Genomic DNA, 564,319 nt, shown 5'->3' on the forward strand with positions numbered 1-564,319 from the left:
ATCTGCCACCAATATTTTTTAGTTCCACAGAAATATTTAATGTGGATCATGATTCAAGACTAAGAGAACTCTTGTAGACAAATAATTGTTTTTTCTTTTTACCTTTAATACAGGTCTTCTGTCTTCTTTTGAGAGGAGTGTTTTGAGTTTTTTTTTTTTTTTGTATATTTCCTAAGGCCAGCAGCCTAGTGAAAATAGGATTTCAGAACTGAAATGGATGGAGGAAGTTGAATCACTGAACTGCCTGCATGTAGAGATGAGAAGATTGATATGTAACTTTTGGAAGCTTCCAGGGTCGCTAGTGTGAGCAGTCGGAATCCAACCAGACTTTCTGGATTCCAGACCAATGTATTACCCTCAGCTTTAAGCTGCAGTGTAATCTGTAATTAGTATAAGAAGCTCCAAGTCAGCAGGTTTTTGTCTTGTTTTATTTTTTAGCACTGATGAGCTCATTATTGTTCTGTGATCTTTACTATTTGTTGTTCAGATAGCCACATAACCCTGTTTTGCTGCAACTAAAAGCAAACCCAACCCTGCAAAGCCTTTACAAACAAGTACTATTAAGTTGGAGAAATTAGTTGCCATCTACTAAAGAAAGGGAATAGGATGATTTTGAAAGCCTAGTGACCCATTTATTATGTAGTTTATAGCGTTTTTTTTTCACTGTGTGTTTAAATATAGGTGTGTCAGAAATCTCCAGGTACATTTGTGGGAAAGTGGGAAGTGAGCCTGGCACTGGTGGCTCAAGTTTGTAATCCTAGATACTCAGGAGGCTGAGATCTGAGGATCACGGTTCAAAGCCATCCCGGGCAGGAAACTCCCTAAGACTCTTATCTCCAATACACTACTCAAAAAGGCCGGATGTTGCACTGTGAGGCATGTGGTAGAGCAAGAGTGCTAGCCTTGAGCAAAAGAAGCTCAGGGGGGCAGTGCTCAGGCCCACAGTTGAAGCCCAAGGACTGGCTAAATAAATAAATAAATTTAAAAATGGGAACCGTGACATGAGTCTGGAGGAAGAGGCAAAGGGGTGGAGGACAGTGATGGCACGGTGGACACATAAATGGACATATTAAACTGTACAACTATTTGAAGTCTTAAAATTTTCTAACTTTTTTATTGTTATTATAAAGGTGACGTATGGGGCTGGGAATATGGCCTAGTGGTAAGAGTGCTTGCCTCCTATACGTGAAGCCCTGGGTTCGATTCCCCAGCACCACATATATAGAAAAATGTCCAGAAGTGGTGCTGTGGCTCAAGAAGCCAGGCACAGTGCTCAGGTCCTGAGTTCAAGGCCCAAGACTGGCAAAATAAATGAATGAATAAATAAAGGTGATGTATGGAGGGGTTTCCGTTCCATCAATCAGGTAAAGAATACATTTCCTTTGTCACCCCTAAGTTTAAAATTTTAAAACTTATTTTAAAGCCCAAAATAGAGATGGAGCAATTCAGGGTTATTTTTATCCTCGTGCTTTGGGGAGTTTCTTTTAGTAGCTACATAAATGGAACCATTTTAAGAAATATTAAAAAAAAACATATGGGTGTGTCTGATGTTTGGTAAATTCCTTTCCAAGCCAAATGATTTGTCACACTCCAGAGCTAGAAGGAGCTCCTCCGGGAGCCTGCCCTAGTTTTCCTAGCCAGGCTGGGTGAATGGCGGGGCCTCCCCTGGCGGCCCGCTGGCATTTTCCTCCTCACTTCCCTCCGGGCCTGCTTCTCAGCGCCACACGGGGTGGTTCAGGCCTCCATCTCCCGGGGTCTGGGGGCGGAAGGCAAAGTGAGAAGCAAGCAGGGCAGAGAGGCACGGGCGCTGCTCTTTCTGGCCCTGCCTCTGCCATCCACTCCTCGGTTAGGTTATTGTACTGCAGCCCCGTCCCTTCCTCTAAGGAAGACCCGGCTCTCGTGCCAGGCCTTGGTGTCTCACGTTGGCTCGGTCACGCGTGGCCGTGTCACCTGCACAGGTCATGCCGTCTCCCTGGCCTTCGGACGGGCGGGCGGGCAGGCAGCCTTTGCAGCGTGACTTTCAGCAACGTGGAGCTGAGGTTGTATTCCTAGGAGGCGGGGGAGGCGGGCGGGTCCCCAGATGGCGGGTTTCCTCGTGGGAAGCGTGAAGAAGGGGGAGCGAGGGGGGATCCTAGAGGACTTCCCCAGGACTTCAGTTTCGTGGGTTCTGGAACGCTGGGGACATTGAGGATCGAGCCTCTTTCCCACGCACAGCGAGTAGCCTCCCCCCACCCCCAGCCCCCCTTCTCCCCGTGAGCGTCCCGCGCTGTGGAGCCCGGGGCTCCCCGGGGGTGGGAGAGGGGAGGAGAATCCGGACGTCGGGCACCGCCCTCGGACCCACCGGCTGCAAGAAACTTCGGTCTGCCCCCCGCCGGGCCGGCGCCCGTGGGCCGTCGAGTTGGTGCGGGGAGAGTGCTGGAGTGGGGTGGGTCCCCGCTTCGCGCGCGGGGGCGGGCGCGATCGGACACGGGGCTCCCCGGCTCCGCGGGCGGCGCGGCCTCCCCGGGCCGGACCCCGGGGTTGGCAGAGCCGCGCCCTGGGGCGTCACCCTGCAGCCGGGGGCGGGCCCGGGCTGTCCCGGGCTGAGGGGGGGGTGGGGAGAGCGGCGTAATGAGATGCTAATGACGTTCGGATAAAGCCTCCCGGGGGCGCGGGGCCGCGTGCTGAAGCCCCACCCCGCCGCACTCCCGCGCCCGAGCGCCCCGCGGACTCGGCGCTCCCTCCGCCGCCCCTGCCTCCGCCCCGGTCCCGGGACGCCCTTCCGGCGCCGCGCGGTAAGTCGTGCCGCGGCGCCAGCCGTGCGCTCCGCAGCCGGGCGGCCCGGCCCGGGGGTGGGAGTGGGGGGAGCGCTTCCCGGGAAAGGCGAGTCCCCACGCGGGTCCCCACGCGGGTCCCCGCGCCTGCCCTGCTCAGCCCGTCTCCACTTCCCCATCCGGAGCTGGGGACCCCCGCCTCCACCCCCCACCCCCAGATCCCGCGCTCCATCCCTTCAGCCCGCTGCGCCCTCCGCACAGCCTTTGTTCGGGCATTCTCCGCGGGGGGCTCCTCTTTGTCCCCGGTCTTGAGAGACTCCCACACCCCCAAACCCGCACTCCCGAGAGAGGAGGCTCCTGGCTGAGGTCCTGCCCACCTACGCCCTGGCCACTCGCCTGCCACTTTAGCCTCCTCCTGGGGGACCAGCATGCAGGCAACTACCGCCGCGCCCACCCCAACTCCCCCAGGGCACCCCCACCCCCCAGACCCTCTCATCCCTTCCAGCCCCAGCGTGGGAAAGTCTCTACAGCCTTCCCCCCGCCCCCCCCCTTACGCACCCCAACTGAGCCTGGGCCAGAGAGCAGGAGAGGGGGGACAAAGGGTGGCCTTGTCCCGGCGAGATTCCTGGGAGAGGGGGCGCACCAGCTCACAAGGAATGGGGCAGTGTGGACTGGGGTGTAAGGACCCTGGGAGGGGCCAGCCCCGCTGCTCTCGCCCCCCTCTCCCCTGCCCCATGGCCCACTGAAGCAGCAACAAGACCAGATCGTAGAGGAAGTGTCTTTTGACCACAGTGAGTCAGAAGTAACACTTAGGCCTCTGTCACACCATCAGTGGCAACATCCTCTTCGGAGGTGAAACCTGTGCACGCAGTCACCGAGGCCAGCGCAAGGACGGAGGAGGAAACCTTTGCCCTGGACACGAGACACATCCCACACCCTGCGTGGGGTTGAAGCCACCAAGGGGCGTGGCGCACCGAAGCTGGGGTGAGCCGGGGCGGTACATCTGTCTAGCAGCTGCGGTTTCCGACACCAGCTCTAGTGCTTTCTACAGGAAGGGAGACCTTCCTGGCAGCCTGCCCCACTGTATGTCTGAGAACTCCCCCAAGCGCTGCTTTCAGGGCCTGAAGAAAGCAGACTCCCTATCCTCTGCGCCCCCAATCCAGGGAGATCCTCACCCCTTAGCCATCCTTGAACAGAGAGGCCAAGCTGGAGACTGCCCTGGTTTCTTGTGCCCTCTGTGCCCAGGATTCCTGTTTTCATGTCCTAATTTGGTGATTTTTTTTTCACATGATAAAGTGATAGCAGCTGTCTTCTGGGCTGGTTCTGGTACATGAGTGGGCTGGGAGCAGAAGAGCCAATCAGAGATGGGCTCTGAGCTCCCTGGGGCAACAGCTGACTCCTCCCTCCCTCCCCCCACCCCTGTCTCTTCCACGTCTCTACCCTTTTTCTCTCCCAGAAACCACTGGGCTCTGCCCAGCCGCTTCACTTCCCAGGAGTCCTAAGGGGGGTCTCCAATGGCTTCACCCATCTCCACCAACCCAGCGCATGCCCACTTTGAGAGTTTCCTGCAGGCCCAGCTGTGCCAGGATGTGCTGAGCAGCTTTCAGGGGCTTTGTGGGGCTCTTGGGCTGGAGCCTGGTGGGGGACTACCCCAGTACCACAAGATCAAGGCTCAGCTCAACTATTGGAGTGCCAAGTCCTTGTGGGCCAAGTTGGACAAGAGAGCTGGCCAGCCTGTCTACCAACAGGGTCAGGCCTGTGCCAGCACCAAGGTAGTTCCCTGGGCGCTAGGAAGGGCACGGGCAGTGCGGGGAGCGGGAGGGAGATGGCTGTCGTGCCTACTTTGTCCTGTGTGTTTGTTTGCAGTGCCTGGTGGTAGGTGCTGGGCCTTGTGGACTGCGGGCAGCCGTGGAGCTGGCACTGCTGGGGGCCCGCGTGGTGCTGGTAGAAAAACGTACCAAGTTCTCGCGTCATAATGTGCTCCACCTCTGGCCCTTCACTATCCATGACCTACGGGCACTTGGTGCCAAGAAATTCTATGGGCGCTTCTGCACTGGCACTCTGGACCACATCAGTGAGTACCACATGGTGGCCTGAAGGGGGACGGGCCAGTGCGGGGGGGGGGGGACAAGCCAAGAGGCAGGGTGGACAAGATTCACTTTAGCCAGGTGAGTGGAAGGTGCAGTTGGAGGGAGTGAGCACGAAGACTATCTCCAGCTCTGGCTTGGCCTACACCAGAGCTAGGGGAAGCTGGGCAGTCCTGAGTCCCTGTTCCTATGTCCCCCCGCCCCCCTCTTTCCAGGCATCCGACAGCTTCAGTTGCTGCTCCTGAAGGTGGCGTTACTGCTGGGGGTGGAAATTCACTGGGGGGTCACTTTCACTGGCCTCCAGCCTCCTCCCAGAAAGGGTAAGTACTTCTTTGCTCCTGGGAACCTCCACCCACTAAGGAGATCTTGGCCTGGAGATAAAGGGGATGGGTGTGGGAGTCAGCTGAGTCTCCTAGGATAGTGAGGCCTGGGTAGCCCTCCCAACCTCAGCGAGCCTGGAAGTGGAAATAGCAAAATAGGAACCGCCTTGCTTCCCTGTCTCCCTTTTCAGTTCCTAGGAAGGTGTGATTCAGTGTTTTACACACTATTTCGTTTCTTTAGCTTACTGGAGTGTAGCGCCCCACTGACTGCTATACTTTTGTGCCTCTCACTCCCTTTCCCCCAGGGAGTGGCTGGCGCGCCCAGCTCCAGCCCAATCCCCCAGGCCAACTGGCCAACTATGAATTTGATGTCCTCATCTCGGCCGCAGGAGGGAAATTTGTCCCTGAAGGTGGGTGATCCCTCCCCCTCCCCACCCAAAGCCAGCATCTTGGGCTCCTCCTGGACCTTTCTAGAAAAGTATACCCATCTACCCCTACCACTAGGTTTCACCGTTCGAGAAATGCGAGGCAAACTGGCCATTGGCATCACAGCCAACTTCGTGAATGGCCGCACTGTGGAGGAGACACAGGTACCTGAGATCAGCGGTGTGGCTCGGATCTACAACCAGAAATTCTTCCAGAGCCTGCTCAAAGCCACAGGTCAGGCCCCCCCCTCCCTCCCTTCGAAGCCTTTTCTTAGTCCAATAAATCCCACACTTGTCCTCCTGTGTGGTCCTGACAACAAAGGGGAAAGAACTGTCCCCACCCAGTGACTAGGCAGCCACAGTCCCCCTTGGCATGAAAGTGACTGGAATCTCTTACAAAATGTCTGGGTGTTTGCTTTGTGCTCCATAAAAAAAACGACTTAAGTTGAAAACAGAAGAGGACTTCACGGTCAGGCTGTTTACTTATGCTTCACACGGCCATGTGACCACGTGGTGCCCGTCTCCCAGCTGCTACCTCACCCAAGTTTCCCTCTTGGTTTCAAGCCATCAGGCTTCCTGGACCAGGCCAGATGGTTCTTTGTGTCACTAGGACTCAGAGGCTCTGTGCATGGAGGTCACTTCAGCCTCAGCTGTGATTCCAGCTCTCCCTGGTCAGCTATGGCTGGGGTGTTTGGAAAGCGGATGTACCATCAGGTGGGGACTCAACTCCGGTCCCCTGTCTTGTCTCCCTAGGCATTGATCTGGAGAACATCGTATACTACAAGGATGACACTCACTATTTTGTGATGACAGCCAAGAAGCAATGCCTGCTGAGGCTGGGGGTGCTGCGCCAGGTAGGACCAGGGCCCAAGCAGACAGAGGCTAGACTGGACACCCCTTCCCCTCTGGCTTCTCTCCCAGCATTAACTCCGCCTCCACAAGCTCTGTCCCTGCACTTTACATGGCAGCAGGAGTCATATTCTGGGCTTCATGCTAATTCCCAATGCATTGTTCCTATTGTACCCACCATGCATTTGCTGAATGCAAATGAGCAGCTTGGGTCCCTACTATGTGCTAAGTGCTGTACTAAGAGACTCCTTTGCATTTTCTGATATAATTCTCATGAGGACCTTGTAAGTTAAGTATATGGTCTCCAAATGATAGCCACACCAAGGCTCCGAGCAGGCCTTGAGTGTAGGATAGCAGCGAGTCCAGGCTTCCTGGGCAGAGAGCATGGGCTCAGGATGGGTGCTGAGGAAGGGGTTTGAGCATGGCCGGCAGGCTTTGGGAATCCTAGTCCCAGCTCAGCTTCTAGCTGCTGCTGAGTCTGACTAATGCACAGTTGAAAGCTGGGCTGGGCCTCATGAATGCACGGTGGGGCGTTTCTCTCTTTACTGGGTCTTTGTATGTGCAACTTCTGCAACCAGGGGAACAGGGCTGGCCTGGAGATCCTATTCTCAGAAGTCTCAGAGGTTCTGCTCTCTAGGACTGGCCGGAGACGGATCGACTGCTGGGCAGTGCCAATGTGGTCCCTGAGGCTCTACAGCGCTTTGCCAGGGCAGCTGCTGACTTCGCCACGCATGGCAAGCTCGGGAACCTGGAGTTTGCTCAAGATGCCCGCGGGCGGCCTGACGTCTCTGCCTTTGACTTCACAAGTATGATGCGGGCAGACAGTGCCGCTCGTGTGCAAGAGAAGCATGGTGCCCGCCTGCTGCTGGGGCTGGTGGGAGACTGCCTGGTGGAGGTGAGAGCTACCAGAGGCCCAGGGCTCCCGCGGCTGGGGGAGGAACTGCGTGCTGGTGGAGGGGAGGAGCTAAGGGCTGCACGGTGGAGGCTGCTTGGTGTGGTGAGAGAGGCTCTTCCTTTGGTTCCTCATCGGAATCCTGGCAACATCTGGATGTAGGTGGCACCCAGTGGATCCCTGTTATGTTCTTTCCTGTCCTTTGACTCTGTAGCCCTTCTGGCCCCTGGGCACGGGAGTGGCCCGAGGCTTCCTGGCAGCCTTTGATGCAGCATGGATGGTTAAGCGCTGGGCAGAGGGCACTGGACCCCTGGAGGTGTTGGCTGAACGGTGAGGCCGGAGTGCTGGCAGGGCAGGACTCGGCACAAGGATCAGAAAGACGGGGTAGGGGGAACAGGGGAAATAGAAGGGAGTCCAAGAAAAGGGTTGGCAGCTCTTGAGGAGTAGGTGCTAACAGATACCCTCCCACCACACCTGTACCCTCTACCATTGCCCTGTCAGCGAGAGTCTGTACCAGCTTCTGTCACAGACATCCCCAGAAAACATGCATCGCAACGTGGCCCAGTATGGGCTGGACCCAGCCACCCGCTACCCCAACCTGAACCTCCGGGCCGTGACCCCCAATCAGGTCAGACTCTGCCCTCCTCCCCACTTCCAGGATCCCACTAAGCTTCCCAAGTCAGCCCCCCTTCCCAGGCCAGGCCTTGCCTGCCCAATCACTGCCACTGGGGGCCAGTCCTGCCGCAGCTGGGCCCCTCCCTCCTGGTCCAGGGGGCTGTGTGGGCAGCTGCCTGGAGACTGAGAGAGGTTGCTGTAGGTACGAGACTTGTATGATGTGATGGCCAAGGAGCAGGTGCAGAAGAAGAGCGACAAGACAGATGCAGAGATGTCAGCCACAGGTGAGCAGGCCTTCAAGCAGCCACTCACAGGTGGAGCCCCAGGGCAGAGTAGCACACTGGAAGGCCGGTGTGGTGGGGGCAGCGTGGGGACCTCCCGAGAAGGAAGATCTGAACTGAGGGAGGGAGGAGGTGCTGTTGGCAGTGAGCATTAGCTGGCGCCCCATGGTGAGTGGGTTGCTGACTCAGTTCCTACACCGAGGTCCATACTCCATGCAGAAGGGAGCCTTGGAACAGCACCGCCTTCCCTTCCAGGGTCAGCCGGCACCCAGGAGGAGCTCCTACACTGGTGCCAGGAGCAGACGGCTGGGTACCCAGGAGTCCACGTCACTGACCTGTCTTCTTCCTGGACTGACGGGCTCGCTCTATGTGCCCTTATACACCGCCTTCAGCCTGGGTTACTGTGAGTTGGGGAGTAGCAAAGGGTCCCCCAGCAAATCATACACCGGGTGTGCCCCTGTTCCTACCCCTCCCTCTACCACATGGTAACAGAGATTGCTGTAGGATACCCAAGATGCCCAGCTCTACTTACCTTCCACCTGCACCATCTGGTCACCCTAGAGATGGTCCTGTTCCCTGACCGCCGCCTGCCCAGGGCACACAGCTAGAGAAGGGCTTTGTGAGTGGCAGAGGGCCATCAATGCCAGAAAAAGTGGTTCTCAGAGGGTGGAGATGCAGTGGAGAGGGCAAACCCTCATGCCCTCACCACCCTTGGTGGCCCTCCAGCCCCTCCCTGCTGTCCCCGGCCTTCGGATGGGGCCAGGTTCTTGTTGGCTATTGTCTTCTCTCCTGACTCGGCTGCAGGGAGCCCTCGGAGCTGCAGGGAATGGGCGCTGTGGAAGTGACGACCTGGGCACTGCGGGTGGCAGAGCACGAGCTGGGCATTGCACCCGTGCTGTCTGCCCAGGCCGTGGTGGCAGGCAGCGACCCGCTGGGCCTCATCGCCTATCTCAGCCATTTCCACAGTGCCTTCAAAAGCATGGCCCACAGCCCCGGTGAGCAGGAGGGTAGATGAGGCGGACGGGTTGGGTAGGTAGAGGGGACTGGGGTAGAGAGGTCCTCTGAGGGCTGGCCTGGGGCGGCCCCTGAGGGGCACAGAGGACCCCTCCCCCACTCCGTCACCTCACCTGCCCGCAGGCCCCGACAGGCAAGTCTGTCCCGGGGCCTCCAGTGCTGTCCTCTTCCTTGGCAAACTTCAGAGGAGCCTGCAACGGACCCGGGCCAAGGTAGGAGTCTAAACAGAGTTGAGACTGGGTAGGGGTGCCCAGTAAGAGCCCGAGGGGTGACGGTGAAGACATTCCAAACGGGGCGAGAGGGCTGTGGGCCCGAGCCTTGTGCTAACAGCTCTGAGATTTGTTGCAGGAAAATGGGGATGATGCTGGTGGCAAGAAGCCTCGCTTGCAGGTAAGATAGATGGTTTCCTCTCCCCGCCTCCCCCCCTCCCCCCGCTGTCACCCCCTCCATCCTGTAGCCCTCTATCCTTCTCCCTGCCTAGTCTTACTCCCTTCCCTTCCAGCCCTTTCTGCGTATCTGCACATTCGCCTTGGCGAATTGATCTTGCCTGAGCACTTACCTCCTTAGGTAGAGGCGGAGACTCCAAATCCTGACGAACCACATGTGCCCGAGCCCAGTGTACCCCTAATTCCCCCGTCCCAACCCAAGGAGGTAAGAGCCAGGGCCCGGTCTGTGGGCTGAGGCCTGGGGGGCGCAGGGAAGGAAGGCTCCAGGGGACAAGCAGCTGCCCTGGGCTCCAGCTGACCCTGTGTCTCGGGGGTCCGTGCAGGCTGGTGCTGACCTGTGTACGCTCTGTGGGAGACACCTCTACATCCTGGAGCGCGTCTGCGCAGATGGCCATTTCTTCCACCGGAGCTGCTTCCGTTGCCACACCTGTGAGGCCACACTGTGGCCAGGCAGCTATGGGCAGCACCCAGATGATGGTGAGCGGGCTTGGGAGCCTGCTAGAGGGACTTTGGGGCCTGGCCGTGATGTGGGGCGCGGAGAAAAGAAGGTTAGGGTGAGGAGCAAGTGGGAGTGTTGAGCCTACTCTAGCACGTTTTTCAGTTTGAAGTCTTTGCTGTCCCCTCAAAGCTCTGAATGCGGGATCCTAGGAACAGGGAAGCCGGTAGCAGTTCAGCTACGGGTCTGTTGCCCTGATATAATCCTACCTATACCTGATGCCTCTTGTGCCCCACTACCCCTTCCTAGGGCATTTCTACTGCACGCAACATCTGCCCCAGCTGGGCCAGAAAGAGGATGAAATCGACGGGGGATCTGGAAGCCCAGTAAAAACTGTGTGTGTGTGTGTGTGTGTGTGTGTGTGTTGGGCATGGGAAGGAAAAAAGGTCTTTCTCCAACCAAGTAGACTTTGCCAGTGGTAGGGGTAAGTGAATGCTGTATTCAGCACACTGCTTGACAATGTCCACTAGATGGTGTTGAGTGAATGAATCCCAGAGCTTACGCGGACTCTAAAGGGGTGGCTTGAACTCCACACAGGGCAAGTCCCTCACCAGACCACATGGTGCCTTTTTCAGAAGCTCTCCACACCAGAGGAGGATAGCACGTCACCAGCCCTTCCTGTCACAAGCCCCAAGCAGCCCACGCGCAGGCTGATCCGCCTCTCCAGCCCAGAACGTCTGCAGCTGGCCTCCCTTAACATTACCCCTGACCCAGACACAGAGCCTCCACCCAAGCCCCCACGCAGCTGCTTGGCCTTGGCCGAGCAGGCCCTGCAGAGCAGTTTTGTAGGCTGGGGTATGTCAGTCCAGGTACCACAAGGTAATTGCTCTTTGCACAGATGAGCGGGCTTGGTGTGGGGTTGGGATGGCAGGTCCTGCGTTTCCTGCAAAGGATCCTGGGGAGCACAAGGGGGGGTTGGGGGCCTGCAAACCATGCCTCCCTCTCATATACCCAGGTGCTGAAGCCGTGGAGAAGGAAGAGGAGAGACCATCCTCCAGTGAGGAGGATGAAGAGGAGGACGAAGAGGAGGATGTTCCTTTGGACACAAACTTGGAACAGGCAAGTAGCAAGGACCTGGCCAGCTACCCTATTCAAGCCAGCAGACATCCAGCAGAGCCTCTCCGTCCCCATTTCTGGAGAGCTAGAGCCCACACTCCTTTGAGCCTCCTTCTTGGAAGTCCCATCAGTATTCTTTTCTTCTTGCCTACGCCTTCATCTTTATCTGAGCAGACTTCCTCTTCCAGCCCAAGTTCTTTTCTGCCTTTTCAAACAGCTTCTCCCATTCCTACCCACCAAGGTCTAGGCCCTACCCGTAATTGGCCCAACCCTCCCATAGGCTCTGCTGACCTTGGCCAAGAACTCTGGTACCATGAACAAGTACCCAACATGGCGCCGGACTCTGTTGCGCCGTGCTAAGGAAGAGGAGATGAAGAAGTTCTGCAAGGCCCAGGTGAGCCCCAGGAGTAGACCTCCTAGTGGTGTCACAGTGCCGAGTCTGAGGTCAGAGCTCTTTCCAGGCTTTCTGTCTTGTACTCCTCAGGCCATCCAGCGGCGACTAAATGAGATCGAGGCCGCCCTGAGGGAGCTAGAGGCTGAGGGCATAAAGCTGGAGCTGGCCTTGAGGAGCCAAGACAGTAAGTGGAAATGGGGGAGGGACAGTTACACCCCCTGGGCCTCCTGACACTGGGTTCAGCCCCTCAAAATTCCAACTCACTGTGGCCTAGTGTTATAGCTCACTCTCCTTTTTCTGGATCCTGGCCCCAGCTGTAGGGCTCCTAACCACTTCTGTCCCTCTTCTTTCTTCCTAGGCTCCCCAGAACAGCAAAAGAAATTCTGGGTAGAACAGCTGCTACAGCTTATCCAGAGAAAAAACAGCCTGGTGGCTGAGGAGGCTGAGCTCATGATCACGTAAGATGCAAAGAGGGTGACATGGTCCAGGAGCAGGGCCCCGGTCCTGTGGGCACCCTGCAGAGCTGTACCCCTTGAATCACTCACCTCTCCAGGGTACAGGAGCTAGACCTGGAGGAGAAGCAGCGGCACCTGGACCAGGAGCTGCGATGTTACATAAACCGAGAAGGTAGGCAAGTGGCCTCCAGACACTGACTGTGTAACATGGTCCTCTGATCTACTGTACCTGAGAAAATTCAGGAGGAAGCCAGAAGGAGGGGTTCTGAAACTCTCATTCTCCGTCCAAATTCAACCAGACCTGTGCTATTGGGCTGTGCAACATGATCTGCTTCAAAAATAGTATCGTTGCTAACTACTGCTAGAAAACCACTGGGGTTGACAGAACTTAATTTTGCAAGCCAGGAAACAAAGCCTGGGTTGGAAAACAAATACCGACTGGGATTGAGTTGACCTTCCAGCTCAGATCGCTGTTCTCTAAGCTTCATCTTCTCCTTTCAGAAACTCTGAAGACAGATGCCGATCGGCAGGCTGAGGACCAGGTTCTGAGGAAGCTGTTGGATGTGGTAAACCAGCGGGATGCTCTTATTCGCTTCCAGGAGGAGCGCCGGCTCAGTGAGCTGGCCCCAGGGACAGGGGTCCAGGGATAGAAGACTGTTGGCTGCCTGCTTTCTTCCCCCCCCCCCCCAAAGAAACGCAGTCCCTTCGTAGGACATTGCCCGCCCCCCTTTTCCTGCTCATCTGGAGTGCCTAGAGGAGCCATCACTGTTTACAACACAATATTTCTGCCACAAGCTGGGCACAGTGGCTCATACCTATAATCCCAGCAACCTGGGAAGTGGCCATGAGGAGAATCAGGATTTGAGTCCAACATAGATTAAAACAAAAAATTAACAAGACTCCTATCTGAACAAACAAGCCATGTGTAGTGGCTGGTGCATGTCTATAATTCCAGTTATATGCAATAGGTAGGAGGATTTGTCTGAGACTGGACTGGAAAAACAAAGTGCAAGACCCTATATGAAAGATAACAAGTGAAGAGAGCTGGAGGGATAGCTCAAGTAAGCACTGCATGGCCCTCAATTCAAACCCTAGTGCCATTAAAAGGAAAAAGAAAATGTTTCTGCCATAAGTGGAATTCAGGGTGCATGAGTAGGCAGTGGGGATATGCGGAAACAGGAGACACGCAGAGCTCTAACTTGTGATAACCACCTGACCTACACTCCCCACAATGCCTGGACAAAAAAAAAAAACAACACAAAAAAGGCAAAGTCACTAAAGTGCCAAGATTTATTGTTCAGCTCTGTTCTCTGCTTGCTGCCCCAGTAGCTCAGCTACTTGAGGCTCTGAGTCTAATTCTTGAGTTTTCTTTGCCCTTCCTAACACATGCTGGAGCTCAGCCTGGGCCCGACATAAACCTTTGGCCTCCTGCATGTGGAAGAGGTAGACTGCGCCAGCCCCTAGTATCAGTCCAACACTGGGGGTCCAGAGCAGTACAGCCACTTCACTGGCCACTTCTCCTGCTGCCAGGACACTCAGCAACATCAAGACGAGCAGCCCCAGACCAATCACATAACCAGCAAATGTGGCCCACCAGCGCGCTTGAGCTATGCCCATCCCCAGCTCTGTCCAGGCCTCCTTCAGCAGGTTGATCACTGGCGACCTCTCTGCTGGTCCTGGAACAAGACAGGACAGTGAAGCAGAGAAGGTGCAGCGAAGGAGCTACCTTGAGGTAGATAGAGAAGGGCAAAGGGAAAGGGTAGAGATGACTCACCTTGGGTAGGGGTAGGGCTTTGCTGAGGGGGACTGTGCCTCACATACAGAGTAGCCATGAGGGCCTCATGGTCAGAAAGTGGGGTGCTACTGTGCGGGTCATGGCCTGTAGTGGTTTGGAGAGTCTTACAGGAGATGCAGAACCCAGAAACCACCTAGGCCAGGAAAAAAGAGAGAGAAAAGCTTTTTTATTGGAAGGCCTTCTTCCAAAGAACCAGCTCCCAGCATCCCACTCTCCATTTATCAGTGGCACAAGACTAGATGAGCCGAACAGCAGTTCTGCACAGGCTGATGCCCAGAAACATGTTCGGGGAGAGACCTGACCTTGTAGAGCACGTAGTCAATGCGGATGCCACAGGGAAATGGGCCCAGGTCCTGTTGGCTGACGTAGCAGTTCTTGGGCACCATGGTACAGCCTTCATCGGAGCCCTATGGGAAACAGGTGGCTAAGAACCTCTGGGCATCCCCGGATATGGGAGGAGCAAGAGGGAGAGCGGTGGGCAACAGGCGGGTACATTCTCACCTTATAGTCTTGGGTCTCAAGGTAGGCATCTTGCAGCCCTGTCCACTCCTTCAGCAGGCAGCAGCCCAGATCTTTTGGGTGCATATTGAGGTCCCCACACAACAGAACCACGTCTGCCTTCTTGGATGTGTGGCTGGGGGAGCCAGGTTGGTGAGGAAGGAATTGTGCCCTCTAAGTGGAGCCTTGACCATCCCCCTCCCCCCAAGCCCCTGGGTCCCTTCCCACTTCCCATCAAGCCCAGGCTCACACACTGGATGAACTGGGCCAGTTCCCAAGCTTGCGCCACACGATGTGCGAAGTAGATATCCTTCTCGCGGCTGTACTCTGCGTGGAGCTAAGTGAGGCAGATGAAGTTATAGCCCCCAGGGCTTGATAATCAGGCTGGGTTAGTTACCTGGCATGTTGTTTGTACAGCATGGTGGGCTTTACTCATTGCTATCTTAGAACATCCTGACTCCTCACTTCACACACACACACACACCCGGGGCAGCAGCTGTAGGTCCCTGCCCTTGGGGACCCACTGGCTTCACTTACATGGGTCACGTAGGCATTGAGCACCAGTCCATTGATATGGAGCACCAGCAGCCCTGCAGCCTTCCCACAGAACCAGTCACCGTGATGGATCTGCAGGCAGGAGGAGGCATGCGCTCAGCCCTGTGCTGCCCTATGTATGCCCTGTGTTAGCTGGGATGGGGGGGGGGGGGAACTTACCATGTAGGGGTAGCCATTGAGGGTATAGACATGCTGGGTGATTTCTTGGATTGGGTGTTTGGAGAAGACACACAGGCCGCTGCCAATGATCCCACTGAAAGCCAAACCTGGCTTAAAAACTAGGAAATCCAGGAGGAAAAAATACCCCGCCCTCTCTTCCCCCAGATCTCTAGGTTTAATCAGCAACTTTGCCTTCCAAGGCTGGAACTCAGAACAAACATCCAGAGGGTGAGGCACAACACAACGCCTGGGGACTCTTCCTGCTTCGTAAGGGGGGGGGGGAGAGGAAGGAGGGGGGGCAGGATAGGGACGGGTCCTTCGAGGACAGACTCTCAGGGAACAGGCTCAGGCCCGCAGGCTTCTCACCTCCGGAAGTAGTGTGCGGCTGGGTAAGCGAGGGACAGCTTCTGTCTCAGGTACTGGAAGTCCTGCTCACTCCACACCTGAAGGGAAGGTGGGGGTGCAGCCTAACCTTTCCCCCCCAGGGAGCCTCTCCACGGGGGCGCATCGTGCACGTCCCCCCTCCCCCCCTCCATCCTTCATCCCTCCCCCCCCCCCGCACCCTCCCCCCAGCCTGATCCACACAGCAGGGCCACACCACCCCACCTCCTGTAGCAGCGCCAGGTCAAAGCTCTCCAAGTTCAGTAAGTCTCCCAGGCGCTCCATGCGGCCAGCCCGGTGCTTGCTCAGGAAGGGAATGCCCCTAAGAAACAGAAGGAAGGGGGCGGGAGAGGGTGACTACCCGCTACGCGCCGCGGGGAGCTGGGGAGGGGGGCCCGACGTGGGCTCCGGCGCGCACCCCGAGATCGTGGGGCTGAGGGAGGGAAGGAGGGAGGGAGGCCTTCCTTCTTCCCCTGGCTGTTGGGGTACCCACGGGAAGCTGCCCCCTCGGACGACACTCCCGGGGCGCACTCACCAGCAGTTGAGGTTGAAGACCCTCAGTCGCAGAGAGAAGTTGGGCTTCATGGTGGGGGCGCGACGGGGCGCCGGCCGATCGGCCCTCCCGCCACCGGGCGCGAATGGGGGCGGGTCCCCTACTCCGGAGCGCCCCAGGCCCACGCGGCTCCCTCCGGGGAGGCTCGCGTTACCCCGGGCAACGGGCTCCTCTGGCCCAGATCCGGCGGCCTGCCAATCCGGAAAGAAGATCTAGCGCGAAATCCCCAGCGCGCTCCAGACCTCTGGGGTTCCCGGGGGGACGCTCGGGAGGGCGGAGACGCGCTCCGCGGCCCTGAAGCCGGTCCCAGGCCGCCGTGGCCCGCTCGCGCCCCTCACAGGCCCCTGAATCCGGCTCGCCAGCAACAGGAGCAAAGTTAGAGAGAGGCTCCGCCCCCTCCGCCCGCCCGCCCGCCCTTCGCCCGGCCACGCCCCCCCTGCGGGCGACGGGGCGGGGCCTCGCGGTTGCCGCGGCGACGCGCGGTGTTTGTGTTCCGGGCGGGGCGGTCTCGGAGCGCCACCATGGCCACGCCGGCCACCCCGCAGCCTTGCCGGCCCAAGTCGGTGGCTCGCCGCCGGCCGCCGCCGCGCCAACGGCCGCTGCAGGTGAAGATAGTGGGGCTCTACAAATGCTCCAGCTTCCAGGTGGCGAAGATCGCGGCCGAGGTAACCAGGGAGTGCCCCCTCCCCCGTGGCCCCCGCCCCCGGGCGCGGGAAGTGCGCGCCCGGCCCCGTGGTGCGGACGGAGGGGTCCGGGAGGACCGGACGAGCCGGGCCGGCCCCGCCGGACCCCACCTCGGAGCGTGCGGGGCACAAGTGCAGGTCCGGGACGCGCGTTTGACCCGTAGAAGGGAGATCCGAGGAAAGGAAGCGCGCAGAACCTTCCTGGGAAAAGTGGTCATTCTCGCCCCTACTCCCCATTCCGCGTTAGTCCCCATCAATTTCTTAAACTGAATTGGAGATTTTTGCAATTCATTAAAAAAAAAAAAGATTGGCAAACAGTGGAGCCATAAACCAGCTGTTTTAACACTCCCCTTCCTCCCCACAAAATGTGATTTAAGACAAAATATTCATATGGAAAGGTTCTTTAAAATTTCTGAAATAGTCACTGTATTCTAATAGAATGAGATGCTTTACAGATTTAATAAACGGGTAAGTGACTTCAAGGACCCAAATATTTCTTTCCAAAACAATATATGTGGATGCCTCATAACACGCAGAACGGTATCAGAAGAAAACACTTGAAGAAACTGCAGGATTTGGCCTGGTTGGTCCTGCAGCTGCAGTGCACCTACAGTAGGAGCACTGTAGCTATGTGTACGCATACCGATTTTGAAATGTCTTTGGAATTAGCTTCAGAAATGATATCTCCCTAGCCATGCCTTGTTGGTGGTTGTGTCCCAAATGGATACTGGGTAACTTGGGACTGGTAGAAAATTTGATACTGGTAACAAAATTGTACCCACATAGAATTCCTCTGAAGAAATCTCTGCCTTCTTGCCTGCTCCAGAGTCCACAGAGTAAAATATTCTAATTGTATCGATTTTCAAAACAGGTTAATTTACATGAAGATAACAAGTGTCAGGAATCTGTGAAAAAGTTATACATGTACCTAAAAAAATATAGAAACTATGGACTGTTGATCAGGGCAGAGTAACTAGCAACACACATATATGTAATGAGCTTGAGGATCTTTTTCTCATCTGAGTACCCTGGATACTGTATATACTGATATTAGAACTAGGGAAGTGAAAGGGAATATCAAAATCGAGAGACAACGGATAAAAAGACAAACGACTCCAAAAGTAATACTTGCAAAACCATTTGGTGTAAACCAACTGAACAACCCATGGGGGGAGAGGGAAAAGAGGAGGGGGAAGGGGAATGAGGGAGGAGGTAACAAATAGTACAAGAAATGTATCCAATGCCTAACTATGAAACTGGAACCTCTCTGTACATCAACTTGACAATAAATAAGAAGAAAAAAAATGTACCCATGGCCTTACGTATGAAACAGTAACCCTGTACATCACTCTGTACATCACTTTGACAATAAATAATTATTTAAATTAACAATAACAAAAAAAACTCCTTTAGGATTGGGAATATGGGCTAGTGGTAGAGTCCTTGCCTCGTATACATTTCGATTCCTCAGCACCACATATATAGAAAAAGCCATGAATGGGGGCTGTGGCTCAAGTGGTAGAGTGCTAGCCTTGAGCAAAATGAAGCCAGAGACAGTACTCGGGCCCTGAGGCCTAGTGGCAAGAGTGCTTGCCTTGCATGAGGCCCTGGGTTCAATTCCCCAGCACCACATATACAGAAAATGTCCAGAAGGGGCGCTGTGGCTCAAGTGGCAGAGTGCTAGCCTTGAGCAAAAAGAAGCCAGGGACAGTGCTCAGGCCCTGAGTCCAAGCCCTAGGACTGGCAAAAAACAAACAAACAAACAAACTCCTTTAATAAAGGCACATTTTCTATGGTTACTCCACACTGTAGGGAAAGGGTAGGCAATTATTTTTCCTTACAAAGCCCAGGTAGCAAATGCCTTATATCCTCTGAGCCATAAGATCTGTCATAACTCTTCAATAGCTTTGTCCTTGTGTTGTAAAGCAGGCACAGAAGTTGCGGAGGGGATGGGTGAAGGGAGTAGAGCTATAAAATAAAACAAGCAAAAGCAGCCACAGACATGTAAATGAATGGTAGTGTTCCAATAAACTTCATTATAGACCCTGGATTTGGCTTGTATATAATTTTCATATGACATCAAGTATCATTTTATTTTATTTTCAGCCATTCAAAAGCTAGCCAAGTACTGGTGGCTCATACCTTTATTCTTAGCTACTAGAAAGTGCAGAAGATTTGAGGTTCCTGGTTCAAAGCCTGCCAAGGCAGGAAAGCACATGAGACACTTACCTCCAATAAACCAGCAAAAACAAAACAAAACAAAACAGAAGTGGAGCTGTGGTTCCAGTAGCAGAGTGCCAGCCTTGAGCAAAAAAGCTAAGAGACAGTGCCCAGGCCCTGGGTTCAACCTCAGTACTGATACACACACAGAGAACCAGTAGAGGAGAGTAATGGAGGGAGTGAGGTTTATTGGGCTCCATTGTACACATGTGGAAATGAACCACCCTCCTGTTCAACCAAAGTATGATAATTTTAAAAGAAAAAGAACAAAACCAACAGATTTGGACATGGATTGTTGACTAGCAAGAATTTTCTCTGAGACAGACACACACGTGCTATCAAAACATACTCAATATTAAACTTAAACTATAAAACTAAACTCATTTAGTATTTATTTCTCATTTTTAAGAGATATATCCATAATAGTATCCTTTGGGTTATTCTCCTTACATCCGGAAAATAAAGCAAATCACATGAATTTATTTTATTTCCAAGTCAAGCATCTGCGCTGCAATGTAGCAGGAGTTTAGGGAAAAGCTAGGCCTAAAAGGATAGCAGTTCGCAAAGTGACTGGCATAAGCTTATTTATTCCTCAGTTATGGTGTGTGGAGGGTCCGATATAGGAGAGATGTGGCAGCAGATAGGGATATAGGAAGTCTACAATACAGCCCTTGCCCTCGGAAGCTTGCTACCTAAAAGTGAGGCCTTGGAACAACTTGAAGCAGGGCCTCTGGGACAGGGAGAGGCTTCCCAGCCAGACCCTGTGTCCTGGGTGTGTGCCGCATGAACCTGCCCAGAGACCCTGAAACATTTGACAGAAATGAATTTGACTTGAAGAGAGAACTTGTTCTAAACTTAAACCTTCTATTTTAAAATCTAGAATCTGAAGAACAATTATCCATCCAGATTTGAAGATCCAATAATGGTTCCTCTTCAAGAATTTGCATGGGCTGAATATCTACAAGAAAAAAAAAGGGTAATGGATAGTTAGGATGTGTATGTGTGGGATATTGACAACAGGCAGGATTCTACCAGAATTATTTACCCATTGTCTTGTTTTTCCTTTGAGGGAGACTATGATATGGAAAGACAGTTTTAAGGTAACTAGATTTTATTGCTCTGGATTATGTACTTTTTCTAAATTATTTCAATCATTTTGCTGGTTGATTTTTGTTTGTTTTTTGCCAGTCCTGGGGCCTGAACTCAGGGCTTGAGCACTGTCCCTGGCTTCTTTTTGCTCAAGGCTAGCACTCTACCACTTGAGCCACAGCGCCACTTCTGTCTTTTTTCTATATATGTGGTGCTGAGGAATCGAACCCAGGGCTTCATGTATGCGAGGCAAGCACTCTATCACTAGGCCATATTCCCAGCCCCTGGTTGGTTGGTTATTTATTTATTTATTTATTTATTTATTTTTGCAGTCCTGGGCCTTAGACTCAGGGCCTGAGCACTGTCCCTGGCTTCTTTTTGCTCAAGGCTAGCACTCTGGCCACTGCAGCCACAGCTCCACTGCTGACCTTTTTTTTCTATATATGTGGTGCTGGGGAATCGAACCCAGGGCTTCATGTATACGAGGCAAGCACTCTTGCCACTAGGCCATATTCCCAGCCTCTGGTTGCTTTTTTTAAACAGTAAAATATTTACAAGATTTTCCCTTGAAAGGTATGTGAGGAAGGTAAGTTTTCACCTCTCTGTGGTGTTATTTAACCCTCTTTCCTTGTGTGTTACTTACACTTCTTGTGACACCCAGATACTCGGGTTGCTGTGGCTTGGCTTTTGCTTGGAAAGTGTGGGTGTTGCCCATCACCACAGAGAAAGTGGCCAGTTTCTATGGAGCTCTTATTCACAGGAGCTCCATTGATTGTCACCAAACTCCCGTGGGACAGTTTGTCTCATTGAAGCTTTGTTCTCTACATTCTCCCCTCTGCCTTTGGAGCACTTCAGGTCCCACAGAGCTTGTCCAGGGTCAAAAGAGACATTTCTTCTGGGGTGCCACTGCATTCAATTGGTAGTATGTGCCTACCTGGAACATGTCAAAAGAAGGATGCTAAAGGGGCATCTGGCTCAGCCATATCTCCTGTTGGGGAGGATGGGATGGGACTCGCCTCCTGCCTGTCCGCTGCAGTTCAGTCCTATAGATGATCGCAGTACTGGTTTCTCTGCCTTACCCCATCTTCCCAAGGGTTAATGAAATCTCCACATTCCTGACCCCAGCAGCGTTGACTGTTCAGAGCTTGGTTGCACAAGAACGTCCTGCGACCCTGTGATTAAGCAGCATATAAATAGTGTTTTATGAGACTACTTTAGTCTTTGCTTGGTCAGGGTCACATCTATGGGGCAAGATTGAGTCAAGTACTATTTTTTAAGTCTGATAGTTTCAGAGCTATAATACATTTTTACTGGAACTCCAAAAGAGCCACAGTAAACACCTGCATATGGTGTTTATTAAATGGCAGGCACCATACTAATGGTACGTGTATATATACACACAGAGAGAAACAACTATGGTGACCAATGGTTCTGGTTTGTCTAGGCCTGAAGGGTATTCTGGGAAGTGGAAATTTTAGTGCTAAAACCAAGACAGTCCTGGCAAACGGGGACAATTAGTTTTCCTTTATATAAAACAAAGCCTCGTGTGATGCACCGGTGCCTTATATTTATAATCCTAGCTACACAGAAGGCAGAGATCTGAGAACTGAGATTGAAAACCAGCCAGGCGGACAGCTATGAGGGACTCATATCTCCAGTGAACCAGCAGAAAACGGTGGAAGTGTAAGGTGTATTTCAGGTAGTAGATCACTAGCCTTGAGCTTAAAAGCTAAGCAAGAGCCTAGGCATACAGCCCTGAATTTAAGCCCCAGTTCACATGTGTGTGTGCACGCGTGAGACACACACACACACATCATGCCTGTAATCCCAGCACTAGCTGCGTGAAAACAGCAATATTATACATTCCAAGGCCAGCCTGGAAGAACCTGTTTCACAAAATGAAAACACATTTAAAAAAATTTTTTATCATCAGATTTATGTTGATATATCATTGAATGTACGATGACTGCCTACAAGACAGCCATGATCCTATGGTCTGGACATGCATGCATTCTCCCTGCAGATTTCCAGTGTTCTCTTACAGACTGGCATAGATTCCATTCCCCTCCTCCCCGCCCCTCCAGCCTGAGCTACCCGGAGAGGTTTTGTGCTCACTGCCTCTTGACTTTCTCATGAGTCCTAGTTGAGGCTTTCTAGCTCACGACTGCTGGTTCTTGTCACCTATCCTTTGTTCTTTTTCTTCCTTCTCTCTTCCACCCTCATCCTCTAGATATTTGTTACCTTAGCCCTTTCCTCCTTCTCAGGCAGGTTTTTGGTCTTTCTTCGGTGTAAGCCTTGTGTCTTTCATTATACATAGGGCTTCCTAGCACATTTGGTCACAGTCAGTTCATCGGATCCAGCTGGTCATACACTTTAGCAGAAGGCAGTGCTCCCCTAAGGGAAAAGCCTGTCTCCCCCTCGTCCCCAAAAAGGCAACATCACAGCATCATAGGTCTTACCGAGGGAAAGCTCTAGAAAGTACTGGCCTCCAGATGTTCCTTCTGAATTTTTCCTGACTGAAATTCCACAGATTACCTATCACAACCACCTTCTTAGGTTTGAGGGGTCTTACAAAATATAATATTGATAAATCTGAACACTCCTAGGTGTATTGGCACCTAGGCTTTATCAGTAATTCATGACCAAGCATCAAGTTGATTTTCTGACAGGAAGCTCTGAGAAAGGCCCAGGAAGCAAACAATAGGATATTAGAGCTCATTGGAGGAGCTGGAAATGGAGCAAGATGGCAAACTTGCCCAGACAAGTATTTCTCATGTGCCATCTCTCTAGAGCAGCAGTGCCAGTGTCTCTTGGGATGTTATTAGAAATGCCAGTTGTTTCTGGGGCCCCATCCCACAGTCAGATGGGCCCAGGTGATTTGCGATTCTGAAGGACCACTCAAATTTGAGAATGGCTGAACCAAGTTGTTTATGGTTTGCTAGCACTGGATAATAATAAGCCCGATCTGAGAGGGGACTTTCCCCAGTGGTCACACTCCACCCTGTGGTTTGATTGGCAGTATTGTGAGGATGAAAATGCTAACACAGTTTTTTCTTTTTATGCTTGAACTCTGAGCCTTGCACTTGGGCTTGGTTTTTTTTAATCTACCACTTGAGACACATGTTCACTTCTGGCTTTTTGCTGGTTAACTAGATAAAAGAATCTCATGAATTTGTCTGCTTAGTTTGGCTTTGAACTTGGATCCTCAGATCTCGGCCTGTGAAGCAGTGAGGGTTACAGTTGTGAGCGATGGGCACCCAGCCATACTTTTTTTATGGGCTTGGGAATTAAAATGTTGAGGAAGGTGAGTTTTTTTCTTCAATGCTTCTGTTTCAGAAGTTCCTGTTGGCCCACAAGAGGCATTTCCTATGGTGATTGTTCTGCACCCAAAAATGGCCCACGGCCCTTTTTCTCCAGCTCTCCCAAAATAAATATACATATACACATATATACATATATATACACATATATATATTGTTTATGTAATAAAAGGTTTTCTAAGAATGTACACAGTAAAATGCACAGTTTCATAAATAAAAACAGATTGTGTTTTGTTTGCAAGTCACTGTAACAAGTGAGCTATGCACATAATGATTTTTCTTAGCAGAATACCATCTCATTGCTATGATTGTAATATTTTTTTAATCAGTTGTGGGGCTTGATCTCAGGGCCTGGGTGCTGTCCCTGAGCTCTTTTGCTTAAGGCTCTTACCCTATCACTTTGAACCACAGTGCCACTTCTAGTTTTCTGGTGGTTAATTGGAGATGAGTCTCATGGACTTTCCTTCCTGGTCTGGCTTTGAACCATGATACCACCTCAGATTTCAGCCTCTTGAGTAGCTAGAATTACAGACATGAGCCACCACTGCCTGGCTGATTATAATTGTTTTAAGATTGCCTTTAAATCATTTGGCACTTTTAGTGATGTTAGATCCTCAAAAACTTCCTTTTTATTTTTTCTCTGACAGCAGAATTCAGAGTAATGGTAAAAAGCATTTTTCTGTTGGTTGTGGGCCTTGAACTCTGGGCCTGGGTGCTGTCCCTGAGCTGCTTTTGCTCAAGGCTAGTGCTCTACCACTTGAGTCACAGTGCCACTTCCGGCTTTTTCTCAGTAGTTTGTTGGAGATAAGAGTCTCATGGATTTTCCTTCCCAATCTGGCTTTGATCCACAATCCTCAGATCTCAGCGTCCTGAGTCACTAGCATTAATGACATGAGCCACCAGTTCCCGGCTTAAAAGCATATTGTTAAAAGACTCTATCCTAGAGATGACAAATTGAGTTAGCTGGGGCTGGGAATATGGCCTAGTGGTAAAGCTCTCGCCTCGTATACATGAACCCGTGGGTTCGATTCCTTGGCACCACATATATAGAAAAAGCCAGAGTGATGCTGTGGCTCAAGTGGTAGAGTGCTAGCCTTGAGCAAAAAGAAGCCAGGGACAGTGCTCAGGCCCCGAGTTCAAGCCCCAGGACTGGCAAAAAACAAAACAAAAACAAAGACAAATTGAGTTAGCTTAGAGTTGATCCCAAGCTCTGGTTTATGTGTTTAGCAAGATGATGATATTATAGGTTTCTCCATTCACAATGTCATTTTGCCTGTAATCCTAGCTATTCAAGAGGCTGAGATCTGGGGATCACAGTTCAAAGCCACTCCAGGCAAAAAGGTCTGTGAGACGCTTATCTCCAGTTAACCACCAGAAAACTGGAAGTGGTACTGTGGCTCAAGTGGTAGAGTGCTAGTCTTGAGCTGAAGAGATCAGGGATAGCACCCGGGCCTAGAATTCAAGCCACAAAACGTACCAAAAAAAAAAAAATGTGGGCTGGGAATGTGTCTCAGTGGTAGAGTGCTTGCCTAGCATGTACAAAGTCCTGGATTCGGTTCCTCAGCACCATATAAACAGAAATGGCAGGAAGTGGTGCTGTGGCTCAAGAGGCAGAGTGCTAGCCTTGAGCAAAAAGAAGCCAGGGGCAGTGCTCAGGCTGTGAGCCTAAGCCCCCAGATTGGCAAAAGAAAAAAACAATGTTTTGTTTTTCCTTTTCCTATAGGAACTCAAGGGTGAAACCTGGGAATATTCTTCCCTTGTGATGTGTTTTATTAATGATCAACTACTGGGTGATGCATTTGATCTGCAGAATTGGGCCGAAAAGGTGTGGGATTTAGTTGACGTTAGACCTCCTGCATTGTATGAGGCTCTTACTTTGAATTATATTGAGAAATTCTTAAAAGACACTAAGGCAAGTCACAATAATTTTTAAAGAAAAAACATGGAATTTTTTTTATCATTTATAATGAATTAGTACTAATTGTTAATATCCTTAACCTATATATAATGTTAATATGTATAAAATGTTAACGCATGTATATAAAATGTTATATACCTATATATGTATATGTGTTAGTAGATTGGTTTCAGTGACCTTAGTTAAAACGTAGTTGCACAAGATTATCTTACATCAAAATTTGGCTGGGAAGTATGTAAAACAAATATACCTCAAAAAGCAAAAACAAAAACAGCCTGCCTTATAGCACTGGGAGAACCTCCCTGTTCAAATATTTCTACATCCCTTTAGAGATTTATATGCATGAATTTTTTAAATTTTTTAAAATATAAAGACCCCCTTGGTACAAATCTGTAATCCAGCTCCTTGGGAGGCTGAGGCAGAAAGATTTCAAGAACCCATGACTATAAGGCTTGGCTGGACAAACAGTAAGACTTCATCTTAGTACATTCATCCATCCATCCATCCATATATATATATATATATATATATATATACATACATACATACATATATATCATCAGAATGAGCTCACTGTCCATCTTCAGTGCAAAATAGTTCACTTTCTAACACCTTAGAGCTACTATACTAAAAGATGGAAAGATTGAAAAGGTGTGTGTATATGTGTGATTTTCTTTTAAACAGACCCTTATTTTGTAACCCAAGCTAGTCTTTAAGATCCTCCTGATCCAGCCTTCGTCATACTGAGATTTCAGGTACGAAGTGCCACATCCTGCTAAAGTGACATTTTCAAGAGCAGCCTTGACACAGGCTGTAAACGTTTTCACGTTAGGAGATCATCAAAAGCATGAGGTGCAAGTCAGGGAGAGACAAACACTAAGGAAGGCTGGCAGTAGAAGTGCCTTGTAGCTTTTCTAAGGAGCCTTGTTGCAGGCACCGCTGTTAGACCTGCATGAAGGGAGTCCGTGCCCACGGTGGCTAGTGTGTGCAGAAGGAGGGTCTGAGCATCTGAGCTGTGCTAGACTGGGGTCTTCATTTTGGATGCCTCTTCCTAGAACTAGGCAGGGTCTCACAGTGGCCACCGACCAGAAAGGATAGCAAGTGAAAACTAGAGCTGGGAGTATCTGTGCATGTGGAGAGCATGGCCTTCTCCTCCCTGCACTTGGCACTGTACCTCCTGTAGACACTGGCCTTGTCTTGGAAAGGGCATGGCCTGTCTCTGTCTAGCAAATCTGTGCCGTCTCTGAAAATCCAGGACACACAGTGACTAAATCCAGGCTACTCACAATGGAGCTTTCCTCCAAAACTGTGAAAGAAAAAAATAGAGAAACCCTAGTGTGTTTCTTTCCCAAAGAGACTGCCTGGTGTTCCTTTCCACGCTGAGTTGGCAAGGTAGTGGATAACCAGGCTGTATATCTGCAATCCTGAATACATTAACATTACTCAAAGCTTCATTCACCATGAAAGGTTTAAAGAAATAATGATAGTAGAGTGCTCAGCAAGCGCAAGGACCTGAGTCTATCCCTCTACCCCAAGTGTATAGTGAAATACAATTTTTAAAAATATGTAAGCTGTAAAGAGTTAACAATACGCTGGATGGCGGTAGCTCATGCCTGTAATCCTAGCTACTCAGGAGACTGAAATCTGAGGCCCACAGTTTAAAGGCAGGAAAGTTAGTGAGACTCTTCCAATTAACCACAAAAGGTTGCAGATTGAGCTATGGCTCAAATGGTAGAGTGCTAGCTTTGAGCACAAAAGCTCAGGGACAGTGCACAGAGGTTTAGAGTTGAAGCCTCAGGACTAGACAAAAATAAGTTAAAATAACCTTGAAGCTACTCACTAATTTTACTGCTGAATTATTGGTAATATCGAAATGTTATTGCTAAAAGTAATATACTGATTTTATTTTGGATCATTTAACTTTCTTACAAGACATTGACCTACACTGTTTTGTTTTGGGTTTTTTTCCCCCTTAATTCAAATAGCATGATTTTGTGTTCTTGGATATTTGTATTGGGACTTCACCAACTGGAAGACTGGTTTTTGAGGTAAGAGGATTTTTGTTAGGTTTTCTTAGGTTTTCAATAGCCATTGAAATGTTACTGTTTAATTTTTGACATTTTCATCTTATTTTGTAGCTCTACTGTGATGTGTGTCCCAAAACATGTGAAAACTTTCTGGTTTTATGCACAGGAAAAGCAGGGTTTTCTGAAAGTGGCATAAAACTACATTACAAAGATTCCATTTTTCATCGAATTGTATCAAATGGTTGGATACAAGGAGGAGGTGAGTTGAATATCTTAAATATAACTTAATTACAACATCAAATTGAAATATCCAAAATTATATATCTACCTACAAAATACATACAGAATTATGTATTCTAATATTAAAGGTAAATATTTAAAAGATGTTTTACATAGCCAAATGATTAAAATGCTTGTATTTAGTTATTTGTAATTATTATTATTTTTTGCTTCCCTAGGGCTTGAACTCAGGGCCTGGGTATTGCCCCTGCTCAAAGCTAGTACTCTACTACAGCTCAACTTTTGGCTTTTTTGTTTTGTTTTGTTTTTTTGCCAGTCCTGAGGCTTGAACTCAGGGCCTGAGCACTGTCCTTGGCTTCTTTTTGCTCAAGGCCAGCACTCTGCCACTTGAGCCACAGCACCACTTCCAACTTTTTCTATGTATGTGGTGCTGAGGAGTGTTGGAACCCAGGGCTTCATGTATACGAGGCAAGCACTTTACCACTATTACCGTATTCCCAGCAACTTGTTTTTTTTTGATAGCTTGTTGAAGAGTCTCATGAACTTCACTGCCCATGCTGGCTTTGAACTGTGATTCTCAGCTCTCAGCCTCCTGAATAACTAGGATTACAGCATTCTGCTGGTTAATTATAGAAAAGAGTCTTGCAGATTTGACTACTCAGGCTGGCTTCAAACCAGGATCCTTGGATCTCAGCCTTCTGAGTAGCTAGGATTACAGGCATTTGCCACCAGTGCCTGGTTTAGTGTGGTCTCAAAAGGGCTGTATTTCTAGGTATTTTTACAATTAGTTAAGTGCTTAAACTTAAACTTTAAATGATGGCATAATTCTTGTTTAAGTTACTTCTTAATTTGTAATGCTCCTATTAATATAATTTAAATTTGTTTTTTAATTAAAAATAACTAAGGCTGGGCACTGGTCAGGATGCAGATCTATTCTAAGCATCTTGCATTTATTATTTTTAAGTTTTTATTATCAAACTGATGTACAGAGGTTACAGTTTCATATGTTAGGCATTGGATACATTTCTTGTTCTGTTTGTTACCTCGTCCCTCTTTCCCCCCTCCCCCAGCATCTTGCATTTAAAGCAGCTATTTTTCCCCCAGTCTCTCAAAAAATGAGGTTATATTAGAAATACTATTAGCTAACCTCACTGTTTTTTTCTTTAATATGTTCTGCTTATCTTTCCATGTCCATAAAAGTCAATGACCATAAGACAACATAAAAGCCTACAAAACTTTTTTTTTTTTTCCAAAATGCAAAAAGAAGTCAAGGCTTTATTCAGGCCTGGGCCTTGGACTCAGGGCCTGAGCACTGTCCCTGGCTTCATTTTGCTCAAGGCTAGCACTCTACCACTTGAGCCACAGTGCCATTTCTGGCTGTTTTCTATATATGTGGTGCTGGGGAATCGAACCCAGGGCTTCATGTACATGAGGCACACACTCTTGCCACTAGGCCATATTCCCAGCCCCCTACAAAACTTTTGAAGTCTTCTTAGTTTTTCATATTGCTAAATCATTTTAGTTCTCCATTGGAGAACTGGGGGGTTGTTACTTTCCCTTCCCCCCTTTCCTCTTCCCTTTTCTATTATTTTTTCCACTTCTTTTCTCTTTCTTTCTTTTATTCTTTTGTGGTACTGAGGTTAGAACTTAAGGCTACATTTGTCTCACTTCTGTACCTGGCTGACCTGAACTGTGATCCTCCTATTAACACTTCCTACAGTAGCTGGGGTGACAGGTGTACACCACCACATCAGCTTTTTCTATTGAGATAAAGTGGGGGAAGCTCTCTCTCTCTCTCTCTCTCTCTCTCTCTCTCTCTCTCTCTCTCTCTCTCTCTCTCTCTTTCTCTCTCTCTTCTCCCCATCTGGTCTTAATCTACAGTTCTTCTGGCATCCAGCTCCAGAGTAGCTAGGATTACTGACCTAAGGTACTATTACTTGGATTATTTTCAATCTTCTATTAATATAAAACAACCCTCAAGGGAGCCAGTATCTGGAGCTCCTGATTCTGAGTCTCAGAGTCTATGATCTCTGCTCCAGCATTCTGTTTGGTTTAAGCAGACCCAGAACAAGCCTTGGGAAAACACTGTTCACATTATTTGTTGGGTTTTGTTGTTGTTGTTATTGTTGTTTGCCTGTTTGTTTATTTGAGGTTAAATTGCATAACAGCAAAGTGGAAACCTTGGTCAGGTTTCTAGACAGTGAAGCAACAACATTAAAGATAATGGAGGGCTAGGAATATGGCCTAGTGGCAATAGTGCTTGCCTCATATACATGAAGCCCTGGGTTTGATTCCCCAGCACCACACATATAGAAAATGGCCAGAAGTGGCGCTGTGGCTCAGGTGGCAGATTGCTAGACTTGAGCAAAAAGAAGCCAGGGACAGTGCTCAGGCCAAGTCCAAGGCCCAGAACTGGCAAAAAAAAAAAAAAAAAGATAATGGAAACAAGATGCGAGACTGTTATACTATAAAACCACACGCAGATTATGCCTAAGTCGCATCACCTTGGATAAGGCTCTTAGCTCTCTGGATCAGTTTCTTTGTCATAGAATGACTACAGAAATATTGCAGGATATGTGGATTCAAATAACTCACACAGTGTATTAAAAGGCCCTGGGGGAAACAGTCTTCTTCCTTCAGAGGTGAAATTCCCCCGGGGCACTGTTGGCTTTGTCAGCGCAGGATATCTAAATGTGTTTTTGGTGGTGGTGGTGGTCATGGGGCTTAAACTCAGGGCTTAGGCACTGTCCCTGAGCTCATTTTTACTCACGGCTAGCACTCTACCACTTTGAACCATAGCTCCTCTTTGGGTTTTCTGGTGGTTCATTGGAGATGAGAGTCTCATGGACTTTCCTACCCTGGGCTGGCTTTGAACTGTGATCCTCAGCTCTCAGCCTCCTTAGTAGCTAGGATGACAGGTAAATATGCTTTTGTACTGTGCCTCAGGCTCCTTCTGGGCACTCTTGCTTGCCCTTTTCAGTAGCTATGTCCCTCTCCCAGCACCCGTGTCTTCTGACAGCACCCTCTTCTGTCTGTCCTACACACTGGGCCTTCTTGCAACTTCTCAGGTCCATTCAGCATATATGGGCCTTTGTTCTTTGTATTGGCTAGGATGTATTCCAGCTATTTCTCCAGCTATCTTCCTTCATCTCAACTGACTGATTTTTTTTTATTTTTGGCCCAAAGAATATCACAGCAAAGACTTCCCTGACCACAAACTTGGGAAAAGAAACTAACATGAAGATTTAATTCAAAACCACCTGACTTTCAATTTGATTGCACCATTTCAATCTGTGGTCAGGGATATAGAAATAATATCAGATGTACAAGGCTGAGTTCAAGATGGCTGTCATAGCCACAAAAGTAGCAGCCAACACTGATTAAAATAGTGCCAATATCAAGTGCTCAATGGAGAATCGAGGAGAGTTTGGGGGTTAGCGCAGAATGGGGCAAAGAAGCGTGACTGATGGGAGGTAAATTAGCAAGGCAGAACAACCATCTGAGAAGATTTGCCTGAACAAAGAAAATTCTAGAGTCCAACAGAATTGATGCTAGTGGAGCCTTCACCTCCACTTTTCCAATTTAGCTTTTGCCATTGCAGCGTTTTATCCATCTGCAGGGTTAGGTGATGAGGAGTACAGACAGAAGGCTTACCAGTTCACTTCTGGACCAGGTTTAGTACAAATTAAATGCTCCATGTGCTTTCCTGAATAAATTCTCTCAACATGCTAGCCTGTTGCATTTTCCTTTTTATTTATAAAGCATATTTTTGTTGTAGACAGATTGCTCACACTTGGTTAAAAATAACATAATCCCTTGACAAATATTTAATTGAACACTCAGGATGGATGACTGAGCTAAAGGAAGTAGAGACATAGGAACTGAAGATTGGATATAGACCAAAGGCTGGCCTCCTCTCTAGCTGTGAAGTCTTTTTATAGTAGGAGCATGCCTAAGCCAAAATATGTGTTTATTTGTTTTGCTTTTGTTGCCAGTCCTGGGGCCTGAGCACTGTCCCTGGCTTCCTTTTGCTCAAGGCTAGCGCACTGCCACTTGAGGCACAGCGCCACTTCTGGCTTTTTTTTCTATGTATGTGGTGCTGAGGAATCGAACCCAGGGTTTCATGTATACGAGGTGAGCACTTTTACCACTAGGCCATATTCCCAGCCCCTAAGCCAAAATATGGATGTCATATATGCACTTAAAAATTCTCGTTGGGTCAAAAGGATTCTCATTCCCCCACAGACTTTGTAAATAAGTTATCACTGTAGATGGATTTAATTTTATTTTTTAAACCATGATTGGGGACAAATCCAAGGCCTTGTACATGGCTAAGCAAGTACTCTACTATTTAGCTACATCCCAAGCCCAAGGTAACTATAGAATAATGAAAAATTTGAATATGAATTCTTTTTTTTCTTTTCTTTCTTTCTTTTTTTTTTTTTTTTGTCTGTCATGGGGTTTCAACTCAGGGCCTGGGCACTGTCCTTAAGCTCTTTTGCTCAAGGCTATCACTCTATGACTTTGAGCCAAGCTCCACTTCTGATTTTCTGATGGTTAATTAGAAATAAGAGTCTCATGGACTTTCCTGCTTGGCCTGGCTTTGAACCGCGATCCTCAGATCTCAACCTCCTGAATCACTAGGATTACAGTCATGAGCCACTGGCCACCAGAACATGAATTCTTTTTACAGAACCTTTTATTCTAAAAAGAACTGTGTGTGTGTGTGTGTGTGTGTGTGTGTGTGTGTGTGTGTTTAAGCTCACTTGCATGCAGGCCAGTCCTAGGGCTTGAACTCAGGACCTAGATGTTATCTCTGAGCTTTGTTTGGCTTAGTGCTCTGCCCCTTGAACCACAGCTCCACTTCTAGCTTTTTGGTTGGAGGTGTTTCACAGACTTTCCTGTTCCAGCTGACTTTGAACCACAAGCCTCAGATGTCAGCCTCCTGAGTAGTTAGGATTACAGGTGTAAGCCATTGGTACCTGGCTCTTACTCTTTCTTCAATTTCTCTGAAAAGCAAAATAGACTATGGAGAACATTGTGAACAAGACAGAAATTAGGTCTGGGAATGTGGCTTAGTGGTAGAGTGTTTGCGTAGGATGCATGAAGCCCTGGGTTCAATTCCCCAGTACCACACAAACAGAAAAAGCCAGAAGTGGCATTGTAGCTCAAGTGGTAGAGTGCTAGCCTTGAGCAAAAAGTTGCTCAGGGACAGTGCTCAGGCCCTGCTGTCCCAAGGCCCAGAACTGGCAAAAAAAAACAACAAAAAAACACACAAAAAAAGACAGAAATTATATGAACATTTTAAAATTCATAACCAGGGTTTTCACTATAATTAAAGCTACTCATGAAGAGTTATAATGAAAACAAAATGGAATACTAAAAATGATTACAAAATACAAGTGAAATTATAAAAGTAATATTCTCATGATACAGAAATTTGTGACTTTCTCTTGACATTGGAGCAAAGGGAGCATAATTGAAAGCCTCTTTTTCCCTGTCATTACTAACCATTTGGGGCCTCAGAAATCTGTGTTATCTCCTCTCAGATATAGTAGCTGGAAGAGGAGATAATGGAGAGTCTATTTATGGACCAACATTTGAAGGTATGTATCTTTCAAGTTTGTCAGCCATGTATAAATGGCTTCAAATTTGAGATGGTTCACAATTCTGAATAAGGTAAAAGTGGTAGTAGAGGGAGTTAAAAACTGTCAGCATGCCCTCCATCTTGGGTCCTCCCACAAAACCAGCTGATCTGGCCGGGCCTAACTGCAGCTGGCCAAACTTCAGCCCTGGCTGTTCCTCCTATTTCCCTTCCCAGAGCTGCATCAGGCAAATGCTGCCTAACTGTAACTGTTTCCGTGAGATAATCCCACCCTGGTTACGTTCCATCCTAGCCTTCATCTGCACATGCGCACAGAGGACTTCTCACCCCAGCCCGTGACTTTAAATTGGACCCTGAACAAAGGACAGGCACCATTTTCTCCCTCTCCTGTGAGGGAGATGGCCTTGTCAGCCCTGCTGACAATAAAATTCCTTTCCCTGTCCAAGACTGTGTCCCTGTGGTTATCTGGGATGGTGGCTTTCAGAAATGATGACAAAAGCCACTCTGGTTCAGTTCATCCAACAGCTTTGTATACCCTGTTTTTCCGCTCTTGCTGATTACCTCCTTTTCTTTTCTTTTCCTTCCTTCCTTCCTTCCTTCCTTCCTTCCTTCCTTCCTTCCTTCCTTCCTTCCTTCCTTCCTTCCTCCCTCCCTCCCTCCCTCCCTCCCTCCCTTCCTCCCTCCCTTCCTTTCCTCCCTCCCTCCCTTCCGCCTTTCTTCCCCCCTCCCTTCCCTCCCTCCTTCCTTCCTTCCTCCTTTTTTTCTTGCCTTCTTTCTTTTTCCCTCCCTCCCTCCCTCTCTCCCTCCCTTGCTTCCTTTTTTGGTGCCAGTTGTAGGACTTGGTCTCAGAGCCTAGATGCTTCTCTGAACTTTTTTGCTCAAGGTTAGTGTTCTACTACTAGAACCACAGCTCTACTTCCAGCTTTTTGGTGGTTAATTGGAGATACGGGTTCCATGGATCTTCCTGCTCAGCCTAGCTTTAAACTGAAATCCTCAGATCACAGCCTCCTCAGTAGCTAGGATTGCAGGAGTAAGCTACTAGTGCTTGAAATTATATCTTTCTTTAGGATACATTCCTTGTGTTCTATAAATAACAGAAGTGGCGTGAAAGATTATGAGGGTCATGAGAAAGGCCCTAAGAGCCAACTGAAAGATACTCGCATTGTCCAAACTTGGAGTAATTTGAGATTTCAAAAGAATTGTAATTACAATTGATTGGAATTTGACAAATATTTCAAATCCATGGGTTCATAATGCTATTATAAAACATAACTGGTTCCTTTGAGGGAACAATAGGGAAAGAATTTGTTATTTCAAAGCCTGATAAAAATAGGGAGAGAATCCAACATTTTTAACTTGTCTTTCTCACATGCATTATTCCAATTGGTAGCTAAAGGAAAACATCTCTTTATAAAAGTACTCCAATTAATAAGTGAAAAGGAAATCATGAGGTTAAAATAGCACCCATCTTAAACTGTTCACAGTGAAGTAGGATTTTTACCAGGTTAGTTTCTCCTCACTTCCCAAATATGGAGAGGGCAGCATTCAGTGCCTTCCGTGGAAAGAATGTCCCGTGACGGGGCGGGGACTCGCGAGGGGCAGAGGTCTGTCAAAGGAACGTCCACACTGTGCTGCATCATGCAGTGAAACCCACACAAGGTTTTTAAAAATAATTTTTAGTTTAATGTTATTAAGTGGTTGTACTAAAGAGCGTTACTTCCACATGTCAGTTGATGTGCACAGTGCATTTTTTTTTTTTTTTGGCCAGTCCTGGGCCTTGGATGCAGGGCCTGAGCACTGTCCCTGGCTTCTTCCCACTCAAGGCTAGCACTCTGCCACTTGAGCCACAGCACCGCTTCTGGCCGTTTTCTGTATATGTGGTGCTGGGGAATCGAACCTAGGGCCTCGTGTATCCGAGGCAGGCACTCTTGCCACTAGGCCATCCCCAGCCCCTGCACAGTGCATTTTGATCAGTGTCATGCCTTGCTGTAGTTTAGACCTGGAACTTCCTGGTATTCATTTTTATTAAACTGTTAAGTTAGTCATTCAGAGGAGTTATACCACTGGAATCCTCCTCTGCACATACCATACTTTAGTCACTTTTCACATGACCCTCCTATATATGTCTTCATTTAAATTTAACTTCTGTGTATGAAATACACACACCCCTTGTTCTCTCTGACCCTCACTTCACTTAGTATAATTAAAAAACACAGTTTAATAGAAAGAATCATGTCATGCATATCATAGGCATGAATAATACTTTGCAATATCAACAAGAGTATTGCAATCTGATGATGTAAGGTTTTAAATATGTTGGGGGACCGTGGCACGTGCTGAACATCATGGCCGATATCACGTGGTAGACAAAGCTACTGCATGCTAGCTGGAAAGAGAGAGAGAGACAGAGGCACTAAGAGAAGGGGCAGGGCCCAATATCCCTTTCTTCATCTTTTTTAAAATACTTTTTTGTTGTTATGAAGGTGATGTACGGAGGAGTTACAGTTACATACGTCAGGCAATGAGTCCATTTCATTTTGGACAGTGTCACCCCTTCCTCATTCTCTCCCAGCCAATCTCCCTTTCATGGACCTGCCCCCAGTGACCTAACTTCCAACAACTCGATCCTGTTTCCTAAGGACCTCATCACCTCCTGGGGGTACCACAGTCTTGAGACCAAGTCTTCAACACATGGGCCTTTAGGAGACATTTCAGGCCTAAACTATAGCGATGTCAAGCTGCACCAGGGCCATGCCATCAGCGAGGAGACTGGGAGACGTTCCTGCAGTTACACAGCTGAGGCTTATTAATGGATACAGTGTAGGAAAGCAACAGGGACAATGGTAGCTGCTGCAAGTTAGACTTTCAAAGGCATGAAACATCCACCTGGGGTGTTTTTTAGGGGTTAGGAATCAACGCAGGGCTTTTCAGATGCTTGGCAAGCACTCTCACCAAGAGACATCTGCAGCCTGACAAGTCTTTTCTAATAGGAAAGATAAGACTCCAGTATAAGAAAACATTATGGAACATTACCGGGAGTCTGCTGAGTGGTTATTCGGGTAAGAGAACAGGAACTTGACAATGTTCTTTTTCTTAGCCAGGCTGGTAGTTAAAAGGGTGTTTGCCTAATAAGAATTCTGTAAATAAACATTGGTTTTCTATGACGTTTTGTGTATTTTAAAAGGCTAAAAAGATTAAAAGGTTAAACAAATCTTAATGAACCAATGATCAAAGTGACCAAAGGTTGAAGGAATTGCTAGTTTTCCTCTCAATGTGTGCAAAGAAAAGGATTTTTCAAAAGAAAACACGCCAATGAGGCCCTTTCTTCACTCTTAGAACAGTGAGCTGGGTAGGTGCCTGCAGGGTGCTTAGACCCAAGGAATCAAAGAGCATGTGACCAGAATTCCTCCTCTGAAGGAGTTCAGTCTGTTCATGCAGAGAGATGTTGAAGCAGATAGAACAGGTGGCCAGCAAGATCCTGTTATGAAGGAGTAGCCTTGAATGCTGGAGGAAAATAACAAAAGAACAGTGGCCTTGTATTTTAGAGTCAGTGGCACAGGGTGGACCGATTATAAAAGATGCTACAGGACTGGGGTGTGGCTCAAGTGATAGAGCTTTCCTGCAAGAATGTGGGTGGCCTTTGGGCCCTGGGAGGCTGGTTTCTTTGGCAGTCTTCTCCCCTACCCCTTGAGACAAGCCTGGTGGTTCTGTTTGAGATCCCTGACTCCCCCACCCTTAGGTTAGTGTGGGGTCTGATCTGTGGTTGAAGCCCAGTGGTGTGTTCACAAAGTAGAAAGCATTCAGTGAGCCATCCAGTGAAGCAGAGTGAACTTCCAGAGGCAAGATGGGAGACAGAAAGAGAACAGAGGTAGGCCTCCACACGGCTCAAGTTCTCTTACCCTCGGGGATGGTTCATCGCTATAGTTAACTTGATTGGATTGAGGCGAACCTAGGAGGTGAGTAAAGCAGTTCTGTGTTTATGTCTGAAGGCCTTTTTCAGAGAGGATTAACTAGGGGGGAGGACTTGCCCTGCGTGTGCCTGGCACCATGCCTTAAGTTGGGCCCTGATGGAATAAAAACAAGAAAACCTGCAAGTGCAGGCATTTAGTGCCTACTTCGTGGCCACGACAGATGTGAACTAGTCTGCTCTGCCATGGCTCTCCCACCAGGATGGGCTGAACTCTCTGAAGCTGGGAGCCAAATGAATATTGCCTCCTTGTTTGAAGTTATTTCAGGAGTTCTAGCACAACAGTGAGAAAGTGCTCTCTCTCTCTCTCTCTCTCTCTCTCCTTATCTCCAGACCCTCCAGACCTTTCTCTTCTTTGCTCTTTGCAGAGCATGTGGATGACTCTGTGAGGAAGGGTCAGGCCCAAGATAAAGGCTCTTCTTGGATCACATTGGTAGTTTAAAAGAAATATTACTGCCAAAATAGCACAACTGCTTACTCACCTTTATCGGTATACAAACTATGTATTTTTCCATTACTAAATGAAAATTAGTAGAGGAGGGGGAAAAAGAAAGGGAGGAAGGGAAAAGGAAGGAAAGTAGGAAGGAAAGAAGAAAAAGGCCAAATAGAATATTTACAATTTAGAATATATTCATATATACAATGAGCCTGATAACAAGTTTTGTTTGTTCCCTACATCTTACAATTAATTGATATCTTAGAGATAATTTAATGACTTGCTAATTATTGTCTTTTCTAGATGAAAACTTTTCGGTTCCTCATAATAAACGAGGAGTGCTTGGAATGGTCAACAAAGGCCATCATACCAATGCGTCACAATTCTATATCACACTTCAATCCGCTCCCTATCTGGATAGGAAATATGTGGCTTTTGGGTAAGTACATTCCAAGTTTGTTCATCATCTGTGTGAAAAATCTTGCCTGTATGGATTTACATATTCTGTAAGTAAGCTAAAGATAAGAGTTCACAATCAAAAGTACTACAATTATAGGCAAACACTTTTTATTTTGCCATTCCTGGGGCTTGAACTCAGAGCCTGAGCACTGTCCCTGACTTTGTTTTGCTCAAGCACTCTACCACTTGAGCCACTTCTGGCTTTTTCTATATATGTGGTATTGAGGAATCGAACCCAGGGCTTCATGTATGCAAGGCAAGCACTCTACCACTAGGCCATATACCCAGCCCCTAGGCAAACACATTTTAAAAATAATTATAAGTTTTCTAGGGGCTGGGAATATGGCCTAGTGGCAAGAGTGCTTGCCTCCTATACATGAAGCCCTAGGTTTGATTCCTCAGTACTACATATATAGGAAAGGCCAGAAGTAGCGCTGTAGCTCAAGTGGTAGAGTGCTAGCCTTGAGCCAAAAGGAGCCAGGGACAGTGCTCAGGCCCTGAGTCCAAGGCCCAGGACTGGCAAAACAACAACAACAACAACAACAAAGAAGTTTTCTAGGGGCTGGGAATGTGGCTTAGTGGTAGAGGGCTTGCATGGAGCCCTGGGTTTGATTCCTCAGTACCACATAAACAGAAAAAGCCAGAAGTGGCACTGTGGCTCAAATGGTAGAGTGCTAGCCTTGAGCAAAAAGCTCAGGGACAGTGCCCAGGCCCTAAGTTCAAGCCCTAGGACTGGGGAAAAAAAAACAACAACACAACAAAAAGGAAGTTTCTATTCAGAAAACACAGCCATTGGTGGTTCAAGTCTGTAATCCTAGCTGCTCAGAAGGCTGAGGTCTGAGGATCATGGTTCAAAGCCAGCTTGTAGGAAAGTCCATGAGACTCTTATCTCCAATAAACTACTCAAAGAAGCCAGAAGTGGTGCTGTGGCTCAAGTGGTAGAGCGCTAGCCTGGAGGAAAAACAAACAAACTCAGAGCCATTGTCCAGGCCCAGAATTCAAGCCCTATAAACCCCATAGCCATGATAATGTTTTATCTGTCAATCCGTCTATCCCTTTTTTTTGCAATCTAGGTAGCTAACTGTACCTTTCCTCTTTGCTCTTAAGGTTATTATTCTAAATTACTGTAAGTCCTATTATAGTGTGTAGGGATATAGATATAATTATAGGTAGAAGTGAGGACAGAAAGCCATTTACTTATTGTCTGGGAACATTGTGAAGAGATTGTTGAAAGCTACATGTTTTACTAAACAATCTTTATGGGAACACCCTGTATTAGTACTATTACTATTTTTATTATTTTATTTGCAAGCTGAGTGCTAGTGGTTCATTCCTATAATGATAGCTACTCAGGAGGCTGAGATTTGAGGATGTCAACCAGAAGTGAAGGTGTGACTCAAGTGGCAGAGCACCAGTCTTGATTGAAAAAACTAAGAGACCGTGCCCAGACCCTGAGTTCTAGCCACAGGAACAGTGCACATGTTCATATGTGCACACACACAAATATTAGATGATAGTGTGCATGTGGATATACTTTTAGCACTCTTATATTTTATTCCACTGTTTAATTACTGAAGTGAATACGAAGGTGCTTTCTTTGTTCATGTTGATAAGGTGTAAAAGGTTAGATCTTTAGCTGCATATATAGCAGACCACTTCAGCCATCCCATAGGGATGATTATTGCTTTTTTAATTCATGAAGGAGTTAATTTTACCATCAATAGTATCCTTTAGTATAATGGCTCTAGATTGAAAAAATAGAAGTACACACACATATGTATAGCTTATTTTTATCTTTAAGTAGTTGTACAAAAGGATTTCAGTTCATCATGTCAGTTTGTAAGTACAGTGCACAAGACATATTTTCATTCAAAAGATATCTTTAGAGATGACTTAACATATATAGATTCAGACCCTAAATAATAGCTTGTCTTCAACTCCTTTATACTAAATAAACTCCATTCGGATTTTGGAAGTGTGTTCTTGAATTAATTTACATCCCAGTTGTGGGGACTGCTCTCTCTGCTCCGGCTCAAGTGCTCACTTCTTTCTCTCTTATTATCCTCTCATCGCCTTCTCCCCCGACCCTCGGCCTGCAGGTTTTGTCGGGGTGAGACGTGGGGATGTCTCCGTCCTGGCGGGCGCGCGACCCGCGTGGTAATGTGACCGCTATCCTACTCTGGAAGCAACGGACATAGACCACGGGTTAGCCTCTGAGAGCGAACTAACTTTATTGAGAGAGGGGCAAGGGTAGATGATCGGGGGAAAGGGGGTTGGCCAGGATTCCCATAGGCCACGAGCTGTCAGGTGACCTCCAAGGGGCTGGTCACTTGACCTCCAAGGGGCTATGTCACTTGACCTCCAAGGCGGGGCTGGCTGCCAGCTAGGTCGGGGGTCTCTTATCGGACCGGTTTCTCCAGATTCCAATGTAGGGAGGATGGAAAGGCCGCATTCCCCAGCTGGGGGAGGTGCCTCAGGCCCCTTCCATCTAGGGGGGAAGATGGACCCCAACATCTGCCTCTTTTATATTTTTTTTTTTTTCGAACAGCAGGAGGCGCCCTACTCGAGAGCGCACCATGTCTTAGGTTGCCCCCCCCCAAGGGGAGTCTTACCCGTCTTGGGCTAACGCCCTAGCTCTTCAGGCTGACCTTCCTGCCGGGCTGGCGGGCCCGATGAGAGGCCTTGGGGAGAGTAGGATTGGCACTCGAAAGAGAGCCTGATAATTTTTTCCGGTGCCGGCGGACCTTACTGAGCAGCAGGGCCTAGGGTTCGAGTGACGAGCCTCTTGGGGTTCTTATATGGCTAAAAGGCTAAAGGCCACTTGGTACCTAGACAGCTCTGGCCCATCGCTTACAACAAGAGACTCAATGTAAATATAAGGTAAATGGGAGCATAAAGCAGACATAAGCATGAGCAATCGTAATACAAGGCAAATGCAAACATGAGCAACTGTAACACATGAGCAATGGTAACACATGAGTAATTACAACAAGGCACAAGGCAATGGAGTGTCTCTTATCGGGGTCAGTCCACGGAAAACAGGAATTCTGGTCCAGTCTGGTGTCGCTCAAGGCAGCACAGATGGCTCTTCCTTCCCCCGCTGGTGAGGTAGAGGGGCAGGTTCAGGTCCTGGTGATGTGGCAGCCAGGATGCTGGTAACTTAACAACTGAGGTTAGTAAAACACTTCATAATAAACATTGCAGCAAGGTGCCAATACCTTACTTATTATAAACATTTATAATAAAACATTAAGGTGTCCAAGTCCTTTAGCTCCTATTTCCCTCCAATGGGGACCCCTGAGATAAGCAGCAAAGGGGGGAGCGAAAGGGAGGGACAACCGTGCAAAATTTCCCTTTGGTCCTTGTGCAAGGCTGTGGGTCAGGCTGCCACAGCAAACGGTACTCCAAAGGGCGTCAGGCAGGGTCCAGGGAAGAAACAGGGCCGACACTGGGTCCAGGTCCATCGCTGGTGCAGGCAGGCTTTCCCGTTTCTCCTTAGAAAATTCCACCTCGGTCTTTGCTTTCCTGAGAGGAAACAAGGGGAGACATCCCTCAAGGGCAGGTGCCCTTGGGTGGTCATTCTGTTGGACAATATTTTACATCTCTAGCTGGTATCCAGATTGGATTCGGTTCCCCAGTAGGGAAGACGCAGGCGAATCCCCTGCCTGCGCTGATAATTGGGTCGGGTCCACGCCACGCCCCTGTCAGAGAATCCTTCCACCGGGCCTCCACTTTTAAGTAGGGTGTTTGGCTTGACCAGTGTCTCTGGAAAGCCGACAGAGGTTGGTCCTTAGAAAAATTTAAAATATTCAATGTAAACATCGCTGTCCTCAGCTGATCCTGGGGGCTTCCCCCCCCTTTTTGTTTTAATAATTGATCCTTCAGGGTCCTATTATGCCTCTCAATTATGGCTTGACCCTTTGGGTTATAAGGTATTCCAGTGGTATGTTTAATATTCCACATTTGGAAAAATGCCTGTAAAGGCTTACTGGTGAAACAAGGTCCATTATCTGTTTTAACCTGTAAAGGCAGTCCTAGGATAGCAAAACATTGTAAGAAGTGGCTTTCAGCATGCCGTGCTCTTTCACCGGTATGCAGAGAGGCCCAACATGCACCAGAGCAGGTGTCAATAGACATAAATATATATTTTAGCCTTCCAAAGGGGGCGTAATGGGTCACATCAGTCTGCCAAATTAAGTTGGGTCTTAAACCTCTTGAATTTACACCTGGAGATTGCAAGGGAGGGACTTGCACGAAGGGCATACATGATTTGCAAGTCCTTATAATCTTTTTTAAGTCTTTTATAGGAATTGAAGGAAATCTCTGATGTAACCCTCTCCAATTTAAGTGAGTACGCTCATGAAGCCCTTTGGCCATTTGGAGGTTTTGAGGTTGTACAATGGCTAGAGCTATGATGGTTCCATCCGTGGCCAGCTGGTCGGCCCTACGATTACCTTGTGCCAGGTCCCCAGGCAGTCCTTGGTGTCCACGAAGGTGCTGTAAAAAAATAGGCTCACTCCGCTCTTTTAACAGAGACCTGACTTGGATCATCAGAGGAGTGATTGGGTTTCCATCCAACTTGATATGTGAACATACCAGGTTGGGTAGCAAGTTAACCACATACAGACTGTCAGAGAACAAGTTCATTGGCTGTTTAACATGGGTCAGTGCCAAGGCGACTGCATACAACTCTTTAAATTGTGCAGAGCCAGTGACGGCTTCAAAGTAATGGGTGTTATCTTTCCCACCGGCAGGGGGCGAGGCGGAGCGCACCACTACGGCAGAGCCGGCTCGCCCACCATCTGTAAAGACATTGGCAGCCTTGACAAGAAGCTTGGTAGAGAAAAGCACAGGGGGTGTCCATTGTAGCCTGGAAAATGAGGTCACCCATCTTGAAGTGCCATAGTGGCAATCTATCTTACCCATAAAGCCCTCCAGGGCACTAGCCACACGTGAATTATTTCTCCTGACCCATTCAAAGTCTGACAACCGGTAGGGAATAGTTAGCACGTCAGGATCTCTTCCATAATGTCTCAGGGAAGTATCCCTGCCCTTAATTACCAAGTCAGCTAGCTGGTCCATCTGGGAATAAACTCTGGGAGCTCCTCCCACTGATGCGTGCACCCACTGAAGGGGCTCGCCTGATTGCGTAATTGCAGCTGAAGAGAGTTCGGATCCAGGGAGGATCCAAAGGCAAAGTGGGCACTTAGGCTTGTAGTGTGCCAGCTGTGCCTTATTTAAGGCCAATTGGATTTTCTGGAAGGCTGTTTGGAGTGATGGAGTTATTGTAATAACATCAGTGGGCGCCTTGCCCTTTAAAGAGTCATGGAGTGGTAACAGCTCCTCTGTAGGCAGTTGAAGCCAGGATCTTAGCCAATTAATTTCACCTAACAGTCTTTGCATCTCCACCAGAGTATAAGTTGCCTGGAAGGATAACTGGGGCTTGAGTGGGCATACAGAGTCTAGTTTAAGCTCTGCCCCCAAGATCTTGAAGGGGTATACTTTCTGAACCTTGTCACTGGCTATACGCAGCCCTCTTTGAAGGAGTATTTGGGCCTTGCTATAGGCCAAAATCTAGTGTTTGGGCATCTACTGATCCAATAATAATGTTGTCCAATTAAATGCATATGGTCCGATCTGCTCCTGTATTAATTAAGAATCGGAACTTTTTTCCAAATATCATGATTACTGTCTCTGGCAATAGGGACTGCCCAGCAAGGGGCTTTAGGCTGTTTATTGCCTTGGTTGGTGGGGAATCTAAAAGTCAGGCTGTAAAGCAGATATTTTGTCCAGGGCGCGTTCGGCCTGCCTCTCTCAAGAACCATCCTCCTGGATTCATGAAAATCTGTAGTTTCAAGGCCTCTGAATTTAAAAGTGGCCAGGCCGGTCTTTTTTTTTTTTTTTTGCTGCGGGGCACCGCCGCCGCAGAAAAGCGGCTCAGGGCTGCCGAAATCTGCATATGTATAGATTCAAGCTGAGCCTCACATGGGGGAGGGGTAGCAAGCCTGCGGCTGCTCTGCTCATCTCCTGTCTGCCTTGGATTCCTGGGTGCCGAACGAGATTTGGTCCCAGGGCTTTTTGGAGTAGGCATCGGGGCCCACTCCAGATCAAAATTAACTCCGGCTTCCTTCTCCTGAATCCAGGGACTCCCCGCCCGGGTCCCAAGAGAGGCAAGCCTTGAGAGTCTTAATGGCTCGCAGTGGGGGTTCTCCTCCACGTTTTGTTGTTTGTAATTCCCGCTCTAGTCGGTCCCAAGTTTCCCATGAGAGTGGGTTGGCTCCAGTTAGCCACGGGACCCTGTGGGTCAATTCCTCCCAAATTTGTATGGCGCAGGGCTCTGAGATATTAATCCCCGCGTTTTGGAGGGTGAACTTTAGGATCTTAGGGGGCGAATTGTTTCGCCGATTCTGGACTTGTCCCATCCTCTTACCTGGGGTGGGAGGATCGCGCGTCTCAGGATTTCCAACCTGTTTCCGTCAGGGCCGGTCGGGAGCCGGGCTTTCTTGCGTGGATTCGTGCAAACCACGTGGGGCGCCACTCTGTGGGGACTGCTCTCTCTGCTCCGGCTCAAGTGCTCACTTCTTTCTCTCTTATTATCCTCTCATCGCCTTCTCCCCCGACCCTCGGCCTGCAGGTTTTGTCGGGGTGAGACGTGGGGATGTCTCCGTCCTGGCGGGCGCGCGACCCGCGTGGTAATGTGACCGCTATCCTACTCTGGAAGCAACGGACATAGACCACGGGTTAGCCTCTGAGAGCGAACTAACTTTATTGAGAGAGGGGCAAGGGTAGATGATCGGGGGAAAGGGGGTTGGCCAGGATTCCCATAGGCCACGAGCTGTCAGGTGACCTCCAAGGGGCTGGTCACTTGACCTCCAAGGGGCTATGTCACTTGACCTCCAAGGCGGGGCTGGCTGCCAGCTAGGTCGGGGGTCTCTTATCGGACCGGTTTCTCCAGATTCCAATGTAGGGAGGATGGAAAGGCCGCATTCCCCAGCTGGGGGAGGTGCCTCAGGCCCCTTCCATCTAGGGGGGAAGATGGACCCCAACACCAGTAACTATCACTTTTTCTCAGATCATTTCAATCTGCTTCTGTGGTCTGGTTGACAGTCTTGACTCCCACCACCAACTGCTTGCTGATCCTTTGCATCTCATTAAAGTCGCCCTTGCAAACCAGTGCAACCATGACTACCTTAAACTTGAATGCCTCCCTCACCACCCCTCCCCCTGACACAGACAGGTTGCGGTGTAGTGTGGCCTTGCTTGTGTCCCTCCCACGCTGGCTCCGCACCTTTGCTTTGGCTAACTCTCACTGGCTAGCTGTTAAGAAGTCTGGGAGCTCCGAGTGCATCTGGGAAAACAGCTCAAAACCAAAACCCAAACAAACCCCAAAAGCCCAGCAACAGACAAGGGTTAAGCAAGCTCTGCAAAGGGTGTATTGGTAATGTTTGAGGCAGGCTTAACCTAAGTGTCTAATTCCTTTAGGAAAAGCATATGTTGGCAGGAAAGGGGGTGAAAAAATGCAGCAGTGCTACTCACTAGATACTAAGTTGAGAATGAACTATTCAACTTGTGGGTGGAAACGGGAGGGAAAAACTGGGAGACTGCGAGGGAAGGGATGTCAATGTCCAAGAAGAAATGTACTCATCACCTGACTAATGTAACTGTAACCCCTCTGTACATCACCCATATAATAACAACAAAAAAGGAAATGTGAGGAAAAGCAAATATCCTTACAGGATAATCATGGAATGAAAGGGGGCTTGGTCTTCTTTTCAGTGGGACCTAATCGCCCCAGAGATTAGGAATTTTTGTTATTACGCTTCTGGCCTCTGGGAGGCACTGCATCCTGTTTATTGTTCTGACCCAAGTATGGGCTCCATGTAGCTCCTAAACCTCCAAATCAGTTTTGACTGGGCTGAAATACTATGTGAAACCTTACAGAACACAAGGGGAGATGCAGAAAGGTAAAAAAAAAAAATAGGCAACTAAATATCCAGTTAAACTTAACTCTTAGGGATAGTTTGCTTTCCACCAGTAGAGCTGTGCTACCCCTACATCCTCTAGCATCTCAGCTGGGGAAGGCCAGGACAGGGAGTTAACAAAGTCCAGAGACACAGAATTTCCCTGACTATCTGAGATAAGCCCTGGCTTCTGGTATATGACTCTTGGCTGTCAAGAGAGACTAAAGCAATCCACAGAGCATGGCCTTTGCCCAGTGGCCTCATAAGGAAACAATACCAAGAAACAAACTTGTAAGACTTCCAGTCACGCAGACACGTAGTAGAAGGGGTAGAAATATGTGTTGGGGATGATTTGAGCAAATATTCATGAACTCCATTGATGTTGGTTAAATACCAGCATGTCCCAAGCATTGCAACAGTCGTTCAACTCTGAGCAAGAGTGTGATCCCTGCCTCATGGGAAAACAAAAAAATCACCAAAGGGCTGGGTGCTAGTGGCTTATGCCTGTAAATCCTAGCTACTTGGGAGGCTGAGATCTGAGGACTGCAATTCAAAGCAAGCCAGGGCAGTAAAGTCTGTGAGACTTCCAATTAACCACTGAAAACCTGGAAGCGGAACTGTGGCTAAGTGGTAGAGTGCTAGCCTTGAGCAAAAGAGCTTAGGCTCTGAGTTCAAACCCCAGGATTCTCCCTTTCCCCACATGTACATGTGCACACGCGCGCACGCACACACACACATGCAAACAAGTGTAAGGTGTCACCCTTTGGCAATTGCTTTAAAGGCATAGAGAAACAACCCACGCAGGGAGACCTGGGGAATGTCTCCAAGGAAGTGGGGCTGACAAGAGTTGAAGGAAAGCCAGGAGATCACTAGGCAAGGGGTAACTGTGGCAGGAAGCACAGAACTCTTGAGGTATCGAAGTCAGTGTGCCTGGATCAGAGAACCAGAGGGCCAGCAATGGAAGGGATTTGGGTTTCTGTCATAAAATGATGGGAAATTATTCAAGTGTTAACAGCAGAGAGGTGACAGCAGATTTTTTTTTTTTTTGGCCAGTCCTGGGACTTGGACTCCGGGCCTGAACACTGTCCCTGGCTTCTTTTTGCTCAAGGCTAGCACTCTGCCACTTGAGCCACAGCACCACTTCTGGCAGATTTCTATTTGTAAAGGATCCTCAGGCCTGCACGGAAGGGAATGATGTCAGGAGGAGGGACGGGTGCTTGAGCAAAAGCGGGAAGCCAGCTAGGAGCTACTGCAGCCGCAGCCTCCGGGCAGGGGGGACCTGCAGCCTGGATGTTGGTGCTGGGCATAGATGTGACTACGTGGGTGGGTGAAGAGCCATTTCAGATAATTACAACTAAAGTTAATTTATAAATAGCAGCCTCTGCTGTAGCTGGCTAGGAATCTATTTGGGAAATAAGTGAAATGTAAAAATGTATGACTGACCACAAGTTTTCTTTTTTCCTATTTAGGCAACTGGTTGAAGGAACAGAAGTTCTTAAACAACTAGAACTAGTTCCAACAGAGAATGAAAGACCAATATCTATATGTATGATTACTGACAGTGGAGCTCTAAGTAGCTGATTTTCCTATCAATATTTTCTACAATGACTTATTGCTTTGCATCTGATCAATTGTTTACAATCTGAATTAAACCATACCTCTAATTTGAAAGCTGTGGTAGACACTGTAGGTTGGTTCATTTAACATCTAGTCCCTCCCACTTTTTCTCTCCTTGCTTCTACTTGTAGAGACTTGCAAAAGCAAAGTACTCAGTTTCCCAGGGTCCTTTGCAGCAGGAAGTGGGCATGAGATAGGAGTGGATCACCCAAGGTCCTGACCTTTCCCTTCATTCTGGGTAGAATGCAAGGTATGTCGGAACTGCAGCTGTCACCTTCTGGCCAGAGAGGAAAGGTCAGAATAGCTAGGAAGTCAGCCCAAACCTTTTAAGATGTGGGACGGAAGCAGGATAGATGAAGTTTCAGAGAACGAGGAACGGTCAGCTTACGGCAAATGTAGGAGATAGTCCTTCAAGTACTTCCCTTAAGATGAAGGGGACAAAAGTCACTTTGGGGGAAATGAAGCAGGATCGATGAAGGGAAAATGAGGCCTAGTGAAGGTAACTCAGAAATACGGTATCTAGGGGCTGGGGATATGGCCTAGTGGCAAGAGTGCTTGCCCCGTATACATGAGGCCCTGGGTTCAATTCCCCAGCACCACGTATATAGAAAATGGCCAGAAGTGGCGCTGTGACTCAAGTGGCAGAGTGCTAGCCTTGAGCAAAAAGAAGCCAGGGACAGTGCTCAGGCACTGAATTCAAGCCCCAGGACTGGCCAAAAAAAAAAAAAAAAAAAGAAATACGGTATCTAGAAACACAGAAGTACTATCTTTGCTTCAAAGAGAGACAACAGGATGCATACCTGCCTGAAGGATGCATTCCTCACCCCAAGAATTAAAACTGGTCTGACAGGATGTATGTCTTCCCCAACCTTACACCACCTCTTGCCCAAAAGGTAGATAGCAGGGCGCCTCCTCGTCTCAAGGATAAGGATCTGTTTTCTGGAAGGATGCATTCTTACCTGGAAACTCAGAAAGTAACGCCAGGTGTGATGAGAGCAAAGACAAAGCACCTATCTTTACATAACATTGAAGCCAGACCCCCTGCCTTTACCCTATAAATACCCCAACAGCCCAAGGAGCAGTGTGTCTCCCTGGGTGTCTTGTGTGTGTGTGTGTCTGAGATTGTGTCTCTCCATATGTGTGTCTCTGCGTGTTTGTCTATCTCCCTGTGAGAGCACCCACACTCTCCTAGAGTGTGCCCCTGCCCTTCTGTTCGTCTGCCTGCTTATTTAGCTCTTCCATGTTTTCTTACATTGTGACTTGTCCAGAAATTCTTTCTGCGATTGAAGTCAAGAGTTCCTATGTGAAGAGTCCCTACATTTAGAGGGAAGCTTCACTAAACCTCACCTCAGTCAGGTGACAGGACTAATACCAGCCACCACTTCCTTACTTCCGGACTTCTTACTATGTGTGACATAGCCCCTTGTGTTATATTACTGATGGTTATTCTGTTATACATTGCCCAAAACAATGCCATCACCATCACTATTAGTATTTTTTTAATTTTTTATTTATTTATTTTTTTTGGCCAGTCCTGGGCCTTGGACTCAGGGCCTGAGCACCGTCCCTGGCTTCTTCCCGCTCAAGGCTAGCACTCTGCCACCTGAGCTACAGCGCCCCTTCTGGCCGTTTTCCATATATGTGGTGCTGGGGAACTTCATGTGTAGAAGGCAAGCACTCTTGCCACTAGGCCATATTCCCAGCTCTATTTATTTTTAATCAAGGTCTCACTGTGTAGCCAGACAGGCCTCAAACTTGAAAGCCTGTTGCCTCGGTCTCCAAAGTGCTGGGATTACAAGCATTTGGGCACTAGACCCAGGTTTTTTTGTACACTGAGGGCTGTACTCAGAGTTTGCTTATGTTAGGCAATCATTCTACCATTGAGCAACACCTGCAGACCACAAAATATTCTTAATTTAACAATGTCCCTAGTGGTCTTTAAATGATATATATTCATAGACATATGCATGTGTATATAAATATACAAATTTATACACATGATTCTAACTATGGCACTGTTGAAGGGAATAAGGGGGAGAGGAGAGGTATAAAGGTGGAGTATGAATAACTTATAAACACATTGCAACTATGTATAAAGATGGCATAAAGAACCTCAACAAAGCTTTTGGTCAGTAGGGGGTTGATAGGATAGAGCAAAAGGGAGAGTTATTCTGAGCTTTTGAAATTCACATATGAAATCTTAGTGCAATTAATGCATGTTAAAATGAATGCACGTTAAAAAGAAGGAAAAAAAGGAAAGTAAACCAAGTGCTGTTAGGGGGAATGGGGTACCACGATGAGCGGGAAGAGCCTGTGAAGAGGGTGAACATGAATATGTTTGAAGTTGTGCATGTTGTGCATGTATAAAGACAGAACAATGAAACCTGTTGAAATAGCTTTACTAGGGAGAGTGACAGGGTGAGATTGACCATAATGCATTGTAAACATGTGTGGAAATGTCACAGTGAATCCCTACTTGTACAACTAATATGTGCTAATAAAAAGAGTATGTAGCAATAAAGAAGTCAAAGTGAAAAAAAAATCACATGCCAGGTGAGTAGGATTAGGGATGGTGAGCAGGATGGTTGAGAATTAGTAACACAAAAGAGATCTTTGTGATGTGGAAAAAGTTCTGTATTCCTGGTGTGCTGATTACGCAAATCTTTACATGATAAAATGATATCCTGTGCATATTTGTACCCCTGTAACCTGCCCTGGTTTGGGTAATGCAGTACTGTTGTGTAAGATACAAGCAATAGAGAAACTAGGTGAAGAGTACACAGGTCAGCTTGATACTATTTTTTGCAACTTCCGGTCTGTCTATAATAATTTTTTTTTAACTCACATCCTTATCTTTGGCAAGCCCCAAATCAACTCCAGACCTGTGCCCTTTAACTCTGGCTTAAAAGAGAGATGATCATGCAAGACAAGACAACCGCTTTCTGTGTAGGGCCAGAAGAGCACAGTAGCTCTGGATAGGGCTTGGGCACCAGGATAATGGTAGGAGCAGGAGCTGGGCAAGGCTGCCCCAAACAGTACCTTGCTGCCACCGCCAAGGAAGCTGAAACAATACTTTTGTCCGCGGTGATTCCTAAGCAACTCCTGCCCAGCTGTCCAGTCAGTCTGGGCAGAGCTAACTGGGTGCAGAACCCCTGTTTCCACCCACACTCCGACTCAGGAGATCCAGAACAAGCTCTCAGAGGGCGTGCTGTGCGAACCTTCTATTAAGGAAGAGCTGCTCGCGCACTTTTCTAGTAACGTCCCATGGGTCAAGCATCATGGGGACTACAATCTGCATTCCTGACCATTATGGCTGGTATGGCTCAGAGAGCCATGGACCGAATTCACAAACATCCAAAGGGCATACAGTGCGGAATGCCAAAAAACCCAAAATGGTTTTTCTGTGACATCGTGTCTTTCTGGTTATTTATCTAGTTTCTCATGGTTGAAATGTGTTTACGAACAATACAATTCTATTACAACTATTAATCTCACCCTGTCACACTCCCTAGTAAAGCTATTTCAACCGGTTTCGTTGTTCTGTTTTTATATGTGCAAATAAACAACTTCAAACACATTCTTCAAGCACACTTGTCTTCATTCACCCTCTTCACAGGCTCTCCCCTCTCATGCTGGCACCCCACTCCCCTAACAGCATTTTTTTCACTTTCCTGTCATTTTTTAAAAATGCATTAATTTCACTAAGGTTTTACTATGGTATTTCATATGTGAATTTCATTTTGCTCAGAATAGCTCTCCCTTTGGCTATCTCTACCCTCTCAACACCCTACTGATGAAAAGTTTTGTTAAGGCTCTTTATGCCATCTTTATATGCAGTTGCAATGTATTTAGAAGTTTTTTATACCCCACCTTTCTTTATTGCTCTCCTCTCGCCCTCATTCCCCTAAACAGTGCCATAGTTAGAATCATATATATATATATATATATATAATATGTCTATGAATACATGTCATACATAAACAGCAGAGCCAACTACTCTTCTTAGATTCAGGGAATAAAAGAACTCAGAATTACTATTATTTTTTTGTAGGCCAGGCTGGCCTTAATCTTACAGTCTTTCTGATTTAACCTTTTGAGTGCTGGTCTTATAGGTATGTACCATCACAGCCAGCTGAATTCTGTCTCTTCTATGAAGCTTCTCGACTCTCTCTCTGAGCCTTTGGCCAGTCATTAGGTCATACTGGGGACATCTGAAATAAGAGGGAGTGGGGCCAGCCACCAAGACTCATTAACTAATGAAGCAATCAAATCAAACATGCTTTGCAGGGATCATGGTTAAAGCACGTTACTAGCATTGGTCTCACAGTTCACTGCAGAGGAGCAATTCTTATTGGTGATGAATCTATGGGAACAGCCTTACCCATTTTTTCTGATACTGAAAGAAATGAGATATTTGCATGTGTGAAGGAAACTGAGTCCAGATCACTTTATCTGGCCATGTAACAATGTAAAGGTAGCATTCAGTTTATCTTTTTAAGGATACAAGTCCATGGTCCCGGTGTACTAACTTTCCACCTACAGAGGCCAGAATTTTTCCCCCTACAAATCATTTACTTTTACAAGGTACCATGCATTTTTTTGTTTTGTTTTGTTTTTCTTTGTTTAAGGCAGGCAGCACCAGACCTGGCTTATTGGTTGCACTGGCCTTGATCCATGATCCATTTTATACTGCCTGCTACTATTTACACAGCCTCTTCCCTGAATAGCTGGAATTAGCCATCTTTTTTTTTTTTTTTTTTTTTTTTGCCAGTCCTGGGGCTTGGACTCAGGGCCTGAGCTCTCTGTTCCTGGCTTCTTTTTGCTCAAGGCTAGCACTCTGCCACTTGAGCCACAGCGCCACTTCTGGCAGTTTTCTATATATGTGGTGCTAGGGAATCAAACCCAGGGCTTCATGTATATGAGGCAAGCGCTCTTGCCACTAGGCCATATTCCCAGCCCGGTACCATGCATTTTGTTTCTTTAAAAATAAATGGATGGTCATGATCCAAGGCAGTTAGTAGGCTGTATGTTCCAATGGGTTAAAATTAGGTCTACGTCACATTTGAATGTGCAATGCTGCCTTTTTCCCTCCTTTTTCTTTCTTTTTTTTTTTTTTTTTTTTTTTTTTTTGCCAATCCTGGAGCTTGAACTCAGGACCTGGGAACTGGCCTTGACCATCTTTCTTCCCAAGGCTAGCACTCTAACACTTGAGCCACAGTACCACTTCTGGCCGTTTTCTATATATGTGGTGCTGAGGAGTCAAACCCAGGGTTGCATGCATGCTAGACAAACACTCTACCCTTAAGCCACATTCTGAGCCCCAATGCTGCTCTTGATTCGTTTTTTAAAATTTAGGTTTTAAATTGAAACAAATATTTGCTTATGTATGCATAGATTTTGTATACATTTGCAGAGGTGCCAACAAGACGTTTTTATACATATACAATGTACTTCAATCATATTCCCCCTTCCATTACTGAGCTATAGAAATTGTAATGAAAAAGTCTAGAGGCACATTTGTTCTTATGCACATCATTTAGAGGGTAACCAACAATACTTCTGTTAAAACTGTATGTTGAACCATGTAGTTTAGTTTGAAGAAACATTGCTAGAAGGCACTCAAACCCTTAACCCCACCCCTCAAAAAAACAACCAAATCAGAAGACTTACTATAAACAGAAAGGATTCAGATTTTTCTTAGTCTAGAAATAGGGAAAATAAACACGTTAATAATATATACAAAATGTCCATTATGTGAGAACCCTTGCCCTGATCACTGACATGGCAAAGTCAAGTTCAAATGCTATAGCTACAGTAGGTCAGGTAAATAAGCAAGATTGGTACCAAGCATGAGTACTTTGGTGCACACCTGTAATCCCAGCATTTGGGGAACAAGTTCAAGTCCAGCCTTGGCTATGTAGAGAATTCTAGGGAAGTCTAGACAATTGAGGGAACCTCTGTCTCAAAAAGCAAACCAAGGGCCTGGGAATACGGCCTAGTGGTAAAGTGCTGGCTTCGTATAGAAGAAGCCCTGAATTCGATTCCTCAGCACCACATATATAGAAAATGGCCAGAAGTGGCGCTGTGGCTCAAGTGTTAAGAGTGCTAGCCTTGAGCAAAAAAGAAGCCAGGGACAGTGCTCAGGCTCTGAGTTAGCTTTAACTGCCAATGGTACCAGTTATCTGTCAGTGATTAGATTGTCTAGCAACCTCAGGATTGCATGCTACAAGCTTTTATACTTTTATGCTTTCTGTATATTGTTAGGTAAACATTTGTTTTAGGATCACCTTTCCTGTAGTGATCAAATCACTTAACCTTTCATTGTTTTTATTCATAAATATAATAGAAATGACTAAACTATTGCCTCTGCAGTGAATTTCGTAAAATCAATAGCAACATAATCATTTACTGCAGGGCTTCATTTGCACTAGTGAAGTAAGGTATGAAACTTCAGCTCGGGGAATTGCACTCTCACTTGGCTTTCCCCCTCAAGGCTGGCTCTCTCCTGCTTGAGCCACACCTGTACTTCTGGCTTTTGGCTGGCTAATTGGAGATAAAGAGTCTCTCAGGTTTGTCTGCTGGGCCTGATTTTGAACAGTGCTCTTCAGATCTCAGCCTCTTGAGTAGTAGGGTTACAGGCATGATTCAAAGGCTTGGTTCAACCTGTAGTGTTTTGAGGACTGAGACAGCCAGCAATTCTAATGATTTCTAATTCTGCATCATTTCTAACAATGCAGGTGTCTCATAGTGGATGCCCAGCATAGGTTTCCCTTCAAAAACGTATCCCTGCAAAACTAGTCCATGGACAAGTAGACTGCCATTGTTTCAAGTTATGCTCGCTGTTACATAAATTTCACTAACACCATAGGGACTTCCAATCCACTAACCTAATTTGAGGGAATCTCTAATACTTTGTGTGCATTTTTACTATTGGAAATCTGAAATAGCTTTAGTTCAGTTTTACTTCTTACTGGGTTGCAATCTTTTTGTTTCAGTGCTGAGGACTGAACCCCAAGCACATCTTAGGCAAGCATTCTATCACCCTGCATCCCTGCGACAATCCTCTGCAGAAGGATTCAATACATACCTCACACATACCCCATTCTGAGTAATCTCCCTGTCCCATACCCAAGAGGGGCAGTGTCCAGGGAACTATTTGTAGCTGCTCCATCCTGTAGCTCTTAGCTACAGTTATTTTTAGCTAGAGTGGACAACTGATCAAAATGGACCGGTTTATATTCTTACTCTTCCTCCTCTCACCCCCAATCAATACTGAGGATTGAATTGAGGGCTTTAAAACTCTTGTGGCTTACTTGCTTGACTGGCATTCTATCACTTGAATCACACCCCCAGCCCAGCCTTTCTTGGTTATTTTGGAGACAGAATCTCGTAAACTTTTCTCCCCGAGCAGGCCTTGAACCCAGGATCCTCCTGATCCTATCCTCTTGAGTACCTAGGATTATATAGTCTAGTGACTAGCATCTGGCTACTCATTTTTTATAGCCAATTTAAAAACCTACGCCAGACATCATGTCTGGAGCAAAGAACAATTTGGTGAGCACTGTCCCTTTTTTATGATGAGAACGACAATTGTGATAAAATGGGGTATGTAGTTCACTACAGGCAAGTGCACGGTGTGGAAGAGCACATCAAGAGCACCTGTGGTCCAGCAGTGGGAATGAGGGCTGTTTGGGATTTTAGGGATGGCTTTCTAGTGGTAATGGCATCCTAGCTGAGAGACCTGTGGGACGAAGTAGGAGTTGGCCAGGTGCCAGAAGGGCTGTAAGAGCGGTCAAGGCAGGTGAGATCACAACATCAAGACCCTCATGCAAAAGAAGATACATGCCGTTAGAATTAAAAGTTGAAAGAGCACTTGTGCAGACTTCCTGAAGAGAAGTCTTCTCAGGAGAGAAGTAGGGACTGAGTAGGTCAAGGCTCATCAACTACTGTCTCCAAGAAATGCAACAAGAATAGCAGGCAATGCAATGGTTAGCTGTGGTGACTAGAGCTGGCCTGATACGCTGCAGTCACAAGCCAGGCCCATATGACAGGAATTCCTCCTAAGCTCAAGGCTCCCATTGGTGCATACATACTTGGTTTCTCATCTCTGAATGTAAGATTTACTAACATGTTCTTATAATGAATTCCTTTTAACATCAGCTAGGTAACAGGATTTCTCTTCTTTGCTATCTAGTAAGAGAGCCTAACTTTTGATTCCTAAATGTCCACTGGATACTATTCACGGAATTGATAAGACAGGCTCCTGTTTGGAGAGCTGTTCTGTTTAAGGGAAAGAATTTATGGAAAGCAATTTTTTTTCTGTTTAAAAATTTAGAGGGAGCTTATATGGCTAGATTCACAAGAGCCATGCACTGTGACTTGTTTTCAAGAGAAGAAATAGGTAAAAAAGTGGCTCCAACAATCAACCAATCAATGATGCTAATTGCAGGCAAAGTATCTAAGAGGAAATAAGCTGAGAGGACAATGGTTCTTCACTGGCAGTGATTTTACCATAAAAGGATTCTTGGAATGTTGAGAGGAACTTTTAGTTGTCCCAACCCAGGGGGCTTCTGGCTACTACTGGGTCAAGACCAGAGTTGCCACTAATCAGCAGTATTAATCAATAGTGCCAAGTCTGAGAAATCTGGTAATAAACAGAACATTGCTCCTTTGAGAATTGAAAATAAAGATTCCTTCTGGACTGGTGAGAATGGCTTAGGACCTCATTCTTGATCTAGTTCTAGAGATGCTGGGGTAGGATAAATAAATGAGGCAACTGGGAAATGAATACTTAATAGTATAAGTATGTTAAAGAGCCAGCCCCACATATTGAAAACAAATAAGTAAATCAGTTAAGCTCTTCTCCCTTCACCTTCTCCAGTTAGGTGTTAAGTAAGGGACATAGCTTGCATCTCCTTCTGTGAAATGTCAAGAAGCTGCAAACAATGGGTAGAAATTTAAAGGACCTGTCTGGCAAAGAGGCGTCCTAAAACTCACACCTATTGGGTGTTTTGGGTACCTCTAGATCACTTACCTCCATAAAGGTTTCCTCCCTTAAGCCAAAAAATAAAAAAACTTCTGATGTTCTTTTTCGTTGTTTGTGGCACAGTAACATAGACCTCACAAAAGCCATCAAATCCGTGTTATTAGGATAAATATATCACCCAATTTTCATGATAAAATAGCTGATAGATACATACAGCTTTAAAGTCTTTTTTACCACTCGGTATCAGCCTCTCCTGCGAATGTTTTGTGCAAATGAGCATCAGATGGCGCTCACGGACACTGAAAACCTGAGCAGAAGCTGAGCCTGACCAAGCCCTGAAAAATCCCATTCTGAGACCAAGGCGATCCTGGGTTTGGGTCAGGTTACTTTCCAGGTTCTAGTTCCTCGCCTGTGATGCGTGTGTGAGAGTGTGATACACATGTGTGCGTGTGTGACCGCCTTTGAATCTCACTTCCGTCGTGGAGCTGGAACAGTAACTCGGGAGGGTCAGGCTGGGAAAGTGACCCGGGGCGGCTCAGATCGTGCGGGGGGAGGGGGGGCGCCGGAGACTGCTTTCGGGGCTGCGGACGCTCGCACTCCCCAGCCGGTGGAGCCGAAACTCTTCCAACCACCTGGTGCCTTCCTTACGCCGGGGAGGGACCCGCACCAGAGTTACTTCCAGCACAACCGACGGTCTAGGAATGGGCCCATGGTCCAGCACCGCGCCGACGGGGCGCAGAGGGAAACGCCGAGCAAACTTAACTCGTGGCCAGGGGCGCAACTTCCGCCTGGCCCGCTCGGGCCCTCGAGGTCACGTGAGGCCGCGGAAGGACTGCGGGGTGTGCCGGGAGCTCGGGTGGGCGGCGCTTGCAACGTCATGGGGGACGTACCATTCAAACCAGAGCGAGGGGCTTCCCTACCGCAGGCGTGAGGGAAGCGTTGCACCGCGAGTGAGTAGTACCAGATCAGAGGAAACACTAGAGCGGACCGAACCTTTCTAGCGATCCAGTCACCCTTAAGGTTCCCTCTGGCCATCAAGCTCGCTTATCCCCCCCCGGAGGATTCCAATGGGTCGCGCCCTAGCCCCGCCCCCTCGGCGCCGCGCCCCGCCCTTCTGTCGCGGTCCGGAACCCGTCACGTGATCTTTGCGCGCTCCCGCCGGGGAGCGGAGTCCGGACGGTGGCGCTGCAGGGGACGGAGGGGCAGACTGAAGAACCGTCGGAGCTGTGGTGCGCCGCATCTTTCGCCGGGACGCCAGCGCGGAGGACACGATGTCGGGGCTCGCTCGCCTGCTCTTCTGGGCCGCCACCTGCCTGGTTGCCTTCTGCGCGCTCTCGGTGGAGGCGAACTCCACCGTGACCCCCAATGTGACTGAACCCTCGACTCTAGCGCCCACCAAGACAGTCCCCACGCCGGTGCCGACGCCCTCGCACCCCACCACCGTCCCAGCACCAGGTGGGCGCCGGCCCAACGGGCTTCCCGCGCTCGTCCGCTCCGGCGAGTCGCACTTTTTGGGGTGCTGGGGGGCCGGGGCGGGAGGTGACTCCGGCAACATGGCGGCCCGTCCCGAGCCCGGCGGCGTCCGGGCGCGGTGGCCGAGCGGGCCCCGAGGGGCTGGCGGGAGCCGGGGGCCCAGCCGTGCCATGCCGCCGCCGCGCGCTCCCCCGATCCCCCGGGCGGCGCACGCAGGGGTGCGGCCGCGGAGCCCTGGTCCTGCCCGGCCTCGCCGCGGGCGGGCTGGGCAGCGGGGACGTGGCTTCCTTCCGCGGTGGCAGCCGAGCCTTCGCGCTGGGGCGCGGCGCCGCGCCTCCCAAGTCGGCGGGGACGGCCGACTTCTTGTCTTTCTCCCCGGAGCGGGTGGCTGGTGCGCCCCCCGGCCTCTCCCGCGGGGTGCTCCTCCGGAAGTTAGCCCCGGAGAAACAGAAACTTAACAACGTAGACGGGCGCTCGGGTCCCCGGAGAGGGCCCTAAGAAATGAAGTCGCCGGAAATTTCATCACCTCGGCTTTGCCGACAGGTAGAGAGACCATCTTTTAAGGTTTGAGCGAGCGATTAGCGAAAACTACACGTGGAGAGCGAAAGGAAGACACGAGTCTTTGCCAGGATTTAGTGCTTAGCACCAGTTTTGCCTGGAGTACTCGGGGGGAGACTGGAGGATGGGTGGCGAAACCTAGGAAGTGGATGAAGAAACTCCAGGACAATAGGACTGGTGGTTGTGGAGTTGAAGCGGTGGAACCCCGAGCTGTCGATTTTCTAAAAACCCAATCGATGAGCATCTTCAGGTCTGCTGTTGAGTATGGTCAGATGAGGCATCTGCAGCAGAAGTGAAGCTCAAATTGACGTTTGTGACTGCAGGAAAGAGAGGGCCGCTAATTAGAGACAATTAGGTGAAAACTTACTAGACTAGGACATTTTTTTAGCTGCTGAAAATACGTGACAGACTTAATAGATCCTGCAAGATGTGAGGGTAGAGTTTTAAATACGGAAAGTAAGTTACAGTATAATACTGGCAACTTCTAAGACTGTTTAGAATGACAGAGCAGTTTATTTTTGTCTTTATTTAGCAGCTTCCTCTTAGAATTACAGAGTGTGGTTTTATGTTTTTAAGAGAAGCTTGGAAATACCAAGTTCACTGCTTTTGTGTAACTGAAATGCAGGTAGAAGCGATAACTTCTTTTCTTTGAAATCATAAATGAGATGACCCGGAAAACATTGCAAGTTCAGTTGACTGCAAATAGCATTTCACTGAGCTACACCTGTCTTCAACCATAAAAGAGTTTAAGTAGCTGGCATAAATTCTGAAGAACTATTTTGTGAACGCGTTTTCAATAAAGGGTTGGATGCTTTTATAGAATTAATTTTTTAGGCAAGAGGAAAGCAAATGAGACTGTTACATGGAATTTCTATGAAAATGAATAGAGCCAGATTTTTATGTTTCTTTGTGCCGACGTGCAATTGTAATTGACATCTTTTGAGTTGTTTCTGGACCATTTGACTTAGAAAACAGTAAACTTCTTCCTAACTTGTCAAATTATGTGTATATGAGTGTTGCCCTTTAAATGTGGCTTCTAGTTGTAGGAACCCTGTGAAGGGTGAATCATTAAGGCCAATTTTTACCGAATGAATCTTGAGTCTGGGAAATTGTTTTTAGATCAGTAGCATCAGAGTTAGAATTTAACCTGTAATTTTCATTACTGTAAAAAAAAATCCTTATGTGACTAACCCCTCTGTATATAAATTCCTGCTGGGCACCAGGGGTTCAGGCTTGTGATCTTAGCTATCCAGGAGGCTGAGATCTGAGGATTGTAGTTACAAGCCAGCTGGATCAGGAAAGTAGGTGAGACTCCTCCAATTAACCACCAAAAAGCTCCAAGTGAATCTGGGCTCCAAATGATAGAGCACTAAGCCATGAGCCTAAAAAGCTCAGGCCATGCATGAGCTTAAAATTAAACTCAGGGACAGTGCCTGGGCTCTGAGTTCAAACCCAAGCATTGGCACAAAATTTTTAAATGCTGTGATTCATGTTTTGGAGGAAAGTAGTTTTTTTTATATATGTAGTATTGATCTCATAACCTTTTTGTGTGTGTGTGTGTGTATCTCAGCCTCCTGAGAACCTAGAATTACAGGCATGAGTACTTGGCTTTTTTTTTGCCAGTCCTGGGCCTTGGACTCAGGGCCTGAGCACTGTCCCTGGCTTCTCTTTGCTCAAGGCTAGCATTCTGCCACTTGAGCCACAGTGCCACTTCTGGCCGTTTTCTGTATATATGGTGCTGGGGAATTGAACCCAGGGCTTCATATAAATGAGGCAAGCACTCTTGCCAGTAGGCCATATTCCCAGCCCCCTGGAGATTCGAACCCAGGGCTTCATGCATGCTAGGCAAGGACTCTACCTCCAAGGCATATTTCCACCCCTATTTTTAATTTTTAAGGACACTTTAAAATGCCTCAAGTGTATGAATGTGCTATTGTGTGGTGGGTAGCATTCTTAAGAAAACTATTGTTTTATAGGTACATCAGGATACTGAACATCTTTCAGGAGCTCTCTGGTTTTGCACTGATAGCATCTATATATTTGTTGTTAATATATTGAATATCTAGATTATTATTTTATAAATCTTTCTGAATTGCTTTGTCTATGTGCTGCTTGTTCTGTCAGTGGAAATTTTATTATAGCCAAAATTATAAGTATAAAATAGCAATTCTAGCAATAAAATGTTTTGTGAGGGAAAAGTACTCATGAGCCCCCTAACTTGTTTACTGAGTTTACTATTTGGTTTCATATAATTGACATTTCTTTAAAGGTTTTACCATTTTTCTGCTACTATACCTATGTAATATTTATTGTTCAAAGAAAAGAACTAGAATAAGTGCATGGGAGATACTAATTCATCATTTTCTTCCTAGAAACCTGTGGAAACCATAACAGCTGTGTTTCCTGTATTAATGCTACTAGCATTGCTAATACTACCTGCTTTTGGATAGAATGTAAAGGTAAGTGATTGTGAATTGTGATACTGCTATAATTTTGCAAATACAGAGTGTTCATTATAACTTCTTAGAAACCTATAGTTTATTCTTGAACATTTTGAAAATTTTAGAATCTTTAGGCTGTTTATTTTGTAAATGAGGTATTTTAAAATGCCAATTGCTTAAATATTCCTTCCTCCTATTTTAGAATTTTCTCCTTTTTTTTTTTTCCCGGTTGGTCATGGGGCGTGAACTCTTCAGCTCAAGGCTAGCACTCTACTACTTGAGCCACAGCACCACTTCTGATTTTCTGGTGGTTAATTGGAGATAAGAATCTCTTGGACTTTTCCTGCCCTTGTTGACTTTCCTGATCCTCAGATCTCAGCCTCCTGAGTAGCTAGGACTACAGGCATGAGCCACCAGCGTCAGGTCCATGTTAGATTTCTTAGACTTGATAATTAAGAGACATTTCAGGTCTTAGGTTTAAGGTACAGTAAAATTTTAGAATTAGCTGTGAATAGTTGCAGATTTCTTCCTGAAGACAGAGTCAAATGTTGTGCAAGAGATAATCTACAACTTTATATGTTTAGATGTGAGGGAGGCATAAGAAGGGAGGAAGTTGAGTTCTGTGCTTTTGTTAAGTCTTAAATAGTTACCTTTGTGAACATATGAAGGGTAAAGAGCTAGGTGGAAGTACATTGAAATGTGGTAAGATTTTTATCATTCATGGGATTATAGCATAAATCATTCTGTTCTCAGTGTATAGTGGTTGTATTTTTTCTTATCAGTAAAGCAATCTTGTTTAATATAGAAAAGTTCAGGGCTGGGACTGTGGCTCAAGTAGTAGAGTGCTAGCATTGAGCAAAAGGAAGTCAGGGACAGTGCACAGGCCCTGAGTTCACAGGACTGGCAAAAAAACAAAAAAGAAAGAAAAAGTTTACATGTTAAGTTTCCTTATTCAGTAAAAATTAAATATTTTTAGAAATTACATGAAATTGAGAAAGCTCTTTAAAATTAGGATGTTAACGGGTTAACTCAATTTTTCATTATATAATTAGCATTTTAAGTCATAGAATAGAATTTAAGGGGTGTTTTTTCCCATACATGGCAGTATATACCAGATGAATTTTGGAGATTGAGTTTTCAGTTTTAAGACTTGCTGCTACGGGTATGACTCAAGTAGTAGAGCCATAAGCTATAAACCCTGGGTTCATATCCTGCTACTTAGGTGGAGTAGACTTTTGTTCCAAGTCTTTCTATCCAAGAAAGCTGTTTTAGAAAGTATAGACATCTAAGTCAGGGAAATCTAGAGCATAGGTTCTACTACTGCCTTGGACACTTACTGTTTACTAAGACTTTTGTTAAAAGTCCTGAGGGGCTGGAGGTGTGGCACTAGGCAGGGAACCAAAGTGTCAGGCACCAAGTTTGAGTCTCAGTCTTGGACCAAAGGGGGAAAAGAAGAGAATAACCACTTGCGTTACACTTTTGTATTTGTAGATTTCTGGATGGCTGCCTTCTTTGACTATACAGAAGTCAGACTATAATTCTGAGGCCCAAGTATCTCAGATTTATTCTTAGTATATTAATATGGTTCTTTATTTTGGTTTGTTTCTGGCCAGCCCTGGGGCTTGAACTCTGGTCCTGGGCACTGTCCCTGATCTTTTTTATAAAATTATTTTATTTATTTATTTTTTACTTTTTATTTTTATTAATTAAATTTTATTGACAAGGTGTTGTGCAAAAGGGGTATAGTTCCATAATAATGAGGGTGTAAGATAGCATAAGAAATGTACTCACTGCCTTATTGTGTAACTGTGTCCCTGATCTTTTGAGCTCAAGCCTAGATCCTTACCACTTGAGCCACAGCTCCACTTCTGGCAGTTTTGTGTTTAATTGGAGGTAAGAGTCTCATACTTTTCTACCCAGGCTGGCTTTGAACCATAGTAATCAGATCTTAGCCTCCTGAGTAGGTAGGATTACAGGTATGAGCTATTTATGTGAATTTTAAAAGGATAAAATTTGGAGGATCTTTGAATTATCTCTCCAGCTATAGGTAAAACATAACAGTATTTAAATAACAGTACTTGTTGGTCTGTGGACTTCTAAAGTATTTGTTGGGGCTTTATTTATTGATTGATTGATTGATTGATTGATTGGCCAGTCCTGGGCCTTGGACTCAGGGCCTGAGCACTGTCCCTGGCTTCTTTTTGCTCAAGGCTAGCACTCTGCCACTTGAGCCACAGCGCCACTTCTGGCCATTTTCTGTATATGTGGTGCTGGGGAATTGAACCCAGGGCCTCATGAATACGAGGCAGGCACTCTAGCCACTAGGCCATATCCCCAGCCCCTTGATTTTTATTTTTATTTTTATTTTTATTTAGCAATGTTTTGGAGCTTATTAGAACAAAGACCACCACTACTACCACAAAAAAAGGGGGGATGGAAGATAAGTAATTGATGCTGCTTATCTTTTTCTTTTCCATGACAGATAAAAACTACTGTTCAAATACTTCAGAAGTTACTAATTGTACTACAGGAAATAGGACTGACTTCTGTTCTGGTAAGTTTGAACCATTGTTATAATTTCTAACCTTGTTAAGAGTTTGGATAAGAATAGCTTATTCATATTGATAAAAGGATAGTTTGAAACTTGGTTTAGTGAGTCAGCTATACTGTGAAATTCTGTAAGTGTACATACTTTAAGTCTCCAACTTAAAACAAAAACTTGTAGGACTTCACTGAAGTTTAAACTGGTCTTTATTTGCATTTTTCTGGTCTAGACATATTCTGATACATTCTGGGTTACAATACCGATGATTGTCACATTTGAATATCCAGCATAGTTTGTTATGGTTAAGTAAACTTCATGTATTTGGCTGCTGTACTTCAATTTGAGAAACTTGACTATTCTTTGACCATTACTTTGGCTTACATATCATTAAAATCTAAGTGAAACAGACCATTTTTCTAATGACATAAATTAATGGGAAAGTTAAACTCCTAATTTCTGCATATGGATAATAATTGAATAGAGTAGAACATTTTTGCGGGACGTGTCCATGGGCTTTGAAGATTACCTTTGCCTATTTAACTTTGGTTGGGCTATCCACATTCCAATGTAAACTTTGTAACTAGGAATTTTTATTTAGTATTAAATCAATATTGCCCTGTGTAGAATGTATACTATAGCTTAAGTGGTACATTTACATGTATACCACAAACATTTAAAATATCCATTTTATGTGTATTAGAAAACTAAAAATGATCACTTTGGATTTCATGAAGTTACTTGGAGACCAGATTGGCAATCACATTCTAGGCAAGCACTTTATCACTTGAGCTTATACCTCACCCAAAGCATTTTTTAAAAATTAATTAATTAATTTATTTTTTTGGCCGGTGGTGGGCCTTGGACTCAGGGCCTGAGCACCATCCCTGACTTCTTCCCGCTCAAGGCTAGCACTCTGCCATCTGAGCCATAGCGCCCCTTCTGGCCATTTTCCATATATGTGGTGCTGGGGAATCGAACCGAGAGCTTCATGTGTAGGAGGCAAGCGCTCTTGCCATTAGGCCATATTCCCAGCCCCGCCAAAGCATTTTTAAAATGCTGATTTAAAGAAATAAATGATGCTGTATATTTATTATTATACTCATTAGAAATAGGTTTAGCTATGAAAGACAACAATGTCCAGTTATGGCTTACACAGAGGACAGCTCTCATGTAAAAGAAATCTGGTCTATAGCAGAATTAGAGGGCTGTACAAACATCTATAACCTAGGTTCCTCTTTGGTTTTCATTTACCTTCCCAAAATGACCCTGATCATAATTGTCCAAGATGGATGCTTATGCATGTTCCAACTTTCAAGTTGGTTTTTCTTACTAGCCAGAAGGGAAAATGGGAGGCCCTGTCTTCCTTAAGTTTGTTTGGTAGGAAGTACACCTGGCTACTTTGCTGCAAGGGAAGCTAAAACATGTTTCCTGGGGAAAGGTAAGTATCACTAAAAACCAATGGCTCTATTTCTAAAGAAAGGGATACTTCTATTCGGTAGGGGCAACTATCTCTTCCAAAGGCTAGCATTAATGTTGTAAAAATTGTGAAAGTAGTGGTCTTATGCTTATAGATTGGGAATTAGTTTTGTAGTTTGTGATATTTTAGACTTATTAGTGTATATCTTTTTTTAATAGTGCCTACTGTTACTCCAACACCAACCAATGCTACAGGTAAGTAAGTTCACTGACTCTTCTTCCTGTTTTTCAGGATTGTTAAGCTCTTGTGTTGAATAATTCCTAAAAGATTTGAAAGACCTTAGTTAAGTACACCAAAATGTTTTCAGCTATTAATTTCTTCTGTTCTTTTTCTGTGTGTATACCTAAGTAAGTGTATTTCATTTTTGTGAAATTAGATGATACAGTAATCCACTTTTGTATTTCTTCTGATTTCCTATAAGATGGTAGCAATGCCAGGTACTGATGACTCACTGGTAGCTTATTCAGGAGGCTGAGATCTGTGGATTGCAGTTTGGAGCCATCCTGTCAAGAAAGTCTGAGATTCTTCCAGTTAGAAGTAGAGCTATGGCTCAACTGATGGTATGCCAGCCCTGAGCAAAAAAGCTCTGGGACAGTGTCCAGACCCTGAGTTCCAGCCCCAGGACTTGTACAAAAAAATATAATAAAGATGATAGTGCCACGCTGCTCATTGTGGTATTGGTTGAACAGTTAGGTCATTCATCACACATATAAGTGAATACCTTAGAGGGTATTTTTTAGCTTTGAGAGCGTGATTGAGAGACCTTTTGGGCCACCGGTCATTAGTTAAGGTTCAGTATTGAATACTATCATTTCCATCAAGAGTTAGAAAATTTTCTACCACACCCTCAATCTACTAATTCAGTAGGAAAAGTAGATACTTAAATTTTACATATACTAAATGCATCTCTTCTGGGACAAGTACTAGAGTAAATGTTGAGGATATAGGGGAAAAGTACGCAGCATTTCGGTCTCATAGCAATGATGAAGTCGGTGAGCATGATGTTTAGTGGAATTTATAGAAAATGTGTTGGACAGTACAGCAGATGTGATGACAACTTGGTGATACTAACAGAAATAACACTGGTAAACTGTGAGAAGAGCTTCCCAGATGGAGCAGGCTGGTCAGCACTTGAGGAGATGTGGAGCACAATGAGTGAGGTTATGTGTCCCGTACAAGGAGTGAGCTGCACAGTCACAGGTCACAAGCACAGTTGGGAGGCATCGTTTGTATGCTCTGCTGCTAGACTTAGGTGTTATCCCGAAGGATTTTAAACATGTAGGTCTTATGATCAGACTCCAACCCTTTTCGTGACAGTTTTTTTTTCTTTCAAATGGGATCTTGTGTTTTGTTTTGTTTTTACCCAGGGCTGGTCTTCTTACCTCTACCTCCAGTGTAGCTAACATGAAGATATGAACTTACATTTAGAGACTACATCTATTGATCTATTATATATTCTTTTCATGAAAATATAAAAATAGGCTTAGGACAATCTTTAGTATGTTTATGCCATAATGTGGTCATTCCATTGTTCGATAGTTATACTATTTGTCCTTGGGAAAGGCTATTTGAATTAAAACCACTGCACACTTGTCTACATGAATCAAGATTTTCTGCATGGTTTCCTTAACAGTCTTTATTTCTTGTTCTGAGTCAGTGTACATATGCTATGAACAGAGATTTGTTTGTCAACTAGGAAGTACTTGTCAGTTGATACATTTTCTGCAGGCAAGTCTTGGCCTTTCATTTAGCAGAACTTAATGTCCTGAGAAATGCTCAATGACAGCTGCACGTTTGTTGTTGTGTGTTGGACTGGAGATACTGACAAACAACACAATCCCTGAAGGAATAATGAGCCTTAAAATGATTATACCTTCTGAGCCAGGTACCAGTGGCTCACGCCTGTAACCCTAGCTGCTCAGGAGGTTGAGATCTGAGAATTGTGTTTTGAAGCCAGCCCAGGCATGAAAGTTTGTGAGACTCTTACAAAAAGTAGTATGGTGTTTATAACACTGCTCCAAACAAGATGGGAAAGCTACACACATGTATGAATTAATATTATTAGCAATCATCTTTGATTTTTCTTGTGTCCATCTTAATGAGAAGTCTGACCAGTGGAGCTCAAGGGGTGGTTCAAGTGGTAGAGCTATAAGCAACAAAGCTCAAGGTCCTGAGTCCAGCCTTAGTACTGGCACATGAAAAGTTAGCCAGAGCTTTCAGGAGAGTACGTTAATGCCTGTTGACTTTTTAATTGACATATACTAGTACACAATTTTGAAATACAATGTGGTGTTTCAATATATGTACACAATGAGATTTCTCTCTTCTGTGTCAAACAGTAGAATGTTGGTACCAAGAAGAGTTCAGTTATTTATAAGCCTTACAAAATGCCATTCATTCTGCTTATATACTTTATACCAAAGTGAACATTTTTTGCCAAATTCTCTTCAGCTGTCAGTTTCTTCTAAATAGTGCAAAGACTGGATAGCAGCATACATTTTTCATAGAATTGCCCCATGGAATGAGATTCTGAACTATCTTTTCCCCAAGAAGAGAGCTCCCTACCATAGCAATCAAATCCTGATAGTAAAGCTACAGGCCTCAGCTCTGAAGTCTAATTGTGCCCTGGACATTGGAGGGAACTCCTAGCCACCAGTAATATGTGTAGTCCCTTACCACCCTACCTTTCCAGTCAGAAACTAATGCTCTAGCAAACGGAGCCAGAGGTCTTTCCTTTCTGTTACTGGTATGAGGTGACGCATGTTCATTCCTTTCTATGTTGTTGGCATTACACAGTGCAGATTAAAAAATTTGTTGCCTATCCCTATGAAAAATTTGCTAATCCTGAAGTGCCTACATAACAAAAAATAAGTTGTGTTTTCTTCCTTAACACCATGAGTTTTAATAGTTTCGGGGTTTTTTTTTGGAAGCAAGTTTATAAGAAACTTAAAATTCCCTCTCAGTATTCTTGTCCTTCTCATGTGTCTTTTCAAGTTTATTCAAATGGATGTGTTGATTTTTTTGTACTTAGTGTATACAAAGATACTGATGTTTAAAAATGTACATGAATCCTTAGTAGTATTGGCTATGTCAGTGAACCAATAGCTGAAATTTGGCTCCTAGTTTAAAAAAAAATTGGAGGTATGTTGAAGTTAGTAACAATGTTTTTTTAAAAGTAGATATTAGATAACTGGCAAGTTAGAGACAAGGTTTTTAAATACATTTTGTTTCCATTCCAGCTAAAACCACAACTCCGCCTTCCCCATCTACAGCTTCCACAACAGTTGTCACATCAGGTAATTGAAGTTCTTTAAACTAGTAGTGATGTAGAAAGTTTGTACATTGTTACTTTTACTACTTCAAGCACTAAAATTCATTTTCTAAAAGACCAAAATAATAGCAAGCTGTTAAAGCAGTATTAGTACTACTGAGAATCTTTTTTTAGTGCATAATCATATTTGAGCTGACAGTTTACAGTTAAGAAATAATATTTTCCTAAAACCTGTTTATAGTACAACTAACTTACATATAAAATTGATTTGAAACTACCAATTACCTGAGGGCCTGGTTGTGTGCTATACGATAGGCCATCACAATTTAGGTGATGATAATAGTATCATTTGTACTAAGAGAAGCCTAAAAGGTTACCATGTGTACCCTATTTTTTTTTTATCTGTTCCTTCAAATATTTTGATGCTGAAGAGTCTTTTTATGGTTTGTAATTCCTGTATTTGTGTACTTGTTTTATATACCTTTTTAGTTCCAGTAAGGCCATTTAATTGTCTTCTCTTTTTTTGGCCAGTCCTGGGCCTTGAACTCAGAGCCTGAGCACTGTCCCTGGCTTCCTTTTGCTCAAGGATAGCACTCTGCCACTTGAGCCACAGTACCACTTCTGGCCGTTTTCTGTATATTTGGTGCTAAGGAATTGAACCTAGGGCTTCATGTATAGGAGGCAAGCACTCTTGCCACTAGGCCATATTCCCAGCCCTTAATTGTCTTAAAAGGGAGTACAAAATTTTTGTGATTTTTTTTTTTTTTTTTTTAGTTGGGTTTCATTTGCTTTTTTGGTGTTGGGAAATTGAACTCGGTACTTTAGCCATGTTAGGCAAGTACTCTACATTTGAGCAATACCCCTAGTTATAACAAATTTTGAAGCTGGTCAGCCATAGAACCAACTAGACTATTATTTACTTACTATTTTACTATTAAAAAAATTGAAATTGGCTCTGTGTCAGTCACCTGAAATGTTAGCTACTCAGGAGGTTGAGATCTAGGGGTCAAGGTTTGAAGCCCCTGGGGCAGAAAAGTTGGTGAAATTCTTACCTCCATTTAACCACCAAAAAACCCGAAGTTGAGTTAGGGCTCATGCGCCAGCCTGAGTAAAAAATCGTGGGGACAGTGCTCACCCAGACCACCCTCAGTTTAAGCTCCAGGACTGGCTAAAAGAAAAAAAAAAGATAGATTTTAAAAGTGAAGTACTCTGTTAAAATGGGTGCTTTTTCTTGTTCCATGAGTAGTGAACCTACGTGCAAAGCAAATACTCTAGCACTTGAACCAGGCCCTCGGCCCTTTTTGTTTTTGTATTTTGTGGGGTGGTTGTTGTTACTTTTTTTGGTGCTGGTACAGGGCTTGACTTTCAGGTCTTGAGCTCCGGTTTGATTTTTTCACTCAATGCTGGTGCTCTACCACCTGAACATGCCTGTTCTTCCTATTCTCTGCCTAGGTTGGCTTTGAACTGTGATCCTCAGATCTTAGCCTTCTGAGTTGCTGGGATTACAGGTGTGAGCCACCAGTGCCCAGCTTTGTATTTCATTTTGACATAGTGTCTCCCTAAATCTACTGCACTAGCCTCAAATTTCACCTCAAATTACAATTCTTCTGCTTCCAATTCTAGAGTGGCTGGGATTCTGAATACCATAGACTCTGCTTTCTTATAATCTTTTTGTTCTTGAAATGCTTTTACTACCTAGAAAGAAATTCTAATTTTTGTATCCTTTTTCCTTATGATTTGGTAATACTTTCTCACAGTGAAAAATTACCAGACTACTTAAGGTGTTTTTAATTATGAGTTCTTTTTCTTGTTGAAATAATGAATTTTGGGCTCTTAAGGGTATTTTTGTAACTTGAAAAATTACAAGTGAATTTTTCTTTATATGTTAAGATCTAGTAAAACCCGATGGCCAACAATTATCATAAATATTAATAATTTAAGAATTAACCAAAGGTTGTCTATCAAAATTATTATGTGTTTGAAAGTTCTTTATAAATTCCTATGTCACAATTTATATGCCAGAAAAAAAAATCCTTTTGTTTTCATGTCACAGCATTATAGTAACATTGACCACTTCATAATCCTGAATGAGTTGAAGACTAGAGCTATAAGTGGTTATTTTCCTCAACTGGAGTCATAATAGGAAATAATTTGTAATATGGCAAAACTGATGTTCAGGTGTGTTTTGAAACTGGTGGAGAATCATGAGAGTTAACTAAGGATTGTTATTTCTTTCATCCCATTAGGTGCATCCAATACCACTTTGACTCCGACCTCACAACCTCCTCGGAAGTCTACCTTTGATGCAGCCAGTTTCATTGGAGGAATTGTTCTTGTCTTGGGCGTGCAGGCTGTAATTTTCTTTCTCTATAAATTCTGCAAATCTAAAGAACGAAATTACCACACTCTGTAAGCAGACCCAGTAAATTAATAAGAACTGGCAATTCATTCATGTAATTCACTGAAACCAAAATAATTGCCTTTCGAGAAAGTCCCACACAGAAGATGTTATTCTGGGATCTTTAAATTTCCAAAGGATGCATATAGGATATTTTGAAGCATTATCTTTGAAGAAAAGTCAGTTAAATCATTGTGCCGAACAGGAATATTTAAAATATTCTGCATGAATCCTTGTGGCTGTGGTTTTTTTAATTTGATGTGGCTGCTTCTGTGGGGTTATGTTTCTTTACATGCCAAATGTCACTTCGCTAAGTGACGGAAAACGTCCTGTGCAAACAGCCTCCTGACTGTTGGCAGTTTAAATTTAGTCACCTGAAGGCCTGAAAAGTTCATTTTTTTAAAATTCAATTTAAGAGGTAGTTTAGTGACCAGAATCGAAAAGGGTGTGCCAAATGAGCAGCAGTGTAGGTGGATTTTTGGCTATCATTTCAAAAGCATAATAAATTTATTAATTTAGTACTAAACTGTATTCTTAGAGTAAAATGTTGTGCTTTGTAAGTTATTTTTTTCTACATTAGAAATAAGATGCCACGCAGGGAATTACATTCCAGATCTAAAGAAATGAATGGAAAGGTTAAATGGAAAGGTGAAAACCACCATTGTAAAGCAGGTTATGGTTCATGCTGCAGAGCATCTTCTACCATTGAGGAGACAAAGAACAGCGAGTGCCTTACAAGACAGACCAAAAGGTGAGCTGTGATGGAAAATCATGTACGATTTGTTCTTCAACATTAAGGAAGGTCAAGATTGTTCTGAGGATGTAGTGATTGATAGGAGCAGTAATAAACCTGCTTTTAGCTATCATGCTTTTACCCATATTAATCCAAAGTATACCTACTTTATTTTCAGAGCTGAGAAACTTAAGCTAAGGAATTACAAAAAGCTGAAAGCCTTCCATATATTGAACTTTCCAATATTTTTCTTAGGGCCGCATAAAGAATACGGAGAAAATTCGTTATCTTTCCTTTGTACTTAAAAAGTATCCTACTACTATTGTACTTTGAAAGAATTTCTTCGAAGCAGTTCTTGGAAGGTAACTTCTTTCCCAAGGCAAGGAAATAAGTTTTAAAAACAATGACTAGCTTTTAAAATGTGACAATCATTTCAAGTTTTCAGACAGAAAATATGGAACCCTAAAATCTTAAGATTTTTGATCATATTACTAGAGATCTTCTTAACACCCTGGGTGAATAGAATGATTTTTTTCCCTTTGTTTCTTGGAACACAATAGTCTGATCATGCATATTTTTGTTTTTATAAGCTTTGAAAGGCTTTCAAAGTATGGATTTTTTTTTTGTTTTTAGTTTTAGAAGGCTAATTCTCCCTTTGCCTTTGACACATTGGATAAGGTCAGAGACTTAGTTGGAAATGGGCTTTTGCTTTTCTAGGTCATTAAAGTTGTTTTAGTTTATTTAGCCGGAAGTAAATTTAGCACTTGGTTTTCATTATTTTATAGTTGGAAATTACAAATGGCTTTGGTTCATTTCATAAACTTGTATTTAGGTTGATTGTATTAAAGATTCTTAAAATGAAGCGTTACTGTTTCTTTGTCACTTGCTGGTGCAGCTAAAGTTTGTTTTACTTGCACATTTGTACATATACCTAATGTTTTCAAGTGCCTTAATTGTTTAAAATCTCTGATTTCAAAGGGTTTTGGGGAATGGTAGGTTTACCTCACAGTTTTGTGTTGTCATTAGTAATATTCTGGGTACCTCACAACTTATAATGGTGCCAGGGCTTAGTTTTTTAGTAAGTGCTGTAAGATTCATTTGAGAATATATAGAATTTCCATTCTTCACAAGGTGGCAGGCATTAGCTACAATGATATGATTGTCATTTACCTGGGTATAAATTCCTTGCCACACATTGTCAACACATGTAGCAAATTTTGTCAAAATGTAACTTGTTTTGAAGATTCTGTAACTTTAAGCACTGTGCTAACAGTAGGAAAGTTAGATTTTGCAAGTCTACAGATGAGCTCTTGCAACAGAACTCAGCCTTTCCCAACTCTTTCCCCCTTACTTTGCCAGTGTAGTATCTTGAGCCATTAACATTTTTTTGGGTTTTTTTTTAATCCAGAAGGTATATAGAAATGTTTTCAGATTTTTCATCTGATTTGTTCATGCAAATGTAGTTCTATCAAATACCTTATTTTATCTTACAGATACTTGTTGCACAGGCAGATACTGCTGTACTTAGGAATTTCTATTTTAGTTCATTAAAAACTGCAAACCAACCTGTATCATGTACCAAACTGATTTAAAATAAATCTACCTGTTTATTGAACAGTTCTTCTCTTTATTGACTCAAATGTGTTGGATTTTGTCAGTCCATGGTTCTTATTGACCAGTCAATAGTAACTAAGATACGAAGGAGAAGAAAGCCTTAGAAATGATGGAGGATAGAGTGACATATCAGTTGCTTGTATAAGTCAGGAAGAGTCCTGCTCAAGTTTTAAGAGTTTTATCATGTTACTACTGAGAGCTTTTGTTGTGATTTCTTGCCTTAAAATCAGAGCATGTTAAGTAACATTGGGTTTCTGATTAGGACATCTACCACCATGCCACATAATGGCACGTGAAGTGGGTTGGACCGTTTTGTGGTCAAGTTATATTTCTATTAAATTATTTTGACTTGCACTGAGCAGGTTACTCAAGGACTGGGGACATGGATCAAATGGCAGAATGCCTAGCAAATGAGGCCCCGGGTTCAAGCCTCAGTTCTACAGTGGGGAAAAATAAAAGTACCTCTTTGTAAGACTTACTATCTATAGAGCTATGCTTCGTAGTTTGACTTGGAAATCTTAAATTTTGTGTTCATACTAGCCTTTCATCTGGTCAAGTTTGATAATTACATGAAACTATGTTGCTTGTGACTCATGCCTGTACTCCTTTCTTTTTCCTCATGAGACAGAGATAGGATCACAGTTCTAGGCCAGTTCTGGCCAAAAAAAATATTCATTGTCAACAGAAAAAACTAGGTGTGGCATGCACCTGTCCTCTCACCTACAGAATGAAGTGTAAAAAACAGTTGGCTGGCCTGGGCAAAGGGAGAGACCCTATCCCAGCAGAACACAGCGCTGGCATTGTGGCTCAAGTATTAGAGCCTGCCAATGCCTAGAAGAGTGAATCCCTGAGTGGACCTGCCCAGTACCAACAAGGGGAAAAACACAACTTGATGCCAAGTTTACAGTCTCCTTAAAACATAGAGCCAAGCGTTGGTGGCAAATGCCTATTATCCTAGCTACTCAGGAGGCTGAGATCTGAGGATCACGGTTCAAAGCCAGTCTGGGCAGGCAGGAAAGTATGTGACGTATCTCCAATTCAACACCAGAAAACCAGAAGTGTAGCTGTGGCTCAAGTGGTAGAGCACTAACCTTGAGCTGAAGAGCTCAGGGACAGTGCCCAGGCCCAGAGTTCAAATCCCACAACCGACCAAAAAAAAAACAACCCAAAGAAACCCAAAACCAAAAAATCCCCAACATTGTAGACCTATTGGTCTTTTGATAAGAGGGGCAAAATGTTTTGTAGATGATAAATGTTGCCTATTTTTAATTGAATAGTTACCATGTATTTTTTTTTCCTATGGAGATGGCTCTTAGCACTAGTATTTTCCGTCCATAGGCTGTCCATCCAGTAGCACTTTTCTTTCAGTAGTTAGGTTTGTTACTTGTTGGTACAGTTATAAAGAGTTTTTGCACCTGCCTTTTCTAATTTATAAATGCTTAAGATACAAGAACCATTCTGTTATTTACATGAGTTGTTTTAATAGTCTTTGCCTTTGGAAAACTTCATTTCTGAAATTTTTGTGTGGGTATACAAGGCGATGTTGATATATCTTGCTTTCAGTAAAAAATAGGGTTTGTTGTCTCCTTACCTGCATTGTGTCCTGTGACAATTGTGTTTTTATCGTTTCTTCTGTATATGTGTACTTTTCCTCTGCTTTTTAAGTGTTTTTCTCTTTGGGACTGGTTTTGAGGAAACTGATTATCATGTGGCTGCCTGCCATGGAGCATTTTTCCTTGTTTCTCATGTTCTGGGATCATTGAGCTGCTTGGATCTTTAGCTTTCATATCTTGGAAATGCTAGACATTATCTACAATGCCCTTTTTTCTGCCCCTTCCTTTTGCTGTATTAAGGATTATATGGAGGCTACTGGAAGTTGATCAACAGTCCACTCTGATGATTTTTTAAAAGTCTCTTTCACACTAGACCTATTCTGTTGTCTCAAGTCTAATAGTGTTTCCTTATGTTAAGACTAATTTACTATTAATGTAAGTTTTTTTCTATTTCATGTCTACATCTTTTGTGTTTTTATGTCATTCTGTAGGTTTATTTAATGTTAGAATAACAATTTTTAATACTCATATCTGGTAATGCTAACATGGATTGATTTCCTATTGATTTACTTTTCTGCCTAATGTGTTATGTTTTCTTGTTTTCTTGTGTGCTTGGGTGCCAGATGTAAATGCTACTTTGTTGAGTTCTGGGTATTTTTGTATTCCTGTACTCTTAAACATTGTTGAGACAAAGTTAAGTTACTTGAAGACAATTTGATCTTTCTGTCTTTGAAGCCCTGTTGAAGCAAGAGCAGAATATTTGTTCTGGGGGTTGATTGTGCCCTAGTACCGAGTCAAAACCCTTCTGAGTATTCAGTGCCCCTTAGATTATGAACAGGCTCTGGTCCCAGCCTTACGTGAGCACTTGGTACTATTTGCTGAACCTTTCCCTTGAGTAGCTTCCTTATGTGTGGGATCAGCACAAGTCTCTGCCCTGTAACAACATTGTTTCCATTTTTAGTTGTGTTCCTTGCTTCACAAATCTTGTCGCCCTTAGATCAAATTTTTGTAAATTGTTTAACATTGACACTTGAACATATAATTAAAATGAAGAATAGAGCATACAGAAATAAATACATACGAAAAACACGGAAAGAGCTGGGCACTGGTGGATCATGCCTATAATCCTAACTACTAAGGAGGCTGAGATCCCAGGATCACAGTTCAAAGTCGGCCAGGGCAGGAAAGTTCCTAAGACTCTTATCTCCAATTAACTACCACAAAACTGGAAGTGGCGCTGTGGCTCAAGTGGTAGAGTACTATCCTTGAGCTGAAGAGCTCAGGGACAGCACCCAGGCCCAGAGTTTTAGCCCCATGATGGACCAAAAAAAAAAAAAACAAAAAAAAAAACCTCAAACAAAAACATGGAGAGGAATCAAAGTGGTCCTTGGAATCAAAGTGGTCCTTGTTTCTGTAAACCTGGGACTTCCCTCCACTATCTCAGGTCTTCTGTGAGGCTCTGATTGGAACTAAGGCTGGCAAGGTTTTTTTGTTTTGCCCCAGGTGTGGGGGGGGGGGGGGCTGGGGGGCTTGAACTTGGGGCCTGGGTGCTGCTCCCGAGCTCTTTTTGCTTAAGGCTAGCACTACCACTTTTGAGTCACAACTCCAGTTTTCTAGTGGCTAATTGGAGATAAGTCTCATGGCCTTTCCTGCCCAGGCTGGCTTTGAACTACGGTCCTCAGATCTCAGCCTCCCCAGTAGCTAGGATGACAGGTGTGAGCCACCAGTGCCTGGTTTGGCCAGGATTCTTTACCTGGTTACAGTGACTGTAACCTTGCCAGTTGCCATAGTTTTTCATTACTTTTTACTATTAGGGCATGGAAGTACTCAGGCGCCCAGAGATCCTATGCGCCCTCTTTACCCCCTTCTAGCTTACCTCCTCCTTGTACTAGCAACAAGATCTCCCATTTGGCAATGAGGATTCATCATTCCAGCCACTAGAATGGTCAACTTTTGCTGCATTTTGGTTCAGGGGCATAAGAATCCTAACTAGCAGTCTTATATCTATCAATGGACCCATTGTGTCCCTGGATATAGTAGTTCCTGGGAACCAAACCTATATACTCAAAGTTGAAGGGATAAAAAGCATGAACATGTGAAGAAACACTTCCATGACCAACCATCCTGTGGTTCTGAAGCCTATCTATACCTGACTCAGAGCAGATGCTGTCCTTTGAGGATGGTGTGACCCAGTTGTTCCTCTGAATAAACCTTTCAATAAGACGAGCCTCTTCCTGAGGTTAGGACATGGTGCTTTAAGGATATGAGCTCCCCGCAGCATTTCTTTGGTGTGAAATTGATTCCTTGCATAGAAGCCGTGCAGTGTTAGGAATCATGGTGTCGTGTGCAGTGGTACTGGTAGAAGCATGTATAGGAGGGTTCATATCTGGAATATCTATTCCCATTGAAGGTGGGTCTGTCTTATTTCATAATGAAAGAAGACCAGTGTAGGCTGGGTGTAGGCCTGCAATTCCAGCTATTTGAGAGGCAGGTTGAGAAGAGGGCATTATGGTTTGAGGCCAGCCTGGTCAAAAAAGTTACCTAGCCAAGCCTGGTGGATTACACTGTAATCCCAGCTATTTGAGAGACAGAGGTGAGAATCAAGATCTGAGGCTAACATGGGTAACAGGCCCTTATCTGAAAAACAATGTAAAAAAAGGCCAGAGGCATGATTGAAATTATGTAGAAGGCCTGACGGAGTAACAATTGCATGATGCTGAGGCCAAATGCCAGTACTGCCCCTTTCCCCTCATAAAAAAACAACCAAAAGAAAAAACAAAACACTGAGTGAAATGGACCTGCTACTAGGCAGATAGATGATCCTTAGCCTCAGGACTGACCCCAGTTTTGTGCGGATTAGGCACACAGAAGTAGTTGAGTGAGCCATGGAAAAGATGGAGTCCTTGCTGCTGTTCTCCCTGGATAATCACCAAGCATACAGTGAAGTCACTGGGAAATGAGGCTACCTGACACCCTCAGAAGGCTGTTCTGTTGATCGCTAATGCTGCTACTTTAGATGACTTCTATTGGGCATTAGCATAAACCCATCTATCATACTACCCACTTGAAGGCTGCAGCCAAACAAATCCTCACAAAGAATTGTTAGACCTAGTCACATAATAGTGGCTACCTGGAAGACAAAGGTAGGATTGTGGTGTGAGATTGGCCCCACCAAAAATTCAAGTCTGTATGTGAAAAATAAATGAGCAAAAGGACAGAGTGTAGTTTAAGTACTTTGCTGCACAAGCCAAGTTAAATCCCAGTGCCACCAAGGAAAAAAAATCCTAACAAGGGATTGGCATAATGCATGGTTTTCTGATGAGAATAAAACTAAAAACCCCAACATCTGGAAGGTAGATTTAGGATTAGCAAAGCCTCCGTGATTGAGACCCAGATTTTCTTTTGAGAGAATACCAGAACTTTCTACAACAGAGCACCCTTGGCCTGACAGTTGGCAAAGAGGGAACATTTGCCCGGTCTGGGTTAGTTACTACAAAACAGAAGGGTAAAGTTGGAACAGGCATGTGATAACTTATAGTATCTTCTCATGTTGAAGTGCTAAAAGAGTTTTTTTTTGTTTGTTTTTGAGACAGTGTCTTAGGTAGTTAAGGCTAGCCACAGACATGTGATCCTGTCTCATACTTTAAAATAAATACAGACATGTGCCACCATTCCTCAAGTGTTCATTTTGATACCAAACTTACTAATATTCCTCTTGGCTTTTTTGGGCGGTGTTAACTAAGTTTGCATATATATGTGCACATTTAGGTCTTTAATCCATTTGGAATTCTTTGTGTGTTGTGGTAGAAAAGTAAAAATTCAACTTATTTATCCTCTATAATAGGAAAAGCCACTTAATGGTTTTTTGGGTTTTTTTTTGTCGGTTGTAAGGCTTGAACTCTGGGCCTGGGTGCTGTCCCTGAGCTTGTTTGCTCAAGGCTAGTGCTCTACCACTTTGAGCCACAGCACCAAGTGATTTCTGGTTAATTGGAGATGAGTCTCCTGTCCAGGCTGGCTTCCAACTGTAATCCTCAGATCTCAGCCTCCTGAGTAGCTAGGATTACAGATGTGAGCCACCACCAGCACCTGGCTGAAAAGCCACTTATATATGTATTAGCTAGCCTTATGTCATCATACCAAATATCTGAGTTAATGAACTTCAAAAGAAGAAAGGTTGGTTTGAGCTTGTGGGTTTTGGTGGTTGGCCATATTACTTTTGGGGCTATGGCTAGGTGGTATACATCAAGGTAAGAGGGTATGGTAGAAGAGGATGGTCAGGGCCCTTCATGATGGCCAGGAAGCAAAAGAGTAGGCCCAAGGGGCTGGGCTCCCAAAACCTCTGATGGCACACCCCCATGTAAGTTCCTACTATTAGTTCTCATCTCTTAAAATGTCCACCATTTTCCCAATAGTGCTGAGTTGGGAACTAAGCCTTTCACACATAGTTGGGGTTTTTTTTTGGGGGGGGAGGGGGATACATATAAGATCCAGACCATAATAAGACATAAATTTATGCTTGTAAATGTTTCTTTGGCCAATTCTGTTCTATTTATTTATTTACTGTTTTAACCAGAGCATATTTTCTTCTCTGAACAAAAGAATAAAGACTTGGGTTGCGACTTTAGTAAAGTGTGAGGAGAGGTTGGCATTTGTAAGGAGAATGGAAAGACTGCTAGGAGAGGATAGTGCTTTCAGTGAAACAAATTTGAAAATGCTTTGTGGGTAGATGTCTGTTCAACTCTAGTGGCTTTTCACCTCTTAGACAACAGAGCTCCTTCAGCAAGACCCTCTACCTTAGCTACCCTGCCTGCTGAGTAACTGAGACTCTGAGAGTAGACGGCAGGAGGTGAAGTTGCAGAATGCCAACTAATGTTGATGTTTAAGGTCTGGCACCAAAACCCACATCTCAGTCCTTCTGTACTTCCTTCAAAGTACTGATAAGAAAAATTAGATGAAAGAGTCAGTGGAGTTTAGAGCCATTTTTATTCAAATAAAATTTGAGAAAGAAGGATTTACCCATCAGATCTGAATGTGATTCTAGATGGAGCTGTTTGTACTTGAAAAGCTGGAAGTTGCACATTTTCTTCCACGCTGGGTTGGAAAACATCGATCCTTTTTTTGTCTTTAATAGGTGCCTGTAATATTAAGTAAATATTAGTATATTTTTAAATAATTCTTGTTATAGCATAATAAAAGGTCACTTACTGAGCTGAAAATTATTGATTCAGAATGAGGCCTTTAGGGGACCATCTTGCCTATGGCTTTTTTTTTTGGTCACATGTCATAAAAGGAACATGTCAAGAATAGATCGAGGAAGTGAGAGTGAGGAAAGGAAAATTAGATGAGGAGCTCAATCATATTAAAATACTGTGTGTGCATGTATGAAACACATCAACAGGCACTTAATAGTGCACTAAGTGAACGTGAGAAATGTGAAATGGGTCCTGTCTAGACATGGATAAGGTGGAGACCAGTGAATGTGGCCCAAGTACTTTATGTTCCCGTGTACGAAAGGGGGCGGTGAAGCTTGTTGAGATGGTTTGGGAAAGGGACAGGAGGGATGGGGGGGTGATGGAGGGGCACGGTCTGATCGAGGGATATTGTGTACCTATGTGGACATGCCAAAATGAACGCTTTTTGTACATGAAGTGATGCTAATGCACATCTTCAAATACTTCCTACTCTGCTCATGTTTTTAAAAATGACTTAAGAAATGATTTCTGTTATGCTTGGGAACTCATGAAGGATTGGATTGCTGCTACTGATTATAGATGGTTAAACGTGAAATCCAGCCAGAACACGGCACTCGCACTGACTTCCACACCTTTTTATTGACTTCAAATTGAGAAGGTGTCATTGGGCTCATTTCAGCATCAGGTATTTGTTTTCTAGACTCAAAATACCTAGATAAGATCTGAATATATATTTTTTCTAATGTCAATAATATCAGATTTAAGGTTCTCATTGTTTCATGAAGTAATCAGACTCATTACTTACAGTCTTTGGTCTTTGAATCCTTCTTGTCACTTTACCACCAATAAGATTAGTTTTTAAAAAGTGTCGGTGGGAGGATCTGGATAATGCAGAAGCAGAATTTAGGGAGTAGTGAGCTTGGGATGTAAGTCCTGTAAAGTTAAAAATGTTTTAAATTAGACATCAGGTTGTAATGTTTGGAGCTAGACTTAATTTGTAAAAGTTAAGACCTTAAAATGGGCCTCTAATCCAACTTGATCAATTTTGAGTTAAAGTTCAAACCATGGACTGAGGGTTTTGCCTGAGGGTCACATGATCATGTAAAAGTGGAGCTGTCGGTGCTCACGCCTATAATCCTAGCTACTCAGGAGGCTGAGATCTGAGGACGGAAGTTCAAAGCCAGCACGGGCAGGGAAGCCCACGAGACTCTTATCTCCAATTAAACACCAGAAAACCGGAAGTGGCATTGTGCCTCAAAGTGATAGAGTGTTAGCCTTCAGCTCAGGGACAGCATCCAGGCCCAGAATTCAAGCCCCATGACCAATAACAACAACAACAAAAGTGGACTAGATAGGAGACTTGGAACTTTAGAAGACAAAATTAGATTAGAAACTATTCAAATGAATGGGATGTGGTAATTAACTGGGTTGGCAAGTCAGGACAAATAGCTATCTATCACATTTCTCCAGTAATTGGGTATTTGGCAATACCATCTGCTGAGACAGTGCCTCCTCTTCCCCAAAAGGAGTCGGCCTGGAGGAGGAGAGGAAGACGGGTTCCGTGTGGCCTGCTGAACTTGCAAGTTGGAGATCCCAGGATAAGACATCCAGTTGTCATTGGATGTATGGGTCCAGAGCTTGGAGGAAAATTACAAGTTGCAGGTGTAGATTTGGCAAGCAATGATTAAAGCCATGGGAACAGGCAGTTAGTGTCCAGAAACAATGAACCCTGAACAGCGCTGGTGTTCAGAGGCTGGATACAGGAGAAGCTGGAATGAGAAACTTTTTTTTTCTGGTGCTGTTATAAATATGATCTCCAAGAACCACTGGAGTCACAGCCGTAGACACAAAAAGAATAAAGAATTATCTCAGCAAGGCAAACTTTACTTCTGCAGAAGGGTGTGCTGTTGGCCAAAAATCTGGCAAGCAGGTCCTGCCCCTCTGCTTAGATTGGTTAAAGCCAGGTTCACAGTCTCCTGGAGATTGGCTAGTTTGAATAGGGTAAGACGTATTTACATAAGGTAACTAAGATTTATAGTACACAATCTCAAAATATGCCCACACCTTCTGCTATTTCTTGAACCATTTGAGGTGTGTCTTTATTCCATCTTGTAAAGAAACTAGTTTAAGACAAAACCTTACAATTTAAAAGTTTTTCTTTATCCAACTTGTTACCTCTTCTCTAGTTTCCCCCTCCCCATTACCCTCCCCCCCATGAGTTGTGCAATTGGTTTACACTATATAGTTTTGTAAGTATTGCTGTTGCCTTGGTGGTAACAAGTTGGATAGGAAGTATGCACTGCCCTATGTATGAAAACTGTAACCCCTCTGTACATCCCTCTGACAATAAAGAAATGAAAAAAGAAAGTCTTTCTTTATCTCAAAGTAGTTCCTCTTTTCCTTAACTAGAGCCAAGCCACCAGGCCAAAGCAGGAACTTTTAAGCTATATACTTGGATAGAAAAAACACCTCACAGTGCCAATACCAAAACTCAGGGCCTGAGCACTGTCCTTTAGCTTTTTTGCTCAAGCCTGGCACTATCACTTGAGACACAGCTCTAGTTTTGGCTTTTTTGGTGGCTAATTGGGGATAAGAGTCTCACAGACTCTCCTGTCCTGGCTATCTTTGTACAGCAATCCTCACATCTCGGCTTCCTGAGTGGCTAAGATTAGAGGTGTGAGCCACCGGCTCTCTGCCTAGAACAAGACAGCAGCTAAAGGAAGAAGAGGAAAACCTCAAGGAACAGTATTGTGGGAATGAAGGGGGTGGGGGGAAAGAGCTTAGGCAAAGTGTGTAGCCTTGGTTTGAATGCTGCCAAGACAGGAAAAGAAGATATAACAGCCTCCTTTACACTTGGAGACATGGAAGTCTTGGTGTATCTTTGCCAAAGCAGGCACAATGAAGAAGTAAGGATGAAATGCAGATTGTTGGTTGGGTGGCAAATACTCGTTCATACTTGGTCCTTCTCCTAGAACCCCAAACATTTTTTAGACTTGTAGCATCCTACATTTCCTAGTCTCTCTTTTTTTTTTTTTGGCCAGTCCTGGGCCTTGGACTCAGGGCCTGAGCACTGTCCCTGGCTTCTTCCCGCTCAAGGCTAGCACTCTGCCACTTGAGCCACAGCGCCGCTTCTGGCCGTTTTCTGTATATGTGGTGCTGGGGAATCGAACCTAGGGCCTCGTGTATCCGAGGCAGGCACTCTTGCCACTAGGCTATATCCCCAGCCCCCCTAGTCTCTCTTTTTAATTATTTTGTCCTAGACTAGGACTCAAACTCAAGAATCTGCCGCTTTCCCTCACTGGCTGGTGCTCTATCACCTGAGCCGTGGCTCCAGCCTCACTTAAGTCTTTTTTGATTGGTCTTCCCGATGTGTTGGCCAATTAGCTACATGAAGGGAAGTGGGCTCTTCTTGTCTTCCTTGTTGCTGTTGGCCAGAAAGCTTAAGCAGCCACCTTGGACCATGTGGCAAAGCCACATGAAGAGAACAGCAAACTGAGAAACCTGAGTTCCTGATTGTGACAAAGCCACCATAGCAGCTAACTAGATAGCCTAGACAGACTTCATTCAAAAGCCAGCCCAGGCAGAAAATAGGTGGAATTTTTATTTCCAATAAACTACTCAGAAAAAGTCTAAAGTGGAGCTGAGGCTCAAGTGGGTAGAGTGCTAGCCTTGAGCACAAAATGGCTCAGGGACAGTGCCCAGGCCCTGAGTTCAAACCCAGGAACAGAAAAAACGACAACAAAAACCAACCAAAAATGGATATGAGTAATTCCTTTAAGAACTCCGATGGTGAAGAAGAAGGGTATCGGCAGAAGAAATATATGATCATGGATGGAAGGCTTTTATTTTATACATATTTGGCTTTATAATCTTGCACATGCATGAACAATATACAATTGTTGCCTGCAAGATCAGGAGGCACAAATGGGAAATATGAGCATGTGGACAGGAAGTAGATAAAGAATTGTTCAAGACTTCTGAGACGTGGGAATGAATGAGATCCTGCTCAGAGATTGGCCTGGGGAGGAAAAGAAACACTGCACAAATCCAATTTATTTTGCTAACTCTATAAAGGCAAGGATTTCTTTAGCTCATGGTTCTGGGAGGGTTCAAAGTCCAAGATGAAGCACTGGGAGGAGTAAGGGCAAGGGTGAAGGCTCAGTTGGCCCCGCCTCTAATGGATCCTCATTTTGGAAGCAGGAGCACTTATGGGAGTCCAGGGTCAAGCTGCTCTCTTCAGAGTTCCAGGGTCCTGCAGGAACTACCTTAATGCCTTCTGAGAGCAGCTTCATCGTGACCCAAGTACCTCCAGCTATGCTATACCTCTTCAAGTTCCCACCACCTATCAGCATAGCACAGTGGGGAACCAACTGCCGACCCAGGAACACTTGGGGGACACACAACCCACACTAGGGCTCCTTTTCCATTTTCACGGCTGGGAGGAGAGGCAGCAGGGTATAGAGTAGGTGGCCTGGAGCAGAAGTGGAGGCCAGTTCCTCCCTGATGGCTTTTGGTTTCTCGGTGAAGTAGAGATTAAGAACTGGAAGCCTGCAGGGCCAAGACTCAACAGACTTCCTCCACCACCTTCAATCACCTGGTGTAGCTAGAGATGGAAAGGAAGACCTGGAGCTGATCCTGACAATAGGTCAGTTACTGTTAGGATATTTGGGGAGATTTTGGATAGATTTCCAGCAGATCTAGAGGAACTAGTTGAGGGTGATCAGGAGTTGGATATTCCTTGCTGGCTAAACTGCCCAGAGGATTATTCTGTGCTCTCTTCACAGAACTCAAGTTCTCAGTACTCAAGGATCATCAGTACATTTTATAACATCTGAGAAATGTGGTCTTCAGTATTCCAAACCATTAAGATGCTTCACAGTTCTGTGAAGGACTTAATATTCTTTAAGTGGTCTATTACAGACACCAATTGTTATTGATAGAAACCTTTTAGTACAGATGCCACCACTCCAAGGTGAAATAAAGCAGAAAATCTATTAGTCATAATTAAGATTTCTTTCACTCAAATGTCATTCACTCATTCACTGAACAAACATTGTGGAGGACCCAGTATTAGACACTGGATGTGGTTAGCCATTGCCCACCCCCCTTCAATTCTAACTGCACAACTCTTATGGCCAGAGTTGGGTGTGCTTACTGCCGAGGGCGCTGGTCTGCCCGGACAGCTGCTCAGCCTCCTTAAGCTGACTCTGTAGCTCCTCCAAACGCTGGAAAGCGCCCAGCTTCACACTGCGCTCCTGGGCAAGCCGGCTTCTCATCTGAGGGGAAAGGTGCGCAGAATTGATTTGTGGTGCTTACTTTAGTTCCCTTGGTTTCCAGGGGGCTTCAAGGAAGAGTGCAGGCCCCGGGCCACCCACAAAGAGCAACCAGGTCTTCAAAGTCTTGGGTGTGGCAGAGCTCAGGCCTAAGCTTGTCCTGCGAATGTACAGCTTCAGGAAGACCAAAAACATAACCAGAGGAACTAAGTGTATAATGGCTCGAAGCTGATTTATGATCTTATATTTTGTACGTTTACTTACCACATGAGTAGAAGAAAGGTAGGGGACCCAGTTAGGGCATGTATACAAAGGTCCCCCGGGAGCAGCAGGACTATTTCTGGTGTAGACTTGTGTGCTCGCTCTTTTTCCTCCCACCCCCTCTCTCAGCAATACTTGCAGCTCAGCATCTTCTGAGAAAAGAAGGTCCCTCCTGGGGGCGGGGGACAATCTTTGGATTTCCTTGAGCAACTCACCCCTTGTATGGTTGACCCCTAATTCTGTAGTTGGGCAGGAGATGGAAGCAAAGTGTATCTCATCAGTGTAGATCACAGATATTTTCTTTTCCTTTGAAAATGATCATTCCCAATCTTTGAAAATTATTTATAAAAGGAATACATGCTACTGGATGCTGGTGGTTCACAAGCCTGTGATCCTACTTACACAGGAGACTAAGATCTGAGGATCATGGTTTGAAGCCAGCCTGGCCAATAAAGTCTGCAAGACACTTATTTCCAACTAACCAGCAAAAAAGCCATAAGTGAAGCTATAGCTCAAGTGGCAGGGCACCAGCTTTGAGCAAAAAAGCTAAGGAAGAGTTCTAGGCCCAGTACTGGCACATACACACAAAAGTCCCCTATGCTGTTGTGGGTTGAATAGTGTCTCCTCAAAACTTATGCCCATTTGGAAGCTCAGACTGTGACTTTATTTGAAAACAGGGTCTTTGCCCCTATAATTAAGTTAGGATGAGGGCATGCTGGATTCAAGGTGGGTCTTAAATCTCATGACTGTTGTTCCTCTAAGAGGATAGGGTAAAGACACCCTTCTACCCAGGGACACATAGGGAAGAAGGTCATGGGATGACAGAGCAGAAATGGAGTTATGTAAATGCCAAGGACTGCTAACTGTCCCCAGGAGTTCAAAGAGGAGCAAGGAATAGATTTTTTTCCTGAATGCCTTTTAGAGGAACCAATATTGTCAAGATCTCAGACTTCTAGCCTCCACCTTTCTGTCATGTCCAGCCATCCAATGTGTGGTAATATCCCATGACAACCTAGGGAAATGAATAGGCACGCTAATCTCAAAAAATCAGCCACATGTGTTTTAAATCCTACTCCTGCCACATAGACCCAACCTGGAGGCCCCGCCCACATGCCGCTGTGACCACAGGCTGTCCGAACATGTCAAAGGGGGAGGCTGGAGAAGGGAGATGCTCTCAAAAGTAAATTTCAGCCCATTTTTCAGAGCAGCAGTGTTAGGAAAACATGTAAATGTAAATGTAGTCCAAAGTTCTCTGTGTTCCACAGTGCCAGCCAGTTTCTTGAGCCAGGCCAAAGTTAAGTAAGGATGAGGAATACTAGCAGAGGAAAGAAATACGCTTACCCAGGACCTATGTTGTGGGTGCGTCCGCCCTCACATCACAGAGACGGGCACAGTGACTTGATCGAAGTCATGTAACCAGCTATTGGCAGAGCCAGGACCCATGTTTAGGTCTATCTACCTGTTTCGAAGGTTTGTCCACCTTTATAGTCATAACAAAATTAGAAACACCCATGTTTATGGAGAGCTGGGCACCTGGCCCCATAATAAGTGCTTATTTGAGTTACTTAATTTAATCTTGCCCTGAATCCTATGAAATAAGTATATTACTTATGTTGTACTCAGGGCAAAGTGGAAGCACAGAGAGGCCAAAGACTTTGCCCAAAGTCACACAGCTGGAGGGCTTGGGAGATAAATAGGCAGCTTCGCTCCATAGCCCATGTTGTCAGTGAGTTCCTTAGGCACCGGAAGTAGTCTGGAGCACTGGTGCTGTCTGAGGCTAGACAGCCATTATTTATCCCTGAAGGCCAAGGCTAGAGAAAGCTAAAGAGGCCATTGCTGCCTGTGGGGCTCTTGCCGGCTGAAGATTCTCCGGAGTGGAGAAGCCCAAGGACACATGGGCTTTTAGAGCCAGAGCAATGGATAACAGAAGACCAAATGCTCGCTGGGTGGCTCACGCCTGCCATCTTTGCTACTCAGAAAGCTGAGTTCTGAGGACTGAGATTGGAAGCCCGCCTGCTGAAAAGTGAGGCTTTATCTTTAATTAACCAGCAAAAGGCCTGGAGTAGAAACGTGGCTTGAGCAGTAGAAAGGGACTAAGCATCAAGCCTTAAGTACCTGGTACCACCAGCAAAAAAAGAAAGGCCAGTGGTTTTGACATTCATGTAGAATTAATACTTGCTTTGAGTACCTCTCTAATATCTTCCATTAAACAAATAAATATTTACTAGAAAGAATTTAGGAGAGTCTAATCTATGAACCTGTTTGTGTGGTAGCTTTTAGAAAAGCATGGTGATAGGACAAATATGGAATGCCAACTTTTCCCAATGGGTTCAGTCATATTTTAGTATATGAAATGAATATGAAATTCTAATTTTAAAGCTACTGATTTCCTCTATTTCCACCCAAATGTTTTAGTTGGCATTCTCTCAATTCAATTTTTTTTAAACCATGGAATTCTCTTTACTGATTTTCAACTTGAGCACTTGAACACCCTTGACCAATAGTTCCATTTAATTTTCCAATTACTTTTCTATCTCTTACTATTGCTAGTGAACTGAGGGCTTTCTTCCTCCAGTGGATAAGCACAAAACACCTCTGTAAGGTTTGATCGAATTACAACCTGTGCTTTGCTTTGTTGGAGCTTGGATTAATCCATTCCCACATTGCTAATCATTCTCTCCCTCCTCCCCAGTGAGAGGTGGTTAACAGAAATGAACTGTGTGTACAAACCACTTATGCCTTTCATGTTACATTTCTAGAAACACTTGAATACAATTCCCTTACATAGATGACTTGTAATACTCGATCCTAACCTCCTGAGTAGCTGGGATTACAGGTGTGAGTCACCAGGGCCAGGTGGGGCTGGGTTTTCTAGAGAATACCGGATCAGAGGTTGTTGCGTCAGGTAGAAACATGTTCTTCAGTGGTGTCCCCCGGGTGCCATCATGGCTTAACCTGAGCAAACACAGCAGGCTAGTCTAACTATGACCAGTGGCTGGAAGGAGATTGTCCCGGGGATGGGCGCGCACTGGTGTTTACCTGCTGGAGTTCTCGCTCCATTTTCTTCTGCTGCAGCTGGCCCAGTTTCGAGGCCCTTGCAGCCTGGGCAGTGAGGAGCTGCACTTGCTGTTCTTTTCGCCCCACATCTTCCATGAGCTTCTCCATGCTGGATGTCTTTATGATGTCCAGCTGCTGCCGGGTGATGGCATCCTGGGTGACTCTGTGTTCTAATTCCCTCAGCAGCTGAGCCTATGGCAAAGAAAGGCCCAGGGCGACAAAGAAGGAGCTGAGTCTCTCCTCTCTGCAGCAGTCACAGAAGGCAGGCCACATACCCACCATCCCCTTCGCCCCAGCCCGGGACCGGACTCTGCTGTATTTCTGGGTTCTCGGTAACAGGCACAACCAGTCTGTCCTGTGCCAGCCCGCAGCGAGGGCAGCAGGATCTAGTCTAGCTTGGCCTGGCATTACTCTGTGAGGCCTGAGGCAATAGCCAGGGGGAAACAGAAGGAACAAGCAGACAGAAGATGCCAAAGCCAGGCAAGTGATTCGGCCATCGTATACCAGTATCTGGTCAAATAATCTGATGTTCATGTGTACATTAATTAGGTATTTACAAACAACCATACTATCACAATCTGTGCTGTGCTGTGGACCCTTATCGTGAGGTTGTGGCAGCAGAAGAGTCTAACTCTTGGGACACCAAACTGTGCTTCATAAGCAAGGAGTATGGGAAGGGAGCTTCTGGCTTTGCTCTTTTCACTCTCAAGATAGCTTTGGGATGAGAATTTGGTTCTGTCCCAAAGTCTGCCAAATCAGTAGCACTCTTAAGTACTAGAGGGGCTGATTTTTAGTCATAATATTGACGATTATTCATAGTTGTATAGCGACTTTCTAGCTTACTAAGTGCTTTACATGACTAATTCATATATATATATATATATATATATATATATATCTCCACTCATCCATGAATGAGTCCAAAACACACAAATTGCATTTCCTACTTTACACATGCCCAGCTTCCCCAGGCTGCTGTTTAAACCCAGATGTGCTCACTCTAACCATAGGACAAATATAGGATGCCAACGTTTTCTTACTGGTTTAGTCATGTCTTAGTGTATCGTTCATGAACATTCCTGCCCAGAAGGTTAACACAGTTATAGGACACTCCCACTTAGAGCCTCTTTCTTTTTAGTGCAGCAGTTGCTTCCCAAGGTAAGGCTGGAGGTAGAGCCTTAGGGGAGAGGCCGAGATTCTCCAGTCTTGGCTTGGGGTCTAATCTGAGAAGCGGGACCATGCACCTGAGGCATCGTAGGACCAAACTCTCCTAGGACCCTGAGGCAGGCGTTATTTACCACTAATGCTGTGCTAGAAACTGTCCCATCATTTTGATTGTCAAGGTCTTTATTATAAGCAACACTTCTTAATGTTTAATTTCCCTTTAAATAAACTAGGAGGTTGGGGGGGGCCAGAGCAGTTTAACTGTAACAGAACAACTGATGTTTGACTTATCCCTGGTGCCACCGTTGTCTTAAGTGCAGGGCTAACTGCAAGTAGTGAGCTGGATGGCCTCCATGTCTGTGGGATGCTTTGAGTACTCCATGGATAGCTTCAGGAGGCCATGAAGCTATGCCAAATAATAGCTTTGCAGCTATGCATGTTACAGATAGCTTGCTTGCACCAAACCTTCTGTCGTTACAAGACTTGATAAACTCTAGATGCCCCTGCAATCATTTGTTACCCAGGCCAGAGGAAAGCACTTGCCCCGGTGGCCCAGCAGAAGGTCTGTGATGGATGCAAACACCGTCCTTCATTTGCATGAAGGTCTTCTGTGATTGGTCGAAACCCAGGGCTTAATTTGCATGAAATTCTGCTACGAAAGTTGCAAACACCCTTGGCATCACTCCTTTCTGGTTATATGAGAAGGCTGCTAAGCTCACTTTGTAATCAGCTAGGAAACACACACCTGTACTGGCTCCTAGTATCGCATCATTTAGAAACCTGCACCCCCCCCCCCCCAAAAAAAAAGGGTTCTCTTGTGTGATCTTTTCTGGCCTACATTTGATCTTTGTCATTAGTAGAGCTACTGTGTTACTAACACAAAGGGAAGACAACAGAAAGAGAAGCAAAGAGGTAGCAGCAGCTAAGGTGGTGATAATGAAGGCAGTGGCCACGGCAGAAATGGCAGTGGTGGCACAGGAAGCAGCAGCAACTATAGCAGTAGTGCTAAGAAGGCACTGAAGAGTTTCAGAGAGCAAGCAGGGCAGAAGTGATGGGGAACAGAGGCAAGGAGCCAAAGAGCATTGTAAGGTTTCAGAACCCAAGGCCTGTATTTCTAACAATTAGAAAGCACCACCTGCCATTGCCTGCTGCTGTCTGCTGCTGCCACCCTGTTCTTCTAGAAGCTGAGGATTATAATGGCTGCCAAGGGACAGGCCACTGGTAGTTAAAGCCTAGAGTCTTAAGCCTCCAACCCGAGTGCCCAGTGCCATAAATCTCTGGCTTCTGAAGCCTGGAGCAGTAGGCCCTTACCAATCAAGAACATGAGGCTGTAGGTCTTGGGGTCCCCAGTCCAGGCCATAGGCCTTGGGCACTCAAGAGCCCAACACTGCTAACACTGGACTGAAAGTGTTTCTCACCTACCCATGATTCCTCTCTGTGTAGAGAAAAAGCCTCCCCCCACCCCCACCCCCCTGCCCCGAGTCAGCTGACTGATAGCCCTCCTAGGCAGATGTTGGCTGTGTATCAAGTGCTTGGACCACAGAAAGCCAATATTCGAGGCAGAAGCTTAGGGCCTAAGACACCCTCTAGTATGAGGATCCTCAGAAATACACACACACACACACACACACACACACACACACACACACACACACTGTTAATCTTGCATATGAGTAGTATCTTATCCTCATAGCCAAGTACGAGTAAGGAGAAAAGCCTCTTGGTCACTGCACTTGGTTTCTGGGCTGGAGAGGAGGAAGAAGGGAAGCGAAGGACAGAGCCATCTTTTCCAGGCTCTGTGGAGCTCTGATGGCCGCTCCTGGCATCTGTAGTGCCTTCACCGGGCCGCGCTCAGCTACCAGAGGGAGGAGGAGGCACTGAGGCTCAGCTACCTGGGTATCCTGCTGCTTCCTCAGCCTCTCGCTGTCCGCCTGGGCCCGGGCCAGGGCCTGCCGGAGAGCCAGCAGTTGTTGACGAAGTAAAGCCACTTCTTGATCTGCCATTAGTTTGATGCGCAAACACTCTTTTTTACTTTGAATAGATTCCTGTAAAGATTCCAAGCACAGGAAGGTAGGAAACAACTTGCTTTTCTATAGTCTTAGCTTCCCAAGTGATATCCAAACTGCTTCATCCTATGTCCTTCTTTAGAAACTTCCTGTAGCCTATTATAGGATGGAGCTCTTGCTGGGATTTTAATTAAGAATACAGTGACAGATCAGACTTCCAGAAACAGTATGTGGAAATTTCCAATCACGGACAATATATGCTTTGCTTTCCATTTTCTTTTCTTTCTTTTTTTTTTTTTTTGGCCAGTCCTGGGCTTGGACTCAGGGCCTGAACACTGTCCCTGACTTCTTTTTGCTCAAGGCTAGCACTCTGCCACCTGAGCCACAGCGCCCCCTCTGGCCATTTTCTGCATATGTGGTGCTGGGGAATCGAACCCAGGGCCTCATGCATAGGAGGCAAGCACTCTTGCCACTAGGCCATATCCCCAGTCTGCTTTCCATTTTCTTGAAAGCAGATTTCCCACTTCGTTGCTTCATTACTTTGTTACTTCATTTCCCTCAGATTATCATGCCTAAAAGCCCCAAAGAGGCACCGTTCTGACAAAGTAGCCTTAAGCTCTTGATAAATCTCGCTTTCATCTTTTCGCCTCCCTTGGGCTCCGTTCTCCCAGCCTCTCCCATTGCCTAGTGCCATGAGAAATGGCCCACGGTGCGATTCTTCAGCACGCATGGCCCTGCCGCCGGCCCCCCGTGTGGCAGCTGCGGCCAGCCCAGCTCACGAGCGTCCCGGGGGGCAGCTGGACCTGTCTCCCATGCTCACCTTCTCTGCCCTGCTCAGCTGGCCCTGGAAGCGAGCCTGCTGCACGGCCAGCCGCCAGCGCTCCAGGCTCCTCAGCTTGCTCACCAGGCCTGCCAGGCGGTCATTGTCCCGCTCCAAGGCCCACAGCTGCTCCTGCCAAGAAGGTTCACTGTCAAGGAACGCCACCCCAACCCTCTCCCCAGGAAGATGCCCATGGGAAACATGCCTGCCACGACGGTGCAGTGAGCCCCAGTCATGCTCACTTAGAAATAGCTACCCCGCAGAGTGGAGATTCAGTGCACATCCTACGAAACCAGGAAGGTTCAGAGGGTGGATGGGGTTGGAAGGGATGGGGAAGAACGGTGAAAGAGCTGACATTGATCAAGATGCCTTGTGCATAAACTGACATGTTGAAACCCCTTTGTTCAACTACTTAAAGATAATAAATAGGGGCTGGTGGCTCCACCTGTAATCTTAGCTACTCAGGAGGCTGAGTTCTCAGGATCACAATTTAAGCTAGCCCAGGCAGGGAAGTCCATGAGACTCTTATCTCCAACAGCAAAAACGCTAGAAGTGGACTTGTGGCTCAAGTGGTGGAGCACTAGCCTCGAACAAAACAGCTCAGAGACAGCACCCAAATACCTGAATTTAAGCCCCAGGATTAGCACGAAATTAAATTAAAAATATGTAGTTTAAAAAAATAAATGATTCCCCTCATTGCTTTCTCAGGGGAGCCAGGCTGAAGTGCTGATTGATTGGGTAAACAATGGGCCAAATGCTGGGGTGAGCCGCTGGTAGCCCATTGCTAAATGAAATCACTTACTTTGGCTGGGCTTGCTTTTATGCCTTCCTCAGACCTGGCAGAGCCCCATTTTTGCTTGAGCTCCTTCATGTTGGCTATCCCTTCTGTTCTCACTTCTCTGATGAGCTCACACACTTTCTGGATCAAATTAAGCTGATTCTCATCGAGCTTCTCCTGCAAATTGCAGACTCAGGTCAAGCCGGTATGACAGGGTTGGATGGCAAGAAGGGCAGTGGAGGAAGGGCTATGTTGCCCTTTACAACCTAACGTTTGAAAGCAATGTCACATTAAAATACTCTCCAACCAGTGTTTTCAACAAGTGTTCCATGGGATTCACAGAGTGAGCCCTGGTATTGTCTTTCATCCATAGGGCTTCATCATTTGGCCACCTGCACAGCCTTGAGCTGTGCCTTGATTGTCAACACCAAGGCAAGTACAGCTGAGAGGACAAGTGGATCCAAGAGTGGGAGGTCACAGAGAAAAGCTGCTGGATCATTTGCCCCCTTGGGCAGGGTTACTTGGGAAAGTTGAACTGAGCATTGACTCATCAGAGCAGAATCAGCCCAGACAATATACCGTAGATGAGCCACTACCAAGGAACTCTATGACATGCAGACAAGTGGAGGAAGGGATCAGACAGGCTGTCTTCCTGTTTGGATTCCAGCAGAAATGACTTATGGCTTATGATGAGTCAGCTGCAGACTCAGTGCTATGGACTGAACAGTGTTTCCTCCCAAATTTACATATTGAGACCCTGACCCCCTAGGTGACAGTGTCTGGAGACAGAAGGTCTTTAGGAGGTAATTAATGCTAAAAAGAGGTTATACGGGCAAGCTCCTGTTCCAATAAGGTGGTGACATTGTAATTAGAAAACCACAAAAAGGCATCATTCTCATTTCCCTGCTGTGTGAGGACACTAGGGACAGGAAGCCACCTGCAACCCAGAAAGAGGCCTCACAAAAAACACACTGCGCTGCCACCCTGCTCCCCCAACTTCCAGCTTCTAGCACGTGAGGAAACCAATGTCTGTGGTGTAAGCCACTCCATCTTTGGCATTTTGCCATGGCAGTCTGAGAAGATGAAGACATCCTGGGTACCCTTTCATCTCTGAATGAGCTCCTCAGAAAAGAGGCAGGAGGGTAGCTCCCAGTGGGGAGCCATGGCAAGAAGCCTGGCCACTGGCCACACGGCAGAATCTCCACCATCTTCCTGAGATCCTGGAGCAGGACAGGGAGTCTCTACTTTGGAAGGCTGAATGGAACTATGCTAGCTTGGAGAAGTAAAGTCAAAAAATCAGGCCAGAGCTAAAAAAAAAAAAAACCACACCCAAGGCATTTCTTAATAATTGTCCACTTCGAAGATTGCTCCACAGATTTCAGCCGTCACTACTCATGTCTTCCTCCAGCACCAGGCCTCGGGCATTTTGGTTTTGATCTTCTCAGATTTTCAAGCACTTATACGTTGCGAGTAAGAAGAAATCCCTCTTACTTCTGGAATGATTAGGCCAAGGCAGAACACTGGTGGTTGACAAAAACTCTAGGGAACACTCTAGAACCCCCAGGGGAGTATAAGTAGGTGAGGAACCAAGTGACCCAAGTGGGGCTGTCTTTGGCGTGCATCAGTGGCGAAGGAGACACAGGACTTGGGGAATGGTAGGCTTGCGATGAAGTCTCTGTGTCAGGGCAGTGGAACCAAGCTTCCACATACATCCTTTTAGGCAGGGGGCATCCATCTTCCAGTTACTCAGACATTTCAAGAAGTGACTGGCTTCCATAGTGCTTAGGCATAAGGGAATTGTCACTCCCATTCTGGGGTAGCCTTTGGTTGACAGGTCCACAGATCCCTGATAGAGGATGGAAAAGGCTGCAGGATATATGGAGAGTCAGAAAAATAAATGGTGGAAAACTCAGATTTTTGAATCAGTGCAGCGAGCTCTCAGGTGGTACTGTCCACTCCGCTGGAGTCTGGCAGAGTCCCAGAGCATGGGGCTAGTTCATTTGGGTGGTCACACCCAATAGAAATAATGGAGGGATATTGGTGGAGGATTTAGAGTGGAATGACCTCTTCCCAACAGCTACCAGATGGCCAAGGTGGGGAACAAGCAATTGAGTGTGAAAATAAACAGTACAGTATGCAAAATCCAGGGTCGAGCATGGGAGAATAATGTCAACCCACTGCAAACTGTTTTTCTCTCTTTGCAGAGAAAACTTACAGCTGGAAATTTTTGGGTCTAAGAATCTCTTGTTACTACAAAGTTCCATCTCATGGGTCCCCTGGTATGCGGCCACAGTTCTGTGGAGGCCACTGACAGGACACATTTACCTTTATGTGTAAGCAGGCCATAAACAAGGCTTGGACTAACGATTCATACTCTTCTTGGACTTCTTTTAGAATCTGCTTTTTGAGGTTCACATTCTCCTCTTCTAGGTCTATGAGTTGGGCTCTCAGAGCAGTGATTTCCATGATCATGTCATGACTGAGCTCTGCAACCTAGCAACAGAAATACATGTGTGAGAAACAATGTGGGCAGTCCAGACTAGTTCCTTATAGATTATGATAGGATTTTCCCCTCCTGTGTAGACTCTAATGGTGAAAATGAGTATCTTGCTGCACAAATGTCAGCTCAAGAATCTCAGGTTGGCTCAAAGCTTCCAGAACAGTTGCAGAATTGTTCTAGATGAGATGAAGAACACATGATCAGCGACCCCACAAGAAATGGTATTTAAGCACTTTTCAGTTGAAAGTAATTCAACTGTCTTGACTTCCATCTCCCAACACACTTTCCTTAACACGTCAGCTCAAATACCATTTCATTTTTGGGATGCCTTTAAATTGACTGTAAAAGAAAGGAAACAACCATCATGAAATTCTCTCAACTTATAACAAATACTCCCAAACAATACAAAATAACAAAAACATCCCTCTCATAAAGAAAAGGAAAAACCCTCAAGGAAAAATGGCCCTAAGGAGGATTGTTTCTAAGAAGTGAAAGAATATTACATAGGTATTTCTGTATGGACCATCACTGAGAGGATTTTACAGATGACTTAAACAAATGATGTTCAGAAGTCCCACTTTGTGTTTGGGGTGTGTATGTGTGCACACTCCTAAGGCTTGAACTCAGGGCCTGGATGCTGTCCCTGAGCTATTTTGCTCAAAGCTAACTTAAGCCATAGCTCCATTTCCAGATTTTTGGTGGTTAATTGGAGATAAGAGTCTCATGGCCTTTCCTGCCTGGGCTGGCTTTGAACTGCCATCCTCAGATCTCAGCCTCCTGAACAGCTAGGATTCCAGGTGTGAGCCAATAGTGCCCAGCTTTTTGAAGTCCCACTCCTGATGAGTGCGGAGAGGATGGAGGTAAGAATGGAAAAGAAAGCCTTTCCAGTAATTGACCTACCTGACCAGCATGGTCTGCAGGTGGAACTAGACTTCTTTGTAGCACTTCTAATTCCTGAGGAGAAAGCAGGACACGATCCACTCACACATTTACTCCTCCAAACATATTTCAGTTCAATACAACCATAACCAAAACCTACTTGTGTGAACAGAGCCTCGATCCTGAGGTCCACAGGTCCCATCTGAAACTGGGACTGTGCTCACCAACCTATTGATCTTCCAGGTCTCTAGCACAACCTCAGTGACAACTTCCACTTCCAGGTATCCACACAGAGAACCCAGTTATGGGAATAAACCAAAATGAGGGCAAATCCAAGACTCATCGTTGGACTTCTTTTTATGCTTTAGTTCCTCCTCCTCCTCCTCCTCCTCCTCCTCCTCCTCCTCCTCCTCCTCCTCCTCCTCCTCCTCCTCCTCCTCCTCTTCCTCCTTCTTCCTCTTGGCTAGTCTTTCCAATGTTTATCTTTTTTTTCTCAGGCATAAATTAAAATTATACAGAGCATCTGATGAGCTCTAGTTCAAAACAGTGCATCACCTAGGAGAGAAGGAGAGACTCTTGGGTCCTACCAGGGGGCTTTCCTTGTAAGGAGGTCTCATCAGCGGTACTGTCCCAAGTTATGCATCCTGAAGTTTCCTCAAGGACCCTGGCTTATTTGCTAGGTCAGCGGCCTTGTATTTGCTAAGGGAGGGAAGATCTTCCATGTATCTTCCTCAGCAAAGAGGCCCAACCCGTCTGTGGGTCACCTCTTGCATTCCCCACGGGACCCCTCTGAAACAAGCAAGTGTGTGTTGTTGGGCCTCGGGCTCTGCAACAGTTTCACAACACAAGAACATAAACCGATGGGGAGAGAAATGTGGGGTGTCTTTCTTCCTCAATTCCAGCATAGGAATGGATTCCTTCATTACTCCTGCTCAGTTTCTCTTTGCCTTCTGCCCTTTTGAGTGACTCCCTGCCCTCGCCCCTTCCCCGCTGCAGTTCTTTGGTCTGTGGAAATGTACCTGCTCCTTCTGGCGTAGCCTCTGCCTGGTATGCTGCAACACATGCTCATAACACATGGAGTAGGTCTCAAAGTTGCTGCGCTCTCTTGCCATCACATCACAACCCAGGGAGAGGAGGCAGGTCTCGAGGTGGTCCCTCCTGAAGGTGATCTGGAAGGGCAGGGGCATCGTTCTCTGGCAGGGTTCCTGGAGGCCTCGCCCCACACTAGAGCTCAGCGCCGCCCTGGCTCATACACTGGCTTTCACTGCAGTCCAGCATTGGCGCTAGTCCTGCAGCTGCTCCGAGCTCTGCTCAGGACATTTGCAAGGCCAGAGCACAGATGGAGACTTGCTTATCGTAGGTCTAAATGCTTAACGCTTATAAACCCTTTTTTTTTTTTTTTGGTAAAGCCTAATAAAGTGTAATGTTTAATTCTCCTACCTTGAAAGACAGACCTTCAAAATGTGGTGCAGGGGCTGGGGATATAGCCTAGTGGCAAGAGTGCCTGCCTCGGATACACGAGGCCCTAGGTTCGATTCCCCAGCACCACATATACAGAAAACGGCCAGAAGTGGCGCTGTGGCTCAAGTGGCAGAGTGCTAGCCTTGAGCGGGAAGAAGCCAGGGACAGTGCTCAGGCCCTGAGTCCAAGGCCCAGGACTGGCCAAAAAAAACAAAACAAAAAAAAAATGTGGTGCAGGGGAGGTCAGGTTATGACATTATTCAGAGACGATTCTGAGTTTTATGAAGTGTGGGGAGATCTCGTCTCCCAAGTTTACAGTCTGATCCCCCCTTCTCTGCCTGTGGCTTTGCATCCTATTCTGTGGGCCCCCACACGTTGTGGGTGGACACTCCAGCCTGCCTGTCCAAACTCTGCCCACATTCCTTCACAGCCGTGCTCCACCCCCACAGAGCACAGGCATGTTCATCCAAGGAGTCCACGCTCGTTCGGAAGATGACCTAGGAAGGAGGCCCTTGCCGACCTCTTGGAGAACTCCAAGAGTGTGACCCAGAAAGGAGGCCAGCCCCTTGAGTGGACATGTCCCTGTGGCGAAGGGGATATCTTGTAGGGAGAGGCAGGGCTGCCGAAGGGCCAGAGAGAGGCTCTCTGAGGGACAGGGGATGTAGCCGTAGGCTACAGACTAGGCTAAAGACTAGAAGACTCCCTTCCTCAACACTTCCATTTGCTCTCTCTGCTCAGGAGACTGTACGTGCTCTTTGGAACAGAGGAACAGTCTACCTACCTGGCTTTAGAGAGAGACAGGAGATAGTAGGTAGGAAGTAGGGCTGAGCTACCACATCAGGTCCTGCAGGTCCATGCAAACGTTGACATATGGCCCTCTCTGTGTATAAGTGGGTGTGGCTGTGTTGTGTATCTGTGGGGGGTCTTATGAGGCCAAGCTCAAGACCAGCCTGCACTGTTACATGAGCTTCCTCTGTGACAGATCCAGGGAAAGCCTGGCTCTTAGCTCATTGGCAGTCTGAGGCAGAAACCTAGAAGCTCTGGGATGTGTGCTGGCCCCTTGGCTCTGATCTGCTTGTTCCTGAAGGCCTATGATGCTGTCTGATTTATCAATGCAACTTCAGTGTCAAACTGTCCTTTAAGGAAAGGCCACAGTGGACTTTGTCCAAGGCAGGTTGTTGAGGCAAATGATTAAATATGGCAAAAAGTAAGGAGACTCATGCGGAGGAAGAGTGAGAAGAAGGACTCACCAGCCCACTGTTGCAGGAGGAAACTCAGCATTAGAGCTAAGACAAGAGTTTTACATGTTTGTTTCCTTACCACAGTCTTCTTCTCTATGACTTTTTATTTTTTAGGGAATGTTAAAGTTTAGATATAAAATGACTGTAAAGGCTTGTGAATTAAAGGCTTTCAAGAAGTAATTAATTATGAGAGCTCTGACTTCAATGGGTTGATCCAATGATGGATTCATAATTAATAGCATTACTGGAAAGTAAAGTAAAAGGTGGTGCCTGGTTGGAGGGATTAGTCACTGGGGGTGGGAGGCTGTCTTTGAAGGGTATAACTTGTCCTTGACCCTTTCTTTTCTGTTTCTCTGCTTCCTGCTTACCATGAGGTGAGCAGCTTTCCTCCACCATGTCCTTCCACCATGATGTTTCTGCTGGTCCACAAGACTAAGCAATGGAGTTAGTGGACGATGAACTCAAATATTTGAAACCATGAGCCAAAAGAAATCTTTCCTCCTTTGAATTATGTCAACTATTTTGTTACAGCAGCAAAAAGCAAATACAAGGAATGATCGAAATTGTACAGAAAATACAATTTCCCAATGCCATTGAAACGCAAATCAAATGGATAGTCTTTATATTTTCCCCAATAAAAATGGACATGTTTATTAACAAGGAAAGATATTTATACCATTGTCAAGTGACAGAAAGTACATTATAGAAAAAAAGGCGATAGACAATAACCTTATTTTATAAATAAAAAGTGCACGAATAGAAAAGGAAGGTTATAAATAAATGAGTTTGGGAGGAAATATGCCAACATAGTAAAAGAGGTCATCTATGAGCAGTCACTTTATGAGTGTATTTCCTAAAACATCACTGTTGTGGTTTAAATATGAAACATCCCCCAGAGGCTCCTATGCTGATTCTTGGTCCCCGGCAGATGGTGTTATTTTAAGAGGAGGTAGTGGAAACTTTGGAGGTAGTGCCTAGCTGGAGGAAGTGAGTTATGGTGTGTGTGTGTGTGTGTGTGTGTGTGTGTGTGTGTGTGCGCATGCCCATGCCTTTGAAAGTTATAGCTGGTCTCCACCTTCTCCTTGCTTCCTGTCCATCTTGAGGTGAAGGAGCTTGTTACAGTGATGATCTGCTCGAGAACATGGGACCAAGCATTGAACTCTGAAGCAAGCCATGAGCCCAAATCAATCTCTCCTTTAAGTAGTTCTCTAAGGCATTTTGATCACACCTCCACAAAAGCAAATAATAGAGAACACTGGTAGCAGAGAAGTAGAATTGTTGATGTCACTACCTGATCATATAGTTTTTAAGCCTTTAGGAATCATTTTTTGGGAGGAATTTGAGAGTTTGGAGAATTGTTCTAGAGAAAACCTAGAAGGTGGTAAGCGAGCTTAATGGACAATTCTAGTGGGAGCTTGGAAGACTGGAATTTTGACAGCCATGTGGTCAGTGAATGACTCTGCTCATGGCAATGGGAAAGGAAATATTACTGGGAATTGGACTAAAAGCCACTTAAGTTACAGATTCTGTGAGAAGCTGAATTTGAAAGTAAAGGACTAATTAATTTGGCAAAGGACATTTCAAGAAGGCTCAGCCTTTAGTCTGTGGTGTGGATATTGCTGGATGCTTTTATCCAGGTTTACAGAGAGATTAGGGAACCAAACACAGGGTAAAAAAAGATTCAAAAGAAGTGTCATTTGTCCAGAAAATGAACTTAACAGTGCAGACTAGGAGAAATCAACTATTTAGTACCAGGACAATGCACAGAGTGCCTTGAGGGCATCAGCCAGCTCTCCCCCATCGGGCTATTACTCATGCGAAAGGCTTTGCTTTGAGCAGAGAGACCCAGGACAATTTCTATCTATGGGGCTGCCTAGGCTAGGAAAGCTGCAGCCCTCGCCCAAGGTGGCTGACCACTGACCACCCAGCTAGGCAGACCGTGGTATCCGTCCTGTGAGGCTAGCTTGGCAGGCGTGTCGAAGGCAAAAAGGTTTAGGGACATGGAGTTCTCTACACAGATTTCAAAAGAAGGCCTGGGAGAGCAGGCAATTCATGGAGGGGGTGGAGCCTGACGCTTCCTTCCTGCAGGAGGTTCGTGGAGGGGGTGGAGCCTGACGCCTGGAGCCATGGAGCCTCAAGGATGGTAGAGATGCTAAAATGGTGGCTTATCAGCCCTGAGAACCACCAAAGGCCTTGAGTGCGTGCAGCCCTGAAGGGAGGGCTTCAAATGTGAGGCATAAGAATGGCCAGACATAGACACAGAGATAGACGACTTGCTGTTTTCCCTGATGGCTTTTGAATTTGCTTTCATTTCGTTCTTCTAGTCTGTACCTCATTCCTCCCTTTTGTGATGGGGATGTTGATGCTGTGCCATCGAATCCCAAAGGTATGTAACTTACTTTTGAATTTTACAGGGACTGACAGCTAAGAGACTGTCTTGAGTATCAGTGGAGACTTTGAACTTAGAGTTTTGAACAATGTTGGAACTGTTAAGGCTTTGGGGACTCCAAGAAAATGGACTAAATACATTTTGCATTACGAGACTTTGGAGCTCAGGGGTGGAATGTTATTGTTTGAATATCAAATGTCCCCTAGCCTAATTTGTTAAAGGCTTGGCTCTCAGCTGATGGTGCTATTTTGGGTGGGAACTTTGGGAAGTAGAGGAAGTGAGGCAATTGTGGGTGATCCCCTTCCCTTCCTGCCTTCCTTCTTTTCTTCCTTCCTATCTTCTTTCCTTCCTCCCTTCCTTCGTTCCCTCTTTCCCCTCCCTCTTCCCACTGTGAAGTGAACAACTCTCTTTGCTACCTGTTCCCATTCCCATGATGGTCTACTCAAGTGCATGTGGTCCAGAAAACATAAACCCACTGTGAGCTAAAATAAATTCTTCTTGCCTTCAGTTCTTTTACATCAGATTATTCATCACAAAACCCAGAAAGCTAACCAATCATATTTCTACTTTATAGTACAATATAATCATAGCACACATACACATCCTAGATAACTATCTAAATTAAATATATGCATGAATTAAAGTTACGCTATTTAAAAGTATTCGATGATAACAACATGATAGGATGCAGTAAAGAATGGGTAATAGAATCCAGGGAAGAATTCTGCTTGTGTGGGACTGAATGAGTAGCAGCCAGGGAAGGAGGCCAGCCTCCCAACTTGCTCTCCAGTGCCCTTCCCTCAAGGGGTCCCTTATAGTGAGTGAAATAGATGGTTGGGACTCACTCCTCCCTAGGACATTAGGATAGAAGTTAAATGGTATTAGAACACTGTTTCTTACATCGTTAAAGAACTGTTACACAGAAGCCTTTGTTGTAAACACTCTTGAAAAGCGCTTTGACTCAAGACAGATTGCTACAACTGCCACTTCCGCCCAGGTGGAAGGCACTTTGGTGCAGTAGAATTGTGTTTAGTGCAAATAGAATCCTTTATTTGCATAATGGATGGTCTCATGTTTGGTGCAAATATGAAGGGACTGCTGTGATTGGTATAGATACCTTTGTCCCTGCCCTCTTCTGGCTATATAAACAGTCACGTTGTGAGTAACTTCTGGCTGGCTTGCTGGGTTTATCAGGTCCCAATAAAGGCTTTTGACATGAAGAAAAAGAAGAGAGACAAGCAGTGTAAATCCAGGAAGGAAGCTTCTCTGGCATCTGGGCAGCAGTAAAGCCAGTCACTTGAGTGGCCTGGGCAGGAGTGGCGGGGATGGGCCATGGCTGGCCACAGAGAATCCTGGCGCCGATCAGCCTCTGTGAGAGCACAGCCTCCTCCCGCCGCAGGAGCTATAGCATCCAGGATGCTGAACTTTGTGCCACATGCTTACCTGTCAAGTGCCTCAAGTACAAACCCCAAGGTGTGTCTATGGTCTCCGTTGTTTAAGGTCTAGCACCGACTGTCACTAAGTTGCCTGCAAATATCTACCACAAGCCTGGAATAACTGGAGGAACTTTCCACCTACCTATGAGTTCTATCTGGGTAGGGAAACCAAATCCCATCCAGCTGGTTTGTAACATGGGTAGGGTCTTTAAGGCAGGGCAGGGAGGGCAGGCTCACCGGTCCCATTCGCCTGAGAAATGAGCACCAGGACAGCCCTGTTTAGTTGCTGACCCAAGGCATGCGGCCCTCAAGACCTCTCTCCTGGGAGTTGACTTGCTGGAGCAGAAAGAGACAGACTGCTCCGCTTTAGTAAGGACAATGGAAGCATCTCGGTCGGATTGTGATGAGAGCCTGAAGCCCGGAGAAGTCACAAGACCACACCAGGAGCCAGTAAGGGTGCGGCTCCGCTTTGAAGCAGCCACAGTCCCTCAGCCTCTCTGCTCCTGGGCATGGGGGCCTGGGCGTTGGCATGCCACCAGGGCCCCCCCGGGTCTCTTTAGCAGGGCAGTCATTTCTCAAATGGATACTACCATCGCAGCCCTCTGCTGTAGAGTCTTTAGACAATGTGGGGGGGGGGGTGTTGATGCTCAGCTTAAGAATGGCACACAGGGCATGAGGGTGAAAATGGGGAGCCAGGGCCCAGGCAGAGCATGCGTGCTGGACAGGGCATGGGGAGGGGGTCCGAGGTAGGGCACGCAGGATGCTATGTGAGGAGAGGGAGAGGGAGAGGGGCGGGTCTCCAGCCACCTCGCTCTTCAGGTGAACTTTGGTCCTGAACCTGTGCACTGGGCCTTCCAGAAATAGCACGTGAAGCTATTGGAGCAGTCGCTGCTGGAATACAGTGGTTTCCGTGGGCACGCTCTCAGCGAGCCACTCCTGTCTTCCTGGTCACCGCAAATGTCACCTTTCTTGGTGTCAGAATTCAGCACGAACGGGCTCTGGGTCGCATGAGAGCTGTAGTCAGCCCTGGACCCGGTTCTGTGCAGTGAACAGACCCATCCTCCTCTGGGAAGACTCCACCACTGATCGTTAAACCAGAACCGTGACAGGTAGTGCTGGCTGGAAGGGCATGCCCCCCGGACTCTTCCAGAGAACCACACTAGGGTGGAGCAGGGCAGATGCCAGGACTCATCCAGCTTCAGTGTAGAGTCCCCTAGGCCAACTTATTTACTCTAAGACCCAGAAAGTTTCTCAAACACTCTACTTGCTGACAATAATTCCACGACTCCCCGTTGCTTCTGGGGTAAAAGGCAGACTCCTGGGAATGGTACACAAGACACCCAGCATTTAGTTTGTTCCCTTAGCAGTATCCTTCCCTTTCTCTGCTGTGTTCCCTTCCTTCTGCCTTTCCTCCCCTGCTTCCTTCCATCCTGTCAGTTCCTGCTTCTGCTTCAAGATTTGGCCCAAACACCAAGTCTTCCAGGAAGCCTGGGTGTGTCTCCTTTCTCTGAGCTCACTCTGTGCCCAGCGCCTCCTCTCAAAGCACTTATTCCTTTTCTGGACATTGCTGACTCACTTAACTGTTTCCATAAGTTCTTTGGAGGCAGAGATTTTGCTTTTGAGTTTTACGTTTCTAATAAAATAGCTTGCAACGTGGGAAATCTGCAAGCGTTTTGTTTGCTGAATGAATGAAAGATTCTTGGCATATAAATGGAAACGGTTCTGGAACTCACAAAGTAGGCTAGTATAGTTGATTTGCAATGTATGGTACAAAATCTGAGCGATACTAGAATGACTATGAAAGAAGCTGGTGTTCTAGCAATTGAAGAAAGAAGCAAAGGTCATTGGAAGCCAGCATGGGTTCCAGAAAAGTAGATGAGAATAACCTTGTGCTCTCAGGAAACTGAGCAGCTAGAGCACCCTTGGCTTTCGGCAGGACATGGAGAAGGAGAGTCTGAGCCTGGGCAGTGCAAGCAGCCTCTGGAAAACCGACCGGGAGGACCTGAGTCACGTGGGACTCGTCCTGTCATCACTGCTGCCAGTGACTTAAAGACGCGGAGGGAAGATTGACATTCACTGCAGATATGGAAAGAGCCATTGGGTCACAAGAGTCCAGCTTTCAAGAGGTCTAAAAAGGGCTGGGACTATGGCTTAATGGGCAGAGCACTTGCCTGGCAAGCACAAGGCCCTGCCTGTGGTCTTCCCCTGGTGACACTCAAAAGCAAACCGAACAACCAAAAAGAGGCCTGAAGAGTGGACCAAAATGAACAAGAACAAAGCTGCTCATGATGACAGCGGTGAGCGCGCTGGTGGGTTTCAGGTGACAGCTGGGTGAATCAGCTGTGGCACGGCTGTCAAACCCAACACATTCATGGGCACCCATCCAAGGGAAACATCGAAGACAAGGTCACTTCACTGCCTCACAACCTTGAAGGTAAAGAAGGCTCACCAGGGTGGGAAGGATGTTGCTACCGAATGGAGAAGTAAGTGGAGATGGCTTCGTCTGCAGAAAGGAGGGCAGCTAAGTGAGGTCAACCGCTGCTTGTGCAGTCTACTCTGCTCAGAGGCTCTGGGGGAAGAGGGAAGCAAACCCTGGCGCCTGTGGCAGTCTGTGTGTCCTGGAGTGGAGCTGCGCCATCTGAAGGAGAGTGAGCAATGTGTGAGCCACCACCCAGAGGGGCGGCTGCTTTCACTTGTCCTTCTGGAACAGATGCCTTGCAACCTGTATGGCCTTTGACCAGGCTAGTGATCCTCTACTGAGCTTTTCTGATTGAACTGCCTCAGGCATTTGAAGGCTTGCTTTGGAGAGTTAGACGGTGATCTTTGGTGTCTCCAGGACACAGAGGATCCATGATGAAGATGGGTAGGATAGGCCAAATCTGGGATCATTTTCCTGTCCCTGCAGATGATCAGATGAGGCCAGTAGCCTGCAGGGCCACAGACAAGAGAGGTGTCCAGCACACAGTGGTTCTGTCATTATGGCATGGCTGACACCAGTCTCTTCAAGTGTTCTCTGACTCTCAGAGATTGTTATACTTAATACGGGTCTACCCTGCCTATGAACGCCCACATTCCTTTCCTATAAGGTCTTATTCCCAGCCAGGTGTGGTTGCGCAGCATATAGAGGATGGAAGATGGAGAGTTAAGAACGCAGCCTGGCTACAGAATGAATTCAAGTCCAGCCTGAGTTATATAGTGAGACCCTGTCTCAAAAATCGAAACAACAATAAAAACCATCTTCAAGATGGGGAGAAAGAGGATCAGCTGAGTCACAGAATTGTTGTTTGTTTTTTATTATGGTAATATATACTGACATAAAATTTGTCATTTTAATTATAATAAAAACGGGATCACATAGGATTTTTCCTTTCGCGTCTGGCTCATTTTACTCATTTTCTTTAAGGCTCACCTATGTTGTAGCCTGTGTTAGTATTTCTTGCTTCTTAAGGCAAGCCACAGCAGTTTGACATAAACACTTCTGAGCATGCCCAGTCCTAAACACCCTCTGCGACTCCCAGATGGAAGCACTCCGCCCCAGAGCACGGTGCACAGAGCCACGTTCACGTGAAAGTAAACAAATATGTGTAACTCATTTAGCTCTGAGAGAAATATATCCCCAGCCAAGCCTGGGAATTCTCTACCGCATCATTAAGTGAACAACATTTTTTCCAGAGCTGAGAATAATATAAATTTGGAGACAGCAATATTTTTAAAAAATGGAGCAGATTGTGTCAAGACAGTTTTTTTTTTTTCTTTGTGTTTGCTGTTTGAGAAAGAGTCTCACTATGTAAGCTAGGCTGGCCTCAAACTCGACCTCCTGCCTCCACATTCTGAGGGTTGGGATTATAAGCATGCACTGGCACACTGGGCAAGACTGGCTTTTCTTTCTAATAGTCAAGTTTTGGGCATTCAAACTTGCTGAAAACACTTACTAGTAATCATAAAACTGTTAATACTCATACATCTGTGCTTACTTTCTTATCCTGCCTTTTCCATGAGTTCTTTAGCAAATACTTCTAGCTTAGAGTAATCATGCTTTGCAATTCCAAGGACCATGTATATGTAGTAAGTACTTATTACTAAGGTAGTTGTTACGAACTCAAGTATATTTCTGGAAGGATTTACACAAAACATTATCAATGCAGCTTCCTGGGGATACTAGAGTGAGGAAAAGATGAACTGTTATAATTCTAGGCTATTGGCTTTTAAAATATTGTACATTGGAAAACCTTTTCTAATTATAAGGAGCGTAGGCTGATTTGATTTTCCTCTTTTAAATTTATATACTAACAAATCAGAAACAGAAAATGATGCTAAAACCAAGTTTAAAAATTGGGAAATTAAAAAAAAATTAGGAAATTTTGAAATCAGCCTACATGTATTTTCTAACACATATTTATAGACACAACTATTAAATGTAACAAATGACTACCATTGAAATTCAGCCTCAGTATCCATATCATTATTTTTAAAGAGGAAGAGAAGCAGTAGGAGATGTACAAAAAAGAAGAGGAAGAAGAAGCTGAGCACTATTAGACCCAGGCCTATAATCCTAGCTACTCAGGAGGCTGAGACCTGAGGATCATGGTTCAAAGCCAACCCAGTCACGAAAGCCTGTGAGACTCTTATCTCCAGTTAACTAAAAAAAAGCCAAAAGTACAGCTGCGGCTCAAGCAGAAGAGGACACAAAAGCTCTGGAATAGCATCCAGGCCCTGAGTTCAGGCCCCAGGACTGGTACAAAAAGTGAAAGCGGCAGCAACAACAGCCAGGTGCTAGTAGTTCATCTTGTAATCCTAGCTGCTTGGAAGGCTAGAAGAGGAAAATGAGGATGGTGGTTCAAAGCCAGCTCAGGCAAAAATGTCCACAACTCCCATCTCAACAGAAGAAGTGAGGCCTGATGGGGCACATCTGTCATCCCAGCTATGACAGGAAGCCTGAAATAGGTGAATCGTGGTCTAGGCATGTGCCTAGACAGAAAAGGCCCTATCTCAAAAATAATCAGCAGCAAAGAGCACTGGAGGCATGGCTGAGAGGTAGAGTACCTGCCTAACTAAAGCCCAAGGCCCTGATTTAAAACCCTAGGACCACCAAAACAAAACCAAATGACGTCATTGCGCGTTCTCAATACATACCTCTGATCCACTGTCCTGGTGACTCTCCATGAGTCGCTGTATAAAATTTTCAACTATTTGTGGTCTTACAACTGAAAAGTTTTCTTTCATGACTTGATGCTTCCAAAGATCTAGGAAAAACATACCAACCCTAGTATCACAAAATACATATAAAATACAAGATGGACAAAGATTTTTTTTTACTAGACAAGTTATCACAGAGTAGAAAGCAGTAGAGGAAATATGATAAGAAAAATACACCCTGATAGCTTGGGGCACAAAAGCAGAGCAGGCTAGGGGGTAAGGTAGGTTAGGGAGATTTGCTTGAGCTATAAGCAAATCTCTCTCTCTCTCTCTCTCTCTCTCTCTCTCTCTCTCTCTCTCTCTCTCTCTCTCTCTCTCTCTCTCTCTTTTAGTGGTTGCAATGTTTTGATCTTATCACCCAAGCGAGGAGACATTGGGTCTGAGGTAATTTCAAAACTCAGAGTATTGTGACATGCAAGTCTGTTTCTTATACCAAAAGAATTGCTATACTTCCATGCAGATTGCATATCTGGGACAAGGTCAGAGAAACTGGAGGAATTGGGTCTTTTTCTATGAATTGCAACTATTGAGGGATGTGTTGGGAGAAATGCAGGCATGCATGTGTTCTTTTAGAATAGTTAATGTGATGTTTAATTTTCAGTCCTTGCAAATAATTCCGCAATCCTAGCTCCTGATCCTGGCTTACTCTGATTCCCATGTCACCTGTCACTCTACTAACCTGTTAAAAATGAATGACAAAAACCCAGTCACCATGGGTTGCTAAGTGAAAATGGCAAAGTACACAACAGTGGGTATAAAATGGCATCTTTCATGTGATAGGCATGGGATGTACAATATGGCGGGAGGGTATGCCCTCAAGCCAACCCAGTGCCATTTCTCTGGAAGCTTCCTGTCATTCTCCTGTGTCATAAGTTTTCCTCCCCTGTCAGGCCCCTTGGCAACGATACCATTATTTTCCTCATTTCCTAACTCTTTTTCTTGAATATACTTGCCCAGCCAGTTTTCACTTCTTTTCTTCGCACTCTTTTGTAACAAAATTCACAGAAAGAGATGTCTACTGGCAAACGGTGTAGCTTCTCCTAAATTCCTTCTCAGATTCACTGACAGGGTTTTCACTTCCTCCAGGCTGCTGAAACTGTTTTGGCCACACACTGATGATTTCTTCATGACTAAAGCCAGTGATCTACCAGTAGCTTTTCACCTAATTTGTTACTTCCTTCTTTTTGAGAAAGTTCCTTGGGACACCACTCAGACCGATTTTCTCTTCCTTCATTGTTTTATCTTTCTAGGATTCTTTTGCTGGCTCTCCTTTTCATTTTAAGAGGGAAAGAGCCCTCTTAGAGTGTTCAAGACTCAACCCTTGGCCTACCTCCTTTCTAATATATTGATACCCTTAGCTATCTCATCTTATTTTACAGCAAAATCTCTATCATCCAGATATAGACAGCCCTCAAATTTAGATCCAATTCCCATATAGGGTCTAAAACTCAATTAAATTTGATTTATGCATAAGCAAATGCCTAATATTCTATAATTCCCTCATTTCAGTTGATAGAATTACTATTTTTTCTAATTGCTCAGGTCAAAAACCTTGGAGTTGGGCTGGGGATGTGGCCTAGTGGCAAGAGTGCTTGCAATCCCATACATGAAGCCCTGGGTTCAATTCCCCAGCACCACATATACAGAAAATGGCCAGAAGTAGCGCTGTGGCCTAAGTGGCAGAGTGCTAACTTTGAGCAAAAAGAAGCCAGGGACAGTGCCCAGGTCCTGAGTCCAAAAGCCCCAGAACTGGCAAAAACAAAACAAAACAAACAAACAAACAAAAAACTTTGGAGTTATGATCAAGTAACTCTTCTCTCTCTCCAGCCCCTATAGTAGTCCATTCATTACTGCTTCCTTCCAACATAGCCAGCATCTGGCCATTTGCTATTTACTCTGCTCTCAACTTGTGGCCATCTTCTCTTACATAGATTGCTTCCAAACAAAACCTCTTTATTCACTATTCCTTTTTTCCTCTCACTCTATTCTGAATACAGCAGCAGAAGAGAGTCTACTAAGATAGAAACTTGATCATGTCACTCAAAACCAGGACCAAATCAAAATCAGACTAAATACTCAAGTCCTCGTAAGGTTATACATGCCCCATACTCCTTGACCCTGGCTTTTTATCCTATTACCTTTCCCTCCCACTTAGCATGCCAGCCACTCTTGGGTGTAATTGTTCTTTGAATGTGACAGGCTCAGAGCCTGGGCACCGATTATCTTTCCTGCTTGGAATGCTATCCCCCAGAGACCCTCCTCTCACTTTCCTCTTGTTTCCGGCCTTATTCAAATATGTGCACACAGTGCCACGAACACAGCAAGGTCTACCCTGATGATCCTACTTTAAAGCACCATGTGCTCTCTTTAAACACATACAACATCCTTTTTCATCAGTTCTCTTATTTCGTTTACTGCTTCTGGTCTACCACCTTCTAGATGCTCAACTCTAGGGAAATAGGATTATGGCTCATGAGGGTAAAGATATATCTCTTCAACAGTGCCTAAAATATAGTAGAATAGAACATAGAGGTACTTAATAAATAGCCATTAAATGAAAGAATGAATTTATATATGCATAGAGGCACTGGATTTATTTTTAAAAATTAATGAAAATTACACATAGCTTGCAGAATAGTGTGAAAGACGTCATTGGTGGTAATAAGTCTTCTGAGTGTATATATATTTTTTATTTTTTTATTTTTTGGCCAGTCCTGGGCCTTGGACTCAGGGCCTGAGCACTGTCCCTGGCTTCTTCCCGCTCAAGGCTAGCACTCTGCCACTTGAGCCACAGCACCGCTTCTGGCCGTTTTCTGTATATGTGGTGCTGGGGAATCGAACCTAGGGCCTCGTGTATCCGAGGCAGGCACTCTTGCCACTAGGCTATATCCCCAGCCCCCTGAGTGTATATTTTTATATCAGTTTGAGTTTTAAAGTCACTTGAAAATGTTACATGTAAAAAAATTTAAAAAATACTACTACATTGCTAAGACAATTATAAACACTTGACTTCTATGTTCAGTATTTGGATAAGCGACTCAGTGCACAAAAGAACAAAAGTCTAGAAGTGTCTGCCGGGAAATGTGGCTATGGTCGAGCTGGAGCCTCTGCTATTTTCATGGATATTGCTATTTATTAAAGAGTCTTGGGTTAGACAATGGAATTCCACATTTTTTCTATCATTGGCTTTTTTCCATAATAAGTGTACATGTGTAGTCTTGGATTTCTTTTCTGGAATAAATGTGAGTGGGCATATTGCCACTGTCCCAGCATAGTTAAAGTGGAAAATCCAAAGGTTCACACTTCTTACAGCGGCCAAAACTACAGAAGTCTAAACTTGGACAACACAGGTCATGTCTGCTTCAGAAAAAAAGTTCAGACAAGAACTTGGATGCCATTTCCAGGGTGTCACTGTGTCCGATCCCCGTCGCCCACTAGTGTGTGGAATCATCACCTGACAGTTTGCAGTTTCGCTCTGGATTTAGTTGGAGGGGAAGCATTTTCTCCAATGCTTCTGGGAAGGTTGAGTTGCCAGCATTCTCCTCGCCTGTGAGTTCAAGTTCACACATGCAGTTGCAGCTGCAGACTTCGAGTGAGGACTCTAATGGAATTCATCCAAGGAAAGTAATTCCTGGCAAAGAGGAGCTAGCTGTCTCCAAATCTGTTTCTCTCTCTCTCTGTCTCTCTCTCTCTGTCTCTCTCTCTGTCTTTCTCTCTGTCTCTCTCCCTCTCCCTCTCCCTCTCTCTCTCTGGTCATGGCTTCGTTAAAATGAAGCAGCAGTTTTGACAGAATTTTGGAAATGGGAAGGACATAGTACCCTTCAAATTTTACTTTGTTCCCAGGTCCTTAGACTAAAGAAAACTTGGATTTCCTGTTGGCCAAACCATTTCCCTTCCACCTCTCTCCGAACAGCACCCTGGCCCTTGGCTCCCAACCGCTCCTCTGGGCCTGCTGTGGTCCCCGGGTTAGGACGCTGAACGGAACCTGAAGGGCACAACTGCTATTCACTGCTGTTCTCTGAACCAGTCAGGGCCCCTAATAAGTAAATAGGTTGGAAAGCATGTGTACACTTGTCTTGTGCTCCTGTGATTTTCAAACGATTCCCAGAACACTAATTCTTTAAGTTAATCGTTTATGGTCCCAAGGGGAATAATAGTTTTTGCACAAATCAATTTTAGGGAAGTATTGTACCGCTGAGCCACATCCCCTGCTCCAGATCACTGTATTTTCAATTTCTTTCCTGGACACATGATAGTAATGTACAATAGGAGAGTCAAGGCTCCGAGATTAAAGTAGAGGAAATTTTTCTAACATGATTGACTCTGAGTTCTCTGAACCTATTTTGACATAGAACAAATAAATCCTTTCTCCTGGAAAAAAAAAAAAAGCAACCTCTGAAAAAATACAGAAGAAATCCTCCTATCTAATGCAATTGATTAAGAGTTGGGGAGTCAGCCAAAAGAAGTCAGTTAAAGCAAAGAACGCTTTATAAATGACATAAGCTATGCTGTATGTAACTTAAAAATACACATGTTTAAGCAAGGTATCAGTGGCAATGCCTGTAATTCCAGCTCCTGAGGAGGCTAAGAGGAGGATTAAGATTTGAAGCCAACCCAGGAGAAAAGGCCACAAGACTTCATCTTCCAAATACCCAGTAGAAGTCAGGGATGATGGTATGGCTCACCTGGCAGAGCACCAGCCAATCAAGCCAAGTGAGCCTGAGGCCTTGAATTTATACCCCAATATCTCAACAACAACAACAAAATGGAAAAAATAGCCCATAAATTCACAAGCATCCACCGATCATCCAGGTCTTTCTTTGAACATTGCTATTGATCATCTATAAACCATAAGATATAGCATACAGCCTACAATTTCTAGTTTTATTTATGGTTGGAAAGAGAGCTTGAAGAGTACTTAAAGCCAAATGCCTTATTTTGTCCATTTTCACAATTTTGCCCACTCTTTTCGGTCATCTTTCTCGCAACTGATTCGCTATTCTTTTTTTTTTTTGGCCAGTCCTGGGGCTTGGCCTCAGGGCCTGAGCACTGTCCCTGGCTTTTTTTTGCTCAAGGCTAGCACTCTGCCACTTGAGCCACAGCGCCACTTCTGGCCACTTTCTATATATGTGGTGCTGGGGAATTGAAAACCAGGGCTTCATGTATGGGAGGCCAGCTCTCTTGCCACTAGGCCATATTCCCAGCCCTGATTCGCTATTCTTTTTTCTAACAACTACCCTTTATTGAGTTTTAGGGTCCTAGCAACACTGAGGGGAAAGTACAGAGCTTCTCTAGACGCCTTATCCTCATGCAGACTCAGCCTCTGCCTTTGCCTCTCAGCTACTTTTGCTGAGAAATGGTGACTTGTTACTTGGGCCCATGGATTAACTAAGAGCAGGATAAAAGCAAAGGCACTCAGCTCCTGTGTCCTCTCATTTTGAGCATCCTTTCCTGAAGTCACTTTGTAGTCACCTTGGGTTCCAGGGAAGACCGGCTTAATCAATAAACATCTTGTAGCAAAAGGCAAACTGCCCCCAAAGACAGAGAATATCCAAAAGACTAGAGCAGACACCAGGCACGAAGGACCAGACTACAGTGACTCGCTGATGACAATGAATCAATGTCTAAGGAAGACCGCGATAACGGTCAACCAGGCCATGCTTTGGCCAAGACTGTTTTAACTATGCCTACCTTCCTCCATTATCCCTAGTTCTTTGTCTGTAAAACCAAATGCTCACTAGGCACCTGTGGCTCACACCTGTTATACTAGCCACTTAGGAGGCTGAGATCTGAAGATCATAGTTTGAAACAAGCCTGGGGGCAGGAAAGTTCATGAAACTCCTATCTCCAATTAGGAAACAAAACGCAGCAGTGGAGTATGGCTGAAGTGGTAGAGCACTAGCCTTGAGCAAAAAAGCTCTGAGACCAAGCCCAGACCCTGAATTCAAGCCCAACACAAACAAAGGAACAAACAAAAAAACCTAAAGCTCATTTTGTACCCCTGAAGCTGCCCAAAGACAAATTAAAATGCTACTTTCCCTTGGCATGCACATGCCTTATGTCTTCCTTTTCTCCGCCTTTACTGTGTCTCTTTATTAGACATATAGGAAGGTGAGGAGACAGATCTGACATGTGGAACTCCTGGAGTTCGAGCCTGGAATCTGAAAGCTCCAATTTCACACTGACACAGAATTAGTATTCAATGTCCCTAGTTTTTCATTGGGATTCATTGGTGTTGAATGCTCTGTGGCTTTGACATGACAGGTATCCACCATTATAGTATCATACAGAGAAGTATCCTGTGTGCTCTGAATATTATCTCTCCTACCCTAACGCCTAACTCCTGACAATCGCTGATCCTTTTATTGTCTCCAAGTGTTGCCTTTTCCAGAATGTCATAGGAGGAATTATACAATAGGTTTCCATTTCAAACTGGCTTCTTTCACTAGGAATATGAAGCAAGGCTTTCTTCACATCCCTTCATGAGTTGATAGCTCATATCTTCTTTTTAAATACTGAACAATAATCTCTTGACTGGACAGAACACCACTGGTCTAGTTCAACTTGGTTTTAAAGAGACAATAGATCTGCTTTTGTATTCCTATTTCCTTGGTGTGCATAATTTTATAAATAAAAATCACTCAAATTCAGCAACTAAAAACTGCCTAAGTGGGTTTAGAGCAAATAATATTCAAGATGTTAGGTAAACATGACAAGTCAAAGACCATGATTGGTGAGTACTTTGCTGGCTTGTGTTATCAAGGGACTAGAAATGCAGGTAGACCCTGCATCTGTAGTGAAGGGAGGCTGGGAAAACGAATGTGTAATATCTTGAGGAACTCATGCTCTACAAGGTCTACTACGGGGAAAACGTGGGGCTGGACCACCCTCTTCTAAATGTTTTCATGTGCTTCCCTAAAGAAAAACATTTCCCATCATTCATCTTAAATATGTGAATAACTACATTTTATTTTGTTGTATTTACACTTAACTTTTGTGTGCCAGTGCTACGACTTGAACTCAGGGTGTGGGCACTGTCCTTAAGCTTTTTGCTCAAGGCTAGCACTCTATCACTTGAGCCACAGCTCCATTTCCAGCTTTTTTTTTGAAGGTTTAGTGGAGATAAATGTCTCATGGACTTTCCTGCCTGGGCTAGCTTTGAACCTTGATTCACTGATCTCAGTCTCCTGAGTAGCTAAGATTATAGGCATGAGTCACTGGCCCCTAGGTTAATTGATTTTTTTCATTTATTTATAATTACTGGCAGTAACATTACTAGCTACTGTCACAAAGCATTATATATTATATTTAGGACAAGGTTCATTAACAACGAGAATGGATCCTTGACATTTAAAAAAGTTTTGTTAACTTATTATCAAATGTGCTATATTATCCTTTCTAACTCCATAACATGGCTGGAACCAGGATTAGAAATATACCTAGGCTAGTTTCTTATTCACTTCACACATCAGTGCGGGGACTGTGGCATGCGATTCCTTATAAATGAATTTCATCTTGCTCCTGGCTAGCACTCAACCCCTTGAGCCATGTCTCCAGTTCTTAATTTACTTAAATGTTCTAAATGTTCTTCTCCCATTCCTGGGATATATGTATTCCATTTTGGAGACTATTAGACTTATAACTTCTCAAGGAAAATTAGAAGATAATTTCAATGTCTAAATGTGAAAGATGGAGGCTGGCAGGGCCTTTCTGAACCGATAGCACCCATCTCTCTCAAGCTCAGCACGTTTGTGCAGAGTCCCCTGAACCCCAGGGGTTGGGAGGAGGAGGCACTAGAGTCCAGCTAGCAAGAAGCAGCACCAGAACCAGGTCTGGATGCCACATCTTCTGCACTGGGCACTCATAGAGGCTATACAAAACCATTAAGCTCCCAGATGTAGCGGAGAGAGGAGAGGAGCCTTCTATGCTCCTCTTTCTGCAGGTTGTAAAGGCAGACAAAGTCAGCCTATAAGGAACACAAAGACCTGGTATTGAAAGTGAGTAGACAGCAAGGTTTCAGTGCCTTTTTCAATGGTACCCAGCCCATTGAGGTCTACTAACCTGGAGAAATGTTCCTAAAGCATCCTTGGCACCTGGTGGGCACTTAGTTGCTTATATTAGAAACCAGCATAAAAGGAAACTGAAGGCCTCCCCATCAAGGCAGGCCCAAAATACCAAAGGCTAAAGCCAAAATAAAACCAAGTCATCAGCATTAACAAAACCTCCTTACTTTAAAAACATCACACACACACACACACACACACACACACACACACACACACACATATATTTGCTATGCTGGGAATCAAAACCAGAGTCTATGAATGCTAGGCAGGCACTGTACCACGGAGCTACCCTCTCAGCAGCAGTTATATTAAGTCTACGAATATAAAATGCAAACAAGGGGTTAGAAGTAGTCAGCCTCCCCTAGGAGAGGTAAGATTTAATAATGTCCATCAAAGCACCTCTGTACCTCTGCTATGGAAGCCCTTTCAGAGCACAGCTGACAAGAACCCTGCCCTGCACAAGGAAGCCCAGCTATAACACGAATGAGCTATCCCCTTCCCCCTAGAGTGTGAGCAATAAACAAAACAAATACAAGTAGAACAGCTGGTTGCACCTGCTATATGTTTCTGGATTTTTCTCCACAGGACTCAGAAAGGAACTGCCTTGGTGCCACGAACACAGTCCAAACAATAAGAGCTTTGTCTTGTCACGTGTTCTGTAACTGGAGCTCAATGGCACTAAGCTCTCTGGTGACATTTACAGTTGTCCAGCAAGGGACTGGTTAGCTCGCTCATTGAATAGTTCCCCCCACCCCCCAAGTCCTGTTTATGAAACTCAGGTACTTGAAGCACCGATAAAATGACAGTGTTGTTATATAGGCAGGAAAACAATGTCTTAGGTGAGGACTGAGGGTATAATTAACATTCCAGTTGTCCATGGAATTTGTTTCAAAGGAAATCTGAATTTGTTTTGCTAGTAGGCAGCGTTTCCCTAGCTCAGACAGGGTAAGTTTTCCTGTAGAATTACTAAGTGTTAGGAGTATATATTTGTAGTTCAGACAGAACCAGCTAAAAATCTACATAGTCTAGTGCAATATAAAATTAGGGCCTTTCATTCAAACAAATAGGAAAAGAAGTACTGTACTATAAAGCTTTTTCTTTCTTCCATAGTCTCTTGATCACTGGTGGTGTGTGTGTATGTGTGTGTACTTTTACTTTAATCTTATACTCTCTTGGATGTGGGAACACTTGTAGGCAAAGCGAATCCTCATCAGCACTTGTGGCATGACTGCATATGACCCAGCAGCTGCCAAATCCAGTGTGCCGAAAATTCAGATGGAAACATAATAGACCCCGAATAGCCAAAGCAATCCTGAGCAAAAAGATTAATGCTGGAAGTATCACAAAACTAGACTTCAAATTATATATCAGAGCCATGCAAACAAAAGGAACCTGGCACTGGCACAAAAATAGACACCGAGATAGGATAGAAAACTGCAACCACCTGATTCTTGGCAAAGGTGCCAAAACCATAAATTGGAGAAAACTCAGTCTTCAAATGGTGCTGGGAAAATGGGGTATCTAATTTATAAGATTGAAATTAGATCCTCTCTCTTATCCAGTACAAAAATAATTCAAAATGGATGAAAGGCTTTAGTGTAAGACCTGTAAATTTGAGACTACTGCAGGAAAACAGGAAATCTTGCTATATGTGTGGAAACACAGGAAAAGTCTTCCAGAATGAGGCTCTAATAGCTCAGAAAATAAGAGCAAGAATTGACCAATAGAATTGCATCAAATTAAGATGCTTCAATACAGCAGAGGAAACAATTACCAGAGGGAAGAGATGTTCTACAGAATAGAAGAAAATAGTTGCTAGCTATTCTTGTGATGGTATTAATATCCAGAATATATAAGAAACTCAAAAACTTAAATACCAAAAGAACAATTAATAACAACCCAGTTAATAAATAGGAAAATAAACTGACTAGAGAGTTTTCAAAAGAAGTCCAAATGGCCAGTAAATATGTTTTAAAATATTCAACATCTTTAGCAGTCAGGGAAATGCAAATCTAAACTACACACACGGAGACTTGATCACTGGAGTCTGAATAGTTATCATTATGAAAACAAAAACAAACAAATGCTGGGCAGGGCATGTGTTGGCAGGAATGTGAATTAGTGTAGCTACTGTAAAAATCAGTGTGGCAGTTCCTCAAAAAACTAAATCTGTAACGACCACATGATCCAACCTGGGGCTGGGGATATGGCCTAGTGGCAAGAGAGCTTGCCACATGATCCAACCTGGACATATACCCAAAGTCAGCAGGCAATAGATACCTGCACAGCCATGTTTATTGTGGCACAATCAGCTAGGTGCCTGTCAGTGGATGAATGGGTTTAAGACAATGTGGTATGAGTGTTAGGCAGGCATAAAAAAGAACAAAATCACGTCATATGAGGAAAATGGACAGAACTGGAGATCATCATAGTAAATGAAATAAGCCAGGCTCTGGGGCTGGGAATATGGCCTAGTGGCAAGAGTGCTTGCCTTGTATATATGAGGCCCTGGGTTCGATTCCTCAGCACCACATATACAGAAAATGGCCAGAAGTGGCGCTGTGGCTCAAGTGGCAGAGTGCTAGCCTTGAGCAAAAAGAAGCCAGGGACAGTGCTCAGGCCCTGAGTTCACGGCCTAGGACTGGCCAAAAAAAATAAATAAATAAATAAAAAATAAGCCAGGCTCTGAATGACAAATACCAAGTGTTTTCTCTTATTTATGAAATCTAGATTTTTAAAATCTAGTAAGCTCATGCCTACTCCTAGCTACTCATGAGCCTGAGATCTGAGGATCATAGTTCGAAGATAGCCTGGTTAAGAAAGTCTTAGAGACTCTTATCTCCAATTAACAACCTCCCCCCCCCCCCCCACCAAAAAGCCAAAAGTGGAGCTATGGCTCCATTGTTACAGCTCTAGCCTTGAACAAAAAGTAGCTCAGGAACAGTTTCCATGCCCAGAGTTCAAGATCTAAGATGTGTACCGAAAAAAATAAAAAGACATGAAAATAGAAACCCTACTATTTGGGAAAAGAAAGGGGATCGGTGAACGGAGAGGGGAGAAAGAGAAGGTAGTAGGTGTGGGTGAAATGTCATCAGAAACCTCATTATTTTACACAATTAATACATATTCATAAAAATACCACATGCACACACACATACAGGCACATGTGCACACAGTCTTTAAAGTGGAAGAGAATACAACCAAGTGTCAATAGTCATTCCCTCTCCATCAAGGTAGAAAGTATAACTTTTCTATTATTTTTTGTTTTGTTTTGTTACAACAAATGTGGAAAGTTAGATTGCTCTTATAATTGCAAACATTATTATTATTATTATTATTATTCAGGGCACTGTCCCTGAGCTCTTTTGTTCAAGGATAGTGCTCTACCACTTTGAGCCACAGTGTCACTTCCAATTTTCTGCTGGTTTATTGAAATAAGAGTCTCCTGGCTTTTCATGACTGGGCTTGGTTTTGAACCTCAACTCTCAGATCTCAGACTCCTGAGTAGCGAGGCTTATAGGCAGGATCCACCAGTGCCTGGCTAGTAAACATTATTTTCTGAAGTAATAAAATAAATACACTTTACCTGTCGGGAGGGTACACTCCTCACTGGACTTTTCTGACAAGACCAGTGTCCTTTCTCTATTAACTCTTCTTAATATCTCCTGGATCATATGGATTTCAAGATTTTCCAGAAGCTTCTGAAGCTGAAGTAAGCACAGTTTGAGAATTACTCTCTGGATTTAGTTATACTCTGCACTCTCAAGTCCACTTCCTGCGGAAGGGCTTTAGGGTCTGTCTTTGCCTTCAGCCAGTTTCTGGCTGGGAAAGAGAAAGGGCTCATTTCTTGGGCTACCAAGGACTGTGGGATTAGATATACTTCTGTGGAAAACAACATTTTTTTCTTCTTCCTGGCCTGCCCCTTGATTGATAAAATACAGCCCACCCCCCTTTTGGGGGGGTCAGTTTTGGAGCTTGAACTCAGCCTGGGCACTGTCCCTAAGCTTTCTTGCTCAAAGCTAGCACTCTGCCACTTTGAGCCACAGTTACACTTCTGATTTTTAGGTGGTTAGTTGGAGATAAGAGCCTCATAGACTTTCCTGCAGGCTTCAAACCGTGATCCTCAGATCGCAGCCTTCCAAGTAGCTAGGATTACAGGTGTGAGCCAGGCACTATAACCTTTATTTACCCTTTGCTGAATTACAGTCTTCCATATCTACAGTGATCTCATGTTGTTGTTATTGTTTTTCTAGTGTCTCTAAATACTCTAATATAACCAGGAATTTTATTCTGAGTAAAACAGCTACAAGGAGCTATTTTTATTTTATGTGGATACTTGTGTACTAGATTTTCTTTTTAAGATAGGTAGGAGTTATGTTTTCTATAATTTTTCTTGTGTGGGAGCACCTCCATTGGAGGAAAAGAAGAATAATGAAAATCTAGACTTATGGAAGGAACTGAGATGCTAAGTGGTACTTCTTTGCTTAGGCTACCGTATACCTCTAAACACTCCTTCCCCTCCAAACCCTCTTTAATGACTTACAATCCTTCCACTTTACAATGAATTTCTTAGAGAAAGAAACTCACCATTTGAGTCTGTGTAGTTTTACATATCAGTGCCATAAAGCAAAATTTCAAAGGCAAATTTAAAATAGCTCTTGCATACCTGCTGAGTTTTTATTTCCACTTCTGAAGCTCCTTTGGGGGGTAGAATAGATTGACTATTTATTATAAGTCCCTCGAATTCATCTTCTTTCCCTATCTGCTTAGCTAAAGCCTTCATGCTGGGGTAGAGAATGTCAGTCCTGTCAACAAAGAGAGATAGAAATGAGGAAACATAGTCTTTTTCTAATTCTGGGTCTTTGACAATTATTTTAATTCACTTTGTTTCCTCCCAGCCCATTCACAGACGCATCAACATCTAAATTTATTACTCCATCAGTCAGTATTCAATACTCTGACCTTTTCCCATTGCATACTTCCATTAATTTCAATCTTCAACTATTGACAAGAAATAGGAACAATTCTCTGGTAACCAAGAATATGGGCCATAATAACTTCACCAGATTGGGAGTTCTGGCAATGCCAAGATGAGCCTTCTGAAGCTTGGTGAGGTCTAGTGGTGGATGTGGCTTAGTATGTACTTGTTCCACAAGACACATGGCAGAAACAGCATGCCCTTCCTGCCAGCTGAGTCATGGTAGCTGAGGTCTGCAGCCAAGTTCAGCACCATCTCCAAGACCTAAAGCCTCATCCACCTGTACCTTATTATTCTCAGAGACCCATCCTGGGGCTATAGGGGCCAGAGAGAGGAGGAATCCTTAGCAGCAGCTCTCCAGCTGGAGTTCCCTGGAATTCTATCACCTTAAAAGCCTCGCATTGGCACTGTGGGGTCGCTTGATGAGCACAAGTTCCTGTGGACAGATTGTAGGGAGTAGACAGCATCGTCCAGTGGACTCCAGCAATGCCCCTACAGTTACCACAACCCAGCTTTTCCTCACAGTACTGCATTGTTGCTGCCACCCAACTCAATGGAGTATATCATAGCTTCAAAATATAATGTCTCCCACAAGCTCATGTGTTAAAGGCTAGGTGGCCAACTGGTGGCACTATTTTGGGAGGCTGTCCTAACTTGGGAGGTGGGGCCTAGCTGGGGGAAGGAGGTCACTGCAGGCATGTCTTTAGAGATGATATCGGGTCTCTAGTCTGCTGCTCTCTCTGCTTCCTGGCCGCTATGTTGTGAGCTGCTGTGCTTGGCCATGTCCTCCTCTTCATGATGGATGGTGCTCTCTGAGGCTGCGAGTCAAATAAATTCTTCCTCTTTTCAAGTTGCTTTGTCAGGTATTTTTTTTTTTTTTATCACAGCGGTAAGAGAAGAGCTAAGACAGCATCTTAGGATTCAGGGAGCAAATCTCACCCTTCAACACCCCCAGGCTCTACACACGAACATGAGTTTTTGCTTCTGCAACACTCACTCATAGAGCTTTGAGAACTGTTTGTGGAGGGAGACGGGGTCCATGTCCTGGTCTCGCAGCTGGAGTCTCCCCCACTGTTCCTTGAGCACTTCCAGCTGCTTCCACAGTATCAGAAAGGATCTGAGCAGGGCGAGGGACATAACAGGCTCACACTTGCCATCCAGAACAGCAGAGGCCTTGGGGCTGCTTTGAGTCTGATTTCTGAATCCTGGCAGTTTGGACCAATCTGGCTGAAAGCATAATAAAAGTTAATCATTATTGATAGTGGACTAGTATGGTATAAGTTTGTACATGCACCCATGCAGAACAAAATCTTTGAATCTTTTCCCCAGGTGGAATGGTTTACAGGACTGTAGCATGGTTGAAGATATTGAATACCCTTCCTGAACAGAGAGTGTGCAGAAACACTAGAAATGGATCCATCTTGCTTTCTGAGGGGTCTTGAATCATTTGTTTTAAAACTCTCTTGCATACCAACATCTCATCTGCCTTGAAAATCAAACAACAGGGGCCAGAATGTGGCTTAGCAGTAGAGTGCTTGCCTAGTATGCATGAAGCCCTGGGTTTGATTCCTCAGCACCACATAAACAGAAAAGAAAAAGCCGGAAGTGGGGCTGTAGCTCAAGTGGTAGAGTGTTAGCCTTGAGCCAAAAGGAGCCAGGGACAGTGCTCAGGCCCTGAGTTCAAGCCCCAGGATTGGCAAACAACAACAACAACAACAAAAACCAGAAAATCAAACAACAACAAAACAGCCTTTATCTGTATAGCCGCTGCATTCTGGGAAGTGCTCAACACAGTTGAGATTGAAGTCTTTCCCACACTCCATGGTGGGGTTATAATAAAGCTTTTCATTTATTGGAGATGTTACCAGTTTCATGGGTAAGGAAATGGAAATTTCATTTTCTCATAACTCCTGTTACTTATTCCATCCTTTAAAAATAAAGCTCAGGCCTGGTGCCCGTGGCTCATGCCTGTAATCCTAGCTACTCAGGAGGCTGAGATCTGAGGATCACACTCTGAAGCCAGCCCGGGCAGAAAAGTTCCCATGAGACTCATATCTCCAATTGACCACTCAAAAAATGGAAGTGGATCTGTGGCTCAAGTGGTAGAGTGCTAGCCTTGAGCACAAAGAGGCTCAGGGGCAATGCCCAGGCTCTGAGTTCAAGCCCCACAACCAACAAAAATAATATAGAAACGAGATGCAACAGCAATACTCACAAGACAACATGTTGGAAATGAACTTTACAACTTAGGGGAGGACTGGGGGCAGCAGAGGAAAGTGGGAGACAAACGAGGGAGGGTGTAACAATGTTTGACAAGAAATGTACTTACTACCTTATTTATGTAACGCTAACCCCTCTGTGCATCACCTTGACAATAAAATTAAAATAAATAAATAAATAAAGCTCAGAACTTCTCTATTGACTTTTTAATCCAATAGGGCAATGTTACTTTAAAACTGTGATTGTCTCATTTGTCCACTGACATTTTCCCTAAATAAGTATTTATCCTGGATGATGTGAAGGAAGGAAGTATTCACACCCCTGCTCACCCACGGCTTGCGTGAGGGCCAGGGCCCACAACCTGCCTCTAGCTGTGTGGATAGCAAGGATCTAGAGTCCAATGACACCAGGTTTTCTATTCCTAGCTCAGAAACCTGGCTGTCCACAGCTCTTCCACCTGAATGTTCTCTGACTTAAATCATGGGGTTTGTCCTGTGGTCTGCAGAAAGTGCTTTTCTTGTACCAAGATGACACTTAGGCTGGAGCTGGACCTTATCCCCGTTTTTGGGTTGCTAGTTTCCACTTCTGGAGTGTATTCTTGGAGTAGTTTGTAAGCCAGTGAAAGGAGGGAAGTGATTTTCTAATCAGATTTCCATCTAAAAGTCACACACACACACACACACACACACACACACACACACACAGCATAGCTCAAGTTAAAAGTATCATACTGATGTCAGGTGCCGGTAACTCACACCTATAATTCTAGCTTCCCAGGAGACAGAGACCTGATGATTATGGGTAAAGCCAGGCAGCAGTGAAGGAAGAAAAACCAGGTCTCAGATGTTCACCTGGCTTCTGTCATGGCCCTCCGCGTCTCCATGTTTAGTCCTTAATGAGTGACTCACAGGAAAGTGTCTGACTGGTTTAGTGGGTTCCATTTGGGTTTAGTGGGTCTACCAATAACCCTTATTTTTTTACAAAGAAAAGGAATGGAGAGGTGATGGATTATGGACTGATTGTGAAGGAACAGGCTTTGAAGCAGCAGGCCACCCAGGCCCTAGGGTTGCTTCTACGTGGCACTAGCACCGTCCTGATACCCACTGGGGAGGCTTACAGGAAAGATGTGGCTCCCTCATCAATCTCCCGAATAAGAAGGCCCTTCAGTACAGTATGGCACTGGCCGAGCATGTAACCATTGCCAGGAATACCTGTGTACTTTTGTCCCCGGTGGCTTTCCATCCAGAGGAGTCCTCCATGATCAGATGACAGCTGCTCAGAAGAACATCTTCCATTAGCAGCTGTGTGCTCACCAGCTCTCCGTGAGCCACCTTGCGGTCATGGTCACCCAGCCCACAGAAGCACAGCTAAAAACAGAGGAAAAACAAACTCTGTTTGGAAGTCTGCTGTGTATCCCTTATATACATAGTCTGGGAGAAGAAAGCTAGAAACAACTGTGTTTATGAAACCCACCCTCTCCATTATGAGAACAATCCATAAGAATCAGAGTAACACAGCTGAAACTCCTTCGTGAACATATTAGATGTTTGGCTTTGTGAAGAAGTACAAAGTTCCCTACCCCTTACTGCAGATTTGTACACAAGCACAAAAGCTGAATGAGAACAAGAGGCCCTGTATTCAAGCCCCTGTCCTAGTCCCCCCCCCGCCCCCATCAGCAAAACACAACGCTGGAGGCTTGGCTCAATGATCAGAGCCCCTACTTTACTAAGTGCAAGGCTAGGGGCATAGCTCAGTGGTCCAGTACTTGAGGAGTAAGTATGAGGTCCTGCATACAAACTCCAGTACCACCAAAAGTGTGTGTGTGTGTGTGTGTGTATGTGTGTGTGTGTAATATGAGTACTATATGTAGAAATACTATTTATTTAATACAATGATTGATACTATTTATTTAATAAAATGATTGAAAGAAGTTAACAATTTAATAAATTAAAAGAAACTAACAATGAAAAAATTTTTAAAAAGAAATTCTTCTTATGAGTCCTGCTTACACAGTTCCCTTCTCACCAGGTGGGTGAGGAGTCACATGGCTCTGAACTGCCAACATCCACAGTTTCTGTAAGAGGCCCCGACTGTGATTAGAGGTGTGTGTGGCTCTTCTCTAGGTCACAATGCCATGGAAACGTCAGCTGAGGCTACAACCAGGGCTGATAACGCACTGAGACCTTGATTCCTCTCCTCCACAGTAAGCAAACATGACTCACCTCAAAGTATCGAGTTTGCAGCTTCATAACTACAACATGGCGTGTGTCTCAAAGGACCAAGCATGGAAAGGCTTGCCTGGACACCTGGTGACACCTTGCTTTGCAGCCTGAGTTCAGCTTTCTTTCCAAGATGGAGGAAGCTATACCCACCTGCATATTATACTCTAGGGTGTCTGGGATGCTACTTATAACCGGAAATGGTCCTCCATCTTGCAGAAATGCTCTCCAAGGGAACAATGCAAAGGCCTAAAAGAACCAAATGATAGGCATGGAATGCTCGGCTGTATCCCTAAGATAAAGACATCTACATATGAGCAGGATTTCTGTGTCCACATCTCAATACACTGTTGGATGATTGATTTATCATGTAAAAACACTTCTGATAGTGCACCCCCAATGATGTAGAGGAGAGAATAGTAATAATCACTTTTTAAAATTGCCTTTGCAGCAGTTGCTTTCGGTGTAACTAGTCAGTATCAGTCAGCACTAGTCCTGTTACTGGTATTTCAGAACCACATAATTTATTACTAACAAAAGGAAAGCTATTTGAATGTTTCTGGTATTAGGAACTTTAAAAAAAATTCTAGGAATTGACTCAAAATCAATGCTACAACTTATTGCAGGTAGATTCCCGTCTTCTCCACAGACAATACAAAGTACCTTCCATATCTGTGACCCTAGGGCAGCCCTCCATCCAGGAGGCCTGCCAATTCTACTCCATTCAACACTTCTAGGCCAGAGTACGGCGTCAATCAATTCCTAAAGATGGAGCTGATTTTGCTAGCAAGGACCGTGACACTGGCATACAGCTCATCCCAGGGAGGCCCAAAGACAGAAGGAGCAGGAGTAGGAGCAGGCCAAATAGACCCAGCTCAACTCCGTCTTCTGGGTCTAAATGAAGACCAAGGAGTGGGCAGAGAGTCCGTATTGCATAGTATAGAAGTGTGGGACATGCTTGGTGTTGAGGTACATCCATTACTTAATAATTTATGATATCAAAACATTACATGGCATGCTTTAGAGCAAAAATCTTGGGCTTGCAAAGTGATTTGAAAGACCGCTTCATAGATTCTTTGGTGCTCTTTCTCTCCAGAAATGGGGTTTAATTTTTCCTCCCTTTGAGTGCGGCTGGACTCGGGGACTGACATCAAGTAAGGCAGAAGTGATGGGACTTTAGGAGATCAGGCAATCTAGACAATGCCTTCCATCTGCAATGCATTGTTCATTAGATAGTTTGTTCCCTTAGAGCGTTTGTTCTTGGAGAAGTTCTCTGCCATGCTGTGAGCAGGCTCTGTAGAGACGTCTACCTGAATAACCCTGGAGGTGGACCTTCTGACACCCACCAAGAGCTACTTGAGCAAGCTCAGAAGCCGATTCTCTCCCAGTCCTGCCCTAGGAAGATCAGAGTTCCAGCCAACACCTTTATTGCAGCCTCACGAGGAATCCTGGGCCAGAACTACCCACGCCAGCCACTTGCTGCATCCTACTCTTCTGAATCCGTGAGAGAGAATGAATGTGTATGGTCTTAACCTGTTAAGTGTTGGGGTGCTTCGTTCTTCAAGAGATAAGTTCGTGACGTGGTGCTGTCCTGATTCCCCAGGAGTGTAATCTCCCCCTTTCCTGAACCTTGGCCTCTTCGGAAGGTGGATAACGATTCTGCCTGGGCGCAGTAAGAGTTGCCAGGATAGCATTTCATAAGCCACATGGGAACCACTGACCTAATTCATGTGTAGTAGTGGTGATCATTATTTATTTCATGGAAGGAATTAAAATGTTTGCTTTGCTACCACCTGGAAACACACACAAGCTGTCGCCCCATGCAGACTGGAGCATTTGCAGCAAAGAGCTGACGGGGAAGCACAGGGGACCTGGGGTGGGGGAGGGGGCAGGAGGCTCCCTTGTATAACTGAAAGTTGCGGGGAGGGGGCAGGCAATGAAGACTGTATTACAATATTGAGACACTTGCAAAATTTAAAGCAAATGGAAACCCAGTGACAAAAGTCCCTCCAGGCTCCACAGCTTCTATAGGTAGAGAACACCTGTAACACTCACCTGCAGGCTCCGGGGATCCAGCGGCGGAGGCAGGCCGAGCTGTGAAGCAAAAATGCTCTTCCTGAGGGAGCTGCTCAGGGGTGGCAGCCCGTGGCACATGCCATCTGTGACAGACTGGTAGGCGGGGAGGTTTCCAGCAGCTAAAAACGTTCTTAACCAAAACATAGGACACATGGCACTTAAAGCAGTTTCCGAAACTTCTACAACTGGAAACTGTCTCCAAAGTTATTGTAGCAAAATCACATTTGGACAAGAAGTTTCTTCCTCAACCACATCCCCCTCCCCGCCCCCCACGGTTCCCTGCACGTTAGGAAACGGTGACACACTCTCGACTAGCACTGCTTTGTTTATATATATTTTTAAATGGGTAGATACTAAATTGTACAGATGAAGGGGTTTTATCATAACACTTTTTTGTTTTTGGGGGGGTACCGGAGTTTGAACTTAGAGCCTTATACTTGCTAGGCAGGTGCTCTACTACAGAGCTTCATGCTCAAGACTGTTTTTGCACTGGTTGCTTTGAGATAGGTTCTTGCTACCTGCCTGGGGATGTGCCTGAACAATCTACCTCCTCGTAGCTAGGTCAGGTATGAGTCAGAAATGACTATTGCTTTCTGTAGAGATGGAGTCTCTTGAGTATTTCTGTCTAGCCTGTCCTGGAGCCACAATTCCCCAGACGTCAGCTGTCATGCTGCTTGAAGGACAGGCTGGATCCACTGTTTGCAAGTATTGGTGGAAAGGGGACTGACCTTAAACCATGATCCTTTCATCCCAAGAAGCTAGGGTTACAGGCATGAGCTGCTCTACCCAGCTTTCTCATGGAACGTTTCCACGTGTGTAAATGTTCTTTGGTCACATTTACTTTCTTTTAGACTAGCACTATTTGATAGAACTTTCCATGATGATGAAAACACTCTGTATTTGTACAGATCACTTGTGGCTGTTGAATGCTTGAAATGTGACTAGTGTGACTGAGGGATTCCCTTTTAAATTTTATTTAATCTAAATATTAATTTCAGGGGCTGGGAATATGGCCTAGTGGCAAGAGTGCTTGCCTCATATACATGAAGCCCTAGGTTCAATTCCCCAGCACCACATATATGGAAAAGGCCAGAAGTGGCCCAGTGCTCAAGTTGGCAGAGTGCTAGCCTTGAGCAAAAAGAAGCCAGGGACAGTGCTCAGGCCTTGAGTTCAAGGCCCAGGACTGGCAAAAAAATTTTTTTTCAGTTAAGATAGCTACATGTGGCTACCAAATTGAATACTATACCTGTAACTCTAGAACAAAGATTTCAATTGTTTTTTGAACTATTTTAAATCCAATAGCCAGGACAACAGTTCTTGACATGTAAAACAAAAATTTGAAATTAAATAAGAGGCAGGGGTCAGAGAAAGAATGGTTTGCTTTAACAACATTTGGCTTTGCATATCAAGAACCATAGCCCTGAAGACTAGAGCATGAAATTTATACCTTAAGTAAATATGGAGATGTGTACAGGAGATTAGCTTGACTTTGTTGCCCAAAAGGAAATAGAAGTACAAGCAAGAAAGAAGAGAGTTGTCATGGATGCCGCAGAAGAGCTGTGACATATGGGTGAGTTGAGGGAGGGGGTCCCACTGCACAAGGGCCCTATGGCCCCAATAGTCCATGAGTCAGCCATTTCCCCATCATGCCTTGCACCAGCATGCAGAGAGCAGGCCAACCTGCCCTTTGGCAAATGTGTGCTATGGTCTCATGACAGACCTTGTGATATGATCTCTTCTATAGCAGAGCAGGAGATCTTAGGTGACTCTGCTCTGTGGTCCTTGAGCTGTCTCCTTCCCATTTTTCCCCCTAGGCTATGGAAAAGAACTTCTCTCATTCCAGCTAATTCTCTCCAGTACTTTCTTTTCATTTTTTGTTTTGGTGCCAGTAGTGAGGCTTGGACTCAGAGCCTGGGTGTTATCCCTGGACTCTTTTACTCAAGGCTAGCACTCTACCATTTAAGCCATAGCTCCATTTCTGGCCTTTTGGTGATTATTTAGAGATAAGATCCTCATGGACTTTCCTGCCCCCATTGGCTTTGAACTGTGATCCTCAGATCTCAGCCTCATGAGTAGCTAAGACTACAGGCATGAGCCACTGGTGCCTGGCTCCGTTCTTTCTTTTGAAACTTTAGAAGAGTCTTCATCCTGGTAAACAACCCTATTTACTCAACCTTACAGAGCTCTGAGAAGGGCCAGGAACTTCCCTAAGCATTCTGTGTCTTTTGATTATATAAGACATTCCTTTGTTTGCAGATTCAGTGGTTTGTAAAATGATCAAGAAGGATGACATTTATTTTTCAGCTTTCTATTTCCTCTTACCTTCTGTCTTCTCTCAGAGTTTCCTTCTCTACCATAGAGCTGCTTGGAATCCACCAATACTCGGGCTTTGGAGCTGAACAAGCCTAGGTTCTAATTCTGGTTTACCACTTCCTAGCAGTACCATTCCCATCAAATACAACCTGCCACACTCTGAAGATAAAAGCCCAGGGAAATGGACTTCCTTAGAAGGGCTCACAGGGGTGCACACTGGGTGGGTGTGGAAAGCAGCTATGGGGCAGGGTGTCCTCTGTTCCTATAGAGTGTAGTCAAATGAAGTAAGCCTGGAAAAGCATTCTGGAGGAACAGAGCAGTTTCCTTGCACAGCATTTAGTTCAGTCCCGCATGGCTGCAGCCCAAATCCTCATCATGGCCAAGTTCCTTATAAATTCTGACCTTGGGCTTTCAGAGCCCAGAGGCTGCCTACGAAATAGCCATCTTGCCCATCAGAACCTTTATATCCTGCGTGATTGACTAACCCCGGAAGCTATTTAGCAACGAAAAAGAAAATGAATTAACATTATTATTATATATTTGTCCTACTGAATTCACAGTCTGAGTCCCCTGGCACAGTAAAGAAAATGCAGAGGAGAAAGAGAAAACTTCAGCTCATCAGTACACTCCCCGTTTTCATGCTCTAGCCACACCCAATGGTAAGGGTAGAAACCATAACCCAGGTGCAGTGCCCTAGGGCCCTTGCTGACCACATATGAGTACTAGAAATTAACCAAAAGAAGTTGATGAATTTTGACAATTCAAGAACAAGCAGAGCTAGGTGCTTGGTGACTCATGCCTGGAATCCAAGCTAAGACCTGAAGGATCTAAGTATTAAAGGCAGTCTGGGCAGTGAAAATGTCAACTGGAGATGTGGCTCAAGTGGTAGAGCACCAGTTATAAGCAAGCAAGCCAAGCCAAGAATACAAGTCCCAGTCCTGGGAATGGCTCAGTCCAGACCCAACTCTGTTCCCCCATATAACATTTATTCTGGGGGCTAGAGGTGTGGCTCATTAGTAGACTATTTGTCTAGAAAACATAAAGCCTAGAATTCAAAACCTCAGTAGAACCAAAAAAAAAGTCCAGAAACTTTGTGACTCTTAATTCAAACTCAATCTGAATCGTCCTATCAGAATCATAATTATTTAGCCAAATGGATCTTTCTTTCTTTGCATGCAGAGTACTTAATATGATGGTTCTTTTGAGGTCAAAGGAATTTATAAATTTAACTCCAGTAGCCAATTCTAGCAGTTGCAGAAGTGTAGTGAGAATTTTGTCCCTTTAAAAGATAAAGTCGAAGAGGATAAATAAAATTCTTTGGGATTCTAATCTTTCAACCTACATAATTTTTACTCTCAAGAAGACAATCTGAACACTGGAAAGAGGTCATTGTGATGCAAACTTTTGAAACTACATTTAATTAAGCCAGTCCTATTGGGACAGATCCCATTTGGACAGCTTTGCAGCAGGACACATTTGAGTAGCTGGCGTTCTAGAACTGATTGTGCTTCTGACTATTTTAAGCTTATTATCTAATCTTGCCGGGAGTGGCCACCCTAGCCAGTCACTGAGCAAACACTGGCTCAGCAGAGTTTGCTAGGCAGGAATAGCTCTCCAGCCCTTACCGGACGAGATGCCTCACGGCTGAATCGAACTGGAGCAACATGACCTCCCTGCGAAGCAGGAGGGCCTGAGCCACCTGGGTTGGATCTTGAGGGCTCTGGAGGCTGTCCAGGATTTTCTGTAGCTCTTGAAGCTCAGACCCTAGAAGACAGACAGCCTTGTCAGGCAGTGTGAAATACAGGTTTCTATAGCCAACCCAGTGATCCTTCACTGCCCCCCCCCCCCAAAGCTGACTGGCCATCTAGACAGACTTCCCTTTCTTTGTGGATGTACCAGCTATGTGTTTCTGCAAGACCAGCAAAGCTTTGTCCTCTATAGCCTGAGGTCTGATTTCTCTTTCCTTCCTTTTTTCTTGCCTTGGGAAGATAAAACAAAACAAAACTTGCTGTGCTTATTATCACAGTAAGAACATGCTATTCAAACTAAGTTTTGAAATTTATAAGACTATGGTGTCAAAATAGAATGAAAAAGAGAAATCACAAAGGACTGGGAAAGTACATTGCTTAGGATATTTAATAGGGACTTGGAATTACATAAATTGTAAACTAGCATGCATTTTCATTGTTATATCAGCCAGTTGAGCCTTCCCTGACCCTGGCTTATGAACGAATCAAAGCAAGTAAAAAATGTATGCATATATATGTATATACATACATGTATATATACACACATATATGTATTTTTCTAGGAGATTCTACTCATTTTAGGAGTAAGCATAAGAGGTCACTACTTAGCTTATTTCTTGGGCACCTACTAAAACAGTAGGTGCCATATAAATAACTGTCCACACAACTGACTTGGAAATGTAACAGGGAAAACTTTTGGAGCACTCAGGCTGTGTTGAGGAACCTGGCTGGCATCTGGACATCTACCTGGGGATCTATCTATGTTATTGGCCCAGAAAAGTGAATAAATATGACAAAATAGGAAAGCTCAGCAAAAAGTAGCAAATTCTTAGGAAGCCTGATGGGCCCACAGTCTACCAGAATATCAGCTGGTTCAAGTGCTGACAGATCTTTCTGAGGATAGTGCTAGTTGTCTACCCAGAGAGGACATCCCTGCTACGGGACGACGGACTGTGGAATTGATCACTATCCCTGCACATGTATCTCAGGGGAGGAGCGAGATAGGTGCCCCACAAGGATTGCTGGAATTCCTCTATCACCATCATCATCATCATCATCATCATCATCCTCATCCTCATCATCATCTCCTCCTCCTCCTCCTCCTCCTCCTCCTCCTCCTCCATTGTCATCGTCTTCTCCTTCTCCCTCCTTCTCCTTTTCCTTCTCCTCCCTCCTCCCTCCTCCTCCTCCTCCTCCTCCATTGTCATCGTCTTCTCCTTCTCCCTCCTCCTCCTCCTCCTCCTCCTCCTCCTCCTCCTCCTCCTCCTCCTCCTCCTCCTCCTCCTCCTCCTCCTCCTTCTTCTTCTTCTTCTTTTGCTCAAGGCTAGCACTGTACCATTTTGAAGCACAGCGCCACTTCTGGTTTTCAGGTGGTTTATCGGAGACTAGAGTCCCACGCACTTTCCTGCCCAGGCTGGCTTTGAACTATGATCCTCAGATCTCAGCCACCCGAGTAGCTAGGATGACAGGTGTGAGCCACCAGTGCCTGGCTGAGTTCCTCAATCTTGACAGCTCATTCCCATTTTCCCAGATGTCCGGGTTCTGGGCCTGCTCCGGCACTTGTGCACTTAGGAAAGCAGGGGACTGTGGGAGCAGGGAGAGGGGAGATTTCTGGGAGAGCTGGATTGGCATTGAAGATAATTCTCAATGCTTGCAACAACTTCTCTTGGCTTTAGTGCAGATGCACTGGCCACTACAAACCTGACTGCAGTCCTCCCTTGGCCCTGCTGTCTCCCCCACTAATCCAATCTATTCCTCCCCAGGCGAGGGTGAGTGCTCCCAAACCACCTGTCTGCAGGCTCTTCCCAGCATGCTCCTTGCTCCCAGCTGCTGGAGACTTTCTCATTTGAAACATGGCTCTGGATCTCTCGACTTTAGTGTCATACCCCAAGGACATGGTGGGCCCTTTTCTTGGCCACTCTCCTTTCTTCTGTTCTCTGTGAGAAGTCCGGCACCCAATCACTTCGCTAAGAGCATCTTAGTGTGTTTTCAGAGTAACTCTCAATGGTCCCCACAATGGGAGCACTTTGGTACTTTCATCTTTTCATGCCAGTCTTGAAGACGTGCCCCTTCTTCATGCCTTGCCTTGGGAATCCTTCTTCCTCCCACTCCCAAAGCTGACCCCTCAAGCCGTCTCTTAGGTCCCACAGAAATGTCCAGATTCCTTCAGTGTAGAGAGCACAATGCAAACCGATTGGCCACCATCCCGCGTCTCCACAAAGCGCATTCCCTTTATGCGCTGGCCAGAGAATAGACTGTGATTATAGCACATTTTAAAATCACTGGCGTTAAATAGCCTCTCTTCTTAGACTATCTCATTTTTCACAATTCCTGGCTTCGGTTACAATATTTTCCTATTTGTTGACTAACATTTACGTAACTAGTGACTTTTTTTGGATGGGAACCAAATTATTAAAATAAGATCAGATTCTCTGTTTCTGATGAACTCCACTCACAACACTATTTTTTTTTTTTTTTGCCAGTTCTGGGCCTTGGACTCAGGGCCTGAGCACTGTCCCTGGCTTCTTCTTGCTCAAGGCTAGCACTCTGCCACTTGAGCCACAGCGCCACTTCTGGCCATTTTCTGTATATGTGGTGCTGGGGAATCGAGCCCAGGGCCTCATGTATATGAGGCAGGCACTCTTGCCACTAGGCCATATCCCCAGCCCCACGACACTATTTTTTGATCTGGTCCTAGGGCTTGAACTCAGGGCATGAGCACTGTCCCTGAGCCTCTTTGTGCCCAAAGCTAGTGCTCTACCACTGGAGTCAACCACAGTGCCATGTCCAGCATTTTCTGAGTAGTTTATTGGCGATAAGAGTCTCATGGACTTTTCTGTCAGGGCTGGCTTTGAACTGCAATCCTCAGGTCATAGCCTGCTGAGTAGCTAGGATTGCAAGTGTGCGCCATCAGCAACTGGCCATATGAAACTATTATGTAGTATCTTACTACTGCCATAAAATATTAGACAATAAGTAATACTATATAATATTAGTACTATAAAATATTAATACTATAAATGATTAGACCTGTCTTATATTCTGGGTGCTAAGCCAGGGCTCACTGATCAGCAGAGGAACGAAAGCCTTAAACATGCTTACCACTAGGACTATCAGGTGGGGTTAGTTAAGGCTAACAGGGACTGTCTGCAAGCTTCTCAACAGTGATTGCTTGGCTCTGAACTCGCTGTGTGAGTTCACACAGACCAGGAGGGAAAGGGAATGGAAGTAAATGAATCTTTAGTATGGCCTTTGCATCCTTAAAATTCTTACATAGAGTTAAACCCAGAGAACATCTCTATGAGATAGGTATTGTCATCTCGTTACATGGATGGACAAACAAATGCAGTTAGGGAAGTGTCTAGCATCTACTGACTGAATAGCAGAGGCAGGCATTAATGTGGATGCCTGACTCCTCAGTGCCCTTTGTGGTTTAGGCTGTCCATGTGGAATCAATCAGGTAAATGTGCAGCTCGGAGACAGTATATAATGGCCCTTCTCCTCTGCCCTTACCAGTGTCATTTATAAGGAAACACTATAGTTCTGGCTTTCCAAGTATTAAGAACTTCATAGAATTTCAAATGAACATTGGAGGCAATTTTCATCAGTGTGAATCACTTACCAATGCCCTCACTTCCTCCCCAGTCACCTCTCGAAGGGCTGGGACTTACAGGGAATTCAAAGCCTGCTGCACAGTTGCCAAGTTTAGCAAAACTGCAAAGGTAGGCCATGATGTCATGCAGAGGGCCTAGCAGCTGGAGAGTGAGCTTCAAGGCTCTAAAAGCTGCCTGTGGAGGGAAAAGTAATATAAGGAAATACATTTTAGGAAGCTGCAAAGTAGCAAATAAAATATTTGCGTAGATTAGGGATAATATCTTTAAGCAAGAATACAGTGGTCCCTCAGTGTCCACGGAGGACTGGTTCCCGGAGCTCTTGCTGGTGCCCTTGTATGCAGAAGTGCAAATGCTTCACTTAAAATGGAGTAGCAGTTACATAAAACTGACTCCTTTAAGTCATCTTTATGTTACTCTTAGTGCCTAATGCAATGTAAATGCTATGTAAATAGTTGATGTATTGCTTAGGGCACAAGAAACAACATCTCTATATATGTTTAGTACAGATACAATTATTTTTCCAAATAGTTTCAGTAAGTGGATCTATGAATGCAGAACCTGTGATACAGATGGCTGAGTGTATACAAATAAATATTTTTACAGTGTATGTAGGATAATATCTGAAAGAAAAAAAAAAACAAGCCCAGTGGCTCATGCCTGTAATATTAGCTATTCAGGAGGCTGAAATTGGAAGGATTGTGATTCAAAGCCAGCTTGGGCAGAAAAGTCTGAGATGATATCTTCAAAATAACCAGCAAAAAGCTAGGCTTGTGGCATGGCTCAAGTGCTACCACCCTAGCAAGCATGAGGTCTTGAAATTAACTCTCTTCTCCTCTTCCAAACAATGAAGCCTATTGATGAATGTAATCATGGTTTTGGACAAGATCACTACTGTGGGGGGCGGGGTGGAGGAGAAAGGAATGTGTTTCTGTTTGTTTAAGGTAATGAATGGCCATGAACTAGTGGAAATGTGTTTGTGTGACAATTAGTGAATTATGAAGGTCACCCAACAAACTCAAGGCAGGAACCTCATATTTAGACAACATTGTGAATACCTGAGTGAATATGTTTAAGCAGAGCATGGGTATTTATCCCTTCTCTGGACTGGCAAAACAAACAAACAAACAAACAACAACAACAAAGATTTTCCTTTATAAAGCAGTTAGATGATTCCCCAAATGCCATATTCAACACTGCAATTCTATTTATTTAACATGTGCTTACATGTTTTATGTGTTTCTATACCTACTTTTTGTGGTTATCAATATTATTCTCTATCAGTAAGTTAGGTACCCAGGAAAAAACCCTAAAAAATAGTAGTTAGCTGGATGTGGTGGGGCACTATGCAATCCCAGCACTTGAGAAGTTGAGGCAGATGGGTTGTAAGTTTAGGTCTAGTGAGATGATGTCTAAAAAATAAAAATAAAAGCAACAAACCCCAAATCCAGCTAGCAGATGCAAGTGTAATCTTTACCTCTCCTTAGCTACAGGTAGGGTTGGTTTTATTGAATTTTGGGGGACCACTAAGAGTTAACAAGGAATGCGGGAAGCCCAGGTTACTGTTTATAACTGACCAAAGAAAAACAGAACTCAGGAAAGAATGAGGCCTGGTAGAAATTACAGAAAAACGGGGGAAAGTATTAGGAGCCATGATATGATTTCAGTTATTAAATGTGTTTTAAACCAACCAAACAAACCAACAAACAAGAGGTGGTGTCTGCAACTGCTGTGGTTAACCAGTGAGACACAAGAAAATAGCCAGTTTCCATTCTGACACATCCAGAAAATACACACCTTTTCTGGCAGAGTTTTGAACATCACTAGCACTTCTGAAGGATGAGGTATGAACCATAAATTGAGGAAGACTTTTCCATCGGCTGACAGCAAACTCCAGGGCCGGGGTTGAAAACGCCTGCAGCATTGGAAGAAAACACAATTCATCCCAGTTTTCCCCCCAGTCAGAAGCATCATTGGTTGCCTGAACTTCGAACACAGCCTGCAGGCTGCTGGCCTGTCACCACGCGCCCCGTCCTAGCCCCACGCAGTGGCCTCTTTCCCAGTTGGCCAGAGTTCATTATAAATAACTCAGCAGGAAGGACAGTCGGGCTGATTTTAGCCTAAGTGGTGTGTGTGTGGGGGTGGGGGGAAGGCCTGGGCATGGAGGGAGAGAAAGGTGTGGTAAGAAAGGAGAGGAAGGACAGGAATTAGCCGCTTGCCATCCTACCTGGAGCTTGCCATTCTATCACTTAATACTTCTGACAATCTCGGGATGGATCTATTTTTGCTTTTCTGTTTCACAACTGAGGAAATTGAGACCTTAAGACAGGATGCAGATCCTGCCTACCAACTCCTAAGAAACAAAATTATGATTTGAATGTCTATTCATCCAGCTCTCCAATTTAAGCTCCACACGCCAGCTCCATTTTCTGCTCGATTTCCTGGCCTCTAGGCTTATCTTGCTTCTTTCTGTCTCTGCTGTCCGGCTCCAAATACCTTCTCACTTTTTAGGCAACAGTTCAGCTTTCCCTGCTGCAGAGTTTATATACTACATGCCATCTCTGTATGTCTGGAAGAAGGATTCACACAAGCCCAGGTCCCTGAGAAAGAGAATGTCACCAGCATTCCTGTCGCCTGGTGTGCGCCTCCCTGTCTTCACACCCTGACCTCATACCTTGTTATTTGTAGTCTTACCCCACGCAGACACACCAGTAAAAGGGACTCTGTTGGGTTTTGCTTGTTTCTGACTTTCATACAAAGGGAAAGTCTCTGTGAGCCTCACTGCCCTTGGAGGAAGGTGGTATGCTCACCTGGTTTTTTCTTCCAAGGATAATTAGTTTTTAAATGGCCAGAATTAAACCTGACATGACAGTTTAAAAGTCTTTGAACCCCCAAATATGGGGAGTAGTTTAATTAAGAATTCCAGCTTTGGGAGTTGGAGGTAGGCTCATGTTCTTTCCTTCTGATTGTCCTGGGAGTGAGGTGGCTGACTGTCATCCTATCTGAATGGGCCCAGTGCCCTTGAACCTAAATGACTGTGTTTGGCTGGGGTGTGGGTGGTGTGGCTCATCCAGTTAACAGGGTGAGGAATTCGTCATCAAAGGACCTGATTTTCAGCCCAATTCCATCATCCAGGATTCTATGGCCTTAGAAGACGGTTTTGTCTCTTCACAGTTAATATGAGGGTAACAATTTACAGGATTGATGTGAGGAGGAAGTTTTAAAGGGGCGCACAAAAAGCATTTTGTAAACTGTGCTCTACAAAGTTTGTCATTATGCTAATGTAGGAGTGTGTGACCTCTGGAGCAGTAAAGGGGCTCGGGTGGCCAGGAGCCAAGGGTATATACATGCAACGCCAGAGTAAGTTGTTAAGAACTGGGGGCCTGACCCTACGGACAGGATGTCCGGAACTGAGGGTCCTGTGGGAAGAGCAGGGATCAGGACTACTTCCGGCTCATGTAGATTTTGCTGGAAGCTGAGGGAGGTGTGTAGTCAGTGTGGAGCCCTCATCCCCAGTGTCTCCTGTCCCGTGAACCTGGGGTGAGGGAGATGAGCCTTCTATATGTCCCACTCTTCCCCGAGCTCTGGGTAACCACATTCTTCTGGCTACAACTACTGTCTATTTGCCAGTGACTGCTAATTCTACATCGGTGGGCCTACTCCGCCCCCCCCCCCCCCGCCCCAGAGTTCCAACTCACTTCATCTTGGCAGGCAGTGCCTCAGATCAGCTGTCAAAAAAAGGCAGCATCCGAGTCCTCACCCCTGACAGCCCAATCCTGTGTCTACTGTGTTAGTGTTTCACAACTCCTCAGCCCCCAGAAACCAGGGAGCCAGGGCAATGTTTGTAGACTGTCCCTTCTCATTGCTCCAAAGGCTCTAAGGATTCTATTGCTTAAACCTCTCATATTTATGCCCAATTTTCACTCAGTTTCCATTTTCCACAGCAGGAGTCTCAATGGGAGGATCTCATCATCCAGGGGCATTGACTATCATGATGAGGAATACATTATTTCCTGGTCTCCTGATGATGCAGATGACCCTTCTTTCCTACTGAAGTACAACATAGCTCTTTGCTCTTTTTTTGGTGCCAATACTGAGACTTGAACTCAAGGCCGCCAACTCTTGCTGGGCTTTTTTTGTGCAAGGCTGACATTCTATCACTTGGGCCACACCTCCACTTCTGACCTTTTCTCTGTTAATTGGAAATAAGAGCTTCTTGGATTTGTTTGCCTGGTCTGGCCTTGAACCACGATCTTCAGATCTCAGCCACCCGAATAGGTAGGATTATAGGCACCTGGCTTTTAAGTACCCTTGACTATAAAGCATAAAATAACAACAAAACACCAACTGTTTTCTTAAGGTGAATCCCTGGGCCTAAACTTACCTTTCAAATCTCAGAGTTTTAATCAGTTAATTCTCAGTTCAGAAATAAAGTTGGGAGAACTTCATTTCTTAGCAACCACAGACTATTCCTGTCTTGAAGGAGATCAAAGCCAGCTTAATCCAATTCTGTCTCTATTTTTCAGTTCACAGTGTTTGGTGGTGTCAGAAAGAGATACTGAATATAAAAAGCAAAACAGTCAGAAAGTCTGCGTGTGGGCACATGGGACTGCGGCCCATACGCTGGCTGCAGCAGGCACTGCAGTGTGGAACCCAGACCTGGGCCTTGGAGCAGCACCAGGAGCAATGAGGCCGTCCCCCAAGTGTTGGTTCCTGTCCAGCGGCCATCTGCCTAGGACAACCAGGCATTTGATAGGAGAGTAGCCTGGCCTTAGTCCGGTCTTAGTCCTACAAGGAGACTCTCTGCCATCCCCGTGGATGGCCTAAGAACTACGTGGCCTGCCAGCTCCCTGGATTGTGAATATAGTCTCCCTTCTTTTATTTTTCTTCAGTTACCCCCTGCTAGGCCATACCTCAACTCCCGGAACCACATCACCTCCAAAGTCTTAACTTTCCCAATCGGAAGCTCTGTGTCTTCCAGTTTTCTCATCCCTCACTCCACTCACTCTCACTAGACTTTCCTCACGCATGACCTGTCCTTCCTATTATCAGCCCTCTCCAACCTCAATTCCTTTCCTACCCAGACTGGATCTCAGCCAAGCACATCCACCATGCCCTCCGTACCTTGAGTTCTGATTCACTGTCCTCATAACCCACCCACCTAGCACCACCCCAGCTCCACATCCCTTCAACAATTCATTCAGCTTTCCGCTCTCATCGCACACTGCTGAACACAGCTGCAAGAAATCATAGCACTCATACTGGCACAACAAGTAAATGACTTCCAGCCTGAGCTCTGTCACCCCAGGGCTGTCTTTCTCTCTCCTTTGATCAGCTATCAGGCCTATTTCCTTGTTCAGTAATTCCAAGCCTTCTTTATGCCTAGGGCCAATTCCTGCCAGCAAATGTCGACATGGCCCGCTATTTTGTGGAAGAGTGAAATGGCCGTGGAAGGAGCTCCTTCCACTTCCTTTTGACCCACGCTCTCCTTTTCTATGAAAGTCCAAGTCAGAGGGGCTCACTTGGTGTAGAAAATGAGGACAGCCTCTGTCCTGAAGGATCTCACTTTCCAGAGACAACCGGCCCAGTAAACATGGCAGTTGGGTGGAAGCATAGCCCGAGAGAAGCAAATGAAAGTGCAGAGAAAAAAAAAAAAGCATAATACGCTGTTGGGAGAGTAGGGGAAGAAAAATCACAGCCGAAGATTTAGAGTTGTGATTGTGTGTGTGATTGTGTGTGATTGTGTGTGTGTGTGTGTGTGTGTGTGTGTGTGTGTGTGTGTGTACTGGAGCTTCATATCAGGCCTGGGTACTGTTCCTTAGCTTTTTCTTTCAAGGCTGGCACTCTTCCTTCTTTTCACTTCAGCACTTTGCTGATTTATTGGAGGGAAGAGTCTCATGGGCTTTCTTGCCTAGGCTGGCTTCAAACCACAATCCTCAGATCTCAGTCTCCTGAAGAACCAGGATTACAGTGACGAGCCACGGGTGCTGGGCTATTGTGAGTTGTGATTATTATCTCCCATCACATTTCATCCTCCTAGTGGCACTGTCATTTTCCCATCATTAAAGAAAGTTGTGGTCTGTAACTGATTTTAGTACCCTGGATATTGTATATACGTGCATTGGAACTAGGGAAGGGACAGGGAATAGCAAAATCGTAAAAAGACAAACCAATGCAACAGCAACACGTACGAAACTATATGGTGTAAACCAACTATACAACTCATGGGGAGTGGGGAGAAAAATGGGAAGGGGGGAGGCAGGGGAAAAGGAGGGAGGAGGTAACAAGTTGGATAAGAAATATACACACTGCCTTACGTATGAAACTGTAACCCCTCTGTACATCACTTTGACAATAAAGAAATGAAAAAAAAAGTTGTGGTCAAATGCTATTTTACCCATTTTAAGTGTACAGCTGAGTAGAACTAAGTCAGTTCACACTGTTATGCAATCATCACTACTATCCCTCTCCAGATGGCTCTGCTAGCTCCCATTGATTCAAGCCAGGACTAGGTCTCTCTTTCTCTCTGAATTCCACATTAAATTTGGCACCTGGCCTCACTGATTTCATCAACTAAATATTTCTTGTCTGTCCAATTTTAGGAATCTCCTAAGTGGTGTCACTGACAACCATTTTTTCCCCCTTTCTCTCTGTGACCTGAAGGACAAATCCCAGACTTCTGGACCTTGTCCCATGCCTCCGTACATTGGACCATTGCTTTCTTCACAGACTGTGAGGAGCTTTGTGAAGCTCATCACACGTCTCTGTGACTTTGCACATGCTCTCTCTCAGCTCCAGCTGAATTTCCTCTTCTTGCCCACATAGACCACAACTTGTCACTCAGACCAAGGTTAAACATCCCTCTTCCTTGAAGCCTTCTTTTTTCCAATATCTCCAATCCTTCTAATAATCACTAAGCATTTCTTGGCAGGTACCTCCATTAAATATTTTGTTTTGTTCTTTTTTTCCAAATTTTTATTATCAAACTGATGTCCAGAGAGGTTACAGTTTCATACATTATGCATTGGATACATTTCTTGTACTGTTTGTTACCTCGTCCCTCATACCCCCCTCCCTCCTCCCCCTTTCCCTTTCCCCCCATGAGTTGTTCAGTTCACGTACACCAAACAGTTTTGCAAGTATTGCTTTTGTAGTTGTTTGTCTTTTTTTACCCTGTGTCTCTCGATTTTGGTATTCTCTTTCAATTTCCTAGTTCTAATACCAGTATACACGGTTTCCAATATACTCAGATAAGATTACAGAGATAGTGTAGGTACAACCACAGGAAGGTGATACAAGAACATCATCAATAATAGAAGTTTATCACGATGTACTGATACTATTTATGTATTTTTCCTGGCTAGGCAAGGGTTACTGTTGAACAGCACCTGGCACCAACATTTTCATGTGTTGTTGAGGTTGTGACTGGAGTCAATCAGCAATGTCCAAGATCCTGTACTTTCCTTGCCAGTCCTTGTACCTCCCTAGGGAGCTACCACTGCCCGGAGGAAATGGTGCCTGATTTTAATTTGACAGTGGCTCTGCTTGTTCCATAGTGAGAGTTCAGTTAGCCATGAACTCTGTGTACTCTGTTCCTCTGTCAGGCAATGCCACTGTTAGGAGGGCACCTGCGTGTGCTCAGTCTCCTTTGCAGTCATGAAGGGAATGGAAGCCTCCCAGGAAGAGAATGGACTGCTGGGGGAAGGAGCTCCCGTTGGTTCCTCTTTGACAGGGATTTTGGTTTGGGAGGACTCTGCAAATCTTAGAATTGTTAAAAAACTTAAATTGCATTTTAGAATTTTAAGCCTACAGAACACACGGGGCTCTATTAGACATGGAATGATGATGTATAACAGAGAGGCTACGTTCCTTCTCGCCATTCCTTGACCATGGCAGACATTGCCAATCAATTACCACACTCTCACAAACTTGAGAGATCTCAGAATCCTTACTAATAAAATGTTGAAACTGACATTTAAAATGAAGCTTATCTCTTATCTTTAAAGTAATATATCCCCTCATTTTATGAATGAGATGAGGACCTCTTTCCCACATGACTCTTATCTTTCAACTCTGCCTCTTTATTTCTAGTTAAGTGCAGGGGTGAGTCCCACTTAACAATTCACAATCAATCATAAAAAATGGCCCCTTTTCAGAAAGTCTCTATTTCTTGGAATTATGCTCTAGACACATCAGCACTGAGTCATAACATGTTCAAGTTCAGACAGCTGTTTCAGTTTCCTCACTCGTGAAAAGAGGACGAAGTCCAGAGATTGAAGATAAGTGACTTGCCTAAGACCTCAGGGAAATACATGATTCCAGATATTCCAGTTGCCAGATGATGACTATGGTTTAGATTTGGTTTAGTTATGTCCCCCCAACAAGGCTGCATGTGCTGAGGTCTTGGTTCCTAAGGAGGCATCACTGAGAGTTAGTGGGACTTTTAAGAAGTGCAGCCCGGAGAGGTTCTTAGATGGCATGCCCTTGGAAGGGATTGTGGCCCATGACTGCCTTCTGGACTTCGGGTGTCATTCTGTTTCTTGCATGTGTAGTCTCACTAGGATGTGGCACAGTCTACAGAGTCCTTTCCACTGGTTGATAGTGGGCCCATGCCTTTGAACCTCCAAATGTGAGCCAGATAAACCTCTTTATTAAAAATACATTCTACCTCAAGTATTTTGTTATAGAAACACAATACTGTTTTGTTTTGTTTTGTTTTTTTCCCAATAGGCATTCATTAGATGGAATATAGGCTTTGGAGTGAGAAAGAATCTTAATACAGTACTTTTCCCAAACTTCCACAGAAGTCAGAAATTCCTTTTTTTTACATTCTTACAAATGGGACTCTTACAAAGGGACGTGTTCATATAGTCAGCGTGTATATGCAGGAGATGGGGTAGTGAAGAAACACTCAATCTGTGTCCAACACAGCCCATCCACTGCCTGCCTCAGCAGCTGGTCCTAGATGATACCTACTGTGACCACCCTTTCCTGCCCTAACACCCTGACCTGAAGCTATCATCCACTAACTGCCCCGATGGCTCAGAAATCAAGGCTCTAAGGCTTGAGTGACCATATTCCATAGTCTTTAGGAAGTATAGACATTTACAAGATACCACAAGAAAATAGGGCAAGACATACACATTAGAGGATTTGTCTATGATTCTTCCCATGAGAGGAAGATGCGATTCAGCCTCACTGAGCACCAGAATCCCGCCAAATCCTTTTGCAAAGGAGTTCACTCCCCTCTCCCCTCTCATCCTCTCTCACATGCATTCTTCCCCTAGAAAGAATCTGAAACCTAGCCAGGTGGACCAAGTTCATAGAACAGTGACCTAGCTCATCAAACCAAACACTGCTATTTAGAAATAGGACATCTAGTAAGTAAAAAACAGGACTGACCCTTATTTGGATAGCCAGCTCTTCCGCTGACTGACTAGCCAAGGGCTTAAAGAATTCAATTTCTTTCAAACTCTAGGCTTATATCAATGAGTCCATTTTCTTGCAAAATTCCCACTTTCCTGTCACTGTCTCTTTGAATCCCTTCCTGAAGCTCTGAGGTAGAGTCAAACATTACTCCTGCAAACCTTCACATGCCTCCTCCTAACCTTGTTAGTGCTGACCTGAGAACCTGAGTAACTAAATATAAGTTTTAGTGTTAAAATTATAACAGCTTCTAGACCCTGGTGATGACTCCATGATAGAAGGCTGCACCCCCACCCGTGAGACTAGTTTCGTATAGTTTGACATTTAAAAATGTAGGGAGCACTTGTTCCCCTCTGTACCTGGGTAACAACCATGGTAACCGACAGTAAAAAAATGATCATAGTCATAGACTATAGAAATAACCATAATAGTAGTAGAAACACCACAGAAACTGTCAGGATGGTTTACTTATGACTGAGTACTGGATTGTTTTAGCCTGTTCAAGCTTGCTTAGTGGTAATGGGAAAACATGGTCGCAATTGTTAAAATAAAGTTGGTACTAGGTCAGCCTGACCGCAATATTCTGCTTCTGTAAACAGCTTGCTTAACCCATTTGTGACTTGCTCTACCCCCTTCACTAACCCCCTGCATCAGTGCTATGTGACCACCTGTTGTCAATTCCTGATATCGAGGCCAGTTCCTGATATCAAAGCCAAAATAGATAACTGAAAGGGTAGATGGCCAATAGAAATAGGACAAGACTTGCTTGCTAAATGCCATCCAATGAAGTATCTGCCAAGTTGGAAATACCCTGCCCCTGTTGTAATCACAATAAAAACCCTGCCTATCTGAGGGTCAGGACTCTCAATCCAGATCTGCTGCATCGGTGATGGTTGGGAGTCCAGGCTCGAGGCTGCCATAAAGACTCTTGTGCATTTGCATCGGTATCGGCTCCTTGGTGGTCTTTGGGGACCAGAAATCTAGGCATAACAACCTCTACCGAATCACCTCTGAAGTCACTTGTTTGTTTACAGAACTTCCTCCACTAGATTGAGTTTCTGCCAGGGTCTATGACTTACTCACCTTTGTACCACCAGCGTGCATCCAAAGTGCTTAGAACTAGGCAAGCACAGGACAAACAATGGTTGAACAGTATGTATATACATGCACGGATGAGTGTAAGATGTAAGTGATCTGTCTTTTCCCTTCATCTGTCCAGCCTATGATCATACTTTAAGTATCATTGTTATTGAAACCCCAAGCTATAAGTGAGAGAGTAAAGGGAGAGGTAAGCTCACCCTATAGGGTATTTCTGCTCCTTCTTGAAGACTATATAATGTTCTCTTCACTTTTAAGATGTGTCTAGTGACTGTGCAAGTATGCTACTCTGTGTGTGGATTCTGTGTAGGAACAGTTGTAAAACTAGAAAAAGCATGATAAGGAAGTAATCAAGCAGTCCTGCCCTTATTATTCGAAATAAATCCATTATCCTATCTACAGCCTAATAGTAAAACAGGACACTGGTTAACCATTGTTGTAAGGATTTTTTTCCCCTGAATATTTCTTCTATTCCATTGAGTAGACTATTTGGAGCTAGGATAGCTCAAAATCATTTACTTAGTTATTTACTTATTTTTTATGTTACCTAAGATAAAGCAAAAAAGGTTATTTTGTGTGTGTTCTGGCACTGGGGATTGAACTCAGAACCTGGTGTTCTTGTTTGTCTTTTTTGCTCAAGGCTGGAAATCTACCACTTGAGCCACACCTCTATTTCTTTTTCTTTTTTTTTTTTTTGTGCCAGTCCTGGGCCTTGGACTCAGGGCCTGAGCACTGTCCCTGGCTTCTTCCCGCTCAAGGCTAGCACTCTGCCACTTGAGCCACAGCGCTGCTTCTGGCCGTTTTCCGTATATGTGGTGCTGGGGAATGGAACCTAGGGCCTTGTGTATCCAAGGCAGGCACTCTTGCCACTAGGCCATATCCCCAGCCCCCACACCTCTATTTCTTTAGCTTATAATTTTAAAGCCTACAAATGCTTTGTGTGAGGCAGTGCATCGTGGTAGGTATGTCTGGTGTGCAAAACTGCATACTTTATGAAGCAAGAAAAGAGGAAGAGACTGGGATTTTAGAATCCTCTTCCAGAACATGCCCCCAGTGACCAAAAGACCTCTCATCAGGCCCCACCTCCTAAAAGCTCCATCTCCTCCCAAACATGTGTCTCTGGGAAGCAAACCTTTACCAGCGGGAATTTGGGGGACACTTAAGAGCCACACTATAGCAACAAGCGTTTTTATGCTGAACTAACCACACCCCTTCCTGAGGTAGGGCCTGGGAGGCAGAGTAACAAGGACATTGCTGAAGGACATCGCTCACCTTGGGTCGGCCTTGAAGTCCTCCTTGGCATCCTTTAGCCCTTTCTTTTCTTGTGGTTGTCCCACCATGAAGAACGTATCTCTGATGGTTGGGAACTCTTCCAGCAGCGCCCTCAGACTGTTACAATATGCTATGATCTGGCTTCGGAGAGCGTAGTGAGACATGCGGCGGTTAAAGCTGCGAGTCAGAAAGAGAGTAATGAGGTTCGGAAGGAGAATCCAAGTTGGTGCCCCTCTCATGGACGTTCCAGGACAATGGAGGACTTTCTAAGATGAGCAGAGCATTTCTGACAAAAAGAGATTTTCCATCTGGCCCAGATTGGTACTGTATAAAATCAGAAGTGTCAACCTTTTCAAAGTATCTCCTGTGTGCTTGTGTGCTCCCCTGCATGCCAGAGGACAGGGAGCAGTTTAACTTGGATCTAGAAAAGTGGGTTGTGGTTTATTTAAGCACAAGTCACATGATTCATTGTCTGGATTTCTTCTTTTTTTCTCCAATATAACACAATTTTTACTTAAATCTTATGTGACATGGGAACCTTCAGGATAAATGTGTATGTATGTATGTATTTGTGCTAGTCCTAGGGCTTGAACTCAGGGCCTGGGCACTATCCCTGAGCTTTTCTGCACAAGGTTAGCACTCTACCATTTGAGCCATAGCTTTACTGCTGGATTTTTGTGGTAATTAACTGGAGATAAGAATCTCCTGAACTTTTCCTCTCCAGGCTGGCTTTGAACCATGGTCCTCAGATCTCAGCCTCCTAAGTAGCTAGGATTACGGGTGTGAGCCACAGGCACCGGGATGAACTATTGTTTTTAAGCTGGAATTCAATGAAACCTGGAAGGCTGTGTAGCTGCAGCATTAAAGAAAAGGGAGATGGATGTATAGCAACAGACTGGAGAGAATGCCCAGGCTTGTGTGTTCAGATTTGTCTTGGCCTCTCTGGGAAGCATTTCTTCTTCCTGAGTGTGGCATAGTACTCTTTATGAAAGCAGGACCTTATTTATGCATTGTCTGGATTTCTGCATACTATGGCTGGTAATCTGGCTTAAAATCAGAGAAGTCAGCACATAATATTCACATCGATTACACTTACTTCTGACAATATTCAATTATAATATCCCTTTTGATTCTTCCAATTTCATCCTGTGATAAAAGAGAATATCTCTATCAGGCAGTTGGCTGTAAGGAGTACTCATTTTAGCGCACAAATGAATGGCCAACTCCTAGCAGGAAAAGGCCACAGAATTGAGACATTCTTTCTGGGGACACACTGATTGGGAGAAACCCTTCTTTGAGTCTCTTTTCTTCCTACACAGCTTGCTGAGTGTACCAAGAATGCCAGGTCCTGGCTGCTTTTTTTTTTCCTGGATCATTCCTCAGGGTTATGTGTACTGAGAGCAATCTTGAAGGGTAATATCTCCCTCTAAGAAAAACGACCACTTGCTATAGAAGAAGTGGGTCCCAAAGCTCAATGCTTTTCAACTGTGATGCATAACTGTCGGGCTTAATTGCCACATCTCCCCTGGGGAGACGCCAAGCCTCCAATTGTGGGGGACAGTCGGCTCTGCGCGCTTCTCCCGCCGGCGGGAGGGCAGAGCGTGTCCCTGTCAGGCTAAGCTGAGCTGAGTTAGGGCTGCCGAAAATCCCTGCGCATCCCCAGCCTCCCTTAAGAGACGACACTGCACACGAGATCCCGGGGGAGCCGCCCGATGGTCTACAGGCTTCCAAAGGGTTTTATTCAAGGGAGGAGTTTATATAACAGTAATGGCGGCAGGAAGAGGAGGGACTAACTGGGTATTAACGATTGGCTAATGATCTGTCCATCATGGTGATGTCACGGAATTTCCTCTATGGGCGGAGACCACAGTCCCCCAAGGACCGGGCCTCTGGGGTCTCCGGCGCCATGGTGGCACACGTGCTCGCTGCTGAGCGGAGGGGGCTGGCCTGGCTTCTCTTCCGGTTGAAGCCGGAAGGAGGTGGGACGGGCTAGAGCCAGCCGTCCCCTCTTAAAAGACATAGCCATCCCCTACACATCACCATTGGGTGCATGACAAGAACTCCCGGAACTTAGCCGGGAAAGGAAACTGAAAGTTCTTTTTCTCTGACCTTGGGTTATGTCATCTGCCAGCATCCTGGTATAGATAACAGGCTAACTTATTAACTTGCAGGTAGGCTAAAATTCTAGGTCCTTACAAAACAAGATCATAGTGCCTGAACTCTTTCAGATCGAGTAGGTGTAAGAATGATTCTGGAAGTTAGGTAATGAATATTTGTTATTGATGATCTTAGTTATACAAGAGGTGGTGGATTTCACTGTTATACCTCCACTATATTTCAATCAATCACACACCCTATATCACACTCCCTGCCCCCTTAAAAAAATAGCATTCCTCACTGGTTTCCTAAGGTAATGAACTATTATATATAGTTCAATATTGGTCAATATTTTTTTTTTTTTTGGCCAGTCCTGGGCCTTGGACTCAGGGCCTGAACACTGTCCCTGGCTTCTTCCCGCTCAAGGCTAGCACTCTGCCACTTGAGCCACAGCGCCACTTCTGGCCGTTTTTCTGTATATGTGGTGCTGGGGAATCGAACCTAGGGCCTCGTGTATCCGAGGCAGGCACTCTTGCCACTAGGCCATATCCCCAGCCCCTGGTCAATATGTTTTTGAGAATTGCTTTATTGGGGGTGAAGAACTGTTGGTTTTTGCCTCCACTTTTACTTGTCAATGAATAAGAAGGTCTGGCCTATATTGTGTCCTATTTTTTTTGTTGTTGTTTTGTTTTGTTTTTGGCCAGTCCTGGGGCTTGGACTCAGGGCTTGAGCACTGTCCCTGGCTTCTTCTTGCTCAAGGCTAGCACTCTGCCATTGAGCCACAGCACCACTTCTGGCCGTTTTCTGTATATGTGGTGCTGGGGAACCGAACCCAGGGCCTTATGTATACGAGGCAAGCACTCTTGCCACTAGGCCATATCCCCAGCCCCTATATTGTGTCCTATTGACAGAACTGGATTAGGCAAATTCAAGTCCTCCCTTTCCAGTCACAGGCAGAGTCAAATCTTAGAGATGATAAACCTTGTCATGTAATTGTCAGTATAATCATTTTTGAAAAAACCTTGTCAGTATAATAACTTCCTCATCAAAAATGAATACTATATGTGCAAAGTTAAGCAAAGGTAACAAATTAAGGGTTTAAGATGTATAGTATTTTAAACCAATTAGACTAATAGAAGAACCTGTAAACATATACATGCCAGTAATGTTTAAAAAACCAAGGTAACAGGTAACTACATAGTCACCTTGTCAATGTTACCAAAACTACCTGGCCTTACTCGGGACTAGGGAAATATTCCAGTGCGGAAGTGGAAACTAATCTATTCAGAAAGTGACAAACAAAAAGTAGCCTTCCTTGAAAAATGTATGTATTAAAAATATATAACAATAAAGCCAAGCATTAGTAGCTTGCACCTGCAATCCTAGCTACTCAGAAGGCTGAAAGCTGAGGATTGTGTCCAAACCCAGTTTGGGCAGGAAAAATCTATAAGAATATTTCCAATTAACCAGTGAAAAGCCACAAGTGGAGCTGTGACTCAACTGAAGAGCATCAGTCTTGAGCAAAATAGCTAATTGATAGTACCCAGGCCCCCAAGTTCAAGTTCTACTACTGGCACAACACACAACACACACACACACACACACACACACACACACACACACACACACACCCTGTACTCTATCTGAATTGACTCTACTTCTGATTGAACTCTCCCTTTAGTTCTTTACAATATGTTTTCGATATTCTTATCCAAATAGGTTAAAAGTCACAGATTCCAACCTGAGAAGTATAGGGGAAAGGCAGAGCTTCAGGGAGCTCCTCTCTGTACTCACAGGGTTCTTTGCTTGGTCAGCCATGGTCTGCTTCCTGAGGAGGAAGGCATTGAGCATCATGTCCCGCAAGCCCACCTTCTCTAGTTGAATAGACACAAAAGCTTCCGGAGCTCTGACAAGTGAAGCGAGAGATATTTGGATCCAAGGGGTGGGGAGCAAGTAGACATGTACAAATCAACTCATGTGCTGACAGTGCAGCTGGAGGGCAGGGGATTGTGTCTTCGGGGGTTTCTGATTATTCACTGGGGTCAGAGATGGGCCACCGTGCACCTTGGAAACCTCACTGTGCCTAGAGCGTACATCAGTAGTGTCTCCTAAGTCTGACCCTGTGTGCCCTCCTAGCCTTTGCTATTGGTGTAGCTAGCCTGAGAAAGCCTCCCAAAGGTCTTCTTTACTAGATATGCTGATCTTGAATCTTCCATCCACACTCTGGGACTGTGAACTGAAGCCTTATGAATGCTGGCCGCGTGTTAGATTAACATTAAGCATCTTTTGTCATACAGTGGCTTTGCCTATGATCTTTCTTTTTTAATTTGCTATAATTAAATTACAGTGTCGGGGCTGGGAATATTACCTAGTGGCAAGAGTGCTTGCCTTGTATACATGAAGCCCTGGGTTTGAGTCCTCAGCACCACATATATAGAAAATGGCCAGAAGTGGCGCTGTGGCTCAAGTGGCAGAGTGCTAGCCTTGAGCAAAGAGAAGCCAGGGACAGTGCTCAGGCCCTGAGTTCAAGGCCCAGGACTGGCAAAAAACCAAACCAAAACAAAAAAATTACAGTGTCATTGATATGGCCTCAATAATATATTTAGAATAATTATAATTATTAGAGAATTTTTTCACTGCTGTGGCAAAAAGAGGGTAAGACATAATAGAACATCCCTGATTCAGAGACACATTCCAATATGTATATACTGGGTTTGAACCCAGGGCTCAGCCTCCTGAGTAGCAGGACCATGAGCTACTGGTGCCTGGTATATTTTAGTTGACTCAAAAGAAGACATGTCTGTTATTTTAAACAATTCTTCCCACTAGGTACAATACCTTTTTGTGGTCTGAAATCTTTCTGAAGAATGAGTTTGGGTGTCTGGGACTTTTGGCATGGGGGATGATGGCAAGCTGTCTATGCCATTGACAATCCGGGAGTTCCTTCTTCTGGATGGGCTCATTCTACTAGGAGTCCTCAGACCAGAACTGATTTCCTAAAATAGTTCAAATCAAAGTAATTTCAACATGCTGGATGTATGAGTCCTTGGTGCAAGATGTAATATTATCTCATAGCCACAACTGACCCCAAACATATAGAAATATACCTGAGTACATAGGAAAAAGGGAAGGGAAGGAAGAGAAAGATAAAGAGAGGGGCAAGGAAAGGGAAGGAAGGAGAAGGGAAAGGAGGGAAGAGAGGTCCCACTTTGCACAACACAGCGATGGGCACTAAGTAGGATTATTTCTAGAATACAATTGTCTAAAGTGCTCTGAAAAAAAAACAACCCTCTATTCTCAGAGTGGTTAGATGGATTGCTCTGTACAGAGTGGTCCAAGAAATATTGCTGGTAGATTTCATAGATACATTCTTTATGGAAGAGAATTATCGGAAGGATAAACAAAAAAAACTAGTGGTATAATTTATCTTTAAAGGTAAGGGTCAAGGACAAAGGTATTTTCTGCTGATTAATTCTAGCCAGGCAAGATTATGGAATTATAGACAGAGGAAAAAGTTAATAGCACATTACTGAAAATGAAGATGCTCTATATGGATCATCTGGTCATGCATAAAAGGAAGAGGGACACAGAACTCGAGGGGGAGAGTGAAAAGTACGCAGTGGAGCTCACTGGACATGGACGAGGTGAACTATGCAACTCGTGGGTGAAGACGGGAGGAAGGGACTGGGAGAGAGTGAAGGAACGGAAGACACTGTACGCAAGGAAATGTACCCATTATCTGACTCATGGAATTGTAATCCTTCTGCACATCACCGTTACAATAACAATAAAGGAAATCAATTTTTATAAAAGGAAGAAGGCAGAGAGGAAGGGAAATAGAAAGGATAGTATGGCGTTGATGTGGTTGACAAAGCTATAGCACAAAATAAAGAGGTACACTGCCTGGTAGCTGGAGGGTGATGCCTCCAGAGGAGGATACTAGGTGACCACTCACACATAGACAGGAAGCCCACTAACAGGACCTCGCTGGCCACCCACTGTCCCCTTCTTCATTGACATGATATCTCTATATCATTAGCCTTGCAAAAGTGCCTGCTCCCATCCCGCATCTGATGCTGTGATGCATCTCAAGACCTTACTTCAGGACAGAAGGGGAGAGTAAACCCTATCCTGAGAAAACCCAACCCACCCCTACCCTTGCCCTGAGAACACACCAATCATTCTGTTCACTAAGCTTTGCCCACAAGATGCTGCTACTCAAAATCTTGGGTGATAAGACCTGAGAAGTCACTCACTCCTCCCTTGAGTGTATCCTGTAATAAAATCTTCCCCACACTTTCTTATTTTTTTTTTCATCTCCGAATTCTTTGAGGACGACAAGATCTGGAAACACTGGGTGAGCAGAGCGCTCTCTCTCTCTCTCTCTCTCTCTCTCTCTCTCTCTCTCTCTCTCTCTCTCTCTCTCTCTCTCTCTCTCTCTGTCTGTCTGTCTCTCAGGTGCCTTGGTCCTCAGAAGCAGGTTCCATAAAGCAAAGTCATCTGTCTGTCTTTCTGTTTCTCTCTCTCTGTTTCTTCCTCTCCCCCCGCCCCCCACACACCCTTTTTCTTGATCTTTCTCCTCCCCCTTCGTGTCCCCAAGGCAGGCCCTGGAAATTGAGATTTCTCTTCCCCGTGGCAGGTCATCAACCTCTACTCTTACAGCCTCTGACCCACCATCGCCATATGCTAGGCAGTGATCAGACCCTATTGCAAAAGGGGTCTGCTCCAGGCCTGTGGAATTTGACAGACAGGCTTTGCTGCGTCTCCCCACTTAGAAGTGAATCCCATCCTTTTTGTCTAATCAATTTCCACAGGGCTGGCCAGCCTTCAGTCACACCTATGCAATGAAGTCTCCATAAAAACCCAAAGGACAGAAGGGCTCACAGAGCTTCAGGGCAGCTGGGCACATGGAGGCTTGTAGAAGGGTGACTGAGGACTTATCCATGCGCAGAGGGGGCGCACCCCAACTTCATAGGTACTGTGGCTCATCAGGAACTTATGTATCTCTTTTCTGGCTGTTCATTTGTATCTTTTTAAATATACTTAAAACAGACTAGCACAGGTAAATAGAGGTTTCCCTGACATCCGTGAGCCTCTAGCAAATTAACTGAGCCTCAGGAAGGAGTAGGAACTCTAATTTGTTGCCAGCTGGACAGAAGTTCTAGCAGCCTAGACTTGCTGAGCACATCTGAAGTGGGGTGGTCTTAGAGCTGAACCCTTATTCTATGGGATCTGATGGCATCAGAACTGAATGCAATTGGATGATGCTTAGATGCTGCTTGCCTACTAGAAGAGAAACATCTCCACACCTTTTGGAGTCACGGAAGTGGTAAGTGTTATGATTGTATAATGTGAAAAATAGAGTCTAAGTTGTTTTTCCAACAGAGACAAAGAAGAAGGAGAAGGCAGCGGAGGAGGAAGAGGAGGAGGAAGAGGAGGAGAAGGAGGAGGAGGAGGAAGAGGAGGAGGAGGAGGAGGAAGAGGAGGAGGAGGAGGAGGAGAAAGAAGAGGAGGAGAAAGAGGAGGAGGGGGGAATGAGAGCAGAGGGAAGAAAAGAGGAAGAGAGGGAGGAGAGGAGGAAAGAGAGGGAAAGAGGAGGGAGGGAAGGAAAGAAGGAGACAGGAAAGGAAGGAAGGAGAGAAGGAAGGAAGGAAGGAAGGAAGGAAGGGATGGTCATTATGGTATCAGTTGGAGATTGTGGCAGCATGTTTTGGCTTCTCCGTCCTACCCCTGACCTTGACATGGCTAGAACAGCCCCCCCGAGGGGTGTGATAGAAGGTTGCCTGTTGAGCAGCCACCATCAAAGCATTTTTCTGAGCAGCTTGGCATGCGAGGATCACTTGCAAGTTTTCCACTCCTGAATGGAACAAGAGCTAAGGAAGGAAATGAGAAAGGCATTAGGAATTGCTCCCATCAGGAAAGAGGTGAGGATAAGGGTTGAAATAATCACTAATCCATCATGCATGTGAGCTTAACCTTCAGATAACCTGGGATCCTGGCCCTCAGCCTTTAGCAGGAAGCAGCACTGCGTTCCAGGAAGGCGGCCTGCAAGCCTGGACAGCACGGTGGGTTCCCAGTGCTCAGGGAAGGCTGGTGGGCTCGCTCACATGAACTTGTTTGTTTGTTTGTTTTTATATGTATAGAGGAACAAAACAATCAGAATAGCAGAAGAAACAACAGCATCAGGATTTAATGGATCAGATAAAAGGTTCAACAAGTATATATTGTAAAAGCTTGATGTAAAGAATGGATGACCTCCATGGACTTCTTCATATCAAACAGAAGTTATTACACATAGGATTGCAATCTCTGTGGCTCAAGCCAAGGCAAGGTGCATAGCAACAAAGCCAAATCATCATTTTTATCAATGAAGTAGGCTTTCTTATAAGTGAAAGCCTATTTGTTTATTTTGGTGCTGAAACAGGCTTGAACTCACACCCTCACTTGGCCTTTTCCCTCAAGGCTGGTGCTCTACCACCTGAACCACTGAAGTGCCCAGAATTCGAGACCCCCGTGACGACCCTCAGAGTAACGAGACCCGATGCACAGGCAAAGGGACTTGATTGAAGGCAAGCTGGAGCTCGGGCCGTCCGCCAGCACTGCGGAGCAGCGGGTGTGGACGAGCAGCCCCCAGCTCTCCAAGGGGGGGACTTTTAAAGACAAAAAATCCTAAGCAGGGGTCGCAGGAGTTCCTATGCATTTGGCGTTACAGGACTGGTTACTGGAGAAGGCTCTCTTACATGATGGGTTAGGAAGTCTAGGGGGTCTCTTGGTTCCATATCTTGACTCACATCTATGTTTGCTGGCATCTGGTTTTTCCTAACTACCGGTTACTTTAGGATTAAGGCGACCTGACAGCATTCCAGAACGTTCCCCCGAGGTGGGGTAGTTCTCTGAACGTTTTATTGCTGTTCTCGAAACTCCAAACTCAGCCAGAGGCTCTTTCTGGAAGGGTTTCTAATGGTATTTGTCCCCAGCTGTGGGAACCGTATTATTTGTCTCTAGGGAAAAGGGGAAGGGGGGGAGGGGACAGCAAGCAGGTTTACAGAAGCAGAATGTGCGGTTATAATCAGTTAATACATTTTTCACTCCTTCACCACATCTCTACTTCCAGCCTTTTTGCTGGTTAATTAGAGTCTCATGGAATTTTCTTACCAGGCTGGTTTCAAACCATGATCCTCAAGCCCCAGCCTTCTGATGAGTTAGGATTACAGGCATGAGCCACTAGCACCCAGCTATAGAAGCCAGAATCATATGTATTAAGTATTGATCTTTTAAGAACACAAAGGAAAACATCAGCCAACTGGTTCAGACCAGCTTAGCCCTTCCTCTCCTAGCCCAGGTCTGTGGCCACCACCTGGGGGAGGGTCTTGTTGTCTTCCCATAACCCAGGCCAGCCCTCCTATAAGCTACCACTCAGGGGTGGGTCTTGCTTGCTTCAAACAAACCAATCACCATTTGACAAAGTGCCAAAAGGGAGGAGAAAAAAAGGTGGGCAGGGACAACACAAAATGGCTGGTCTCGGGCTGGGGATATAGCCTAGTGGCAAGAGTGCCTGCCTCGTATACACGAGGCCCTAGGTTCAATTCCCCAGCACCACATATGCAGAAAACGGCCAGAAGCGGCGCTGTGGCTCAAGTGGCAGAGTGCTAGCCTTGAGCGGGAAGAAGCCAGGGACAGTGCTCAGGCCCTGAGTCCAAGGCCCAGGACTGGCCAAAAAAAAAAAAAAAAAAAAAAAAAATGGCTGGTCTCTCACCACGTGGTGAACAGTGGTTTCTGCTCCTACTGCTCACTCTCCCGAGTGGTCTTTACTTTCTCTTTACTAAATAAACTCTTGATAACTGTGCTTGTCATTCCCGGTTTTATTTCTGTACTTCCAGGAGAACAAGAACCCATGACACTTGTCAATCAAACATATGAGAAAATCCATTTAACTCCTTCTTTGTAAAAATGCAAATAAAATTAGTTACCTTCAGGATGGATTCTTTCGTATAAAAACTAAATTTGCTGACTTGTGTGCCATCCACCTCAGAGATGGCTAAGACAAGAGTAGTAGGAATATATCTGCAAAAAGAAAGTAGGAGACTGTTTCCATGTGACATGCTACTACCTAAGATGCCCATTCTATTATTTATGTATGTATTTACATATTCATTTATTTATATCAGTCCTAGGGCTTGAACCCATGCATGCATGGTTCAAGCACTCTACCACTGAGCTATACCACCAGAGCCTTTTAAAATTTTATTTTGAGGAAAGGTTTCCTTAATTTGCCTAGGCTGGTCTCAAACTAGTGATCTTCCTGCCAGCCTAGCGAATAACTGGGATTACAGATGTGACCCACCACACCTGGCCAAGAGAAACCATGCTGATGGAGGGGAAAGTCATGTGACCAGATTAAAAACATCAGCGAGCACAAGCTTTATATAAGACCCTATCTCACTTCCTAAATGGAAGACTCCAGAATCTTTTCAGCTGTCATTGGACATGATCTCTCTACAATTTGGATTGCAATTTGGTTTGTAATTCTTTTCTCTTGTTCATTCCTGTTTTTCTCTTATTTTTCTTAACCCATTTTTCAAGCATAATTAATTATACAAGGGGCAGTTTCACTGTGACATTTCCGCACATGCACACAGTGTATCCGGGCCTATCTCCCTCTCCTCCCTCTCCTCCCTCTCCCTCCTTCCACTTCTGTCTCTTAGAACAATCGCAAAAGGTTTCATTGTTCTATTCTCATACCTGGAAATAGACTACAGGGACTATATCCACCCTCTTTGTTAGCTCTCCCCATCCCACAGTTGTCTGCTCTCACCCAAGCCTGCCTCATTTTTCAGTCACCTCCTCCTCCTCTTCCTCCTCCTCCTCCTCCTCCTCTTCCCCTACCCCTGCCACCTTCTCCTCTTCCTCCCCCCCCCCACCTCCTCTTCCTCCTCCTCTTCCTGCAAGCGTGTATGAACTGCACCATTCTCCTTGACCCTGCCTATTCAGGATCCTTTATTGCCACCTTCCTTTGAACATCTTCTAAATGCTGCCTAACTCTTGCTCTCTCTCACAATTCCAACAATCACCCAAACATGCTTTACAGCCAGGTTCCCATCTTGGGACACAGTCCTTCATCCATAATTTTGCTTTTTCATTTGTCAATGGTACTATCTCCCACTGTAGGAGAGTGGAAAATATGAACCGATAATATGCATTAATGTGCTTTCCAAAATATAAGTCACTGTATTCGAGTTTAGAATATGTTGTCATATGAGACTCCTGAGTAATAACTTTACAGCAAATAAATAATAACTTAAGACTCCAGTTCTCTGGATCCCTGGTTAATTCAGAAGGCTCTTTTGTTTTATGGCATCTCTGGGAGTATTAATCACTATTTGATCAGAGCACAGTTCATTTAGACAGCTTGTGCTGATTGGTGGATTCTGGCTGAACCAAGGTAAGTCATATTTTTACAGCAGAATAAAATACCAGAGAGGGAAGCCAGGATCCAATTTGGCTGCCAGTTGGAGGCCTAGCCTCACCTGAGGCCCAATCACACTTCTTGCCCTGGCTTCTATGACACATCTCTGCATCCTTACTGTGAATTCTGGTTTTTGGTAGAGCTAGCGTGACAGGGTACAGCAGAGAACATTTTTCTCCAGGGAACTATTTGGCAATGTCTCGGAGACATATTTAGTTAGTAGAAACAAGGGTCAGGAACAGAGGTTGAGGAAGGTCGAGCATCCATGATGGGCAACAGGGGTGGTACTATTGGCATCGCATGGGTAGAAGTGAGGAATTCTGCTACACAACTGCCAAAAGACAGTCAGTCACTCTCCCACAACAAAGACTTGTAGAGCACCCAATTGTTCTAGAGCCAAGGTTCAGAAGCCTGGGGATGCCTTATTCTGTTGCCCTAGTGAGTAGGGATGAGCAGGCGGGCTGACAGAGAGGAAATGATAAAGTGAAAGAAGCCATATACCAGGTGCTGCACCTGCTGGTGCATCTTGCAAAAACACCCTGCTCTGGCATTGTCATGGAGTAGCAGTTGAGGCCCCTCCTTGGTACAATGCCAACAGGAGGGACTTTCCTCACTTAAAGGTCTCCAGAGGCCTCTTGTATGCACTTTCCCCAAATCTTCCAATGGGACTCCAAAGGGCTCCATTTAAGGTAAACCAGTCCCCATCCTCCAGTTCTTGAAAATGCACTCCCATTTCTGGAAGAACTACACAATTATGAACATGTTTCTAGCTTCATCATTAAACTCTATTCATAAAAGCATCTAAGATCTGGGAGCTTGGTGCTGTTGACTGTTTGGCTGGGGTGCCTGTCCTCTGTTTCCTTGGCTTCAGCACTTGCTTCTAGTTCAGTATATTGGGCTCTGTTCAAACTGAATTCTCTCGCTCTTTTTTTTTTTTTTTTTTTTTTGGCCAGTCCTGGGGCTTGAACTCAGGGCCTGAGCACTGGTCCCTGGCTTCTTTTTGCTCAAGGCTAGCGCTCTGCCACTTGAACCACAGCGCCACTTCTGGCCATTTTCTGTCTATGTGGTGCTGAGGAATTGAACCCAGGGCCTCATGAATACGAGGCAGGCACTCTAGCCACTAGGCCATATCCCCAGCCCTCTTCTTTTTTTTTTTTTTTTTAACTAGAATTTAACTCAGGGCCACCACTCTTGTCTGGCTTTTTCTTTTCTCTCAAATCTTGAGCAATCACTTGAGCCACATCTCTACTTCAGGCATTTTTTGCTGGTTAACTGGAGAAAAGAATCTTATGGACCTTTCTGTCATGGCTGGCTTTGAACCATGATCCTCAGATCTCAGCCTCCTGAATAGCTAGAATTATAGATAGGCATGAACCACCAATGCCCAGATTGCTTTTGAGATACCAAGAACCCTCCCGTTCATCTCCAGTGACACTAATCCATTTCATTCCAGCCCATAGTCTGCTGATCCTTTTTAATCCTCTGAGGGAGTCCAGTTTGAGCAGTAATCAACACTAGCAAAACAAAGGATCCATTCTCTCTTAGGAGAGACCTTTGCCTCCTTAAGGGTGGAATCGGTACTGGGAATTATCAGGAATAGAGCTGGGACTCTGGAAGGCAGGTGAGAAGAACATTTCGGTGGGAAAGCAAGAAGAGGGACATAGAAGAAACTGTCAAGGCTAACTCCGTGTGAGGAAGAAGAAGATTCCCCCTCCTAATAGGTTCCTGGTCAGCTGCTGGGTAGTGATGTGTTTCCAGCAAGAGGCTGACCTCATGGGCTATGAGAGAGGTTGGATTGGGGTTGACCTCCAGGGAAAGAGCCGCCAAAAAGCCTTAAACATAAAAGATGTTGCTTATAGGATAGATTTGTGTTCTATATTACACATGAGGAAAAAATGCCCAGCACCCCTAAATAACTTCTTTCTGGTCTCAAGGCAAGCTAGAGAAGGGACCATCAGACCAAACCTTGTTCCCTCTGCTATCTGGAAACAACATATTCTCCCTGGGAAGCAGCAGAACCAGTGATTTCATGTGAGTTCTTTGACCTGGTTTGTTCATTGCCCAAAGGTTTTATGTTCTTAAATCTGATTATCCCTCTTAAGGTCTTATTTTCTGTCCTCTTATAGAAAAAATGAGAAGAAAAAGGAAAAAAGAAAAAATAGAATCATGGCAGATAGAATATAAGGGAGGGAGCTTAAAAATGCAATTACACTAGGGTATCCAAAAGTGACAGAAATGGCCACCGATTGCTTACTCTACCATTATTTTCATGTTAGCCCCTCCCTCAAGGCTCACCTGTCTACACGGCCATTGTCCTCCAGCACAGAGGTTATAAACACAGGAGGTGGTTGGTCCACCTTGTCCTTGTATGATGCAAACTCAAAGTGAACAGGCCTCAGATACAAGTGGAATTCTTCAAAACCCATTTCCCATGCCAATTCCTTATAAATCCTAAAAGAAAAGGAGAACAAACAGGCAAAGACATTCATTGGTGTTTTCTCCTCAAATTAAGCAGTGAAGAAAACCAAAACAGATGAATAAGTACAAAAGCAAAGTCAAACAAGAGTAAGCCCAATACTAGGTGAAGCAAGTGAACCACAAAGTATCATGGATATTTGGAGGCCAGGTGGCAGGCTGATTAAAAAAAAAAAAAAAAGACATACCAAGACAAGAGTATAGAAAAAACAAATGCTGATTAGGACATCAGTACAAGAGAGATACAGCAGGCAGCTAGCCAGCCAGAGACATAACAGTGTGCAGTCAGGTCCAGGAGAGGGGTTTAGGTCTTTAGTTAGGCTATTTTTGATTGGTTTCCTTGGTTTACGGAATTGTGGATTGGCTATCTCTCCCACATGGCTTAAATTTTGCATATGGGAATCCCCTCAGTTTTTTTGTGTTCCACCTGACCTATTTCCTGGTCTGAACTTGGTTCCTCATTCCATCTGGACCCTGGTATTTTTCTGTGCTCCATGTCACTTTCAATAAGGTCTTCTTCACATAAAAGTCTTGCGTCCTGCTCTGCTGTGACAGTTACAGACTAGAAAGTTACAGTAGAAGGTGATGTGCTTGAGCACTTCCCCGTCTGGTTTCTTTCTAGTTGGCATCTGTCCTCAGAGCTCTCAACATTATCTTCCACATACGCTTCATTGGCTTTCCTTAGAGCTCTTCACAGAAGGCCTCTCTGCTCCTCCCTGAAGAATGTGTTTGGTCCATTTCCATGCTCTTGCTATATGATCACTATTTCTCAGTCTTTTTTAGGTCTCTTCTTCCTTATTTCAAATTCTGGTGTTTCCCAGGATTATAGATTTGGTTTTTTCATCTTCTATATTCTCTCCTGGGGGAATTCATTACCCCAAGGATCTGAAAACACCCCCTCATGTAGGAATCTACAACTTGATCCTTGTCCTGACTCACTTCTGAGTTCTAGTTTCAAGTTTCTATGGCTGCCATAGGAATTTGGTCCTCTGGCAGTTCAGTCTTGCATATCTAAATTCTTTTCCCCTCCCTTCGCATTCTATTCTAACCCAGTTCTCACACTTTAAGGGTGAATTCAATTGGCACCTGTATTTATACGCTTGCAATGCTGTAAGGAAGTACAAAAGAAAGAAAAACAAAGTGTTCAGTGGCTTAAACAATAAAAATTGATTATCTCACAGTTCTGGAAGATGTAAGAAAGACCCAGATATCATCAAGGTTGGCTCTCTCTGAGAGCTCTGAGGGAGAGTTTGTTGCAGACCTTTCTCCATGGCCTGTGTATGGCCATTTTTTCCCTGTGAGCTTCACAGGCTTGTGGTATCTTCACATGGTGTCTTTTACAAAGACACCAGCCACATTGGAGTAGAGGCCATCCTAAAACTATCTTACATTGTACCCTGAGGTATAAGGGATTCATTCGTGAACATATAAACTTTGGAGGGATGTGGTTTAATTCATAACATTTCTTCTTCTATTAAAATTTCCTTGGTCCACCTGAAACAAAATATTTCCTTTTCAATACTCCTGAAGTGTTTTGTTCAGCAGAGTAGAAAAACAGTGTTACAGTGTATTGTGGGTAACTTTACATTATGAAGGCTAGGATCATTAATTTCAGAGCCAATATCTGAGAGGCAATAACATTTTCACCAATAGTCCAAACTCTGCTTCTACTATTTTTTAGTTATATAACTTTGCACAAATGACTTGACTTTCCTGAGCTTCTATTGCCTTGCTGATAAAGTTTGTTTCTACATTATAGGGATACTTAGAGAATTAAATAAAATGATATATAAAGTCTCCATAAAGATCCTGTTCCCAACAGGTCCTTGATAATGGCTAGTGGACAACTGTACTTCCCATGTCTTTAGGGCCTCTCATATTGACCAGAACACAAAAGCACTGGCACGCACACAGGTCTGCAGCCTCTAGTTTCTTTTTCTTTTTGCTAGTGAAACATGCCCCCTTGAAGTCCTACCTTCCCCTCTCACAACTAAACTGTAATTATTTCCTCCCTTTCATTCTCCCTCCTTCATCTCCCTCTCTCCCTATTTCTCTCCCTCTTCTGTGTTTGCATATGCAAGACCAGTGTTCCATAGTCTTCCCATTGTCTGCCATTGGCTAACACAACAAGAAGGCTCTTGCCAGATGTGGGCCTATTGATCTTGAACTCTCCAGCCTCCACAGTTATTATTACTATTAAAAATTTTTTTTTTGTCAGTCATGGGGCTTGAAGTCAAGGCCAGGGTACTATCCTTGAGCTTTTTAGCTCAGGGCTAGCATGCTACCACTTTGAGCCACAGTGCCACTTTCAGTTTTCTGGTGGTTAATTGAAGATAAGAGTCTCATAGACTTCTTGGCCTGGGCTGGCTTTGAACTGTAATCCTCAGATCTCAGTTTCCTGAGTAGCCAGGGTTATAGTTATGAGCTACTGGCGCCCCAGCCTCCAGAATTATAAGAATCAAAACTCTGTTCTTTATCAATTACCCAGTCTCAAGTATTCTGTTATAGCAGTTCAGATGGACTAAGATACCAGATCATGGAAGTTTTGATAAACACCAGGGATAAAACTTTTGTATTCAGGGAGCTTATGCTAGCAGGAAAACACGTGTAATCCCAGCACTAGAGAGGCTGAGGTAAGAGGACGATAAGTTCCAGGCCAAACTGGGCTATTGCAAAAACCCTGCCTCAAAAAAATCCCAAAAATTAAACAAAAAATAAAAATACTCCCCCCGCCCCATTTCAAACAACAACAATGGGCTAGGGACGGTGATGCAGGCCTGTTGAGGTGCCAGACTTTGAAGTCAGGCCCCACCACGTGAACCCCATTTTAGAATCGAACCCTGAGCCAATCAGATTTGTACCTGTGTTCTAATCTCGCTTGCACACCTGATTGTTGTAACCTTGTTCTTTGCCTTTATAAGCCCTGTGTAATCACAGCTCACTAACTTCCGCTGTGTCGGTGGGTAGGACGAGGCCCGAGTTGGCAGCTCGTTAAATAAAGCCTTGCCTTGCTTTTGCATTTCGGAGTGTCTGAATCTCGGTGGTCTTCTTGGGGGTGGTCTTGCGACTTGGCAAAACACTGTAAACCCAGCTCTTAAGAGATGGACATGGGAGGATTGCAGTTTTGAAGCTAGCCTGAGGGAGGAAACCTTATCCAGACCCTAAGTCAAACACCAAGCCAGGGTGGGGGATTGGAGGGAAGGTAGGAGGAAAATGAGGGAGGTGGTACCTTACATAGGTAACTGTAACCCCTCTGTCCATCACCTTAACAATAAAACATAAAAAAAAAAGAATAAAAATAAGTCCAAGCAAACAAACAAAATCCAACCTGACCTTGATGGTTCACACTTGTAATCGGGAGGCAATGATAGAAGCAAAAAAGGCTTCAGGGGTCAAGTGGTAGAACACCTAGGAACACTGAGTTCAAACCCAGTACTATCCTCTGCCACCCCTAAACACCCCCCAAAACCAAAGACATAGGCTGATGGGAAGGTGATGGGAGAACGCTGCTCTGATCAGAGGCTCGGGGACGGTGCTCTGCTCCAGGGCCCGTGAGGAGCAGCCTGGAAGGCTTGCAGGGAGCAGACCAGGGGCTGCCATCTGTTCCCGCTGTCCTGCCCTGGACATGGAGTTCCAGCCTGCTGCTTAGTCCCCAACTGACCAAGCCAGGTGTGCGCTCTCCACACTCATTTCTATGAGCCGATGGCGGAGGGTGAGGAGTTCCAGAAGTCTGGAGAAGGTCTCCAGGAGCAGCGCATGGGAACTGTGGCCTTGTTTGTGTCCTTCCTCCATGGCAGACTTGAGGGCAAGCAGACCTAGCTCCTCCACGAGACAGGGGTCGTCTGTCACTTTAGCTGAAAACAGCTGAAAGAAAACAGGTCATAGAACACAGCAAATAAACACCACACAGACTCTAGATACAGACGTCCTGGACAACTTCCTAGATACTGATAAGAATTGCCCAGCAGGGTTTGGAGGGTTAGGTGAGCTAAAATGCCAAAATACTTGTTATCAGCATCATAAATACTTGAGCTATGCAAAAATACTTATCAGTATCATAAATGTTCTGAGCCTAAATAAATGACAAAAAGTATTGTGAATAGAAATAGTTGTCCATGATTTTTAATAGTATTTTAGTAGTTAGTAGCAATATTTTTAAGTAAACAGCTCTAATTGCAAAAGGATTTCTGCATTATTAGCAGTATCATTAACTCATTTTCCTTTCTGCCAGATCCTCCTAAAGTGGGCATCACAGTCTCCTTTGGCCATGAAGAATCTAAAACAGAAGTTACAAAGCTTGAACTCAGGGTCTCTTGCTTTGTTTTTTGTTTGTTGCTCAAGGCTGGTGCTTTACCCCTTGAACAACACATCTGTTTTAGCTTTTTGCTAGTTAATTAGTGATGAGTTTCTTAAATTTATCTTCCTGTACTGGTTTCAAATGAGGATCCTCAGATGTCAACCTCCTGAGTTGCGAAGCAGTCTTTTAAGCTTTCCAAAGCTACAGTAGTACCAGGAGTAAACTGAACTTCCCAGTCCTGAGATCAGCACTTTCCATTCACCTGCCTTCCTAGGGCTCCTTTCCTCCCAGCTGACAGACATGACATGTCCGTGTGTCCATTAACATCCTCCTGCCTGGCTAGTGCCTCTGCACTAACAACTTGGTGGCCTTCTAATGAACTGCTCCCAGCAAAGACCCAGCAAGTAGCCCCTCCATCTGCCTTTCCTGCTTTGGTTTCCCCAAAGTGTACTAGCTCTCTTATTTCTCCACCTATCTGCCAAAGAATATAATTGCTAGGCTCTTAAAAGTCCTCTCACATGGAAACAAAAAGATATATTAAATTCCTGCAGGTCTTCTGAGGGTATTTTCTGACTTAATGTCAAATATTAATCTGAATAGTTAGCATTTCTAGATCCAAACGTGAACATATTTTAAAAGTAACAATTAAAACTGAGCATCAGTAGGAGACTATATAAGTATCCCAGATATTTTTACATTTTATAAGAGAATTTCAGAGAGAGAGAGAGAGAGAGAGAGAGAGAGAGAGAGAGAGAGAGAATTTCAGATAGATTTAAAAGAATGGCACCATAAGACAATGTGAAAAGAATTTTCAATAAAAGGAAGTAGGATAGATGTCTGGTTATTTGGGGACATTTTAATAGTGGTTTGTACTTTCCATACCATATGCATACACACATTCTAGTGGAATAGTAAAGGAATTAAATATTTTTAAAATTAAGTCATCCATAAAGTTAGAATGAAATAGCACAAATACAAAACAGCTGGAGGAAGGTTCTTCATTTAGGAGGCTAGAAGAAACTATAAAGGAAATGGCCAATGGAGCTGGCTATATGAAAACAAGAATTTTCTATAAATACCATAGACAAATGTTTTCAGAAAATGTGACAGGCCAAAAGAGTTAAAGCTTTTTTCAAGAAAAATTCACATAAGTAAAGAGGAGTGACATTAGGATTCTAACAGACAAATGAACAAAGGTAGAAAAAATAAAATTCAGAAAAATTACAGACGGAAACAAAACCAAAGCATTTGCAAAATTAATTTCACTAAGTAGCAAGGAAGTATAAGTTAAGAGCTTAATGCTACTTTTTTTTGTTTTGTTTTGTTTTGCTTTTTGGCCAGTCCTGGGCCTTGGACTCAGGGCCTGAGCACTGTCCCTGGCTTCTTTCTGCTCAAGGCTAGCACTCTGCCACCTGAGCCACAGCGCCCCGTCTGGCCGTTTTTCATATATGTGGTGCTGGGGAATTGAACCGAGAGCTTCATGTGTAGGAGGCAAGCACTCTTGCCACTAGGCCATATTCCCAGCCCTTAATGCTACTTTTTTTTTTTTTTGGCCAGTCCTGGGCCTTGGACTTAGGGCCTAAGCACTGTCCCTGGCTTCTTCCCGCTCAAGGCTAGCACTCTGCCACTTGAGCCACAGCGCCGCTTCTGGCCGTTTTCTGTATATGTGGTGCTGGGGAATCGAACCTAGGGCCTCGGGTATACCGAGGCAGGCACTCTTGCCACTAGGCTATATCCCCAGCCCCCCTTAATGCTACTTTTTATGGACATGTATATATTAGTGCACACTTTCTATGGGTTCACCCAATACTGAGCTGCAGGCCCAGAAGAGCTGGTTCTCTTATATACCTGTGATGGCATTCTAAGTTGGCATAACTTTTTCAGAAAGCAATTCAGCAATAAGTGTGCAAGACCTGAATTTCATTTCAGCCATTCTGCTCCCAAGAATCTATCAAAAAGCATCAGTTCAGTATATGGAAGTATCTGTAAGTATGATGATGTACCTTCTATCACTTTTAACAGTAATGAAAACAATTGGAAACCATTCAGATGGCCAGCAGAAGGAAAGTGGTTAGGGAAGTTACATGGCTCATTGCATAAGGGAATTATGCAGGCATCAAAGTGAGGATAAAGACCCTACTTGGTAATGTGGAAAAATATATAGTATAATAGTAAATGAGAAAAAGAAAACAACATATAAAGTATACATGTCAGTGAATGATAGTGAATTTGAGTGGTTTTACTTAGGTTACATTTTGTTCTGTTCTTTTTTTTTTTGTACAAAAATTCTCTGTATTTTCATATGTGAATCAATTTTTAACTAATGTATAACTAAATCAAATGTCAGTCTGAGCAGACATAGGAGTTCCAAGATGGACTTGAGGAGTAGATCTTTTTGGCAGAAGCCCTTGAAAGCTTCTTTGTTACATAGCAAGTGTCCACAAAGTAAGGCCAAATTGGAAGTTCAGGCTAAACCTTAACAGAAGACCAGCTAGCCACCGCTGAAAAAAAAAGAGGACTAGATAGAATAATGGATATATAAATCATTAGGCTAGTTTGGACCATCAGACATTAGAGGAAGGATATGTATAGTCTATTGAACTTACCACCACTGACTTCTTAAATACACAAACATAATTGTACAAAAAGGAAGTGAGACTCAGAGAGTCACACAACAAGTTAATGGCAGGTAACTCCTAACTCAAGGTTCTTTCCCCTCCACCAGAGTTTGGCTCAAGACAAAAAAAAAAAAAAAACTTGTAAGAAGAGACAGTAGGTAGAAAATACATTTTAGTTAAATGTGCATTGTTAAAAGATAATAAACAATAAAATACTTTCACATGCCAATGTAACCTATTAATTATAATTTTATAGTATTCTTAGAAACTAGAAATATTGACCCCCCCCTCAAAATTCACAAAAAATATTGCCAAGGCTATGATTATGTTTTATCTCTGGCTAAATAGAGAAGAAGAGAGCCAAAGAGGAAAACATAACTAAACAGTATCTTCTACAAGGAAACAGTCTCTCCACCTGCAGAAAGCACCTACCTCTTTCTGGAGCTGTGTGCTGTACCAGGCCTGGGGCGTGGCTGGGCGGAGCCACAGGTCCAGGGCCAGCTGCAGGAGGCGTCTTTCCAGCGAGGCAAGCCCACTGGGTGACGAGGGCCGGCAGGCGTGGTGAGCTTCTCTGAACAGGTGCTCAAGGGCCCTGGGGAGGAGCCCAACCAGGCCAAGAGATGGGTGGAACTCCAGCAGATAAATGTTTTTCAAATCTTGGCTGGAAAAGGAAGCAAAACAAATAATGATGATAAACAGAAGGAAATGTAATCTGTTTCTGAAATGTTTGAATTTCGTGTTTCAGAGGCCAATAATACAACTTCTTATAGGCCCAGCGTTATAGGCTGGTACCTCAGAGGGATGTTGGAGATCATCTAGGGATGTGGCTGGCTAACAAAATCAGCATATAGTCTAAAAGCCCAGTGAGAATAAAACCATAGCTGGGCACTGTAATCCTAGCTACTCAGGAGGCTGAGATCTGCGGACTGTGCTTCAAAGCCAGCCTGGGCAGGAAAGTCCATGAGACTCTCATCTCCAATTAACCACCAGCAAACCAGAAGTAGCACTGTGGCTCCAAGTGGTTGAGCTCTATCGAGCCTTGAGCAAAAATTGCTCAAGGACAGGGCCCAGGCCCTGAGTTCAAGCCCTAGAACTGATATTAAAATATAAAGAAAAGAACAAAACTATATTGACAACTATTATCATCTCACTAACTGAAATCTACCTAAATGTCTAGGCTTAAAATAATTGTGATTAAGCCAGAGCTGGTGGCTCACCTGTATTCCTTGCTACCCAGGAAGCTGTGATCTGAGGACTGTGGTTTAGAGACAGTCTGGGCAGAAAAGTCCATAAGACTCCAATTAAACACCAAAAAGCTGAAAGCGGAGCTATGGCTCATGTGGTAGTATGCTATCTTTTTGTGGAAAAAGCCAAGTGAAATTGTAAGCCCCCCCCCCCATGAAATAAATAATAACAGTGATTAGATATAAACCTTTATTTCAAACAAAGTGAAATCACTTTCAAAGTTATCTGTTTCTGGCTTTCCCAATTTTTTATCCTTTCTCCCACAAAAAACTGTTAATAGACAAAGACAATCTTAAAGTTCTGTATGCAAGTCCTAGAATCTTCCTCTTTGAAATAGGTTGTATTTTTTTAAATTTAATTTTTTGTGCCTGTACTAGGGCTTAAACAGGTCTTAGCACTCTTGGTTAGCTTTTTTACAAAAGGTTGGCATGCTACCACTTGAGCTACATCTCCATGTCTGGCTTTCTTTGCTTGTTTATTGGAGATAAGAGCCTTTCAGGGCTGGGAATGTGGCTTAGTGGTAGAGTGCTTGCCTAGCATGCATGAAGCCCTGGGTTCGATTCCTCAGCACCACATACACAGAAAAAGGTGGAGGTGGGGACTGTGGCTCAAGTAGTACATTGCTAGCCTTGAGCAAAAAGAGGCCAGCCCTAAGACTGGCAAAACAAAACAAAAACTTTCAGATTTGTGTGCCGGGGCTGGCTTCAAACCTGGATTCCCAGATCTTAGTCTCTGAGTAACTAGGATTCCAGGCTTGAGCTACTACCTGTGCCCAGCTAGAATGTTGTATGTTAGAAATGAATGAAGCCAGAAACAATAATGCTTGCTTGTGACTTACTCCTTTATAAATAATGGAAAGTCAAGGGTCTTTCTATATCTACATGGAACTATAGTACATTAAAAATTTCCCTTTAAATCTATGCAAATAGGGTTCTGCTTAGTTGTGAATCTTAAAAAAAAAAAAAAAGCCCTAAGTTTGGAAAGTAATCTCATCAAGCAAACAACATTTATAGCTGAGAATGTGCTGACAGGTTTAACTCCCTGTGTAGTCTTACCCTGTTCTGCCAAAAATCATTTCCTGGACAACAGACTTTTGCCATAGCACGCTGCACACACAGCTGATGTCTCAAGTTCATTACCATGAACAAATCAGTTCTGAGAAAAGTCTGTGGCCAAAATGCAGATCTTTGTATGTAGAACTTCCAGGGCCCCTTTTCAAGAAATGAGGTTAGAATCCCAGCTATTAACTCTCACGCCATCCTGTCCACCTTCAAAATGATCCAATCAATAACCCTTGCCTGGCATTGGTGGCTCATGTCTGCAATCCTAGTTACTCAGGAGGCTCAGATCTGAGGGTCACAGTTCGAAGATAGCTTGGGCAAAAAACTTCATGAGACATTTATCTCAAATTAACCACCAAAAAGCCAAAATTGGAGCTGTGGCTCAAGTGGCATAGTGCCAGCCTTGGGCAAAAAAAAAAAAGCTAAGCAACAAGGCTAGGCACTTTGCTTTGGCTATGGGATAGCACCCAAGCTGGTTCAAATTGCAGAACCAGCACACAAAGAACAAACAAACAAAAACCCGAGATGATATCATAACGCATCACAGCACTTTCTTACACAAAGTTTGTCTTTACTACTGGACTGAAGAGCCCTCAGAGCCCAGGGCCAGGGCGGTGTTCGCATCTACACTTAGCTCTTAGCACTCCGCCTGCCTGGTCTATGTGGGTGCTCATGCCTTTCAAGAACAACTGTTTTTGTTGTTTTTTTTTATATCCCCATAGGATTTTAAAAGAGATGGTGATTCTGTACCAACTGGCATGCTTAAACTCCAGACACATTTTTGTTGTCATTATTATTATGTATGAAGTAAACTGAGATTCCATATTTGAGGAAATCTTTCCTCTGTGGCTTAAATTTTTTATTGTTCTTATAAAGGTGTTATACAGAGGAGTTATAGTTATATAAGTCAAGTACGGAGTGCATTTCTTTTTGGATAATATCACCCCTGCCTCCTTCTCTCCCAGTTTCCCCTTCCCATTCCCACCCACAAGTTCATTTTCAACACAGTGTCCAGGGAGTACCACTGCTGCATTTGTTCACCCTTTGTCCCGCCATTTCTGTGCCATCTCTTAACACTCCCCAAGACATATAAATGAGCCAAGAAGACAAAAAGAAAATGAAAAAAAGCCTTGTCGTTTCCATTTCCTGGCGTTCATTTCATCCCTGGTGGCTTTTATAGATATATCAATATGACCCCTCCACATCCTTGAGAGGTACTTTACGGGGTAGTGTTCAGACGCAACACTCTACCCATAAGATGAACTATGAAATGTTTCACGACAACACCCACTTACAAGCTGTTGTTGATGGAAACAAGTTGCTTGCAAATTATGTTAAGGGGAAGTCCAAATTTCTTCTGCTCTTCTGGGTGCTCTTCCCTCCAGAGCCTCTGGACATACTCCCGCTGGCGCTCTATCTGAAAATGTAACATAGGCATTCAAATGAGAAGATTCAACTTTCCCAGGATGTGAGTTATGGGCCTTGACAGAACCAAGTGGCCCCTTGCAGTCTTCTTTTTTTCTTCTTCTCATCATTCAACTCATTTTCACCCAGACATTGTTTTGAAGACTTGTGTGCTCGAAGACATGCAGTCTGAGTCAGGGTCAAGGAAAGCCAAAAGAATTTATTTTAAGAAGCAAAAGAAAACGTTTTTCTCTCAAATAATTAGAGCAGGGGAAAATATCCAACTAGGCAGCAACATCTTCTGCTTCCTGATTGCTTTATGCCTAGTTCTTCTCTAGAGCACACACAAGGTAGTCATTTCTTTTAGTGTCTCAAAAATAGTCACAACGGCACAACTCTTGGGGGGAGAGAGAAAGGGGGAGGGGGAGGTAGGGGAAAAATGAAGGAAGAGGTAACAAGTTGAACAAGAAATGTACTCACTGCCTTACATATGAATCTGTAACCGCTCTGTACACTTTGACAATAAAGAAAAAAGTTAAAATTAAAAGCAAATTTAAAAAGGACCAGGCGTGACATTAAAAAAATAGTCACAAAATCTTTTTGTTTGATTTATTAGTGTGTGTGTGTGTGCGTGTGTGTGTGTGTGTGTGTGTGTGTGTGTGTGTGTGTTGGTACTGGGGCTGGTACTCATAGTCTGAGTACTGTCCCTTAGCTTTCTCACTCAAGGCTGGCACTTTGCTAAGCCACATCTCTATTCTAGCTTTTTGGTGGTTAATTGGAGATGAGAGTTTTACAGACTTTACTGCCCAGGGAGTCTTTGAACTGTGATCCCTATAACTCAGCCTTCCAAGTAGCTAGGATTACACGCATGAACCACCATTCCCTAGCGTAAAATCTTTTGAAATACATTAAGGTCCCAAAGGATGTATCACTGGTTCTTCCTTCACAGTTGATAACTGTCGCACCTAATCAAAGCAGGGTTTATCAATTGCTTGTGGACTTTAACTATAATTACAGTGGAATCCTTTTGACATGGTACTTATGATTGGATTCAGCAATGCAAATGGGCTTACAAATGAACATGCTGCCAGTGTATTGATACACACATATAGTCCCAGCTACTCCAGAGACAGAGGTAGGAAGATCTTGAGTACAAGGCCGGCTTGAACAAAGTTAAAGAGACCATTTTTCAGAAACAAGCTCTAAGAACAAATGACTGAGCACAGGGCTCAAGGATGGTAAAGTGCTTAGTAGGCATGATACCTTGAGTTCAAACCTCAGCACCACAAAAATACAAAGTACCAGGAAAAAGAGGGCTTAGGGCATGGCACAACAGGCAAAGCATTTGCTTAGCATGCATGAGGCTTTGGGTTCAATTCCTAGTATCACAAAAAGCAAAATTTAAAAAAATGCTGCTTAGAAAACTCAGATTTGGGTCCAGCAATGAGAGGAGACCAGCATTCTCATGTGTCATGTGGTCCATCCTCTCCCTTTCCAAAGCCTGGCTTACCTGGCGGCTGATGATGCCCCTCACCAACTGCAGGTGAAGCCTCAGGCAGGTACACTCATCTTGATAGGCCTTCATGAAATAAGGGTGGCCAAGATCAAACTTGGGGCGCCGATGCATGATGTCAGTCATCGCTTGTGCTAAGGCAAATCTCTGCTCAGGGTCCACTGTGTGTTGGTAGGCTTCAAAGTAACTATCGAGGAGCTGAAAATAAAGTTACAGTCAGGAAACAGCAGAGGCAGCCCTGGAGCCCAGCAAGGAGCTGGGAGCCCCCCACCCCCCAAACTTGGGCAAGCCTGGAGGCCTCAGCCTTGAACTACCACAGGTGGTGGGTAGCTCTGGAGAAAGCAGATGCAGCAACAATACTTCTGTCTTTTGTCCACTTACTTTTGGGGTTCTAGGAAGTGAATCTTATCAGAATAGAAGAGAATATTTTCCCTTCTATAGGAGAGTTAAACACTTGAGGATGCATAGTGTATTAGGAATCAAACACTGCTCTAATAAGAGTTGCTCTTTGTCTGAAGCCCCAATGCTAAGGCTCAAAGGAGGAGAATCTGGGCACTTTATTTGTCATTTGGACTTACAGGATGCCTTTTGGGACATCTATTTAAGATGAACCTTAGTAATGAAAGGAAAACACCAGAGGAAGCTAGAAATTTCTGCCGAAGAAGGCAGCCCACAAGTTGGAAACTCACATGGCAGTGAAAGCAGGAAGTGAGAGGAAATAGTGATCGCTTTGACTTGAAGTGATCTCCAGAGAAAGCAGAGCAAGCAGAGTGAGATAAATGACCTGTGTCACCCCCTGAGCCCAATTCTGGACTTATAGTCAATTCTTAGATGGAGTTCGAAGGCTATCACTCCGTAGCCCCAGGAGGAGCCTAAGAAAGAAATGATTACTTCCCTAATTCCTTCTAGATTAAATTGAACCATTTTGGCTGAGCCAGGGAAACCTCAGGAGCTGGCTTATAGTATTTATACTTCCTTGACCTGTTTTTGGACAATGAGCCTAATTGTTTGGTTATTTAGCAGAAGTACATGGGTTATTAGTGTATGTGTGTGTTGGGGGAGGGGTTGTTGTTGATGATCAAAATCCATTAATGTCAGATTGTAGAAGCTTATGCTAAATCACATGCTCACTATTGTTAATAAAGTTGAAAGACTTAGCAAATCAAAAGTATAAGACAAGCCAGACATGATGGCATACAACTGTAATCCCAGCTCCTCTGGAAATGAAGGCAGGGGGAATCACAGGTTTTAGTCTAGCTGAGGAAAAGTTAGTGAGACCTTGTCTCAAGAACAAAAGAAAAAAAAAGGGGGGGGGGGCTTGAGAAGTCCTGAAGTGGTAGAGCATTTGTCTAGTAAGCATAAGGCTTTGGGTTCAATCCTTAGTACCACAAGGGAAAAAATTTAATTGCAGATAAATAATAAATATCTTCTCTGTATATGTCCTAGATATTGTAATATCTTGTAGGCCACCATAGCTGTGGAGAAGAAAAATGTGTTCTCTTTTAAATCGGTAAGACCTTTCCAAGTTTTGGGGTTCATGAAGTCTCAGATGGACCCTTGCAAAATTTTATTATGAATTCTTTCCCAACAAGGGTGGGACATGATCTTTCTGCTATACAGTTTTTATGTATTATGTGTTTGCCAACTGGCCCATTTCCATTTAAACTCGGGGCTGCTATTTGTGTAAGAAATCTTCCTAGGCTGTCAAATATCACCCATGTGTGTCAAGGGCCAACTCTCAAGGCAAAATAATATGCTGAAGACATGGACAGCAGGGAGAAAAACGGCAGAGAAAATAAGGAAATAGATAAGACAGATCCTCTTATTCTTTATATATCTAGGATTTTTAAAATCCTTTAAAAATGTGTTTCAGTTCAAATGAAAAATCATAAAATCAATGCTTGACACAACTTGTCACACAATTTGAGTTTTCTTTTCCAAGGAATAATGCATGAGGATCTTTTGACTACTGAATCCTGGAACAGTGCCCTTGGTGGCTGTGGAGAAAAGGTACAGTGTATGAGCTGGAACAGCTGATACCTGGCTACCCTAAGCCCCTTAGTCCATTGAAATTGACACTGTTTCTAATTTTACAATTCTTCATATGTAATATGATTGTTTTAAGATTTTTTTTCCCAGTCCTGGGCCTTGGACTCAGGGCCTGAGCACTGTCCCTGGCTTCTTTTTGCTCAAGGCTAGCACTCTGCCACTTGAGCTACAGGGCCACTTCTGGCCATTTTCTATATATGTGGTGCTGGGGAATCGAACCCAGGGCTTCATGTATACGAGACAAGCACTCTTGCCACTAGGCCATATTCCCAGCCCCTGTTTTAAGAATTTAAAAGAATCCAGTATGTTCAAGAAGTTCTTTCATTATGATACCAACATATTTAACAATCAGAAACAGCTGAGGAAACTTGGCAGGGAAAACAGTACTGGGGAAAATCAGCTGTACTTGGGATAGAAATCTGGCTTAGCTCTTACAAACAGGCTCTTTGGGCAGAATTTCTGACTTGCAAGGCCATATTTTATAGTTTTGGCACCAAAAAAAAAAAACTTGTTTCTATAGAGAACTTATTCTCAGGGTAGAAAAGAGAGAGAGATTTTACACAATTGTTTTAAATTAAAATAGTTTCATTTACCCTAGAAGGAACTAATGGTCTTCTTAGCATAGACTGGAGATACTGGTCTCTCTTCTCAGCCCTTCTGTTCATCTATTACCTGGGGCCTCCTAAGGCCCAAATATCCCAGAGCGGGAAAATGAGGGAAAAAAAGGGAATGGGTAGGAAATGGGGGAGGGGCTGTTTAAAACCCATGCCTTACTGGACATTGGTGGCTCACACCTATAATCCTAGCTACTCAGGAGGCTGAGATTTGGCCAGCCTGGGCCAACAAATTTGAAAGACTCATCTCCAATTAACCCACTGACCCCCAACCACCCCCCCCCCAAAAAAAACCCTGAAATGAAAGTATGGCTCTAGAGGTAGAGTGCTAGCCTTGAGTGAAAAAGCCAAGCAAGAGAGCAAAACTCTGAGTTCAAGCCCCAGTACACACACACACACACACACACACACACACACACTCTTACACTTTCTGAAACGATTCATTTACAGACTTTCCAGTAGCAATTGGAAAAGTAAACTACTAAAATGTGAAATTATAATTTAGAAACTATGAGTCTAAATCTTTCCTTAACTCAGTTGATCAAAATAGGTACTGTTCTGATTGACAGATCAAAATTACAGGCAAAATGGTAGAGGTGAATTCTTTGCAAAGAGGAAAGAATTTTCGAAGCTCAACGTTTGTGACTCTGTTTTTTTCCAGTTCTGGGCCTTGGACTCAGGGCTGGCTTCTCTTTACTCAAGGTTAGCACTTTGCCACTTGAGCCACAGTGCCACTTCTGGCTGTTTTCTGTATATGTGGTGCTGGGGAATCGAACCCAGGGCTTCATGTATGTATACAAGGCAAGCGCTCTTGCCTCTAGGCCATATCCCCAGCCTCAATGCTCGTGACTTTGAAACACAGGCAGTGGTTTGAAAAATACTAGGTGAGCCACATCTCCACAGGTAACAGACCACAGCATGGATGAGGTAAGCCATTTATTCTACTAGAAAAACCAGTTCAGAGAAACGATGATCTTCCCCACCTTCAGATCACATCCCCTGCACCGCACTCCGTCTTCCGCCCCAACCCTCTGCAGGTGAGGCTTCCTCCGTGGCCACAACACTGGGGCTAGAACTCAGAGCCTAGTGCTCTTGCTTGGCGTCTTCACGCAAGGCTGGTGCTTTACCACTTGAATCCTATCTCTTCAGAATCTTATTTCTTTACTAGTTAATTGGAGATAAGACTCTCAAGGACTTTCCTGCCCAAGTGGGCTTCAAATCTGGATTTCAGTCTCCTGAGTAGCTAGGATTATAGGTGTAAGCCACAACAGCCACAACAATCAGCTTTCTTGACATTTTGTTGTGTCCCAGCCCACCAGTCATTCTCTTTCCTAAGCACAACTGTGTTCTTTGACGCTCATAATACTCCTCCTCCAGTGTGTTGGGCTACGCCTTCTTGTTCCCTGATTTGTTACTTAAATGCAGGGGCCACCTAGGAGAATTCAAACTCTTTACTATTCCAGGTTGTTTTGTTTTATTATTGTGGCTCAACTTTCACATTCATTCCTCCGCTGAATGCTGAGCTTCAAACCTGGAGCGCCCCACAAAATGTACATACCTGGATTTTAGCCAGCCTGGTCAAATGCCTTGTGTCCTCGAGTCAAGATCATCTTCCCCTTTCAAGATGCCCTCGCTCCCCATGCATTGCGATTCAGTGAGCAGTCTCCTCCTTCACCTGCTGGAAGTTCTTTAACATCCACCCTTACGCTCTCGCTACAATCAATGTCCAGACCCAGTCTTCCAGTCCTGCCATTTCTACTTGCAAAGCGTTCTCAAGTCTGCTCCTCTTTCTCTGCCCCATCCTCACTGTAAGGTGCCCCACTAAATCCTCATGTCACTGTAAGAATAATAACTGCACTCCTCTTCTCCCTGTTTAGACTCCAAGACAGCGGTTGAAAACAGTGATTATCCCGTTTCTGGCCTGTGGAAGTTCACCTTCTTTGGTTATATGCTGGACTGCATAATTCTCAGACCCTTCATAATTTACACCCCCAAACACGGTTTTCCCTCATTTCCTACCATGCTTTCATGTACTGGCCCTGTATACTTATGATTCTAACTGGCCATTCCACATGGAGCCTCCCCGACTTTATGTAATAATCTTTTTCTTTGACAGACAACACCTATTCATCTTTTAACAGCAAGATTAAATATCTGCGGACGTCTAGCATTTTCTCCAGTCTGACAGCCCTCAGACAAGACAAATGTTTCCCCTCACTGAAATCTGTGTGCCTCCCTTTGAACATACTTCAGTTCTCAATGGCTGTTAGCCAGTGAGTTATATTTTTGGCTTAGAGATTGGATGAACCTATCGATTTGTGAATTTCTTATCCTTTCTCAGTCCTGGGACTTGAATGCAGGGCCTGGGCATTGTCCCTAAGCTTCTTTTACTTAAGGCTACTTCTCTGTCACTGCAGCTCCACTTCTGGCCTTTTCTGAATAGTTAATTGCAGATAAGAGTCTGGCGGCCTTTCCTGCCTGGGCTGGCTTCAAACTGTGATCCTTAAATCACAGCCTCCTGAGGAGCTAGGATGACAGCCCCCAGCACCTGGCTTCATTTATTATTGAGATATGAATGATTCGTGATATAGTAGGTGACTTTGTAATTTGCTGTTTCACTATTTTAAACTCATCCTCATCATTTCCCTCACTCAGTACTCCTTTCCCACTCCTTTCGACTAAACACAAGTATCAGATACTTTAAAAGCTAGCTTTGTCCCACCTTCTGGATAATGATCTTAATGAAATCGGGCTGGGAATATGGCCTAGTGGTAAAGTGCTCACCTTGCATACATAAAGCCCTGGGTTCCATTCCTCAGCACCACATATATAGAAATAAGCCGGAAGAGGCGCAGTAGCTCAAGTGGCAGAGTGCCAGCCTTGAGCAAAAAGAGCTCAAGGACAGCGCTCAGGCCCTGAGTTCAAGCTCCAGGACTGGCCAAAAAAAAAAAAAAATACCATGAAATTATCATCCATTCTTACTAAAAACATATGCAAACTCCAAATCAGCACTGGGCACTGGTAGCTCATACCTGTAATCCTCGCCACTTAGCAGGCTGGGGTCTGTGGATTGTGGTTTGAAACTAGCCTCAGCAGAAGAGTTCATGAGACTCTTATCTCCATGTAACTAGCAAAAAGGTAGAGGTAAAGCTGTAGCTTAAGTGGTAGAGTGCGAGCCATGAGCAAAAATGCTCAGGGACAGTGCCCGGGCCCTGAGTTCAAACCCCAAGATAGGCACAAAAAGAATAACAGAGAGACAGACAGACAGACAGAAAAAAAGAACAAAGGCATAACCCTTTAACAAATTATTAATTGTGCAAGAGAAAAGTAGTTATTTAAAAGCTAAATAAAGTGAAAGCTTATTATTCATATCCTTTTCATTAGTTGAGACTATTCAATTTAAAAAAAAAAACAAACCTGGCTTTGTTGATAGCTCCCCCTAAAATCATGTCATGAAAAGAAATCAAAACACACAGAACCCTAGTAGGTAAAAATAATTTTAACAGGTGTCTTGTTTTCTGAAAAAAAAAAAACAAAAAACAAAAAACAAAACTACCTGGCGCTTGTTTTCTAGAAGTGCTTCTTCCCATCTCCACACGTCATCCAGCACCGCAAACCTGTCCACACTCGCGTGCGCCTGTCCCCTCTGCGGGCTACTCTCTGTCCTGCTGTTGGCTTTGTGAGCTGGAGAAGAAAGGGAGCCATGATTAGAGACAGACCTTCCAGAGAAGCTGCTGCTGTTAGTGTGTGGGCCTCGCGTTACAGACCCCACTTTAAGGATAGAAATACTGAACCAGTACTAGAATTCTTAAAAAAAAAAAAAAATCAACAATCCATCTCTAAAAGTAGGCCTGATTCAATACTTGTTGACTTTTCAGTCAACAAGAGTTCTTGTTTCCACTGCTAATCTTAAATACTTATTTCAGAAATAAAACAAAAAAATCAGTAGTCATGAGATCTATGCTAAAATGTCCTCAAACTTTTAACTTGGAAGGCAAAGTTTTAAAATCACACATTTCTCCTTTTTCCAGAAACAGGTCCTAGGTGAACTTGCTATGTCTCTTAGTGTAAGCTAAGTCCAAAACTTTCATATGAGTCTCCAAAATAGTCTTCAATTATGTTAATTACTAACTTAAATCAATAAGTTGAATCACTGTCATTATTAGTTGAAATAATTTCTCATTGTAGTTAATGTCAGTTTTCATTGCCAATATTATTACTGCCTTAAACTTTTAAGTGACCTATTTCAGAAGAAAATATTAGAAGGCAAGCAATGTGCAGGTGTTGAAGTGTGAGTTGAATAACTCTTAAGTAGATGATGCGCACTGAACAAGAGAAAGGCTTCAATCAGGAGTTTCTCTGGCAGTAGTTGGGAAGTCATTTTACAGTGGATGATGATATATTTACTAGCTCAATTAAAATACATCCATGTGATTATATATGTTTCAATCAAATTAAAATCTTTGCAGCTACAAATAGTTGCATGGTATCATGTAATATGACAAAAAGGATGTATTGCATATAGGATGAGCAATAAATATAAAAGCAAAGAGCTGAAATTAAATGCCCTGGACTATTGGATATCATCACTGCATGATTCAGACATTCATAATTGTAGCCATGACAGGACCTGGAGTTCAACCCCATATTAAATTAATTCTGTCTGGGATTGGAAAAGTTACTTGTCAAACATTCTTCGAGCAGCATTTTATAATAATATGAACATGAATTATCCTTAATTACAGCCAATACATATTACCAAATAACACAAACCATTGCTACATTTCCTTTTATATGTTTCAGTGTGTCTAGAAATTCTCCCTACGCTCCAATCAAATGTAATGCTAATGCTATCATATTATACCAAAAGAAGTATTCTGACCTCCTCTATTTCTAAAATTGGAACCGTAAATGCCAGTGTCAGAAAGAAGAGAAGACACAGATTATGGGTTCCTTGATTTTTCCAAGTGATGATCCCTCCCTCTGGGGCTTGCCTGGCATTTTCTTAGATCTTCTTGCATCCTGGTGGTTTTCTGTTAGAAACCAAGAGGTGTCTGCTTCTAAATGCAGTTTTCTCATGGTCAGTTGCATGGACCTGGCCGGGGGGCGGGGGGGGGGGGGTGGAGGGTGGGAACATTCATTTCATTTCTTGCTTTGCTTTTTTTAGGGACTCAGCATCTTACTGCATGATGCAAAGATGTCCCTGAGCCACAAATAGAGCCTAACCAAGAGCAAGACTTCCAACTGAACCTTGAAAGGGTCGTCATGATCTCCATCAGCCAGGGGATTGAGCCAGTAACAGAACCTCAGCGTTCCTAAAGCGAGTGAGTGTTGGGAGAAGGGGTAACACGTGCTTGTGTAATTTTTAGGTTCTACTGGATATATATTGATATGTTGAGGTAGAGGGCATTCAGGAAGGCCATCAGGCATTTTTTGGGTTTGCCAGTCAACTTTTTAAAATTCAGACACGTTACCGTCTTCTTTCTCAATGTAATAGCTAGCCACAAGCAGCGTCTCTGCTTCCAGTTGTTTCAGATCCTCCAAGGCTTTGTCATACATGACATATACGCCACGCTGGTCCCGGGTGTGGACGCAGCCATCTTCCATGCTGTAGGAGTCATCCTGGCTCTCTGCTTCCAAGAATTCCATGAATTGGACCCCATCAGCCTGAGGAAAGTAAGCCAAGCCCAGAAGTTACTAGAAAAGGGAGAATTCGATTTTGCTAGTCCAAATGGCCTAAAGCAGCAAGTTTCTATTCCTACATGGTGAGCTGTTAGCACAGAGCTGCAAATATTCTGAATATATGAAAAACTATATGCAATAAACTACATATGGACAAGATCATAGGCCATTTCCAAGACAGATAACTAGCCAATTTGTTCATTCTTCTAATTAATTTAAGAACAATTGGAAAAGAGCTACCAGTTGATCTGAGTATGAAAATTAGTCTCAGAGTCAGAGTTTGGGCTTATGTCTGGGTGTTGCCAGATTCAAATTCTGGGCCATTAGCTCAGCAACTCTTAGCATCTGTTCCTCATTGAAGCATGGGACCAGTGGTAACATCATTCACTGTAACAGATGTCTAAAGCAGGTGACATCACACAGGCAAGGCCCAGGAGCTCCATAAACATCAACTATTAAGAGCACTTTTTGATTTAATTTCATAAATCCTTCTAAAATGCATGAACACAGTCCCGTGTCAGAGTGTCACTCTGGGTTGGATTGTGTCCTCACAACCTCTAGCCACCTGGAAGCTGGGAATGAGAACTTCTTTGGAAATAGGATCTTTGCAGCACTAGGTCAAGATCAAGTCATAAGTGATAGGAGTAGACCCTAATTCAGTGATGGGTGTCCTTATAAAAAGCGGGAAATGTGGAAGCAAACACTCAAGGGAAAGACAGAAGAAAAGATCAGAATGACGTAGCAGGAGGTCAAGAAGTGTCAGGGATTGGCAAAGATCATCAATGAGAGCCTAAAGAAAAAAGCCAAAAGAGAGGATAAAGGTTCTCTGGAGCCTTCAGTGGAAGCAGGGCATTCTCCTACCATCGAGATGTTCTACCTAAGCACCCGAGGCCAGGCAACTGTGGGCTGAACCACCTGGAACGTGTAAACAAAGTCAGTTCTTTCAGGCATTTTGGTCACAGCTACACAAATGTAACTTACACACCCAATAGAGGGCTACAGCTCAGTTACTATAATGTTTCCAGACTTGGTCTTTTATTTTTCCACGGTCATGTAGAAGTCCTTCTTTCTTAAGGTTTTGTGGTCTACAGTGTTGATCCTTCAATATTATGCTTGGAGGTGTGGCAGGAAGGGGAGAGAGCAATAATTATCGGTCTGAGTAAGAACTAACATAACCTTTGGAATGATTCATATATGTTTTAAGTTTGAGTACTGATTCCAGAATAACTATTTGCAAAAAAATTTAAAAAAGTAACTGTGTAAAAGTGGGTTGCTTGTTGTTGACTTTCCTCCTCTGGGGCTCTGCCACTATTCATTAATGTGAATTTTAGGCCTTTTGGCAACCTAGACAATCGTACCTGACTCTAATAGTAGTTCAGCCTAAGATCCAAACCAGGTTGTTTGATAAATGACTCAACTACTTGGCCCATGTATGTATGTGTATGTGTGCATGTGTGTGCATGCCAATCCTGAGCTTGGGGCCTGGGTGCAGTCCCTGAGCTGTTTTGCTCAAGGCTAGCATTCTACCATTTGAGCCACAAATCATGGACTTTCCTCCCTGGCTAGCTCTGCTCTTTTAAGAAATCCAAGTTATCTTTTACTCTACTTTTTATCCCAGTCCAGAAATTATAATAGTATTATTTTAGTTAATTGTTCTTCATTTGAACAGCATGCTATAGTTCACAAAACACGTTCATGTATGATCCATTTATAACCTTACAACCATTCTGTAGAGCAGAGCTTTTCTCTTGTCAAATAAACATTCATTAAAAAATCTACTCTGTGAAAGACATATATCTAACTCCCTACTTTTTTTGCTACCTGAACATCCATCAAGCACCTCAAGGTTTTCTGTGTCCTACACTAAGATGCTGATCATCCTCAGAAATCTGCTCAGGTTGTATAGCATGTTACTCTACTGAACTCTCCAGGCAATTATGACACAATCGTGAGTACTTGTGTATCTACATGCATCTGAACAGGTGTGTTTGCACCATATCACATTTAAGTAATGCATTGTGCCCCATCATTGTCCAGGCCTTAGTATTACTAAACAATAGGCACTTTATAGCTTATAATAATAATCATCATCATCATCTTATGGGACCACCATTATGGATGAGATCCATTCTTGACCAAAATGTAGCTATGTAGGACATGATTGCATATTCAGAATCTGACCATTTCTCACCCCAGTGGGTTGTTTTTTTCAGATACAGCCTCTTAACTGGACACCCTATATCATCACTGCCGTATCACCTGTCTGTCTCCACTACAGCGACATGACTATCAAAATGAAAGTTTTGTTAAAAACCTTTTCACGGGATCTCCTCCAGCCCTGAGGCTGCAGGTAGACAGCGTCTCACCTCTCCATCCTCACTGCATGCCACTTTGCTTGTCATCTACTCTAGTCATAAGAAGCTCTTCCTTGTTCCTTCAGTTCGCTGGACACAGTTCTGCCCCAGGGCCTTTGCACTGGCCCTTCCTCTGTGTGGTGCTCTTCTTCCAGTTAGTCACCTGATTTGCTTCCTAATTTCCTTCAGCTGTTTACCTTGCCACTTACAACAGCAATATCCCAGCTCATACCTTGGGCACTCTCCATTCTTCTTCCCTACTTGATCTTCTTCCGCAGTACCTGTTACCATTTGGCTTCGTCCACACAGATATGCTATTCTGTGACAAGCAGTCCCAAAACTTCAGTGGACCGTTCGGTCCTTGCTCACACAGAGCCCACTGCAAGACCAGTGGCTCTCCTGGCTGCCACCTCATGCAGTGACCCAGGGATCCAGAGCATTTCCATCTCGTGATTGAACCACTTCTATGTGTGCCTTCCACTGGCCGAGGCAGAGGAAAACAGCCAGAAGGTGCGAGCCAGTTCCTGTGTGCTTTGGACTGACACCCGCACATGTCATTTCTGCTTACAGCCCTCTAACCAAAGCTAGTCACAATGCCCCCTTGATTGCAAGGGCTAGGAATTCTGGGGATATCTTGGCACCAAATCACTCAATGTTCTATGTATTTTCCTTACTCATTGCTTAATGTCCATTTCTCTCTAGGAGTCAGGTCCCCTGATGGAAGAACTTGTGGCAGTTTGGTTCCCAAGTACCTAAGATAGTTACTAGGATAATCTGTGGAGTGAATGAGTGAATGAATGAATGAATGATCAGCTCACAGACGATGGGAGCAGATCTGCAGAGTCAAGTACAGCCACGTGTGGAGGGCTATGCGGAAGGTAGACAAGTGATGAGCAGAGGCACTTGGTGCTGCACAGAGATGGCAAGAAAGGCTTTCCAGAGAGGAAACAACTCTGGCCATTCAGGGAGCCAGGCCCTGCTCCATAGGATGGAAGCCTAGAGAAACGGGGGGGGGGGGGGGCGGGGGGGGCAGGGGGAGGGGACAATGAGGTCCAAGAGGCTGGCAAGGACCAGATGGTGCTCAGACTTGTATCATCAAGAAGATTGGACTCCATCCTGTGAGAAACAGGAACCCCGTGCTGGACTTCCAGCAAGGGAATAGCATGATTACATTTGGGCAAAGATCCCGGATAAACGTCTAAAGTCAGAGAAAGCCTTCGCCCTTTCCAGCCCGCTCCTTCCTCCCCGAAGTCTCTGCTAAGCAAACCACATCCCACAGACTCGGAAGTCACCACGGGCTCTCCAGCTTCCGTGCCTGGGGCCACACAGCCAGGAAAAGCCTCTCTCACATGAGACTCTTTTGATCCAGCTATTTGTCTTTCTTAACCTGGCAAAGTATCTGTGACAGATTGTGTCATCTTTTTTTCTTTCTTTCTGGTAATGCTGTTCAGTGAATAGTTGTTAATAGTAAACTAAGGCTTCCCTTATGAGATCAAAAACACTGGGCCAAAGGAAAGTACCAGGGAAGGGTCTTCATCTTAGAAGCTTTGCCCATGCTTGGTACTTCCGGAGGTCTTGCTCCCACCAGCCTTCAACCTAGCCTAATGAGATCAGCTTCAGCCTCTCTTTCCTCTACGTGGGAACGAATCACACCATCCAGGCTGGGTGGCCCAATGTCATTGCTGCTAAGGCCACATGCATGGCATACAGAGAAACCACCTGGTCCTGCTGAAGACTGCCAGAAGGCTGCTCTCTTGAGCATCTCAGTCTAACTAGAGTAATAGCAGCTACTAGCTGGTGAAGGGGACGTTGTTCTTAGCATGTATGAGGGAGCAGAAAAGACATGACACATCAGCCGGAAGAGCTCTTTCTACCACCCATGGGTCAGGTTAGGATTTGTTCCTCTGCACCCACTTTAGTTTGACTTCCCACACCCACCACAGAACAAACAACTGGGAAGACAGCTCTTTGGTAAGAATGGTTTTAAAGTTTGATTCACATAATAACGTATCATAACTAGGGTAAGATCAATATTACTAAGGGAAATATGTGTCTATCTTGCATATATGTTTGTTGTAAGTTGCTTAATGCTCCTCCCTAAGTCCACTGAGCCTGATTAGCAAGGATCAGGAGAGGAGGTGGAAGGGTAGGGGAGCAGAAAGGAAGTCTGTATGGAATGAGGGGACGCTTGTTGGAGAAGGAGATCCAAAAGAGACACATCTGTCCTGGACAGAACAGAGTGAAAGCAGGCCTCTAGATAATTGGGGGGAAGGTATTTCCCAACATCTAGATCTGAATTCTTCAATACAGTAGCCTTCCTCTATACATGCCTGTTGCTGTTCAACTTTTTCTTGCTTCTTTCCACCTTTGTTTTATTTTTTCATCTGGGGCTTAGAAAACAAGAAAAACAGGGTCCAGGATTTAGTTCAGTGGAAGAGCAGTTGCCTGGCAAATACAAAAATCCCTGAGTTCAGCCCTCAGCTCTGAAAAAAAAAGGGGGGGGGAGGGAAGGGAGATGACAAAAAGGGACCTCTACAATAACAAGAAGAATCCTAAGAGCTTCTTCATAAGGACACAGGAACAAAAGGAAGAGTCCCTACTAACTACCAAGTCAGCCATCCGGGAGCTAAAATGCTTCCCTTCCCACCACGACCTCCAGAGCTATCAAAATGCTCTCTACCCCCCACGGCCGGACACCTGCCTCCGGACTTGGCCTTCTCGCCCCCACCTCCGGGTGGGGGCGACGGGCCTGGAGGGCTAGAGCCGGGCTGGGTGGACCCTCGTACCTTGCTGAGCTTCCCAGGCCCTCCTGGTGGGCCAGGAATCGGGCCGGGGGTTGGACCGGGATCCGAGGTCTGGGGGATTGCTCCTTGCCCTCCGCCATTTGACTTCCGTGGAGGAGTGGCATACGGTGGGGGCCTAGTGCCCCCGGTCGGAGTGGAACCCTTTCATCCAGAGGGCGAGGTGGGAGCTGGGGTGGAGAGCCACCCCGAGGGCGCTTCTCCTGGGCCCTGCTCTGCTCACCCTGGTGCTGTGAAGCTGGAGAAGGAGAAGCAGGAGCAAAACCCTGAGGACATCAAGGATCTGCAGCAAGAACTTGAGCAATTTGCCAAGCTGCTGAAACAGAAAAGGATCACCCTGGGATATCCCCAGGCCGATGTGGGGCTCACCCTAGGGGTTCTCTTTGGAAAGGTGTTCAGTCAGACGACCATCTGCCGCTTTGAGGCTCTGCAGCTTAGTTTCAAGAACATGTGTAAGCTGAGGCCCCTGCTGCAAAAGTGGGTGGAGGAAGCTGACAACAACGAGAACCTTCAGGAGATATGCAAAGCAGAGACCCTCATGCAGGCCCGCAAGAGAAAGCGAACGAGTATTGAGAACCGCGTGAGGGGCAACCTGGAGAGCAGTTCCTGCAGTGCCCCAAGCCCACGCTGCAGCAGATCAACATCATCGCTCAGCAGCTCGGGCTCTAGAAGGATGTGGTCCGAGTGTGGTTCTGTAACCGGCGCCAGAAGGGCAAACGATCAAGCAGTGATTATTCCCACCGAGAGGATTTTGAGGCAGCAGGGCCTCCTTTCCCAGGGGGATCCGTAACCTTTCCTCTGGCCCCAGGGCCCCATTTTGGAACCCCAGGCTATGGGACCCCTCACTTTGCCACACTGTACCCCGTCTCTTTCCCCGAGACAGAAACCTTTCCCCCTGTCTCTGTCACCACTCTGGGCTCTCCCATGCATTCAAACTGAGCTGCCTGCCTTTCCTAGAGATGGGGGAAGAGAAAACGGGAATAGCTAGGGAAGGAGGACCGCGAGTCTGTGCCAGGGCTTTTGGGATTAAGGTCTTCATTCACTAGGAAGGAATTGGAAGCACAAAGTGAGGGGGGGGGGTTGGGGGGAAGTAGTTAGAGGAAGGTGAAGTTCAATGATGCTCTTGATTTTAATCCCGTTATTCAACACTTTGTTCTAAAATAAAGAAGCCTGGGACACAGTAAAAAACAAAAAATGCTCTCTACCCATTTCCTACTCTTGGATGGACACTGGGTTTTACTGTGGTAAGAAAGTCATTTTTACTTTTTTATTGGCATATATTAATCTTGCAAACTAATGGGCTTCATTGGGACATTTCAGGCATACCTATAATGTACCTCCATCATATCTTCTACCTCACCTCTGTTCCTAAGTTTATGGCCTTGTATAAAAATCTAGATTCCACATATGAGAGTAAACCTGATTTTTATTAGTGTAAGGTAATTGTGCAAATGAGTTTTATAGTATTTCCATAGATGTATACAATGTACCCAATCATGTTCTCCCCTCCTTATACTCTCTTAACTCCTTCCCTTTTCTTTTTTCTCCAAACAGTATTTAGTTGGTTTCCTTATGTTATCTTCATAATTATTGTTGTTGTTACTATTGTTATTACTACCACTATTATTACTATTTGTTTAGGCCTATAAAGCACCTATGAACAAAGAAAACATTTTTAGCCTTTTGAACTTCATTTATCTTGCTCAATATAATAATCTCCAGTTCTATCCGTTTTGGCAAATGATATAGCTTTCTTCTTTGTGATGGAATAATATATATATATATATATTCCATTATATATGCATTCCATTATATATCCCATTTTATACAATATACCCCCTTTTCTTTACCCGTTTATCATTTGTTGGGTATCTAGGCTGATTATATAGAGCCACGGTAACATGGATGTGCAGCCATCTCTCTTGATATATCGATTTATACTTTTTTGGGCATATGCCCAAGAATCGTATAGCAGGGTAATAAGGCAATTGTACTTCTAATTTTTTGAGGAACTCACATAACTCATTTCTATCATGGCTGCATCAACTTACATTTTCCTAAGACACTCCCCACTGTTACTCCTGGTTACTGATTTTTAAGAACAAAGTCGCTTGGGAGCTGGATAATGAAGGAAGGAAGGAAGGGATGAGAATAGCTCACCTTGGGCCCTGTAGGTGTCCCATGGACATGGTGGTGGGCTCCTAACCCTTGCAAGGTGCTTAAGCCTCCTGTAGTCACCTTTACCCATGAATTCTCTTCCACCGTGGAGACCAGGTTCCCTGAGACCAAGGTAAGGCCTGAAATATTGATTGCCAAAGTTCTCTCAACTGATCTGAAATAGTTCAGAACTCCTAGGCAGATGCGCTGAAATAAAGAAAGAATGGAATCATGTCCCTGCCTTTTACCTTATCCTACCCTGGAGAAGAAAACTAGATGGGGGCCTGTGGTAGGAGATTAACCCTTCTGTGAAGGAAAGGGTCACACCATCCTCCAAGGGGGTTGATTTTATGCCCCCAAAATCAGAATAATGAGAAAATCAGGTACTGATCACCCATGTACCTGTAGCTTCCGGATGCGCAGATGGCGTAGATACAACAAGGACAAGTAGGCTCCTTTCCTCAGAACCAACATTCTGTTGCCGGAGTCAGTCCCATCACCCAAGCCCAGAAGTTGTAGGGCCATTGCATAGTTGTACCTGTAGCATGCAGATACTAAGCACTCTTCACTTCAAAGACGTTCAGAAAGATCATATATATCACAATGAAGTCATTGTATTTACTATAAGGGAAATTTGCAATGGCTGCCTTGAAAAAAATACCCTGCCAGGAAAAAATACTCTTGCACTCTATAGAAATATTAAAAAAAGAAATTTATCGGGCTGGGAATGTGGCCTAGTGGCAAGAGTGCTTGCCTCGTATACACGATACCCTGGGTTCGATTCCCTAGCACCACATATATAGAAAGCGGCCAGAAGTGGTGCTGTGGCTCAAGTGGCAGAGTGCTAGCCTTGAGCAAAAAGAAGCCAGGGACAGTGCTCAGGCCCTGAGTCCCAAGCCCCAGGACTGGCAAAAAAGAAAAAAAAAGAAATTTATCTTAGAAATTACTCTCATTAAAGACTTAGTCCTGTCACACTAATTTGCTCGTCTGACCTCATTGAAGTTTTCCTTTATTTTGACTTCAAATAATTTTCAGTTTAAAAATGTAAGCTCCATATTATTCAGTCATTCAATTTTCCTCACACTTTAAAAATTCCATTTATTTTCTTGAGTCATCAATAAAATGAGTTAATTTTACCCTGTCTCTTTTTTCTGCTTGAGAAACCCATCAGTGTGTTGGCTGAGACTTAATTGTGCGAGGCCATTTTCATTTCCTTCCATTGAAAGGTTAGCATCCTTCATATTTTCATTCTATTAAATAAATAGCATTAGTTCAATTACATGAGCATCTATATTACTAACAAAGCCACAGGTTATCATAAAAAAATCAACCTCATGATTCAAAGTATGTTTTAATGCATTAGCAGAAGAGTCTTCATCCATTCCAACTTGACACATGAAAATCTAGGTTTCTAAAATAAATCAAATAGGGCATTGTATTTACTAAGCAACACTTTGTTTCACAAAAATTCACTATTAAACAGAAATCATCCCACTCTTTACTTCTTATATGATTCGTTTTACAAAATTTTACACTTTTTAAAGAACATGTTGGAACTTTGAGCTTCCCTAATCTAATCCTGATCTATACTAAGAGAGATCAATGGATTTCAAATGTCTCTCTACATATTAGCTATATAATTCAGTCGTTAAAAGTCAGGATTCGGTTTCTACATTTGTAAAATGGCATAATCATGGGAAATGATAACTTTCTGTGAGAATCCAGTGATCAGATGTACATAAACCTTCTAGCTTAACTTATTGTTTTGTTTGTTGCCAGTCCTGGGGCTTGAACTCAGGGCCTGAGCACTGTCTCTGGCTTCTTTTTGCTCAAGGCTAGCACTCTACCACTTGAGCCACAACACCACTTCTGGCTTTTTCTATATACGTGGTGCTGAGGAATCGAACCCAGGGCTTCATGTATACGAGGTGAGCACTTCACCACTAGGCCATATTCCCCCCTAGCTTAACTTAATGCCTATTGCCTAACAAAAGCTCAAGGCACTAGCTCTCTACTCCATAAATTTTAGCACTCATTCACCCCTATAGAATCTCCATGAGGTTTATGGTTCACACTTAATTCAGTCATCTTTCCTGATGCTGAGAAGGCTGTGGTTTCGCACCCAGGGCCCAGGGAGAACAATGAAGAAGCTGATGTTGTCTGTGGTCCTGTCCCAGCCCTATCTGGAGCCTCTCTCAGTTGTCTTCTTTGCAAATCCCTTGGCATGCACTCCATTCTCACAATAGACGCATAGTAGAACAAGACCCCCCACAATTGCACTGTGTAGCAATGACTATTGCTCTCTGGGTTATTTATATCCTAATAGTTGGTTCCTGAAATTGCAGCAAGTCCTTTGGTGAAAATTCTGATTTGTTTCCTAATGGTCATTTTCTTCTTTTGGATTGAATATTTATCTTTGCACTTGGACACCCAGAAGAAGATGTCATTTCCAAGCTTCTCCTACAGGTAGGTATAGCCATATGACTAAAAGAGTAGGGCAGAAGATGCCATGCTAGTGCTTTAGGGAATATCCCTGAAGAGGCAGCTTCTTCACTCTCTTTCTCCATCCTCCTGCTTAGAACATGGTCTGTGACAGACTAAGTGGTCTCCAGTATGGAGGCCATATTAGTTGGAACTTTAGGGCCGATGGAGTTGGGCTGTCTGAGGACTTCATGGAGCAGCTGCCAGTGGAGCGCCATACATCTCACTCCTAGTGTTTCGTCTGAGGGGGTGGGGGTAGGGAGATAAATTCCAAGTTCCTTTCATCCTTTGTCATTTTGTTTAACCATAACCAACAACCAACCTTAATTTTAACGAGTATAATTCCCAAGGGTCTAAAGATACCAGGCCTCATGATAGGCAGTAGGGAAGGCAAGTTTGGGAAGAATAGGTGAAAGATTCTGTTGGTTATCATGAGGAGACTGCCCATTTTGTCTAGGCTGAGCTAGTTCCTGCTTGTACCAGGTCAGTGAATACCAGTGTATTTCTTTGTATGTATATCACAACCATAGAATAGGATATATGTGTGTGTGTGTGTGTGTGTGTGTCACAGAAAATGACGTCAAGTTACAGTGAAAGAGATTTGAATGATCAAAGAAACCACAAATATTCTTCTGACCTGCAGACTGCTAGAAAGAAAGAAGCATGGCATGCTGGGATAGGGGGAGGAGATATCCCAGCATCCTCAAGGAAAGGGGACCCAACCATAGAAGGAAACCGCTTCAGAAATACACAATGGCTGGGACAGTGTGCCCAGCAGGAACAGGAAACGGTGCAGGTAAGCAGGTAATCAGCAAAGTCAGTGGACTCCAGAACATCAGCATCTCTATGTGAACTCTGTGGTCCTGGGCAGGTACATCTCTGATCTTTACCCTGCTTGTTGCTAGGTGTTTCCCAGTATGCCCCCCACACCAAATTAGTATTTTGAGTTATGAGATTTCCATGAAATGTCATTTCCTTCTGGGAAGTTGGAAGAGATGGTAGTTAGGGAAGTAAAATGGGAAAAAATAATCAGAGGAAAATTGAATCCTTTATGTATTTTCCCATCACCAAAATGTCTCTACAATGTATGCAGACTTATCCACAGAAACAAATACACACATATACAGTTAGAAGTATATATACAGAACGTATTGAGTGGTATGATACTGGGCCACTTTATTTTCTTCCTTGTACTTTTTTATTTTCATTTTTATGATAAGTAGAGCTGCTATTCATTAGAAAATATTTGCTTTTAAGAAATAGATTTTCAGGGCTGGGGATATGGCCTAGTGGCAAGAGTGCCTGCCTCGGATACACGAGGCCCTAGGTTCGATTCCCCAGCACCACATATACAGAAAACCGCCAGAAGCGGTGCTGTGGCTCAAGCGGCAGAGTGCTAGCCTTGAGCGAGAAGAAGCCAGGGACAGTGCTCAGGCCCTGAGTCCAAGGCCCAGGACTGGCAAAAAAAAAAAAAAAAGAAATAGATTTTCTAAGCAAGCAATCGCTCCACATTTTGTTACAAGTTACTGCTGAAGGGAGAAACCATGCTTGTCTTTTTCGTGGCTAAATTGCCAGATCTTCCACAAGGTAGGTGAACACAGAATGCTTATTGAATGAATGCATTGCACGCACACGCGTGTGCATGTGCACACACGTGCCAGTCCTGGGCCTTGGACTCAAGGCCTGAGCACTGTCCCTGGCTTCTTTTTGCTCAAGGCTAGCACTCTGCCACTTGAGTCACAGCGCCACTTCTGGCCATTTTCTGTATATGTGGTGCTGGGGAATCGAACCCAGGGCTTCAAGGCAAGCGCTCTTGCCACTAGGCCATATCCCCAGCCCCTGGCATTTTTAATTTGGAGAAATGGGATTCTACTGTCCCAGCTGCACTGCAGTCTATTCCCTCTCCTCTTTCCTAATATATTACGAAACTTCTTTCCAGTTCAATAAATATACATTTATAACAGAAAGGTAATGGATACTGCCAGACTGAAAATAGAATTCAGGGAGGGTCTGTGAACTCGAATGGGAAAAAAATTATATTCTCATTTTCACTAACCTCTAACTGAAATGTCTCATTTCCTTCAGTGTGAATATCAGTATCCAGCTGCACTCGCATTTGTAGTGAGTACACTCCTTGGAGCACTGTGTGTGCTCATTGCCCCTTTGAAATTACACGATCTTACATTTGTAGCCAGATCTTATTTGTGAGTGTTAGTAAAGAAGCACATCTATACCATGTCAGAAAAAAAATAGATTTTCTGAAACAACTGCTAGGTAGGAGAATCACATTTTGAGGGGGAGGGCAAGGGGTCTCAGGAATGGAAGGAGGAAGGTGAGCAAATGTACTTAGCATATTGAATGCACACTATGTAAAAAGTGAACCATGTAACTCAAGAGCAGGATGGAAGGGGAAAATGGAGGAGAATGAAGGTAGAGGTGACATTGATCAAGGAGCATTTTTCTTATACACTGACTTATGAAATTGTAACAACTGCTTCATAATAATAATTTTAAATGCTTTTTTAAAGCCAGGCACAGTGGCTCATGTCTGTAATCCTAGCTACTCAGAAGGCTGAGATCTAAGGATAATGGTTTGAAGCCAGCCCAAGCAAGAAAGTCTATGAGATTCTTCTCTCTCACTAACCACCAAAAAGCCACAAGTGGAGCTATGGCTCAATGGTGCTAGCTGTGAGCACAAAAGCTCAGGGTGAGCACCCAAGCCCTAAGTCCAAGCCATAGGACTGGCACACGCACACACATGTGCACGTGTACACACACACAGATTTTCTATTGAATTTCATAAGGAGAGCCAGGAAAGGGGTATTATTTATTTTCCTGAACTTCCTATATATCAATCACTGAGAGGATCAAAGAAAGGGCTATTGCCAGTCCTCCCTGATGCTATAGTCTAAATGCAATGTTAGGAACGTATCCACACGGTGTGACATGTTGTTAATATAGAAAAGAAAAACAAAATATGTAGGCATATGAGTGTAATGAAAAGGCTGAAAGCAATAATAGAATTTTTCACTGATGGATGGAATGGGGGCCAGCACTAAGGAATACAGCAGCCAAAAGGGAATTAATTTTTCACTTACGTTTGAATTTTCTACCAGGAGAAAAATTTTATGTGTCATATAGCCATAAATTAAAATTATAATGTTTTAAAGAGAAAAATGGCAATTACAGTGGAGAAAACTGGCCAACACCACTAACTTAAATAAGTGGGAAAAAAAATCACATGGCCAGTGAGAAGTCACATTGATGTCATGTTGGGATGCCGGTGCCATTTTTACCTCTGTGGTATTCGTCTTTACCTCAGCCTAGACCCCTAGGGTAGCAAGGAGGCAAACATCAGACAAACTTAAATTAAGTGTCCTTCTACCATTTGTCTGGCTAGAATGCCTAAAGACTGTTAAATAAATAAGGGAATATCAATAAAGGAAGATTGGGAAGCTACCACAGGCCAGGGAAGTGTGGCACCCTGGGAAGGATAACTGAAGTAGAAAGAGAATTTTTAGTGCAATGATGGATGGGAGTGAAATCATGTCATTAACAGCAATGTTGATTTCCTTAGGTGTGACACATAACCCACAATAATGGAAGATGTTGATAACAGGAGAAACTGGGTGAGGAATATACAGGAGAATCTTTGTAACTATCTTTGTGGCTTTTCAGTAAATTTCACCCAATAATTAAATTGTTCTCAGTCAAAAAAGTTAAAAAAAAACAAACAACACCCCTAAAGCGAGGTTACGGGTGAACACCATCCACCAAGAACTGGTCAGAAGCCGTTTCCTTCCTTCCTTCCTTCCTTCCTTCCTTCCTTCCTTCCTTCCTTCCTTCCTTCCTTCCTTCCTTCCCTCCCTCCCTCCCTCCCTCCCTCCCTCCCTCCCTCTCTCCCTTCCTTTCTCTCTTTCTCTCTCTCTCTTTCTTATTTTTATACTGTTTCTTGCATGGTTTATCTCCCCAGTCATTGTCCAAAACCACCGGGAAGTTGTAGGAATACGCAGGCGCAGACACAAAGCCCAGCTTCATATCCTACCTTGTGCAAAGGGACTAGACATCATGGGGCAGAACCCTGTGCTTCCCTAGGCCCCGAGGGAGAGTGACCTCCTGGGGTGTCCCTGTTGGTCAGAAGCTGTTTTGAACTTATGCTACCATAAATGGTTATAGTCTGTCATAGCTGTCAAAATGGTCAGTGCCACGAGACGCGCCTGCCTTCGCGCAGCAGGCCCTTACTAAAGTTATTTGTCAAGGGGTATTCGTTGCCACTCTGCCAACTTCAGATTCAGAAGGCTGAGTAGCATGCCCATGCTACACTTGGTACTTGACTGCTACATGCTTGCAAAACAGGAACTGGGCTCTCAGATTCCTTCTCAACCTCTGCCTACTCCTCCCACCTGCTATGCTCCTTGTTTAATCTTAATCTCATGGGACTCACTCAGAACGACAGAAATACGTGAGGGGGTCACAGATGAGCACTCAGGAAAATGTAAAGGAATGTAGAGACAATGTTGGCTGTTGCCTCAGAATTTCCTTTCTTAAATCTCGTGCTGTGTTCTGTTCTCTGCGTGGAAGGCTCTTGCACAGGCTGTCTCTGTGACTGGAGAAATGCCACATCCATACCTGCCAAGAGATGCTGGCTGGCCTTTAGCAGAACGTGCCCCTCCCCACCCTCTGTTCTTGGCCTGATGGCTTTCTTCATTGTACTTAGAAATACAGGCTTACTTCTGATCATTTATTTATTGGACATTGTTCCCAGGGGCAAGGACTGGGTGTGTTTCACCCTCAAAGCTAACAACAAATTCATGTAAGAATCATTCAATGTAAAGGAATGAAAGAGTGGGGTGTGTGTGTGTGTGTGTGTGTGTGTGTGTGTGTGTGTGTGTGTGTGTGTGATGTTTCTCTCATGTCTCACTCTGGAATCTTGAAAATACACAGGTATTCTAAGCCTCTTTATGGTCTATTTACTGTAAGTCAACCTGAAAATACAGTGCTCATATTTATCTCCCCTTGGTTAATTTCAAGAAAAACATGTATAAGTTAGAAAGTAGCCAGAGGAAATGGTTTTGCCTTCCTGCCTTTTTTCCTTCTTTGCTTCATTTCTCTTCCTTCTTTGCTTCATTTCTCTTCCTTCATTTCTTCATTTCTTCCTTCCTTCCTTCCTTCCTTCCTTCCTCCCTCCCTCCCTCCCTCCCTCCCTCCCTCCCTCCCTCCCTCCCTCCCTCCCTCCCTTCCTTCCTTCCTTCCTTCCTTCCTTCCCTCCCTCTCTCCCTCCCTCCCTCCCTCCCTCCCTCCCTCCCTCTCTACATTTAGGCAAAGGGCTTCCACACAGCTTTGGTAAAAGCAGACTGTGTCCCATCACACCCAACTTTCCCTCCCTCTGCCAGTGGTAGGAGCAGTAACAGAGATGAGAACTGTCAGCTCCTGCTGCACTGTGTCCTACAGCCAGGCAGCCAGGCCCCTGCCCAGACTTCATTCTTATCATGGTTTCTCATGGTGTTACCCTAACTTGGAGTTTTCTGACACTCAACACTTACACAAGCCATTACCTCCTCTTAACTGTGAGCGCCCTGCATTTCACTGGCACAAGGATCCCCTCCTTTGTCTTTTAAGTGGGGAGGGGGGGGACTGGGATGTGGCACAGTGGCAAAGCACTTGCCTAGCAAGTGCAATGTCCTAGGGTCGATCCCCAGTACCAAAAAAAAAAAAGAAAAGACAAAAAAATAAAATTAAAAAGTGTCCAAGGGCACTGCCAAACTCACTCATCTACACACCAAACCACACTCTAGACCTAAACACTTCTGCAAAACTCCAAACAAGAAGCTGCTTATCTGACTCCTTATTCCTTTGTCTCCCACTTTCCCCTCACTCTTAATTCCCTCCTTTAGTCCCTTCAGGCCTCCGGGGATTTAAACTCCTTCTGCTCTCTCAGCCAATGAAGGGAAAAGATTCGTACTGATGGCCACAACTATAGATATAGATGCTAATATGCAAACTCTCGGGTAAAGGATGATTATTACGCCAGCATCAGAGCCAGACTGTGTAGGACCTGAGATACGGAGATAGTCACAGATACCTGGGTCTGACTCTTCCTTGATGCTTCTCATCACCCTCGATCCCCTCAGTCTGGTTCAAGAAGCAGGAGAGCCAGGTATGGTAGTGCATGCTTGTGGTCCCGGCACTCAGAAGGCTGAGGCAGGAGAACTGAATGTTTGAGGGTAGCTGGGGCTACATAGCAACATCTTGTCTCAAAAGACAAGAAACAAAGAGGAGGAGGAGCAAGAGGCAGAGGAGGAAGAAGAAAGGGAGAAGCAGAGGAGGAAGAAGAAAGGGAGAAAACGGAAGAAAGCTACATGTTTTAATGTTTCCCCGTGTTTGGGAGAGATGGGGTAGAATGATGACATTGGTCAAGATACATTGTACTCATACACTGAACTGTTGTATTAAAACCTCTTAGGCCGGGTGCCAGTGGCTCATACCTGTAACCCTAGGTACTCAGAAGGCTGAGATCTGAGGATTGTGGTTCAAAGACAGCTGGGCAGGAAAGCTCATGAGACTCTCATCTCCAATTAACCACCAGAAAACTGGAAGTGCTGCTGTGGCTCAAGTGGTAGAGTGCTAGCCTTGAGCTGAAGAGCTCAGAGACAGTGCCCAGGCCCTGAGTTCAAGCCCCGCAACTGACAACAACAACAACAACAACAACAAACTCCTTTGTACAACTACTTAAAGGTAGTAAAAATAAAGTAGGATTTCTCCTTGCTGACAGAAGAGTCTTGGTATTTATCAACCCCTTTCAGGATAAAGCCTAATTAGTGGTTAGTCTCAGATTTGTGAACACCTGCAACCTATTTCCCCCTCCCACTTGAAAAAGCACCATGTTTCACTGTATTACAAGAACCATCCATCCACTCATCCAACCTGGACTTGAACATGTCATGCACAGCATCTCCTCTGCTATTCCTCCTAAAGTGGGTTCCATATTTTCCTTGCTGTGGAAGCCCTTCTCTTACTTTAAGCCTGGTTCAATTCCTTCTTCTCTGAGACTGCTTCCTCTTTTTGCTTAGCACTTAATCTTGCTTACTATTCAAAAACAACAACAACAACCTGGCCAGATAATAAGAGATTTTGCTGGGAGGATCTTGGAAACAAATTTTCCACATGAATTTCTAAGGACTGCACCCTGGTACCAAGCAGAACAGAAAGATATGTTGGTTCTGCCTCCCTGTTGTACCTGATAAAGGTTGATGTTGTTATAAATATTCTCCCAGATGTGGTCATAGTTGCTCTGAGGCAAACCTCGGGAAGGCATGGGGGATGATGGGTTACGTGAAGCCAGTGTAACTGTCTTTTCAGCGTGAGTCTGGAGCGCTTGCATCACACGCTCAGGGTCCGAGATCTCAAAGAGAACAGAGAGGAAAAGAAACAGTTATTAGAAACACGATTTCCTTCTCCTCGGCAAGAACCTAGCTACATATGTACAGGCAAGAAGGAAGCCCTAAGTGGGACTTTATTCATTTAAAAATAAAACCGAACTCAAACATCATGATTATCAATGTTCATCCACTCAACACTGTAAATATTCAAGTATACATAGCAGCCCTTTCAAAAGTGACAACCCCTGTAGGTAAAATCAGGTGGCATTCTCACAAGTTAATGGACTTCAGAGCAAGCAAGATACTTTCATTTGCATTGTGTTTTTTTTTTAAATTATTGACCTGTAAGACTGAAATTTAATGTAATTTAAATGAGATTAGAAAAATCAAAAAATATATTTATCTGTTCATTTGTTTGTTTGTTTGTTTGTTTATTTAGTAGTACTAGTGTTTGAGCTCAGAGTCTCCCATTTGCTTGCTTGGCTAGTACCCTATCACTTGAGCCATACCTCTGGCTTGACTTTTGCTAGTTAATTGGAAATAGAATCTGGAAGACTTTTCTTCCCTGGCTGGCTGCGACTTTTGATCACTCATGTCTTAACCCCTCTTAGTAACTAGGACTACATTAACCACTGATGCCTGGTTTCCAGATAAAATTTTTTTCATAGTGAATCCATAGCAAAAAAATAATAAATAAACCAAGGGGAAAGTATTCCTTTCAAAACATTTTTACCAAGGACATGGTTATTTTTTTACCTTTAAGAACTTTGCTTGGAGTTCCATTAGGACATCTATTCTTCTCCGTTCTTTTAGTTTAGTCAACAGCTTCTTTTGCCAAGGATCACATTTTGGCTTGATCTAGTAGACAACAAAGTTACAGCGTAACAAAGTGATTCTCTACAAAAGTCACAAACAAAAGGGACCTACTACGCACAACCTGGCATCTGTAATGGAAGATTTGAGTGAGGCCTTGGGAAGTGTCTACATGTGACCAAAGGTCCATGGAAGAAGACAGCAGTTCTTGTTAGTACCTGGCCTGGCTGATGCAGAAGCTCTAGCACTGATTATGGTCCATGAGAGGGAGGGACCCTCATCCCATCACCACTGGGCACTGTCCTCTTGGGCCAAGAGAAAGAAATTCCACCCACAGACCCTGTGTTTCCAAAAATTAGTTCTGTTGTTGCAAATACTATCAATATGCTGGGAACCCTCGAATGTCTACCTCAGCCCTATGTCCTAGCCTGCTACAGACCCAATTACTTCTTGATACCCATATTTGGATGTCAAGTGTTGGGGTTTCTGGCCCTGCGCTCCCCTGACCCGCAGGAGAGACTGGGAAAGGCACGTCCCAACTGGAAGAGCCAAGAAAGGTAAGGGTCCGCAGGCCGCCCGCACCCAGCCCTCCCTCAACGAAGGACAATCAGGCGGCCCGGGGGTCAAGTCAGCGCAAGCTCTGGTTTATTGGGGAAGTACGTGCCACTAATATAAGGCACAAGAGCCAATCAGATCTAAGATTGGCAGGAAGGGGAGGCACGGGCTGTCCATCAAGGGTGGAAGAGCCGGGGGTGTCACAGCCCACAGAACCCCCTCCTGGTTATAACCAAAGACACTTGTAGCAGCTGTGCGTTGTTGTTAGGCGCCGCCATCTTAGCCACACCCGGCCCCAAGACTGAGAAACAGGCGGGGCCAGCTAGTGGACTTCCAGGTGTGCCCCACAGTCAAGGATAAAAACCGATTGTTATTTTATTTTTTTGCTGTCAAAACCAGAAAAATCTGGTTCCCTCTGTATTGGCCACCTTATGCTTAAGCCCCGTTGATTTCTCTCCTTTCCTTCAGTTGACTGCTCAAAGGCGACAGGCCTGAGAATATGTCTCTCCAAAATTCATATGTGGAAACCCACTATGTGGGATTCCAATATGTGGCCGTTAGGAGGTGAGATCTCTGGGAAGTGATTGTACATAGCACCGAATCAGGGGCTGGGAATATGGCCTAGTGGCAAGAGTCTTTGCCTCGTATACATGAAGCCCTTGGTTCGACTCCCCAGCACCACATATATAGAAAATGGCCAGAAGTGGCGCTGTGGCTCAAGTGGCAGAGTGCTAGCCTTGAGCAAAAAGAAGCCAGGGACAGTGCTCAGGCCCTGAGTCCAAGGCCCAGGACTGGCAATAAAAAACAAAACAAATAAAGCACCGAATTATCTCACTGAATTGCTGCTCAGGTGGTTCTTCCAGCACTTAGGGCTGGGTTTACACAAATCAATTATATATTTAAGCATCAGTTTCTATTCTTGCCAACTATCTGAGGAGAGGGGAGTCTGAACCCATAGAATGGAGTTGCAGACAACCATCCCGAGAACTTGTAGAGAAGACACTTCAGCCTGGCTGTGTCCAGCACAGAGCTGAGGCAGGCAAAGGACAAGGAGGTGCTAGCACCCAGGTCAGGTTTTCTGAGCAGTCTCCCCTGGAGACAGGCGAGAACCTCCTTGTGGTTCTAGAGGAGGAATTGCTGAGATCATCCAGTACAGGAAACAACGGGGACCAGATGGACTGATCCTGTTGGGTTGCCTGGCCTGGGAGGAGGGAGGTGACTGTCCCTAGAGCTCCCTTACCTTGATAAAGGAAATCCAGTCGGCTTTCTTTTTCAGGGCCATGGCAGGTCCTGCCAAACCCAAATTCTCTGCTTTGGCTATCCCAGCTTCATAGTCTGGAAATGTTTGCATTTTTTGTTGCTCCACAAAGATACTTTGGAATTTCTGGGAAACCTAAACAGGATTCAGAAGAGAGAAGGAAATCCCACAAGAAAAAGTGGTTGCAGGTGGTTTCTAAAACAGCTACTGTTGCCTTTGCATCAGCTCTGGAGCCCAGCTACACCACAAAGCAGGACCTTATGAAAATCCTAGGACTGGCAAGACCTGTGTGGCCCATGTGTTCAGCCAGCAAATCACCTTCACTGCACGTGTTGCTTATTCTGAAGACTGGAAATATACTGACATGGTTATTTATGGGTATTCTCAACTGAATTCTAAACACCAGTGAAAAGTTCATTGTCTACCCCTGGCAATCTACTCATTCTTTCTGACCATCAAATACACGAGACAGTCTAAGGGTTCAGTAAATCTACTCTCAGAAGCCAGACTAGAATGTTGCTAGAGATGACCCGAAGCTGGAACCTGCTTTCTCCGTAGCTTGCTGCATTCACTCCACACCGGCTTTCAGACTGAGGCTACACAGTGTTCTGTGACAGAACTCCCACCTCCTCCTTCCTTCTGCACAGGGGGCCTACTGCCCTGGGCCTGAGTTGGCATCTCAGCCATTCTATAAAGCCACACTGCAGCGTGATTTCCTCACTGAATGGCCGCGGCTGTACAGCAATGGCAACATTCTTTCTCCTTTATTTTCTTATTTTATATCTTCATGTGTGGGTTTTGAACATTTGAGGTTGTGCTCTACAACCTGAGCCATGCATAGAGTCCAGCTTTTTGCTGGTTATTTTGGAGACTGGGTCTAGCAAACGTTTCTGCTTGAGCTGACCTCAAACTTTGATCCTCTAATCTCTCAGCCTTGCAAGTAGCTAGACTGGCAAGTTTGAGCCACCAGTGCCTGGGTAATGTCAGTGTTCTTTATGCCACTGAACTGTACACTTAAAATGACTAAAATGGTAAATATACACATAGCTATGCACCAAGACCTCGACAGTACTAAATACAGTGCAGCTTCAACAAAGGCCTCTGGAATGAGTAACTCGAGGAATTTCAGAGCTGAGGATTCTTCCAGACACCCCAGGGACTTCTGAGTCTATGCTGTCCTAATTACACATATCTGCTTCCTATTTAATTATGAATTAATTAAGATTAATATTACCCTCTCAGTTGCACTAGCTGCATTTCAAATACTTAACGTTTGTGTGTGGCTAACAGTTCAAAACATATCCACCAAGGCAGGAAGTTCAGTGAGGGCTGGGCGATAAACTTAGGTACTTAGAGTGAGATAGTAAATATTCTACCCTTAATAGACCACAAAGTCTCTGCTGCAACCCCTCCAGCCCAACGCTGTAGTGTCAAGGCAGCCATTGAGAATCCATCAATGAATGGGCATGCTTATGTTATGCTCTGAACATTTGTGTTTTCATAAAATCCATGAGTTAAAAATCCTAATACCCAAGGTGATGGTATTAAAAGATGGGGCTTCTTTGGGGAGGTATTTATTCTCAGAGATGGAATTCGTGCTCTGTAAAAGAAGCCCCAGAGAGACTCTGGCCCTGCTAACAAGTAAAGGCAACATAAAGCCATAAAGCAAGCCTTCTTTGATTGCAGAATTCTCAACCTCCAAACCTTTTAAAGAAATAAATTCCTGTTACAAAGCCACCCCATGTATGGTATTTTTGTCATAGTAGCTTAAATGGGCAAAGACAGTTGTTGTCTAATAAAATTTAATTTTGGAAAAACAGGTGGTAGCTGCAGACTGGAGTTTGCTGAACCTGCTCTAGTGTATCAGAGTACTAGAAGAAGCAGTGCCTAGATATAGAAATTTCCTACGCACTTGTGTGCACGCGTGCACATACACACACACACACACATAGACATTACATTGACCATCTTAGGAGCTGTTAACATTTAAGCGGTTAACATTTCAGATAATATTTGTATAAGAAATCAGAAGCCAGAGTTCAGTGCTAAAGCTCCCTATTCTAACTCTTAAAAGACAAATGAAGAAAATGAAAGATAACAACAACGGGCCAGTGAGCATTGAAGTCAGGCCATTGCAGTGGAGGACACCATGGTTATTCTTAGGTAAAGAACACTCAGGAGAGCTGGGAATATGGCCTAGTGGTTGAGTGCTTGCCAAGCATGCATGAAGCCCTGGGTTCGATTCCTCAGCACCACATAAAGAGAAAAAGCCGAAGTGGCACTGTGGCTTAAGTGGTAGAGTGCTAGCCTTGAGCAAAAAGAAGCCAGGGACAGTGCTCAGGCCCTGAGTCCAAGCCCCAGGACTGGCAAAAAAAAAAAAAAAGAAAAAAAGAAGAAGAACAATCAGGAACTTTCAGATTAGATGTGTACCTGTTTGGATCAGCATACCTGCAACACTTCAGATATCACCCAGAGCTGGCAAAAATGCCTTGGTTATTGAAATTCTTGATGAAAGTATGTTTCTTTAAATCTGAAGTTCTCTACTCAGTCTTATTTTCCCTTCGCGACGTGTTTTAACATCGCTTTTGACAATGAATTGTTTGTTTTTGTCTTAAGGAAGCATTGTTCGGGGCAGACACTTCATGACTGCCCATCACTCCAAAATGTACGCTTCATTGGATGTAAAATGTTTTGGCAATCAGGAGAGCTATTGTAACACATTCTGAAAATCGGAGGGCTTTCAAAGCAGGACAGCTCTGCCATAAACATGTGTCAAATCTTGCTACATTTATACCATTTCCTACAGACTGTATCCTCCTCCCCTTTTCTTTAAATTCTACAGAAAAGCAAATCTCACAATTCCTCCGGGTTCATTATTGAAGATTCCCATTACTCTCACAGAAACCAAATTGCTCCTAACTGCTAATCTAGATGTTACCTAGTATTGATCTTACAGCTCTAAGAACAATTGCTGCAAGTATAAATACACAACTTGATGGTAAGTGCTAGTGTTTTCTTTTATGGACACTTGTGTATTTGCATTAAGAAAGAGTACACCAAGTACCAAGGAAAAAAGTTCCATTTCCTTAACAGAGTCGCTTAGCTCCTGCAGGTCATATGGAATGCAGAAATGGGAGAGCAGAAGCCCCAGTTGAGGTTTTAGTTCTTGAGTGTCTGTTGTGTGCTGGGGTAGATTGAAAGCAGCATCTGCCCTCTTTGGACCTGAAAAAAATCCAGATTTAAGCGCATGAATACCAATAAACACAGTAAGGAAAGACGGCAGAGTATCCTTTAAGATGGCTGGAAGTAGATCCTCCTCTGTGATGGAAATCATTGGTATCCAACCTTCTGGGCCACTACCTCACGGTCTGAGCCATACCTGGCCAGACGTGGCTGACAAGTCCTCGGAGTTGGGTTTTCCATGGGTGAGTGCAAGGACTCCTCACTATCCATAGCCTTCCAGAGAAACCCAACAGACCTACTACCGGGTACTTGAGAGAGCAGACCTGCCTATACTTGAAGGTACATGAATTCTATTGTTAACACGCTAACCAGCAATGCTGAGGATGGTGAGAGCTGCGGCTTGCGTTCACCTGGCCAACTCCTTCATGAGGCCTTCCTAGGTCCCCACAAGTGAAGTGGGTTGCCTTTCCAGCCGACAAGGTCAGACCTTGAGCTCCTCTAACTAACACTATACGCATGCCAAGCAACGTTGAGCAGATTTTAAAAGGAACTGCCTTAAAGGCTTCCTTTTCTAGTTTAAAAGATGGAGATAAAAATGTGTAAAGGAGCCTGTATATGTGGCTCATGCCTGTAATCAGGAGGCTGAGCTCCAAGGATCAAGGTTCAAAGCCAGTTGAGCAGATAAATCTGACATTCTTATCTCAACTAACCGGCAAAAGGCCAGACGTGAAGCTGTGGCCCCAGCGGTAGAGTACTAGCCTTGAGCAGCAAAGCGAGGCAAGAGTCCAAGGTCCTGAGTTTAGGCTCCAGTACGAGTACATAGGCACACATGCACTCACACACAGACACACACACAGTACGCACACAATATCTAAGGAAGCGCTTATATTTTCAGGAAATAGTAACATTAAGTTTACATTGTATTAAATTAACACTGTTTATTACCAAGGTATAACTTGTTGGTAAGGACAAGTTTCCAGAAGACCAAGGGACATGATCCACATCACAATTCTCTTTTCACCATATTACCCTAGCAGAAAGAAAATGAAGCTCTTACCTGAACTATTGGCATCCTTAGGGCCAGGAGGTGCAGAATCCTGGATGTTGGGGCTGCTGTCATTAACACAGACTTCCTCATTTTCCTGTGAAACTTCAGGAACTTGGTGGTCGGAGAGACTGAGCCCTTTAGAGATGGGCAAGTACTGGAGAGCCTATAGAAGAGCATGACCCAGAGACCATACCTCAGCCCAATTCTCACAGAGGAGGAAGGGAGAGGTGGAACTTTCGTGTTCTACCCACTTGATGAAGGCTGGAGCTGGGAGTTCTACTAACATCTGCTACTATCAACTCTGTGTGACCCTAACCTTCAGGTCTGCATTGGCCATTTACACAAAATGGACAAGGCACTATATGACATGCTAAGAATGTGAGGAAGAATTAGACCAGAACGCTCCTCCAGGAGTTCACAATTGAGTGGAGGACCCAGATTTATGTACAGATGTTTATACCAGCATGTGACTCACTGTAGGTAGGGGATAAAGTCAGGTGATGGCCAGATTTCTGGTTTGGAGAATCCAGGGAATAGTAGTGTCACTGAGACAGGAAGAAAAAGGAGTGAGAAAAGATCTAGGTAGACCAAGAACAACCTCTGGAAACAGAAATAGTATCATGCTACTCCTTAATGCTCCTCTGTCATGATCCTCCAACCTGAGCAAGGGCCTCCCTTCGTTACTCTGTTCTTCCCTTACTGTCTTTGTTTTTGTATGGCATTCTACTACAGATAAAATTTATTTGTCCCTTTTCCCGCAGCCTGAGACCTAGTTACTTTTCAGCAAAGACATTGGGTAGGCCTAGAACAGGTCTTTGGGACATATGTCATTGGATAGTGCTGAATAAACAAGGGGATCCAAACTGAAGAGCATAAATAAGAGCATAAATAAACAAGAGCATAAATCCTGAAGGGAATGAAAACAAGAACCAAGAACTTAGAGAGTGAATATGAAGTAGAACATGAGGAGATCAAGGTTTAAAAAAACCCAACAACCCACATATCCTGTTGTTTGTACGGTGGGTAGATTACAGACAGTGGCAATCCAAAACCAGGTGACAAGTATGAGAAAACTACATGCTAGCCATGGCTGAGGGGTGGGGGACCCCACAGCACAACATAAGCTGTGTTTCACATACCTGCAGGTACTGGTGAATGGTCTCAAGGGAGTGTAGGTGACACACTAGCCACCTGGTGTAAATAGTCACATCTTCCTGCGTCACTAAGTGAGGAGGGTTGTTTTTTCCCATAAGGAAGTTTTCTCGGGCAACAGATAATCTCTCTGCTCTCTGAACTGCATCATTGTATTCCTGAAGAATGTAGCTGACTTGTTTCTGTTTAACAGAGATACAACACAGACCTTGACTGTTGTCAAGACTTATTCCCTGCATCATTTGCTTCCGAGCATAGGGTAATGCTGTCGGAGAGCCAACTAGTGGGTTTGTGGAATCCCCAAATTCCATATTCTCAATTTGATCAACAAGGGCATATTTTTAGGGCTTTGAAGAAAAGATAATCCAAATAGAATCATTGCCTGAGGGTGTTTAGTAATTGGAGTCAACTTCTGAGCTTTTCTGTTTGTGTCAGAGAAGGCCAATCTATAAAGGAAAATACTTGTCCTATCATATATAACTTCCTCCAAGTCTCATTCTTAAGAAGAAGAAACTTTTCATCAGTCTCTAGTGGCTCTCGCCTGTAATCCTAGCTACTTGGAGGCTGAGATCTGAGGATTGCAGTTTGAAGCCAGCCTGGTCAGGAAAGTCCATGAAAGTGGTAGAGTTCTACCCTTGAGCAACAGAACACTGAGTTCAAGCTCCAGGATTGGCCAAAAAAAAAAAAGAGGAACTTTTCTCTTCTGTCACCAGGAGAACAATGAAGACAAACCCACTGCCATGAAAACAACAAACATAGGACAAGCCATTAATCATTTTATGTCATTTAAAAAATAGCCCTCAGGTTCTGTTCCTGGGCTTTGTTTGTACCTTGTAAAGAGGATACAGTTGTTCCATGGTCTCACTGTGCTGGCAAAACCTTCTCCACCTAAGCACATGTAAATATTTACTCTGGACCAGCTGCGTGATTCTCTCTGTGTAATACTTAACAACAAAAAGAAGCATTTAGAATATAATGTGGTAGGAAGATTTAAGAACACTAACAATAAGGAAATACTTTCTGGAAAAAGTGATTTCCTACATGAACACTATAAAATTAAGAAGTCTGGCTCAAAACACCACCAATAAATAAGTTATTTTGAAATCTTGATGATCTCTGGCCATGTAATATTGTAAACTCGATTGTTACTGAACAATTTTTAGCAGTAAAATTAAGATCTATCAAGTTGTTTAAAGTTGAGCTTAAATTTTTGTATTAAAAAATGAAATGAGAGCCAGGAGCCGATGGCTCATGCTTGTAATCCTAGTTACTCAAGATGCTGAGACATGAAGGTCTCAGTTCAAACACATACTGGGAAAGAAGGTCTATGAGAATCTAATCTCCAATTAACTATGACAAAAGCTGAAAGTGAAGCTATGGCTGAAATGGTAGAGCAATAGCCTTAAGCAAAAAGGTTCAGAGACAGTAACGCCCAGGCCATGAGTTCAAGCTCCTTCAGTAGCACAGAAAGATACACACACACACACACACACACACACACACACACACACACAAACACAAACACATACTATATATCATATATACACACACACACACACATATATATATATATCTTTGAGGGCCAAAGAAATTGGATTCAGACAAAAATAAATAAACAAAGTTTTAGTGCTAGGAATCAAAATTGAGACCTTGACATACTAAATACTGCTTAGTTATACCACTACTCCCATTACTTGAAGAAATGATGGTTGAAAAATTTCAAAACAATAAACCTACATTCCTAGAAGTTCAACTAAATCTAAACAGAGAATCACAAAGAAAACCACAATAAATATACATTATAGTAACAATATAAATAACACATTATAACAATACAGCTCAAAATAATTAAGAGAATAGCTTAAAGAGTTAGAGATGTTCAGGAATAGAAGCTCTGCAAGCCAGGGAATGAAGCAACACCTTTAAAGTGATGAAAGAGAAAATATCATCAGCTCACAATTCTGTATTGAGCAAAAGTATCATTCTAAAATAAAAGGAAAATATTTTTATAGAACAACAAACACTGTGAGACCAGCACTACAAAGTCCCTGTCCTGTGTCCCCTAGAAACAATGTCTCTATTCTATCTTTCCACTCAGTCTCTCTGCTGAGAACCACGGATACACACAAAGTAATGAAAAATTCCAGAAAAAGAGAAAGAAACAAAGAAGCAAAGAATGCCAGAAAAAAAAATGATAGGGAGAGAGAATTCTGAATGAGGACAATGACAAAAATTTGACTTGCAAATAGAATTTCATTTTCTTTTGTTTGTTTATAGTAATTTATTGCCAACTAGTTTTTAGAGAAACAATTTGTATGTCAGATGAGAGATAGAACCATAATACAAACCACTCTGAAATGATTTTACAGGGAGCAAAGAATTTTAATTATTTTTTATTTAAAAATGACATGGCACTCATTATTCTGCCAACCACATCCCAATTGCTAACACTTTGATCTTTATCTATAAAAGTGATTCACCTATACATTTTAACCATTCTCTATCTCTTTTTCTCCCTCTCCCTTTCTCTCCTTCTCTCCCCTATACACATTAAATTTTAATTAATATTACATAAAAATAATTTTTACTCTAAAATATGTTTAAAGGTAGCATAAAACTTGTTATTCTATCAAGTTTTGACGGTAGATATCTAAGTAGTCCTTAAAAAACTTTTAGTATGGGGCTGGGGATATAGCCTAGTGGCAAGAGTGCCTGCCTCGGATACACAAGGCCCTAGGTCCGATTCCCCAGCACCACATATACAGAAAACGGCCAGAAGCGGCGCTGTGGCTCAAGTGGCAGAGTGCTAGCCTTGAGCGGGAAGAAGCCAGGGACAGTGCTCAGGCCCTGAGTCCAAGGCCCAGGACTGGCCAAAAAAAAAAAAAAAAAAAAACTTTTAGTATAATATTGCAATAATACTATTTTAAAAACCCTCTCTATCTGGTTTGTAGTTATTGTCTTTAAAAATATTTCGAGGCCAGCCTTCCCTAGATGCTTCAGTAGCTTTGGAAGGCCAGGACCATATCTATAGTGTATTGCTACATAACACCAGTAAAAAGGCAAGTGTTCAGTGAATTTAAACTATGATAAAGCTCTAATAAAGAACAGCAGTCAGTTGAATACTTGGCATAATTACCAGTCCTAGTTTCTGTGCATCTTCTCTACACAGTTGTAAGGTGTCACTGTATTTAACTGTTGTACTTGTCAACTTTCAATAAAGCATATAAAATAGTGATTTAAAAAAATGAACAGCAGGCACACTAAGTTCTACAAATTACTCATGTATAGAAGAACTTGCCCTGGATAGTTGCCAGAAGGCTAACTTATTCACAGATTTCTATTTAAGTCAAGTTGCACAATTACCCTTACCTGCAACAGAAGCAAAGGTAAGTTTTCCGGGGTGTACTCTCTTCTTAGGCAGCTCTCTAGCTCCCTCTGCATGACATCTGCCTGAACTACAAACGGCTTGGCCTCGTTCACCTAAACCCAAAGAACCAAATTTAACATTGCAAACGAAGGAACCATAAAATCTCAAATATCACAATACCAGATATTTCCAAGGAAATCATAGCTTGCTGTTATTCAGAATTAAGGCAAATGTTAGGATACTTTGTTCTCATATCCACTGCTAAGAACATCAGCTGCTTACAAAAAATAATTTAAAAAGTAATCTCTTCTTGCTAGAAGTTTCCAAGTTAATAACATTGAAATGGCTGGCTTTCTTACTCACCTGTAAAATTTTCCTCAGTGTCAGTTCCCTTTCTCTTCTAAAATAAGAAATGTCCTTTGGTATTGGAACAGAACTGCAGAAAGACAGATGGAACAGAAGCTGTAATTATAAAAATCCATAAACACCAAATTATAGTGAGACTTGATTAACTTGTGGGTCTTCCCAATTTCTTGTTTCTGAATAAATATGTCACATTCTACTGGAGTATTGAGGCTATATAAAAACCCTACTGTTCTATCTTAATTGGAATCTTTCTTTGATATACTTGGTGTTTGCCAATTTCTCTTTCTTTTGACTCACATGGGCTTTCCTTCCACTTTGCTTTATCTCATTGTTTCCTATTCCAGACAACACAGGGTCGTAAGTGAAGACTTTTATCTTCTCTGCTGGTATTACGTTTAGTCGCCTTATCTCTCTGGGTTTATGAAACCTTGCCTCTCCCTCACCTTACACATAAAATCAGGATCTTGTAATTTAGACAAGATTTTTTTTTTATTTTGGTGTGCTTACTGGGGTTACCTGGGAGTGAAAAATGTCCCTTAAACATCAAATAGGAAATACTTTTTAAATGATTTGAACCAGAGTTTCTGCCACAACCCTGGCAGGAAGGCATGTGACAAAAGTGCTAGCAACTTCCCAGGCCCAGATATTTGTTCCCCCTGGAGGTTGACATCCCCAGAACAAGCTATGGGGGTCCCAGCAAGGGGTGGAATTCTGGGCCAGGAAGAACAGAGCTCTCCACATTAAGCCACACCAAGAACTTGGTGGTGTTGGGAGCCCCAGGGGAAAGCACCCCTGATGCAGAGATCAGTTTCTCCAGATGGGGTTTGATAGTCAATGGCAAGGAAGCCACAATGAAGTTCTCCAAAATGCGTGAGAGATTGACTACCCAGAATCCTTTAAGGGGTGGTAGGCAGTGAAATGTAGATAACATGGTTCACATGACCCTGTTAGTCCCCACAGTTGTTTTAAAATTCACTGTGAGTTTGTATACTTGGCAGCACGTGGTAATGTTAAAAGAACACTAGGAAGCTGGGGTGTAGCCCAGTGGTTAGAGCACTTGCTCAGCATGCACAAGACCCTATTAGATTCTCACAACAAGACCTCAGAAGGTAAAAACAGTACAAGAAATGTATCCAATGCCTAACGTATGAAACTGTAACCTCTCTGTACATCAGTTTTATAATAAAAACTTTAAAAAAAGAAGGTAAAAACAAACAAAACGATAATAATGACCATAACAAAAACAAAGAAACAAAAACACCACTAGGATTTTAGAAGGTCCTTTTAGCCACATAATCCTAAACAACTTTCAGCTACTTTGTCAGATTTCCTCTCAGAATGCCTCTCACCCCTTCCTCCTCACAGCTTGGCTTAGATGGAAAAAGCAGGAGGCAAGCCCTGAAAGGGCTGTGGGGGTAAAAACATCTGTGAAGCAAACATATGTACATGATATAATACTGGGTGGTAGCTGCAGCCGTCTGGAGACTCAAGAGAGTCTCATCTAGTAGGCAGTCAGGTAGGAAAGCAGAAGAAAGCTTCCCTTGAGTGCTTGCTTGTCTCCTCAATGTTGGCCAGCTGGGAGATTAGACAGGGCCACAGGCTTGGCCACTCAACTCTCTCTCTCTCTGTCTCTGTCTGTCTGTCTCTCTCTCTCTCTCTTTCTGTATGTGTGTGTGTGTGTCTGTCTGTCTGTCTGTCTTCTCAGTAACCTCCAAGTACCTATGAATGACCTAAAAGAAGCTGGTGAACATTAGTGATGTAAACTTTAGCCCACAAAAAGGGGGTTCATTAGGTTAGTCAGCAAGCATTATTCACCCAACATACATCCACTCACTCATTCAGCAAGTGTGTATGAAACCTGTAACCAATGCAGAAAGAAAAAAGGAAAAGATGAAAGATGAAAGAGAAAGGAAGGAAGGAAGGAAGGAAGGAAGGAAGGAAGGAAGGAAGGAAGGAAGGAAGGAAGGAAGGAAGGAAGGAAGGAAGGAAGGTTGGCTTTTCAGTCTAATGGGGAATAAGCTTAAGTGATTTTCAGGTGTGGATAGTGACCATTTCTGTTTTCCTTGGACTCCAGGAAAGCACCTGGCAAACAGAAAGTGCTTAAGTGGAGCTTCATTTCCCAGAAGTCATTTTCAAAGACCTAGCATTATTTCAGCTTTTAAATATCTCATCAAAATGAAAGTCAAATTCAATTAAAACATTACGAGGTCTGAGATCTAAAAGACCATGATTCAAAGCCAGCCCAGGCAGAAAAGTCCATGAGACTCCAGGTCTAAAATAACCAGCAAAAAGCCATATTAGAGCCATGGATCAAGTGGTAAAGCACCAGCAGAATGAACAAGAAGAGTGAGAAGTTTTGCGTTTAAAATTCAGTTCATAGAATAATAATAATATAATAATATGGACCATAGGAAAACTTCTAGGAAGAGCCAGAAAATAAAGCTTAAAACCTTACATCTCTTATTATTTTATCTTTCTAATTCTACATCCAAGAAAGTAAGGTCCTATTAACAGTTGGTGATGTGTTTTTTTTCCAGACTATTTTTAACGTTTGTATCATGTATTCAAACAAACATGAAATTACAACACACACAGAGTAGTAAAATGAGCTGTCTTTTTTAAAGCATGATTTATGTACGAGCATGTTTTCCAATTCTTTAGTAAGACATTGCCCCAATTCTTCGTGTTTCTGGAAGTACAGGATGATCTTAGAGGCGGCATTCAGGTTGGGAAAGGCAGCTGGCTTGTGGCCATCAAACCCTAAAAGTGCTTGCTCTCTTGTGATGGCAAGCTGCGTGGGATTGGGCCTAATGAGTACTTGGATGGGAGAAAGAGTATCCTCAAAGGCGCTGCATACTGTTCATGTGAACTGGAGAGGGTATCAGTTGTCCATGTGAAAACACAGAGGCCTGGAGGAAGTTATGGGGTGAGGAGGTAGTGAGGCTGGGGAAGAGCTGGCCTTCTCGCTGTCACTCCTCACCTGTAAGCCCCAGGAGCGGTCCCCAGAAGGTGCCCCCGTTCTTCCAGCTCAGACTTCAGTTCACTCAGTTGCACGGCCAGCTCTCTCTCTAACAGCCGGGTCCTTTCTGTGGAAGTGATTTTATAAACTTCATCCATGCTGAGCCTTGGCTTTTTTTTTTTTTTCTTATCATTGAAAAAGAACACAGAGCTTGTGGTTAACTCCCTTCGAGACTTATGCCTAGGATGTGAGACTTGATCTTTCTCTGAGAAATCTCACCAACTTGGTGGAAATGTAATTTGTAATTTTGTAATTTGAAGGAACAGCCAGATTCAACGGTTGTCATTTTTTATTTAATTATCACTGGGTAACCAGTAGAAAAGTAGGTTCGAATACCCATTGACCAATACACTTGTTCAGACTGTTAGACCTTCAAAACATGTCTCTGCCCCAGCACCCATGAGTTTCATTGCAGGAGGTTTAGCACATGTTTCTGCTGCCTGCATTTCTCCTGGACAAATAAGAGCTATGTCACTCTTGGGCCACCATTGCAGAAATTTAAAACATGTAAACATGTTTCTCCCACTGACATTTCTAGGTTTTTTTGTTTGGCCAGTCCTGGGGCTTGAACTCAGGGCTGAGCACTGTCTCTGGCTTCTTTTTGCTCAAGGCTAGCACTCTACCACTTCAGCCACAGCACGGGCTTCTTCTGTGTATGTGGTACTGAGGAATCGAACCCAGGGCTTCATGCATGCTAGGCAAGCACTCTACCACTAGGCCACATTCCCAGCCCCCATGTCTGGGTTTTCATTGTTCTTTTCAGTGACACTTCATTTTCTCAAGCTAACCTGTTACCTTTTCAACAAATAATTAAGTTGTGGCTCTACTTTGCACAGGGACTTCCTTGGGAAGCCCATTTATTCTTTTAAATAACTATTACAAATGAAAATGAGCATGGATGTGCAGACTAGGTTGTGAACTTGCCGATTAATAAATCTGCCACATTTGGCGCTTCTGGAGCTTCATAAACTGCACTGGTATTGTTCTTAGCCAAAGTCAAATGTTGTTATGAAAGATATCTGTTACTTGGCAGTGTTCTTTCCAGTTGGGCAAACAGTTAAACAGCTGCCTCCATGGCTGCATTCCAACTAGCAGCCAAGAAAGGCAGCCATGGACTGGCTGCTTCCCCCTTCCCTTCCCCCCCCCCCCCCCCCAGGAGGCCCGTTCTGCCTTTCCCTCCCCACCACTTTCAACACTTCACAGTGCGGAACCAGGAACACTTAATCCTGAATCGTTTCGCCTGCTATGCGGTCAAGTACAGTGTGCGGATCAAGACAAGTTGCTCTTGACAACTGTACTGAAATAGATCCAACTCAGAGGCAAGCACTGCGGCTGAGACAAGCCGTTGTTTACTTGTGCGCTGGGGTAGGGGGATAGGATCGATGACATTTATTGAGCACCTACTGTGTGTTAGGGCAGGAAAGGGTTTTCACTTCAGAAACTTCAGTAGTAGTGTTTTCGCTTTACAAAGCACATATGTTTACTATTGATTATAATCATACGTTGTGTGTTCGAGTAACATGTATACTCTAAGACTGAGCAGAGTTTTGTAGTATTCAGTGAGTGGGAAGTGGAGCTAAAGTGGGGGTGGATGGGGAGAACGCAGGCTTGCTTAGAAGAGCGAGAATGAACAACATTGTGCCCTGTTAGGGAAGGTCTTACTAGCAGGCTAGAAAGTCCTGGGGAGCTTTTCACACAAGTGGGAATGAGGGTTGGGATGTTTAAATCTTACAGAAGGCAGGCAAAGAGGAGTAGAGAAGGGAAATGAAACAAACACAATATGGTAAGATGGCTTGATGTGGTTGGTCTGGCTGGCCGGGAGGTCCCGTCCTCCCTTGCTGCTCCATGGTTCTTTGGTCAAGGGGATTACTCAGCTATGTTCTCCTGCTAGAACATTCAAAACAACTCTGCCAAGCATGGTTGAAATAAATTCAAATGTATCAGTAATTATAGTAAAGGTTAGTAGATTAAGCCCCTTAAAAAACAAATCAGTGAGGGCACAAGTGTTTCTAAAGAACCTAAAATTTAATAATGTGATGCTTGACTAAATAAAGCAATAATTTTATTTTTAACAAATGTCAGAATTTAAACTGATAAGCACTCTGGTGGCCTCTATCACTGTGAGACATTCAGCCTTGTTTATGAAAATGCTGCCAGATAGCTGTTCTTACAACTCCCAATCTGTAACATTCAGTGAATTTGTCTCCTCTTTCAGGGTGCCTGTCAGCTTCTGTAGCAGCAGGGAGGCCGTTAAGCTGTTTTAACAAAAAAACACCTAATCATCTGTAGCTAAAAGAACAAAGATGTTATAAGATTCACCAGTGTAATGGTGTTCAAATCAATGGTACTGGGGAGTAGGGCAGCTGCTCTTTGGCATTTGAGGACTGAGAATCCTTCCAAGTTATCTCCCAGGCATGATTGAGAACAACACAGAAATACTGCCTTCAGTGTGGCTGTGGATGGGTGTGCTGGGTATTATGAATTGAATCTTCTTCCTCCTCCTCCTCCCCCACCCCTCCTCTTCCTCCCCTCCTCCCTCTCCCCTCCTCCCCTCCTCCCCTCCTCCCCTCTTCCCTCTTCCTCCTCCCCCTCCCCCTCCCCCTACCCCTTCCCCTTCCCCTCCCCTCCCCCTCCCCTCCCCTCCCCTCCCCCTCCCCTCCCCTCCCCTCCCCCTCCCCTCCCCTCCCCTCCCCCTCCCCTCCCCTCCCCTCCCCCTCCCCTCCCCCCGCTCCCCTCCCCTCCCCCTCCCCCCTCCCCTCCCCCCTCCCCCCTCCCCCCTCCCCCCTCCCCCTCCCCTCCCCCTCCCCCTCCCCTCCCCCCCCTCCCCCTCCCCCTCCCCCTCCCCCCTCCCCCTCTTCCTCCTCCTCCTCCTCCTCCTCCTCCTCTTGCATTCATTTGTTTTTTTTTTTTTTTTTTTTGGCCAGTCCTGGGCTTGGACTCAGGGCCTGAGCACTGTCCCTGGCTTCCTTTTGCTCAAGGCTAGCACTCTACCACTTGGGCCACAGCACCACTTCTGGCTTTTTCTATATATGTGGTGCTGAGGAATCAAACCCAGGGCTTTCTGTATGTGAGGCAAGCACATTACCACTAGGCCACATTCCCAGCCCCAGGGTCTTGCATTCTTGCTTGGCTTTTTCACTCAAGGCTGATGCTGTATCACTTGAGCCATACCTTCACTACTAGCTTTTTGCTGGTTAATTGGAGAAAAGAATCTCTCAGATTTGTCAGCCTGGGTTGGCTTCAAATTGGGCTCCTCAGATTTCAGCCTTCTGATTAGATGGGATTACAGGTGTGAGCTACCAACAACCTGTACCTGCTTCTACATTTAGTTTTATTTTGTCTTTTCTTTTTTTGGTAATGGGGATTGAACCCAGGACGTTGCACTTGTTAGCAAGTGCTTTGCTACTGAGCTACATCCCAGCCCCTAATTTTTGGAAAATTGTTTTTTCTTAAAAAAAAAAAATTGCATTAACTGCTTTTTCTGCATGTACTAAAATAGTTGTGTGTTCTTCTTCACAGAATTATTACCATGATGGATTTAACACATTTTCAAATGTTAATCCAAGATTTTGTTTTTGTACTAAACTCAACTTTGTCATGCTTTTGTTATCCTTTTTAAATGATAGCTTAAATTTTTTACTCTGTTATGGCTTGGATCTTAAGTGTCTTCCAAAACCAAACACATACACACACACACACACACACACACACACACACACACACAATGAGAAAAAGGTTTTAGGGGCTGGGAATATGTCTTAGTGGCAAGAGTGCTTGCCTTGTATACATGAAGCCCTGGGTTCAATTCTCCAGCACAAGATATATAGAAAATGGCCAGAAGTGGCGCTGTGGCTCAAGTGTCAGAGTGCTAGCCTTGAGCAAAAAGAAGCCAGGGACAGTACTCAGGTTCTGAGTCTAAGGCCCAGAACCAGCAAAAAAAAAAAAGAGAACAAATTTTTAGAAGATCAGTTCTTTCTAAGATTAAAGTAAAATTCAGCATTCCTAACCTAGAAATCACTTCTTTAAACTGTGGTATTAGAGTTCTGGGGCTTAAATTTGTAGGTTTCGTTTTTGGAAAAATTAAGACAATAGTGTTTTTCATGTATTTGTCAATATTTAAAATATAAGTCATGTTATTATTTCACATATGTTACATATTTTAGCAATCTCTGAATGTATTTTAAAATATTAAAGATACTTTTTTTTTGCTAGAACTGATATATTATAAAACCGTATGGCTTCCCACAGGATTCTCAGGAGAGTTTTAAAATTTAAGTGGGTTTCCTGTGTATTAACATGGTTCAAGTTTTAAATAACACAGTGATGAAGAGTGAAATACTTTCCAATTCAGCCAGAATATTCTGGATAAATGCCCTGTAAACATCAATCTTGTATTTCAGGCAAGAAATTATTCACATTCAGTACTAGTTTGGTAATAGATTTTTCCAAGAAGTACCTTACAATTTAATGTACATTAACATTAACTAACAAAAAACAACTTAAAATGTTTTCAAAGTCTATTCTAAAATTCACTTAATCAAATTTAAAAAGTCATGTCAGAAGTATATTATTTTAACTATGATTAGGTTGAGTTACTTTGTAAGTAAGTCTCTTCTGATAAACCAATATCTCTAACTTTAACTGTTTAAGCAATTTTAGTAATTTGTTGTGGTGGATACATTTTATAAGTGAGAATGACCTGACCCTAATGAATCTCAAATAATGAATTCCATTCTTTTCCTTGCCTCTATACCATTCATTTCTTATTTCTGACCATAGCCCAGAACAAAGTGGCTACAAATAAATCTGTTGAACAGAATATGAAAAGTGCATAAAAGTTGTAGTACTTGTGGCTCATGCCTATAATCCTACTCAGAAGGCTGAGATCTGAGGATTTCATTTCAAAGCCAGGCAGGCAGGGAAGTCTATTATAAAACTATCTATAAATAAGTTGCAAGACTTCTTTCCTAACCATAAGATCCATGCTTGATTAGATTCTATATAGAGGTAGAATGTGGACATTTGCTAAAGGATTCAAGTTGAATATATTCATTTGCCTATTGGAGGAGAAAAGATTTCTTTAATGTAGGTAATCTAATTTTTTGTTTGTTTTGCCAGTCCTGGGCCTTGGACTCAGGGCCTGAGCACTGTCCCTGGCTTCTTTTTGCTCAAGGCTAGCACTCTGCCACTTGAGCCACAGCGCCACTTCTGGCCGTTTCTATATATGTGGTGCTGGGGAATCAAACCCAGGGCTTCATGTATATGAGGCGAGCACTCTTGCCACTAGGCCGTATTCCCAGCCCAGTAATCTAATATTTTTAAATCATATTCTTTAAACAGGAAATATCATGGCATTGATAGGACTTTCATCTGTACAAAACACAAATATTGCTATTATGAATATTTCTCTTTTTTTTTTGTCCCAGAACAGGACTGGAACTCCGTATCTGATGCTTGCTTTTGCTTATTGGCTGGCACGCTCCCACCCGAGCCATGCATCCAACCCCACGTGAATAAAACTAAGCGATTGCTACATGCCAGACTGGGGGAATGGGAGTATTCCTATTTTTATTCACAATACATTTCAATTTTCTCTGAATTTTTATCAAGAGTTAACTTTTTCTTCCAAACAATATTTAGGGATATATTTAAAATTACCCCATTACCAGGGGATGTAGCTGTGTAGTAAAGTATGTGCTTAGGATATGCAAGATGGAAGGTTCAATGCTCAACACCCAAAACAAAATAGAAAGGCAATTCTATTTTGGCCTTTACAAAGCTTCTCAAAACATTAGCTATCTCCACTAATGTGAAGTACTCTGATATTTTTCAGTGCTATTTTGAATCAGTTTTAAAACGCTGGTAGTGAAGCTGAGTCCTGGTGGCTTACTCTTAGAATCCTAGCTACTCAGGAGGCTGAGATCTGAGGATCGGGGTTTGAAGCCTTCCCTGTCAGACAAGTCTGTGAGACTCTTATCTCCAAGTAACCACCAAAAAGCTAGCAGTGGAGCTGGGGCTCAGGTAGTAGAGCACTAGCCTTGAGAGAAAAGCTAAGAGACAGCAGCCAGGTTCTGAGCTGAAGCCCTAGCACTGGCGTGCACACACGTGCACATGTACACACACACAACGTTCACAGAAATCCAATAAATCATTGATAATCCAATAACTTTTGAATTGTAGTTTGAAGATGACATGTGAGGAAATTGGATGGGGCTTAAAATCATAAAAAAAAGTGGCAATTATTTACATAATTCTGTACGTCAATAACAGGTACTCTGGAATAGTCTAAGTCACCTAATAGTTCCTCCCTCTCTCCACCCCCTACATTTCCCTCATTGTCTCATACCTACTTTTCTCACATGCCTTTGAAGATGGTGTTGGCTATACCCTGGCTGTGGACAGAATGTATTTGAATCTACTAAATCAGTATCTTTAATCAACAAGCCTAACGAAGAATAGTAGACCAATATGGCTACCAGGCAAAAAAAAAAATTGGAAACTATATAAATCATGATGGAGGGTGAAGAAAACACAAACAGACCAACTCCCAAAGAAGTTTGTCATCAGATTAGTACAAATATATAGCAGACAAGAAATTCTGGAGTATTTGTAGTTGTCATTATACCTCTATATCGCCTTATGGTTTCCTTTTTGTTATATTTATATACATGTCTCATCTCTCCTATCAGACTATAAGCAATTAAATAAGAATATTTAATTTGTCCTTGAATCTCCCATGGAATTTATCATAGTACCTTGAGATGAACACTTGATTAGTAGAGATCAGTAAATATTTGCGGCATGAATAAATCAAACAACAATATGTAACTAAAAAAAACTCTTGGCTCTCAAAATTCTTCCTCAGAATAGATCATTAAGTCAAAGAATCATTCTGTGTGTCTGCTGTCTGTGAAAGTCATCCTTGCCCTGCCCCAAACAAGTAATATCAGGCTATTCTTAACCAGTGGCTGTGTAAAAATAGGTCACACATCCTTGAAAGGTGAAAAAAATAGAGCAGCTGAACTAGTGCTTGAAACAGCAGTGCCAACAAGTCTAAAAAGACCCTAAGGTTAATATATTTCCATGAAATGTGTTGAAAAACAAATCATAATACATTTAAATATCTTAATTGGTTCTATGATTCTTGAATTGGGTAGTGCTTTATTCCATGAAATAGAATGTGTTCCAACTGATGGAGCAGAGGAGAAAAGGAACAAAGAAAGCAAAAATGAAAGATGGACTGTTCATTTCAAAGTTAATTTACTTAAGTTAGGAATGCATCTCAGTGGTAGAGTGCTTGCCTGGTATGTGTGAGGTCCTGGTTTCAATCCCATCCCACAAAAACAAAACAAAACCCAGTTATTTTGCTTGTAAGCCAAATAAAACAATAGACTACTGGCTAACATCAGTTTTTATTTATTTATCTATCTATCTATCTATCTATCTATCTATCTATCTATCTATCTATCTATCTATCTATCTATCTATCTATCTATTTATTTATTGCCAGTCCTGGGCCTTGGGCTCAGGGCCTGAGCACTGTCCCTGGCTTCTTTTTGCTCAAGGTTAGCACTCTGCCACTTGAGCCACAGCGCCACTTCTGGCCATTTTCTATATATGTGGTCCTGGGGAAGTGAACCCAGGGCTTCATGTATATGAGGCGAGCACTCTACCACTAGGCCATATTTCCAGCCCCAGTTTTTATTTTTGTAGTGATTAAAGCAAAGGGAATTTCATCATTAGGAAAATGTCTATTTCCTCTCCTGTTACCTGAAAGGTCTGGTAATGTCTTAGTTTGGTGATTTTATAGTGTGAGTAACGCCTGCTTTGATATTTAGTCTGTTTTGTTAGGACAGGTGCAGGAGCTTAGTCCAAGGCAGTAATTTTCATATAATACATGTAATTATCAAATATTTACTGAGGCTATGTTTGGGCCAAGTACTGTACTAGGTGATTGAGCTACAGCGGTGAGCAGGAAAAGACCTTGCTTTCACAAAGCATTCAGTCTCTTGGGAGGGGAAATCCGAGTGTGTTAAGTACAAATACCTGAGACAGCTCTGTCAGATTTGGAAGGGAGCATGAGGAGAGGTAAAGGAGTGTCCCCCCACTGTGTTTAGACTCAGGACCTTTTGCTTGCTCAGTAGGTGATCTACTGCTAAGCCATGCTTCCAGCTGTTTCTGGCATGGATTATTTTTGAGATGGGGCCTTACTTCCTGGCCAGGCAAATGCCTAAACATGGTTCTACCTACATTTTAGACTTTCCATCATAGCTGGGGTGACACGCCGGTGCCACTACACCCAAGTGCTTTCCATTGAGCTGGAGTTCTGTGTATTTTTTTTGCATGGCTGACCTGGAATAATGTGATCACAGCCTCCCCCACAGCTGGGATAATAGGCACATACCACTGTGGCCAGCTATTTAGACAGGGTCTTGCATGCCAGGGGTGGTCTTGAACTACAATACTCCTAATCTCGGCCTCCCAAGTAGTTGGAATTAGACTTGAACTACTGCTGCCAGCTAAGGTGTGCTGCTGCTTCTTTTTCAATTCATTGAGATTAAGTAACTACACAAGTTTCACAGTACACATTTTAACCTTCACAGTGATGAAGATCATTTGAATCTACAAAGTTTATGAACTCTAAGAACATTAACAACAAAACTATTTCTTCCAGATCAGGTGGTATGTCCATTCTTTCCTTTTGCTTGGGATCATCTGTTCCCTTTCTCATTCCTTCCCTCCCATCACCACCCTTGAGTTGCTTCGTTCACTTTCATCAATGCCCAGTGGAGCTGTTGGGCCCTGCGCTGTGTTTTCTCACCTGCTTCTAAGGAGTGCTTCTTAGTGGTAAATTGAGACCTATAGAACAAGCAAAGCTATGGAAAAATCTACGCCGAATATAGTCAATAATTCACCTTTATTTTAAAAGATTTTTCTACAAAGCTGTTTTTGAACATTCACAGAATGTTTTAAACCTGTCCTTTGATAGCTCATGATGCCCTGGAGTCTACCCTTTCTCAATGCATGAACCAGATTGTCTCTCTGCTTATGAGCAAGTTTTACATTGTCATAGCTGGCTCAATTTCTTCTCTCTTTTCTGCTAAAATTGTTTAAGGGTTACACACTGCTAAACACACACAGTTGTTGTTTTTTGTTTATATTGTGGAACTTATTTGTGGTATTGAGGACTGAACCCAGGGTATCATTCATGCAATGCAAGAGAGCCACAACCACAGCCCAAGATTGCTAGTTTATGATTCTAATGATTGCCTATGACATCTTATAGGATCTTATACCCAATGGGAATCCATGAGTATACACCAGTAAGAATACCTCCGATAAGACTGTCAAAAATAGACCCAATTCTTTTTTTTTTTTTTTTTTTGGCCAGTCCTGGGCCTTGGGCTCAGGGCCTGAGCACCATCCCTGGCTTCTTCCTGCTCAAGGCTAGCACTCTGCCACCTGAGCCACAGCGCCCCTTCTGGCCGTTTTCCATATATGTGGTGCTGGGGAATCGAACTGAGAGCTTCATGTGTAGGAGGCAAGCACTCTTGCCACTAGGCCATATTCCCAGCCCTAGACCCAATTCTTTAAGTAAACAAACTATAGATATGAAACAAACTTTGACCTAGATGTCTTCCTTCTTCTTATTCAGTGTCTTGCTAAGTACAGGCCCACAGTGGCTTTGAACCAGAGATCTTCCTGGTATATAGCTTCTTAGACTAGACACTTGAGCCACTACATCTAGCTCAGACATTAAAGCTTTAACTTCATAATTTTTCTATTTTCCATGTAAAATACAAAAAGAGACTGAAAGAAAAAATCCACGGAAATAAGTAGATAGGGCATGAAGACACTAAGCTCAGCCACAAACTAGGTCTATTTACCAAGACGTAAATGTATTTTCAAATGAGTGATAGTCAATATTATTTTGTATTTATTCTCACCTCACTTTAATTAAAAGGTGCAATGACATCTACAAAGAGCTTTTTTATCTCACAGATGCTATTATGTAGTAGAGAGGTTTTTCTTGTCATATGTCTGCGAGTCAGCTGCACTTATCTGGATTTCACATACAATTAAGTGTTCCCAGTGTTACTGCTTTAGTCACACCTGACTAGAGTTCCAGAAAGCCCATTAGGAGGCTCATTATTTACTCTGCACCAATAATGGCAGCTGGTGCACTTGGGGCCATAACACATACTCCTTCTACCAAGCATAACTGATCACCCTTTCCCCCTTTAGATTGATTTTTTTCATGACATAAGTCAATTTTTAAGTTTCTTAATATTCTGTTATGGATTAATGAGGACTACTACTTTAATCTAAGTTATGGTAGCACATACCAGTTATTATAGCACTTAGGAGGCTGAGGGAAGAGGGTTGTAAGTTTGACACCAAACTGGGCAATATAGTAAGAACTTACCTTAAAAAATTACTACTTTATAATTAGAATTGCACTTTTTGAGTAAAGCCATAATATCTCCAAATTAAATTTAAGGTTTTAGGACTGTAGTTCAGCAGAAGAGCATTTGCCTAACATGCAAGAGGCCTTGGGTCCAACAAACACTCCCATCTCCACCCATACGGCAGGATTTTTCAAGTAAACACCCAAGCAGTTAGCTTACTTTATACATCAAATATCTGCCACCTTAATCTTATGTTGTTGAAAATAGCCTTTCTCTGTAATAATGCTAACTTTAGCTAGAATGTAATAAAAAAGTGTTGAGTTACCAATGACCCGCTCAAAGACAGTTGATTCAAACTTCCAATTCCCATCTCCAGTATTAGAATAGTTACAATACCTGCTGCTTCAAAACACTTGAATTTTCTGGTTTCACAGTTTCATCGAAGTTGAGACCTGCCTTGGCTAGAAAGTTGCAAATCCATTTTTCCCCTTTTCTAATTAAACAAAACCCAAACAAGTCTGTTTTTCACTTAGATGAACAAAATCAATGAAATCGTGGCACGTTTCTGCTCGGTAGAGCCCAGCTGTGAGTTGCTACAGCAACTCTTGTACACTGACCACAGAATGCCCTATCCAGGAAAGAAAGCCTTTGCTCCACCTACTGAAGAAGCAGTGGCCCTGGCTAATAGGCACTCATGAGCAAACATTTGATCTTAGCTCAGTAGCTGTGATGGAGCAACAAGAAACCATTACCGACTCCTAGTAGTAATAAATGTCAACTCAACAACCAACACAAACTACAAACCAAGCTGCCATGTGTCATGTGCTTCTGCACTATGGTTTGACTGTGTTTTGTTTTGTTTTTTAACCTCTCCCTTTAGAAACCTGGGATTGGAAAGGAGCCAAAGTAATTTCCCTCCAGGCATAGAGAAAAGAGAGGAGAGTGAGTATTCCCACTTAGTTACTAAGAATACATTCACGCTTTTGCTGTTAGGCTTTAACTCATGCAAACATGTTCTAGGACTTTTTTCCTTTTATTTGGCCACTAAGAATCAAACATTCAGTGAGGTGGTTTTTTTTTTTTTTTTTTACTAAATGTCAACTCTCTTGCTAGTTACTTGCTATTTAAGAAACATCTAACTTGCTTCCTTTATGCCAACTCTGAGAGGTAGGATTAGTATAGTCCCTGCTTTACCGAGAAACTGAGGCTCAACGAAGTTGTTTGGCTTGCACAAACTACTGAATCACTAGAGTCAGAATTTGAACTCATGTTTTTTCGTTCCAAAGTCTTTGTTTTTTTCTAAAATAAAATATACATGAATCTATTTTCCAAATGGTCTCAGTCTCAGCGGTTCCTCTAACCCTGGGAACTGCCAGACACAGCAGGGCCTCTAAAAGAAATCACACATCTCTACCTCCAAGAGGAACTATTGCTTGACCCCCACCCCCATCTGTGCCCAGCCTGGCCTGTCTATGTATCCTGAGTGGGACACCACTGGCTGCCCACAGGCCCCCAAGCCCGAAGTTACATTTCCAGACTAGACACCTCTAGTTGCTTACAGTGCTGGGGTAGAGGTAGGGGTGGGGTCTGCATCCAGCGGGACCCAAAAGTCTGTACATACACTCCTGAAAATCTCCTCCTGCACAGAATGGGGGTTGTGCTCAGAAAGCGCCAAAAGCCCACTGGGGCATTCCTACCTAGGATGCCCTGCCCATAGGCACCCGGGGCCTGTGTCTAGCTGACTATGCTTTCCCCCACAGGATGCATCACCAGGGGTCTATGCCCAGCCATCCCCTCAGAAGCTTGCCTGAACATCCTTGAATAGGACACAGCTTACAGTCCAGCCCATGGTTTGTGCCTAACCAGGCATAAAAGACCCTCCGTGCATCCCTGCATAGACACCACTGGATACAGTGGCAGAGACAGCACTCTGCTGGACCCCAAAGCCTGCCCATGCATCTCTGGGGACACCAAAGGCAAAGCGCCCAAGAAAATCCCAGCCCATTACTAAAGTAGAAAGACAACAGACTGGGAGAAGAATTTTACCCACAATATATCCGACAAAGGTCTCACATGTAAATAGCTCAAGAAAATAACCCCTCCTAAAGCCAATAAACCAATCACTAAATGGGCAAGGGAGCTAAGGAGAGACTTCTCAGAACAACCAGTAAGAATGTCAAAGTAACATATGAGGATATGTTCAACATCCCTGTTCATAAAGGAAATGAAAATCAACAAAGAAAATGAAAAACAACTCTGAGATTCCATCTCACCCCAATTAAATTGGCTAAGCCCATGAATTTAAATAACAAGTGCTGGCAGGGGGATGGGGGACTACTGCACCACTACTGCGCTGTTGGTGGGAATGTAAACTACTTTGCGCATAAGTCTGGCAGTTCCTCAAAAAACTAAACATGGATCTTCCCTACAACCCTTTTTTTAAAAAAGGAAGTATTTTTACACATGACTTTGCTAGTAAGCTAAATGCATCCAGCCACTTTCCTAAATGCATAGGAAACAAAGGTACAGAAATAAAGGGTTGCATTATGATCCTAGTGACTTTTTGTTTTTAGTTAGACTTAAATTATAGAACTAGATTCCCTGAGGAAAATAGGCAAGGTAGAAAAATGGGTGTTGTTCCTTCAATGGAACACCGTGGATCACCTCAGGGCTGAGATGCTCGCTGATGGATAGGGAGAGGAAAAAGCAAGCCAAGGGCACCTAGACTATTAACCAGAAAAGACAATTTTTTTTTTCCCTCTGCCATTTCATACTTCCAAGTTCAATTTGCCTGTTTTTGGTTACTTCCCCATTTCCAGGTATGGAAAGGCTCCTAAGATATCATTTCTTTTCACTATTAGAATGAATCACAGTTCTGCTCCTACCCAGAAGGTCCACGATTACTCACTTTCTCTTATACAATTATGACAATTGCCTAGGAAAACAGAAAGATTATCATAAAAGTTATTTTCTTGGCTCCTTAAGATCCTGACCTAAATAGTCTTCCATTCCTATAGCTTGGACACCCTCCACTCCACTGTGAATCGACCTCCAATTTTGCCCCCTTGGAACCACTATATTTTAATCTGCTACCCTAGCTTCGGAGCCTTTGCCTTTTCTCATAGCTTCTCTGTCTTTTAACTCTCAGTTGATGACTATGAGTTCTCTAGTGTCTCAGCAAATATACAGGAGAAATCAACATTATCAGAAGAGATGTACTAGTTTCCATCGGCTTTTGGAAAGATACATCATAATCATGAATTTATTATAAAGCATTCATATACAAAAATCCATTATGACATCACTGATTTTAAAACATAATACTTGTTGAATTAAAAAAATGTATGTGAAAAATATAACTACATGCCTGAATTTTTTCTGGATGACATAATTAAACAGCTAACTTCTTGCACTTTTTAATAAAAATATACTATTTTTGAGTAATAAATAGTATATTGTTAATTAACATTGATAAACATACATAACACAATTAAAGTCAGTAAAAAAGGGTAATATATATGTGTATATATACATATGTGTATATATATATGTATATATCTGACCAGTGTTAAAAACAAACTAGATTTGTACGAGAATGGTAATAGCAGAGGAAAATTTCTGCAGTAATTGAATTACTGTCTTCTAAAAATTAAGTCAGTATTTGTAATTGTCACATAAAACTTAAGTTAAAGGTGTCTTCACATGTCTGTAGAGGTTTTGCTTGCCCCCCACTCCCCAATATCCCACAGCTTTAAACTAAGATAGAGAAGCAGCACCAGGAAAATAAAGCCTAGTAAACAAAAAAGTGGAATGATACTTGTATCTCAGATTTAACCTGAACTTAAACATTGTCAATTTAATACAATTTCTTTGACTTTGTGGAAGATATCTGCAAAGTGAACAATGCTTCTAATACATGAGGAGGTTAGAGAATTTGGCAAATAAAAAAATAATTTAGAACTCTTAGTAGGTCATGAAGCATTAACTTAAAAACATATAACTTCTTGTTTTATAGAAGCCAAAAACATAATTGGAAATTTCAGAAAGGTATATTAAAAGCACATTAGGTAATTCCAGAGCTCGCAGACAGAGTTCATGGAAGGTGACAGTTTTGCTATTGGGTTACTGCTCCCATGTGATATCATCTCTTCTCAATTTCACTCGAACATTATGAACTTGCACTGGATGAGAGCTGCTGTTTTTCTGAAAAGGGTTAGTTTCATTCAAACTTTTCCTGGAGCTGTTTTTTATGTTCTTGGTTCCTTTAGGGCTGCTATCTTCTCGATGAATACCCGAAGCTTCACTTATCTTTGAGTTTTGAACTTTTTGCTGGAGTTTTTGGACCTGGAGAGAAAAAACAACCTAATGTTTTAGTTTTAAAAAATGCTTTAAAATGGATGGCTTGGGTTGATGGTTTAAACATTACAATAAATTTAAAAATTCAATTTAGTAAGTTTTTTACTGGACTGCTTTTACATGCCTAAACTGTGCTAATAAAGTAATAATCATGAAATCTTATTGCTCTGGTTAGTGAGGAAAAAAAGCATATACAAAATAATTAGGGGATGGTTCAAGGTGAGATAATTGATTAGAAAAAAGTGTAAACTACAGAATTGCCAAGAGAAAAAAAAAAAGTGTGGATTTGAAAGGCTAAAGCCCAGCAAGGTCAACATGGTTTTGTGAAGTTGAGGGAAAAACTGCATTAAAGATATGAAATTGGTAAAAAACTAAAATGCAGAGAAAAGAAATTGGTGTTAAGAATGAGCAATGAGTTTAGACATTGTGTGTGTGTGTGTGTGTGTGTATGTTTATGTAGTATTCAAAGTATTCCTAAAGCACTAATGAATGTTTTTTAAAAAAAAGTCAAAGGAACGCTTTTCTCTCTCTGAGGATTGATAAGAATTTTAATGAACTATTCCTATTGACACAACACATTTAATCTACGTCTACCCTACTGCTTAGCCTACTTCTTATGCATAGCCTAATATACTTTTAGAGCTGATTCAGACACTGGGTGAGTACATCTTTTTGCCTAAGAGGGATTGTGTGTGTGTGTGTGTGTGTGTGTGTGTGTGTGTGTGTGTGTGTCAGTCCTGTGGCTCAGAGCCTGGGTGCTGTCCCTGAGTTTTTTGTTCAAGGTTAGCACTCTACCACTTGAGCCACAACTCTATCTGGCTTTTTGGTGATTAATTGGAAATAAGAGGTTCACCGACTTTCCTGCCTAGGCTGGCTTTGAACCATGATCGTTAGATCTCAGCCACCTGAGCAAACTGGAGCTTGGCTAAGAGGTAATTTTTATTACAGATTAAATTTACCATGATAAAATGTTTGAAAATGTACACTGTTACAGCTATATGTGTACATATATGTATATGCTTAGTTCCAGAAACAGCATTATTCTTTTGTTTCTTTCAAGTTTCTCCTATGTAATCGAGAGAAAATGTACAAATTGTATAATCTTTGCCTCCTAAAATATGAAACTTTTTCTTTATTACCTCCTTAAAAGCCAGTAAAATGAAAATATTGCTCCAAAATTTTTCTTTAGCTCTTGGCCATAAGAATAAAGGCAATCAGGGCTTCATGTATACGAGGCGAGCACTTTACCACTAGGCCATATTCCCAGCCCTGCCTAACGTATGAAACTGTAACCTCTCTGTACATCAGTTTTATAATAAAAACTTAAAAAAAAAAAAGAATAAAGGCAATATGGCTGGGAGTGTGGCTTACTGGTAGAGTGTTCACCTAGCATGCATGAAGCCCTGGGTTTGATCCCTGAGTCCAAGCCCCAGGATGGCAAAAAAAAAAAAAGAAAAAGAAAAAAAAAGAATAAAGGCAACAACACTTTATATCTGTTTTTACTTCCCTACAAAAGTGTGTGTGTGTGTGTGTGTGTGTTGTTTATCTTCCTTATCTTACACAAATAGACAGAGGGCTATGTAATGTGATTCAGGGTTTCCTGGAAAGAGACCCTGTGCCTACTGCGCCAGTAATGTAATAATGCTCAAATTTCAACTATGGAGTTATTCTCAGGATAAAATGTTATATCTATGATTCTTCTGTTAAAATATTTAAATCTTTACACCATTCTTAGTAATCAAGACTTCATACAAGTACAGAGTTCTCCTCAACACCCCTTTCCTACTGATGACAGATAGCTGAGCACAGGTCCCTGAGGAATGGAGTCCAGCAGCTTATTTTTGGAAGCAAACTGCTTTTAAGATTGGTGTGGTCTGAGGAACCATCTTACAGAGCGGAGGACACAGGGGTATCATTAAGCATTTGAGGAGAGATGATAGGGAAACAAATGCTATAACAGGTGACTGTGGCTGCAAAGGCTCATTTCACAATTTTTCCCAAGTCTGAATATATGAGTGAACTTTCTTGTCCTCTTGCAATCTTGGGAGAATTATTTCAGTGGGGGCAGACTTCTCTGCGAGAGACCTACATTGTAAAGATGATGTATAGAGGGGTTACAGTTCACATAGGTCAGGTATTGAGTACATTTCTTTTTGAACAGTGTCACCCCCTCTACCTATCTTTCTTAGTAAACTATACAGACCACCTATATAGACCAATCTCACATCTGAAAGGCCATACAGAGATGTAACACTGAATACAGATACTTTTATTAAGATATTTTTTTCTTAAGCTTTCTTACACTGTCTTGATGCTTCTTCAGTTTGGAGATTTGTTCTCCTTTAATTTCCATTTTCTTGACTAGATGCTCCAGTTCACATTCTATATCATCACAGACTGAATGACTTTCAGTTTCCCTCATTTGTTTCAGTAGTTCTTCACGTTCCCTATGACAGAAAAGCAAATGTTAGGACTAGGGATGTATTTCAGGATTGGAGTGCTTGCCTAGCATGTACAGGGCCCTGGGCTCAAAATCAGACCAAAATAAAACAAAACCCAACTCTTTCTTGTCTGCCACATGCCATATATTTTATATGATATGATGGTATGGCACATGCCTTTAATCCTAGTGGTTTGGAGGTAAAGGAAGGAGGACCAAGAGCTTGAGAACAGCTTAGGCTATGCAGAGAGGTTTCTAAAAAAAAATTAGGTAATATTATAGTCATGAGAATGTTTGGGTTTCCCATAATCTTGTTTACTCATACATTTTAGAGTTAAATATTAATCTTCATTAGTCTCTTTCTTTAGAGTTGTCTAATCAAATCAATGGCAAATATAACCAGGCTCTTGTGATTTGAGAATAGACACATTTATAAGTTTCTTAGATTTTGGCTACTAAAGAACCTTTAAAAACATCTGAATTCTTAATAATGAAAGCTAAATATCACTGGGTGCTGGTGGCTCATACCTGTCATCCTAGCGACTCAAAAGGCTGAGATCTGAGGATTACAGTTCAATGCCCGCCCCTGCAGGAAAGTCTGTGAGATTCTTATCTCCGACTAAGCACTAAAATGCTTAAGTAAGCACTGAACTTAGGCTCAAATGTTTGAGAACTAGCCTTGAGTCAAAAAGCTCAGGCCCAGGGCTGGGGATATAGCCTAGTGGCAAGAGTGCCTGCCTTGGATACACGAGGCCCTAGGTTAGATTCCCCAGCACCACATATACAGAAAACGGCCAGAAGCGGCGCTGTGGCTCAAGTGGCGGAGTGCTAGCCTTGAGCGGGAAGAAGCCAGGGACAGTGCTCAGGCCCGGAGTCCAAGGCCCAGGACTGGCCAAAAAAAAAAAACAAAAAACAAAAAGCTCAGGCCCAGAGTTCAAACCCCAGGACAGGTACCAAAAAAGAAATAAAGAGAGAGAAAGAGAGAAAGAAGAAAGAAAGAAAGAAAGAAAGAAAGAAAGAAAGAAAGAAAGAAAGAAAGAAAGAAAGAAAGAAAGAAAGAAAGAAAGAAAGAAAGAAAGAAAGAAAGAAGGAAGGAAGGAAGGAAGGAAGGAAGGAAAGAAAGAAAGAAAGAAAGAAAGAAAGAAAGAAAGAAAGAAAGAAAGAAAGAAAGAAAGAAAAAAGATTTTTAAAAAGTTAAGCAGAGCCCAGTGGCTCGTGCCTGTAAATCTTAGCTACTCAAGAGGCTAAGATCTGAGGATGTTGGACTGAAGCCAGTCTGGGCAGGAAAGTCTGTAAAATTCTTATCTCCAATAAACTACTAAGAAAAAGCCAGAAGTGGTGCTATGGTTTAAGTAGTAAGCCTTGAGCAAAAGAAGCTCAGGGACAGCACCCAGAACCGGCACTTCAAGCCTCAGGACCAGCAAAAAAAAAGTTCAGTGTCATAAAATGTTCTGATGTCCTTGGCTAGAGGCATCAAAGAGCTCTCTTCAATTACAACTCGGGAATTTAAGACCCTGTCAATAGAACTATATATATGTTTCTTTAAAGGTCCAGTTCAACCATGAAGTCAGCCAAATTACAATTGTGGAATTTCTGTGAATCACACAGTTCTGGTATTTCTGTTGAATACATATTTAAACATGGGTCATAATGTGTCTCATATAGAATCTTCCTTACTATGGATGCTTCAATATTTGAGATGCATATAAGCCAGAGTCTAAAACTTGTCTAATGAAATTATCCATATTGTTTCTTTAAAAAAACTAAAACAGGGGGCTGGGGATATAGCCTAGTGGCAAGAGTGCCTGCCTCGGATACACGAGGCCCTAGGTTCGATTCCCCAGCACCACATATACAGAAAAAACGGCCAGAAGCGGCGCTGTGGCTCACGTGGCAGAGTGCTAGCCTTGAGCGGGAAGAAGCCAGGGACAGTGCTCAGGCCCGGAGTCCAAGGCCCAGGACTGGCCAAAAAAAAAAAAAAAAAAAAAAAAAAAAAAAAAAACTAAAACAGTAACAACAAAAAAATTGAATGTATGTATGTACGCATGAATGTTCTTTCTTTCTTTCTTTCTTTCTTTCTTTCTTTCTTTCTTTCTTTCTTTCTTTCTCTTTCTTCCTTCCTTCCTTTCTCTCTCCCTCCCTTCCTTCCTTTGTTCCTTCCTTCGTTCCTTCCTTCCTTTCTTTCTTTTTTACTTTGTGCTAGGCCTGGGGCTTGAACTCAGGGCCCGGGCATTATCTCTGAGCATTTGTCCTGAAGACTAGCCCTCTGTCACTTGAGCCACAGCACCACTTCCAGCTTTTTGGTAATTAACTGGAGTCTCATGGACTTTCCTGTCTGGGCTGGCTTCAAACTACAATCCTCATATTTCAGCCTTCTGAGTATCTAGGATTACAGGTATGAGCCACCAGCACCAAGCAGGAGAATCTACTTTCAAAATGCTTTTATGAGTTATAATCTAAGGTCACAAGACTAATAATAATACTTGTCTACAGGTTCAGATCTTGGGAAAACAGAAACTTCCTTGACTCAAAACATAGTAGTTGTACAGAGAAAAAAAACAAAACAACAAAACAAAAGTGAAAAAACCCACAAATGAACAAAAAAACCCTAAAGAGTATATAAATACAACAAAAAATATAATAATAAGTCTGTGGATCAAAATGAGTCCAAATAGCTAAGTAAGACATTTAAGAATTTATAGACAGCATTGTTCTTAAAAGTAAAAAGAAGAAAATGTATCTTATTATCTTGTTACTTGATAGTTTGATAAAGGGAAAATACCCACACATTCATTTGATCCAGCTCATCTTGCATTGCCATTAAAAGTTCAGACAAATTGTCACAAATGGAAGTGGCCTTTCCTGAGTCACGAGGCGCCGCTTTTCCCTGGGAAGTTGCTCTGGCAGGCTTGTGGAGGCGTCTTGGCTCCGCCACCTGAGCAGGCTTCTGATGGTGTGGGACATGGTGGTGCATCATCTGCAGAAGGGTTTGTATACCTGCATTCACAGAACAGCTTGCACTGGTCGACTTAAAGGGAAAAGAAATAGCTGAAAACAAGTTTAATGGCTGATGGCATTTAAATAGTACTTAACAGTAACTTAAAGCAGCATTAAAAAAAAACTATTTTCATATTTATCCTCTCACCTTCTCAGGCACAAAAGGTGGTGCTCTAAGCTTTGAATACATTTGCTGTGATGGTCCTCTTTTTAAAGTTTTCTAAAGATTGATAAGAGAAAAAAAGTGCACAAAAGCATTATTTAAAAGTACTTTTGTGATAAGAACTCTTAAAACTTAACAATAAGAAAAAGTGCCTATTTGAAAATAGGCAAAAGACATGGATAAACATCTCAATGGAGAAGACATATAGTTGGAAAATAAATGTGAAAAAGACAGTCAACATCATTAGGCACTAGGTACTAGGGAAATGAGAGATAAAATTACACTGCATACCTTTTAAATGGTGAAAATAAGAAACAGTGATGCCATCAATGCTGGCAAAGATAAAGAACAAATTGGATCACACATATGCTATTGGTGGGAATACAGAATGGTATACGGTCACTTTGGAAGACAGTTTGGCAATTTCTTTCAGTGAAATAGGTACTTAAGAATATGTCCTAAGGCTGGGAATATGGCCTAGTGGCAAGAGGGCTTGCCTCCTACACATGAAACTCTCGGTTCGATTCCCCAGCACCACATATATGGAAAATGGCCAGAAGGGGCGCTGTGGCTCAGGTGACAGAGTGCTAGCTAGCCTTGAGCGGGAAGAAGCCAGGGATAGTGCTCAGGCCCTGAGTCCAAGGCTCAGGACTGGCCAAAAAAAAAAAGTATGTCCTAAGTGCATGCTTGGGGATTTGTCACAGAGAAATAAAAAGTGATGCTCACACAAAAACATGCACATAAATGTTTGCAAGAGCTTTATTTGTACAGTCCCAAACATGAAATAACTATGGTTAAACTGTGGTAGGTTTCTAACATCAAATAGTTTGGAGAATTACTGTAGTGAATACCTCAGCGGGATCTCAAGATAAACAAGGCAGAATGAGAAGATTACAGACTATCTGATTCCATTTATAAAACTTTTTTGGTGGTACTTGGGTTTTAACCCAGTGGCCTCATGATCACTTGGCTTGCTTCTTGCTCAGCTGGTATTTTACCACCTGAACCATGCCAGACCTTTTGCTGGTTATTTCAGAGTTGGAATCTTGTGAACTTTTCTACCGAGGCTGGCCTTGAACTACAAACTTCCCAGACATCAGACTTCTGAGTATCTAGGATAACAGTCATTAGCCACCAGCACCTAGCTATAAGACATTCTTGACACTATATGTCTATGTCAACAGGTATGGCTCAAGTGGTAGAGTTCTAGCCTCAAGAGAAAAAGCCAAGCAAGAGTGGCCCTGAATTCAAACTCCAGAACCAGCACAACAGTAAAATAAAATAAACATTTTTGACAAAAACTATAAAGATGATGAAGCTTCCAGGGGTCAGGGCTATAAAGGCCTTGCAGTAGTGGACAAGTTCTTCATCTAGAGTGCTTTGATGACTACACATGTATTAAAACTACATAAGCCTATCATACTGCTGTCAGTTACCATTTGAACTACAGCTTGAATTATGTCTCTATGCTCAGAATCCTTTAATGGTTCCCAACTGCTTATAGAATAAAAGTTAACATGGCACTGAAAGTCAGCCATAATCTCATTCTAAGCTATAATTTCAACTTTAATTCCTACTATTACCCTATAAACATCTACAACCAAACTATTACCTACTACTGTGGAAAAACAAAGTTTTCTCAAACTGTATTTCTCCTCATCTCAGTCTATTTTGTTATACCTCTATTAAATTTTATTATACTCTGTATAATATCATTATCTCTCCAAACTTCCTACCCACCCCATTCATCAAAATACATGATTTAAATATTCAAGAAATGGAGAAACAGTTCAGAGATAAGCAGATTCTCAGAGGCCTCTTAATCTGATCTTTTTTTTTTTTTTTTTTGGCCAGTCCTGAGCCTTGGACTCAGGGCCTGAGCACTGTCCCTGGCTTCTTCCCGCTCAAGGCTAGCACTCTGCCACTTGAGCCACAGCGCCGCTTCTGGCCATTTTCTGTATATGTGGTGCTGGGGAATCGAACCTAGGGCCTCATGTATCCGAGGCAGGCACTCTTGCCACTAGGCTATATCCCCAGCCCTCTTAATCTGATCTTAATCTTGCATACCCTATGAACTTGGGATTTGAACTGAATATTTTTATAACATGATTTTGCTGTTATACGGTTCTTTCTCAGGAGCTACCTTTCCATTATTTCTTTTGTCTTCTCCCTGTATCATTTACCATGAATAAGTTCAAATATTTCTACTAACTTCTTAGATAAAGGGTGCCTCCCCCCAACATACAGCATGTTAATAGGTGGGGATTAAGCTCAGTGGTTGAGTGCTTGCCTAGAATGTGCTTATATAACACATGTACTGTCAAAAAAGAAAATTATTTAGCTCCACTTGCAAATGATTTATAGTGTTTTTCTAACTTAGCTTTACAGTTTCAAAGCTCATGGTATAAATAAGATACATTTAAGGAAGTAAATAAAGTACATAAAAACTTGAAAATTAGTTTTTCATCATCAGAATTAGAAAATTCTTTAAAATAAAAATATGTAAATTACAGAGTATTCAATAGTAATTCTGTGGGGTTTTGTTTTCTTTTGTTTTGTTGCCAGTCCTTGGGCTTGGTCTCAGGGCCTGAGTTCTGTCCCTGGCTTCTTTTTTTTGCTCAAGGCTAGCACTCTACCTCTTGAGGCACAGCTCAACTTCTGGCTTTTTCTGTTTATGTGATGCTAAGGAATTGGACCCAGGGCTTCATGCATGCTAGGCAAGCACTCTACCGCTAAGCCACATTCCCAGCCTGTTTGTATTGTTTTTTGTTTTCCATCAGCAATTCTTATTTATAAAATGAAAGAGTAGCTAAACTAGGTATGGTGGCATATACCTGTAATCCTAGTACTTGGGAGAATGAGGCAGGACCATCAAGTTCAAGACCAGACTAGACTACAAAGAAAGACCCTATTTCAAAAAGAAAGAAAAAAGGAAAGGAAGGAATGAAGGAAGGAAGGAAGGGAGGGAGGGGAAGAGAAGGGAAGGAAGAAAGCGAGCGAGAAAGAAGTAAAATAAAGCAGCAAAAATTAAGCTGGGCATTGGTGGTTTATGCCTATAACACTTGCTACTCAGGAGGCTGAGATCTGAGGATCATGGTTCAAAGACAGCCCATGCAGGAAAGTGTGTGAGACTCTTACCTCCAATGGATTACCAAAGAAGCTGGAAGCAAAGCTGTGGCTCAACTGGTAGAGTGCTAGCATTGAACAAAAGAAGGTTTAGGACAGTGCCCAGGTCCTGAATTTAAGCCCCAGGACCATCACAAAAGAAAAGGAAAAAAAAAAGTTAAGTATATTATGTGCCCTTATTAAATCTACCAGGTAAGATTATAAACTATAATTATAAAACAGTATCCCTGGAACCCACCATAAATGGTATATGCAGTCAGTATATGCATACAGAATGAATTGTGAAACTTCAATTCTGTAACTACAATTCAAAGGGATTAAGCTGGACAAGGTGGCACATATCTGTTATCCCAGTATTCAGAAGGTGGAGACTGGAAGAAATAAGAGTTTAAGGTCAGCTTGGGCTACATAATGAGTTACTAACTCCAAAAAGAAAAAGGAAAGTAATAACAAACTTTTTCTGCATGCATAAATTAAAATTGCATCCAGCATTTATTGTTATCAGCATTTGTTTTCCTATTTTGGTCCTCCTTTAAAAAGTATCACAAAATACATTATTTCTTTAGGAATTTAAACAAAAACTGCTAGTCTTTCTACAAAAAACTGGATTACTTCCTAATATTTTATGAAGATAGCTACCATTATCACTTGACTCTTTTCATGGCCTCTTATGAATCTCCTTAAAGCCTTTGTGGAAATATGTAGGTATAAAGATTAACAGGGTGAATAGATAAGTAGTACAAAATAAGAAAATGTTGTTTAGGAAAAAAGCTTTACATATATACCTTTGATGACTTCTTCTTTTCCTTGGGGAGTTTTGAATTTGAAACTGAAGACATTAACATTTTACTGATTTCAAGCCCAGTTTGAAGCTATAACATTAAAGAAATAATTCATAAAATTAATCAGCAACAAGTATTTTTTCAAATATTATGAAAGATCAGATCCTAACTTCTAAGTACAAAATAGCTTTTTGAGAGTCAGGCAACTGTGACACTGTGCCTGTCATCTCAGCCAGATACTCAGCTGACTAAAATGAGAGCACTGTGGCTTAAGTCTATGAGCTACAGATCCTCCGGAGCAGCACAGTGACACTCGACCTCGAAAACCAAACCAAACCAAGCCAAAAACACCTCCAGCTTTGTGAGGAAGTGTGTGTGAGTGTGTGTGTGTGTGTGTGTGTGTGTGTGTGTGGTAATATCACACTGTAACAAAAAACATTGTATACATGACATGCATATATCTCAAACTGAAAATAATCTGTTGTATGAGTTATTTCAGCTGAGAATGATGCATTAGAAACAACTTTTGGCAATGCTTCCAAGTATATTAATAAGCTGGTTAAGAATTTCGTTATTATAACAAAAGAGATGAAACTAATTATCAAGGAAAGGAGAAATTAAATTCAGAATACAGAGTTCAATTCAGTATAGTAAAACACATGTAACTCTACCAGGGTAGACTAAATAATGCTATTTACCTTAGAAGCTTTGTCTTGAAAGAGTTTACGATGATGTTCTTCTTCCCTAAGCTTTTGCTCTAGATATTTAATCTTGTCCTGCAGAAGAATAAAAACTTGGGGATTTTGTTGCATGGCAACTCCTTTGTACAACTACTTAATGATAATAAAAAATATTTTTGGGATTATTCTATAAAAATTAGAGCCAAATAAATTTTCTTTGTTCCTTTTCCAAACAGAATCTGATGGATCTTGATTTTTAAGTCTTGGTAAGTGTAAAGTTCGCCAGAAAGGAAACCCACCACATGGTTCAGGCAGAAAGGAGTTTATTGGGGGAAAGCAAACTACCAGCCCACACAAGGTGGAGACATGGGAAGACAGAGGGGAAGGAAGAAGGGAAAAGAGAGAAAAGAGCAAGAGAGAGTAAGAAAGAAAAGGAAAGAGAGCGGGGACTGGGTTGAGCCAGATTATATAGGAAAAGGTGGGAGATATGGCCAGGTGGATTGGATCTGACCTCAGAGAAGGGGGAGGTAACTGCCTCCAGTGTGCCAGTTACCTAGGTAACTCAGGTACTGGGCACAGACTTAAACAGGTGAGGGGCATCCGCATGGAGTCCTCCCGGGGGGTGGACCTTACAGTAAGTTAAAGCAAAGAGTAAGAAAAAGAAGAGGTAAGACATGTTAAAGATTTCCTGGCTTTCCTCCTATATTTCCTTACCTGTTATAATACAAGGAGAACAAAGCAAAAACAAAGAATGAATACATCCCTAGGCTTTCTTAACTTGCATCAATCAAAACCATAATGATGAAACTTTCAGGGTATTATAGGTATGGAAGGCCAAATAAGTATGGAGTTGGGTCTCAATGGACCATTCAAACAGAAAAATAACAGTATCTACCATGTATGTGCATGTAAGAATGCAGTTCCTGAGAGAAGATGGGCCATAGGCAGAAATATAAAATACAATCCTTGATATTTAAGAGCACATGCAGTACAATACTAGGATAACAAGAATAACATATATAAAACAATAAAACAAAGCAATTAATGAAATTTGTGTACCTTATGTATACATATAAAGAATTATGTCTTATATATCTCATATAGTTCAGAATAGGAGGATAGTATTGTTTCAAAAGGAGAATTTTCTGAATATTATATAACCTAAGGAAGTTTTCAAAGAGGGGAAAAGAACTTTGACAAAATCCTATTACGTGAGGATTAGGGTAGGGTGGGGCAGAGAGGAGGAGAACCTTGGATAGGCTTAACTTGATTGCAAATGGTAAAAGAGGATATTTCCAATCATGTTAGGCAAGTTATCTGACTAATGAAAATGTCTTGCCATCTTAGAAGTCAAAATTATAATCTTACATAAAAAAGCAAGCTCATTCATATCATGACAGAACACAGGATTTCTATATGGAGGAATTAATATCTGGATTACTCAAAGTTGCACATGATGTTTTATAAATCTAAGATTTACTGCATATTCATATACAATGCCAGTGTATGTGTGTGTGTGTTTGGTATTAAAGCAAAGATTTTTTTTTCTGATCATCACTTCAAAGAAATAAGTAGAAGCTTACCTCAGCAGTTTTTTGTGTTGTTGTCAGTTTAAAGCATTCTTTCTCTAAGACATCAAGCTTTTCAAGTTTTGCATGCAGCTTCATCTGATCTTGTTCTTTTTCCTTTTGAAGCTGGGCCTAAAATGATAAAAATAAACCTGTATTTGGCAAGTGATGCCAATGGATCAGAGTACTACAATTTCTGAGAATTCAAAGCAATGTAAACGATATAAGAAACATGCACATACTTGTATATCCTTTAGGTGCTTACAAGCAAAATCAAGAAAACCAAATACTTTCAAGGAGAAAATATGTGTGAAATATATGTGCAAAAATGTTATATAAGCATTGATAGAATAAACTTTTCTATAAATCAGTATATAAGAATTCTACCAAAGAACATTCACTAAGTGGCCAAACATATTCATTGACTTCCTAACAGAAAAGCAGCTATCAGAGGATACATAAAAAGAACGAAGAATACAGGAAATTATACATATGCTGTACTATTTTATAGTGGAGTTTGTCATCACACTAATCAAAGTAATATGAACAACTATGAGGGGACAGGGAAGAACTCTGCTAGTTCTTTCTAAACCTAAAAAGTCTATTGAATAAATAAACCTAAAGCCTATTGAATAAAACAAAAATAAACAACCAAACAACAAGTCCACACACTAATAAACAGTCTTAAGTGTATATCATTTAATATTTAATTAGTTGCATAAAAATAGAAAAAATGGGACAGCATAATTATTTGAAAGTATTAAAAGCATTACAAATTTAACGAAAAATACTGACAGATTTAAAACTCTGGAAAAATCCCAAGTGAATAAATACAAAGAAACCTTAGAAAAATCATTGTCAAACTGTTGAAAACCTGTCAGTAATGGAACATCTTAAAAGCAGCATGGAAAATGGTGACACATTGCGTATAGTGGAATGAAGATAAACTACTCACTGGATACTATGAAAGCCAGAAAACAACTGAAACAAAATCTTTAATGTGCTCAATTTCTGAAGGTTTTCAATTAGAATTCTATACTCAGTAAAAATATCCTTGGCAAATGATAGTGAAATAAAGACTTTTCCAGCTGGTAACTGGCGGCTATAATCCTAGCTACTCAAGAGGCGGAGATTTGAAGATGAAGGTTTGAAGCCAGCCTGGGCTTTTCTGTAACTCATCTCCAATTAACCAGCAAAAAGCTGGAAGTGAGCTATGGCTCAAGCGGTGGGTCGACAGCCATGAGTGAAAAAGCCAAGGGAGAGTACAAGGTCCTGAGTTCAAGACCCCAGTTCAAACCCCAGCATAAAAGACTTTTCCAGATAAGTGCTAAGCATTTTTGGCATGCTTAGATATTTCCTTAGACTGAAGAAAACTGGTTATGGGACAGGAAAATGAATTCCACACACAAAAAACCAAAAAGCACTGGAAATGGTAAAAATGTAGGTCTGTAAATATTTCCTTCTTTTGAGGGCGGCGGGGAAGGAGTCAGTGATGGGGCTTGAACTCAGGGTTTGGGCTCTATCCCTGAGCTCTTTTGCTCAAGGCTAGCATTGAACCACTTGGGAGCCACAGCTCTACTTCCGGTTTTCTGATAGTTGGCTGGAGATAAGGTCTCATGGATTTTCTTGCCTGGCTGGCTTTGAACCACAATGTTTCAGATCTCAACCTCCTGAGTAACTAGTACTACAGGACGTTAAGACACCAGTGCCCAACATAAATATTTTCTTGCTTCTTAATTTTCTAAAAAGGGTAATTGTCAATTTAAAACAACATCAATAATAAATGACGAGCATCTAATGTATGTAAAAAACGTATGAAAACTGTAGTAGATATGGAGATAAACAAAAGCATGCTTTATGTATGTAGTAAGAATCTAATATTTAAGGTATATTAATACTAAGCATAGCAGATTATGGTAAATTAAGAACATATATTTTTGCTCCTAGAGTGTTAGTTAAAAAAGAGGTTTGAAGGAAGACAACAGAATCTGTTTAGATTTTTTTTTTTGAGACCAGACCTCAGTCTAAAGCCTTGATCTTGAGATCCTCTTGTCTCAGTTTTCAAGTTGCAGAGATTATGAAGTTAAGCTACCACACTGGCTACAGGACAACAGAATTTAAAAATGCATCACTGGAGCTAGGTGTGATGGCCATGGCTGGTAATGACAGCCACAAAGAAAGGTGTAGGAGGAGGACTATGAATTTCCTGGGTGGTATAGGGATGGAGATGGGGTAAAGTATAGCTCAATGGCAGAGTACTAGCCTGCTGTTTAAGAAATTCCCCTCCAAAGAGTCATAAAAGTTCTTCTGCATTTGTTTCTAAAGTTCTCAAAGTTTTGCCTTTTACATAAAAGTTTTTAATCTACATGGAACTGATTTTATGTATGGTGTAAGGTAGGAATTCAGTTCTTTTCTTCTCTGAGGGTTGAGCAATTTTCCCAGAATCATTTATTGAACAATCTATTCCCTCAGTAGTTTACAGTTGTATATTGAGTTTCCATAAGAGTAAGATTATTTCTGATCATATTCCATCCCTTTATTCTAGATATCTACTCATATAGATACTATATTATCTTAATTCTGATAGCATTATAATTTGTTTTAATATCTAGTTCAGCATGACCTTGGCCTTGTTCTTCAAAGCAGTTAAAGCTGTTCTTGGATCTCTGCTTTTCTGTATAAATACTAGAATCAACCTAACCTAGTAAAATCCAGTATTAGTACGTTTGCCCTTTTTGAAGACAATGCAGGAATATTAAAAGTATATTTATTTCTTCCTAACTTATAAGCTATTATTCTAATATATTTTAATATTATATATTTAAACCAGACAAAGAAATTGTTTCACACAATTCTCATTTATACTAACCAGATTTGTTGATTTTTTTTTTTTTTTTTTGGCCAGTCCTGGGGCTTGGACTCAGAGCCTGAGCACTGTCCCTGGCTTCTTCTTGCTCAAGGCTAGCACTCTGCCACTTGAGCCACAGAGCCACTTCTGGCCATTTTCTGTATATGTGGTGCTGGGGAATCGAACCTAGGGCCTCATGTATACGAGGCAAGCACTCTAGCCACTAGGCCATATCCCCAGCCCCAGATTTGTTGATTTTTAGTCCTTCTTCTATCTCTGTTCCTCCACAGAAAAGATAGCCTCTGAGTACGTCCTTTTATTGTTTGTTCTCTTCTAGTAACAAATTATTATTTTTTTAAAAAGATGAAACCTAGGGCTTGAATGTACTCAGCCCCTGCTTTTAAATTTTATTTTGGGGATAGAATCTCACTAACCTTACCTGGGCTGAGCCTCCTGAATGCTAGGCAGCTGTTCAACCATTTGAGTTAGCCCCTGAGACCTTTTTGCTTCACTTATATTTAGGATAAAGTCTTGTTTATGCTCAGGCTAGCTTGGACTACAAATTCCTATTTTAGATTCTCATGTTGCTGGAGTGACAGGTATGAACTACCACACCAGCTATTTGTTGAGATGAAGTCTCATGAGCTTTTTGCCTCAAATCATGCTTCTACTGTCTCTACCTTTTCAGTATTGAGACTTACACATGTGAACCACCTTGCCTGGTCTTCCTGGTTATCTTTGATTGACAGCTGCTCTGTGTGTTGAAGAAATATTTGTAGAATAATTTGTAGAAACACTATATAAGATCACTTTAGTCCATTTTCAGGGGTAAAGGTTCTTTAGGCCACCCAGATAACCTAGAGAAGGGCTATCGTCTGAGTTTAGATGCTTTACAACGCATATAAAGCATAAGAGATTTGCTAGGGTTCCTACTCTTGGTAGGCCCTGTATTTTAAATTTAATTTTCTTAGCCCTAGATAGCTGTGAAAGGTAGCCCTCAGAAAAAAAAGGAGCCTGAAATGTCAGGTCCAACTCCCTGAAAAAGGTTTTGAATTGATGACTGCTCATTGTGTTGTTAATTCTCTAATGCTTTTGTTTCCTTCCTCTTCCTTCCTTCCATCCTTCTTTCTACTTAAAGTTGTGATATGACAATTTTCCCATAATAAGTAATCTTCAAAAACATTAAATTATTATTCACTATAGAAAATGTTTACCTGTTGTTCTAGGATTACAGTCTTTTCCCGCTCAACATTGAGAACCATTCTCTTTGTATATTCTAGTTGCTTCTCTAGAAGAGTACAACGAGACTGGGCTGCACTTAACTGTATACTTATATCTATAAAAAAGACAAAAATATCAATGACTCAATTAATTATCACATATCAGAGATTTAGTTATTATGAGAAATGCATTGTGCATATTCAATCAAGACCTAAAAGTTCAAGGCCCCTTTTGGCTTTTAATATTGACTTTAAACATAAAATTTATAAATGCTTCATTTATTATATATAAATAGTTTGACATTATCTTAAAAAACCTACAGGGCATACGCTGAAAGTAGTGATTTGTGGCATAATTGATATCCTGGTTATTCCTAGGAAACAACACCATCTACAAAAATAAGATGTGAAGTCTCTTAGCTCAGAGAATTCACAAATATGATTTCTACTACTTACATTTTCCTCTGTTCCTGACTACTGACCACTGGCTTATTCTATAGGAGTAAACAAACTTTTTTGGGGTTTACCAGTCTTGGGGCTTAAACTCAGGGCCTGGGTGCTGTCCCTGAGCTTTTTTTGTGTAAGTTTTTTTAAAAAATTGTTATTATAAAAGCGATGTACAAAGGGGTTACAGTTATATAAGTCAGGTAAACAGTACTTTTTTTTTTTTTTTTGGCCAATGACACTCCTTCCCTTGCTCTCTCCCAGTTTTTCTTTCCCATTCCCAACCACAAGTTGTAGACTTCATTTTCAATATAGAGTTTAGTTTAGTAAGTACCACTGCTGCATTTGTTCACCTTTTGTCCCTCCATCTGTGTGCCTGAACTAAAGATGAGAGCTCTACCATTTGTAACACATCTCCACTTCTGGTGTTTTGCTGGTTAATTGTACATAAGATGTCTCAGATTTTCCTGCCTGGGTTGGCTTGAAACTGCGATCTTCAGATCAGCTCTCAGTCTCATGAGTAACTAGGATTACAGGTGTGAGAAGCACCACCACTTGGTGTTACAAACTATTTCTAATCATTTAACACTTTTATTTTCCCCAGCTCTTTCTTCCTGTTGCCTTAGGAAAAAGCAACTTTCCTCATTTCTCATTTGTAACGTGAAATAAACTTTAGCTTTGTTTATATATATATATATATATATAAACAAAGCTATATATATATATATAAATATATATATAGTCAGTGTAAGAAGGAAAAGGACTATAAATTTTCAGGTGAATTATATGAGGAATTTATATTCTAACTTCCTAAGTCTAATGTCCTTTTCATAACTTCTACAGAAGATTTTTTTTTTTGGTCAGTCCTGGGCCTCGGACTCAGGGCCTGAGCACTGTCCCTGGCTTCTTCTTGCTCAAGGCTAGCACTCTGCCACTTGAGCCACAGTGCCACTTCTGGCCGTTTTCTGTATATGTGGTGCTGGGGAATCGAACCCAGGGCCTCATGTATACGAGGCAAGCATTCTTGCCACTAGGCCATATCCCCAGCCCCTCTACAGAAGATTTTACTTGCCTGTTAACTCTAATGAATATTCTTTTCTCTCAAGTTAAAAAAACTCCTTGTATTTATTTTTATCTTTTCACATTGTTCAATTACAATTATTGCTTTATATTTTAGACTTTAAATATTAGCACTTATTGAAAATACTTTAATTATGAATTGAGCTGGTTTTGTTGCTTATTCTGAAAAAATTTTGAACATACCTATCTAAAAGCAAATTTTGTTTTAGTGTCAAAAATTTATAAACTGTAACAACAGATGTAATAGAGATAAATTCAAAGTAATATTCATTTCCAACAAATATCAAAATGTCTAGAACAAGGCCTCAAGGTTTCAATGTACATAAGAGCCAAAGATATTGGAATAAACTTTGGTAACTCCTCATTTGTGAGAAGTATTGTAGTTTTTACCCTTTTTCTGCTTTATCAGTTCTTGGTGTGCCAGATTTCTCTCATTTGTTTCATTCTCCAAGGCCTTTTTGTATTCTGCTGCTTCTTTTGAGAGGATGTTCAGGTTATCTTCAGCTTGTGTTCTCTCTAGTTCTAAACGTCGAATCTTTTCCTGAAGTGTTTTTAAGGCTAAAATAAGAGCTGTTGAAAAACAATTTGCTTGATGTTATAAGTGAAAAGTTTTTGAAATCATAAAATCATACTAACTCAGGATAACATTATTAAAATCAGCTTATTTTTGTTAGTGTATAGAAAAATGTACAATGTATATTCCTCATAAAAATACAATTAAAGGGGCTGGGGATATGGCCTAGTGGCAAGAGAGCTTGCCTCGTATACATGAGGCCCTGGGTTTGATTCCCCAGCACCACATATACAGAAAACGGCCAGAAGTGGCGCTGTGTCTCAAGTGGCAGAGTGCTAGCCTTGAGCAAAAGGAAGCCAGGGACAGTGCTCAGGCCCTGAGTCCAAGGCCCAGGACTGGCCAAAAAAAAAAAAAAAAAAAAAAAACTAGGGCTGGGGATATGGCCTAGTGGCAAGAGTGCCTGCCTCATATACATAAGGCCCTGGGTTCGATTCCCCAGCACCACGTATACAGAAAATGGCCAGAAGTGGTGCTGTAGCTCAAGTGGCAGAGTGCTAGCCTTGAGCAAAAAGAAGCCAGGGACAGTGCTCAGGCCCAGAGTCCAAGCCCCAGGACTGGCAAAAAAAAAAAAAAAAAAAAACAATTAAATGACTAAAATTTGAAAAAGAGGTAAATTTTCTCTCTAACCCATTTTGTGAAAGCAACAATCTATTACTATACTGCTTAATTTCTAGGATTCAGAAAGGTATGACAACTTAATAAAATGAACTTTGACAAATGTAATGGTCTATATGATGTCAGCTTTGAAAGACTTTTACTAGTGAATATATACAACAGTAATATTTATTTATCTATATTAATGTTTTCATGAATTAGGTAATTCCAGGGTTATAAAAGTTTATATTTTCTTTTCATAGTTCAAACTGTAAAATTAGAGATAAGTAGAGTGTAAATAAGTTAACTTTATCATGGCAAATATTCAATTAGAAAGCTGTTGGTAGACATTATCATTTGGCTTTCACAAAAGAGATAAGGGAATTAAATTTATGTACTTCATATGGGTAGCTAGTTCACTGATTTAAATTGAACTACTTTTTGTGGTTTACTCCACAAAGCTTATCTATTTACTAGAGGCAACCGTTAGTATATAATATTAAAAAGCAAAGTGATAAGCAGCATCTTACAAAGCAATTTGTATAGTATAAGGTAAGCCTGGACTCATAATTTTAACACATTATTAAATCAAATTTAATTCAATCAACAAAATTAAAATGCATTAAACTAATAAAATTAAATTTGATTTAATGATTTTATATTTGAAAAGTTGTAATGATCTTATTTTGTAGTTATTGGATATAATAGCTTTCAAAAGGATTTCTGCAGTTTTCAAGCCTAATCCTTGAATAAGATAAAGACCTATTTAATTCACCAACATTGTTATCATCTAGCTTAGAGCAATTCCATATATGGCTTTTTATTCTTCAGAGAATATTTTTCTTTTTTTTTAATGACTCATTTCTGAATCTGTGATATGAATGTGATTGGTTACATTAACATTCATCATATAGCTGAAGATCAAACAAAAAATTTTAAGTATTTTGTCTACAATCATAGAAACTGCAAATAATCAAAACTGGGAGTTTCGGTAACATGAAATACAAAATAACATATCTCACACTTAATTACCTTGGCTATTTGGACTCTGAAGCATTTTAGGAGAGATAACTTCTAAGTTCACAGGGTAGCAACTCTGAGATGGTTCATTCTGGGTGCATGGTGGAACAAATACTCTTTCTGGAGGCTTAAGATAGCTTCCCACTATACTATGTATTAATTCAGAATCCATTATCTGTACAGAATAAAGAAATGATACTAGAGTTCATCATTGTTTCAAAAACTCAGGTGAAACTTCAATATGGCATCATAATCATACACTATGGAGTTGTATTTTTATGAATTGTCACAAATTCAACTGTATTAAGCTCAGCAATAACAGAAAAAAAATTACTGTGTAGATTGTATAATTCTGCCTGACTTCTTCACAAAAAGTATGGTTCTAGGACTTAAAGAGAAGAATTATTGTAGACAAACATTTTCTTTTCTCTTTTTAAATGTGATGCTCGAATGGAATACAGGATTTTGTGCAGATTAGGCAAACATTCTACCAGAAGTAACATCTCCAGACCTTGGAAAGTATTTATTCTGAAGATAACACAGCTTTCAAATATAAACCAACAATATAATCTGATTCTTTAATATCAATTGTTAGATGTTAATGTACTGGCTTCCTAAAGCCATTTTCAAGGGTAATTTTGGATATACAAAATTCCTGAATGTAATCCTTATTATCTAGTCTTGTTTGGTAAACAAGTACATAAATACAATAAAAGCTTGTTTTACATAAAGAAATGAGGAATCCTGGGAGAAAAAGAAAACTTACTCTGAAAGAAGAAGAAACAAGTCCAAAAAATTCTGATCCAAAAACCTTACGTGGTTAAGGAGAGGAATGATTCTGTGTACAGTAAGGTGATAGTCATGCTAATCCTTTCTCAGTCCTGAGAAGAGAGAAGGGTACAAGCAAAAACATAAGTATTTCATCACTGTATCTATAAATAAGATGGAGAGATAGAGATAGAAGAGAGAATACTGGAAGGAAAATTTTCAGTCATGAGAGCAATTTCTGAAAATAATACAAGTACCTCCATTCTTGCCTATCTGATCCAAGGGACCTAGGTATGTGTAATTTAAAAGTCCCAGAAATTCTTGTGGAACTTTTTGCATACCTGTGAGTTTAAGTGAAAAGCTTCAAAATATAGGCCTTATCTTTTTCTTGCCTGATAAAGTCTAGAGAAACTCAGGCTGTGTTAGAAACCATTCTTGACAGCTTATAAACAGCCAAGGAAATGACACATCATCTTTATAGTCTATAAAATTACTATACCTTAATTGGCTGCAACCAAGGACCTACTTTATAAAGAAACTATAGCTTCAAAAGAATGCTCTAAATGCAAAGCATTTTTTTCTGTTGGGGGGGGAAGTATTTTTTTCTATTTTTAGCCTCAGAGTTTGAACTCAAGGCTTCCTCACCTTACTTGCTCAACTAGAGCTCTATCACTTGAATCATGCCTCCAGTCTGGTTTTTTTCTGTTAGCTATATTAGTAATGGAATCTTTCAGACTTTTCTGCCTGGGCTGGCTATGAACTGTGGTCATCTGGACCTCTTGAGTAGCTCAGTCTTTTTATTTTATAGCTACAGAAACCAAAGCCCACACAGGGCAGGTGATTTTCTTAAGTTTATCATAATTCAAGTTTCCCACATCCCAACACTTAGGTATCTAGAAAAAAAACAAAAAAACTGTCCCTTCAGGACTCTGAATTATATCTACCTAAACAAAAGCAATCTTAATGTATAGTCAAAAGGAAAATGTTTCCTAGAGAGAAATAAGAACATGTAATTTTATTAAAAGAACACAGAGGTCTTAGAGTCCAACTTTTCTAGGGCTATACAGGTCATCTAAATTCTGCTCGTTATAGTCAAGAAACAGAGCTGTCTTCAAATTGTATTGAAAGATGCCTTCCCTGACTTTTGAACTGAACAGATTTGAGGAAATATAGTTCTATACTTACCAATGTATATGTTATACTGAATATTTACCACAACTACAAAATTACATATTAGCTTTTATATCACCAAAACTATGTTGCAGAAATTGGAATGTTTATTCTTTACTATTATCATTTTCCATCACTGTATAATTTCCCTTTTAAATGTTTATATATCATATATATATTGTCCTTTGATAATTTTAGAAATTGATCTTTGCAGTTTGTGGCTTTAGCTGACTTTTATTTATACTGGTTGGTTTACTCATGTTTAATGATTTCTGGGGTTTTTGGTTTTGTGAGACAGGGTATTACTATATAACCTAGGCTGCTCTTGATTCTTCTGTTTTAAGTCTGGGATTACAGGCATGCACAAGTATGCCTGGCTTGTGATTTTGAAATTCACATTTCCTAGAGTTAAGAAATTTAGCATTTAAAACACTTTTCATATGAGGATGTAGCTCCCTGGCAGACTGCTTGCCCAGCATGAACAAGGTCTTGGGTTTGAAACTCAAGAAGGGGTAAAGAAGAACACAGAAAAACAAACAAAAAAAAACTCCTGCTCCTCTCAAGACACATCCATTACTTTTCTTCAGAGATTTCTATTTGTTTTGGGTAAGTTCTTAGGACACTAAAAATAAAAAATACTGAAAATCTAAATTAAAATTCAGATAGATGTTTGGGGGGAGTGGTGGGGATTTTAGATTGACATTTTGTGATGAGGTAAGGTGGAGTGTGAAATCTAACTTCAAATTGTCCTGAGTTAAGGACTGTGATGATTTCTCAGCACAAAAGTCTACTCCAAGCAAAGTCAAGGATAAGATGGGTAGAATCATTCTGAAGAGCCAGTTATTTTCTTAAGTCATTCAAAGAAGTGTTTATTCTTTGGAGATTCAGCTTTTTGCTTAAATTTACAAACTTATCACTCATAAAGCTTAGGCTCAGACTTCTCTATCCTTCCCAAACAATTCTTCCTTAGGTTCTGCAACATAAAGGAGCAGAAAGTGCCTTTGAACTAAAGAAGCTCTGGGCTCATTTATCCCTATGGAAATGGGCCTTCTCATTATTTACAGCATCAGGAAAACTCAGCCATGCTATAAAATTTAAAGCAAACAAACAAACAAACAAAAAGGCAGGTACTGAGAGCTCATGTCTTTAGATCTGAAGTTTGAAGCCAGCCCAGACAGGAATGTCTATGAGATTCATATCTCCAATTAACTGCCAAAAAAAAGCCAGAAGTGGAGCTGTGGCTCAAGTGGTGGAGTATTAGTCGAGCACAAAAGCTTAAAAAAAAATGTATTCTTGGGCTGGGAATATGGCCTAGTGGTAAAGTGCTCACCTCATATACATGAAGCCCTGGGTTCATTTCCTCAGCACCATATACAGAGAAAAAAGCCGGAAGTGGCACTGTGGCTCAAGAGGTAGAGTGCTAGCCTTGAGCAAAAAGAAGCCAGGGAAAGTGCTCAGGCCCTGAGTTCAAGCTCCAGGATTGGCAACAAAAACAAATAAACAAAAAATTGTATTCTTTATTAGAAGTTTCTTTGAACATCTAATTTGCCACATTGCTTAGAACAATATTTGTCAATAGATTTATACATACCTTAAAGATAATAACAGTTTTAGAAAAATCCGCTTTAGTTAGACAAACATTTTTGGTTCAAAAGGGAGAAAGTTTATATCTTTCCATTGCAGTCACAGATTCAAAATCTACTTCATATTATAAAATCTGCTTTCATTCAGTATCAATTAAATGATTATTATCTGATTGATAGTACATTAGAGAGTTTGTTAGCAGGATTCAGATAATATAGTACACTGTATACAATCTGTAGACTAAGTATCTGAATCAAATTCATTCTAAAGTATACTATAAATTCAACTTTTATGAATATGCAATAAGGATGGACAATAGTGGCTCACACCTGTAATCCCAGCTCAGGAGGCTAAGATCTGAGGATCAGAGTTTGAAGTGGTTTGGCAGAAGGACAAACTAAAGGGTTACTGAAAATATAGGCTCAAATTATGCTAGCTAAAATAGACAGGAATTTAAAGACACTGACAAGATACACCGAAATGACTTAGTATAGAATCATGATGTTGGAGATTTGCTGAAGGCAAAATTTGCAAATGCTAAGAATCACAGATTTAGGAGACAAAAAAGGTTCAATTAAGAATGCTAGCAGGCAAATGAAGGAACAAGCACCCACAATGGAGATCAAAGACTACAGATCAGGGGCTGGGGATATGGCCTAGTGGCAAGAGTGCCTGCCTCGTATACATGAGGCCCTGGGTTCGATTCCCCAGCACCACATATACAGAAAATGGCCAGAAGTGGCGCTGTGGCTCAAGTGGCAGAGTGCTAGCCTTGAGCAAGAAGAAGCCAGGGACAGTGCTCAGGCCCTGAGTCCAAGCCCCAGGACTGGCCAAAAAAAAAAAAAAAAAAAAAAAAAACAAAGACTACAGATCAGATACTTAGGGAAAACACAGGAGCAAGTGGTAACAAAGAGCTCAAAGTGAGACCAAGTAATACTTCATGTCTAATGTTCTCTGCCCAGCAGACATAAGACAAGGTTTCTACTATCAATGTAATTGAGCCTGTAATCTCATTGCTGAATAAAGACTAACAGAATGAACATGGCTGTGTTAGTGGCTTTAGTGCAGGCTGGTTTGTGGTCATTTGGGTTACTGTTCAGGAGTGGGACTGCTGGATCATAAGGGAGCTCTATGTTTAGTCTTTTGAGGAACCTCCATACTGCTTTCCAGGGTGGTTGAACAAGTTTACATTACTACCAACATGTAGTAGCATTCCCTTTTGGCCACATCTGGCCAGCATCTGTTATTATTAGTTTTCTTGATAATGGCCTTTCTAACTGGGTTGAGGGCTCCTCAGTGGATGAATGTGGTATATATACACAATGGAATTCTATACTTCCATCAGAAAGAATGACATCACCCCAATCGTAAAGAAATAGAAAGCCTTGGAAAACATTATATTAAGCAAAGTAAGACAGATCCAAAAAAAGCACATTCCCCTGCACATTCCCCCTTATTTGTAATAACTAGAATATGTCTATAAATCTACAACTTAATCCAATGGATAGTAAAAGACAAAATAATTACTCTTGGGCATGATCAATTAAATAGCACTCTAAACATTTGCGCAGTGAGAACAAAGAAGGATATTCTTAGAAGAGGGTCACAATGGCTCAATCGCTATGTGCATATGACCATATAAAATGAACTTCCAGAAATGGAAACAAGAGGGTTTTTATTGTACTGTTTGCAGTTACTTCCTTTCCCCCCCTTTGTTTCTTCCCCCTTTGTACTGTTTTTTATTACTATACCCTTCATCTTACATGTAAGTTCATCTGATTTGGGGAGGGGAAGGGGAATCAAACAAACGGTGGGACAAAGGGTGAACAAATTTAATAATGATACTCACTAGACACTATGTTGGAAATTAACTTTACATTCTGGAGAGTGTATGGGGGTCAAGGGGGAAAAGTGGGAGAAAATGAAAGAGGGAGAGGCTAGCTTGGGCTACACAGCAAGATGTCATCTCTAAAAAGAAAAGTCAACAGTACTTATTTTGTCCTGCAGACTGGGCATATGCAATAGAAGGAGCTGTTGAACAAGGGAAGTAAAGCTTTCCTACTTAAGTACTGAAGTTTATTTCAACTGATTTAGAAAGAAATAGTTCTAAAAATGTTCAAGCTACTTTTCTTACTTTTAGACAAAGTATATTCAAGATAACTTAACCTTTAGGATAACATGATATTTAGAGCCATACGCTGGTACTCCTTGGACTGTTTTCCCCATCCTCACTGTAGAGTTTATTTGAGGTGTATACAATAAGAACAAACAAATTCTAGCCCTGTGTGTGGTGCATTTGATCCTAATACTTGCGAAGTGAAGGGAGGAAGATTGAGATTTTGAGGCCAGCCTTGGCTATAGAGCCAGATCTGGTCTCAGTAAAAATAAACAAAAAAATTTTTAAAGAGTGAACAAATTCTGCAAAGGGATGGTAAGGGTCTAGACAGTATCTGATAGGTCCTTGATCAAATCTAAGCTACCTGTTTATAATAAGATGCATTATCCTTTTCTGCACTACAAGAAAAAAATATCCAATTTAGAGAAATTTAGAGATGCAATGAAAGATAAATAAAAGTAAACTGCCAAGAAAGAAACAAAAAGGAGAATTGAAAGTTTGCCTGTTCACCAGATAAAATTTTATATCTAAAAGGCAAAAAATTCATATTATTGGTAGAGTGAAAAACAAAACAAAAAATCAAAATATGTAAATCAGAAATCTTTCAAACAGGAAATTAAAAATGGTCTCAGTGGGAGAATACATGCTTCACTAACAGGTTCAAAGTCCTGAGTTGTTGTTTTTTTGTTTTTTTTTGCCAGTCCTGGGCCTTGGACTCAGGGCCTGAGCACTGTCCCTGGCTTCTTCCCGCTCAAGGCTAGCACTCTGCCACTTGAGCCACAGCGCCGCTTCTGGCCGTTTTCTGTATATGTGGTGCTGGGGAATCGAACCTAGGGCCTCGTGTATCCGAGGCAGGCACTCTTGCCACTAGGCTATATCCCCAGCCCCAAAGTCCTGAGTTTAATCCTCAGCATCAGAAAACAAAATAAAGGCTAGGAGGATGGCTCAATGGTAAAAGCATCTGTCCTTTAAGTTCAAAGTTCATACACCCCTTAAAAATAAAAACAAAATAAATGGTATTATCAGATGCTGATGGCTCATGCATATAGTCTGCACTGCTGAGGAGGCTGAGATCCGGCAGATCACAGTCTGAGCCAGCCAGGACAGAAAATATTACTGGACTCCAGCTCCCAAGTAACCAGCACAAACACAGGGTCGAATGAGTGGCTCGAGCAGTAATGTGCCAGCTTAGCAAGCTAACCTGAGTTCAAACCTCAGTACTACAAAAGCAAAAAACAACATCCTCCCACAATACACAAAAGGAAATCAAGATAAGACAAAACAGCAGGTGTCAGGTTGGTATTAGTGCAAATACTGGTAGAAGTAAATGAAAATCCTTTCTGAAGTGTTATGTCTTTAATCCAAGCCATTAATAATTACAAGAAAATTTAAAACTATAAGTAAAAATACAAGTCTTAAAATCACTAATAGAGTAAATGGAATACATACCAAGCTATTGTGAGTACCCACTCAGACAAAAGAGTACTAAAATCTGTAAGAATTTTTTTTGTTTTTATTTTTGCCAGTCCTTGAACTCAGGGTCTGAGCACTATCCCTGAGGTATTTTTGCTCAAGCTAGCGTTCTACTACTTGAGGTACAGCATCGTGTCCAATCTTTTCTGTTTATGTGGTACTGAGGAATTGAACCCAGGGCTTCATGCATTCTAGGCAAGCACTCTACCACTAAGTCACATTGCTAGTCCCATAAGAATTTTTTATCACATTTATTTTTATAATAGTTGTAGTAAAAGAAGTCTTAACTACTTATAAAGAAACACACAGACAAAACAAAAAACAAAAAAAAAGGCTGCTCATATCTGTACCTGTATACACATAAATGCTACTATACTCTCTGGGACTTGGAGAACTCAACTGCAAAGTCCTGCATATGCTCTGGTAACTGCCAGACACAACAGGATGAAGCACAAACTTTGTTCCTGCCAAGGATCATGATTAACAGTTTTGTCTGTCTTGTATTCCTTCTTTAACTCATATGCTATTAACTTAATATTTACATCATATCCAGAGTATTCTGGCTCTTAGCAAAAATTAATCCCTTCTTGAGGTGTATATTCACCACAGTGAAAAATAATCCTGTAGCTCTCTTATAATCTTCCAGAAAATCAGTATAATACTAATTTAAACACATTTTGCATATTCTTCAAGGGTAGTATAAACACTGCAAAAAAATCACATCTCCATAGTTGTTCTGGGATCTTACGTAATTGCAAATTTCATTGTATATCAAGCACATCATCCAAAAAAGCTCCTTGAGTAATCCTCTGTTTAAGAGAGAAAAATCATTGCTGAGAGTTCCCTAATTCAAATGTATGATTTGAAAATAAATCAGCTGTAGGGACAGCAACTGCTAGCTTTGCCTATTGGTAGTCGTGGGCGTAGGTCCTCAGACTTCTTCACATACTATAGCCCTAATCAAGAGCAACTGATAAGAGAAATTTTAATTTCATCCCTGCCACTCCCTGCTCAGGAAAGCTGGGTCTTACCCCACAAGGAAAGTTAAGCACAGGTACTTTCTAAGATACAGAAAGTAAACTAATGATGCCCACAGTCTTATCTGTAAATTAAAATTTCTTTCATATATCTATAAGAGAATATTGCTAACCATAATAATACTGTTTCTACATGGATTTGTGGAAAATCTCTGAATGTCTATGTGTCAAGCTCAACCTACTCAGTAATTTCTTAGAATAAAATATATTAGGATAACTTCTATTCTACATAATTAAGGTATTTTTAAAGTGGCCCACAAACCCATTATACAGAAAGGCCTATCAACAAAGAAAAAGGCTGTGGGAAGTGCCATTGATAGAGCACAAGTGTGAGGCCCCGAGTTCAAATTCTAGGATGACCAAAAAGAGAGAGACAGGGAAAGAGAGAAAGAGAGTTTTATACCTATAGAAAAAAAAAACAGCACAAAAGGGCACAAACTGAGCCAGGCATTGGTGGCTCACGCTTGTAATCCTGGCCACGCAGGAGGGTGAGATCTGAGGATCGCAGTTTGAAGTTAGCTTGGGCAGAAAAGTCCCTGTGAGATACATCTCCAATTAACTGCCCCCAAACCGGAAGGTGCTGTAGCTCAAGTGAAAGAGCGCGAGCCTTGAGTACAAAGCTCAGGGACAATGCTGGATGTGAGGGCGATCTGGCTGCGACACCTGTCACCCCATTGATTGATCGCCAGGGTTGATTCCGCTGATCTGGCTGGCTTGGGCGGGAGTCCCCTTCCTCCCTGGCCGCTCCACGCGCGCTGGTGGAAGGGTACCACCATCCCCAATAGAGGAGGACTGGTCTTCGGTCAAGGGTATACTAGCTGCGCTCCCCTGCTAGAACCTCCAAACAAGCTCTCAAGGACAATGCCCCACAACCCCCCCAAAAAGGAAAAAAAACAAGGCACAAAATGAACAGTAAAAAATTCTCTATTCCCGTATTGCTGATTCTAAGCTACACCCACAGCTTTCTTATTTCTGAAGATAACCACCATCAACAGGTTTTAAGAGCAGAAAAAAAAAAAACCCATAGTTATTTATATAGCAAAGAACTTTTCTTTTGGCATCTTTTTTGTCATTTACATCAATCAGCAGGCAATGCAGGAAAAGGCTCATCAGATTCTTCTTGGGTAGAGCACTGCTGATTCTAACCATTAGGTCATTAATAGCTTTGGGCTGTTACTACTCTTGAATTTGGTATTGATGGACTAATTACATACTTCCTTCTTCATTTCTACAGATTTGGGGCAGGACTGGATCTGTCCATACAATTTATTAAGGAATATGATGTAATGGGAAAGGGCTCTGGGTTGAACCAGAAGATATGAGTTCTTTCCTGTTTCTGACATTTACATAGTATTGTAATCTTAGTTAATAGTGTTCTTGCTCTGAGCTCTGAAAATATAAAGTATTATTTAATACACAGTGGCAGAGTAGCAACAATAGTAAACTATCCTTTTATAAGTCCTTGAAAATATTATTTCTTCCTCTTTGTACTAATTTAATTTCCTTCCCCCCCCCCCCCCCCCAAGTCCTGGGGCTTGGACTCAGGGCCTGAGCACTGTCCCTGGCTTCTTTTTGCTCAAGACCAGCACTCTGCCACTTGAGCCACAGCGCCACCTCTGGCCGTTTCTGTATACGCAGTGCTGGGGAATTGAACCCAGGGCTTCATGTATATGAGGCAAGCACTCTTGCCACTAGGCCATATCCCCAGCCCCCTAATTTAACTTCTGGTATGTCTATTTCCCTAATTATTCTGGATGGTCACATTTCCAACTCCCTAAAAAAGCAATGCAATCCATTTAAAATTATATGTGTGTATGTATATACATATATATACTAAACATCATTTTCTTGACACTAAATTATTCCTGTATGTTATTTACATCTCCCCAAATGATATATTTATGTAGCATTTTGTTCTTATAATGTATTTTCATGTTTCCATTCAATCTTATGAACAAATGCACTTGTAGTTTATATTATTTTATATGGCATTATAATGTCATGGTTTGGGGGCAGATTCTGCAGCAAGAGTCCTGCAGTTTTTAAAGCTTTTCTCTATAAGATGAAAAATACAATATTACCTACCTCTTTAGAATTATATATACATATTACATATACATGTATATATGCTATATATATACATATACACACATACACATATTAATAGAACTTGGTACACAAAAACCAATGAAATTTACCTTGTTATTAGAGGTTAACATCTTTGATCTGAAATACTTCAAAAGTTTTGATGCTCAAAATAAGTTTTAGATTTTGGAGTTTTGAATTAGGAATGTGCAATTGGTAGTCTATGCACATATTCCCAGATGTTGGAAAATGAAATCTGAAATGCATGTAGTCCCAAACCCTTCAGCTAAGGAATATCCAAGCTATATTGAAATATAAAAATCTTTACATTTTAGATATATTCACTTTAGATATATTCATTTTAGATATAATCAGTTTTAGATATAATTCATTTTAGATATAAATCCAAGGCATGTCTAATAACACTGAGAAACCACAAAAATTAAAAATCCTTTTGGATTAAATTAAATCCACTACTCAATATATTACAACATCCTGTCTCTAACATGTAATACACAAGTAGTATATGAGACAACTTTTCACAAAATAGAATGCTCAGTTCTCCCACAATATTCAGCTTCCTTTGCTAATAAGCGGAGTTTTTGTGCACAATGCCTTCTCTAGGCCCAGCCCTTTTAAAGTAATAGTTCTATTGAAAAATCCATCTCATTATTAAGTAAAAGGAATATGTCCTTATCATTTGGATCATAGAAGAGTAACAGCAGTTTCTGAATTATTCTGTGAAAAACAAAGATACAACTTTGTCATAACATGGCTCTCCTTGGTAATGAGAGTTCCAAACTGATAATTCCAATTCTTATAGCAAGCTGCAGTATCTTAACTACACTGACTTTTGACCCATATGTGTGAAGTAAACAACTGCTGTGAAGGCTGAAGTAATCTATTGATGGACAGAGATGTTGACAGGCTTATCTGTAAAGAGACACCACTAAGCACTCACTTATTTTTTTTCCAACCTAGACTTGTAGGCACAGCTGTTACGGTCTTAATAGGAGGAATAACATATGTTGTTGCATAGCACAGAGGGCAAAAGGACACCACCTCATTTTCCTGCCCAGCTGAGATGGAAGCTTAAGTTGAGCAAAACACTTCGAAGGCACTACCAAAACCTTTATTACTTCTCAGCGTTACAGATCTTCACTGGTTTCCAATATGTCTGATGCTGAAAATGCTGAGGGGTTCCAATGTATCTCAACAGTCAAAGTAGAAAAGGAATAGAAAAGACTGAAAATGGTGCATAGTAGCAATCCTGTGTAATCAATCCCTGCACTTAAAAGGCTGAAGAGGATCACTTAAATCTAAGAGTTCAATTCAAGTCCAGTCTGGACAATTGCTATACAACAATCAGTAGCTTTTTTTATATCAAAATTGAACAGTCTGAGAAAGAGATTAGGAAAACCATCCCATTCACTAAAGCCTGCAAGTAAATAGCTTGGAACAAATTTAACTAAATAGAAGACATATACAACAAAAAATATAATAACTTAAGAAACTGAAGAAACCAAAAAGATGGAAAGAAGCGGGGAGCCAATGGCTCATGCCTGTAATCCTAGCTACTTAGGAGGCTGAGAGATGAGGATGACAGTTCAAAGCTAGCCCATGCAGGAAAATCCATGAGACTCTTATTTCCAATTAACCACCAGAAAGCCAGAAGGGGCATTGTGGCTCAAGTAGAGCACTAGCCTTCTACTGAAGAGCTCAGGGACAGCGCCCAGGCCAAGAGTTCAAGCCTCATGACTGACATAAAAGTTTTAACAACCTTAAAAGTTTATTAAATCAAAATTACTTTTAACACATTACCAAAGTCATTTTTTTTAACACAGAAGGGAAGAGACAACATGAACATGTGACTTGCTTAAGGTAACGTATCTATTAAAAAAAAACAAACCAAAAAAACCAGACACAGAATTCAAACTTAGGTCTCCAGGTGCTACATGAAGTATCCTTCCTACTATATTGCTTTCCATAAAGAAGTAATCCTTATCTTTGGCCTCCATTTTTTTTGTAATTAACAGATATATTTTTCTAATGATTTGCTTAAGCCAAAATTAAACTAAGTTTTATATTTCCTAAGGGGATATACTGATAGCAGGTGGGCCAACTAATCTATAGTTGCTCACAGCAATCAGATGCTAGCTTAAGTTTAGCACTTCTTCATGGTACAAACAGGCCTACTGAAGAGATCACAACTGAGAAAAACATGAAGTACTTTTAAAAAATGATACTTTTCTATTTTCTCCTAAAAACAAAACAAAATAAAAAACAACAAAACAAGGGGCTGGGAATGTGGCTGAACAGTAGAGTGCTTGCCTAGCATGCATGAAGCCCTGGGTTTGATTCCTCAGTACCACATAAATAGAAAAGGCCCGAAGTGGTGCTGTGGCTCAAGTGGCAGAGGGCTAGCCTGGAGCAAAAAAAGAAGCTAAAGAACAGTGCTCAGGCCCTGAGTTCAAGCCCAAGGACTGGCAAAAAAAAATACTGAAAAATTTTAAGTTATAACTTTTATGAATCCACCATTTGTCATTAATGTAACATTATTTTAATGTAGCTATTAATTATAGTTAGTGGGTGCTATCTTAGTGTAGTGCTTTAACAGTTGTATTTTTAGCAATATCTGAACACATTTACCCTTCCTTTATAGCTCTTTAAAAGTAACATGATGGGGCTGGGGATATGGCCTAGTGGCAAGAGTGCTTGCCTTGTATACATGAGGCCCTGGGTTCAATTCCCCAGCACCACATATGCAGAAAATGGCCAGAAGTGGTGCTGTGGCTTAAGTGGCAGAGTGCTAGCCTTGAGCAAAAAGAAGCCAGGGACAGGGCTCAGGCCCTGAGTCCAAGCCCCAGGACTGGCCAAAAAAACAAAACAAAACAAAACAAAAATAAAAGTAACATGATGTCTTATTATCCACTTGATTAGTAGGCATTCAATAAGCATGTTATTCTTAGTTCAATTAACTCAACAGTAATATATAAAACAAGATAAATTTCAGACTAATAGTTAATCTTTACTACTGTACTGTATTTCACATGTAACATCTCTAAAATTCACCTTTAATCTATAAACTTTAAACTACATTTGGAACTATTTTTCCCCCTTCAGGTATACAAAATAATGCTCCAATCTATAACTGACTTCTTAGGCTCAGTGAATGAATTATTTCATAAACATAAATCAAGAACATTTTTCTCATACTATTAGATAAACAGAATAATGTGAGGTATTGACCATCAATTACTGTAACTACATAAAGATGTGGAGGAAGTACCCCTTATAGTTGGCTCTCTGCCCCTCACATTAGCCTGTTAGAGCTGGAACTGTATTTTATTCATCTTTGTTTCTTTTCTGGACTACCAGGGGTTCAACAAAGATGAACTAAAAGAATCAGTGCATAAAAATAAATGAATCTAAGAACACAGCTAGGAGGGAGGGCAATGAAGACTATAAAGAAAATAAGGAAGACAAACTGGTCTAAAGAAATGAAAATTGTTAGCTGCCGCTGGTTCGTGCCTGTAATTCTAGCTACCCAGAAGGCTGAGATCCAGAAGATCACAGATCAAACACAGCCTGGACAGAAAAGTCTGAGAGACTTCAATCTCCAAAGTAAGCACCAAAATTCTGGACTAGATGCGTGGCTTAAATAGTAGAGCACCAGCCAAGTATGTCCAAGTATGCAAGCTGAGCAAACATAAAGTCAGTATCAGGGTAGCAAAATGCAGACAGACAGACAGACAGATATTTAAAGCTAAGCATGGTGGTAACATGCCTACCTAGTACTTGGCAGGCTGAGGCATGGATTCCAAGTTTGAGGCAAACCTGGCATCAATGAAACCCTATTCTCAAGGGGGGAAAAAGGATATTCACAAAATAGAAACTGCAGAAATGAGAAGGACAATGCCAATTTTGTAAGATGTTTGTGAAAAAGAACAAGGAGACAAGGGCTGCTATCCTAGTAACTTAAATTTACTATACACGTTAACAATTAAAACAGTGGCACTATGAAACTATAAGACCTTGGTACAACTGCATCATCATCATCATGGTACTTACTGGACTAAAATAAGAAAATGAAACCTATAAAAGATAAATGGGATCTAGAAATAGACTCCTCTAAATGTGGGGAAACTAGTTATAAAAAAGAGGACATTTTCATGATGATACAATTTGTTATTCACATTTGTGCCAGGGTAACATGCTATCTACATAGTGAAAAGTAAACATATGTACCTACTCCATGCCAAACACAAAAATACATCCCAGTTAAGACTCAAGACCCACATCTGAACCAGTAATCCTCAACTATTTTAGAAGAAAATATGGAGTGCTTCACACTGAGTAAGAAGAGATTTCTTAAATAAGATGATATACAAATCAAAATATTAAGACAAGTGTGACACAAGTGAAACAAGCCTATAAGCCCTGAACCTTGGAGGGTGAGGCGGAAGGATCATTGTGGAGATAGTATCTCCCTTCAGGAACCTTAGAAATACCTAGGACTGGTGGAACATGGAGGCAAGCCAAACAGTGCAAAATAACCTACATAAAATAGAAATAAAAGCCAAGCTCCCCTGATTGCTCCCAAATGCATAAAAATAACCAATTCTCCCTCTCTCCCTCTCCCTCTCCCTTTCTCTCCCTCTCTCTCTCCTCTATTTCTCTCCCTTTCCCTTCCCCCTAATCCTTTGGCTGAAGAGAAGCCCTCCACCTAGATGATTAAGATGCTAATTGCTGAGGCTGGAAGTATAGCTCTCCAAGTGGTAGGAGGCCAGCCTTAAAAGCTCAAGGCCCTGGGTTCTAGGCTCCAGTACACCGCCAAAAATAAAGATTAAATTTTTTTTTTAAAAAGAATGCTAACTGCGGAATGATCTTTCTTTAGGACCCATAAAATTTGGTGACTCCAGTAATGCCTTCTTTCAGTTCTGCACTAAATTGCTTTAGTTGTAGCAAAAACAAATTAAAAACATGATTTAATTTGCAGAAAAGAGAAGTGTTTGAAACTTCACGAGCTCACTCTAGGAGATTGTAGTCACTCCTTACATATCATGGACTAAGAAAGACAGGGAAGAAGTGCCTAGGAAAGCCACACACACAGACTTAGCCATGCTGGTACTTTTTGCCCACTACCTCAAGACCCTTTTACTCCTCAGAAAGCCTTTTGGACCCTTGTGTCCCCTCAAGCTTTGAGGCAAAAATGGCTCCTCTATCTCAATACTGTAGGCTCTAGAATAAACTTATATTCCTTCCTACAGACACTCATCTTTCTAATATCGGTACTTCATTGGCAAACATGGGCATTTGATTCTGATAATAGACTTGAACCTTTCCCTTCACCAACCTGACATTCTTCACTTTGCTTTCCTGTTTGTTTCATTTCATTTACATATACAGCTTACATATTTATTTACTATTTCTATCTAGAATTTAAGCTCTATAAAGGGAATCTACTGTACTGAATGCTGTATCTTTGTAAAATTGTAAGATTTCAGTGCCTATAGAGAGAGACTATATAAGGGCTGGAGCTGAAATCTGAATATTTGGGCATTGCTGTTTTGGTCCTCACTTTCTGTGCGATGAGCTTCTCATACTAGACTATGAGCTCCTAGATATCCTAAAAAAAACCAACCAGTATTGTATCTTTAAGCATTGATTTTTTTTTTAAAAAGGAGATAGGATTTTATCTTTTTCACTGTTGTATACACTTAATGGCCAGGAAGTTTAGAAATACATCTGTTTTGCAATGTTGAGCAATTAAAATCTAATCTGGTGTTTGGGGTGATCAATACATTGTAAGAATGTGTGGAAATGTAATAATGAAATCCCCTCCACAAGTAGTGTAAACTACAAAAAAATAAAATTACCAGTCCAGTCCATTGACAGCCTTTCAAACTCCAGTTTTCTCAAAAGTGCCTTAAAAACAATGTTTAAATAAATCAGTTCCGTGTTCATCAATAACTGGGGAGATTTTTAATAGGATTCTTAAAGCTTGCCAGAATTCATATTTAGTAGCAGTGGGAGTTCTTTTCTGTTTCAGACACAACTGATTTGGCAATTTGGGGTTATGGTTTCCCGTTTGAGATTATATCTGGCAGAACAAACAAACATCCCTATGCAGAGGCAAACAAAGGTGCAAAGATCGAGACCAGGGTCCACAGGATGGGAGGGCAGCAGAGGCAGTAGCAGCGTGGAGCACAGGTTGCTAAGCATCCCTGTCGTCGGGCCTCACTTAGGCCGCTCCAAGGCACCCACGGGATCGCTGCTCCCAAACCCTCACCTCACCGCGACCCTGGGCGGGGCGCCTGCGCTAGCGGGTCCTTCCCACACCGGTAAGTGGGAGAAGTCACTATGCTAAAAGAAGTAACCTTGGGCAGCTTCAAAACCTCAGAGAAAACGGTGGGAGGAAAACTCCTACCAAGACGCGAGGTCACAGCCGAACCTGCAAAGCTTACCCGGCAGAAGCTCTCAGTCAACCCCTTCCTCCCAAACCGCCGGGAGCTACAGGCAACGTCGCGGTGGCCTCTGGGGGTTGTAGTTTCTGTCGCAAACAGAATGCGCCGGCCACACGAAAACTACGTTTCCCAGAGGCCAATGCGAAGCCAATGCCTTCTCAAATCTGGGGTTTGGAATAAAGACGCTGTCCTGGCTTCTTATGCCATTCTTACATATAAAGTAAGTTTCCCCTAAGGATTCCGTCCTACCCTTTTCTTGCTGTGTCTGTCTCGTGTGCCGGTATCTCATTTCCTACACCCGGCCAACGATTCCAAAACACGCAAACGACAGGAGGCGCATGCGCCCTGCCGGCAGCTGCACATGCGCAACAGCTAGCAGGGTGGGTTGGCGACCGTGCGCGCGGACTTAGGGTCCGGAGGTATCCTGTCGGAGGGCGGGGCGTTTTCCCATGGCTTTGCTTCGACGGGGAAGCAGACACGGGGCCAGGGGCGGCCCCGGTTTTGTGCCGGGCGGAGAAAGGGGAGGGGCTGGGGGGGGTGAGGACCCCATCTCCCCTCCCTGCTCCCGCCCTCTGGGCCGATCCCCACCGATGGGGCTGGACGAAGGGGCGGGCTCTGCGCCTCAGGCCCCCGCGGCGCCGACAGCTCCGCGGCCCAGCCGGACGCCCGAGGACGGCCCGGCCCGCCGGTGCCCTCTGCTCCGGCGGCAGTGGGCGAGCGCACGCAGGTGGAAGGAGCGGCGTCCTCCTCCGGGTCAGGAGTCCGCGGGGTTGAGGAGTCTCTCCTTCGTCGCCGCCCGCCGGAGACCGTGACTGGAGCGCCCGGGCGTCGGGCCGCCGCGGCCGGAGGCCAGCATTGGGCGAATCCGAGGCGGGTAACGGAGGCGCGGGGAGGAGCCGAGGGGGGCGGAGTCGAAGAGGAGGAGGGGTGGGAACGCTCGGGAGGACTCGGCGGCTGCACCGACCAAAGCGGGGGGGGAAGAAAAAAAAACCACCCGAATGGCTGGAGAGCGTTCAACAGTGAGCAGGCCTTTGGGGCAGAGCTCAGATTTGACAGCTCCACAACGTGAGGATATCCGCTGACCCCCGCGGGACGGAAAACCCTTCCCGGTGCCTCCCCGTCCAGCAAAGCCCGCGCTGGAAGAGTGCAACTTTCCCAACTTTTTTTTTTTTTCTTTTTCTCCAACCTCGGCGTTCTCGTCGGGGAGGGTCCTGCAGTTCGGTTGAAAGCACCCATTGAAAAGACACTAGTGGGTACCAATGCCACGCGCACGTGGGTGCTCCTGACGGCTTGATCTCCCCGACTTCTTTCGCACATTTCTCATTGTAAAACAACAACAAAATTGCGAAGTGCTTTTGCGGGCATGCAGAAAGGTAACTGAAGGCTGTAGAGGAAAAGCTCCCGGTTGTCATGGCTGAAGGGGAAAATGAAGTGAGGTGGGATGGATTGTGCAGCCGAGATTCAACGACTAGAGAAGCGGCACTGGAACACATTAGACAGATCGTCTTGAGGAAAACCGAGTATCTTCGTTCGCTGAAAGAGGCAACTTTCAGTCCATCCGACGGGCTTTCAAACGCTGTTTCTTTGGATGGGTTGAACAAGCTTCTTGCTCATCTGCTTATGCTTTCTAAGAGGTGTCCCTTTAAAGATGTAAGAGAGAAAAGCGAGTTTATTCTGAAGAGCGTCCAGGTAAGGACGAGTATTTTAACCACAGTGAAAATTTACTTGCAATTATTTACATGGTTTTCGCTTCTAGTAGGCTTTAATATATTCACTTAATGTGAATTCTTACTATGAATTCACCTTACATTGGGTTTCTATAAAACATTGATTTGATTTTATTTTTTGGCCAAAATGGAACAAGATAAACCAAACAGTATTTTCAATAGAAATACACAGGAATTGATTTTCTAGAATTTCAGGCAAAAAACCTGCATTGCTAGGAGAAAAATCTTTGGAAGCTATAGTTAATTGTAAGTCATATCTTTTATGTTTCTTTTTACTTGTTGCGAAGAGTAGCCAGTGTGCTTTTCACTTGTTACAGTGTTCTGTAGAACTGTTTCCCATTTAAAGCCTCTCAAATGCTAAATGACTTTAAATGTTTCCCTGTCAGTAAGTTATTGGCCAAACAGTTTTCTCTTGCTTTTTAAAACAAAAAGCCAGGATTTGTCCTACAAATGTAACCTTTTCCTACCCCAAGGACTGTATATCCTTTCCTACCCAAAGAACTATACATGCTGTTCCACCCCAAGAACTATATAAAATAATAAAAGCTTAACTTATAAACAAACTAAATATCTTCAGGTTGAAAACAGGCTCTCATAAGCTGGTTGAATGCTTTGATGTTAAATTCCTCCACCAGCTTTTTCTGAGTTTGCCTAAATTGTCTCTCTCTTTCTCTCTTTTTAACAGGCATGCCCATTTAAATTTCAGGTGCAGAAAATTAAAAATATTACAATTCCCTCATTCGATCTATAATCACTTTATCCTGTTTTATTAGGCTATTTTAGAAGACTGTTCATAGATATGTTCAGTGACACTATGCTTACCAATCCATAAGTGAATCAACATGTTATGTAGGAGAACAACTTAAAACTTATCACTAAATTGTATATATATACTTATATATTTATGGGTATATATACATGCTAAGGTTGACTGCTTTTCTTTTCTTTTTTAAGGTTGTGGGGCTTGAACTCAAGGCCTGGGCTGACCCTGAGTTCTTTTTTGCTTAAGGCTAGACCTCCACCACTTTGAGCCACAGTACCACTTCCAGTTTTTGAGTGGTTAATTGGACAAAAAAGTCTCACAGGTACTTTTCTGCTCAGGCTGGCTTCAAACTTGGATCCCAGATCTCAGCCTCGTGAATAGCTAGGATTATGGGCATGAGCCACTGGCGTCTGGCCTGTTTTTCTTTTCTTTCTTTCTTTCTTTTTTTTTTTTTCCCTCAACCTAGCACTCTGCCACTTGAGCCATGCCACTTCTGGCCGTTTTCTGTATATGTGGTGCTGGGGAATTGAACCCAGGGCTTCATGTATATGAGGCAAGCACTCTTGCCACTAGGCTAAATCCCCAGCACTGGCCGGTTTTTTTCTATACTGGCCAAAGTATAAAGCAATAGAAAAACAATCATATACTTTTTTGTTTGTTTGTTTGTTTTTGCCAGTCCTGGGCCTTGGACTCGGACTGAGCACTGTCCCTGGCTTCTTTTTGCTCAAGGCTAGCACTCTACCTCTTGAGCCACAGCACCACTTCTGGCTTTTTCTATATATGTGGTACTGAGAAATCGAACCTAGGGCTTCATGTATATGAAGCGAGCACTTTACCACTAGGCCATATTCCCAGCCCCAAAACAATCATATACTTAAAATGAGGACTCCTAAGATCTTAAGATTTTTCTTTTCACAAACATTTTGGAAATAATTATTACAATTCAATCAGCAAGTAATTTCCTAGATTTTGAAATTTTACCCAGGCTTCTCTCTCTCTCCCTCTCCCTCTCTCTCTCTCTCTCTTTCTCTTTCTCTCTCTCTCAATTTCTTTCTTTCTTTCTTTGTCAGTCCTGGGGCTTGAATTCAGGGCCTGAGCACTGTCCCTGGCTTCTTTTTGCTCAAGGCTAGCACTCTACCACTTGAGCCACAGCACCACTTCCGGCCTTTTCTGTTTATGTGGTGCTAATGAATGGAACCCAGGACTTTATTCACTCATCCACATTCCCACGGAGGCTTTTGTTGTTGTTTTGTTTTGATGTCCCTTCCCTTGCTATTATACCTCCCTTTGGCTTTTTCTTGACCTTTCAGTTTTCTGCTTATTTATATAAGAATAAGAAGCTAGATAACCAATTTTGTTAAGAGTTACATTGAAAATAAAAGTAATCAGACTCGAGTCAGTTTCTGTATCAATGGATGACGATATAAATGGTAAGTAAATGGGCAGACTTGGTACATAATCTCTTTTATTAATATGCTGCCATAATTTTGAGCAAGTCACTTGAGTTTCCTTTGCTTTGATTTTCACATCTATAAAATGCGCATAAGCTGTTGTGAAACTCAAGATGTAGAGTGCCCCAGCATGTAGTAGATCCTCCATTCTCCTTTCACAAGGGAAAGGGACTATGTGAAGTATTTGTTAAGGCTTACTCATCTGGCAAAAAGATTCAATCATTTCCTTATCCATAGTCTAATACATTTTCATTTGCACACCTATTGTACTCTGTTTCTGCTACTGTTATAAGAGACATATTGCTTATATTCTGCTATCATGTTTCTGTGTCTGTATAGCCCAGGTGGGTTATAAATTCTCAAAAGTATTGGTTGGAACCTGGAAGCCATTAATCAGTATTCAGTTAATTTGTATTTTCCTTCTCTGTGTTTCTCATCAGTTTCAGTAGATAACGTTTTCATTTTAAGGAGTTTCTATCCCTACATCATCCATTTATGTGCACATTCTCACAACATGTGTTTAGTGGACTCCTGGTGAATGTCATACTAAGAATTGAGTACCAGTACTAGCAATTTTGACTACTGAAAAGAGAACATAAAGACATCCAAATAAAACATTTACGAGGCAAGCTCTCTTCCACCAGGCCATATTCCCAGCCCCAAAGATTTACTTTTAAATAAGGAAAACTGGGCTGGGGATATGGCCTAGTGGCAAGAGTGCTTGCCTTGTATACATGAAGCCCTGGGTTCAATTCCCCAGCACCACATATACAGAAAACGGCCAGAAGTGGCACTGTGGCTCAAGTGGCAGAGTGCTAGCCTTGAGCCAAAAAAAAAAAAAAAAGCCAGGGACAGTTGCTCAGGCCCTGAGTCCAAGCCCCAGGACTGGCCAAAAGTAAGAAATAAATGAATAAATAAGGAAAACTTTCTAGGAGTAATCATATTTAAGCAAAGACTTCATGAATACTTTTTTTTTCTGAGACAAAGTATTGGTGCTGTATAGTCCAAGCTGGTCTTGTGCTTGAGATTCTCCTCAGCCTCCAAGTGCTGGTGTTACAGGTGTGCACCACATCCAATTTAATGAATAAAATTTACCTTCACAGTGAGATGTTTATATGAATCCAGATGTAGAGAATAGTCGGTGCGAAAGCCTCAGGGCAAAACAGCAATTGAGTTCTGAAAGTGACGGTTTGAGGGGAATGTGAAACATTAAGAATATATCCTCTGGGGGGCTGGGAATATGGCCTAGTGGCAAGAGTGCTTGCCTCCTACACATGAAGCTCTAGGTTCACTTCCCCAGCACCACATGTATGGAAAACGGCCAGAAGGGGCGCTGTGGCTCAGGTGGCAGAGTGCTAGCCTTGAGCGGGAAGAAGCCAGGGATGGTGCTCAGGCCCTGAGTCCAAGGCCCAGGACTGGCCAAAAAAAAAAAAAAAAAAAAAAAAGACTATATCCTCTGGAATTGGATCCATCTTGCATGATACTAAATTAGCTGTATGACTTTGCATAAATTTTCCAATCTCACCTTGACTAAGTTTTCTCATCTGGAAAAGAGGATAGTGTTAATAGTTCTAGTGAAATGATGCTTGCAAAGCATAACAATGCCTAGCACATTGAAAACTGTTCAGCAGTGTAGGTATTTTTACTGTTATTACGTAGGATACATATTCAAGATGGCTTGTGGGCCATTTATCCTAGGAATAATGAGTACTTTTGAGGTGTTGTCAGGATGGATAGGACTTAATAAGGATCATTCTGGAAGCAAGGTAAGAGTGTGTTTCCAGGGTCAATTGTGGACTGCCATACATATCAGGAAATTTTTCCACTGGTCTATGCCAAAATGATGTGGGACTAGGATGTGGTGGGGAGAATGGGAAAATGTTAGAAACTACAGGATATAGCCGTGTGTGTGTGTGTGTGTGTGTGTATGTGTGTGCGTGTGCATGTGTGTGTGCATGTGCTGGTGCTACAGCCTGGGCACTGTGTCTCAACTTTTTTGCTCAAAGTTAGCACTCTACCACATAAGCCACAGCTCTATTTCCAGCCTTTTTTAGGGGGGAGGGGGGTGGGTGTTAATTGGAGATAGAAGTCTCATGGACTTGCCTTCCTTACCTTGGAACCACAATCCTCTGGTCTCAGCCTCCTGAGTAGCTAAGATTACAGGCATGAGCCACCAGCACCTGGCCAGGCTGGAACATTTTCCTTGGATTTAGGAGTTGAGGAAAATCAGAGCAAGAGTTGCTCTGAAGTTTCTGATTTGAACTACTTGATAAATAATACAATCATTTCCTGTGATAGAAGAGTGGGAGAGACAGAAGAGTTCTGTTTTATACATTGTGAAGTTAAGTTGCCTATGAGATATCTGATTAGAAATAGTTACTCCATAGATTTATCTGTGCTGTTTGTTGTAGTTCTGTTATGTTTCATTTCTCCAGCCTTCACCGGCCCTCCCTCCTCTGTCCATCTTTCACATGGCTACAGAGACATTTATGAAAAATGGAAATGTTATTTTCCTGTGTAAGACCCTTTATAATACAATAGATCTAAACTTAAGGATGTACATCATTTTCATGACTCGACTTTCACTTACTTCCCCCGCCTCACTGCCCACCACTCTGCCTCCCACCACTCTGCCTCTCTGCTCATACCCTAACATTAGTCCCACCTGAGAATGCTCCACAATGCCTCCTGTTATTCATTAGTAAAGCAGCAAAAGCTGAACTATATACAGTTCCTGCAGAGTCCCTGTAGGGCCTTAACTACTTGTGCTAGGTCAATTAGAGGACTAGAATCAGGTAAGGGAAAATGGTGGGGTCATGCTAGGATGATTCCACTCCAAATGGCTAAACTTGTAAAATATTGACATATAGGGAAACAGCATTTTTCTGTTTATACACTTGTTCTCTATTTACTGATTATATATTAGCAACATACTTAAGTATATTCAACATATTTTTGAAAACTATTCTAATTTGAAAACCATTCCAAATATTCTGGGAACTGGACAATCAATAAAGGTTTTTTTCCCCTTCTTATCACAGGAGATCATTTATGTTAGGTTTTTCTAGAAACTTTATTTTAATCTCCATACACTTTTGTGTGTGTATGTGTGTGTGCACATGAGCGTGTGTGCCCATGTGCATGTGCACAATGGCATTTTAAGCTCAAAGTCTAGTGCTTGATAGGCACATGCTCTCTATCACTTGAGCCATGAACCCAGTCCTTTGCTTATGGATATGGTGCGCTTTCAGAATTGTTTGAGTTGCATTTGAAATTGGAGTGTCTTGTTGGTATTCAGCTGGGTGACATATGGTTTGTAGATCTGTCAGGAAGTTTATTATTTCACGTAATATATTTGAATGTTGTGCAATTATAGGATTGATGCCTTTTTTTGCCAGTTTTTAAAAATATTTTTAATGGCCAAAATTTTGTGTGTGCATGTGGGTATGGTGGTACTGGAGTACATTACTATTTTTGCTTTCCATCTTTTTTTGTTCTCCTTTCCTCAGCAGAGCAAGTGATATTTTCTCCCCTCATGGTTGCAAGGCTGCTACAGCAGTCACATGCAGTTAAGAAGAAAACACTTTTCTTCCCATGTGTCTGTCTGTCAAGAAGAAAAGCTTTTCCCAAAAGCCCTCCAACAGACTTTGTTTTTATTGACCAGGACTGGGTCACATGTCCTTTTCTCAGTCACTGGCAAGGAAATTGGGATTTGTATTTTTAGTTTCAGTTAACAAGCATTAAGCCACTAGGGACCAGGAACCGCTTCCCCATCCCCAATTAAGCAGAATTTGTACCAATGAGAAGGGGGGGGCCGGGGAAGGCAGTCAAATCTGGTGGTGTCCTTTAAAACTGCACCTGTATCTAAGTGAGTAACATTACATAGTCTACCATAATATGGACTTTTTGTTAGAATTATATTAAATGTATGTATAAATGGGCTATAAAATATAACATGTAGCAGATTCGGAACATTTCTAGAAGCAGATTTCATCTTTTTAAATGATTGCTTTATGTTGATCTCTTTATTGCTACCAAAGTCAGAGGTTTAAGGTAGTCAAACATTCACTGCTGACTTGTAGGTATAACAGTAAATATGAGACTCCTCTTTCAATATTTACATTAAGCTTTTCTCTTCCATATTCACTATTTTCTGGCTTTTCTTGTACATTAAGGATTCAGTCCCTGTGGCTTCCCTTTCCTTCCTTTTCCTTTCCCTTTCTTTTCCCTTTCAGTCTCTTTCCTCTGTGGCTTCTCTAGGTGCCTTTTCTCATTCCTTTGACTACTATCTCTCCTTGCTTTTAAGTTCTGAGGAATACTGGGGATTTTTTTGCATAGACTATAAAAATTACATGAACAAAACTTTGTTTTCCAAAATGGTTTAAATACAAATACAGACCTAATCTTTTTGTTTTTACCTTTTATTGTATTGATTCTTCTCTATCACAGTTCCTCTCTATAATATGTAAATGCATTCTGTCTTCTTCCTTTGTGACTCTTCAGGAAGATTGAAACTAGAAAGGATGCTTTTTTGTTTTAAGTTTTCAATATTCCTGTCACAATGAAAAAAATGGTTTAGTTTTTAAAAATATTTCCCTAACATGGTTATTTATAAATGGCATGTGGTATATTGTACAATGATGAGATCTTTTTGGTGTTTTTTGTTTTTTTTTTGGCCAGTCCTGGGCCTTGGACTCAGGGCCTGAGCACTGTCCCTGGCTTCTTTTTGCTCAAGGCTAGCACTCTGCCACCTGAGCCACAGCGCCCCTTCTGGCCATTTTCCATATATGTGGTGCTGGGGAATCGAACCTTGAGCTTCATGTGTAGGAGGCAAACACTCTTGCCACTAGGCCATATTCCCAGCCCCCAATGATGAGATCTTAAATATATGAGTATTAAATTTCACTTTAAAGTCATGGGTTGTTCATGACATCATGGAAGAGCCTCTGCAATGATCATTTAAGATTAAATACATTTTTTCTCTCATCTTTGACATTTTGTGCCCTTAGAATCCTATTATGTACAAATCATTCATGTATTAAAAGGGTTCTAAAATAAGGATGTCCTCTTTGTCTTACTTAGAATTATGCTGATTTTTCTTTTTCTAACCCACCAGAAATTTGCTATCTTTTTTATCATTTGAATAGGTAATAATAATTGGCACAACCAGTTTAAAGACTTGTTGAAACAGTAACAGAATCTTGGGTAATGAAGGTTTCTTGATCACCTAAAATTTGACAAGGCAGGTAATATTTAGAGTGTATTAGTTATAAATATTTCCATATTTGAAAATAGGCAGTCTTTATGTTGTAAAATTTCATATTGCCTGGAAGAAACTATTGACATGGAAAAAAATTATAGAATTTGTGGGAGGACAGAGTTAATACTAGGGAAAGGGAAGACACTGCTTAAAATTTAGTGAAGAATAAAAATGCATCAATACCACGAAAGTATTGCCACCAATTTTAGTTTCTTCTTTGGTAGAAGTTTTCAGTCTTCTCACAGCATGTTACCTAAAAATTTGTTTATTGAAATCAGTGGAAAATAGGATTTAATTTGATCCTGCTTTTCTTATAAATGTAATAAACATTAAGGATGACTTTAATTGACCTTGAAGAAACTACCTAGTCATTTAATTATACTGGCACAGTGTACTCAAGGAATCAGTTTGGGAGGATTCTTCTGAATAGTACCATGTTTGGCTTTCTTCTAGTTGATTGCTATACCTAGTTAAATTGCTGTTGATAAAGGTATTATTACCCACAAAGTTAGTATATAGAAAGAAGGGCTTTTTAAAAGATACTTACTTCTTTAAAATGCTGTCTTTTATTGGGAATACTTCGGAACTATCTGTAGGATGATTATTGAGATCATTTATTGAATATTCCAAGTTGGCATTTTATTGTTGAATGTTTGCATGATAGTATACTCCGTTTGTGGCACACTTTGCAAGTAAAGAGATTGAAAATCAGTTTCAGTTTCTTTTTTTTTTTTTTTGCCAGTCCTGGGGCTTGGACTCAGGGCCTGAGCACTGTCCCTGGCTTGTTTTTTGCTCAAGGCTAGCACTCTGCCACTTGAGCCACAGCGCCACTTCTGGCCATTTTCTGTATATGTGGTGCTGGGGAATCGAACCCAGGGCTTCATGTATACAAGGCAAGTGCACTTGCCACTAGGCTATATCCCCAGCCATCAGTTTCAGTTTCTATAAGCAGAAAAAAACTCATGTGAAATTTAGCAACACAAGAATTATCCATCCTCTAATGTTTTAATGTCTTTGTAGGACTAGTTGTAGAGCAATCTGATAGATTGCAGGAAAGTAGGGAAATCTTGGAATTGTTAGGTATTTTAACTCTGTTTTATTTAAACCTTATTCTATTTAAAAATTATTGTTATTATAAAGGTGATATACAGAGGGGTTACATTTACATAAGTCAGGTTTTGAATAATTTCTTTTTGGATAATATTATCCCTTAGTTCACTCACAGTTTTCCCCTCTCATCTTCACCCACAAGTTGTATAATTCATTTTCAACATAGTATCTAGTAAGCACCTCTGCTGCCTTTGTTCACCCTTGGTCACTTATTCTATTTTTAAATTAAAAAGTCAAATAAGGTCTTCTTTGAATTAAAAATTATTACATATACTATAAAACTGCTTTAAGATAACTTTCTAGGCTTCACCACTCATATTCCCATGCTAGGGATTGAGTCCAGGGCTTCGAACCTAGACAAGTACTCTGTCATTGAGCTATATCCCCAGCCTTTCTTAAGCTTTTAAACCATACTAAAAGGAAACCAATATTTATGGTGAGAGTTTAGTGACTTATAGTACACAAATCAGTTTTCATATGTAATTATTTAACAAATATTTATTTAGTGAATAACACTCATTTAGTGTTTTAACTTAAAAGCTGTTTAAATGGACTATAAAAATTAACTGTATGGCTAAGATACTTTATTAATTCTATGTGGAATCAAGAAAGTAATTAGGATACTAAAAGTGAACATTTACTATTGAGATTTCAGCATTTGATAAGCATTGCACACTTGTCTTTAAATTTTACATGATTTCATTTTCTAGCAAGTTGGCAGGTGTTCGCTGTCTATAATTATAACTGAGTAATTTTTCAAATGCTATTCATAGCCTAAACACAGCAAGAAATTCTTATGATCATGTGATAAAGAGTAGGCCTTGCAAAATAGTGGTAGTGATATTACGTTCAGTGGTACTGAAGGACATATTTAAGAGGTCTCTCAAAGATAAAAGGTGATTTACATGATAGGGAGATAAGTTTTCTCACAGAATAAAATCTGTCATTGATAGTGATTACAGTCAGATTAAGATACATTTGCTTTTGATAGCAAGTTGATATATACATTGGAAGATAACTGTGAAATATAACATGTACATACTTGGTTTTGTTGTGACAGCTTCTGAGTATGGAAAAGTAATTGGGAATTTATAGATTTTACAATTGAACTAATGAATTACTTCATTCAGTATTATATACCTACTGCATGCCAAATGCTATGCTTATATCTTCTTTGACATAGTAAAGGAAAGGCTGGAGATTTCACTTCATTTTAATAGTGACTCTGTTTCAAAGACAAACGAAGAAGCTTTTCTTTTCTTTTTTTTCTGACTTACTTTACAGATATCTAGTCTTTTTTTTTTTTTTTTTTTTTTTTGGCCAATCCTGGGGCTTGGACTCAGGGCCTGAGCACTGTCCCTGGCTTCTTTTTGCTCAAGGCTAGCACTCTGCCACTTGAGCCACAGCGCCACTTCTGGCCATTTTCTGTGTATGTGGTGCTGGGGAATTGAACCCAGGGCCTCATGTATATGAGGCAGGCACTCTTGCCACTAGGCCATATCCCCAGCCCCAGATATCTAGTCTTAAGTTAATCCATAGTCCCTCACTTTGACTCCAAGAGTTATTATTTCAAACTAGTTTAAAGATCATGTAGGGCTTTATTTTCTAGGTACATACTCAAGAATAAGCCTCTATAATTTGTTTCTTCATCTGAGAATTGACATTGTATTATTCATTTTGTGGGAATGTGGCTTAGCAGTAGAGTACTTGCCTAGCATGCATGAAGCCCTAGGTTCAATTCCTCAGTTCTGCATAAACAGAAAGAAAAAAAAATGTAAACTTCAGTATATTGTGAAAATTTCGTTATAAACAATCTTTGAGATTCTGCTTACTTATCTGCACAGCTAGGATAATAGTAATAATAACAACTGTACAAGACAGTTCTTAGAATTAAATGAACATGGAAAACATGGGTGGATGTATATAATAGTGCTCAGCAAATAACAATGAGTCAAAATCAAAGCTAGCATTACGTTAGGAATATATAGTCTCATTTTTTGTAATTAAGTTTTATATATTCCACATTTTGTATCCAGATACATCAATAATCCTAGTTGCCTTTTGTACATTAAATTAAGTGTTCATGCATTAGTTGGTTGATGCTAATGTCTATCTGTGTCATAGGATATTTCCAACCATTCACTGCCCCTGGGATAGGTGTTGGACTTTGCCCAGCAGTTTGTAGCCAGGGTGGATGGCAGATCTGTAGTTGTGGCTTCCATTTCCTCATTGTAGTCCAAGATTTTTCTGGGATACCATCATACTACCAGTGGGAAGGGATGGCAGGCAGACAGGCAGGCAGCTGAATGTGTCATCCAGGTGATTAAATGCACATTAAGAAGTCTGTGGACAAGTCTGTACTTTACTACCTAGACAACATTTGTAGATAATTGTCAAGACCATTGTCTGGAGAGTTAGTCAGACTTAGGTTTAAGTCCTGTTTTGCCAAACTCTATAGCTTTGGGTAAGTTACATAGTTTCTTAAGCTTCAGTTTGCTCAGAGTTGTGAGGTAATGGTAATATATGTTTACTAAAACTTAGCAACCTTACTCTTAGTGCTCCCACCCTCTGCAGAGCTACTTGGGAAGTTGAACCCTCTAGTATACTGTGCCTGAGGGTCTCTGGGTAACCAAGAAAGTTTTTACCTACTTTATAAGTTCTTTTGTCTAGGGGAAGTAGCATCTCTAGGATTTTTATAAATCTTGTCTTAACTCTGAATTCCTCTTAGGTCACATTAGTCTATTCCACTTTGCAATGTTTTACTCTCTAATATGTCTTCAGTGACAAAATGTAGGGAAGCAAGTGATGGCTTGTATGCCAATATAGTCAGAAAGAAACTGAGTCCTTTGTGCCTGGTCTATTTATGTTTAGAACTCCAAGAAAGTCATTTATTATGAAGTTGGCTTGCCTTAAAGAACTACTAGGGACATTAGAATTGTCCTATCAGTTACTCCTTGCCTACCCAAAGGAAAGACATATTGAGCAAAATGCCCACCCCCCCAAAAAAAATAGTTCTTTCAATCTTGCTTGCCCAGAAAGATTGCTATAATGTAGAACAAAGCACCCAAGCAAAAGTTACTTTACCAAATAGAAAACTCAGAAAATGTTACAGGCTTTGAAAGATTTTGTTCCTATATGTTATTTCTCAATTTTTCTTGAAAGTATGTGCTTTTCTTGAGCTCCTATGCTTGTTCATATTGTATCTAGTAGATTGAGGTAAACATGGGTAGATAGAGATGAGGTAACAGTTGACTCTCCTGCTGACTTCAAAATAGGTCAGCTATGGGTTATGTTGCTATTATTGTTGTTTTGTTTTTTGCTTTTTTTGTTGCCAATCCTGGGGCTTGAACTCAGGACCTGGGTGCTGTCCCTGAGCTTTTTTGCTCAAAGTTGTTGCTCTACTACTTAAGCCACAGCTCCACTTGTAGTTTTTATGGTGGTTAATGGGAGAAGAGTCTCACACACTTTCCTACCTGGGCTAGCTTTGAACTGTGATCCTTGATCCTAAGATCTCACTTTCCTGAGACACTAGGATTACTGTGTAAGCCACTGGTACCCCCACTGAATATTTCTTAATATAGAGAGAACAGGCACAATTCAATAGTGCACAATTCTGGTAGCACTTTTCATATGTTAATTTGTTAAGTCTCGACATTATTTGGATGTAGACTTAGTTTCATTTTATTCATCTAGAAAACTCAAGGTCCAGATAAGTTAAATCTAAAGTTAAATAACTTGCTCAAGCTAATTAAAGGAAGAGCCAGACTCAAACCATGAAACTCAATAGTTTCTTATCAGTATATCATACTATCTGAATAAAATTCCTAACACTAGAATTATATTACTTTTCCAAACTATTTTACCCTAAAGGTAAAACTTAAAACCTTGGTGTTTCTGGAAAAAACTACTTTCATAAATGTTATTAAATTACATATAAAATTGTTTTTCAAATCTGACTCATCTTGAAATTGTATTCAAATTCTTCTGAAGTGTACAATTTGCATTTCATTGTCATAAATTTTAACTGATAGCCTAGAGAATTTGTAGACTATGGTGCTGGAAACATGGCATATAGAAGGCTTACCTTTACATTAAAAAGATTCAAAGATGCTTTTTTAATGCATTGCCTAAAAGAAAATTTGGTATATTTCCATGAGTAATAGACTCAAGATTAGCTTTGAATGTTAAAAGAGCATTCTCTTAGCTAGTTCATTGTTGCCATGACAGTGCTGGCACTGCAAGTGTTGTAGTAACTCTTTGCAATGATCCTATTTTAGACCCTAACGTTCTGCAGTGCAGAAAGTCCCCTTCTCCGCCCTGCAAGTAACTAGTGGAAAAGTACTGGTTTAATAGTTGGCTCCTAGCTTTGTAGCTGAAAGACTGCACTATTGTGGGTTTTAAAAAATTGTGTAGGAGTGTTGAGTATTTTTCCTGTGGATTATGAATGTTTGAAATTTCCCAAAATATGGTATTACATTACAAGGCAAACAGTAAGTTGTTTACAGCTAAAAAAAAGTGTGTGAGGGGGGACTCAATTGTCTTTTGAGAAATCAAGCTCAGATTGTATCATTATATTGAACTCACATAGAAATAATTTTTCCATTTATATGTCTTCCATGCATACTTTAAAGTATTTGAGTTCTTTTTTACTCAGTTATTAAGAAAATTGCCATTAGAATTATAAAAGGTTATGTTAAAACCGTGAAGGAAAGTCCTTTTTTATGTTCTTTCTATAATTCAACGTGTATCTGCTTAAATTAGAGCATTTTAATATTGATTTCTTAAGTTGTGACTTCACCTCAGTTACATAATGATTAAGAGATTGCCTAATTTTAGCTGGATATCTGAAATAACAATAGTTGAGGGTTGTTGTTTTTTAACTTTGTTGCTTATATGTTGTGAATTAAAATTCAAAAAATCTAGGAAAAACCTAGGTACTTTTGGGCTGGGGATATGGCCTAGTGGCAAGAGTGCTTGCCTCGTATACATGAGGCCCTGGGTTCGGTTCCCCAGCACCACATATACAGAAAATGGCCAGAAGTGGCGCTGTGGCTCAAGTGGCAGAGTGCTAGCCTTGAGCAAGAAGAAGCCAGGGACAGTGCTCAGGCCCTGAGTCCAAGCCCCAGGACTGGCAAAACAAACAAACAAAAGAAAAAAAACAACCTAGGTACTTTTACTAATGACAACTGCTAGCTAGCAATAATTACCTTTACTTTTTCCCCCCCAAAAGTAAGCACAATGGAACCCTATGTGTTCCACATCATTGTATTTAACCAACTGCAAGTAAAAGAAAATATTTGAAAATAAATTTCATCTGTTCTGAACATGTACACTCTTTTTCTAATCATTATTCCCTAACAAGATATATAAGTAATCTAGAGATTATGTATGTGAATAGGCTATATGCAGATACTATCCATTTTATATAAGGCATTGGAACATCAATGGATTTTTGGTATTGTTGCAATGGGGAGTGTGTGTGTGTGTGTGTGTGTGTGTGTGTCTGTGTCTGTGTGTGTCTGTGTGTGTCTGTGTGTGTCCTGGGACTTGAACTCGGGGCCCAGGCACTGTCCCTGAGAGATTCTTTTGCTCCAGGCTAGCACTCTACCACTTGAGCCACAGCGCCACTTCTGGCTTTTTCTTTTTTAAAAAAAAATTAATTTATTTATTAATTGAACACAAATTTTTTGACAAGGTGTTGTGCAAAAAGGGTACAGTTACATAGTAGGGCAGTGTGTACATTTCTTGTGATATCTTACGCCCTGTTTTTCTATCCCTTCTCTAGGTCAGGTAGACATATATACAATATACAACGTATCAAGAATATATACAGTAGCCACGTGGCCACGCCCAAGAAAGTTCGCCTAGGGCTTTAAATGTAATGTCGATATTAGACCATATGTCGACAGTAGTCTTATATGAACGTACAAACATAGCTTTTGAGCTATTGTATTCCCCTGAGAGGTCAATTTTTGACCTTTATATGTTGAGTTTTGGTTTTAGTTACAATACTGTTGGGTCGCTGCCCCAATCCTGTGGGGAATACTATTTGACAAGCAGTTTTTGGTTTCACAGACTTGGTCTCTACTGTCTTTCCATCTCCCTTTCTTAACAGTCATATATCAGGGAGATCATGCCCCTTTGTTTTCTGTGTTCTAGGCTTGTCTCGCTCAACATTATTTGTTCGAGTTCTGACCATTTCCCTGCGAATAACAATATTTCACCGTTCCTAATCACTATGTAGTATTCCATTGTGTATACGTACCATATTTTTTGGATCCATTCGTCTGTGGAGGGGCATCTGGGTTGTTTCCATATTTTGGCTATTGTGAATTGTGCCGCGATAAACGTGGAAGTACAAATGTCTTTTTCATATCTTGGGGTTTGCTGTTTAGGATAGATGCCTAGGAGTGGTATGGCCGGGTCATAGGGTAGGTCTATATTGAGCTTTTTTTTTTTTTTTTTTTTTTTGCCAGTCCTGGGCCTTGGACTCAGGGCCTAAGCACTGTCCCTGGCTTTTTCCCGCTCAAGGCTAGCACTCTGCCACTTGAGCCACAGCGCCGCTTCTGGCCGTTTTCTGTATATGTGGTGCTGGGGAATCGAACCTAGGGCCTCGGGTATACCGAGGCAGGCACTCTTGCCACTAGGCTATATCCCCAGCCCTATATTGAGCTTTTTGAGAAACCTCCATACTGTTCTCCAAAGTGGTTGTACTAATTTGCACTCCCACCAACAATGGAGAAGGGTTCCTCTTTCCCCGCACCCCCTCCAGCATTTGTTGTTGCCTGAGTTCTTTTTCTGTATATGTGATACTGAGGAATCGAACCTAGGGTTTCATGTATGCTAGGCAAGCATTCTACCATTGCCACATTCCCAGCCCTGGGATGGGGAGTCTTGGAAACAATTTTCTGTGAATACTAAGAGACAACTATAGTACCTTAAAGCTTAGTTCATCATTCTTAGATGATTGGCATGCCCTGTGTGTATCTTAGAGTATCAATATCATACAAACCATTTTGTTTCTTTTTCTCAGTGTCGAAAAATAATTTTCTAAGCAAAATTTGACCTCAAGTTAGAGTATTTGGATTCCCATAGAGCAATGAAATATCAGAAGCATATTTTATTTTTATTCCCTCTGTGGTACTTATTCAGGTAAAGAGTTGTCTAATTCTAAAACACTGGTCTTTGATGGTTTCTTGTTTGGATTTCGAAGTAGATGTGAAGTAATATATGAAGGTTCAAGCCTTCATATTTTTTCTTTTGTTTTTGCAGTAATATTTACATTCATTGATTAAAATAAGACTAAATTATTTTTATTTACTCTTCCTTTGTTAAAATATTTATGGAAGCTAGGCACCAGTAGCTCACACCTGTAATCCTGGCTACTCGGAAGACTGAGATCTGAGAATTGAAGTTTGAAGCCAGCCTGGGCAGGAAAGTCTGTGAGACTCTTATCTCCAATTAATCACAGAAAAAGCCAGAAGTGGCACTGTGGCTCAAGTGGTAGAATGCTAGCCTTGAGCTAAAGGAGCCCAAGGACAGCACCCAGGCCCTGAGGTCAAGTCCCATGGTTGGCAAAAAATAAAAAATATATATGTATATTATATTATATATATATATATATATATAGAGAGAGAGAGAGAGAGAGAGAGATGGAGGGTTTTTTTTTTCTGAATCTGTAGTACCTTGATACTTTACCTCCTTCAGTTAAGGATGAGATGAATATACTTTTTGAAAATAAGAATTCTTCTAAAATCTTTATTTTTGTCTGACACTTCTAGCCCTATAAGACACACACACACATGCACAATTTATATAGTATGAAATAAGAACACTTATAATATCTTTTAAAAATAGGATATAGCCACTGTTAAGAAGCACTATGAACACACTTTGATGTTGCTTTCCTTGGACTCCAGTGTTTCTGGAAGCAAGTGCAACAGCTGATGACACTTTATGAGCATGTAGGGGCATGCCAGATCTGCAAAAACTCATTTCTGAACTATTGCCTGTTTATATTTGGAGTTTACATCCATATTCTGGAAGAATTCACACAACTACATGCTTTCTTTGAAGATCTATTTCCCTAAAATCTCTTTAATTTTATACCTGCAAGTTCATATGGTGAGTTTTACATTTTATAGATGAGAAAGCAGAATGAGAAAGGTTATTTGATCCGGATAGTGAGCACTTGGGTCAAGAGAAATAGATCTCTTAACTGCTGGTCTGTTTTTCTGTAGTTTCTTTCTTCTTCTTTCCCCTTTTGCAATATTACTTAAATATATAAAACAAATCATTGCAGAAAAATAGAGCATTATAGTAATTTAGAGCAAGGAAGATCAGGATCTGTTGGGATAACAGTGTTTAATAGAGGAAATAAATTTTAATGTAACAATGTTTCTTCTCAGCTTATCTGTGTATTTACATAAGCCTGCACTGCTTCTATTCCCAGCATGCCCAAACCAAAGGGCCTATGACTGGCTGGAAGTAATTAATGTTCTGTTGTTCTTTCCTACAGAGTAAGTTTTGGCCTCATTTTTGTTTCCTTTTTGCGGCCTCCTTTTATCTTCCTTGTACCATCTGTCATGTCATGTGTGAACTTGTAGCTATAACTTTTGTTAAAGGTCTTTTTCACTGCAATGTTGTTAAACTGTTATAGTGATGGAGATGGCTAAAAGAAGTAATAAAAATAGCATTGCCAAGGTACCCGTGGCTCACACCTGTATTTCTATCAGGAAACTGAGATCTGAGGATCATGGTTTAAAGCCAGCCCAGGCAGGAAAGTCCATGATACTCTTATGTCCAATCAACCACTAGAAAACCCAAGTGGCACTGTGGCTCAAAGTGGTAGGGTGCTAGCCTTAAGCAAAAAGAACTCAGGGACAGCACCTAAGCCCTGAGTTCAAGCCCTATGACAGATAACAACAACAAAAATATCATCTACTAATAATTCCCTAGAATGACATTATATTTGGCATTCAAATTCATGCATTTATGCTGAAACTTACTAAAAGATGGTGGAACTAAGATCTTGAATCTTGTCTAATTAACAAACTTTACAGCCTAAATTAAAACTGATGTTCAGCTAGTATGCATTGGCACAGAAATACTTGTTAAATTATTGAAGTATTTTCATACCATTTGGCAACTAGTAAATAGAAACACCACAAAAAATATAAATTAATAATACATAGTCAAGTGGTTTATATTAGAAACCTCACATGCACTTGGATTCTGAGCTAGTCTGGTCACTGAAAATGGAGTTAGAAAGTTGTCTCAGGAGTCTTCTTATTTTTTTCAGATGTTGGGGATGGTATAAAAGGTCTTTGGATAGAAGATAGAGACCATGCTCATGGTTTGGATGGAGAGACCTAATTTGTAAATCCTCAAAAGAAGTGCTAGTTATGCCAGGAAAGAAACAAGGCTTAGGTGGCACACTTACAAAGGCCAAGGTCAAAACACCTTGGATATACTCCCTCTGGTAGATTTGAAAAGCTTTTAACATTTGAATTAAATAATAAATGTTGTGCTTTAAAGCAATATAAATGTATTAGCCTCCACTTCCTGTGGGTCAGGTGTCTGACTACAGCTTCATTGGGTCTTCTTTCTTCAAGGCCCTTCCATGAGAGTTCAGGTAAGGCATTAGTAAGGCAGTCACCTCTAAAGGCTTAAATGGGAAAGATCTGGTTCCCTGCTCACATGATTGCCCACAAGATTCAGTTCCTTGAAGGCTGATAAATTGAGGACTTTGGTTCCTTGTTGGCAGTTGGCCAGAAGCTGTCCTCAGCTCCTTCCATGTGCTCCTTTCCATTTGCTCCACCAGAGAGCATGTAAGAAGACCAGAGGTTGGTACAAGCAAGAGAGAAGTTGCATTCTTATGTAACCTAATTTTGGAAGAGACATCTCAGCACTTTTTCCTAGAAGCAAGTTGTAAGGTGTAGCCTGTACTCAGGTGCAGTAGATTACTCAAGGAAAGCTTACATAAGGGAGTAAATACCAGGAGGTAGAGATCTTTAGAAGCCATTTGGAAAGCAGCTTGCATTAACAACCTGTCTTTTGGATCTCGGAATTGGGAGAGAGGGACTTCCCAACAGATTGTGAGGACAGCTGCAATTTAGAATATATGCCCAACAACCTGATGAACAGAAGAGAGTGCACTGCAGCAGGGGTAGACTGAGCCTTGTTGCTGACTCTTGCCCACTCTTCCAAGCAGTCTCCATACAAAGAAGTCTCATACCATCGCATAATGAGTGTGCTGCTTCTCCAGATCCTGCCCCCTCATTCGCTGGGGCCTGCCAAGCTTCAATGGGAAAGACTGGCCTACCTCTCTAGCAGCTTCCCCTTTCTTCACTTCTCCTACACTATCCTCCCCCCCCCTTATTCATTTGCAATTCTAGGAAATTTCTCATTGTTTGCACTTAAAGTAAAGCAGCATTTGTCCAGAAAGTAGGAAATAGAAAACAGCTTTCCTCATTTGATTATCTAATGAGCTGAACATAAAATCTCACCTGTGTCTATGATTTGGTATGGAAAAAATTAGAAACAAATCATGTGGGTCTAGAACCTTGTGACCTTCCTGCCTCAGTGGGTACATCTGTTCCTTTTCTTTCCCTCCCTCTTTCCTCCTTTCCCTTTTCCTCTCTCACATCTCCCTTCTCTTCCTCTGCCTTCCTATCTTTTCCTCTTTTTTTCCCTTTTCCCTCCCTTCCCTTCTCCCTTCTCCTCTACCTCCCTCCCCTTCTCCTTTCTCTCCTCCCTTCCTTATCCCTCCCTTTCTTACAAGACCAAACATGTCATTAAAGACAAAATAACTGGGGTTAGAGGCATGGCTCAGTTGGTAGAGTGCCAGCCAGTGAGTGAAAAAGTTCAAGTACTGGTCTTGTACTTAAAAAAAAAAAAAAAAAAAAAAACAGGGCTGGAGATGTGGCCTAGTGGCAAGAGTGCTTGCCTCGTATACATGAGGCCCTTGGTTCAATTCCCCAGCACCATATATACAGAAAACGGCCATAAGTGGCGCCATGGCTCAAGTGGCAGAGTGCTAGCCTTGAGCGGGAAGAAGCCAGGGACAGTGCTCAGGCCCTGAGTCCAAGGCCCAGGACTGGCCAAAAAAAAAAAAAAAAAATATTAATAACTCCCTTTTAACCTCAGAAGATATTTTCTAAGACCCCTGATAGGTAGATGAAATATCAGATAACTCAAAGCCCTGTGAAAATTATGATTTTTGCCTATACATACCTATCGCAGAGTCTAATGGATTAACAGTAAGATTAATAATGTTAGAATAATTACAATCATTTACTACAGTAAAAGTTATGTAAATATGCTCTCTCTCCTTTATTAAAACATTTTACTGTACTGTCTTCACCCTTCTTTTTATGGTGTCAGGTGACACTACAATGTCTTCATGGTAAGGTAAAGTTAGTTGATTGACAGGCATTGTGAATACCAGTAGGCTATATATTACTTGAACATAAGCATTACAGTAGCCAAAGCCGATCTGAAAACTGAGATAGCTACTAAGTGACCGAGTGGATAGTGTACATGATGTGGATACTCTGAAGGAAATAAAGAATGATTCACATCCAAGATTTCATCATGCCTGTTAGAACAGTGTGGAATTTAAAATTATAAATTGTTTATTTCTGGAATTTTCCCTCTAATATCTTCAGGCCATGGTTGGCTATGAGTAACTAAAACCACAGAAAACAAAACAGTGGATAAGGGAAAAATACTGTGCACCTCTTTTGTTCATAGAAGAATGCCCTATGTGGTGAGTAGAACTTTGGTATACTCTTTGAAACGGGTTTCCTCTGCTATGGCATATACTAATTTTAAAAGCTTGCAATTCTTTGATTTCCTTTAGAGATACATTTTTTTCCAAAAACTGTCTATGGAATTTCTAGTAGATTTTGCCTTTTTTTAAAGTTAGTCATAGGGCTTGAACATGAGGCCTATGTGCTATCCTTGAGCTCTTTTGCTCAAAGCTAGCACTCTACAGTGCCACTTCCAGTCTTCTAGTGGTTAATTGGAGATGAGAGTCTCAGGACTTTCCAGCCCCAACTGGTTTGGACCATGATCCTCGGATCTCAGCCTCCTGAGTAGCTAGGATTACTGTGTGAGCCACCAATGACCAGCTATTTATTTTTTCTCTCTCTTTCTCTCTCATACACACACTTTCTTTCCCTCCTTCCCTCCCTCCTTCCTTCCCTTTCTCCTTCCCTCCCTCCTCCTTAGTTCGTTTGTTCCTTCCTTCCTTCCTTCCTTCCTTCCTTCCTTCCTTCCTTCCTTCCTTCCTCCCTCCCTCCCTCCCTCCCTCCCTCCCTCCCTTTCTCCCTTTTGTTGGTTATAGGGCTTGAACTCAAGGCCTGGGCACTGTCCTTGAGATTTTTCACTCAAGGCCAAAGTTCTATCACTTTGAGGCACAGTGCTACTTCCACCAGGCTAGATTTTGCATTTGTATGGACTTTATTCCTCCTTCATAAAAAAATGTTGCTCTGAATTCTGTTTGTTGTATCTTTCATGAGCACTAGATGGCACTCGTGCTCAACCGAAATCTTGTTTATCATGTTTTGCTTGTGTTTCTAAAGAGAAGACTTCTTGTGCAGTTTAATAATAGTGAATTGGAGAAAAAGCAAATGATTCTAAACTTAAATATCCAGACTTTTCCATCAATTTGGAAAGAGTATTAATGATAATGGTGTTGGTCATTTATTTCACAAATGCTTATTATTAAACAATTACCATTTTGGGGACTGTCTAAGCACTCATATGTATTGGTGATAGAAAAAGAGATAATCACTTACATTTTAGTGCTTGGATTTTTTTTTAACCAAGTGCTACTCTAAGCTCTTCTAGCTATTCTAAGCTAGTATAGTTGGCATAGGTGGGATTCAAATTCAGACATTGATATGGTCTTTGGAGTTTATTCTATTAATTTCATAGTATACTATTTCTTAAAACTAAAAGCCAAAACACTCCCCCATCTGCCATCTATTATATAACGTATATCTACCTATTTATAATTATACCCAAATGTATTCAATTCAAATATTTCTATTTTATTGAAAAAATACTGACTAGACAAAATACTTGTACTTTTACAAAATACTTTACTTTTTTTTTTGGGCAGTCCTGGGCCTTGGACTCAGGGCCTGAGCACTGTCCCTGGCTTCTTCCTGCTCAAGGCTAGCACTCTGCCACCTGAGCCACAGCGCCCCTTCTGGCCGTTTTCCATATATGTGGTGCTGGGGAATCGAACCTTGAGCTTCATGTGTAGGAGGCAAGCACTCTTGCCACTAGGCCATATTCCCAGCCCCAATATTTTACTTTTTTTTTTTTTTTTTTTTTTTTGGCCAGTCCTGGGCCTTGGACTCAGGGCCTGAGCACTGTCCCTGGCTTCTTCCCGCTCAAGGCTAGCACTCTGCCACTTGAGCCACAGCGCCGCTTCTGGCCGTTTTCTGCATATGTGGTGCTGGGGAATCGAACCTAGGGCCTCGTGTATCCGAGGCAGGCACTCTTGCCACTAGGCTATATCCCCAGCCCAATATTTTACTTTTTAATGGTTCCATATTTATTATCTTTGATAATGTATATCAAGTTACAAAAACACTGGTCATGTTTTACCACTGGTCACATTTAAGCATTCTTATTGCACTATTTCCTTTAAACTCCTTGTATTATTATTTAGTAATTTGGATATGTTGTATTGATGAGAACTCTACTAAGATAAGATTCATTTGTATGACAAAATAAGGAACATTAAGTACCAAAAGTTACTGTTGTACTAGCTTGCTCTCTCCAGGTATCGTTAACATAGAGAGTGCCTCACTTTTCTTTTATGCTTATAAAATAAAAACAGATTAAGGTTGATGTAAAGTACACTATGAAATTGAAAAATGGTCCAGAATTCTGAATCATTTCTTATTCTCTGGATGCATTTCATGATTTGAGGGGACAGTGGACAAATTTACCTTCCCTTGAAAAGCTATATGAAATTTAGGGAAATTGATATTTATGTTTCTCAAGGACCAGAGTTGTATTCCAAATATACTTACCCTAAGCCACTGAGAATAACTGAAAATAACCTATGATTGAGCAAAAATATTTAAGACTAATTCACACATTGGAAATCAGTAAGTAAAACTTGCCTTCAGAGAACTAAAATGAGTTCTCAACAGCTTATAATGAATGATTCTAAAGTTTATATTCTTTCTCAACTCCCTCCAAAAGAAAGTGGAAACATGGGTTCCTTTTCACTGGAAAATTGTTTTAGATCCCAAAACTAAAATGGGTTAATAATTAGAAAAGGATAATCACTTTTGTTCACCAGCAAATAGAAGGAAGTTTCCAGAGCAGAGACTTATTCAGAAGATGTTACAATTTAAGTGTTACCAAATTGAGGATGAAGGGAATTTTAGGAGCTTCTCTGCCCCTTTAATTGCTTATAGTGCACTGTATATTAGGAAAAGCAACAAAATTTTAACAAATTTTCAGACTTTGTTATCCTCCAAACTAAAATTTCAATGACGGCTACATGTAAAGTTCATTTTTCTTAAACTTAAGAGAAAAAAATTAAATGATTGGAATTTGGGAATTTTAAACCAACCAAGGGAAATTTTGTTGATTAAACATTACCTAATGCCTCTTGAGTTTGCTGATACTCTTGCAGTATCAGCTAAAACAAAACAAAGCAACCCCCCTAAGCTTATCATTTATTACTTCTGTTTGAGTTTATGATGCTGGTTATAAACTGGATAGTTAAAAAATGACAGTTTACAGGTTAAAAGTTCAAGATTAGATTCCAGAATATAAAGCAGAGTTGCAGTTATTGTGTTACATGAGAAAGATATACATACTGGTACAGAAAATTGTACTAATTGGACTGCCAGTTATTCATATCCTGGTTCTGCCCAACTGTCTAACCTTAGGCAAGTTACTTAACATCTTAACATTCAATCTGTTGGGTTTTGGATTTGTAGGGGGTGATTTCTAAGTGTTTTAATCCTTTTTAATTGGTAATAAAAACAAAATTGTACATAGTAACATGTTTCCTTGTAGTGTTTGGATACCACATATACTGTTTAAATTGGGTTAAACATATCCTCATTGTCATTTCTTCAAGCCTTTTCAAATGTACAATATATTATTGTTATCTGTGATCCCCATTCTTTGCTAAAACACAGAACTTTTTTTGCTCCTATCTAACTGTAACTTGCTGTATCCATTGATCAGCCTTTCATTTCACCACACCCCATCTTCAGTTTTACCATCTGCAAAATAAAGAGTAACACCTGGAAACCCCCCTCTGGTAGTACTGGGATTTGAATTCAGGCCTCACATTTGCTAAACTGGAACTCTACCACTTGAGCTGCATATATAGCTTTAGTCTTTTAATGAGTCTTTAGCTAATAACTAATAGGGTTAATAGGGTTTTTAACTAAAGACTATTGCAGTGTTTCATCAATAGTAAGACAGACTAATATGATAGTAAATGAAGAGGCTGTTTTTCTAGTATTTCATTGTTCTATTGTGCAAGTTGCATAAACTATTATTTTTCCTTAGTTTAGAGAAATTAACCTTCTGGTTTTTGAATACTTGTAAATGTTTTTACTTTGCCTTCAGATTTCATTTAGTTGATGGAAATATTAGGCTAAAACCTTTTTCTCCCATAACTGTGAAAACATTATTCCATTTATAATGAGAAACTTCATCCCATCTGATTTTCATTCTTTTTGTATGAAAGCTGTTTGTCTTTATCCCATTCTAGGAGCCTTATTTTTTCCTCCAGATTTTTGTTTAAAGCCAAAGGAACAGTTCAGAGTAACTATTCACCTAGATTCACATATGGTTAATATTTTATCACATTGCCTTTCTCTATTTTTTATCTCCTTTTGTAACTCAAGTTACAAATACTTCACCCCTAGATATTATGTTATGTGTTTTCTGAGAACAAGAACATCCTTGAAGTTTAAGTTGTTTATCCATAGTGTTTTTAAATTTCATCATTCTGCCCTTTTATTATGAATCCTTTGCACTTGGGGCCTGCCAATATAAAGATTTGAATCTCAAATTGTTCTATATTTCTTTGGTTATTTTCCATTATCTCTCCTTTTTTAGTCTGCAGTTAGATAAGTGTTAGACATCCATCTTAGCTTTTTTCCAAATATCATATATTTTGTTTTCATATTATTTATTATGGAAAGTTCCTTGAACTTCAAAATATAAATTTGCTCTTCAGCTTAGTTCGATTCAAGAACTCTTAATCTTAGAATATTACTTTTTCAGAGCAACCAGTTCTTGTATTGTGGGTATATATTACGATTTGAATTTCTAATTAGTCTCTTTCCCTCCCTGTGGACTCAGTTAAGCTCTTGGTAGGAAAAGAATGGTTGGAACACTTAAGGTTTGATTGAAGTGAGTTTAATAAGGGTTGTTACAAAGGCACAGACAAGATTAAGGGAAAACAAAAGAATGGTAAGTGTATTTTTCTTTTGTTTCTGTTTTCTGAGATAGGATCAGACTGAAATGAAAATCACAAGGTAGCCAAGGCTATCTTTGAACTCCAATTCTCCTAACCTAACCTTTGGAGTTCTGAAAATACAGGTGTGTATCACCATGCTTGTCACAATGATAAATCATTTTGAGGAAGGAGCAGCTTAGTTTAATTCCTAAATTTAAGAGGCAAGAGTTGAGAGTAGTTACTTGAATCCAATGAGATCTCAGTTACAAAAAGAAGGCTTTCTACCTGACAGAAACTGTGGCCCACAGTAGATTATAAATTCTTCTGGCTCTTAGCATGACAGAAAGGGAATTAAATATCTTGGGAAATAAATATCCTGACTTCCTTTCCTATGTGTTTCAGTCTGTTAGTGGTTTCCATTAGAAGAATCCAATCATAGCTAAATAGCAAAGGAACCCCAATGATGATGCAATACATAGAAAACCACAAAACAGGATTCAGTAATGCAGAGATGATTCAGAAAGGCAATAGAGAACGTTGTCATATCTATTTCACATCTACTTCATGCTGTTTAGGAAGACAGCTTGGTGGAGGGAGGCTGTGAAGTATAGCACTAGCTGAGAGGGTATCCCCAAAAATAAAATGTTCTCTATAGTAGTCGAGGTGAGTGCAATTGAGGGCTCTAAAGATCTTTATTTTTTAAGATTTGAGAACTGAGGGGCTGGGGATATGGCCTAGTGGCAAGAGTTCTTGCCTCGTATACATGAAGCCCTGGGTTCAATTCCCCAGCACCACATATACAGAAAACGGCCAGAAGTGGCACTGTGGCTCAAGTGGCAGAGTGCTAGCCTTGAGCCAAAAAAAAAAAAAAAGAAGAAGAAGAAGCCAGAGACAGTGCTCAGGTCCTGAGTCCAAGCCCCAGGACTGGCCAAAAAAAAATGATTTGAGAACTGAAACAACAGATTTATTTTATAATGAAAAATCTAGAAAAGCTTTCTCTTTTAAAAATAGCGTTCATTTGTGTCCTCTCCACAATACTGGGTGTCTTTGTGGACTTCTTTTGTCTTTGTTCATATCACACATTCCTTAAAATGCAAGACTGCCTAGTTCTTTTGTTTTATGTTAATTTTGTTAAATACTAAATGCTGTAAGGTGATCTCAGTGTTATGATATATGACTACTTTATTTTCGAATTTTTAAAAGTATTACCACATACTAAAGTAACTGAATTTTATTTTTATGGTTTGGGTTTCTGTCTTTAATGGTCAGTATTTTAAGACACCAAGAATATTACAGTCAACTTGGTACCAGGGATTTGTGACTGAAATTCTAGCTACTCAGAAGGCTGAGATCTGGAGGATTGAGGTTTGAAGCCAATATGGGGTAGAAAAGTCTGAGATACTCTATTTCTAAAGGTATGAGCAAAAGATGGGGCTGGAGGTGTGGCTCAAGTGTGCACTAGCCAAGTAACCAAGCTGAGAAAGCGTGAAGTCTTATGTTGAAACCCTGCTACTGGGAATATATATGTAGTCTCCAAAGTCTGAAAGACAAATCTATGATCCAAAGCCTTTTCTACACCTGAGGACACATATATTTCAATTATTTTTTTTGGCCTTATACCCTTGTCCTTATTAGGATAAAAGAAAATCATATTCTGATGTTCTTTTTTGTATCCTCTAGTCCTCTTGCTTTACCTTTGAAGTTATTGAGAAAGAATCACTCTGTTCTAGAGTTTCCTCCTCATGGCCCCATGGTCAAATAGGAATGTGTGATGACAGCTAATTAGTCAAGACTTTTTTTTTCCTTACATAATATACTTTGAATTATTTAAGTTTAATCCATGGTATCAAATGTGGTTCACAATTATATTAGTAGATTTTTTGCTTTTCTAAGGAAACTTGCAATTAGGAAAACTTGTTATTGCTTCGATATTAGATTTTGGCCATTTTAAAGTCATCTTTGTTTCTGAACTATGTATTAGATATTTCAAGCAGTAAAACGAATTTTTAAACAGTAGTAATTTTAGCTAAACGTGTGGCTGAGCGGTAGAGCATTTAATTAGCAAATATAATGCCCATAGTTGAAACCTTAGAACTGCTTAAGAAAAATCTAAACTGCCTAGAGTTAGCAGTCTAACCACAAATTAAATAATCATTCATACCTAATCATTGAAGTAACCATTTACTTATTTGCTTATTTACTTACTTTAAGACAGAGTTCTACTATGTATAGCCTAGAAAACCTCAAACTTACCTTCCTGCCTTTGTTCCCCAAATGCTGGCATTACAGCAGTGAACCACGCTAGGCTACAAATTTATTCAATTTGAGGCTTGTCTGTCGTGATGGAGAGATTGGGAAGGAAAGATAAAAGTAGTAGTATAGCTTTTCCTCTTGAGACCTTGAAAGTTACCTGGCATAAGTTTAACAGAGGGAAGGAAGAGCCTTCCTCATTTTGTTGATCATCTTGGTATGCCTTCTAGTAACAAATCTTCTGAAGCTTACAGTAGCTCCATGAGAAAATTAGTACAGATCTCACTTATAATAGAAAGGAGACCAGATTATTCTATGTAGTTAAAGTAAAGTTGAGCATCTTACAGATGCTATACTAATTATAGTCACTGATGGCTTACTTTTTCTGACCCAAAAAGGTAAATGAGGGAAGGAATAGTCTGTGCCTTTTTCTTTAAAAGAGATTAATTCAGACTAGAAGTGTTATTCAAGTGGTAGAGCAACTGAACAAGCATGAGTCCCTGAGTTCAAACTCTAGTAAAGAGTTTCGTTCATTGTCATTGCTGTTTATTTTTACATGAGACTGTAGTAGAAATTTTCATAAAACTCCATGGTACAGAATTAATAAAAAGGAAGAAATATCTGGGTGTGGTGGTACTTACTTATAATCCTGGCTATTCTGGAGGCCAAAGCAGGAGGTTTGAGGCCAGCCTAGGCAAAGATTAAGAGGATCTTTCTTCAAACACAGAAGGACTGGGGCATAGCTCAAGTGTTAGAGTAGTTGCCTCACAAGTATGAAGGAAAACCTAAGTTTGATTCCTAGTATTATAAACAAACAACAGGAAGAAGTAATCTAAAGGAGAAAAAAAAAATCCTTGGCAAGTCTAACTATGCAGGTCCTATCTCTACTTACTCCAATTAGATGTTTTGAAGAAAAGGTAGGTTACATATGAAACTGTAACTCCTCAGTACTTCACTTTGACAATAAAGGGGGAAAAAAAGAAAAGGTAGGATGATATATGAGTTATATTACTTTCCAAAGCGGTTAGTCATTGCTAGGCATATGCCTGTGATCCTAGTAATTCAGGAGAGATCTGGAGGATCACTGAAGCCAGCCCAAGCAGAAAATGATCTCCAATGACTTGATCTCCAATTAACCAGCAAAAACCTGAGCTGGAGGTATGACTCAAGTGGTAGAGCACCAGACATAAACAAGAAAGCTGAGCAGGCAGTCCAAGCCCTGAGTTTAATCTCTGATATCACCCCCCCCCATTTTAACATTTCTTGTTATGCTTGCTTAAAAGTCTCCAATTTCTATGGGGGGGGCAAACAAATTATGCTTTGCAAATGTTTTATTTATTAGTAAACAGTAATTAACAGGAAGCACACTTTGATGGTTTCAAGCTGAAAACCAAAAAGGTGATTGGTAGGAGGCCAAAGTGGGCCAAAGAGTACTGTGATGTGGCAGAAGGGAAGTTCCTGAATGTACTCCCATTGTCTCACCTCTGGTGGAGTCTACTTTCATTGTTATGGGCTAGGTCTGTCTTCCTGTGAATGGACGAAACATCTCAGGAATACTTTAACTTTTTAGAACAATATGTTATTGTCAGTTTTTTGGAAGTTCCCAAAGCAGTAGGGGAGAGTAAAAGTTGTGATTGACTTTTTATTCCAGAATTCAAAACCAAAAATATGCACGAATATGACCGTTTGTTTGATATAAAGAGTGTTCTGTGGGTTGATACTAGCATTCTAGTTGATTTTACTAGCTCTTACCTGCCTGTTCAGCTTTTTTTATATCTATGACAGCCATTTGTGGAAGTGACCGCGATTTAGAATCAAGGGGCAGTGCCAGATTTAGAAGCCAATATCATATTACTTCTGAACATGTGCAATTGGAGAAATATTAAAAGCAAGTCTAGAGACTATTTGAAGAATAGCCATTATAATTCGATTGAGCACCATTTTGTACCTGTTTTATAAAGTATTACTATCAGAACCTAGGAATATATTCCATCTGGCTTCAAAGATCCTAGACTGTTTTTATACATCTCAACATGAAATTTTCTTTAAAAGTAAACTTTAAGCTGGGTGCCCGTGGCTTATGCCTGTAATCCTAGCTACTTAGGAGGCTGAGATCTGAGGATCACAGTTTGAAGCCAACCAGAGCAGAAAAGTCTGTGAGACACTGATCTCAATTAACCTCAGGAAAAAAATGGAAGTGGCACTATAGCTCAAGAGTGGTAGAGCACTAGCTTTGAGCGAAATAAACTCAGCTCAAAGACAGTACCCAGACCCTGAAGCAAGCCCCATGACTGACACCAACAAAAAGAAAAAAAAGGTAAAATTTAATAAATGGATGGTGTGAATTTGATGCAAGTTGCAAATAGCACAGTAAAACTCTTTTGTACAATTATATTTATTCTAATAAAATTTTAAAGACAAAAATAATTAAGAAATGGCTTCCTGAGGTTTGCTAAATGTTAAGCAGTTACCTATAAATTTTATATGAAGTGTGTGGAGTTACATGAATTTTAGAAAGTAGTATTTTCTCAAGTATAAAGCTTAAATGTCCTTTCTTAAGTAACCACCCCTGAACTTTTCTTAGGCCAACAGACATATAAGAAAACTAACCATTTTGTTTTGTTTTGTTTTGTTTTCTAAGTGGTAGTCCTAGGGTTTGGAACTCAGGGTCTGTATGCTATTCCTGAACTTTTTTGCTCAAGGCCAGCACCCTGCCAGTTGAGCCATACTTCCACTTCCAGTTTTGTGGTGATTAACTGGATATAAGAGACTCATGAATTTTCCTGTCCAGTCTGGCTTTGAACTGTGATCCTCAGATCTTATCCTCCTGAGTAGCTAGAATTACAGACATGAACCACCAGCACCCACCTAACACTAGGCCTTTCAGAGTTCAGAATTTTGTTGAAGTTATTTTCTCTTCTTGTATTTGCCAAGAATTGCTGACAGCTTAAAGCCTATCATATGAGTGAATAGCAGTTGCTTCAATTGTTTGATGATTTTGGACAAATGTAGATCAGGATTTCCTGTCTTTTTTTCTTCCTCTTGTGGGCTGTGTTGCCTCTATCTCTGAGCAATTGTGCACTTGGAAAGAAAAGGAACAAAGCAAGGTCACTGGATCTGAATTACTTTCACTTCTGTGCCAAACAAAACTTTTCTCCTGTTCTGTGTTAACAGTTTTTGGCATCTTTTGGCATCTAGAGAGAGAGTTGCAGTTAGGAGAAGGAATATTGGACTTTTAGGAGAGATTTTTCTTAGCTGAACTTTCACCTCATCTGTACTACATTCAGAAACAGGCAGTCCCTCCTCTTAAACTGAAACTGTATTTCTGGGATCCATACGGTAAAGCAGATTGTCCTAAAGAGAAACCCATACAGATTACATAAACCAGAGTTTAAAATCTATTACTGAACTCTTTGTGTTGGGTAGGGGATGAAGCTAAGTGAAATTTTTTAAAATCATGTGTCAAAAAGAGCCATGCTTTAAGAAATAGGCAAATAGGCCTTCTGTTAAAAGAATTGTGGGCCCTTGGTAAATGAATAATCCTAACCACTATCTTTAAGTACTAGGAATTCCTGTGGGACAGCCTTGATGAGGAAATGGACAGCTGGGTTCTAGAAGCATAAATGTCTAAGCAAAAGCAGAACAATGAATAAAAGGAACATTTCTTTGGAGAAAGTTAGGATATAAGTCAGGAATGTGTTGGCAAATAATAGAAGACCCTACCTACTATGTAGTATGAACAGAAAAGATTCTTCCTCAATAAGAAGTCTTAGTTTAGGCATCCTTTCTAGAAAAAATTATTATTGATATAATTTACAAAATTAAATTCAGAAATACAGAGTCAAAATATTCTGGACCTATGGGATTCAAAAGTGCTAAGTGAATATTGCAACTGATAATGTATCTTAGCAAGGATTACAAATGATTTATTATCCCAGGGTTCAATCTGTTGAACACAGTTACTTGCATATATGACAGTTAGCATCCAGAGGATGTTTTAAGACCAAATTTTGAAAATATCTTTGTACAGCTTCCATCTCCTCATTTTCTCTATCCTACAAATCATTTTCTTCAGCTTATTCTCAATAGTATATTTACTATTTTTTTCATAACTCTAATATCATCATTTCTGGAAGATGGTAACTCACTTTCTATACCTAACCTTCAACATAGCCCAGAGCAATTTTCTAGTACTCTGTAAAGTCCTAGACCATAGTTGATATATCCCAGAGCCAGTGGAAGAAATAAACCTGTTAAATTTATCTACATTTGAGTTTATTTTAAAGGCATTTAAAAGCTTTTATTTGTATTCCTATGGTATTTAGACTTATAAATACTGACCTCAGTTCCAGAAAGTATTTTCAGAACTAAGCAAATATCCTGTAGTTCTTTCTTCATTAAATCTCACCATTAAGAATTTTCACCAGTCACCACTGGCTCAACCCTGAAATCCTAGCTACTCATGAAGCTAAGACCTGGAGGATCCTCATTTTGGTAAAAATATGCACAAGAAAAAAACATGTGTGTGTGTGGGATTATCAATGGGTTCTTGAGTACAATTATGATCAATTTTGATGAGCTTATATTTATATATTCATATATTTATATTGACATAGCCTAAACACAGCAAAAAGATAATCAAATGTACATCACTTTGACAGTAAGCCAATTAAAAAACTTTCTCAACTATTTCTAGAATTTGCAGATTGATACCTTTTATTTATGTATTCAGATAGTATTTACTGAACACCTCGGGAGTGCCAAACACTGTTCTGAGCCAAGGAGAAATGTTCTTGTCCTTGTGGAATTCCCATTCTGATGTAGTGATCTGACTTGATTTGAAAGTTCTCTTCCACATCTTTCCTGTTTTGAATGTGGGCCTTCCAAAATTCAGTGTAATAGTATAGTGTAATAATACAGAGAATGAGGTCTTTACGTGATTAGGCTGTGAAGGTTGCTTTCTCTAGTAGGGGATTGAGGCCCTCTTAAGCTTCTCCCTTGGAGAGCATGCCACCAAAGGGAATCACCAGGAAGTGGTGTTGCAGCTCAAAGTGCTGGCCTCAAGCAAAAGAGCTCAGGGACAGTGCCCAAGCCATGAGTTCAAGCCCCATGACCAACAACAACAACAAAAAAAAGCGGGGGGGGGGGGGCAGCTAGGAATCAACAGACCAAATATTGGAACCCTGCTCTTGGATTTATTAGCATCTGGAGCTATGAGAAATAAGTTTGTGTTTTTGTTAGAAATTATACAGTCTAAGGTATTCATTTGTAGCAGCACAAAGTGAAGTAATACAATGTCATCTTAATGATTTACTGTTTTTATCCTGTGTTGAATTACAAAAAAAAAGAAACTCACTAACTGTGATTCCCAAAATCTTTGCAATTCTTTTATCTTCTTAATGTTTTGCCTGTCTTAGAACCTTATCTTAGAGGTGATAAGAAAGGCTCAGTTTAAATATTCCTTAGGAAATTACATTTTCTCCTTCAAAGAGTCAATTCATGTAGTTACTCACTAATATACAATGTTGCAGCTAGTCCAATCCCTTTTTGTTAAAAAAAAAATAATCAAATGGTTTGATATGTTACATTTTTACTAAAGAGCTATGTAGTCTGATAGTTCAGTGTTCAGTATGTAGAGATAAGTTTTAAACTATTTCCAATAAAATATTCTGTCCTCTTGGAAAGTCAGGAATGTATTTACAAATAACAGAAGACCCTATTCTTATAAAACCACATTCTTAAAAAAAAAAAAGGCTACAAGAATAAAAAATGGTGAGGGAAGGGGAAGAGAAAAAAAACACCTTTTTTGTGGTGCTAGAGAAAACTGAGCCTCGCAGGTTAGGCAAGTGAGCTTACATCCTCAGCCCCCAGTGAAAAATGTAAACCATTGTAAAGCTGATCTCTAAAATCAGTTTCTCTATTTTCTTCAGAGATTTCCCTTTTGTTCATTTACAGATTACTTGTTTGGGGCTCATTCTTTGTATAACTTCTATTAATATTTGAAAAGTCATAAAAATTGAAAAATTGTTGCTATCACCAACTACCACAATACTTGGGGACGTGAAGAAACTGGGAACCCCTTCTCATCTAATCTTAGAAGTTGTTTTTTTTTCCTTCTTGTCTTCCCATGCTACACTGGACTATAAAGACAGGAAAGTGGGTCTGGAAAAGAAAAGAGGCTAGTGATGAGTGATTTGTTGGCACCAGTGTCTTATTTTATTAATTCCTTATGCTCACTAAAAGAAGATGGCCCTCTTGGAATGTCTTATTGTCAGAATGGAAAACAGAATTTGTCCTTAAGCTGGGAGATCTTGGCTAAGGATTCTGGAAGACTGTGTTATGATTTAGGGGATGGGAGGGAATTTGTACTGCATACTTATTTGTATAGATAGATTATTTAAAAGTTGGAGACTATTTTGATGTTTGCCTGTCTTTCACAGACAACTGCAACAAATTTTCAGACTATTCCACTAGTTGTTCTTCTGTCAACAAGTGGGTTTGTGTATATCTGTGCATGCATGTGTGTGCGTATGTGGTGTTTATTTTTGAGACAGGGTCTTTCTGTGTAGCTCAACCTGGCCTCAAGTTTGAGATCTTCCTGCCTCTACCTCCTGAGTGCTAGGATTACAGGCATGTGACACTATGCCTAGTACACTTAAAGTAATGTTTATGTGAAGTATTTTTTGTATTTAACACATGCCATATCGTCCTTACCCGTAGGAAGATAAATCTGTGAGTCACTGCAAACTGAAATTGATTGTTTTTGCCAATTAAACAAAATAGCATTCTGCATGTCTTTTCTAGGTCAAGGATATGTTCACTGCTTCTAAGCCCCAAATAAATACGTTTACTACTAGTTAGTGTTGCTGTTGCAAATAGATGGCTGCCTCAACTGAAAGCACAACGGGTCAGTATTTGAAGAGCTCCCAGCTGGGCACTGCTCTGTTTGGGTGTGTTTAAATTTGAACTTCCTCCCTTCCATTGTGATTTGAGCAAAGTGTAACATATTACAAAAGCTAGTGAAAAGTGAAGTAGTAGTCAAATCAGATGCCTACTAACTTAGTATTTCTACTGAATCAGTCAGTATGTTAACTTCATACACAGAGTTTTAAACAGATTGCCTTTTCTTTGTTGTACTTTATAGCAGTTTTATGGAAAATTCCTTATTTTAAAATTTCTTTTAAATTTTAAACTATTATCTCTGGGTACTTATGTTTGTTTTGACATTTAATTCCTACAATGCAATTTTCTTCACTACTAAGTATTAAACCAGTGGTAGGCTTTTGTAGAAGTTCTTTAGATTATTCCTCCTTTGTAAATTTCTGAAAATTGTTTTTTTAAGCTCCATCTCTGGCTTTTCTGTGCTTAATTGGAGATAAGAGTCTCACAGACTTTCCTGCCCAAGCTGTCTTTGAACCTTGATCCTCAAATCTCAGCCTCTTGAGGAGGGATGATTACAGGCTTGTGCTAACTGCAGGTTTTTGTAGATGTTCTTTAGGTTATTTCTTATTTATTTGTAATTTTCTGAAATATTTTTGAATCATGAATCTAGGCTATTTTTTTACTTGAATGCTTGTTTTTTTCTGTACCAATAAAAATTATGTAATTTTTCCTTAGTCTGTTAAAGTGGTAGATTACATTAATTGAATTTTAGACATTGACTTATCGTTATAGTTGCAGAATAAATCCCCACTAGTCATTAAGTATAATGCTTTTCGTATATTGCTGGATTCTGTTGGACAATATTTTGTTAGGAATTTTTATATCTGTTTTCATGAGAGGTTTTTTTTGTATTCTTTCCGGCTTGGTTATTGGGCTACTAAGCTTATAAAATGAATTGGGAAGTACTAGCACTGATTTCTTGTAAATAGATTATATAAAACTGATGTTAATTCCTCTTTAAATGCTTGACACAATTACAATGACTATCTGGACTTAGAGATTTTTATTTTGGATGAGAATTTTCTTTTTGTTGTTTAATGGAAAATGCACCTGTAAGATTAGGCAAGGGAATATAGAATAAATCTAACATATTCAAATATGTATAGTTATTTCTAAAAACAGTAAAGCAAAGGAATAAGTCACTGCAATAAAAAAGAATTGAGAAGCCAGGTGTTGGTGGCTCATGCCTGTAATCCTTGCTACTCAGGAGGCTGAGATCTGAGGATGACAATTCAAAGCCAGCCTGTGGTAGAAAGTCCTTGAGACTCTTATCGCCAGTTAATCACCAGAAAACCACAAGTAGCACTGTGGCTCATGTAGTAGTGCACTAGCCATGAGCTGGAGAGCTCAGGGACAGCGCCCAGGCCCAGAGTTCAAGCCCCACAACCAACAGGAAAGACAAGAAAACAAATTGAGAAACATAATGTGTGTGTATGTGCATACAGTTTCATATACAATAAAGGTACTGTTTAATTAAATGCTAAAAGAAAATGGCATAATTTGACTTTTAAGTGAATTTCCATTCATATTGGAATGCAGATGTGTTTGGAAAATAGTGTTTGGTGTTATTGCAGATTTTGGAGCTAAGGGTTGATAAAAGACCTTACCAAGGTGAAGCTTGGTACTGGTGGGTCATGCGTGTAATCTTTTTTTTTTTTTTTGGCCAGTCCTGGGCCTTGGACTCAGGGCCTGAGCACTGTCCCTGGCTTCTTCCCGCTCAAGGCTAGCACTCCGCCACTTGAGCCACAGCGCCGCTTCTGGCCGTTTTCTGTATATGTGGTGCTGGGGAATCGAACCTAGGGCCTCGTGTATCCGAGGCAGGCACTCTTGCCACTAGGCTATATCCCCAGCCCCCATGCGTGTAATCTTAACAGTATTCTGTGGATCACATTTCAAAGCCAGCCAGGGCAGCAAAGTCTGTAAGAACCTTAGCTTCAATTAACCAGTAAAATCCCAAAAGTAGAGCTGTGGCTCAAGTGGTAGCATGCTAGCCTTGAGCAAAACAACAACTGGGGGTGTTTGGGGGGGGGGGACACACAATAACCTTCTGGGACAGAAGTCAAGCTCCATTAACCGGCATGCACACAAATGTGCACTCACATGCATGTTTACACACACACAATTTACCAAGATGAGAAAGTAGGAAAAATAAGTGGCTTACTAGGATTTCCTAAGGAAAATAGCAGCTAGACTAGGGAGTAAGTACAGCACACTGAGGAGGACTAGTTTGTTACCTAGACTAGGGAGTAAGAAATAGCATCCTGAGGAGGACCAAGTTAGGTTTTATCCTAGTTTGGGCTCCTTTTTTGTAAACCTTGTTGACTGATTGTCTTTTTTTAGTTTTTAGTTTTGCTTTTTGTTTTTATTACTCATGGGAACATTTGACACTCTTGGCCCTCACTTTCTCATTTCACCTGATCTTTGGTACTTTGCTCCTACCAAGCCTCCTTAAAGGGTAGGGAGTACTCCTCCACATTTTCCCCCACAATAACACTCCTGGTTTAAATTGGTTGGATCTCTCTCTCTCTCTCTTCTCTTCTCTCACCTATCTCCCACCTCCCCTTTCTCACTGGATAAGATCAAAGAGATGTCCTTGCCTTGTAATTTTTGTTAGAAGAAAGGGTGATGGGGAAGTCCACAAAGATACTAAGGGGTACTAATTTGAATACCAGAGTAATATGTATGGAAGCTTAGTCCAGGAGACTGAGAAGTACTGGAGGTTCAGGCGGTAGGGGATGGAACCCTCTTTGTGTACTCTCCTTACTTGAGGCAAAAAGAAATGTAGTCAGAAGTTTAATAAAGCCAGATCTGATGACAAAAGTAGTACAATAAGAAACCAAGGGTCCCAAGAAGGCCAGGATAACTATATTGTGCCTTGTTCTCTTGAGTTCAGATGGTTCATACGTTAATTTATAAATGTTAGTTTAAATTTGTTTGATTTATTAAGCCCAAACACCAGTCTTCCCCAAGAATAGCACAGGTTTCTAAAGAACCCCATCCTCTTTGTGGGAATTTGTCTGCTAGAAAGTCAATTTGTCCTTATAAGTCTGTTAGGATTTGGGCTATTGACTACCTCTAGACAGTTTTAGTGTTGTTTATTTTTTGTTTTGTTACTGTTGTAGATCAAGGAGGAAGAAATAATTTATCCTGTTTCTAACCTTATGTCTGGTGTACTTTCAAGACCTATTAGCAGAGGTATGAGTTGAATAAGTTTAAGAGGGTGTGTATATGTCTGTAGATCCTCTGGAGCTATAGAAATAACAGAGCATGCAATAGAAAAATAAGGATGCAAGTCCATTTGGAAGGTAGATAGTCATGGGCTTTAGCATCAGATCATCATACTCATGAGCCATTTCTTTACAACCTCTATGCTTTATATTTGGAAGGGCTGACACAAGTGACTTCGTTAGGCTTTTGGTCACTTCTTTTCTGAGAACTGTTTAAAACTTGGTCTCTAAATAGTTTCTGATGACATCCACCAGTTAACCATCCTGTAGTTTGGCTTTTAATGGTTCCTCGTTGCTGAGATAAGCTTTGTCCAGGTAGATCTTTCCTCATTGCTCAGATGAGATGTCCTAGTTATTCTGACCTGATTGCATGTTGGAGGAGAACTGACAGACGAGTCAAGTGATAGTGTCAATAAAACCCTTCTGGGATTTTAAGCAACAGAAAAATTTAGAAGTGATTCTTAGACTAGGTTTACCTGAAGTCCATTTTTAAGCCTAGTTTTGTCTGTTTTGTAGGTAATGTTCAAGAATTTTTAAAAATATGGCTCAGAGTGTTATTGTTACAAATTGTACCTCTAGAACTAGAACATTAACTTACAATACTTACCAAGATTAATAAATACAAAATGAAATTAAGGAAAGCACTATTTTAGAAAGCTACCTCATTTGACAGATGAATACTTGCTAGTCATTTTCCATGGTTATTATAAATTTTTCAGAAGAGCTAAAACCGTAATGACAAAAGACTTAGAATAGATGTGGTTAAAATTTTCAAAAAAGTTTAGCAATTGACAGAATAGTCTAGTTATTTCCATTGCACACAGAATGTTAGGACAATTATGATTGACAACATTATATTATCATGATAAAAGCCTCCTTTTTATAATTAGGAATACATGGACACGGGTCTATAAAAGGCTGTCATTAACAATTTTAATTTGAAGAACCCTTCCTAAGCTTTGCATTTTAGAAAACTTATATATTTGGGGGCATAAATATATATATTTGGGGGCATAAATAATATACAAAGAAGATAATTGCAGTTAGTAATAACAACTAAGTAGATGCTAATATGTACATACTTAGTTTTTTATCTTTGGAGTAAAACTTTAGATCTTTGACTAGATAATGGGTGTAGAAACTGACACAAATGAAAGCCTTTTATGTCTCTTACAGGCCAGGGAATGGTGTTAGTGACTTCCAAGTAGCCTTATTGTTTTCATATACAAGTGTTTGTCATGTACCTATAGTGTTTGTTCTATATTTTAGATTATAGATGCATAATTTGTCACAGTCTATTAATGTCACAGCTTTACAAATTTTTCATTTGTTTGAAGTACTTATAAATGCTTACTGAAGAATTGTTGTAATGGCTACTTTAAAATTATAATATGTTAAATTAGCATTGGTATCTCTTGAGTTTTCTTTTTTCATTCAGCATAAGATCTTCCTAATTCTTTATTACATGGTGAGAAATTTGTCATGAACACATGAACATTTTAGGTATTCTATTACAAAATTCTGGATCTTATTTAAATATTGTTTCTGTTGGCTTTATTTTGGTTATCTCCAGCAGAAGAAGAGTTTATGGCCTATTACTCTCAGATAGAGACCTAGGACTCTCATTTGGCTTTCTAATGTGGGGAAAACTCTCTGTTATTTCTTGGTAGGGAAGCAGATTTCAGCTCTCTACTAGATCTCCACTGAGATACCTCCTAGTCTGAAAGGCACAGGAGGGCCTTTTTAGTGCTCCCCCGACATCCCAGGGTAGAGGTGGCCTCATTACCAATGGCCAATGTTGAGCATCCTGATTGTTCTCTAGACTTCTTTGATACCACCCAGGCAAGGATTGAGAGGGATGGTCATTATTTCCAGTTACAAGTATAAGCCAGGCTTTCCATGTGGTCTCCTGCACTACTTGCGGTGAGGAACTTAGGGAGTGTTACTGCACAGCAAGGATGGAAGTCCTGGTTCCTTACTAAACCTTCTCTTTTTTTTTTTTTTTTTTTAGCAAGGGTTTAAGTCTAGGCTCCCTACTTAGCTTTTATCAAGTGAGGGTGTAAATAAAACCATAGTTGTTTTTGTTACTGTGGTAGTGATGATGATATTTGACTTCTGTTAAGTGATTAGTATATACAAACATTGGATCTTGTTAAGCTGTTTCTTTCCTTGTCTAGACACAGAAAGCTTTTATGTTATCATTGATCTAGAACAGCCACAAGAAATCCTTTTCAAATGGATCAGATGTTGATGTCAATATCATTTCATCTTTTTGTAGTAAGAAGGTGCAGATAAGTCAAAGGCATACAATATATAACCCTGTTTACTAGATATGTATGTTCATTCATATTTACCTATGTATTACAAATCCTCCCATTTATAGTGATACTTGGCACAAAGCTAGAAATATTTATATGTTTATTTAAGCATTTTTATATTCATCATCAGTATTCTAAGTAGTTTGTGTAAGTTTTTTTTTAATATAAGAATGTTTTAGACTTGGAAAATGCCTGAAGTTTTTTTTTTCCTTACTATTATTGTTTAAAAGATAATTTTCTCTGTGCTCTATTGGAATATTTTGCTAAGAAATTTAGTATTTAAGGAATTACGTCCTAGTTTAAGAGAGAAAATATCCTAAATTCTAAGTAATGAATTCTGAACTGATGATTGCTAACTTGTAAAAACATTACTTACTGTCTATGGGTCCTATTATTTCCCATGATCTGAGAAATTTCTAATTGAACTTTGATTCCTTATGTTTTACTTTTCATTGTCCTCATAATCCCTCCTTTTGCTTAATGACTTAATGGTTACTTGTGAGTGGCACAATTATTTGTGTAAGTGGGTTTGGCATATTGGAAAAGAGAAGTAGCAAAGAGCTGTATGCTATTTTTGTGTTTCAGTTTAAAACAAGTCACAGTCTAAACTGAGGATATGCTATTTAAAATCAGTACAAGTTTGTTATACAGATGGTTAACAATATATTTGTAGGAAGTTAAAATCTAGAAAGTGATACTAATCACTCTTATTGTAATCTAATCACTCTAGGAAAATACCTGATGTAATTTGCTGGATTTGATCTTTGGGTACATGTTTACATAATGAATGAGATGGCACATCTGAAATGATGAATTCATATTATTTTTCCATATTTGACAACTAAAACGATAGAGAAATCAAAAGATCCAACATATAACCATTTCAATGCCCATTTTCCTCCAAAACCTCTGCCTAACACTTTTGTGCCTGATTAATTCAAAAGTGTATTTAAGTATAGTAAGAAAAATATCTAATTTATATTTTTCTCAAAGCCAGAATATTTTGGAGGCCAGGTGCTGGTGGCTCAAGCCTGTAATCCTAGTTACTCAGGAGGCTGAGCTTTGAGGATTGTACTTTTAAGTCATCCCAAGCAGAAAAATCACCAAGACTCTTACCTCCAATTAACCAGCAAAAAGCTAAATGTGAAGTGTGACTCAAGTGATAGAGTACCTGTCTTGAGGAAAAAAAAAAAAGCTAGAGGAGAGTGAGAGGCAAGAGGCGCACACACACACACTATATTTAACTCTAATAAGAAACAATAATGTATAACTGAGAGACCCACCAACCTAAACTATTTCTTTTGTGAAAAAGAGTTATTTTTCATTAATGCTATAACTGGAGACTAGCAATTCATATAAGCTCAAATACAGTAACTTCAGATTTTTTTTACTAAAGATAATACTTCATAACAATAGTATGTTTTCCCATATGGCTATGTGAACTCAGCCATCCATATTCTGTCAGTCTGCACATTGACAATACAGACATACTGGTGAACTCTCAGCCATGTCCCTTTCTGTGGCCACAAAACTACGCCTCCCCAACTGTGCTCTCCTGTTTTTATAACCCTTCCATTTTATATTTGGCATCACAGTAATTTACTTGACTTTGTCTTTTGCAAGAACAAAATTCTAGTTAGGAAAAAAGACAAAATCAACAAGGTTTTTGAAAAACTGAATTGACAACCGAAAAAACTTTTAATAGAAAGTTTAATTCATGAAAGAAGTTGTAATTCTGTTTGGGCCAACCAACTTAGAATCTGCAAATGTATGATTCGCTTAATGATTTAGCAGTTTTTTTTGTTTGATTTTTGTGCTAGGCCTGGCACCTTGAACTTTTGTGCTCAAGGCTAGTAATCTAACAACTGAACCACAGCTCCACATCTGACTTTTTCCTGATTAATTTGAGATAAGAATCTCACCGACTTTCCTGCTCACACTGCCTTTGAACCTTGGCCCTCAGGTCTCAGACTCCTGAGTAGGATTACAAGGGGGTAAGCACCATTACCCAGCTGACTTAGGGTTTTTAATACTAGTGTTAGGATTTGGACCCTTCACTTGGGATGCTTTATCTATGTTTATCAAGATAAAGATAGCTCTGTTTTCCTGCCCTGCTCTGTAGGAAAAGTCACAAGACAGCTCTGTGATTTGCAAATTTGATGTTCTTCCCTCTACTTGCTTTAAATTAGGTTTCAGTTTGAAATGAAAAGAGTAAGACGTAATGACACTTTGACATTACCATTTACTATTTGCAACATTGAGAGGAGATTAAAATTCTCAGTTACTAGAATGTTTGAGCAGTTAGAATGATATGTGATATGATTAAAAAGCTATTATGACTTAAAGGATTTATGTAGCATATGCAATCTATAGTCTAACACGAATTTGTAAAGTAAGACAAAACTGATTTTTGGTCAGGTTCTTCTACCCCCTGTGGAATCAGTCCCCTCCTTGCTCTCAGGCACTGAGCCTAGTTGTTTCGTCCCTCAAACCTGCTCTTGGAAAAGAACTAACTCTCACAATAGAGTTACATCACTCATACACTTAATTTAAGCATATTTAACTATTCTTGTTCTAATATGGTACTGAATATATTTTTAGTGTAATTCTGTCCCACTCCTACTCAGGGAGCATATGCTCCCTGAATAAGTGAATATGAAACAAACAGAAATCTGCTATTTTCTCTCTGGTATGGAGTTCTTGATTGCTTTCCATGGGGACCAACTAATTGTGCTTTTTAATACAAGACTTCTAAACATAAGCCAATAACTGTAGCTAATGCTACAGCAATCATCTGTTCTGATGCTACAGGACAAAATATCTGCTTTGATCTTACAAAATGGTTTGCCATTTTATAGCTTTGTACCTTCTAAAAGGAGATTTTTTGAGATTAATTACATGAGTACATAAAGTTTGAATTCGTTACATAGCTTAATGAGTGTCATAATCTACTTTGTGTTGGTATAACAAAGTACTTGAGGCAGGATAACTTACTAAAGACCTTTATTTATGTCTGGAGGTTGGGTCCTTGGTAGAGCACTTTCCTAGCTGTGTGAGGCTCTGAATTCATCCTCAGCATCATCACAGTGTCTTTATGATTCTGGCAACTAATGAGTCCCCCTGACTAAGGGGAAATAGAACAGTTGGTAGTTGCAGAAGGAGACAAGGCATGGGATGGCTGTTTAACAACCTGCTGTCATGAGAACTAATCTGGTCACAGGAGACTTAATCTACTCCTCAAAGTATTAATCCACTCATGAGGGCAAAGACTTCATGACTTAATTCATCAATGGGATTAATATGCATACAAAACTATGGACATTATGGAATGTTCATATGGAAAGGAAAAAATGAGTTATCATTCTTACTATTTTCATCCTTGACAAAGAATTTGGGAGACAATTTTTATAATGTTTTCTCTTTTTTTGCATTGTAATAGCAATTCTGAAAATATTCTAAGAACACGTTTTAAAATTATTTGTATTAGCACATATTAATTTTACAGAATGAGGGGTTTCAGTGTGATATTTACATACAACTGAGTTCTGTTTTGTTTGTGCTTTATTGTGATTACAGGTGTGTCCTTCCATACCTGACTTACTCTAGCAAATTTAAGGCCAGCCCTGATTTTGCACATGATTGTCCAAGTAAAAGTACATCATTGTTAAGTCTATATATTTCATCCCTGATCCTCAGTTTCTTTATAAGAATTTTCATACTTAAGTGTTCTAAATGTGTATTCTACCCTTTCTCAAATTATTTACAGTTATTTTAGCTCTAAAATTCTGTAATATTACATCAGATACAAACTCTATGCTGCATGTAGTTTCATTGTTTATTTCAAGAGGATTTTAGCATTATAGGATATACCAAAGTCATCCCTATGAATTAATAATTGCAGTGCAAAAATGCTAATTAGTAGAGATTTTATGGTTTCTAGAACCTAATGATGTGTACTAGATGAAATAAGAACACCTTTTTTGTATGCCATAAGTACAATTTCAAAAGACAGGAAAAGAAAATTAGATTTTCAGAACCTCACTAAACAACACTTGATTTTAATGGAATTTTAATAGGCACTTTTAATAGACAATAATAGTGGAATATTATTGCCTTATAGTCTTAACTAGCATGGTTCATAAATGAGGTAAGTTGTTTTTCTGGACTTACTGCTCATTGGAAAAGGAACAATTATCTTTACTGCTTTAGAATGTGTTGTGCTTTTGTTATTCTGTATCAAGAATATCACAAAAGTTACATTTGGACACATGTTATTGCCAAGGACCCTGTAGAGAAAAGAAAGTCAAGAAAAAAATCAGTAAGTTTCTTTCTCAGGTACTAAGCTAAAGCTGAAGGAAGTTTTTAGTAACTATAACAGTAAGCAGTAAACTTCTTTTCTGTCTTCAATTTATTTTTGTTTCATTATTTTACTAAAATTATGTTAAAGCATTTAAAAAAATATAGTAGAGGGCTGGGAATGTGGCTTAGTGGTAAAGTGCTTGCCTAGCATGCATGAAGCCTTGGGTTCAATTTCTCAGTACCATAAACACAAAAAGCCGGAAGTGGTGCTGTGGCTCAAGTGGTAGAGTGCTAGCCTTGTGCAAAAGAAGTCCAGGGACAATGCAAGCCCAGAGTTCAAGCCCTAGGACTGGCTATCTATCTATCTATCTATCTATCTATCTATCTATCTATCTATCTGTTTGTCTGTCTGTCTCTATCTATCATCTATACATACATACATACATACATACATACATACATGCATACTAAAGTTCGAACTCATGGCCTCATGCTTGCTTGGCTTGCTTGATTGGTTAGCACACTATCACCTAAACCATACCTCCAACACTACTTTTTGCTTGTTATTTTGGAAATAAGACTCAAACTTTTCTTCTCCAGGCTGGCTTTGAACTTTATTTCTTAGGGTCTTAGCCTTCTGAATAGGTTTACAGGTGTGAGCCAACAGCGCCTGGCCAAAAGCATTTTTATTATGTTAGAAAGAAAAGTATAAGTGAACATGCAATATTTTACTAATAGAGAAAAGCTGAAATAGAACAACTTTATACAACTATTTTTTTTTTAAGCCTGCTGGGTGCCAGTGGGTCAGGCCTGTAATCCTAGCTAACCAGGAGCCTGAGATCTGAGGATCATGGTTTAAGGCAGCCCAGGCATGGAAGTCCATAAGACTCTTATCGCCAATTAACCACCAAAAGACCAGAAGTAGAGCTGTGGCTCAGCTGGTCAAGTGCTAATCCTGAGCAAAATAAGCTTAAGAGATAATAACAAGACCTTGAGTTCAAGTACTAATACCCCTCCCCTGTACTAGTGCCCCCCCAGATACACACAATGTGAAAAACCACAATTTAAGAAAAAAAAATCAGAATGTGATATCTACGTATTAAGAACCTCATGTCACAGGCAAATAGTTTAGTACTATTTAATAAATTCACTTCCCTCAAATCTAAGACAAAAACAAAAGTACTAGATCCCAGCGACGGTAACTGAGTTTTTTATTCTTCTGAGGCATATGTCACACTAGCACACTAAACAAACAAAAAATGATGCTCGAGCTTTCTAAGACTTAGAAGTATTATAGTACAAAGTTAAGAGACTTATTAGTCATTTGAAATGCAGATTACTTTCTCACCTAGGCAAGTCCTAAAACCAACCCATGAAAGCTGATTTTAACTGCAAACGCTACTGAGCTGGCAGTGAAAATGAACACTAACTTTCTGGGATCAAGCAATGTTCTCTCTCTCCATACCCATTCTGCAGAATCTCCTCTTGCCTTAAGGTCCAGCTCTTCAGATGTAACTTATTGGTAGACACTTACTTGCCTTGCATGTGCAAGACCCTGGGTCTGATCCCCAGTACTGAATGAAAACAAAAAAGACAGCCAGTCTAATTTTTTTTTAATTGGCAAAACCACAGTGAATGGGTTTCAGGCATATGCCAGTGGTAGAACACTTGCCTAGCATGCTGTAAGTCACTGTTTTATCCCCAGCACCACAAGAAAAAAAAAAAAAAAAGAGCAGTACACCAGGATTTCTCATATTCACACTTGATACATTGAGTCACATAATTCTTTGTTATGGGAACTATATCTTCCTATCACCAGGTGTGAAAAGCAGAAATGTATGTAGACATTGTCAGATTTCCTCAAGGGAATAAAATCAACGTAGTTCTCCTACTTGAGAATCATGGTACTATACCAATTAGATTTGACTAAATCTTAAATTGATGAGACTATTAGTGAAGATGTATAACAACTAGAACTCTCTTACATTGCTCTTAAGAATGTGAAATGGAACCAGACACCAGTGGTTCCTTCCAACTATAATCCTGGCCACTCAGGAAGCTGAGATCTGGAAGATCTCAGTCTAAAGTCAGCATAGGCACAAAAGAGCATGAGAACCCAACTCCAATTAACTCGACTGGAGGCATGGCTCAAGTGGGAGAGCACCAACTACACAGGCAGGCTGACCTTGAGTTCAAGATTAGTACCAACCTATATGTGTATGCATATATACATGCCTGCATGTATGTATACACACATATATGCACATACAGATAGTATATACACATGCCTGTTATATACATATTACATATACACACATAACATGTATGTATATGTGTATGTGTGTACATATACACACGTGTATACACATACACATATACATACACATACACGGTACAGCTACTTTGCAAAATAGATTGTAGTTCCTTTAAAAAGTTAAATCTATGATTGTTATATATAATCTAGCCATTCTTCTCTAAACCAAGAAACACAAAACTATATTCCCAAAAAGCTGTTCAGATGCCTTTAAGAGATAATACTTTTCTGAGCTTGTAGAATTCATTTTTAAATCCCTTAAAATCTGTTTTCTTCTTTGCTTTCTTTATATTCTCATATGATATAAACTCATGAACAGCCATTTTCTCTCAATTCCTCAAATATGCTGTTCTGTTTTTGAAAATTAGGATGTCAGTTTAGTCCTTCCATTGAAGGTAGTGCTTTTCTCTCTAATAGACTTTAAGATTACTCTTTTTCTTCTTTTAGTTTTACCATATGTCAAGGAATGAATTTAATTCCAGTTATCCTGCATTGTATTCATTATGCTTCCTGAGGGACAAAAATGAGAATTGGTTTCTATAACTATTATCAGTTCTAGAAAACTTTCTGCCATCATCTTTTTCTTCTTCTTCTTTTGTCTTTTGTCAGTCATGGGGCTTGAACTCAAGGCCTGGGCTCTGTCCCTGAGCTCTTTTGCTCAAGTCTACTGCTCTACCGCTTTGAGCCACAGCTCCACTTTTGGTTTTCTGGTGGTTAATTAGAGATAAGAGTCTCATGGCCTTTTCTGCCTGGGCTGGCTTCAAACTGTAATTCTCAGATCTCAGCCTCCTGAGTAGCTAGGATTACAGGAGTGAGCCACTAGCGCCCAGCTCTCATCTCTTAGGCATTGCCTTTTCCATTTGATTTTCTCTTTCCAAGTAGGCTGACATTAGGCCTTCTCAGTTACTACCCATTCTAGACTATATCTTCATATTTATTTTCTAGTTTACTAATAAATTTTCTCTTCATCTATGCTGGATGTTCTGCTTATCCATTGCATTTTCTCATGTTAACTATATCTGACTCATTTTCAAATCTTTTTTGTAGTTTCTTGTTCTTTACCTGTGCTTTCTATCATTCTGTTCCTCTAAAACAATTGAAACATATCAACGCAGTATTCTGAATCTAGAAATTCCATTTGAAACCTTCGTAGGTCTGAGCCAGATGATTTTTATTTCATGTTACATTTTATGATTGTAAACTCACATTTACTAGATTTTTAATCTCCTCAGAGAATCTATATTAATTTTTGACTGAAGTTTAGAAGACAGAACCAGCCCACTTTAAATCATTGTCCTTTTCTTCATTTGTTTATTTATTTTTGTTTTTGTTTTGTTTTCAGACCATTAGGTAATAAACCAGTAGCCAACTCTTCACAATGTGTTAGGTTTATGAATATCCAGGAAATATTTCTTCCTCCTTCTACCCAGATTAAAAGTTAAAACAAGCAATTTTCCATGGTCTTATGTAGATGGAACAGTTTTTTTTCTATTTTTTTTCTAATTGATTGTTTCACTGAGAGTTTTGCCCTTTGTAGTTTGGCTCTGTGATGGTGTCTGTGGTCCACCTCCCATTTCCCAAGTCCTGAAGTTGGTCATCTGTTCCTTATCTGCTTCTCTAGGTCATAGGGATGCATAGCTGCCAGCCCTCAGTGCTCACGACCTCCTTGATCCCTTCTGTTAGCCATTTTTGTCTTCTGACAACTTCCTTGCTTTGGTAGTTGAGCCATTCTGAATTCTGTTCGTGTTTTGGTTTGGTTTTTGCAGTGCTGGGCATTGAACTCAGGGCATCACACTTTTGCTAGGCAAATATTGTACCATTTAAGCCATATTTCAGCCCTTAGAAATATATTTTGATTTATTTCCTCACATGAGTAGGAAGCACTATTATGTGGGTCCATTTTTAAGTAATCGTGGAAGAGGGATACTTAAAGTTTATAGGAGTATTTGTCTTTATAGTTAAGGATCTTTGGCTAATGTGCTATCCAAGATCTTTCTGTTTTAGAATTTTACTGATTCTTTCCTTGTTGTTCAATACTGTGTATTCCATTCTTTTCTGCTATAGTTTGACAACAGTCTCTATTCTAAATTCCTTCAGACTTAGAAACCAGATAAACAAAGTTATTAAAGTTTCTTACCAAATAAGAGTAAATTGTCTCCAAGAAAGGCAGGCCAAGTATTTTCCACTTTGGTATATAAATTCTGTGAATCTGTTTTGAGCCTGTTTTTTTACTTGTGCACTAGACTTCTCTGAGTCTCTCAAAAGAAAGGTAATTCAGGTATATACCAGAATATATTGACTCTTTAGTCAACAACTATTGATGTTTGGTTAATATTACTGGGCTTTAAAGGAAAACATTTCAAGGGGTGTGTGAATATGTGTATGTGTACACTTGTGCTAACTGGATTTAATTTAACCAAAAAGAATCACATTGGGGCTGGGGATATAGCCTAGTGGCAAGAGTGCCTGCCTCGGATACACGAGGCCCTAGGTTCGATTCCCCAGCACCACATATACAGAAAACGGCCAGAAGTGGCGCTGTGGCTCAAGTGGCAGAGTGCTAGCCTTGAGCAAAAGGAAGCCAGGGACAGTGCTCAGGCCCTGAGTCCAAGGCCCAGGACTGGCCAAAAAAAAAAAAAAAAAAGAATCACATTGAATCATTTATTGTTTTCAGTAGACAGTAACATATATACATACTAAGAAAAATCTTCAGTGTTTTCTCATATCTGTGAAAATGACTAATGATTATTTGCTAATTTGTCATCTTATATATTTTTATTTTTCCTTTTGTATAAGATAGTACATTTTGTTTGTTACTTTCACTAAATGTGATGTTTTGATAGACCCAAACTTATTGCTTTCTATCTGATGTTTTATGTGCAAAGTCCATACTAAAATGAAAATGTGTTTTTAAGTACCTACCTGGATAAGCTATGCTGATAGTTACTATTTCAAAGCAAGACAAACATATATGCACAAACATACTTCCCCAAATCTTCACATCTGAAACAGTATGTACTCTCAGTGTAAACCAAAATTGACTTTCAAATGCCCTGGACTAAAAGTGAAGCAACATAAGCACATCCACACATACTAGTTATAACTGCAAGTCATAGTAAATTGTCAAGTGGTGCTTTCATATTCCTCACACAGTATGGTAAAATTTGTAAACTTTTGTGCAAGAAAGTAAAATTTTAGTAGATATTTGGAGAAGGTTATGGCAGTATATCTTTAGTGAAACTTGGAGACGAATGTTAAGTGTCATGGAAAATTTTATAAAAATTCAGAGGGAAACCACAAAGTTGTAAATAGAATAAAGGAAATTGGATGGAATTAACATGTATGAAGAAGGTAACAGCTAAGAACGATTGAGACATGTTTTAGAACACTTTAATTTTGGCAACAGGCTCAGTGCAGAGCCAGTTGCCTGGAGCTAATGATTTGGGTGGTCCTAGAGGGTGAAGTGAACAGTGATCCAGAAAAAGCTGCATGGAAAAATAATACAGGAAAATGGGGAAGAGTAGTTGGAAGAGATTAAGGTTTCTTTACCTTTTTTTTTTTTTTTTTTTTTGGCCAGTCCTGGGCTTTGAACTCAAGGCCTGAGCACCGTCCCTGGCTTCTTTATGCTCAAGGCTAGCACTCTGCCACTTGAGCCACAGCACCACTTCTGGCCATTTTCTGTATATGTGGTGTTGGGGAATCGAACCCAGGGCCTCATGTATACAAGGCAAGCACTCTTGCTACTAGGCCATATCCCCAGCCCCTTTACCTCTTTCTTGAAGGGCACACAATCACTGCAGTGAAAAGAAAGCTAGAACAAATATTTGGAAATAACTTACTAGAATAATAGAAAGAACACGCCTTTACAGTCAGACTTGCTTCAGTGTTATCCTTTACTCAGGCCTCCTGATGGTTGTGTGAATTTGACTACACAGTTTTCCATTTCTGTAATGAAGTTAGAATCTACCAGAAGGATTATAATGACAGGTAAATAAAACAAAACATATGTTAAATGCCTAACAATGCCTGGTACCTATTAACTACAATATGTCTTAAGTGTTATATTGATATTTTAAATTTGAAATAATAGAATATAACTCATATCAACCTCTAAATTAAACATTATACTAAAAATCATTTTCCTAACTGCTACAATATCAGTCAGCCAACCATAACAGCTTTTCACCAGTTCTCTAAGTATTTGAACTTCAGTCTAGGTGTACTTTCAGGACAAAAAAAAAAATCAAGAGTCAATCATTATGGAAATTATAAAAAGGAAGAGAAAGGAAAAAATATTGATATCGTTCTCAAAAAATATAAATTGAGGAGAAATGACCCATAGTAGGTGCCTAATTAACATTTGATAATTAACATTTGATACTGTTGAATATATTGAACTAATAGGGCTGTACATGAAGAAGTTTACAAATTTAATCAATCCTTCATGTATAGATATCATGTTACAGAAACATTATTTGAATAATGTTCTAAATTACTAATGTTTAAGAGCCCAAAGAAAATATGAACTTGATGTAAAGTATCTATTTACCAAATGATGTAGTCAACTATTATGTTAAATTAACATAACCTAGTATCTGTGATAATTGAGGAGGAGAAAGATAAAGCAAAGACACCACCTATAAATAAAACCTAAAACTAGTGTCCAACCAATATTTCTTTTTCTCTCCCTAGTATACAGAATACTATAAAACACTGCGGGAAAATATACATACATTTTTGCCAACATACTACAGTGTTATTAGTAAGCCTGTGTTTTAAGTGCATGGTGGGTTTAGCAGATTGCTAATGATAATGACAAGTCAATCTGAGCCACACAAATGATGGCGCTGGGGGATGGGGAGGGTGTGTTGCTAGGAATGTAGGCCTCACACATGCTAGATAAGCTTTCTACCAAGCTACATCTCCACCTCTAACTTATGATTTAAACAGCATTTGAGGAAAAAAATTAAAGATGTTTCTTGAAGATTTTCTTAGAAAATATTGAAAATTACTTTCAAATACATTATAAATTTGATAAGACAAAGCAAAATGGAAAATAAATTAACTATTGTTTCACAATGTTTTTCTGTTTATTTTGCCAGAAGCTATCAATTTGAACAAACACTGGGGTTTGTACTTAACATGACAACAGTAAAAATCTGTGGCACTTTGAAAACCTTCTAGGTGCTTAGAAAACCTTTCAAATGGTATGTACTATGAGTGATAGAAAGAAAGAGGAAAAATGAAATGGAATTGGACTGTACAATTAATTCAATTTGCTTGCTCCGATGTTTATTTTGAAGTGTGTTTGTACATAGTTGACTCATATTTTGTATTTTTGTATTTGGATTGTAACATTTATTTCAAAGTTGATCTTCCCCTTCTAACACTTCTCCATGGATTTGAGTTGACATACTGAATCAGAATTTAAAAACAGAAAAATCTTCTTATAGATATTTGTACTCTTTTAATCTGTCTCCAGAAAGGAAAAAAAAGTACAAAATTTTGTTTTTATTAAAATTACACTAATATTTTAATGGTAGCCATATATGTGTGTGCATGTGTGTAAAGATTAGTAATATCTGTTAAATTTTGTCAAGGATTGGAGATTTTATCCTTTACCTTTTATCCTGTAACCTGGGACAGTATATCCTGTTTTATAAGTAGCTGTGATCTGTTCTGACAGTATAATTTAAAAAAAAAATTGAAGATTGGATCTCATTGGTATCTGGAGCAGTTGAGGGCTTCCTTGTTTGTCTCCTTTATGATTGGCTGGACCTTGTTGCTAAGCTTGTTTTTTTTTGTTCTTTGGGAAAGTTAAAAGTTGAGGAAGCCCTCTTTAAATTGTATCTTGCTTTTCCTTTTTAGGTTTATATTTTTAACCCTATTTGTAAATTCAGTGCACAGTATTTTAAGATTTTAAAGTTTTAATTGTGTATTTATGGCATACAAATTAAAGTACTATAATTTAAATATTTGAAAGTGGTTGAATACTTGAAAGTTGACTTGACACAAAACAAGTTTTGAATTGTAGAGAGCATATACATTTTTTAAAACCTGCCCTTTATAAGCACTAAATATTATCTGGATATCAAATATTAATAAAAATGAACCTAGAGTACTTAAAATTTTTCAGCAGAAATGGATTGTGAAATATAATAGTTAATAGATCATGTTTTTGTAACAAGATAAAACTATTATTGATCATACTGACATTTTTGTCACTAAAGGATAAGATTAACATTTTTGACTGGGCACCAATGACTCACACCTGTAATCCTAACTACTCAGGAGACTGAGATCTGAGGATTGTGGTTTGAAGCCAGCCAGGACAGGAAAGTCTGTGTGATTCTTATTTCCAATTAGCTACCAGTAAAGTCAGAAGTGGAGTTGTGGCAATGCCTACATCCTGAGTTTAAGCCCCAGAACCAACATAAGAAAAAAAAAAAAGGATTAACTTTGTTCAAGTTTTCTTAAGAAGATCTAGATAGAATGATATTACTTTCAGTTATAAACCAAATCTCAGGAGAGGGTAGACAAAAGTATTATTGGCCTGTGAGTTTGGTTTTTAATTCCATAGCCCATTATGAACAGTCATGACTCTCTTTCCCGCTCTATTTGGCATTTATGGGAATAAGATTAGATTCTCCTAGTGCTCTGCAGGAACCAATAGAAATCCTCGGAGTATTTTCTATACCTTAAATCCTTACCCAAGCCTTAATAAAGAGCTACAGATAGCTTAGGTTCTCCAGTATAGATCATAGGATGTATATATAAAATGGTAATAAATATATTTTAAAATTGTGCAACAGCAATACTTAGATGACAATATGCTGTAAACTAACTGTACAACTTGCGGGGAGGTAGGAAGGTGGGAGAAAAATGAACAAGGAAGTAACAAGTTTGAAACGAAATGTACTCACTGCCTTACATATAAAACTGAAACCCCTCTGTACATCACTTTGACAATAAATAAATTAAAAACTGTCAGCATAGTCTCTTTAAACACTATTACCATAATTCTTATATAGCGTCTTAAAGTGGCATTTTATTAACAAGCGATTTTGATTACAAATAAAGTATTAAATCAATTAGAACAGTGAGGCTTATTTATAATTTAGGCAAATTTGAACACTGAGGATATGGATAGAAGTTGCAGTATTATTCATGTGTTTCCCTATATTCATAGTGTCAAGAATATTGGATTCATACAGATAAGTAGTTTTGAATAAAACTTTCTGGTGTGTGTGTGTATGTTCATATGCACATGTGCATGTACATGCAGGCATGCTAAGCAAGCACCCTACCAAGGAGCTACATCCCAGCCCCAAAACTAAACGAATAAACAAACCCCACAAACAAAAGCAGCTCCCTTTGCTGTGCAGGACATTCTAGTTAAACTGGCCCAGAAGCTTGTAAAGAAAGAAATACTGATTGCAAAGAACTATTTATGTTCTTTTTCATAAATATAAAAGTTAAACCAAAAGTGCCCAGAATGTATAATATGCCTAAACTAAGAATCATGATGGGGTGTGCAATCCATTCCTTTCACATTACAAAAGCTTAATACCCTTCTAGGAGCCCAACAAATGTGTCTGTCTGAGCCTCTTGTGGCGTGTGTGTGTGTGTGTGTGACTGTGTGTGTGCCAGGCTTGGGCGTTGTCACTGAGCATCTTTGCTCAAGGCTGTTGCTCTACCACTTAAGCCACAGCTGACTCCCACCTTTTTGCTGGTTAATTGGCAATAAGAGTTTCATGGACTTAACTGCCCAGGCTGGCTTTGAACAAGGAACCTCAGATCTCAGGCTCTTTATTAGCTAGGGTTATAGATGCAAGCTGCTGGTGCACAGCTCCAATATCAATTCCAAGCATCATAAAATAATAAATTTTTAAAAAGTGTATATGTATATATATGCACATACATGATGTGTATACTCATGTGTGTATATATATACACATGTATGCATATGTGTGCTTGGAAAATTTGAAAGCCACTGATTATGTTATTTACAAAGAAGCCTGGAATAGTAGTAGGAGAACAGGTTCTGTCTAGTTTAAAGCATATAACACTTGGCAAAATCCAAAATAATGGTAGAAAATCAGTTTGAGAGATCATGAAGTTCAGTTCTTATTTAGAATTGGTGGAAGGAGAGGTATACAACTAGAATAGTTAACTAAGATTTCCAGCAAACTGGAGGTTTGGCTCAAGTGGCAGAGCACCTGCCTAAGAAGCGTGAGGCCTTGGGTTCAAACTTCAAAAAACCAATGAAGGGGCTGGGCACAGGTGACTCAGATTTGTAATCGTAGCTACTCGGGAGGCTAAGATCTGAGGACAGCCTGGACATGAAAGTCTGTGAGACTCTTATCTAAAAACTACCCAAAAAGCTGGAAGTGGAGATATGGCTCACTTGGTAGAATGCTAGCCTTGAGCAAAAAAGGTGCTCAGAGACAAAGCACAAGCCCTGAGTTTAAGCCCCAGGACCAGCACACACACAAAAAAGAGTGGGCAATTTCCTTGCTGCTGAGTTTCCTTGCCTTTCTGTTCCTCTCGCTTGATTCTTCCTTCCTTTCTTAGAATTTTTCTTTTTCCCTAGCAGACTTGGGTAGTAAAATAATTCCCCTTATTACTCCCTAACAGAATCCCAAACTGTCTTTAACGTAAATGAGAGATTAAGTCTAAATCAGATAATACATCCCAATGTCAAGATATTTCTGTTTATTCAGAGAATGTAAGAAATTAAATGTATATATCTGTCATTCAGCAATATTTCTATAAAAAGGAATTACTGAATGCTAAATGGTTTCATAAATCAAGGTTTCTGTTGATTAGTAAAAGAAAAACATTAGTGTCATACATAAATTTATATCACAATATATTTTTAGCCAGGTGAGGTAACTTAGGCCTATAATACCAGCTACTTGGGAGATGGATATCAGAACAGGAGAGTTATGATTTGGAGCCAGCCTGAGAAAAAGGTTCAAAACCCTATCTGAAAAAAATAACATGTCTCGGGCTGGGAGTATGGCCTAGTGGCAAGAGTGCTTGCCTCCTACACATGAAGCTCTCAGTTCGATTCCCTAGCACCACATATATGGAAAACGGCCAGAGGGGGCGCTGTGGCTCAAGTGGCAGACTGCTAGCCTTGAGCAAGAAGAGGCCAGGGACAGTGCTCAGGCCCTGAGTCCAAGGCCCAGGACTGGCCAAAAAAATAAAAATAAAAAATAACATGTCTCAAGAGGTAGAGCACCTGCCTAGCAAGTGTAAAACCCTGAGTTTAAACCCAATACCACAAACAAAAAAGTATTTTCAAATTTAGGATTTAACAAACTAGGAAAAAAATATTATCTTTTCCAGTTTCTATCATTTAAATAAAAAACATAAGAATTAGGGAAATCAGATCACTATTGCCACAAATGAAGTAATCTTGAATTTTGTTCAAATTTGAGTCCATGTAAAAATAACAATTATAGAAATGGCACTAGTTCTTTTTTTGTTTTGTTTTTTTTGGCCAGTCCTGGGCCTTGGACTTCAAGCACTCTTGCCACTAGGCCATATTCCCAGCCCTGCATTAGTCCTTTTTTTTTCTCTTTAGCTTATAACTCACCTGAGCTAGTAGTGATACAATACACACACACACACACACACACACACACACACACACACACACACTTTGGATAAAGTAGAAGACAGGCCTTAGAGCGGCAATGGGAATTTTGTAGAGCAGAAAAACAGAGTGTTTTGTTTTTAAAAATGTATAACATGTTATGCAGTAGTCTCCAGTTATATAGTAGTTTTCAGATATGGCCTTGTACTTTGTACCCAAGTTAAGAATCTGTAACTTAATACCCTCTTATGAAACAAAGGTGTCTCTGAAGGAGGTAAATAAAGGTGTTTTACAGGATCAAAGACCTACACTAAAGATTTTCACAAAAGAAGAGGAGGTTCTTTGAGCTCTGTAAATAAAGCATATATTACAAAATTCTACAACCACTTCACAGTGATAATCATGAGCAGATGTGGATGGTAGATCGAGATGGTTGCTAGAATGCAATTAAATTTAAAATTTTAGAATGTGTGAATCAAAATTACGTTTAGTATGAATAAAGATTTAAAAGTTAGTTATGATTAAACTAATGATCATTAATATGTATTTACCCCAAATATTTAACTTTGCTGAAGACTAATTCTATAAAAGAAAAAGAACTTGAGAGATTAATTCTATCAAGGTTTGGGCTCAGGATTAGTTAAGTAAGCTTGGTTTTAATTGTATTGAAAAGAGGAGTCTACCTGAATAATTCCTTGTGTTTAAAATTGTAAGTTATAGACTAACTCAGTTCTTGGCTTGTATTCACAAACAGAAGTGTGATGAGAATTTAAAATTTTTGAACATATTTTCAGGTATAAATGAAATCCAAAAACTTAAAAAATATTTTTAAAAGGCTTGGGGAAGTTACCATAATTTGTGTTTTTTTTTGTTTTACAAATTTATAAAATATTAATAGTGATAGCCACGTTTTTCATGGAAAATGCTCAATGACTGATACACAAGAGTTGGTAAGTTACTGATTTTTTTTTTTTATCATTAGCTTGGGAAATCTCACCAAACACTTTTAGCACATTGAGTTTGTAGTATAAAAATGACTTTCTAACTTAAGACCACTGACACTTTTTGGAAGATTGCTTATTTACAATTATGGATAGTGGCCCATATTTCTAAATCCTTGTGTAAAGGTTTAAAATGCTGTATATGTTTAAAAGAAGAAACTAAATCACAGAGGAAAAACAGCAACAGCAAAGATTTAACCACATTCTTGTTTCTTTAATTCTACAAATTGAAGAAGTGAGAAAAGTACAGATCAACTAAGAATAATTTTAAAGTTCAGTGCTAAAGGGATCTTATTGTATTCAAAACATGAGGTTGAAAAGGAAAAAGTGCTTAGCAGACAAGCTATATATATAAAAACAGGAAGATATGAGCTGGAGGAGACAAAACTTGACAAAATTAGTAAGCAGAAGTTATCTGATAAACCAGCATTTATTCTAAAAAATGCTGGTTCCCCCCTCCCGCCCCAAGAATGCTTAAACCATAAAAATCTAACAAATCTCACTCCCACACTTTAAGATGTTCTTTGGTTTAAAAGCTGAAACATTGCTGGTTTCCTAATTATTAAATATAGTTCTGTTTCTAGTGAATAACTTCAAAAATTGCTATTACTTTAATATTAACCTTTTTTGGTTAGGAGAAACTTCAGTATTTAATATATGATTCATACCTGTTAGCTTGGTAAGTAGTCTTTCTTCTAAAACATTCCTATTCTTTTTTTTTTTGGCCAGTCCTGGGCCTTGGACTCAGGGCCTGAGCACTGTCCCTGGCTTCTTCCCGCTCAAGGCTAGCACTCTGCCACTTGAGCCACAGCGCCGCTTCTGGCCATTTTCTGTATATGTGGTGCTGGGGAATCGAACCTAGGGCCTCGTGTATCCGAGGCAGGCACTCTTGCCACTAGGCTATATCCCCAGCCCTTTTTTTTTTTTTTTTTTGGCCAGTCCTGGGCCTTGGACTCAGGGCCTGAGCACTGTCCTTGGCTTCTTCCCGCTCAAGGCTAGCACTCTGCCACTTGAGCCACAGCGCCGCTTCTGGCCGTTTTCTGTATATGTGGTGCTGGGGAATCGAACCTAGGGCCTCGTGTATCCGAGGCAGGCACTCTTGCCACTAGGCTATATCCCCAGCCCCCTATTCTTGATTATAATCTTAAAAGACCTAATGGCTTCATGGTAGACACTTGGTCAAAAAAAAGCCATTAATTTGAGAATTACCTCCTAAATTTCAAAACCTTGTCTACTATAAAACTGGTCACAAGAGCTGGGAATATGGCCTAGTGGTAGAGTGCTCGCCTCTTATACATGAAGCCCTGGGTTCAATTCCTTAGCACCACATATATAGATAAAAGCCAGAAGTGGCGCTGTGGCTCAAGAGGTAGAGTGCTAGTCTTGAGCTAAAAGAAGCCAGGGACAGTGCTCAGGCCCTGAGTTCAAACCCCAGGACTGGCAAAAAAAAAAAAAAATCCAAAAAAAGCCCAACAACTTGTCTCATAAACCTTAATTACCTTGTTTTGGAAAGATGAAATTTTCCATCTTCCCTAAGACTTTTCTATCTCACTGTTCTCAGCCCACCCTGTTGCTTTGCCAAGATTTCTTTTAACAGCCTTGCTTTTCTTGTGTGTGTTTTTTTTTCTTTTTGCCCTTAACAGTGTTTCTAACTCATCTCCCTGCCTCTGGCTTTGCCCCCTTTCTAAGAATATATTTTTTTCTAAACATTAGCTGAAATCTGTCACTATTATTTAGGACTTTCAATAATTATACTTAGTATCCTTAAAAAATGAAATTCCTATTTCCTAATGAAGTTTAAAGATCCTCCTTTCCCACCCTTGTTTATCTTTTACCTAAATTCCTTCCATTAATCTTCCTCCTCTCTGCTCCAGATCCAATGAATTTATTTTGTTTTCCTAAAGTAACTACTCTTCTGTTCCCAGCCGCTTCCTTACACATGCTGAGTCCACCCCTCCTAAATTCTTCCCTGAATTTTCTTGCCAAGGCCTCTACTAAGGCTCTGTGTTCCAGCTCACATGTCTCTTCCTTCAGGAAGCCTGTTTTGAACCACTATTCCAAGTCTGGACTCCCTTAATGTTTCATAGTTACATGCCAAGACCAAGTCATTTGGCCTTACTCTGCTTTTACAAGGGTGTTCAGCTTGTTTTTGAGGAAAAGAAGGCTGAAAACAAGTCTGCCAAGCACAGATGCTGAGGCAGTAAATCTTGCTTTGACACAGCTGAGTAAATTGACCAAAACATCTTTAGAGGAAAACAAATATGTCAGAATTGCTATTACTTCTCTGATCAGATTCTAGGATTCTTCCAAATAGAAATATAATATTGAAATGTTTAAATAGCAAACTTTGTAAAATATGTGCTGGCCTGAACTAATAACCTGTGGTAAATTTCCAAAGCATAGTCCTTTGTAACGATGGTTCTGTGCTTGAGATGCTCATCTTTTCAACACATGATTATTACAGGCCTATAGGTGTCCTGCACTGGCTACCGCCAGAATCCAGTGATGTTCTTGGAATAACTCAAGCTTTTCACTAAACTATTTTGAACAAAACATCTCCAGAAGTGAAAAGTATGCAATGATAAATGATGCATGCAGGCCAATTGATACATGGGTTGGAACTCTTCTTGTCCATTGTATATTTATTTTGAGGCAATTTTTCTATGTTGGAAGGTAAGGAGACTAATTCTCCAGTACTGTTCTGTGCAAGAGCAGGAATTAATGCCCTTTGAAGTATCTAAATCAGTCTTTATAGAGACGATAAAAAATCTTGACATGGCTGGGGATATGGCCTAGTGGCAAGAGAGCTTGCCTCGTATACATGAGGCCCTGGGTTCAATTCCCCAGCTCCAAATATACAGAAAACGGCCAGAAGTGGTGCTGTGGCTCAAGTGGCAGAGTGCTAGCCTTGAGCAAAAGGAAGCCAGGGACAGTGCTCAGGCCCTGAGTTCAAAGCCCAGGACTGGCAAAAAAAAAAAAAAATCTTGACATTAACTGTCTTAAAAGTGCTCAGGGGCTGGGGATATGGCCTAGTGGCAAGAGTGCTTGCCTTGTATACATGAAGCCCTGGGTTCGATTCCCCAGCACCACATATATAGAAAACGGCCAGAAGTGGCACTGTGGCTCAAGTGGCAGAGTGCTAGCTTTGAGCAAAAAGAAGCCAGGGACAATGCTCAGGCCCTGAGTTCAAGCCCCAGGACTGGCAAAAAAAAAAAAAAAAAAAAAAAAAAAGTGCTCAGTAAACCACTGAATTAAAATGTAAGTTAAAAATATTTTTCTCTTTTTATGTAAGATGGCATTAAAATAGATCACAAATTTTGGGGGGAAAGCCTCACTGAAGATTCCTAATTCATTTCATTATATCTAGAATCTTTCTTTAATAAGTATTTATCAAGCTGTGAATATCTGTTAATATATGTATGCAGTTTGCAGTTTTAACATACATTTTAATTACTTTAAATCACTGGGTCAGCTAAATGTATGTTTTTCCCTTGTCTCTCCTAGAAAATAGGAAGGTAAGCACCAGAGAATAATTTTAAGGTTACAAACAAGGTTATAAAAACTGCTAAATAACTGTTACAATTTCTGAAAACAGAATCGTAGTTCAACTCTTCCAGAACCAAAGTCGCCTTTTTTTTCTTGTACTTCCCTCATTTTAAAACCAGCTCTTACAGCTCACAACTCTATATGCCAAGTGATTTATGTTTCCAAATATTTCAGTTTCTTGGAGGGTATATCCTTTTGCTGCGAATTGAATGACTTTACCAGGTTTGTTTTGTTTGTGGTTGAGTGGGCATTTGATTATGTTGTTTACTTCTGTGGTTTTGCTTAATGGATGAAAGCCTAGAAACTTCTGCAGCCTTTTTTTTTTTTCCTGTTCATTAACCCCTAACTACTTTTTTTTTTTTTGCCGGTCCTGGGGCTTGAACTCAGGGCCTGAGCACTGTCCTTGGCTTCTGTTTGCTCAAGGCTAGCACTCTACCACTTGAGCCACAGCGCCACCTCTGGCCATTTTCTATATATGTGGTGCTGGGGAATCGAACCCAGGGCCTCATGTATACGAGGCAAGCACTCTTGCCACTAAGCCATATTCCCAGCCCCCCTAACTATTTCTTGACCAATAAAAGTTACATATGGTGTTGTGCTTTTACCTATTTTTTTAAAAGCAGTCTATGAGAGCATACAAGATTGATTTGGAGACGATAAATAAAAAGTATTTTGAACCTGTGAATTTTAAAACATCACAGCTTAGGAGCTATAAAAATGACAGTGACATTGTAACCTCACTGGTAACACTGGAACCTATTTCCATTTAGGACTTCTAGTTCTGTATGTGTCCATATCTATTGACTTAAGTGCCACTTACTTCCTTCTGTCATGATGGTCCTACATTTCCCCCCTTAAACTGAGCATGTAACAACACATGGGCAAACACAAGAACAAGCATGGAAAAAGATCTAATTTAGCCATTGATTTTTAAAAAATAGAGCTATGAAAGGAAGGAAATTATATTAACACATGGCTTCACAGATTTGGGTTCTGGATCCAACAAGGTCAGTTATATGTTCCTTTGTAACCTCATTTTTCCCAATTCCTCATTGATTTCAGAAAGGGATTTTTTTTTTTTTTAATGACAACAGTGCTTGGAGACACAATTACAAATTGCAAAGCTTTCATACATATTTGGGAAGAGAAAGGTACTTTAGATATCAGCTACCAAGGCTTATTATCTGTGTAGACGAGTACATGGCTTGCCATAAATAGATTTTTCCTTGAATATAGGCCATGAGCTCATCCTTGTTTCTGCATTCTGCTGCCTGGTCAGTGTTGCTTGGGCATTATTGGGAAGGAAGGAGGGAAATTTCCATCGTTTCTAAGATGTAAAGGTGTAAACTCCATTCCTCCTGTTGCTGTCTGGGTCAGTCTAGAGATTGGTAAGCCTTTGCCCCTCGGTGAATACCTAGGTGGAGGAGGGGGGGTTGGCCCTGCATCTCACCGCGCCCGCACCGGCTCCCATCCCGGCCCGGCCCACCAAGCCTGTTCTTGACCTCAGAATTAGCTCATCCGGCTTGTTTTCGCCTGCGCCGCGCTGGGCCCCCTTCCCCCTGCCTTCCTACGCTCGGGGGGCGGGGCCCGGCAGCGACGCGCGCTGGGATTGGTGCGTGCGTCCGCCAGGGCGGTGGAGAGACAGGCAGCGGGCGGGGCCTGTCGGCTTGTTTGTCGGCGCGGCCCCGCCCCCGCCGCCTGCGCTGTCCGGAGCGCTGCGGTGGAGAGCCTCGGTCGGCGGCCGCCCGGCGCTCGCTCGACTCCTCGCGCTCCGCCGCCGTCCCGCGCCGACATGCGCCTGGCCTCCGCGGCGAACGAGGCGTACGCTGCCTCGCTGGCCGTCTCGGAGCTGCTGGGCTGCAAGCAGTGCGGCGGGGGCCGCGGCCAGGACGAGGTACCCGGGCGACGGGCCGGGTGGGCGGGCGGGTTACCTGGCCGGACCGCGGCGCTGCGCGGAGGTCTCGCCGCCCCCAACATTCGCACGCTAACAGCGCCCGAAAACGCTCCCCCGGGAGGGGCGCCCCCCCCCCCCGGCGGGCCCGGCTCCCCTTCCCGAGACCCTCGGGTTGAGGGACGGCAGGTGCTGACGGGGAGACTTCCTTCCGCGTCGACCCCGGGCGAAAAAAGGTTGGGGGAGGCAGCCGGCTCGGTGGTTTAAATGGAAGTCCCCGAAACCGAGCAGCCTGTGGATTCCCACTGGCGTCCCGTCCCGTCCCGTCCCGTCCGAACCGAGCGCCCAGCCCCTCGCACTGTAACAAGGAACACGGAAATGCTCTTGAATCAGTTAAAAGATTGTGCTGCCCGAAGCAAGCCATGCTCTGCAGGCTCCGGGACGCGCTGCGCCGCGTTTGCCCCTGTTTGCCAAAGCCCCCCGCCCGGTTGCTTCTGCACCGGCCTTCAGAAAGAACTGTCATTGTAACATTTTCTTTTTCTAAGTTGGTGCAAATAGGATGATGCCATTTGGAAATTACCCACATGACCTTAGTTAAAATATAAACCTTTAAACGGCTGCCATTCAGAAAGTGGTGGAGGAGAAAATTGAATTTGAATTGAAATCAGAATGCTGTATTGCCGTAGTTGAGGAAATCTAAAGGAATAATTTCTCTGCAGCTTTACCCATTGAAATGACAGGTTTAGTAATTTTTTTAATAAGTGGGGTCTGTGTTATCAGTACACTGTATATTCATGAAGACTTAAATGAATCTCATGTAAGTTGTAGGACACCAAATATTTTTTTCTAGATTTTGACATGTATATGTTACGTGTTCCTTGTGTACAGGGTAACAGGATAGCCTTTAAAAATCTTACAGGAGCTGGGGATATAGTTCAGTGGAAGAACACCTGCTCAGTATGTAGAGACTCAGCCTTGGGTCCCCAGCATGCATAAGTAAATAGCTCTCATAGTATTGCTTGGGAAACCTACCAAAGAGAGAAAACTGAAGTAGCATAACAGACTATTCCTATTTTGTGTAGAAATGAGCTTCAGTCATCTTGCCTAAACAGATCTTTCATTTCTGGTTGTGGTAATGTGCCGATTCCTGGTTCTTGCCCCATCTAGAATTTCTAAATATAGCCATGTAAACTAGAAGATAGACATGTTAGCTTGTACACTGATTATAAGATATGTAGTATTGTGTTCAGGAAACCAGGATGGTTGGCATAATCATATTTCATTTTTAATATATCTAACATGGGAAGATAAACTAGGAAGTATTGTCTTACAGGGAAGCTATTTATTTTACAAAAAGAAAAAAGTAATGATACAATTGTCTCCAACAGTGAGTTTCCATACTGCTTTTCACAACTTTCCAGGAATGGAACTCCTGAGCAAAGTGTAGAACATGCATACGGCCAAGTCAGTCTTCTAAATTTTACCTATTTACTTATTTGCCTATTTATTTTGGTGCAGCATTAAATACAGGGCTAGTACATGTTGAGCAAGTGCTCTACTATTGAACCACATCCACAGCCCAGCTATCCTTTTGAATGTTTTTTCTAAAATATAGTTCATAAAAATCAAAAGGAAGTATATGAACTCTCTGCATTTCTAAATACCCTGGTAGTATTCTTAACAGAAATACTGGTATATTTTGCTATAATCATAGTGTTTCTTTGTAAGGCTTCTAGATCTCATTTCTAATTAAGTTTTTTGAATGTCAAAAGGCTAGCACCCAACAATGATTTTTTTAAATAAAGTTAATAAAGTGGAATTGGGACTTTCACTTTTTGTATAACACATCTTTTACTTTGTTGAAATGAGTTTCAAAAAGTATACATTGCTTTATAAAACCTTTTTCGTAGTATGGTTGGTTGGTTGTTGTCTTTCTTTCCTTTCCTTCTCTTTTCTCTCCTCCTCTTCTCTCCCCTCCCCTCTCCTCCCCTCTCCTCCTCTCTTGCCCTCCCTATTTTCCTCTTCTCTCTCCTTTTTTTTGTGGGTTTTTTTTGTGGGCGTTGGGGTTTTTTTTTTGGGGGGGGGGGGGAGAGTTCTGGTGCTGGTCCTGGAGCTTGAATTCAGGGCCTGGCCATTGTCCCTGACTTTTTTCTACCACTTCAGTCACAGCTCTACTTCTGGGTTTTTGGTAGCAAAGTGAGATAGGCTCTCATGGACTTTTCTGTCCTGGTTGGCTTTAAACTGTGATCCTCAATCTCAGCCTCCTGAATAGCTAGGATTACATGCATGGACCACCAGCACCATGTGGTTGATTGATTCTTGACACAGGGTCCCGCTATGTACCTTAGGCTGGTTTGGAGCTCACTTTGTAACCTAGACTGGCCTGAACTAGAGCTCCCTAGCCTCCTAAGTGCTAGGAGGTGGGTGATGTATGCCACCAGGCCCAAATTAATTTTTAATTTTTAAAATATTACTATCAACGCTGTGATTATCAGTCTTATGCGTAAAACATCCAGGCAAGCTTCTTTTAAAAACAGGTACTAAGTACAAAAAAACCCTAAATGACTCAAATGATTTACTTTACTTTTCAAATAGTTATGAGCTTTATCTCATTTTGTATGTATATAAATCAGCCTTTCATTTAAAGATAGTGATATAGATTCACAAATGTATTTGACATTTTGAAACATCTGATTCCAATAGTCGTTTCAGTCTGCAAATACTGATTTTCCCCCCAGAATGAGTACTTGAACTCAGGGTCTCACACTTGCTAGGCAAATGCTTTACTACTTGAGCCATGGCTCCAGTCATTTTGTTCTAGTTTTCATTTGTAAAATGTTTTTTAATACCTTTCAAATGGGGCTTTGAATGTTTTGCCCAAGCCAGACTCAACCTTGATCCTTATTTTTCTGCCTTCCGAGTAGCTGGGATTGCAGGCTTGTACTACGTGCCTGGTGCCATACTGATAGGGGCACTGTCAGCGGCCACTAGATTTTCCTATTCTGAAAATAGGTGGTGGTTGTTACACACACACACTGATGAGAAAACATCAACATTTTGAAGCAACATTGTAATGGTGGAGGCTATGGTCATCTCTTTCAAAGATAGTAATTAGCACTGTTAAAGGGAGGGAACTTTGTTAGGTTGAATTAGGTAACTGATGAAAGAGAACACCACACAGTATTCAGGCAGAAGAGAAGACTTTATTTCCAAACTGCTGGCCTCAGCCCAAGTTGGAGATTGCACATGGCAGAAAGGGCTGGGAGCTGCCAGGCTAGGGAAGGGGCAGGGAGGTGTGGCCAGGTGGGCGGAAGGTGTGGCCACATGAGATGTGACCTCGCAACCTGGGACCCTCCCACGGTCCGATGGAGGCATGACCAAGGGTGGTGTAGGATGTCACCTCAGACAAGTGGGGGGGGGGGACACTTATGCCCCTCCCAGGTGGACCTTACCTTTCAGCCTTTTTTTTTCTTTTTCCCAGTCCTGGGGCTTGGACTCAGGGTCTGAGCACTGTCCCTGGCTTCTTTTTGCTCAAGGCTAGCACTCTGCCACTTGAGCCACAGAGCCTCTTCTGGCCTTTTCTATATATGTGGTGCTGAGGAATCGAACCCAGGACTTCATTGTATACAAGGCAAGTACTCTTGCCACTAGGCCATATTCCCAGCCCACATTTCAGTCTTTTAATACTTATGAAAAAGGACACAGATTGTCTCTAGCTACTTCCTGCTGGCAAGGGGCATTCTGACATTAGGGGTAGAAGGCAGAGATGTGGTCTCCTCTGGGAGAAGGCAGCAAGTAGCATCTGTCCCTTGGTAGATGCAATTCCTTGAATGAAGTCTGGAAAAAGTCTCATGAGGCAGGGTCTGGGCAGTAATAAAAAATATTAGAGAGCACACAAACTGCAAAAGGAAGGGTTCAGGGCAGAAAATTAAAAATTGGATGACTTGACTAGATTGGCTATATCCTACATTCCAGGCTGTCCTGGAGTTGGTGGAAAATGTCCCTGGCTATTTGTGACATCTGAGAGGGAAGAACATGCTAGACTGGTCAACAGTCAGAAGCTGGGACTGGGTTGGGTGCTTAGATTACAGAGTAAGTATGGGAGACCCAGGAAGCTGCCAAGGCTAACAGCCCTGAGTCTTAACACTCACTATAAATACAAATAGCAGGTAACCAAGGGAAGAATGTAAATTCCTGTCTAGTTCAAGGTAGACAGGCATGTACATTAGATGGGCAAGCTTTTTATTTTTCTTGATCTCCCGGGAAGGGCAGGCACAGAGTGGCTCTATTTAGGATATGACATCATCTCCTCTTACTCCTGTCCACAGTTCCTCATTGTCAGTACTGGCCTCGTCTGGGGTGTCTAGGAGCTTGTTGCAGGGATAGCTTGTCCCTATTGGCATTCACAGGATTTGAACTCAAGGTCTGGGCTCTGCCCCCAAGCACTTCAGCTCGAGGCTAACACTCTACCACTTTGAGTCGCAGTGCCACTTCCAGAGTTTGGCTAGTTAATTAGAGATAAGGGTCTCTGGAGCCATGCTTCCAGCCTGGCTCTTTGCTGGTTGGTTTGGAGATGGAGTCTCAGAGGGATTTTTCTGCTGACTCTGAGCTGCAATCCTCAGATCAAAGGAGTCTTTGCCACAAACCATTTTTTATTTCCAGTTAAAGCAACAGGAGACCAATAGAAATAAAGCAGAGCTTACCCGTAACTTAAGAATTGACCAACAAATATGTGCCCGAGTTCTGTAATAACAAAACTCAGTAGATGTGATGAGAGTTCTAGCACTTTAGGATTCCTTGGGATATAGTATAGGCTGGCTGCCTGGGAAACCTGATTTCTGGTGACCCTAACAATGCCCAAGTTAACTAAGTTACTTTAACCAAAGTTCACAAGAGACTCTCCTGGCCTACATCTGTTTCATTAGCATAACGACATAGCCAGCTTTTTCCAGGTTAGGTTGGGTAAGGTTTACAAATGTGTATTAACAGAAAGAATGTCACACAAGAGTCTTAGTTTTTGCAAATCCAAAGTAGTCTTTCACCAGGAATCAGCTGCGTGTGATGGAGTCAGGCAGGAGTCCCATCTACTTTTACCACGGTGGAGGTGGTCAGGATGGTCCAGGTTGGAAGAGAGGGACTGGATCTGGGCTAGTTGGTGTCCCTTGGTGCAACAATCGTTGCACCTCCTGCTGGGTTGCCTGCAAATTTCTACACAATCATTGCCAGACATTTGACATCTCCCAGTGTTTTCCTGGTTGCTTTCTGAGTACACTGGCTTTTGCAGGCTGGTGTCTCTGCAGTGGCCCTTGGGCAATTTACCATTGTGCCAACTTTGTTCATCAGATATACTTTAGATGGACATAAAGAATGACATGTTCGTTTTACATCAGTGTTTAAATCACAGCTAACTTAATTATATACCAATTTTAATAAGCTTTATCTTATAAGAATCTAAGACATACGCATACCTTCTGCTACCTACTGGAACCTTCAACCTTTTTCGATTTCGGAACAAATATTTAAGACAATACTTACTTACCAAATCCTTTTTTATCCAAAGGAAACCATTTTTGTTTCATCAGCTCCTTTTTCCAAGGCTTTCTTCACTATTTTTTCTCTTCTTTTACATTTCCTTTAGTTCTCATATTAGTTTTCCTAGCTACACCTTCAAAGAAAACCTGTGAGGGTTATGCTGTGATTAACATCTACATCTGTTTTCAAAAAGGGCACTTGAGGGGCTGGGGATGTGGCCTAGTGGCAAGAGTGCTTGCCTCATATACAAGAGGCCCTGGGTTCAATTCCCCAGCACCACAGTGGCACTGTGGCTCAAGTGGCAGAGTGCTAGCCTTGAGCAAAAAGAAGCCAGGGACAGTGCTCAGGCCCTGAGTCCAAGGCCCAGGACTGGCCAAAGAAAAAAACAAAACACACACACACACACACACACACACACACACACACACACACAAAGGGCACTTGATGTTTAGATTCTGCCTCTTGGAATCTGGATTGACCAACATTTGTTCAGTTAAATTGAGTTTCTCATCACTACAGATGGAGAGATAATTGAAGTAACCTAAATTGGAAGTTATGAAACGCATCTAGTGCAGCTCGTAATCGCTCCAGGAGCATAGTATCTGCTTCACAGACTGATAAAAGGGTTAGTCTAAGACGGACCTTTTTTTTTTCCCCCCAGGAAGATCACAAAGTATTCACTTCGTGTGTAGCTAAAAGAACAGTATGGAAAGGCTGTAGGCATAGTTCAAATGGTAGAGTGTTGCTCACACTCATACAAACAAATGGTACTGGCTGGGTTCAACTAAAAAGTAGGTTGGTTCTCATAAAAATGTTATGGTGTATATGTGTGTAATTTGTAAAATACTCTGTAGTTAAATAACATGAGGTATTGGGAGCAATGGTACTATTGTTACTTTGTCATCATCATCATCATCATCATCATCTTTGTGAAGAGTAGAAAAGATCATGTCATGTTCTTGTGTCCTTGTCATGTACACAATCTACTAGCCTCCCAACTATAGATTTATGTGATATTAGAACTGGAGTAATTATTTCTCATTGTGTCCAACCTTTTCTGTTTAGGAATTGAGTTTAAAAAATCCATCTTCCTTTCTTCCTCTTTTCCTAATCTCTTCCCTTCTCCTTTCCCCCAATTTTCCTCCTCACCCCATACCTCACAACCTCTTCAATTTATCAGGAAAATGATTCTAGCAATACAAGTGTTCAAGTGTGAATTGAGCAAAATTCGGTTTCACATCAAATTAGAGTTAAGAGGGTAAAAGGAGAATCTTGAATTCCAGGGACTCCTTTCAGTTTTGCCATTCTTCTGACACAGCTTTCTTGCCATACTGATATCTCATCCAAAAATTAATATAATCTCAACTCTAAGAGGATTGAATAATGAGCCTTTAATGCATACCAAAGAACATTTGCTTTTTTTTTGCATTTTGTGATTATCTTTCTTTTTGTCTTACTTTATCTTCACATTATAGTGTTAACAGACATAGTGCTTTCAAAAAGAATATATTTCTAAAGATAATGGAAATATTCCTTTGATCACTGAAGGCTTCAGGAAAAGGGTCACTGAGTTTGGCAATGTGGGTGGGTCTGAACTTATTTGAGAACTACTTATGACCACTGGGAAAAACTTGCTAGGCCTGTAAGAAAACCCCACTTCTGGAGCACCCATACCTACCTTCTCCAGATTGTAAAGTTATTTTGTAATGATTGTTATATAAAGTACATATTTGATATTGAAATAAGGCCAGAATAATGTAATTTGGCCTCATTGTTTTGAAGCCCATGTGGTATTAATTTGAGCACATTTAAACAAATGCCACCCACGTGTTGCTAATGGATTTATAGGACAAAGTCTTTGAAATGAGTTTTCTAAGACCTTTTCTTTCTCTTTACAAATAATATATACATATCTTGCCCTTTTTTCCATCCCCTCCCCAAGGGGGAAAAAAACCATAAAGATCTTTGGAGGAAACACACACACACACACACACACACACACACACACACACTTACATTCTATATATAGAATTGCTTCATTCCTTGTAAGAACTACATGCTATTTTACTGGTCATGCTGAACTTTATTGAAACAGTACTCTTGGTGATCACTTAATTTGTTTTCAAGCCTTGTGCTATTAGGAACAATGTTTCAGTGTTGACACTTAGAGTTGTAATTCAGAGTGTATGACTTAAGTTTTTGATCAATATTGCAACTGTAGAGGTCTTGAAGTATTTATATTCTTTGAATCTTCTTTATTAGCATATATTAGTTGTACAAGGGAGTTCCATTGTCACACATGTATACAATGTATCTCCTCTATCACTTTCCCCATCCCATCCCCCTTCTTAAAACAAATTCAGCACTCCCCTTCTTAAAACAAGTTCAGCAGGTTTCCTTGTTTTCTTTTCTTTTTCTTTCTTTTTTTTTGCCAATCCTGGGGCTTGAACTCAGGGCCTGGACTCTGTCCCTGAACTTCTTTTGCTCAAGGCTACCACTTGAGCCACAGCACCACTTTCCAGCTTTTTCTGTTTATGTGATACCAAGGAATCGAACCTATGGCTTCATGTGTGCTAGGCAAGCACTCTACCACCAGGTCACACTCCCAGCCCCTCAACTTCACTTTTTTTATGAGTGGCTGTTCACTTGTCCCCAAATCACATGTCAAATAATCCATTTTCCCGTATTTAAAATGACACCTTTTGGTCTGGGAATATGGCCTAGTGGCAAGAGTGCTTGCCTCGTATACATGAGGCCCTGGGCTCGATTCCTCAGCACCACATACACAGAAAATGGCCAAAAGTGGCGCTGTGGCTCAAGTGGCAGAGTGCTAGCCTTGAGCAAAAAAGAAGCCAGGTGTAGTGCTCAGGCCCTGAGTTCAAGGCCCAGGACTGGCAAAAATAAGTAAATTAAAAAAAATAAAATGACGCCTTTTCATAAAACAAAGTCCTAAGTATGTCTTAGTTATGAGATGAGTAATAAACCCTTAAGACTAAAATGCATTTTAAGATAATTTTCAGAGATTAAGAAAATGAGAATGTTGATTTTTTAAAATATGTTTATACTCTGTAACCATTATAATTTGTTTTAAAATATTGTACACCCCCAAAATTTGTTTAAAATATAGGTGGTGGGATGGAGATTCAGCAATTAGAAAGGCTAATGGAGTCATCCTTTTTATAAAGGGCTGCCAAGGTGATACATTGAGCAGCAGGAGCATGTTTTCTTCCGCCATTTATTGTAGACTATTAAAAGCGACACACATACATGACTAGTGAATTTAATGTCTCTTCTAATGAAGTGCAAGTTATATACTATCTTCATTATAAGTGTGCAATAATCAGAATAAGAAACCACTAACCTCCAGTATAAGATTTGACATCTTATTTTATGGGTTCAGTCAGCAAATATATACCTTACTTTGAATCTAAGTCTTGATTTCTCCTGCCCAAAAATTTAGTTTTGTCATGTATGCTTAATTTTTTAAAATCTATTCTGCTCAAAAGATTTTCATTCACTTGGACCAAGTTTCTGGACCCACTGCTAGATGTATTTCTCTGCTCCCTCTTGTTTTTCTTTAAAAGGAAAGCATGTGGTTTATATCATGAAGCTCTTCTGGAAACAGTAGGAAAAGAATAGAAATAATATTTTACATAATGTTAAAAGCAGGAGGTGAATGTTTAGTTGTATAAGCTCTAAGAGTTTTTTCTGTTGTTTTGTTGTTTTTGGTGGTGGCGGCAGCGGTTTGTGTGTGTGTGTGTGTGTGTGTGTGTGTGTGTCCGTGTGTCCGTGTCCTGGGGCTTAGAACTGTCCCTGAGTGTTTTAGCTTGAAGCTAGTGCTCTACCACATGAGCTACAGCTCTACTTCCAGCTTTTTGGTAGTTCATTGGAGATAAGAGTCTCATGGACTTTCTTACCTGGGCTGGGTTCAAATGGCAGTCCTCAGATCTCAGCCTTCAAAGTAGCTAGGATTATATAGGTGTCAGCCACCAGCACCTGGTCATCCAAAACATTTTTAATGAGACTAGATTAAAAAGAGGAAAAAAAAAAAAAGGAGACCAGATTAATAAGACATGGGCTTTGCTGAGGGAGTAAGATATTATTATGCCTTTATTTGTGGAAGTACATTGTGTTGGAAAGGACAGGTTCTAACAAGTAGGTAGTTACTGTTAATCATGCTACATATAAGATTCTAAATTCACTATGCCAAAAAGATGGAAAAGCCACTTATTTCAGATTTACTTGAGCTCTCTAAATAGATTATAGGCAAGATGAATAGCATCCCATAAATAAAGTTTTAAAACAAGCCTAGACACAAAATGAATTTCTCTAAAAGTCATTTTACTCTAGCACTTTCTCTTTTGCGTTTAGCTAGGTTTTATTTCTCATATTTCTGTGCTTATGGTGAGGTGTTATCCTAGATACAATAATGACACTTCCTTTTTAGGGCATCTGTGTGGAAGTATGGCCTTTTCATTTCCTGAAAAGATGCACAGAGATTGATATTTTGGTTGAGTTTTGGATGTACAAACACATTGGTCTTATTTTGTATCACTGACAGCCCACAGGGTTGGCTGCTATGTGCTGAACTTTCTGTTCTAGACTTTCTGCCAAGTACTTTATGCAAAACTCTGGTTTTAGGGAAACAGGTTTTATTGTTTTTAGTCAGTCATGTTATAAGATGTTAGCTATGCCGTGCAAACAGAAGAGTTGGTATGTATAGATAGCCATGAAAACAAATTACCACAACAAGCCTGTCTCTGTTCAACTGGTTGTTTTTCCTCCCATTCCTGTATCTCATTTCATGTTGTTTACTGCCTGTGATGGTGTCATTTTCTTTTCTAGGAACTTGGAATTAGAATTCCTCGACCACTAGGACACGGACCAAGCAGATTCATCCCAGAAAAGGAGGTATGTTGTTTGTGAAAGTAGACAGTGAACTGCATGCTTTTAAGGAAATGTCTTGATGACCTACATCTTGGTATCTGAATGATTATTGGTCAACCAAGTGTTTTTTGCAGTTGATGACAGTTAATCATACTTTGGCAGTGAGTTTATGGGATTAGAAAGCTGTTGTAGACATGTTGATTTCTAGTATGTCATAATGTTTTTTAAACACCCATATTTTTAATCAAGTAAAGCTGAGACTTGTTTTTGACTGATAACATCCCACCTGCTTATATTTAGATCTTAATTAGGTGTGCATGTAATCTGAATTACTTGTTCTTGACCATCTCCACAGGCAGGCTGTTATGAACACACTAAGTTGGGCCTTTAATTCTGCATATGTAAAAGGATTTATGCTTTGTTTTCTTAAGGATTGTTGCTGTTAGTTAATTTTGGTTCTCCTTAAATTTAATGAAAGTGGGCACTGTTAGAAGAAAAGGCTTTAGTGTCTGCTTGCAAGCTCGGCAAATTTGATCATCTAAATCTGCTTCTTTGTCTGGACTCTGGCCAACTCTTCAAGCAGCCCATCTTGATGGCCTTTAACATTCAGCTTTGGTTGTTTATTCCCGACTGTATAATGTGTCCATTTAGTCTTCTGTTTTGCTACAAGTTTAAATTCATAACCCCTCTCTTAAGCCAAATTTAATTTGCCTCTAAATGACACAATGCAGCCAACGCACATTAGCTTTAACACCAATTTATAATTTACATAACCATTGCTTTCTTCTCATTTATACAGATTCTCCAAGTGGGGAGAGAAGACGCACAGATGCATGCTTTATTTGCAGATTCTTTTGCTGCTTTGGGTCGTTTGGATAACATTACATTAGTGATGGTTTTCCACCCACAATATTTAGAAAGTTTCTTAAAAACTCAACACTATCTACTGCAAATGGATGGGCCATTACCCCTACATTATCGGCACTACATTGGAATAATGGTTTGTAAATGTTTGATTAAAAAAAAAATCTCCCTGTCTGAAATCTCTGTAAGAGGTAGTTAATGCCTTAAGCATAGGGACGAATACTTATATTCTGACTTGTAATTGGATTCCTGTAAAGAAGTCTATTTTTCCTGTTTTTAAATAACTTTGTATTCAAGCCTAACAAAAAATACTACATATATTTACACTATGCCAAGAGCCATTTTTCCTTAATGAATAAAAGCCAAACAAAAGACCTATCTTATTCTAAATACTTAACATGATACAAGTGGTGCTCAACTTGTTCAGCTTGTAAGTTATATTCCATCATTTTGTGGTTGGCAACTTACTTGAACTTTCTTAAACTCAGCTTCTAAAATTTGTATATTGATAAAATGTTTATAGTTCAGATTTACTTTTTAACAAATTATTTGTGGAGTAATTCTGAGGTGTTTTCTATGAAGTACTTGGATCCTTTAGTTTTTACATGAAACTGCATCTCTATAGTTCACAGAAAAATTTAAAACATAGTAATCAAAAACAGCTTTGATGTTGAAAACAGATTGGCAATAGTTCAAGATTTTCATATCTATAGTTGGAATCTTTTTTTTTTTTCTTAAGGCTGCAGCAAGACATCAGTGCTCCTACTTGGTGAACCTGCACGTAAATGATTTCCTTCACGTTGGTGGGGACCCCAAGTGGCTCAATGGTTTAGAGAATGCTCCTCAAAAACTACAGAATTTGGGAGAACTCAACAAAGTATTAGCCCATAGACCTTGGCTTATTACCAAAGAACACATTGAGGTAGGTAGTGAAGTAATGTATCTTGAGCATCATTTACAACTTCTTTAAAGATAGGCTTATTGAAAAATTGCACAGAAAATACAGAATTCCCATTTTTCAACTCCCTCTCAGAAACACATTTCCCTCCTATTATCAGCATCTGGGATTTGTGTAGTACATTTGTAAGTGATAGACCAATGATGATTTGTAGCTGCATCCTTCACAATGGGGTTCGATCTTTGTCTTATACAACTCCAGAGTTTTTACAAGTGCATAATGTCATGATACTATTACTATAGAATACAGAGGAACAGTCATGTCCCTGTGCTTCCTCCTAAACAGCTGCAACTACTGGTCCTTTCCTGAAAAGTTTTGCTACATTTCCAGAATGTCATATATTGAGATTGGCTTTTTATCAAAATGCATTTGAAGTTCTTCCTTTTGATAACATGAGAAAGCATTTATTTCTATTGGTGTATTATACTCCAGTATATGGATATACCATATTTTATCCATTCACCTATTAAAGGGACATCCTGATTGCTGCCAGTTTGGGCCAATTATGAATATAGCTAGTATGTCTTCTTGTGTAAGCATTTTAGTAGACAAAAGCTTTTAGCTCACTTGAGTAAACTACTTTGTCACTGCTGTCTGTGTCTTACAAAGAGCTAATTATGAGCTTTGTAAAAAGTCTGTGCCATACCAGTTTGCATGCGGTGGTGATGAAGAAGCATTCCTTTGTCAGCACTGGTGTCAGTGTTTGAAATTTTAGCCATTCTCATAGGTGTGATGTGGCACTACATTGTTAGGCATCTTTATTTTTATAATGTCATCTTAATTCCTTCTGGTTATACAGTAAATGACTTTTAAAAAACATCTTTTTGGTCTACTCTCCCTATTTTATAGAATATTTTAAACATCTACATAATAGGTGATGTCAAAAGGGATATAAGTATCTTATTAATCATATTAAATGTTATTGTATTGTCAAAGAGAAATTGCACAAGATTATAATGTAATGATGCACAAGGGACTTAGGCCTAACTTTTCCCTCCCTTCAGAAATTCACACTTGCTTAGGCAGGTGCTCTACTACTTGAGCCACACCTCTTGCCCTTTTTGCTTGGGTTTTGACATACGGTCTCCCTTTTTCCCTGGACCAATTTGGACTGTGATTTCTTTATTTACATTTCCCATGTAGAGATGACAAATGTATACTACCTCACCCAGCTAATTCTATTCAGATAGAATCTCAAGGGGCATTGGCAGAACAAGCTTAAGGCCCAAAGCTCAAATTTCAATACCACTATCAAAAATTAAAAACAGAGATGAATCTCATGAACCTGACTGGCCTTCAACTGTGATTCTCCTGTGTAGCTAGGATGAGCCAGTCGGACCTATCAATACCCAATACCCAGCCATATTCATAGTTCTTTTTTTTTTTTGTTTTGTTGCCAGTCCTGGGGCTTGGGACTCAGGGCCTGAGCACTGTCCCTGGCTTCTTTTTGCTCAAGGCTTGCACTCTACCACTTGAACCACAGCGCCACTTCAAGCTTTTTCTGTTTTTATGTGGTACTGAGGAATCAGAGGGCTTCATACATGCTAGGCAAGCACTCTACCGCTAGTCCACATTCCCAGCCCCCCTAACTCTTAACCTAAGTATAATTTGGTGATTAAATAATGTTGAAACCACTTCAAATTATTGAAGTTACTGTCTTACTTTTTTTTAATGAGACTTGATAGCAAAACACACCATTTCACACAGTAACTTCCACTTGAAACACATAAGTATTATTTGAACTAACAGTATAATTTACTATCTGACACTTGAAATACAATGCATTTTTTTAAATTTTTATTATCAAACTGATGTACAGAGAGGTTACAGCTTCATACATTAGGCATTGGATACATTTCTTGTACTGTTTGTTACCTCCTCCCTCATTCCCCTTCCCCCCTTTCCCTTTCCTCCCCATGAATTGTTCAGTTCATTTACACCAAACAGTTTTGCAAGTATTGCTTTTGTAGTTGTTTGTCTTTTTTTACCCTGTGTCTCTCGATTATAATGCATATTTTTTAATGTATTTTGTAACGTGGTGCCAGTGGTTCACACCTATAATCCTAGTTACTCAGGAGGCTGAGATCTGAGGATCAGGGTTCAAAGACAGCCTGAGCAGGAAAGTTCCTAAGACACATCTTCAATTAACCGCCAAGAAGCCAGAAGTGGAGCTACGGCTCAAGTGGTAGAGTCCTGGCCTTGAGCAAATAATATCAGAGACAACACTCAGGCCCTGAGTTCCAGCCAACTGGCACCAAAAAAAAAGAAAAAGAAAAATGCATTATTATGTTTTTAAATAAGTATAAAAAATAAAATCCTACCCATGCACCTGTGGCTCACATCTGTAATCCTAGCTACTCAGGAGTCTGTTGAAGTTCATGATTCAAAGCCAACACTCTTATCTCTAATTTACTACCAAAAAGGTGGAACTAAAGATGTGACTCAAAGTATAGAAAGCTAGCCTTGAGCACCAAAGCTTAGTGTCCAAGTCCTGAGTTCAAACTCCAGGACTCTCTCTCCCCCCCCACACACACACCAAAGCAATGTGTTAATAGTTCTATTTATATATTTCATGAACATTAGTAAGTTGTAGGTCCTACATGTTCAGAATTGTTCTACAAGTTTCATGTTGAAATTCTACTTTAAGTTTTATATGAAATTCTGTTTTCAATAGATGCTTTGCTATTATTTGTTTTGTGCTGGTGTGGGGCTTAAACTCAGGCCCTCCCACTCTCACTGAGATTTCTTGTTCATGACTGGTGTGCTACCACTTGAGCCATATTTATCTCATAGATTTTAATGCCTGGGATGTCTTCAAACCCAAATCTTCCAGCTCTCAGCTTCCCGAGTAGTTAGGATTACAGGCATGAGCCACAGATACTCAGCTAAGCCATATAATTTTACCGACACCTCCAAGTATAAGAAAATGTTCCCTAATTTCTTTTTTCCTCCCTGCTTTCCAAAGGAGCTTTTAAAAGCTGAGGAGCACAGCTGGTCTCTAGCGGAATTGGTGCATGCCGTAGTTCTACTCACACACTATCATTCTCTTGCCTCATTCACATTTGGCTGTGGAATCAGTCCAGAAATTCATTGTGATGGTGGCCACACGTTCAGACCTCCTTCTGTTAGTAACTATTGCATCTGTGACATTACAAATGGCAATCACAACGTGGATGAGATGCAGGTCAACTCAGCAGGAAATATTACGGTAAGTGTCTATTAGTATGGGACTGTAATGAGACTAATCACAATAATTGTTACATCTTCATTTGGCTGCTTAGAAAATCCACCATGTTAAGTCTTTTAGACACCTACCCTCTTCATTAAGGATGAACTTATTTACTTCCCTCAAATGCTCATTACTAGTCTACATACTCAGGGATACACAGGGTTGTAAGCCACTCTAAGAGGTTGCCCTCATGTAATTTTAGGGTCAGGAACCATCAGCATGTACTCCATCAGCACTAGGTAACACTGAATGTCTACAATAGTGAAATAAGGGGAAGCTGAAAAACTGTGGTCTGTTAGTACACACTTCCTGGTGCCAATATCCTTTTCTGCAAAAGGAACAGTTGGATTCTTAACTCCACTTTTAAGGATTTAGTCAGTGCTGATCTGGAAATTTCTCCTCTTAAAATATTCTTCTTCATGATGAACTTTATAGAAACAGAAAAGTTGATATGGATGATAAATTTGTTAATGCTTTCCACCTTTGTTTTTGCTATGTTATATTTTGTTTTGTTATTTCTTACAAACATAAGAACATGTGGGATTTTCTGTAAATAAATTTAGATTCTCGGATTGCAGTGAGCCAAAATTCCCTGTATTCCTTATTATAATGAAAAGGCAAGTGTTTATTCTTCAAAAGAGAAGTCACAGAAATAGAAAATAGTACCACAGTCACCTGAACACACTTTTCACACATTTTCTCAGAATTTGGGCAGGTTGAATTGGCTTTCATTGTATATTTGAATTGGACAAGTTACCAACAAACTTCTCTGAGCCCGTTTTTTCACGTCTAAATAAAGGTACAAGACAAAGTTACTGTGAGGTTTCAATGTTTCTAAAAACTTAAAATAGCAAGCTAGAGGTATGGCTTAGGTAGACCACTTGCCTAACAAGCACAGGACCAGGAGTCCAAATCTCAGTACCACCAAAACAACAAGAAATGAGCAGCAGGGTGGTACCCACGTGCCTGGAACCCCAGCACTTGGGGTGCTGAGAGTTGTGAGCTCTCAGCCAGCCTGGGGAGGCTATGAGGCCTTATGACAAAACAAGGGAGAAAAAGCCTAGCTCAGTGCTTAGCATTTATCAAGTGCTAAAATAAGAGGTAGATTTATCTGTAGTGACATTAAAGTAGAAATGAATCTGATTGTCCAAGGTTTATCGCAGCTCTATTTTGACAGATCCCAAGACTCTCCAGTGCCATTCTCCATTGAGGTGACTGGATTCATGTGATAGACCTGCCCAAGGACACTGATTATTTATCAAGCCTTGGGGGTTATAAGCGGATCCAAGAAAGTATATCAGTTTCTAGGATGTTGAGAGTGATCCTTAGCCTTTCCTACCAGTGGTTTAGTACAAGCTAAAGAAAAAGTACTGGATTCTTTAAGAAATTTTATTTTTCTAATTCGTTAGGTCCCCATTTCCATGTTGGATGCTTTTAGAGGTGCCATATTGATGGCACTTGACAATGAGCTGATATATCTGACACATATCTGGAGAATAAACTATCTCAGTTCTTCAGATACAAATGGTAAAACAAATTGAAATAATTTCCTGGTATCTTATTAACATATAATACTGAAATGAAACGCTGCCAGGCCGGGTGACACGTGCCTATAATCCTAGCACTCCGAGGTGAAGGCAGGAGAATTGCAAGTTCAAGACGAGCCGAGGTTACGTAGTAAATTCAAGGCCAGCCCCAGATTTCCGTAGGATTCTGTCAGGGGGAAAGAAAAATGCTGTATTTTGTTAATCACTAACAAATTTAATAATTAGTTAAGGAGCAAAAGAAACTTTCCTTTTCCTCATAATTCATAAATTTATTGAAGATTATCTTTCCTAAGAATATATAATAAAATCAAGCTTTTTATCTGAGAGATTGATGAACAAAATATATATAATAAGTAGGTCTTGAGATGTTTATGTGTTTACAGTATATAAATGTATTTAACAGAGGTGGTTGTCCTGGGGTTGACTAGTAAGTACTTCTTACACTCCAGTCACACCGTTGTTTTATTATGTTTTTAAAACCTCAGTTCATTCTATGTACTCCCCTAATTTTTTTTCCCAGTCCTGGGCCTTGAATTCAAGGTCTGGGCTGTATCCCTAAGCCTCTCTTTGCTCTACCACTTAAGCCGCAGTGCCACTTCCAGCTTTTTCTGTTTATGTAGTACTAAGAAATTGAACCTAGGGTTTCATGCATGCTAGGCAAGCACTCTACCACTAAGCCACATTCCCAGCCCACTATCCTAATTTTTTTTTTTTTTACGGTATTTTGTATGGCTGCTGACATCTCAGAAATGAATGTGGAAATGCATCCACTAAAATTTTCAGTTTCATCATAGAAATATTTTCCATGATGGAATTACTAAAGAGTTTAATATAGGGTTTTTGGCCTGTATAAAGCAGATGAAAGTCATAGTACAAGTAAACAGATTATCTTTTAATATAACATTATCCGGCAGTCATTCTGTAACAGGTTTCTCAAATATCTGTTTCATGTACTGTGCTAGATTGTGGATATATACCAATAAATTCAGCAAGCACCAGACCAACTTCATACAAATAACAATTATAGGTTGTGACTGGTGCTATGCGAGAATAATTGCATGTTATGAAATAGGAAGTAGATGGTTGGAAGAAACAAGCTGACTCACTGAAGGATCCATGAGTAGAAGCCAGGAAAACTTGGAAGGTAGATCTAAAAAACACTCCTGGCAAAAGAAATAAAATGTATAAGGGGGAAATACTAATTTTGTATTCGAACCTTGTGCGTTGATACTTTGAGACTTAAGTGTTTTATAAAGTATATATGCCATAGGTTTGGTCCCGTTTTTAGAGGAAGGATGCCTAAGGTATAGAATTATGAATCATTTTGTCTACTTGCCTCCTCCTCATGTGCTAAGACCCATCACTGCAGATGTGCTACCACTAGTCACCACAGCAAGTGATAGCTGCTAGCCCCGTTTGCAGAGGTCAGGTGGCCACCTCCAGCCATGGGAGAACCAGTTCCCTTTTTAACTGGTAAACTGTATAGACAGACAAGTACTATTTTCAAGATGATAGAGATAGACATGTTGATAGAAATACAAAATGATTATATAGTACAAAATTATTATACTTTGCATATCTTATTTAACTAATTCAGCAAGTAGAAGTTAACTTTAAAACATTCAGATCTATTTTAATGTTTAAAGCAGCATGAATAGTGATGGTAATTATTCACTTTAAAAGCATTAGAATTGTTAAAATAAGTTTGCTCTTATATTTTTACACCTGAATATATATGTATATATGTCCAATAGACTAAAGTAATTCCAATTATTTATGCATGTATAATAAAACTATGAGGAAATCTATTTTTTACTCTATTCTGATAAGAAACCATTCTTTTTATTGGGGGGGGGGGCGGCTTTTACCAGTACCAGTGTTTGAACGCACAGCCTCATGCCCTTGCCCAGCTTTCTAGCTCAAGACTGAAGCGCTACCAGTTCAGCCACATCTCCAGTCCAAACTTTTGCTGGAGATATGACTTCTGCAGACCTTTCTGCCTGACTTGTCCTCCAGGTTTCATCGTCCTGAGAGGCTAGGATTGCAGGTGTGAGCCACCAGGGTCTGGCAAGATCCAAATCATTAAGAGACAGACTTAATACAACCTATTAAGTTCCAAAACTGCAACTGCCCTATGTAACATTGTGTTTGTTCTCCAGGTAAGTGATTCCTTCTTTGAGGTTGAAGCCCTCATGGAGAAGATGAAGCAGTTACAGGAATGTCGAGATGAAGAAGAGGCAAGTCAAGAGGAGATGGCTTCACGTTTTGAAATAGAAAAAAGAGAGAGCATGTTTGTATTTTCTTCAGGTAAGAGCAACATGAACACAGTGAATATAGTTTATATTGCAAACCCTTTTTACGTAATTAATTAATTTCAGTAAGTTTTAAAACATCAAGCTATATATCTCTTTCCTTTTAGGGAGGTTATTGCATTAGGTATTCCTACTTTGAGATAATTTTCAAAGCAGGCAACTAAGGAAAGGATACATAAGAAAATAGCACTAGACATTTGGTTTGGTTTCTGACACTAAAATCACTGCTAATAATCTTTGTGAATGTAAGTCACTGAATATATGAATGTCCCCTTTTATTCTTTTAAAACAAAGAATTTTAATGAATAAAGCATCAATTGTTTTGAGCTTTTCTATGATTTGGAAAAGGAGATGTTTATTAAATTGTCAGTAACACCATTAGCCCTTTATGCTTAACCTTTATCTATCTATCTGCAAATCTGGGGATATTCTGTGTAAACCAGGTACTGTGAAAGCTTATAAATGTTCTCTAAATATATTTTGACAAGTACAAAAAAGGAGAATGTGTCAGAAACATCAAGCCTGTAATAGCAAAGAAAGAAAAATTGTACAAAGGGAGGTTAGGTGCTAACTTGATTTTTGTTTCTATTTGTACCTGAAGATGTAGAGTTTTCATAAAATATTGTGTTTACTTATAAATGGTAATCTCACCAGGCACTGGTAGCTCACGCCTATAATCCTAACTATTCAGGAGGTTGAGAACTGAGGATCCTAGTTCAAAGTCAGCCCAGCCAAGAAAGCCTATGAGACTTACCTCCAAAAACCACAAGTAGAGCTATGGCTCAAAGTGGTAGAGCAATAAGCTCAAACACAAAAGCTCAGGAGCAGCACGCAGGCCCTGAGTTCAAGTCCCATGGCCAGCCAAACAACAACAAAGTAATCTCATCAACTCTTCAAACATAATGAAAGGAAAAAGGCTTGCAAACAGGCAAACACTATAGGAACTATTGTAAAAATGTCAGTTCATTGGACCCATTAAAATGTTTCATCATGTTACACATTAAAGAGCATAAATATTCAACAAAAATGAAGTACTAGATGTTAGAGCATAACTGGTTTTAAAAGTTATTATCACTTTAAAGATTGTCCAAGACCGGATGGGTCTGATGGAGGTGCATTGTATCCATTTATGCACAACCAGTTGTCTTGTACAACCAGTTGGTGCTAATAAAAAAAAAGTGAGGGGAAAAGAAAGATTGATTCTATTTCAAACTATGAAGCCATCTCTTCTTGACTTGCTTCTTTACTTAACCAAGTGGCTGTTCATACTTTGAAGAAACCGTTGAGAAAGCACTAATAAAATTGATAAATTAGGGTGGGGACACAGAAGGAAAGAGAGACTACCAAAGAGGGAAGGAAAAGCATAAAAAAATTCAACTCTGAATATCTTACTCATTCTGGCAGTACTTAGGTGTGAGCCGGAGGCCTTGTGCTTGCTTAGCAAGCTTCTAGCCCCATCTCCAGCCCTTTTTGCTGTAGGTTATTTTTCAGTGTCTCACTTTTTGCCCAGGGCAGCCTCCTCTCTCTGGCCTCCCACACAGCTAAGATGACGGGGTGTACTACCGTTGCCTGGGCTGGCCTCAAATTACCAAAGCCCCAGCTTCTTCCTCTGAATAGCTAGTATTACTGCAAGTATGAGCCAACACACCCAGCATGAATGTTTATAACAAAAAATCTTACTTTACTACTTCCTATTTACTGATAAGCTAGTACTTTCTATTTTTTTTAAAGCCTACCTCAGCCACTTTCTCTTGTTTTGGTTGGTAGTAGTTACTTACTGTCAAAGAACAAGTTATCTCCTTTTTATATGAGTAAAGTGAATGTTAACCAGTGTCCTGTCTTTTAAAAGCTTTCAATGGCTTTTTAAAATTGTTTCAGATGATGAAGAAGTTACACCAGCAAGAGATGTGTCTCGTCACTTTGAAGATACTAGTTATGGCTACAAGGATTTCTCAAGACATGGAATGCATGTTCCAACATTTCGTGTTCAGGTAAAAATTGCAACTTGTTATATACACATGATTGATTAGAAAAGCCTCAAATTTGAGAAAAAGTCATGTAGATTTGAGAAATGCTTTATAAGCTGTATCTAAGAAGGTAAATTCTGAAGAAAACTTGAGAACCACTAATTAGCAAATATCTACTCTGTATTCTGATTTTATTTAGACTTCTAATATGTCTTAAAATTATTGCTTAAATATTTTGATTAGGTATTTAATTCAGATTAATGGATACTCCCAACTCCCTCTTGTTAGGGCAAATGTTAAGTAATAACTGTTCTACCAGAATTATGAAAGTAGTTGAACTATAAGATTTTTGCCTCTTTGCCCAAAAAACTAAGATACTGCTTAAATGGATTTTTTTAGGCATAAGGAAGAGTTAAACTGTCTCATGAAATATAACAGATTAGAAGTCAAAGAGATTTTTATGAAGGGAATTAGAATTTAAAGGATTTAGATGATCAAAACAAAGGGCAGGAGGGTTATAGCTCAGCAGTAGATGACTTGCTTAGACTATTCAAGGCCCTGGATTTGGCCCTTAGCACTGCCAAAAGGGAGGGAATAAGCAAAGGATTGTAAGAAAATAGTTAGGCTTAGGTTTAGGTAGGAGAGAGAAAGAAATGATAAAGAGACTGGGTTGTTGAGAATTTTAAGCAAGAGTGTAGCTACTTGTATGTTAGTGGGAAAGTAATTTAAAATTAGATCTGACTGAAATGTCCAAACAGTTTGAATGAGGGTTGGAAGTTTTGTTTTGTTTTTATTTTTTTATTTTTTATTTATTTATTTATTTTTTTGCCAGTCCTGGGTCTTGGACTCAGGGCCTGAGCACTGTCCCTGGCTTCTTCCCGCTCAAGGCTAGCACTCCGCCACTTGAGCCACAGCGCCGCTTCTGGCCGTTTTCTGTATATGTGGTGCTGGGGAATCGAACCTAGGGCCTCGTGTATCCGAGGCAGGCACTCTTGCCACTAGGCCATATCCCCAGCCCTGTTTTGTTTTGAGTAGTAATTTTTTCCTTGCTTTCAGATTTTTTATTTATTATTGTCAAAGAAATGTACAGAGGGGTTATAGTTTCATACATAAGGTAGTGAACACATTTCTTCTCAAACTTGTTACCTCCGTCATTTTCTCCCATCTTCCCCTCTCCCCAGGGCCCTCCTCCCACCCCACCCCGCCCCCACCGAGCTGTACGGTTGGTTTACAGCATATTGTCTTATAAGTATTGCTGTTGCAAAAATATGTCATCCTTGTGCCAGGGGCATGCTAATCTTCTCTGTATCATTCCAATTTTAGTATGTGTGCTGCCAAAGCAAGCACGGGTTGGAAGTTTTGACCAGAGATGCTTTAGGAAAAATAAACAGGAGAACAAGGTAGTAGTAGGAGCTTATTAGACTTTCTATAGGAAAATGAATTAGAAGCTTAGTTTATAAGGCTGAAAGGTAGTTGAGGCTAGGAGAAAGAATGAGTGAGTATATTCAGCTAGAAATTCACTTTTTAATTATTGACATTTGGAGACAAGGTGTTGCTATGCCACTCAGGCTGGCCTGAAATTCTAGAGCTTCCTGCCTGGCGCCCCTCCCCCCACCCCGCGCCCCCACCCCCAGAACTGAGATCACAAGCATGAGCTGCCATGCCTGGCTTAGAAATTCACAAAGATTGAGCACCATTTGGTTAGCTTCCGTGGGGAAAAGTGAGAAGAGGAATCTCAAACTGGGTCACCTCTAGAGACTGAGTAGAAAGACTTGGGGAAGCTAAAAATCAGTGGCCTGTTGGTAAGAGAAAACTGCCTGTATTGGTTCTTAAATTCATTCCCTTACAAAATTTAACCTTTTACACGTTTCAATATGGAAATGGAAAAGAGCAGATTGGAGTACAGATTCCTAGGGGCTCCGAATGAAAGACAGTGAGCTGCAGCTACCATTGACCTCACCACCATGCACAGCTGTGCATGTAGAGCTATTTGGCCACATCTTAATTACTTGTATTTGTTCTATTTCTATATTTAGGACTATTGCTGGGAAGACCATGGCTATTCTTTGGTAAATCGACTTTATCCAGATGTGGGACAGCTGATTGATGAAAAATTTCACATTGCTTACAATCTTACTTACAATACGATGGCAATGCACAAAGATGTTGATACCTCAATGCTTAGACGGGCTATTTGGAACTATATTCACTGCATGTTTGGAATACGGTTAGTCTGTTTCTTATGTTTAAAGAGATATTTTCCTCTAGACCTAAACTACTCAGATGCTTGCAGTGTATCCAGACACAGATATATACTTATAACCATCCTCCCCTCCAGGAACTTATTTTTATGCTGCTGTGTGCTTCACAGACCTACTTTCCTGCAGCTTCAATTTTCTCCCTCTGTTCTAGCTAGGAAGAGTGACTGGAAGGGAAAAGGAAATGACAGATACCTCCAGGGAAGGGAAGGGCAAGTAAGATGGTCCCAGAACACAGATGAGAGGAAGCAGTTTGTCACCAAACATCTAGGTCTTCTCCATGTGGCTGTTCTCTGGACCCTCTGAAGAGTCCTAAGCCCATAATGCTTCATCCGATGAAAAGCTTATGTCCTTACTGTTAGGTTTAATGAGGAACTTCTGTCCTTGCTAAGTTTTCAGCAACATGGTGTTATCCAGAAAATGCAGTCAGGATACAGTACCTTCTCATATGCGCACAGAGTCCATGCTCTGTTGCTTTCTGGTTATTTTAGCTGTAATACTAGCTTTTGCTTATCCCTTAGTTTTATCTGTGACTCTGGTCAAAACATACAAGTCCTCTAATTTAAACGGCACAGGCCTTTAAAAGGCATGTCTGACCAGTTTTAAATTAATTTCTACTAATCTGTGGCAGACTTTGGTTTTAGATTTTCGGATGACTATAGTGCCAGCTTTGCCAAGAACCCTTTTCCTCTGAAAGCTCCATAAGCAGTGCCTGTGTGATCTGTAATCCATGCCGTCCATGTGGTGGCGGCACTTCTGAGACCATGTGTAAGCCAGCCCGTGGCTCCACCCACCTTCCTGCCATTTTTTTCTCACCTGACCCCAGAAACCTTTTTACAGTTTTATAACATACAATAGTACCACCAGTAATAAATGTAATTGCTGAATTGCTTAACTTCCTCATTGGGTTTTTCAGATTTAGTTCCTCCCAGTATGGCTGCCTGTTCATGACCGTAATTACATACTTTTGCTTGATGCCCAGTGGTACCATGTTAATATTGTCATTTTTCAGGAATTATTTTCTAGAGCACTAGAACATTTTCTGTTCCTCTCCCAAAGTTTACCTATGTTCCCCTACCACTCCTACCACTCCGAGGTGAACTTTATAAGTAATAGTTTAGGGGGATCAATGGCGTACACAGAGGGAAAAGAAATACTACTACTGTGTATTGTTGTAAAAAGAGAACAGATCATACACTGGAAGTGTTCATTCTTAATTATGTCTTTTAACAGATATGATGACTATGACTATGGTGAAATTAACCAGTTATTGGATCGTAGCTTTAAAGTTTATATCAAAACAGTTGTTTGCACTCCTGAAAAGGTTACCAAAAGAATGTATGACAGCTTCTGGAGGCAGTTCAAGCACTCTGAGAAGGTATGTACCTACTGAGGTTGTTTACTGTCTCCTTCAGCAGTGATTCTTATCTTCCTTCCCCAAACCAAAGAACATTCCTCAACACAGTTGTCTCCGGTCCACCTTAGAAGGGAGGGAGCCTCATATTGTCATAGTAATAGAACAAAGGCAGAAAGGGGGGTGAAGTTTGGGCATAGCTGTCACTGCTTCGGAGAAAGAGGACTATTTGGCAGGAGTTCTTCTCAGTTGTAGTGTACCAGTGGGAATGTTTCTCTTTGAAGCATTTTTATGAAAATTAATGAAAATTTGGCAGGGGGCACTGGTGTTTTGCTAAATCTGTATCTAGATTTTTTCAAGTTTAACACACAGCTAAGAAGGATAGAAGACCAAAACATCTATCCAAAAAGAAATCAGGTAACTTTGGTCTTGAGAAATTAATATTCTGTTCAGCAAACCTAGACTTCTAAGTTACTTGGTACCACATAGAAAATGTAATTATTACATATTTGATTCACATAACCATGAATCAAATATTCAGAAAAAATTGCATCTGCACTGAATATGCAGACTTTGGCATTGTTTGCTATATTTACATAGCGTTATTTATAATGCAGAGATGATCTGCAACATACATGAGGGTGAACCACAAATACTGTCCGTTTCATATAAGGAATTGGAACATCCAAGAAAAGTCCTAGAACCAAGGGGGGAGGGGGGTATGAGGGACAAGGTAACAAACAGTACAAGAAATGTATCCAATGCCTAACATGTGAAACTGTAACCTCTCTGTACATCAGTTTTATAATAAAAAATTAAAAAAAAAAAGTCCTAGAACCAGTCACCCATGGTGACTGGCCAACAGCTGTGGTGTTGATTAAATGATGATGATGATTCAATGATTGGAAAAGCTATGCTTGTATTTGTAACCCTCCCTTACATGATGTTGTATTTTATGTTCAGGTTCATGTTAATCTGCTTCTTATAGAAGCTAGGATGCAAGCGGAACTCCTTTACGCTCTGAGAGCCATTACCCGCTATATGACCTGATGCCTTTCCGCCATTAAAGATGATTCTGGAATGTTGAGCAAATAGTCTACAAGGGGAAGGTACCAAGCCCCAGGACCAATGGTAGATAAATGAATTCAGAATCCATTGTGCCATGATTCCATTAGTTTCTGCTATTCTACTGTGGAAATGCCACTGCAGGCACAGGCAGCGAGTACTTGGCAGCTTACGGTTTAGAGCCACGAAGAAGAGCTGCTGTTCATAGTATTTTGCTTTTTGACAGTACAGGATGCTGTATAATTGTTTTAATACAGCAACTAGTAATTCTCCAAATCCTGTTGCTTTTATGTTAAATAAGATAACAAGAATTGGAGCATGCAGAGAATGGGACTTGGATAAATGACTAAGATTTATACATAAAGAATTTTAGAAGAACTTGGTGCTGCTATCCTAGCTGGTGGAATGAATAGATGGCTGTTACAGTTAAGCCAGTAGTGACTCAAGTGAATACTGCTACTATCTGAGCCTACGTACAGAATTTGTGTGGTTTCCAATTAAACTTGCATACGGCGGGGGGAGGGGTGCATCTAAAAAAACCATAAAATTATTACAGCTAAGACTGTTTCAATTATAACAGATCTCTTCTTTCATTGTCGTTTTTAAACTCAAGGGTTATTGGATGATACTAAATTACAGAGGCATTGTTAAAAGAGTTTCTTCAAAAAGCAATCGTAAATGAAATTGTGTGAATTGTAGAAAAACTGGCTGTGTTTTGCTAAGCTGTTTCACAAGGTTCTCTGGCATTGGAGCAGCTGTGGGGGGGGAATGTCCCTAACTGCCGTGCAGTGCCGGTGTCATCGCCCCGCGCTCCTGTCCGCCTCGTGGTCCCTACTTCAAAGGATGTGCAGCTCCTGAAATAATAAAAGCTGGAAAATATTTTTAGTCAGGTTATCACATTTGATTTACAGAACTGCTAACTCTGAAATACAAACAGGCTTGAAAAAAATGTATTAAGTACTTTGTATTCTGGAAGCGTGAATTTGCTTTTGAAGTCTGTCAGTATTATTGGTATTTTTCAATAAAGAGTAATTTTCTCCAATTTTGTTGTTTCAACTTCTTAGTAGGTCTTAGCTTCATGATTAGTAACAATTCTGGGTTTCTGTTTACTTTCAGAAAAACCAAGTAGATTCACACTGAACAAGGTAATCAGACAAGAGACTGCTATTAAATGGCAAAAGTTCTGAGACCATTTTGGAGCTGCGAAGAGCCGACCCTCTTGAGGGTCTTATAAGATCATTTGTATTTTGAAAGTGACTGATGTCGTCTTATGTCTGGCCCATACCATACTCAATCAGAATATTGAGTTCCATTTTAGGGCGGAAGGGAAAGGATAGAGACATACAACTCTGAATAGACAAGGTACTTTACCTCAAATCTATTGTACTAGTCCATTTTCTGTTGGTGTTAGTAGAATACATAGGAAATGAGTAAAGAGATTTGATTTGTCTCACAGTTCTGGAGAAGGATCCAGATTGGTAAAGCACATCTGATTAGGGCCACATGCTGCTGCAACTCACTGTAGTGAAACAGAAGAGGAAGCAGGTGCCTGTGAAAGCAAAGGTGGACCAAACTCCTGCGATAGTCAACTCATTCTTGTATAAAAAGTAACTCAATCATAAGGATGTACCCCCATAAAACACCCCCCCTCCAAGCTGCACTTCCCATCACTGCCAACACATGAGCTTTCAAGGGACACAGTCCCCTGGTAAACCCTTTTGAGAAGACGATAACCTTAGAAATACCTTCAGTATATAGTTAAAGAAGTGTCTTTCTAGTTAGCTAGCTAATACGTAGCCGGGCCCGCCCACTGAGTCGGCATCGTAGCCACGCCCCTGTCTCGCCACAGCAACACTAGTGAACGCAGCAAGACTGCGCTTGATAGAATTTAGATTTCACTTATTCTTCCGCTCGTTATTTGCACATCGATGGAAAATATAAAATTTCTACTAGAGGATATTAACAAATAAAACACACTTAGATTGATCATTAAAACAGATTTTTAATGAGTAAAGTATGTTTATATCTATAGTAGTAGGAGTGCGTGTATGGCAAGAATGCCTGGGAAAAGCAAGCCTTACATCCTGTCAGTGGGATTGTAAATCATTCTGGCCACTATAGAAACCAGTCCGTTTGGTATTTCCTCAAAGCAGTCCTGGAGAACCTGAAGGGATGTAAATCAGCACTCAGTAGCAGTACCTGCATACCACTATAGCGATGCTACTCACAATAGCCAACTGACGGAACCAGCCTATGATATAGATACACAATGGGGTTTTATTCCAGCCACAAAGTACAAAATGCCATTTGCAGGAAAATGGATGGAAGTAGAGATTAACATGTTAAAATACGCCAGACACAAACGACATGATTTCTCTCATATGTGGAATCTAGATTTTTTTTTTTTTTTTTTTTTTGGCCAGTCCTGGGCCTTGGACTCAGGGCCTAAGCACTGTCCCTGGCTTCTTCCCGCTCAAGGCTAGCACTCTGCCACTTGAGCCACAGCGCCGCTTCTGGCCGTTTTCTGTATATGTGGTGCTGGGGAATCGAACCTAGGGCCTCGGGTATACGGAGGCAGGCACTCTTGCCACTAGGCTATATCCCCAGCCCTAGATTTTTTTTTTAAGATGGGAGGAGGGAAGGGAATAGAAGAGGGTAATTGAGGGGTAACTATGCTCAAAGTTCATTTTATACATTATTCAAAATGTCACAAGCCCATTAAAGAGGGACAAAAGAAGAAAAGAACAGGATATGTGATACAAAGTTGGTGTTTCAATGCTTTCCATTTTCAGGTGCTTCCTGTTACTTGTTTTCTGTAAACAGGACTTTAATGTCAGTCATTCTTAAAATGGACAGGTTCCATAAAATAATTTGGAAAGGTAGTATAGTATATTATAAGAGGCATCCAAAAATTCCTTTTTCTAAAATAACCATGAAAAGATTTCTAGTTGAGTTTTCAAGAGTTCAATTTTTTAAATCTGAGGGGCTTTGTGTTAAAATTTGATGAACTTTTTTATTAGGGCAAACTTAAGATCTCATACTTAAGAATGGACTAAGTTTCAGATATTTCTATAGTCACACAATTATTGAGGTTAACTATATAAGGTGTTGACATTTCTTAAACAAAGGCCAATTCTTCTAATAGTTTAGCTATTGATTCTCTGCTCATGGTGACTCATACCTGTAATCCTAGCTCCTGGGAGGCTAGCCTAGGCAAAAACAGCAGGACCTCATCTCCAATATCGGGTGTCATTAAAGATAGTCTGTGGAACATGATTAGGTCAAGAAGGCTTGATTTCATAAATGGGATTCAGGCCCATATAAAAGATGTCTGAAACAGTTTGCCTGTCCTTCACCAGGTGAAGGCACCTCAATAAAGAGGGCCCTCCCTCACCAAACACCGAATCCTTGATTTTAGCTTCACCAGCCTCTCTCAATTGTGAGTACATTCGTTACATATTACCTAATACACAGTATTTTGTTAAAGCATCTTGAACAGATAGAGGCAAGTTGAAAGAGTTATACACTGTCAGAAATTCAGAAAGATGGGATTGAAAGATTATTGTTATGATGTTAATGCTACGTATTCAGCCCAATCTAAAGAGCCAATGCAATCCCTGTGAAAATTTCAATGGCATTTTTTTGCAGTAGAACATGGCATCTGAAAATTCAAGCCTCAAAAGACCTTGAGGAGAATAAACCATCTTAACTATGAACTAAGTTGGGAAGGGTCTCACAACTTTCTGATTTCAAAACATTACAAAGCATGCATAATCAAGTTAATACAGATATGTAGCATAAATACAAACATAATGACCATAATGACACGCACTTGAAATCCCAGCACTTGGGAGACTGGGACAGTTCTGGAGTTCGAGGCCAGTTTAGGATACACAGCAAGACCCTGTCAAATAAACTAACTGGAAAACAAAAAAAAGACCAGTGGAATAGAATGAACAGCTAAAAAGTTAATGCTGATATTTAGGGTCAAGGATGCCAAGACTGCTCAGTGAGGAAAGGCAATCTCTTCAACAAATGGTATTGAAGAAAGTAGACATATGCAAAAAAATTCATCCAATGCCTTGGCAAATCTTACGCTTGGTAAGAATACTCATATAAGGATATTCTCATAAAAGCATTTTACAAGGGACCAACAACAACCCAATGTGCAAAGCATTTCCCTACACCTGGTTGTGAAAAGGATATACAAATGTCCAGAAACAAAAGTGCGAAAAGATGTTGAACATGACTCTGAAGAAATTCAAATCAATGCCAGAATGAGGCTTCACCTCATGCCCTCTAGGATCGCTAGGATAAAATAAGTGTTGAAAAAGACTGGAGAAACTATACTTTTGTTACATGGTATTGCCACCATGGAAAGCGATATGTACGAGGGTTTTCTGTTGTTGTTAGGGTTGGTGGCGGGGGGGGGGGTGGGGGGGATTGTTTTGCCCATCCTGAGGCTTAAATTTGGGGCCTGTGCTCTGTTCCTAAGCTGCTTTTGTTCAAGGCTAGTGCTCTATCACTTAAGTCACATCACCACTTCCAACATTTTCTGAGTAGTTTAGTGAAGATGTGTCATGGACATCCCCTGCCCAGGCTAGCTTCAAATCATGAGCCTCAGCCTCCTGAGTAGCTAGGATTACAGGTGTGAGCCACCTTACCTAGCTTGGTAAGGGTTTGTTTGTTTTGTCTTGTTTTTCTTTTAATTAAAAGCGCTATGATCCAGCATTTTACTTGCTAGGAGCTGAATGTTTTTCCTTAGAATTAACATGTTGAAGCACTAATGGAGTCTCTGGGAGGTATTTGGGTCATTAGGCAGAGCTCTTGTGAATAGAATTAGTACCCTTTAAGAGTCTGTCTCAGGGCTGGGGATATGGCCTAGTGGCAAGAGTGCTTGACCTCGTATACATGAAACCCTGGGTTCGATTCCCCAGCACCACATATACAGAAAATGGCCAGAAGTGGCGCTGTGGCTCAAGTGGCAGAGTGCTAGCCTTGAGCAAAGAGAAACCAGGGACAGTGCTCAGGCCCTGAGTCCAAGTCCCAGGACTGGCAAAAAAAAGAGTCTGTCTCATATTCATTCGTTCTCTGCACCTTGTGAGCGCTCAGCGGAAAGGCACTTTGCGAATAAGGAAGAGGCCCTTACCAGGAACGGGATTAGCCAGTACCTTGAGCTCAGATACCCACATTCAGAGCATTATCCACAGTAGCTACATGGACACAACTCAAATGTCTACCAAGAGATGAGAGAGAGCTGGGAATATGGCCTAGTGGCAAGAGCACTTGCCTCCTATACATGAAGCTCTCGGTTTGATTCCCCAGCACCACATATATGGAAAGCGGGCAGAAGCGGCGCTGTGGCTCAAGTGGCAGAGTGCTAGCCTTGAGCGGGAAGAAGCCAGGGAAGGTGCTCAGGCCCTGAGTCCAAGCCCAGGACTGGCCAAAAAAAAAAAAAAAGAGATGAGAGAGAGAGAAGGAGGGGGAGAGAGTGGAAGGGAGGAAGAATGGAGATGGACATAATAACCACCTTTAAAGGGAAGGAAATCCTGTCACAAGCTATAAGACCTTATAAGACCTTGAAGACCTTACGCTAGGTGAAATATACCAGTTACAGAAGGGCAAATCGTATGTGATTCTGCTTGTGAGATCTAAAGTAGTCAAATTCATAGAACCAGAAGGTAGAATGGCGGCTGCCAGACTGGGAAGAAGTGCAGGAGTTATTGTTTAAACGAGTACCAAGTTTCTGTTTACATAAACATTTTCTAGAGATCTATTACAGAACAACAGGAGATACTATTGAGTTACACTTAGAGCAAATGGTGCAGCTTGCATGAATCTAAAGGGGAAAGTTTAGCTATAATGCATTCTCCTGAGTTTTTTTTTATTATAAATACTGAGGGAGGAATGCGCTTTAGATGGGGAAGACTTTTTTTTCCTCACTGAGAGTAGAATATATAGCTTTCTGTGGCTCAAATATAAACTTAGGTTCTTACATATATGGGAGAGCTCAGCCCCTGAGGAGGCTTAAGCTCATTTCATCTTAGACGGAACCCACTCACATGCACTTATGGTTCGTGGACTAAAATAAAGTCCCTGTCCACCCGGATTTGGCAGCACCCTGACCAGCCCCAGATGACGCGTCAGCATGAAGTCGTATCTGTTCCGGGAATGTAGGTTACTCTGATGGGCGTCCACAGCCCGCCCACCCGGAGAGGTGCCCTCACCCCGTGGTTATTTTTAAGGTGAGAGATGAGCTGTTATTAACAGCTTTTTTCCAAGCAGACTGCTAAACTTGCTTTTATTTCTACATCTTCATTGGACTACTATAGGATCAAAATAGTCATCTCAGTTTCTTTGTCTTTTTAAGTCCTTTATTCAAAGGGAAACGTATCCCACAAAGAATGGCAAGCTAATTGCCATCATAATGCTATTATTCACTGCGTGAATAATACAAATCACACACTGGACAACCTAAGTATTTAATATTTTGCTCTAAACTACAGTGTAATAAAATAGATATGATTCTCATTTTGAAGTGTAAAGCCCAGAAATTAAGTTCTTTCCATAAGGCCCACATAGCTAACGGGGAAAAGCTGCCGTAAGCCCAAGCTTAAACTCTTTTCTGATGTCATCTTTAATAGACACACAGAATTAAAAGGACTGTAGACTCTGTTTTATTTCAAATGAAAAAAAGTAAAATACTCTTTCTTTCATCTGTTATACTTGCTTAATAAAGATAGTTGGCCCAAAGCAGAGTTTTTCTATGTATTTCTTCTTCTAACATAAGGACCAGAAAAATACTGGTATCTAGTCAGAAATTTTATTTGTAGATGTACTAAGAATTAGTACAGATGCTAAAATAGTTAATCATTTATGCCAACTCCCCAACAGTCTTTCTATGAATAAAATATAAGTCTTCACTCTATACTAAATTAACTAATACTCTGATACATGCTTAAAATTCTAAAACGTTTAAAATCAGGATTTTAAACCAACACTAATTTAAGAGAATAAAGTCTTTAACTTAAAAATGCATATATTTTCATCTTATACTTCTCATAGCAGAAAATACAACATGGATTTATTCTTCCATAATATCTAAAAAGAGGAAGTGCTTATTTCTTTTAAAATACGTAGGTTACTCACTAAAGTCAGTACTTTAAAAACTTTCAATACTTGTTAATACTGTACAAATGTTCATGTTTGTTACCACTTCTTAGGAACCAAGAGGACCTGACTTCCTGCTCTGCTGCCGATTTGCGTCACGTTAAAATGAAGGAATAGGCAGAGGCTCCAGGAACGTGTAGTGACTCTGAATTCGGTTTAGAAGCTGCTTTGCCACAGGTTTGAATTCAGTTTCCCAGTGGATTTTGTGATAGTTTTTTAGGTCTTGGTCAGAATTGCCATCCAATGCTAGTTCTTCATCTGTATCAGAAAAATTGAAATGATAGTATTTAGAAATGGAATCCTGCTGAATAGTTTACATTTTGATGATATGTTAAACTCATCATGAATACCAACAAGATGCAGATAGGTTTTGAGTTGAAAGGTTCTTGGGCTAGGTACCAGTGGCTCATGCCTGTAATCCTAGCTACTCAGGAAGCTGAGACCCGATGATGGCAGTTCAAAGCCAGCCCAGGCAGGAAAGTCTGTGAGACTCTTATCTCCACTCAAATACAAGAAAAACAACAACACATAAAGCCCAAAACCTGGGAGTGGAGCTGTGGCCCAACTGGTAGAATGCTAGCCTTGAGCACAAAAACTCAGGGACAAAGCCCCAACCTCGAATTCAAGCCCCATGACTGCTCAATAAATAAGTAAATAAATACTTTTTGTTGTTGGGCTGTGTGTTTATGTGTGTGCCTGTGTTCATGTATGTATGTACATACGAATGTATAGGTATTGGTTCTCAGGCTTGAACTCAGAGCCTGGGCACTGTACCTGAGCGTTTTTGCTCACGGATAGCACTCTATCACTTGAGCCACAATTCTGCTTCCAATATTTTGGTGGCTAATTGGGAATCTCTCCAACAACTTTCTTGCCCAGGCTGGCATCAAGCCATGATCCTCGGGTCTCAGCCTCCTGAGCAGCTAGGATTGCAGCTGTGAGCCACTGGTGCCTAGCTGAAAAGCTTTTTACTCTACCAGCCCATCTCCTTTCTGGCTGTTGAGCCAGGGTCTTTACAATGTTACTCACACCAGTCTCGAATTCCTGGGCTCACAAAATCCTCCCACCTCAGCCTCCTGAGGTGAGGTGACCACATGCTGTAAAAATAAACAATATAAAGACTTTCTTTTCCTTTTGCCATTCTGGGAATGGAACACAGGACTTGGCACTTACGAGGCAGGCACTCTACCACTTACGCCTTACCTCTTCCAGCTCCTTTTCCCATAGGTTATGTTTGAGGTAAGGATTTGCTTTACGCTCGGGCCAGCAAGGACTGCAAACCTCCTACTTGTGCTTGCTTTTCCACATTGCTGCGAGAAGAGGCGGTGGGCAGCCATTGTGCTTCCCCTACAGTTGAGACAGTAGTTGTGCACCAGTACACATACAACCACTAGAGGAGATGGGTCTCTCAAATTCTTTTGCCTAGACTGGCTTTGAACCTCAATCCATTTGCCACGTAGCTAAGATTCCAGGCTTGAGCAACTAGACTGGATTTAAAACGTTTTTTGATGTTCTTTTTTTTCAGTGCCAGATTTTTTTTTTTTTTTTTTTTGCCAGTCCTAGGCTTTGGACTCAGGGCCTGAGCACTGTCCCTGGCTTCTTTTTGCTCAAGGCTAGCACTCTGTCACTTGAGCCACAGCGCCACTTCTGGCCATTTTCTGTATATGTGGTGCTGGGGAATCGAACCCAGGGCTTCATGTATACAAGGCAAGCACTCTTTGCCACTAGGCCATATCCCCAGCCCCTCAGTGCCAGATTTTGAACTCAGGGCTTCACACAGGCTAGACTTGTTAATTTAACACGCACTCTACCCCTTGAGCCATGCATCCAGCCTGGTTTTGTTTGGTTCTCAGACAGATGACATTTGGCTGACTTTTCTGCCTGAGCTAGCTTGGAACCATGATTCTCTGGAACTCATCCACCTGAGATTACAGGTTTGAACCACCAGTAAAAAAGGCTTTATTAAAGAAGTTCTTTACTGTCTTTTGTTCTTTAGAAACATTTTACAACAAGGTTGCTTGTTCTGGGCTGTATTTTTCTGAGATGGGATTTTACTAAACCATAGTCCAGGCTAGCCTGACCTTACGAGCTCCTCCTCTGCCTCTGAAATATTGGAATTTCAGGCATGTTACTGACTACTCAGCAAAACAAGCTTTTAGTCTCTTAAGAAACCAATCATTTTCTTTTTTAAAAAAAAAAAAGTAGATTGAGTTCTTTTAATAAATTGAATTTGAACACAAATTTACATCCAAGAGTTGGATTATAATTTCACAGAACAAAGAATAAGTTAGTTCTTCATATGCACAGTAGAAAAGTTCATTACTTCCATGCTTTACACAAAAAAGAGGAAATATTTTGGGAAAGTAGGCACTTTCAATTTGACACTTGGCTGAAGGACGGGAATGTAGCTCCATCGCAGAGTACTGGCCTAGCACGTGAAGCCCTGGGTTAGAGATCCGCAGCACTGAAAGAAAATAAAAAGCAGCCAGCACGGGAGGCTCCTGCCTGTAATCCTAGCAATTCTGGAGTCTGAGATCAGAGGATCAGGCTTTGAAGCCAGCCTGAGCAGAAAGATCTGTGAGAATCTTATCTTCTAATTAACCAGCAAAAAGCTCGAAAGGAAGGCATGGCTCAAGTGGCAGAGCAGCAGCCTTGAGTGAAAAACAGAGCAAGGCTCTAAGCTCAAGCCCTAAAACCAGTACACATACACACACACACACACACACACACACACACACACACACAGTAAAGAAAAACTTTACTGCAAACTGGAACCTGACTAGCTTTAAGAGGATCAGAATATACTTCTTTGAAATGCCAACCTACACCTTTAAGGACTGCGATGTGGCTTGGTAATGGAACACTTGCATGATATTAGATGATCAGTGCTCTACCCCAACATTTTCTTCAACTTAAAACTGTGAGACTTTGAGAGTTGGAAGAATTACTAGTATCTAAAAAGACCACGAATAGTGCAGGAAAGTGCTTATAAAAAAATAAAATATCAAATTCAAACTTTGATTTTTTTGTTGTTCTGTTTCATTTTTGTCTGTTATTGGGCTTGAACTCAGGGCCTAGGTGCTGCCCTTCAGCTTTTTTGCTCAAAGCCAGAACTCTACCGCTTTGAGCCACAGCTCCATTCCTGGTTTTCTGGTGGTAAATTGTAGTTAAGAGTCTCACAAACTATCCTGTCCAGGCTGGCTTCATACCGTGATCCTCAGATCTCAGCCTCCTGAGTAGCTAGGTTTACAGGCATGAGGCACCAGCACTCAGCTTTTAATTTCATTTTTAATGAAATTAAATTACCCTTGAATCCTGTGAATACTATAAGCATATCTAACCCAAGCAAAAAGATGAATGGCCCCTGAAGTTTCAGGGCCCACTTCGCACCACATTTTGACCTGTTTATGTTGGGCCTCACCTCCCACCCCAGATAAGAGACTTTCGGAAAGGGCACCAGCTCTGCCATTTCCTTCCTAGATCTGTGAGCTGAGGCACACTTCTTAAATGGCAACAACTTGGTGCCACAAGTGTTGCTACTTACATAATTTGCTACTTACATAATTTCTTTCTCATAGGGGCAATTACGATCCCTTTATGAAATGCTACATTACTCCGTTTACATCAGATTTTTCTACACTATTTGTGGATACTCCCAGTGTACTCTGGCACTCTGGGTATTAAGGTCACCACCCAAGATAAGGGAGTGTGGAATCCTAGTGTACCTCCCCCCTCCCTTCACGACCAAGTAGACAGCTCTGCAGCTCTGAGATAAGTTCCAGGCAGACCCAAACACTTCACTAGGCACTCCATGGAAACCCTGTAAGCAAAGCCGGTTCTCCCTGCTCCCTCCAGAGACAACCAGGGGAAGGGAGGGGAATACGGTGTCTGATGGTTTCAAAGCTCTTCTGTGTGGCTACTCCTTCTGGATCAGAAGATCTTGCTAGACTCTGAGTGACTTAAGATTGCTACATCATTTTCCTCTTCACTCCTCTAGATCTTTTTCTGAGCACTAGAAATTGCTTAAAAAAGGAATTTCCAAGCCAGCCATTGCTGGCTCACACCTGTAATCCTAGCTACTCAGGAAGCTGAGATCTGAGGATCAAGGTTGAATCAGACCAACTGGGCAGGAAAGTCTGTGAGACTCTTATCTCCAATTATCCAGTAAAAAGCCAAAAGTGGAGCTTTGCCTCAAATGGTAGAGTGCTTGCCTTGAGCAAAAAGTTAAGAGATAGTGCCCACGTCCTTAGTTCAAGCCCAGGACCAACATAAAAAGAAAAGAAAAGGAAGGGAAGGAAGAGAAAAAAAAAGAAAGAAGAGAAATACAGAAAGAGAGAAGGAAGGGAGTGGGGAGAGAGGGAGAGAGGGAGAGAGGAAGAAGGAAGGAAGGAAGGGAGGGAGGGAGGGAGGAAGGAAGGAAGGAAGGGAGGGAGGGAGGAAGGAAGGAAGGAAGGAAGGAAGGAAGGAAGGAAGGAAGGAAGGAAGGAAGGAAGGAAGGAAGGAAGGAAGGAAGGAAGGAAGGAAGAAGGAACTCACTTGTTTATGCCCTTCTTTCTACTTAGGGTTTGAGCAGGTGCATTATGGTCCCTTCTTTTGCCATGGCTTGGGTGAATTGGATGGTTCTAGACAGAGTATTTTCTGTTTATTGCTGTTTTGTTTTTAATCTAATGTTAAAACTTTGTTACCTTGAGATCCATCTTGAACAGAAATTACTTAACCCATAGTCAGACTACACTCATTCTAACGGTTAGACTAGATAACAGCCAAATAAACTACAAGAGAAATGAAGTCTGAAGTTTCCAAGAAAAGACAGTGATTATAGAAAAAAAGGGTCATGTTACACTGTGTCAAAATTTTGTACTTGTACTGCAGAGTGGCAGAGACTGACTCAGTTATAGTTTCTATCTGTAATGTTCAAATTTAATTACTGGAACTCAAAGTAAGGAATATGTTTTATATCATGATTCACTGTGTGCATTCATAACCTCAGAAACTTATATACAAAATTCTTTTAAGTGTTTCACATGAAGAAACTTACCTTTACTACATAAAATATATGCCAGGAATTTTTCTTTGCTACTTTATATTAAAAAAAGATGTTGGTTATAATCAACTAAATTGATTTCATTGACAACAGGTTAAAAAAAAAAGTCCTTGATTCTTAGATTGTCAACCATTCTTAAGCTTTCTTTGTGCAGTGAAAACTTTCAAATACCTAGATTTGAGGTAAGGTATTAGAAAGGATTCAAAGACTCAGAACACTGAATCTGCCAGTAACTCTAATAGCACGACCTTCACCATGGTTCGAGTCCTGCAGCACCTAGAAAAGCTTCTCCTGCGCTGCCTGCTAGTGTGTTGTGCAAAAGCAGCCCACTGCTGGAGGGTCTGCCAGCGCCCACACCTTCACCTCTAAGGCACAGTTCTCGCGTGTTCTGGGAGCATCTGGTACCTCTGGCAGAGGCCTGATGATGTGCTTCCCCAGCTGACACATCAGGCCCGGCGGTCCTCCTCACAGAACCGGTGGGCCAGGTCCCACGCGCCTTACCGCGAGCCTACAATAGCCCAGTGTCTTTATGTGCAGAACCCTCAACAGCGCACGCCCATCTCCAGTCGCCAGCTTCCCGAGGGGCACGTGGCGGAGGGCTAGGAAGCCAGAACGAGCCACTCACAAGAAGGAGCTGGAAGAATTGCCTGCAGTATACCAGGAACCTTTAAATCCGACTCGTTCCCCCTCTCCCTCTCCCTCTCCCTCTCCTTCCTCCTTTCTCCCTCTCTCTCCACATCCCAGGGCCTGAGGTCAGGTCCCTAGCTGCTTTTGCTCAGGGTTAGTACTCTACCACTTGAGCCACTGCTCTGCTTCTGCTTTTTCTTGGCAGTGTTTTAAAGAGTCTCAAGGACTTTCCTGCCTGGGCTGGTTTCAAACCTTGACCCTCAGATCTTAGCCTCCTGAGTAGTTAGCATTACAGGCATGAGTCACCGGTGGCCAACTAGACCACATTCTTTTGTAACCCCTTTCCAGAAAGAATGTCAGCATCTCAACCATGCTAAAGAGCACAACTTTATTTTCTTTTCTGAGTCACTCAGCAAGAAAAAAGCTAGGTAACTTTTTATGCCAAATAGTATGCCATTATTTCCAAAAACAGCTGTGATTTCATGGTTTATTCTGTCCTCAAAAGGTCCTGGCTATTTCTTTGTTTTTCTTTTGAGTTTCTTTGCAAAAGAACTGAATTTCATGTATACTCTTGCCTACATTCTTTCTATCTTTCCCAAGAAGGTGGAGTGAGCATTTCAATTTTTAAAATCTTTAAATAGGTGAACAAAAAGGTTTCAACTCAACATGTCAATTTATAAATGCAATGATACATTCTCCATCTCCCTCGTTACTGTCCACACACAGGCATGACCCTGTCAGAGCTAAGGGGCTGGCTAAGCCCCGTGGCTTACATGTGTAATTCAAGCTATTTGAGAGACTGAGTTAGCAAGATTCTCTCTCTACCAGTAAGATGAGGTGCAATGTGTCAGTAATCCCAGCTATACCAGAGTCTGTAGGTAGGTCTGAGGCTAGCCCTACGTAATAAACCCTAGACAGAAAAACAAAAACAAAAGTTCTTTATCATAACTGGAGGCTTCATTCAAGTGATAAAGCTCCTGCCTAGCAAGCACCAGGTTCTGCATCCTAAGGTCTTTTATTGATACAAACCACAAGGCCCAGTCCTCATAATTCTTAAGAAATTACCTTTTCTTCCTTTATTTAGTGTAACTGTACAAATAAGGTTCACTGTGATATTTTGGTACATGCTTGTTATGTACTTTGATCCAATTCACCACCTCTACAGGGAGGCACCTCGACTGGCTTGCATGACAAATCTGTTATGTTGTATGTTGGTAACTCAGCTACCTGACCAAACTGTGTGTGTGTGTGTGTGTGTGTGTGTGTGTGTGTGTGTGTGTGTGTGTATGTGTGATCCTTGCCACCATCTACACTTCTCTGAGGTGGACACAGTAACAGAACAGCAGCAAAGCACAGGCTAGATGTTTATCTTCTGATGAAAAGTCCTGACTTTGTCATGACCCTAGGTAAATCATTTAACCCTTCCCAACTGACTTTTCTCCTGTTTCTTACATTTATGCAATGACCTCAGAAACATCTGAGGGTAGAATGAACCTATTGTTTGAAGCACAGCTGGCTTGTTATCTTTACTCTCAGGAGGCTGAGGGAGGAGGATCAAAAGTCTGAGGCCAGCTTGGGCCACACAGCAAGACCTTGTCTCAAATCAATAAACCATAAATAAATGTATACAGCTGTATTAAAACAAAGGTACCACTGTCAGCCGGATCCACATCACTGGGCAAGTACCTACTTTGTATGAGGCAATACCCTATTCCTAAATGGTGGCTCAGTCCAAGTGGGAAAAGAAAAGTTATAAAACAGTACTACAGGAGAAAGCACACAGGCCATAATTAACGGCTAGGTAAGAACTCTAAGTTTCCTATGACTAGTCATAACCATGGTCTTTGAAAGTTCTAGAAGGGCTTGTGAGGGCAGAAACAGGCATAAGCATGTGTGAAGGCCAGAAGCTGGGGTGGCTTAAGGGGGTGGCCACAAGGGAAAGTTGGGCATGGAGTCTTTGGTGTAGGCCAACTACAAAAACCGCCTTCAGGGTGTTCTGGCCCTGCTGAGCAGCTGGCCCCGCCCACAGCCTTTGCTGATTGGCCCTTATGCTGTGTGGCACCACCATCCTTGTTATTTATGGCTGATTGCCTCAGCCAGGTAACAAAGGAAGCCACAGATGGCCTCTCACTGAGGCATCTAAAAGCTTTATGCCACAGGAGAGTGAATCACTGAGCCAGTCACATCTTCTCCCCAAACAGGAGGCACAGAAAAGTGTGCCAACGCCAGAGATGCACAAAGACAAGCACTGAATGCACCCAAAGCCAAGCTCAAGGTGCAGAAGCCATGGTCCCACAGAGCCTGGTGGATGTGGGGCTGGGGCTCGCGGCTGCTCTGCCTGCTTCTGGGGGGACCTTTGAGGATTCTGGCTTCTGAGAAGCCATACCGGGAGCCTTCAGGTGACCCCTTGTTTCCTGACTTCTTCCTCCCCTGCAAACCCTTAAACCCCTTCGTGAACCAGAGGGGAGGGGACCCTCAATTGTAGCTACCTACCAGACTCACCCAAGGAACTTTTCAGACCAGATTCTCAAGCTCCTGAAGCTGAATGCCTAGGCCTGGGCTAGGTAGGACAGGTGTTTTAATTCCACGACTAATTTCAATGCTTTCTTTCCCCTAACCCAGAACTGAATGAAGGCAATCTGAGCAGGCATTTTCTGCTTCCTGCAACCCAACAAAGCTTAATGTTCACAAAGGGGTTATAGATGTTGATCATTTCCAACCATGCTTTAACAAAATTCATACTCTGTTTTTAAAATACACTCCAAAGTGTATGTAGCTGGAAAAAGCAAACTTCACAACAACCCAGCAACTCCGACTCCTTCCAACACCTTCTGAATCTTGGTTCCTGTTTGGGAATATATTCATATACTTTACAAAGCATTGCAGCCTTTTGGTTTTTTTGTTTTGTCAGTCGTGGGGCTTGAACTCTGGGACTGGTCGCTGTCCCTGAGCTCTTCAGTTCTAGGCTAGAACTCTACCACTTGAGCCACAGTGCCACTTCTGGTTTTCTGGTAACCACCAGAGATAAAAGTCTCACAGACTTTCCTACCGGGCTGGCTTTGAACCACGATCCTCAGATCTCAGCCTCCTGAGTAGCTGGGATGGCAAGTGTGAGCCACCACGCCCAGCTTCACGGTAGCCATCTTTTGAGGTCTTGCTAGATGTCAGGCACAGTACTAGCCTCTTTGTCTATAGCGGCTTATATACCATCCTCACGATGCAGAGCAGACGCCCATGATTCCTAACCTAGAGATGATGAGCCGTAAATTCAGAGAGTCTAAGCCCGAGGTCTAAACACATGGAAGGGATAAAGGCAAAGAGGTAAGTTCAGACCCACCTGACTACAAGCCCGTTGGGTTTCCCACTGTGCCCTTGGAACACTTGCTTGTTTGGGCCTCACAATTTTCTCCCCAGAGAAGGACAGAGATTATCATGTCCATAATTTTGAGACGGAAACTCAGGCTGTCTGTCAGGCTCTCTTGTTCAAATCACAAGCCGAGAGAAGTACAGCCCAAGGCTACTAAATCACATGGACCCTTTGTAAACAGCCTTGCCAGTCCCATGCCTGGCTGAGCTGGGCGGCGACCTTTTCTCCGTACGGGGAAATGAGAAGATTGCAAACACGCCACTCTTAACCAAATCACTCATTTTAGACCTAACCCAGGCAGGAAAAAAATTACCCTAAGCCGAAGATACTTTTAACCGTGAGAAGTATTCCTCTTCAGTTTGTAGGCCTTCAGTTTCTACCATTTCAGGATAAGGAGCCCACTGGGGTGCAAACTCGTTTTACAGCCCCTTCCCCCACATGGTAATTACCACAGCCACTGATTAAATCCTATACATTCACTTAAAACCATAACTTCATGCAAAGTAGCTCTTAACCACATTTTCTCAAAGTTATAACAGTGTCTACATTTTTTTTTTTTTTGCCTAATGACTGTATCCTTTTTTTTTTTTTTGCCAGTCCTAGGGCTTGAACTCAGGGCCTGAGCACTGTCCCTGAGCTTCTTTTGCTCAAGGTTAGCACTCTACCATTTGAGCCACAGCACCACATCTGGCTTTTTCCATATATGTGGTGCTGAGGAATCGAACCCAGGGCTTCATGCATGCTAGGCAAGCACTCTACCACTAAGCCACATTCACAGCCCCTGTCTACCTTTTCTTTGGCCAGTCCTGGGCCTTGAACTCAGGGCCTGAGCACTGTCCCTGGCTTCCTTTTGCTCAAGGCTAGCACTCTGCCACTTGAGCCACAGCGCCACTTCTGGCTGTTTTCTGTATATGTGGTGCTGGGGAATCGAACCCAGGGCTTCATGTATACGAGGCAGGCACTCTTGCCACTAGGCCATATCCCCAGTCCCCTGTCTACCTTTTTTTAAAGCAACACAAACAGATACATGCTGGAATCTATTTATGAAGCTTAAGAAAACTGGGGAAAGGGGTTACTTTCCAAGTTTCCAAAGAGTTAAACATTTTCTTGGTCTCCACTATAAATACATAGCATTCAGCCTCTTCCAGAGAATTCCTAATGACAGTCATCTTAAGTACTTTTTTTGTTTATAGACAACAAGACATCCTGTATGTACCAGCCTTTGTCCAAATGGGTCACAGAACAAGTTTTGCTTATCTCCCTTTGATAAAAACTCACAGATTTACCATGAGGATTCTTACCTAAAAATGATGACAACAGGGCTAAGAGGGTGTTGGTGTCTTCATCTCCAAAACACGAGGAAGCATTCGTGATGTTCTCACTGAAATTCCATAGAGTCTTGCACACCAAGCAAGCCAGCTGCCAGTCATTAGGACCAAAGTCTCTTAAACAATCCAGTAACCTGAGTGAAGAAAAGGCAAACAAACATTACTCACTTGGACTCTGTCTTTTAGTTTTGTATTTTTATGGCATGATGGTTAGTTATCCTTCTATAATATGTGTGAGGTATAATGGAGCAATCATTTAAAATCATTTCCTATTTCCAAATTCAAGTGGCTACAAAGTAGCAATAATTCATTTCGGAATTATTTTGTGTCCAATAGACTCTAAATTCCCTTTTTCATGCTATAGGAGGACTTTCCAAATGTTGAAATACCTCTACTTAATGTGAATGAACTACGGGTCAAAGTTCCCAGGAAAAACTACGTCCCCTGAACCCAAGAGTTCAGGACTCAGTGCCTTAAACGTACTTTTTAATACCACCTCCTTCTTTCAGGATGACGCGTTTGTCTTTGTCCACGGTGAGATTTAGCAGAACACCACAGGCAGAAAAGCAGATGTCCTGATGCTTGGCGTCCAGCAGCGCGATCATGAACTTGTGTACTGTGAGGACAGAGAACCAATGCAGACCAGCCAAAGCCCCGGGGGAGGGGGCCCCAGCTGTAGCTCGTTTTCCAAATGGCATAAGGGAAGTAGGAAGGAGTCGCTTGCCAAACCGGAAGCCTCATGGAGGGCCATCACCCAGCCTTCCTAGGTCTTTATCCATCTTCCTGCAGTGGGTGCCCCAACATCTAGCTCTCCTAAGGGCCTACTCTTGGCTTCCCACATCCTCTCTCCGATACTATCACCCACTCCAGCGGCTCTGTTCCCATGGCTGCCGCAGAGATTCTGGGGGTGGAAAAGAAGGAGCACAGGAGCTATCCATCCCTATTTCTGGTTGTTCTCAAGGGCCTTTGAACTTCTGGGAGCAAGTCTAAAAGTCCAGCCTGGTTACGTGGGGGGAAGAGGGTCAGCTCTTGATGGGGCCTCGGCTGAAACCTCCCAGGGCGAGGCAGCCCAAGGCTCATTTCCCCTTACTCCTAGGAAGCAGAACTAGGAACTGCTGTGCTGGTTTGTCATCCCGCCCAGCTGAGGAGGTGAGAGCAAAGGGTGGAGAGAGGGGAAAGGTGTGAGCTCCACCTGCACCCCGTTCCTGTGCGCCTGCGGGGGCTTGCTGCCCGGGGCCGGCCTTAGCCCCTGGGGATGGGGCTGGGCAAGGAGCCTGGCAAAGGCACAGCAATTACATACGAATGTTCTGCAGACCCTGAAGAACACATTGCAACATGTTAGCGCTTCTCTGCTGTTGCGTTCCATAGCTTTGTTACCTAAGTTTTCTATCAGGAACATGGGTAATTAATTTTAAGTGTACTTGTTATTATTGCTTTGGAAGTCCTGATACCGCTGGGCCACCCCTCTGCGCCCTGTTTATCACTGGTTATTTTCAGGATCGAGTCTCACCTCCTGCCTGAGCCACGATCTGCCTACTTTTAGGCTTCCTAAAAGTGGAAATCACAGGCACACACCACGGCATCCATTTCCCTTCTGTTTCTCAGACTTTTTTGCCTAGGCTGGCCGGGTGCCAGGATCCGCCCAATCCCAGCTTCCCATGCCGCTCGGCTGGATGGGCACACACCATAGCACCCCCGCACACGAGCCCCCCTTCCCCCCGTTCTCAGGTAGCGGGGACGACAGACACGCGCCACTGGCACCTGGCCAAAGTGATTCCTTTTACACAAAAGATGGGAGACAGATCAAAAGTATGGTAATATAAACACGCGGGGGCCTACTTGCCCTAATTTAAGAAATAAATTATATTCAAAGCATCATGTTTCACAGGGCACATGATATGTACAATTCTTATTTGTCAATTAAAAAAAAGCTTTACATCTTTAACAACCCTTCCCTTCCAATGGTAAATTCTGTCCCACACATGGAGTTTTATCATTTCCAAACATCCTGCAGACATACAGGTAAGCAACATGTTTAAAAGCTTACAGTGGCAACATTCTCTCTCTAATCTCCTATCTCTATTCTTCGCTCCCCACTACACATTTATGGTTGATCTATGTTGACATACAAACGTCTAATTTATTTAAATTGCTATACAACATTTTGTCACACAAGCATACATATTTATACACCAAAATACATTACACATAATTATCTCTTCTAGGCTGTTGGACACTTAGGTCATTTCCAATTCTTGCAATTACAAGCAAAGTCTGACAGATATGCTAGTGTATTCTGGAAAATGTCTCTTGTGTCCATTCCCATGGGCAGAAATGGATGTAGGTTGCTTGTTTCCATTCAACACACACACACACACACACACACACACACACACACACACTCTTCCTCCACCCATCCAGGATGAGGAGGAAACGTTGCCCGGGTCTGCTTCAGGATGGTGAACTCTCATACATAGGGTAGAATGTAAAGCACTAACTTGGGTGAAACTACTGAGCCAATTATTCCTAGCAAGAAGTGCATGCTTATGAATTTGCTACTTGCTTACCATTGTTCTGCACAATAAAGTTGCAGACGTCATGGTCCTGGGAGAGATTTCCAAACACACGCACAGCCTCTAGGACTCCATCCATGTTGTTGCTCACAAGAAGCTTTAAGAGCACTAGGTTGGGTGAGCAGAGAAAGACACACACAGTGCCAGTTAAGGTTTAAGTGAATGAAATCAGCCTCATAAATACTGACAACTTTCAAATCAAAAGATAATAAAATGCAAACTGAAAGGAACTTCAGCAACAACTAAGAAACTAAATTTTCCATATTGTAATTTCTTAGAGAGAGATTACTCTCTCAGATACTTCTGGCACAAGTCAGAGGATAAACATCCCCAGGTATACATCTCAGTTAATAAGGTCAAGTCCTTAAGCCCTCATGAGCCCACACTAACGCTGAATCTTACATTCAGAAATATAGAGCTTTTTGTCATGGATGATAGAGTTCTTCACTTGGTAGAAAGACAGATTGTTGATTGTTGCTGTTGTATTGATCACCAGCTCCTCACAGTCATCAAGAGACTTGTTTTCTGAAACAGAAACGATCAGCGGACATAATTCAGAAGGAGAACTAATGATACCATAGCTATCATGCATGGAGTTAGCGACAAGCCAGCCCCAGGCAAGATCTGTGCAAAAGACTTATGAGTATTGTTTGCCACTTTATTTCCTGGGACTCTGCCTGCAGGAAAATGCACCCAAAGTAAGGCACCATCCCTGGCGAGGGGAGACCACACACTAAGTAACTCAGAAGTCTGAGTAGCCAGAAGTCTGGGTGCTAGTGGCCCATTTCTGTAATCCTAGGTACTCAGGATGCTGAGACCATGAGGATTTCAACTCCAGGCCATCCTCTTGGAAGAACCCAAAATTCCTTAGGGAATAAGTCGAAGGACCATTAGCCATGATGGGGACTGTCAAGCTCCTACGTTTTCTGATTTAGTGGTCACTCTTTAACTTTCTTTTTCTGTAGCTTTCTTTTGCTTTAAATCAAGGGAAAGAGCCACTTGTTATACCAGTCATTTATTAAACCATAGAAGACTTAGCGTGGCCTTCATCCTGGAGCCCCCTCATCCTCAGCAACGGAGACGCTATACAGCACACACTTTAGAAATATGAGGAGAACCAAAATGGAGATGAGGCCCTCACTGGCTTCTCTGTAGCCTGAATGCATGGAAACTAGAGACCTACATTACCATGGACTTTGATATGGCTTCTATAGCAAGGAAATATTTGTAGGAGACTCAAGATTTTAGGACCTATGAAAGAATGTCAGCTGTCTTGGGAAAGATGAGGTAAAAGAAGAGAAACAGGACCCCAGATAGCTCTGTGCTTATTTGGACCTTGACTCTGAAGTAAGAACCCTGGTGCCTCCTCCTGGTTCTGCGGCCTGGCTCAAGTTCTTTAACCTCCCTGGGCTTCAGGTTTCTTGACTGTAAGGCACAGGTGATGGTGGAATGTTTGCTAAAGAATTATTATAAACTCTACATGTGTTCATGTTCAAAAAAGGACTTAAAATAGTGCATGGCACCCACGGTGTGCTAAGTGTTTGTTAGGTAAATAGAGGAAACATCTAGAATGACAACTCCTGGGGCGGGGGGAGGGGTACTTCCGGGGAAGGCCCAGTGCCAGGAGGTCTGCAGCCTGGTTCCCTCCATTTCCAGACTAATGACTGAGACCTAAGGCAGTGTGTAGGGATGTGCTGCTGCTTTTGCCTTGGAAGAACTCATTAGGAGACAGTAGTGCGAGAGGGACGCCCCCTCCCCGCGGACCACCCACTTGAGCAGCCAGAAAAGGAATTCTGGCCTCGGAAGGAAGGGAGGTGGCGCTCACTGTTACCGAGCAGCCATCCTGAGCCACGCCAAGCCCTCTGCATGCATTCACCTGCCTGGAAGGGTATTACGAATCTGGCCTCAAATGCATGTATAATAAGCGGTTCAGTCCACGATAGTTATTCTCTAAAGGTGATCTCAGACTGCCATAAAGACATACCAGAAACTAAGTGGCGTGAGCCAAGAGAAATTGATTTGCTCCCAGTTCTGGGGATAGGAAGTCTACATTGAGGGGGCCAGTGCAGGCAGGGCCTAGCGAGCCGCTTCTTCCTGACTGGGGGCTGGCCACCCTTCTCCCATGTCCTCCCATGCAGAGACAGGTGGAGAACAATGGTGTCCTTTCCAGCATGAGGGACCCTACCTCACATCCTTGCCCAAAGGCCCCAACTCCAAATGCCATCACACTGGGAATAGGAACTTTGACAGATGAACTTATGTACCCAGTAGTGTCCTAACATCCCAAGACGTAGAGATTAAGCAACCTGCTGGGTTTCAGTAATGCAGACATCTAAACCCAGGGCTGCCTGGCTCTACCGTCCTGCTCTTCACACAGCGCCCTGTGGAGGCCAAGGCTCAACATTGCTCAGTCCCCATTAGAGCTCTTTGGACAATGATCCATTCCCAACAAGTGCACTCTATCACTGACTCGGGGCTGTGAGGGGCTCTGACATTTGCTCTGTTGTCCAGGCCCAAATCTCTGGTTCTGATTCAGCCTTCTTGATGACTATGAAAATGACACTGGTCTTCATTAATAAGGGTGGCCAGTAGAGGTGAGTCCCGGGGTATAAGCAACTCCTCTGGGAGGATGTTGGAGGCAGGATGGAAGGATAGGACCATGGGAAACCATGTGACTGCAAGAGCACTCAGGCGGGGCAAGGGCAACAGCTGCCCTGACCTCAGGTTGGTGGGCACAACAGAGCTGTGGGCAGACCTTTTCCATAGTCCAAGTCCATAGGACTTGGGGGGTTCAGAAAGCCCCCAGCATATGAGCCCCACAAAGGGAAGATGTCAAAGGTGACTTGAGGAGGTAAAATCTTTCAGGAGACAAAACAGACAAGAGTTCACACTCTGCCCTGACAAGGCCAGTTCAGGAGTCCTGGCTAGCCACAGAGAACAGGTTTCCCACCAACACCTGCCTTGAATGGCTGGAGCTTAGACCCTAGTGAAAGCATGCTTGAGGGGGAAGGCCCCACACCTGCCACAGGGCCAGGCGGGGAGACGATGAATCACAGCCTCTGAGGGAAACCCCATGTATATGTGTGGGTTTTGTTGCTATCAGTTCCTATGTTTGACACAGGTCTTCTCTATGAAGCCCAGGTTGACCATGAATTTGAGAGGCTCCTGCCTCAGCCTGCATTTGAAGACAGGACTTTTAGAAATATATGTGATTAAATGAGGTCATAAAGATAGGATCCTAATTCAGTAGGTTGTGATTTGATAAGAGGAGGAAGTGAAAAGACTGGAGAATATAGCTCAGTGATGAAGCATCTGCCTAGCTTGTGCAAGTGCAGGGGCCTGGATTTGATCTCCAGCACTGAAGGTGGGGTAAAAGGGGGAATGAGAGAGAGAGAGAGAGAGAGAGAGAGAGAGAGAGAGAGAGAGAGAGAGAGAGAGAGAGAGAGAGAATGAATATGTTCCTATCCCAAGGGCTCCCACAGGGGAGGTCATGAGGACTTGTAGACACACAACACCTTGATCTTCCCCTTCTCAGCCTCTAGATGTGTGAGAAGTAAGTTTCAATTGTCAGTCCGTATGTTTTGTTATGGCAGCCTCTGCTAGCTACTAATTAATACAGGGGGAAGGATGGGACCTGAAGGACTGGGAAATGTTCACAGAGAATTTAAGAACTGAAAGAAGAAAAAATAAATTAACGTTATTCGTGTGGATTCCCCCAGGAGAAAAAAACTTAGGATTTTTAAAACCTTTGGTGGTTAGTTTAGCCAACTTTTGCCCATTTGATTGGTAGGATTGTTTTGAGCTGAAATATAATTCATTTACTATACAATTCACCCTTGGAAAGGGCCCAGATCCATGGACTTTAGTCATGATCTACATGATTGTTTGTCTTTCTTTTTAAAGGAACCTGGGTGAAGTTTAGAGTGGTTATGAACAAAAGAGGAACGTTCTTTAAGCAGCTAAGGCGGCTTGTTAGAATTAGGCAAATCGTCCTACACCCCAGCCACACAACTGTCTTGGCGCCCTGGGATCTTACCCAGCGTGGTCAGCAGCAGCTCCACGACTTGCTGGTTGGCAGCTAGCCCGGGGCCAATGCGAGGGTGAATGGCCATATTGGCAAGCACGCGGGTCAGCTTGATGAGCACGTCCTCCGCCTCCGAGGGCAGCCTCTGCGGGGTGGGCTGCCCTCCTCCGGCACACCCCAGCCTCTGGGAGCGCAAATCCAGCTCGGAGAACATCTGGAACAACGACAGCAGAGTTTGGATGCTCCCTTTCTCTTTGAAAAAATGTTCCCGAGCCTGGTTATTTTTTGCTGTCAGATTGCCAAGAATAAAAACAATCCGAATGACTAAATCCTGCAGTAAGTGAAAGATTGAAGAAGGGAAAAAAAAAAAAAAAAGAGTTACAAGTGCAAGGAGGCTGGAACAAGTACTTGGAGAGAATACGGTTACACTTAATTTATTTGTCATTTAATTAAGAATAAAATGGAACACATCTGGCTTCTTCCACCAATGCATCCATTCCCAGGATGGGTGCATATTGACAGAGGCGATTAAAAGCAGTTGGGGGCTGTGAAACAGTCACTGATTGATGCGATCAGCAAAGTCTTTTAACTTTAGCTCCTCCATTTGAAATTCTGGGTGGCCTTTCTTTTTATTCCCCCCCCCCGTGTCTTCTTGTTATTTTTCTTTAATTTCCAAGAATAACTAGTTGCGTGATCTCAATGCGTCATGTAAATCTAAATTTTGCCACTAGCAGATTTCTTAAGTATCCATATCTTTTCCTAAAAATCCACTTCCTGTTGTAGCATTTTGTCTAAAAACTCAGACATTTCCCAATCATGGATTGCATTACAGTAGGGTTTCTTGATTTCAACACCACTGACTTTTGTAGCTTGAAAACTCTTGGGGTTTTTGTTGTTGTTGTTTGCTTGAGACAAGGTCTCCTCATGAAACCCAATCTCCCCAGTGCAAGGATTACAGGCATGCCCCACCCCATCTGGCTCAGATAATTCTTTGTTGTAGGTGGCCTTCTTGCAGCACCCATGGCCTCTACCTAATCGAGTCCAATAGCATCTCTCCAGATGTCTACATCTCTCATGGGGCGATACTTCCCTTGCTGAGCACTACTGCTCCATACCAAAATCACATGAGAGCAGGAGTGGACTAATGCTTCCACAAGCAACCTTTGCTAAAGTGTGCATCTGAGATTCTTGCCTTCCTCTGTATATAATCCATATTTTACAGTAAAAAAAAAAAAAAGGTGTTTTTTGTTTTTTGTTTGTTGTTGTTGTTTTACAGTCCTGGGGCTTGAATTCTGGGCCTGGGCACTGTCCCTGAGCCTCTTTGTGCTCGGGGTAGGCTAGCACTCTACCACCTGAGCCACAGCGCCACTTCTGGCTTTTTCTGAGTTTACTGGAGATAAGAGTCTTACAGACTTTTCTGCTCAATCTGGCTTTGAACCTCAGAACGGAGATCCTTAGATCTCAGCCTCCTGAGTTGCTAGGATTACAGGCATGAGCCACCGACGTTAGAATGGTTTTTAAAACCCAAGCTGAGACTACTTTAAAAATTAAAGACATGAAGACAATTAGGTTCTTCACTGCACAAACATGGGTTAAGATAAGTCTTGCTCGTGGTGGTTAATTAGCTCACCTGTGAGGAGATGTTAAAGGAACACTCACTAAAACCTGCCTGGGTGCTGGTTTTTGTCATGCCAGGTACTGGGTCCTTTTACAGCCCAGACACTGGGTCTCAGGGAAGCCATCCAGGTCATTTGGCTGGTGAGGGGTGGAGCAGGATTTGAACCCAGGATTGCCAAGACTCTGGAATCCTTTCTACATCCAGACCTGACCTCCCATATAGAGTGCCATTTAATGGGTCTCTTCCTCTGCTTCACTTGCTTGCTAGCAAGTAGAACAGCTAAAGAATTCTCTTCTTTGAAAATATAAATGTGCTACCCAATGGAATTACCGTAGACCTGAGTCTGTTGGCCAGGTCAGTAGTCAGGAGCAGCCTCAAGGAGAGAAGGGGCCAAAGTACTGGGGACATTTTCATCTAGGTACAGGAGGACCACATAGGACCCTAGAGGCGCATCGCAGTGTATTCAGTGTGGCAAAGAGACTGTGCAGGATTAAGGGTAAAGGATGACTTTTAGATTTGCCTAGGACTTCTCTGCCAGTACCAACTTGTTCCTGCTTGTTGTTGAAAGAAGTTTTCCCTGACACTCACTGGCACGGAAGCATCAAGGCTGTTGTGTGTGCAGCTGGGAGCCATTTGCCAACATTTACAGAGGACAGAGCCTCCCACCATGGCAAGATCTGGAGCCAGTCCAACAGAGAGATTCTTTTCTGGAACAGGGCATCTCAAAGCATTCTGCCAGGCAATCCAGCAAGGAAAACCTGCTCCTCACTTACCCCCCACCCCGCACTCCCCCCCACAATTGCCTAGACAATGCTTGGATCAGGGAAGGAGTCAGGGGTGACACACACATAAACAAGTAAGAGACACAGTGTGCAGAGGAGTTGACAATGTATTTGAGGAGACAGGGCTAACCTCTGGGAAGAAGTAGCAAAGACTGAACTGGGTCCCCGATGAACCAGACAGCGAAGAGGACGAGGCATTCTAGCTGAAGAGCCGGGTAGTCTAGATTCCCACAAGGGATTGAGCTTCTCTGGGCCATTTGCAAAAAGGGGAAAATACTGAATTGTGAGACAGAATGAGAAAAACTAAGGGCAATGCTCAGGTTGTATTGAGAAATGATTCAGGTATTGCATCAAGCCCTTTTTCATGTACTGTCAACAAATACTAATAGCTAATGGGAAAATGCAGAAAAGGGGACAAACTTAAGGTGGGTGCCAGTAGCTCATGCCTGTAATCAACAGCTACTCAGGAGGCCGAGATCTGAAGCCAGACAGGACAGGCAGATCTGTGAGAATCTTATCTCCAACAAATCACCCAAAAGCTGGAAGTAGAGCTGTGGTTCAAATGGTAGAGCATTAGCCTTGAGCAAAAAAGCTAAAGGACTGCACCCAGGCTGAGTTCAAGCCCCTGGACACACACACACACACACACACACACACACACACACACACACACACACACACAAATGACAAGTTCAAACTTGGAAACAAGGTGGACCATGTTGGGGTGGAGGAGCACAAGGGCAGGTAGTGGGCAAGAGTCACTAGAGATATATCTAGGACAGTCTTCCCCAAAGAACTTGTGGTCTATAAACCTTAAATCTACAAAAGCACACACACCATTTATGATACTTAAATCCCATTTCACAGAAAACCAATAGTTACTTAAAGTAATTCCCAACAGCAAAGACCCTTCCACGGGCTCTGGAAGGAGGAAGCCTTGAAGGCAGGTCATCCAAGTCAGACCTCACAGAAAAGCAATTTTCCAACAGGACACAGAGGATTTATAAGAATTAAGATCCTAATGGAAAATTCTGTCTCATATTTTTTTCCTTCCTTCCTTCCTTTCTTCCTTTCTTCCTTCCTTCCTTCCTTCCTTTTTTTCCCTGCCCCCTCCTTCCTTCCTTCTTTTCTTTCTAGAAGGTCTGGGGTTTGAACTTGGGACTTCACACTTGTTATGTAAGTGCCTTACTATTTGAACAACACGTCTAGCCCTTTTTGTTTTCCTAACAGGGTCTAACCTAAACAGTCATCATCCCATTTATACTCATGCTATCGCAGGTATGCTAAGCATGTAGTATAACTAGCTGTTTCTGTTGAGAAGCAGAGTTCTCACAAGCTCTTTGGCCCAGGCTCTCCTGGATCTCAGTTTCCAAGCTGGGCTGAGCAGTGCGGTCACCATGCCCAGTTATTGGTGGACAGAGGAGTCTCATGACCTTTTCCTCAGGCTGGACCTGAACCACATTCCAAAATTCAGATCACCAAAATTCACCACATTCCTACCGATGTCATTCTCCTGAGTAGCTGGGACTACAGGCATAATCCACCATTCCCAGCTCGGTTTCATATCTGAGGACTATAAGCAAAGCTTTGTGGAAACGTTAACGTTTTTTCAGCTTAGACACTCTATACCAGAACTACTTCTGAAAACGGTTCCTAGTTATTAGTAATAGTAATATCATCTAACACTGAGTATGGCTGGCAGTGTTCTAAGGCTTTGCATATCCACATGGACTAATTCACTAGAAGGAAAGACAACTTCCACTCTGACACCTGAACAACACTACTGCCAACATCCAAAGCCCAGACAGCACGTTTGATGGCGGTTTTACGTGAACAGGTTTGCGACTTCACTGCAGTCCCTAGATTGTGGGAATTCTTTCACTTTCACAAAAGGCATTTGGGTATGATTTGAGATGCCTTTCCAAGGAATTTCGTAAGTAGCTACCAGGACTGGTCCGTTTACCCCCTAAGAGGTGGTGCACGTTGGGAAGGATGCTGGGCTATTTTGCTTTTCTCTTAGTCAAACCCAGCCGACTCCTCCAGCCCTGGACCTCCTTCTTCGCCGAGTCTGCGAGGAAATGGGTTATCTCAGTGATCAGTGCTCTTCAATACTCAGATCTCCTCTATCCACTGTCACGTGTGGTCTAATCAGGGAAGACTACGTGCTTACTTTTCTCTTACTGAAAGTTCTCTCAGGCTCGTCCTCAATCTCCAATTCTTGGTTACATCTCTGTGGTCCCTTTGTGGTAGTGTGACTAAGCCCACAGGGAGGGGGGAGGAGTCATCTGTGCTGTAGGGCAGGAAGAGTTAACACTGTCACCATTCCTCCCTCCCCGCCTTCAGATGGAGAAAAGAGGGGGTGGTTGCTGGCAGCAGCCCTGCCAACTGAGGGATGGCATGCGAGATCAACAAATGGAGACGGCAGATTGCACTGTTCGCAGCGCCCTGCTTCCAGCAATGGCTCTGCACACTCTATCTGTCCTCTTCCTCAGGGTTGGCGAAGGCCTCTTTTCTCTCTCCCTTCTCATTCTCCGCGGGATAGGGAGTGTGAAATGGTGGGAAGCAGAAGGGCTGGCGTTCCTTTGTCCCCCTGCCATGCTCACCTCGGCTCACCTGGAATTCTGAGACAGGGGGCTGAGCGCAGGGGCTCTGCAAGGCTCTCTCCCCGCCCCGGGCGGCCTTGGCTTCCATTCGGAACCAAGTGTCCCCACAGAACCCAGACCTGGCTTGGGGATTATTATGGAGAGATGATCTATTGTTCCCCAGCCTGATCCACCTCGGGTCAACAAAGTATAATTGACTTTAAATATCCTGAGGATTTATAGAAATTAAACCAAGACCAGAAGAACGGATTTAGAGAGACCACCAATTCCACAGCAGAAAAGTGCATTCATACACAATTCTCCATTCCTCTCTTTTCACACATCCATAAATCAACATGTACTTTTATAATGTTTTTATTCAACTGAATACAAAGTTGCATATTCATACCACAACTATGTGGTTTTGAAAGAACAAAATGAAGATGAATCAGGGGAGGTCCTCCCCCCCCCCCCCGCCTCCCCCCACCAAGGCGGTCTAGTATAACCAGTGCACACTGGCTTTCTAACTTTGCTTCCAACCAAATAGCTTAGCAACAGCTACAGCCAATCAGAGCTCAGACAAACAAGTTCATCTATTGTAAGAGGCCTGATGACAAGTGAGCATGCCAGTTCTAGCCTGTGGGATCTCTGCCTGAGGTTAACAGGCTCTGCCCAGTAATCACACATGTTACTAAGTGTTATGGCCCCGCAAGCCTGCGAATATAAAATTACTTTAACTGGAACGAACCAAGGAGCAGAACTGCTGAGCAGAATACTTTATGCCAAGTTCTAGGAACACCAGCAACCGTTGAAGTCACACTTCATGGAAGAGGTGTCGGCCTAAAGCCTACTTCACAGGAGAGACTCAACCTCTCCTCAGAGATGTGGAAACTGAGACTTCAAGAGACTCAGTGGCTCCCAAATCACACCCTGGTGAGAGGAGAGACAGGACTTCCAACAATCCCCTCTGAATGTCCACGCCTTTCCACCCCACTTCTTACTCCCACTCCTCCAGCCCTGGGGACATCTCTCAATCATTCCTGATCTCACTCAATTCTGTCATCTCAAAAATCTCCCCGAAGTCCCCTCTCTCCCTGGAGAGAGGCGCTGGCTGTCTGGGAGGCTGTTTGTGGATGCTGTCAGCCACCCAGTGATGAACAGCAACGCCACTTCCCCAAACACAGCTTACATCATCCATCTGCTCAGAGACATCTCCTGTCTAGGTAGCTGCCAAAGGCAGCGTCTGAGGCGCCATCTGGGTCTGAGGCCCACTTCCGCATGACCTCCCCAAGCGCCCCACCCAGGGCCGGCCAAAGCGGGCATGCACCCTAAATCAGCTGAGGTGTGATGTTGACCACCGCAGTAGGGGCTGTCCAGCCGTCACAGACAGAGTAAACTCCCCCTGCAGACTCCACTCATGGAGGAGAGGCCAACCTCTGGTGACAAATTGAACCTGAAGGAGGTGTAAATGGGCTTAACATTCGAACCCTGGGGGGGGGGAGGGGAGACGGTTAAACGGAAGGCCTCCACACTAACTTGGCTTTTTTGTTTAAAGCTGGCACTCTACCACTTGAGCCACACCTCTGCTCCCAGCTTTTTTGCTAGTAAATTGGTGATCGGAGTCTTGGCTTCAAACCTCAATCCTCATAACTTGGCTACTCTTGAGTAGCTAGAATTGCAGGCATGAGCCACCGGCATTTGGCTTGAACCCTCTCTGAAACAGAAAATGAAATTGATCAGAATGTCTTAAACTCGGGTGAGAAACCTCTTGCCTCTGAGAGCGAAGATCTGCAATTTGCATAATATATCAGACTTCCTGCCTGTAAACAAAACTCAAAGCTTAGGGATAGGTGGTTTGATGAACAGATAAATGTGACCAACCTAGAAGACAGACTGTGCACCCCCCGGGAAAATACCATTTCACCTCAGAGCACTAACGGTCAAGCAACTAATGGCCTAAAAATAGTGGCGCTCTCAGAGATGTTAGAGGTTCAGAATCGACAATGTAATAAGAAGATTGCTTTAAAACCAGAAGCAGCTAGACTGAGTTCCTCTAGCCATCTATCCATGCTAGCAGCAACCAATTATCAAGGACCCACTCTCTGAGTGCAATGACCCCCCACCAGTGCCAAGGCAATGCCACTGGGCCATTAGGTTCAATTCACTTGTACGCCACAGACATCAGTCAGTCAGGCACTTAGGTTTCGTACGGAGTTCAGGAAGCGCCAGTTCCACAAGGGCAAAGCAGTAGGAGCTAGAGAGGGGGAAACAAATCCAGGGCTTATAGTGTGTCTGCCTGGTCAGGGGTGCGGAGCAAGGCCAAGGGGAAACGCAGCCAAGCGCTCTTGGCATCCACTTGAATGTGCCTTGCAGAGGGGCTGGGAAGACAGCCACTGCTCCCTGCCAGGGAGGAGGCAGAGGGCGAGCAGGGCCAAGCTGCTATACAAAGGCACGGGGGAAGGGGTGGAGGCGCCTTCCTAACCAATCCCCTGGCCCTTGAGAAGACGGAGGGGAAAGAAAGGTCGCACATTATCTCTGGGACTGCCAGAAGACTGGGGGTGCATGAAAGATGAAGAGCTAGAATATCAGGGTGGTATTGTGATCTGGGCTTAGCATGCTACGTGGCTGGAGGAAGCCCCCCGCCCCCGCCCGCCTCTACTTACCCTAAAAGAAGTCACAATGGTATGAGGGAGGAGGGACCTTAAAAATAGCACAAGCAAAGATGGGGCTGGCAATTCCCAGTGTCTGCAAAGCTCCAGTGAGGGTCCTGCCTCTGGAACCAAGAAATTCACCCTATCTAAATGAACGAAACAGAGCCACAGGGTCCGAGAGACAGAGAGGACCGATGAACATTCGATAGGAAGGTAACGAAGGATCCTTCTTGTTGCACCATGGGTGACATTTTGCAAAAAAAGAAAAAGAAAAACAAAGAAAAGAAAAAGAAAAAAAAATTGCCAGTCTTACATAAGCCTTATTTGAGGAGTTTTCAGTAGATCTCTTGCCCAGTAGATATTTACAGAAGAAATGAGGAAAATCCCTTCATGTTCTTCCAAAAAAACAAACCCACACGGATTTCGCTGAACTGCTAAAAATGTAGCAAGGCTGACGTCAGAGCCCCCCCCCGCCCCCCTGCAGGCCGCGCTGCCTCCCGAGCTGATAGCACCCTGCCCCCCCTTATTAAGCCCATCTGTCTGCACATTTGGTTTGTACCAAATGTAGTTTACACCATAAAGCAGACAATATGTGCATATTTCTTAAATGAGATTTGTCATTTAACTGAATTTTGGTCAGCATTTTTACTTAACTCTTTTCAATGTGCATCAAGCCAAGAGAAATGCTGCCATACTTTTGAGTGTTTGTGCCAACAGGGACTGGAGTCATTTGTTGTGACATGGAGTTTGGACAAATGAGCCGCAGAGACGGAAGCCAAAGAAACTTCCTACGAAAGTCTCTTGTTCTCCCTGTGGAAGTCCATTATAAAACTGGGAGGACCACGCAGATTCTCCTTCATGGAGACTGTTGATGAGCTGAGCACTCGCAGTGAGCTGGGAGTGGTGGGAAATGCAGAGGAAACTTTGAGTGGAGGATGAGACTGCAAGGTCTCTGAGGGGAAGATACTATCATCAACCCTCTAGATGCACAAGTTCCCGCCTCTCTGTACACTGGACCTACGATAGGAATTTCTCCCAGGCAATCCCAACACGTACTCAAACCCCAAAGGCTCGTGGGTTTGTTCTGACCCTAGAGACAGCACACTTTCAGTATGTCAAAAGTATATTTGTAACAGCGCTTAAATTCTTTTTTGGCTGCCACGAATTAACTAGAAGCAAGAAGAAAAGCCTGGCATCTGTGCCTTCATTTTGTGTTTGTCGTTGTTCTAAGCTGTTCTCTCCATAATCACTCTGCAATCTCCTTGGGCTCCAGTAAAGATAGAGCTGATCAGTAATATCTTGATGACTAGGGACTAAAACCAGCCCCAAAGGAACAGCAGAGCCTTGCAGGGCCAGGTCACCCCCAAATGAGGACAATTACCAATAATGATCAGGTTGCTCCCCAGAGCTGGAAAAAGTCAGCTCATGGAAACCAGATTGCTCCCCTCCAGAGAAGACAAAAATAACTTCTCTAGAACCTGGGGGAACCAGAATGGAGATAATGACCAATCATGTCAAACCAGTAACTGGGACTCTTTTAACGGCACACCTCTGTCCCCTGCCCCTAAATCTTCCTGTGCTGAATCCTAATGCTCATGACTACACCTTGAAGGTGGCTGAAGAGGAACTGAAATATCTTCCTGTGGTATCATACTGCAAAACTGTCTCCTTTCTTTGCCAGATTTCTTTCCTAATAAACTTTCCTATCACTTTCACAACACTTTTGAGTCTAGCCTGAATTCTCTTGCTAGAGGCAAGGACCAAGAGAGACAGCTGTGCTAACTGTTCAGTAACCAAACTACAATCCCCATATGCGGACCAAAGGCTCATTTTATGGAGGGCCATGGGCCAAAGAGATGGTATAAACTGTGCTAATGAGCTCACCCCCCTCACATTTGTTTGTTGCAAAGTTAGAAATTGTAGATATGGGCATAGGCTGCCGTTTTTCAGAACAGGGCATCACATTTACAGAAATACTGCATGCACTCTCATACCTGCTACTGGGTGATTATTTTAACAATAAAACTTGGTAGCTGTGTTCAACATGCTCTCTCCCATCTTGGGCAGGCAGTTTTGAGGGTTCCGAGGGCCTGTGCTCATCCCTCCTTGAAGAGTGTCTCAGATGAGATAATCTGGGGTAGAATCTAACATACTGTGGCTTTAGATGAGGACTCTGTCTCTCTAGCTGGGGTACAGCTTAGTGATAGAGCACTTATCCAGCCTTAAGGACCTTGCTTAGATCCCTGGCACTGCAAAAACAAGAACAAACAACCAAGCAAAAATAACCTCTCACAAACTGACATCAGAGGCTATCCTGAGCTACTGGTTACCACTTACCACTTACTGGGGGAAAAGATCTGGACACCTGGCTCGGTCTTGTCAACTTGCTTCCTACTTAGTCACACTGAAAAAGATGTTGAAATCTCTTGGGGCTTTGTGGGAAGCTCAAAGCTATCAACATTGGAGGAAAGTGTTTTAAGAAACCACCTTAGTAACACAGAGGATAGGTTTCCTAACCCAGTGCTCATTTGAATCCTCTGAGAAGAATACTAAGCATAGGTTCTTGGGCCACACCTCAGTCCTGGACCGGAATCTGCCAGGGTAGGTCCTGAGAACCAGCACTTCTCAAGCTCCCCAAGTGATTCTGATCATAAGATGAGTGTGGGAGCCATGGATTTAAATGAAGAAAATGATTAGAAATTGTATCGCTTAGCCAGGCCTTGTGGTCACTCCTGTCATCTGGGAACTCAGGAGGTTGAGGCAGGAGGACCTCAAGTTCAAGGCCAAAATATCTAGGAAGATTCTGACTCAAAACAAAAACCACACACAAAAAGAAATCTTCCTGCTTTAATATCCACAATCTGATTTTAAAATAATGCCTTAAAAACTAAATAAATGCACATTTCTAGAAAATAAATCTATCTGCCCCTCATTGATGGACTTGCTACAGACAGATTAAATATATTGAAATAGATAACTTCTTATGTGCTGAAATCAGCCTTGACCTTAAATAGTATAAAACAATGGGAAAGTCTCTTTGGGTAGTTTCTCATATCATTTTTCTCTCTCTCTCTCTTCTTTTTTCTTCCTTTAATGGAAAACAACAGCAGAGGGAGAGGAAATACTTTATTTTTCCCAACAGAAGTTGGCCTGGTGCTACCTGGTTCTAAGCAGGATTCCACCTGCCTCTCCCCACCCCAGAACTGTGGAAGTGGCTGACCACAGTTTCCTGTGCAGCTCCCTGACTGGACGGATGAGATCACTCAAGAGCTCTGTGTGTGTGTGTGTGTGTGTGTGTGTGTGTGTGTGTGTGTGTGTGTGTGTGTGTGTGTGTGTGTGTGCGATGCTGACATTTAATTTATCAATAGAAAAGGTTTTTTAAATTTCCTTGTTTTAATGCTATGTACAGATGTGTACCAACCTCCGTGACTTTTTCTTTTTCTCTTTCTTTCCTTTTTTTTGAAAACAGTTTTTGATTCTGTGTCATTTTAAAACACAAGTACATAATCTCAAGAGGCTGAAGCAGAAAGCTCATGAGTTTGAGGCCAGCCTGGACTCTCTAGCCAGCCTGGGACACAAGTAAAATCCTGTAGCAAAGCAAAACAAAACAAAACAAAAGAACAAAACCAAAACCAAGAGTAACCATCCTTAACAACAACAAAGCGCAGTCATAAAAACGTGTGTGTGTGTGTGTGTGTGTGTGTGTGTGTATGTGGCTAGTATTGGGGCTTGAACTCAGGTCTTGCTAAAAATGTCCTAGTGACAAGCAGAGTCCTATTTGGAAGCGTAGAGTGTGCACTTAGTCCCCGCTGCACACAGAGTTAATGGCGGGCAGGCGGAAGGACATTAGATGCTCAAAGTCACAGCCAATCACGTCATCTGTGGAGAGGGAGTGTCACACAGAAAGTGAGACAGGACCCAATCGCATGTTAAGGACGGAGACAGATACAGAATGATGTACTTGGAAAAGACAAGGAAAGTTGGCTTTCAATTTTTTTTGCTTCTTTTTGGTGCTAGAGATGCGGTTCGTGGCCCTTCATATATGGAGCACAGTTCTAGCACTGAGCTACCTCCTTGGGCCTACATTAATGATTTTTGATGCTCACAAAACACAGGGATTTAAAGAAATGTCTTCATTTATACTTGGACTGACCTTGGTAATGTTTCTCATTGTTTAGAGTTTATGATTTATGGTACTGATCTTATGAGTGGAAGTACATACAAAGCATTTCATTTTCAAGGACATACTATACTTAGGTATCTGTTGATACTTTGCATAACAATATTTTTTGTTCAAATACATGACTTTTAGTTTAATTGTACTAGATATGTAATCTGTCACAGGGAAAGTTAAACTTGCTTCTCCAAGCCACAGTTAGAATCAAAACCTAAAATCATCTAGGGTCCTTGTTTAAAAAAATAATAATGAAGGTTTTTCACCAGGTACAGTGGCTCATGCCCCTAATCCTAGCTACTTGGGAGGCTGAGGCCTAGAGGATAGAGTTTCAGAGCCATCCAGGGGATGCTAGACTCCATCTTCAAAATAACAAGCAAAAGAGGGTTGGAGGCATAGCTAAAGTGGTAGAGTGCCAGCCCAGAGTATAGAAGGTCCTAGTTCAAAACTCTAGTTCTGCCAATTAAAAAAAATTTTTTTTGGAGCTCTTTGACAGTTATATAAGTTCCTTTGGAACAGAAAACAGAATAAAAAAGTCTAAAGGTAGTTCCCAGGATTTAAAGGCAATGCTTTACAGGCAGTTTTAGGTTCTCAGAATAGAGATAAGGCCTTCAATTCTTTGTGATATCACTTGGTGATAACTGTGCACAATTAAGGAATACAAAGGCTCCAAAGTATATTTCCACAACCCAAGTTAATCTTGTAGAAGCATTTCCTAGAGCTAAAACAGAAATTATTGTAGGAAGTGGTCATTCTATTTGAGCCAGTTCCTGGGGGGTTGAATTTTGTTTCAAAAAATCAAGTTCTAAACCTCAATGTCTAAGTCAATCTCACTTAGAGTAAAATGTTTTTAAGCACTGCAGATAATACCACCACTACTACACCCCCATCACACTGTGGTATGGGATTTCTGCAATTTTGTTTTTATTCCAAGAAAAGGAAGATAAACAAATCACACTTAACTAGCTACCTGGGCCCAGGGTACAAGCTGTGATTTCTGTTCTGTTATTGTTTATGTCAGCCCATCCAAGTGAAAAGTATGGGGAAAATTCTCCTCATTTCTTCCTCCAAACTAGGAAGAGGAAAGTAAATACTGAAGGAAGAATACTTGAAAACATTTTAATGACACTTTACAGATTCCAAAGCACTTTTACATACTTTAAATTCTTTCCTCCAAGACCTCAAAGTCTATGCTGGTAGCAACACTTAGGTTTCTCAAGACAAAGTCTCAATCCCTTAGGAACGCCCAGTAGTAGGGGAGGTGTCTGCTGAAATACTAACCATTCGCAGAACTGCAAAAGAAATAGTTTTACATGGACATATGGGAGTTTTGGTTATGATTTTAGGAAGTAGTTGGGGCATATAATTACCTCCTTGTAACCTGAACTCTCTCTGCTTCTCCAAAGTATTTTGGTTTTGAGGGAAATATAAGTTAGGTACTTTTCTTACTACAAGAGAAATCGAAGTGATAATTGAAAACCATTAACCTTTCTAGAAAATGTGTAACACTCTGTCAAGGAGATCTGGCTCAAATTGCGTGGAAAATAAAATGATTTTGCCTCTCCAAAACAAAAACAAAACCTTGTAACATTTCAATCTTTTATATAAGCAAACGAATAGTCAAAGTAATTTTATTTAGGTTAAAAATATGCCCCTTATTAAGATAAAATTAACACATTTAATATTATCTATCTCATTAGGGAGAAAATCAATATGATAACAAAGTTGGCTCCAAGAACAACTGCAGAATTTTAAATTTACAAGTATTTAAAAGAACATTAGGAAGTGAGGTGCTAGTGACTTAAATCTGTAATCCTAGCTACTCAGGAGGCTGAGATTTGAGACTCAAGATTCAAAGCCAGCTCAGGTAGAAAAGTCCATGAGATTCTTATCTCCAATTAACCTCCCAAAAGCTAGAAGTAGATCTGTGGCTCAAAGAGCACCAGCCATGAGCAAAAAAGCTCAGAGATAGCACCCAGGCCTTTAGTTCAAGTTCCAGCAACACAAAACAACCAACAATCAAAAAAAAAAAAAAAAGCCTCCAAGACAACCACAACCACCACCACAACAAAAAACACATTAGGATAAGAGTTCTAGGTAGAATATTCACCAGGCTAAGGACTTGCAAAGCAATAAAATCATAACCCTTGCAGTGAACCTGTCACACAGAAATCTACACATTAATAGGTAACCTCCTAGTGTCTGCTTCCTAATCAATCAGTCAATGGCAAATTCAAACATGGAGAAACTTTAGAGCATCAAACCTTGAGGCCATTAAACAGTACTCCCCTCCCCTCTGTGACTCTGTCAGGACATGCTCCTACCACTCCACACCTGCCTGCCTTCTAAGTTTTCAGATGGTCTTTTCCTTTTGTGCTAGTCCTGAGGCTTGAACTCTGGGCCTAGGCACTGTCCCTGAGCTTTTGTGTTCAAAGCTAGTGCTCTGCCACTTGAGTTACAGCTCTACTTCTCGCTTTTTTGGTAGTTAATTAGAGATAAGAATCTCACACCGACTTTCTTGCCTGGGCTGGCTTCAAACCACAATCCTCAGATCTCAGCCTGCTGAGTAGCTGGGATTACAGATGTGAGCCAGCACCACCTGGCTGGTTAGTTCTTCTTAATCATAATGAAGTGACAATGGTCATGGATGTACTGCTTAGGTTTTGGTGCTGGGTCTACATTCGAGTCCTTAGAGATCCCTGTTTATTTTGTTTGTGTGCCCTCAACATTAAAGCTAAACCAGGGCACCCCAACTTCACCCCCAGATGACTCCTGTAGGTGGTCCGTGGATCACCAGGAGGAACCACACTTTCAGCGCCCCCCTCTAAATCAGGATTGGATGCTAGAACATCTGCATCTCAGGCAGGCACCCCATTCTGGAGCTCAGTAGCTAACTGCCTGCTGTAGCAACTTCCACTCACATTGCCAGACTAGGATTTCCACCACAGCGATTATAAAACATAAAATCAACCAACAGGGGTTCGCAGGGACACGGGGGCAACCACTCTGAGGACACCAAGCGTTAGGTCTAGGGGACTGACCTGCTTCTGCTGGTGCGTGTTTAATAGCGTCAGAAACAAGGCGTAACACCTGGAGTCACTGGCCAGGGCCGTGCAGCACTCACGGTAAGAGGTCAGCTTGCTGCCGAAATGCCAAATGAGAAAAGAAAATGTTATTTTTCTACAAAATGCAAGTACACAGTGTGATTTAATGTGACACGTCAAAGCATTGCCCAGTTCATGAAAAGGGGTCTGGAAATACAACATTCCAGTCTAGAGAGTCTGCGAAAGGCTTGGCTGTCATTTCTAGATTCTGGGGGTTGTAGGTGGGGAGGGTAGATAAGAGAATTCAAAATAAAAATCCTTGGTGGTTGGGGTGTAGCTTAGTGGCAGAGAGCTTGCTTGGCATGTACAAGGCTCTGGGTTTGATTCCTGCAGAAACAATCAGTCAATTAAATAAATGAACAAAAACCGTTTGTGGGGTGGGGACTTAGTTCAGTGGAAAAGTGCCTGCCTAACAAGCCCTCGGTTTGGCAATGGCGCTGGTGGTATCTTTTAAAAAATAGAAACGTTAAGACTGTAATACATCTGATGGTATAAATTTACATTATCCCATATGGCTCATATAACAGAAGCTAAGAAATTTACGCACTATCTGATTGGATGACAGTGAATTCCCAACCCTACCAGAAGGAAATATCAAACTGTTTTTGTATTCAGTGGAACTAGTCGCTTTATACTTACTTGCCTGGCAGGTGCTCTACTGCTTGAGCCATGTCCCAGCAGAATCTAACATAGGCTAGCCATGCTACCCAAATATCAGGAGAAATGGGAAAACAGTTAAAATTTCGAGAGTAGGCAAGAAACCAAACCCAAAGGCAATACTGACAGGCCATATCAAATAAGGAGATGTCTATCATTTCTTATTACTTAATAGACCAATAGGTAAAGCATCTCAATATCTTTAAAATCTGGCCATGTTGCAAACTACCAATAAGAAAGTATTTCCATAAATAAATAAATTTTAAAAAGCAACTAGACACCAATTAAAATTATTTTAAAATATATCTTCAGAAAATTAAAAGCATATTTATGTGTCAAGGAAATAAGAAAAATCTAAAACTATTTAACTTGAATAATAACAAAAAGACTTCAAATGAAAACTTATACAGCTAAAGCAATATTTAGAGGAAAATTTATAGCCTTAAGAAGCCCCAAAAGAAAGGAGTTGAGTTTCAAGCTAAAGAAGATATAAAATACTCATAGATAGTAGAAGAAATTAATAAAAATAAGAACATGGAATAGAAAACAGACACACAATGAAGTTTACTAATAAATCTGCTGGTCCTTTACAAAAACTAATAAAATTGACGAACTTTGGTAAGAGTTTCTAAGAAGATAGAGAATCTTCATAAATAATCCAAATTAGGAATGAAAACCAGTATTAGAAAGATATGAGCATAGTGGTTAAAAGTATGAATTCTGAAGCCATTTGTGTGGTTTGAATGGTAGCTCTCTGAGTTAGTGTGTACTTTTGGGAAAACTACTGTTCTCTATGTCTCAGTTTCCTCATATGTCAAACAAAGATGATGCTAATCTTAAAAAGTTGTTACAATGATTAAATGAATTAGTATTTGCAAAGTACATAGAATATTGCCCAGCAGAGAGTAGGTATTGCACCAATATTTGTTAAGTATGTAAAATAGATTATAAAAATACAACAGAGCCAGGTGCCAGTGGCTCACGTCTGTAATCCTAGCAACTCAAAAGGTCGAGATCTGGGGATCAAAGTTTAAAGCCAGCCCAGGCAGGAAAGTCCTTGAGACTCTTAACTCCAATTAATCACCAAAATGCTGGAAATAGAGCTGTGGCTCAAGTAGTAGTTTGCTAGAGTTGAGCTTAAAAGCTCAGAGAGTATACCCAGGCCCTGAGTTCAAGCCTCAGGATGGGCACAAATGAAAAAAATAAATGCACACACACATAGAATAACGTTGAGCTCTGGTAGCCCTGGCCTGTAATCCTAACTACTCAGACTGATATTTGAGGATTGTGGTTCAAAGCCAGTTCAGGGAAGGAAAGCCAGATTCTTATCTCCAGTTAACCACCAATTAAGTGGAGCTGTGGCTCAAATGGTAGAGAGCTAGCCTTGAGAAAGAAAGAAAAAAACAAAGCTCATAATAGCACCCAGGCTCTGAGTTCAAGCCTTCAAGTCCTGGGACTAGTACACACACAAACTTCGCATGAACTCTACAAACTTTTCAAAAATAGATATATTTACTGTACTTTTCACACACTCAGTTCTAAGGAAGCAAAAAGGCTTGAATATTTCCTAACTCATTTTATGAGGCTGGTATAAACTTTTTACCAAAACCACACAAAGACAATAGGAGAAAGAAAAGGAAAGGCCAACGTAACTATGACCATAGATGAAAAATCCTAAACAATATACTAAGTAGCCAAATTTAGCCATATATAATGACTTCACATAAGAACAATTTTCATGTAATTTGCCACATTAATGGACCGAAAAAATTAGATATGACCAAAATAGATTCAGGGCTAGCATATGAGATAATAACACTGCTTCAATAATGGAGAATCACTCTCTAACCCTCTAAGTGGTATCTATAAAAATCTGCAATAAATATTGTTTTTGACAAGCGGCCATAAAAGTAATTTAAAGTCAAGAGAAAGACAGCATACTAAACCTTCTCCCAATTTTGTATCAGACTCCTAATCAATATGACTATAAAAGAGAAGGAGATGGGTAGGTATGAGTTTCACAATTAGAAAAAAAAATTCTTATTTGCAGACAATTTTCATGGATAAACTAAAAGAATTTAAAGATAAACTCTTAGGCCTGCAGCTAATCAAGAGTCCTGGTTACAACTAGGGCTTGGTAGCTCAAGCCTATAATCCTAGCTAATCATGAAGCTGAGAGCTGGAGGATTGTGTTTTGAGGCCAAATGAGGCAGAAAAATGAGATAATGACTCCATCTCCAAAACAGTCAGCAAGATGTTGACTGAAGGTAGGGCTCGAGTACCAGGGTGCCAGCCAGCAAATGAGACTCTGAGTTCAAATCCCAGTACCAAAAACCAAAACCAAACCAAACAAACAAAGCCCAAAGGTTCCCAGATATAAAGTTAATAGATAAATATTGACAGTATTAAGAGACATTAGTAACATATTATGAAAAAACAACTTAGCATGGTGCTAGTACCAGTGCGTGAACTCAGGGCCCTGCAGTTTTGCTCAGCTTTTTCACTCCCGGCTGGCACTCCAGCACTACTTGAGCTATGTTCCTCATCAAGCATTTCTGGTGATTAGCTTGAGATAAGAGTCTTGAGGACTTTTCTGCCTCAGCTGGCCTTAAACCTCATTAGATCTCAGCCACCTGAGTAGCTTGTATTTTAGGCATAGGCCACCAGTGCCAGGCTGAGAAAAATAATTTTTTTAAAGATTTACATTCATAATTTATAGTTGCAGCAAACACCGTGTATGATCTAGGAATTCATCAAGAATGCATGTACTAAGTCTTTATGGAGATAATTATAAAATTGTGTTACAGGGCATAAAAATTAAAAAGCCTGGGCTGGGAATGTGGCTTAGTGGTAGAGTGCTTGCCTAGCACGCATGAGGCCCTGGGTTCAATTCCTCAGTACCACATAAACAGAAAAAGGCAGAAGTGGAGCTATGGCTCAAGTCATAGGGTAACATTTGTGAGACACCATCTCAGCCAATGGCTGGGTCCCACGGGGTGTGACCATCATGCTTGGTGACACAGGAAAGCATAAGCAGGAAAATCACAGCCCACACCAGTTGGGCAGGAAGCAAGACACTACCTCACAAACAACACAAAAGGGGCTAGAGGCCTGGCTCAAGTGGTAGAGCGCCTACCTAGCAAGCACCCTTTAAAGAGCAGCAAGCAAAAAAATGTAAATGCATAATTTAAAGACAGCTGTAAAATTTAACAGCATCTTCCTTTGAGGCAACCTAAATCCATATGATCATGGCCTCAAGAATAAAGTACTGGAATGATTTGTGAGTGTGCGAGTCAAAGTTCAAACAACAGAATTAAAGTCACCATCTCTTACTAACGGAATTAGATCAGTCTTTCTAAACAATGATCGATCTTAGTTAAAACTCTTACATCCAGTCTCCACGTCTGCCACAGACTGCCATGTTTCCTGTGTAGTGCTTTATCTCCAGGGAGTTGAAAAAGAAAATGGAAAGAAACAAACCCTCCAGGACAGCTCACCGCTGGCCTAAGAACGAAGGAGGCTGACACGTGTGTGAATTTGGAGTTGCCATACAATCACACAGGAAATGAAATCCAGTTAAATGGTGTTCTTTACCCTAGGGCCACCGGATTTAAAACATTTTCTAGGACTTAAAGTAAAAAGCAACAATGAATAATAAAAGAATTCCTTGTCTGTTACCCATAGGAACCCCAAAGATAAGCATTAGCACTTTGGTCAGGCTCCTGCATGTCTGCTGTCTACCCACCTGAAGATTCTAGCAATGTTAGTACAAACATCTTTGTCAGCCACGTACTGTGCAAGCACCGAGCAGAGCTGGGGAAGGGCGCTGGCGCTGAGGAGTTTACTTCTTGCTAGTGATGAATCAACCAAGTTTCTCAGTGCAGCGGTGATCTGCAAAAGCATGTGTGTGCGTGTCAATTTTTGAAGGATTTTTACTCATAAATATTTTTATTCAAATATAGTAGTTGTATAAAGGGGCATGTGTGCACATGCATATGATGTATCCTGATTAACCTCTCCCCTCTTTACCCCTCCCCTATCCCATTCCCCTCTTCCCCAGATAGTGTGTGTTTGTGCACAGCTCACCCCATCACCCCCATAACTCTGTGTCATCAGTAGGAAAATCAAACCCCATTATGATTCTCCACAGGAGAATGTGGGCCTGGGTACAAGCAACATGACATGAAAAGACAGAAAGCCTACTTGGGTTCAAAGGTAAAAAATGGAATAGTAAGTAGCAGCAAATAAAGGCTGTGACCATAGGACATGTGACATTTTTCTTTTAGTCTCATTGTCTTTCAAAGAGACAAGAATTGAGGTCTCACACATTTGTGCTACTTTGCTGGTGGTGGTGGTCTACATTAAACAGGAAAGCCATGGACTTTAGCCTTTGTCCAAGAGAACAATTTACAGCCTGGCATGGGGTGGCTCACCCCTGTCATCCCAGGCTGAGATGGGAGGATTGCTGTTCCAAACCGACCTGCATGGGCGGAGAAGTCTGTGATACTCCATCCACAGAGGAAAGTTGGTCGCCATGCTGTTGGGCCCAGCAAGGCCCAGCAGGGCCCAGAGGCTAAAGATGGGCTCGCAGCTCAGGCACTCCCCCTGGTGGGAAGCGAGATCCCATTCCAACCCCCATGCAAAACAGGGCCAGTATCTGCCTGCCTTGCCAAAATAAGTCCTTCTGTAGTTCTAACACCAGTACTGCTAAGGGAGAGGAGGCAGGGAGGGAAGAGAAAGGTAAAATGGGCTTTAAGATGCATTTGAAAGAGCAGACTAAGAATAATACTGGATGAAAGAATAATGAACGTTCAGGAAGGGTACTGGTACCCTGTGTATTTATTCCCTTTCTACTTCATTCAAGCCAGCAGCAGTTCCTTCTTAGGCTCTGACCTTCCACATCTGATTGATCGTCCGTCCTTCTCTTCTCTCCATCACCAGATCCCTGCAACTTCATCTCTTTCCCAGACCCTACAGAGTCCCTAAACAAGCTTCTTCTACAGTCTCTCCATCTCCCCCACCCCCCCACCCCCCAGCAAGGCTGCTCGCTGCTGCTGGAGAGGCCTCTGAAATCCTGCTCCAAGGCCTCCTCCATCGTGCCAGGGAGATAAGTATACGAGACTCATCTTCACGAAATGCTAAAAGTGGATCTGTGGTTCAAGTGGTAGAATGCTATACTTGTGCAAAAAAGCCAAGCAAGCAAGAGCACTGAGTTTAAGCCCTAGTACCAGAACACACAATACAAGGAAGGACGCACGCATGCACGCATGTATGCACATATGCACGCGCATGCACGCATGCACACACACACAGAAACCTTGAATAAAGAAGTTCAGTGGGCCAGAATGTAACTCAGTGGCAAAGCACTGGCCTAGCAAGTACAATGGCCTGGGTTCAATTCCTAGTATCAAAAATAAGGAGAAAAAAGTACAATTTTTAAAAATGTATTCACAATTTCTGGGTGCTAGTGGCTCACACCTATAATCCTAGCTACTCAGGAGACTGAGATCTGAGGATCAAGGTTCAAAGCCAGCCTGGGCAGGAAAGTCCATGAAACTTTTATCTCCAATTGACCATGAGAAAAACCAAAAGTGGTGCTGTGGCTCAAAGCGGTAGAGTGCTGCCCTAAGCAAAATAGTCTAGCAATAGCACCTTGGCCCTGAGTTCAAGTCACATGACAGAAAAAAGAAAAAAAGGTCAAGGGATCGGTAGAGGTGTGGGTGACACAGTGCTTAATACCCATGAAGCTATGAAGACGCCCCACTTGGAGAGCAGCCTCCAGTCTCCGAGGCTTTCCTCTGGATGCCGAGCTGAGGCCAGTGGGAGCTAACGACTTTCTCAGGGAAAAATGCTGAGTGGTAGGAGACGAGGTAAAAAGCAGAGAAGGAAGGCATGAAGGCACCCCAAATTCAAGATGAAGAAATAGACTCCGAAAGCCTAGGCAGGCTCCCAGGCAGGCTGCTACCCTCGATTTTTGACTCCTTGTCTGCTGCTTTGTGCACTGGATTTGGTCTTTGTATCGAAACACGTTTCTTTCATTTGGCCATCATCTGGAATAGCCATAACCAAACTCCCTGGGGCTTTATCTCAACTGAACTGCCAATGGCAGAATGGCTCCCTTCCCACTGACGATGTGAAAGAAGAAATACAGCTGCCAGAGACCACAGACAGTGCCAAATGATCACAAACCAGAGCCGCACCATTTTCCAACCTCAGCAAAACCATCTCTGTCTAGTAACAAAAGCAAGTTTCCGCTTTTTTGGATTTGTGCCCAACTGAGTCCAACCACATATGTGCCCAAATCACAGCCGATGTGGTAACCCAATAAGTTTCATATCGGCCCACCTGTGATCAGTGCCATTCTGTACACATGAAATGACTGGTATCAAAAATGCCCAAGTGTTTTCTTTTAAATTGGGATTTACTAAGATATATGCTATAAGAGCATTATTCGTTTGTGATTTTTTTTTTTTTTTTTTGGCCAGTCCTGGGCCTTGGACTCAGGGCCTGAGCACTGTCCCTGGCTTCTTCCCGCTCAAGGCTAGCACTCTGCCACTTGAGCCACAGCGCCACTTCTGGCCGTTTTCTGTATATGTGGTGCTGGGGAATCGAACCTAGGGCCTCATGTATCCGAGGCAGGCACTCTTGCCACTAGGCTATATCCCCAGCCCTCGTTTGTGATTTTTGATGATACTTGGTACCTGGCTCCTGAGGTCTCTTTGACACATTTCAGACTGTGGGTGTCCTACTTCAGCAGGAAATGGTGCTGGCCTCAAGCCGGATGTCCTAGTTGGAGCCTCAACATTTGCCTGTTCATTGTTCTCTTCATGTTTGCCTATATGCCAGTTACTTTAGTAAAACTAGGAGAAAATTCATTCCTCTATGTTACTATATATTTTAATACAGAAGCAATCTTGAATGCCATAGAAACTAAACAGAATGCCAATGTGAGCAAAAATAAAGAAAAGGAATGTAATGAGGGTTTATGAGATCCCTCAAGGTGCTGGTGGCTCACACCTGTAATTCTACCTACTCAGGAGGCTGAGATTTGAGGATCCTGGTTCAAACCCAGCCTAGGCAGACAAATCTGAGAGACTCTTAGCTCCAATTACCTGGCCAAAAAAAACAAAACAAACATAAAACCAGAAGTGGAGCTGTGGCTCAAATGGTAGAGTGCTAGCCTTGAGAAAACAAAAAAAATAAAAATAAAAACAATGTCAGGAGTATGGGACTTGAATTCAAATCTGAGACACACACAAGAATTACCAAGTAGGTGTTTGGGATGTAGCTCAGTGGTAGAACACTTCCCTAGCATGTGTGAGGCCTAGGATTGAATCCCCAGCACTACAAGCAAATAAACAACAATAAGCAAATAGCAATCAAACTTGAAGTCATCACATGGATTTTCATAGCTATCCGTTAAAGTTAGTGATATTTATTCACTGTACTATGCATCACACCCCCAGTACAGTGAGCAGAGGAGGCTGAACAGACAGAAGTGTTGAAAAGAAACTGGGCCTGGAGATCTATTTCCTGTGCTGGACCTTCCATGCTGAGAGAAGACATTAGTATAATCCAAGCCTCCATTCCTGATTGATGAGTGGGGATTGCATATGTATCCCATCCCAGCCCTTTCCGCTCTCTCTTCTCCCTCCCTTCCTCTTGAGGGGTGTGACTGGGTAGGCAAACAACATTTGAGGATTCCAGATTGGAAAATTGGCTGGCCCGTCCCTTCCTAATCCACTGTGTCCAAGTTCGCTCCCGCCCCCCCCCCCCCCCCCAAGGCATTGCATGCTTAGGCCTCGGAGTCTCCCCACAGCTTCAGATCTGTTGTCCCTGTAGAATCTGGGGCAAGTGTGAGTCCCAAGAAAGGGCAGAGAAGGGAGATGGAAGAGCTTGGGCTCTAAAGCCTACTCTCCCACAATAAGTGAGTGATTGCTTAGGATTTGTTTTTGTGCTGGTACTGAGGACCAAACTCGTGGCTTCAAGAGCTCTAGGGACACAGCTCCATGCCTAGCTTTGTACTGGTGATAAGAATCTCACAGGCTCTTTTGCCCAGGCTGGCTTTAAACTGTGGGCCTCCTATCTCAGCTTCCTGACGTAGCTAGGACTATAGGCATGAATCACTAGTGACTGGTTAGTTTTGCTGCTGGGTTTGGCATGTCTTTATAGGAAGGACAGTTCCTGATTAGAAAACAATTGCCTCCTTCCAATCAACAAACACATCATTAAAGTTTTTTGTGAGATTAAAAAATTAGCAAGCTGGGGCTTGGAAGCTGGCTTAGTGGCAGAGTGCTTGCCTAGCATGCATGAAGCCCTGGGTTCAATTCCTCAGTACCACATAAAAAGAAAAAGCCCGAAGTCATGCTGTGGTAGAGTGCTAGACTTGAGCAAAAGAATCTAGGGACAGGGCTCAGGCCCTGAGTCCAAGCCCCAGGACTGGCAAAAAATAAAAATAAAAAACTAGCAAGCTTAGTAACCAACGCCATGCACTGTGACCATCCAACCCCAGGGATGGTTCCCTAAGCAAAACAAACTAGACAGTACTTATATTAACTATATTCTTTCCATGTTTATTTCTTAGTTTTGATAACTTCTGGAGTTACGTAAGGTGTAGCCATGATGGGACCATCATGAGACCTCTCTGTACTATTTTTGCAACATTTTGTGAATTTATACTTAGTTCGAAATAAAAGCTTAAAAAAAAAAGGCCAGCCACAAAAGCACACACTGTATATTCCATCTGTATTATGTGGCAGAACAGGAAGAGCTTTCTGTGTGGTGAAAGAGATCAGAAAGCTGGCTCTCTTTGGGGGGCAGAAGAGTGGGGATTCCTGGGGAGAGGTGGGAGGAAGTTTCGGAGGCCATATATATCTCGTGTGTCTTGATGAGGATGTGGACCAGTCACGGGGCAGTGCACTTTTGTCAAACTCCCCAAACACACCAGATCTGAGCAACTTGCACTACATGTCAATGTCTACTCAATCAAAACCCCAAGAAATTCTCACCCGCTGCCTCCTAGTCAATCCTTCAAAAGAAATATCTCCTTTGTTGTTGTTTAGCTGTCAAGTCTCCAATAATCTTATTTTCCAAAAGTCAGAATGGAGGAACAGTAGGAAGTAGGAAGACTCACCTTCCTGAAAACTTTACCTGAGAAGCCAAGTGGACTGGGACACTGGGACGCAGGGGAGTGAGTGGGACAAGGACTTGGGGTGGGGTGAGTCTCTGGGCTGATGCTTGAAGGCTTAGAGCCAGAGAAGTGGAACAGGATGAGAGGCAAGGCGCCCAAGCCAGCCCTGTCTGACACAATGCTCCTAACTTGCACAACGGTCTGTTAAAAGCAGGGAGAATAGATGTTCCTCTGAGGATTGGGCAGTGAAGTGGATAGCTCAGTGAAGTGGATAGCTCAGTGAAGTGGATAGCTCAGTGAAGTGGATAGCTCGCTTAGTGTGAGCAATGCTCTGGGTTCCATCCTCACACCGAAAAAACTAATAGGATGGAAGAAGGAAAGGAAGGAGGGGGGGAGGGAGGGAGGGAGGGAGGGAGGGGGGAGGTGGGGAGGGAGGAATCTAAATGAGTTGACTGTAAAGAAAACAAAAGGTTGGAAATAAAACCCAATGTAAGAATTAGGAATGCAAATTCAGGTCAGCCTAGTTTAAATATTTACATTAAACATCTATAGCTATGTAGTTGTAAATGGAAGAATATGGAGATTGTCTTTAATTGTAATGAAGCAGCTTTGTACATAATGATTTCAAGACACATGGGACAGATGAGACACTAGGGTATTTAGGAAATACCAAATATTGGAAATAGAAGACATTCCTTCCATTCCCCAGGAGGGGGGGCGGGGCGTGGCAGAAGTCCAAAGAGACTTTCTGAAGGAAGGAATCATCCCTACCTCCTGTATCACACCTTCACAATTGTTGGTCTTCAAAAGTCCCAAATGACCCCTAACACCTGGTGAGAGTTCATTCTAGATCCACACTAACAAGGTTTCCCTCTGTGTCCCCTCTTTAGGTAATGCTGGGCACCACTGGCCCACAGGAGCCTTGTCTTCTAGCGGCTGCATTTCTCAGGGAGCACTTCTTAAATTCTACCATTTTGGAATTTAGTGAACACATACAGTCTAATCTGCTTGGGTTATGGTTTTACCAACTCATATGTAGTTTTGGCCAGACTGTGAGTGCTAAGGCCACAGATGAGGCCACAGGCCCTCTCACCTTCTCAAAATGGGATTAGAGGCCCAGGTACAGAACTCAAAGCAGAAGTAGATGGGGGTGGGGCAGAGCCAGTCATTGGCACACTGTTATTGGGTTATGGGGAACCACGGAAAGGTGGGTCCTGACTGTAGCTGTCTGTCACTGTCACCACCAGAACAACCTGGCCCTGGGCAGCTACTCACAAACACAGGTGGAATGGCTGTCTGTTGACTGCAGCCACTTGCTGAATATGCAGATGTGTGTGCATGGACGTGCGCTAGACACCACACAAACCATCAAAGACAACACTTGAGTGTTTTCCTCTATGCAACCTCAAGCCCTCTGCAATGAAGGAGCTTTCCATCTACAAGCATTCCATCAGCTCTACTAGAATCAGTCTAAAAACTCCAGCAACACCTCTTCATGCATCTGAGATGTGGGCTCTCCAATCTGTTCCCCTCCAGGCACTCTCCAGCTATCCCCTAGTACGCCATCATTTTGCTGCCACTCTGATCTCACTGGCTCCTTCCCTGTGTGGATCCCAATGGTGGCACTCTGCAGCCTGGCATCCGAGGCCCATCCCTCCCAGGCCTCCTCCCTCTGCAGCCTGGCATCCGAGACCCACCCCACCCAGGGCTCCCCCCCCCACCCCGCAATCCCTCTGCTGTGGACAGCATGAGGTCCTCAGCATCTCCCAAGACCCCATGTATGGCCTTGTCCGTTTCCCAAAGCCTAGGCAGCCCTCAGCGCCCACCCAGCTGCAGATGCTTCCCACCCCCTCGAAGCTGTGACAGGCAGCTGGGGGAAACAGGACGGTGTGTGCCCTAGCCAGGTGCGGAGTTCGTTAGAAGGACCCCAGAAAATACACCCAAACTACTGAGGTTCTTTGGGTTGCTGTCCTAAAAGACAGCCCAACATTTATTTGTTCGTTTGTTTTGTGGTCATGGGGCTAGAACTCCGGGACAGGGGCTTTGTCCCTGAGCCTTTTTGCTCAAGGCCAGCACTCCACCCCTTTGAGCCTCAGCTCCACTTCTAGTTTTCTCGCGGTTAATTGGAGATAAGAGACTCCGGACTTTCCTGCCTGAGCTGACTTTAAACCTGATCCCCAGATCTCAGCCTCCAGAGTAGCTAATACAGGGGAGAGCCATTAGCACCCAGATTGTATTTTTAAAAAGCTTCTGTAATGTTCGCCTTCTCTCTTCTTGAAGATAACGTTATTAATACAACCTCAAGTAACTTTTTTTTTCTAGTTGAACAAGATTGTTTTTAAAATGTCCTATGGCCAGGACTTAGCAGGTTCTGAAGGAGGGTATAGACAAAGGGTTGTGGTTCTGCCCAAGACGCGATACACAGTTCTGAGAACCCTCCAAATCCCTCCCTTTCATCTTCCATTCCCTTCCCCTCCCTCCCTCCTTCCCCTCCCTCTCTCCTTCCTCTCCATCCCTTCTTTCCTTCCTTCTTTTGTTGTTTTGAGGCAGTCTTGCTACATAGCCCAGGGTGGCCTCAAACTCATGATCCTCCTGCCTCAGCCTCCCAAGTGTTGAGATTAGAAACATGCTCCATTTTACTTAGTTCCGGCAATTTTTATAGTCTTCCCTATGTGCTCTTACATTTTAACAGAAATGATCATCGTTATGTAACAAGAATTTGTTAATAAGGAAAACTCTGAATATGATTCAAAACACTGACAGCCAGAGAATAATATTTCTCAAATCTTCCTGGACCAAACATAGCACGCCAATGGAATCATGCATCATCCATCTTTAAGCAAGAGGTTTTTACCATCTTTAAGCAAGAGGTTTTTACCACCTTCTTTAAAATACAGAAAGACCCAAATCCAAAATTAATAATCCTCATAAATATTTTTAAGTATCTTGAAGTCAGGATGTAAATCTAATTTTGAACATTTTTTTCTAATGGCTTACAGCACTCTGAATGCTCAATGAATCATCATTAATTGACAAGCACATTCCAAATAGCATGAGTTATTATATCAAGAATGCTATTATTCTCTATATAAATGCTATTAAGAGTAAAATCTCATCTAAAAGAGAATATGAGAGCCAGACCAGCTCCAGTGAACATAATTGAACCACGAAATTTAATCTGTCTCAAAAGCAGTAATAAAAGTCCAACACCTAACAAGATTTTCCCTCTTGCTCTGGTCCTAATAAATGTATCTAGTTTTGTTCCCTGCATGTCATTTGCACACCCTGGGCCTGTTCACCCCGTGTGTCATTCCCTTCTGCTTCTTGTGGTAGGTAGAGAAGCCATAGCCTCAGCTACCAATCAACAGAACCAATCTCAGGCCACACTCGTTTGGAAACTCTAAGCACTCAACACTTTTGCAAAGAATTGCAACTTTTTCATCCAGACTTGCTTTCCTCTTCGGGCAGTGGAAATAGATGTCAAGGAGTGTGTGAGTGTGTGTGTGTGTGTGTGAGTGTGTGAGTGTGTGTGTGTGTGTGTGTGTGTGTGTGTGTGTGTGTTGGTACTGGAGTCTTGAATTCAGGGTCTCTTGCTCTTTCTTGGCTTTTTCACTCAAGACTGATATTCTACCACTTGAGCCACATCTCCATTTCTGGCTTCTTGCTGGTTAATTGGAGACAGGAGTCTTGGATTTTTCTGCTCTGGCTGGCGTCCAACCATGATCCTCAGATCTCAACATCATCAGGCGGTTAGCCACATAGCTAACCCTTTTAATAAGCAAAACACTTACCTGAACTAACAAGTGGTCCAAATTAGGCAAACATGTGCCACATTGTGCAGTGTGCTCATTCATTTGCTTGATCAGATTCAGCAATATTTCCACAGCACCTTTGTTGATCATTTCAGTAAGGAATCCTGGATTTCCAGAAAGGAATTTGATCGTCCCCATACAGTATAAAAAGGCTTCGGTGTTAGTTCGTACATCTTCACTTCTCAGTACTTCCAATAATAATTCTGCCAGAAACATGAATTACTGTGAGTGTCTAAGTTGTCTCCTACTTGCCAGAGGAGAATATATCAGAGCACTTGTATATGAACATCAAATACGATTTGGAAAATATGGTCATACAAACCTACATGCAAATGGTTGTTAAGGATAACTTAATGCACAAGTAAGAAAGTATTCTTTAAATCAAATGCTGTCGTCTGCCTCCTACTAATATTTGCTTGCTTTGGCTACAAAAATTTTGAGTTATTAATTTTAATCATTATAGGAGTTTGAGTTAAATTTCAACAAACCTAAGAGTATATTTGTTGCTATATTAAAGGGAAATAAACCAAGACAGAAACTTTAAAAAAATCTCAATTGCCATAGAAAAGATAAATTGAATATGATATCCATCTTTTCCTAAGATAATATAAGAACATCTACCCAAATGACATCCAACTACTAGATTCCACGAATAATCCTGGCAACTCTACTCAGGGTAATAAATAATCTCCTACTAAGTGTATTAATGTCAATATGATTACTTGTCAGATTATTTCTTTGCTTTCAGTCTACAATTCTCAATTAGGTGACTCATTGACAGACATGGCTTTTAGTACTGCTCGGTCTGCTGATAAGGGGGAAGAGGAAGAGGAGGAGGAAGACAGGTTGAGAACAGTTATTCTGTTATCAAAAGAAGACAGTTTTTTTTTCACACAGTGGACACTCAGAGCAGAAACATTACCTCAAAGCTGTCCATTTAGGTAACTGTGTACAGATGCAAATTATTTAGGGGTATGTCAAGAATTGGTATTTAATAAAATGTCTCTGTCTACATTGGCAACATTTTGATGGCAAACATACAACAGAGATGTCTCTTGATTTTTAGTCATCTCTAGAATACCAAAAGAAAATAATTTTTCAAAATAATGTATATGGTTTGTGTATGTGTGTGTGTGTGTGTGTGTGTGTGTGTGTGTGTGTGTGTGTGTACTGTGTACTGGAAAAGGACAAGGAAGATACACCTAAGCACTATCACCTACAGTTCTGGGATGAGTGGGTAGGAATGGAATGGAAGGAATAGAGGGTGAGCCTTTTTACTATTTTTGTCTATTTTTCTAGTATCTTCATCAATGATGAAAAGAATTTTGACAATGTAAGAAAGCTACTGGTTTGTTTTTTTCTAATAGGAAATTAACGGATTTTCTTTTTTAGTATCATCCTGTAAAGCCACTTGAACATTATAAAAAGTACCTTATAAAGTCCCTGTATGAATTTGGAAACAAAACAAAATGTCACACTGGACTCCACATGAGCCATTAAACTGAATGTCGAAAACAGAGGAGGCTCAAAAATCCTCATTGCATCGTCTGTATTTCACTAGAAAATAAAATCTCCCTGCTGCCATCATTGTAGCTTTTTTTTTTCTCAAAAGTTTTCATTGTCCGCAGGCCCAACGTTCACTCACCCAAGATGTCGTCGTTTTCAAACAGGGAGTCATTCTTCTCGTTCCTACTGATTTTAAATATAAGCTTGCAGATATTAAGAAGATTCTTTCTACTCACTTTAAGCTGCAGAGAAAGAAAACACTTCCGTTTCTATCATAGCAGGGATAGAAGCATGTCATCAAGAACACATCCTTATCAAAAATGCAACAAGTCTATTTTCAAGCATAAGTACAAGTTCTAAAGAAACAACTTTGAAAGGTTTAGGCTACTTAACCCAATTATAGTTAGAACCATAACATGTATTTATTTCTTGAAAACACTGTGTGGTAGTTATGGGTGGGGGGCTTGAACTGGGGGCCTTGCATTCCTAACATGGCTTTTGTGTTCAAGGCTGGTGCTCTACCACTTGAGCCATACCTCCCCTTCCAGTGTTTCCTTGTTTTCTGATTAGCTGGCAATAAGAGTCTGTCTGATTTGACTGCCTAGGCTGGCATCAAATCAAGATTCTCAGATCTCAATTCCTTGCATAGCTAGGATTATAGGCATGAGGTACCAGCACCTGGTTTCAAACTGCCTTGTGTTACATGTAAGGTTATTAATTATTTTTAGAAGAACACATGGGGGGAAAAAAGATGAAAAGCCTATCAGGGAGAAAGGGGGTAGGGAATTGCCAATTTAATTAAGCAGAGTCATTACTTGAAAACACAAAATTTAAAAGAAAACGAGATACCAAAATTGCAGAGTACACTGATTTAGAAAAGAACCCATGGCAGAAGAGAAGGAGAGAAAATAAAAGGGGAATCATGTTCTCCTCACCATTTGATCACATTATTCACAGGTGTTTCTTTGTGAGGCAATTCTGGAGTGCCTTGAGATAATCATTAATGGTCAAAGTTGAAAATTACCTTCTAATTCATGCAAACATTCCAAGTAAACACAAAGCAATAAGGAAATGTACTTTCTTTTTAAAGAAAGCATGACTTGGATGACTAGCTGAATCAATGGTCTAAATTAGCAGTAAAACAAACACAAAAAGTTTAAATGTCCAATGTAAGAAAATAATTTAGTAAACACTATATTAATCACATTAAGCAGGCACAAAGATCTGTGACCAGACCCTTAAAGAGAACCATCTTTCTCCTTACTATTAGAACAATACTATTTAAGAACTCAGAAAATAAGCCCACCAAGAAAATAGGAACAATGAGCTGGTGTGCAGTCCCAGTTCTCAGGAGGCTGAGTCAGGAAGATGAGAGAGAGAGAGAGAGAGAGAGAGAGAGAGAGAGAGAGAGAGAGAGAGAGAGAGAGAGAGAGAGACAGAGACAGAGACAGAGAGACAGAGAGAGACAGAGAGTTCAAGCCCAGGGCTTGAACTCAGGGTGCTGTCCCTGAGCTTTTGTGCTCAAGGCTAGTGCTCTACCACTCGAGCCACAGCTCTACTTCTGGCTATTTGGTGGTTAATTAGAGACAGAGTGTCTCACAGACTTTCCTGCCTAGGCTGAGTTGGAATTGTGATCCTCACATAGCAGCCTTGGAAGTATCTACAGTATCTAAGATTACAGGCAAAAGCTACAAGGTTACAAGTTTGGGGCCCGACAGAGCTGTATTATGAGACTATTTAAAAAGCAAAACAAAATAATCCTCCCCCCCAAAAAAAACCCCACCTATCTCCATATCAATGAAAACACAGTATACACTGTCGTTAAGATTTAAGAATGCATTTGAATCATTAGATGGAGAGTCCTTCAGGTTGAAACCCGGATGCATTATTCTCTTGTGTGCGGGTTATGACAGGTGGCATTCCTCACCCATCAATGAATACAATGACCCTGTGCCCAAGCTTACGTTTCCAGTGAAAAGTGGCAAAGAAAATGAAATTAGTGTCAACAATACAAGCAACGACAGAAAAAAGAAAGGAAAAAGGGGAACAAGGAAATAAGAAAGAAAAACAGAAGGGAGAGAGAGAGAGAAGAAAAAAGAATGATGGCCTATGTCAGTTTCCATTCAAAACCAAATTCCTCAAACTTGATAGATTGATATCCCAGCCTATGGATAGCTGTGATTATGATCTTCGGATGACATAATGATGGAATTATATGTAAGGATCATAGACTGCGTCATCCCATTCTGCCCCTCCCCCCACGCTCACGCCCCCTTCCCTCTGCTTCTTTGTCCCCAGGGCTCCCTATGCCCTTGGCACTCTGTCCACTGCCCACCTTGTCAGCCAGGCCTGAGCTCACACATTCACTGTGGTCCCAGTGGGAGGCAGGATTCCTGACAAAGCTTTGCATGGTGCGGCACTTTTCTTTTTATGTTAAAAATAATACTTTATTTGATTCAAAGCAAGTTTGGCAAAAGAAAGGTAAGAGAAGTTGAAAAGAGATTTCTAATATTATCTCTCTGTATAATCACGGATGACATCATGATACTTCTTTTCTGCTTCTGCCCCTGTGTGAAGACAGCTAGACTCCCCCCTCTGAATACAGTGGCATTCATACTGGAGGATATATGTTCATACTTTGGAAAAAAAAATCTTAATACAGACTGACGTATTTTTGTAAGATTTCTTTTAGGCGTTTAATGGTTAAAATTAAAAAGGCTTTCGGGAATTCTATATAACCAAAGAATGTAAGAAATCAGAAGAAACAAACATTCACTGAATGCTCTTAGCTATAAATATTTCTTAAATGTCTGAATTATAATATTAAATGAGTTGATAGACTAACTAATGGCAGGAAGAAGAGTAATAGAATAGTAAAAGCAAAAACAACAAGAGGGGGGAAAAAACCCTTCAAGTTCCATTTGTCTTTAGGCTCTCCTAGTTTTTCTTTAATGGTTCTTAGGGTATGGGTCTTTTGAAAATTCACATAGAACTCCATGACCAAAGCGCAACCTACACAGGATCTAGGCTGGAATGGTTTTGGACGTGCAAGCAGGAGATAGGAGGTTGGCCTTTGATGGCTTCAGTTCCAGTGGTTCTGTGGCTAACCAGAAGGCCCAGTGACTCCAGTCTGCACCCTGGAATTTAACCGAGAGCCCTGCCTTGGTTTCTGCCAGGCAGCCAATGTCCCCCATAGGGCTTTTTCTCTCGCATAGCCTGTTCCTTGCTGTGGGCAGATTACTTAGCCTTTTGCCCTAAAATAGTTAAATTATCCTCTGTGTATAATTAACTTGAATGACATCATGAATAGCCAAGGTAATATTTTCTCTGTGAAGCATTTGTGATTTCCTGGCTTGCCTTATCTTTGTTTTTTCTTTCTTTCTTTTTTGACTTGGTGCAGAACAAGATCCAGCTGGTTTAATACAGGTGATTCCGGAGCTCTGGCAGCGCCGGTCTTGCCTCGCTAGTTACAATTGTAGAATAAAATCACGACTTTGGTTCTGGTGATGCTGGGGATCGAACCCAGGGATTTGTGTACATGAGGTGATTTCTCCACCACTGAACTATACCCCCAGCCTAAAAGCAGCTATTTCAAACACATCTTATACTCAGTCATATCTCTCAATTTCTAAAAAGGGAATGTGAACACTTTAGGATGACAGCTAAAGAAGAAGAATGTAGCCTCCACCCAAAATTGCATGGATTATACAGTCAGAATATTCTGTTTTATGAAAGACTTCATTATAAAAAAAAGACATGGTGGACACTTTGACAACACTATTAGTATGCCAACGCTCTCTCTCTCAGGTGTACTTTACGATATGAATTATGGAGCACTAACATAAAGCTTTGATTTTCTTGACACCACACAAACAAAGCTTCATTCATTAGTTTCTGTGGCTCTCCTAGAACATTCCATAGTGATTAGGGCTTATCTCTTGGTTCCAACTGTTTATGGCTGTGACAACAAAGCGTTCCACTCAAACAATGATATTTTGTTCCAGGCAGTTTCTGCAGACTTTTATTTGGTGTCCGGCCTTTTCTTCTAACACTTTATTGCACCTTCCTGTGACCACACACAGCTGGTTTCCTCATTCACATTGGTTCATAAAGCACCTGGCCATTGTGTCTGTCACCCAAATTAAGTTATTTCTCTAATCACATGACGGAATCAGCAGCGAGCTGGGGCCACAGGCAGAGGTCCCACCTGTACCATCTCATACTGTGACCTCCAGTCAAGTTACTTCGGTAACTGCTCTGATTAGATTTAGTGTTATTGCTGTTTTCTTTCCCTTCTTGCCTTTTACTTTCCCTATTTCCTATCGCTGGGCACCAGTGGTTCACACCTGTAATCCCAGCTACTCCAGAGGCTGAGATCTGAGAATTGCAGTTTGAAGCCAGCTTGGGCAGGAACATCCATGCGATTCATTATCTCCAATAAACTACTAAACAATAGAGAAGTGGAGCTGTGGCTCGTGTGGTGGAGCACTAGCCTTGAGCAAAAGAAGCTTAGGGGCAGTGTCCAGGGCCTGAGTTCAAGCCTCAGGACCAGCGCGCACACACACATTATCCAAATGTAACAATGTATCTGAATATTTTCTATCCACTCAGTCTTAATCCTTTAGATAATATTACAAATAAGGCATTCAACAAAATATGTCTGTGTTGTGGTCCACTGGACCAGAGAGAAACACTTACTGCTAGGATAAGTTTGGCAAGTTTAAGGCTGAGCGAGTCTGAGCCAACATCGACTAGTTTGTACAGCGTCTTCAGCAGAATACTTCTTCTCTTAAACTTGTTCCCAAGCAGGTTTCCTTCCTCCAAAACACGATGGAGCTGTGTGCAAGCAGCACACACTCTCCCAATGTTCTCTTCTGTCAGAGCAAAGAGAGTAAAGCAACACTAACTCAGCAGGGTCCAGCTCCCAGGTGGGTTAAACACAGTTTAATTAAAAACAAGAATAAAAACAAAACAACCCAGTATTAAATTCCTCAACACTATTTTCCCTTTTCCTATCACTTCTAGTTACTTGTTTTTATTTTCATCTCTTTGATCCACCCCCTACTACATTGACTTATTTTCTATCTAGGCAGTTAGCATATCTTGAGCCCACGGAGCATATTAAAGACTGCGACCTGCACCTATTTCGGGTGCTGCCATCCAACTCCTGCTGTGATCTGTTGGGTCTCACAGAAGTAGTATCACTTGCCTCTTCACCTCAACTCTAGTTCCATTCATCTAGAATGTTCTCCTTACCTTTGTTCCTATTTTTATTTGTGTTTTGGCTCCTCAAGAAAAGAGGCACAATTCCACATTCAACACCAATATTTTCGCCTTGTACTGGTATTTACAGTGCAGGGTGAATGTGGGTACGGGGCTTGGTGCTTAGTGCCCACAACCAGTAGGGACCCTGTCTTACCTATCTTTGAATCAGTAGCCCAGGGGATGGCAGAAGGGCTACACAATCCATAATACTACCTCATGCATATTCAGTTTTTAGTATATCAGGTGATGAAAATAATGTTCTTAGAGGAACAATGATTGTCACTGGGGAAAAGCGGGCCCTCTCTTGTATGGAAAGCTCAAAATGTCTCCAAACCCATCATTAGGTGATCAACAAGGAAATTTTGGTCAGGAAACAGGGAAACCCAGGACATTTTATTTTACGGTTATGAATGTGAGGAGGGAAATCTGAAGAGTGGTCTTGGTGATAATAGGCAGGCATGGAAGAGGAACATGAGAATAAAAGAAGTCAAAATGCAGGTATCCTGTTTAAAAAATATTATCTCTGATAGATTCCATCACACGATTTAAAACGAGAAGACCAATCTTAAATAAATATCCTCATGCACTCTTGGAAGCCCCGTGGAGGAAGCGGTGCCTGCGGGGCGGAGGGGCGGGGGGAAATGACTCCGGACATTTTTAGCTCTTTTCAACAATAACATCTAAGACAAATAGTTTAAAACCTCAATAGCAGGGCAACCTCCAATGCCTTTCAGTTACACGCTTAAATAAATGAACTGATGGGAAGTGACTTAGACCAACCTCAAATAAAGGCCAAAGTCTGAAGTCTATGGTATGAAACACCCTGGTTATGTCATTTTGTTCCTGTGTGACGAGCAGTTTCTTCACAAGTCCAAGGTCCTAGCTCTGGGCCATTTTTGGTCCTCAAGGTTTTTTTCTCAGAGTCATTTCCCTCAACAAGAACCTTAGTAATTACCAAGGGGAAAAATAGCAACTCTGTTACAGAGGATGAGCCTGGTAGATACCACCTGGCCCCAGGGGTCTAGCAAGACACTAATTAGCACCATGGGCACTGAGAAGGACTCAGACTCTTCTTGTACAAGCTGAGCCAAAGGCTTTGGATTTGACTGTGAGAGAACACCAGACAAACTGGTTAATGGTCTGCTTTGTACAATAAATGGAATGAATTCTTCAAGCACATCAAGATCATGAAGGAGATGTGACAAATGATTGGAATGTGTGACCCAGGGTTTTCTTGTTCTATAAAAGACATCACTGGGGGCATTCAGACAAATGCCTCAAGTGGTAGAGTATCTGACTAGCAAGTATGAGGTCCTGAGTTCAAACACCAGTATCACTAGGGAAAAGATATATATATACATATATATATATATATATATATATATATATAATACAGAGAGAGAGAGAGAGTCTAAAAGAAACCACTGACAAAATCTAAGCAAGATTTATAGAGAATTGCATAATTTCCAGACATGGATGAGAATGTTCCTGTTTCTACAAAAACACAGATCAAAGCACTTAGGGCCATGAACATCATGTCAGTAACTTGATCTCAAAAGATATGAAGAAGAAAATATGGCTGGGAAGGAGGCAGAAAGAGAGGGGGAGGGAAAGGAGAGGAAAGAATGGTAAGAAACTAGAATTGGTATTGGTATTGGAGACTCTTTTGTAACTTTCACGTGTGCCTAAGATTATGTCAAAAGAAGTTATACAGGGCTGGGAATATGGCCTAGTGGCAAGCGTGCTTGCCTCGCATAAATGAAGCCCTGGGTTCAACTCCCCAGCACCACATATATAGCAAATGGCCACAAGTGGTGCTGTGGCTCAAGTGGCAGAGTGCTAGCCTTGAGCAAAAAGAAGCCAGGGACAGTGTTCAGGCCCTGAGTCCAAAGCCCAGGACTGGCAAAAAAAAAAAAAAAGAAAAAAAGAAAGAAAGAAAGAAGTTATGCAGAATCCCATGGCACCAAGTAATTCAGCCTTGCCGCCATTTGCATTTCTTTAAGTCATCTGGGAAGAAGGGAGATCTAGCCACATTCCAAACTCCTCCACTGTACCCTAAATCCTCTCTTGGTGTCCGAGATGGGAAGAGCAGGGGAAAGCACACAGTTCCTAAATGAAGAGCCCAAAGCTCACCCAGCATGCTAACAGGAGGGGAGGATATAGTCACAGAGGACTTTGCACCCGTCGCCTGGCAGGTGAAGACACTATGGCACACAGAGTTTAGGTGACCCACGCCCCCCGCCCGAGCAGTTCCAAGACCAGAGACCCTGTCCAAGACTCCAGCATTGACCTGAGCAGGACTCCTGCACAGCTCCCAGCCTGCATGGGCAGGGCTCGCTTAGTCCTTCTCCTAGGGTTTCTGCCCCTGCCCGCCACACTGCTTTGCACATCTACACAGTATTCATTCAACATTTCCCACGGGGGGCCCTGATAGCCAGCACTGGGCTTGGCCTTGGGGCTAGGACTGGAGCTGGTTCATGTTCAGAGCTGCAAAGAGGGAGGAAAGTAGGGAGCCATTCCTAAGCAGCTTCCCATATCCGTGGCAGGGCCTTCGCCCCACTTGCTAGGCTGCCAGCTAGATCAAGAAAAGCATGGGCAGAGCTGTCGGCCTCCAGGCTCTGCCTGTGATCTGTCTGCAGCTTCCCCTTTCCACAGGATGAGTAGTATCTCTAGAGAGGCGAAATCAGCACTTCCTCCGACAAGAGATCATTAATTTGTATCACAAGGAGAACCATAAGAGTGGTTATCTGGGAGTAAAATATAATTTGACTCACTAACATTTTGGCTTATATGCAATATGTAACTTTGTGCATGTGTACCATTACTGGAGCTTGAACTCAGGGCTTTGGCACCGTTCCTTAGCTTTTTGTGCTCAAAGCTGGCATGTTAACCACTCAAGCCATAGCTCTACTTCTGGCTTTTTGGTGGTTACTTGGAAATAAGTCTCATGAACTTTTCTTCTAGGGCTGTCTTTGAGCTGTAACCCTCAGTTCTTAGCCTCTTGAGTAACTAAGACCACATGCATGAGCCTCCACACCTAGCTATAAATTATTTATTATACTCATTCCTGGGTAAATAAATAGATGCCTTTTTTGTGTGATGTGGGTGTGGGGGTATGCGCACGCACATGCACACCCCTACACATGGGTCTTGGGGCTTTGAACTCAGGGCCTGGTCACTGTCCCTGAACTTCTTTTGCTTAAGGCTAGTGTTCTACCACTTGAACCACAGTTCCACCTCTGGCTTTTTTTTTCTTTGAGTCATATATTGGAGATAAGAGTCTCATGGACTTTTTTGCCCAGGCTGTCTTCAAACCCAGATCCTCCAAACCTCAGCCTCCTGAGTAGCTAGGATTATAGGCGTGAGTCCACTGACATCTAGCAACTTCATTTGTTTTTGATTCTGTTCACATGATAGTCAAAGGAAACTAAAAGTATCCAGCTAATAGAGAACATATATATAACCACAGATATTTTTTATTTAAAGTAAGAACTGTTCTCTTACCCTTTTCTAATTCATGCAAAATTGGTACAATTCTTGTATTCCAAAAGACTTCGTCAACTTCTGTTTCTGCATCTTTTTCTTTCAAGTTGGCTTTTGAGTCTGCAAAAGAAACCCAGACAGGAGAAGGCGCAAGAGTGGATATGGACAAGAGCCTTTCCTACTTATGTCTAAAATCAATAAGGCAAACAGTTACATTTCAACCTTGTCCTCTACCCCTTACCCACATCTAACTAACTCTAATTACAGCTACAAGTCTTTTAAGCAAACAACCCAGAATAAAACTCAGATAAAAGATACTGCAAAGAGATTAGAACTTTAAAATATATAAGTGCTTTGTGTTCATCAGTCAGGTAAACTGTTTTGAGTTATTTTTTTACATATTCCACTGAAATATAGGACAGGTAAACTGTACATATGTAAAGAATAAAGCTTCAGAAAAAAAAAAGTTTTTTTGGTCGGTCATGGGGCTTGAACTCTGGGCTTAGGCGCTGTCCGTGAGCTCCTCAGCTCAAGGTTAGAGCTCTACCACTTGAGTCACAGCACCACTTCCAGTTTTCTGGTGGTTAACTGGAGATTAGAATCCCATGGACTTTCCTGCCCAGGCTGGCTTGGAACTGCAATCCTCAAATATCAGCCTCCTGAGGAGCTAGGATTACAGACATGAGCCACCAGCACCTGGCAATCTTTCTATGTTGATGTTCTATTTTGGCAATAGTGGAGCTTGAATTCAGAACCTCATGCTTTCTAGGCAGACATTCTACCACTGAGCACCATCCCCAGACCTTTTATTTTAGTTAATTTTCAGAAAGGTCTTAGGTTATGCCCAGAGCTGGCCTACAAACAAGATTGTCTTATTTATACCTCTTACATGGCTGGGATTAAAGGCATGGCCCATTGTTGCCAATTAATTTGTTCAAATGGGGTCTGACTAACTTTTTGCCTGGGCAGATCTCAAACCTTAATCCTCCCGAGCTCTGCCTCTTGAGTAGCTGGGATTACAGGTATGAACCACCTCACCTGAACAAAAACTTTGAATATTTAATAAAAAAATTTCTAAAAAGACTTAAAAAGAGCTTCTTTTCTAGAGCAAATAAAAAGTCTCGATTATATTGCACCTGTAACATCAAAGCAAGTAACTTCCTGTGGGGTGTGAGGAAAAGCCTGGGTTTTCCCCACCGTTTTTTGTCACTGGTGCATTGTGTGACTGGGGTCTAACCTCTGATCCTTTCAGAGCCCGTTTCCTCGCCAGGGAAACAGCAATGAGAACATTCGCCTTCAGGGTTATGAAAACATGAAGACATGGCCTCAGTGAGGTGCTGGGCCCAGGATCCTGCATCTAGCAGCAGCCCGTATGGACAGAGTCTTTTTCCCTGGCTGGTCACTAGCTACAGTGTGCCACAGCTGTGTTCTGAGAAGTCCATGCTGTAGGCACACAGAAGCGCCCAGAGCAACGCTGCCAGGGATGGTGCCCACTGGGTGCTGTGGCCTCTGGTCTACTTTTATAACATTAGGAGAACACTCCTACCTTGCCTCCCGTTTTACAGATGAGGAAAGTGAAATCCAGACTGTTGAGTTACCTGCCCAATGTATAATGCCACTTGCGTTTAACCTCTAAGATATTCTGCCCACACCAACCCCACAAACTAATAGGTGGGGAATGTAAATCAATAAACTCCTAAACATGGTTACCACCCACTTAGGCAGAAACCCCAGATCTGAAACACTGCCTATGTCCCGCAGTGGGGCGCGCCAGGCTGCACAGCAGGGAGAGGTGAATTCCAATTCCTCAGCCATCTCTGAAAGCCATTGGAAGCTCTTGGCCTGGCAACTAGTCTCTATTGGGTGAAGAACCTAGCACCTCTCAAAGTAGACCAGACACCACAAAAATGTCAGACAATGTCAGAGATCATAGGGGCAACCACAGAGTTAAACACAGACAGACAGATGGGTCTGAACCACAGGTGTGCTGCCTACTAGCTGTTTGACCTTGGGCAAGTTCCTTCACTTCTCTGTAAAATGAAGCAATGGTGGATGGGGTGTTAATTTTGTATGTGTTCCTCTGTATTTTCCAAAACTCTTGATGCATTGATATTATTCTTGAAGAGGAAAATAAAACATCAGCTATTAAAATATGTGTGCACATATCTTACCAAATATCCATAGTAGTATTTTCTTAAGAGTGAAAATAAAATCATCTGCAACAAGAAATCCCATACAGGCCCTTGTCAATTATCTGTATAAATAACAGAGCGATCCATGGATATCCTCTCATAGCACATACTAAAAATTCACTTGAATTCAGAGATGTCTGCGAGGAATCCTTCTTCCATCAAACGAAAAATGTTCTAAGCACACTGGCAGCGTCTCCCAGGAGAAGCTAACACTCAACCCCCTCCCACCTCACCTCACCACTGGGCTCCAGAGACAGCCACACCCTGTTGCAAGTCCAGGCTTGCCTCTTAGTATATTTCTCTGTGCACGGGGTGTCCAACCACACCCAGCATTGAAGCAAGAGCCCTAGGACAGCCAAGGTAAGTAGGAAGGACTTGCCAACAAAGCTGTAATTAAATCATGAAGAAATTGGGAATAGTCTTCTTCAGATCCAATCGGTTCTCACAACAGCACAGGTGCACAATCCTCTATTCAAAACTTTTGGGAGCAATGTCTGGACTTTAGATAAAAATAAATATGCATATTACATATCACTCCAAGAGAATCCTCTATGGAAAAGACACTATCATTCTATATTTGTAGATAGTCATGCTAATGAAACAAATAATTGGCTTCCCATTAGCTCAGATCTGGTATTGCCATTCAATAAGAATGAAAGATACTTCAGCTTCTGAGATTTCAGACTGCAGATGAAAGGAAGACTGCAGACCACCCTGTCAGTTTCGTGTATCACTATTGTTCATCACTCTACCTTAACTTTGGTTTATGTATATGGATTCTAAAAATAAATGTGAATATTCAAGTAGTATAAAAACATAGTTGCTCATATTCCTAGGGAGCCAACCAATTCAAAGTATATAAACATAATTGGCCTTTATCACGGCAAGCCAAAAGATGTAGGTCAATAATAATTGATTTAATTAACACATATTTTAACTCACTTGAATTTACTGGAAATGCAGACTTTAGCACAAAAGATCCAAATCACCATTTTGTGGGGTGGGGAGTGGGGTCCTCAGAGTTAAACTCAGGGTCTGAGTGTTGTCCCTTAGCTTTTTTGCTCAAGGCTGGTGCTCTATTATTTGATGTACACTTTCACTTCCCACTTTTTGCTGCTTAATTGGAGATCAAAGTTTCACAGACTTTCCCACCTGGACTAGCTTCAAACCTTGATCCTCAGACCTCAGCCTCTTGAGAGTACAGATGTGAGGCACTGGTGCTAGGCCCAAATGACTATTTTGATCTTTTCTGTACTATGCTCTTTTTTACGGAGTGCCAGGAAGGGCCGTGATCTTCAACCTGCTCATCAAGGCAATGGGACAGTCCAGGAAGAGAAGACCTCAGGAAGCACTGGACTAGAGAGCCCAGCGAGAATCCCCAAACAGCAGATTTAACACTGCCAGGCCTTCGCAAAGTTCTATCAGGCGATAGGTTTTTACCTCTTTGCCCCCTCCTCCCTGCACCCCACCTTCATTTTATATACAGTCTCTCAGGTACACACACACAAATAAGGTTTGTCTCAGTCTTAGAACTCAGTATTTTAAAATGCACTTTCATCTTAATTCACAGTTTGCTAAATATAAAAACTATGATTCAACAGGAAATTGAGTAAGTCAAGAAAAAAACTCTGCCTGTTTTTGAAGATTTTGCTAAGTGGTTATATCTGTTAACCACAGTTCTGGGTTGTGGACACAAAAACCTGACACAAAGATAGGATTGGCTGGTGTTTTTAGCATGTAAATGTCATGTCCTTAGCAACAATGCTGTCTTGGAATTCAGAAGATTAACTTCTTTCTGAGTACTAGAAGAATTCTTAGTAGTCACAAAAAAGCATTTTATTAATATTTTGAAAGCTATTTAACCAAGTATTACTGTTATTACTATTATTATTTTGAGACAAGGTCTTGCTGTATAACTTAAGCTGGCCGCTCCTGCCTCACCCCCCGTGTGCTGGGATTACAGGTGTGCCTTACCATGTGCAATAGAAAGATTTATCTGTACAAAAAAAAATCGGAGGAATATAACAACTACTTGTATATCCTGATTAGTTTGGTCGGGTATTAATACTGTACCATATTTTCATTGTTCCCCTTATTATAAAGAAATAGAATAATGCAGACATAAAGCCCTCTGCACATTTCCCTAGGCACTTCTCCTATACGCTCCTATACTCCCTCCCCTGGGAGTCACCGTTATTCTAAGTCAGATTTCCCATATAGATCCATAACCCATGATTTATGCCCTGACTTTGAAACTTTTTTATCTATGTCTGTCGTCATTACATTCAGTATTACAAAAGCACTTCAGTTTAGTTTCCTACCTGCCTTACTGTATTGTATGAACACATTGCTGTATCATTTTTCTCATCTGTAGTTGTATTTTCTCCTCTGTACATTATTAAGCTCCCCAAAGGCTATCTTATCATAATCAATACAGTTTCACTTAAGTGAGCAATGATTTTGAACTCAAGTTATGAACCTTAGAACTAGTTAATGTCAAGTCTAACAAGTTTCAGAATACTTTTGCTACATAATTTCTATATAATTGTTAAGACCATAATCCATCCAAGTTTGAGGCATGAAAGTTGGATAATGGCAAGACTGTCATGAAACAACAAAAATGGATCAAAGTGACTATTGACCTTTGACCCCAGTGGACACAGCTGCTGGAATTTTCTTTCACCAGCTTGCCAGTGCAGATGCTGCCAAGGGCGTGTTGACAACTCGGATGAACACAAGTGCCTCACCTGCTTTAATTTCCGGCCTGCTCAGGTCTGAGCCGCTGGGGCAGGAGGAAGCTCTGGTGCGCCTCTTCCCTGGGTCCCTAGGAAAAAACAGAATTCATAGCACACAGCACAAACACCAAGGCGTCTGCAGCTTTGCAAATGATGTCTGTGCTGTAGGGTTTCTGAAGAAACCACGGAGCATCTGTGTCTAAGAGGAGGAGTGCTGCCCTGCTATCTTGCCTTTATCAACCGTTAGTCTCCGGTGAAGACTTATCTTGGGAAAACAAATCATTGGCTTCTCAACATATGAACTAGGTTAACTAGAAAGAACAACAAGAATCCAATCTTTGCAAAACAGAAAAACTGACTAAGGATATGAACCACAAGAGGTCACTGTTAGAATAAGAAAGAACCGGGGTGGCAGATCTCAGGCCAGGCCAGCCTCTGGGAGCTGGGGCAGCTAAACTCCCATCTATCCTCGGGAGGGAGATGGGTGGTCCTAGACCTCCTGACATGCCCAAGGTCACACAGCGGGGGCAGCTCTGGAATTCAGGTCTCTTAATTTCCCATTCTTTCCATTACATCACAGAATGTCCTGTTTCCATTTTAAAACTTAATTAAATTAATATTCTCCAAAAATGTTTTCTTAGGAATATCTTAGAAAGTTAAAAAAAAAAAAAAAGGTGCATTCCAACAGTCCCTGGTGGAGAAATATTTTGTGTTCCAAATAAAGAGTTGTGCTGGCTAATAGCAGGTCTTGATGCTTATGGTTTTACAGATATAGTTAGTGGAAAGCCTTTCTCTGGTGAATACTTCTCTTTAGGGCTGATGCTTAAAAGTACTTAGCTATAAATATCCGTATCAAATTCCATGATGAAGAAAAAGCACTGAAAGAATGTGAGTGCAAATTTTACAACAAGGCTTTTTTGCTGATCTAATATATATGCACACACATAATATATATGTACACCCACATGGGGCCTGGGCCTGCATTCACTGTTCCTGCTTCCTGAGCATGCTTTGCTGGAGAACAGTCAGCAACTTAGCACATGCCATAGCCCTTGCCCTTTGCTACTGCCCTAGACTTTAGCTTCTCCATTACCAGTTTGTTTTTCCCTCATAAGCATGCCCCTTTTAAATACTTGATACTTTCTTTCATTATTAAATGGGGAAAAGTCAGGCATGTGGTGACTTACACCTGCAATCCCAGATACTCAGGAGGCTGAGATCTGAGGATCAAAGTTCAAAGCCAGTTTATGCGGAAAAGTCCATGAGACTGTTAGCTCCAATTAAGCAGCACAAGGTCAGAATGGGAGCTGTGGCTCAAGTGGTAGAGTGCTAGCCTTGAGCAAGTAGAGAGGCCAAATGAGAGCACAAGGCCTTGAGTTCAAGCCCCAGGACCAGCATAACCAAATCAAAAAAATAAATAAGTAAAATGGCAAAAGATATAGTAATACCCATCTCTCTGACACAATTGCTTTATTTATTTATATTTTTTGCTAGTCCTGGGGCTTGAACTCAGGACCTAAGCACTGTCCCTGGCTTCTTTTTGCTCAAGGCTAGCACTCTACCACTTGAGCCACAGCGCCACTTCTGGCCTTTTCTATATATGTGGTGCTGAGGAATCGAACACAGGGCTTCATGTGTATGAGGCAAACACTCTTGCCACTAGGCCATATTCCCAGCCCAATTGCTTTATTTTTCCACATAATTAAAAAACAGGTCTGGTAGTTAGATATTCCTGGCCAATCAAAAAGGAAGGAAGGGAGGGAGGGAGGGAGGGAGGGAGGGAGGGAGGGAGGGAGGGAGGGAGGGAGGGAGGGGGGTACTCATTAAGTAGACAGTTATAAAGAACTCAACTTTCCAAAAAAGGTGAAATACTGAAACATCAAGAGGATGTGGATGTTTTAGTATTCCCCTGTTTATCATTCCAAGAAAGCTTGACAACACTAGGAAGAAGAATTTGCTTTTGATAAGTAGCCCTGACCTAAACAACTGCCTTAAAAAATCAAGCAAGAGAACTTTCAATGAGTGGCTTTTTGGAGTCACTGGTCCGCTCTCCCCAGTGAGTTTGCTTCCATAGACACGTGTGCACACCCTCGCTTCCTGGAAAGAATTGACAAGATTCCTTGCAGGATAGAAAGGCTTGGCAGTGCCCTATCCTCACAGTTCTCAGGGAGAGCGCAGGAGACTCATCACCTCTCCTGCAAATGGTTAACTGGTGAATCACAGTGGTGGTGGAGTTGGAGAAGGCACAAGCCAGCATCTGGGCACGGGGCCCACCTGCTGTATGTCCAACTCCTAGGCAAACTCTTACCAGCTCTGTGACCTTAGGACTTCCTTAGCTTTGGTTTCCTCATCTTACAAAGAGTAATGCTTCTATTTTTATACGGTGACTGGCATGTTCACTTAATAAATTGTCATTAGTGTTTTTCTTTTTCCTCTGAGTCAACCAGCACCTGTCTGAGCAGCTCAGTACTAGACCTGAACATACATGCTCTGCTCTGATCAAGTTTCAACGCTACTCACAGAAACTACAAAACTCGATTTTTCTTGAGGTAATGGGACTTGTACATTCTAGGCAAGCATTCTACCACTGAGTTATAGTCCTAGCCTGTGAATTACTTTTTTAAATAGTTCACTTTGGTTTTTTTGTGGTTTTTTTTTTCAAATAGACTTTTGGAGAAAAGTCCAATAAAACTCAAGGGAAGCTGAGAGGAGAATGATCACTTAAAAGACTAAATATCAAGTAGACAATGCCATCACTCTCTGAAGAGGGGCAGCAAGAGGGAACGCAAGGAGGGACATGAGAAGCATGACTCTTAAGGCTGGGTACAACTGCCTCGGTCTAGGAAGACAGGCACAGAGGTTTCAGCTGGAAAGGGCTGAGGACAGCCTGAACTGGGTTGAGTAATGGACTCCATTGGATGGACAGTAAGAAACTTCATAGGCTCGGAATGGGACTTAGAGTGAATCAATGGTAAGAAGTAAAGGGAGAGGTAAAGGGCACCAGTCTTTTGAGAGTGCAGTGGATCTCATAAGTAAAAAGTTGTCAGAATGGTGGGTGATTTCAGGCATCCAGAGAATAGAGGGAAGACCTGGACAAACAGGACGCCAAAGTTGCCACCAATTAAAATGGGGAGGGGAGGGAGGAGAACCATTTGAAGGCTCAGGCAAGTTTGGCCTTTGCCTCTTTTGAGTTTCTGATGACCAAGGGAACATCTGCAAAGATGTGGAAGTTGGAAGAGAGGGTCTGTGTGAGATTAAAATGGCACAGAGGGACCAGATGGCTAGCTCTGACACTTGGAACTAGGCCTCACTAGATAGATGCTCATGGGTAAAGACTAGTAAGGAACAAAAAAGAGTCCCAAAAGAGGAAAGAAGTGATCTATGCCCTTCCATAATCCAAGTCCTACTGGGAGAGAGGGCACTGTCCACAGGAAACAGATGTTGGGGTCTGACCAAGGTCTGGCCTGGCTGGGCCAAGCAGCAGGGTTTCCATGGAGTAGTAGAGCTGAAATCTCACAGCAGGAATAAGTAGGAAAGAACTACTAAGAAAAGAAAATCCCTCCTTCACTGGAGACGAGGAGCAAGACATGGCTTTATGTACATCACAGAAATCCATCTCACAGGCCTTGGAAACTGGAATCACATAAAGCAAATCTTGACCCCTTTTTGCTCCAACAATCCTTCAACTTATGCTAGGTCTCCATCCTCGTCACTTTCTCACGTCATCACTTCCCGTGGCTTGTGTCCCAGGGTGCCGGCACAGAGGGGCTGTAGGATCACAGCTCCGTTTTCACCTGTGTGACGGGGTGGCAAGGCAATGGCACCCCACGTAAGGTTGCTGTGAGGAGACCCTGTGCCAGCCGGCTCGCTTCCTCTGAGCAAGGGTCAGCCGGGATCTTTGGACCGCGGTGGCAGTCTGGGTGGTCACAGAGCGGTCAGTTGACCACCTTACACGAGCAGCCAGGTCGGATATTCGCTCGTTCTTATTAAATTCCAGTGTTACATTTGGCAACCAGTTCCTGCCTGCCTGATGTTTTCAGATTTCAATTCAGTCATCTAGTATAATTGTTCTTCCCAGCTTCCTGTTCCATGTTATTAAAGATGATAATTAAATTTGGTATGATTTTTTTTGGATGCACTAAAAATAAAACAATTCTGGAAATGAGCTCTTTTCTGCAATTCATCTTAGAGATGGAAGAACACGCTTTTGTTAGGATGTTAGCTAGGAAGTCCCCAATATACAAATAACAAAAAACTAACCCTTCTGACTTAAACTGACAAAGAGACGCTATTGGCTGATATAAGCCCAAATTTGCCACACAGTGGCGGGGGATGGAGGGTGCTTTAGGCCTGGCATGATCCAGGCTCTGCCTCCACACCCCTGCAACTCTCTTCACCCTAGCTTTCCTAATTTACTTGTGACTGTAACCAGGCTAGAGTCCTGATGAGAGTAAAAGGTAGGCAGGTGCTCCCAGGCTTCTTCTTGGTAGCCCTTGGGTCTCATGGAATAAGTACAGTCTCTTCGTATCATGAACCAGAGTCCTACATTTCAGTTTGGACACAGACTCAAGCTCAGAAGCCACGGCAAAGTACACAGGGCGTGATGGAATTACTGCTGCCCATTAATCAGTCAGTCCACTATGTTGGCAACCTTGACCACTCAAACATATACACTCAAAAGAAATAAATTTATAGTCCTTTACAGATGTCCTACAAGGTATAGTTTGTTGTAATTCAGTCAGTTCATCCTTCTTTAGTGAAGATTTAGCATAGGGCTGGGAGTATGCCCCAGTGGTACAGTGCTTGACTCTATACAAGAAGCCCTGTGGGGCTGGGAATATGGCCTACTGGTAGAGTGCTTGCCTCGTATACATGAAGCCCTGGGTTCGATTCCTCAGCACCACACATATAGATAAAAGCCAGAAGTGGCGGAGGAGAAAGATGGCGCCGAGACAATAGGGAGGCACCCCGACTCGCACCAACTGAATAGCGAGCTGGGAACTCCAACACCCAACACTCCACCAAGAACCCAGCAAAACCAGCATCCAGAAGCAGTGGAGAAACGCAGGAAAACAAAAAGGAGCAAAAAAGAAGAACCGAAAACCTACACGGAGCCGGAGATTAATCGGGGCACCCTCCCCCCACCAGCCGGCCCTGGCCCAAACAGGGTCAGGCTGGGAAAGGGAAACCCGGCGATCGGCAGACAGGTTGCCAGGAGCGCAGAATCCATATAGCGGGAGACCCCACGGACACAAAGTAGGGTGCGGACCAAGACACACCCAGCAGCGACGAGAAGTTCGGGTCCACACCGGATTCGGACAAGGGAACCCAGCGCGGCAGAAAGAGGGAACGGGGGAGCCACCACGACACTTCGCCAACCCCTGAAGGGCCAACGGCGGTGCGGGACACGCACACAAAGCAGCAAAAGTGAGTCCCCCATAATCCCTTCCCCCAACGGGAGACCCAAGCCCGACAAAGACGATATATCTCCCTCCCTCCCCCTCCCCACTCCCGTGGGAACAAAGATTCCCCAAATCAGGCGGGAAGCTCCCAGCAGGCACTGGGAAGCCAGTCTAGCAGGGGAAGGGCGGAACAGCCCCAAGCCCCCAAAGGTTCCTGAACTGGCAGAACCGGCCCCGTCCCCTTCCCAACAGGGGCCAGGGACGGCCGGCAGGGCAAGCCCCACCCGAGGCGCCTAGACCTTGCGGACTCTTACAACTAAAATCACAGGCGCTGGTGGGCAATACCAGCCCAGCAGGGTCACCTGAGCCTGATCTCGTTCCCCCTCCTCGAAGCGGAGGCGAGGTCTGAGGGTGCCAAGCCACACCCGGACAGTCGATCCCACTGGGCCCCACACATACTGCTTCCCCCCCCCAACGGACTCGCGGGAGGGCGCAAGCACAACCCAACAACCCAGGGCTCGCTCTGGGAGGCAGACCCCACTTAAGTGCCTGTTGTAGGGGACTCACAGTGCACAGGAGGGCGGGGCCCCGGCGAAAGCGCCCGCTCTGATAGGCGTGCCCTGCACTGGTGGGCGGGGCCACAGCGACAGCACCTGCTGACGCAGACACGCCTACACAGAAGGGAGGGAAGAACTACACAGACTTCCAGATGCGCAAATCACAAAGAAACATAACTCAGTTCATCAAAGGACAAGCCAACTCGCCAGCTCCAAAAAGCAGCACGACTGGAGAGGAGATGGAGAATAAAAAAGCAAATGAGGACATGTTAACAGGAATGATCGAAACCGTCAGAAATGAAATCAGAAAACAATTCCAGGAGTTTAGAGCGGAAATCTGGAAGGACACCCAGGAAGCCAAGAAAGAAATGGAAGCAAAACTGGATACAATGCAAGCCTCGTTTAAAGAAATGGAAGCAAAAATGGATACAATGCAAGCCGCCTTTAAAGAAAATCTCCACACCCTGAGAATTGAAATGCATGAAAAAATAGATTTAAAATACAACTCTTTAAAGGAAGAAATTTCCACGATCAGAGCTGATATGACAACCATGAATAGCTCTCTGACATCCATAAACTCCGCAATTGAAACCATAACACAAAGAGTGGACCATATGGAATCCAGAATCTCTCGCCTGGACGATGAAGCAGCTGACAACAACCAGAAAATGACCACACTCCAAGAAAAGGTGAAGCTTCAGGGAAGATTACTCCAGGAACTAATGGACAAAGACAAGAGATATAATCTGCGTATAATTGGAATAGAAGAAGGAGCCGAATATCAGAGCAGAGGGCTTAATCATGTTCTCAATAAAGTTATTGCAGAAAACTTCCCCAATCTCACAGGGGACCCCATCCAGGTAACCGAAGCCTATAGGACACCTGGCAGGCCAGACCCCAGGAAAACCACCCCAAGGCACATAATATTCAAGACTACAGACCTCAAGATTAAAGAGCAAATTCTGAATTCAGCCAAAGCGAAGAAGGAAACTTTTTTCAATGGGAAGAGGATTCGAATAACATCCGACTTATCCACACAAACTTACCAAGCTCGAAGTGAGTGGAAGAACACCATCCAAGTACTTCAGAATAACAATTTACAACCTCGGATCAAATATCCAGCGAAACTGGAGTTCACATTCGAAGGGAGAACCAGATCTTTCCACACCAAAGAGGAGCTAAAGGAGTATGTGAATAAAAAACCAGCCCTACAGCGAATATTAAGAGGGGAAGCCCACCCAACAGAGATCGTAAAAGACACACAGACAGATTCAGAAAGAAACTTCAATAGCCAAAGTCCAGCAGAAACACAAGCTCACTAAAGACAAGAAGAAAAAAAAAAACAACAGGAAAAAACAGCCCAACAAGAAAATGGAAGGAGAAAAAACACCCTTATCCTTGATCTCTTTAAATATAAATGGCTTAAACTCCCCGATCAAGAGGAGCAGACTGGCAGAATGGATCCGCAAGCAAAAAGTTGACATCTGTTGTCTACAAGAGACCCACCTTACAGCAAGGGACAAAAACAGGCTTCGAATGAAAGGATGGAGCAAGATCTACCAAGCAAATGCACCCACCAAAACGGCAGGTGTAGCCATCCTGATCTCAGACAAGCTGGATTTCTCTTTAAAGTCCACTCAAAAAGACAAAGAAGGACACTACATATTGATACAAGGAAAAATCCAGAATCAAGACATCACGGTGATAAATGTATACTCACCGAACAAAAGAGGCCCGACATATGTCAAGCAAATTCTCACAGAATTACAGAGCAAGATAGATGCAAACACAATCATAGTGGGTGACTTTAATACTCCTCTCTCTCCAAGAGACAGATCCAACACCCAGAGGATTAGTAAGGGAGCTGAGGACCTAAATAACACCATTGCCCAAATGGATCTAACAGACCTATATAGAACCTTCCACCCTACAGAGACCCAATACACCTTCTTTTCAGCAGCCCATGGATCATATTCCAAAATAGACCACATCATAGCCCACACAAAGAACCTCAGCAAATACAAAAGAATTGACATCATCCCATGTATTATATCTGATCACAGTGGATTAAAGGTAACCCTCAACAACAAAGGATACCACAGAGCCTATACACACTCTTGGAGGCTAAACCCCACGCTGCTATCCAACACTTGGGCCACAGATCAAATTAAAGATGAAATCAACGAATTCATAAGCCACAATGACAAAGAAAACACATCACAAAGAAACCTATGGGACACAGCTAAGGCAGTACTGAGGGGCAAGATCATTGCACTCAGTACCCACATTAAAAGAATGGAAGCAGAGCAGGTGAATACCCTCACGATGAAACTAAAACAACTGGAGAAACAAGAAATGACAGAATCTAAAACGACTAGGAGGGGAGAGATTACAAAGATTAAAGAAGAGATAAATCTGATTGAAAATAGAAAGACCATTCAACAAATAAATAAGACTAAAAGCTGGTTCTTTGAGAAAATAAACAAAATTGACAGACCCCTTGCAAGACTCACAAAAAAAAGAAGAGAAGAGACTCATATACGTAAAATCAGGGACTCCACAGGAAAAATTACAACAAATACACACGATATTCAAACAATCATAAGGAGCTATTTCCAAAACCTCTACTCAACAAAAAACAATAATTTTACAGAAATGGATCAATTCTTAGAGAAGTACAAACTGCCCAAACTGAACCAAGAAGAAATAAATCAACTAAATAAACCAATAACTTACGGTGAGATACAGGAGGTAATCAAGAACCTCCCTACTAAGAAAAGCCCAGGCCCAGATGGATTCACCAATGAATTCTACAAAACCTTTAGTGAGGAGCTAATTCCAATACTCCTCAAACTCTTCCGCGAAATAGAAACGGAGGGAAAAATCCCGAACTCATTCTACGAAGCTAATATCATACTCATCCCCAAACCAGGCAAAGATCCAACAAAAAAAGAGAACTACAGACCAATATCACTAATGAACACAGATGCAAAGCTCCTCAATAAAATATTAGCTAACAGGATCCAGAAAGTGATCAAGAATATCATACATCATGACCAAGTAGGCTTCATCCCTCAGTCACAAGGATGGTTCAACATCCGTAAATCAATCAATGTAATTCACCACATAAACAGAACTAAAATCAAGAATCACATTGTTATCTCAGTCGATGCCCAAAAAGCCTTTGACAAAATACAACATCCATACCTATTAAAAGCTTTGGAGAGAACAGGAATAGATGGAACATTCCTCAAAACAATAAAAGCCATATACAACAGACCAACTGCTAATATCATATTAAATGGAGAGAAACTTAAATCATTCCCCCTAAACACAGGAACAAGACAAGGATGCCCACTCTCCCCACTTCTGTTCAACATAGTACTGGAATCCCTAGCCATAGCAATAAGGCAAGAGGAGGACATCAAAGGGATCCACATCGGCAAGGAAGAAATCAAGTTATCCCTATTCGCAGACGACATGATCTTATATCTCAAGGACCCAAAAAACTCAGTACCCAAACTCCTACATCTAATAAACCAATTTGGCAAAGTAGCAGGATACAAAATCAATCCACAAAAGTCAGCAGCTTTTCTGTACACCAGCAATAGACAAACAGAAAAGGAAATTATGGAAACGATTCCATTTACAGTAGCCAAAAAAAGAATAAAGTACCTAGGGATCAACTTAACCAAGGACGTGACGGACCTATTCAATGAAAACTACAAAAATCTAATAAGGGAAATCAAAGAAGACACAAGGAGATGGAAAGACCTCCCATGCTCATGGGTAGGCAGAATCAATATAGTGAAAATGGCCATACTGCCCAAATTGTTATACAAATTCAATGCAATACCTATCAAAATCCCAGCCACATTCTTCACTGAAATAGAGAAACCAATCCATAAGTTCATATGGAACAGCAAAAAACCTAGAATAGCCAAAGCAATTCTAGGCAAAAAACATAGTGCAGGAGGTATCACCATACCAGACTTCAAGCTCTACTACAAGGCCATCATAACAAAAACAGCATGGTATTGGTATAAAAACAGATCGGAAGACCAGTGGATTAGAATTGAAGACCCAGAAATAAAACCGCACTCTTACAGCCAACTGATATTCGACAAAGGAGCTAAAGACATACAATGGAATAAACATAGCCTCTTCAACTACTGGTGCTGGGAGAACTGGGCAGCCATATGCAGAAAACTCAAAGTAGACCCAAGCCTATCACCATGCACCAAGATCAACTCAAAATGGATCAAGGACCTCAACATCAGACCTGAATCCTTGAAACTACTGAAGGACAGAGTAGGAAAGACACTAGAACTTATAGGCACAGGAAGGAACTTCCTGAATAGAGTCCCAGGCGCACAACAAATAGGGGAAAGACTCAACAAATGGGACTACTACAAATTAAAAAGTTTCTGCACAGCTAAGGTCATAGCCACCAAAATAGAAAGACAGCCAACGATATGGGAAAGGATATTTACCAGCACAGCAACAGACAAAGGCCTGATATCTGTCATCTACAGAGAACTCAAAAAACTAAGCCCCTCCAAGCCCAATAAACCTATTAGGAAATGGGCAAAAGAGCTAAAGAGAGACTTCACAAGAGAAGATATAAAAATGGCAAAGAAACACATGAGGAAATGCTCAACATCCCTGCTAGTAAAGGAAATGCAAATAAAAACAACCCTGAGATACCACCTCACCCCAGTTAGAATGGCCTATACTCTGAACTCAGGAAACAACAAATGCTGGAGGGGCTGTGGGGAAAGAGGAACCCTTCTCCATTGTTGGTGGGAGTGCAAATTAGTACAGCCACTTTGGAGAACAGTATGGAGGTTTCTCAAAAAGCTCAATATAGACCTACCCTATGACCCAGCCATACCACTCCTAGGCATCTATCCTAAACAGCAAAACCCAAGATATCAAAAGGACATTTGTACTTCCATGTTTATCGCAGCACAATTCACAATAGCCAAAATTTGGAAACAACCCAGATGCCCCTCCACAGATGAATGGATCCAAAAAATATGGTACTTATACACAATGGAATACTACATAGCGATTAGGAATGGTGAAATATTGTTATTTGCAGGGAAATGGTCAGAACTCGAACAAATAATGTTGAGTGAGACAAGCCTAGAACACAGAAAACAAAGGGGCATGATCTCCCTGATATATGACTGTTAACAAAGGGAGATGGAGAGACAGTAGAGACCAAGTCTGTGAACACTGTATATGTGCTTGATACATTGTATACTGCATATGGGTCTACCTGACCTAGACAAGGGATGGGAAAACAGGTTGTAAGATATCACAAGAAATGTACACAATGCCCTACTATGTAACTGCACCCTCTTTGCACAGCACCTTGTAAAAAAAAAAAAAAATTTATGTTCAATTGATAATAAAAAAAAAAATAAAAAAAAAAAAAAAAAAAAAAAAAAAAAAAAAAAGAAGTGGCGCTGTGGTTCAAGTGGTAGAGTGCTATCCTTGAGCAAAAAGAAGCCAGGGACAGTGCTCAGGCCCTGAGTCCATGCCCCAGGACTGGCAACAAAAACAAAACAAATAAACAAGAAGCCCTGGGTTCGGATCCTCAGAACCACATATATAGAAAAAGCCAGAAATGGCACTGTGGTTCAAGTGGTAGACTGCTAGCCTTGAGCAAAAAGAAGCCAAGAACAGTGCTCAGGCCCTGAGTTCAAGCCCCAGGACTGGCAAAAAAATAAAAGATTTAGCATAACTTAAGGGGCCACAGTACGTATTTTACAATATGTGGGCCAAGTGGCAAAGTTGGGGCTATTAAACAGTATTTTTTTGTCACTGTTTAAAATGAAGTGATTTACCATATAGAATAAAATTTATTAAAATGACCTCCAGGAGGTGGAAACAAGAAGGTTTTTCCTCGTTATTTTTCTTTTCTTTTCTTTCTGCCTTGTTTGTTCATTTATCTGCTGTTGGGAGGATGGGAAGGAGTAGCACAGAAATGGAGGGACAAAGGGTGAACAAATGCAACAGTGATACTCACTAGATACTACTTGCATACAACTTGTGGGTGGGGATGGGAGGGGAAAACTGGGAGACAGTGAGGGAAGGGGTGACATTGTCCAAAAAGAAATGCACTCTTCAACTGACTTATGCAACTCCTTTATACATCACCTTTATAATTCAAATTAAAAAAACAGCTAACCCTTAAAAATGGTGGCTCATGCCTGTAATTCTAGCTACTCTGGAGGCTGAGATCTGAAAATCATGATTTAAAGCCAGCCCAGAGCAGGAAAGTTGTGAGACTTGTCTCTAATTAACCACCAGAAAATCAGAAGTGGCGCTGTGGCTCAAAGTGATAGAGTGCTAGCCTTGAGCAAAAAGAGCTCAGGGACAGTGCCTAGGCCCTGAGTTCAAGCCCCGCCAGCCAACAAAAAATAAATACGTAATTAAAAATGTAATGTTTTAAAAATATTTAAAGCATTCCTAGCTCAAGGGCTATAAAAATAATAAAGCAGATAACCAGACTTGGCTAACGACTGTCATTTGATGACTCCTGCTTTAAACTAATAGCTAATAATAATAAAGCTAAGTAAAAGATTTGGAATTAAGAAGAAAACCAAACTAGTTTTCATTTTGGAAACATTTTAAGGAATGTTTATAGCAAGGAACTGGTAGTGGAGCTCATGATAGATTGCTTGCCTGGCATACATGAGGCCTTGATTTCTGTCCCAGCATGACAACAATACTTAGAAAAAAAATTGACTTTTGAGTGGAACTTTTCTTTGCCCTAGGAAAAAGACACATCATTTTGACAATTGGATCCAAGCTGTATAGACATGAATCAGGGAGTAAATATTTAGGCATTGCAGCCATGTAGAGTCAATCACAACTGTTCCATTCTGCTGTCTCAAGTGCAAATGCAGCCAGAGACCACAGGCAAATAGCACTTTATCTGTAAAGGCAAGCAACAAACTGGAGTTGGCTCTTGGGGTTTGGTTTGTTTATTTCTGTCCTGTTGATACTTTCATTCCGATTTGGGAATGCCGCCACCAGAGAGTGGTGGACTCTTTCTTATGTCTTCATGGTTTAGAGATGTAGCTTCAAGACAAATTAACACCCTTTCCTAAGAACTGTCAAAATACAATTCTACTCAAATAGGAGCACACAATATGATGAACTTAAAGGATATAATTTTAAAGGGATGTTTACAAGATCAAAAGTTTAAGGAAGGCCTCTAAGTTACTCATAGTGTTGGATTGTAGCCCAAGATGAAAAATACACACACACACACACACACACACACACACACACACACACACACACACACTCACACACACACCCCAGTATAATAATCTTCAGCAATTACTACTGGCTATTATCCAAATTGTCTCAATACAAATGTGACAAGAAATTGCTTTGTAGATAACCATGCTAGCTTAATTTAGTTCACCATAAATTTCCTTAAGGTAGAACGAAATCCACAGTATCATGTTTGCCCTCACAGTTAAAGCTCCACAGTTTGACGGCACCCCAGGGGAAGGCCTCGTGACTGCTCACTGGGACAGCCTTGAGGAAGGACTTCAGCCCAGGCAATCATTCCCATGATCTGAAGCTCTACTGCTTCCATCTCCAGCTGAAGTATTTGCTTTGCCTCACACAAGGTCCTCTCCCACCTGAACCCAGGCAGCTCCCAATCCTTTTGTATGCACTTAAATCACAAGAAGATCTCATAAAGAGGGATTTGAATTCACAGCTCTGGGGCCTTATGTTCTGCAGCAGGGCTGATAAGCTAGAGAACTTCTCAAGCCCAAGGTCCATCCCAGCAGCCCAATGCAGGGCTTTGCTGACTAGAAACGGACAGCAAAGATGAACGATCAAATTAGATGGGCTTTTACAAACTCATTCTTCCTAATGGCTTGTCTTTTCCGAACGGCAAGTTTTGCCACCACATTATCCTTCATTTCTTTTTTAAAAATTAATTTACATTATATAGTAGTTGAGAATTAGAAGATATCATCATTACCTTTCCACACATTAACAGTGTATTTCAGTCTCTCTCTCTTTCTCTGCCCCTCTTAATTCCATTCTTTCCCTCCCTTCCTTCCTTCCTTCCTTCCTTCCTTCCTTCCTTCCTTCCTTCCTTCCTTCCGTCCGTCCTTCCTTCCTTCCTTCCTTCCTTCCTTCCTTCCTTCCTTCCTTCCTTCCTTCCTTCCTTCCTTCCTTCCCTCCCGCCTGCCTGCCTGCCTGCCAGTCTTGGGGCTCAAACTTGGCCTGGGCTCTGTCTCTGAGCTTCTTTTGCTCAAGGCAAGTGCACTACTGCTTGAGCCACACCACTTCAGCTTGAGTAGTCTATTGGAGAGAAGAGTCTCATGGGCTTTCCTGCCCAGGCTGCCTTCCAACTGCATTTCTCAGATCTCAGCCCCCTGAGTAGCTAGGATTACAGGCAAGAGCCACCAGCCCCAGCTTAATTTATTTTTTTAAAGTATTTTAAGTAGTTACATAAAGGAGTCTCCGTTCAATATATCAGTTATGAGTATAATACATTTTAATTTCCTTAAAAATAATGACGTCATTGTTTTTGAGAAATGATGTATTTATTATTATTTCTTAAGGTCTTGGTAATATAAGTACAAAGGAGAATTTTTAAAAGCCATCCCAGATCCCATCACCCTGAAATAAGGATCATTAATATGTGGTAAACATCATTCCAGATGTTTTCTATATGTTTAGATGAAGAGACAGAATGAGAAAACAGAAGTTCCAAAGAGGCAGGTGAACAAATCCATATAAAATGATTTGTACAACTGTGGGGCCAGGACCACATGTTTCATTTACACAGACTTAGATACAAATTGTTTTAGATGTCAAGAATTTCTGAAACATCCTCATTGCTACTTTTGTGACTTGACTGAATCATTTAACATCTTTAAACTTTAGGCTCTGTTCTGATAACTGAAAGCACACATGCATACATACATATGGCAACTACATAATAAAACTTAATTATGTTATTAATATGAAGATAACATGACATCCTACATAATTTCATAGAAAAGTCCATTCTGGGCTGGGATGTAGCTCAGTGGCAAAGCGCTTGCCTAGCAAGTGCAACGTCCTGGGTTCGATCCCCAGTACCAAAAAAGAAAACACACAAAAAAATACAGAAAAGTCCATTCTGTGCATATTAGGTAATATAATGAATTCTACTGAATAATCAACAAAAAATATTGTCTCTAAAGTAAACATAATTGTCTGCCTACTGAAAAAATAGTCAATATGTTTAATGAAATTAACAGCAAGATAAACTTAGAAATCAAACTACTCAGTAAATTTTTAATTTGTCATTGAAATCAGTTATTTTAGAATATGTCTCTTTCAAAAGTGTTACATTTGATTTTAGATAATCAATCTCTTGTTTAATGTGTTACTTAAAGGTAATCTTAATGGCACAAAAAAAAGAAATGATAAAATAATGGCATTCACAGGGAAATGGTCAGATCTTGGACAAATAATGTTGAGCGAGACAAGCCTAGAGCACAGAGGACAGATCATGTCTGTAAGATAACAAACTTCTTTTCAAATGGTATTTCCACATGTTTTGGTCAGCGACTTTACATCATGTCTCTAAAACCAAACAATTACTAAATAAACATAAAAAGGTCTAGGATAGACCTGCCAGGAGCACAATAGCTCAACAGCTACATACATATGATTATATAAGATGAAGCTAAGCAAAATGAACTCCAAGAGATGGAAACAGGAGGATTTTACTGTTGTCATTATGTTTAATGTACTAGGTGAATTTCCTTTGACGTACCCCCTGTGGTCACTGTATATGATTCTGGTACACTGGATATTGTATATATGCTTATCTGAACTAGGGAAGGGAAAAAAATGAGGGTGTAACAAATATGACAAGAAATGTACTCACTACCTTATTATGTAACTGTACCCTCTCTGTACATCACTTTATCAATAAAATTTAATTAAAAAATGGAATCCTACCACACACATTATTGTAATGAGAAGTGTGAAGTGAACATTTTGCTTGATTTTAACAGAGAAATGGAAATGAGATGAAACGGAAGAGGCTGTAGGGCTTCAGATGAAGGGTCTTCCCAAGGGGTACGAGTTCCTAACCGATCTTGCTGAAGTTAAGAAGAAAAATAACGAAAACATTAGGATGCGGAAACCATCACTTTTCAAACTATTTTCATTTCAGTTTGTAATTACTGAAACATCCATTCCTTATTATGAAAGTGAAGAAATTAGTATTCATGCTTCCTCCCAAGTACTGGTTTTAGTAACTTATATTCCACAGCACCACTGAGGTTTCTGTTCCTAAGTCATCATTTTCAAGGGCTGTTCAGTTTTAATTTGCTATGAAAACAAAGCCAATACCATGATGCTTTTACACTAGACCGTCACTTCTGAGCTTTGAATTCTGACTCATTTTGTTGTGTAAGGGTTTTCTAGAAGGTACGTGACCAGTGTGTTTCTTTAGTTCTCCCTCTTTGCAAGTGTCTACCTAACACCTCTATTCATTTCCTGATACCTTTTTACTTCTGAAGGCCACTTGGCTGGTGATGTAATTTTGGGCCATTCCTTTTTATGCTGAGACATTCCTCCACTCTCTTCTGGAATTGAGTGATATTCTAATAAAGCAGGAGGCTAGCTTGCCTTTTTCCTGTTGTATGGCTTGCTTTTGTGGCCTGAATGGTCTTAGGATAATTTCTCCATGTGAGAAAAAGCAATCTTCTCGTTCACACCAGAATGTCACCATCTTGTAACCAGTCACCATTCTGTGTTGATATTTCTAGGTACTCATATTTCCTGGAATTATTTTGACTTTAATCATGAGTATCATCTGGGTATTGGTAATACGTCAGTCATGTCAAGGGCATAAGTTCCCCCTAGCGTGGAAACTTTCCACTGACTTTACCAAACTCCACCTGTGACTATCAATGAGCCTATTCCCAGCCCTGTTCCCTTTGAGAGAGTTAGTGTGCTTTCTAACTTCCATATATTGCCCCGTCACCCTAGAAAGCAATTCTAAAACAATAGGAGCCTGACTCTTTGACAAGGTAGAGAAACAGCATGGATTGGGATAAAAGCCAAGTGGATCACCCCAGCTGGTGTGCCTCCCTAGCTCTAGGGAGAGTGGCAGTGCACCTCGTGCAGAAGCAAAGTGCCTGGATGAAATCTCCTCTATCTCTTGTGCATCTATTCATTTCCTGGTATCAGAGTGTCCTGCGCTTCCAAGAGCCAGACGTTCACCCCTTCCACAGTTATTGAATATGTGTGGTATAGTAGGTAGTGTTCCGGTGCTGAACACTGCTAGGAACATAACATTTTAGTGTTATTCCATACCAAGTTTTGTTGAACACTGTCTATTAAGATGCTTTCACTATAAGCTCTTATTTCAGAAAGTTTTCTTCTAGTATACCGTAATGCTTTTTTTCTGTCCTTGCTGGTCTGACCTCTTCCAGTCTCCATTGCTTACTGTGGATATTAAATGAGTTAATATGTATACTCACTCTGAAAACTGGCTGGTCCGCAACTCCCTATCTGTGCTAGGAAAGGAGATAGGGGAAGAGAAGAAAAGGGATTCTCTTCAAGAATCTGAATTTTGTTCTTCCATATCTCTCCTAATCTCTCTTTTCACAGCTGTTTCCTTATTCATTGCTTTTTGTGTGATTTCTTCTGCCTGTCCTCATTTCATTCTCAATTTTTTTTAATCCTACCTACTGTCACTTTTCTCCTCACATTCATTTAGTTTTCTTTGATTTCTTTTTTGAGAACTGCATGTTTATTTTGATCACCTCATATGGATTTATAATCTCTAATTTGAGTTCCTGTAAGAAGAGCTCTAATTCCTTTTCTGTAAAATGGAAGGTTCACATTACCTACATTTCCTATGAGACATTAGAGAACTGTTTTAACTCTTCTCACATTGTTTTGAGAATACTGTCTTTTGTGATATCTTTTCTTTATCTGTCTTTTGCCATGTTATTTCTTTTCTTTTTCTTTCTTTTTTAGGCAATACTGGGGTTTGAACTCAGAGCCTTGCACTTGCTAGGTAGGTGATCTACCATTGAAGGTCTCCCCCCACCTTATATTTTTAAGTAATTTTTCTACCAGGATCTTGTTTGCCTCAACCCAAATCCGTGCAATCTCCGTCTGGGATTCCAGATGTGAGCCACCACTGCAGCCTGTCTTTTGTCATATTCTTTACATATCTAAGCTGCACCTTAGTTCGGTTTTTATCTTGATATAATTGGTCTTTATTTGTTGAAGTTGCATAAGATCCACAGGAAGAGAGAACATGGGTACTCTGGAGGTTAGTTACATTTTAGAATCACTTTTGGACTTGCAATGATAAAGTCTATTTTCTTTTACTCAGAGGATTATGTGCAGAAGAGGATGCTGTGACTCACTAAAAAGCCACTTTACATGGTAGACTGCTAGAATTCTAATCTACTAAGCCCCTCCCCCTCAACACACACACACACACACACACACACACACACACACACACACACACACAGCTCACAGGCAATAAAGAGAGCATGCCACCCTCAGCTCCACCATTGCCCTGCCATTTCACGATTTGTATTTTGTTTTTGCTAGTCCTGGGCCTTGAACTCAGGGCCAGGGCCTGAGCACTGTCCCTGGCTTCTTTTTGCTCAAGGCTAGCACTCTGCCACTTGAGCCACAGCACCACTTCTGGCTTTTTTCTATATATGTGGTGCTGAGGAATTGAGCCCAGGGCGTATATACGAGGTGAGCACTTTACCACTAGGCCATATTCCCAGCCTTCACGATTTGTATTTTGAACTGAGTTCCTGCAGGCATCGTCTCTTTTCTTGCAGGCAACCCACATCTTTAGATCTCATCTCTTTTAACAGGCTACTGGGTACATCCACCTAAATGGAGAACCCACTTTTAGCAAAATCTGCTTCGTGGGCAAAGCCTGGAAAGGTATATATCCACTCTCAGACTACCCCTTGTTTTCACAGTCTAGAAAATGAACTAGACTTTTTGATTGCCATAGTTCAAGTAACAAAACTTAATCTGAAACACCAGGAGAAAGGGGGACAGGGAAGGAAAGAGAGAGGGAGAGCAAAAAGAAAGAAGTGGAGGAAGAAAAAGAGAAGGAAGGAAGAAAAAGGAACATAGTGAAAGCAGACTGCAATGTTGACATGGTGGCTCCAAGTACCGGATCTAGGACTTAATAATCATTCTTGAGCGGCATTGCTGGCTTGATTGTATACTACTTTCAGAGCTTCCCTCCACAAGGCAGTGAAAGGGCTTCTGTCAGTTGCAAGATCACATTATCTTTGCAGCCTGGAAAAAGAGTGCTTTTCCCAAAGACCTTGGGAGTGTCCCAGGGCAGAATCCAGCTGCGGCACTTGGCTGATGTGCCTGCACCTGAACCAACCGCTGGAGCTGGGAAGTGGGGGGGGGGGGGCTGGAGGGCTGTGATGGCCAGTGCAGGCTCACCTGGCCACCCCCAGTGAGGGCCATGAGGAGGGCAGGGGCAGACAGAGCAGCATGTACTACCCAATGTGAGAGGGCTGATTCCCTATAGGGAAGTGTGCCAGGAAGATAAAAAACAAACAAACAATCAAACCCAGCACTGCAATATAAGCTTTACTCCATGTTTTATAATATGGACTTGGAGCCATTTCTTCTGTTTCATTGACATTTATTTCTGTTTTTCATTCTTTTCTGTTTTCATTGGGTTTCTGCAGAGTGCTTGACTTTATTGTTAGCCAGAAGCTCACTTCCCTTATTTTTTATTTTAACTATATTAAAGGCCCTTGTTAGTTTACAAGAAAGGCTGCCCACCCTTAGTGCTCACTCCAAAACCTACCATTGGGAAGGTAGAAGAGATAAAGGAGGGAGAGAAGTCCTTTTATCTCCTATGTTAGGAAAAGGAGCCCCCTGAGGGGTGCTAGGAAACTTCCTAGAAGACGTACAGCTAAATCGAGCAGCTGAGAGACCAGCTGAGACTCTGCAGAGACCTTAACTCCTGGTGGATTGCCCTGAGAGTCCCCCCAGGTCATAGTTCCAAGCCAGGATACATTCATACAGAAAGCCTTAGTGGTATTTACACAGATGCAGAAGGGGCTCATCAGATGGGACCACTGGCTGGATGGAGGTATACACACTCCTTGCTGGTCCTTTCCTTCCCTTTCTCATTCTTTCCTTTCCCTTTGCTTCCCTTCCTTTCCCTCCCCTCTGTTCCCCTTCTCTTCCCTTCTTTTCCTTCTTTTGTGCTAGCACTGGCACTTGAACTCAAGGCTCACACCCTTGCTTAGCTTTTTCACTCAAGCCTGACACTCTACCACTTGAACCACATTTCCACTTCAGCTTTTTATGGATTGAGGTAAGCGGCTTGGAGGGTTTTCCGCCCAGGCTAGCTTCAAACCATGATCCTCAGATCTCAGCCTCCTGAGTAGATAAGAAATAATCCACCCGCACTCAGCTCAGCTCATACTCCTCGTTAATATCATTGCTAATTTTTTCAATCATGTCATACAGAATGAGAAGTAGTGAAGTGCCACCTTCCAACCTTTAAATGGAGTCCTCAGCGACACACGGCTGAGGATGGCAGCCTCATACAAGCTGGAGAATCTTTGGGAAACTTAAATCATCCCAAATATCTCGTTTGTGGGCTGGGAATATGGCCTAGTGGCAAGAGTGCTTGCCTCGTATACATGAAGCCCTGGGTTCAATTCCCCAGCACCACATATATAGAAAAAAAGCTGGGAGTGGCGCTGTGGCTCAAGTGGCAGAGTGTTAGCCTTGAGCAAAAAGAAGCCAGGGACAGTGCTCAGGCCCTGAGGCCAAGGCCCAGGACTGGCAAAAAAAAAAAAAAAAAAAAAACAAAACCAACCACATAAAAGAACCAAATATCTTGTTTGCAATGGCACCTCGCTTAGCACATCTTTCCCCATCGTAACTGGTGTAAAGCTACACTTCAGGCCATTCCGTGTCTTAACTATCAGCATTTTAATATGAAGGGAAGCCCAGGAGACCCCACACTGAGAGCAGGCTGGCCATCATTTGCCCTGTCCCCTGCCACTGCCTCCCCCCACCCCCCCAAGCTCCCTTCCACCAGCCCAGCTTCCTGCCATGGGCCTTCACTTCCCACTTTGGGTCTCCAGATAAAAAAATAATGGTAACTGAGGGGAGGGTTTTTACATCAAAACTGGGAATACACCATCGCCTAGCACAGATCATTTCTTGGAATTATTCATTTAAATGTTTACAAGAAACAATTATCAAGTGTCCCTGACTGATTCCCAAATGCAATTGAAGGGAGAATTGCTAAGAGTTTCCATTTTCTGGTTTGTTTTAATCCTGCTACATAAACTTTTTTTTTTCTCTTTTTGGTTGCTGTTGTTGGCATCCCTTCAACAAAATTCCTCATAAAGATGAAAGGAGGGAAAGCTTGTTACCAAAAGTTCCACTTCCCAGGGTGCATTGTAGACTCAGCTCAGGCCGTGGCAGCGCTATACCAAAGCCACCACGCTTGCAAAACAAAGGGGCAATCTGCAGTGCTGCCACCAACACCTCCTCCCTTTGGATAGTCAGGAAAGACTGGGGCCCATCCCCTCAAAGGACCTGTTCTTTGATGTTTGTGGGATGCAGTATGTAACCACCAAATGCCCCTGCTGTCCCTGAATGAGAAAGACATAATGAACTCTGGCGATGTCTGGTTGTTCTGCAACATCTGAAGCTTTACAAAAATAAATAAACAAACTAAATAGCTCTTGTCTGGTTTTCCTTGTCAGCTTTCATTACTGTAAGGATGGATGCAGCAAAATAAATGTTTCCTTTTTTACTCCAGGACAGAAGGAAACTCAACTTGTCCTCCTGCCCTCTGTGTTTCAGGGCCGAGTGCCACGGTCTATTCTTACTCACCCGCTGGAAAAGATTCGACTCCAAAGGCCACTTTGATGGGCTCAACTCCCAGAGTCCCAATTTGAGGCTGTTCACTTCCACTTAAGGAGACATTTCTTCCCCGCCCCCCCTTTCATTAAAAAAAAAATGTTCTGAATGCAAAGCGACATCACAAGGACCTCAAGGTTACTTCATACGAATTCCTTGAGTTGACACTCTAGGCTGCATCCGCACACAAGGTCAGCTCAGCTAAACCAACCAGCTGCCAAACAACCACGTCAGGGAAAAGTTTTGGGATGTCCATGTGGCTCAGCCAAAGGCAGAACCAAAAATCTCAAGTAAAAGCATAAGTATTTGGTTAAAAAAAAATAGGCCGTGGCATTTAATCTTGTTAAGCAAATTTGAACTGGGCATTTGTCCACGATGACCCAATCGAGGATGCTAGAAAAAAATATCTTTAACTGAGTGACCCTGCACATTCCAAGACCTTGTACTGATCTCTGCAGCACTACTGGACAGACTGAGAACCAACCTGTTCTCCCTGCTATCTTCATGCCCATCGAGAGAATGTTCGTTCTCCTCTAAGGCCTTCAAGCTGTAGGTAACATACTTCATGAGGAAGCCTACAAGTAAATGCCAATCATTCATGCCAGGAGGGGCTAATGGAGCAATAGCACAGATAGCTGAAATCTACAGGTCTGCTGTGGAATTCACAATAGAGTAACCGCATTTGCACTACCCAACGTGTGTAATGGGAGGTTCCAGGCCAGACAAGAGTCTCAAACAAGACACAAACAAAATGTCAGTCATCACTCAGGGGATGGCTGCTTTGGCCTCACTCAACCTTATTCTGACAGCTCCAAGGAGCAGTATTTTGGCAATTATGAATAAAATAGTCTCTGGGGATTATACTGGGAATGATCAAGCATCTATCCAGCTGTGAAGGAAAAAGATCTCTCCTAATCACACATTCATTTAAAATTTTCTCCTTTAAAAGGGAAATAGAACATGAATCCTCTACATACAATGGAAAATAAACTCATAAACGACATAGTTACTCTACCAGAAAATTAACTATAAAGTATACTGACCCTCCTCTCTTGAGATGAGCTGGTAAAGACGGTGCTTCTCTGAACACTTCTTGCCCTTTGATTTCTCTGAAGCTTCCATCATAAGTTAGCTGCAGTGGGTGACCTTTTAAGTGGCCAATGGCGTTTGGGTCTGTTAAATAAATCCCATTGATTTTCACCATAGAGTCTCCCTTCATAACTGTTTCCTTGCATTGTGTTGCCTTCTTTGCTGTAATAACAAGAAAATGTTTTCTCAAAGCATTTCTTATTTCAGCAATCAGTGCCTTACAATGCTACTTGTAAACATTATAAAATATAATTTTAAAGTTATTCGTTCATATGTTTTATGGCCAAGCCTCCCTGAACACAAGACTGAACCCCAATGTTAAGTCTAAGTCATCACTTCTGCCATTAAAAATGAATAGAATCTTGACTCCATTGACTTCATGTCTACTTGAAGGAAAGCATTAGAATTTAGGGTCTGAACTACTTAGTCTACCTAGGTATTTCCATGTTCCCTAACAATGCATTTTCTCATATGTCACATTGGTTCATCTTAAAATAATTTATCAAGTGCCTCCCTGATGTGAAGCTCTGCTCTGGGCACTGGGGATGCATTAGTGGCAAAACAGATGATTTGCCTCATACACAGTCCACCCCCGTGGCTGTAAAAATACAACAATAATACACCATAGTAAGTAAGATTTATGGTCTGTTATAATAAGCCTGACCCAAGAAAGCAAAAATAGAAAAAAGAGGGGAAAAGGGAGTAGGAAGAGGGGCAATAGGGGCTCCTAGGAGGAGAAGGGGGGCAAGCTTTTCTCAAAGCACCTCTGCCATGACAGGAAAGGCCAGGAGACTGGTTAGTATGGAAGCTGTAAAGCTAAAGGATGCCAGGGCTGAGAGCGGACCAGCAGGAGAGCAGCGTGAGGGAAGGGGAAGGTGGCCGTCAGAGGGGCTCCGACGAGCACTAACTGGACTTATCATAAAGTTTCCTAGTGAGGACTGAGGTCAAGTTGCAAGAAGACATCCTGCTTGTGAAACAAAACACATCGAGTTTATGAACACAGAGTCTTAGAATGAACATACAACACTTTATCAGTCAGCTGACATTTGAAATTATGTCTGCTCCTACTGGCCTCTGTCTAACCTGTGATAAAATGTTTTGTCAAAGGGGGAGAGAAAGTAAATCTGTAGTACAGCAGGAAGGTGGGGGCTTGGGGAGCGAAATGAGCTTCACATAGGAAAATGGTCTTTTGCAAGTTTTTCCAAAATGACTCAAGGTTTCCTTTTCTGTACTTATTCAGAAACCAACAAACCCATAAAAGCTAACAATAACAAAACCACCTATGGCACTCTGAGCAAGCTCCCTGCTTTCAAAACACTAAACTTTAAACCTAAAGTGAGCCCAACCTTCATTTTGATGAGAAAATGAAGAAGCCAAAATGCAAAGTGACCAATCTAAAGGCGCAGAGGGGGCCAGGCCGACACAGGAGGAGAGAGCAGGCTTCCAGAAGCATCGGCCGTGGGGCAGAGCGGGCGTCTGACACCACCCAGTGATGTGGGCAGCTGCTCAACTTTTCCCTTGCCTCTTCAGGGGCCCATCATCCCTCTCTTGCGCCCCCTTCTTGGGAATAAAGTAAGAACGAAATGATGTGGCCTAGCTGGGTGTCAGGAGCTCAGTCCTTCATCCTAGCTACTCAGGAGACTAAGGTCTGAGGATTGTGGTTCCAAGCCAGCCCAGGCAGAAAAGTCTGTGAGACTTTTATTTCCAATTCACACACACACACACACACACACACACCACACACGTTGTTGTTATTGGAACTCTGTCTTCTGGTCCACACCACCACAAACGACTGTACTACTAAATTACTAAGCACACATACTGTTTTGATTACAAAGCAGTTTTAGTCTATTGCTATTGTAGCATTTCTTTCACTCTGTATTTATTAAACACTGCCATGTGCCAGGTGCTGTTCTGTACACAAGTGATCCTATGGAGAACAAGACATCCCAGCTTTATCACAGAGCTTTACAAGGCCAAACAGTACCACGTGTTCTATTCTTCCAGCTTGTGGGGTGAGCAGGTCACTGCTACCCTGGGCCCACTCAGACTGCTGATGGACGGCCATCGGTAAAACGAGCATGTATGCTCAAGGCTGGTGTTTCCCTGGCAAATGTGTGTTGCACAGTGTACTAATTCTGTGGACACGCCCAAAGGACACCACTAGCTGCAGCACTGCCACGTGCAAACAGCTGACCCACAGACATTTCTTTCATATCTGCTATATGCCACGAACTGTTGTAGGTTCTTGGGCTACGAGTAGAAGCATACACATGTCCTACTGAAGTTGCTCAGCGTCGTCACGGAGACAGAGAGCAGATGAGGAAAGGGACGAGCGCAGGACAGTGTGGACCCAGCCAGGTAACAAGGAGGTAGACAGTGGCGAGGAGTTGAGAGGTTGGGAGTTGATCAGGGAAAGATTAATGAAAGAGATGCAGCCTGAGAAGTATCTGAGAAGGGGTTAATGGGAGGCAAAAAGAAAACCGAGCAAGGTCCAGAGTCAAAGACCGCTTCAAGGGCTATTTTGATTCCCACTGTCTAAACAAAGAGGTCCACATTTTCCTTCTTTTCACTGAACCCAGAAAATTATACAGTGGGTCCTGCCTGAATCATGAAATAGCATTGTGTGGGGGGAGAACTACAAGGGCATCCCCAGTGCTGGTGCCCCCACCGAAAGTGGTGGGGGGGAGCAGAAGAAGGATAGGTGAGAGGAGGACTTGCAACTCAAGGCTGGAACCAGGTACGCCGAGCGCTGAGTACGCAGCGGAGTTGGGACCTCATCCTTTCTACCAGGGGTGAGAAAACCACACCACCAGCAAATCTAGCCTGCTTCTTATTTTTGCCTCCCTGGGCAAAACTGGGAACTAAGAATGGGTTTTGACACTTTCGATTTTTAAAAAAATCAAATGAAGAGCAATGATTTAGGACAAGTGAAAATGACGCTCAAGTTTCAGTGGCCAAAAATTAGCAAGGGCCACTTCTACTCTGTAATGGCAGAGTTCAATAAGCTGGACAGAGATTGTATGGCCGCAGGGCCTAAGATGCTTACAATCTGACTCTTCACAGAAAAGTGTTGCTGTCTTCTGTCGGTTTCCAAATTGTGTTCTCAAGAGATAGGTTTGGATGTGTGTTGGATGAAATGTAAATGGATTTCTTTCCTGGATGGTGTTTCACATCCTTTCATGTGCTTTGGAAGGCCAGGAGTGGCCAGTGTTTCCATGACTAATTTGAATGCTGGGTCCTTTGCCAAGGAAAAGCTATCCATATTCTGCCTGCACTATTCCGGGGATTTCTCTGGAACTCAGTGTGACAAGCATTCCTGGAGGTGTGGGCTGGGGAAGGGGTTGAAAGGTGTTCAGCAATGAGGGGGGTGGTTGGTATCTGGTTTATTTCCTTCATGATCCCCCCATGGGAGACAGAACATGCTCATTTTTCATGGCCACATCCAGTTGGATGCTCAACTTCCCTGGGCTCTGCTGGGAGCGCCAAAGGCTGCAGACAGAGAAGAGGCAAGAAGAGGCCCAGGGCGGTGGTGAGCAAGGAGAAAGCCATCTGTGAGAGGAGGCCTTGGTGATTGGAAATGTGACAGGCAGGTCCTGAGGTCTCTCTCCAGCTGGGATAGCTGGGAACTCATTAGCCACAATACCGTATCCAGTTTAAAAGCAGTTCTGAATTCAAAGCCCTTTAACCATAGGCCCTGTGGAGAGGATTGCTCCATCCCTCTCCCTTTCCCTTCTCAAACCAGAAACTCCAAACCTGCCACCATACCCTGTAACCTATCTACTGGGTGTCAGCTACAGACACTTCACACCAAGGGCAAGGCTGGGTCCTGTCTCTCCAGGCACAGATGACTCGGGGGGCCTTGGGGTGAACAGATCACCTTTTTTTTAAGACAATAGTGCCTTGGAAATAAAATCCACAGCTCCTACACAAATGACAGAGATCCCAAGGCACAGAGCGCCAGTATTTACTTTAAATTGATGTGTGCTTTTAAAACGGCAAGGACTTAACTGCTGTTATTTCCTGAGTTACTGCTGTTATTTCCACAGGCCTGTAGGGATGTGAGGTCACTGCCAACAGGTGGATTAGAAGAACTTCATCAGTGACACACTTGAGCGCATATAGGCATCTAGATGGCGGCTGGCCCCGTGCTGTAACTCAATAGAGGGAGGAAGGGAGCTGAGCCAGGGAGGAAGGAGCCTGCGGATGAGCGTGGTGGCAAACATTCATCGCCCAGTCACTTTTACATCACCAGGAACAGCAGCAGGGGTTGAGCCCCCAAGAGTTGTTTGAGCTCACATTCAGAGCTCATTCTGTGTCTAAGAGGTGACCATGGGCCCCAGAGCCAGGCCCCCATCATCGTAACCAGTACTTGGCTTTCCATTTCCAATCTCTTCTGATCTATGTGGTCTGACATGGGAGCCTGGTAATGGAAGGTTTGGAGAGTTCCTCTGGTGATTCTCCCGCGCTGTTACCTTTGAGAAGTGTGCTTACAAGCATGCGCAGTCAAGTCCAGACCACTGCTGTGCTCCAAGTCCCCCCACCCCACCCCACTCCCCCCCCCCCCCCCGCCACCTCAGCTGGCTCCACATTCCCTCAGTCAACCACCCTCTACCAAGCTACCACGGGGTCAGGGCCTTCGCAGCCAGGCCTGCTCTGACTGGAGGCCTCTCTGATTCTTTTGCCACTCAGCATGGACATTTGTACCACAGACCTGTCTGTGACTGTCTCCTCCTCATGTTTTACATTTCAACTCTGATGTTACCTCTGCCGAGATGCCTTAGAGAGGTCACTGATCTAAAACAAATTACCCCAAGGGCAGTCACTTCCTACCATGTCTCTTTCTCGTTCCTAGATTATAGACAATCTAAGGCTGGGGATACTGTTGGCCTAGAATGGTATCTGGCACAAGCTAGGGGCTCACTTCGTATCAGACTGTTAAGACAAATTGAGAGATCACACAACCTAAGGATTCCCTTGCTTGCAGCATCAGTGGGACACGCTCAACCACGCTTCCGCTTCCCTTTTAACTTTGCCTCTGTCCCAGCGACTGCACCGGAAATGAAGAAGGCGGAGAAACATGTGGACTGCAGGTCACATCTCAGGGTATGGGGTGGGCACTACGCAGCTCCAATCCTTCCGGTGAAACTAGGGCTGGGTGTTAGCACATCTACTTTTTCCCAAGTCCTAAATCCGGATTATTCTATTAGGCTCTGCTACTAAATGTTGGCCACTGGCAAAAATGAAATACTTGTATGTCAAACAAGTGTGATGATTCATGGTGATTGGTGCCCATGAAATCCATCTTCAGGCTGTCTCTGTCACTGTGTGATGTATCCTAACCTCTTTTCAGCCAACCCCACTGAGAGGCTCACGTTTGTCAGATCCTAGGAAAAGTCATCGTTCAACTTTTTGGACCCATATAGTTAAAAAAACAAAACCCATTTATAGTTTGACCCTGAACACACCCTGATGGCCGAAGTGAAGTCTCTCAAAGCAATGATTACCATTATGGTATACCCTAAGATTTTCCATTATTCTATTCTGCTTCACTTTTTTTTTTTTTTTTTTTTTTTTTTTTTTTTTGGCCAGTCCTAGGCCGTGAACTCAGAGCCTGAGCACTGTCCCAGGCTTCTTTTTTGCTCAAGGCTAGCACTCTGCCACTTGAGCCACAGCGCCACTTCTGGCCATTTTCTGTATATGTGGTGCTGAGGAATCAAACCCAGGGCCTCATGTATACGAGGCAAGCACTCTTGCCACTAGGCCATAGTCCCAGTCCCTATGCTTCACTCTTAAAACAAGCTAATATGATCTGCCAGCTTGCTTTTTACCTTACTAACAGATCCTTCCCTGCAGCCTGGAAGCCTCTGTGAGATCCCACCCATGGGAAGCAGTCAGTCCCGAGAACATGGCGTCTCGTGGACTAGGCCCTTGCCAACACCGCGGTGGCAGGAGGAAAATTCCCATTCAAGATTTGCTTACGCAGTTCCAGGAACCAGAAAGGTATTAACAGAGAGGATTAGTGTTCATGACGAGAATCTTATAATTCTCATTCATTTCTAATTGAAATGAATCACGTGAGTGTATGTGGGTGAGTGGGCCGGTCATGGGGCTTGATCTCAGGATCTGGGGGCTGTCCTTGAGCTTTTTTGCTCAAGGCCTAGTGCTCTACCACTTGTGCCACACCTCCACTTTTATGGGTTTTTTGTTTTCTTTTTTTCTTGGATAGCTAATTGGAAATCAGAGTCTCATGAACTTTCCTTCCTGGGCTGGCTTTGAACCACAATCCTCAAATCTCAGCCCCCTGAATAGCTGGGATTATAGGCAGGAGCCAATGGCATGTGGCTCTGAAATGAATGATTTTCAAACTCTAAAAATTATTCTTTTCTGATGTATGTGAACCAACCCTTTGGAAATGTTTCTCCTAATATCCTTTTACTATACAGGAATGCTTATTTTTATTTATTTTTATTTATTTATTTATTTATTTTTGCCAGTCCTGGGCCTTGGACTCAGGGCCTGAGCACTGTCCCTGGCTTCTTCCCGCTCAAGGCTAGCACTCTGCCACTTGAGCCACAGCGCCGCTTCTGGCCGTTTTTCTGTATATGTGGTGCTGGGGAATCGAACCTAGGGCCTTGTGTATCCGAGGCAGGCACTCTTGCCACTAGGCCATATCCCCAGCCCCAGGAATGCTTATTTTTAAATAAAACCCTGTGATAGATATTCTTTATAAATACCTGGAAAATATAAACAATATATATAACCAACCTTAACTCAGTGTATGTACATATATATATATATGTATAGATATATATATATATATATATATCACAAAGGTTTAGGAAAATCACATAAAAATAGCTTCTGTAGCAAACTCAAGCAGCATGCCTGTCCCCAGAGTTGAAAGGACATGACATGGACTTACACTCGGCTGGAGGAAGGGATCTGTCCGGCAGAAGAGCCCCCTGGGAGGCTGCCCGGAACAAGCGTGCCCGGGCACTGCTTATTCTTCGAATCTTGGCCGGGTCCAGTGGGGGCTTAGGCAGGCAGGGGTCCTCCTCTGTGCTGGAAGGTGTTGGAGCTTTGGGTTTCTAGAAAGAGTATTAAAAAAAGAGACTGGCATCCGTTTCTGCCTCTCAAGGTTCGCTCACTCCTCTGGAGCTGGCTTCCTGCTTTCAGAGGGGCACGGGGCTTTGTTCCCCCTTTTAGCATCATCCTGGATCTCTGAGTTTACTCTCTCACTGACCATCAAAACTCACAGGCATCATTAAGTTCAAGTTCCTAAAGCTACTTCCACAAACACTTCAACACTTATTATCCATATAGATTATCCATACAGATGAGCCTATTGTTGTTCGTTCTTTTTGTCAATTATTTCAATAGACCATTCTGTTATACTGCTTAGCATATTTGAAAGACACAAGTTACCTAGGCTTACAAACATGAGCTTGACGAGACTATGAAATTAATTATAACATAGTCAACATGATTTGTAAAGTACTTAAGTTCAGAAAAATATATATTGGATGCCTTATATTGGCCAAGACTTATGTGAACTATGAATGCTCATTTTACATATCACAGATTCCATTGAAGTTCGGGGCTTTTTGTTTGAAACAAGGTTCTCTCTCTCTCTCTCTCTCTCTCTCTCTCTCTCTCTCTCTCTCTCTCTCTCTCTCTCTCTCTCTCTTTCTGCACCCTAGCCTGACCTTGAGTTCACAATTCTGTTTTAGCCTTCTGAGCGCTTGATGTAAGTATGTACCACTATGCCTCTCTTCAAATAAGTTTTTTCTTAAATGGTATCGAAATGTTTTAATCATGCAGATTAAAAACTCACAAGACAGTATAGTGCTGGTTATATGCAAAAGCAACTGATAACTAACTAAGATAGCAGGTATCCAAATCAAATCAAGTTTAAGAAGTTTGCCACATAATAATGCTGATAAAGCAAATGACCTATTTGTGATAGGCCTTTTTTCCCTAGCCATCACGGACTGCAATTCTCCTACTTAGGCTTCCTGCCATATCTAGGATGACAGGTGCAAACTACCTGAGAAGCTAGGATTACAGGCATGACCGACGAGCACCTGGCTTACTTTTTTTTTTTTTTATAATATACAACCATCCTTGTATAGAAGCCCAGTAAATGCTAGTTCCCTTCTTTGCTTACTCAGTTCACTTTATATTATCAGATTTGGTTCTCAGTCCCTTTGAACCTTTCCCACAAATCAAGACCCTGGCCTCTGACATGACTTTAAAGAGGTCACACTGATTTGTCTGCACAAACACTGCCACATTTGCTTGTGGCTTTACTTTGTAGTCTCCCCAGCTTGCTGAAAAACAGTTCTATGAATATGACTTGGTCAGTGAAGCTAGTAGTAATAGAAAAGCAAAGGGCATCATACAGGGAAGTCATACAGTTATGAAAAACAGAATTCACAGAGATAACTTCAATACTGAAGGTCAGTGTAAGTTTCCTCAAAGCATCTGTACCTGTGCACCTGTGATGGGTCATCTTCCTTGGTGGCATTTGGAAAAGCCTAGGAGATGAGATTAGTAAAACACATCTGGGCATATCAGCAGAGCTGCTTCCCAAGGGAACTCATGAAGGGAGGTGACCTGTCCCACATGTGAATAGCACAGTCCCATAAACTGGAGCCTGATGGAATGAATATAAGCAAGAAAAAGAGGAAGCCCACTAGCTCAGGCACTCTGCCTCCCTGTCTCTCAGGAGCTGAGACACTTCATTCCACCATGGCTCCTGCCACGACGTTCTTCTACATGACCGGCCTAGAAACCACAGAGCCCAGGACCGGTGCAGGGAAACCTCTGAAACTTTGAGCCCACACAAGTTGTTCTGCTCAGGCATTTTATGTGCCACAGCAATGGATAGCTGACTAATAAAGCAAGCATCTAAAACAAACCAGGTTAACGAAGTTTGCCACATAATAATAATGCCAATAAAGCAAATGGCATGTTTTACAGATGCTTACAGATGCTTTTTTACAGATGCTTAAACTGTTATACATGATTTTAGTAGTAATTAAAAGAACTTATTAAAAGGAAAAATATGGTGTGTGGTGGGGGGTTAAGTTTTCCCTAAAAGACAGTAACCAAATTATCTCCAGTGGGTAATATACTATCATAACTGTTCCTTGACCAAAGGCAAAACTACTGGTGCAAAATTACTAATGGTACAATAAAACTTAGCCACATTTTTCACTAGATTAGACTATAAAGTAATACATGTAAAACATTTTTTTTTTGGCCAGTCCTGGGGCTTGGACTCAGGGCCTGAGCGCTGTCCCTGGCTTCTTTTTGCTCAAGGCTAGCACTCTGCCACTTGAGTCACAGCGCCACTTCTGGCCATTTTCTGTATATGTGGTGCTGGGGAATTGAACCCAGGGCCTCATGTATATGAGGCAGGCACTCTTGCCACTAGGCCATATCCCCAGCCCCATGTAAAGCATTTTTAATACTTCAAAACTACTAGGCAAGTCCATGAATGTGTGTGTGTGTGTGTGTGTGTGTGTGTGTGTGTGTGTGTGTGTGTGTTTCACTGGGGATTGAACCCAGGGCCTTGCATATCGGTATCTACCCCTTGAGCCATGCACTGAGCCCTAATCTTTTGTATTTCATTTTTGAGATAAGGTCCCTAACTTAGTCTGGGCTGCCTGATCTTACTGTCTCCACCTGTTGAGTAGATGAGATTGTGCACATGTTACCACCATGCTCAGCTATAACTTTGTAAGAGATTTTTTTCTTACAGAACTCAAATAATTTTAGAAAACAGAGAATGTTGTAAATAACTACTAATCTTCACTTGAGAATTTCCCTTCATAGGGCTGGGAATGTGGCTTAGTGGTAGAGTGCTTGCCCAGCATGCATGAAGCCCTGGGTTCGGTTCCTCAGCACCACATAAACAGAAAAAGCAGGAAGTGGCGCTGTGGCTCAAGAGGTAGAGTGCTAGCCTTGAGCAAAAAGAAGCCAGGGACAGTGCTCAGGCCCTAAGTCTAAGTACCAGTACTGGCAAAAAAAAAAAAAGAATTTCCTTTCACAGTTTTCCTTCACACTAAAACAGCGACTTAAGTAAAATCAAGTACACAGGGAAGGCCGGATTTTAAGGTTTGATCTGGCCAATGAAAGTCCAGATCCACTGAAGACACACAGACCATTTTGACAGAACAAACTAGTCACAGAAGATGCAACTCATAGTTCACTTAAGGGATTCGACTAGCCTTGATTCATCCAAGAGTGGAAGCCCTTGACTAATCTCTGGCCTTGATTCCTCACATCCCGAGACAGAAGGCAGGGTCTCCCCAACTCTACATAAAGACTGGAAAGCAATGACTGACATCCCACTCAGAAAGTTGATAATGAAATAATTTGTGAGGCAAAAGAAAACACACACATACACACATAGAGTACAAGACCTCTTAAAAAATTAAAAATTCTCCTAAGCCTAGCCAGGCACCAGAAGCTCACCAGTAACTCTAACTACTCAGGAGGCTGAGATCTGAGGGTCAAGGTTTGAAACCAGCCCATGGAGGAAAGTGCATGAGACGCTTATCTCCAATGAACCACCAAAAAGCTGGACTTGGAGCTGTGGTTCAAGTGGAAGAATGCTAGCCTTGAGCAAAATGAAAAAGCTCAGGGATAGCACCACATCCTTGGCTCTGGCCCCAAGACCACGCATACACAGACATTCTCCTAAGTCCCTAATCTTTTTGAGGTGGCAGTTCTGTAGGAACTGGATAGGTGAAGCATGTGTTGCTACTACACAGTTACCACACACTTCAGAAACAGGAGGGAAGGAAGGAAGGAAGGAAGGAAGGGAGGAAGGGAGGAAGGGAGGAAGGGAGGAAGGGAGGAAGGGAGGAAGGGAGGAAGGGAGGAAGGGAGGAAGGGAGGAAGGGAGGAAGGGAGGAAGTCTGGGGAAGCTGTAGTCGGGTGAGGGTAGAATCAAGGGTTACACATGGTCTCATAGATGGTGTTGTAGACTCCATTTTCTTTCTGAATTGCTGATTTCTAGGTGTTCACTTTGTAAGGGCATCAAGTTTCCTTTTCATGATCTGTGTCTTTTCTGCCTGTCAAACAGTTGGCTAAAAATATTAAATAACTGGGCTTGGTAAGTTTAGGAAATAAGTGGACTGATTTGATGATAGTAAAGATAAAATACAATTTTCCTAGTTATTCTCATGGTCACATTTCTGTCAACTTTATCCAATAGAAAATAAGAGAACAATTACTATGTATCACATTTGAATGCAAGTTAATAAAGCAGAGAAACAGAAACAGGAATAATCACCCTTCTTATGCATCCTTTCTCAAAAAGCTATGGGAGTCAAGAAAGAGAAGAAGCTGGGACATAGGGAACAGGAAGAGGCCACAGAGGCGCCAGAGCTGCCTCCCGGGAGAGGGAAAAGGGTCCCCAGAGCAAGTGGCTGGGCTGGATTTGGAGAGCTTCCCAATGAGGTAAATTCATAGGGCACCTCCAGCACCTGAATACACAAAGGCACCTTGGATTTTAGGTAAGAAAGTTGATGACTGAAAAGCTTAAAAGCAAGACAATTAACACTACAGGGGGGAAAACAGTGGTGAGGGTAAGAAAAAAGAGAGAAGCATTATTCGTTATCATGAATTCAAAGCTCAGCTATGAACAGGGTGTGCATAATCACTGGCCAAGAAAACTGATCTAACCAGTTACAATCCATTTATATTGGGAAGAGAGCAGTGGGAACAAGGAAGGGTAAATGTGTTGTGATAAGAAATCAGAGGATAGACAAGAACAGGATTGTCTTCATCCTTAGTAAGAAGTCATAGGATAATTCCTCTAGCTCATAAGTCAGAGAACAGCAAGACAATGTGCTATTTAAACACACACACACACACACACACACACACACACACAGCTGGACACAAATGCCAAGAGACTGTGAGAGTGTATCACAACAAGTCACTGGGGAGGAACAAATGAAGAATAAGGGAACAGGGGACTGCTTGATTCTTTTGTTTTTGCTTTTAGTGTTTTTGTTTGGTAACAAGTCTTTCTCTTTCTCTTTCACTCACACAGATACACTCTTAAAGTACATGTACAATTTTGGCAAATTATATATATGTATAATTTCACATAGACATACTGTTAAAAAGAAAATTGTAAGTGTAGAACTGTTTAAAAACAAAAATATTGAGTTGTTTGTTTACTAAATGACATTAAAATTTTTTTATTTTCAGCTGGGTGCCAGTAGCTCATGCCTGTAACCCTAGCTACTCAGAAGGCTGAGATCTGAGGATCATGGTTCGAAGCCAGCCTGGGCAAGAAATTCCATAAAACTCTTATCTCCAATTAATCACCACAAAGCTGGAAATGGAGTTGTGGCTCAAGTAGCAGAGTACTAGCCTTGATCACAAAAAGCTCATAGACTGTGCCCAAACCCTGAGTTAAAACCTCAGGACCAGCACACACAAAATAATTACTATTAAGCTACAGATAAGCTATAGACATGCTTCACTAGCTAGTCACCATTCTATCTGAAAAATATAAAAGACTCCGCTTTCACAGTCAATTATCACTACATAGAGGCCATGTGATGCTTTCCTTTGATGCACTTCTATGTGGGGATTGCCCATGCTGCCGGAAGTCACTTCTCCACAGTGGTGGGATGTGCAGTACTCACCAGCTCCAGTGGACTGAGGCGAGCCCCTGAGATCGGCCTGGAGTCGGGGAACTCAAAACTGGACGCATGAAGGCTGGCGCGAGAGACAGTGCGGTTATTAGCTTGGGATGAAGTCTATCTTTTGTTTCTAATATATGTTAGTAAACGCTAGGTGAAACGCAAGTAGAGTATTCAATACATAAACCTTAAGATGAAATGGCAATTTAAAAATGTTACAGCACTTAAAACATTTTATTGACAATTCTTTTTATTACCTAAATATATTGAATAATGAAGTGTATACAGTGATTTTTTTTCAAAAGTTTTGTTCATGTCATTTTATAAAGTTGGTAAGACAATCACTATTAAACATTTCATTCTAAGGTAACTGCTGGAACTCAAGGACTAGAATTATCCTTAGGAATACTGAGTCAAATTTTAAAAAGTAACTATTGAGGAAGGGTGGTTATGAAAGTCTAGATGACCTTAGATTTTGCTAAGGTATGACTCCTATATACAGCACCATAGAGACGTTCCATGAAAGAATGGCTAAGCTAAATTTCATTAAAATTAAAAGTGTCTTCTCTATAAGCAAAAATAATACCACAAAAGCAACACTGTTAAAAGAGCAGAAAGAACAACCTTGGTCTGATAGAAAATATTTGCAAATTATATACGATAAAGGACTGTTATCCAAAATACCCAAAAATTCTTGAGACTCAACCACAGAAAGCAAATAACCCAATTTAAGAAACAAGATGTACTGCAAACCTTAACATATGCCTAACTGAAGAAGACATGGGGGGAAAAAAGCTTATGTAAAGATGCTCCAAACCACATATCATCAGGGAAGTGCAGAGTAGAGCAAGAGACACCACTAGAACGGCCCAAATCCAGGACACTGACAATGCCAAGGATGAGGGGATTTGGAGGAACAGGAACTCTCATTGCCAATAGGAATATAAAATGGCATGGTCACTTTGGATGCCAGTTTGGATGTTTGTTTATCACATACCCTAGAAATCATGCTCCTGATAGCCACTCAAAGAGAGAAAAACATCCACCTACCTAAAAATTTGCTCCGGGTTGTTCATAGTAACCACGTATATGCCGCATGTCTATGTGACTGCCCAAATTTAAAAGTAACTGAAGTGCCCTTCAGTAGGTAAATGGATAGACTGAGTGTGGTACACTCAAGTAATGCAGGTGCTAAAAAGAAAACAAGATAGCCGGCTGTGGAAAACCATGGTGGAAGTTTAAATGCATGTGACTCAACGGAAGAAGTCAATCTGAAAAGATGACACGACTCCTCCTACATGACATCCAATATGACAAAAGTATGGAGACAGTAAAGAGATCAGTGGTTGGAGAAAGGAGGACTATATAGAGCAGAACAAAGGGGAAATGCAGTCTGGTGGCTAGAACACCTGAGTGTACACAAAAGGGAAGTGTCAATACCTGAAGGAGGAAGGAGGTCGGTTTTCTTGTGTTCTTGATGAGGAAGGTCCAAAGAGTTTCCTCTGATCTTCCTGAGGTGTAAACGGTCGTTGGGTTTTCAATGTTCTTAATGCATTTCGAGCTTCACTTATAATTTCTGCACTGGTCTTCTGCTTGGTCACTGAAGGTCGATAAAATGGATCTAGTTTTTCTAACTTTTTATCACTTGAAGATAGCATCTTTCCTTTAAAGTAAAATGTTCTTCAGCTAGACACGGCACCCTGTAAAGATATGGTATAATAAACACCAACTCTGTGTGTGTGTGTGTGTGTGTGTGTGTGTGTGTGTGTAGTGGGACTTGAACTCAGGGCCTAGGGGCACTGTCCCTTAGCTTTTTGCTCAAAGATGGCACACTTGAGCCACAGCTCCACTTCTAGCTATTTGCTAGTTAGAAATGAGGTGAGTCTCATGGACTTACCTGCCTGGGCTGGCTTCAAACTCAGATCTCAGCCTCCTGAATAACTTACAGGCATAAGCCCCATGTCCCTGGCTAACACCAACTGTTTTTACTCAATACTTTAGAAAGGAGTGCTGAAGCCCATATATGTATACCCAACCATTACGCTATAGCAACCCTGGAAAATATCATGAACAATTTCTAACTAACAATATGAGCAGATACAGGGCAAAGATGAGAGAGCAGCTCTCAAAATGATGGGCTGTACAGTTGTGCCAATATGCCATTGAGAGAAAGACATGTGCAGTGAACAAGCAAACCCGGGGCAAGTGCTCTACCACTGAACTATGCCCCTCTCCCTCCTCTCAGTCTTCAACCTACAAGAAACAGTGATGGGGTCTGTTAAAACTTTTAAATTCTCCTTTTCTTTCCCACTACCCTGCTCAAAACATGCTGGTATAAGGCTAAATTTTAGACAGATAGGGCCTACTTTCAAACTACATTTGTCTTTACAGTGAGCCTCTGAGTGATTGAGTTCCATAGTTGTCCATATTTTTAAAATGAATTGATCCAAATCATCTTCATTTTGTGAACAAGTCCTAGAATGAATGAATACCAAATTGCAATAGCAAATGTTCCTTTGCCACCCATTTTGCTCCACTGAACTTATGTGTAAAGGGCAGATCCTTTTCAAGTAGTATTGTAGCCTATGATCACCAACCAAACTTGGAAATAGTCCAGTGTTTTGCTGTCCTTTTGCTTTGTGGTGCTAGGGATCCAACCCAGGGCCTTCCACATGCCAGGCAAATAATTTACCACTGCGCTGCAGATTTTTAAAAACTTCATTCTAATTGATCTAAATTTAATACATTAAATTAGCATAAAGAGTAAGACTGCTAGAAGGAAAGGCTTCACCAACAGGAGACATTTTAAAGCTGAAGATTTTTTTTCTTCCTAGTTTTGAGAAATGTTCAGTCATCATTTCCTGAAGTTTATATCTAATTAAAAATAACAAAAATTACCTGGCGCCAGTGGCGGACACCTGTAATCCTAACTACTCAAGAGGCCCAGGTTCAAAGTCAGCCCAGGCAGGACAGTCTGTGACAGAATTGTCTCCAATTAACTTTTAAAAAGCCAGAAGTGGAGCTGGGGCTCAAGTGGTAGAGTGATAGCTTTCAGGAAAAAAGCTCAAGGACAGTGCCCAGGCCCTGAGTTCAAGCCCCAGGACCAGCACAAAATAAATAAATAAATAACAACAAAACACTTCTCTTTACTTTTGCTGCTAATAGCCACCTGAACCAGATCCTTCTTGCTGAATGTTAATACAAGCATCTAAACAGGCGGGGGCAAAGTGCCTTCATGCTGGAGTCAAAGTTAAGCCCTGTGACACTTGTAGCTCTATGACCTTGAGCAAGACCTTGAACATCTCTAACCCTTTTTCCTCTTCCGTAAAACATGGCCAGTAATTAAAAAGACAAAAACAGTCTCTCAAGATCTGTTTTGAGAATTAAACGAAATGATTTGAGCAAAGTGCTTGAATTAACTACTGCCCAGGTGACAGCTGATAAAGACGGCGGGAAAATTTCTCTCATGAATGCAAAGTGAATTTTAAAAAAAAGTGGCAGAAGATAATGACACGTTAAGTGTTCCCATGCAATCTGTGAAGGTGTGCATTTTAAATGGAGGTGTTTTCCTTTCTGAAACCCATGGCTTTTTATTTAGGCATGTTAACGAATATCAGCTATGCCAAACTAACATCCACAAGGAATCGGGAATCCTACAGAGTCACCTCCGCGGGCCGCAGAAGGAGGCAGGCTGGCTTCTCGGTCAGGTTGGAGGAAGCCTGGGGCCGGGCGGGGAGGGAGGTCCGCTGCGGTGCTGGGGGCCGAGTGACACGCGCGCGGGGTGCTTTCGTGTGTGGCAAATGGTGTCACGCACACACACTTTCCTCAGGGTCTATCTGCGTGGCGCGATCCTGTGGCCCGGGTCTCCAGTCGGCACGGGGCTAAGGACCTGCCCGCACCGCCCCCCTCCCCAAAGCCTGCGGGGCGCCCGCCCGCCCGCCCGTGCGGCCCAGCCCTCCCGCACCCGTCCCCGTCCCCGTCCCCGGTGAGCCCGCGGGGGTCGCCTCACCTCCCGCGCGGACGGCGGCGGCCCCCTCACTCCGGGCAGCGGTCGCTCCTCAGGGGGCGCAGGCCGAAGCCGAGCGCCCCAGCATCCCCTACCCCGGCCCTCCCGCCCGCCGCCCCCCGCAGCGCTCCGGCTCCGCCCCGCCCCGCCGCCGGGCGCCGTCTCCATGGCAACGTACACAAACCACCCTTTCCCTCCCGCCCCCTCCCCAGGCGCCCCGGAGGAGGCCGAGCTCCGGGTCGGCGCGTGGAACGAGGGTGAGGAGTCGGGGGAGTGGGGACACGAAAAAGGGGCTCCCCCAACCTGGCCCCCCCATCCCTCCCAGCACCTGTGATGACGCCGGCGGCGATCAGCCCCCTCCGCGGGCTTCCCGCGGGGCTGGAAGGGGCGGGGCGCGGGCTCGGTCGTCCCCACCCACCCAGAGCCCCGCCCAACGCATGCGTACAGGTGCCCAGGCCAGGTGCGCGGGGCCTCCCGGGGTCTCGGGCTTGCTCTGCAGAGTGAGTGAGGCCGGCCTGCTGCGCTGCTCCTCCCGGGCCGGGAGCCCCCAGGGACGGGGCCGGGGTACAGCTGTCCTTTGTGTGAGGGCTGCCTTGTCCTCAGAGCCCCGCCGGCGTGGCATTCCGTTTGAGTCCTGTTCAACACAACGCTTTACAGTACCCAGCGCAAGGGAGACTCCCCACAATCACTCCCCGTTCAGGTTTGCACCACATTTTATAAATAGAGGCAGCTTTCCGCTAAAGTGTTGTTGTCAACATTGGAAAAGTGCCACGTCCCTTGCTGCTAAATATAGTGTAAAGAATAATTAAAATCAGAAATCGTTTTGAGCACGCATTATGTGCATGGTGAGAAATGATACCTGAACTAAAGGTTTGTTCAAACTATCCAGTAGGACTTTCTACATCATAGGCAATAATAATAATAATAATTAATTTTAGGATCGCAAATTAAATACTCATGCTTTAGGTGGTGGAAACCTTTCTGTTTTTGGTTGAAACCTTTTCTAATAACTCAACACGAATTATCATGTATCACCTGCAACTCCATTGGACAATGTGTCCGTTACCTGTTTTATATAAGGCCAGTATTTTAATATATAGCTAGTATTTTAAGATTACATTTTGTGAGACATAATTCCTCTGTGCATCTTCTGTCCCCAGATGGAGAGTTAAGTGGAGCCTTAAACTTTTCTGCTTATTTTTAGATAGTTGACAGACTGATAGTAACTACGTTTCAGCCACAGCTTTATTCCAACTTATGTTGTGTTCAAAACATAACAAAGATGTCAAACTTAACTTGAATTACAGTCAACTCTCTATCTTCACCCCCGAGGCTTAATGTCTATGACCTGCCTTCCCAGAAGAGATGCAGTTGGCTTAAGCTAGCCTTCCCCTAGTCCCCAAAGGACATTTAAGACCCAAGAAGGCAAGGAAGAAGAACAAGGGAAGTAAGGAGGTGGAGCACTTCCTTTTGGAGTTGAGTGGGCTTGGAGCCCACGGTGCTGGACCATGGCAAAATGAACTCGTGGGGGCTTTTCTGGGCTCTTGGCAGTTTTCAGGGAGAAGAACTTCTGCCCTGGAGGCTCCTTGTTCTGGGGGATGCTTTGGATTTCTAACCGGCTCCTAAAAATCCAAATTTCATTCCATCTTCTACTGCCCCGTAAGATGATTCCTAAGGAAAATTCTACACAACCTTTGCTGTAGGGCCTCTCAGCATGCAAACCTTTCCCACCGCACTCCCCGGAGCCAAAGGATATTGCTGCCTGACAGGTCCATCCAAAAGCCTTTCTTACCGGTTTGAAATGAGCTAGGGGGCGCGCGCGCGCACACACACACACACACACACACACACACACACACACACACACACACCTTTTTTCAAAGAGATTCCTTTTATGTCCTCCCTCCACTCTCTGAGCCCTTATTTTCTGCCTCAATGTAGGCAAGGCACCAGTGGGCCAAAAATTATGGGGAGGGGTAGGCTCTGTAGCCTTGCCTTCATTTGGAATTGATGATTACACAATTATCATCTCTGTTGAAACAGCTTAAAAAGCAACAACAACTGTTCAACAGCCAGTTATTAGCTATGGTCTTGCGCCTAGAATTTGGGGCTACATTGCACCTCATAAATCCACTGAAATCTGAAGCTATGCAGATGCGTACATCAGGAGATGTTGGCCAGACAAGTTAGAACAGTTGGGGGAAAAAAAAGACAAGGACAGAATTATAGGAAGCAGTTATTTGAAGCAATAAAGCTTTGTGACTTTGCTCACTGAAGGACACTGTAGGGAAAAATATTTACGTTCTAACAGCAATGGCCCATTAAACCGAGATGGCTGTTACTCCAAGTGCATGATGGCAATTGAACAGATTTTTCCACTGTGGACTTTGTAAGTAGAATTACCTTAGAAATCAGATGGTGGACATGTTTCATATACCTTAGAAACACAACATGTATGATATGCATTTGAACTTTAGGCTCTCTACAGTCACTTGAAAAGACCTGTAGGGTTTCTGGATTTTGAGCACACAAGCTCAGCTATGTGGGAAGTAGATTATGCAATGATATACTCTTAGTCATGATGCAAAAATATAACAAAATGATAATATTGCAGGTGCTTTTTTACTGCAGATTTCCAACTAGATTTTACGACTTAGTCACAGAAACCACATTTAATATCTATGGCTTATTGGTTTATCTAATACCTATGTTGCTCTATAGATTGCCACATGCAATATATATACATTCTATGTGTGCACATAACATGTACATACATATGTGGATATGTATGTACATATATATGTATATGTGTATTGCAGTGGTAGATACCGAATCCAGGGCCTAGCACATACTAGACAAGCATTGCATCTCCAGTTCTTGGCTTTTGGAGATGGGATATCATTATGTAGTTTAGGCAGGCCTCAAATTTGCTGTGTAGTCAGGCTGGCCTAGAATTCATGGCCATTTTTCCTCCACCTCTTGAATGGTGGGATTATAGCCCTGAACCTAGTTCAAGTAGATATATTCTGGAATTGATAAAAGCCAAAGAAATACTTCATTAATGCTCACAATTCTCCCCAATGATTTTTAAGACTATAATAGATATGTGACTTACAGGAATAAAACCCACGAATTTCTAAGTTAAATATTCACTTCAAGATAGTCCATCTTTCTCAATATGAGATTTTGGTGCTTTAATTATATCTATCATATAATTCCTGTGAGGAGTTCATCAGGTGACAGTCTATGAAAGCTTTGCATACAAATTTAAAAGCACAAAATCCATTAGAGAATGCAACATTAAATGCAAGTGGCAATTTACAGTGCAACAAAAATAACTACATAAGATATAGACTATGGAATTGAACTAAAACTTATCTGCTGAAGAAGTGGCCTAAGCGGAGTTATACATCTTATCTCCAATTCATCACCAAAAAGCCAGAAGTGAGCTGTGGCTCAAGTGGTAGAGTGCCAGCCTTTAGTGAAAAAAGCTAAGGGGCAACATGTAGGCACTGAGTTCAAGCCCTAGTACCAACACACACACACACACACACACACACACACACACACACAGTGTCATGAAAAGTCATGACTGAGAGGTGTTGCTGTTACTGCTGTTACCTGTGTACTTGAAACTATTTTACTGTTAAGCACATTTTATTCCTCCCTTATTAACTAAACCAGCCCATGCTGTGCTCTCATCTTGCTCCAAAACTACTCCACCAAGTGAATTCTACAGCATTCACACATGTCCTCTCAACCTCATTTCTCAGGAGTTCTCAGGGCCCATCTGTGGGCCTCCAAATTCAGGCTCAGAGCCTCAAGGTCTGCATGAGAGTACCTTCGCACCTTGTAAGAATACCAAGCTTTTCTCTGGGGTTTAGATGCAATGGGCCTGGTGTCAAGATCTTTGCTTACTTTAAATCAGTAGCCTACCCTAAGCTACTAGAATCCTCATGTTACAGGCCTGGAAAATGGAAATTGATTTTCTTTATCCATGCCACACAAGGGATAAAAGTGGATCTAGGATCTGAGGTCATCTCACTGGAGATCATGCCCCTGCAGATACCATACACGCAGCTAATGTGCCCAGCCATGGTTCCCTCGACACTCCCTAAGTCTCCTCCTACCGCCCTTTCAATGCACACCCCACACGCACCCTTTGGGCTTTGGCTTGTCCCAAGTCCAGCACACTCAGCAACAATGTCCACTGGTGGCTGGCCATCTGGAAGAGTTGCTAAGAGGAACTCCCCATCCCCTCTCCCTCCACCCCCCCAGTAGTGCACAGGAGAAAAGGGAAGAGCAGTGGTAGCTGCCATTCCCTCTGAGGAACTGCCTCCCTGTTTCCCACTGAGTAAATTCATGGGGAATCCAGCTGACATTCACCTTTCAATACCTCATGTAGCCATGCTCTGTGACTCAGGAGGAAAAACAGAAGTAGTGTGTGTGTGTGTGTGTGACAGAGAGACAGAGAGAGAGACAGAGAGAGGACCAGAATTGGAGATACCAAAAAACAAGGCCTAAGAGGGCAGACTACTAGGCTAGGCTAGATGGGGAAGTAAAGGAGAGGAAGTGATGGCCTGAGAGATTAGAAGAAGGCGGAAAGGGTCACACAAGGTCACCCGAAGGCTGAGGGCACAGGGTGCACCAGGCATGTTGAGAAAGGGAAGTGAGAAGTGTGCTTAGTGGAAAGAGCCCAGGACCAGAACCCAGAAGACCTTAACTTAAATGCTCTTGTCTCTGTCTCTCGCCCCTTAGCTGTGTGTCCCAGGGCACTTAAGAGCCACAGCTCTCTTGGGAGATGTCCAAGTTGAACTAAATGACTGCCAAAGCCCAGCTGAGCTCTAGAATCCCATGAGCAGGGGATTCTAGTCAGAGAAGGCACTGAGGGTTACAGGTTTAAGAGGTGGCTCCTTTGTGGGGCTGATAATATGGACTAAGGCGTGGCCTGGCTCTTCTAGGAAAATGATGTAGAAACCCAAGTTGGGGGCTGACCTGTCTGCTGTTATTACCACAAGCCAGTTGCTGTGCAGATAACAGCCATGTGCAGAAAGCCCTATGTACACCACCCCTCAACCTGGCAGCCACAGCCAGAGCTGTGTGCCCTCATTTTGCTAGGTGATGACAGCTGTGAACTGCCCCCTAGAAGTCCCCTAAGCTGTCTGGGACCCAGAACCTATGGGAGGCTCCCCAGGGTACTGATATTGTCTCTCCTTAGCATGCTCATCTTTATTCCTCTCTCAAAAAAAAATGTGTTAATGTACTGCTGAGTTAGTAGGCCAAGAACACATTACCTTAGCAATAGGACAAGAAGGGAAATTTAAACAGAGAAAAAGGTTGAGTCTAATTGTGATCACTCAAAGAAATGAAGTCTTCAGTTTCAGGTTTAAATACTCCGGCAAAAGGAATCTCAGCAGATCCCAGATCTGGCTGAACAGGGCTTGTAAGAGTAAGAGCGTTCAAATTCAAAGACGGGAAGCACACACGTATATAAGAAGTGTAAGTCAGTGCACCACAAAGATGCTCACACACTCGTGATTAGAGCAGCACTGTTCACTTAATAGCCAGCAAATGGTTGGTGCCCACCAACCAGTGAATGGATAAAGTAAATGGACACACACCACACACACATACACACGCACACCCCCCTCAAGTCCTGTTGTGCCATAAAGAAGAATGAAATTACAGTATTTGTAGATAAATGGATGCAATTGGGGATCATCATGTTAAGTAAAATAAATCAGAGTCAGAAAAGCAAATATCACATGCTCTTTCTCATGTGAAATATTTTGATTTATGTACATGCATACGTACACCTACATGTGTATACACATGTCTACATGTGATAATATGTATATATTTACCATATGTAGGTATAGGTTATATATGGCATGAGTGTGAAATGGAGACTGTTTTGGAGAGGGAACCACTAGGAGGGGTAGAGAGAAAAGGGAAGATGATGGAGGTGCGTGTGTTTGAAGTTCATTATTGACTATATGGAAATGACACAATTAAAGTCATTTACAAAGGAGGGGTGAGGCAGGAGGGAGCATATAGAGTAATAGAGGAGCTTGGTGGTCTATGCCTGTAATCTAGCTACATGGGAGACTGAGAATGAGAACAGCAAGGTTTGAGGCCCGCCCTGTCATGAAGTTTGCAAGTCCCCTTCTCCACCCATGGCTGTGTGCAATGGCACATGCCTGCCATCCTAAGTTATATAGGATGCTGACATCAGGAGGATCAAGTTTCCAGGACAGCCTGGGGCAGGGAAGCCCAGAAGACCAAATCTTAACAGAGGGAAGCTGGACCTAAGTTGGTCTTCTTGCCCTGCAAAGGCAGGAAACTAAAGGGAGACCCTATCTTATATCATCAAGAGCTGAGCACCAGTGGCTCATGCCTGTAATCCCAGCTACTCAGGAGGCTGAGACACGAAGCTCCAGGAACCAGCCCAGGCAGGCAAGTCTATGAGACTCTCATCTCCAGTTAACCACCAGAAAACCAGAAGCGGTGGTGTGGCTCAAGTGGAAGAGCGCTAGCCTTGAGCTAAAGAGCTCAGGGACAGCACCCAGAGTTCAAGCCGGACGAAGGAGAGGAAAGAGTATGGTTGTCCCACTGGGTAGTATACATAAAACAATTTCTCTCTGAGACCCAAGAGCCAGTAGTCTGGCCTGAACTACCAGAATAAAATGAGTTTCCTTTCTGAAAGTCATCCAGTGAGATCATTCTTTCTCGGCTTTGATTTTTATCTTGTTCCACATTCTGACACTCAGAGAATGCTACTAGGAATAACAGTTTTTATGAGAACACGGAAGCAAACACTTTTTTCCTGTGTTCATTTTGAGGTTGAGAGCTTGATTCAAATAAAGACTTCCTTGGCCTGGGCAGCAAGAGTCATTTTCCCTCTGGAGACACCCTGGCTCCCAGGCACACGCAGGTGTCCCCCTCCCCGGGACCCCCCCTAAGGTCCTGGTCAGCAAAGAGGGGTTCAAAGCTCTTCTCTGGGGTCCTAGGCAGAGGCACAGACCTGGCTCTCCAGAACCTGGGCTAGAGGAAAGAGAACCGTCTCTGGAGGCGTTTCCCAAAGCCGCGGGCGCCATCCCCTCGTCCTTGTGTTTCCGCCGTGTGTCCCATTTCTTGTCCCTTTGGGTCAAACTGGAGTGCAGACGAGTCCAGAAGTGCACAGCTAAGCAGCAAGGGCTCACCCGGGAGCAAGATCTTGTCTGTGCTCTGTATTTGGGGGTCCCTGGCTCACAGGCAGCCCTAAGCGCTGGGGCGCAGCTGCGCTGGTACCGCCCGCTCCCTCCCCACCCCACGGCGGAACACCTGGGGGGCGAGGCGCCAGGGAGTGGGGGGTATGCGCCTGGTCTGGGGAGGCACAGGCTGCTGAGGGGCACACGCCGCCATGGTGGCCACCGCCCCGCGCATTTTCTGATCTCTCCATGCCTTTCTCGGGCCACCAACAGACTCTCTGCTTTCCCTCTGTGGGAATCTCTCTGGGCAGACACCTGCAGGGGTCACCAGCCCCCCCCCCCCACGTGAGGGGGGAAGGCTGGGGCCCAGGGGGAGCCTTAGTCCCTGCCACCCATCTAGGGGTCTTGAGGAACGGTCTGTGGTACCCTCGGATGGAGAGCAGAGAGAATCGGCCACGGAAAACACAAGGAGGGAAGAACACCTGGCCCCCCAAGCTGAAGGGAGGCCACATCGCCAGTGCCGGGGAGACCCAGGCCTCTTAGGGTACCAGAGAAGACAGGCTGGGCAGTACTGTTGGCTTCGCCCTTAGTTCTGGTGGTAAAATGCAGCGGTGAGGTTTTGGAGCGGGTTTTCCAGTTTGATGTTGAATTGAGACATAGCTGTGCTGCCATGGGGGAGGGGAGACACAAGTTGGGGTGACCTCTCAGCGGGGCAGACTACAAGCAAAGGGTTCCGGGCTTCCCTTTCCTGCTTAGTGAAAAACACAGCCCCAACGGCAGGCAGACTGTTCCCATCCTTCATCCTTAGCTGTTTTTCTGTATATATAAACTCTCCATGTTGGTTTCTTCTTCCTGTGATGTGATTGTTTTGCTTTTTGGAGATGAGCTCTCGCAGCTTGGAGATGCCCCCTAGGTCCCGGGCTCTGGGTGGGGTCTTCACACATAGGCAGGGCCCCTGGATGAGCAGCTCAGCCTCCCAAGTAGCGGAGAGCACGGGGGCTTCACGTTTACCAACTAGGGAACCATCCAATTCTTCCACGGTGCTGATCAGCGCATGAAGCTCCCATGTTCCCACGTGGCTTTGACGACTGTCATCCCAGGGGGTGTGAAACAGGAGGTAAGTGCTGTCTTTGTTTGTATTTTCTTAATGACCAGGATGCTGAGTATCTTCTTATGTGCCTTTTGGTTGTTTGTATATCTCTGGAGAATGCCAGTTTGACTCCTTTAGCCAATATTTAATTGACTTGTTGTCTGTTGTTGAGTCATAAAAATTCTTTGTGCTGAATATTAGATTTTTCATCAAGATGATTGCAAGCATCTTCTCTCTGTAGTCTTTCTTCCTTTCTTTTCTTTCTTTCTTTTCTTTTTTTGCCAGTCCTGGGGACTTGAACTCATGGCCTGAGCACTGTCCCTGGCTTCTTTTTGCTCAAGGCTAGCACTCTGCCAACTTGAGCCACAGCGCCACTTCTGGCGCTATATATGTGCTATATATGTGGTGCTGAGGAATCGAACCCAGGGCTTCATGTATATGAGGCGAGCACTCTTGCCACTAGACCACATTCCCAGCCCCTCTTCCTTTCTTTTGGTCTGAGTACTCGGGCTTGAACTCAGAGCTTCGTGGTCTTGCTTGGCTTTTTCATTTAAAGCGGATACTCTTCCCTTTGAGCCACACCTCCACTTCCATGGAATTCTGTCGTTTTAATATTCACTTTTTGTGGGGAAGGGAGTTGTACAGTGCTAGGGCTTGAATCTAGGGCCTCTCACTTGCCAGGCGGGCAAGACCACTTCATGAATACTCCCCAGCCAGTTTGCTTTACGTTTGATTGCTTGTTTTTATTTTTGAGGTAGTTTCACTAACTTTACCCGGGCTGCTGTTGGACTAGTGATCCCCTGCTCTCACTTTCCTAATAGCTGGGATTACAGGCATGTCTCGCCGTGCTCAGCCTATTTTTATGTTTTTCCTAGTGTCTTTTCATGCTACTAAAGAGTTTTAAACTTCTATTAAGTCCAATTTATCCTTTCTTCTCCCAAGTGTTACTTGAAATTTTGGCTTCATTTCCAAGAATCTATTACCAAATTCAAAATTATGAGCTTCTCTCCTGTTTTCTTATAAAAGTTGTATACTGGGGCTGGGAATGTAGCCTACTGGCAAAGTGCTTGTCTCGCATGCATGAAGCCATGGGTTCGATTCCTCAGCACCACATATACAGAAAAAGCCAGAAGTAGCACTGTGGCTCAAGTGGTAGCCTGCTAGCCTTGAGCAAAAGGAAGCCAGGGACAGTGCTCAGGCCCTGAGTTCAAGCCCCAGGACTGGCAAAAAAAAAAGTTGTATAGTTTTACTCTTACAAGTAAGTCTTTGAACCATTTTGAGTTAGTTCTATATATGGTATATGGAATGGCTAAACTTTTGGCTTGCTTGAAGATGCTGAGTGTTGTCACAGCTATTGAAAAAAAAGGAGAAATATCTTTGAAACAACAATACACTTCTAAACATCCTAAAGGTTTTTTTGTTGCAGAGCCAGGGGAACTTGAGTAGTTATTATTATTATTATTATTTTTTGGCCAGTCCTGGGCCGGGGACTCAGAGCCTGAGCACCATCCCTGGCTTCTTCCCGCTCAAGGCTAGCACTCTGCCACCACAGCGCCCCTTCTGGCCATTTTCCATATATGTGGTGCTGGGGAATCGAACCGAGAGCTTCATGTGTAGGAGGCAAGCACTCTTGCCACTAGGCCATATGCCCAGCCCCTTGAGTAGTTATTTTCAAGATCTTGGTTAATGAGCTTCTTAGACAGTGGCTGTATAATATTTGGTGTGACAAGCTGAAGAAACAAAGCCTTCCCCTCCCCTGCTTGGGCAATGTCAGTTGGTATGAGGGTGGGACAATTTCTCTGGCTCTTAACACTAACATCAAGGTCAAATTGTGCGACGGCAGCAGCAATGCAAGCTGGCGACCACTAGATGGCAGAGCTGAGACAGGTACCAAGTGGGGATGCATTAAAAGGCCCACTTGAGTACATACACACTTAAACCAAAGGAGTGTCTTTCCCTACTAGGGTAAAAAGGACTTGGAGGCCGTGGGTGTCAGTGTTTGCAAGGGCGGATGCTTAGAGAGGCAAACTATTCTGTTACTTTTTGCCTGTCCTCCTCCAGCATGACATAGCCTGGAAAAGCAAGAGTTACAATTAATTTCTCTTTTCAAAAAATGCAGTTAAAAAAAATTAAAAAGAACATTCTGTTCCCAGGTTCCAGCTTTCTGTGAGAAATTCTACACCAGCTTTCAAAATTAAGCCGCGTTTGCCAAAATGTAAATTATTTCAATGACTACTTTTTTTTAAGTGACTGCTTATATTTGTAACAGAAAACGTGAGAGAGGAAAGGAGGAGTAATTTATTTGAACAAAAATTAGCAATTTTCTTTATGGGAAGAGATGTCACCAAGAACCAATAGAGTTCCATAATATTAATCTATTTCCAATTTTTCAAATGTCAGGACCACAGTTTACATTTATGAAGGCACCCTTGGTGGACATTTTTCATTATGTGCTAAGCAGAAAATCTGAAATTAAATGCTCAGCAAGGTTCAGACAAATGAAGAAATCCCCTCCCCCAGGCCTTCCTTTGACAGAACTAGGACAATCCAATATAATAACCCTCTAAAAGGATTAATTCTGCCTAAAACCAGCTTCCGAAGAAAACCACATGGTGCTTTCTGAAACATTCTTGGTAACACATCTTTATTAACGGCATGAGCATGGCACTTTCCGTGTCTCAACAGCAGAGAACGATGGAGACACAACCTGACGATGTTCTAGGAGGGTGTGTTTATGGTCAGGACCAGCAGAAAACCTCAATGACAATACAAAGCCATCAGATAAAACACTGTTAAAGCTGCTGGCAATGCTATAGTGAAACCTGTCAGCATACGCGGTGTAAAGCAACACGACAAAGCAAAACCATTCGACATAATTGGATGTTTCAGTGATTAGTATCATCCAAAAGAGTAAAGTTTTATGTCCATTTAATTAAAAAAATTAATATAGGAATGGTTGGAAGCCAGAAGCTTCCTTAATATCTACAGTGAAGATGATAGCATTGGGGTAAAATATATTTTACCCACTTAGTGAAGACAGAGTCAAGTAGAATTGCAAACAAGAGGCAGGAGTTGTCCCAGGGAGTCAAGAGATGAGTGGAATTGCAAATGTAGTCTTTCCTTCTGCCATGTCAAATACCGTAACACTGCATAATTTTTTGTGTGTGTTCAATGAAAATTGCAGTTGTCTGTAAGAGGATACCAAGTCAAACCTAGACAGATTCACTTTTAAAACTTTAAAATTTGGGCTTGGCTGGCCTATGATTTCTTCTATCTATACCTATGACAGGGTAGGACTATCAAACTATTGGGGTGTCTAACTATTCGTTGGAAAAGCATAGGGAGAAAGACAGGAAGGGCAAACATCCAGAGGAGAGACTTGGAGCCATCACAAGGAAAGTAGCTGTAGAACAGAAGCTGAATTCATCATCCGGCAACTGCTTCCCTGGAAACTTTCCTATCTTGTTCTCTACAAGTGAACATCGTGGACCCTGGGTGACAACCTAGTGCAAGAGGCTACGGAGATGATGATTGCTTGGTGTTTGGCAACGTCACGTGTTTCCTGATCCGCTATGGTCATAAACACAGTTCCCCCCTTCTTCCTTGAAGAATTCCTGCTAATGGACAACGGACTCTTCTCAGACTAATTTAAGCCAGAACAGTATTTATTCATGGACACAGGGAGCTTAGAAGCCTCTGGGAATAAACATACTAGCTGGGAAATCATGACTCAGTGGGCTGGAACTATATCTAAACAACCCCAGAAGAGGCCCACATCCCCTGCCACTTACAATGCCACACACAATCTATGCCCGGGACAGCACTACTCAGCTGTCTGTGAAAAGTGCCGTTCCTCCCCCTTCTCTCCATCTTCCCTGAAAAGTGGATTGGGCCTGGCATCTAAATCCTCACTTTGGCCATCCTGAATTGAAGCCTTGTGTAGGTGTGTTGGATTGGTGGAGTCTAGTACCAAACACGAAACTCAAACATACCTGTAAATCAGGAAGGTATGTTCTACTTTTATTATTAGTGGGCCTGGCTCATAATATAGGAAATTCCTCAACTATAGGGAGCCACAAATGTGACAAATGTCAACTACTACAAACTACACCTTATCCCACTTGATTCGGTTGTCCAACATACTGCCTCATGGACACGAGCTTTGTGGGGACTGGCCCTCTTCCCAGCTGTCTGGATTAAGCCAGCTGTAGAAATTCCCCTCCCCCTGATAGAAACTCATAATAAAAGAGGCATGTGACCCAGCGGAGACCAATGAGTCATGAAGACATATCACTGAGGGATTTCCCGGAGAAGCTTCTCAGTTGTTTCAAAGATATATAAAGATACAATGAGCCCTGTGTTCCGTGTTGGTGGTGGGGAGAGGATTTGAAGCCTGGATCTGGGGCTGCTATTGAGATGGGCAAACTTCAAATGGCTAACTAGAAAGATGGAACTGAACCGGATCCTGAATAACACTATATGGCCACTGAGTCAACTAACCTGCCTCTTTCCTATCTCAGCATTACTTCTGTGGAAGAGGCCATTTCTATATCATTCAAACACATTGACTTCAAGACTTCCTATTCCTTGCAGCCCAAAGCATTCTATCTATTCACTCCTGGTCTGGTACTACACAGATAGCAACACAGATAGCCTTCTCTTTGGGCCCCCAACGAGTCTTATTTTCAGCAAAAATAAAATCACAGTAATAGGGTGACCATAGTCAGAGCTCACACCTATAATCCATGCTACTCATGAGGCTGAGATCTGAGGATCGTTATTTGAAGCCAGCCTAGGCCAAGAAAGTCTACAAGTCTCTCATCTCCAATTAACCACCCAAAAGCTGAAAGTAGGGGGGTGGCTCAAGTAGTAGAGTGCTGGCCAAAATGGTCCGTGACAGCACTGAGGCCCGAGTTCAAGCCCCAGGACCAGTACACAAAAAAGAAACAAAGAGAGAGAGTCCTTGCAGAGTTGTCCATTTTAAAAGTGAACCTAGCAGTCAGGCATCACTGGCTCATGCCTCTAATCCTTTCTACAGGAGGCTGAGATCTGAGGAGGTTCAAAGCTGGCCCTGGCAGTGAAATCATGAAACTCTTAATGCCTATTAACTACCAGGAAGCTGGAAGGAGAACTATGGTTCAAGTGGTAGAATGTCAGCCTTGAGTGGAAAAGCTAGGGGACAGTGCACAGGCCCTTAGTTTCAAGCCCCAGGATGGAAACAAAAAGTAGAAGTGGACCTGACATCTGTTCCTCCTCTCTGCAACAGCCCCCTCTTTGCTCTGTGAAATCTCCTTTCCTCCATGTGTTCAGTTACTGAGCACAACTATCCTATCATTGAGAAGGTAGAAGGGGCTTCTGGGAATTCTTGTTTTGGAAGATACTTCCAGTCACCTTAGCCAGGCAGGTTCAAGACCCTAAGCAGTCAGCCAGACTTTCTTTCCAGACTTTTCATCTCAGACCATTGGTTCACGGGTAGAAACCAGTGGCAGAGGGTGGAAGGTAGAACTCAGTGGTAGAGCACATGCTTAGGAAGCATGGGGCCCTGGGTTCAATTCCCAGACCTCTGCTGTACCCCCTAAAGAAAATAGTTGTAGTGTCCAATCATTTCAGCACACTCTCTTTGTGTTCCCGCTGTCTGGTTCCGGAAGCTGTCTTAGAGGGATGTCTGCTCCCTTGTCCCAAATCTCCATGAACTTAGAAAACAGGCTTCTCTGGTAGCCCAGCCTGAACATTTCAACAAGGAAGCTCACACAGTTCAAGAAACTCGGAATTAGAACCTTATGAAAAGTCTAAATTAGGAGCATGGATCAAGTGGTAAGAGCCTAGGAAGTATGAGGCCCTGACTTAAGTCACTAGTGCCCAAGAAAAAAAGAAAAAGAAAAAGAAAGGGGGGGGGGGGAGAAGAACCTTATAAAAAAAATCAAGTTTTACAATCCCACCTTTTTCTTCAAGGATTGTTTTGATGAAATTATACTAAATTTTAAAAAATGTACTCTATTTTTTCTTTTTCGAACGTGCTGGAATTGGGGTGTTTTAATTATAAAATAAAAAAGCCAATATAAAACAAGCTGTTCAACTCGAACTTACCAAGAAATTTACAGATGAACCAACTGTTCATGAAATGCTAATGTTGATAAATTTCAGGGAATTATTGGTCCCCCAGATTGTGGATTGTTGGGAATTAAAGGACAATTATTTGAAATATTTTTTTCCAAAGTATTCTGTTTCCAGGAACTGTAATAATGAAATCCCATGTGGCATCTAAGAGACGAGGAAAGAAAAACAAAGCTACTCTCTCCCTCTCTTTGAATTTTTTAAATCTACTTACTTAAAAAAAAATTGGGGCTGGGAATATGGCCTAGTGGCAAGAGTGCTTGCCTTGTATACATGAAGACCTGGGTTCAATTCCTCAGCACCACATATATAGAAAAGGCCAGAGTGGCGCCGTGGCTCAAGTGGCAGAGTGCTAGCCTTTAGCAAAAAGAAGCCAGGGACAGTGCTCAGGCCCTGAGTGCAAGCCCCAGGCCTGGCAAAAAACAAAAAACAAAACAAAATTATGGTAAAATATACATGGCATAAAATGCACCATCTTATAAATTTCTAAGTATACAGGTCAGTGGATTTTTGTTTACAATTAGGCAATTCAATATTTTGGATCTACCAAATATATATTTCTCCTAGTTTGCTAACATGAGTGAGTTTTACAAAAATCTGTTTGTGTAGTCTCAAAAAAAAAGTTACTTATAAAGCTCTAGACTGAGAACACATTTCTGAACCTAAAACAAAATCTATCCAAGATATGAACAGGGACAGATGCTGCAAGCCATTTAGTTTCTCATCCAGCCAACTAAAAATATTAGATATATTGTAATCAAAAGGAATTATATATCAGCTATCAGGTAGTTCAATCTTTTAGCACAGACAACTCTCAATGCATACAAAGTGAACAGTAAAACGAGCCGCTATGTCTCCATCTCCTAGTTTCAACAATTACCCATATTATTCCATTCTTGTTTGACCAATATCTGTACATCTACATACACATGGTTTTTTCTTTTAATCATTTCTACTGCTCTTTTAGGTAAATTTTCTACATGTTGACTGAATTTTTCTTTTTTGGTCAGGCCTAGGGCTTGAACACAGGGCCTAGGTACTGTCCTGAGCCTTTTTTTTTTTTTTGCTCAAAACTAGCACTCTCCCACTTGAGCCACAGCTCCACTTCTGGCCTTTCGGTGTTAGAGATCAGAGGCTCATGGACTTTCCTGCCCAGGCTGGTTTCAAACCTTGATCTTCAAATCTCAGCCTCCTGAGTAGCTAGAATTACAGACATGAGCCATGAGTGTGTGTCCCGATTTAACTGCAATTTTGAGGAATAAATACTTCTATTAATTCATACCTCACCACAACATAGAACATTTCTGTTTCCCCCCAAAGTTCCCTCCTATGCTTTCTCCAGGCAGAAGCAACTATTGTTTTGCTCCCTTTTGACTATCTTTTGAGTAGTTTAGAACTTTCACCTCAAGTGAATCTTTTATATGGTCTTTTAAATCTGCCCCGCATTTGCTCAGCATGGTGTGCATAAAGTTCATATGTGCTTTTTCCTCCTTATTTCTGAGTAATATGCCATCTCAGAGATAGTGCTCTCAGTATCCTTCCAGGACCACCAATGGACAGCAAAATCCATGGATGTTCACGTCCTGTATAGAAGAGGGCATGGTATTTGCATATGGCCTGTGCACAGTCTCCTACATACCATAAACCAGCTCCAGATTGCTTGTGGTACCTATTATACTAGAATGCTCTCCGATTGTTATATTCTATTATTGAGGCATACGGGCAAGAAAAAAAGTTTGTAGGGCCGGGAGAGTGGCCTACTGGTAGAGTGCTTGCCTAGCATGCACAAAGCCCCAGGTTCAATTCTTCAGTCAGTACCACATACACAGAAAAAGCTGACAAGGCGCTATGACTCAAGTGGTAGAACATTAGCCTTGAGGAAGAAAAAAAAAAAAAAGCTCAAGGACAGTAATCAGGCCCTGAGTTCAAGACCTAGGACTGTAAAAAAAAAAAAAAGTTTGTACAAGTTTAGCCCAGATTTGCTTTTTCCTAAATATTTGAATCTTTCCAAAGGCTGAGAGCACAGTGAAGTGCTGCCACACTCAGCTAGGGTTCACTTTTTTTCTTTTTTCTTTTGCCACTCCTGGAGCTTGAACTCATCAGGATCTGAGCACTGTCCCTGGCTTCTTTTTGCTCAAGGCTAGCGCTCTGCCACTTGAGCCACAGCGCCCCTTCTGGCTTTCTCTATATATGTGGTGCTGAGGAATCAAACCTAGGGCTTCATGAATATGAGGTGAGCACTCTACCGCTAGGTCATATTCCCAGTTCCCCTATGGTTCATTTTTTAAAATGTGGATACCTAGTTATTCCAGCACCACTTTGAAAATGCCCTTCACCTTTGTGAAGATGTATGTATGTGGGTCTCCATTTCTGATTCCATTGTTTCACTGACATGACTATTCTATCAAAACCACACTGTCTACATTACTGTACATTTAAAATCGATGTCCTCATGGTGGACTTTTTTTCTTTTTGTCAGTTGTGGGCCTTGAACTCAGGGATTAGATGCTGTCCCAAAGCTCTTTTTGTTCAAGGCTAGTGCTCTACCATTTTGAGCCACAGAACTACTTTAAAATCTATGTCCTTTATGATATATCTATTAGTATCTTCGTGTTAATTATGATAGATGTATTAGTATCTTAGTGTTAAAATAGATCATCATGAACTTAGTGACTTAAGACAAATTTCCTCTCTTGAAGGTCTGGAGCTCAGAAATCTGGAGTGAGTGTTAAGGGGCAAAAAATCAAGGTGTGGATGACATTGATTCCTTCTGGAAGCTCCAGAAAGAATCCATTGCGTGTGTGTGTGTGTGTGTGTGTGTGTGTGTGTGTGTGTGTGTGTGTGTGTGTAAACTCTCCTCCATTCATTGAGTAGTCTCTTAATTTTTTTGGCAATATTTTACAGCTTTCAGTATGGAGATTTCCATATAGAAATATTTCATTAAACAAAATCACATTTTATTTTCAGCTAGAAATGGATTATTATTTTCTGTGAAAATATAGATTTCTATACCTTGAGATCTTGCCAAATTCATTTTTGTTTTACATTATTACTTAAAATTTTTTTTTTGCTATTTTAAATGTTAGGGATCAAGTTTATGCTGGTCTCATATAAGATGTGAAATATTTCTTCTTCTATTTCCTCTTTCCTTTTGTGTGTGTGTGCCAATAGTAGTGCCTGGGCACACTGTCCCATGGGGTCCCTGTGAAGCTATGGGCTGGGCAGGGCCTCCTCAGGACCTTGGGAGATGCCAGGCTCTCAGGTTCCTCATGTTCCCCCCTTTCCAAGGTCAGGTTCTATACGGTTTGTCCATGAGGCAGGGGGACCACCAGTTGGGTTGCAAAGGGCTAAAGTGGGGGTGTAGAGCAGGTCACGGGCACAAACTAACAAGAATTACAGAGCTGAAGGGTTGGGGCCCAGAGCTGGGCTAGCCTGACTCCCTTACTCAAACAGACTGTGGAACTAAGCCTGATCAAACAATATAATCAAGATGCTAGTCTCTGCTCAGAGGCGCTCTGTCCTTCGAAGCCTTCCCTTTGGAGAGGGGATAAGTGACAAACAGAACTCCCAGGGGCGGGTATGTAAGAGATCAATTCTTCCCATTTTTTATTTTCCTTTAGGCCACCAATGGGAAAGGAACTCACTTTCGTTTCCTTGGTAGAAAAAAAGTAACGAAATAGCTGAGCGCTCGCGATGTATGCCTGTAATCCTAGCTTCTTAGGAGACAACGATTAGGAAGAACACAGATTGAGACCAGCCTAGGAGGAAAAAAACAATTCACGTGACCTTGTCTCAATAATAAAAAGCCAGGAATGGTGGTGTATACCTAGTACACCAGAATATAGTAAGCATAAATAGAGGTTCAAAGTCTAAGCCGATCTGGACTGTTAAAATAGTTGAGAGGGTGTAAGATATCACATGATATGTACTCACTGCCCTATTATGTAACTGTACCCCTTTTGCACAACACCTTGCCAACAAAATTCAATTAATAAAAAAAAAAACAAGAAGAAGGGGAAAAAAAGAAAAATAGTTGAAACAAAATAGATTGGGGGTATGGTTCAAGTGGTAGAGCATCTCCCTCGCAAGTGTGAGGCTTGAATTCAAACACCAATACCACAAAAATAAACCACCCCAAAATTAACATTACAGCTGGGTGCTGGTGGCTCAGGCTTGTAATCCTAGCTACTCAGAAAGCTGAGATCTAGGGATCAAGGCTCAAAACCAGCCTGGGCAGGAAAGGCTATGAGACTTATTTCCAATAAATTACTAAAAAAAAAAAAAAAAAACCAGCTAAAAGTGGAGGCATGAGCAAAAGACACTCAGGGACAGAGCCCATGCCCTGAGTTCAAGCCCCAGGAATGGTACACATACACACAACCATTACAATTATATGTACCCTTTCTCACTATTTGGCATCATCCTAGTTCCTGGGCTTTTACATTCTCCTAGCAACAGATCACAAGGTTTGTCTATTGATCAGCTATAAATCAAACCTTTACAGCCTATTAAACCACGCCAGACTGATAAGATCGCATTAGCAAAGTCAGCATTTTCTGCAAAGGCCATGTCTTCCCAGCTACAGTTTGGGAGCTGGGAAGAATTCACTCCCTGGAGATTGTGGACAACAGAACTGACCATATTTAAGGCTCCAGGCTAAATTTAGCTGTCCCAGCTGGTTATTATTCCAGAAACTAAGTATGGGCTTGCCCAGCTGTATTTTAAGCTGAGCCCCCAAACTTCCCTCTGTTTTGTTTTCTTGTGTTCTGTACAAGTTCGTTTTAGCTACCAACAATATAAAGTGTTGTTCTTCTTAAGATTTAAGAAAGTAAGTTGAACCAGAGTAAAGCAAGAACAAATGCTCTCACCAGAACCTGGAAATCTGTGATTCAAAGTGACCTTCCAACTAATAGAGCACGTGGCCACTCAAGATTAACTGCCTCAGATCACGAGGGGTGGGGTGGGGGGGAGGAGGGGACTGTCTTCATTGCTCATCTATACATTCAGAAAGCTTACTCTAAAGAAGTACTTCCAAAACTTTCCTAGGCTTAAGGACAAAGCAGCATGCATCATAGGCTCCACGCTGCATAGGAAAATGGAAAATATGTGCTTGGTATGCAGATAATATTTTGGGAAACACAGATCTGGCAGTGCTGGTTGTCTCTGAGAGAAAAAAATGAAAAGACTGAAGGCCAGGGGGTCATGTTTGGATTTTTTGCTATGTCTACGTACTGCTCACAATTCTGCTTTAACTGTAGACTACTTGAGTTATGCTACTGTATGTTGACATGTAAAAAGCCTGGCTTCCTAATTCCACGGCTGTCCCTGCTCTTGGTATGGGCACCTTCCCTCAGAAACTGGGAAGGTGACAAGCCACAAGGGGGTGAGTGTATATATAAGTCCACAATACACAAAACACTTGAGCACATGCACATTGACACGCTTCACAGTTTTCAACACACTATTTTTATTTTTTTAACCTTTCACTTATTTATTTCTTTTTCTTTTTTTTTATTAATTGAACATAAATTTTTTTACAAGGTGTTGCACAAAGAGGGTGCAGTTACATAGTAGGGCAGTGTGTACATTTCTTGTGATATCTTACGACCTGTTTTTGTATCCCTTGTCTAGGTCAGGTAGACATATATGCAATATACAGTGTATCAAGAACATATACAGTATTCACAGACTTGGTCTCTACTGTCTCTCCGTCTCCCTTTAACAGTCATATATCAGGGAGATCATGCCCCTTTGTTTTCTGTGTTCTAGGCTTGTCTCACTCAACATTATTTGTTCGAGTTCTGACCATTTCCCTGCGAATAACAATATTTCACCATTCCTAATCGCTATGTAGTATTCCATTGTGTATAAGTACCATATTTTTTGGATCCATTTGTCTGTGGAGGGGCATCTGGGTTGTTTCCATATTTTGGCTATTGTGAATTGTGCCGCGATAAACATGGAAGTACAAATGTCTTTTTGATATCTTGGGACTTGCTGTTTAGGATAGATGCCTAGGAGTGGTATGGCTGGGTCATAGGGTAGGTCTATATTGAGCTTTTTGAGAAACCTCCATACTGTTCTCCAAAGTGGTTGTACTAATTTGCACTCCCACCAACAATGGAGAAGGGTTCCTCTTTCCCCACAGCCCCTCCAGCATTTGTTGTTGCCTGAGTTCAGAGTATAGGCCATTCTAACTGGGGTGAGGTGGTATCTCAGGGTTGTTTTTATTTGCATTTCCTTTACTAGCAGGGATGTTGAGCATTTCCTCATGTGTTTCTTTGCCATTTTTATATCTTCTCCTGTGAAGTCTCTCTTTAGCTCTTTTGCCCATTTCCTAATAGGTTTATTGGGCTTGGAGGGGCTTAGTTTTTTGAGTTCTCTGTAGATGACCGATATCAGGCCTTTGTCTGTTGCTGTGCTGGTAAATATCCTTTCCCATATCGTTGGCTGTCTTTCTGTTTTGGTGGCTATGACCTTAGCTGTGCAGAAACTTTTTAGTTTGTAGTAGTCCCATTTGTCGAGTCTTTCCCCTATTTGTTGTGCCCCTGGGACTCTATTCAGGAAGTTCCTTCCTGTGCCTATAAGTTCTAGTCAACACACTATTTTTAAAAATACAGGTCTCATTTAATGCTGTTAGGCAATGCCTTATAATTTTTTTAATGTCCTGAATACTTTTTATTAGATCACCAGGTGCTTACAGATTTTTTGTTGCTATTTCTGTGGATAGAAGTTGTTAAAAAGTAATTGTTATAATAACGTTTTGAGTTTATTGTATATTCAGACATATTGGCTTTTCATAAGTCTAAGTAGGAGTGTGTGTATTTGTAGGAGGGAGCAGAGAGAGAAAGAGTCAGACGGAGACTGGAATTTGAACTTAGGCCCTTATGCTTGCTAGGCAAGCCTCTCTCACTTGGGCTAGCCCAAGTCCATAATTGCACTATTGTAGGATTTGTTTGTTTGTTTGTTTTTTGCCAGTCCTGGGGCTTGGACTCAGGGCCTGAGCACTGTCCCTGGCTTCTTTTTGCTCAAGGCTAGCACTCTGCCACTTGAGCTGCAGCACCCCTTCTGGCCTTTTCTATGTATATGGTGCTGAGGAATTGAACCCAGGGCTTCATGTATACAAGGCAAGCACTCTTGCCACTAGGCCACATTCCCAGCCCCTCTTGTAGGTTTTAAAAATAGAATACTGAATCAAAGTGCCAGAAACAATATATCAAAATGTTAACAGACTTAATTCTACACGGTGGAGAGGTGAGATTGTTGTTTTCTGTTTTGTGTACATTAAAACGTTTTCAATCCATAGTTTTCTTTTAAAAATGTAGGTCTAATATAAGTTTCTAAAAACATCATCTTACTTAGAAAACCTAGGAGGAGGGGCTGGGGATATAGCCTAGTGGCAAGAGTGCCTGCCTCGGATACACGAGGCCCTAGGTTCGGTTCCCCAGCACCACATATACAGAAAACGGCCAGAGGCGGCGCTGTGGCTCAAGTGGCAGAGTGCTAGCCTTGAGCAGGAAGAAGCCAGGGACAGTGCAGCCTTGAGCAGGAAGAAGCCAGGGACAGTGCTCAGGCCCTGAGTCCAAGGCCCAGGACTGGCCAAAAAAAAAAAAAGAAAACCTAGAAGGAGTCCACACAGGTTAATACAAGTCCACCCAAGTGTGCATATTTGGTCTTTGATTACAAGCACCTGGGTTTCTGCTCGTTTTTACTTATTTAATATCATCCTAGGATGATTGATATTTGCTAATGTTTTACCCTTTTTTTTTTTGGCCAGTCCTGGGCCTTGGACTCAGGGCCTGAGCACTGTCCCTGGATTCTTCCCGCTCAAGGCTAGCACTCGGCCACTTGAGCCACAGCGCCGCTTCTGGCCGTTTTCTGTATATGTGGTGCTGGGGAATCGAACCTAGGGCCTCGGGTATACCCAGGCAGGCACTCTTGCCACTAGGCTATATCCCCAGCCCATGTTTTACCCTTTTGTCAGCTCATTTTGCTTTAACAAACACTTAGCGAACAAGTATTATGCTCTCACAGTGGGCAGGGTACCCTGCTCAGAGGACCGAGATAAAAAAGGAACGCAAACGTGTAACTTCTCTGAACATTTAAAATATTGTTTACTGAAATGAACTCCAGGAAATAGCAACGTGCTTATTGTTATTGATGATGATGATGGTGACGATGTCGTTATTGTTGTTAGTGCTGGTGATGGCAGTTGCTTGAGATTGTGCTTTGCTTTTTTTTCTGGGGGGCAGGGAAGGATGAACAAATGCAATCATGACAAGCAGTATACACTATGTGGAAAATCCCCTCTGTAAGTGTGGGCAGGGATGGGAGGGGGAACCAGGGGACAGGAAAGGAAGGGACGACATTGGGGAAAAAAATGCACTCATTACCTGACTTATGAAATGAGAGCCCCTCTGTACAACACACTGACAAGAACAATAAAATTATTTTTAACAGAGATGTGATGTAGCTCTAGCCATGTGGAACACAATCCTTTCTCTAAGGATATTCTGAGGCAAGACACTTTCATCGACACTAAGCTTTAATATAAATACCTCAGTTCCATGTAGCCATGGGGTACATCCTTCTGGAATCTTCCCACATGGGACCCTTATTTCAAAAACCCTTCTTGCTAGAAGAAAAGAGGCCAGAGAAGATGACTTCCAAAGACCACTGGCTGGCTCTCTCTGTGGGCCTTATCCTATGACAAAGAGAATACCCAAGAAGCAACGGGGTCAAGAAAAAGACACCAGTAAATCCCAGAAATTGATCATTAAATCTCTTAACTAACAAATCCCAGAATCGTCTACTTGTAACCGTCTACTTGTTCAGCATCTTAACCCGCTGGCCCGGTTGCGAACTCAAGGCGAGTGTACTGAATGGCTCGGGAAGTCCTTCTGAGTTCTATCTGCCAAGGGGCTGAATACCCTCTTCTATCACTGACCCCCTTTCTTATTCTGTCCAGTCACACTGACCTCCTTGCTATCCCTCTAAACAACAGCTCCACCCCCCAGACCCCTGTCCTCTCTGCTCCATCTGTCTGGATCTTTCTCCAGAATTCACAGACCTCTTAGACCTTCTTGATATCCTGTGCTCAAATGTCATGACCTACCTTGAATGACCCCGTGGAAAACTGTAGCACCCTTACCCAGCATTCCCCTTGTCTCGTCCTTGTTTTACCTTTGTCTCTATGCTAGAGCAGAAACTCTATCTTATTTACATAATCATTAATTATTATCGCCTGACATCTTAAAACACAAACTGCTTAAGGGTAGAGACATTTGATTTTATGGTTCATTGCTGTAACATTACTGCCTGGTAGATAGTCAATAAAAGTTACAGGTGAATATTGTTTTTACAAACATTGAACTGGCTGCTGCTGGCTCATAACTACAATCCTAGCTACTCAGAAGGATTGCGGATCAAAGCCAGACTGGGCAGAAATGTCTGTGAGATTCTTATTTCCAAATAACCACCCCAAAAAAGCCAAAAGTGAAGCTGTGGCTCAAGTGGCAGAGTGCCAATCTTGAGTGTAAAAGCTAAGGGACAATGCCCAGACCTGGAATGGAAGCCCCAGTACTGAAACAAACAAACCAAGAGTGAATTTGCCCTTGCGGAGATGGTTAGGGCGGAGAGTAGAGTGAACCAGAACACTCATGGTTCGGTTCTATACAAACAAATTTGACTCTACTTGTGTGAACCCTAGATCTGTATTTCTAATCTCCAAATTCATATTTCTAGCTGCTCAAGCATGTATTTGAGTTTATGCTTCATGTGGTGTTCTTGTATCTGTTGATTTAGACGCGATTGGTCATTACACACCCAGTTCAGATGGGGCTATGGTTGTTAATGCTTGCCTAAAGGTGGGTGTATTCTGTATTCTCTGCCATGCAGGAGGCCAGAGGCTGGAAGCCAGGGCTCTGCACAGCCCTTCCTTCAAGAAACCAACACATTGTAATAGAAAAATGTACAAGGTGCTATTGCTCATTTTTTACAAAGTAGAAATATCTGCTTTATGATTACTTAAATAGCATACGTTCCTGCAAATAGTCTGACTAAAATGGAATACAATATGAAATGAACAGTATCTGTAATCTTGAATTCAGGAGAGACCTGTTACACATGCATTGATGTATATTTCTCTAGACGTCTGTCCACCATTTTGAAAGACAGCTAATACCTGTGGACTAGTTAGGGGTAACAGTGTTCAAATGAAATCACTTTCTACCTCACAGTGATCTTGTGCAGCAAGTACTATTTGCCTCACTTTACAGACTAGGAAACAGAGGTTTCATGTAGTCAAATCCAATTCTATAGGTTGTATGGTGTCTGTCAGTCGACTAGACTGAGTTGTGCTGCCAACAAGCAAATCCTGCTGACAAGAACAAAGGGTTTAATTCTTGCCTATGCTAATGAGCCACATTGACCATGAGTCAGCTCTGGCTTGGCTCCAAATTGTCTTGGTTCCAGGCCCAGTACCCACCCCCCCCCCACCCCCCTGCATCTAGGACTTCACTGGTCATCATAAAACAAGGAAAAGAAAACAGGGGAGGAGCAAATAGTGGCTTTTAGAGCAGCCATTTGGGAGGAACATACATCTCTTCTGCTCTCTTGTCATTAGCCAGAGCAGGTCGTACAACCAGCCTGGTAATTAATGAACAGCAAAAAATAACCTCCCCCAGGGAGGAACAGTAAATATTTTTCAACAATAACACCATCTACTGAAAGTACTGAGCTGGGATTTTAACACAGGCTGTCCTTAGAGTTTACAGAGCTGAGCTTGCGTGCATAGATAAACTTTTAACCCTATCAGCAAGAAATGTCCACATTATTGCTAAGAAACACCCTTTTCTCCTGCAGCCTATATTGAATCTCATGCCATATTTTTGGGGTCCTGCACATTTAGAGGATGCTTAGAGTTTCCTATGGGATATTCCCCATTTTGCTTGGTGAAATCCTCTACGGCCAGGGTCTCCCCTCTCTCCCCATTCCCTGGGTGTGTCCTAGTTTTGGAGTTTCTTGCATGTGTGTCTGTTTCCTTCACTGGGTATTGCTCAGGAATCCCATCAATCTCTACAAAGGGTTTTGATTTTCTCACGCCCGGGAATGATCAGCAGGGATGAGATACTAATTCATCTTGCAATGGTGCAGTTACTTCCTTTGCCATCTTTGCCACTTCACTGCCTGTCGTGGCTCTTCTGGACCATTTAAATCTGGTGGCCTCCTCAGAATTTATATTCACCTTGTTGGACAAAAGAGTCTTTGAATAGTTCTTCTTTCCTACACTCATTAAAATTATGACAGCAATAAAACAGCCGTGAATCAAAATTGCAAATAGGTATTAATCATTTCCTTCCTAAAGGAAGAATACCGCAGGAACAACACAAACCAAATATAATGAATGGCTATAAATCCATGTCATCACCAAGTGTCTCCTCCCCTGTCTATGGCAAAACTGAGTGAGTGGTCAGTAGTCTACAAGAACAGAGTTGTCTGAAGTAGGATCTGGGGGCTCATGCCTATAATCCTAGCTACCTAGGAGGTTGAGATCTGAGGGTTGCAGTTCAAAGCCAGCCCAGGCAGGAAAGTCCATGAGTCTCTTATCCCCAATTAACCACCAAGTGGAGGTGTGGTTCAAGTGACAAAGCACCAACCTTGAGGGAAAAAGCTAAGAGACAGCACCTAGGTTCTCAGTTCAAGCCCCAGTGCTGGCACAAAAAGAAAGAAGGGATGGGGAGAGGAGAGGAGGGGAGGGGAGGGGAGGGGAGGGGAGGGGAGGGGAGGGGAGGGGAGGGGAGGGGAGGGAAGGGAAGGGAAGGGAAGGGAAGGGAAGGGAAGGGAAGGGAAGGGAAGGGAAGGGAAGGGAAGGGAAGGGAAGGGAAGGGAAGGGAAGGGAAGGAAAGGGAAGGGAAGGAAAGGGAAGGGAAGGAAAGGGAAGGGAAAGGAGGGGAAGGGGTCTTTGGAGCAAGGCAGGGGCTGAAGTCTGGTATAATGGTACAGTGTCAGGAGCACTTGCTATTATCTAAGAGAGCATTCTGTCTTGTGCACTCCAACACACACACACACACACACACACACACGCACACACGCACACACCCCACTCTCAAGCGTTGAAGAGCTCAGAATGTTGTGGGTTTTTTTTTTTTTAAAGAGTATCAAATGAAAATGGACTTCTGGTGAGTATCGCAACCCAGGAGCAGCACGAGTTTGCTAGAGAGCCCTTCTCTGCCACAAGGGCCGTGGCCATCTGGAGGAAAAGCCACCCTTGTGAGCAGAGCAGCTGCAGGGTCCCTGGCGCTGGGGCAGATCTGCTTGGAAACAGGCGTCTTGGCCTTATTCACTTAGCCTGTCATTAACTGTAATCCTCAACGTCCTCTCCATCTAATTCCCTGTATGTGGCACAGTAGCCCCCTCCCTGAGAGACGCTGGGACAAATGCTGTCTCCTTTCTTGTCCCCCATCCAGCTCCGTGCCCAGGAGGGGTTTTGGCAATGTGTGCTGGTGTTCTGTCGAGTCTTGGCCTCCTCCTCCTCCCTCATGGCCTGTCCCCCTCCCTGGGGACCTCTGTGGCTTGGCCAGATTTCCGCCCTCACCGTGCACTGTGACAGCTCTCCGGGCTCCGAGCGCAGCCTGCTGTGGGGACCCAGGCTGGGATGGGAAACAGGCTCTGGGCCTGGCCACAGGCCTGTTATCGCCACTCACCACGCCACTTCCCGTCATGGATCCTGTGTCAACGCTGTGTCAAGCCCATCTTGCATTTTCAAGCGTCTTTAGCCTCATTTCCTGAGCGGGAACATTTGCTCAGGCTGCAAAAACGGCCTCCAGGCTGAGAACTCTTTTTTTTTTTTCATTGCAAAGTTTTGCTCAGACTTCCAGAGGAGGGAGCAAACGGGATTCTCTTATCAGAGACAGCCGAGCTTTCCTGTGACACCCCAGGCCACAGCAGGTCTGCGTGTGTTTCACTAAGTAGAAACTTGTTCTTTTAAAAACAAACCTACCTAAGCAAATGATATATACACACCCATATCACATGTGCTCACTTTGAACATATAAATGAAATCCTCTATCCCCACATCATGTAGCATCTGCAGATCTTTGTGTCGTGGCTCAGTTCTCCAGGGCTGCGGCTACAGGAGGAAGGTGCTGCGAGTTTGGCTCTGTGCACAGGTTGCACTGTTAGTGTCTGCTTAGCCTCAGCCCAGTTCACTGTAAATAATGCAGCCTGACAAGATTTCTCCTTTCCTCTCTCCTTTCTCCTAACTCAGCCCTGCTGGCTGACATCATCTTACTTGGATTTAAATAGCTAACTGGGCCACGTTCTCCTGGATACAAACCACCAGATTAGCTCCTTCCCCAGCCAGCCTCTACCTACTAAAAGACAGGAGATAGGGCTTTGAGGCAATGGCTGCCAGCATGCTTCAGTGTTGCTGAATCCAACGGGAAGGGAAAACAGAGAGGCATGCCTGGGCAGGGAACTGTGTTGGGTTCCTATACTGCATCCGGGACATACAGGGCAAAGACTGCATCTTCTTTATCCCTTGTGTTCAACAGCTAAATGATACAAACTCTGTCATGATGGAATAATTCCAGCTCAAGAGAAAGACAGAAATAAATGATAGGAAATCTGTGGAAAGCACAGACTTCCCTTTTCATTCGAACCATAATTTAGTTGCATTCTTGGGACAAAATGATACCTAACCTAAATATCCAACGGAACTAGGTGCCAGTGGCTCACACCTCTAACCCTAGGTACTCAGGAGGCTGAGAATCACGGTGCAAAACCAGCCGAGGAAGCAAAGTCTGGGAGACTTGTGTCTTCAATTAACCACCATAAAGTGGGAAGTGAAGGTGTAGTGCAAGTGGTAGTGAGCCAACCTTGAACAAAAGAGCCACGTGAGAGCGTAAGGTCCTAAATTCAAGCTTCAGTACTGGTGAGTGTGCACACAAGCACATGCGTGCACAAACACAAACACATATGTGTGTGTCTGAGTTTTCAGCCCACTGTGCTCTGAAATGAAGATTCATAATTACTTTTTAACAATTTTAAAAGCAACGAATTATGAATTAAGCTGCTTGATAATATGTTGTCTTCACTAAAAACTCTTGCCAAAAAAGGAGGGACTTGAAAAAAGAAGTGAGGAAGGTAGAGTGGAACTAACGTAGTGCACTGGAATCATTTCATGCTAGGATTTTAATTAAGTAGAATTAAAAGCAGCAGAGAGCCATCTATACATGGAATAGGCTAAAAGTTACGTGGCCGTGTTAAGGACTTCCATCAGGGTTTGGGAAGAAAATGCAGAATAGGAGTAGAGAAGGCTCCAAATCCAGAAAAACATTATTGAGATCCTTGAAGAAAGTATGAGGTATCAGAGAGTATTAAAGAAATTATATGAGCACATAAGTCTTTCCAAGTAAATCCAGCCACAATGGATGTAAAAGACACAACTGATATTTGAAAGTCCATCCCATTGGGTAAGGAATGAAACAAATCCCTGCGAACGCACTTCCTTGGAGGCCTGGATCCTTGGGGTAAGCTCTACCTGAACTAAGCGCTTACCTTGCAGCTAATTCAGGCCTGGGCAGACTGGGCCCAGGCAATTTTCCTGATTAATGCTCACCAAGGAAATACATTCAGAAACAGATGGGGGATTGGCTAGAAAACACAATTCACTCTGAACACAGCTAAGACAATTATATGGAAAGTACGTGTGTGCGTGTGTGTGTGTGCATATACAATCCTTGCAACATCTGAATATGGGCTCCCAGATCTTAAAAGTAAAATTATATAATCCCTTTATTTCAAATACTATATAACCCATGAGTTAGTGACTTAGTACTTCAGTGCTTACTAAATGAAATGTGATCTTCTTCGTTGAGATGCAATAATGTTAAGCACATTACAGTATTAGTTATTCTTTTATACTTTTTGTATATTTAATCTATTTTACAGCTTTAAAAGTCTCCATACAATTTAAGCTATTAATTGTACTTGTAGAGATCTGCTCTATAGATAATCTTATGCGTAAGCATTGTTACAATGAAATATTCAAGCAGCCTTAACATTCTTTTGAAAGAGTTGGTGTGACCGTCCTGCTATACCCACACAGGGGAAATCAATACTGTTCCCATCCGAAGAATGAGACCGTGCTGATCATATTGACACAGAGCTATCTTTTAGATGCATTAATAAGCGACAAAAGCAAACTGGGCGTGACAGCACATTCTTGTAATCCCTTCATTCAAAAGGCTGAGGCAGGAAACTATGAGTTTGAGGCCTAGATAGGGATTATATAACTGGGTTATATAGTGAGGCTCTGCTTAAAGCTCCCCCCTCAAAAGAAGGGGGAGGAAGATGGAAAAAAAGAGGGGGAAAGGAGGGAGGAAAAGAAAAAAGCAAGAGAAAGAGAGAGAGGAAAGAAGGAAGGAAGGAAGGAAGGAAGGAAGGAAGGAAGGAAGGAAGGAAGGAAGGAAGGAAGGAAGGGAAAGAAGGAGGGAGAAGGGCAGGAGGAAGGGAAAGGGCAGAAGGAGGAGAAGCTGCCCCTGTATTCTTTAGAAAGGATTACGACACACACGTGAAGGGGATATCTGTAGAAGCCTAAACCCAGTCCACCCTCACTTAAAATCAGCTCTCAAGGAGATTTAAAGTCTCTAGGGGGATAGGAATGTGAAAAAGAACTTGCTTTTTTGTTTGTGGTGATGGTACTGGGATTTGAACTCAGGACCTTGTGCTTGCGGGGCAAATGAATCCACCACTGACGCCATGGTCCTAACCCTTTGTGCTTTCGTTATTTTTCGAATAGGATCTCACATTTATGCCCAGAAGAGCCTGGACTGTGATCTTTCTATTTCTACTTTCCTGGCAGTTAGGATGCTAGATGCCTGGAGATGGGGTCTTGTGCACTTTTTAGCTTTGAATTGAATTCCAATCTCCATCCCCCCGAGGAGCTAGGATTACAAGTGTCAGGCACTGCTCCCAGTCAGGAAATTGCTTTTTATGTCATAACTATTTTTGATCAACTTTACTGAGATATACTCTTTGATGAATTTTGACAAATGAATGTTTATGCTCTCTTCTATTGTGATTTCATGCAATATTGCAAAAAAAAATTAGAGGGAAAGCGTCTAAGCTAGATTCTTTGCTAGTTCTATAAAATGAAGTGTGTGCACTGAATACCTCCTTTGGTCTATGAATGAGGAGAAGTCACTTTGGGGAGATCAGTTATCTTGCTCTGAAAGGTCAGAATACTGTCCTACACAGCAATGGGTGAAGGAGTGGTGGGGTGGAGCTATTCTAGCTTTTAGACACTAACGGGCCTCCACCTAGATGGGGGATTGCTTTGTAATCACTCTAAGAAAAGGTAAAGAGATTTTAGGCCTATCTATCTATATGTCTATTTGATATATATTTATTGCCAGTCCTGGGGCTTGAACTCAGGGCCTGGGTTCTGTCCCTGAGCTTTTTTTTCCCCCTCATTTAGATCAGTCTAAGTTAGGTGCTGATAGTTCATGCCTATAATCTTAGCTACCAGGTGGCCGAGATTTGAAGATTAAAGTTCAAAGCCAGCCTAGGCAGAGAAATCCATGAGACTCTTATCTCCAATTTATCAGCAAAAATGCTGGACTGGAAATATGGCTCAAGTAGTAGAGAGCCAACCTTGAGCAAGAAATTCAAGTGAGAACATGAGTTCATGAGATCAGGCCACAATATCAGCATACACACACACACACACACACACACACACACACACAGACTTATAGCAGGTTTTGTAAATATTATACATACAGCTGGGCACTGGTGGCTCATGCCTGTAATTCTAGCTACATGGGGGGGGGAGGGGCTGAAATCTGAGGACCAAGGTTCAAAGCCAGCCTGGGCAGGAAAGTCTGTGAGACTCTTATCTCCAATCAAGCACCAGAAAATCAAAAGTGGCGCTGTGGCTCAAATGGTAGACCTCTAGCCTTGAGCTGAAGAGCTCAGGGACAGTGCCTAGGCCTAGAGTTAAAGCTCCATAACTGACCAAAAGAAAGAGATTATATATATACACATACAAATACATGTATATTAATATAGGTGTGATTTTTAGAGTACTAGTAGACACAGATACTGTATGCCAAATATTAACTATTATGATAATTTACATCCATAGTCAGTGGAATCATTGGCTCAAGCATCCTCTGTGCTCTGGTTAATGATGGCATGTGTAATATTACATCACAGGAAATAGTCTGAATAGTGTTGTTTAATAAAGAAGGGAATCACTTTGCATGTACACTCTGGCTGTACAACTCAGATGACTTTCCAAGAAAAGACCTGAATGCACTGCACATAGAGGGGTGTTCGCCACTCCAGTTTGCCTCAGTAAAACTCCATTTGCTCTCATGAGCAGCAGAGAGAAAGGATTCATGAGGACAGCCCAGTGAGCGCATTTGCTATCCCATGCTAAGCAGAAGGTGGCTGCACCTTTTAGACACTCTGCTGCCCCTCCCCGCAGGCCCAGGAAGCCCTGCACGGGGTAGATTATGTCCTTACAAGTGGCTCATCTAGCTAATGTGGATCCATTTGAGGAGATGCTGCCAGACAGAATTACATATATTAGTTTGAAATTTCACAGAGAATGTGTGTTTCTACTAATTCCGCTTGGATTGAATCCATTTTCTAAGCATTTTTTCAAGAGTGTCCAGTTCCTTCTTACAGGGTGTCCTCCCAGATAGACTTTGCATATATATCATACACAAGAAAGAACCCCAGAATGTCTCCTTTGGAGCTATCAATAGCTGTCTAAGGGGATTGGTACAGAAGAAAAGTGCATGAAATATCACTTACCACAGACATTTCCCTCAAGTAATTCCACCATCACTTACTTGGATTAATTATTAATTGTATACTGTAGGAAGGCCGGGCCACAGTGAAAGGGTTATGATATGATATGACTAGTGAGAATTCCAATACTGAATGAGGATAACCACATGACAGCATGGGTTCTGATTAAGAGTCATACATAAGAAGTCATGTTAACACTTCATGAAGTACCCATTGCTGTCCGGCTTTGCACACACTACCACACCTTCTTCATGCCACGCCCTCTTCATGCCAATGAAGAAGAGCCTTCTTCATGCTCATGGACTTGTTCTATCCATGATGAAATTAAGATGCAAAACCCCCCCAAACCTCAGTGAGGTTAAAATGATTTATAAAGGCCCCATAACTCTTGAATAGCAAAGCTGACATTTGAACCCAAGGCTCATCAAACCCAAAGCCTATGCACTTTTGCATCCTACTGACCTATTACGGTTAAATTGTTGGGCAACAGTGGGAGAGGAAGTAATAACCATGAAAATGCTGGTATTTTCCCACCGTAAGTTTCAGAAATATCCTCTTAAATCCAATCATTGAACACATATTGCTGTTCAAACACACACACACACACACACACACACACACACACAGAGCTGCCTTAGCCCCTTTATCCCAAGAAAAAGATTGAAGAATGGGAATGTGGCTTAGTGGTAGAGCACTTGCCTAGCATGCACAAAGCCCTGGGTTCAATTCCTCAGCACCACATAAACAGAAAAAGCCAGAAGTAGTGCTGTGGCTCAAGTGGTAGAGCACTAGCCTTGAGTTGAAGAGCTCAGGGACAGTGCCCAGGCCCAGAGTTCAAGCCCATGACTGACAAAAAAAAAAAAAAAAAAGATAAGAAAAAAAGAAAAAAATGACTGAGGAGATCTAGTATCTATTTCAATGGAAGTTTTACTACAGTCTCCCTTTTAAGACTTAATTTTTTGAGGTAAAATTTTCTTTGTTTTGTATTAAATTAAAAAGTATAGGGGCTGGCTGGGGATATGGCCTAGTGGCAAGAGTGCCTGCCTCGGATACACGAGGCCCTAGGTTCGATTCCCCAGCACCACATATACAGAAAACGGCCAGAAGCGGCGCTGTGGCTCAAGTGGCAGAGTGCTAGCCTTGAGCGGGAAGAAGCCAGGGACAGTGCTCAGGCCCTGAGTCCAAGGCCCAGGACTGGCCAAAAAAAAAAAAAAAAAAAAAAAGTATAAGAATTATAATATGTAATTGAAAATATTTCAAAATATACATCAGAGATTTTTTTTTTTTTTTTGGCCAGTCCTGGGGCTTGAACGCAGGGCCTGAGCATTGTTTTGGCTTCTTTTTGCTCAAGGCTAGCACTCTACCACTTGAGCCACAGCGCCCCTTCTGGCTTTTTCTATATACATGGTGCTGAGGATTCAAACCCAGGGCTTTATGTATATGAGGCAAGCACTCTACCACTGGGTCATATTCCCAGCCCACATCAGAGATTTTTTTAGTGACAAAGGTAAATATATTGAGAGAATAAAACCCATAGAAATTCTAGAAAGAAAGACTGCAGCCTCAAGAGTGATGATGAGCACCTAGACTCCCAGCATTTGAGGGGCTGGGCGAAGAGTGGGAGCTACACAGAAAGACACGGCCTCCAAAGAAAACAGAAAAGAAAGCCAGAGAGCCACTTGGTGGCAAGTGCCCAGAATCTCACCTGTGTGGGAGGCAGAGGCAGGAGGATTGTGGTCTGAGGCTGGCCCCAGGCAAAAAAAATACCAGACCCTATCCAAAAAAAATAATGCAAGCTAAAAAGGCCTAAGGCCAAGATGGCTCAAGTGGCGCAGGCCTGGCCTCCCCAAGTTTTACCTGCTGATTTCTGCAGAAAGCTCTGTCTGTAACTGATCGGTGTCCATGTGTGGTTGTTGCTTCCCCAGGCGGCCTGCGCCCACTACAGCCAGTGAGGCCCAGCTGAGGCTTGGAGGGTCAGAAGCCTCATCCTTCCTGAGTTCCTTCATGAAGCATATGCATACATGCACACACACGCACTCTCGCATACGAACACATACTTGCAAATACACACTATACTGCAAGTGCATATACACACATTGCATAAACTCACAGTCACGAAGAAACACAGCTAGAAACACTGCCTCCCCTCAATCCTTAGACCAGTCCCTTCTCTCCAAGAGGAGCAGGGACCATCAATAATTCACTCCAAATCCAATACTGTATGGAAATCGTGAGGCAGATAGGATTTTGTAATGGAAGACTATGGGATTAATGGCTTCTCTTGTCCACTACAAGCATGGCTCCATCTCAAATACCAAAATATGACACCATTACAACCTTACAACCCTCCATCTACTCAGCCCCGGCTCAAATTCTGTGCTTTCCTTTCCATATTGGGAGCCGAGTTGATTCTTTACACTCCCTGACTCTTTTCCTCGCAAGCTTACCATGTGGGAGGCTCCTGTCTACTTTTCTTGTCCTTCATTTCCCCTTTGTGCCTGATTCCCCTGTCATTTCCCACCAACGCCCCCTTCCCCGGCCAGAATCCAAAGTGATGGCTTTGCTATTCGTCCCAATTGTTATTTCTCCCCTTGCTTCTCTAGTGCATAGGCCCAATGAGATGATATTTGTCTCCGACTCATTACACTGATTCACTTTTATTAAGCAGCCATAAAATTTTAGGTACTATGTGGGAGCAAGGTCCGTTGTGGAACCACTCAGACAAATGATGTGAACATCTGTTTATGGTTTTTATTTGTTTTTTAAATTTGGGGTGGGACTCACCCAGATAAGCGCCATACTACTGAAATATGCCCATGTGTTTAATTTTAGTAGTGGGTCCCTATTACATTCTTTTCTTTCCTTCCTTCCTTCCCCTCCCTCTTCCTTTCCTTCTCTTTCTCCCTCCCTCCCTCCCTCTCTCCCTTCCCCTCCCTTCTCTCTCTCTGTGTGCTATAACAGGCTCGAACTCAGGACCTCAGGATCTTGCTTGGCTTTTCCACCCAAGGCTGGCACTCTACCACTTGAACCACACAGGTTAACTGGAGATTCAAGTCGTAAGGACATTGGCTTCAAATCGCAATCATCCTGAGTAGCTAAGCTCACAAGATGTCTTGTGGGGGGAGGGACTCTAATTTAAATCAGAAAAAAAAAGGCTCATCTATTGCCAATAAGTTGAGTGATTTTGCCTGCACGCAGTGGGAGCTGCCAATGACTGCATCCGCAGAAGGCCAGGAGGAGCAAGGCTCCCTGGAACCCGGCCCGTAGGTGGCAGCCTCCCTTCACGGATCCTGGACCATGGCCCTGGCGAGCAGCTGGTGGGGTACCTGTTTCTTTGGCTCCTTTCTTTGGATTTTCTAATAGACACTCTCCCCTCCCCTCTCTTACTCTCCCTCTCTCCCCACACATGGCAAGTAGAGACTAGATGACTGGAGCAGAGGGAATGACAAAAGAAATATTCACCTGGGAGCTGCCAGAGTCAGAAACCCAGAGCCCCCATCCCGCCCCCCCCCCCCCATGCATCTGTTTTGGAATTCCCTGGAAGCCCTTTTTGCAGAATTACTCAGTGAGTGGCAAGACATCTTTCATTCTATCTAGAAAATATAAGCTCCACAAACTGCTTTTGCAAAAGCAACCCTGTTTTGTCTTGCCTCGGCACCCTGGAGAATTTGTGGTGATTCTTTGGTAGTGGAAACTCACAGGCAGACAATGGTCCCTTAAACATGCCCATTCTCCCCAGCCTGTCACAGACACATCAGACCTGGGCAGGAAGAGGTAGGGGGAGGAGGGGATGGAAGAATGAAGAGGTGAAGGAGGAGAGGGAAGAGAAGAGAGGAGAAAGGAAGGGAAGGGAAGGGCGAGGCGGGAAGAGGGGGGGAGAGGAAAAGGAAGGGAAAGGGGCAAACGTCCTCTTATTTCTCTGCTGGGAAACCAAGAGATGAAGAAAAGGAGTACCAGCCATGCGTGGGGGGCTCACACCTGTAGTCCTAGTTGCTAGAAGGCTGAAATCGGAGGACCACAGTTCAAAGTCACCCCAGCCCAGGCAGAAAAGTCTGTGAGACTCTTATCTACAATTAACCAGCAGAAAGCTAGAATTGGATGTGTGGCTCAAGAGGTATTGAGCCTCACACAAAAAAAGCCAAGCAAGAGCTTAAGGCTCTGAGTTCAAGCTCCAGTACCAGCAAGGAAGAAGTGGAGGAAGAGGAGAAAGGGAGGGAGGGAGGCAGGCAGGAAGAGAAGAAAAGGAATATCACCTTCTCTTGTCCTTCTACCTACCTGTTAGGAAGGGAAGGCAGGTAGGTAAACACTAAGCCAGCCCCAGGCCTTGTGGGCAAACCTGCCCAATGGGTTTTTAATCAGCCAACCATTGTGTGTCTGGCTGCCACTGTTTGTGGAGCCGAAGGGAGATTAAATCATTAGCAAATGTCAAAATGTCTGAAGATGGTGCTTGTCTAAGAAGCCAAGTAGTGTGGCTCATTAGCATTTGTGAAAAACACCTCAACAACAACCACAAAAAAAAAAAAAGAAAGAAAGAAAACATTGGGCAGAGTGGATTGTGTGCATCCGCTTGACTTAGCAAGTAGAATGCCTTGCAAACCTTACCAGTACCTGGGATCAGAAAAGGGTGTCCGCTAAGGGAAGGGCCCGTCTGCTTCAGGTCCTTCTAAGTGGCACCCCTAATTAGATGCCTGATCCCTCTTGCTTCCGCGGGTGTAGACAGGGATTCGGGGTCCCCTAGGCCTTCGGACAAAGCAGATATGGTGTCTTTTTCTTTAAATTTCTTTATTTCCTTATTGCCAAAGTGATGTACAGAGGGGTTACAGTTTCATATGTAAGGCAGTGTGTATATTTCTTATCCAACTTGTTACCTCCTCCCTCATTTTTCCCCTGCCTTCTCCCCTCCCCGTTTTCCTCCTCTCCCCTGACTTGTACAGTTGGTTTACAGCATATGGTTTTCTAAGTATTTCTGTTACATTGGTTTGCCTTTTATCCTTTGTCTCTCCATTTTGATGTTCTCCTTCTCTTCCCTAGTTCCAATACATGTTTGTATAATATCCAGGGTACCAAAATCAGTTATAGTGAAGATATGGTGTCTTGAGTGTTCTAACTTAGAGTTAACCATCTTTGAAGTTCATCTTGCAGAAACCTTATTGAGTAGCCTTGACCATGACAGATGGCCTCTGCCACACAGAGGGTCTCTGAGAACCATCTTCCTTCCTGTTTTAGCAGGTTGGGTATTTTTATCACATTTGGCTCCGCAGGGACCAAAGCTGATCTGTTTCTTGGGAGATAGGTCCCTCCTGCCTGGCTGGGCAGAGTTCTGTCTTATTTAGTGACTTGGTACCTGTGAGATGGACCAGATATTCAGGTACATGACCTCTGGGCTCATACTCAAAAAGGAGCTGAGGTCACCTCACTTTGATTGACCCTAGTTAGCTCTGAGGAGAAGAGAGCTTGTTGAGAACACTCTCAGTGTTATGTCACAGGAATTATTGTTTAAGAATGAATACAAGGGAGGGGGTAACACTGTCCAAAAAGAAATGCACTCATTACCTTCCTTGTGTAACTGTAACCCCTATGCACATCACCTTTACAATAAAAAAATACAGTAAAGAAAAAGAAATGATATTGCAAAGCTGCTATGGATGAGCAGTGTTAAAAATAAACAAGCCCAGCCAGCACCAATGGTATTGTAGGCATGCCTATAATCCTAGCTACTCAGGAGGCTGAGATCTGAGGATCACAGTGCAAAGCCAGCCCAGGACAGAAAAGTCCATGTGAGACTCTTGTCTCCAATTAACTACTCAAAAAACCGGAAGTAGAATTGTGGCTCAAAGTGGTAGAGCAAAAAGAGCTCAGGGACAGTGCCCACGTCCTGAGTTCAAGCCCTATGACTGACAAAACAAACAAGCCCAGTATGGTGGCTCATGCTATAATCCTAGTTACTCAGGAGGCTGAGATCGGAGAATCATGATTTGAAGTTAGCCTGGGCAGACAAACCTGGGAGACCTTATCTCCAATTAATCAGAAAAAAGCTGGAAAGAGAGGCATAACTCAAATGATAGAGCACTAGTCATGAAAAGCCAAGTAAGAATAGTAGCCCTGAGTCCAGTCCTTCTCTTCAGGCTTTTTCTGGTGGAAACCTGTGCATTCAGGTTTTATTTTCTTTTTCTTCACTGGGGGCCAGTTCTTGACACTTATAATCCTAGCCACTTGAGAAGCTGAGATTGGGAGATCATGGCTCAAAGGCAGTTGGGGGGGTGGGGAGGTCCATGAGACCTCTTTCCAACCAATAACTAAGTGAAATGACATATGCCTGTCATCCCAGCTACATAGGAGGGTAAGATAGGAGGACCAAGGTTCTAGGCCAGCCTGGGCAAAAAGGTTTGTGAGGTGCCATATCCACCAACAGAAAGCGGGTGTGGGACACACACCTGTCATTTCAGTTACAATAAAAGTACAAATAGGAGAATTGTCCATTGAGGCTGGCCCTAGCAAAGATTGAGACCTTCCCTCAAAAATAACCAGAGCAAAGAAGGCTGGAGGCGCGGTTGATGCTATAGAGCACGTGCCTAGCAAGCACAAAGCCAAGTTCCAACCCCAGAACCACTACAAATAAAAGAAAAAACCTGCTAAAACACCAAGTGCTTTTAATCTGTAAAATATGTAACATATACTATTATGTAATATATAAACCTACAAAAATATATAACATCTATATGTTTATAAACTATAGAGATCTAAAATAAAATGTATACTATTATATAATGTTAATATGTAATATTGGTGGGCTGTTGGGACATGAGTCTCACAGATCCTACTTCATCTCTCATTTGCATATGTTTCATCTGATGAGTTCAAACACATTGCATAGACAAAGACAAGGAAATTACATTATTTTAATAAACATTAAATGCACCAGACTTAGAAATTAGAACCAGAAAGTAAACGGAAAAAAAAAACCCAGCTCCATTCCATCACCTCCCGCATGTAAGAACCGGGAGACATAAGGGGCTATCCATACCTACCGTCTCCTTTTAGATGGTAAGAAGCTGCCCGGCCCCTTGAAGAGGCTGAGAGACAGGAAGAAGCAAAGGCCTCTCTGACACAAGGAAGTTCTGAAGGTTTGGGGGAAGGCCACCCAGCAGGACCATTTAAGCCTCAGGAATTGCTAGATGAAATGACCACGTGTTTTCTCCCAGCTCAGAAAGGAACCTCCATTTTGAGTCTTTACCGCCCTCTTCCCCCATGGGGAACAGGAAATGCGTCTCAGCTCAAGGGCCTGTGACTTTGTGGAAGAACTGGGGAGTTGGGGAGCCACTTCCTCCATCGTCCAGTGAGGGTAGTTCTTGAACAGCAGGCATGTCCACAACTCCACAGCCTCTGCCCACCCCTGTCCAGAACCTCCTCCACTGTCAGCTGCCTCTATTTGTTGGAATCCTTGTTTTTAAACATGACAGGACTACGGCTTGAATTCGGAGCCTGGGTGGTATCCATTCACTTTTTATTTCTCTCAAGGTTGGTGCTTTACTACTTGAGCCATCGCTCTACTTCCAGCTTTTTTGTGGTTAATTGGAGAAAAAAGTCTCTTGGATTTTCCTGCCTGGGCTGGCTTTGAACCTTGATTTCGACCTACTGAGTACCTAGGCTTATAGTCATGAGCTACCCTCACTCAGTTAAGGAATTTTTATTTTTTCCTCAATGTCTATCTCCCATGGCACCCCCTCCATGAACCCAGAGCCCTCTGGAGAAAGTTCCTTGCTCTGATGGACTCTTGACAGCTCATGGTTCTGAAGCCCAATGGACATCTGCCTTTGTTAGGGGAAAAAGTAGGAACTGGGGATTGAACCCAGGGCCTTGAACAGCCTAAGTAAATGCTTTACCACTGAACTACAGCCTCAGCGTCTGAATCCTATAGTACTTCTTCTGATAGCCAGCACAATGGCTTCTCATAAGTAATGTTCAGCAATTGTTGATGAAATTGGGAGTCAAACTATATTGATCTCTGCAAATAAATACAAGCATCAGGCCCAGCTCTTCCCCCATGCAATGGAAGATGTACCATTTATTTTCTTCTAGAAGACAAAAATTAGTTTGCTAATGAAGAGAGAGACAAAGAGCATTCAATCTCTCTAGCAAGCAAAGACTTTTTTGTGTGAAAATAAGGAAACTCAACTTTGGCAAATGAAATTAACAAATTTAGAGGGAATGACAGTGGTCATCATCCCGGGTTCACAGTCACACCGCCAGGCAGGGCTTCCGGAAATGCAGACGGGCACGGCACCTCTGAAAGCAATGCTTCACGTCACAGAGCCTTAAAAACATAAGCTTAGACACGAGGCTCCATTCTACTTCTGTATGGCAAGGCTGTGTTAAAAAAACTGCATTCAAAAAAGGAAAAAAAAATATCTCCAGGAGAGATCAACCCTGAGCTTCAGGATTATGGGAGGTTTTCACTTAGCTCATTAGATCTTACATGCTGTAAATTCTACACTTATTGTTAACAGTTCACTTCTTTGGAGGTGCCACCGCCAACCCCCCCTTCTTGTAGAGTGTGAAATGGCACATCTGGTCATTTGACCAGAAACCCACTGGGCACATACAATCTGCAACCGGCATCTGTTTTGCTACTGATTTATAAAATCTGTTGGTTGGATGAAGAAAGACAAAAAGCCAGCCAGGTGCTAGTGGCTCACACCTGTAATCCTAGCTACTCAGAAGGCTGGAGATGTAAGGTTTGAAGCTGGCCCAGGCATGAAAATCCATGGGAATCTTATCTCCAATTAATCATTAAAACTGGAAGTAGAGCTGTAGCTCAAGTGATAGAGTGACAGCCTGGAGCAAGAAAGCTAAGGGACAGCGCCCATGCCCTGAGTTCAAGACCCAGGACTGGCACCCACACATAAAGTATTTGACCTTTTAGCAAGAAAACCTACACTTGAATCTTCATTATGGTTAGATCTCCCCCACACTTGGCAACTCTGGATTGTTTATGTAGCAGCTCACAACACCAAAGGCAAGTCTCCCAGACAGACGCTGTACTGTTGTATAGCATCAGAAAGCACATTTGTCAGTTTAATCTTATTCTATGGGTCACCAAAGTTGACCAACAAGTCACTAAGGCTCAGATTCAAGGGGAGGGAATATATATGCCCCACCTCTTAATGGTAGAAGCATCAAAGAATTTTCAGAATGTTTAAAACTAAGTGATTATGTTCTCATTCAGAACCACAGAAACTCTGTGTGTGTGTGTGTGTGTGTGTGTGTGTGTGTGTGTGTATCCTTTTTCCTCTTCTCCTCCCCTCTCTTCCCCCTTCCTTCCTTTCCATCCTCTCCCCATCCCTCTGCTCCCCTCCCAGGATAAATGCCTGGAACTGACCTGGGCATGGTGGCACATCCCAGGAGCAGTCTAAAGGCTGAGGCAGGAGGGTTGCAAGTTCAAGGCCAGCTTGGGAAAAATGGTGAGACCCTGGAAAAAAGAGAGGGAAGGGCAGAGGGTGAGAGGGTGAGAAAGGGAGAGAGAGAGAGGGAGGGAGGGAAGGAGGGAGAAAGGAAGAAAGAGAAAGGGGGGAGAGGGAGGGGGGGAGAGAGAGTGAGAGAGAGAGAGAGTGCCCCAGGTATTAGTGCCTTGCTTGGTCTCCAATCTTGAGTTTGGGAGCTGAAGCCATTTAAGGCAGACAAGCTCATGTTGTCTCAGTCAGTATCTGAATGTGGTAGTGTGCACCGTCATCCCAGCTGCAAGGGGAAGCCTAAAATTGGTAGATTTTGATTCAGGCATGGGACTTGGCAGAAAGCAAGATCCCATCTCAAAAACAACCAGTGTTACAAGAAGAATAAAAACAAAAGGAGGAGGGAGAGAAGAGAAGGGAGGAGGGAGGGAGGGAGGGAGGGAGGGAGGGAGGGAGGGAGGGAGGGAGGGAGGGAGGGAATAGGGGAATATCTCATTTGAACACGTGCAAGGAGCACGTGCAGCCATCCTGGCTTGGGTTCTTGAGATACCTGGACACTTGGAAATGGGAAGAGCTGAGTGACAAATCGTGGTGACGTTCCCTGTTGGAGGAAGCCGTCTGTCAGCGGTTAAAGACCTGAGCAACTGGCAGAGGGGTTGGTACAAGGTATTCAATTCAGAGCCTATTTCAGACCTAGAAGTGGCTAAATAGGCAAAAATCCCACACTCTTAATGGTAGAAGCATCAGAGCATTTTCAGAATTTTTTTTTTTTTTTTTTTTGGCCAGTCCTGGGCCTTGAATTCAGGGCCTGAGCACTGTCCCTGGCTTCCTTTTGCTCAAGGCTAGCACTCTGCCACTTGAGCCACAGCGCCACTTCTGGCCGTTTTCTGTATATGTGGTGCTGGGGAATTGAACCCAGGGCCTCATGTATAAGAGGCAAGTTCTCTTGCCACTAGGCCATATCCCCAGCCCCTTCAGAATGTTTTAAACTAAGTTATTATGTTCTCATTTGGAACCACAGAACTCTTCCAGCTTTCTTTGGTGGTAAGCTGAAGAATCTCATGCACTTCCCTGCCCAGGCTGGCTTCAAACCACCATCCTCAGAGCTCAGCCACCTAAGTAACCAGGATTACAAGTGTGAGCTACAGACGCTCAGCAAGACTAAAACTATTCAAAGAAGTTCACTTCAGTCTATTGCCTGACTTTTCAATATTTTGGATGGAAATCTAAAATATCTGACATTAAGATAATTGGCATGCTTTCTGCGCTGTTTAATAAATGAATACTTACACTAAGGCTGGGAAATCTTAGTTATCGTTAGAAGCTATATTGTTATCTTTTAATAGCTTCACTACCTTTCACATCATCCATGTAAAATTGATTTTTGTGTATAGTGTGAGGTAGAGATCAAAGTTCATCTTTTTCAAGTATATTTTCAATTGACTTACCGTGTTATTTATTTAAAAGGCCATCATCTCTTCATTATATTTCACCTGCACCTCTGTTGAAAGCCAAGTGTCAAGATTTCTGTGTCTAAATTCTTCCTTTTGCCCAATTGGTTTATTTGTCTCTATATGAGGCAATACCACTCTAAACTTTGATGTTTGGTAGTGTTAAGAAAATGTTTTTTTCTTCAAGATAGTTATTCTATTCTTGGACTTTTGCCTTCCCATATAAAATTTTAAATTAGCTGGTCATTTCCCACAAAACTCTGGGATTTCAATGGAATTGTATTTCATTCCAGCAGAGATCTATCCCCTGCCCCCACAAATCCTTGATGTCCTCCCATTTCTCCATGCTGTCAAAGAGCTGTGTTGTTTATTTTACATTGTATTGGTTTCGGTGGTACTAAAACTTGAATTTATGCCATCGCTCTGCTAGGCAGACCCTCCAGAGTTGAGCCATGCTTCCAGTCTGACTTTATGGTCATTATTTTTGAGAGAGGGTCTCGTTTCCTGCTAATGAGTGTGCTTGGCTGTAACTCATCTATTTAGGCTTCCCAGTATCTAGGTAACGGGCATGCACCACTGAGTCCAGCTCTTTGTTGACAAGTCTAAACTTTTTTCTGCCCAAACTGGCCTAGAACCATGACCCCAACAATCTCAGCTTCCTAAATAGCTAGGATTATGGGTGTAAGCCACTGGCATCTGACAACAGCTGTGTTTTTAAGTGTAGCTTTCATGATTGCTCTTGAGGGAAGAATAGACTGATAGTCACTCCATTATAGTCACGTTCAGTCACTCCATTATAGTCACAATCAAAAGCCTTTGCAAGCTTTCCTGACGTAGTGCTATATAAGAAAAGAGGCTCTGTGAACAGAAATCTATATGACAAACTTTAACTGCAGATTACTGTTTGTGTAAAGTTAAAAAAAATCTTACTGTCTGAAGCAATACCTGTTTTTTCCTGCAATTGGAAGAAGTCATGGTTGGATTAAACAAAAATGATTGGCTCACATAACTTAAATATTTAGGAGGAAGAGCACTGTATACAAGATTTCAGGATGCAACTTATATCCGCCTCCCTTCCTATATAAACTCTCACAGAGGCTCCCCAGACTACGGCCTAGCTCCAGACCCTCCCCCCCAGAAAATTACCATCTTTGTTCTGAAATATGGGGAGGAAATCCCACCACATCTAATTGGGTCACTCCAACCACTTTGCTGAGGCTGATTTAATGGACTGTTTAGCTTAGGTCCAGGTCCAATTGCTGATTCCTGACCCCAGTGGGGATTCTGCTCCTCTAGAAATACTTGGACTGAGAATGAGGTTGGTGGTAATTCCCAAGCCGGAAGTTGGGGGGATGCCTACCAGTGAATAGATGTTTGACAACTAGCAAGGCAAAGGTCCCCTTCCCCGAGCAAACTCCATGTCTAAGCCCACACCATGTCATGGTACTCAATCCCCTGATTCCCCAGGATGCTGCTTTTAGGACTGTGGCACCACCCTTCCCCCACATCCTCCATACTTGCGTGTGCTACACCCCAGACCCTAGGATGCTCACATTGCTCTGCCCATCCAGCAGGCCTCTAGCCCCATATGCTCTTTCCCTAACACCCCACAAGGGTTAGAGTAAGGGAGGGGAGCAGGGGGCCCAGATGGGCTCTACTCCCTCATTGTCACCATTCCCTGGGCTCTTTCTCTCCTTAACAGGACAAGATCAGGAAGATCAGGCTTATTAGCCATTTACTACTATGGTTGTGGGGAAAAAATCTTAATATCCACCTTACCGCTTTTGAAGTATTAACTCTATTAGAGAAAAAGAGGATGATGGGTCTACAAACTGCACCCCCACCCTTGGTGGGACTTGAACTCAGGACCTCACACTCCCACTTAGCTCTTTGCTCAAGGCTGGTGCTCAACAACTTGAACCACACCTCTACTTGCTGGACAATTGGGGAAAGAGCCTCAAAGACTTTCCAGGTGTGGCTGGCTTTGAACCATAACCCTCTTAACTCATTCAGCCTTCTGAGTGGCTAGGATTACAGGTGTGAGCCACGAGGGCCTGGCCTGACTGCATTTTTTTTTTTGAATGGTTGTTGGGATTGCTTCTAAAGAAATCTTAAAATATAGAATATTTCTTTTTGAAGAATTTCAATGATGGTGAAGGTTTAATGAGCTACTCTGAAAGGATTTGAGAGTCTCTGCTCTAGAGAGATGCCAAATGGAATCGAATGAAGGGGCCCAGCCAGATCATTGGAGAGCTCTCTTCTCTCCCAAGTGCTGAGCGTGTGTTGTGATTGTCAACAGCTTCTACCCTGGGGAACAAAAGCACAGAAGTTTCCCTGAAGTTCTTTGGCTTAATCCTTTCAAGAGTCATTGAAGCCTCTCAGAATGGATCAGCTGTTGTCAAGGACTTTATGACAGGAGGCTTTTTCAAATTTTTTTTTATTGCTCCTCATGCAGACAAACCCTTCATCATCGTTGCCTACACAATGCCGTGGGCCAGTGACTTTGTCTAAGGTCACAGAGGCAAGCAGCAGCTCGACAAGGAGCTTTCTAGAATCTTCCCTCCCTCCATAGAAACTGGAGGAGCTAAGACTGAACCACCACAGTGAGTACTGAAGAGGAGAGTTTTCACTTGACCCTGCAGGATAATGATGGTGTTGAAGCAAAGGCTTTGTGGACAAGAAGGAAGGGAAGGTCTGGAAATGGAGCCGGGAAAGTCAGCTGTGCCTCCTGGCGCAGGTGCCGAATCTGGAGACTGAAGTATTGAAGCTATTTGCCTCAATGATCTTTGCACATGCAGAGCCTAGTGCCAAGCCCAACTCAGCAGATGTTCAGTTGAATTCATGGTTGTGATGGGGGGAAAATGGTAAATTTAAGTAATGTCTTGCACAGTAGGCAGATAAAAAGTTGAACAAGGAGAAGGATGCTAAGAATCAATTACGGTTTTTGAATTTGAAACAGTTGGTTTAAGTGAGACCAGTAGGATTTCGTTGTGGGTTATGGACTATGGTTTAGTGGCAGAGCACTTGCCTAGCATGCTGAAGGTCCTGGGTTCAATCCTTAGAACCTTGCCAGAAAATTCAATGTGTAGCATTAGTTTGAAACACTTCTAAGGCAGTTTTGGAAATCCTATTAGAGATTTTTGCAATATGGTATCGTTTCTTAATGAAAAGTTTGTGGGAATTTCAAATATATTTTGATTATAAAACGTTAAACCAATAAAATGTTTCTTACAGAAAATTTCCTTTACATATCTAGCTAGAAATCCCCTCCCCACTTCTACTTTTTTTTTTTTTTTGCCAGTCCTGGGGACTGGACTCAGGGCCTGAGCACTGTCCTTGGCTTCTTTTTGCGCAAGGCTAGCTAGCACTCTACCTCTTGAGCTACAGTGCCACTTTCAGCTTTCTCTGTTTATGTGGTCTTGGGGAATCAAACCCAAGGCTTCATGCATGCTAGGCAAGCGCTCTACCACTAAGCCACATTCCCAGCCCCTCTCCACATCTTTTTAAAGCAATTATCTTTAAGTAGTTGTACAAAAGACTTTCCATTTACCAAAGCAGTTCATGAATACATGTATGTAGACCAGTGTCACCCCGTTCACATTTTCACCCACCCCGCCCCTGCTCACCCCTTTCCTTTCTGCTTCATTTTGTAGAATATGCGTTGAATTCATGACTGCATTCTCCCCATCTTCGTTCATCTACTCTTTTTCCCTTGACCCCCCTTCAAGTACTTGCTTCCTGGTGTTTTATTTTGCTGAATTTTGATGTTGCCTTGGTAAGGAATTACACTATTTGAGTTCTCTCTTGAATCTACCCTATTTCCATTAATACATTTGTGTACAATTGCATACCACCTCAAGTATTTACTTACAAGTTCATAAGCTAAATCGGGAGAACATGCATACTTTATCTCTCTGGGCCTGACTTACTTTACTTAACATTTTTCAGGTCTTTCCATTTCTTTTTTTTTTAATTTTTTTATTATAAAACTGATGTACAGAGAGGTTACAGTTTCATACGTTAGGCATTGGGTACATTTCTTGTACTGTTTGTTACCTTGTCCCTCGTACCCCCCTCCCCCCTCCCCCCTTTCCCCCCCCCCCCCCCCCGAGGTCTTCAGTTCGCTTACATCCATTTCTTTACAAATGATATAATACTATTCTTGCTAATGGACAAGTAAAAAGTCTTCTTTTGGGGATATTAATAAATTTTAATAGAGTATCGATGGCGATGTGCACAGTTATAAAATAGACTCAGTCTTTTTACTGTTTGTTGATTTATTGTCTGTTGTAACTTATTATTGTTTTTATAACATTTTCCAATTAGTACACATTACTAGTAAGAGGATGTTTTATGTTGTAATTCCATAGATGTATACAGTGTGTTTTGGATAAGTATGGACAAGTAAAAATTCTACTGTGTGATTTCACATTTCTTTGATCCATTCATCCATTGAGGGGCATCTAGGCTGATTGGCTAGGGTGAACAGTGCTGCAATGGACATGGTTTTACTGGTAGCTTTACTGTATCCTGATTTTTAACCTTTTGGATAGATGCCCAGGAATGGAATTGTTGGATTCTAATGTAGTTCTTGCTTAATTTTTTGTGGAACCTCCACACTGTTTTTATTCCCACCAACAGTGTATTAGGGGTCCCTTTTGGCCACATCCCAGTCAGCATCCTTTGTTTTTGTGATCATGGCTATTGTAACTGGGGTGAGGTGGAATCTCAATGTTGTTTTGATTTGCATTTCCTTTGTGGCTAGAGATGTTGAGCACTTCGTCCTTACTTAGTTTGGACTCTAATTTTGCCAGCAGCAGCAATCAATCTCGCTTACTATTTGCATAATCCGGCCTCTTTTGTCAAAGAGATAAGTAGCAGCTGTTAGGTGTGATTTACAAGAAAGCTTCTTTAAAAGGAAGGATTCACTAACTAACCTGTACATTTTGTTTTCTGCCCCTTTGGCTTCCATTTGCAATGTAGAACTGATGGCTAATGTACCCACAGCCATCTAAAGACCACGAGGCATCTGTGAGGATGAAACCACTTGCTAGGGAAGGCAGACAAAAGATGGAAGGAACCTGGGCCCCTCACGACATTATGAGGCCTCTTCAACACTGCTATTTCATGTGAAAATTTAAGTCTAGTGCTTATTTTTTTTTTAACGCTTTTAGTTCTGTCACTTATAGCCCAATGCAAGTACTTATTAAAATGCATAAAGACTTAATTTTAGAATTTTACAAAGCTAATTAATTGCAAGTATCTTAATCCATTGGAGTAAGATAGACACCCCAGACCAATTTGCTTAAACAACAAATATTTGTTTCTCACAGCTCTGAAGACTGAGGTGTTCAAGATCAAGGCCAGCAAGATTTTGATAGGGCCTTCTTTCTGGGCCTGCTTAAGATTAATTATATTGATCTTCAAGCTACAAGCATATACATATACACATATATATGCATATATATATGTGTGTGTCTGTACATGTATACCCAAATAGTCATGAATTCTAAGCGTAAGTGCTCCCAGTAATCATGAAATAGAGAAATGGGGGACAGGGGTGCTCTGGGCATGCAGTTCCATGTCAGGTCCTTGCTTGGCTCTTCTTGCTTTGACGGAAAGCACAGGTCAGTGAATGACCGCTTCCATACTGCTACACACATCATGCCCAGTTACGGCCAGCACCAGCCACCGGCCTGCGGGGCCTGGTCCTGTCTAGCTTTCAGGGGCCAGTCTGTCAGGGGTCCAATCCAACTGGTAGGTGGGTTTCCCTTGGACCCAGCACCTAGTAGACATAAACATAGCTCAGGAGTCAACTGTAGATTTGCTAAGTAGGGGGCAGGAGCAATTATCAGGAGGATGGGCTGGGTTGGGGGTGGGGAGTGCACTGGGAACCTCCATGGCTGATGAGGAGCAACAGCATGAGTGTAGACACCCCAGACCCTCTCCTCCCCAAAGTCAAATAGGCCTGCCCTCCTGGAGGTACCCACAGCTAGAAGGAGGCCAGTCTGTTTGTATCCCTGAAAAAAAAGTAGGGCCTCATTTCTACACTGTTCTCTGCTGAGGGGAGCTGTGTGTCGCTTACAGCTTCTTCTACACAGACTTCTCAGCTACCTACAGAGTTCTAGCTAAAAGACAGGTTTCTTGGGTGCCATTGACCAAGCAGCACTGAACTCATAACCTAACGGACAGAAGTGTACCCTCTTCGTATGGCTACTTAATAGCAGCAGCAGTAGCAGGGGCAGCAAGAAAGAAGGAGAAGAAGAGAGGAGGAGGAGGAGGAGGAGGAGGAGGAGGAGGAGGAGGAGGAGGAGGAGGAGGAGGAGGAGGAGGAGGAGGAGGAGGAGGAGAAGGAAGGAAGGAAGGAAGAAAGGAGGGGGGAAGGAGGGAGGGAAGAGAGGGGAGGAGAGGGGAAGGGGAGGGGAGGGGAGGGGAGAGGAATGGAAGGGAAAGGAAGGGAAGGGAAGGGAAGGGAAGGGAAGGGAAGGGAAGGGAAGGGAAAGGAAAGGAAGGCAAGGGAGGAACCAAATAAGTTGAAGCACACAAATTTCCCAGCTCACCTGATTTGCTTAGACTAAACTCACACATCACCTGAGACCTACCTCAGCTCCAAACCATGAGGCTCAAGATCCCCCCATCCAACCAGCCCCTGCAGCAGGTCAGGCTGCCCCAGAACATCTGGCAACCAAGAGCTCTCTGCCCCACAAAGCCTCCTGGTCCCATGGTTAGTCAAATGCTGCCTTCCTTGGGTGGGTCCCCAGATTATGAACTTCCTCATCCTCTAAGGAATGGGTTATAGGGAACCCACCCTCTGGTCACCCCCTGGAGTATTTGCCTTCACAGGCCATATACTTTCTGGCATAGAACAGGATTCCCAAATACTTCCTCGGCTCCAGTCTGCCCCTGAGCTCATTCCCAGCATTCCTGCAGGGCGCCGTGCACACCTGGCTGTGCGTGCAAGCCTGCAGGGATCTGATTCCCCACCCCACACGCCTGCCTCCCGGGGGAGGCCAGGGATGGACTAACTACTTTGCCTCACTCCCATCAAGCTTCCAGTCAATTAAAATTCCTGAGTCTTCTCTAGTTGAAACATGCATAGTTGTTAGTCTTCCCAAATCCTTTTTGGAAGCAAACACAAGACGTGGATTAAGACCAAACGCTGCCCCTGGTGCAGTTATTATTAAACCCGAACACAGTTCTGCCCATTTACCTCTGGAGTTTCACCTGAATGTAGTGACCAGCCTCAAGGTCCTCCACATAGTTCCTCTGTCACATTAGTTACACGCTTCCCTTTTGCCAGTCTGTGGCATCCACAAACGATCAGCCTGCTTTGGCTCATTGCAATACCATTTGGCCATGTGTATTTCCCTCCCAGGGGAGGGAGCCAATGGGACCACTGCTCTCCTATGCACTGCAGGCCTTATTTGTCACACAATGGAGCTGGCCCTTGGTCTCTTGTCTCCTGAAGCCCAGGATGAAGAGTTTCCTACAATGCCAGGGGCTGCTGCTTCCCTGGGCGGCTGGCCTCCCGGTCTGGGCCACGCCCAAGTGGATTAGCACTCAGTGGTAGAATCTCTGCAACATTTTCAAGAAGAGAAGTTGCGCTGGGCACTCGTGGCTCACACCTGCAATCCTAGCTAGTCAGGAGATGAGATCAGGGAATCATGGTTCAAAGCCAGCCCAGGCAGGAAAATCCCTGAGATTCTTATCTCCATTGAACCACCAGAAAACCAGAAGTGGTGCAGGGCTGAAAGTAGTAGAGTGCTAGCCTTGAGCAAAAGAAGCTCAGGGACAGTGCTCAGGCCTTGAGTTCAAACCCCATGACAACAGCAACAACAATAATAACAGAGGAGGAGGAGGAGGAGGAGGAGGAGGAGGAGGAGGAGGAGGAGGAGGAGGGAGGAGGAGGAGGAGGAGGAGGAGGAGGAGGAGGAGGAGGAGGAGGAGGAGGAGGAGGAGGAGGAGGAGGAGGAGGAGGAGGAGGAGGAGGAGGAGGAGGAGGAGGAGGAGGAGGAGGAGGAGGAGGAGGAGGAGGAGGAGGAGGAGGAGGAGGAATGAAGGAAAGGAAGGAAGGAAGGAAAAAGAAAGAGAAAGAAAGGAAGGAAGGAAGGAAGGAAGGAAGGAAGGAAGGAAGGAAGGAAGGAAGGAAGGAAGGAAGGAAGGGGCCGTGCTTATCATTTGTGTTGGCTGCACATATGCTGATAAAGTTGCTTTGTTGTGGGGAGTAGAGCTCACTCCATCTTGGTTAGGGAAACATGGTAGCAATTGTTAAAATGAAGTTGAAATATTAGGTCAACCTGACTGCAAAATTCTGCTTCTGTAAATGGCTTGCTTAACCCTGTTGCTTGCTCCGCCCCCTGCGTCAACCCCCTACATCTGTGCTATGCTTTTCCCTTTATAAACCCCAGCTCCAGGACTGTTAGGGGGTCACAGTTTCAGCTCCCAAGTCTGTGCTGCGTCACTGGCCAGTCAGTCATCTTTGTTTGATACTGTCTCTGTGGGGTGGACTCTGGAGGGACGTGGGTTTGAGTCCCACTTGGGGTACCTCCCCCAGACCCCATAACAGCTTTTCATGCAAATTCATGTCTAAGGCTCTCCCAAGGCCTGCTAGATCCTCCCCTCTGGGCAACCCCCTCTCTACCTGTCCAGATCACCATGGTGGAGTAGATATGGTCCAACGTTGGCTTGCAGAGTCTTGAGTGCTAAAGCTTTCTCTACCATGTCTAATGCTTTAGCCTTGTTTGACACAAGCCCTCTCATTTTCCTGAGCCTGTACTCTCACAGAATATCAAGGCCCCCTTTACAAGATTAAGTTGAGCATCGGTGGAGAGAGCAGACCTTTTGGGAAGGCATCCCGGGCTCTGTGAAGGTGGGTATGTTGTGACCACAGTGGGTGGGAGAAGTGCAGAGAGAGTTGGTGCCATGTGGAACTCCTTTCAAAGCGGTTCATTGCATCCTGTCCCATGTACTCATTTTTCCCCTCCCTCATCAAACCCCAGCAAAAATGGAATCTTGCCAGGTGGTGGTGGCTCACACCTGTAATCCTAGCTACTCAGGAGGACGAGATCTGAGCACCACAGCCAGCCCAGATCTATGAGATTCTTAACTCCAGCTAACCAGCAAAAGACAGCAGTGGAGGTCTGGCCCAAGGAGTAGGGCATCAGCTTTGAGTAAAAAGGTTAATTAAGCGAGAGCTCCAGCCCCTGAGTTCAAGCCCCAGTATCACCAGCACAAAACACCGAGGAGAAAGAAAACCACCATGCAATACGATGAGTGCACGCATGGACGGAGCACTGAATACAAACGAGCTGCTCCGTGGCCTGCAGTCGGTCGAGCACAGACGCAGCGCACCGACTGCAGGGCCCCATCCGAGCTGGCACGCACAGTGCCGATAACCCCAGCAGCCTCGGCCTTGGCACCTGGACAAGGGCAATATTTTGAAATGGATGAATGAGTCCTGAACAAAATGTCCAGTGTGCTAGGGATAAACAAGCTTTTCCCCAGCCACACCTGCGTCCTCTCGGCTTCCCAAAGTGTTCCCCGGAGATGGCACCGGGACCGGGGACACAGGAAGCACCTTGCTGGTGGCCGAGCTTGCACATCCCTCCTGCAGATTCTTTTCCCACCACAGGTGTGGACCTCCACGCCTCTGCCCTGGTTTCTGATGGCTTTGTGATTTCTTTTCTGCACTGCTGAGAACGTAGAACCTGCTGCTACCTTCTGGGCACCTGGCAAGACCTGGGGTCTCATGTCCATCCCTAAGGATTAGCAAGTCCACCACCGGAAAAGGCATACATGTCACCAGGATGGAACAAGACAGGCGCGAAGTACACAGAGCCTTCCAGACAGGATTCCCTGAGATGACAGGTCTCTAGCCTCATCAGAAATGAAGCCTACATGCAAAACTCAATTGGTCCAACTGGCTTCCTCATGGGGCCAAAGAGGCTGCTGCTGGTCCATTCAGCTGTTTATGCGTTCATTCTACAAACAGTCATTGAACACCGATTGTGTACCTAACACTACTCTTTACCCTGGGAACACAGAATAAAGAAGACAAAATCTCTGCCCTCCTCACATTCGGGTAGGGGCAGACAATGAGCAAATATATGAATACATAAGAGGTATACAGGGGTCTAGTCAGGGGTGGGCAGAGTTGTTCACACTGTTAAAGTGAATGGGAGGGGATGCCATAGCTAGAAATAGAACCAGAATCCATTAAAGAAACAGAGTTAGTGCCTATTTGCAACTGTTTTCCCTCCTAATAGCCCATTGAAAGTGGGACAACTTGTTTAAATCCATTGAAATTTACAAATGAATAGGAATGAAGGAGTTTCACTTTGGAAAACAAATAAAAAACCAAAAGTGATTCTGAAGGGAGAGAGGGAGGGAGGGAGGGAGGGAGGGAGGGAGGGAGGGAGGGAGGGAGGGAAATGTGGGCCAGTATATTCTACATGAGTGCATGCTTCCAGCATCAATGCACATAGTGACTGATACAGGGGTGGCCGGAGGCCAGGAGGCGTCCAGGGGGATGGAGTCAGGTGGCTGAGGGGAACCTGCTCATGTGTGGTGGGTAATGTGGTTGTTTTCGTTGTTGTGGTTTTTTTGGCCAGTCCTGGGCCTTGGACTCAGGGCCTGAGCACTGTCCCTGGCTTCTCTTTTGCTCAAGGCTAGCACTCTGCCACTTGAGCCACAGAGCCACTTCTGGCCATTTTCTATATATGTGGTGCTGGGGAATCAAACCCAGGGCTTCCTGTATACGAGGCAAGCATTTTTGCCACTAGGCCATATTCCCAGCTCCTGGTAATGTGGTTTTGTATGAGGATTTCCTTAGCTGGTCTATTGAGGGCAAAGCAAGGGCAGGAAAGCCCATGAACCAGGAGATGTTAGAAGGAAAGGCCACCAACTCAAGCAGGAGATGGTGGTGTGGTTTGGACCACGATGATGGTGATGCAAGGATGACACAAACCCAAGGCAAGGACTGGATGTTTTAAAGAGAAAACCTAGAATGTTTGTTCCTGACAGGATATGGGAAATGAAACACAGAATCAACAGGCTTTTGCCTAAGCAACTGGAAGGAATTACACTTACTCGGAGGAAGACAATCAGGGGTGAAGCAAGTAAAACGGCACCAGGAGTATGGTTTGGAATATGCTCAAGTTGAGGGGCAGGTGAGGGCCCAGGTTGGGGTGTCTCCAGGGTAGATGAGCAAGAGCTGGCTCTAGCTGGGAGATGTGAGCATGGGAACCATCAGCGGAGAGAAGGCTTGTTAAGCCAAGAGCTGAAAGGAAAGGAGGAAGGGCAGGAGGGTGAGTGTGATCAAAGCACTGCATACGCATGTAGGAAAACAGAAAAGGAAATCCATAGAGAACTATTCAAAGAAAGGAGGCGGAGAAATAAGAAAGAGTAATGGGGCAAGTTTGGTCAAGGTACAGTTTATACATGTTTGGGGATCATGCAATGAAACCTCTTTGCACAATTAATCTACACTGCTCAAAAGAGAGAGAGAAGGGCTGGGGATATAGCCTAGTGGCAAGAGTGCCTGCCTCGGATACACGAGGCCCTAGGTTCGATTCCCCAGCACCACATATACAGAAAACGGCCAGAAGCGGCGCTGTGGCTCAAGTGGCAGAGTGCTAGCCTTGAGCGGGAAGAAGCCAGGACAGTGCTCAGGCCCTGAGTCCAAGGCCCAGGACTGGCCAAAAAAAAAGAGAGAGAGAAAATGGAACCCTCTGTATATCACCTTTTAAATAACGATAAAGAACTGAAAATGAAAAAAGAGAGAAGAATAAATTAAAGCCAAGAGCTGGTTTGATATTAACAGAGGAATGAGTAGCAATCGGGGAGAAGGCCAAGGACTGAGTAATCTTACACAAGGCAGAACTGGAAAAGGATATTAAAGTGAGTTAAAGAACTCAAAAAACAAACTTTAAAAAGCCCCGGAGAACACATAAAGAAAATCTCTCCAGAACTAGCCACTGATTAACTTTACCAAAGACTTCTATTGGGTCACGTGTATAAATAACAGAATTGTTATTGGATTAAGAAATTTTAGAGGTCACTTAGTAAATGTTTTAAGACAGAATAGCTCCTGTAACAGCTCCCAATCAATAACAACACAATAAAAAGCTGACTTCTCACTCATGTCACAGTCCACTCAAGTATTTTGGTACCACCCCCACCCAGTACTGAAGACTCAACTCAAGGCCTTGGACTTGCTAAGCAAGTGCTCTACCACATGAGCTGTACCCCCAGCCCTTTTTGCTTTCCAATTTGGGTGTCACATTGGGTCTCACACTTTGGCCTAGGCTCCTCTCAGATCACCATCCTCCCCTTCAGCCAGCTGGGAATCATTGGCATTTGCATCCCAACTGGCTTGTTTTTGAAATAGGGTCATGCTAACTTTTGCCAAGGCTGGCTTCAAACCTCCCAAGTAAACCTCCCAAGTAAAGCTAAGTGTGGTGGCGTATGCCGGTGGGCCCAGCTACCTGAAAGGTATAAATAGGATCAGATCGCAGTCCAGGTTGGCCCTGGACAAAATCAGAAGGCCCTACCTAAAAAAATACAGCAAAAAGTTCTGGGGGTTTAACTCCCTGTGGTAGAGTGCCTGCCTAGGAAGTATGAGGCCCCAAGTTCAAGTCAAGTACCCCTCACCAAAACACCCCCAAAGAATCCCCTGAAGAGCTAGGTCAAGAAAATCCCTACTTCAAGCTGCCACGCCATAACAACAAAATTAAAACAAAAACTCTAACAGATTCAGGGGACCTGTTCCCAAACTCTTCAGAGATAAGGTCCAGTGTAGCTGGCATGCGCTGGAGAATTTGCATCTCTGACACTCTCTCTCTCCCCGTTGAAGCTGGAGCTGTCAATCAGGATTTGAGCCCATACTTTGGAGTACCACTGCTTAGAAAATCCATCCCTGGTACTAGAAGGGAAGGAAGAGGGTGGGTACCAATGGAGGGGAGGGCGGAAACATGGGGAATCCACAGCACTCTGGACAGTTAGGAAGGAAGGTCATCAGACCAGAATAAGGATGAGGAGGAACTTTGTGGTTTGTGAAATCATTATCTTGGAGAATGGTAGAATTAGAATGTAAGGAGTAGCTGAGCGCTGGTGGCTCAAGCCTGTAATCCTAGCTACTCAGAAGGCTGAGATCTAAGGATCATGGTTTGAAGCCAGCGCATGCAGGAAAGTCTGTAAGACTGATCTTCAACTAACTGCAAAAAAAAAAAAAGAAAGAAAGAAAGAAAGAAAGAAAGAAAGAAAGAAAAAAGCCGGAAGTGGAGTTGTAGCTCAAGTTGTAGAGTACTAACCTTGAACAAAAAGCTCAGGAACAGCACTTAGGCCTTGAAATCAAGCCCCAGAACCCACACCTAAACAAGTTGTAAGGGGAGCAGGTAGAAGAGAGAGATAAACACCAGGGGCCCAGCTGTAGGTGATGATCTTGAACTTACAGTAACTGCACCCTGGGGTAGGTACAGATACAATGGACAGAATGGCCTGTGAACTGTGGTCATGCCAGGCAAAGACTATGAAGGGAGAAGGGTCAAAGGAAGGTGACTGCATATTGAAGGGAGGGACCGGGTCGCAGCATCTGAGTGGGTGAGCAGGGTGGTACACCGTGCAGGTGTGGTAAAGCCCAGAGAAAAGGGAAGGGATCCTTCTACTGTGGGTCCGAATCAAGCTGAATGTGGAGACAGATAGCTGAAGTCGGTGAAGAGACTGAATTGTAAGGACAGTTCTGACAGGAGAGATGGTGGAGGAAGCCCAATTGTTGGTATTGCCAATGTCAAGGGTATTCCATGGCATGAATGGCCAAGAAGTCACAGAGGACAAGATGGCTGGAGAAGAGAGGAGTGGAATCGAGAGGCTCAGTACCTGAAGGGCTGTGTTTGTGGATACTGGAATCACAGAGGATTCTTATCATGGGTATTAGTGCAAAGAACATTGAGAACTATTGCTTTCACATCCTTCCAAAGCAAAAGAAGTTCTCAACTATAAACTCTTGGCCATGAGTCTTTTTTTGGGGGGTACTGTTTTACAAAATAAACAGATCACTGGCAGGGCTCCCTGGGAGGGCTAGGGCAAGCAGGGCAAGTCCACAAGGACTAGCCTCCAAAGAGCTCCCTCTCCCCAGCGGTCTCGCCACTACCTCTTGAAGAACCAAGGGCGACGGGGAGCTGATGAGTCCTAAGTGATTCATCGGCACACCCAGGGCGCCTTGCATTTCCCCACACATCTTACATGGAAGAGACGCCTGCTAGCGTATGACGTTTGAGTTCATATTTAACCACTGTGCATGTTCACGTGCTGAGACTAAATATAGCCCTCAATAAGGAAATCTAAAAGCAATACCAAAGCATGGCACATGCTGGAGAAATGGTGAGAGGCTCTGGGTGGGGGATACTTGTTCAAGAGGGGGGCAGTCCCTCCTGGCAATCCCCTTCTTGAGAGCCCCCTCAGTGCCAGGGCTGCGCTGAGAGAGGACACAGCAGCTTCAAAGACACAGAAGATATCCTCCCTCTTGGTTCACCAGAGCAGAGATACAGCGCCTGAACTCTTTGCTTTGTGTGTGGCATTGACTTCTGCCCCAGAGTTCTGGGCAGAACCCTGGTGACTCTGTGTCCCCATGGGTTCAGGTCCCAGAGCCCTCAAACCTGAGAGAAGGGGAAAACACAAAAGGATGGAGGTCACGTCTTCAGGGAAGAGACCAGCCAGAGTGTCTCCTCTGGGCTGTGGTTCAGCCTCTGACCTAGACTGTGTATACATCAGAACTATTTTGCTCTGTCTCCCCTCTTCATGAGCAAATGGTGATGGGACCTGCTGCCAGCCAGCACCCAAGAGCCACCCCCCGACCCCGCCGGAAGTAGATTTTATTCTTCCCACCTGTCATGAATTGCTAAATAAAGTACAGACCTGCAAAGGATGCATTCGCCTTGACCTGAGCTTCAGGTCATGTTCACAATGCTCTGGTCTACTGTAAACACACAAGGACCTTGCGGGAAGGACAGGCGCTAAACAAAACTGCTACATGAATAACGTCCATTTGGGGATTTTTACTAAGAAGAGAAGAGTGAGTATCTTTGCAGCCACCTCTTCCTAGGGCCCCATGAGTACCTGGGCATCCCGTCTCTGTCCTCAGGAGTTTCCTCCTCAATGAGCGTGCATGCTCAGTCACATGCTGGGAGTGGCCTAAGCTTAAGACATTCTCTCCGTATTGAAATGGCATCGTGTGTGTGTGTGTGTGTGTGTGTGTGTGTGTGTGTGTACATTGTATTGACTATTTAAAGAACTATCCTTAAGTTGCTGTGCAAAGGGGCTTTGATTCACCATGTCAGTTTAGGAGCAAAATGCATCTTGACCCATGTCACCTCTTTCATTAGTCTCCCCCATCTCGGCCAAGCCCATTCACCCCCTCGATTTCACATACACGCATTGAATATGAATGCTGCATCTGCCCACCCTTCTCTCTCTATTCATCTGTCCCCCTCGCCTTGACCTCAATCCCCCCTCACAACACATTTCAGCTTGGGAATTTTCATTTGGTTAAACAGTTGTTCAAAAAAGCGAGACCCTTGGAATTCTCCTCTTGCATATACCATTCTTTAGTTAATACAAACATACATATACATATAATATATACATATAATTTAGATCTAATTTTCACATGTGAAAGAAAATATAATCCTGAATTACTTCACTTAACACAAACTTTTTCAGCTCCATCCATCTATGTGAAAATGTCATAGTATCATTCTTTGTGATGGATAAGCAAAATTCATATCTATGCATATATATGAATTTATAGAGGTACATAAATTCATATATGTATACATGTGTATATATAGTGGTATATATACATATATATCACAGTAAAATGGTAAACTCAAGCCTCTTTCTAGAAAGACATTGCCTTCAAATAAATAATGTGTTCATGATAGAAATGTTGGACTGACTTCTAGAATGCTGTAGAGGAGAGCTTTCATAGAATGATGGATTAGAAATCCTTCTAAAGTAATGACTTACACTAAAATATGTCTCTGCCAACAATAATATTGACCTATGGTGATAGAGTGTCAACCAGTGAGCAAAAGTGTCAGATCAAGAGTTCAAATATGAGTCTGGGAATATGGCCTAGTGGCAAGAGTGCTTGCCTTGTATACATGAAGCCTTGGGCTCGGTTCCCCAGCACCACATATATAGAAAATGGCCAGAAGCAGCGCTGTGGCTCAAGTGGTAGAGTGCTAGCCTTGAGCAAAAAGAAGCCAGGACAGTGCTCAGGCCCTGAGTCCATGGCCCAGGACTGGCAAAAAAAAAAAAAAAGAGTTCAAATCTGGGACCAGGAATGTGGCTTAATGGTAGAGTACGTGCCTAGCATGAAGCCCTGAGTTGGATTCCTCAGTACCACATAAACAGAAAAGGCTGGAGGGCTGGGGATATAGCCTAGTGGCAAGAGTGCCTGCCTCGGATACACGAGGCCCTAGGTTCGATTCCCCAGCACCACATATACAGAAAACGGCCAGAAGCGGCGCTGTGGCTCAAGTGGCAGAGTGCTAGCCTTGAGCGGGAAGAAGCCAGGGACAGTGCTCAGGCCCTGAGTCCAAGGCCTAGGACTGGCCAAAAAAAAAAAAAAAAAAAAAAAAAGAAAAGGCTGGAAGTGGTGCTGTGGCTTAAGTGGTAGAATGTTAGCCTTGAGCACAAAGAGGCTCAGAGACAAAGCCCAGGCCCTAAATTCAAGCCCCAGGACAGACAAAAAAAAGGGGGGGGGTGTCAAATTCCAGTCTCAGGCAGAGAGAGAGAGAAAGGGGGGGAGGAGAGAGAGAGTTATTAAGTTGATAAGTTGATACTAGAGCAACAAAGGATATTTACTTATTTACTTTTCCTGTTTTAAGGTGGGGCTTTACTATGTAGCTCAGGCTAGACTCATTCATGGTCCTCTGGCCTCTAGTCTCTGAGTACACCACCACCAAGGGATTGTTAAATGAATAGCAAAAAGCAAGGAAGGAAGAGAAGAAAGGTTTAAAAAATGGCACTCATAGGATGGGAGAATTATTCTTAGAATATACCTGTTATGTCTTTCATCTGTTACTCTCCTTTACCCTATACAGAGAGTAAGATGATATCTAGTCCTGTGACAATGAGCTTCCATTTTATTAGTTAAACATTATTTTCTAGGACAGAAGTTCTCAAAAAAGTGGTCCCAGGAGTAATGGGAATCTTTGTACTCATTTTAAGGGATCCTTGAAACCAAAACTATACACATAAAACACAATTTACCTTTTCCCCCTCCCCATACACATTTGAGTTTTCCAGAGGCTGTGTATGGAATGACATCATTGTATCCAGAAAGATTCTACTACCCTTGAAAGTGCTTGAAAGATGCTTTATGATTCTAGAAAAATCCGCCACTTTTATTTGCATATTAAAGGCTAAGCAATTTTGCCACCGAAACCAAAACAACCACAAAAAGCCTTGTTTATCTGGATTTAAAGTAACATTGTAAATTCAACCAATTTATTTTTCTTCTGGTTCACTTAATCTCTATTTTTTTCATGTTTTGGAAAATGCTCCTCCAGAAGTAAGATGTTATGCCAGAAGGGTTTGTTACACCAAGATGCTTAGCACAAGGCCCTTGGCTGGACCTTTAGGGTGAAGAGACAATGGGAGAACATTAATGTAGCGGCGTCTGGTTCAGACGGGGCAAGAAGCCAGGATACCCGTGATCTCCGTACACAGCAGGCAGCGGCAGGAAGATGGTGACTTTGAGGGCAGCCTGGGCCCCACCGTGAAGCCTGGTCTCCAATATCCAAAACCAACGCCAGACGGGCTTGGGCTCACATCACAACATTTGACACTCACTGTGACACTGGGCAAGTTAGTTCGGCTGTGCCTTCTATTCTTCAGCCTTAACGTGGGAAAGAATAGATTGGTGGCTATCTTCAAAGGATGCCGTGCATACCGAAAATTCTATGAAGGAATTCATTGCATCCATCGCTATGTTAGCCAAGGCTTAAGACAGGCCATTGATCAGTGATATGACAGGATTTCCATCCTGCATGGCCCTGAGTTTGCCCATATCCCCATTAGAAACTAGGCAAGGCATGCCTGACAGCCCTGCAGGCCCGCACTTCTGAAGCTGGGCGCCCTGCTAGCTGCTGGAGCATGAACCTGCGGCCTGCAGGGAGAGTGGAGGAGCAGCGAGGAGCTGAGAGCCACGGCTCCCAGAATGGGATGATTGGCCTTGGGGGCCGGAGCTCATCCCTCCAGACTGCTGCCTCCCACCGCGTTTCCAGCATGCCCCAGGTAGGAAGGAGCAGGGGGGTGAGGTCTGCCAGCCACACTGTGACAGCCACAGGGGTTACCAGGGCTGCCTGAGAAAGGAAGGGCCATGCAGCCTCTGAGAGACCCTGTAGATGGGGGGCTGGTGAGACCCTATAACCAATCACGCCAGCCTCTAGAAACCTCTGTGGTGTGACTTCATCCCTGTTGAGGAAGGGAATAAGACCAGCCCTGAAAACATCCTGAAATGCCTAGGAGAACTTGGAATTGCCAGCAGTTATGGGCCAGGTACCCAACCTCATGCTGAAGAGGCTAAATCGGGAACATTTGAATGCTTGGTTTTACTTGTGCTTAAAAAAAGCACGTAGCTGCTCGGCTGCCAGATGTTGGAGCACTTCAGCACACGGCTCCGGGATCTGGTATCAGCCACAGTTTCTGCAGGTGACCCCACATCAACACCAAAGGGGTGACTCGGCCACCCACACGGCGTGTAAGAGGGAGCCTGGTGGCTTTCGTGTTTCACTTTCACTGGAAATGTTAAATTTGGCACCAAAAAAAAAAAAACACAAAAAAGAATTTCCTTTAACTCAGAGAAGTTTGGCTTGGGTGGTCCTCGGCAAAGGAGGAATTTCTGAGAACTGTGGCTTTCTGAGGCTCAGTTCTTTGGTGCCCAGGCCTTGGAGGAATCCCCAGTTTGAGATGCGGGGTGCCGGTTTGGAAATAGATCCTGACAACTTAAGCCACACAAAGGTTTATTCTTGTTATGTCATGAAAAAATGCAGACATGGATCATTATTGGCATTGCTTTAGCAGCTCAGGAAACTCGGGGTTGAGCCTCTGTGACGCTTTTACTCTTTTCTCCATAGCCTCGATGTGTCTGTCTCTGTTACTAAGAAAGGAAGGATGGACATCAAGTAAGAAACTAGCCCTCTGCAATAGGGCTTCCGGAGAGATATGCTTAGACAAAAGTTACTGCTTGGTCTTGTCTTCTGAAAGAGTGAAAGAGTCTGCCTCAACTTACCCATAAAACAGACCTCTGGGGGCTAGGGATATGGCCTAGTGGTAAGAGTGCTTGCCTCGTATACATGAGGCCCTGGGTTTGATTCCCCAGCACCACATATACAGAAAATGGCCAGAAGTGGCGCTGTGGCTCAAGTGGCAGAGTGCTAGCCTTGAGCAAAAAGAAGCCAGGGACAGTGCTCAGGCCCTGAGTCCAAGGCCCAGGACTGGCAAAAAAAAAAAAAAAAAAAAAACAGACCTCTAGGCCTCAGTCTGAAAGCTGGTTTCTTTTAGGACTGGAGAAATGGGGAGATCTCTCGGAAGGGGCAGACTTGTTCCCTCGGGCCACACCAAGCTGAGAGAGAGTAAGGCAGGGAACAGAAGGAGCAAAGACCTTCCGAATCTTACAACTCCAGCAAGACAAATATAAAGAGGGAGCAGTTAGAGAGGCTAAGTAGCTCATCCGGGCCTAGAGACAGGAGCGGTGATCACCATGGGGTTACTCCTCAAGACCCTTAAGGCCCAGAGAAGAAGGGTCACTGGGAGCTTTTCTGGGTCACCATAGGAGTGGGTGTCAACTAACTACCAAATAGGACTCCCCAGAGCTGCCAAGAGTGCAAGCAGACCTTGTCCTGCATTCCCAAGGACCACCATGGATCCCAAACAAAATGTCGTCCCCACTAATGTGGGGAGCACTTTAGGTTTTGGGATTCAAAGGGCTGACATTTTGCCAAGAACTACAATGGGAAGTATGAGAGTAGCTGGCTTTTTTGTTTTTTGTTCCCTTCCCCTTTATCTACACGTCCCCAACTGCTATTCCATGCTTCCAGCCGTCACCATATGTTCACAGATTTAAAGTCACAATAAATGCCAGGGGGAACGGCAGGGGGGTAATTCACACGTTTGTTCACTTTCAGCACCCAGTCAGACCACGTGGCTTAGGGGCCCCCTCGCTTGCTCACCCTCTACCTTCAGGGTGTAAACAGCCAGTTGGCAGAATCACAAAGTGTCTACTAAGCTCCCATGGCTCCTGATCACTTCAGTCTCTGAAGCTTGCTTTTCTCATGGTTAGAGCTTAAAAGCACGTCTTCCCCCAAACCTACCCTTCAACCAAGCAAATTCTCACAGATGCGCAGAAGCAGACGCCGCGCAACTCTTGTCTTCGGTGTTTTAATCTACATTTTAGTAGCTGATTCTATGGAAGTTCTGTGTTGTGGCTCCCTAAGTTCAAATCTTGGCTCTGCCACTTACTTGCTGGGTGAACATGGGCATGCTGATGAACCAAACTGTCCTCCTGTTGTCAAAGGAAACCAAAATGTCTATGTCGTAGCACTGGGCCAGGGGCAACTAGCTGACACAAAAACGAACAAGAACAATGCTTGTTACAATTAGAATACCTTGCTCTGCGTGTGATCATGTGCTTGTTTGCTCTGAGGCTTCCTAAGGGTTAAACTCTGCAGGAAGCAGCTATGTGTTTGCCAGTGAAGTTCTGGACAAGGCAAAGGGCTGGGTCTCCTGCAGGACTTCCTTCACTTATCTGCTTGACCTTCCCATCTCCAGGCCCATCAGAAGGCAGGCACAGGACGGAGCAGGATGGAGGAAGGGTCCGCCTGGAAGGCTGGTGGAGTCGCTACCTTACCCTGCTGCAGTCTGTGGGAAGCTTCTGATTATTCATCCATCTGCTGGGAAAGGAGCTTTGCTCTTGAGAAAAGAGATGAGCAGGCCCAGCCTCGCCCCTGAAACTCCAAATAGGCCAGCCCTCCTCCTGGGAAGTCTGCCCAGTGCCTTGGCCTCGAGGGAGCTGCCAGCTGCCCAAAGCGGGAGCCTCTCCGTAGACAAGCTTGACCCAAAGGGACAAAGAGGCTCCCAGAACCTGCTCACCCTGGCTCCGCTCTAACGGCCAGGAGTTGCATGGGTAACCATGGCCCACAGGCTCGGCTAGAAAAGGAAGGGGAGATGGTGAGTTCTCTCCATTCCCAGTAAGATCCATACAGGTTTGGACAGGCTGTTCTGGGCAGACAGCTTGAGGCTGTGTGGTAGCCACGGGATAGCAGGTGAGGAAGAACAGAGACACGGGGAAAAGCAGGCAGAATCACTGTGTTTTTGTTTAAACCCCTGCAATGGGTTTCTGTGAGGTGGCTTCAGAGCCCACAGGTCCTGGGCAGCCTAATCCCCTCGGTGGCAAGCCCTCCAACTCTACCTTCATTCACCTCGTGTTCCACCACGCCCCATTGTGGCCAGTGCCTGAGCTCAGGGGAAAGCCCCCCCTGAGGCTGCCAGCTAGGGACACCAGGAAATGACAGGGTCATGATGATTGTGGAAGACACCTCTCGGGCACCTACCTGGCACACACCCACAGAGCTGGACAGGCGATGGCCGAGTTCATCCTCGGTGACCCTGGTCCACCCTTATGACTCACTGGACTAAGCATGCACACCCAGCTGGGGTAAGATGCACTGACTGACCGCCTGCTCTAAGTCTGGGCTCATGGCTTCATGGGAGGTAAGGAGGCTCTGAAACACAGGAGCTGTGGAGCAGCCATGTTGAGCCTTGCAAGGTAGAACAGTGAAAGCCAAGCTGGAGGGAGGATGATGAAGAGCGAGGTGGGAGGAGAGGAGGGAGGGAAGGAAGAAGGGAGAAAGGGAGGGAGAAGACACAGAGTGAGAGAGAAGAGAAGAGATGGGGGGAGGGAGGGAAAGAGGGAGAGAGAAACAAGAACCAGATGGAGTGAGCTTGCAGGCTCAGCCCTGCAGACGCCCATTCTGGGCCTGGCCCCAGGTCCTGCCAGTTTCCCAGAAGGCATCCAGTTCTCTCTACCCCATGCCCTCCGTGTTGCTCACGTCATTGAGTTTCTATTACGTGTGTCCAGAAGAGCTGCCCCAGGCAGTGATTCACAGTTTCCTGACTGCTCTCCCATGCTATCTTGTTTGCGTTTTGCTTCTCACGTTCTTTCAGGGAGAGAGCAAGGGAGGTATCATCTGCATTTATGGCCCCAGAAACACAGGCCATGAGTGTCCAAGGTCTCTAGATACAGGCAGGTCTCTGCCCCAGACCCAGCATGGCCTCTAGCACGCCACACCCCTTGGCCCCAGAGGCAGGCTGCCAGAAGAGGAACTCCAAGAGATGGGTTGCATTCCTGAGCACACACTAAGCATGGTCATGTGCATGGGAGATGGCAGGAGCTCCACCTGACCATCTGTGTGTGAGCCTGACTGATAACCAGGGCACGAAGACAGTGGCCCGGGTGTGGCTTCCTGCTGCAGAGTCTTCCCCTTGCAGAACTATGTGGAGCCTGTCATAAAATTTAGCACTGATCATGGTTTTTCTTTCTTCCTCCTTCCTCCTAGACACTTGTGGCCGTGGGCAACAAGGTCACCCTGCCAAACCCTCACTCTGGACCTTTTCACCCACATTAGATGAACAAGAAAACTACAACTCTCTTCTGCCAGCCTGTGTTTGATCACTAACACAGGCACACACACATGCATGCTTGCCCACAAGTGACATATTGGGTTTTTTGTTTTTGTTTTTACTCTTTGATGGTACTGAGGTTTGAACTTGTTAGGCAGCTGAACCATGCCTCCAGCAATGTCTGTGCTGGTTATTTTTGAGGTTGGATCTCATTGCCTGCCCAGACAAGTGCCTAGGCCACAAATCTGCCTGTGTTCTCATCACAGCGAGGAGAACAGGCGTGCCCTACTCCATCCAGCTTCCCATTGAAGAGGGGTCTTTCCTATCCAGTCTAGCCTCCAACCATAATCCTCCCAACTTCAGCCTGCCCAAGTAGATACTATATCTTGAAAACAGCTTTCTGTAGACAATTCAGAAAGCACACACCTCATTCATTTGCAGTATTCAATCTGTGGCACGTGTGCGTGTGTGCGTGTGTGCGTGCGTGCGTGCGTGTGTGTGTGTGTGTGTGTGTGTGTACCAGTACTGGGTCCTGAACTCAAAGCCTTGGTGCTGTCCCTTAGCTTTTTCCAGTCAAGGCTGGCACTCTACCACTTGAGTTACACCTTCTGGTTTTTGTGGGGAAGAGGGGTGGATTGGTGGTGAACTGGAGATAAAGAGTCTCACAGACTTTCCTGCCTGGGCTGGCTTTCAACCATAGTCATTGGCTCTCAGCCTCCTGAGTAGCAGGATTATAGGCTCATACCACATCATTTTTATATTTGTAACAAAATTCTCCATTTTAACTATTTTCAGTGGCTTTAGTTACATTCATAGTGTTGTATAATCAAAACTATGATTCTTCATAGAAACCACTTCTTTGGTTTTCCTGTCTCTCTGTCCTTCTTTACTTCACCTTTTTCTCCTCGGGGGGAAGGACCATCACTTCTCGACTTTCTCACAGCACGGCTTTGTAAGTTCTTCTAGTTCCTCTACGTAACCACCATAGGCCAGGACATAAGAGCAAAAGGCAGACCTAACCAGCCGCGTGTTGCTGCTGGTGCCATCACTGTGACATAGACAGAATGTTTGCTTTCGAGAATGTCCCTAAAATGCTAAACATCCTGCTCACAAGGAGCTGTTTGTCCGCCAGGCCATTCATCTCCAGTTTGGGACCCCTATATTTGCCACAGAGATCAATGAGTGTCAGCAGAATGTTCTGGGTCCCTGGAACTCCTCCCACATTACATAGCATCTCCTGGCATCCTCCAAAAATCTTACCCCAGTCAGCTGTTGGACTGTGTGTGCATGTGTTCTTCCTTGTCACCTCTCCTTCGCCTGCCTCCTGTTATTTCTTATCTGTTCTTACTAGTATAAGAAAGAAGGTTCTGGAAAGTCTATGGGATTGATGTTCTCGTTCATGTCTGAGTGGGTTTAAGTGTCAGATTTTTATTTCTGGGTGGAGGGGGAGGAGAAATCCCTCCCAGAGGAGAAGAAAGGAAAGAAGGACATGCGTCCTTCAAGAAGGAAAAGCTACATTTGCGTGGAGGCTCAGGCCTGTCTGCAGAAGGCTGACTGTGAAACCAGTCTGGAAGGCTCCAGCAAGTCCCAGCCCCTCTGCCACCCAAAGCCATCCTTTGGGGGAGTCCATTACTGTCACTCACACTGAACAATCAGCAGACAAACCTCCTTGTGACGTGAATATCTTTTGTGTCATGAAATGAACCAGTTTGGCCTCCTCCAAAAGAGGGGGTAATAGCTTCTGGCTGCAAAATGGCTTTTGTGTAAGCCTGAGCAATGCCATGCTGTTGCTAGGTGCCTGTTTTTCTGCCTTTCAAATATAAAGTGACTAATGGGGTATATTTCATGATGTATCCTCAAGTATGTAGTTATTCTTACACTTTGCTGCCCTTTAAAATATTATTATCTGCCAACGCTTGGACTGTGTGCTGGTATGCAAATTAGACATAATAAAGGAAGAAGACAGAAATTCTTTGCTCTTGCAAAATCATACTTATAAGGTTAACAAGATTTATCTATTACATCAGGGAACTGGGGTTAGAATGCAAGAGTTTATAAATGTAATATTTGACAACAAGATTCTCTAGTGTTCTGTATGCATGAGATCAAAATGTTTCATCTATGCTAAGGTTTAATTAAATGGAAGAGAAAAAAAACCACCTTTTCTCCAAACCAAAACACAGCCTCTAACTTGAGGAACAATTTTAAGTTGAATGTTTGCAATTGGCAATGCCAAGTACAAGGTCAAGCCTTTAAAATATGTAACTCTGCATTCTAAAAATATCAAATTAAATCAAATATTTCAATGAGTTACCTATTAGAGCCAAGGAAGTAGGAACCTTTTTGGATAAAAAGGAAAACATCAAGAAAATTCAACCTGATAAAGAAAATTCAGCCAGGTGGTGGTGGCCCACACCTGTCATCCCAGCTACTTAGGAGGCTAAGATCTGAGGATTGCAGTTAAAAATCCAGCCGAGGCAGAAAAGTCTACGAGACTCATCTCCAGTTAACCAGCAAAAAGCCAAAAGTAGAGCTCTGGTCCAAGTGGTAAAGTGACAGCCTTCAGTTGAAAAAAAAAAAGTTGGGTACAGGGACAGTTCAAATACTAGTACTGGTTAAAAAAAGAAGAAGATGAAAGAAACAGAAACAAAATCACCAGAACAGAGGGAAAACTTATATATTAATGTTCACATACAATCGTTATAAACCTACTCTTTCTTGGTAGGGAAGGAGGCAGTACTGAGATTTACACGCAAGGCCTCATGACTGCTAAGCAGTCACTCTACAACTTGACCCAGCTCTCTTTTGTTTTATTTCTGGGGGGCCTTGAATTGTTGCCTAGGACCAGCTTCAGACCACAATCCTCCTACGTCTGCTCTTCCACGTAGGTAGGATCATATAGGTACGCTACCACACCTACATTATTTCTTGGGATTGGGTCTCGCTAACTTTTCACCTGGGCTGGCAAACTGAGATCCTATTGATTGCCATCTCCCAAATAGCTAATATTACAGGTGAGCCACAGCACCTAACTATCATAGAACTGCTTTTACAGATACACACACAAAGTAAGTAAATACCTATGGAGTCGTATGCAAGTGTACACAAAGGTATTAACCAAAGTATGGAATATATAGGGGAGAATTCAAATGGCATAATTCCTTAGAAAAGTTAACTCAGGGCCCAACAAAATAAATAACAGGAAGCTGGTACTTGAGATGTGAAGGGCAGAGGTCAAGGGGAGGGAGGCAGACAAATTAAGAGAGGAAGTAGAGGTAATACAGTTATAATATTCAATGCATATCCTATGAAACTAGGAAAATTGAAGTTGTTAGGGATGAGGGAGAATGATGAAAGGGCTCATATCAATCGACAAACATTGTACTTATAAACTGACGCATCAAATGGCCACCCCTTTGTACAACTACTTACAGATAATAAAATACAATTATTTAAATGTTTTTTAAAAGGCATGAATGCATCCAGGTGCCGGTGGTTCACGCCGGTAATCCCAGCTACTCAGGAGGCTGAGATCTGAGGATTGTAATTTGAAGCCAGCCCTGGGCAGGAAAATCTGTGAGACTCTTTCTCGCCAATGAACCACAAAAGCCCAGAAGTGGAGCTGTGGTGCCCAGTGGCAGAGAACCATCTCTATCATACAGCCTGTATGTATTTAACAGTCTGTATGTTCAAATAGAATCATAATTAGGTTTGTACTTGCTAAAGAATTAGATATCAGCAAAATACACTCAACGTTTAAACAATTGTGATGATTAAGTTATCAATGGTGCCACAAAAGCACCTAAACACTTAGGACCATTATTACCAACGTAAACACACACTGTCTTGGCTGGCAGTCCTGCTCCAGGGCAGAGTAACTGCTAACCAACCAGAGGTCCTCAGGATGGAGGGCTGTGCAAATGGAGATATCCTTGAAAGGTGTCAAGGTTCTCCGCATCTCACCTCAGAGGGCAGGGTGGAGTCCCCGTTAGCTTTGACCCTTATGCAGGCACCCTGGCAGAGAGCCTGGCACAAGATAAAGGTTTGTGGAATCTTGTGAATGAATGCCAGAGTGAATAACAGAAGGTGAAGTGGGAATGTGGTTGGTGAGAATTTCCACGGATGCAGAAAGCTGAGCTAGGTTACAGATGGTCCCCTCTCCTAAGACGTGCTGCAGCTCACCATCCACTCGGGAGAGACAGGGGCACCATGCAGACATAGCTTGGGGTTGGCCATGAGGGATGTTTGGTGAGAAGTGCGGGCACTGGTGGCTTATGCCTGCAATCCTTAACTACTCAGGAGGCTGAGATCTGAGGAGACTTAGCTCCAATTAACCACCAAAATATCCACCGTGGAGCTGTAGTTCACATGGAAGAACTCTAGCTCAGGGATGGGGCCCAGACCCTGAGTTCAAATCCCAGGACCGGCACCAAAAAACTCAGTAATACAAAACAGACTGCAATCTTTTTAAGCTTTGGTAATGTTTGAACTGGGGGAAGGGGAAATCACTGAGAATTTTGTATTTAAAAAAATTATATATGTATATATATTATACACACACATTTAACTCTGGGCTTGTTTGCTATGCAAACATCAAGTCATTTCATTATACCTGAAGCAGACCCGAGTCTTAAGATCTGAGATATTGACCCAAGGAAGAAGATCTGCGAGTCAAGGTTGGAAAGACAGTGATAGAAGCAGAGGTTTTCAAAAGCAGCAGCTGCTGCTTCAATTTCCTGGTTATACCCACCAAACCCTGCCCATTCAATATTTTCTATTCCATCCAGTAGGTGAACGAAAGAACAAATGGAGTTGCAAATCACTTGACTGTTAATACGGCCATCTGACCCCGCCCGCCCACCGCATGATGAGGTCCAGCCGGAGGGCGGAGGTGGCTCAAGGCCCCTCTATCAGCTTCGCAGGTGTGGCTGGTGAGTCAGGCTAGGTCAACCTCAGTCCCTCGTGACTTCTCCCAGGCGTGCTGCAGGTTGGTCACTCACCATGTCCTTATCCAGACTGTCACTTTGGCCCCACAATAAGAAATGACTCCGGGGGGGGGGGGGTTGCGGGATTAGCGAGGATGCTGGAAGGGTGAAGAAGCCGCCCCCTGCCCCCCCTTCCCCCCTGTGGTCTGTGTATTGATAGGGAACCAAGCCTGCTTGCGCTCTATTTCTCCCTGCCTGAGCACAGCACAGGCTCTTGGAAGAGGTGTGGTGAAAGGAAGCTGGAGGGGAAATCCCTTCTAGTCCTGCTGGTTAAGAGCAGGCCTGGCGGGGGCTTCGCATGGAGGCTAGCAGTGGCCTCCTTTCCCTGTAACTCCACGGCGCTTCCTGGGACTGACAGATCACTTGCCTGCCTCTTCTCCTAGGGTGGGACGGATTTTATTCATACTTCTTTCCTGAGTGCTGGGCACAGAATTGACTCTCAATAGGCTCTGGCCAAGTGATTGCACTGGATTGGAGATGCTCTGCTGGGCCTCCCTGAGACAGGCGGAGTTAAGTCCCGCAAAGGCTCACGTGTTAAACGCTTGATTCCCAGGGTGGCGATGTTGGGAGGTGGAGGGGGAGTCTGCGGAAGATGATGCTTAGATCTAGAGGCATGCCCTTGAAGAGCACTACTGTAGGGCCTAGACACAAAGTAAGCAATTTGCTCTGTTAAGGCCTCCCTGATACTGCCATCCCGCATGACCACCAACGCCTAGAGCAACAGGTCTGCCCATTTCTACCCAGGAACCTCCAAACCTATTATCCCAGATAAACCTTTTATTTATTTATTTATTTTGGCCGGTCCTGGGGCTTGGACTCAGGGCCTGAGCACTGTCCCTGGCTTCTTTTTGCTCAAGGCTAGCACTCTGCCACTTGAGCCACAGCGCCACTTCTGGCCATTTTCTGTATATGTGGTGCTGGGGAATTGAACCCAGGGCCTCATGTATATGAGGCAGGCACTCTTGCCACTAGGCCATATCCCCAGCCCCCAGATAAACCTTTTTATACATTTAATCACCCTAGGTATCTCGTGATAGCAATGGAAATCTAACTAATACAGCACGACATCTATTTTCCAGATGGAGAAACTAAGACAGAGAGGTGAGTAGATTAGCCAAGGTCCTGTAGTGGAGGAGGTAGACAAGCAAAACCAGAACAAGCTGTTGGGCTTCACAAAAGAACTACAGCTTGGCTCTGGTGGCTCATGCCTGTAATCCTAGCTACTCAGGAGCCTGAGATCTGAGGATTAGGGTTTTGAAGCCAGTCTGGAAAAGAAAGTCTGTAAGACGCCCATCTCCAGTAAACTACTCAGAAAAAGCTGGAAGTGGTACTGTGGCACAAAGAGGCTTAGGGATAGAGCTCAGACTCCAAGCCCCAGTTCAATCTCTGGCAGAGCCCTAAGTCTCAGTACAGAGCCCAAGAAGCCTCACGCCACACCTCTGATTTGTGCCACTTTGCAAGTTACCAAAGGATTTCACAGCTATCAGCTCCTACATGCTTCATAGCCATGAGAGGGAGGCACAGCAGACATTATGACACACATTTTACAGGTTCAAGCGTGGGCTGGAGGATGTACGGGTCTCAAAGGAGAGTGACATGACCTCGGATCTCGTGATCCTCACGCTGTAAGCTCCCCACCCAACCTGGTCACACCTAACCAAACACAGGCGCCAGGCTCGTCTTCAGGATCCAGGCAGATGTCACTGAGCTAGGAGTCGGTGTCAGTGGGAGAGATGGCTTTCCACAGTCACACATCTTTCAGAGGTTCCTTCAACACCACCCCAGATGGGCTCCCGGGAAGAAGGATGACACAGTCCCTCCTCCTGGGTCCCCAACTGCATCCCGGGAGCTGGCTTACATTGTCCTGTGCCGTGTTAGAACTGGCGCCAAGCCTAGACAGGACTGATTGCTGGATATAGAAGTGGCTCCGCCATGAAGACACCTGCCATGTGGGAGAGGCTCCGGTGCCCTCGCTGTCATTTCCACCCAGAATGCCAGGCAGGAAGCGAGAGCCACAGCACAGCTCGCCCTCTCGGTTCCACTGGCCACCACCCCACACCTTTCCTTCTCTTTGGGGGAGCACCTTGGCATAATGATTAAAGAGCTCCTAAAACCGGGCACGTTCTGGGAACTAATTTGACAAAATTGGAGCGAGAGATAGAATGACTTTCGAGGTTTGGTTCCAGTCGTTGGTTGCGATGCCAGAAGATGGCTTTTTCTGCTCAGCTAGCTTCATCTTTTAATGTCAACACCAGCTAAGTCTGAAAGCAACAAATGGCCCGCTGTAATATCTGGCCCAGTTATTTCATAAGGAAATGCAGGAGGCAAAGTGAGGATGACTTTTATTCCCCATTTTTTTGTGTGTGAAATGACAAAGCGTATTTAGACGGACTAAATTTGGCAAAGTAAATAAAAGCTCAAAGACCTCAATTTACCAACACTCATTTCCAAATCAAGCGGAAGAATGACAGGCAAAAATTCTACTCAAGCTCAAATTGTTTCCAAGGAAAATTCCTGTAACCTTGAATAATAAAAGCTCACGGATATATTTGGAAATTTTGAATGGCGGGGTCTGTTTCCAGAGAGCGTTTTTTAACATCCTAAGTGAAAAATGAGAACAAGGCCAAAATTGTTTGGTAAAGAGCAAAGCACACTTTGGTTTAAGGAGAGAGAGAGAGAGAGAGAGAGAGAGAGAGAGAGAGAGAGAGAGAGAGAGAGAGAGGGGGAGAGAGAGAGCGAGAGAGAGAGACTGGAAGGTGCACAGCACTGCAAGGGTCTGTGGTAGCCTTTGCCAACACACCTTGCCTCCTAGGCCACATACAAAGAATGTGCTTTATGATCATCTTTATTTCAATTACTTTAAGATCTGTTCACGTCATTTTTCTGGGGTTTCCTCTTTATTTATTTACTTATTTATTTGGGTCTGAGGCTGGGACTTGAACTCAGTATCTGACTTGCTTTTGCTCACTGGTTGAGGCTCTACAACCTAAGCCATGCCTCCAACCCCTTGAGTCTTGAACCCAATGTCGTAGGGACTGCTAAGTGAGGCCTGCCATGTCAATGAAGCCAACCAAGCCCCTTTCCCTGCTGCAGGGAGATGTAGCCAGCAGACGCCCGCCCCCCCAACCTTCCTGACCTGCAGGGGGAGGTAGCCGAGCGAGGGCTGAGCTAAGGCCACACCACAGATGGTCAGGGCTTAGGGTTGATTCTGGATTGGGCCCATGGGTAGAATTCCCTAAACTGTCCCTGCTCGTATGCTGAAATGTCATGGCTGCCTGTAGTTTCCTGTCCTGGGGGAAGCTCCCGGAGCCAGGGTGAGGAAGATGCCCTCCATTACCCATCACAGTCCCAGGCACAGGGCACGAGAGATGCCTGGGCAGATCCCTGGCCTGGCTGGAATCAGCCATTAAAAGAGACTTGGGGGGTTCCAGAGGTCAGTAGTTCCCATTTAGCGATTTGGGGACCTGCTGATGTCTTTAGGATACTCAGTTTCCTAAGAGTATTTAATTATATTTAATTATATCATATTTTATTTAATGTCAAAGAGAGAAGACTTATCAAATAACTTCTACAACATGGTTCAACATGTTGAACTTTGGCAGTGTAATCTGTGTGTGTGTGTGAGAGAGAGAGAGAGAAAGTGTGTGTGTGTGTATGTGTGTATGTGTGTGTGTGTGTCCTGGGCCTTGAACTCAGGGCCTGGACACTCTTTCTGAGCTTTTGTGCTCAAGGTTAGTGCTCTACCACGTGAGCCACAGCTCCACTTGGACAGTGTCACCTTAATTGCTTAACGAGTAGCAAACTCACCTGAGCTCTAGTTCCTTGGATGCCTCTGAAACCAACTCCCATCTCTCCCCACGGTCCTCTCCCCATCTGGCCTCTGCCAGGGCTAACAGAGGAACTCAGAGGGGCCTCCCTGTCTCCTTTAGTGGGGGCAAGTTGGACTCTCTCCCCTCCTGCGTCCCTCCCTCCCCGTCCTGCTGCCAGCTTCTGAGACTGAGTCAGCCGGGCTCCCCCTGACAGCTACTGTTTCTGGTTTACCTCAATCACTGGGAATCACGGGAGGAGGCGCTATGGAAGCTAGGTGCGGGCCAAGGGACTTTGGTTGGCTCCCATTCAAAGCCCCCCATTGAAGACAAAAGAAGGACCTGGCCATAGTGTGGTTTGACCAATTTCAGAAGTAAATGTTCTGGAAGCCTACCACATGCTCAGCATGCCCACTAACCCAGCAAGCTTCTGCGTTGGCGCCTGTTGGTGTGCGCATGCGCACAGCTCTGCCGGCGCCGCTCTGCAGGTGCTGGGCGTCATTCGCACCTGGCAGCATAGGTGAGCTTATCCTCTTCCTCTCCTGACTGTAAGACCTTGCAAGCCCAAGTCTCCAGACACACTTGTGACACTCACACTGCTGAGAAGACAAGCTCACACACGGTCCATGTCCGTGGCTGCACGCAGCAGGCGCTGCTCCTTGCTTGATACGCACCCCACACTGCCTCGAGCCTGAAGATGAACTTAGACAAAGCCAAGGCCTTGCTCTTCAGAAGGCTGTGCAATCACGGCAGACAGGAAGAAGAGCTGGCAGTCAGTAACACAACCTAAGACCTACACAAAGAAGGACGTGAACCAGAAACAAATGGCATGATCTGGCCAAGCTTTGCTTTGATTGGCAGGACAAAACCTGCCCCAGTTCCTGGGACTGAGGACAAGAGCCCATTCTACTTACTTCCTCCCTTCTGGCAAAGCCCAGGGCAAGGAGCACTTGCTTCATGTCCCCAGCAGACAGAAAGACCTGGACTTGAACCTCTTCCCCTCGCCCATCTGTGTGGCTCTGGTTGCTCAAAAACCTGGCAAGATCAGACCACGGCAGTGACAGGTACATTAGGCTTTTTCTTTTTTGCCAGTCCTGAGACTTGAACTCAGGGCCTGAGCACTGTCCCTAGCTTCTTTTTGCTCAAGGCTACCCTTCTACCACTTGAGCCACAGGGCCACTTCTGGCTTTTTCAATATATGTGGTACTGAGGAAACAAACCCAGGGCTTCATGCATGCTAGGCAAGCACTGTACCACTAGGCCATAGTCCCAGTCTGACAGGTACATTAGGAAGAACAAGACAGGGAAAGTTCAAAGGTAGCATGTGAGTGTTCAGATCTTGCCAATATACATCATCGAACCATTTCCACTGATTTTAGAAGACCAGACATGAGAGGAGGAGTATAGGGTGGGGTGGGGGCCTCCTGGCTTAATACAAACGGTCAATCAAGAACAGGGGCTCTCTCCACACGCCCTCCCGGGAAGCACATCCTGCCATGGTCTTCTTAAAATCAAACAAACCACATTACATATGAAAGTCCCATCTAATTTGGGTTTTGAGGAAGAACAGTCAGTCCTACACTTTTCACCCCGACTCCACTCCCCACCCAGTACATTCTAATTTTAGAGCAAAGAACATGGAACTTGACACGGGATATCTTTCCATTTGCTATTTGCATATTTCTCCACAAACAACTAGAGGGCAGGCATGGAAAAGAGGTTTATAGACCAGACATGCAGACTCTGGCACGAATGTTCTCTGGAAACACCCACCATTCCACCAAGAGGCAGGCAGGAAGTATGAGGATAAATGTGTACTCTGGTTTCTTTCAAACCAAATTATTTAACTCAAAGACTTTCAATTCATAAGACAGGCAACATTTTCCAAGGAAAACAGACATATTTTTGTTTTTGTTCCTCAAAAAAAAAATTAAGCCATGAAAGAATTTACACTAACTTTTCTTACAGAACTTAATCAGGCAACAAAACTTAAGAGGGAGAACAGAATGGGAAGGGGAAGAAGCAAGCTTAATTGGAACATAAACTTCTATGGCTCAGAAATTAAGGTATCAGTTTAGCTTCTATGATATCCACAACTTAAAACTCCAGTTTTGTAAGAAAAAAAAGGGTAAAGTCCTGTTGCAGAGTTCTGAATATTTATAGAGTTGAGGCTTATTTTGAAGGTAGGAAAATTACACTCTTGGATTGCGAAGCTGGTATGCCACGTAGGTACCGCGTGGTTACACCTGTGTGGATATTCTCTGCCCAAACCACAGGGCAAGTCCTTATATTGCCACATATATAAAAATCTAATCAGGGGCTGGGAATATGGCCTAGTGGCAAGAGTGCTGGCCTCCTATACATGAAGCCCTAGGCTCCATTCCTCAGCACCACATATATAAAAAAGGCCAGAAGTGGCGCTGTGGCTTAAATTGGCAGAGTGCTAGCCTTGAGCAAAAAGAAGCTCAGGGACAGTGCTCAGGCCCTGAGTTCAAAGGACTGGCAAAAAAAAATCGTCAATATTTTCCCCTCATTATTATTGTATAAGAAGAAAAGCCAAAGAACAGTCTTAATATAGTTTTAAATACACACACACACACACACACACACACACACACACACACACGGGCTAGGAGTGCAGCTTAGTGTTAGAGTGTCTGCCTGGCATGCATGCAGCCCCGGGTTCAATTCCTCAGTACCACATAAACAGAAAAACTGGGAAGTGGCACTGTAGCTCAACTGGTAGAGTGCTAGCCTTGAGCAAAAAAAAAAGCTCAGCGACAATGGCCAGGCCCTGAGCTCAAGCCCCAGGACTGGGAAAAAATAAAACACAGAAGCTGGGCATGGGGACACACACTGTAGCTGAGCTTGGAAGGACTGTGCTAAACAGTTCGTGAGACCCCCATCTCAATTAATAGCTGGGCACGGTGGGACGTACATGCCAATCTAAACTAACTTCCTGACCAACACAGGAAGCCTAAGCTAGGAGGACTGAGGTCTAGGCTGAGCTACACGATTCCCCAAATAACTAAAATCAAAAGGGCTGGGGTCATGGCTAACGTGGTAGAGAGCAATCTGCCTAACAAGCTCAGGACTTTGAATTCAACCCACAGAACCACCAAAGAAAGAAGTAAAAATCATACAGGGCTTCCACCTGTCCGGCCTCCCTCTGCCCTCCCTCCCACCGGCCCTCCTCCTCTGTCACCTGTCCTTCAGGTAGGCTTTCTTCCCACTCTAACACTGCTACCCACTAGCCTCGTGACCACTGGTGGGCCAGGCACCGTCTCCCAATTCCTCCATCCTACCTCATTCCTCAAAACCACCACCTAAGCAACCACTTCTGCTTTTCTTTAGAGGACTTACTGTGAATCTTTGTGCAAAGTCAGGGTGGGTGGCAACAGTCCCAAGTATGCGGAAGCTGTGAAAGTTCAAGGGCACTCCCCAAGTTCTCCAGGCCTGCCTCCTTCCTTCTTCTGTGACCTCAAGTAGCTTCTCGCATGTGGTGTTGGCTCGGGAGAGTGAAGTCCATGAGATCTTTGACATGGGTTTGTGCTAGAGGAATGTGCGTCAGATGTCTTGTCTGTTGTCTAGGGAGGACCTCCCTAAGAAGCGAGTTCCATTCCTCCGTCCCAGGCCTCAGCAGCCTTGCCCCCACCGCAGTGCTTCTCTGCTGAGCCCAGACACAGCTACCTAGACATCTCCTTACCGTCTATCCTCTGGCTTAGATAGACTTAACCTGTCATGTCATTTCACTTCTGCTGCTACTGATTCTCTCCCACCGACAACGGTCTACCTTTCGGCAAAGCTTGGCAACTTTTCTCCCATCTGGAACCGATAGGCACCTGGTCTGCTGGTCCCAACCACCCACCAGCAGAGTGGGTCAGGACTGAGCTCTCTTTTTGACTTTCACATCCTCACACCTGATCAATTAGTACATACTAATTAGCCAGGAGCTTAACTGCTTCCCTATAAGAAACCTGGTGTAAACTAGGATGAGTGAATCCACCTGCTGAGATGGGAGTTCATCCCAGTGCCTGGAGAAGGAAGATCCTTGGTATGGGATCCTCTTTAGAGAGACAGGTGTGGGGCCTGGGCCCTGACAAGCCAGACACCCAGCACTTACGAAATAGAGGAAGGGACTTTGGGGAGTGAACTGCCTTTTGGCCCATCTCTGGTTTGTGGGGCACATGGAAGGTGGTAGAGAAGATGGCCAGGGCCAGTGTAAGTGCTGTAGAAAGTTGGGAGATTTACTCAGCAGCATCCTCAGACTCAAGTTGTGTGAGAATTACCCTGTGGCTTGGTTGGTTGCACCTTCTTGCTGTGGCCTAAGACACTGACACCATGGAGTGGACGTTGCTGGGGAAAAGCCTTCTAATGGAACAGGGAAGGATGGGGTCCAGTGGTACCTGGGCATGGGGGTTGAAAAGGAAATGAGAGTCTTTCCTAATCCCAAGCTGCCTGAGGCCACAAAGCCACGGATCTGAAACCAAACAGGGCTGGCTATTGAGTGGGAATGAAGTCACAGTGGAAGGGAGACACAGATTAAGCCATATGAATCACACGGAGTTTCTCTAGCTGCCTCTGGCGTCTCAGCCTGAGGGCGTGATGGATTTATCAAGCGTCTGTCTGTCCCATGAGGGTGACTCAGTTTCACTGACTAGATCACTTAACAGGTATTTCCTTGGAGACCCATTTCCTGTTAGAATTAGGATCTGATCTGTCCTCCAAAGACCCACGCCTTAAAAATACTAGGGTGATGTTGCCTTTAAGAGGTAGGGTGTAGTGGGAGGGCCTTATGTCATTGGGGAGGTGTCCTTAAAGAGGCCAAGAAGAAGCTCAGCTCTCCTTCTGGCCCTGAAGTGCTGACCCAAAGCACAACTACAAACTGAAACAAACCTTTTCTCTTTATAAGGTGGTTTATCGCAGGTATTTGTTATAGTAAGGCAAAGCTGACGAACACAGTACTCAATTGCCTACTGTGAGCCAAACTTTGCCTTGGTTATGTCACATATCCAGCTAGAATGAAGTTAAAAGTCATGACTACTAATATAAGCCTGTGCCCAGCATTGAGATACATTTTTAATACATACCCTAGTAAATACCAACAATCCCTTGATTTACTACACTGATTAACAACTAATCTAGGTCTCTAATTGCATATTGCGATCTGAAAAAAAATTCTTTGAACTGCTTTTGTGTTACTGATAGTTATCTGTATATTTATAAATAGTAAATGCATATACAAATGTGCGTTTCTGATGGGACAACTCGCAGCTAGGAAAGAAATCAAACACTCTTCTCTGAGTCCTACACGTTCCTAAAGTTAATGTTTCCCATGTGAACTCACTTTTCTTTTTATTTCCAGTCAAATAATTTCCCTTAAATTCAGTGTGTCCTAAGGCTTAGGTTCCTGATTCCAGTGAAAAAGGTCCTTCTAGGTTCACTGCCATTTGCTAATGTGGCACAATTGACACATCCTATGACTAATGAGGCCAGGCCTTTCTAGTTCTGGCTCATTAGCCCCACCTTCACCCCTGCTCAGGGTTTCCACAGTGACTCACCTAACTTCTCCACACTGCCTCTCCCCTCCCTCCACATCATCTTGGATAAAACCAGAAGAAAATGTGAACTTCTTAACCAAGAGAAGAAGTCTTCTAAGCACATTCTTCTTCTTTCTTTTTTTTTTTTTTTGGTCAGATGTGGGGCTTGAACTCTGGGCCTGGGCGCTGCCCCTAAGCTCTTCAGCTCAAGGCTAGCGTGCTACTACGTGAGCCACAGAGCCACTTCCCTAAGCACGTTCTTAACAAGAATTCTTTGGAAGCCCAGGGTCGCAGTGCACACCTACCTGTCCAGCACTTGACGGGATGGGGCTGGAGGACTGTGGGCAAGGCCAGCCTGGGCTACACGGCAATACTTTCTCAAAAAAAACCCCAACAATAATAACAGTCATAATAATGATAACCTCCGCCATCATTCCCAAGCTGCTGAGAACCTGAGAACCATCCCAAGGGTTCACCCTTTTAACCTCAACACCTGGCCCTCCAGCTCCAGGCTGGGCCCTCGAGCTTTTCTGTGGGCTTCCCCTTCTGTGCCAAGTGGACCCCTCGCTTCTAGAAAATGAGCTACCTTTTCCCATCTTTGAATACAAGAGGAAGCGTGAGGCAAGGAGATCATGTAAACAAACGGTGATAATTCCTGGATCTGCCACCAACTCTCCAAGTGGCAGAAGGTCACGGCTGGGAGTCTGGTTTTATTTCCTGTCTCTCATGGGAGAGGCAAGGGAAAAACCCTCCTAGACCCTGTGTAGGACTAGCAAAATAGGCTCTTCCCTTCTGGGGTTCCCCTCCTCCCCAAAGGTAGTCTCCATGATTGACTGCTCAGAGAAACACTGAGACACTCAGATACGCTCTGAGAAAAAGACAGCGGAGACAGTAAGAATGGCCTCTGCTGGGCTTTACAGTGTGGATCGGCTCTCTCACATATCTCATCCGATGATTTGAGGACTTTGTGTGAGTACTAGTGATTTGAACTCAGGGTTTTTCAATTAGTAGGCAAGTACTCTATCACTTGAGCGGTGTCCTTTTGGGTTTTAGTTGGATGGGGGAGGGAAGGTCTTGCATTTCGGCCCCCCCCCGCACCTAGGGTTCAGCCTCACAACATTATCCTGTATCTATGCCTCCGAAGTAGCTGTGGTCACAGGAATGAACCATTATTCCTGGCTTAGATGGGGCCCCGAGTTTTGTGTTCTCTCTCTCTCTCTCTCTCTCTCTCTCTCTCTCTCTCTCTCTCTCTCTCTCTCTGTGTTTGCTTGATCTTCAATCCTCCTGTTCTCTACCTCCTGAGTAGATATCATCTCATTTAAAATAAGGTAGCACTTTGAGCACTAACTCAAGCTCAGAAGCTCAGTGGACTGTCTTATGTTACCTGGATAGGGCAGGATAGAGCTGAGCCTACAAAAGGCCTTTAAACCTAAGCCCCTTCCCATTGCATCAGGACCGTGAGCAGCCAGGGGGGTGGGGAGAACCATGCTTGGGGCTCATGACCCCTCACCCCAGGACTATCAGGCCTGAGGGAATGTTTCATTGGGGTGCCTTTTGGCTTTGATTTACTGGGTTTTGTTCTGCAGTTCCTTTATCAAAGCTTGTCATCAGGCTACAAGTCAGTGTCTCCTCTCAAAGGTGTGTACTTGGAGGCGAGGGCTCTTCACCTAAAACCTAGAAATAATGACTGCTTATTCAATTTAATGAGATTTCTGCAGTGCTGTGTTTCTCAGCATGGCTCCCAGGCCAACATCAACCTATTACCTGGAATGGGTTTAAAATACAAAATAACTGCACGCACACACATGCGCACACACACCCCAAGCCTACAGAGGAAGAAATTCTAGCGAACACCCATATATCTATGTTTTTGTTTGGGCTTTTGGGTTTTTTTTGAGACAGACTCTCCAAATATCACTCCAGGTTGGCCTAGAACTACAGATCCTCCTGCCTCATCCTGTCAAGTGCTGTGATTACAAGTATGAACTACCACACCCGGTTGCTCCATGTGTTTTAGGAAGCTCCCTCTCCTGTCATTGTGATGTCTGGAAAGCTTGAGAAACAATAAAACGAGGAGGTAATGCAAACTGTGAGGACAAACTGCCACCTGACATCATGGCTTTGAGAACATAAATGTTGGTTACTGCTTGTTCCCCAGGCTCTTATTAAACCATAAACACCTCAAGGTGGGTAGCGCCCAAGCTTTAACAGGCATCAGTCACAGCCAATAGCAGAGCAGGCAGTGCACTGAGATCCCAGAATAGAAAAATGGGAAGGTTGTGTTGGACAGGAAGAAAAAGGAGGGGGATCTGATGACAGCTGTGCACTCACTAGCTTTTTAAGGGACCTCACAGTCCTCTGAGGTGACCTCCAAGGGACCCAAGGACCTATGCAAAGCTCCCAGCACCCATCATGGCTCCCAACGTGCTCAGTAGGTGCTTCCTATCCTGGAGCAGGTGTCAGACCTCTGCCAGGACGCAGCCTCACTTCCATGTTGCTCAGCGCCCCTCCCCTTAAGCTCTTATCACTACCAGCATGGGCATTGCTGCCTCTCCCGCCAGAGCCTCCTGACTTAGAGCTGAGGAAGGGAAGAGGAGAATTCCCAGGGCCCTACAGCAGCCCCACCGTGCAGGCTGGCTCATGCTGGGGTCCCCAAAGGTGATGCTTTCGTGTGTCACACCTTGACATCTGCAAGAGGGCAGACAACCGGAGGAACAGGCTCGGGCCAAGTCCTCACAGCGGCACCACAGGGCACCTCCTGCAGGAGCAGACGGAGCCCCTCCTCTGGGGGGCAGTGATGGGCGGAAGCCGGGAGCCTGGAGAGAGGCCCTATCACATGCTCCAGAAGACAGGGTGAGGCTGGGGAATGGGGCTGGGTAGGGAGGCCACCCTGGGGGCAGCCACCCACAGATCTCCTCCCTGAGACTGGAGGTGTGGCAGGTATGGCCGGAGGTGGGCAGAGCAGACGGGAGCTGACCCAGGGCCATGGTTGACCCTGGCAGAACTGGCCTGTCCACATTTTGTCAGGTGGCTCCCAGCACCTGTCTGGCCAGGTGAAGACCTCCGAGGCGGTCACGTGAACTTGGCTTTCTTCCCAGAATGACTCGGGGCTGCTGGCCAAGGGTGGCCCCCGGCTCCCCTCCCACTCAGAGGGGGTTGGATTCCTCTAGATTTAGTAAGGCGCTCCTTGGGAGCTGCCTTTCGTCACCCATCCACAGAGGGAATTCTCCTTCCCTGCGCAGAGCCCCACCCTCCCTACAGAATGGCACCTGAGCTCGCCTGATTTCCTAATGGCCTGCCCACGGGGGAGGATGGGCCTAGGGCCGTCTGGAAGGGACACACACAGGCTGTCTGCACCTGCTTGCTTAGAACACCTTGCCCAGGCTGCCCACACGGCAGGAGGACACAGGAGGCCAGAGGGGCAATGGAGGAGCTGGGAAGTGAGAGCCCCGTAGTATTTGACTGGAAGCCAAGAGGCATTGCCTGAACATCGGGCTCCATCCATTCCTTTGCTTCCCTCTGTGCAGTCACCGCCCATGCTGGGCCCAAGTTGAATCCAAGCATCCGTCGGAAAGTGGGATTTCTCAGCTGGGACATCTCATCAGGCCTCACTCCAAAATCCATCCATTTCCTACTATACCACTTTAAAAAACTGGAACCAGGTGCAATGGGGCATACCTACTCGAGAGACAGAGAACTAGAGGACCAGCCCAGACAAAAAGTTAAGGGGACCCTGTCTCAACAGACAAGCTGTGTCTGGTAGTGCATGTCTGCAATCCTGGCTATCTGGAAGGCATAGGTAGGAGGATTGCACCCCAGGCTGGCCTGGGTCAAAAGTAAGATCCTACTTAAAAATAATCTTTAAAAAAGCCACCAAAAATGCTGGAGGTACAGCATAAAGCCCTGAGTTCAAACCCCACTGCTGCCCCAAATACCTTGTCTGAACATTCACAAATAATAGGAAACCCTATATGCTTCTCTGGCTTATCTTTGCATCTTGTGAATCTATAACTGTTCATAAAACAGTTTTAAAAACTACATGGGTTCAAAATGGATAAAAATCCATCAGTGAGCTGCTCTTAGAAGTCAGAACCTTGGTCCCCTCCAGGGCAGTGAGCAGGGGGAGCACCACAAGGTCCTGGGGCTGGAAGCATTCCGTTTTGGGGGGTGGGGAGGCTAGATGGGTTACCTGGATGTGTTCAGTTTGTAAAGACTGATTGAGGGCTGGGGATGGAGCTCATTGGTAAAGCATTTACCTAGCATGCTCCAGGCCTTAGAGTTCAAGTCCCAACACACACACACACACACACACACACACACACACACACACACATACCACACACACTTCACAAGCTGTGCATTTATGGCCAATTTGCTTTTCTGTATAAATAGATCTAAATAAAGGTCTGTGATCCACAGGAAGTAGGGGTGTTCTGGCCCCATTCTCCATGAATGCAAGCCCTAGGCCCTGGGTAGGTACCAGCATTCAGGTGGGGGGGGGGATCATGGATGCAGAAAGCAGGCTCCGGGGGCCAACTTTGGCAGGGCAGCATTATCCTGACGAATAAACTGAAGAACGCAGGATTCCCTGAGCATCCCGAGGAAGGCCAGCGGGGTGACTGGGAGAGAACCAGAACCACTGACAGAGCCAGAGGCTACGTCCATTCTAGAAATTCTGCGAATGGAAGGCAGCGCACAATGGCAAGCAAGCCTAGCCGGGTGTCCTTCACTTCCACATGAGCTGGCGCTGGTGAGGGCTTCCGGGTGGGGTCGGCTCTGGTGATGAGAGGCTGGTGTGGGGCCATCTGTCCCCTGGTGCGTGGGGGGGGGGCATGGCTAACGCATTTGCTTTCCAGGGGACATGTTAGTGTCCCACTGCTGTACCCGGAGTGAGCCGTAGCTGCCAGAACCCAGAACGTGGCTAAGGCAGATCTTAGCCCAGTGTGAGGTTCATTGGACTAAATGAAAGGCATTGTGATTTGACAGGCTCCCCTGGAGGTCTGTGAGCAGCTTAAGTGGGCAACCTGGGGCTCCCCCAGGCCCTGGGTGGCTTGGGAGGGGAGTGGCCGCTGGAGCTCACATGACCAGGGTCCCCTGCTGCCTTTGTCAAACAGCTGTGCTGCACACAGCTATTCTCTGGAGAGTTTAGGAAACGCGGTAGGTGAATCTGGAGGTAAGAAGAGCAAGACAGGAAGCAGACTTGCAGTAGTCAGGATCTCCAACCTGGTTGACAGAGCTTTTCTGGAAGTTTCTTTCCAGTTCCGTGCCAACCCCACTTAATCTCAAGGACAGCAGCAGTTTGCTTCACTGAATCTTCAGACTGAGGAGAAAACTCATTTGTCATCAAAGGGCCAGGATGTTTCCTGTGATGTCTTCCCAGGACCCTCTCCAGGAACCCTCCCTCCTCTGCCCAAGAAAGGTCAGGAGGCTCCAGTTGGTCAAGTGGAAGTGGACGAGGCAAGCTCAGGCCTCTTCCAGCCGAAGCCGCTCCCCCTGAAGGCTTGCATGTGTGGAGGAAGGCCATGGCAGGGGCCCTGCTTGCTGTCTGGACCCTATGTGGGTTTGTTACCATCCCTGAGGGCCTTATTGAAAAGACACCCATATACCAAATCCTTCCAGAAAAGAGACCAGCATGCTCGCGTGTCTGAGAGTTGAAGAGAATGAAGAAGGGGAGATTGAAGATGTATCAACAAGGCGTCTGGGGGGGGGGGGCTGGGGGTGGCACTTAGGGGACGAGCTGTGACTGCTGCTGGCAGTTCGCAGGGAAGGACTGTTCAGGACCCAACTTCTACAGGGCGTTTCCTCATGTCCTAGTGATGCAGGCCGAGTATAAACTGGGAATTCATGATTCCCCACAGCCGCCCCGTGGGGTGCTGTTATTTCCATCTCCATTTTACAGATGCAGAAGCCAGCGCGGAGAAGTGAAGTAACTCTCCCAGAATCACACAGCTGCCAATGACAGAGCTGAACTTTGAACCCAGCTTGCTTTCTAGCCCAGGGTTCCCGCCAGCCTCAGCACTCTTGGCATTGGAGGCTGGGTAGTGTGGCTACCTCTGGCATAGTAGAATGTTTGCCTGCGTCCCTGGCTCTGCCCACCAGAAACCAGTAACACTTCATAATCATGATAACCAAAAGTCCCCAGACACCACTAAGTGCTTCCTGGAGGGTGAGATCGACTCTCAGTTCAGAACCACCAAGTCAAGTGTCTCAAAATGGCTCACTTGCCACATAAAGGACAACAAAACTTCTATTGGACTCAGAGGTGGGTCCCACAGAGGCCCCCCATATCCCTTAAACTGTGTTTCCTTATGAATGAGCCAGACTCTTTGAATGACAACTGGCAGAGCCCTGTTATTCCCAGCAGCTTTGCCTAGAGGGCCATCCACCCAGCAGCCCCTCTGTTGGCCACAAATGGGGCATGGCATCCCAGAGGCTTGGAGCACTTCAGACATCTTGAGTAAACTGGACTCCAGCTTCTAGGGTCACTGCTAAAACCACTCACATCTGCTTCAGGAGGACTCACACCAGGCACAGCTGCTCCAGGCAACTGGCACCAACTTTGGTAGATTCTACTCCTGGCAAGACAATCCCATGTGAACCCCAGCTGGCCCTGCTCCCCTGCAGGGGGCCACGGCTCCACTTCTAACTTGTTTCAGTGGAGTTAAGAGTCTCACAGACTTTCCTGCTCAGGCTGCCTTCAAGCCTTGAGCCTCAGATCTCAGCCCGCTGAGTAGCTAGGATTATTGGCATGAGCCACTGGTACCCAGCTCCTCCTTATTTTCTGAGTATCAGACAGGTTCAGTAAGAGCCGTTTATAGCCCAAATGACACTTTTTGCTCAACAAATTGCTCAGATGATTATCAGGAGACACTGAGCCTATCTTTTTCAAGAAGGCCATGAAACTTAACAACTATTTAATTATAGGCCAAAAATTTCGTGATGACTAAATACATAGTCATAGAATAACCCTGTTTTAGATTGCCAATTCAATTTGAAAACTATCTTTAACATTATCCTACAACTGGGTCATGTACCCTTGAAAGAGAGCACATTGGGAGAATAGGTTAGTGTGTCTCAAAGTGAAACACAGTGACACAAAGGGCAAGCAAATGTGCCAATACTCAGCTAATCACAGGTAAGTATGACTTCAATAAGATTATGTATACATAGGTGTATGTGAGCACATGTATACACACATACGCAGTTTCTCACACGTATTTGATGACAATCACTGTCTCTATGGTTCCACAAGAACAAACTTTAAGCCCCAAGTAGTTCTTACTGAAGTCTTAGTGAACAATCACGTACCATAAACGCTCCAAATTAGATATTTTTTGGAAGAGGTCAGGTGTGCCCGGCCTTCCCCCAACCCCCCTTGCAGCCTTCTCCAGAGCCCAGCCCTGAGTTGGCTCTTGGTGAACAGGAGTGTAATGTTGTTAGGTATTATTTCCATGTTATAGATAAAGAAACCTAACACAGAATGCTAAACACATTATGTATGACATCTGATTCTTATCTCAGCATCCCTGTAACAGGCATTGTTACCTTTATTTGATAGCAGTGAGGGAATTCAGTCACTTGTGCAGGGCCGCAGAGCTTGTGATAGGCTAAGTTCATTAGGCAGAAGTTCATTCTAGCTGGCTTCATCCACTTGAGGTGAGTCAGTGACTGGGGGAAAAACTGGACCGAGGCACAGGTGTGTGTTCTTCAGAGACGAACAATGCGCAGGTGGCTCACTCCCCCCCCCCCCCCCCCCCGCAGCTTCCTCACAGGTGAAGCTTGAAGAAAAGAAAGAATGAGAGTGTGGGTGTTGAGGAACTTTGAGCTCCTTTAAACAAAAGGGCTTTGTTTTCTTTGGGAGGCACCAGATCTCTTCAGGAGCCAATTGTCAGAGCAGCAGTGCTGAGGATTCTGAGAGGACAGCTGGCTGGCTTGGAGCACAGTCCATGTTGCCTTTACTGCTTCCGGGTGACTGGCATCTTTAGGAAGGAGGAAGGCAGAGGCCCTTGCTAAGACTCTTACCATATTCTTCACGGCCCTCATCCCAGCCCAGGCTTAAGCTGAGTGACAGAGGAAGTTGGGAGAAGCTCATGCCTTAGAAAACTCAGGAACTCATGGGTGGATGAGAAAGAGGAAAATTTTAATGTGACATTCAGAATTGAAAGGCATTCTTTTTTTTTTTTTAAATCTTTTTTTTTTTTTTTTGGCCAGTCCTGGGCCTTGGACTCAGGGCCTGAGCACTGTCCCTGGCTTCTTCCCGCTCAAGGCTAGCACTCTGCCACTTGAGCCACAGCGCCGCTTCTGTCCGCTTTTCTGTATATGTGGTGCTGGGGAATCGAACCTAGGGCCTCGTGTATCCGAGGCAGGCACTCTTGCCACTAGGCTATATCCCCAGCCCTGAAAGGCATTCTTAAAGTGGTTGCTCGACTATATTAATTGGCAAGTGGAGAATCTTCCTTATTGGAGGATGCTAAGAGTACTTTAGTAACCTTACCAAATCAGGAAACACAGGGTCCTCTGGAAGCCCGGCCTTAAATGTGCTTAGTGACTGGAGGAAAGAGGTTTGCCTTTAATTTGAAATGGCTGAGTCTTGCCCCACAAATTCCCAGTTTAGTTTGGAATGTAGTAAAGTTGGGTCAGGTGGGAGGGGAGGAAGGACACGTGGTGAGGTGCTAGCCTCCCGGACAAATGATGCCTAGTTTCTTAGCAGCACCAACAGCCTGATAAACCATCCAGCGAGTTTCTTAGAGTCTTCTACAAAGCCCATGTAGACGAAGGGGATAAAAGCAAATATAAGAAATTACTTAGACCAAGAGAGCAAACTAGTAGAGTAAATCAAAGATCCAGGCCAGGCATTTCACTCTCCATCATTGATTTACTTTGGAATCTTTCAACAAAAACAAATACAAATGCCCCAAACTTTTTATAAAACTTAAACTCTCTCATTGTGACTCCATGGCTTGACCATGGTCTTTCTGAATAAGAGGAGCTGATGAGAAGCTCTGGTTTTTGGCAGAAAGCAGATATGAACTGGCAAATGGTATTACAGTCTCTTCTTTCGTTTTGAGATAATTAACTGAGGCAACTTTCAGAGCCATCGCTGGAATGTCTCCAAGAAATCATTTCACTTAATCATACGAGGTAGTCTATTAAATTCTGGCCATTCTGAAAAGTTGGCCTGCAACCGGCCAATACTGTGACTATTGGAGTTGATAAATGACATTCACCTGCAGGAGGAATTTGGCTTGGGTTCCTATTAACCATGCACTGGATGAAAATATTGAGCACAATGTCTACATTTAATGAGATGAGGTTGAGAGTAGGACGTTCAAGGCCACCAAATATTATTAATTTCTAGATTTTTTTTTCCATTCCTGGGGCTTGAACTCTGGGCCCCAGGCACTGTCCCTGAGCTTCTTTTTTGCTCAATGCTAGCACTCTACCACTTGAGTCACAGCACTACTTCTGGCTTTTTCTGAGTAGTTTATTGGAAATAAGAGCCTCATAGACTTTCCTGCCAGGGCTGGCATCATACCTCAATCCTTAGATCTCAGCGTCTCTCTCTTTTTTTTTTTTTTCATTTCTTTATTGTCAGAGTGATGTACAGAGGGGTTACAGTTTCATCTGTAAGGCAGTGAGTACATTTCTTATCCAACTTGTTACCTCCTCCCTCATTTTCCCCCACCTCCCTCCCCATTTAGATCTCAGCCTTTTGAGTAGCTAGAATTATAGCTGTGAACCACTGGCACCTGCCAAAAAAATGTTTTTGTTTTGTTTTGTTTTTGTTGCCAGTCCTGGGCCTTGGACTCAGGGCCTGAGCACTGTCCCTGGCTTCTTTTTGCTCAAGGCTAGCACTCTGCCACTTGAGCCACAGCGCCACTTCTGGCCGTTTTCTGTATATGTGGTGCTGGGGAATTGAACCCAGGGCCTCATGTATGCCAGGCAAGCACTCTTGCCACTAGGCCATATCCCCAACCCCCCCAAAACGTTTTTGATCATTGGTCAAACACACAGAAAGGTTTGGACTTAGTTGTACACGTGTGTCTGTGAGACAGGGTCTTGTTATAGTCCAGTCTGGCTATAAACTCTTTATCCTCCTACCTTAGCCTGAAGCACCATGCCCAGATCCTCTTAGTTGTGTTCTGTTGGACAAGTTTTGTTCTCCAGAAAACAGCTAGGGGTGGATGGAAAGGAGAAAATGGGGTCCTGTCCCCACCCCACCCCCAGGACCACAGGCTCCAGGGAAATAGTCAGGGATGACCCCCCAACTCCCCCCTTGGAAGGTAAAGCGTGCGCTTTAACAAGCCTCGCATGGGCTCCACTGCCTTCTGGTTCGTTTAGGAAGTTGAGGTGCAGAAAGGCACAGAGAGCAATGCAGTGTGCAAGGCTCAAGCTAAGCCTACCCAGAACACAGCTCCACTCTGTGCGTGCAGAATCCTCTCTCCCCAGACCAACAATGCTATCGGAACCAAAATGAACATGGCGGTACTCAGCCTGGTGCACGGGAGCGGAAGGGGCAGAGGGCCAGGGCTGGGCCCGCAAATCTGCACCCAAAATGACAGGCTAGCCAGGTGCCGGCACACATTCCAAGTCAGCAATCCCGGGCATGCTTGAAGCAAAGTGACCACTCCGAGGCACACCTCCTCCAAGTGTTGGTTAGCGAACTTAGGATAAATCCCATGCCAGCTCTTTCTGAGAATCTAGATTTGAGCCACGCAGACATGGACTGATTTTGCAGGTGGTTTTATTTTGAAAGAAAGATTGTTATTCCTAATGCACTGTGTGAAATTATTTCTTTTTTCTTTTGTTTGTCTTCCCTATGGTTTAGCCCCTGTTGTCACTGTATTTGATTTCGGTACCCTGGGTGTTGTATATATGTTTGTCTGAATCAGGGAAGGGAAGGGGAACATCAAAATGGTGAGACAAAGGGTAAAAGGTGAACCAATGCAACAGCAATACTTACAAGACAATATGCCGTAAACCAACTGTACAACTAGGGGCGGAGGGATTGGGAAGGACGGAAGGTGGGAGAAAAATGGGGGAGATGGTAACAAGTTTGATTAGAAATGTACTCACTACCTTATGTATATGACTGTAACTCCTCTGTAACATCACCTTGACAATAAAAACTTAAACAAAAAAGAAAGATTTAAAGCAAAATTACTCTAAGTCGAGGAGTCATTTCCCTCTCCCTTCTCCCATTTGCTCTCCACTTTTAGCACTCCTTCCCAGAATTGGGAACCGACAACATGCTTTGCCTTGAGGACAAACCTCCCAGGCTCGCTTGGGACACAAGACAATGGTGCTATGAAACACGGGCTTAAGGTTTTGAAAGAGACAGAGAGAGAAAAAATAGACAGGAGTGGGGAGAGAGAAGAAAATTGTTTGCACTGGTATTAACTGGATTAAATCTTAATATTGTCTAATTGTAGCAAGCATTTCCTTTCAGCCTGGCTTTTTGTTTCTCAAAAACTCATAGCATCTCACCCAGCCTTCCATTAAGCCTACCAATTTAAATCTATTTCCAGTTGTCTGAATGACAGTGTGGGGTGGACTCATGAGAGTTCTTTTCTATTCAGATTCATTTCTGAAAGTATTTAAAATGTGAGTTTAAACATTCTATTTCTTCATGGCTTCCTAGCAATGAGGAAGTCACAGGCAAGTCAAACCCAGCTCTTACTAACTGGTAACATGAGAAAAAGCATTTAGCTTCTCTCAAACCCTCTCCATCTTACCTGGAGAATAGTGTATATGAATTCTACTCCGAAGGGAACGCAGCTCAGGGGTGGCCAGGGAAGCCTTTCGTGGTGAGGGTTTACTCTGGGCTGGGCCGAGTAGAGTCCTTGGCTTTGGCATTTCCCCAGAGATGTGGAGGGGTTCTCAACATGACCCAGCCTTCCCGGACCCTGTGAAGGTGTGAAGATGGACGGAACTTAGCCGTGGCTGTTAGCTTGATTTGAGACGTGTCAGGAGAGGCCTGAGTCCCCAGAAAATGGATCTTTAAAAAGCAGAGGGGAGAACATGGCCCTGTGGCTCAAGTGGTAGAGCGCTCGCCTAGAGCACAGACAAGCTCCGAGTTTAAGCCCCAGGGCCAGCACACACACACACACACACACACACACACACACACACACACACACACAGCAGAGGTGAGCTGGGTGCTATGGCAGACACATACGATCCCAGCACGAAGGAGACCCAGACAGGAGGACTTTGAACTCATGGCTAGCCTAGGCCATATACTGAGACACTGTCTTAAAAAAAAAAAAAAAAGAAGCAGAACTGGAACAATACATATTTCAAAACTGCTAAAAACAGATTTCAAATATTCTCACAAGGTACATAACATAGTGAAGTTGGTGAGGTGAGAGCTATGTGAATTATCCTGCACTAATCTTCGACAATGTGGATATTTATTAAAATAGCACATTGCAGCTGGCTGTGGTGCTGCACACCTCTAATCCAGCAACAAGAGACCCGAGCAGCTTGCGTTTCAGGCCAGTCTGGGCTACGTAACACTCAAAGCAATCACATTGTACCTCACCAACACATACGACTACTATTTCTCAATTAAAATGCCAGTTAATACTTAAAACACAAAACAAAACACCTGGGAGAGAGCAAGGGAATGGGTGACACTATCCAAAAAGAAATGTACTCTTCACTTGACTGACATAACTGTACCTCACCTTTATAATAATGTGTTGTCGTTGTTTTTAATGAGTGGGAGCTGGGCACCGTAGCTTGTAATCCTACCTACTCACAAGGTTGAGATCTGAGCATCAGCTAAAAGCCAACCTGAGAGCAGGAAAGTCTTTGAGGCTCTCCCAAAAGCTGGAAGTGGGCCTGTGATCACGTGTGAGAGCACTAACCTTGAACAAAAAACGCTCAGGGGGGCTGGGGATATGGCCTAGTGGCAAGAGTGCTTGCCTTGTATACATGAAGCCCTGGGTTCGATTCCTCAGCACCACATATACAGAAAATGGCCAGAAGTGGCGCTGTGGCTCAAGTGGCAGAGTGTTAGCCTTGAGCAAAAAGAAGCCAGGGACAGTGCTCAGGCCTTGAGTCCAAGGCCCAGGACTGGCAAAACAAACAAAATGCTCAGGGACAGCGCCTAATCCCTGCGTGTAAGCCCTAGGATCAGTATGTGAGCACGCATGCACACACACACACACACACACACACACACACACACACTCACACAGAGTTGGGCTCCAAACAGATTGGACTCAGGCAAAGAAGGAACAGAGGCTGCAAACCCACTGGTGCACGCTCCAGGGCCAGGCCCACATCTGGTGTGGAGGAACAGACACCCTGGGCTGTTTGCGGCTCACACTTACTGACTAGGGCACATTTTGTTCTAAATGTGTTTCCTGTGTTGTTACATTTAATCTGCCTCTGCGGCAGAAATGCCTTGATCGCCGTTTCACTGATAAGGAAGGAGACCAGGAGGGTAAGCGACGACGTGTGCGCGCGAGCACACCCCTCAGGAGTGGCACCGCGAGAACTCAGAGTCAAGCCAGGCTCTCCACGGCCACCCGGTGCCACCCACCCTGAGGGTGTCATGGGGGGGGTAGGTGTGTGGCCAGGGCTTCCTCATAGTGAAGAAGTCACTGACCGTCAGCAGTGAGATGTCACAAGCAGAACATTCGCCCAGACACCTGAAGACCGCCCTTTGCCCTCACCCACGCCTTCACCTTCCCTGGCTCAACACTTTACCCCTCCGCATCCTTTGCCACCCTGTCAGCCCACCCTTCCACCTTCTGCCCCATCCCTTGTCTCCCTGCCTCTTTGATTCTGGGTCTCTTTAAGACCCAGGATCCAAATCGATGGTCCAGTTGTCCAACCTTCCCGGGGTGGGCAGGATGCAGAAGGCAACTCCACGCATCCTTCTGGTGCAAATACAACAAATTCAGGATTGGCCTTTGACCCCTCTACACCCCATCTCACAGACATCGGTTCCTGTTTCCTGGGTGCCGGAGAAGGAATTGTCACTTAACAAAATGTGCTCAGTGCCACTGGGGAGTACAAGGAGGCAGTGTTTTGGGGCATTCCCAAGTGGATCCTCCCCGCCCCCCAGATGGGCCTGTTGAGCTGGATCTTCAGTGTGGCTGAAAGCAGCAGGCCAGCTGCAGGAGAGGGAATGGAGGACACGCGACACGCCCCACGCCGGTGCCTGTCCACGGCTCTGGAGGCCGCGCCCACGGCAGCAAGCACCTGGCTTTGAGTGTTGACCAGGGAACCCCGCATTCCCCAAAGCAGAGCATTCACATCTTCATGATCTCAGACGAATCTCCTGCACTGTACACATGTACCAGCTTATCTCCAAGGGAGCCATGAGCCTTGACTCCTAGCAACTCCTATCCAGCTTTCAGTCAGCTAAGTCCTTTTCAGCCTGTATCACCGATGAATCAAGCCAAAGTTCAGAACGTTCCAAGTATTCCATTTAAATTTTCCCCTACCCATGATTTCATTCTGGTTATGGGTCCTAGTTAGGACATTCAAGCTGTTAATTAGACCCTCTCAATACTGCGCAATCGCCCTGAAAGCTACTGCTTACCCATGTCCAAAGATTACCAATGTCCAAAACAAGAAGGCTCAGGGCAAAGCCTCATTGCCCGCTCCTAAAGACTTCCTCCGAGTGCCTAGCGGTGAGCATTCTCAGGTTTATGTACTGCCTTGGTTCTGAGGTCTTCTAACTAAAAGCATACCTAGCTACCAGTTTTCTGGTCTTTTCTAGAAGGAAGTCACAAGAAGTCAAGACATATAGCACATCGCTGATGTCTGTGTCATCGACTAGCTCTACAGCCCCATTAGGAGAGGAAATGAGGAGAGACTGGCACAGACGGCTGCCCTGGGCCCCTTTAGCTCCGCGGTGAGTTGTGTTCCTCTTTCTAGGGCACAGAAATGGTTTGCTCCACGCTTTGATTGGTGTTCCCCCTCACACTGGTAGACATTTAGAGTGCAGGAGCCAGTGTTCGCCCTTGCAAGCCTGGACTTCTGCCCACTCCACTCTTTGAGGCTCCTCACAGTTGCTATGGTTTGTGAAAGGTGAGCGACAGGTCCTGAGCCACCAAACCCACCGGCTAGCTGGCTCCGAACCCCACAGACCTTCTGGGGGCATTTTCTCGCTATGCCTGCACTCAACAGGCCTCTTCTCTCTCTAGACTGAGGAGCACTCTCAAAAGAGAAAAGGATTCACAGCTTGGCCCTCTGCCATGCTCTCTTTATTCTTTTGAATGAGAAGCTAAAGAATTTGAACGTGATCTGGTAAGCAGATCAGTCATTGAAGAGCTTTGAAAACAGGAGTCACTGAGTGAGCATTTTAAGGGTTTGACTACTTCAAGTCATTCAGACATTGCTCTTATCAACAGCAAACACTCAGAATTATCCATCAGCATGCGAGGTAGTGCAAAATACACAGACTCAGCTTACTCGTTCTGTCCTCACTAGGAGGAAGGGGCAGCCATAAGTAAGGCTCACAGTCCGACAGACCTACATTTAAGTATCAGCCTCATCACTCAAAGGCAGCGGACCCAAACAAGCACCTCAGTACCTCTGGAGCTCAGCTGCCTCCTTTATAATGGGAGAGTGATCATTGTGCCCATGCTCATACCCATGAGGATGGAGAGAGTGAAGGTGGGGTGCACAGTGAATGGTCCTTCCCAAATCCTCCTTCTCTTGGCATTATGGTGGTGACCTTGCAGAACTCCTAAGCACCTCAAGGCCAAGGGCCACACTCCTGGAGCAGCCTGAGCAACGCAGCGTGGGAACCCCACCAGCTAGGGGACTGAGCTGCTTACATGTGCCCGCTGAAGCCTATCAGGCACCGAGCCCTGGGTGGAACAGGGAGGCTGCACTAAATCCTCGGCCTCAGTCCCCGCTAATGAGCACTGCGCGGGCCCGCCCTGGCCTGTGCTTGCTTGGAGGTGAGGGTTAATAGTTGGAAGAATCAGGATTGCAATACACCTTCAGAAGCTGCTCTGAGTGACTTCAGAGGAGAGGGGAGGCGTGAGGCTTCAGAAATGGCATCTGTCCTGGGGCCCTCGCTCCTGGCTCCTCCAGCTTCCTGCACATGTGGCTTGCCACCTCCCACATACCTGTTCCACCTGCCCCCCAGATGTGGGCGTGCAGGAAAGGAAACTGCAGTGCACCTGCCGAGGCTCAGCCAGGCAGGTGTTGGCCACCCTTCCATCGCACTGCCATTCTGCCTAATCACAGGGCTTTGGCGCATAGAGGATGAGTCAGTTCAGGGCATCAGTATTTCCTGGCCAGGAGTAACCCCAACATCACTAAGCACATTGCTGCCCAAGTGCCCAGCTCTCTAATCACAATGTGACTTCTTCAAATAAATACATTTCAACCTTGGCAAGAAACTCCCACCTCCTACCCACTGAGAGTGTGTTGGGCAAGATGCCAAGGACCTCTATTGGATAAGTCCTCTAATCCTTACTGCATGCCTATGATGATGGACTTCTATTCTTGCTCCCATTTGACAGATGAGGAAACTGAGGCAGCTGAGGAATCCATTTTTTCCCAAAGTCACACAACTAAGTATGTGCCACCAATAAGACCAGAGCCCTTAGCAGCTTGCTCTGCACAATGCCCCATTTCTTCTCAGGAGATAGGAAGTTGGGAACTTGGAGACTTAACAGGGACTTTAGGCCTCAATTTACGTGCCCTTTTTTTCAAGCTCTATACTTTCTAGTGACCAGGTAACTTTGGGTTTTCAGGAGCAGGGCCTCTGCTTTCTGTGAGTCTGACTACTTCAGATACATCATGCATTGGAATTATGTAACATCTGTCTTCTTGTGACTGGCTAATTTCTAATTTCACTTAGCATGATGTTCATATTGTCCCCGGTGAGAAGTTGAATACTGCTGTTTAAGGCCGAATACTATTTCATTGTATGTGATATATTTTCTATATCCATTCATGCACCCATGGTCATTTGAGTCGCTTCTGACTCTTAGCTCTTTAGAACAATGCTGCTATGAACAGAAATGTGCACATATTCTTTGAAACTTGCTTCTGATTCTTTTGGATCTATAAACCAACATGAGATTGCTATGAGACCATATGGTAGCTTTATTTTTAATTTTCTGGGGAATCTCCATACTGTTTTCCATGGCAGTCACACCATTTTCCAAGCCTTTCCCCGACCCCAGAAGTACACCACATTCAAATTCTCATGTCCTCACGTGGTAGTGGCCATCTAAGTTGCTGCACAGTGTGGGGCCTTCACTCTTGAACTTGGAGTCCTGCACAGACTCACTGAGACCTCTGATCTTCAGACACCAGCAGAAGTTCCGCCCAGTCTTTCCCATGGCCTTGGAAGCCAAATGACACTTGCTGGCAAAATAGGGATGCCTACGCATGCTAGAGTTGAGAGAATTCCGGCGGAATCACAGTGAGCAGGGTGGGTGGATACTGATGATGGCGGAAGGCAAGCTCCAGGTGGGAGAGACATTTGTCGCGGTCACCTCTACCACCCCAGCACTTGGCACTTCGCAATAGCTCAGTACATACTTGCTGAATGAACAAATAAAGAACCGGTACTTTCTAGGCCTGAGGAAACAGCCCCTCTGAGATAGAGGGACCCCCATGGTAGTCATTTGCAGACTAATGGCTCCTATATTTGGTGGTAGTAAACTCTTTCCTATGAAAGCTCCAGCTGTCCCTCTCTTGCTTCCTGCTACATTCTTATCCAACTGGCTGCCAGCCACCGCCCCATTCCTGCCACTTCACTCCTGAGAACAACTCTGAGTGTTGTCATGCTGACTGGCTGACGGGGAGAGAGTTTTAAAGGTTTTGCGATGAGATGGCTGACAGGGACGTTTTGGCAGGCAGTGATAAATGATCCGCTTTGCTTCAAGAATCAAGATGCCTATCTTCCCTTCATAAAGGAGATTTTTTTTTTAGGGGTCTCTGCAAAACAGTGAGATGTTGCACACCTCTAGATACAAGGCACTGAATGAGAAAGGAAGATGGGTGGGCAGGGGGCTTCAGTTACCAGAGAGCCAAGAAAACTCATTTCCTCCAGCATCATAGGAGCATAAGGAAACGACCTGTGGTCAGCCCCAATACCACACTTCAATGTCACACGCAGGGAAAAAAACAGAAACCTCAACAAGAAACCAGAGTATGCCTGGCAGCGCTCCAAGTTCTTAGCTCATCTCAATGTTTCAAATCCTCCCATCAGTCTTACAGGAGGTCCATAAACATAGGCACTGAACAGATGAGAAAGCCAAGCTACTGGCGGGTGAGTATAACTGCCTCTCTTTAGGCAGCTGTCAAGTCATTTATTGATTCAGCAACTATTTATAGAAAGCCTTCAGCATAGCAGACCCCCCCCACCACCACAAGAACTTTGAGGAAGACCCTAATTCCATATAGCGTGAGAGACCAGGGCAAATGGGACACGAAGCTCACAAAGTGCCAAGCCAGACTCAGCTTCACTTAGTGACTGAGCCATCGCTGACCAATTACTTCCCAGGAGTCAAACTTGAATCATGTCATTTGAGCAAAACAACCCTCAGCGGGCATACCTTTTGACAACAACCATGGCCCGGGGAAGAGGCCTAGAGCATCTGAGTGAATCATGGGAGCTGACATGGCGGCAGTGCCCTTCATGTTGGCCCCATCCCTGAACAAGTCTCATGTTTCCTCACAAAACACCAAGTGGAAACACTAGTAATATCTACTAATGAGAACACATCCACTGGATCTCTCTTCAGGAGTGGGCTCAAAGGGGCTTCTGGACGTGCCCTGTTATATCCATGGAGCCAACTGAGTAGCTAGCTCTCTTTCCAACTCAAATAATCCACAGGCTGTGTGCGGGCAAACTTAAAATCAGGATAGCAGATGCCCTGTGTGCACAGACATGGGATTTCCTCATCTGGAGGGGATGTGTGCGTGTGTGCCTGCAAGGGCACAGGCCTGGGCTAATCCTCACCCTAGGCCTCATGTAGGTCACTATCCCTCAGTTTCCACATCTGCAAAATGGGGCTCAAAATGACTAGGTGCTTCCACCAGGAACGAAGAACTAAATCTATGGTGCTGCATTAAACCCATGGCAAGTGGCGGTCCCGAATGGAGGGAGGGGAATTCTCATACTGGTCAGCCATCAGGCCAAGACAGATTTACCATACCCACAGGGTAACTACCTCCGATGAACAGGGGGAGGTGCTGGCCTTGTTATAATGGGCCAGGGAGGAGTACATGTGGAACAAGTGGCTCAGAGGATAAAAAAAGAGAGTAGTGCAGAGGAATGTGCAGAGTGGGAGAAGGATGAAAAAGGAAGCTGTGCAAAGCACGCCGTGCTGGGCTCAGTCACAGTAGTATTTGATTGTCTTATATGGCATGTTATCCACAAGAAACTTCACTACATTTAAGTGAATGTGTTTGGAGCCCTCTACGAGCATCTGTTTTCTACACTGTTCAAAATGTAAAGTGTTGTCTCTATCACAAGCAAGGTAAAGCTAGGACCCGTGATGGGAGGATGGGGGGGAAGGGGGAGGGCCAAGGATCTCCAAGGTCAAGGTCTGTTTAGTAACTAAAAACTCCTTCCCTTCAGCTCAGACCTGCTCCCTGTCATTCCCAGTAACCCGCTTGGGGAAAGCTGTGCTTCCTGCTGCCATAATGGTAGGTTCAGTGGGTCTGAACCTCCCAATTCCCAGGCTGTTTCATATACTCACACCTGGGGTGCCTTTCCCACCCTACCCACCCTGCGTTTCAGTTCGCTTCTCAGAAAGCAGACTAAGGAAGTGCTGCTCAAGGTACAGGGTAGGGAGTAGAGAGCAGAATGAAGGAGGAAGACTGGGGGAGACTTTAGCCAAGTCCCAGCCAAGCCATCTCTGCAGGAGCTATAAGGGACCCATCTGAGCCACATGCGAGGGTCCAGAGGGGAGGGCGGAGGTGGAAGCACTGGTGGGCAGTGGGTGGAAGCAAGAGCAGCCTGCTCTCTGACAGTCCCAGTGACCTACTTGGAACCTAGGTGTGCTCCCTGCTACCACGATGGGAGGTTCTGTGGGGCTGAAACTCTTGATTCCACGAAGGGAGGGGCTTTCACCAGAGGCACAGAGCTAAATCTATGGTACTAAACCTAAATCTCTGACAAGCAGGTGGTCAAGCATGGCAGGGAGGGAGATTTCCATACTGGTAGGCCATCAGGCAAAGACAGACTTACCATACTAACAGCCCTGATTAGCAAGAGGAGGTTCTGGCCTTGTTACAATTGGCCAGGTAGGGGCATGTGTGCAATGGATGGTATCCTAGGTCACTCCCTTGCCCAGCATCAACTCTGACCACAGTGAGAACATCACAGCCATGATAACCAGACTCCTCAAAGATGAAAGACTGGGTCACCCCACAATGGAGTAATCAGCACAAGTGCCAGTCACTAAAGGGGAAGGGGACAAGGGGGCTGTGATGAATGTGAATTTTGCCTCCAGGAGAGCTGTGGTCAAGAAAAGCCGTGTCACATTCAACTAACTCCTCTTGCAAGTTCTTCATGAACTGTGGTCAGCCCCCAGGACAAAGACAGGCATTGATATGACCACTATTGACAGAATGCGAGCATAAGATAGAGGAGGCAGGTCTGTGCTCCACGTAGCTCCTCGCTTCCTTGAGGTCTGTTTGCACCTAGCTTTGGTGTGCTAATTCCACCCCCCCCCCCCCCCCGCTCTTTCTCCCTCTCCCTCTTCCCCTGCCCCCTCATCAGCTGTGGAGCTTGAACTCAGAGCCTAGGTACTGTCACTGAGCTCTTGAGTCCTCTCGGATTGTCGGCTGAGAAGAGCCCCAGAGCAGCTTTAGAAGCTGAATCACTCAAACCTGGGGCCATCGATGGTATATGGACATTTTCTGCTACAAGCTGTCCTCAAAAAATGATTGTGGAGTTGCTTTCTTCCAAGTAAAAAGACACTGGGGGAGGGGGCGTGTCAAACACATACCCTAAGAGAAGACAAGCGGGTAGGGGCTGACAGACCTTGTACCAAGCTTGGGCACTGAGAATGGAGCCTTTCCTAAAAAGGAGGAGGGAGGCATGACCCTACCCTCCAGAAGCTTCCTTCCTGCTGCCAGAGAAGCCACCTGTGGACATTTTACACCACAGCTCAGCCACCCCAGACAGCCTGTTATTCGAACAGAGCAGAGGAGATTAGGGAGAGTCAAGGCCCTCCAGAACCCGAGGGGGGAAAAACAAATCCAAACAGGGAATCGCCAATCACAAGTTTAAGGCAGATTCTTTCTTTTTTTTATTAATTAAATTTTATTGACAAGGTGTTATGCAAAAGGGGTACAGTTACATAATAAGGCAGTGAGTACATTTCTTTTTGTTTGTTTCTATTTATTTATTTAGAGATACAATTTCACTATGTAGTCTCTGCCTTCCAAATTCTGGGGTTACAAGTATGCACAACCGCAAACAGCTAGCTGCTGTGTTTTTTTATTTTTATTTTTATTTTATTTATTTATTTTTTTGGCCAGTCCTGGGCCTTGGACTCAGGGCCTGAGCACTGTCCCTGGCTTCTTCCCGCTCAAGGCTAGCACTCCGCCACTTGAGCCACAGCGCCGCTTCTGGCCGTTTTCTGTATATGTGGTGCTGGGGAATCGAACCTAGGGCCTCGTGTATCCGAGGCAGGCACTCTTGCCACTAGGCTATATCCCCAGCCCTTTTTAATTGTTATTATCAAACTGATGTACAGAGAGGTTACAGTTTCATATGTTAGGCATTGGATACATTTCTTGTTCTTGTACCTCCTCCCTCATCCCCCCTCCCCCTCCCCTTTCCC

The 564,319-nt window shown here is 43.1% G+C and overlaps 8 protein-coding genes, 1 long non-coding RNA gene, 1 other non-coding gene and 2 pseudogenes across 18 annotated transcripts; 6 read left to right on the top strand and 6 right to left on the bottom strand.

Moving 5' to 3' along the window:
- The first annotated feature begins 3,336 nt into the window (after window positions 1–3,336).
- On the top strand, window positions 3,337–13,118 carry Mical1 (microtubule associated monooxygenase, calponin and LIM domain containing 1). Of its 3 annotated transcripts, none has more exons than XM_048353713.1 (24): window positions 3,337–4,525; window positions 4,620–4,827; window positions 5,056–5,160; window positions 5,466–5,570; window positions 5,665–5,820; window positions 6,339–6,439; window positions 7,072–7,329; window positions 7,541–7,656; window positions 7,828–7,954; window positions 8,144–8,225; window positions 8,478–8,625; window positions 9,027–9,217; window positions 9,360–9,448; window positions 9,582–9,626; window positions 9,804–9,887; window positions 10,006–10,159; window positions 10,428–10,513; window positions 10,754–10,997; window positions 11,134–11,237; window positions 11,515–11,628; window positions 11,719–11,812; window positions 11,987–12,086; window positions 12,182–12,255; window positions 12,585–13,118. In XM_048353713.1, exons 1-24 carry the CDS (start codon window positions 4,268–4,270, stop codon window positions 12,731–12,733), a joined length of 3,192 nt encoding a protein of 1,063 aa, XP_048209670.1. In that variant the 5' UTR covers window positions 3,337–4,267; the 3' UTR covers window positions 12,734–13,118. The 3 variants fall into 3 exon arrangements, with proteins under 3 accessions (XP_048209670.1, XP_048209671.1, XP_048209672.1); XM_048353714.1 differs by having other exon boundaries at window positions 9,585–9,626; XM_048353715.1 differs by having other exon boundaries at window positions 9,585–9,626; window positions 10,428–10,504.
- A 241-nt stretch (window positions 13,119–13,359) lies between these two features.
- On the bottom strand, window positions 13,360–16,378 carry Smpd2 (sphingomyelin phosphodiesterase 2). Of its 2 annotated transcripts, none has more exons than XM_048353717.1 (10): window positions 16,007–16,378; window positions 15,697–15,793; window positions 15,457–15,533; window positions 15,091–15,184; window positions 14,914–15,003; window positions 14,631–14,713; window positions 14,380–14,512; window positions 14,181–14,285; window positions 13,858–14,011; window positions 13,360–13,759 (listed from the first exon to the last, which is right to left on the bottom strand). In XM_048353717.1, exons 1-10 carry the CDS (start codon window positions 16,054–16,056, stop codon window positions 13,374–13,376), a joined length of 1,269 nt encoding a protein of 422 aa, XP_048209674.1. In that variant the 5' UTR covers window positions 16,057–16,378; the 3' UTR covers window positions 13,360–13,373. The 2 variants fall into 2 exon arrangements, with proteins under 2 accessions (XP_048209674.1, XP_048209673.1); XM_048353716.1 differs by having other exon boundaries at window positions 14,380–14,550; window positions 14,627–14,713.
- A 167-nt stretch (window positions 16,379–16,545) lies between these two features.
- Window positions 16,546–47,623, top strand: Ppil6 (peptidylprolyl isomerase like 6). The gene is made up of 8 exons (XM_048354521.1): window positions 16,546–16,689; window positions 19,808–19,903; window positions 25,060–25,248; window positions 27,240–27,302; window positions 27,393–27,540; window positions 33,071–33,127; window positions 37,833–37,968; window positions 47,419–47,623. Exons 1-8 carry the CDS (start codon window positions 16,546–16,548, stop codon window positions 47,528–47,530), a joined length of 945 nt encoding a protein of 314 aa, XP_048210478.1. The 3' UTR covers window positions 47,531–47,623.
- Window positions 47,624–57,685: 10,062 nt separating this feature from the next.
- Window positions 57,686–73,063, top strand: Cd164 (CD164 molecule). Its single transcript, XM_048353719.1, has 6 exons — window positions 57,686–58,007; window positions 60,956–61,042; window positions 63,507–63,578; window positions 65,205–65,240; window positions 68,286–68,342; window positions 70,564–73,063. Exons 1-6 carry the CDS (start codon window positions 57,824–57,826, stop codon window positions 70,728–70,730), a joined length of 603 nt encoding a protein of 200 aa, XP_048209676.1. The 5' UTR covers window positions 57,686–57,823; the 3' UTR covers window positions 70,731–73,063.
- A 6,520-nt stretch (window positions 73,064–79,583) lies between these two features.
- On the bottom strand, window positions 79,584–213,884 carry LOC125357064. The gene is made up of 47 exons (XM_048353718.1): window positions 213,711–213,884; window positions 210,728–210,800; window positions 210,367–210,477; window positions 207,828–207,941; window positions 206,985–207,179; window positions 205,855–206,008; window positions 204,679–204,836; window positions 201,597–201,749; window positions 199,745–199,846; window positions 198,847–199,011; window positions 190,266–190,378; window positions 189,531–189,666; window positions 189,132–189,335; window positions 181,609–181,801; window positions 179,691–179,818; window positions 173,469–173,669; window positions 171,850–171,971; window positions 168,681–168,909; window positions 164,995–165,197; window positions 161,154–161,309; window positions 157,363–157,456; window positions 155,128–155,265; window positions 152,231–152,388; window positions 151,187–151,298; window positions 148,392–148,441; window positions 147,296–147,472; window positions 144,472–144,474; window positions 137,297–137,414; window positions 135,511–135,676; window positions 131,766–131,904; window positions 127,807–127,957; window positions 125,905–126,000; window positions 124,744–124,899; window positions 122,310–122,539; window positions 121,001–121,139; window positions 119,921–120,041; window positions 108,206–108,315; window positions 97,565–97,714; window positions 96,567–96,620; window positions 95,492–95,659; window positions 93,191–93,343; window positions 92,389–92,520; window positions 91,455–91,607; window positions 88,381–88,590; window positions 84,966–85,083; window positions 80,613–80,740; window positions 79,584–79,750 (listed from the first exon to the last, which is right to left on the bottom strand). The coding sequence occupies exons 1-47, from the start codon at window positions 213,845–213,847 to the stop codon at window positions 79,628–79,630; spliced, it is 6,594 nt and encodes a 2,197-aa protein (XP_048209675.1). The 5' UTR covers window positions 213,848–213,884; the 3' UTR covers window positions 79,584–79,627.
- Window positions 186,802–188,151, top strand: LOC125357625 (annotated as a pseudogene).
- Window positions 195,553–195,743, bottom strand: LOC125357847 (annotated as a pseudogene).
- Window positions 213,885–228,128: 14,244 nt separating the features above from the next.
- Window positions 228,129–264,777, bottom strand: Cep57l1 (centrosomal protein 57 like 1). Of its 3 annotated transcripts, XM_048353726.1 has the most exons (12): window positions 264,751–264,777; window positions 248,817–248,931; window positions 248,063–248,225; window positions 246,253–246,432; window positions 244,333–244,454; window positions 240,286–240,402; window positions 238,721–238,798; window positions 238,026–238,112; window positions 234,100–234,171; window positions 233,741–233,982; window positions 230,817–230,961; window positions 228,129–228,502 (listed from the first exon to the last, which is right to left on the bottom strand). In XM_048353726.1, exons 3-12 carry the CDS (start codon window positions 248,220–248,222, stop codon window positions 228,281–228,283), a joined length of 1,425 nt encoding a protein of 474 aa, XP_048209683.1. In that variant the 5' UTR covers window positions 248,223–248,225; window positions 248,817–248,931; window positions 264,751–264,777; the 3' UTR covers window positions 228,129–228,280. The 3 variants fall into 3 exon arrangements, with proteins under 3 accessions (XP_048209683.1, XP_048209684.1, XP_048209685.1); XM_048353727.1 differs by lacking the exon at window positions 264,751–264,777 and having other exon boundaries at window positions 248,817–248,947; XM_048353728.1 differs by lacking the exon at window positions 264,751–264,777 and having other exon boundaries at window positions 248,867–248,943.
- Window positions 264,778–265,160: 383 nt separating this feature from the next.
- On the top strand, window positions 265,161–355,927 carry Sesn1 (sestrin 1). Of its 3 annotated transcripts, XM_048353722.1 has the most exons (11): window positions 265,161–265,624; window positions 265,778–266,439; window positions 339,290–339,355; window positions 340,131–340,331; window positions 340,935–341,117; window positions 344,119–344,361; window positions 348,089–348,236; window positions 350,120–350,232; window positions 352,245–352,435; window positions 353,700–353,844; window positions 354,784–355,927. In XM_048353722.1, exons 2-11 carry the CDS (start codon window positions 266,161–266,163, stop codon window positions 354,868–354,870), a joined length of 1,656 nt encoding a protein of 551 aa, XP_048209679.1. In that variant the 5' UTR covers window positions 265,161–265,624; window positions 265,778–266,160; the 3' UTR covers window positions 354,871–355,927. The 3 variants fall into 3 exon arrangements, with proteins under 3 accessions (XP_048209679.1, XP_048209681.1, XP_048209682.1); XM_048353724.1 differs by lacking the exons at window positions 265,161–265,624; window positions 265,778–266,439 and adding an exon at window positions 322,792–322,811; XM_048353725.1 differs by lacking the exons at window positions 265,161–265,624; window positions 265,778–266,439 and adding an exon at window positions 328,703–328,915.
- LOC125357070 lies at window positions 270,814–292,280 on the top strand. The gene is made up of 3 exons (XR_007212057.1): window positions 270,814–271,952; window positions 290,040–290,042; window positions 292,239–292,280. It is a non-coding gene; the product is annotated as an uncharacterized LOC125357070 (long non-coding RNA).
- LOC125357837 lies at window positions 351,454–351,555 on the bottom strand. Its single transcript, XR_007212229.1, has one exon. It is a non-coding gene; the product is annotated as a U6 spliceosomal RNA (small nuclear RNA).
- A 4,819-nt stretch (window positions 355,928–360,746) lies between the features above and the next one.
- On the bottom strand, window positions 360,747–462,511 carry Armc2 (armadillo repeat containing 2). 2 transcript variants are annotated; one of them, XM_048353720.1, is made up of 18 exons: window positions 462,398–462,484; window positions 459,829–460,088; window positions 458,392–458,464; window positions 452,640–452,805; window positions 445,669–445,876; window positions 422,722–422,798; window positions 417,804–417,902; window positions 413,733–413,908; window positions 409,174–409,276; window positions 407,508–407,731; window positions 398,332–398,477; window positions 393,867–393,966; window positions 379,031–379,349; window positions 375,397–375,519; window positions 374,989–375,102; window positions 372,905–373,037; window positions 372,395–372,555; window positions 360,747–362,313 (listed from the first exon to the last, which is right to left on the bottom strand). In XM_048353720.1, the coding sequence occupies exons 2-18, from the start codon at window positions 460,044–460,046 to the stop codon at window positions 362,156–362,158; spliced, it is 2,598 nt and encodes an 865-aa protein (XP_048209677.1). In that variant the 5' UTR covers window positions 460,047–460,088; window positions 462,398–462,484; the 3' UTR covers window positions 360,747–362,155. The 2 variants fall into 2 exon arrangements, with proteins under 2 accessions (XP_048209677.1, XP_048209678.1); XM_048353721.1 differs by lacking the exon at window positions 458,392–458,464 and having other exon boundaries at window positions 459,829–459,988; window positions 462,398–462,511.
- Between the last annotated feature and the right edge of the window lie 101,808 nt (window positions 462,512–564,319).

Source organism: Perognathus longimembris, chromosome 9, assembly GCF_023159225.1.
Source record: "Perognathus longimembris pacificus isolate PPM17 chromosome 9, ASM2315922v1, whole genome shotgun sequence".
Lineage (NCBI taxonomy): Eukaryota > Metazoa > Chordata > Mammalia > Rodentia > Heteromyidae > Perognathus > Perognathus longimembris.

What these genes read in the sequence shown, in the direction of transcription:
- LOC125357064 (XM_048353718.1), bottom strand. Translation starts at nt 213,847, where the DNA reads ATGGATGAAGTTTATAAAATCACTTCCACAGAAAGGACCCGGCTGTTA. An exon ending in ACCGCTCCTGGGGCTTACAG is followed by an intron (nt 210,801 to 213,710) that starts GTGAGGAGTGAC and finishes GTCTTTCTGCAG; the next exon opens with TTCTGTTCCAATACCAAAGG. An exon ending in CGGGCAGACCAGCGCCCTCG is followed by an intron (nt 80,741 to 84,965) that starts GCAGTAAGCACA and finishes TTAACTTTACAG; the next exon opens with GACTTACATCCCAAGCTCAC.
- Smpd2 (XM_048353716.1), bottom strand. Translation starts at nt 16,056, where the DNA reads ATGAAGCCCAACTTCTCTCTGCGACTGAGGGTCTTCAACCTCAACTGC. An exon ending in GTCTTCAACCTCAACTGCTG is followed by an intron (nt 15,794 to 16,006) that starts GTGAGTGCGCCC and finishes TCTGTTTCTTAG; the next exon opens with GGGCATTCCCTTCCTGAGCA. An exon ending in TTGAGACCCAAGACTATAAG is followed by an intron (nt 14,286 to 14,379) that starts GTGAGAATGTAC and finishes TGTTTCCCATAG; the next exon opens with GGCTCCGATGAAGGCTGTAC.
- Cd164 (XM_048353719.1), top strand. Translation starts at nt 57,824, where the DNA reads ATGTCGGGGCTCGCTCGCCTGCTCTTCTGGGCCGCCACCTGCCTGGTT. An exon ending in CTTTTGGATAGAATGTAAAG is followed by an intron (nt 61,043 to 63,506) that starts GTAAGTGATTGT and finishes TTTCCATGACAG; the next exon opens with ATAAAAACTACTGTTCAAAT. An exon ending in CACAACAGTTGTCACATCAG is followed by an intron (nt 68,343 to 70,563) that starts GTAATTGAAGTT and finishes TCATCCCATTAG; the next exon opens with GTGCATCCAATACCACTTTG.
- Cep57l1 (XM_048353726.1), bottom strand. Translation starts at nt 248,222, where the DNA reads ATGGATTCTGAATTAATACATAGTATAGTGGGAAGCTATCTTAAGCCT. An exon ending in ACTGATAAAGCAGAAAAAGG is followed by an intron (nt 244,455 to 246,252) that starts GTAAAAACTACA and finishes TCTTTTTTATAG; the next exon opens with ATATAAGTATACAGTTAAGT. An exon ending in TGAAGAAGCATCAAGACAGT is followed by an intron (nt 228,503 to 230,816) that starts GTAAGAAAGCTT and finishes TTTTCTCTCCAG; the next exon opens with GTCCAAAAACTCCAGCAAAA.
- Ppil6 (XM_048354521.1), top strand. Translation starts at nt 16,546, where the DNA reads ATGGCCACGCCGGCCACCCCGCAGCCTTGCCGGCCCAAGTCGGTGGCT. An exon ending in CTGGAAGACTGGTTTTTGAG is followed by an intron (nt 27,303 to 27,392) that starts GTAAGAGGATTT and finishes CTTATTTTGTAG; the next exon opens with CTCTACTGTGATGTGTGTCC. An exon ending in TGGTTGGATACAAGGAGGAG is followed by an intron (nt 27,541 to 33,070) that starts GTGAGTTGAATA and finishes ATCTCCTCTCAG; the next exon opens with ATATAGTAGCTGGAAGAGGA.
- Armc2 (XM_048353720.1), bottom strand. Translation starts at nt 460,046, where the DNA reads ATGCTATCTTCAAGTGATAAAAAGTTAGAAAAACTAGATCCATTTTAT. An exon ending in TGAAAACGACGACATCTTGG is followed by an intron (nt 407,732 to 409,173) that starts GTGAGTGAACGT and finishes TGTTTCTGGCAG; the next exon opens with AATTATTATTGGAAGTACTG. An exon ending in CTTTATTGTGCAGAACAATG is followed by an intron (nt 373,038 to 374,988) that starts GTAAGCAAGTAG and finishes CTGTCCTCACAG; the next exon opens with TACACAAGTTCATGATCGCG.
- Sesn1 (XM_048353722.1), top strand. Translation starts at nt 266,161, where the DNA reads ATGGCTGAAGGGGAAAATGAAGTGAGGTGGGATGGATTGTGCAGCCGA. An exon ending in TTACCAAAGAACACATTGAG is followed by an intron (nt 341,118 to 344,118) that starts GTAGGTAGTGAA and finishes TGCTTTCCAAAG; the next exon opens with GAGCTTTTAAAAGCTGAGGA. An exon ending in CATGTTTGTATTTTCTTCAG is followed by an intron (nt 348,237 to 350,119) that starts GTAAGAGCAACA and finishes AAATTGTTTCAG; the next exon opens with ATGATGAAGAAGTTACACCA.
- Mical1 (XM_048353713.1), top strand. Translation starts at nt 4,268, where the DNA reads ATGGCTTCACCCATCTCCACCAACCCAGCGCATGCCCACTTTGAGAGT. An exon ending in AGGCCTGTGCCAGCACCAAG is followed by an intron (nt 4,526 to 4,619) that starts GTAGTTCCCTGG and finishes GTTTGTTTGCAG; the next exon opens with TGCCTGGTGGTAGGTGCTGG. An exon ending in TGGACACAAACTTGGAACAG is followed by an intron (nt 11,238 to 11,514) that starts GCAAGTAGCAAG and finishes ACCCTCCCATAG; the next exon opens with GCTCTGCTGACCTTGGCCAA.